The following is a 487,587-nucleotide window of genomic DNA, read 5'->3' as shown; positions in this document are numbered from 1 at the left end:
CTAAAGTAAAATAAATCTTATTAAATAGAATATAATATATATACAAACCATGTATACAAAAATCAAAATATTATAATGTCAATAACGCCATGGAATGGACTATGACCTTAACTATGACTATCAATGACTATGGTATTTTCTTGGCATTTTGGATATTTTATTTCATCAAGCACTCAGATTATTTTATTAGTCGGATTATTCTATCGGATTGTTTATTAATCTGAGGTCAAACAAGTAGGTATATAGTACCCATATTCTTGTGGGTATAACGCATAAAATTTAACTCCTCACGCGCCATTTTGACTTTATGTGTCAAGTTTAATGTCAAAAGTACGATTTTAGTCCTTATTTCAAAGGTGAAACGGGTGAACCGTACTTTGGACATGACAGTTGACCCATAGAGTTAAAATGCCGCGTGGGGCGTCATTTTGTAGGAATATCGGACTGTATTTGTATGTATCCACTTGGTTTGTGATGAGATTGTATACTACTTATATTATTGTATCATTATTTCTTCCGGTTTAAAAATTATTACCTCTTTCTTTGAGTTGCATTACCTATTCTCGTAAATCTCGTTGGATGCATCTAGATGCGATGCAGATATTATACCATCAAAATACTTCAATGGGATACCTAGTTATGATTTTTGTTTCGGTCTTTTGCATAATCTTTTGTAGGGTTCCGTACCCAAAGGGTAAAACGGGACCCTATTACTAAGACTCCGCTGTCCGTCCGTCTGTCACCAAGCTGTATGACTAACTCATGAATCGTGATAGTTAGACAGTTGAAATTTTCACAGGGGCTCCCATACAACAAACTTGATTTTTTATTTAAATAAAAATAGACTAATTATTTGCGGTTGCTAGAGCTTTATAATTATATTTTCAGGAAACTTTTATAGAAATTAATAATGTCTCATTACATCAGTTATCACTGCAAAAAGCACAGAAGCAACATTTGCATAATTCTAAGCAAAGTAGACATGGTATCCAAAAGAGGAATCCTAAGAAACACATTAAGAAGAATTTACAATTCTTCCACAGTGCTCTAGTGTTTAAATAATGAGGGTATATTTCTGGCCAACGATGATAAATCCATAATTGAGGTGTCCTTTGAAGCGAAATGAGGTAGCAATCCCCAGAAGCTGCATCCCAGCGTCTTTGCTGTGCCTTGCGAAAACCTTGGGGGTCATTTCTTATGGAAGGACATGGGCAGGGTTGTACAAGTATTCTTCTGAAAGCAGACACGAAGTCCCCTCTACTCATTTTAATCTTTTTTTTAATTTTTTTATTCATTCTGAAATATTTACCAAATAATTTATGCGAAGTATCATCCATTCCATTTTTCTTTTTACTTGTTATTCTTTTACAAGACTTTGTTCTCTGTTTTTTCTTTTGTGATATTTTTTTATTTTTTTTACAAGTCTTCTCGCATTTTTTTAATTTCTTACGAGCATCCTTAATTTTGGCAACAGCCACCAAATCCTTCTTTGTCATTTTATTACTTGCTTTGTTCAATTCTTCAAGCTTCCGTTTCAAATATTTATCTACTTCTACAAGTTCATGTTCTTTAGTTTTTATTTCAAATGCCTTTCTTTTTGGATCACATATTGCAGCAATTATATTTGACCGACTATTACATAAACACCAACGCATTTTGGTGGCCTAGAAGGCTTAGAATTAAGCTTAGCTCCTTTTATTACCTGGTTACCAGGGTTAAGCTATTTCGTCAGGAATAAGTTACTAGCATAGTTAACTTTTATATTCATTATCTTTTTCTTGTTTTAAAAATAACCACAAGGAACCTATTAAAAATTTAGGAAGTTTCGTTTAGTTTACATTTTTTATATGATATTTTTATTTATTTATAATGACAGTAGGTAGTAAATTCATATTTCACAGTATTTATCACAGGTATTTATGGTATTTAACTATTTATTTCTCCAGATCTGTGAGTCTCTTTGATAATTTTGTTATCTATGTTGTCATTTGGAACCAACCAACGAGCATCGATCACTAGAAACAACGAGGCAATAAGAATATTAATAATATATTATAATAAATATTACTTCCTACTAACAAAGTACCTTACTTAAGGTACTCGGTATCAAAGAATGTATAGTTCGTATAAAATGACTCCTCGCACGCCATTTTAACTCTATGGGTCAACTGTCACACCTTTAAAATAAGGACTAAAATCGTACTTTGACATACTACTTTTGGATGACTTTCTGAGTATGGTTCTCTTTGAGAAGAACTCTCTCTATGAACCATTGAGTATTAAGTACGGAGTACCTACTTACTATAAAATTGACTATATACCTACTATATAGGTATGTGTAGTCAATAAACTAAGAGGCTTATATATCTACTACTTTAATAAAAATACCACATTAAAGTAATTTTTAGGGATATTTAAAATAATATTATGCAACCACAAGTAAAAAAGTTACATCAGAATGGATATGTCGCTTTTGTGTCTACTCGATATAATCCAGATCTGTAAGAAAAAACATAAGACTATTATGATATTGTTTTGTCTAATGTCGCTGACGAAAAGGCAAAAGACACATGAAGTAAGTACAGTACGCTGCAGAAAGTAATGTACATCGGCCTTTAGAATGATATTTCGGCTTTGTAGGGCGTTGTCTCTGTCACTCATACCTATGTGACGTTTATTCGGTCTCAACGACAGAGACAGTGCTCCACAATCTACAAATCTGCTATCTCCTAAAATCGATTTACCCCGCTGCGTACTGTAGGTAGGTAGATATACGGTAATACCATTTATTAGATTCTAGATATAAACAGAAATTTATGTTCTAATTAATTTGTTTATAGTTTACTTGATGATGCCTGCGACTGGATTTAGATATTTTTAATCGTTGAAACTCTGCTTCTTCGGGATTAAAAGTTACCTATTTATTGCATCCCGGAAACGGGTATATAGGAATGTTACTGTCACGAAAACTTCATAACCGAGTTCAGAGGCCAAGTATTCTTACCCTCTCTTATTCAAGACATCGTTGCCCATATGCAGTTTATCTCCACGACAGGTATTTGTAACAACCTGTATCATGTTAGCACACCGGTTGGCGACAAGATTGTTGAAAGTTACAGTGGCGGCAAATAGTTCCCATGCTCTGTTGTGGTTACAGAATAAGTTGGGGCAACCAGGTTGGTTTGTTCCTCCATTGGGGAAGAAGTCGGCATCGGCTACCGGTAATGCGATGCCGAGGCCTACAATACTGGCGTCGGAGTGTATAGCTTCTACATATACTGCGTCAGATGGTTTCAGACAGTTCGAATTACCATACCATAGCGGTCCAGCAGGATCCAATCCTATAAAAAATTGCAATGTTTTTACTAAAATAATAAAGGTGTTTCGCAGGGCAGCATACTTTGCCCTTCTTATTTCGTGTATACGCGAATGAGTTGTGTGGATTATTATGAAAATAATATCTAAGTACACGTAATTATTAGCTAACCACTTATGCAGTGCATGTTTGCGGATGGTGCCTTTTTTAACTTTTTTTTTGTTTTCTTTTTTTAAACTGAGAGAAACTTAACGTCGGTAAAGGATAGTATTTTAAATTTTATCTATCTATGTTTCCGTTGTTCTGAGGCACCAAGTAGAAAATTACTACGTTTATAAAGGTCATCCCGCAAATATAAGTCATGACAGCACTGTAGTTTGATACCTTTCGCTATTTACCTAAGTACTACATCATAGCGTTCCCTCAAAGGATAATAATTTCAGGTAAGTGTAAAAGTCAGCGCCTGTATCTACACCGTCTTTTGACGACCTCCCTGGCGCTATAGCCCTATAAGGAGGTCCCGGGTAGGATTCCCGAATCCCGGCAGGGTCAATTTGGGAATTCATAATTTCTAAATTTTATCTGGTCTAGTAGGAGGCTTCGACCATGGATACTTTCCACTCTATCAGCAAAGCCAAGCAATTTAGCATTCCAGTAAGATGCTGTGTATAGAAGCCTATTGGTTTAATAATAACTGTCATATCTCTTCCAAGTAGGCCCGCTACCATTATTAGACTGTATTACATTAACTTGACATCGAAAAAAAAGCCTAATAATAAATTAAATATCTCACTTACCAGTAATACGTGCTACACTGCCACCTAATTCCCTGCCAGCAATGCCGGCGACATGAGCTCCCAGGCTGAACCCAATCAGATGCATATTACCAAAGGAGGCTCCAGTGACTTTGTTCAGGAAGCTAAGGAACTGTCTCAGGCTACGCCCGATCCTTGGTACACCGTTTACCGACGCCCAGTACAGATCATTGGCTACAGGACTCCAGTCCACCATTATAATGTTCACATCACTTTTGTGAAGATACGCTGTAATTTTTGTTCAATACATTAATTATTTAATCGTAACTTAAAGTTAAATCAGCGTTTCTAAAATGACTATAAAGCAGACTCTTATTTCACTTTGGCGATAAAAATAAGTATTACCGCACAGTTATTACTTTATTAGCATACCTACTTACAAAGGAGTGCGCTAATGTGACTAATTTTGTTGCACCTCCATCCAACCTTTCTAATTCAACCTCTCTGAATCTCTAAACCAACCAACTCCTAGATTTTAACAGATATTAGTAATAACAGAGGAAATTGCTATATTATTACTATTAGTTATGTTTAATATGGCTAATATTCGTTACGAAATCTTATAGCTTACCATCCCTTATAGCTTCGTTGAAGCTAGAATTAGTATTATCGAGATAGCCGTGAATAACCACAACAACAGGGTTCTTGACATTGAACTTGGACGATGTGATACTGTTATCATTGTTTATCACTAATCTCTGAGCTGTTGTAGGGTTATGTCTGAAACGGTTGGCATATATAATTATGAGAGAAAGTAAAATTAGCATACTTACTTATAAACAAACAACTTTTTTGAACAGGTTCTGATACAGAAATGAATTTTTGACTTGAGTAGGCAGGGTATGGTTACCCTATTATAGAGGTTTAAGTATAAATTAACATTTCTTAGGGAAGTTTTTTTTTTAAATTTACAGACTAGCGCTTGGCTGCAATCAGACCTGGTGGCAAGTGATGCAGCAGCTTAAGATGGAGCGCGCTTGCCTAGAAGATGCCTATTCACTCTTGACGTTATGCCTCTATAGCACGCTACTGCTAAGTAAGTAAGTATAGGTACAAACCTCGTGTAAAGATAGTACTCGCTAGTTTCATCTTGTCTGCTATATTTCAAATTTGATACACCGACACTCACTCCATCCTCAGCGTTCGGAGCCTGAACGGAACGAAGAAGGTGGTCCTGGATACGATTCACTGGTTCTGCTAATGCAGAACTAGCTAGAAACATGTACGAGTGTGAAAAATATGAATAAATCATTAGGTTGAATCAAAGAACTGAACGAACGTTTGAGAAGAACGTTGGCTTCCCAAAGTGTTGCAACCATGAAATGCACGACGAAGACGACTGAAAAGCTGAATTGGATACGGAAGGGACAGGCGGTCCCTATGCGAGCGGCGGTCTTATGCCGCTGGACAAGAAGCCGTATTCTGTCGAGATCTTTGCAAGAGACCTTCGTGATTCGTCCATCTGTGAACGTCTATCGGTTGAGACGACGACCACGACGACGAAACAAAATTATTTCTAATCGAACACAGAATTGTGCTTTAATAAAATGAATAAGTAAGTAGTTACGTACTTGTGCGTGGACGCAAAAAAAACTTAAAGTTCTAAAAGCTCGACTAGAAAATATTTGAAAGGTCTCTAACCTTAACCGTTGATCTATATCTATTTAGTTATAGGTATACCTGCTCCTAAATAAAATAAAATAAAAAACACTAATTGTAATTGAGAACGGCTGGACTGATTTGGCTGGTTTTTTGTGTCCGTAAAATGTCAGAACAGGGTTTGTATGAAAGATAGTTTTTCTTTGGGAAATTTTCAATACCTACTCAAATAATTTTACCCGTGCGAAGCGATTTCGATAGTTAAAACTTTAAACTAATAGTAAAGTGATACACACCCACTAATAGCAGGAATAAAAAACCCGTCATCCTTCGCACTTTACTGATACCTGTAACTGTCTAAACTATATCTAATACAAAAACAGTTTTTATACATAGGTTTATTGTCCAATGTAAATAATCTTCCTTTATTAGATTGTTTTTATTATCTTGGATTAAATTTATTGTTAATATCTTATTTATCTTACCATATTGCAACAGAATCTTTATTCATGTAAAACAATAACTCAGTTCCTGGATGAATCACACCCACACTGCGACGTTTTGTTTGGTGGTTGGGCGCAGGACTTCAGAAGACCATTGGGTAGGTACTTATATTTCGTTTGGAATTGCTACAGCTTCTGACAATCAGATTCTTGTTTCCTACTTAGGTAGATCATTAATGTATAGATCTCTTAGTCCTTTATGATCTAATAAAAATACATATCGCTATAATATAAAAATGAATCACTAAATGTGTTGCTCATCGCAAATCTCGAGAACAGCTGAACCGATTTCGCTAATTCTTTTTTATAATATTCCTTGAAGTACGAGGATGGTTCTTACGGTGAGATAAATTTAAAAATTTTGAATCGACTGTTAGGCGGAACGAAGTTCGCCAGGGCAGCTAGTAATGTATAAAATATTACTAAATAATAGGTACACAATATAAACAGCACGATACAAACAGCAACATAATATAATCAGCTGTGATAGCCTAGTGGTTAGGACGTCTGCCTTCTAATCGGAGGTTGGTGGCTCGATCCCAGACACGCACCACTAACTTTTCGGAGTTATGTGCGTTTTAAGGTTTTAAGTAATTAAATATCACTTGCTTTAACGGTGAAGGAAAACTGCATGCCTGAGAGTCTCCATAATATTCTCAAAGGTGTGTGAAGTCTACCAATCCGCACATGGCCAGCGTGGTAGACTATGGCCAAACCCTTCTCACTCTGAGAGGAGACCCGTGCTCTGTAGTAAGCCGGTGATGGGTTGATCATGATAAACAGTAGAAGCTAAGAAGTTCTAGGGAGTAGGTAAACTTGATCATGAGGTTGTAGTGCTAGTCAGCTAGTAGCATTATTATGGTTCTAGTATGGTTCGAGTTTAGTGACCCGTCTTTGCCTTTCGATTCGACTGCCGATACCAAACGACTTTATGTTCACTGTATCAGACTAATAGAGTGTAATGTAACTCATACCAAAAATGTAGGTATAGACAGCTTTTATCAGTTAATAATGATTGGGTCTCATTAAACGTAATAAAATATTGATAAAAAATCAATTATTAAGGTACAATACACACTTGATGACTATTAGTTGTATAAGTACCTACCTACTTACATTTTTTTTAAAAAATTGAATAGGGTCTTGGACTGTAGTAGGTAAAAAAAACGAGCCGAATTGAGAACCACCTCCTTTTTGGAAGTCGGTTAATAAAATGACGTGATGTTTTTTATAGCAGTAGTTTATGGGGCTAGAATTTATTAATAAAGAGACTAATTAAATAAAAATCATAATTTTTCTTAATTTTTAACATTATTACGTAATAAACGTCACGCTGTAGCCTGTATGGAAGGCGATCAATGCAAAATAGTTTTTGATTTATCGTGCAAAATGTCGAAAAAAATAAAAACCGACTTCAATAACCACAAACACTAAAAAGTAAAAAATAATTTAATTCATTGCCCATATATTATGTGTACAAGACTTATTGTAGTTCTATAGTAATATTCCTATCCACTGAGGAGTTCTGTTCTCCATCTCCGAAGATATTCATCAGATCTTCACCGAAGTAAAAAAGACTTCTCAAGTATGTCCTACTAAACAAAAAAAGAATCATCAAAATCAGTTTATATTTAGCGGAGAAATCGCGTAACAAACATACAAAAAAACACACATTTCAATTGAGAACCTCCTCCTTTATTGAAGTCGGTTAAAAATATGCTATGCCTGGTTACAACCCTACTGTTTACAAAGCTATTACACTGATCGCGAGCAATTTACTTTTATCCATTGAGGAGTTCTGTTCTCCATCTCCGAAGATATTCATCAGATCTTTACCAAATTAAAATGGGACAACCTCGGAAGTATGTCCTACAAAACAAAAAAAGAATCATCAAAATCGGTTCATAATTGACGGAGTAATCGCGTAACAAACATACAAAAAAAACATACAGTCGAATTGAGAACCGCCTCCTTTTTTTGAAGTCGGTTAAAAATATCATTCCTCCCATTTTACAGAAAAAATAAAACTAACGCTCTATTATTATAATATATATTTTTTAAATATTAACAATAAACCTCTACAAACAAAGTTAGTTTTGCTGTTCGTTAACAAAACTGATTCTTACCGTTTTGCTTCTGTAGTACGAAACCCTCGGTGCGCGAATTCGACTTACACTTGGCAGGTTCCCGTGCCGGTTCTTGGTAAATGTTTTACTTATGAATATTAATATAATCAAAAGAAATCTACTTAAGTGCACTAATAATATAAAGAGGTAAAGTTTATAAGTTTGGGTGTATCAGTATAAGGGATAATCTTCGAAACTACTGAATTTCTGAGCTGGCATATGGGTATAAGTTATGATAAAAGTTATGAACGCTAGTAGCCTAGTAGAATCACAATATGTATTAAGTAATATGTCAGTCACATGTAAAGCAAATTAGCCAGTAGGTACTTACACTATAATTTGTTTAAGTTTTACGAACTTGGCCCTACCATCAATTATTATGAAGCAAACCAGTAAATCGGTGAGTCACAGAATCCGGAACCGCAGTACATTAACGTGAAGTCTTCATTGATGGATGAGAATGCCGCATCTACAATTTTTCGTGGATTTCCAGTTTCCTGAACAAGGAAAGGTCAGCGGCATTTCGCGGTTCGTCGATGGGTGCGCGGACGCAGAATGCCCCTCGACTTAGTTGCTTGCGCACGTATCGCGCACCAGTGGGCAGTGACTCGGCTCTCGGACAGTTTCACAAACTCGGAATAAGTGACAGAACAAATGAAAATAAATTGAGTTGCAAAGTGAACGCAGGAGTCGGATCCCGGCGAGTCCTGGTATTTTTAGAACATCGTCCTGTTCGGAAACTGGTTTCTCTTTATCGCAAAAATACGCGATACCAGCCTGGTAAGAACTTGTCGTATATTTCAATTTTAAACGGATATAAGTAGTTAATAAAAACTCCTGGTCTTGTTATCAATTAATAAGTGATATAAGTGTGTGGAACCTGTTTACTTAGATAAATACTGATTAAATTAAGCTATAATATTGTTCTTTGTTTCTCTTGTTATTTTTTTGAGTTCCGTACCCAAAGATTAAACGGGACGCTATTACTAAGACTCGCTGTCCGTCCGTCTGTCTGTCTGTCACCAGGCTGTATCTCATGAACCGTGATTAGTAGTTAGACAGTTGAAATTTTCACAAATTGTATTTCTGTTGCTACTATAACAACAAATACTAAAAAACAGGATAAAAATTTATTTAAGGCGGCTCCCATATAACAAATCCCAAATGTTTAAAAAATTCTACTTTAGTACGGAACCCTCGGTGCGCGAGTCTGACTTGCACTTGGCTGGTTTTTTTACAAAATAATATACTCCTTTAAAAATGGACTCTACAATAAAATTATTTTTACAACGCAAGTTCGCGTATCAAAGATTCATTTCATGGTCCCGCACCCGATGGGTGCCAACGGCATCCCTCTGTCTGTCAGATGGTACGGAAATCTTTTTGTGCGAGTCCAGCTCGCTCTTCTATGATTTTTCTTTTTGTGTTTATTTACAAGTTAGCCCTTGACAGCCATCTCACTGGCGGGCGGGGGTGGTAAAGGATGAATGATGCAGTCAAGTTGGAAGTGGGCTAACTTGGAACTTGGACGGGATAATGGCAGTTTTATTAAACCCATACATACCTACCTCTTACCGGTTTCTTCGGCGCATTGTATCAGAAAAATCACTTGGCGGCACGGTTTTGACGGTAGGTTGGTAACTAGCTACGACCGAAGCCTCCCACCAGACCCGAGAACCCAGGAACGTCCCGCTTATAGAGCCAAAGCGCTCACCTCTGCGCCGGGGAAGTTTCCAGCTGAGAGGGGAAATTAATTATTTTATTAATTTTATACAGTTTTAAGAAGTATAAGTACTTATATACCTATCTGTTCTCCCTTCGCCTATAAAACTTGCTTTTCCTTGTTTGGCACTTAAGTATATCTCGCGTTCTATAGTGGACCGATTTTGAGATAGAAAGTGTTTATTTAATCCTGTGGTAGATATGTGCGACTGCGAAATACCACATTATTAGACAGCCAAATAATAGAAGTGTAGGTATAGAAGAGTACCTACCTACTTATAATATTATTGCTAGATATTGATATTTATTTATGAATAATATAATAGTGATAGCTGCTGATAAGCGTTGAATGTAGGTATACAATTTAAACGATGACCTCATAGATATTATTTTGATAATTTATTAACTGAAAATGAATAGGTATGATTTTTTTCTTAAGACATTGGTTGGTAGGTATAGTAGTACACACATAGTCAAAATATTTACATTAATATAATTAAAAGGTAAACCGACTTTCTACTTGAATAAATGTTGAAAATAATAAAGTACCTACGTAATAATAGTTTATTAAAATAAGTTCGGTGTTAAACAAAGTAGTGAAGATACGAGTAGATATAAAAATACATATTATAGTACGCGACAAGTCGAGATCACAATCGAGGAGGAAACGCCCCGCACACCCGCACAGCTTCCGCGCTACCCCGGTACGGGCAAGCGCAGTTGACGTACCCCGATTGCCATCTCAACCTGTCGCAGGATTGTATCCATGTAGGTATATATATAAAGAAACATACTTAGTTATAACATGGATTCTATAAAATATAATAGGTCTAAATATGTGTATCAAATTTTAAGAAATTATTCCGCAACGTACATTACCTATGCCTACAGTCTTTAGCTGACTATGCACTGCGCTGCGCATAGGACACACTATGAAACTATACTATAGAGGTAATGTGCGGCGGTTACGCGTTTTTGCAATTTTGGAAAAGAGTGATTAAGTAACTTGATAATTTAAACCTACTTATTTATGCTATTATTGTTGTATTTTGCAAACGTAATCCAAATTGTTTCATTAATATCTACCCACTTTCATCGTAACCCTGTCATAATGGATATTCATTGTTCTCAGGCCCGGCGACAATGGTGCAATACCAGTTCTTGTGTTTGGTGATCGTGGCTGCGTTAGGTAAGACTGATAAAACTAAAGTATTTGACCCCATTGTTGTAATGGTGTTTTAATGACTAGTGTCTTTACCGTTTAGAGTTAGACATACAGCATACTACGCGTTTCGACTGAGAAGGAACTCGAATCTTCCGGCATACCCATTACCAGTAACCTATCTACTTAGTTGTCAAGTCCGCAACTTTTTGCGCGTAGGTTTTTAAAAAGTCCCGCGCAAAGACCGATTTTCCGGGATAAAATAGTCGTTCGTCTGCGGAATGCAAACTGTCTCTGTAACTTTCATCGAAATTGGATTTAAAGATAGATACTTTCCCGCATGGTCTCCTATGGCTATAGGTAGGTATTGCCTAGTATGGGTTTAGGTTCCTATACGATTTTTATGAACTGCGCTGGACGGCTAGAGCGTACAGAGACTGATGAAAACTAAATGAAAAGTCATCAACTCATAACTTTACATTGCAATTTGTAACAAACACTGTGTTATCTTAAAGTTACCGGTGTAGATAGGTACAATAATTTTCCAAGTCACAAATTATTTATTCCGAGCATTCACAGATTTTCCTTTAATTATTCATTAGTTACATCACATCCCGTGAACAAACAATTTTCCGACACCGCGCCGATATCATCATTCACCGCGGGTCACCGGTACAATCTAATTGCATTTTAATTATAATCACAATCACAATACCACAATGTTCCATTCCTAGAACCAGGTGAGATCGTGGACGTGATTCATACTGTTTCGTCTTAGAGAGTATATAGGTAAGTATATAATATAAGTATACTTTAGTGTACAGAGTAGTCACACTACCGAATACTGGAGACACCATTGATGTTGGAGGAATTTACCCCTAGTGGGAGGCATAATTCTCATACATCAGCTGTCAAAAAACGCTACTCCCCATCTGCAACCTAATGATTACAAAGAGGGCCTAGGACTCCTTAAATTTTTAAATAGATATTAGTAATACTTAGGTAGTTTAGTTTTACATAATTAATCAGTGCTACTACAAAATAAATATGTTTCACGTTAGGCAGTACCTAAGTACTTAAGTCTGTTTTTCTCACCTTTTTTTCATATTGCAAAATTTAAACATTGATATAATAAATTTACGTTTATAATATTAATGCCGTTAATATTTCTTTGAAACTATACCGTACCGTGATGAAATATTAATTTTTATAAACAAAGAATGAATACACAAAATCGACTTACTGGAAATCGCCATAAACTGGTAACGCCGTGCCGCGCCGGTTAAGATTCCAAAAGGTCGGCGGCTAAAACCCCCCGTTGCACTGTATGTGGTCCTCCTCCTCGTTGTGGTACTCCTAACACAAGCTTTACGCTTAGTTGGAGGGGAAAGAGGAATATAAGTCATGATTAACATGGCTTATATTCTTTAAAAAACATACAGGTGAAAATAGTCCAGCTACTGAATGGCAAAAAGTTCGATCAATCCATACATTTTTAGATTGATTACCTAAGTCAAAGTCATTTTGTGGGACATTTCCCTCTAGTAATGAAAATTATTGGTAACTCTCTGTCCAGTTTCGACAATAATTTATTGGGTACCTATTCTTGTTTATTGATCGTTGTAGTAGGATAGTAAAGTAAATAATATATTCGGAAGTTAAGCCTTATTTGCGATGATTAATATCTACTGCGTAAGTGCTATTTAGTCTGTAGTATGGAGTTTTCTGCGTATGTGTGACTCATACGGATAACGGAGACGCGGCGAATGAATGAGACTTGAGAGTCGCCATATTTTACCTTAGGGTGACCTTTCCGATGCAATGGCTGCGTATAACTTTACCTTTGAAAACGTGACCAGGCGTTCCAAAGACTGGCTTATACAGGGTTGCAGATAAACAGCCTGTTTTATCGGCTATTAATCGACTAGGCCGTTTATAGGGTTCCGTATCTCCAGAGAAAATATGCATTGTCATCCAAATAAACATGTATACAAAATTTCAGCTCAATCAGTTGAAGATATTATGCTGCTTCAAAATTGAGTTGCAAGATTCCACCCGAACAAACATAGGTAGGACATAGTAAGTAATATACATTGCAAGTTAAATAAAAGCTTTTAAAAAAAGGAACCCCAGGATCACTTCGTTGTCTGCCTGCCAGTCTGTCTGCGAAGACCGGTCAAGAGAATCAAAACTTATAGGGTACAGGGTACTTCTTCTAAGGGTTCCTTTTTTCTCTGGAAGTACAGATTACAGAAAGGTTTTTTAAAAATTGAGTTGAGAATTTTAAAATTATGTGCTAACTTTAAAAATAAAAATATTTTTATTCAATTAAACTTTTACAAGTAGGTATTTTTGAATCGTCAGTGCAGCTAACACCTTTAATTCTTACCTACCTAATAATAAAATGAGTTATAAAAGACAAGAAATTTTCCCAATTTTCGCGATATCAGCCTGTATAGTGGTTCGTATCACGTAACAGACGCGAGGCTCCGACAGCGGCGTTCTAAATAAGTACTTATTCGTGACCAAGAAAACACGATGTTGTCAATAAGTTTCTAATTAATTTATAGACATGCATTAACATCTCGTATAGATTAGGGGGTCACAACAAATTTGGTAACCATCACCGATATGGATTTTGTTGGGTTCACAGGATAGAGGACAACTCTCGGAAGACAAATATGCTACTCTGCCGGCCCAGAGTGGTTGCCACACGTATTTATGGCGCCTGAAAGACGTGTTATCGTTACCAAAAATTACATGATAATATGGATATGGCGGGTGATGGTATAGAAAGTAAGTACTAGTTGTGCTCATGCAAACCATATAAGGACTGATCACGATTCGGTTGCGTTTTCGAGTTATGCCCTTCCAAAGTACATGCAAAAATAAAAATGACGAGAAAAATGGCTGTTGCTCATGTAGAAAGTAAGTGCTAGCCTTACACGTGCAAATTATGTAAAAACTTAACAAAAATTTGGTTGCGTTATGGAGCAATGCTGATTCAAAAAACCTGCTTGTATGAAGCTCAAAAAAAGACTTGAATGGATATGGCTGTTGATGGTGTAATAAGTAAGCTCTAGTTATGTTTACATAAACCCCGTAAAGGCTGATCTAAAGATTTTGAAAATACAACACCCAAAATGGCAAAATAGGAGTTTAAAAAGTGTTTGAATTAAGTATACGTAAGTTTATTTTCTACCTCCATAATTTATTACAAAATTATGTTTGAAGCACATAAATTGAAGTAAAATATAAAATACCTAGCATTTAGTCTAAATGCTATCTTATTTTGAAATTATCGGAGGTCTTTATTATTTGACTAGGTACCATCGATATAAATGACAAGATATGGTCAAGCGAAACAAAATTTTTCACGGTTTTGGAACCAAATAAATCAGCGCCACCTCATACTAATGAACGACCCGTTTGAAATCCAGACGTCACTGAGGTTGCGTCACACCACTGAGTCGGTGGCATTTTGTTTGTTCAATAGCCCTGTCCATTACGAAGTAATATATAAGTCAATGCACATGCATGGTACATTCTTCTAAAAAAATATCGTCATTATTCACGGTATTTTAAAACTACCTACACTCTCCCAGTTATCTGATTCACAATCTAAAAGACCAATCAGTCATTATTGTTTGCAACATGAAATACCTTTCTCCTTATCACGTGAGCTCTCATACATATTACATTAACTACAACTGCAATAACCATAATTTATTGAACTCATACAGGACACGCGCAAAGCTTTCTCAATAAAACATAGATAGGTACGATCCACACAACTTTGAACAGAGCGAAGCGAGCTCTCCGAGGCTACTTGGGTGCACTTGTCCGTCTGTCTGTCAAAGCCTTATTACTTCTGAATTAATGGATATAGTCAAAATAAGTAAGTCAATGGCTGAAAGTCGAAAATCACAAATTATAAAATAAAGCAACAAAGAAGAAAAAAAATCTTTTTTACGCATATTTATCACTAGCTGACCCGCCCCGGCTTCGCTCGGGTGGAGTATTTCGGACTGGGAGTGTCATCGTGAAGCCGTTGCTTGATACCTAAAATATCAATTCACTATCAGAAATTCTAAAATCTCCATGATTTAGGACTTTAGTACTTTGCAGCATCAGGATTGAGGAGTAAGGATCCGAAGTTCAATGATGTAGCCTATGCTTGGTACCTAAATTAATTTTGCATCATCCGGAGTTACTGAAACATTATAGTTTAGGAGTGCTGTACCCTACATCATCAGGGTTGAAGAGTTGGGACTTGAAGTCTGAGAATAAAGTCGTTGCTTGGTACCTACAATATGAATTCACTATGAACACTTCCTGAATCTTGATAACTCAGGCGGGCAGTAACCCTGCAGCATCAGGATTAAGGAGTTGAATCCAGAATTTTTTATGTGACCATCACGAAAACTTTTTTGTTGATTTAAAAAAAATTTGCAAATCGGTCCAGAAACCTCGAAAAAATCGATGTAGAAAAAAGAATCACCTCCTTTTTGACAATCGGTTAAAAACCGATGACCTTGAAATATTTACGGAACATCTTTGAAATATCCCCTTTCGAACAAAAAAAGAATGAATGAAATCGGACGACGCGTTAATGAATTACAACTCAGTATACATTTTAACTTTCATCCCCTCTCCTACGGGAACCATGCTGAATTTCGGGATAAAAAGTATCCTATATTCTTCCTCATAGTATGACCTCAAATCGTACCAAGTTTCATTGGAATCCATTCAGTAGTTTCAGCGTGATGCGCGGCCGTGATACAGACAGACAGACAGACAGACAGACAAAAATGAAAAAAATTACAGTTTTGGGTTCAGTATCGATTATAGAGTGCCCTCGAAAAAAAAATTTCAAAATATCTTCAATGTACAGAATTTGACCTGTTACAGTTTTATTATAAGTATTGATATCGTAGAATTTAATTTTCCCTACTTCTACACATCAAATGCTTCTATTTTTGAAGAAATAGAATACCGGTTGCATATCCAAACTTATCCTGGAAATATGCAAGTATGGTTACTCTTACTGAAGTCCAACTCTGGTTAGTTTAAGTGGAAAAAAATGTTGGCGCGACGCAATGACAGAATGTCATTGGCGCGACGAGAAATCTTAACCACTTTCGATGTCAATATAATAGATATACATACAAATGTATACCTATATCCACGTTCTCTATCTACATAATACCTATGTATGTAACATATTAATTGATAAATTATTATTATAGGTCTACCTACATAGCATAGAATTCTTTTACGTACGTAGATTCTGTTTAGCTCTGGTAGGTAAGTAAATGGATAATTTTGTTTGCGATGTTTACTCGGTTTTTCAAAAAGTATAATTTGTATGAACACATTAGGTAGCTAAGTGCATTTTTAGGGATCCCTACCCAAAGGGTAATACAGGACCGCGCGTCCGTCCGTCTGTCTGTCCGTCCGCGTCGGTGGTCATATCTCATGAACTCATGTTGAAAATTTCACAGAATATGATGTATTTCTGTTGTCGCTATATCGGCTATAACAACAAATACTAAAAAAAGAATAAAATAAATATGAAAGGGGGCTCCCATACAACAAAACGTGATTTTGTGTGCCGTTTATTTATCCAGATAACTAGCTTGAAGTGTAGGTAAAAACACTATAATAGAAATTATAATAAATATAACTAGCTGATGCCCGCGACTACGTCCGCGTGGATTTACATTTTTCAAAATTCCGCAGGAACTCTTTGATTTTCCGGGATAAAGCCTATGTGTTTAGGCAATTGTGATAATTGGCCACTTTAATTCACAGCCGGATAAGGAAAATGTTTCCAAGTGCTACGTTCTATCTATAAGGTCTTTTCATATTTGTTTTAAGAAAACCTGTTAGTTTGCTCCGAGGTTTACTCATTCGCTTGAACATGTAGGTACCTACGGCATTCTGCTGGGCTGCCCTTCGCGTGGTTATAAACGTGGGAAACGTGGGAAACGCACAATAAATGTACATTCCGTGTAAACGAAAGAGATGCATACTGCGAATGGCGCGAGTAATCGCTCGTCGCACTTGCACACTCGCTTATAGCCCGGCGACAAAACTATCGAAACTACACACTCGCTTCCCGCTGATGGCCAACTCGTTTATAGTTTCTAGTTCTACTCGTTTCTCGTTCATCCTCGGCGGTCGGACCACTGCCTTAATGGGGTGAAATAGGGGTTTGAAATTTATGTTGCCCACGCAGACGAAGTCGCGAGCATAAGCTAGTATGAAATATATCTAAAACACAACGCAATAAAATAGCATCTTAAGAATGGGCAAGTGATCACTATCAGATTGCGCGGAAACTGCTGAGCAATGGCCGCCCGCTCTTCCGGCAGCTGTGTCGTGCGAACTGCGAACAACGGGATGCAATACAAGTTGCAACATAACGCAAGATCGCCATTTACGTTCACCTCCTAAAGAACAAAGCTCTACAGTCTGCGTCGATAGCTTGCTTTGTTCTACGTCGTGTACAAATAACTAGACGTAAACAGTCACACTTGGTTGTTATCTACCTACAACTAACAAGCACTTTATTATCCTATGACATTGGTAAGAAAGGAGCAATCCTGTCCCAGCCTTTAGCTGTCTGCCTGAAGGCTTCAACACTCGTGAACAGCTAAATAAAATCCACACAAAGATAAAGCCACACTTTTCCCTCCGCACTCGTGCATTTCGCAGTGACCACAGCTGTAAGACTGTACCTATTGTATTGATGGCTACCTAGTACCTACACTACTGGTATAATAATATCCTTACATAAATAAGTACGACTGAAAATTATGTTGATGTTCTACATACCTATTGTTAGGGTTCCGTACCCGAAGGGTGCCAACGGAACCCTATTAGCAAGACTCCACTGTCCGTCTGTCAGTGGGCTGTATCTCGTGAACCGTAATAGAATGTGAATTTCTATTGCCGCTATGACAACAAATAGGTAATAAGAATTTCAAAATGACCGCCATGAAAATTAAAAAAAAATATATATTTCTTGGACGATGGTACTTAACCGATTTTGTTTAATATCTAGAAAACGAGCAGCGAATATTATGTATTTACTTAGTTTAAGTTAGTCTATATATGGCGAGTTATTAGCTGGAACAGGTAGAAATGGTGCCAGGTAATGAATAACGAGTCACGGAAACTGTCTCCTACTTGGTAATCAGTAACGACAGCACAAATTACGGGTAACACAGACCTTACACACTTGCGTGACCAATTAGCTCTAAACACGCATTAATATAACACGACGTGACATGGCTTAATTCTTAAGGTTGTACTTCCACCAGCGAGGATAGGTAGAGAGGGATTTTTCCCTAGGGAAGGAGGGAGGAAGGGAGACGAGTCACCTGGTGTTAAGTTATTACCACCGTCCATGAATATTTTCAGCAACAGAAGAACTGTCAATGCGTTGTCTACTTTTCAAGAATTTGTTGATTCAATCCTTGAATAACCTCATGTTAAAATCCAGAGGAAACAGTAAACACCGCTGAAGGGAGTTGGTTCCACAATTTGCAAGTGAAACTTCTCACACTAGACAAAGAGATCGGGTATCCCCCCCCTGGAAAAAAGACGAGCTGGAAAAAAAGGTATTTTTCCAGCTCGTCTTTAATTATTATCCACGCACAATAATATTATCTCTGGTGTACAGACTACAACCGCATAGGCAGCAATAAATATAAAAGTCACAAGTGCTATGTCTAGCATAAATTGCTTTCACTTTGAATTATGGAGGTTACCGTATCTCAATTTGGAGTATGTAAGCACCTACCTAAGAAATTGCAAATTGAAATAAGTCATTTCTCTAAACCTCAATTTGAGCTTGTAGTAAATACCTTCGATGAATTTACCCATCTACTTTAAAACCTGTCTAGTGCGAGTCAGACTCGCGCACCGAGGGTTCCGTAATACAGTCGTATTTTTTCGATATTTTGCTCGATAAGTAGGTCTGTACTAAATCAAAAACGACTATGCATAAAAAAATTAAAATCTGTTTAAGAATATACAGGGAAAGCCCTTTCATAATATTATGATAGGTACCCCACTTAGTATATTAATCTTACTTTGAAAGTTGAACATACTAATTTATTTGTTCATGAACACATTTTTTTTTGTGATGTAACTAATTCACGGTTTTCGGGTTTTTACCCTTATAGGTTATAGGTATGTGTTATAGGACCTAACTACCTACCAAATTTCATGGTTTTAGGTCAACGGGAAGTATACCCTATAGGTTTCTTGACAGACACACCAGACAGACATACAGACAACGAAGTGATCCATTAACTAAAAACATTAGACATGTTAAAAGAACAAAGGTGTAAATCTTGTGTTAGGATATGAGAGATACAATCACGGAATTGGGAGTCAGCTTACTAATTTGTTCTGTGGATAGGTATCAAAATCATGTACCAAAATTGTAGTTACAAAGTAATAATAAATTAAGTTACATTGGAAATGCTTATCTCTAAACAGAGATTTCTTCCAGCTTCCCATAATCGTTTACAAGTAGGATTTGAACTTACTTCTTTTCGAATTTTAGTAAGTAGGGTACGCCCACGTAACCGTTGGAATATTGAGGTCTTGAAATTTTTAAAATCCCTTTTGATTTTTTAATGATAATGATATCCTATGTTACATACATACTTTCGCATTTTAATATTTGGATTATGCCGTGATGAGACATAATAAGGAAATTTCGTAAGATCCAAGAACCGGGTTTGAAAAACCGTTATATGGACATTAAAGTCTGACCCACTGTAAGAATTGCCGAGTTTATCACGAATAATTGTTACATTTGAATATAACGAGTAGATATAATCTCGATGTCTTTTTTAACTGCTGAGGTAGGTACCTATATAACCTGGGTATCTATCCAAATCTTACCAGATAGGTACCTATAGTACCTAGGTGCTGCCTGTGTTATATAAGGATAAAATTCTGTAAAGTCTGCCAATCCGCACTGGGCCAGCGTGGCAGACTATGATCTAAAACCTTCTCATCCTGAAAGGAGACCCGTGCCCAGTAGGGGGCGGGTGATGGATTGATCATGATGATGATGTAAATTATGGAGTTTTCGTAAACTTTAAGAACGTAGTGTTTTAACTTTTAGGAAGGTAACAACCGTTAAAAGCACTCCGTCAATAGTATAAGTGTGACCCACTAATTGAAATATTCGGTTGGTTCATCACCAAAACATATTTACTTTAGGATAAGTTAAGTGGTTCTCTATGCCACAAAGATGTCTGCATTTATCATGTTATCTATTTCGAATAAATATACACCTAGTCTAGTGATAACAGCTTCCTGATACGTTTATAGAAACAAAAATATAAGTATGTAGTAGGCAGATAATAATAAAATTATACTTATCACTCTGGATTTCTATGCAGTTTATAAATTTTAGGAAGTATTAGGTAGGTTAGGTACGCTAAACGCGCCAGACTGTAACAAATTGTAATAAAAGACCTTATTTATTACAACTAGATAAGGATAAAATAATGAGTAATCTTAATTACTTTTCTCAGAAAAATCACAACCAAGTGACGTTATATCTATGTACCTACGTCATAATATGGTCATACTGGAATTTTTGACCACACATTTTGCTTAGTTACTAATATAGTACGCATCAGGTAAAAAATGGCAATCGTGGTATGAGGCGGGGGGACGCCCCGCACAGCCGCACGTCACGCGCGCTATTCCGCACTGGGTTGGCGCGGGGGCTGTGTGGGTGTGCGGGGTGTCCCCGCCCCGATTGCCATCTCGACCTGTCGTGAACTACATAACACTATCGCGGCCTTTCTTATTTATTAGCTGATCCACCCGGCTTCGCTCAGGCGAAAATTGAATAAAACAGCTTTATAATGGTGAAAGAATTATTAAAATTGGTTCAGTATAGTTTCAGAGTTTATCGGTTAAGTGCGAACAAATAAACAAATCTGTCGTCTTTATTAAAATTGTACTCTTAGGTATTATTAACTGGTCATGGTATACATTCATTACTCTACTTATCTTATCCTCAGCTCTTCTGTATAGTTTAACTAAATGCTTCGCTCTGCCAGTTCTTGCTTCGATATAAATTAGGTAGGTAGCTACCTATAAAGGGAAAAATTTAAGCTTACTGCAAGGGTGCAAGGGTTTGGGCTCTGATGAGTCAGTTAGCGTCTAAGCCAGGACTTTTCTTTTTATGAGTAGGTAAGTAGTAAAGTACCTACTTATTGATAGCCGCCCTGTAGACAAAATATGGAAGAATGAGAAAATGGAGACCACCGAGACAACCGAAAGAAAAATAAGTCAATGTCGCTTACTTCGTTTTCTGTTGTTCTAGGTATCGGATCCTGCCACAGTCAGAGTTTGGTCCAAGACACGAGGACACAAGACAACACACCGCCTAGCATGTTAAAAGAGGTAGAGGACAACAGTCGGTACAAGACTTTAGAAGCCAATGCCACTCTTCTGAAGCTCCTGGTGGACGATAAAGATGGAGTTAGCAGGTGAGATTTAAATTCTACAATATGAGATTAATGTTCTAGAATAAAAGAAGATTTTACCTAATAGAAAAGTCTGATGGCTGACACGTGTTCGGTGTTAAGTCGGAGTATGCCCGCCTAATTTCAAACCCGTCTGAGATCGTTTTTCAATGGGCCTCTGCTCGCGACGCGGCGCCAAGGAGGAGTTGCAAAAAACAAACAATTCGCTCAGAAGAAGTCACGAAAGTTGGAAGAGTGTATGCTGTGTGCTGGTGACTGCCGCGCAAGCTCGAGTAGGTAATCCTTGAGTAATCCTATCGAAAGACAGACGCTAATCGCTATACTCACTTGGCGGTATGACGTCTTTACTGCTAGGGTGGACTAGCCGCGGCCTAAACCCCACCACACGAAATTTGTGGCAAAACTATATGCATAAATCCCTTAAAATTACCCTGCCGAGAATCGACCTTGATACCTACCTCTTACCACACTAGTCACAGTACGCGCTGCACACCGGGTCGTTAAAATTCAAATAAAATCTCTTGAAAATTTTGTAGACCATCAACATCAGTAAATCACTGATCAACATTCAACGTAGACAGCATGCGTGACCTTCTCGACTTCCAGGGGCCGAGAATTATTATAATTAGATAGACCGTTAGCTTTTAAAACCACTCACATTACTTAACCATCGAATTTGTGTTTAAAGTATTGTTAAGTTGAAATCACTGCCTACAACATAGCGGTATAATATAAAGCCACCATCATTTCACACGAAGCGAACACAATACACCCACACGAGATATCAGTTAGGTACAATCATTTACTTACAAATGGTTGACCAAAATTAACCGACTATAGTCACGTATGGGTAACTATTAATTAAGTACTTGGCTATGTAACTGCGAGAAAAACCTCAGGATAGGCAATCTATACTCAGTTAGGTCAGTTAGGTAAAATATTTAGGACATTTTACGAAGGTCAAGCTTATTTCAAACTACTATTTTAAACTAAACTTGCTATGCTAAACTTTCAATGTTTAATTAGGTAAGAATTTTGTTAAATTTTTGTTATACTTGTCAGGTCCGAAGTATTCGACATGCTCCACTCGAAGGACGAAAGTCAGGACCGCATAGATCTACTCACATTCCCCCAAGACGCGGAAGAAGGAAAAGTAGCTGTTCCAATTATTCCTGACTCGCAAGCGGAATTCCTTCAAGGTAAAAGATTTAATAACTTTACAACAAGACTTGAGGATTTTTTGTTGGAGTTTTCAAGTTCATCAGCTTAGTTAGGTAGGATAAAAATCCTAAAGACACGCATGAAAACAAGGAAACTTGCATGCAGCTATTTTATATGATCGTATCGTAGGGTTCGTAAATTTTAGCTTTTCCAATTTTGATAATCTTCCAAATCTTTTCTAATTTGACCTACAGGGCATTCAAACACTGAATTCTAAATTCTTAATTTTTTTATAAATACAGCTGAGGAACCAGTCCGCAAAGACTCCCAGCGGATGCAATCCGAGGCAGCGAGTGGCGAGCCCATCGGGTTGGCTGCGGGCATTATGGTCGCAGTCACTTGCAGCATCGTCGCGCTCGCTTACACGACTCTCATTGTCTGGAGACGGATATACTTGTAAGTACATTCTATAGTACAGTAGAACTAGTCCGCAAAGACTCCCAGCGACTGCAATCCGAGGCAGCGATTAGCGAGCTCATCTAATTGGCTGCGGGCGTTATGGTCGCAGCATTGTCGCGCTCCCTTACACGGCTAAGGTAACACGGTAAGTACATTCTATAGTACAGTAGAATGAGCTCGCAAGTTCCCAGCAGCAGCAGTTGCAGTTTAAGACTGCGAGTGGAGAGTCCATCATCTCAGCTGCGGGTATCATGATCGCGTTACTTGCACATCGCATCGTGGTGATCGCATATACGGCTTTGATTGGATCTCCTGCATCGTATTCCTTTATTCTTAGGGTCGTGACTCCTTTCCATTAATCAAAAGGTATTAAATTAATAAAGTATTAAAGGTATCAATTAAAGGTAGAACTTTTCTTGGGAAAATATTTAGGAACTTCTATCAAGACTGTAAAACTTACCTATAATCTGAGTCTATAATAAAACCTAATGGAACTCCATGCCATGCCCAACTTCTTTGATCCTTAGAAGCTTTGATCATAAATAATTTATTGATTTCTGATTCGTGATCGTAACGTTTCGTTTGAAGGTAGGTGGTAAGTATCTATCTACCTAATAAAAGGGCAATGTTGTAAATCACCGCAGGGGTTCCCATAAACGTTGAAGTCCATAGTATTATTTACAGTTTTGTTATTAAGTACGCTTTTGAGTAACGATCAACGTTTATTTAGTGGCTTCTCGATGAACACGAAGCCATAGCTCGGTTTAAAGGCTTGGTCATACACAGCACTCGGTAGAAACGTGCCCAAGTTCGGAGCCAACTTGGTAGTAAAATAAAATGTATCAATGCGTTCACAATGCGGTGCGCACAGAAATCCGTGAATCGTGATTCCACTTCTATACTACTACTATATATCTTCTTAGTAGAGTTGCTTTGTAAATCCATATAAATAAAAACGCGTGACTGCACGTCAGTTAATCGACTGAAATTATTTAATTTTTATTAATTTCAACTTAATGAAAAGTGAACATTATATGGATTTACAAAGCAGCGCGGCCGCAGCGCTGCGTCTGCGTGGCACTTTGCGACTAATTTGAAGGCGCCCTTAGATTACGCGTTGGGCACATTGAAATCGCGCGTCGCTGTCGCGTTGTGACTGACCAGGGCTTTAAATTGTGAGACTTGAGAGGTAACTTGATACACGCTGTTCCTGCGAGCGCGTAGGAAGCGGTCAAGTGAGACGGAAACGCATTGTGGAGCGCCCGAATGAGAACGTAAACCTCCAGACGGGTGTTTATTCTTCCTTTTTTGACTTTACTCTCACGAATACATTTTTGAATTACGGCGGTGGTTGAGTACCTTACAGTATTGACTCAATATTTCAACTTTTTATAAACGGCTAGATGATGCCCGAGACTTCATCCGCGTGTTTTTAGGTTTTCTTAAAATCCCGTGGGAACTCTTGGTCTTTAATTATACCCATGCTAAAATGTGCTAAAAATTGCGTCGATTCGTTGCTCCGTTGCGACGTGATTAAAGGCCAAACCAACAAATACACAAACTTTCGCATTATTATAAATGAGTACCTATTGATTAGGTACATAGGTACTGTAGGTACTGTATTGATTTTGATAAAACAGACATGAATCATAGTCGGCGCCTGTTCTTAATAGGTAACTATTATACGAAACGTGTCTGTTTGTTACATTTCTACGCCTGAACAAAATAGGTACAGCACGCGGCCGAAAGTAATGTACATCGACCTTTAGAATTAGATAGCAGATTTGTATAGCGTTGCCCCTGTCGTTGAGACCGACAAAACGTCATATAGGTATGAGTGAGAGAGACAACGCTCTACAAAGCTGAAGTCATTCTAAAGGCCGATGTACATTACTATTTGCCGCGTACTGTACTAAGTAGGTACTCAACCGATTTCAACAAAAGGGACAAAATATATATGGGTTGTAGGTACATCTGGTAGATGAAAGTTTTAAAAAGCATTTTTTTTAGGCTTGCCCATTATTTTTATCCCTATAAATGCCCCAGCTATTTTTATCATCGTAAAGTGGAGTTAAAATTGTCTCCTAATAGGTAGATACTTACCTACCTCTATTACCGAAAGGTATTTTCCCGCCATGAGACCAACTACCTAGGTACTTAATAATTACTTAGCCATATGCATCTAGCGGTTTATCAGATAATCGACGATCAGACGAAGTCGCGAGCATAAGCTAGTTAATGACATAAAACATTTATTTATTTCCAGAAAGAAAAATGGCCTTAAACATGAACTCTTGCGGAACGAAGAGGCTATCGCAGAAACTAGAATCGAGGTAAAATAATACCATGTTTTTTGGCTACAACTCACAATTTTTATGGTTCCGTACCTCAAAAGGAAAAAGGAACCCTTATAGGATCACTTCGTTGTCTTTCTGTCTGTCGTGTCTGTCAAGAAACCTATAGGGGACTTCCCCCCGTCGACATAAAATCATGAAATTTGGTAGGTTAAAAATTCGAAAACCGTGAAATTGTGGTTACATCACAAAAAAATTAAATGTGTTCATGAACAGTAATTAGTATTTTAAACTTTCAATATAAGATTGATATACCAAGTGGGGTATCATATGAACTAATTGCAAGCCCTTGAGAGCTTCAGAAGACTCCGACTGGCGTGTAGCGATGCAGGAAGGTAGGTACATATATGGGGCAGCTTTAAGAGCCCTCGCCCACGGCGACTTTTTGTAGCGATACAGTAGCGATGCTGTCGCGCTTCCGCATCGATACAGTCGCGAAGCAGTCGCTAGCTGTGTGCCCTCGCCCACGGTCTTAGATTCAGTCGCGATGCAAACGCGATACTGTCGCGCTTCCGTCTCGATGCAAACGAGAAAAAAATGTTGCACTGATGCTTGGTTCTCTATTCACGCGTTAGTAGTGATGCTGGCGTGTGTTTAGTAAACGCGCGACAGCATCGCTACAAAAAGTCGCCATGGGCGAGGGCTCTTAGTGTCAGAGGCCAAGATCCTCTTTGGATCATTAAGTCAGCAGCGCAGTATGTTGCTGTGCAGTTTCGCAACGTTTTACAGTACGCGACAGATAATTTTGTACATCTACCTTTAGAAAGAGACAGCGGTTTCGTAGAGGGTTGTTTCTGTCGTTGAGACCGACAAACACATAGTCACATAGGTATGAGTGACAGAGACCGAAACCTCTTTCTAAAGATCGATGTACAATATTTCCTGCTGGCTTCTGTAATATTGTATATGTATTGTTTTGTTTTTACAGTTGTGAAGACATCCTGTATTTTGGAATGAAGCACTTGAAAATTCTGCGATAAAGTAATATCAAGACTGAATTTGATCATAATACTGCTTAGACGTAATAAAATTATCTCATATCAGAATATCTAGCTACAAATCTTGCATCGGTTGTGTGATAACTATTCAATATACTTATTTATTAAATAATTATATTTGATTTAAGATCAAGGGTTGCGATCATTTACAGAAAAATATGTATAATTTTGTAAGAAAAGTCTAATAATAATTCTACTGAGCTAATAAACTATGTAATTACGAGAAATAATTTTAGGATTATATATTACTACCTATTGGTTTGATCTGATTTTTTTAAATAAAATTCATTTGCTAAGTCCTTATGTACCTAAGTGCTTTACAATGTCTATTTTTCCAATATAATCTAATAAAAGGCAAAGAATGCCTGTGCCATTATTTTTAAATAATCACAAATTAGTCATCCTAAAACTATGAAGTATGGGCGTCATCAAAGCCGCAAAGTGCCGCGCGGCTGCAGCGCTACGGCCGCGCTGCTTCGTAAATCCATATAAATAAAACCGCGCAACTGCAGCGCTACACCCACGCTGCGGCCGCGCATCAGTTCATCGATCGAAATTATATAGATTTACAAAGCAGTGTGGCCGCAGCGCTGTAGCCGCGGTGCCAATTTGAATGCGCCCTTAAGCTGCAGACACATTACCGTGTTGTAGTGTCGCGACGCAATCTGGTACGACAATATACAAACGGAAGCGCGCCGGAACGCCTACAGCTTTTTGTCGCGTCACGACACTACATCACAGTAATGTATTTTATGCCTTTATTGGCATGAGGTACTAACATAATTTATATTTAATTTAGAACAATATGTTGTGTCTGTGATGTAATAAATGCTAAGGGAAAGTGTGTATGAATTTTTATTTTGTAAAAGAAAAATATTGAATAAAAGCGATAGAAATGCAAATTTTATTTACCATTGTCCATTTAAAACCTGTAACAACAATCCTAAACAAACAATAAAAATAAAACAATAGTTTCAAAAAAATTGTAAACATTGTAAAATGAAAACCATTATCTTACGTGTTAACTTTCACTACATAATATAAATTCACTTATTAAAATACTACTTTTGATCATTTTTTTTTAATTTAGCGACTAAAACAAACTTGAACATTGACACTTTTTATAGAAGAGGAGTAGCTGTGACCATTAATGTTGATCGCTCATATTTTATCCACTCCGAACGAGTCATACGCGAAGGACGTGGATGTAAGGCAGTTATAATAATATGTTACCCAAGAACTCATTGACGAAGTCTGATTGAGAAAATGTTTATGGGATGCCACCGACCAATTGTATGCCTAAGCATAAATATGTATAAATGAAGGCTTAAAGTGATAATGGGGCCGATTCTTTTGTACACAATCTCTAAACTAAACTAAATTAACAGGTCTAAATTTACTGCCATCCTTTTCCGCAAGCAACATTATGAAATAGATTTAGACGTGCCATTAAGTTTAGTTTAGAGATTGTGTACAATGGAATTAGCCACAATGTATTCACAAAATGAAAAAGAATATAAGTAAACTTGGTTTTACATATTTGTGACTGTACTTAGCGAAGATCGGAGCGAGACTATAAAGAGCCTTCGCTGATAGCAACGTGTCGACCAGCTACGCGTTGCCGACCGCGCCGACCGACGCAGGGGCGTCGCGTTTGGTGCAATAAGATGTGCGATCATTTTACAAGATATTACAGCATCTATTCGATAATAATGTCAAGTGTACTTATAGTCTATTCTAATCACAATTTATCACCTTTTTAAGTAACTACACAGAGGTTAGTAGTCGGCCAGAAGGACTTTTAATGGATCATATAAACAATATTTCATATTTGACTGTAACTCAGTACTGCATAATATGCTATACAATACATATAACAAGCCAAGCTTACCTTATCTACTTTAAGAACATTATCACTACCCATATTATAAATGCGAAAGTGTGTTTGTTTGTTGGTTTATTGGTTGGTTGGTTTGTCCTTCAATCATGTCGCAACGAAGCATGGTTATAGTTTAAGACGTGGAGAGTGAGATAGGCTACTTTTTATCACGAAAAATCAAAGAGTTCCCACGGGATTTTTAAAAACCTAAATCCACGCGTACGAAGTCGCGGGCAATAGCTAGTTATGGAGATAAATGGTGATAGTTTTTGTTTTTATTACTATCAAACTTTGACTTGACTTTCAAAATAATAATATTTAATGTCAAGTTAGATAAGTCACTTTATTTTTCCTGTATGATATACTTATGATGTGTTTGAACCATCAATGGTTTGAACAAAATAATAATAGACATTAATATCGCAATTCCCATAATATTATTATAATTAAACCTGAAATTAGCCTTCACCTATGTCAGCACTAGGGCACAGTAAAAATGATTTTTCATGCTCTAAAGATCCATTTCAAAACCTACTGGCCGTAGTCTGTCGCTTATGGTGTTTTACTTGTTCTCCTTATGTCTAACAACCACTGGACCAGTGTTGTCTCCTGTTTCCTTGTTATGGGCCCCATGGCTGCCATCGCAGTACGGCCACTGAAATAAAAAAAATAGGTATAGCTAAGTATACTTGATGCAAACATTCTGTGCAAGTTAGTTATGGTCCAGACTCCAGACATAATGAAATAATTACCACTAGGTAAATGAGTGAATTGCGCGCGATTAGCCTTTATACAAGCACTGTATCCTCTCGGATTAAAATCCGCGGAAAATCGCGCGCGATTGCTTTAGCAGTCAAAAATTTGGTTATTTAATAATAATTATTCGCGATTGGCGCATGCAAGCTTTCTCGTGTTTAATCTGAGCGAAAGAGCGTGTAGTGTAAAGCCAACTATTAACGCACGCGGTAGAAAATAATTTCTATCGACTTTTAGAAAGACATTTCGGCTTTGTAGTTTTGTCTGTGTCACACTATGTGACGTTTTGTCGGTCTCAATGATCTCAACGACAGAGACAATGCTCTACAAAACCGCTATCTCTTTCTAAAGGTCGATGTACATTATTTTCTGCCACGTACTGTACTTAGAGGTTCTTGTAGCTACTATTCTGCAATGTGTTGACACAGAAAATCATGTGATGTACTTATATAATAGGTAATTACTATAATTAGTTTTACACTCAAACATCCTACAGGCAAGACAATGCTCTACAAAACCGCTATCTCTTTCTAAAGGCTGATGTACATTATTATCTGCCATGTACCTACTTTACTTAGAGGTTCTTGTAGCTAATATTCTGCAATGTGTTGTGTTGACCCAGAAAATTATGTGATGTAGTTATACTAAAGGTAATTAGTTTCACACTCAAACATCCTACAGGCAGCTGTAAATATCTGTACTGATAAGAATGTATCACTTCACAGCATAGTGTATATTGTGATAATTTCCTACACCTTTACAGATTTGCCTGCATGAAGTCCTTATTCAAGGCTTACAATAAAACTTTATTGTGCTTTGCTGGCTTGATTTGTGATAGTTATAGATACACATTTTATAATACTACTCGACTAAGCCAACTAGAGTACATTACGTCACGCAGATTTCTGATAGGGTTGGCAAAAATTAAAAATATACTTATATGATAAAATCAAAGTATGAATGACAGTTCTTAAAAGTATTATTAAAGTATAAAAAGGAAGGCGGCCGCATTCTAATCAAGTGCCGAGTTCGCTTAGTCAAGTTATATATATAATTATATATATATAATATATATATTACCTATCTCCTTGTGTTAAATATCAATGGTATGAGGAACTGTACTCACATTCTTACTCCTCCAGCATCTACACAGAGATGCCTTCTCAGTTATGTCCTCAATGTCAATGAAGTCCACCACTTTATTGATATCCTTTCTGATGCCAGGGTTAACCAGTCCCTTATCTGCATCATTGGCTTTCTTGATTGTTATGTATGAGTAGTAGGATATGCCACCAACAGCCAAAGTCGGGGGGATTAAGGCTAACCAATCCTTAACTGTAATTAATAACAGGTTTTACTTCACCATCATTCATCAATCATCACATAGAATAAAATCGGTCTGCTGTATGTGTGTTTGAAAGTGAAACAGAAGACAAGACAGACAAACTGGTTTGTAATGTTTTTGAAGAAGCTTGGGCGCAATAGACTTTTTTGTCGCTTTGTGTACTGATAAGACATTCAAGTTGGGGCAGAGATGCGTTTTTAGGCTTCCGTACCTCAAAATGAAAACAGAACCCTTATAGGATCACTTTGTTGTCTGTCTGTCAAGAAACCTACAGGGTACTTCCCGTTGACCTAGAATCATGAAATTAGGCAGGAAGGTAGGTCTTACCTACAAGGTAGGACATGAGGGGAAAAATCTAAAAAGTGTGAATTTGTGGTAACATCACAAGAACAAAAATTAAAAGATGTTCATGAACAAATAACTATACTAACTAACAATAACTATTTTCAACTTTCAAAGTAAGATTGTTCTATGCCAAGTGGGGTATCATATGAAAGGGCTTTACTTACATTCTCAAAAAGATTTTTATTTATTTATAGATAGGCATAATAGTTTTTAATTTATTGTTCAAAAGTCGATAAAATACGATTGTAGTGCGGAACCCTCAGTGCGCGAGTCAGATTTGCACTTGGCCGGTTTATTTTTTATGTAAGTGTTCTAATAATTCTATTTTTATGGTTTCTTTAAAAGTGGTGCGCTAAGTGGACACCAACAGGGGACCGTCTGGTGATAGGGTCCTCGATCCTATAAATAGGTTTTGTTTTTTGGTTTGATTTGGTAACAGCAGATACCAGAAACATCAAACTAATAATGACCTGCAGCCAGCTGACTTAAGTAAAAGGGTCATAAGAGATTTCCGTCATTGGTGACAAGCGAGTTGAGACTGAAAGTCAAAAATTCTGATACAGCCAGTCTTACCAGTTCCAAAGTTTAAATGACATAAATATTTAAGATTTATAAACATTAATACTATGATGATTATCATAAGTTTAATCTCACAAGATTTTTTATTCACCAACAAAAATTTTACAAATGTTTGTGAACATTGCATGTTATCAAATATTCATAAATGCAGCATTGTAAGTTATAACTTACAGTGAGAATATAACACCATAATTAGTTGAGTAAGTATGTCAACAGCCTTGATTCTTATATTGTTAGTTTATGATATAATGACAAATTGTGCAAATTTACTTACATAAAATATGTTATTACTCTTTTATCATATGAAACTTACATTATTTACTTAGGACAATAAGAAAATTTTACAATTACACAGAACTTAGCAGAAAGGTTAAAAATAACCTAACTACCTATTATAAAATTATTAAGTACAATAAATGGATGCAATTGAGTTTGGTCAGTATGCATTTTAAAAGATGCAGTGCAAAGAATAGTGGTAATATATATGTGAAAATAACTCACATCCAAGTCTAAACCAACCCCCGAAGGAATCGGGAATTGGTAAGCTGGCCAAATAGTTAGGTATGGTAACTTTTACAATGTTTGACACAAAATACATAATTGCTCGATTTCACACGGGTTACACAACAACAGAGCTAATTTGTAATTTATAAGTTGTAACTGGTTGTAAGAAACGTGACGAATAGTTTTAATAAGTACTGAAGCAGAAGCAGAAGTTTTAACAATTTCCTCCTTGTGTTTTCCAGCACAGATGTTTTCCAGTTTTCCCATAGATAAGTTTTCCACCTTTTTTTCAGACGAGACCTCTAGTATATAGTAGATAATCTATGGACGAGACGACAGGTCAGTGATTTTTTTAAACTAGTTTTACGGCTCTGAGTTCTAGTTCTAGCTCTTTTGAGCCTGGTAGTTTAATTAGTGAGACCATGTGAGACTAGTGCAATGTCATGAATTTCTTGCCAAAACGGAGTAACGGAACTCAAAATAACTTTTGGCTTTGTTTTGTGGTTTGTTGGCCATGGCCACTGCACGGGCCACTGTGGTTAGCTTGGGTTAACTATAGGTTAACTTCTTTTTTTTTATTTTTTTATTCTACGGCCCTGGATATCAGTCTTTTAAGGCCTTGGGTTAACTTCAAGCTAACTATGCCACAGTTTAATTTAGACACAGAAAAAACAACTGTTTACTTTTTTTATCTGTAAAGAATCAAGTGAAAAAAAAGCTTCCCTGCATGCATCTGCTGAAATATTATCTGTATTTCTGTCTTCGTTTTGCAGGGTGCGTTTGCTATCGTACGTTTTAATTATGAATCTTTTCATCGGTTTAATTGAGTAATATTCATTACATTAGTCCCTTATTAAAAGTTCAAAAGTGGTAGATGTGAAATCCTTCGTAGGATATTAACCAATGCTGCTGTATACTGAATATGGCTGACGAAAGACTTGTGGTCCTGAATCGTTGTGACAACTTGGGTTTTGGATTTTCTTTGCTCGGTGAAGCCGGTTTGCCACATATTATTTACGAAATCGAAGAAAATTCTCCTGCAGCTCGCAGTGGTGAGGTAAGATACTTATTGCTATCTACATAAAAATGCTTGTCTCGAAAGCAACATCATAAATTCCTGAATATATTTTAAACATACTGTAGATCGTACAACTTGCAACTCAACTATAATTCAGTGTAAGATCAAAGTAGTTTTTTGCTTTTTAACCTTATTTGTTCATGATACATTCACACAATATTTAGTAGGCTAAGATATTGAGAGAACAACATAGATGTAGCATGTAGGTATCTCAACTAACACCACATTTTTTAACAGATTAACAACAAGTATGAAAAAAAATTAAAAATCAACAAATCAAATCAAATTACTTATGCCCGCGACTTCATCTACTGGACTACACAAATTTCAAACCACTGTTTTTCCACCATTGGGTTGAATTTCCTTTCTTAGCAAATGTCTGCATCATAATAGCAAGCAAGCCCAATTTAAGCCCAATCCGTCCAGTACTTTGAGCTGTGCATTGATAGATCAGTCAGTCACCTTTTCATTTTATATAATTTAGATTGTACTAGCTTCTTCCCGCGACACTGTGTGGACTACACATATTTCAAACCCCTATTTTACATCTTTAGGGCTTGACTTTTCAAAAATCCTTTAGTGGATGTCTGCGTCATTATAGCTTCTGCCAAATAGCTGCATGCCAAAATTTCAGCCCAATCCGTCTTGTATTTTGAGCTGTGTGTTGATAGATCAATCAGTCAGTCATTCAGTCAACTTGTCTTTTTATATAATACTAGCTTATGCTTGCAACTTCATATGTGTGGACTACATGAATTTCAACCTCCTATTTTACCTCCTTAGGGGTCACCATAATAGCTATATGCATGCCAAATTTTAGCCCGATCCGTCCAGTAGTTTGGGATGTGTGTTGATAGATCAGTCAGTCAGATTTTCCTTTTATATATTTAAATTATGTACCTTTAGAAGTGAAGTAACCTTGTTTATACAAAACTGGCTAATGCCCTGCTTGTATCATGATTCCACTCACATGCCACCTATAGTCCAATTTTTAATTAAACAATTAGAACACGTATTGACATTAACTAATGTCGAATTGTAAAATAATGATACCATATTTAAAATAATAGTGATGTATGTGGTTCAGTTGTGTCAAGTGAATGAGTCAATAAACCAGTTTCTGCTTCTGTTATTTTACACTAGCTGATGCCTGTGACTTTGTCCGCATGGAATTAGGTTTTTTAAAAATCCCGTGGGAATCCTTTGACTTTCTGGGATAAAAAGGACACTTTCGCATTTATAATAAGGGTCCTGATGCATACAATGGATCGCAATCGCGATGGAGTGACGATATAAAGAGGCTGGCGGGAAGTGGCTGGATGAGGAAGGCTGAGGATCGGGCGTGGTGGCACTCTTTAGGGAAGGCTTATGTACAACAGTGGACGTCCACAGGCTGATGATGATGATGATGATGCATACAATAATTATTTACATAGCACTGTACATTCGATGGTTATTTATGCAGGTATGAAATTTTAATGAGGTTTCCTTTTTGGTTAAGCTGTTGTGGTTTACCATGAAAATGGAACCTTTAAATGTCGTACATAGTTTATGTAATATGATTAAAATATTATACGACGACGATAGCCTACGACGCCGCTTAAATACTTGACCCTTTGATTCAACACAATCCATTAGGTACATCTATCTAAATATATATAAAAGGAAAAGGCGACTGACTGACTGACTAACTGACTGATCTATCAACGGACAGCTCGAACTACTGGATGGATCGGGCTGAAATTTGGCATGCAGATTGCAGATAGCTATTATGACGTAGGCATCCGCTAAGAAAGGATTTTTGAAAATTCAACCCATAAGGAAGTGAAATAGCGGTTTGATATTTATGTAGTCACGCGGACGAAGTCGCGAGCATAAGCTAGTATTATATAATTTTCTTCACTAAAGTATTAATTGCGCAGTTGATAACTTATCATCAGTAGCCCCTAGTATTATAATTCTATAGTTAACAGTATTACGATATTTCATCGAAAAGTTCACGAAAATCATCTTAGAAGTTTTCGAGATCATGTCTCAAGGCAGAGTTTGCCCTACCTCACGTCGACAAGTTGAACTTACAAGTCGACTTGTCATGTACACTAATAGCCATGTACACCGTCACGTTTAAGGTATGATTCCGAACCAGGCTGCACGCAGCAGCGCTGCCGCAACAGTGCTGTCATCAGCTGTCACAGTCCTGTCGCGGCACTACTGGTCCCCATACAATCTCTATAAGCTTATATATGACATTACATTCCGAGCTAGGCAGCAAGGTGACAGCACTGTTGCGGCAGCACTGCTGCGTGCAGCGTGGTTCGGAGTCATAAGTCTGCTGCAAACTTGACGGTTTTGATCGTGTATGGCCAGCGTTAGATCGCACACGACTGCAAAATCCACACGAAGCGCAAGACGAGTATTTTTATTAGTTACTGAAGAGTACGTCCAGCAGCAGCATCGGGTGCGCTATAAAGTTGCGTTAAGCTAAAAAGTTCTGTCAGCGTCGACATCTGTAGGCTTAGTACCTACCATTTTGAATATCTCGATGATTTTGATAGATTTTAAGTATTGATATAGCAAATGGTCCAATGGCCTTGTTTTTGTGGTTTCTGTCCTCCTTCCTTTACCTTATTAAAGCACAATAATAATATTATGTTATACTTAAGTTGTCTGGCCGTTTCCAATAGTTATAAACTTAATAAAATCAATTAACAAACCTATCCTTACTTATTACCTTCATGTATGGAATTGAAAATAATGTTCTCTTATCTGATTCTGCTTATCGATTGTGGATTTATACTATTTGGTAAAGAAATCAAGGCGGGGATATATCAAGTTGAATTCATTGTCTACTTGTTAGGAGTTGAATGTGATTGATAGCCCATTACAAGTCTAATGCAGAGTTAGCTTTCACATTTAAGCATTGATGAAACGTAGGTATGTATTACGGGAATGTTGGACTCGTGAACGTATAATACGTTTTGCAAATTAAGATTCACAAAACTAGTCTGTTAGAAGTAGTAGTTAATTAGTTTTTTTTAGTTTTATCACACTATGTGAAATTTCACCTTCCTTGTTTAGAACTAAAAAGCAGATAAAAGTGGTTAATTATCAATGCTACGAAATTTGCACCGTGGTTTCATATTTAACTAGCAACAACAGCTGTGCCGAGACTTGATGAGCGTGATAAAATAAATAAGATAATAATATTATGATTACGTTCACACTTAAGTCAAATTAAAATAAAAACCGGCCTAGTGCGACTCAAACTCGCGCACCGAGGGTTCCGTACTACAGTCTTATTTTTTCGACATTTTGCACTATAAATCAAAGAACAAAAATAAATAAAATTCTGTTTTAGAATGTACTGGCAAAGCCCTTTCGTATGCTATCCCACTTGGTATAGGAATCTTACTTTGAAAGTTGAGATACTAATTATTTCATCATGGACACATTTTAATTTTTTTGTGATGTAACCACAATTTCACGGTTTTCGGATTTTTCTCTTAATGTGTGCTGTGCTATAAGACTCACCTACCTGCCAAATTTCATGATTCTAGGTCAACGGGATACTTCCCGTTAAAATCCCTATAAAATAGGTTTCTTGGCAGACAGACAAACAACGAAGTGATCCTATCAGGGTTCCTTTTCCTTTTTAGGTACGGAACCCTAAAAAGTAATACAGGTGATATCTATACCGAACTATACCTATCTACTACTTAGTATCTACCCCGTAGTAGTGGGCAATAAAACATTATTTTATCGGCAAAATAAAAGTCGCGAACTGATATCCAATTTAACCCCTAGACCTCTAGCAAGTGCACTTGCAAACCGCTGCATCATTTAAGCATGAACCACATTAGACTGCACCGTGCCGGGTAAGAGCCAGGCCACATCTCTCGTCTTTGAAGTATGAATGAGCCAAATCCCCTATTATTTAATTTGTGACCAAGGGTTGAATTTTGTATGAAGAAAAGGATGATTCACATTAGACCGGGACAGGTACGAGCCGTGACTTCATATTTAAAGTTCCAATCGGTCTGGCCGCGCGTCGTCGTACGTGTTTCGGCCTCGCTACGACGCTACACGGTTCGTGCCGGGCACGGTCAAATGTGAATCATCCTTTATTGGTCATGAGGTCAACGTTGTAAACAATTTTAATGAGATGACATAAAATACAAAATATTGCGACTCGTGAGTTGTTCAGTCGCCGAGATGATTGAATGACGCACTGGTCCAGTCCTAAAACATGCAAAAACTTACCAATACATTCACATTTAGTTATGAACCACGCATTTGTTAATGGGCCGCGTTGTTTTGTATGCGTAATTAATGGGATAACACTTTGTAACAAGTAAGTTTACGTAACCTTTGGCTGCTGTTTCATAGAAAAAGACATGCTGAAGTATATTTTGTTGCTCTTGTAGTTGCCTGCCTAATCGTTGTACGGTTTAATTAATAAAAGTCTTAAGTATTACTGGTATTACATACTAGCTGATGCCCGCGACTTCGTCCGCGTGAAATTAGGTTATTAAAAATCCCGTGGGAACTCTTTGATTATCCGGGATAAAAAATTAGCCTATGTCACTCTCCAGGTCTTTATCTATACCCATGCAAAAAATCACGTCAATCCGTTGCACCGTTGCGACGTGATTGAAGGACACAAGGACCAACAAACAAACACAATTTCGCATTTATAATAATGGTGTTGATAAGCATCAGCAGATGCATCTAGCATCTTCAACCTAACGATCGTACACCAATGTAAATGCCGTCGAACCAAGTAAGAACTAAGGGTGATACGATTATTTGGAAACTACGAAACTAGCGTATCTCTACCACGTCCAGTAATACCTACTAGGTATGTTATCATCAAAACAATCTTAAATCTAGAAAGTTGAAACATGTCATTTTTTTATATTTTTTTCTTCGTAAAACTCAGTACTTGGTAGGAATTCGTAAATTGATTGTACTAAGTAAGATCAATTGTTTGGAAGATTTAATGCATTTTAGTTTCTTAAAAATCCCGTCTATGGTGCAAGTTATATAGTACCTTTCGTCAAGATCGATGCCGTGAAAAGGTAACAGACAGATACCTAGTATAAAAATTGTTTCGAATTTATAATGTTAGTATTGATAATATGGCTAGTATGGATTAATACAAAGTAGCCTTTTAGAGCCACTGGCGTCATCGACAGATCGATCTCCTCTTCTTGGTACTTGTGAAATTGGAACAAACCACTTCACAGAACGACATACTTACTAGTCTGAATGTCCAGAAAAGGCTTTTTATTTTATTAGGGTTCCGTACTTCAAAAAAGTAAAACGGAATCCTTATAGGATCACTTCGTTGTTTGTCTGTCTGTCGTGTTTACAAGAAACCCAGAAGGTACTTCCCGTTGACCTAGAACACAGAATCATGAAATTTGGCAGGTAGGTAGGTCTTATAGCACACGTAAGGGGAAAAATCCGAAAACCGTGAATTTGTGGTTACGTCACGAAAAAAAAATTAAAATGTGATCATGAACAAATAATTAGTATTTTCAACTTTCAAAGTAAGATTACCATACCAAGTGGGGTATCAATCATATAAAAGGGCTTTACCTGTACATTCTAAAACAGATTTTTATCTATTCTTATGCTAAATATTTTTTTATTTATCGTACAAAATGTCGAAAAAATACGACTGTAGTAGGAGCTCTCGGTGCGTAAGTCTGACTAGCACTTGGCTGGTTTTTTTTCATCGTGATAACTTTCTCCGTTTCAACGTTTATAGTATTCTTCTACCATTTTCGAATGCATATTAAACATTAAAGATAAAGTTGTTAATTTTTTTTTTAGCGAACGTTGCCCTTTCGCGCTTTGAGATAAATGTAATTCAATCATTCAGCGCTCCCACATAACTTTTTACATCTTTTTTCTGTAGTGTATAAATATAAAACAACATAACTTCATCCTGTATATCCAGATCTAGTTTAATAAAGTACAAGTTCGATGGTTAGAAAGGCAAAGCTGGTTTCTTTAAATGTATAAAAAATAAACTAGTGCAGAGCTGTACAACTTTCACGCTCATATTTTAAATGGTGACTACCCTCTCTAGAACTACAGATTTTTGAAAATCACGTCCATAGTCACCTCCATACAGTACAAAATGTGCTCAGTCTGCTATGAAGCAATTAGTTTTTAACCAATTTCAAAATAGGAGGTTCTCAATTCGTCGGAATCTTTTTTTTTATTTAGACCGCAAGTTTACAAAGTTTTACGCCGATGTGCGAAGTTCTACTATGTCAGCCTTCATATACAACAAATTTTCAAACCCCTTTGTATAGAAATGCTGAAGAATTTCTGCGTTGATATCTGAGATTTCAGTTTGAATGACTATTCCTAACGTTGATAAAATGATTACAATACTTTCTATATATCTATGAGAAATCGCAATGTTTATTTGATGCTCGTATCACCTTTTCGCGAGACAAATGTGCGCTTTCGATTTTCCAATAAAATTCATTAGTGGTGTCAATCAAGCGCGACAGTGTCAAGTATTGGACAGATTACTATAACTCTTTGATCGTAATCGGTATCGTAAATGTGTAGTAAGCCATTCATTAATGCGAGTGTCTTAAGTGCTACTTGAAGTACCTACTGACATTAATGCTTGTCGCATTAAGGTGATTTGATAGACCCAGCCGCGAAAATTCAAATTTTAGTTAGTTTTTCTAAAATAGTAGACTAATCAGTAATCATACATCGAAGGCTTATTTAGGTAATGAGTTTTGCGCGCACAACATTTATGTATCTACATGTTTTTCCATAAAAACTTTGGTCAAAAATACTCACTTATTATATGTATAAGTAACTATATAGAATCCTAAAAAAGCTAATTTGGCGTCATTGAAAGCGTCGTCTGGACTGTATCTGTTGGCGACTACCACAAAAATGCTCAGAAATTTCAGAAGAATGTTCAGAAGCTAGCGCAAGCATAGCGTTTCAAATTAAGCAAGCATCAAGCATTCAAAGTTGACTTGAAGTAAAAAGAAAGCTTGAGCTTCTTCTTGACACGCTATACGTTGCTAGAGGCTAGACTCTTAGGAGATAGAAGCTAATGCAGCTTACTTTTAAGCTGTTACATTGTAAAGTTATTCTATAACTAGCTGATGCCCGCGACTTCGTCCTCGTTTTTAATGAATCCGTTGGGAACTCTTTCATTTTCCGCGATAAAAAGTATGCCTATGTCACTCTCCAGGTCTTTATCTATACCCATTCAAAAAATCACGTCAATCTGTTGCACCGTTGCGACGTAATTGAAGGACAAACCAACAAACACAACACACACAACATACTTTCGCATTTATAATATGGGTACTGATAATATTACCCAGTTAATGAATTCGTGAAAATTGATTATTTATGGTAGGAGGGTGCATCTGCGGCTGGTTACCGGTACAAGTTGTCGTTCCGGTACGATGGGCACTATTACTTTACAGTCCGAATGGTCTGTTCAATCCGATAAGTATTTAACCTTAGTCTGCTGACTGCTCCATTGTTCACGATCACCATTATAATCCTGGCTAAGCAAAACAAACTCGCAAATTAAAAAAAAATATATATTGCTGTGGATTTATAAAAAGGTACCAAGTATAACCGTGTAATTAAGAATTTACGACGTACTTGTACTCCCAAAAGAAAATTTGATGAGAAAACCCCGTATTTCGTTATGAAAAGTGCCTGCTCTGTTAGCTACTAAAGAGTATTTTTGGCCTTGTACCTACTATAATTATAAGAATTTACTGATTTTCATAAAGTTTACTGATAAAGTATATTACTTTTTAGGGTTCCGTACCTCAAAAGGAAAAACGGAACCCTTATAGGATCACTTTGTTGTCTGTCTGTCTGTCGGTCTGTCAAGAAACCTACAGCCTACAGGGTACTTCCCGTTGACCTAGAATCATGAAATTTAGTAGGTAGGTAGGTCTTATAGCAGACATTAGGGGAAAAATCTGAAAACCGTGAATTTGTAGTTACATCACACAAAAAAAAATTAAATTGTGGTCATGAACTAAAAATTAGTATTTTCAATTTTCGAAGTAAGATACCTAACTATATCAAGTGGGGTATCATACTCCTATGAAAGGGCTTCACCTGTGCATTCTAAAACAGATTTTTATTTATTTTTATGTATCATAGTTTTTGAATTATTGTGCAAAATGTCGAAAAAATACGACTGCAGCACGGAAACCTCGTTGCGCCAGCTTGACTCTCACTTGGCCGGTTTTTTTACCAGAAAACGTAGAGGCTAGCATAGTCTGTCTTAGATGCGACGATCAGGTCTTCGTGTCACTGTATCACGTGACCCGTTAATGATATACGAGTACTGTAATGATCATCACCATTCCGTACTTCGCGATCGCCCGCATGGATCTAGGTTTTTAAAAATCCCGTGGGAACTGCTTGATTTTCCAGATAAAAAGTAGTCTGTGTCCGTTTTCAGGATGCTAGTCATCTCTGTACCAAGTAGATGATGATTCAAACTTTGCCCATGTGGATTTAGGTTTTGTAATACCTTACTGGCTTTATTTTACCACTGATATTATCTGTTAGTCGGCGGCCCAGCTGGGAGCGGTAGCGTCCTGCGGGGCGGAAAGCGGGCGCGATGCCATACTCTCCATGCCGCTTGGCACCCGCTCTCAATTAGGACACGCGCGTCTTCATTCCAATTTCTTGAGTTTGTTCCACACGTCACGCTGGCTGCGCCGCAGGTCGCACCCGCTCCCACCTAGGCCGCGCCGTTCGCTTACTGTCAGATACAGCAGCTTCTTGACTGGGATCAGTTTAGCCATTCAAGATGAGCTATAATCACGGTCTCTCACATCTTGACCTTTGATTTACTCCAGGTAAAGGCTCAGCGCTAAGATTTATAGCATCCCTTTACAAAAGTCATCTAATAGAAAAAGTATTGTGAGTTATGACGTCAACATTACCATTAAATTAAAATTATAATTATTGGTATTAAAATGTCTATATATTAGGACATTAGGACATACCTACAGTAGTCCGACTTATGATTCATGAACATGTTAAATACTTCTTATCGATAGTTCTACCCATGTTTATTATAATATGTACACTGAGTAATAAACAGTTAATCAGACCGACAGCTCATGGTCAGTCATGCATGGAGTATTGCAGACACCTTAGTGACCGCTGTGCCAAGTTCCTTGTATGTAGGTACTTGGTAATTAATCTAGCAAGACATAAACTAGCGAGATGTTCTCGATTCAATCTTTGCCACTCTTAGCCTTCTATTCAGTTACTCGCTTATTTTTTATCGCCTCAAATGTTTGTTTGTTTATTTGTTCGTACATGCTTCACGCAAAAACTACCTACCCACTGCTCTTGTTAGGGTTCCGTTGGCAACCTTCGGGTACGGTTCATGAGATACAGCCCGTTGACAGGGAGACGGACAGACGGACGGATAGCGGAGGCGTTTGACCTTTGGGTACGGAACCTTAAAAATGATATGCTAATAAATTGATCAAAATCGGTCCATTCGATTCTAAGATACGAATTTCAACACAGGCCAAGCTGAAACAGGGCAGTCCACACAAAATATGAGCGATATGATTATTACTACAAAATATAGGGCGTTCTGAAAATGGGACACCTGCTTTGCCTTCGTAGGTAGTACCTACCTACTAGATACTATATTGTGATGCTATGTGGGAGTGCTGCTTTTGTTAGAATTTTACTCTCTTATTATCCGACTGCGCGACAGCAAAGAGATATAGGGTAGGGTCCAAGTACGCGAAAGAAAATAATGTACATAGACCTTTAGAATGAGATAGCGTTTTCGTAGAGCATTGTCTCTGTCGTTGAGACCGACAACACGTCACATAGATATGAGTGACAGAGACAACTCTCTACAAAGCCGTAATTTCACGCTAAAGGTCGATGTACAATATTTCTTGCCGGCTACTGTATGTTTTTCAATGCTATCTAGCTAGGTATGTATGACATAGGTAGGTCCTGTACATTTAAAGAATTCCACATACATTTTATGTGGAATTCTTTAAATGTACCTATGATGATGGATGGAATTCTTTATATGTATTATCAAAGCACCCCAACGTCTGTATGGCTTTTATTCAACGAGAAGTAGGATTGATATCGATCGAATATACATGTATCGATTCGTCTAATACTCTAAACCATGCCATGGTTACATGCTAAGTTTTGTTTGATTTATCATGATTTATATTGAATTTTATACGGGTACCTAAAGTGATTATGAAATAATCGCTTTTTATGATCAATATTGGCATAAAAATAAAAACTACATCCTACCCTCATTTTCTAATGCAGGGCAGAGGGCGGAAATCGGTTTTCAGGTCGATGGTTTCCTTCCCTTGCACTCCTGTAGGTGTAGGAAATTGAATTGATATTGTACCTATTATTACAAAATAATTACTAACGCTTGGATGTTCCACGTAAAATTATTATCTTTCAATTCTATCCATTTAAGCGAGTAGTTGAAACATTGATTTACGTGTGCAAAAACATTAAGCTCTGACTCTTAGGCTGCGTTTCCACTGAAGCGAAGCTGAGCGGAGACGTGACGTGATAAAATGATCAAGTGCGATACTATGATTGGTTTATTGAACACGTCTTCGCTCCGTTGCACTTCAGTGAAAACGCACCCTTAAGCTGCTTCTCCACCTACAGGATAGTTTCATTTTCTTAACAGTTCACAGAACTCCTGTTCGACGTTTTCATATTACCTACATAGCTGTTATGCTTTGCTGTTTCTCTTTTACCTGACTTAGAACTATAGTATTACTAGCTGATGCCCGCGACTTCGTCCGCGTGGTTTTACATTTTTTTAAATGCCGTGGGAACTTTTTGATTTTCCGGTATAAAAAGTAGCCTATCTCCAAATTTCATCCAAATCCAGTTAGCTGTTTTTGCGTGATTGAGTAACAAACATCCAAACATCCACACTTTCACATTTATAATATTAGTAGGATTATACTTTGTCATTGTAAAATGTTCAAATTCTTATTGTGGTAAAATGTTTCATGGTAAGCCAAAAGGTTATGATTTGAATTTAACAGTCTACAATCTACATAGATAGTATTTACGTATGGTTCCACTGCACCGTAGCCACATGAGTATAGATCCCTAGCCGCTTGAACTACTGAGCCGATTTTGATGAATTGATTAATCCGATTTTGAATGTTCAATTTACAATATTATTATACCACACTGTACAAGCAATTGCTGTACCTGGGATTGTGAAACAATCTTTTTCTATGACTTTGAACATAGAATTGGAAATTTATAAGGTCAAAAGCAGCAGTAAATATTTCTACAATGAAATGACCACGTAGTCCTACAAATTTTCCCAGTCCTACGCTTAGAAGTTGTCCATTTTACGATAACAATTTTTTCATTATATTTTATTTTACTTTTTTTGTCAGAATAAACTGCCAAAAACGATTTCGGTAGTGCGCTGTGAAGGTGTAGATATGCATTAAATGAAACATTAAATGAACTTTTTAAATTAAGAAACTGTTTTAAGAATATTACCATCTAATGATTACTATAGTTAAAAAATAAACACTAACTTCAAGTATTTTTTTGGTTGTTTCTACTTAATCGGTTTCACGCTGAACGGTTTTAGTATTTATTTTTTCACCTACATAAAAACAAACTATTAATAAAAACGTTTTACGTAATGTACCTAGTATTCACTGATTGAAACTTTACTTTAATTTCCTTGATAGTAATCGTAATTTAAACTGTAATCTTATCTTATTAATGGCTTAAATTTTTATTAATCAACTAGTCAACTAGTTGTCGACTCGTGAAGACCTTCGCGTTAGTGAAATGCGTTTTATCAAAGTAAATATTAAATACGCCCCAGTAATAGTAAAGATAAGCGCACATTACAATGGGCGCATCGGCCGCGGCGCGCGGCGCGGCGCGGGCGGCGGGCGGCGGGCGGCGGGCGGCGAGCATTTTTACGTACCGTACGTGCGTCCATTGGGCGGGGTGGTGCGGTCAGTAGGTATAAACTGCATTTTGCGGTCAGACAAAGCTGTGACAAGCGTAGAAATGGACAACTCAGTCGAAGAAATATTATTTAATATGGATTTAAATTTTAAAAATCTCTTGGGAACTCTTTCATTTTCCGGGATAAAAAGTAGCCTATGTCACACTCCAGGTCTTGGATATTAATGTGATATTACAAAAGGCTGCCGCATAGAAAAAATATTGAGAAGTCTATCTTTTACTGGTAGGTATACTTAATAAAGGTACTTAGTAATTTTTAATGCGATATGCGATATGTTTGTGTTGTACAGAGTTTCGTTTTATCCCCAACGTCCTTCTCGCTTTAATTTCAATTAAGGCCAACGGAATGCCATTAATCATCGAAGAAATAATATATTGGGGCAAACTAGAAAATAGTATTTATTGGTAGTAGGTAATGCAGGCATTGAGTAAGGATTTTATATTATTATACAGGTATGGGTTAGAGGATCGAGTTAGAGGTAAGCCCACTATAACAGGTCACGGTGCGTAGGTTTGCTCGATGCAAGTGGGCGTAGATACAGTAGGGATGTAACAAAGTTTGCATTTGACTCTGAAAGGTTGAACTTCCGGTCAAAGGCTACAGTACTTTGCGCTTCAATAAATTTAATATTGTCGGACAAATAAATGCGCATCGCCAAACGGGCCGCACCTCTATAAATATGCAGAATTTCAAACTATCTTCTATGTATATCTGTACATAATAGCTTTGATAAAAGTACATATTCACCATTTTATTAAGTACATATTATCTAGGAAAATAAAAATCTACGATACTTAGAAAATTGTTTTTAATCTAATCATTTTGATAATAAAATAATGCACATCGCCCTTAAGAAAAAGATAGCGGTTTTGTAGAGCATTTTTATTTTTTTATTTTTTTTATTTTTCATGTACCAAAATTGTAGTTACAAAGTAATAATAAATTAAGTTACATTGGAAATGCTTATCTCTAAACAGAGATTTCTTCCAGCTTCCCATTGCTTTCAATATGCATTGTCTCTGTCTCAACGACCGACACTTAAGTTTGAGTGACAGAGACAACGCTCTACAAAGCTGAAATCTCATTCTAAATGTCGATAGGTTTTTGATAATCCCGTGGGAACTCTTTGATTTGCTGGATTAAAAATCCCGGAAAAACAAAGCCCCGCAAGGCAAGCTGTCTCTGAACCTGTGTCTGTACTGTCTATTGTCCGTCAAAATCGGTTTAACGCGGTAAATGCACACTTTTGCTTTTCTATACTAATATTATAAAGAGGTAAAGTTTATAAGTTTGTTGGTGGGGGGTAATCTCTGGAACTACTGAACCGATTTGGAAAATTCTTTCACCAGTAGAAAGCTACATTATCTCTGAGTGACATAGGCTATTCATTTAAAAAAATTCGAGGTCTCTACGAAAATAGTAATAAGCTACCCGTGCGAAGCCAGGGTAGGTCGCTAGTATAATATAAGTTTGGAATTATATATTACTAGCTGATGCCCGCGAGTTCGTTTGCGTGGATTTAGGTCTTGTAAAAAGCCCGTGGGAACTCTTTGATTTTCCGGGATGAAAAGTAGCCTATGTCACTCTCCAGGTCTTTAACAGGTATACCCATGCAAAAACATCACGTCGATCCATTGCTCCGTTGTGATGTGGTTGAAGGACAAACCAACAAACAAACACTCTTGCAATTTATAATATGGTGTTTTAGCACTTTGCTAATGCCACTTCAATATTTCAAAGTTCGATTTCGTTCGACTCCATGTTTACGACTATTTTTCCGACTATAAATTTATTATCCTCTACTTCTCTAGCGGTTTAGTGACCGGTAGGCGTCTACGAGTACATCATAGAGGATTTACTATTGTTAGTACGTATTTCGAGTATTATACACGCGCATTTCGTTGTCCGTTCGTCTTGGCATTTATTAATTAAGAACCAATTGAGACTAAATACAATTAATATAGGAATTTGATTGAACATGATCATTCTGTAATTGCAGAAAACAGTTGGTAGGCACAATTTATCGTACTTTAGATTCTTAGACGAGAATGTGTAGAAATAATTTTATCAAGCGAAGTAATATATAGAGATCTTTTTAAAGCTTAAATGGATAATTAATTATTATTATTAACGTTAAACGTTTTAAATAAATAGGTAGGTATAGTAACAGTTAGTAATTAGATTACTTAAAACGCAGATAACTCCGAAAAGTTAAAGGTGAGTGCCCGGGATCGAACCCCAGACCTCCGATTAAAAGGCGGACGTCCTAATCGCTAGGCTATCACAGCTTCTTAGAGAGAGATTAATCGCATTGAATTGACATAATATAGTATTATTACAGAGAAATCATCAGTGAATGTTAAATCAAAGTAATTTTTAAAAGTTAAATTAAAGAAATGAATAACTCTGGAGTCTCAGTTTCCATTCACACGACATAACAAAAAGTCAACAATGCATTGTGTTAATAATTGACTCAAAATATCTTAATTACTTTATCATTGAGTATACAACATACATCATCTTAATTATTATTATTTATTACAAGTTATAAAACCGAGGAGTTTTAAAAATACACTCAAGTACCTAGGTACCTACGTTTCAACTTTCAACTCTATAAAACACCAGCTAATACTCGCCACTTCGTCCGCGTGGACTACTTACATACATTTCAAGTCCCTATTTAACCCGCTTAGGAGTAGAATTTCGAAAAATGCTTTCTTAGTGGATACGTACTCTTTACAAAGAACACGCCCTTCAAATTTCTAGGACCTGCGGTTTAGGCTGTGCGTTGATATATATGTAAGTCAGTCAGTCAGGACTGAATTTTGTATGTATATACATACAGATACAGATGGTTAAAACTTTTCCCCTAAAACCCCAATGAGGCAAATGTAAAGTTAATAAAATTACGTTATAACATCGATGCGATAACTCTAATATTACTTAGAAGTTACAACAAAAGCTAAATTCAGCTATGTTAGTCAATTTGATATTACTTATTCACGTCCACTGGGATCAAACTACGATAACAATCACTTGAAAACTATTTCTTTGTATTAGTTTCTAGATTCCGATATAATTATTTATTAATATTGAACATGCGAATATCGCTTGCTAGTTGCTACGGTAAAGGAAAACATTCTGATGAAACTTGCATGCCTGCAAGTACTCCATAAATCATGCACTAAATGCTCAAACTATCTGCCAATCCGTAATTGGCCAGTATGATGGACTATGTCTTAAACCCTTCTCAGTCTTATAGGAGACCCGTGCTCAGTCATAGTGGGCTGGCGACGGATTGAGACTTGAGAGTTGAGTTGAGTTGAGATGATCATGATAAATGCTAAAGTGTGGATGCATTTGACGATTCAAAAGTACATGTAAAAGTTTAATTGAATAAAAAATATTTTTATTTATTTATTTATTTGCATCTTGGAGGCGGACATTCTGACAATTTTTATCCCAGAAATGCAAACAATGGTTCCGATACGATTTCCAAAAACTTAAGCCCACACGAACGAGGTTGCATGCAAAAACTAACCGTATGACGTATCATATCAATATAAAAATGTTAAGTATTTTTCCAAACTTGGCCAAAGGCTGGTTGTTTACCTTACTTTTGATGCTGTTGGTAATCTGATCTTCTTTTCGTGGCCTTGGATTTTGTAACATTGCCCTTCTTTATATGATGCCTTTAATTGGGTAGCAACTTGATGTCTGCATGATGATTGAATGATGAGTGTGTAAAAATAACAAACGCATAATATAATAGATATTAAGTAGAAAGTATAAGAGAAATAGAGCATACGACGAGTTTATAGCGACACTATAATAAATGATATCTGCGACCTGTCCGCGTGGATACAAGTTTTTCAATAACTCTTATTTTATTAGGTAAAAGTAGTAATGTAATTTAGGGTATAAGCTATCTTCATTTCCAGTCAAATCGTTTCATTGTGGCGTGTGATGGAACAGACATCCAAACTTTCACATTTATAATATTAGTAAGATAAAACTGCCATTCATATCGATCGTAGTTTTAAGACCCAGTAAAAATTATATATATATAATTATCTATTAAAAATTATCTAATATATCATTATTCATTATGAATATGATAAATGTTGTCTAACGCCCGATACACATGATCGCGTGCACCTCAACGACCTTCCGGAAATTCATGGTCTTGGTCAATCGGGATATTAATGCGTTTATCGTCCCCTGCTTTGAGGTTTCCTTTAACGAGGCCAGGTGGAAGGAGCCACGTATTTCCTGCGCCCTTTATAGGAGCTTGATTTAATTTATCTTCTAAACTTGGCCCAGCGCTCCCTCGTTTGATAACAGTTGACAGCGCGAAGCGCGTCGTGCGCCCGCATATTTCGCTCTGTAACATTTTCCGATATTATTACTCGTCTATTATTTACTACGCTAGAAGTTTTTATTCCGCTCGTCTTCATAACTACATCCTATCTTGGAATTGAACAATAAGTTAAATAAAAACTTAAGTAAATATTTATTCTGAATCTAGTTTTTATATCCCTAACCAGTTGTAAAGTGCATCAGTGAATCATTGAAATGAAAAGGAAGTGGCGAAACTGCTTGTTTATCCTTTGTGATGTTGTGTGAATGATTGATAAGTTTTGTTTAGTGTACTACTACGTGTTGTGTAGGCCGTGTATCTTGTGACCTTACTAGGATGTGAATATACGAGTATGTAAAGCGTACAACTAGAGTGTTGTGCTAAAAGTAATATAAAATATTTCTGACGTGCTGCACATACCTACCTACCCCGCTACAATATTGTGTAAGTGAGATGCTTAGAATGGAATACTAACTGATCTGCGCCAGCTTCGCTCAAATGCTATTTTTGAAAAAGGTGGTGGATTTTCCAAAAATCCTGAAACATGTATTTCTTCATTTTTAACCGAAAGCCCAATACCAATTTTCATGGATATAACTTGAAAAATAACAGACTTTCAAACAAACTTTCATCCCCTTTTTACCCCGTTAGGGGTGGAATTTCTAAAAATCCTTGCTTGTTAGTTTCTACGTTATAAAAGGAACCCAATGTAAAAAAAAATCTAACTCCAGCTGTTTAGGTTGTGCATTGATAGATCAGTTATACAGTTAAGATATATTTTGATTCCGAACTTCTATACATAGGTTACCTAATATTAATGTTTCATCTATTGTTTAAATAAGCCTGGTACTTTGTTATCTGCACAATGGGTATAAGTTATTGTACAATTATTTGTATTAGTTAACTGTGGCTATTGTTATTATAATGATTAACCGGTTCATTTATAATATGCAATGATTAATCCTGAAAGCACATTATCACGACTATTGACCTGTAGCAAATGTTATTGAAATATTTGTAGTAGCTAACAGTGGTAACTGTATTCATAAGGGATTTGCATGTGATTTGGTTAAAATTATTTGTAACGAGGTCAGGTTAACGAAATTTGAAATTAAAATTGGAAACGAGGAAGCGGGCTGAACTAACAAGATACCAAGAATCAAACTAGCATTAACAACGAGTATAAAGTTTGTTTAACATCTCGGCGATCTAGTTTGCGTCCGCGTGGAATTAGGTTTTTAAAAATCCCGTGGGTACTCTTTGATTTTCCGAGATAAAAAGTAGTCTGTCACTCTCCAGGTCTTTATCTATACCCATGCAAAAAATCACGTCAATCCGTTGCACCGTTGCGACGTGATTGAAGGACAAACCAACAAACAAACACTTTCACATTTATAATAAGTGTACTGATTGATTCAATTGAATTCATGTATATCATCTGTATACTAATATTATAAAGAGGAAAGATTTATTTGTTTGTAATTGTTTGTAATCGATGAACTCTGAAACTATTGAACCGATTTTAATAATTCTTTCACCGTTATCTACTTCATCCAGAAGTATCACAGGCTGTGTACCGCAGACAAAGTCGCGTGCAAAATCCACTAAGTAATATAGGGCACTGCATTGCAATGTGTTACGTTATCTATCTAAATATTATATAACAGGAAAAGGTGACTGACTGACTGACTGACTGATCTATCAACGCATAGCTCAAACTACTGGACGGATCGGGCTGAAGTTTGGCATGCAGATAGCTATTATGACGTAGGCATCTGCTTAGAAAGGATTTTGAAAATTCAACCCCTAAGGGGGTGAAATAGGGGTAGTCCACACGGATGAAGTCGCAAGCATAAGCTAGTCATAAATAGAAAGATTTGCATTCAATTCAATTTTCCTCGTGTTGGCGAAATTCGAAAGTCAAGTAGGTATGTATATGTAGGTACAGACCTATTTGTCAATTATGAGGTAGTACAACTCATAAGTTCAAAGGAATTCTCAATAGAAAATGTGCTTTAATCAGATGAGTGTTCGCGTGTAAAATAGGAAGGAACTAGGAAATAGGAACTCTCTTATCCTCCTTCAAATTTTACCCTCTAACCACAAGGCTTTGCAATTTTACGTGTGACATCTCGGATTTACCAGCATTTCCGTTATGCGTAATGCGTTTGCTAAGATTTGGAATGTACTTCCATTGCATGTTTCCTGTCTCTTACTTGTAATTTTATGAACCTCGGTTGCAAAATGAAACGACATTTTCTAGATAGGCTTTATACCTTACACTAGCTGATGTCCGCGACTTCGTCCGCGTGGAATTAGGTTTTTAAAAATTCCGTGGGAACCCTTTGATTTTCCGGGATAAAAAGTAGCCTATGTCACTCTCCAGGTCTTTATCTATACCCATGCAAAAAAACCACGTCAATCCGTTGCACCGTCGCGACGTGATTGAAGGACAAACCAATAAACCAATAAACCAACAAGCCAACAAACAAACACACTTTCGCATTTATAATAAAGGGTACTGATTATGTGCATTTTCTTCAAATTATATTATGAGTACATGATGCCCTCAACTACGTCGATTTAAGTTTTTAAAATGTTTGGGATCTCTTTGATTTTACGGATCAAAAAGTAGCCCAAGTCCAAGAAATTTGGTAAATAAGTAGCTTGCGTCCCGGAAATTATATGTACATCCCGGAAAAGCAAAGAGTGCCCATGGGGTTTTTTAAAAACTAAATCTACACGTACGAAATCGCGACTAAGCTGACTGACTGACTGATCTAACAACGTACCTAGCTTTTAAAAATTATCACCACTATATCTTACAAATCTAACAACCGACCATCAAAAGGCGTAATTTATTAGCTATTTTGAATAAATTATTTGAATTTTGAAACGCACAGTTTAAACTACTGGACGGATCGGGCTGAAATTTGGCATGCAGATTGCTATTATGATGTAGACGTTCGCTAAAAACACCTAAGAAAGGATTTTTGAAAATACGACCCCTAAGGTGGTAAAATAGGGGTTCGAATTTGTGTTGTCCACGCGGACGAAGACGCGTAATAAGCTACTATAGATATTATATTACTCATTAAACATTTCAATAATTTCACGTTTCTAATTTCGCAAAGGAAATATTTATTTATTTGGTTAGGTTGTATGTTTACAAAAATCATGCATTATCTGCATCTCAGTTATCACTCAAGTATTTTATCTATAGTGTGTACTCAAGTATTTTATTTGCTTGGGATTCAAACTAAAAATTCACATGAATGCCACTGTTTAGAAAGCTTTATTGTTAGACTGTTAAACATATTTATGTAACGTCGCGATTCAAACTATATTTTGATTATGTACAATGTACATGTGCATTACAATAAAACTTTTAAATTGGAAGGTTTATAATATTAGGTACTAGCTTATGCTCGCGACTTCGTCCGCGTGGACTACACAAATTTCAAACCCCTATTTCACCCCCTTAGGGGTTGAATTTTCCAAAATCCTTTCTTAGCATATGCCTACGTCATAATAGCTATCTGCAGGCCCAGCCAGTAGTTTGAGCTGTGCGTTGATAGATCAGTCAGTCAGTAAGTAAGTCACTTTTCCTTTTATATTTAGTTTTACATAATAATATATTTATGTATAATATCAATATTAATGTCATGGGAATGAAATCCATATGCGATGTTTCATAAGCATCAATTCAGTACAAGCTATCGAAAAACACATTAAATTTAAAAATTGAAAGTATACGAAGCGATGTAAATGAAATTGTTTAACTTATAAATATTTTATCAACTTATTTAAAGGATAGGTAACGAAAGGTAGGGTGTAGGTAACTTTTATTAATTAACATGATCATGAAGATTTCGAACTAGTTTAATTTTTGTTGTTGGAATAAATAAATGAATCTACCCGTTCATTACAGGTCGAGGCGGGAGACGTATTGCTCAAGGTTAATGGGACTGATGTGGACCGGTTCACTACCCGAGAAGGTAAGGAATTCGCCATTTATTACCCATGACACTTATGTATCTCCGAAGTCCGAACGTGCGCGGCGCTCGGTGATAACTGTTCCCAACTAATTGACGGTCCCCGTCCTCCCCGGGTCTTTGCTTACTGCTTGTGGTATGGTAGATTGAAATACTAGGTCCAAAGCACACGTGATACTTTTAGTGTGCTTTTAGCATCGGAAATTAGGAAGATTCGAGAAGCTAGAACTGCGTTTGAAGTTTGAACTCTGAACAGTACATTTGATCGTTGTATCGGAACTCGGAAGTTATGCGGCGACTGCCCATTTCACTCTCTCCACACTCGCTGACACACAATCATTGCGCTAAGCTAAGCCAGAGTGAACTAAAGTGAGGGAACTCTCGGTTTGATTCTTAATCGACAATATGTCAAATATTAGGCTCCGTGTGACGTGAAATCAAAGAAAATCATAGGATACCTAACGTCAAATATAGGAACATTTGAAGCCTGCCTGCCAGTGACCTTGAAGCCTTAGCGTTTTGTTCCAAGTTCCCAAACTGTCGTGAACTGTGGCAAAGCTCTTATCTGCCATCTGGCATTTTGATACCTTCAACAAGATGTCAACAAAACGCAACATCATGCAATTAAACATAGAATTAAATATACCAATATAAATGTAAAGCTAAATGGACTGATTACAATACAATTAGATAGTGTAATATAATATTATGTAACAAGGTACGGAGGGAGGCGACGACATTCGTAACACAAGTTATTTTAGAAGGAGTGTCTAAGCACTCCTTTGGCAGAATCACATATTGTTAACTAGCATAATATTGGGAATTATTTTTAAGGAGTAAAATTGTAAAAGTAATTTTTGTAAACAATTAAATAATTTTTTTTTTGTCGTAAAGTACTGACACGAGTACTTTACTACCATTACAATCTAGCCTAAATTAAATAAATTGAAATTGAAAATTGAAATTACTCCTTTTGTCTAAAGTTAATATTGTATAAACCCTACTAAAGAATAACAGTTTACATATAATGTGATAATATTTTAGTTAATTTAAAATAATGTGAAATTTAAGAATATAATCTGTGTTCTTAATATTCTGTTTAATAAGAAGGCAATATTAATTCAACTTAAGAATGATACTAATATTAATAATAACACATTCGAATTAATACTAGAATATTTAATATTGTATCTGCCTAGATGATAATTGTGTTTTGAAAATAAGTGGCTTATTTATTTATTTATTTATCTAAAGTTCTCCGTTACGAGACTCCGTACAATTTAGATAAATAATCTTTAAAACACGTTCACATCAATCACGCATACCTAAAGTTCAGTCACATTTGTGTTGTTATTAACGATGATGATAACTCAATGATCGAGTCATCGCTGGTCTCGGCGGGCCTCCGCCCCTTCACGCAATCACGGAAGGCTCAAGGCACTTTGCGGGAGAAGCGAAGCGACGACCTGACAAACAACAAAAATGTTTTATAGTAGTCCAGTAGTTTTAGTCAAAAGCCCCTATGTTGACTATGAATTCCAGTGTATGAATCCTGCCCTTACAGGTTTTTTCACATATACGTATTCGTTAAAATTACAAAAAACATTGCTTATGCATCATACACAGATACGGGCATTTTAATCAAGTACGCTAGATAAAGTGTGCCAATACAAAAGACGGTATTTTTTCGTGCAGTTAAATAACTTAAGACCTGCTTACTTACTTAAATAAAATCTCTTAAAGATTACAAAGCAGTTTGAGGCAGTAAAAAAATTGTTGCATTTTTATTAATTCATTGGAAACGTCGTCTTTAAATGAACTATTTTGTTAAATCGCGTTCAAGATATTTATACAACACGTTTTTAGAAAAAAAGCTAGTTAATTTACAGTTCAACGTCAATGAAGGCTTAGAATAGAATAGGTACATAGAATCTTTTTATTCAAATAAACTTACAAGTACTTTTGAATCGTCAAATGCATCTACCACTGGTTCGGCCTTTCCTACCGAGAAGAACCAGCGAGAAACTCGGCGGGTGTTCTTTGCAATGTTAACGATTTAATTTAATGTAATAATTTCCTATTTCAGTGTTAAAATGCTTGCGACTTTCGTCGGATCCCGTCACACTACGACTCAAAAAGGGTGAGTTGAATGTGAATTTATTGTTACTATCATTATCTGTAGGACGTAGTACACAAAATACAGGTTGCCCACGGAGCCATGGAAAGGAGCATGCTAGGCCTAAAAATAAAGGACAAAATTAGTAATAAATCAATAAGGAAAAAGACTAAAGTTATTGACGCGGCAATTAATGTATTTACTGAATTCGCGGTTGAAGTCGCGCGTTTTTATTTATATGGGTTTAAAAAGCACTGCGGCCGCAACGCTGCACATATCTAATACTGCAAAAGTGCAATTATCTATCTATTTCTCGTGTCTTGCCGTGACTCGTGAGCCGCGAGTGAGCCACTGCCTGTAATATCCAATAAAACCTTTATTTACCTACTCGTACGTATATGATGAACTATGACATTTGATACGAGAGTTGCGGTTAGCAGTAATAAAATTGGTATATCCCGAGTGGTTTGGTTGAGTTTACGAAATAAGGCGCGGCAAATAAGAGTAGCGATACAGCGAGCAAATTTATAGGTGGCTCCCGGGATTCGACCTGGAATAACCTGCCCACTAATATATAATAATAATGCCTCGCGTCGGCTATGAAACCTCTTTTATGCTCTTTGCAATTGCTTAAACTCGTCTTCTTTTGTAACGCTTTGTTACCGTGTGTATTTACCACTACTGTGTATCTGTGACTAAGCTTCAAGTAGGTAGACAAGAAATGCGTTATCTTCTGGTTAAATTTATCGAGTATCTAGTTTGAAAGATTTGAAGCTATCCAAATGGATAGCTTCAAATCTTTCAAAAAATAAAAAATATAGATTTTTAGTTACATTGTGCGTTTACATAGATAGGCACTTATTACGGTATTATTTTTGGGAGAAGTATGTTTAATAATAAATCGTTTCCTGGCAATCGACGACAGGCATATATCAAAAACCGTTTTTCGTCTTGTAAATATGAGAACAGAGTGATATGAAATGTTAATGTACAGCTTGATGATTAAGGTACATGAGTGCCTTAATCATAAAATCTGATGCAGTGTCGGTGTTGCAGACCCACAGATCAAAGCGAACGTGAGGCGCTACATGTCAGCCGCCGCAGAGCGTCGCTCTAGCCTGCCGCAACGCACAAAAGACAAGTGAGTATTCCTAATTAATTAGTCATAGGGGGAGTGTTCGCCTGCAGCCCTGGCGTTGTCCTGCGGGGCGGCCAGCGTGTAGAACAAACTCTTGATATTTACATGAAATTGTAAAGAAGACGCGCGGACGTGTCCTAATCGGGTGCCGAGCGGCATGGAATGTATTGCATCGCGCCCGCTACCCGCCCCGCTCCCACCTAGGCCGCAGGCTTACACTATCAATACCATATTGCGATTTTGGTATCGTATTTCAAAAACATTCGGATACATGCCAATATAGTTGCGAAGCAATCAATACCATCATATCTCTATTATATAAAAATGAATCCCTGAATGTGTTGCTGTTCGCAAATCTTGAGAACAGCTGAACCAATTTCGCTCATTCTTTTTTCATAATATTCCTTGAAGTACGAGGATGGTTCTTACGGAGAGAAAAATTAAAAAAAATTGAACTGTTAGGCGGTACGAAGTTCGCCGGGGCAGCTAGTACAATATACATATCTATTTTTTTTAATTTATAGACTATCGCTTGGTTGCAAATTGCAATCAGACCTACTGGCAATTGATGATGCAGCCTAAGACGGAGCGCGCTTGCCTAGACAATGCCTATTCACTCTGGAATATTGCCTCGATATATTATATCGATTATGGATCGTGATATGTGGCAATCGCATGATATCAAAACAAATAGTTCAATGTGAAGTTGTAAAATATCGATTTTCGCAGATTAGACTGACGATTAAAATATACACAAGCCATACGCCTGGTGTTCAGTTTGGACTATTTGTTTGTTCCAACCAACCAATTACGACCACCTAGTTGGTCACCTACCCAGTTACCTATAGTACGCGACAGGTCGAGATAGCAATCGGGGTGGGGACGCGCCGCACTACCCTGGTGCGGGATAGCGCAGGTGACGTGCGGGTGTGCGGGACGTCCCCCCCGCCTCATATCCCGATTGACATCTCGCGCACTGTACAGTGTACATAGGTCAATTTTGCTGAACCAACATTAGCTAATTGCGCGGTTGGAACTAAGGCGCGCTACTCTGGCTCTTAACAATTATTAAAACCTATTAAAAAAATACTAAACTGCATTTCAATTAAAAATAAGTGAAAATAAACCATTGTGTGAACGAAAACAAGACGTGCCATAAATATTTTTTTATCTTTGTCGGGTTCGCGTTTGACCTCGCAACTATCACAATATTTAGGTCGGATTTTCATTTCACTATCATTCATGTCAAAAGGATTGCAAAATTATTTATGTATGTATTTTTGTGACAACTGAGCTGTAGAGATTATGGCGCAAAAATTTGGTTTTGAGCAAACACATGATAACGAAATGTTAAATAGTAGACTATAACTACCTAACTATTCTTTATAATCGTTGAGCTCTAAGGCTCAAGGTACATTGCTGCAAAGACGATGCGCACCAATGCGTCTTTTCTAAAATATTTCTAATTAACTAAATTTTTGGTAGTAATAATAGTGGTAAAGAAGTGGTGTGGACAAATAATAACTCTCTGCAAATTAATGATATAAAATGAGATCGACACTCACTCTGGCTGGTCCTTTTCATTTCTGTTTCACAGATATTAAGCCAACACGTGGCGGGCACGAGCCGTGCCACGTACGAGGCGCGGACGAAGCACGGATTCCAAATATCACGAACATTTTATATGAAGCAGTTTATGTTTCACCGTGCCGAGTCCGTGCACGGACGCCACACGGTGAAGCATAAATTGCTTCATATAAAATGTTCGTGATGTTTTGAATCCATGCGTAGTACGTGGCACGACCCGCGCCCGCCACGTGTTGGCATAAATCATCCCTAAGGGGGCTGGACTATCCGCGCGATAACCAGACGCATGGCAAGCCCGTTTACCCGCCATTCAATTATCTCGCTGACATTCAGAAATACTGACTCAATAAAGATAGCGCCAGTCAATGGGATGTAATGGATGAAGTTCACTTTTATTTTCAACTTCTGTCTTAATAACGTTCGGCACAATCGTTTCAATTTTATTTGATGCTGCTGTTATGGCCCATAACTTTTAGTAAGAGATACTTTTTTACAGTACGCGTCAGAAAATAATGTACATCGACCTTTAGAATGAAATTTCGGCTTTGTAGAGCGTTGTAACTGTCCCTCATACCTATGTGATGTTGTCGGTCTCAACGACAGAGACAATGCTCTACGAAACTATCTCTGCTAATACGATGCTATCTCTCTCTAAAGGTCGATCGCTGTACATTATTTTCCGTCGCGTACTGTACGAAACTTTTTGTAAGTAAAATCTTAATAGCTAATTTAACATTTATAATTCAGTAGTTTTTCTAAGAAGCAATGAATAAGCGATAATAAAAATTCCTTTACTTTGCTTTGTGTTTAGTGAACTGTGAAATCATATTTAAAGCCTATTTAAATAGGTACCTAATTTATGAAGTAACTTATAAAAAAAATCGAATTGAAAAACTTTTTTAAGTCGTTAATAATATAATAATAATATTTTTATATTATTTGCTATGTACAGAAATGGGCAGGTAAGTACTCAGTACCCACTAAGCCACTACCCAAGTATCTATTTGTCTAACTTTGAGCTCAAGTTTTTTTTAATTCGACGTGTTTTTCGAATCTGGGTATATTATTATACAATAAACCGTCAAAAAAAACTAACCGTTAATTAATTGAGATACGCTCCAAAAACCCAATTGAACTTTCCAATATGCATTGGTTCTATAAATAGATTCAGTGTCCGTAATTGGAAAATGGGAGGTATGGTAAAGTTCAAAGTTATTTTAGTGCCCGTTATTTATATTTCCACCTCCCTTCGGGTTTCGGCCAGTATATTTAGATGCGCCTTATTTTGGGTGTAACCGTAAACCAAACCCCCTCAACTTTGACAGCTGATATCCGAATGCGATAAGCGATCGCCGTTGCCATATGTGTCGCAGACGGTCACCCTCACCCTCTTCCGCGTAGCTAGGGTTGATAAATTAAAATATACTAATGTCTTAATTTTATTTAGGTGTACCTACTAAAAACTGATTGACTGACATATTATCAACTACAGTCTAGAAATGGAGAATTTGCATGTAGATTTTCTTTATTCCTACTAAGTAGACAATACAAATTATTCTAAGATAGAACTATGAAATCAGTATTAGGTATAATATAGGAATTTTTATTACACCACAATTTTAGAACACTTATCAGATCTTCAACTGTTATTCATATAAACAAAATACAATAGTTCGTTGTTATCAGCCATTGACATGCTGATTAAATTTTTTGTCACAAAATTTTTTTCATTGCCAAATTATTTAAACAAATACCGTACTATTGTAATTTTACATTATACAACATGATGCCCACGACTTCGTCCGCCTGGATTTAAGTTTTTAAAATCCCATGGGAACTTATGTTCTAGAATGAACAGTAAGTAGCCTATGCCCGTTTCCGGAATGCAAGTTATTTCTGTACAAATTTTGTTAAAATCGGTTAAACGATGTGCCGCGAAAAGGTGAAACAAACAGATTGACACACTTCTACATTTTTAATGTAGATGTGCGACCTGAACTCTTAGTGCTAAACTTTGATAGCAACCAAGAGTATTTATAGGTCTATGGCAACCAATGCAATTTCTTTTTCTTCTCACTATTGGCTAAACTGCTCAATTCTAGAAAAGACAATAACAACCCCAAACTTAGACCGAGTTTGTGTACTACCTACTTCGAGTTCAAAAGACATGGGGTTGACAACCCTAGATATAGAGCGCATTAGAGGGAATCCCTCGTCGTATGCCATGACCGAAACACCGAACGTGTAACAATAACAAAGTAAATAGGTAGGTATCGAGTATCGACTCTCAGGAAACAAAGCATGTAATTGCAAAAAGGCTATTAAATTTAATAGTCTTTATTGCTATTACATGAACGTGACTTAAATGTGCGACTTATATGCGATAAAGTTTTATGTTGCATCCGACATACACACAAAACTTAATATAATTTTAATGTTAAGTGAATATTTTTCAAAGATGAGAATTTCTCAAATTACCTATACTTTAACATCAAAAGAGTTATTCGTTTCGTAATTTTATGTCAACTGAGTCTGTTAGTTATCCGTCGGTGGTTTTAAAGTTCCGTACCTCAAAAGGAAAAAAGGAATCTTTATACTTATAGGATCACTTCATAGCCTGTCTGTATGTCAAAAAACCTATAAGTTACTTTAACCTAGAATCATGAAATTTGGCAGGTAGATAGGACTTATAGCACACAAAATGGAAAAATCTCCGAAAACCGAATTTGTGGTTACATCATAAAAAATGTGTTCATGACTATATTTTCAACTTTCAAAGTAAGATTACTACTTTTACCATGTGATGTGTCATATGAAAGGGCTTTACCTGTACATTCTAAAACAGATTTTATTTATTTTTATGCATAATAGTCCATGATTTATCATGCAAAATGTCGAAAAAATACGACTAGTACGGAACCCTCGGTGCGCGAGTCTGACTCGCACTTGGCCGGTCTTTCCTCTAGAGATACGAAGCCGTAAAAATGTATATCTAATAGTCCAAATTCCATCGATAGGTATATCAACCTTTAGAAAGAGATAGCGGTTTCGTATAGCGTTGTATCTGTCGTTGAGAGCGACAAAACGTCACATGAGTGATAGAGACAACGCTCTCTGTAAAGCAAATATCTCATTCTAAAGGTCGATCTACAATATTTCTTACCGGCTAGTGTACAAAGACTTGAAAAACCACTACCATTTTAATAGCTACACTTTAATAAAAATTCAGAATCACGACATTCATGTAAATGAATTAATCGATGTTTATTCAATTTTAATTAATACACTCTATATGATAATTTGGTCGTCATTGCCTCGCCTAATATGTTTGATGTGAATAATAATGAATGAAACATAAACTTTACTTTCACTCATCACGTTTGATTTGGAGATATAAACAAGATTTAGCTAAAGAACTAAAATCCGATTACCACTCTACCCAAAATATCACCATGGAATCACCACTTTTATTCTTATATGAATTATGATACTTATTTGTCAGATGTGCACACGATAGCCCACGAAAATTATATCGTAACATCATTAATAGTCACTTTACAGAATAATAGGTTTTCGGAAAGACTGCTGTTTACGAAATAATAAACGTCCAAGTAGCAATTTTATATGAGTTGGTTGAACTCCTCCCTAGCTAGTTACGATATCTCTTTTTCAGGAGAGTTTCCTAAACTATAATTTGATAACACATAATTTTTCTGCAAAAGTGACAGTATTATTGAGAGATTCAATAAAACCGTTTCTAGTGACGACCTGGCCCCGTATAAAATTTGTAGCGTCAGTCTGATCGACGCGACGGCAGAGTCGACGGGTTCTGACATTTTATTTAGAACAACAATGACAAGTTTCATACCAAAATCCAGCTTTCCGGGAATTTAGCCGAAATCGGAGCTGAAATTTGATAAAATTCCCTGGGCTACAGTACAGCGAGACCTTTTATTCAATAGCAAATTCGATATGTACATTCTAACGGGTTTCTTATATTTGTGTAATTATAGTTTTCACTACATGACAATAAATACATTTTACCTACATAATATTATAATGATTGTATCGATTTCATCAGTTTTGATTTGTACCTAGTTATGGGCAGATTACGCCTACCGAGTAGTGAAGCGTGTTAGTAAAATTTCACTCGGCCGAGACAGTGCTGTGGCTGAGAAATTGCGGCGAAATTGCACTCGTTAGTGTTTATACCAACCGAGTACTCGGCTGAGGACACTGACTCGCCACTGTACTCGGTAGGTGTAATCTGCCCATTAGTTCAGTATTATAAGAGGAATGTGCAACATCCATACAAACTCGAGAGAGTTTCTGGATGTCAAGCGGAAAATTGTACAATTATTATTTGCTTGAAATAAAGAATTAAAAAAAAACCTGGACTACAGCAAGACCTTTTATTCGATAGCAAATTCGATATGTACATTCTAACTAGTTTTTTATAGTTGTGTAAATCTTTTTCGAAACAATTCATTAAAATCCAAATCTAATGAGTATGTTGAGAGTTATGGAGGAATAGATGAACGTACACACAAACATCCTTCGTAAAGTCGGGTAAAGAATTTTCATTCATTCCCGAATGGCAGGACATTCGCGGCGATTAAGAAAACTCTGACCTCGTTACTATAATGAACCTGTGAAATGGAAGCGTCACGTGCACAATACTGAATTGTTAAGCTTGCCAGCACTTCAGAGCGTTATAAACTATGTATAACGAGCAGCCTGCAGCTAGCTTCCTTTGCCCCGCTTCAATAAAATTTCAACTTTATAAAAAAAGTTACTGAAAGTTGGTTCTTTGTAGAAAAAACTATAGAAATCCGAATCAAATAAGCGGACACAAAAATTGAAAAATAAATTTCGTTTTAAAAAGCTGAAATCAAAATACATACTTGAATTTTAACCACGGGTTTAATAAGCACTTTGTAACATTTAAAATCACGCTTAATTCATTTGACCTGTTCAAACACAGGCAAACTAATAAAACAATAAACAAATTGACTTATGGGCGATTTATGCTAAAACGAGGCGGGCGAGGCGCGGACGAGGCACGGATTCAAAACACGTGTTGGCATAAGTCACCCCTAAGGGTACTACTATAGTTAATTATTCAAAACTGTTTATTTTTTATTATCGTTTACTTTTTATTTTAAATTTAGATCGAGTTCACCACCATCAAGTAATTCTAACAGCAATTCATCAAGCAACTCGTCGAGCAACGGGTCGGGCGGCCAGTCGGGGGATAGCTGCGAAGGATTGCTGACGGAAGAACGGGTAGAGAGGCGGTTGCGCGTCTCGCAGCCGAAGTTCGAAGCCTATATGATGACCGGGGACCTCATGCTCAACCTGTCCAGGGTTGAGCATCCACATCACAATCACCACGCACCCACACATCGAACACATTATCACAGGTATTTTTTGTAAATTACTGTATTTTTTTCAAATAAATAAGTTGATATAAGTAAACTCAATCTGGATTACAGAACATTTCAATAATGTCATTTGTTGTAGATACAATTCCACGCCCGCGTCGCCGAGTGAAAATCGGTTAGCAGCTCGCGTCGAGCTGTCACAGCGGCACAACTCCTCACCCGACACGGGCTTGGTCGGGGACCACGCCAACAAATTGTAAGGATTTCCAGGCCGTTTTCTGATTAGATGGTGCGGTAGCGGCGTTGTATCGGCATGCTCGGTGCCTAAAGCGTTTTTATTTTATCAAGTTAGCCCTTGATTGCAATCTCACCTGGTGGTAAGTGATGATGCAGTCTAGTATGGAAGCAGGCTAACCTGGAAGGGGTATGGTAGTTTTTATTAAACCCATACCCCTTTGGTTACGCTACGCTTTCGTGGAACGTTAAATCGCTTGGCGGAATGGTTTTGCCTGTAGGGTGGTAACTAGCCACTGCCGCAGCCTCCCACCAAGCAAGATCAGAAATTTAGTAATTGTAAAATTCCCAACCCTTGCTGGGAATTGAAACAGGGACCTCCCACTAATAAAACCACAGCGTTTCCACTGCGCCAGGGAGGTCGTCAAAGATAGTGTGTGTTTTCATTTTATACTTCCTTTTAAGCGCAATAACGAAATATCCCGTTTCCCCGCTTGTAGCAGGAATATATATAGCATAAAAACGTCAGCGGAAAAACGAGCATTTTCTACAATGTGATTGTCCTCTGACTTTTTAATTACACAATTATAATGACCACACCGCACAATTTCGCGTGTTTTTTTGCTCGTATTATTCCACTAGATGTGCCTTGCCGATGATAAAGAAATGCCTTCCATCATTGTATGCCGTGCCGATGCCGCACCGACGTCAGACAACGGCCTAATGTCACCCTAGTCATAATAAATCAACAATTTTTTCACTCATTAACGGTTTCAGTTTTGGTAGGTTCAATTCACAACCTGCGTCACCGGCGGGAGGTAATGCAGCTGCGAGTGAAGTCGCGACACGCACACAGCAACATATCGTTCGAACTTCGAGGTCCGAAGATCATTTACAGGTAAATAAATATAATTTAATCATAATTAGCCTCCAGGAGCATTCCCTTACTAATGCTGCATTACAGCTGAGTCGAGCCGCATGCGATCAATTTTTCATACTGAACTTGAAATAAGAATTTGATGAAATGCGAACTAAATATGGTAATGAGTATGGCAGCATTGACTAAATGGGATCATCATTTAGTCAATAGGAACTAATCTAGACGGAAATGGGTATTTGACTCTAATTTTTTTATTACTTTATTAACTAGGATAAAAATAATGACGTAAACTGGAAAAACTAATTAAATCGATCAAATAACAAAAAAGTCATAAGCATTTAAATATTTCTGATTAGACAGAGATAGCGATATAGCATTTTGACGTCACACCTTTAATGCCATAATAGCTTCGTGCGGTTTCATACAAATCTTCGTTTTGCGAGAAAGGGATCACTCCAAAATTAAAATGCCTATAACTTTGTAAATCTTTGTTGGATTTTAATATTTTTTTCAGCGTACGTCATTATTTTTATCCTAGTTTATAATAAAGTAATAATATTTATCAAATTAAAAAGTAGGAAAATACCCAATTCGCGAGCGGTAGAATGTGCGAAATTTTCCTCACGTTTTATCCGCGCAGACATGTACCCCCGAGCATTTCAATATGTCACATTGTAGCAGGATTTCGCTAGATTTGTACGGCGCGTATGGGCTCGGCGACAGTGCTTTTGACACCATTCGTTGCGTACCGCGCGTGTGGCTCATACGACATCAATATGCTCCTATGGTGCAGCTTAATGCTTAAAAGACAATGTTTGAGAACGCGGCGTAAGTTCCAGAAGGAGTCGTCGCTAAGCGCAGTGGCGGTGGAGCTTGAGGAGGATGTGACGTCATCGCTCAACACGCTGCTGGACGCGCGCCCCGACTCCGCCACGCCCGCGCCGCGCTCCGACTCCGACGAGAGGGACAGGTGACGTCAACACTGTGTAGCGTATACTGCAGAAGCTGTAAGAGGACGTGACGTCACAGGTCAACACGCTGCTGGACGCGCGCCCTGACTCCGCCCTTCGGTCGGACTTGGAATATGGCCACCGTTGAGAACCCTTCGCAGTCTCTTTACTAGCTACCTAACAAATTAAAGACAAAAATTTATCCTGTTCAAGACTTTTACTTGAAGCCCACAACATACAATGTCCCTTGGCAAACTAGCGCCCCCCGTTGGGCGCTAGGACGTTATTTACTTATTCAAAAATAATTAATATAATGCCAGGTTCACACGGTAGCGACTTTGGTCAACAGCGACTCCGCTGGCGATGTGTGTGGACGTGGAAATAGCGGCGGTCGCGATGTCGGTGACAATACAGCGATTGGATCGCTCCAAATCTGAAAAGTTGATTTTTTTTTAACTTTTTCATTATATGCAAACAGCTGCTAGCGCTAATATCACACTTCGCCTTTCGTCGGACATTACTTTAAATAGAGCTCAGGCAAAACAGATACAGGTGTGTACATGTCTACCGCGAAACACTGCGGGACTGATAGATCGCTATTGTGTGGTCACTACAGGCTTGAAATGCTATCAAGTCGCTGTCGATCAAAGTCGCTGCGTGTATCTGGGCCATAAAAACTGTCAATAAATAGTATGTTATTTTAATATTCACAAATAGTTGTGGTACCAGGATCGTGTGGACGTATAACGCGCCCGTGTCGCAGTGCAACGGCTCGGCCGCCACCTCCAACTCCACCTCCATCTCCGACGGCATGTCGCAGCGGTGAGATCAATCAATATTTGTATTGGACTCCAATTTTTTTATTACTTTATTATAAACTAGGATAAAAATAATGACGTAAACTGAAAAAACTAAATAAATCGATCAAATAACAAAAAAGTCATAAGCATTTAAATATTTCTGATTAGACAGAGATAGCGATATAGAATTTTGACGTCACACCTTACTAATGCCATAGTAGCTTCGTGCGGTTTCGTACAAATTTTCGTTTTGCGAGAAAGGGATAGAAGACCCCCCCACTCCAAAATTAAAATGCCTGTAACCTTGTAAATCTTTGTTGGATTTTTTTTTTCAGCGTACGTCAATATTTTTATCCTAGTTTATAATAAAGTAATAATATTTATCAAACTCAAAAGTAGGAAAATACACAATTGTACGCTCACACTCAGGCCACACCTCGCCCAAAATCGGCACGCAGATGAATGTTAAAAGGCACTAAGTGTTTTGGTCTTGATTTAATTGATTTAATAGTTATAAACCACATATTCAATTATCAAAGTGAAGTACAGAAGGTTAAATAATCAACGGTCAAATAGCTGCCGCCTCATCATGATCAACCCATAGCCGGCTAACTACAGAACACGGGTCTCCACTCAATATGAGAAGGGTTTGGCCATAGTCCACCACGCTGGCGAAGTGCAGATTGGCAGACTTTACACACCTTTGAGAACATTATTCTCAGGCATACGGGTTTCCTCACGATGTTTTCCTTTACTACTAAAGCGAGTGATATTTAATTTTTTTAAACGCACATAACTCCGAAAAGTTAGAGGTGTGTGCGTGCCCGAGATCGAACCCCCGAACCCCGGCTATCACGGTTTTTTTGAGCGCCTAGTCCTTATTGTATTTATAGTTTTCAAATTATGGACTTTCAAAAGTCGCAAAATTCTCAATATAGAGCCTTATTAAACTACGAGGTCTCCAAGCGTAGTGGAAATAGTATAGGTGTTGTCGTGTGTCGCAGGTCGTCGTCTCCTTTGTCGCCGACGTCCGCGTCGTGGTCGGCGCTGTCACCGCACCGGCCGGCGCTGGCGCCGCACCACCACCGCACACTCAACGGTAATCATCCACACTATAGCAAAACAATACTAACTATTAAGCTTACCCATTCGCTAACACTGAGTGACAGCCACAGAGCTATTTTGACCTTTATTTTAAATCCATTGAAGGTTTGCTACGAAAAGCTATTTTAGTATCACTCATTTAAACAGCAATGTAGAACCAACCTATGTAAAATGAGCTTGGTGGCTATCATTCAGTCAGACACTGAGCTAGCGAATCATCCGCCTGGACAGGGTATTGCCAAAAGACAAGGAATTTTAGAAAAACATATGTTTCTAAAAAAGTTTGCTACATAGGACTAAACTAAAAACCTTAGTCTTACGTAGCATTCTATTTAAGAACTGTAATTTTTTGAAAATTCCTACGCATTTGGCGATAACTCAAAAATTACTTTTTTAGAAATAGATTTTGCAGATATTTCAAAGATGACAAAGTAAAAAGAATATATCTTTTGTAGGTGATATGAGCTTATCAGAAGCTGTATCGAATATTTCTAGTCCAGATTTCCAAGACCAAGACGACATGTTCGACACGGGTCGGGAATGCCCCAGGATGGAGCTATCCGACCCTTCGGACTCCGACTCAACCATACTAGTCTCCGAGCCCTGTCACAAACGAGCCAAATCCAACTCCTCTTACTCAGAACATGGCAGTGACGTCACGCTGAACGGCGACAAAGACTATAGGATAGTTATACAAGTGAAGGGACCAGAGAAGAACGCTAACGCGAGCGATACTGTAAATAATAATAACAATAGCACTAACTACGCACAAAACGGAAAGGAGAACGGGCACAACTCACCTGAGAACCAGGGTTATCAGGTACATAGTGTTTCATATTGCTATTCATTCACTTAACTGCACTGTACAAATCAGTGCATTTTGTTAATCAAAGTGCTTTTAGAAACAGTATACAAAAATGGTCATTTAAATAAAACAATGGGGCCGATTCTCTTGTACACAATCTCTAAACTAAACTAAATTAACAGGTCTAAATTTAGTGCCATCCTTTTCCGCAAGCAACATTATGAAAGGGATAGCAATCGATTTAGACGTGCCATTTTAGTTTAGTTTAGAGATTGTGTACAATGGAATTAGCCACACTATTTAAAAGTCTTAATTTTAAATACATGTCAAAAATTGTGGAACCGTCGCTCTGGCTGCTAAAGCCACGTCCCGTGCCGAGCGAGTCACGAACCGTGGCTTAGCGGTCAGAGCGTCGGGCGCGATCCCAGGAGACGCAGGTGCAAATCCTCATCCATCCATCCATCCATCAGCCTGTTTGCGTCCACTGCTGGACATAGGCCTTTCCAAGAGCACGCCACCAAACACGGTCCTCAGCCTTCCTCATCCACCCGCTCCCCACCACCTTCAGGTCATCGGTCCAGCGGGCTGGAGGTCGTCCCACACTGCGCTTACCGGTACGCGGTCTCCACTCCAGAACACGTCTGCCCCATCGACCGTCGTTTCTGCGACAGACATGACCTGCCCATTGCCACTTCAGCTTGCTAATCCTTTGAGCTATGTCGGTCACTTTTGTTCTTCTCGTTCCGGATTTTATCCCTGAGAGTGATACCCAACATAGCTCGCTCCATAGCGCGCTGAGCGACTTTTAGTTTGTGGACGAGGCCAACTGTCAGTGTCCACGTATCCAAATCAAATCCTGCCAGTTCGCAATTTTTGATATGTATTTAAAATTATTTAGAAATTTCCTTAAGTGATCATAAAAATAATTATTAATATACTATTTAAAAGTGTTAATCAACTCAATTACAAAGTTCAGAGTAGTTTTAATTTACACTGGGCCTGCATTTCAAGTAGTTTTAGTATGTAATTTATGCTAGACTGCCTTGTCCAGGTGCAAATGTAAGGACCATTGAGCATGGTTCTTTAGAGGTCTATAGTTTAGACTTCTTTATCTACAAGTAGATAATGCCCGCGACTTCGTCCGCGTGGATTTAGGTTTTTTAAACTCCTCTAGTAGTAGGAACTCTTTAATTTTCCGAGATAAAAAGTAGCCTATGTCCTTCCCCGGGATGTAAGCAGAGGCGTCTCTAGCCCTTGTGGCGCCCGTGTGCAACCAGTACCCTGGCGCCCTCTAGTCTAGTATAAGCAGGGTCAAAATGGAATACTAACAGTTATATTTTCAAACGGAAATTCGGATGCAAATGGTGCAATTTTAAATGACGATTTTAAATGATGACGGCGTCGGCCATAACACGAGCGCAGGGTCTTTGAGAGCGCCGGCATCGACGCATCTTTGGAGGTGTCGCATTAGAGGGCGCTCGGGGCCCCCTTAGACCCGGCGCCCTTGTGCGCCGCACACCCTGCACCATAGGTAAAGACGCCTCTGGATGTAAGCTGACTCTGTACCAAATTTCATCAACATCAGTTGAACTGTTGGCAGACAGACACACTTTCGCATTTATAAAATAAAGTATGCTTGAGTGAAAATATTTTTCTTTAGCTGTACATTGGTATGTCCTTTGTACCTTTATAGACTTCGTCCGCGTGGTTTTAGGTTTTGAAAATTTGTATTTTGCAGTATGTCCATCTCGGGATTCAAGCTGCCTTTCTACCTCGTACCTACAAACACGTTTGCTTTCATAATATTAGTATGAATATACTTGGTTGTAGGAATTATGTAGCGGTTCGGATGCGGGATCGGACGAGGGCTCGGACGTGGACTCGCTGCACTCGTTCCACTACAGCCCCAAGGCGGTGGACATCCCTTCCGCAGAGCGCCTCGCTAAGCGCCTCTACCACCTCGACGGCTTTAAGAAGTCGGACGTGTCACGACATTTAAGTAAAAAGTGAGTTATATTATTATAATATAGGAATTATGTAGTGGTTCCCATAGGGGTTCAGATATTTCTTTAGTAGAGTAGGTAGGTACTGATTCATAAACTTCCAATAAGTTCTGCATACTAAATTGTACTAACGCTTAATAATAATGATGATTATTTCCCTGTGGAACTTTAGGGCTGCAGCAGTTGTTTTCCATGTCTTGTCTTAGGCAACTGCCTTGACAGTCCCATTCTTTTAAGGTCTGCCTCAATGACCTCCAGGTGTTGGTTGGTCAACCAGCCTACTCATTCGCTAACTGTCTGACACTGAATGATAGCTACCGAGCTCATTTGACATTTATTTTTAATGCACTGACGGTTTTCCAAAAAATATTTTAATACCACTCAGCTAAGCAGCAATGTAGAAACAACCAATGTCAAATTAGCTCGGTAACTGTGGTAGACACTGAGTTAGCGAATCAGCCCGCAGGTCTTCTTCGACCGAAAAGCTGATATTGGAACGCTTATTAATATATCTTCGTATATTCCAGCAACGAATTCTCCCGCGCCGTTGCCGAGGAGTACGTGAAGCACTTCGAGTTCAGCGGCGCGACGCTCGACGAGGCGCTGCGGTCGTTCCTCGCGCGGTTCGCGCTGAGCGGAGAGACGCAGGAGCGGGAGCGCGTGCTCGTGCACTTCTCGCGGCGGTACTTGGAGTGCAATCCCGGCGCTTTCAACTCGCAAGGTTGGTGTAGTGATACAGTGGTTCGATTTTACGAAGACCGCTCCGCCTTGGTTATAGTAGTGAATGTACCGATAAGCGTTAACGCATTTTGTGTGCTTAAGGTACAGTACGCAGTAGGAAATATTGTACATCGACCTTTAGAAGACCGACAAAACGTCACATAGGTATGAGTGACAGAGAACGCTCTACGAAGCCGAAACCTCTTTCTACAATACAATACAAAGTCGATGTATAATGCCACACACACTGACACTGTGTACGTGTGCACTCACACAAACAGCCAAACGGTCTTCGTGAAATAGAACATCTATACCAATTGTATTTATATCGTTTTATTTTATCATCAAATCCTTGTTATAAGTTATAATAAAACAAAAAATAACGGAAATAATTCAAATTTTTCACCAGATGCCGTACACACACTGACGTGCGCCATAATGCTGCTGAACACGGACCTGCACGGCTGCGGCAGCGGCACGTTCCGCCGCATGTCGTGCGCCGAGTTCATCGAGAACCTCGCCGAGCTCAACGACGGCGAGAACTTCCCGCGCGACACGCTCAAGCACCTCTACCACGCCATACGCAACCAGCCGCTGCAGTGGGCGCTGTGAGTATAATACTCTTAGATAAACTTACATTCGTCACTCATGCATAGTAGTCCCATCCGACATCTGTTTGATTCAAATTATTTCCGCGACTTCGTCCGCGTGGACTAAACAATTTCAAACCCCTATTTTAATTTCTAACCCCCATAGGGGTTGAATTTTCAAAAATCCCGTAGCGGATGTCTACATTATAATAGCTATCTGCATGTCAAATTTCAGCCCGATCTGTGTAGTAGTTCAACATAGATCAGTCAGTCAGTCAGCTTTTCCTTTTATATATAATATGTAGTTAAACTGAAATTAACATTTTTCGATTGCTTATTGCTAATGCTTATTGTTTACACATTTTTAGTTTTTTTTCTCGCTTTGGGTAAAATACCGTATTCTTTGCCTTTACAGAGACGCGGAAGCGGCGCCCGCTAGTGGCGGGGAAAATAAAACGACGCCGCCGGTGGGCGGCAACCCATTCCTGGACCTGCCCGACCAGAGCCGAGCCGTGGAGTACAAGAAGGGTTACGTCATGCGCAAGTGCTGCTACGACGCTAATGGGAAAAAGAGTGAGAGAATGTTCTTATGTCTGCTACCCGTTATATTGAAGAGTGTCTTAAAACCTTAAATTTTGATTAGGATTAGCATCTGACTAAATCTGTTTCGTTCTAATTTTGTCTCAACTCGGAGAATCAGCATTCCGAAACGGTGCCGAGCGGTAGTCAGAGACGTAGTATAAGAGACACTAGTCGGTTGTCCTACATCAATTAATAAATAAAATTTGATTAGATTTGCTAAGTCAAAGTGCGTTCTATAGTCTATAAAGGTTAGTTTACTTTGCTCAGACTAAATTTTTATTTAAAATGAGACAGATTTATGCCATCGATATACCGCTGTCTCGTTTCAAAAATTAAAGTGCGGTCTATAGATCACAGCCGAATAATACGGCTTTAAATCGAAGTTAAAATTGAAAAATATAATAAAAAAACTCTTTTAATGTTTTAACTTTTAGCCCCATTCGGTCGTCGCGGCTGGAAGATGTTCTACTGCACACTACGCGACCTGGTCCTGTACCTGCACAAAGACGAACACGGCTTCCGCCGGAGTCAAATGTCCGATAACTTGCACAATGCTATCAGGTAATCTACAAAACAGTTTATAAATTACTAGCTGATGCCCGTGACTTCGTACGCGTGGATTTAGGTTCTTAAAAATCCTGTGGGAACTCTCCCCGGGCTGCAAGCTATATCTGTACCAAATTTTGTCAAAATCGGTTGAACGGTTGAGCCGTGAAAAGCTAGCAGACAGCATTTACAATATTAGTATGGATATGGATTAGATGACATAGATGATGATTAAAGATTTAAAAAAAAATCGAAGTCTTGGGGTAAAAGGTATCTTATGTCCGTTTCCGGGCTCCGAAATGAACCCTATCTCTGTACCACATTTTGTTGAAATCACTTAAGTGGATTAGTCTTTAAAAAAACAGAATTTCGTATTTATTATAATAAGCATGGACTGGATGATGTCCGTCGTCCACGTGGGGTTTAGGTTTTTAAAAATAATATTATAATAAAAAAATTATTAAAAAGTTATGTTTCTCTCCATGCAAAAAATTCAAGATCCGTTGCTCTAGTGCGGCGTGATTAAAAGACAAACCAACTTTCGCATTTATAATGGTAATGATTCATATAATAATTTCAGAATACATCACGCGCTGGCCACGAAAGCCACGGACTACACAAAAAAGCAACACGTGTTCAGATTGCAAACCGCAGACCAGGCAGAATACTTATTTCAGACTAGGTAAGTATTTTTGAATATTTTTTTTATTAATGCCTGCGACTTCGTCCGCGTGGCTTTTATATAAGAATCCTCTTGAACTTCTCGATTTTCCAGCATAAAAATAATCTATCTCTAGGATACAAGCTATCCCTATTCTCTATACCCAATTTCGTCAAAATTGGTGAAATGGATTGATTGGTCTTTAAAAATCTCGTGATAAGCCTTAAGACTGTCTCAGGTTATAAAGCTATGCTATCTCTATAACCGTCAAAATCTGTTAAATAGATGGGTTAAAATAAGTACTTAAATCGTACTTTGACATGGAATTGGACACAAAAAGTTAAAGTGGCGCGTGTGGAGTTAAATTATACGCGTTATATTAGTATGGATGGATTGTGTTTTTACCACAAAACTTTATGCAATCTGTGCTACTTTTTTAATTGGACTTTAATGTTATTATGTTTGATGACTTTTATGTTGTGTATGGAATTTTCAGCGACTCAAAAGAACTATGTTCTTGGGTGGAGACGATCAACTTTGTCTGCGCGGCGTACTCAGCGCCGCCGCTGGCGGGCGCGGTGGGCTCGCAACGCAAGTTCCAGCGCCCCCTACTGCCCTGCTCGCACACCAAACTGTCAATGGTAACTCACCATGAATCTATATTGTATAGCAATGGATAGAGCGTATTTGCTTCAAGGAGATTTACAGATTTTGCAGCTATAGAGATGCTTCCGAGGATGTGGAAGACAGTTGCCCTTGCAGAGACTCACATGCCACGGCCTTGATACTCGTGTCGTCCCTACTAGGCGGTAGTCTTCTCGCGGCGGATTTTCAGATGTGTTTACTTTTGCTTACTCACAGTGCTTACACTTGTTGATAGCTGTCAGCTATAAGCTGATCCGCTCCAGCTTTACAAGGACGATTTTTCGAAAATCCTTAATTTGACTTTGCTCAGAGCGTGAAAACGAGGCAGATTTCATTCATGTCTTACCTCTGTGCAAAGTCAGTATCGGCCAATGCAGTGTCACATTGTCTGCAAGGTAATAGGGCGATGCCTTGGTCCAGATTTAGACATTTAGTGCCTTTCTACAGCCATCACCAATCAATCAAAGTTCACAATGGCCCTGAGTGTGAACTGTGAACCTACCATAAGATGATCAAATTGTTCCCAGCGAGAGCAACTAGCGGACCACGAGGAAAGGGCCGCGCGGCTGGAGGAGGAGCTGGCGGCGCTGCGCCACGCGCGCGAGCACCCGCACGCCTCGCGCGACAAGGACCACTACCTCGCGCACGAGGTACGACCGCTGAATACTTATCCATACTTTCATACTAATATTATAAATGCGCAAGTGTCTGTCTATCTGCTAGCTTTTCATGGCCCAACAGTTCAACCGATTTTGATGAAATTTGGTACAGAGTTAGCTTACATCCGGGGAAAGAAATAGACTACTTTTTATCCCGAAAATCTAACGTTCCCACGGGATTTTTAAAAAACCTAAATCGTGGGCATCATCCAGTACCTTATAAATTATTATTTATTTTTCTTGTTTATAATATAGTCAAGTTTTTTCTTGACAATATATTGGTATTTGTCCCTTTTGGTAATCGTGCAAGTACTGGGTTTATTATACTATAACTGCATGCCGGTTTGGCCAATAATTGTGTGTACACTCGAATATTTCTTCTGTGTGCATTTAATTCTTGATTTAATTTAATGTATTTAGCTGTTGGCAAACTAATAAACTGACTGACATAGCTCAACGAATTAGCCAGCTGAAGTGGCAGTGGGCAGGCCACGTCTGCCGCAGAACCGATGGCCGCTGGGGCAGACGTGTTCTGGAGTGGAGACCGCGTATCGGCAAGCGCAGTGTGGGACGACATCCAATCCGCTGGACTGACGACCTTAAGAAGGTAGCGGGAAGTGGGTGGATGAGGAAGGCAGAGGATCGTGCGTGGTGGCGCGCTCTAGGGAAGGCCTATGTCCAGCAGTGGGACGCAAACAGGCTGATTGATTGATTAAAACTAATAAAATAATTCATGAAACACGTTTGCAGATAAAGAGGTACCGCACGTACGCGTACGTGATGCGCATGCGCGGCGGCGGTGCGGGTGCGGACGACAACGCGCCCGCGCTGCCCGAGCGCGCGCACGCGCACAACCCGCCGCCCTGACGCGCCATGGCGCTGTTCGCCGCCTGCGTGCTCTGATGCCCCGCCGCGTGCGCCTGCTGCGTGGCCCCACTGACCGGCGAGCGAGGACGCTATACGCTACACCCACAAATATAACTTACGCCTGTGCAAACTGGCAAAGTGTGACAAAGTGTGGATGTTATAATGTGGAGCCACAAATATCAGTTCCGATGGCAATGTACGTCTGTGCAAACTAGTTTGATGCTGCAAAGTGTGGATATAAACTGTGGAGCTACAAATATATTTTGATGGCAATGTATGTCTCCAAACTAGCTTGATACGGCAAAGTGTGACAAAGTGTGGATGTAAAGTGTAAGCAGTGGAGCCAGAGCCACAAATATAAGTTACGATGGCAATCCAAGTTAAAACAGCAGAGTGTGAGCGCTATAGACTAGATCCACAAATATTAGTTCCGACAATGTTGCCATCCTATTTCTAAAAGCTGATTTTCAACAAAAATAGTTTTTAATGGCTATTAATTGCGAATTATTTGACGAATTTATTAGGACCTATAAAAACGAATCATGTCTTTGGCGTATTAAATCCAAAGCTTGTCATTCTGTCGTACAAGCAAAAACTGTTGAAAGTCCAATTTGCTTGTAGTGTGTAGCCTATAGGGAATTTTTGCTAGGTTTACAAAATTCATGCAGGCTTGTCATGCTTGCAGTTACATAAATGTATACACCTCTAAATTGAAATACTTTGCTTGCACATGCGCAGGTGCCATCGTAACTTATGATTGAAGCAATAGTGTATACGAGTGACGTGAGTTTTATTATAGTGTTGTTGCGCAAATACAAACTGAAATAGCAACTCGCCCCAAACTTTTAGAGACAACATGAACCAAGATGCGGGTAAAATGGATGTAAATGTGTCCAACTATCCTCTGCGCCAAATTCTGAAGATAAGTAATATGTCGTTTTTGAAGAATACCAGTGCTTGCATAGACAGTGTAGATAATTCTGTTGCACATAATCATTAAACGAAGTCTAAATCTATTGCTATTCTTTTTTCTAAGGAGCTTTATGAAATGGATAGGGATACATTTAGACCTGTCATTTTTGTACAGTATAGAGATTATGTGCAGCAGAAATAGCCACAACATTGGCAAGGCTGGATGCAGATTGACAAATTAAAGATGTCAATGTTATGTAAGTGACAACATGTATAACTCGAAAGTTACTTATAAAAATTTACATACCTTACAAATGACTTGTAAACATTGAATGTATGACAGAAATGTGTATAAGTTATATTCCTATGCAATGTGTAAATTTTTATTAGTAGTGAAAATTAATTACTGTAAAATCATTTCATAGGATTCTTCCATGACCATGGGAAAACAAAACTAGGGAAAAATTAATGTTTTAAATGTTGCTAATTCTGTTGTACAGTCTCTAAACTCAACAAAATTGACGGGTCTAAATCTAGTGCTATCCTTTTCCACAGAGAGCATTATGAAAGGGATAGTCAGCAATACATTTAGACCTGTCATTTTAGTTTAGATTTGACCCACAATAAAGCTGTAGTTGCCAATCTTGGTGGAAAATACTACTTTTTAATATAGAAGTGAAACCAAAGTGGCAGTCAAACCCCACCTAATTAACATTTTGGTTGCTTACTGAAATGGTAAGAACGAAAATATATAATTTGATAATTCTAATCAAGCACCACTTAATAATAATTCTCAGCCTATATCACAGGCCAAAAATTATATCAGTTTTATTTGTGAATTAAAAAAAAATGCCTACATACAGATATTTTTGGTGCGAAAACTGCTTATTACTTTGGATAGAACCTAACCACCACCTAAAATTTATCAAGAACTTAGATCCGAGTCATGAAAGTACATTTTATAACCTTACTAATATAAAAAATGAAAATAAGTAATTTATAATGTAATATTATTGTGATGATCAAGAACTTGGAACATACAAGTACATTTAAGACACTATATTATGCTGTATTTAAAATTAATAATATTACCAAAAATACGAGAAATAACACAAATTAATATTAACTGAGTATCTTAGCTATTTGTCTACTATAGCAGGATTTTATTATAAAAAATATTGAAATATTGAACCGACTTTCATTTCAATATTTTGGTATTGGTATATTATGCTAAGATACCTCTTGCCACTCTACAACTATTATTAGCCTGTCCAAAAGCCAATTCAATGATTAAAGAATAATAAGAGAACCTGCTCTATACATTATACTGGTATCGGGCCGCGATATTTTGAAGTAAGCTCGTAGAAGGCCTTTTAGCCAAAAGTGCATCAACACTGCGCCAGTGTTTATGTAGTCTATGGTGTTAAGAGCTTTCGAGAGTCAATCATGTAATCTACATGATTTGCTTGAGTCAAGCGTTTTGGCCGTTTACAACGTTTGCTCGATGCTTGAGTTATGCATTTACATGATTGATGCCTTTTTATATTTTTGCTTGACTATATATTTATATATATATATCTCTATATATAAAAATGAATCGCTGAATGTTTTGCTGATCGCAAATCTCGAGAACAGCTGAACCGATTTCGCTAATTGTTTTTCGTAATATTCCTTGAAGTACGAGGATGGTTCTTACGGAGAGAAAAATTTAAAAAAAATTCTTGAAAAAGAATCGACTGTTCGGCGGTACGAAGTTCGCTGGCGCAGCTAGTTAACAATAATAATTATTCATGTCCTCTTATTTTTCTTTAGCCATTGATCCAAATGCTCAGACATAACTCTGACAGCTCTGACTAACTTCACTCACAAAGTTGGTAACGTCAGTGAAGTTAGCAGGAGCTGACAAAGTGAGCCTATTTACATTTGGATAGGGTAATGATTCATTTAGTTTTAAAAGTAACTATGTACTTACCATAATGTGACTATCTAAAAATATTGTTTACAGTATGAACTAACTTATGACATTCACTTATGAATTCTTTTTAAATAGTTGTTCAATATGTAACATAAATTATTATTAATAAAATATTATGAATATCGTAATTAAATGAGAAATTTAGAGACTCTTAACTAGGTGGTGTCTTAAGTAAATAGTAGGTAGTATGGTTTAGAAAAAAACAAAATGTTTTGATCCAACTTTGCCATAAGACTGAATGAGACATCAAGACCACATTCCATTGCTGTTAAAGTTTGCATAACATGAGTTTTACTGATTCACTAAGGAAGAAAAAAGCAATTGTGATAATTAAGACTAAAAATTATCAAATTTATTAAATAACATTATTCATCAAAATGAGCACTATCACCAGTAAAACATTTAAACATATTTTATCTTTGCTTAAAGATTCCTTTTACAGAAACTTGTAAATAAACAAGAGGGTTTGGTCAAAGTGCTCTCAATCAAATACTTATTTGGAATGCATATTAAATTTCATATGAGAAAAACACAAGTTCTGCTTTTTAAAATGAATCATGTAGTATCAATTAATTACTGTAATTTTGTATTCATTTTACCACAATTATTATAACATTCAATCAAAGTATCATAAAAGTAAACACAAGTAAAGTGAAATATTATGAGTACATGGTGATTTATAGAGTATTGTTTATTCCATTTATCCATCCTACATAAAACAGCCACCCTAGGGTATATACTCGGAAAATATGTCCATCTATCTACTTCGTACAGAGTAGATATAGACAGACAGGTTTCCGAGTATACACGCCAGGGTGGGCTGTTTAGTGGCGGAGTAAGCCTAGAATATCAGTAGTTAAATAAAATATATATTCATCTAGTCCTGTCTTCCTTGAATAATTTTGCTTTATCAGCATTTTCCAGATTTTATTTTTTAAACAAAATAGCTAAATATTATGTCAAAAAATCAAAGTGTATTTATAAGTAAAGCATGGGAAATACTAAATATATTTGTGCTTAAAAGCAAGTATTATTATGTTTAACATATTGATTAGTGTAGAACGAATAGCCCCATTTTAGTGGTATTCTAAAAACAAATCTCTCATAAATGTTAAAACTAAGTAAATAATTAATAGTAATCCATAGATATCAGTTGGGATATCGATATTTTATAACAATGTCATATAGCATGACTATTGAATATAATTATGAAATAAACTGAGTGTATAATTTGCATCTGTTTACAAAGTTCATTGTTGGCAATCAGGCTAAATATATTTATGCTTTAATGGCTCTCTCTATATTAAACTTTAGTTTGATTTCAATCTGCATGAAATTTTTCATTCCATGTTTAATGAGTTGGGAACGAAATTATGTGGTGATAAAATGATTTAGCTTTAGTTTTGCTTTAAGGCTTCATGTAGATTTACTCAGTATGTTACTTGACTTTGGCTGAATTTATAACAATTTTGTAAATAGATTTTAAAGTGTTGAGACTGATAAGTGAAGTTATTTATTTCTTATATAAATCAACCAGTGTCAAATCTTGGGGCTCATAAACCTAGGCATCTAGGATCTCAAATGCAATATTATTGTATAGTAATATAGAATTGCAACTGATTTTTGAAGGAATTATGAACATCATTATTAGTATTACCTGTCAAATATTCCTTGAAACAAGCTCTATTTATATGTTGTATAATTTGCGTAGTCATAGTATACTTTTAGAAAGTGATATGGAAAGAGTTCATAAATTTTATTGTTAGCAATGTCCAATGGCAGAATTGACAATCTTTTTATACAAGTCTTCATTGTCTCGCCGCAAATCATGCGAGTGTATTTCAACTCTATGGGTCTACTATCATGTCAAAAGTTCGGCCTTTAAAATAGACTAGGTACGTACAATTTCTAGTCGAAGTAAGCCGCTGGATTCAGGCGGCCCAAGACCGTGGTGTGTGGAAGTCACGAGACCTATGTCCAGCTGTGGATGTATGTCGGTTGATGATGATGATGATGATGTACCCATGTACATATATGGTCATATATATAATTTGTCATTTATGAGTGTATTCAATCTTATTAGTATTTTTACTAAAATTTCAATTCCTTGCATTTTATATTAATTACTAAATACTATTGAGTAAGTATAGTACATGACAGGTCTAGATGGTAATCGGGGTGCGAATGTCCCGCAGTCGCATAGCCCGATTGCCATTTCGACCTATCGCATACTATACCTACTTAATACTTAAGTACCTATTAGTAATGAATGTAATAAAATTATTAGATTTTGTGCTTTGGAAAATGGATAAGTAGAATAAAATAATATGCTATTCATGAGTAATTTTTTCTCTAATGGTTAAATGTGCCATAAGTACAATAAACATAGTTGTGGTCGACACAATGAAGATTGTAAAATACAGAAATGTGTACATAAAATGGTTTACACAATTTACTTTTTACTTGATCAAATTTACATTTGGTAATAAAAATAAATGTAGATAGTGATGGTTGATTATATTAATTAATATCTATGTTTTAAATAACTTTCAAATCTTTATTACAAAATAAAACTATGTTTTAACAGAAAGATTAACAAAGATCAAAATTTATATTAGTAAATCATTATTTTTTTCTTTCAGATTTATTTTACAACATACTTTTATTTTTTATTATTTACTAGAAAATGTATAGATTGATTAGTTTTATTTTGTTTTAAATAAAAATGTTTGCCTTGAGCTTGTAAAAAATTGTTGTGCTTATTTACCTACTTCATCATATAATTTATTATTATTTATATATAATCATTCATACACTAGAAACATTGTCTACCTACTTGGGTTTGGATACCTTTACAATGAGACCACTTTTGATTTATATTTATACTATATCAATAACTAGATGATACTCAGTGTTCATGAGCATTTAGGTATAACTGTGGGAACTCTTGATTTTCTGGGATAAAAAGTACCCTTCATGTCTTTAAAATGCAAGCTATCTCTGTACCTTCCATCTAAATTGGTTCTGTAGATAGGCTGTTAAAGGGTAACAACACTAACGCTTATAACATTAGAATCGATATTGTATTTCATATAGGTCATTCAGTAATATTAATTACATAAATTAAGTCTAAAAATCTGGCTACACAAACTGATTTTATCAAGGCTTAACCATAATGTGATTGACAAGTATGTATTAACAAAATAAGACGTGAACTTATAGGAAAAATAAAGAACTAAAAAGGTATATTCCTACTTTTTTTTTAGTCAATACCTAGAGCCAAAAGAATAGTCTGCATTCTTCTGCAAAGGTCTTTGTAAAGGATGTGCAAGCAATTTAACTATACTATCATGGATTTTAGTAGCATTCCTTGACACTTCAAAGACATATGAATAGCCATTATCCAAGTCTTGAAGGGCATCATAAACTTCTTCACATTTATAAAGGGCACACTCTTTCTGGTGCAGTAATAAAATGTCTATATAAAAGTACAACTGTTTCTTGAGAAATTCAAAATAGGGATCATCCTGAGGAACAACTGGAATACAGCTTGAACGAGCATACAGTACTATCATACGTACAACATATGGTGGTGGTACCATACATTCAGATTGCTTGTATTCTGGGATTTCGACTTCCTGTTTTAATATTTGAAAGATTTTTTGGAAATCGAAGCTTTCAGATGTACTATCTTCACTATTGACATAGTCAATAGCATTCAAAATGTCTTTCACATTGTTAGTAAAATTTTGCAGAAAGCTTGGTTCTGAATCTTTTAGTGCTAGCAAAGCAAATTCTGTCTTCTTGTTAATAGCATGTTTGGAGTATATAAAAAAATCTAACACTCTCTTCAACATGTTAATTCGCGTGTATGTGGTACCATCATTTAGCCTAAAGACTGAATTTTTATCATCATGGCAAACATCCAGGCAAATAATAATCCTCTCTGGCACGTTAACATTCGGCAAGTTGGGCTTTTGGAAGTTAGCTATAACCTGTTCTTGCAGATTTGCAAATTCGTCGCTCAGTGTATTCTTGGGTTTAACATTGGAACTGAAAATAGGTAAGTATTCTATCAGTTATATCATAAGATTTAAGTTGGAATAAAGATACGATAAGTACTTAACTTAGTATGTATAATTAATTATTACAACTAACCAAGGGTCCTTATTTTCTTGGGATGCAAAAACGTCTGGAGAATCCATTGTTTATAAAATAATTTTTATAGAAGATATCAATCCAATCAATAATAATTATAACAATCAACGGCACATTCATATAATACAACTCTTTGATACCGACAACTCACCGACAACTCAGGTATACATATTAATTTTCATATATTACAAAGTACTCTGTGATATTAATCTATGCCGACAACCATCTTTTTTGGTTTACGACGACTGACGGTGAAAACCACGGTGACAACATGGACATGGTGACAACCACCGACAAAAGGTGACAACTGACAACCATAGAGTAGGATGTTTTTTTTGTTCTTCTTCTGAAAGATCGTAGATAGAATAATAGGTAGATATAAGTACTGTGTAACCGCGTATGAAATAGCGATAGCACGACGTAACGATGAATAACACGAATTACCATTGTTTAGTAGTCAATATTTGTATTAACCGATCAACAATATTTGTATTAAACGTTTTTTAAATCAAATCAAATTATTTATTGCTTATTTGGGCTTACAATGGTTCTTAGTCATACATTGTGGTAAGTACAGCCAAATACCTTATGTACTAAGGCATGCAATATTATGTTAGAATTATTTTACGTATTTTTAATTATTCTTTTAAATTTGCTTATTTAAAATAAAAATATATATATATAAATATTTATAAAATTTTGTCACAATAATAAATTAAATAATACATAAATCAATCAGAACACTTATAACCTCCTCAGAACAATGTCAAGTTTCATAATTTGCGTTCGCTACAACTTTTACACAGCAATGCACCATAAATGGCTTCTATACACCTTCAATACTAAATTTAAAACAGAAAACAAAATAAAAACTCGTTATATTCGCAATAAATTACTATCACAGAGGTTTGTTGGGCACGTCTTAGTTCGTGCCCAACAAACCTCTGTGATAGTAATTTATTAAATATATGACGGCTGAAGAGTTTCAGAGCCATATTTAAAAAGAGTGACGTCAGCAATGCTGTGTTCAGTATATTCATCCATTATGAATGTAACCACAATACTCGTTTGAACGTTACTTTTATTGCAAATCTCGAGAGGTTCGAGCAGCACGACCTCTCAAGCAATAATGCCTCCTGAGACGTCGCCCGCCTGTATTTATACCAAAACATGCGTAATCACTCGCTTACAATAACAATTCGTCATCACTTTCAATTGTTCACTATGATTAATCAACTTTACAAACTCTGAGGCTATTTTAGTACTTGGTTAACAAGGTAATATTTAACTTTTAAATGACTACGATTAACTATTAACGCCTTCGCGCCGACATATATGTAAAAAAGCTAAACTATGACAAAGACAAAAAAACTGTGTGTATATCTCTATCACTCTTCAGAGCTTTTCTATACACCTAGCTAGCTCTAACAAGGTATTATTATTTTAATGCCAAATCTACCTTGATTCTTAATCTGAGTCCGGCTCATATATTACATTCGTGGTACTAGCCTCAAAGAGCTAGAATCCAAAGCCGTAAAGTCAGTTGAAAACGGTGGTTGAAAAAAAAAAAACTAGAAAGTGTTCTGTAGACTGAGTTAAAAAGCTAGACTGATGTACTGTGTAACCGCGTCTGAGATAGCGATAACGATGAATAACACGACAATTACCATTGTTTAGTAGTCAATATTTGTACTAACCGATCAACAATATTACTTATTAAACGTTTTTTATGTGAAAAAGAGTAAATAGTTAGTTAACTAATGAGAAATACATTGACGCCACGAATTCTCAAAGTGCAACTAAAGGATAAAAAATAGGTTAGCTGCGTCTCTGTTTATCACATTAGTAACTTTGTCTGTTTTCTCTTTTTAGTGTGAATGAGAAAGCAAACGTACCTTTGTCTAGATTTTTTACTCAGTCTACGTCTGTGAACAAAACTGTCAGTCACAGAGTACATGTCAGGGTAATCATTCATCTAAGATGTCAGTGTTCTGCGACTGTCATAGTCGTTATTGGTCTGTGGTCATAGTCTGTTTGCTGCTGTTTGCGAAACTAACCTATAAATTGTAGATTTATTTATTTATATAAATGTTTTAAATAGGTACCTATAATTTGGATTGTATTTAAATACTGAATCAACTATGGATTACCATTACGAACAGACCAGTGAAGTGGAGGCGTTAGACTCGATTTATTGTGGAGATATGCAGAGTAAATCATCATTTGCCATGTATTAAATTTTTTGTTATCATTTATTTAGGTACTTATTTACTTCTTACAGTTTTACAGACAGAGCCGATGCACAAGTTCAGTATACCGATCAAGTCGGAAGGATATGACGATGGTGAAGGACTGGCATGTGAGTTGGTGTTCACATACACACCAAAATATCCCGAAGAGTTGCCTGTACTTGAGATTAACACAGATGAAAGTTTTGACGAGATTGTAGACATAAATGAACTTTACAAGCATTTAATGGAACAAGTAAATCACATTTATTATTTCATTTTTTTATTCTACTTCAAGTTAGGCCTTGACTGAAACTGAGTAATGATTCTGTCTGAGATTTTATTATTCCCCTCTTCATACTTTTTTGGTTCCTATCTAGCATTGGGCCAGAATGCTTAATACCTGGCAGCACAGCTTTGCTTTTAAGATGGTAACTAGACATGGCCGAAGCCTAGCATAGAAAACTAGAAATTATAAATTTCTTAATTGCCTAAGCTGCAAACCTCCCACTTATAAGACTTGGTTTGTGGCTGAGCAAATTGAGTTCTCCCAAGTTCATGAGGTGAATATGTTCTGGTCTATCTGACTGTTTGTCTGTCTTCCTTATATCTTCTGGTATATTTTAAAAAATCACAAGTAATTGCATAATCTATGCCACAATACTAAAAATAAGATTAAAAATTATTTAAATAATTAATATTTAAATAAAGGTAGCACTCAGAAGTAAACAGAGAGATATTTCTGCTCAAGCTTGAAGACTATTTTTAAAAATAATTTTAGAAGCTAAGAATTTTTACTCTTTTCTCAAAAATCATATTTTGTTGGACTATCTGAAAAGCTACTTTTGTATTATTTTAAGTAATAACATGTTCATAAACTTAAACAACAATCATTGCTGATAATAGTTAAAGATTAAATGAAAACAATACACCTTAAACCTTCTACAGGATATATTTCCGAGTGTGCCGAAGAACCTGGTTCCTCCTTCACCTTTTTACTATCGTACTGCAAGGTACAGGCAAAGTCTGCACCCGTACATAGTCGAAGTTCCACGGATATGTATGAAGCAATTTGCCTCTTCATTTCTAATTTGGAACACCCTTCCAGCATCAGTTTCCCCCTCCAATTATAATATGGGTACCTTCAAGTCAAGAGTGAATAGGCATCGTCTAGGCAAGCGTGCTCCATCTTAGGCTGCATCATAACTTGCCACCAGGTCTGATTGCAGCCAAGCACTAGTTTATAAATAAAAAAAGGGTAAAGAAAAAGATGGCTGTAGCATTATAAAATGACTTATACATTTCAGGGTACAGAAAATCTAGGCATGGTAATGATATTCACACTAGTGTCAACGGGACAGGAGTGGCTCAATGTGCAGTGGGACAGCATTCAGAGAGAGCGGGAGGAAGTGGTTCTTGCTAAGAAGAAAGCTGATGAAGAAGCAGAACAGGTAGGAAGTATTGTTTTTTATCTGTGTGATCTGCAATCAGTCTGAGCATGTTTAGCAAATTGTTGAAGGTAGGATGTTGTGACATGAAAATGAAAATATTACTTTATTATACACCATACCAAATACAATTGAAAACTCTTCCAGTACCCGTAGTACAAGATTTTACGTCTCACCAAACCAAACCAAATTCGAGAGTCAAAATACTTCCGCGTTACAGTAAACTGGATCTTAAATGCCTTGTTTTAAAGCTCAAGTTTGTCTACACTTCTACAGCCAGCGCTCCAAGCGGAAACATTGCGAAATTAAAATCAGTGGCATTGAATATTTGACTTCAATTCAAGGCTGTTTAGATCCATTTTACTGTAACGCGGAAGTATTTCGACTCTCGAATTTGGTTTGGTTTGGTGAGACGTAAAATCTTGTACTACGGGTACAGGCTACTTAGAAAAGAAATCAGATAGTAGATTGGGTTAGGGTAGAATATTTATTATACATATAATAGACTAGCTGCTGCCCATGACTTTGGCCATATGGATTTAAGTTTTTGAAAATCCTGTTTGATTTTTTGCAATAAGTAGTCTGTGTCACTCTCTGAGGCTTTTTTATCTATATCTATGCAAAACATGACATTGAATCGTTGTTCCGTTGCGGCGTGATTGAAGGAAATACAAACACACTTTCGCATTCATAATATGGTATGATGACGCTCGCGACATCGCTAGCGTAATTTTCGGTTTTTTTTAAATCCTGTTTGATTTTCCAGGACAAAATGTAGCCTAATGATATGGTGTTTTTCTTGTTTCCAGAAAAGGTTTGAAGGCACACGAGTGACGGTAGAATCGTTCCTAGCGTGGAGAAAGCAGTTTGAAATTGAAATGGGTATTCCCGCCAAAAGGGAGAAGGAAGGAAAAGACAAGAACAAATTGACAGGCAAAGAGTTGTTCCTGAGGGACACCACTCTTAATGAATCTGATCTCAAATTCCTTGATGATGGTGAGATCTACAATTATAAAACTGTTACAGTTTGTCTGTTTACTCGTTGTGTTACGTTACATAAAAATCCCTGGTCCAAATGTGATGAAACTTTAGCACTTTACAGTAGACACAAATACCATACTGTTCCAACTTAAATCAAAATAGGTATTCCAAGATATGGTCTAAATTACAAAATAAAATTTTAATACAGTATATCAAAAATTGCAGAACCGGTAAAATTACCAATCACTTAGATTCTAAAAAAAATACATATCAAAAATTTCGTCATCAACAGTGAAGTTTTTGAAACTGGTGGTATTCCAAACTGCATCTCAATCACGGTTAGAATTTCTTGATATTGTTTGCTTATCTTCCAGCATTGAAATTCCTGATATATCGTTTTCAGTCTTATCTATTGCAGTGCCTGCTACATTATTTTGACATTCAAAATGAGTCAAGAGTGATTCAAGAGTAAATAGGCATCTTCTAGGCAGGCACTCTCCATTTTGCTGCATCATCACCTTGGTGTGTTTGCATCAAGCTTATGCCTATATAGTTAAAAAAAAGATACTATTGTACTTTACAGGCGACGCAGTCAAAGTGGATGAATCATTGTTTCAAGACTTGGATGATTTGGAGATCTCAGATGATGACGACGAGGACTACGTGCCGGGGCAGAGCGAAAGCGATTAACAAACAGCCTCGCGCTCTCAGTTGCGCAAACAATGCAAACATGGCCTTAACGGGTATAATGCATACATTTTGAGAACACACTTGCCAGATTTGCTTTGTGTTAACTGTCATATCAAAAGTATGTTTTACCCTTAGGCTGAGATCTATAGAGCGCACTTTGACTTTGCTCAGACTTAAGATTGAGTTAAAGCGAGACAGGTTTATGTGAGAGACATAGCTCTGCCTCGTTTTTTCTCTGTCTTAAGTCTAAGCCAAGCCAGAGCGCGCTCTATAGACCTCACCCTTAGATTAAGGACTAAAATCATACTTTTGATAAGACAGTTGACACATAGAGCAAATATGACGAGTGTGTTCTCAAAAATGCAATATACCTACTTGTTCTATTTCATGAAGTCCGCTCGGCCTTGATTTGTAGCACAGAACACTCAATAGTAGATACCTAACAGGTACAGAAGGCTCAATCGCAGACGTTTAAATAAATAGCGACTGTTTGTTACGACGCAATAAAGTGCAATTCAGCTCGCATCGCACTGCAGTCTAATGTTTAACAGACACCTCTGTTTCTATCGCGTAAATTCTTTATTTCTAATCTCTCTTATGAGATCGAAGGGTCGGGAGTCGTCGACAACTCTTGCCGCTGTAGGTAACGCGCCGTGATAGTAAAAGAATAGAGAGTGCACCTGTGTTTGCGCACTGTAATAAATCCTGTGCACATGGCTGAAATCGACCGCCGTTGCCGAAATTCAGTTGGAAATTCGGTTCGGTCGGTTGAACCCGATGATTAGTGGAACACTAAAACAATTATTTAGTGTTCCACTAATCATCGGGTTCACGTGACCAAGTCAGCTCGGCCTGGTTGTAATAGTGGGTGTATCAATAAGCGTTAACAGTCTAAACAGTCGCGGTCGAGACTGCGCCACTCACACTAAAACAATGTGCAGCGCACACAAACAGCTAAACCGACTTCATGAAATAGAGCATCTATATTACAGTTAATTTTGTTCGATGCAACTAAATATAAGGTAATTGAAAAGCTTTACAAATATGTTATTTGTTAGCATTTAAATAAACACATGGAACAAAGTAATGGTAATATAAAAACGTCATAAAATGTAGTACTCTGTTGTTGATTTTACGGTTTAATCGGAGATGATGTACGAAAGGAGAATTCTCCAAAATCATATACTTTTTTAGGGTTCCATAGTAAAATGAGGAACCCTTTCATTCTGTCTGTTCGACTGTGTCATTTTAAGATGAACAAATCAGAGCTGTAAGCTTGACAATTTACTAAGCGTACAGTACTTACCTATTACCATTACACAGAGGCATATTTAAATTTTTGAAAAAATCGTGTGTTATCTCCCGAACACGAAAAGCGTGAATGAAAATAAAATTTAGTTTTACCCTCCTCAGGCGCCGTCCTATTGTCATCGCTCGTGCGATGATGCGATGCGATTTCATCGTGCGATGAAATACAATATGAACGCATCGCATGATCGCGCGATCTTCAATAGGACATTCAGTAGAACACAGTTTGTTTGAATGCACGGGACGCGCGATCATTTTCTTCGGACGCACGCATCATCGCACGAGCGATGACAATAGGACGGCGCGCGCCTCAAGTGATAAACGATTACGAATTTTCTATTCTACCATTTAAGAAATAATTTTAGAACTAAAAGCTTTGCCAGGGTATAGCTTGGCTATGGAATCATTGCCTATGCATATAAAGATAAGCTTATGAAGAGTGAATAGGCACCTTCTAAGCAAACGCGTCCGATCTTAGGCCACATCATCAAAATGTGTTCACGAAAAAAAAATTTACTAAATCACATATAGATAGCGCAGTCCGTCATTCACTTGCAGTGTTCTACATAAAAGATTTAAATATAATATCTTGTGCGATGTTACGGAACCCTTCGTGTATGAGTCGTTTGGAAATTTCGGTAAAAATGGAAACTTTCCGCTGTGACTTGTAAACGAAATCATTGCGCGGTGCGGCGAGCGGCAAAAACTAATGTAGGCATAGAAACGTATAAAGCATGACCACGCATCGTTACCGGAAGCCATCAGCTTCGCCATCGAAGAGCCTTATTCTCAGTTCTATGAGGCTTCGCTCGTCGCGCCGCTAAACTTGTGGCCAAGCAGTAACATTTGTAAATAATTGAAGGAAAATTCCTTCCCGATAACAAAGTCTCATTTCTCTTATCCAGACAATTTTTTTGTTTAAAATTTAATAGAGTAAATAACTATGTGTGATCTTTTATAATAAGTTGTTAATTGTAATAAAACACATTGTTTTATTCAGAGAATAGTTTTATTTACACTTTCTCTATAGATATTTACAACCAACACATAGTATTTTATGTAAAAAGCGCTTTGACATAACTAACACATAGGTACCTCAACATTCCAGTAAAAAAAACAACTATTTGAGCAAACAAAACAAATCACTAGCTCTTACATCACATTATAATATTATCAGCTAACATAGATTAAATAAATACTCCTAACATAGTATGTTATGCGTCAATAAATGCGAACGACCCAATCAACGTAACTATAACGCGTAAAATTTAACTCCTCACGCGCCATTTTAACTTTTTGTGTCAAATTTCATGTCAAAAGTATGATTTTAGTCCAAGTTTTAGTCCTTATTTTAAAGGTTAACCGTACTTTTGACGTGACCATTGACACAGAGTTAAAATGGCGCGTGAGGAGTCATTTTGTACGGACTATATCTTATTTTAATTTAAATAAACTTAACTACATTGCACGACACCATAGGTTAATAAAAGAAATATTAGGTTTTTAATATTATATACATGTATGTACTACTAAAAATAAATAATAAATTAAGATTCATATAGTATTAATTAACCATAGATATGTATAGGTAGGTAATTTTTTTATATGAGGGTACTGTGGCCTAATACTGAAAAATTGAAACTGCAAACGTTGACTAAGCCAAAGCAAATAACCAAACGTTTCTTTTAAAGCTCTTTGTGGGTGAGTCTGACTGGCTTTTTACTTTACGTGTGAAATTTACGATTATACGATTTAATTTACGAAAGTACGATTTTAGTCCCTATTTGAACCGTACTTTTGCCATGACAGTTGCACCATAGACTTAAAATGGCGCTTGAAAAGTCATTTTGTACGGACTATACCTAAGTAGTCGTAGATTCAAATAAGTACCTATGTCTAAATTTGTAAAATACATTTTGCCGATTTTGAAAACATAATGTTATTTTCACTAGATTTTGTGATAAAATGGAGTTTGTAATAAACCCCATGTTGGGGTAGAGTACTGCGTATTGCGGACAGTGTAGACAAATCAATACCTAATATAGGTAGGTTTAATGCGTACAAAATGAGTTTTCACGCGCCATTTTAACTTTATATGTTGTAACTGTTTAAATGTTGTACCATTGTAACTGTCATGTAAAAAGTACGATTTTAGTCCTTATTTTAAAAGCGAACCGTACTCTTGAGATTACAGTTGACACATAAAGTTAAAATTGCACGTGAGAACCCATTTTGTACGGACTATTGCATACATTTTGAGGACGCACTTGCTACATTTGCTCTATGTGTCACCTGTTATATCAAAGTATGGGTTACCCGACTAAAATCCTACTTTTGACATGACAATTGAGACAGTACAGCAAATATGGCGAGTGTGTTCTCAAAATGTATGCACTATAATATTACAATTTGTGGATAAGTTTACGATATACCTACTTCCTGCGTAATAGGTACCTATGAAATAGATTAAAACATAAACTATTACAATTCATATTAAGATAATTAGTACGTCTTTAACCTACACAAGACACATTAATACCTAGTAATAAGCAACAAATTGTTCAATGTACCTATAACACAACATCCAGTCCTTTGTTACTTTAGCGCCTGCATTATACTTACACAAAAAGGTACGGGTACATAAACAAAATTGCGAATTCCCCAAAATATTTGGTTAAAAATGTTATATACCTTTGTATGCCTCTCTTATCGAGAGTTACATTTTTGTCCCGTTTGCCGTGGAGACCCTGGAGCCATGGAGTCTTAGAAGTCTTAGTCACTTAAACTAAAAAATATACGAGATAGCGTCACATGGTGACAGAAGGGCTGGCTCATTTTTTGCGAATCGGATCAGCCTGGGCTGTCCAGCGCGGAAATGCAGTCAGTATTCTTGGCACCATCCCACGCGGGCATGATTTTTATAGTAATTAGACAAGGCTAGGCTATAAGTTTTATTGTAATATTTTCAAATATATTTATTATTGAAATTGGACATTTACTTAATATCTACGTACCTACCTAATATGGTATGATCAAAGGACTTGTTTCCTAGGATAGTAGTACCGACACATTACGGCCGGCAAGTGTCTACCTATACCGTATCTAAAAACATTTTTTATTGAAATAAGATGGTGTGGTTTCTTATACCTTGTTCAAGGAAACGAGCTAATAGGAAAGTATGAAACCGCGCATCATTGGTTGCAAATAACGGACATAAGGCAAGTTCATTTTGCGACCAATAGGTACATCTTGTGCGGTACCGACCTGTCTTTTGGCGCTCCTTACTTTTATTCCCGGTTTTCGATTTTACGTTGACCTGGGCCATGGCTCGGTTATCAAACTACATTGTTTTTTTTCGTAACTTTTGTCTGGTGGTAGGCTTCGGTCTTGGCTAGTTACCACTCTACCGGCTAAGCTGTACCGCGATATAGCGTTCCGGTACGATGCCGCGTAGAAACCAAAGGGATTTGCACATTTACACTCTTTCCAGGTTAGCCCGCATCCATCTTAGACTGCATCATTACTTACCACCTAGTGAAATTGTAGTCAAGTACCTACTAACCTGTACCTGAATTTAAAAAAAACTTGGCATGTTTCTTGGGCTGATTATTGTTATATTATTGACTCGGATTGCGAACTGGATTGTTTTAAACTTCCAATGTTTTATTTATTACTTGCAATAATCAATTATTAATTTTATCTCGATACCGCACAGGCGAAGGCACGAAAAAAAGTAAATCTTTAAGTTGTTTTGTAGTGAGCAATATAAAAGCACCTTTATTTTTTTATGGAATGGTCAATGGCCACACTACCGACTGACCAATCACAATCATTGTGCACCCTTTTCACTTCCATACAATAGGGCCTTGGACTGTAGTAATAAAATGATGTGATGTTTTGCAAAGTGGTAGTTTATGGGACTAGAATTCATTATCAAAAAGAATAATTTAAAAAAATCATGATTTTTATATTTTTAATATAATTAATTATTAACGTCACGCCTGCAACGGAAAACGGTCAATGACAATGCGTAAACGATAAATAGTTTTCAAATTTTTAACATAAAAAATATTTTTCTCTTTAATAATGAATTCTAGCCCCATAAACTACCACTATACAAAAAATCATCATTTTATTACTACAGTCCAAGACCCTATTGTATAAGAAAGAGAGCGCCCCATGTTAGCTCGACTCAGTGAACAAGGTAAGTATAGGGAGGGTTTCCCAGAGAAAGACAAATGCACAGTCTTACGAACGGCCGCTTTGTGCTTTGGCACCATTATTGTAGGAAACCAGAGCTTTACTAACCATGAAACATTATTTTTGTTCATGATTTTCAACTTATTTTAATTGCTATATAGGCTAATAAACCAAAATCAAAGTGTGATAAAAACAAACGACCCAGTATATTAATAGGTATGAACATTTAGTCTTAAACAATTAACACTGTGTATAATATAATTTTAATGATAATTTTTCGTGCAACAACACTAATAAATAAAATTAATACCTATCATTTTAAATTCATGACAATTACTTACTGCACATTAAAGTACGTACCTACCTATATTACAACAATTTGTGGTCACCAGGTCTTGATATCATACCTACACTTACCTTACAAAGGAAGAGAAGGCCACGTTCAAAAACTAGTAACATGGGTAACCAACCATTCCAAAATCATACAAATTACAAATGAAAGAGATAGAGCTATTTTGTAACATATTATAGCTCCATCTCCATCACCTTTGCGGAAAGTACTTTTTATTACTAGACCTAACAATATACATTAACTAACTAGGTTAACTAGACACCTTAAAGTGACGGTAATACGCGACCCGCACACTACCCGCGCTCGCGCACACCGGGTTAGCGTAGTGGCTGTGCGGGTGTTATCACACCAATTGCCATCTCGATCTGTCGCGTACTGTATGTGTAAAGTGAGAACGCAGAGCTTCAGGATATTCAGGAAGGACTGAATATGCGGCGGCCTTTTTGTGAACAACTGAAACTTGAAAGTTGAAACAGTTTTATTTACCTAATATATCACACCGCTCCTGTCAAGAATTTGTTATATTCTCAAACCCGATCAACACTGCCCTGCCGGATCTGATCGCGCATTTTCCTCGATAAAAAATAGAACGTAGTTTCGTACTGTCGTGCTAAAGCCACGTATACGTAAGCATATATAAAAAAACTTGCCTACTAAAGTTCTGCTGAGTTTGAGTCAGTGAACAGGTGCACGTGCGGGCGTGGCAAATCAACGCGAGTGCTACTTGAGATCCCCAGCCTCGCTTCGGGAAGCCCGCGGCAAAAAACTATTAATGATTTTGTGAAATAATATGGCACAACGACAGTACAAGAGTGCTATTTACATTCTTCAGCCGATAGATATATCTAATTCTGATACGAACTCATCTTAATTTCTTAAAATATCTACCTATCTATTAATAGATATTTTACAATCGACCACAAAATCAACAGGAAAACATTATAGATGGGAACAAGTAGGAGGTATATAGACTGACATCCATTATTATCTGCTCAAATCTTACATCGAGGATTGCTAAATTGAATTTTGGTTAAGGCAGACGACCAACTATATTTACCTAAATTTAATTTATTTTTTGTAGGTACGTTTGTGCGGTACAAACGTACGAAAAAATTGTAAGTACGTGCAAGAAATAGATCGTACCAACGAAAATTGGAGAAATTGTTATTGTGTCTTAATGCCTCCACCTCAGATGAATTATTCTATAGAATAATTATTAGAATTATTCATCTGAGGCCTCCACCTACCGTCTGTGTGCTTCAGTGGCGGATTTGCCCTTAGGCACAATAGGCCCGAGCCTAGAGCGGCCACATATTAGGGGCGGCCGCTCTGCAATGCATCGTATTAATACTTATAACTAACTTGAACTTATATAAATAATCAATAAGTTCAAGAAAAATCACTAATAGAAAGTGCGTAAGCAACCAATAAAAGGACAATAGATCATTGTTTTTACGTGAACGAAACAATAGGTCAAGGATCGAGAAAGGCAAAAGCGTAAACACTTACAACCCATATTCACAAATGTTACTATGAGGTCTCATGTTGCGTTCGAACACACATGGTACAGAAAACCTATTCATAAACAACAGGAGGGACGGACCAAAACGAGACCATAAAACTTTACGCGATACATTTTGGCAAAACAATACAGATAGGGTATAGCGTAGGGTATAGGATGTATGTCCGAGTGTTTGTGTGATTTAAATAATTTCTGTTTGAAAAATCGCGATTAATAAAGTAAATCCTTGAGAAAACTAATATAGAGCGATCACTACAAAACTTATACCTACGTGATATAAAAAAAAACGATTATTACGGTGCCGATGAATTTTAAAGATGCTAATGGATGCTATAGATTTTTTAGGGTTCTGTAGCCAAATAGCAAAAAACGGAACCCTTATAAATGTATAATATCATGTCTGTCTGTCTGTCTGTATGTCCGTCCGTATGTCACAGCCACTTTTTTCCGAAACCATAAGAGCTATACTTTTGAAACTTGGTAAGTAGATGTATTCTGTGAATCGCATTAAGATTTTCACACAAAAATAGAAACAAAAACAATAAATTTTGGGGGTCACCTACTTAGAACTGAAACTCAAAAAATATTTTTTTTCATCAAACCTATACGTGTGGAGTATGATATGATAGATCTTCAAAAATGATATTGAGGTTTCTAATGTCATTTTTTTCTAAACTGAACAGTTTGCGCGAGAGACACTTCCAAAGTGGTAAAATGTGTGTCTCCCCCCCCACAAATTTCGAACCCCTATTTCATCCTCTTAGAGGTTAGATTTTCAAAAATCGTGTCTTAGCGGATGCCTACGTCATAATAGATATCTGCATGCCAAATCTCAGCCCGATCCGTCCGTAAGTTTGAACTGTATGTTGATAGATCAGTCAGTCAGGACTTTTGTATATATACAGATAACCGTTTTAAATGTTTTATTTGAATGTGCAATTATCCCTGAAAGGTCGAAAAATATTGCAAACTAGGTACCAGCTATGTTAACTAAATTTCTGAATCGATTTCGATGAAAATTGACAATAAAGTAAATTCATTAAGTACTGTGTAGTCTAAATATATAAAAGGAAAAGGTGACTGACTGACTGACTGATCTATCAACGCTCAGCTCAAACTACTGGAAGGATCGGGCTGAAATTTGGAATGCAGATAGCTATTATTACGTAGGCATACGCTAAGAAAGGATTTTTGAAAATTTTACCCTTAAGGGGGTGAAATAGGGGTTTGAAATTCATGTGGTCCACGCTGATGAAGTCGCGAGCATAAGTTAGTCTTTAATATGATGAGAGCTGGGAAAGGGGCGGCTCTGGCCTGGGGCCTAGAGCGGCCAAGACTGCAAATCCGCCTCTGGTGTGCTTAGAGATTAGGTAGGTATAGGTACACCAGACCAACATTGATAAAATTCGAGCGTCGAAACACTTCAGCCTTATTAACATTGACGATAAATTCCTCGATTTCAGGTTCGTGCTGCACTTGCTGGTAGATTGCGGAAAATTTGCATCAATCATTATTACAATCGGTATTCTTATTACAACTAGTAAGTACCTACGTACGCAATGTAGCCAATAGTGAGCGATCGTCAACCAATCAGAGGTGATTGCGATCGTGACAGCTGTCAGTCTACCGCAGTCGAGCTGCTGAAATAATTGCTTCACAAACAGAGTCCGTACTATTGCATAAACACAATACAGCCGCGCCTCGCTGGGATCACGCCCCGCAGCGGTTGTAGAAGCCGTAGGAGCGGAGCCGCTTGCTGGAAGTGACGGCGAGTGCTCATTTGAGTCTTTGCGTCACGTTGGCCAGTGCGACCGCGAACGCCTGCAGCGCTGAGAACGGATACTGGAAGTCTAATGTGTACGCGTTGCCGTCGATACGACCAAACTGCATCACCTAGAAAAATAAACATTCTAAATTTTTTATAATTAGGTATGTATAGTACACCTATACATATAGGGACACCAGCAGAATTACTAATTGAGTAGGTAGGTACGTACACACTGCATGTTGTATTGTTATAGGGTTCCGTACCTCAAAAGGAAAAAAGGAACCCTTATAGCATCAATTCATTGTGGTCATGAACAAATAATAATTACATAGTATTTTCAATTTTCAAAGTAAGATAACTATACCAAGTGGGACCCACCTATACCAAGTATCATATGAAAGGGCTTTACGTGTACATTCTTAAACAGATTTTTATGCATAATAGTTTTTGATTTATCGTGCAAAATGTCGAAAAAAACACCCGAGTACCTACGGAACCCTCAGTGCGCGAGTCTGACTCGCACTTGGCCGGATTTTTTCTTCCTGGGCCTGTTTCCGGTCTTAGAAGTGTTACACCTGTTGCAGAATTCCTTAAACCATCATTTACACATGCGCGGCCATCGCGGCGCGGCATCACGCCTTACGTTGGCATATCGCCCGTAGTCTCACCACTGCGTGACATGCAAGACGAGCGGAAACGGATGTGAGAACAGGTACTAGGTAGCTCGCGTCCCGGCCATGCTGCGTGCCCTCTGGCGCATGGTGAATAGGTACATGTCTTTACAACTTCTCTAAGAGTTGCATTGGACACTTTGTGCTGCCGTAGTCATTTTAGACTCTACCTGTTTGCCGTGGTACTCGATCTGGAAGTTCTTAGCGGACTCCTGCGTGACGCGGCCGCCGAAGTCGAGCTGGTAGACCTGGCTGTTCTCGTTCCACATTGGCGCCTTGTTGTGCATCACCAGCTGCCGCCGCGTGTTACTGCGACCCTCGGCGGCAGTGGACGCTGTTGCCACGCTCATGTTGCCCCCAGCACGCTTAAGCTGAAGATAAAGTAATTTTGGAAAGATTTTTACGGGACATTTCTCCGCGATTATTGCCTCATCTGGTGACAGAAGGGCTGGCTCATTCTTTGCGCAACGGATCAGTCTGGCTGTCCAGTGCGGAAATGCAGCCAGTACTCTTGGCACCATTCCACGCGTGAATTATTTGTATACTTGTACCTAATTACTATATATTTTCATTATATTAATTTTCCAAGATTATTTCATCAAGGGATACCTACTAAAATGATATTATTAATCTTGATAGTTGGAATCCTTTTTTTTCTTGATAGTTGGAGGCGCACGTTATGGCCACGCGCAGTCTAAAAATCTATACCTACCTACACTTATAAGTAGTCCGTGATAGTTCGAGATGGCAATCGGAGTATGAGGCGGGGGGGGACCCCGCACACTCGCACGTCACCGGGTTAGCGCGGGGGCTGTGCGGGTGTGCGGAGCGTTCCCTCCCCATTTCAACCTGTCGCGTACTATACCTACCTAAGTAATGACTAATGAATCTAAAAAATAAAAAGTGGTGATAGCGTAATGGTTAATGCTTTGGCCTTCTATTAGGGGAGCTCCGGAATCGACCCCGGACATACACCACTAGTCTCGAACTTTTCGGATGTAAGTACCTATATGTGCGTTTTAATTAATTAAATATTACGTAAGTACTAACGGTGCAGTAAAATATCCTGATTCCTGAGGAAACATGCATGCATTAGACTAATGTCTGTGAAATCTGCACTTGGAAAGCCACCGTGGTGGCTATTTCATTCTGAAAGGAGACTGAATAGTGGTCCGGCGAGAGTTGAGATCATTGATGTAGTATTAATCTGTTGAATGATGAATGAAACTAACCTTATTTCTCAGCTGTGCCTTCTGGAAGCTTTCGAGATCTCTGTAGTTCTTGCTGTTGACTTCGTTGTAGCCGTTTGAGTATTCATCGTCGGAGCTTTCGGAGAGCTTCTTGTTCCTTCTTCGATTCAATAGAGGTGAGTTGAGCAGTTGTCTGAAAAATAGAAAAACTCAAAAAATATATTAAGTAGGTAGGTACTTCTTTAGTAACTACGATATTGTACGTTTGGGAAGAGCATACCTACTCTATTTAGGCAGTGGTATCGAAATTTGAAAATAACCCTAATGATTGCCAACCTTCGTATGGAGACGACACACGAAGAATATCGTATGTTTACGATATTCAGTAATCCGAATGTACGACTGAGGTTCATCAGTGATACTATGGCATAGCAAGACATGGCATAGAACCAGAATTTTTGCTGTTCTACCTACTAACTTTACCATAGTCACGGATTTTATGCGAATTGTTTTGTAACTTAACACTTGTTGTAAACTAAGGAGGCTTGAATGTGTGTTTGATTTTAAATAAAGAGGCGCACTTTGCGCGACCCATAGAATATTGTTACTGCGAACTAACAGTGAAATCATGATACGAGTGAAAACCTAACTCCAGAAGGCATGACAAATCGCGTCGCTTAGGTACCTACACGCGTTTATTTGAGTAGGTTTTTTATTTTTATTCAGCTAACTAAAATTTAAAGAATAGGTACCTAATAGGCGATGCGGACGAGTACCGCTGCCGGCGCGAGGCACGCGGCGCTGGCGAGGAGGGCGCGGGCGACGCGGCCGAGCGCGCCAGCCGCGGCGAAGCGGGCGCCGAGCTGCTCTCGCGCGCCGCTGCCGCCGCGCCCGCGCCCGCGCCGCTCCTTTTGGACGACCGAGACGCCAGCAGCCGCAGGGCCAGCTGCTCCAGAGAACCTACCCAGTGAGTGCCATGTTATAGCTTATTGGTCCCAGGAAGCCGTGCAGAGCTCGACTCGATTACGTTACGCGAGAGTCACGAATCTCGATGAATTAGTAATGTGTAAACCGTAAACTGGACACCCAAGTCGGGGAAACTATCTGGGGAAAATGGTTGACAAGTGAGCTGTGACCTGTAACAGTGCCTTCTGTACCTTGTAACAGTGCGTACCAACTGGTCTGCACTGTTACAAGGTACAGATACAGATCAACATTGACCCAAAATCAGTACCCACTACTGCCTAAGTGCCTTCTCAGCAGTCAAAAAAAATGAATCCTACATTGTACCCATGGTCTTAAAAGTTCACGATAAAAGATTGCTCACATTTGCTTTGACAAACCCTGAATGTGACTGTCGCGCAACGCTGATAAGCGAGCCCCGCTGCACTTCAGGTCTTATGTATGAGCAGAGACTGTGGCCGCTTGAAGATATTCTACGTTTCTATTCCAGCAAATTAATAATTAATACTTTGGACGCTCAATATCTAAACCTACATTGCTTTCTAACTTGCTTCGGAAGTTCAGTCATTGATGGATTTACTAGATCAGCCATTTACATTCTGATAAAATAAGATGCTTTAATTGTTGTGCGTAGTGCAAATCACTCGGCTGTGCTGTTTGAGCTTATTGGCCCGAGTAAGCCTATCGGTAGAGCTACGCCGTGATCGAGTGAAGCAGGCTAATCCGCAAAGAAACTATTAAGTAAGTACATGCGTGTTTGCAAAGCGAAGTGCTCGAGTCTAATTCGGTTAGCTGCGAAATCGAATCGCGTCTGTCTCACCGGTGAAGTACGGGGTGGGCGGGTGAGAGAAAGCATCTACTACTAACTATAATACTTGCTGTAGTCGGAGTCGCTGTCGGTCAGCGGCACTGGCGCGACGGCTGCGCGCGGCGCAGGCGGCGCGGGCGCGCAGCACGTCGCGCACACGAAAGGCGCATCCGAGTCGCGCCGCTCGCCTTTGACCACGCCACGACACGCGGTGCACGTCACGAGGTCCCGCCGGGAGCGCCGCACGCGACCTTCCTCCGTACTCGTCCCGCTGTTGTCCTCCCCCGTGCTGTTATACCTACTGCTAGAGTTCGCTGAAACATCATTCTTTGCGCTAAATTCCACTTTTGTCTGCCTCTTCCCCTTCTCCGCGGTTATCGACAACTCTCCCGAGTCCAAACTCTTCGACTTCCCGCATTTCTTTAAACTAGGGGTCTTGAAACATTCTATCTGTTTACTATCGTTCGATTTTAAATAGCGTCGCGGACGGCGCTGGCGTTTATTGTTGACTAATATGAGGCGCCGAGGGTGTTCGCCGCGCAGAGCGGTCAGACTGACTTGAGCGTGTAGCACTTGGGGGTCGACCAGGTCCAAGTAGCCCACGCTGCAGCTACGCGTCATCGTGTCGTACACGGGAATATTCGCACATACTGGACTGATAGGCACGACGGTTGTCGTTCTCTGCACCCTGCTCTCGCGAACTTTGTCCGTTACATTGTTTATATTCGTGTCCACAGGAGTCTCCTCGTCAATGTATTTCAGGTCCTCGCTCTTTTGTACATTCTTTAAGGTATCCGTACGTTTAGTCATAGCGTCGGGATGCACCTCGTGCTCGTAATTCTTATTGCACAGGGATTTAAGTATCCGTGCGTTCATTTCAAAGGAAGACTCGCCCCTACTGCAAATGTTCTTTCGTAATTTCGATAAGCAGTTATCTGTGACATGATTGTCGCACTTTTTTATGGTGACCTGCCTACTAGGTTCTATGCTAAGGTTTAGATTGAACGATTGTTGTTCAATATTGGACAGATTTCCTTTGAGTGAACCGCTATCCCTTACGCTATAATCGCTTCTGCCTCCGCAGAAATCTCCTCTTCCTCCACACGTGACCGTCTGCGGAGACGGCCGTTCGAATATGATATCCGTCGGTGCCACTGCGTTCTTGGGTGACTGTAAAGTAGGAACGGAACTTTCACATCTCAATGGCGATATGGCGTGTCGATTTGACACTGCGGCTGTATTATTTACGCGTCTCTCTGTCGTTTGAGCAGCATGCCGAACGGAATTTGGATTGTAAACATTTTCTCCCACATTATTCATAGTGTCGTTTGTATCTATAAAAGGGAATTCATCGTAGGACTCGGCTCTGGCTAAGGATGGATTTGAGTTATTATTGGGCGAATATATTTCAGATTGATTTATTATGTTATTCGTATTAGTCATTCTGTCGTTCACGATGAGCGGATTGAATTTTTTCCTAATGTTATTATTTATATGCGATGGAGAGTTTGTTTCACTGTTTGAAAACACCTCTTCTTCGTCTTCTGAAAATATGTTAGGGTTAAAAGTAGGATCAGGACCGACGGGATAGTCATCTCTTAGTTCTGTTATCGTTAAAGTCATTTGTCGCGGCTGCAAGTGTAGTAAGGACGTCTTGTATGTGACTTGGCCGAGATTCGCCGGTACGTTTTTAGCCAATCCATGCATTTTGAACTTTGTTCCCCAAATATTTGATGTTACTTCAACTAACCGGACCTCCTGAAATTGAACCATATTTATATAAATTTGCTGTAAAATCTATGGCAATGAAAATTATGTTTTAAGATTTACGTGGATAGTAATAGGTACCTCTGGCAAGGAATCTATATATGCTAATTCATCCGGAGTCTCTTCCTTTTCACTTGAATTACGTGTTTTGCGTCTGTCGCGAGCCCGTCTGCGTCTTTGCAAGCGTGGAGATCCAGAACAACCTACAAGTAAAGATATATTTGTTATCTTTAACCAAATAAACATGCATGACATAATATTAGCACGTCTTACCAGGTTGTGATGATGCAACCTAGGACGGACAGAGAAGCTGCTTTCAGATAAAATGCATTTTATGTGAGTGCACATAGGAAAAACTCGTACCGGGTGAAAAATTGTTACTTAATAGTAATACGACATCATACTTGTTGGATAGGCTTATGGTCTAAGATCCTGCTATTCAACCATGAAGTTGAACAATGTCATCAACTGTGTAATAAGAGTGCCTACCTTCCTCTCGCTCAGTGTCTGAAGAATCTTCGTGCGGCGGCTGGCGTGGCGCGCGGCGCGGCGCACGGGGCGTGCGCGGCGGGCGCGGGGAGGATATGCCACCGCCGATGCTGCCGCCGCTTCCGGCGCCGGTGCTGCTGCCGCTGCTTGACGCACTAGTGGCGCCGCTGCTGCTGCTGCTCGACTCGCGCACCGTGCCCGTCACGCATTCTGTAACACGACAAAAAAGAAGTTCTCTTGACCAACTTTCGGCCATGGCAGCCTATCTCAACGGAGACCTTTTACATAACCGAAGGAAAATAAGGCGCACCAACAACGGCTTTACTTGCTCTCCGTAAAACATGAGTTTGTTTTCCAATACCTAAGTAGGTAGAATGCAAACCTTCCGCCTGCGGGTCGAAGATGACGAACTCGGGCCTGATCTTGCTGGTGCGGCGGCCCTTGAGCAAGGGCACCAGGCCGCCCAGGTGCTCGAGGTACAGCGTGTAGGCACCTGCCTCCTCGTCGTCGTGGCGCAGCATGGTGCAGTGCAGGCGCGCGCCCGCGCCCGGCGGCCGCGACACGAAGCGACGCAGCTCGCTCGCCTCTGGGACGTTACACTGGAAAATTAAACATGAACATTCGTTCAATAAATCATAATCGCCATTTATCAAACGAGACGAGATTGTACCCCGTAACTTATTGTCAGTAAATATTGATCCTATGTGCTCAACCATAGCAATTTGAAGATTTTCCTGTGGGGTGTTGCAGACTATTGGCATTATTATTGTTATTGCTGGTATAAATATTATTGTTTTATCTTGAAACTAGCTTGTGCTCGCGACTTCGTCCGCGTGGACTACACAAATTTCAAATCCCTATTTCACCCCCTTAGGGGTTGAATTTTCAAAAACCCTTTCTTAGCGGATGCCTACGTCATAATAGTTATCTGCATGCCAAATTTCAGCCCGATCCGTCCAGTAGTTTGAGCTGTGCGTTGATAGATCAGTCAGTCAGTCAGTCAGTCAGTCACCTTTTCCTTTTATATATTTAGATGTGTGCAATATGTGGTATGTAAAGTACTTCTTTTTTAAACTTTTACAGCGCAGTTGAGATCGTAAATTAGGTACACATAATGAGTACACGAGTCGTACTATATCTGCCCTCCAAGAGCGGTACGTACGCGTATGGTGTGCGCAAAGAGGCTGGCGAGCGCGGGCTGCAGGCGCGGCGGCAGCGGCAGCTTGGCAGCGAGGCGCGGGTGGCGCAACGCAGCGGCGGCGCGAACTCGCGCCAGCAGCTGCAGGGGCGCCACCACGCGCCACACGCGCGCTGTACACACCGCGCCGCCCAGCCCCACGAACAGCCTCCGCGCCGCGTGTCCCCACGTCAGCGCTGACACGCGCGCCTGCACACACACACACACACCACTCTCTCTCTGCATTGTATTCCTCATCGCTGAGGAGGTTAAGACGTCGGCCCCTATTCGGAAGGTCAGGGGTTCGATCCCAGGCACGAACCTCTAACTTTTCAGAGTTATGTAGATTTTACGAGTAAGCAATTAAATATGCTTTAACGGTGAAAGAAGACATCATGAGGAAACCTAGGTACCTGATAGTTTTCCATAATGTTCTCAAAAGTGTGTGAAATCTGTCAGTCCGCACTTGACCAGCGTGGTGAACTATGGCCAAACCCTGAGAGGACTGAAGAGACTACTGCTCAGTAGTAGGTAAGCCAGCGGACAAAAATTTGAGAGTTTTTTAATTTAACTGAAATAAAAAAAGAGAAGTTCAGATCAGTCAGTTAAGGACAAATTTTTTAAATAAGTAGATTTCTCAATTTTTCAAGGATCTTGGTAGGTACCCAACTAGTCTACTTACCTATACCTACTACTGCTGTAAATTGTAGCGCTTCTTAAGATTCACAACTTAGTTTAAATTTATAATTAAGTATCGCTATTATCGCTACTAATAAAAGTTGGTAAAAACCTAGGTCCTAGATAGAGGTAGGGTACATATTAAAAGCAAAGTTTCCGAAACTTAAGTAGGTACAGTACGCAGCCGAAAGTAATGTACATCGACCTTTAGAAGGAGATAGCAAATTTGTAGAGCACTGTCTCTGTCGTTGAGACCGACAAAACGTCATATATGTATGAGTGACAGAGAGACATCAGACAACGCTCTACAAAGCCGAAATGTCATTCTAAAGGCCGATGTACATTACTTTCGGCCGCGTACTGTACCTATTAGTTACAACTAGTTTACCTGAGTATATGGAATAGGGACGGTGTAAATGAGGACGCCGTTGTCTGAGTAGAACTTCACAACGTTTTTATAAGGCGGTGAGTCCTCCGGCTCATTTGGCTCTGGAAATAGATACTTTATTCAACTAAACCGCTCTATAGTAATTTTACATTTAGAGATCAGTACCGGTACAAGATAGATCTAAGACGTAGATAAAGGGGTCTACAAATATGCCTATGATGCGTTAGATATAATTGGTTCAGAGTGAAAAATATATTATTCGAAAAACACCTGAAATGCATGGTAAGCGAGTTTGAATCAATACTGGAAAATCTTTTTTCGTTCGCGCTGCATTGATAACATTGAAACTTTGTATAAATAATTAGTATAAGTACTTACTCTAATAAAACAACAAACGACACAGTTTACTTATTCAATTTTCTATTTGTGTGGAGACTACAAAAGTGTTAATATCCACGCGATAATATGCCGGTGTGTTTTCTCAACTTCGGTCCTTATTGTGTTTGTGGTACAGTCTAACTTGGATAAAGAGCGGTACCCAAAGCCACCAACAGCCTGATCATCATTACTCTCCCCGACTCCTTCGCCCTCCTCTATATTTATTCTCACCAGCATATTTTTCATTGGTTATACTCACAGGCAGAACACCGAATAGCGACCTCGCACCGGAAGGTGCAGCGTTAGAAGGACGCCCACTAGGTGGACGGATGACATCAGACGAGTCGCAGGGAGCCGCTGGATTCCAGCGGCGCAATACCGTAGCGTGTGGAAGTTTCTACAAGAGACCTAAGTCCACCTATGGATGTCTATCGGTTCACGATGATGACGAGGATGATGATGGCTCACTGGTAATTAAAGTCCCAGCAACGGCGAGCAATTCTCTCGAGTTAGCTCCTATGACCAACGTGGTGCCTCTCAGGCGGGTGTGGATCCGCGCTGGGCTCAGGTCGTCGTGCCCACGTAGCATCACGATTACTCCGCTGCCCAAAGCCACCGCCAGCACGTGACCACCGTCACTTTCACCCTCCTCTATTTTTTTTATACTCACCAGCAATTAAAGTCCCAGCCACGGCGAGTAATTCTCTCGAATTAGCCCACTCCATGACCAATGTGGTGCCTCTCAGGCCGGTGTGAATTCGTGCTGGGGTCACGTCGTCGTGGCCGCGTAGCATCACGATCTCTCCGCTGCCCAAAGCCACCGCCAGCACGTGACCGCCGTTACTCTCCCCGGCCTCTTCACCCTCTTCCATTTTGAACTTCTCGCACGACCACGCCATCGATGTTATACCACCCTCGGCAACCAGTTGGACCTGTTTATTATTTTTAGGTTAAAGGCGCATTCAAATCAGTTCAGTTACAGTGCTGTGTAAATTCAAGACTTTTGAACGAATTCGTAAATTGCCAGAGCATAAAAAGTAAGATGATATAGATACAATAGATAGAATATAGGCCTCTCCACTATACACCTACGTATTAGGTAGGTATACTTATATGTAATCTATTTTCTAAAGCCTTGTCCGTCATACACATAGCACACGTAGGTACCTAATTGGATTAGTTACAGCAATTAATTTCTATAAACTGACCTACCTATAGGCATAGAATACTATCTAATCCTAATGTGATCTGTCGTATGTACATATCTGTGAATATATACTGTAGGTATACTTAGAATTGTAGTTAATTGCATACAGGACTGTTTGATTAAATTTGTACGAATATTTGCACGTTTGTTGACAGGTAGCTTTAAAATTCGCCGGTTAGGTAACTGGTAGCTGGTAGCTATACCTACAGCTACCAACCCAATTTTAGCAGAGCGTTAGTAATTCAGCAAGCGTCGAGCGCGTAAGAGGATGTTGAGCGTTGGCAGTGATTCAAAACCAATACGCCAAGAGCTGAAATTTATTTTCTAACTATGCAAATTAACATAAAATGTTGCTCTGCATTGAACCCGTGGAACTTGAACAAAAAAAGTGATTTAGAAACGGTGGGCTGGGAAAGATAAGAGTCTTAGGTAAATGCTGTTTCTCTGCATCGTATTCCTGGGGGTCGTGACCCCTTTCCATGAATCACAATGGGAAGTATTCGTATGTAGTAGCTTTTTTGGTGTAATAGTACGGTGAGCTTGCAAATCCTTCTGTCTGTTGATCTGTCTGTCGGTAGGTATGTTTTTGACGACCTTCCTGGCGCAGTGGTAAGCGCTGTGGTGTGGTGTTGTCTTATTAGTGGGAGGTCTCGGGTACGATTCCCGGCAGGGATTTGGAATTTTATAATTTCTAAATTTTTGGTCTGGTCTGGTGGGAGGCTTCGGCCGTGGCTAGTTACCACCCTGCCGGCAAAGCCGTGCCGCCAAGCGATTTAGCGTTCCGGTACGATGCCGTATAGAAACCAAAGGGTTTATTAAAAAAAAACTGCCATACCCCTTCCAGGTTAGCCCGCTCCCATCTTAGACTGCATCGTCACTTACCACCAGGTGATATTGCAGTCAAGGACTAACTTGTATCTGAATAAAATAAAATAAAATAAAATAAAATGTGTATCACAACCACATTAAAAACAAGAGCTGTAAAGTTGAGCACGGTTTAGAAACAAGCCGAAAAAAAAAATGGGTTTGCACTCTGGACCTATCTCGTAGTATTACCTATCTTTTCAACTTAGGTAGGTAAATACATGTAAATTATTGTAGGGAAGTTATTATAAGTTAAACGTTCGTACATAGCGAATGAAGTTAAGTACCTATTATAAGTTATACGTTCGTGAAAAGTTTTTTTCCTATAAAAATGATTATTTTCAGGAATTTGTAAATTATAAGATAAATCTGAAATTGCTTTCAGCGCTATAAAAACTAATCTTGTTAGAAGTTTTCTTCTACTTGTTATATCTACTGATATAAGTCCCGCAAATTGCTATTGCACTGGAACCATATGTCTCATTAACGTCGAAATGACGTCAGCCGAAATAAAATGAAAAATGAAAATGAAAATGAAAATCTTTTTTATTCGTATAAACTTTTACAAGTGCTTACGAATAGTCGGATGCATCTACCACTGGTTCGGAATGCCTTTCCTGCCGAGAAGAACCAGCAAGAAACTCGGCGGTTGCTCTTTTCTAATATTTGATATAGGTACAAGATTATGCCATGTATAAAATAGAATTTGTAGTCTTGTGCGTTGCTGGAACGAGCTGCAGGTCAAATCCACGCTCTTTTATCATTTAGATAATCTTCAATTGTGTAATATGCTTTTTTCAGGAGCATATTTTTAATAGATTTTTTAAACTTGTGCAAAGGTAAGTCCAAAATAGTTTGCGGGATTTTATTATAAAAGGTAATACCAATACCCACAAATGACTTTTGGACTTTCCTGAGGCGGAAGGCAGGAGCTGCAAGTTTAGCAATAAAATCCAGCCAAAAAAGGAATTCCACATAAAGCTAAATTAGAAATATTTAAACATAAAGAAGTTAAAGGAATATATAATCTTATACCCAAAAATATACCATCAGCTCGAAACTTTAGTCTAGTGCTGACGTCACTAAAATGGCGGCCACGCGCATTAGCAATTTGCGGGACTTATTCCTACTAATATTTTACAAATAGGTAAATAGGTACTTAGGTATATAATTATTATAATGAATAGGTAAGGTTTTTGTGTAAGTAGGTAGGTAGGTACGTCATGGTCACATGATCGCAATATAATACGTACCTATTTGGAATGGAAATGGGACATAATATTATATACGAGTATTTGTATAAAACGCTCGGCAGTAAATCACAATGGCTTAGAATTCAAACGAGGTTTGTAGAACCAACGAAGTAAGGAATTTAGAGCATATAATATGTACCTACCTACTTATCAAAGTTCATATTACTATATAGAACGAGATACTGTATACAACACACAGTAAGTTAGATCCTACCTGCTACTTATCATAAATTTTACCTACTTATTAAAGGTAGATTTCCGTGGGTCGTGGTCGAAGTCGAAGCAGCGCGCAGTGCGCACCGCCGCGCCGCGGCTTACGCGACAATATCAACCAGATTCCGAACATAAGACGCGTACGGCCATGGAACGCTACCTTTAAGATCGTCTTCACGTTTGCACGTATGGACGGAACCTCAAGCACAATAGGACCACAAGTGCAACGAGATAATTATATGTTAAGGTTGTAATTTCTAAACACGCTTCTCCATAATTTTTTTGTTGATTTAGATCTAAAACTAAGTCAGATATCGCATCCAGTTAAGCGAGATAGTAAAATTATATTTATTTTGAAAGTTATGATCCTTGAAACATCTTTATTTCAACTAAATTTTGAGGCAACTTTGTCATTCGTGCGTAATAAAACCATAGTACCTAAGTAGTACCTACTTACTAACCTACTTAGTTATGAGAAACTACAAAATTGAAAAACTATTGTTCAATTTCAAATGTCTTTCGTTTGTTGAAAAATATTTATTAAGTAACTAGATGATGCCCGCGACTTCGTCCGCGTGGATTTGAGCTTTTAAAAATCCCGTGGGAACTCTTTGATTTTCTGGGATAAAAAGTAGCCTATGTCCTTCCCCGGGATGTAAGCTATCGCTGTACCAAATTTCGTCACAATCGGTTGAACGGATGGCCCGTGAAAGGCTAGCAGACAGACAGACAGACAGACATACGGACAGACAGACACACAAAGTCAAAGTCAAAGTCAACGTGAAGTGAACGATGAACGTGAGTAAGTAATACGAAACATTGATTCGCGTTGTTCACACTTCACATATCGCGCTTCTTGGTTTTGAGTAAGTAGGTATGTCCCGCCCGTTATTGCAATAGCATGCCGACTCGACTCGTAAACGCTCGACTTAGAAGTTAGAGCGACCGTGGAGAGCACTCTTAAAAGTAATGGCTCGACGAATAATAACTTACCTGCGACACCATAGCACCATGCACGTCCATGACGACCAACTGCGCGGACGCAGTGCCGAGGTAGACCTGGCTGTCGTCCGGCGTCCAGCACCCGCACGTGATGCGCGCGTCCAGCGACAGCATGGACGACCAGTAGCGCTGCCCGGCCACTGACCCCACCAGCACGAAGCCGTCCTGATAGAATTGCGAAATTTCCATTATCCGTTCTAATATTATAAATGCGAAAGATACCACCTTTTTACTTTTTACCCGGAAAATCAAAGAGTCCCCTTGGGATTTTTAAATAATCTATTATTATATACTCAGGCCTCTGAAAGAGATTAATTAAACAACCTTCCCTTATTCATTGGCTCTGAAACTTAAGGACCAATATACCTACCTAAGTACTGACTACGTAATATTCCTATAAATAGCAAGTTTCCCCTCACTATAATTTACGCGCAGTGTTTACTTTCAAAGTGTCAAATTCCTCTGCTCGGCCTAGTTTATAGTGAAACCTTTTAAGGAAATTGAAACGACGGCTCAAGAGGCGTATCACATTAGCGAATAAATAGTGTGTGCTTAGCAGATGACATAGAAAATCAAGTAGCTGTGTGTTAAGCAAAAAAATTGAAAGAAGTATAAGTGCTTAGGTACCTAAGGTACCTGGGTAGAATATGGCCACCTTAAGGTTTCGTGTCTATTATTTTCATGTTTTTGAAGACTAGAGGGCATGTCAGAGTATTTATCTCAAAGAGTACCTACCTATTAAACTATATTAATACTGAAAAAAGTATGAAAAACATTTAATAGTTACAGATTTTCTTTACTTTTTGTAAAAAATGGGAAAATGGCCGTATTTCCGACGGCGTAGGTTAATATGCCCATGCCATATTTATTATGTATGAATAATTACTGTTTTTGAAGTAACTGCAGAAAGCTTAGTTAAATAAAAGAAGATATCAGTTTCGAAAGTATATTTCTTAATACAGGGCCAGTATTGTGGCATGACCTAAAATAAAAAGTAAAAAGTTCAGGTGTCCATAATTTTATACAGTAAATATGGCCATATGGTCACGCCTTTTTTCTTTTTATTCAAACGGATCATAAACACAAAAGTATTTTGAGAAATACACACAGAAATTACAAAATACGATTGCCAAACAACATGAAAACAAATAGAAACTAATGAAATCGAAAACTACCCTAAAATGCAGGACAAAACTTACGTGAGATTTTAATAACGGTGACATGGTTTCCTACTTGGACGACTCCTGAGGAGCTGGTGCCTGTGCGGGAGGGGTGGCGACTGGCGGGTGCGGTGTTCGGATCAAGTCGCGAATCTCGACCATGTAAGGCCACGTTTAGTTTTAAAAAATGTTGTGTTTTAGAAATAATAGTATGTGGCCATATTTACCGCCTACCTTGACCCAGGTACCTTATATCAAACTATGAAAATATTTTTTAAAGAGATAATTGCGATAGTAAAATGTGATTTTGGTTACCCACCGTGTCTGTATTTGAAAGCGTTAAAACCTCGAAAGTACTCGCTGAAACTGGCTTGATTCAGGTTTTCAGAGGATGACTAAGTAAATAGAACGGATAAATCGATCTTAGTCCTACACATTATGCCTTTCGTGTTTGGAGAAGGTTCCAGTATGTATATTTTACTACTTGTAAATATTAAAGGAAAAAATGCTTTAGATATTGGCGTATCAACTTATCTACTACCTATTGCTTTTTAAATATGTATGAGTACAAGCGTACCCTGTCTGAAATTGGAAATAAGACGTTATTTGCGCAACCAATATCAAACTTAATACCATGCCACGTGGGACCTCACCTAATATCTGTGCTAATGTCTAGCAGCTATAAAGTGAAGCTTGTGGTTACGATTACGAAATTATATTCTGTAGATCATGACTTTTCAGGAATTTGGCCGTTTAAGAACGTAAAGTCCGTCTCTATTGGATATTGTTACGTCAAGTACTAGCTTTTGCCCGCCACCTTGTCCGCGTGATATAATTATTTAAAGCCAATAGTAGGTAGGTGCCTACTGATTTGGGGATAATGGAACTATCTACTGATGAAATAATTTTCAGAATAGAATCATTAGTTCTGGAGGCTACATTGAAACTTAACTTTACCTAGTTTACCTCTTTGTAAAATTCCTACTAAATGCCGTAGGTTTGAAATCCATCCGCTGCACTAATTGTCACTCCTGCCTACTCTTAGCACTTTAGACTTGGATAATTGAATTATTTTTAGGTATTAGGTACATAGGTATTCAGGAAATGATAATGACGATTTGTTTTTTTATGTTTTTTGGGAGCATATAGAGCTTCATACTCACCAAAATGCTTCTAAATGAAAATATGGAAAAATAAATATAAGAAAATCATTATCATCTGTTCTAGAGCATTCGGAAGTAATTACCTTCACTAACCTGGTTAAAAGAGGAGGTATACAAACACTCTGGATGTTATTAGAAAGTTTTAAATGAACGGCATCGTTTCACAGGATTATCTTCAATTTCATCTGGTACCTAATTGAGTAATTTAACTCGCTTAATGGCTTCATAATCACGTAGAACTAAGTAAGTAGGTAAGTACTTGAATGTACATTTGCTGAGATGTTACGGCAATAATTATTGGAATTATTTACTGAAGTACCTAATAATTCTATCAAAGTGAATCTTCTACGGAGGTCCTCTTTAGTGTGTTAGAATGCTAGGAAAAGGCATACTACACAATAAAGCATTGTAAGACTTGTAAGTAAGTCAAGTGTGAGGTAGTATAGTTAAGCCGCGCGGGCGGCTTAAATTATACGTTTCAAATATAGTGCTTAAATTCCTACGCGATTTACTTATACGATAGCTTAACTTATCTACTTATATAAATTACTTTAAATGTCTTATGCCACCTTTGTGAAGTGATAGTATCTGTCAGCCTATATTTAGAACTATTTATAATATCTACGTAGTCATATCACTCATATGCCAAAAAGTACATACGCTCCGACCAATAAAAGCTTTGACTTTATTTTATTTACAGCAGAACCAAAAACAATAAAATGGTAGGGGAATACCTAGTATTGTAAAACTTACCTTATTCAGTTAGTCTTGAAGTATAAATCGCCTACATTTTATAATAATACGCACATATAGACACTTTTAAGGGTTCCGTATCTCAAAAGGAAAAAAGGAACCCTTATAGAATCACTTCGTTGTCTGTCTGTCTGTCTGTCAAGAAACCGATATGGTACTTCCCATTGATCTAGAATTATGAAATTTGGCAGGTAGGTGATCTTAGGCACACGTAAAAATCCGAAAACCGTTAATTTGTAAAAAAATGTATTCATGAATAATAATTAGTATTTTCAACTTTCAAAGTAAGATTAATGTAACAAGTAGGGTATTATATGAAAGGGCTTTACCTGTTTATTTTAAAACAGATTTTTATTTATTTTTATGCATACTTAATAGTTTTTGATTTACCGTGCAAAATGACAAAAAAATACGTCTGTAGTACGGAACCCTCGGTGCGCGAGTTTGACTCGCACTTGGCCGATTTTTTTGACGTCTACTAACCTTATCCTGTAAATTATTCATCAAAGCTCTATGGTTTGTTTTACCTGATAACATATTAAGGCCATTCTGCCATCGTGAGACCACGAGAAGTGCGTCACAGGTGTGCTGCGGTCGTTAATAAGTTCGATACTCCACCGCCCCTCGTACTTGATCCACACGAAGATCACTCCAGAGCTGTCACACGATGCGAGCTTTTGGTAAGGCTCGTTCCATTTTACCAGAATCACCTGTAAAGATACTAGTGGTTAATAAGGTAGTAATTAATAGGTTTGAAAAAAATTGCTTTTCGCAGAAACGCGGTAAATACGCGTTTATAAACGACGTTTATGAGTGATTATGACGTTAACGTGGAACAGTGATAAACAAGTGATAAACTCTACATTAAACAGTAGAACATCTGGTACCTACTGTGCGTTTTATCAGGTGATAGAAATCCACATACCTATCTAATTATCTCTAGATATAAATTAATGTATGATGGGAGTAATGAAATGTTTATTGAAACGTTACGGGCGCCTGGATAGATCTCAAACATAACGAGGGATTCTAAAGTAACTCCCAAGCGTAGCGAGGGTGTAGAATCCTGAACACTGCATGTAGTGTTGCACTTTGATATAGATTATAGAGCATAGGTTTAGGTACTTACTTGATAAACAGAAATTGAATATATTCACATGTACCTACTTGTAACTCTGCAACTTGGGTGCAACTTGCAACTCAAGGTTAAGGTCAAGTAATTTAAACCTACTAGTAAACCTACTAATTTTTTTCTGTCAGGAGGGAATATAGCAACAAAGTAGACTCATTACGAAGAACATTACATCAACGGTAATTCGAATGCCGACCGTGTTAATTTTAATTATGCAAAATGAAAAAAGCTATACCTCGCTTTTACTATTTCAGCCTTTCAGTGCATAAAAGAACGTTAATTACTTATTTCACTCTACGAGACGAACTACGTACCTTTAAAAGTTAAACTGACTATTTTTTTTGTATTTAAGTAATAGACCGACGTCAGTTAAAACACTCCCAAATTGTGGAGGCCTGTTGCAAAGTGTGACTCAAAAAACAGCGCACTGAAACTTGAGGGACTTATTGATCTCAATATAGCAGACGCACCTGTAAAGCTGATGTGAAAACAAAATGTCTAGCACTCTATGGAAAGTAATACAGCTGCTGTTAAAATAAAATAATACATGGAACGAAATACAACCCGCGCGTCCGTTTCATCTAGAGTAAGATAATAAATTAACTTGCTTTGATGAAGCTTGTACCTAACTAAATATTATATTATTACGCGAAAAATAATATTAGAACAAAAGCAATTACGAGGGATTGCGCGATCTTGTTCAATTAGCTCAGCTATTTAGCGCTCAAGTTATGCAGCTAATAATACCTATTCAAGGCTTACTCAAGGTTCCACACAAGAATAATTTTATAAAAGGTTGAAGTTTCTCACTTAGTTGAAACTTGAGAATGCTAAAAAAATTATACTAAGTACCTACCTAAGTATTGAATCTATTTTGTAAGTACACGCAAAATATATCTTAACTAGCTTATGCTTGCGACTTCGTCCGCGTGGACTACACAATTTTCAACCCCCTATTTCACCCCCTTAGGCGTTGAATTTTCAAAAAATATTTCTTAGCGGATGCCTACGTCATAAGCTATCTGCATGCCAAATTTCAGCCAAATCCGTCCAGTAGTTTGAGCTGTGCGTTGATAGATCAGTCAACCAGTCAGTCAGTCACCTTTTCCTTAGATTTAGATAATCTACCTTATTTGCGCATTCATTCGCAGCCAACTTTCTATTTTCGAAATTAAGTAAGTATATCTAAGAAAACATAAATAATATTTTAACTTTCAACAGATTTAATGTCTCATCTCGAGATATCACATCGCGTAACACGCTTCATGAGATACAAACAGGCTGAATATTTTAATGTCAGAACGTATAAACATATAAACAAGACGTTGTTTACGTTAACGCTCAATATTTTATCCGACTTAGCAGAAAAAACAGGTATCTAATAGCCAATAGGTAAATAAGTATAATATACTAATATTGTAGGATGTAGATGTCTAAGTGATGTCTAAACACTACTTTTGCTACCCATACTACACACCGTACCGTAGGTAACTTGTCAACACGCTAGTTAGTAATAGGAACTTACTTAGGCCTCAGAGGATTTTCTAGTTTCTTTCAAGTTGGTCTAAAATCCGTTAAAAATATCTAACCTCATCTGTAATTTAATTGTGATAGAGAATATATGGTAGATAACGTAGATAATTCTATCTACGGTAGATAATGTATAGATTGATTTAGTCATTCGTATAATGTATTGGTATTAAAAACGGGAAAACGGGTCCATAAACGTAACTCGGATGTCACGTTTAAAAAAAACTTACACCAAAAGAATTATTACTTCCTACGTCCATGTCTTCACTGAAACTCATAGTCTAGCTATAGCTCCTTTAGAGGACCATTCAGATGGCATGTGTCATATTCAACCTTTATGCAATACATTGCATTTATTGCAAATTGCAATGCATTAAGGTTAAATATGACACATGTCTGAATGGTCCCCTATAGAAGCCCCTACCTTCACTATGAATTCCAATACTAGTGCACTGAAGTTACCAAAATAGTTCTATAGTTCTTAATGAATTTCTTAAGTCGTTAAATGTAGCGCTGTTGAAATAAAGATAATTGAAGTTGGCTGTAAGATGAATAGCTTCTGAGACGGAGGTTTTGTTCAAGTTTGACGCGGCTTTACAGCTCGTCCGGTTTAACGCGATGCGAATTCACAAAATAGAAAAATAAGAAAATGTTTTCTTCTTCTTTATTATATGGAACAACTATTGTGTTTCTCTTTGTTATTGTTATAGCAAAGCAAAAGTAATAAGATGACTAATTATTATTATTTTAATACAATATTATATAAGTAACAATTTTCATTAAGCTTTCCTTTGACTGTGAATTCACCTTCTAATTTCGGTTACCAATAATATGAGATGGAAAAGTGCCAAGCTGTGTGCAATGCCAAGTGCAAGTAGTAAGTGTATCAGCAATAATATATTAGACCCATATCAGTCATTGTTTTCAATAGAATATAATAAAATATAGTAGAGAATATTATATTAGACGGTTTTGACAGAAATATTTTTTCAAAATAATATTGTGTTTTTAAATCGCCGTTCGCGACTGTAGTAGTGTAGCCTATGTGCTACATCCTCTACGATCATCAATGACATTCTAAGCAAGGACATCGCACTGGCGCGCATATCAAGGGACCAAGTAAGTGTGCTTATACTCGGTGTAAGCACACTTTCTTCATTAGTCGCATGTTGACTGCAAATCTGTCAAGACGCCTAAATGCGCGATCAAAAAGTGCCGAAATAATACGTTAACGACGCAGAAAAGAGATGGTGTGACTTACCACCGGTAAGTTAATTTTATTTACGTAAGATAACATGCGAAAAAGTGTAAAATACTTAGTAAAACCATTGAAAACACTAGAAATATCTAAAATTATTTACAATGTTCCCATTCCTTTCTCTCACGCACATCGGAAAGAGACAGATGGAAGGGCGCGTCACGAATGTCGGAAAAACAAAACTGTGGAGTAGCTTTTTTTTGTTCAATGTAAAATCTATTGGCCATTATTGTATCACATTTATTTTATTATCTTTTGACGACCTCCGGTGGTAGCGCGGTGGATTTGTATGACGAGGGTCCCGGGTTCGATTCCCGGCTGGGCCGATTGAGATTTTCTTAATTGGTTTAGGTCGGCTGGTGGGAGGCCTTTGGCCGTGGCTACTTACCACTCTACTGCCAAGTGATTTAACGTTCCGGTACGATGCCATATAGAAACATCTATAACGGGTGTGGATTTTACCCCACCCCTACAAGTTAGCCCGCTACTATCGTAGACTGTATCATCACTTTCCACCAGGTGTGATTGCAATCTAGGGCTAGCTTGTAGTGAATAAAAAAACTTGCAAGTTTTCCAAAAAAAAAACCACCATCTTGAATTTTTTCTGTTCACCAAGTAGACTTTCGGGTCCTGATCATCTTTCGTCAAAGAAGCATTCTTGTATCTTTTATATTCACCGAGATAGACACCATGAAATTTGTATGGCCGCCATCTTGAATCCGCCATTTTGGTTTTATTTTTCAGCTCCCTGTCAATTGGATGAAGTTCTGAGTGACATTTGTTCGAGCACCCCCCACCTATCTTCAATACTCTGGCCGTGCTCCTCACCGAAATCCTCAATCATCAGCTCTATCCATATTTTTCCTCCGAATCATTTTTTATCCTCTATACGAAACCATCGGTAAAAAAAAACATACAAAATTTTACAGAAGAGGTGTTCAATGAGTCAGTCAGTCAGTCAGTCAGTGAATCAGCACGAGCAGATATAGTATAATAGTTATATAGTATAGATATAGTATAATAGTTTCATATTTACAAAAACGAAAAATCTCTCAAAGAAAAAACAAAAATTAATAGTGCTACACTACTCCATTCCATTTTTTGTTCAAGTTTGCTACTAAAATCACCTTATTCAGCTTCGAGTGCTTAATCGGTTTACATTGCGGCTTAATCACTGAGGTTAGTTTACAGGACTTGAATGTTAGCGGGAATGTATAAATGGAGCAGTTGAAGCTAAATAGGGTGAATTTAGAAACGTGTGCCATGTTTGGGCTCTTGTGTTGTATGCCACGATGTGTCCATGCTTAGAATGTCATTGACGATCATAGATAGGACATCAACTGTCTACGGCGTAGACTCTACGCCATCTACAATGGTATTCTACGTGAGGCCGACCGTGGCCTACGCGTTCTACGAGAATGCCTACGATTACCCGTATATTCAATGTACTCTGTGACCTCTGTGACCTGTGCCTACCACCTTTTCTATGACATTAAGTTTAGCTTTTAGCGACGCATGTGATGAGTTGAATGTGACGCCGCGCATGTTGGCTGTCGCTAGTCATCCTTCCTAGTGTTTTTTTAACACTTACATCTAGCTTAACTTGTTGTTGTTATTTAACTCACATCAGAGCGGTGTCCTCGCAAGTTGTAGTTGGTACGCAGTGGCAGCTCGTGCGGACGACGCGCGTGTGACGACGTGAATGTGACGCCCACTACGCCACGCACGTTGCCGGTTGCCAGCCATCCTTCTTGGTAGTAGTTGTTACGGTTCAGCTTCCATCCCTCCTCCTGATAACACAAATAAAATAGTCGTTCGCTAATCGCAGTCAAAAATAGTGAAAACATCTGATAGGAAACTATATTAGTCGTGCAATTATTGTGCCAAAAACATAAACATAACTTATTCACGAGATGGTCGTATAATTGAGTCGAGAGACAACGGGTCTTTTTAAATGCCTGAGTAATATACATCTTGAACCCCCCAATTTATGCACCGGTAACAAAAAAAATTGTACTCTGCGCTCCCCAATTACCCGTAATACTTGTCCAGAGTAGATAAGTATTAAGTTATGACCGTCGATGGCATGGGCGGAATGTGAACCCACATTATTTCAGATTTCAAACCGCTTCCTAAACTTTTTGCCGCAGTGGACCGCTCTACTCGTACAATATTTGAAAATTAATACAAAGATAGAACTACCACAGAGAAACATGCAAAAATAAACAGGGTTGACAGTAATTCAGTCATATCACATGGACAATTTAATATTATTATGTAGAGCAGAGCAAAGGGTTTAGGGTAGGGACAGCACATTCCGGAGTTCGGACACGCAATTCAACAGATTGTGCCGCTGAGCTATCGCCTATCTCTGTTGATGAAATAAAACATGTTCTCTTACATGGTAGATATAAATACATAGTAAAGGTATATGTATTTTCATCCTTTGAGAACTCAAAATGAAAAGTATCTTTTTGTTTTATGTTTATTCTACATACAAACGTACATTTACATACGTAATTATTATGTGAAGAGGTTCATTAAATATATACGAGTATTTTATGTGTAGGTATGTGTTATTGCCCGCAACCTTGTCCGCATGTTTTCCCCGAGTTATCCTGAGGGACTATACGGCATAAGATATTTTCCCGAGATTGTGTTTCATAAAAAAACAGTGTCATTTAACGTCAAAATAGGTATCATCTGTAGTTTAGCCGTTAAAAATAATATGCAGACAGACACAGTTTCCCATTTGTAAGTCTGGATTTCCCATTTTTATTTTTTTGATCATTAAAACTTGGAAGCTTTTTTGCCCTAGTACCTAAAGAGATCGTAGATGTACAGAAAATAATGGAACTGAATATTGTTTAGAATTAATGTAGCGACCAACTACGACGTAGAAGCCTACGGTGCGTCTACGACTTCGTGGAAAAATTCGCTAATAGGTACGTTTAAAAAAGCTCCACGGATTCGTTCGGAATGTATGATGTGCACAATGGTTTAATGAAGTATTGCTTATTAGATTTTTTTAATTTATGGTCTGGTTGCGTCTGGTAGGTACGCCCTCAAATAGACCAATGAAAACAGATTAATTGCAATCAACATTAGGTGCAACACCATGTCCTGGCATATGCGATATAACGGAGATGGAAGAGAGATTGGCAATTAGCCATAAATAGCATTTGCAGACTGGACTACTGTATGGTAGATATACCCATTACGGGGTTGAAAATTCACCGGATGTAATTCAATTCACACCAATCAAATCATCTATAGGTACTACTATTACGGTTTCCTATTTCTGTACTATAAGTATCCTCCCAATACGAAAAATGTTTTTAGCATCGATATAAATGACTAGATATGGTCAAGCGAACAAAATTTTTCACGGTTTAGAAACCAAATAAATCAGCGCCACCTTTTGTGATGTACACAAATTTACGGTTTTCAGATTTTCCCCCTAATGTCTGCTATAGGCAGTGGCGTGCAATTCATAGAGGCATAAAAGTACTGCTTACCCTAGTTGAAATGACCAGTGCTCATTTTTCTTTATGACCTGCCATTCAGTAGGTCTCTATAAGGTGTATCTAAGGCCTATCTTACTAATGCTTACCCTGGCTTCAAACTCTGTGCACGCCACTGGCTATAGGACCTACCTACCTGCCTAATTTCATGATTCTAGGTCAACAAGAAGTACCCTGTAGGTTTCTTGGCAGACAGACAACAAAGAGATTCTTTTGAGGCACGGAACCCTAAAAAAACTAGTTTTGTAACCTTTGTTAGTTAAAACTACATGTGAGTATAACTAGGAAGGTACCGAAAATAAACTCGTCATATTCGTACTGTACACTTGAATTTAGTTATTATAACGTGATAACGAAAATGCTTACAGCCAAAAGTTTAACTAAAACATCGAACATGTATTGGATTATGTAAGGTAGGTAAGCAATACACCGCGCTGGTTAAACTTTTATAAAAAACTAGCTTATTCCCGCGACTTTGTCCGCGTGGAACAAATTTAAAACCCCTATTTCACGTCCTTAGGGGTCGAATTTACAAAAATCCTTTCTTAGCGGATGCCTATATTTTCATAATAGCTATCTGCATGTCAAATTTTAGCCCGATCCGTCCATTAGTTTAAGCTGTGCGTGGATAGATCAGTCAGTCAGTCAGTCAGTCAGTCACCTTTTCCTTTTATATATTTAGATGTATTAAACGGGCTATCGATTTTAAATATTTATTTTATTGTATTGCATTTAGATATTCTTTTGTATATTATTGCCTCTTTTTGGTTTTTTGCTATATCTCGTTATCTATTGGAACTACAGATACTTATTAACTACTTAGTTGAAATCAAAATATAGACTGATAAATTCTTTACGAAAAGATTCTATTCATACTCCATAGTTAATCCTTTAAATAAAACTATGTGATTACTTATAGTTACTTACTATGTAAGTTTTTTTTTTAAATTTGATATGGCATTACATGCTGTGAGCTGTGATAGCCTAGTGGTTAGGACGTCCGCCTTCTAATCGGAGGTCAGGGGTTCGATCCCGGGCACGCACCTCTAACTTTTCCGAGTTATGTGCGTTTTAATTAGTAATTAAATATTACTTGCTTTACCGAAGGAAAACATCGTGAGGAAACCTGCATGCCTGAGAGTTCTCCAAAATGTTCTCAAAGGTGTGTGAAGTCTACCAATCCGCACATGGCCAGCGTGGTAGACTATGGCCAAAACCCTTCTCAGTCTGAGAGGAGACCCGTACTCTGTAGTGAGCCGGTGATGGGTTGATCATGATGATGATGATAGCATTACATGATATGTTTTTATAATTTAACATACTTAGTAACTAGCAAGGAATATCCTACTCTCACTAGTTTGAAAGCCTTCAACAATTGCTAGTCTTACAAGTTAACAATAGGTAGGTACCTAGAGAGAAATGCGATACCGTCGCTCCCTATCAGTGCCCGTAGTACAAGATTTTACGTCTCACCAAACCAAACCAAATTCGAGAGTCGAAATACTTCCGCGTTACAGTAAACTGGATCTTAACTGCCTTGTTTTAAAGCTCAAGTTTGTCTACACTTCTACAGCCAGCGCTCCAAGCGGAAACATTGCGAAATTAAAATCAGTGGCATTGAATATTTGACTTCAATTCAAGGCTTTTTAGGTCCATTTTACTTTGATGTTATTGTGTTTCGACTCTCGAATTCTAGCAACGTTTGGTGAGACGTAAAATCTTGTACTACGGGTACTGTTCTGTTTTGAGAAGGCAGGGGTGCGAACTTTGAGTAAATAGAATCCATTCTACTATCCATTGAGCGTGAAAAGATTTTACCAAGGCCAGCTCTTCGCTCGAATATTATTTTCATCATAATTATATCAAGTATCTATACTTACTTGGACTGTATAATTTCAATTGGGAGTACTTATTAAGAAACTTGTACTGTAGGTACTTAGAAATGTATGAAGAGTAGGTAATATTTATTGCATTAATAAAAAGCTATATATAAAGAGCGTCTCTAAGTGTATTTACGTTTAGTTATTATGGTTTTAGTTTTCCTTTCAAACTATTCATAGATTTGCTAATTTAACGGTAGGCACTAGGTATAGTATCGTAATCCTGTATAAAATTTCTTAATCCTACCACAGAATACTTAGTACTCAGTAGGTACCTAGGATACCTTTCAGTTTCAGGTACTGATCCTGCCACCCTGGTGTCAAATTTTTATCATCAAAAGAACGTCTCAGTTTTGACTAGAAATGAGAACAAGCTGTTCAAGTTACGTTACATCAATATGCCACGCCACGGTTTCATTAAAGTCAACTTTTTTTTCAGTCTCATTTTTGATAGCTAACTAAGTCTAGAATTTAGATTAAAATAAGCGTATCTGCAGTGCAGTGCAGTACTTGTGTGATATATAAATTACCTAATTATAATATAATAAATAATAAAGTTTCTAAAGAAGATACGTCTCATTTGAACTTTTACTTCTTTGTTTTTAGAGACCCGATGTCAAAAATAAAACATATTTTGTATATGTTAATTGAAAATAAACATAGTTTACAATTAATTACATTCAAAGTTTCAGCCCAAACAAAAATAAACCGTAGCTTAAAATAGATACCTATGTAGAGGTCGATACTTGACTTTCATCATTGCGTAGTTAGTTAGGTAAATACAGTACACCTACCCACTATTACAAAGCTTTTTGTCTAGTCCTATATCTGACAATCCCTACTTGCAGTAGGTACTTACGGCCAACACCTACTTACATCACTACACAAACATCTCTTTGTGCACAGCGTTTGGATCCATTTTGGAACACTAATGTTTCAAAATTCAGCAGTTACGTCTCTAAGGTCTCTAGATAGTAAAAATAATAATTACTGATACGTTACAAGCTTTCATATTTAAATTATGAATTATGAATTTATGATGTAGGTAGGGCTTTGTAGGGAAACTGTCTCGGAGTAAAATATTACAATTGGAGTATTAAACCCGTATGAAGGATGCAATATCTACTGCAATTTGCAAGGAATGTAAATAGAAAACGACTAAGCTTTCTAAATGACGGTCTTCGGTCTGAGCGAGTTCAAAGCCTTTTTAAGCCGGCTTCACACGACATTTTATGCCGTTTTATAGTTGTAATTGAAGGTGATAGGTAGTGCTTCACCGATTGTATTTGTACTTACCTTGTAAATGTAATGCCTACGAGTAATTATTATTACTTAGTAAATATTGTAAAATAACGCTACGTTGAAATGAATAAAACACTTCGACTCTATGTTCTTGTTCAGTGAACTGTGAAACTATCACTGAAACGACAATGAGGAAGGACGGAAGGAAAGCCTAAAGGCAAGGTCGCGCCTTCATACGCGTGGAGTTTTTTAAAATTTCGTGGAAACTCTTTGATTTTCCGGGATACAAAGTAACCTACATATGTCGGTCTCAAGGATGTCTATGTTTACCTCTGTACCAAACGTAAAAATCGATTAAGCGGTCGATGAGACCGATCGATCTCTCGATTATCGATGAGAGAGACGAAAAGGTAACAGACAAACAGACCCGTTCACTGTTTCACATCAGCAATAATATTAAAACCTGTGGATTCTATAAAAGCTCATATAATTTTCTAAACAGTTTTGCCGACTACCTATTTCGCTCACATGAAATATGGGTCCAACTCAACAGATTTTGAAAATATTATATACTTTCGAGCCCTCGGCCTCAATTATTATTTGAACTGTGATTAAATCTCCAGTAGAAACATACAAATAAACAAACTATTTACCTACTAAAGTTCCACTTTTCAATTTTTACCTAGTAAACAAAATATCTTGCTTGGAGTTTCTCCACGTGATCAAATTAGAAATGACGAGATTCGTAAGAGAGCCTGTGTTTTTTATTTATTTATTCAGATACAAGTTAGCCATGGACTGCAATCTCGCCTTGTGGTAAGTGATGATGCGGTCTAAGATGGAAGCGGGCTAACCTTGAAGGTGTATTGCAGTTATTATTAGTAGGCACTTTTTACATTACCTACGTGACGTAATGTATCTTCTGATCAGATTTCTGATGTAATCTTCTATGTGCGGAGCTGGTAATGTTTACAGACATTATAATGTTCCTAATACTTATATTATAATCTGAAGCAACGATACAGGGCTTTGCCCGCTGCTGCTTAGACTTAGAAGCCCTTGGAAATAATTTATCCTTTGTACTTAGATGTTTACATACCTATTATGTAGGCATAGGTACCTACACGTAGTACTTTCACACGTCTTTAACACACGTAGTCGTAACTTCATTTTATTAAAAGAAATCTGTGAAAGAAATGAACCCATGTTGTATCTAGTTTTGTAGGTAGGTAGGTATTTACTTTATTGCCTTGGTATCTTTAGTATAATATTGTAAACACAGTGGTAATCGATTATCTCTGAAACTACTGAACGGATTTTATTATATTATATTATTCTTCCACCATTAGAAAGCTAACCTATAGGTACTTACTTTATCTAGATGTAAAAAATGTTATATAATAAATTATAAAGTATTTTATATAAGTAGGTAAGTCAAATTTTACCCAAGCGAAGTCGGGTGGATTAGCTAGTCAATGATGGAATTTATTTGAAACTTTGGATTAGGCAAGGACCGTGTTTGGTGGCGCGCTCTTGGAAAGGCCTATGTCCAGCAGTGGACGCGAACAGGCTGATGTATTGGATTGGATTGGATTAGGATTTGGATTTGGGAGACTATTCCATGTGGATAACTTTATGTCATACAGGCTACCTAGGTACCATACCTACTAAAATCTTTTCGTTACAAATTACAATTTGCCCAATAGTTAAAACAGCTACCTAAGTACCTTGACTTTACTACCTACCAGGAACTTCTATCATTAATTTAAAAACGTAATGGAAATCTAATAAGGGTACGTAGCGCAAGCGTAGCTTTTGTGTAATAAGTAATGCGAACTTCATATGTTGTCGTCGTCCCTCCAAATCCAGACCGCTAATCTCTTTGGCAATTTCATAGCCATTAAGTGGCTGAACTTTGATATAAAAGCAATTATTTATTGAAAGTGAGGTTTACCTCACATTATGAGGCTGAACAAATTCAGCCACATAATCTCGATGAATTTTAATTTTTTAAAAGTGTTTTGTTGTAAACACCTATTTAAAAACTTAGGTACGGTCAACAACTTTTTCCCATAGGTACCTAGGAAAATATTAGTTTTTTTGTTGTTTTTTATTTTTTTATTCAGATACAAATTAACCCTTGATTGCAACCTCACTTGGTGGTAAGTGATGATGCAGTCTAAGATGGAAGCAAGCTAACCTGGAAGGGGTATGGCAGTTTTTCATTAAACCCACCATGCCCCTTTGCTTTCTACACGGCATCGTACCGGAACGCTCAATCGCTTGGCGGCACGGCTTTGCATGCAATTTGGACTAGATGTCCCGCATTTTTGTGATTTTGGCCACTCAAAACTATAAAACAGATTACTGTAAATTCTACCTGGAATACTTATATTACTTCATCATCATCATCATCTCAACTTATCGCCGGCCCACAACTGAGCATGGGTCTTCTATCAGAATGAGAAAGGTTTAGGCCGTAGTCCAACACGCTGGAGATGGAGAACTCTAGGGCACATTCTGGAGAACTCTCAAGCATGTAGGTTTTCCTATCTATTACCGAGAGCAATACGCTATCGAATATAGTTACCTATCAAAAGTTAACATACTCGTAAACATAAATTAGGCACTAACCTACGAGTAGGCAAAATATTATTTTCATTAATCTTTATAAGAATTTCAAACTTTTAACTTTTGGCTCTCTAAAAACCAATCCAGCTAAGCAATAATAAATCTGATAGCTTTTTGTTACAAAGTATTTTAAACTGTTAACTAAAACTAGAGGTTTCTAACCTAAATGTTAAAAATATAATTTGGCTGTTCCCACCGAACTCACCTCTGGCAGCTCATCGGGAACTTTGCCCATCCACGACAGCGATAGTATCGTGCAGTCGCATTTTGCGTTTACGTTCCTCTCGAAATGTAAATGCATTCTTATGAAACACTGAAACCTTATTATCACTCGAAAAATCAACCGCGCGCGTACTCCACGTCAGTCACCGAACACTGCGAATTTATCATTTTAGCTTCATTTTGAAAGCAGGATTAAACGTTCAGGGATGGGTCGTGGCGCTCGGCTGGCGCGACGGAGGGTGACAACCTGCCTGGCTTTTCCGAGGGCTGTAGCGCGCAGATATTGATTGCGCGATGGGAACCGCGCAGCGCGGCCTCTGTACTTAGTTAGCGCTAACTGGAAAAGTGGGAAAACTCGGAAACGCGCGGAGTTGGCGCCAAGGTTAAATGTCCGAAAGTGGCCTTTGTTGTGCCTTTTTAAACGGGACGCAAATAGCAGTTAAATATAAGTTAGAGATGCAAATTGCCATTCTAAGGAAAAGTGGCACTTAGTTATTAGATTCATAATACTTAGGTATTTGTATAAAAATGAAAACTTTAACCCTATCTACAATGAGATTGATGTTTGTTGCAGATAATATGGGTAACCTCCATTAATTCACTGGGCAGGAGGCGGCTTAGAAGGATCGTAGTAGCCAGTAGGTCAAGGCATAACAGCTATTATCTAAGTTTTGGTCAAAGGTGAATCTAACCTATCTTACCCCTAATGTAAATTAATCTATCTTTTAATCTAACTTTTACTTTTGTAGATGAGGTCGGAAGTTTTTTTATGGTAAGCGCAGACCGAGCGTAAGTAAAACCGCTCGTGGATTTATATCGTCCTAATCCGAATCAAATAGAGTTCCTATATCTACCAAGTGGAAATCACTACCCAATATTATAAATGCGAAAGAGTTTGTTTGTTAGTTTGTCCTTCAATCACGTCGCAACTGATCAATACTCCTAGCACAAGCTTCACGCTTAGTTGGAGAGGAAAGGGGAATATTAGTCATTTAACATGGCTAATATTCTTTTTAGGGTTCCGTACCTCACAAGGAAAAACGGAACCCTTATAGGATCACTTTGTTGTCGGTCTGTGTCTGTCAAGAAACATACAGGGTATTTCCCGTTGACCTAGAATCATGAAATTTGGCAGGTAGGTAGATCTTATAGCTGACATTTGGGGAAAAATCTGAAAACCGTGAATTTAGGGTTAGATCACACAAAAAAAATTAAATTGTGGTCATGAACTAAAATTAGTATTTTCAACTTTCGAAGTGAGTGACTAAATCAAGTGGGGTATCATATGAAAGGTCTTCACCTGTACATTCTAAAACAGATTTTTATGCATCATAGTTTTTGAATTATCGTGCAAAATGTCGAAAAAAATACGACCTGTAGTACGGAACCCTCAGTAACTCGCACTTGGCCGGTTTTTTTTTATTAAAAAAGAGATTTTTGCCATGGGTTTAGTTAAAGATCTATAGGCTACTTTTTATCCTGAAAAATCAGTTTCCACGGGATTTTCAAAAACCAAAATCGACGAATGTGGATGAAGTCCTAGGCTTCAGCTAGTGTAAGTTATACCCAAATAATATGTAGTAAGTAATCTATTTTATCTATTAGAAAAGTCCTTGGTCTGCTTAGGAAAATCATCCAGAAATAATAATGCTTCTTAATGCCAAAATACATTTTATTTAGAATATTAGATAAATATCACAGACATTGCAAATTCGACTATACAATTTCATGATTCAAAAAAATTAAAGTTCAGCTTCTTCCATAGAGCCCCAAGTGTAACCAGTTTTAACTTTGACTGGCAGAGGGACATTTAAATGCACTGTGTCCTCCATTACCTTTTTAATTGTATGAATAAAGGTATTCTTCTTTGATTCAATGACTTCGTAGATGAGTTCATCGTGCATTTGTAGAATCAAACGAGGCTTGTCAACATCAGCGCTCGTGTCTGTGTCTATGGCACACATTGCAGCCTTTGCTATGTCGGCTGCTGAGCCTTGAATGGTTGTATTCACTCCTTGCCTTTCAGCTGTATCTGGCAACAATGTAAGTTCAAAGTTTATTTAACAATATATATTTAAACACTAATCAGACTAATATGCACAAAACGAATAGGTACTAATTTCTACCAATACAATTATAACGCGTAAAATTTCACTCCTCACGCGCCGTACCAAAAGTACGATTTTAGTCCTTGTTTTAAAGGTGAACCGAACCGCACGCACAACAGACGGAAACGTTTAAGTGCGGAAACCAGCCCAGAATGAAGAAGAAAGCTGACATGACAGTTGACCCATAGAGTTAAAATGGCGCGTGAGGAGTCGTTTTGTACGGACTATTCGCTGGACTTGCGATTGCCGATCAGTTTTTGAAGCAACTTGATTTTCGCCATTTTGACGCTGATAGCAGCCAGCAGTGATTGTTATATAAGCGTAGGAACTGGTAACTAAATGTTAGTGATGATGAGGCATCTGGTATGCTTGGTGAGGCGCTTCGAATTGGCACAAAAAATAATTGTCATTTTGTATGGTACACCTATTTGAGCGTACAAGTGTATATTGTGTATATAGTATAGTGTATAATTTCAGTGATTGCAATCATCACTAGATGATTCTAATTAAATTCAAAGAATCAAATAGTTTCCTCTCTGAACCGCCAGGAAGGCAACAAACTTCCATACATAACCTTATATAGACTGACGAACACATTGCCACTCCATTACGTCGCGCAATCCATTATTCATCTTACAAGGGAATGAAGTCCTATGAAAGAACCGTGTTTCTCAACTCAAGATCAATAAAATCCATGACATTATCGATGTATAGGTGCCAGTGTAGTAGTTTATGTATCAAATAAAACGTAAATTTAATATTAACGCACGCTTTCAAGTCGCTATCTAAAACCAAACTTAGACCTCCTTGGCGCAGTGGTATTGGTCTTATTAGTGGGAGGTTGCGGGTTCGAATCCCGGCAGGGGTTCATAATTTCTAAATCTCTGGTCTCGTTTCAGCCGTGGCCAGTTACCACGGTACCGAAACGCTGGTACCACGGCATCGTACCAGCGTTCCGGTACGATGCCGTGTAGAAACCAAAGGGGTATGGGTTTAATAAAAGCTGCAATACCCCTTCCAGGTTAGCCCGCTTCCATCTTAGACTGCATCCTGACTTACCAGCAGGTGAGATTACAGTCAAGGGCTAGCTTGTATCTGAATAACAAAAAAACCTTTCAAAAACTTACTTCTTTTGGACACAACGTTGCTATTTATGTCCGGCAAATATCGTCTACGTCTCATCAACGTCTCCACGTAACCGTTCTTCCTGCATTCATCGATAACGCCCTGCGTGAACACCTTGATCGCTGGGTAGGTTTTGTAGAAGGTGTCCATGAACATAGCCGCTTCCATCTCGTCGACATCCAGATGTTGTGCCAAAGTCCTGTTTCCCATCCCGTAAAGAATGCCGTAACAAAGCTGTTTCGCCTTCTGGCGCAAGTCGTCGTCAACCTAACATAATATTATAAGTAGGTAGTTGATATTAAAATTACACTTATTTATGCCAATTTTCACTGGGTCAATGTAGCAGATGGCCCAAGCCTTTCTCACTACCCGAGACCCGTGCTCATTAGTGGGCCGACGACAGGTCAATCATGATGAAGTTGACTCTTATTAATCGCGGCGATAGCCAAATAATTAAGATGTCTCGGCCTCCTTCAGATTCGGGGTGTCCGAGTTCGACCCCAGGCACACACATCTAACTTTTTGGCGTTATATGCGTTTTAAGCAATCAGATATCACTTACTTTAACGGTGAAGGTAACATCGCGGGGAAATCCACATGCCTGAGAGTTCTCCATAATGTTCTCTCGTGGAAGTCTGCCAATCCGCACTTGGCCTGCGTGGTGGGCTATGGCCCAATCCTTATCTCATCCTGAGAGGAGACCCGTGCTCAGTAGTGTGCTGGCTATGAGATGATGATGATGATGATGATGACTCTTATTAAACTTATTACTGTAGTACTAGATGATGCCCGCGACTTCGTCCGCGTGAATTTAGGTTTTTTTCCTTTAGTTTCCGGTACAAAACGTAGCCTATGTCGGTCTCCGGGATGCAAGCTATCTCTGTAGTCTTTACTAAATAGATGACACCCGCGACTTCCACTTAGTGGATTTGGTTTTCAAAAATTCCGTGAGAACTCTTTAATTTTCCGAAACAAAAAGTAGCCCGTAGGGCGATTGTCTAAAACCTGCATCAATCATTATTACAATCTCAATTGTTCTGATTGGCTGAATTTGTGCGATTCTTGTTGCAACAATGCATTGTGGCCAATAGTGAGCGAGCATTAACCAATCAGAGATGATTGCGATCGTGACATTGTAGCTGTCAAACAACCGCGGTAGGGCCCCTGTTCTTCTTCGGGATACGAGGTATCTTTGTACCAAACGTCAAAATCAGTTAAACGGATGTAGCAGATAGGCAAACAGACACTTTCGAATTTATACTTATTTTAATTACCTACCTATTAGTATGTAAATAATCACTATTCATATTATAAATGCGAAAGTGTTTGTTTGTTGGTTTATCCTTCAATCACACCGCAACGGAGCAACAGATTGACCTGAGTTTTTTGTGGATATAATATTTGAAGCCCTGGAGAGTGACATTGGGATTTTTTATCTTATGTACTGTGGAAAATGAAATAGTCCCCACGAGATTTTTGGAAAATCTAATTCGGACGAAGTTGCGGGTATCAGCTACTAATAGTCATAATGAAAGATTTTATACCTAGGTTAATTTATTTATAGACCGTAACTGAATATAAAATATTTAGCAAGTAGGTTAGGTTACCTGCTCTTCCGGAACGCCACTCCACGAGGCCGCAATAGACTTGAAAACGTCTACATTCGACTTCATAATCGTAGTCAACCCCGCATCCTTGCAATAGTGAGTCAAAATCCTCATCTCGAGCTGGCAATAATCAGCGGACACCAATACGTAGCCCGACGAAGCTTTGAAGATATTCCTACAGTTGAACTCTATCACGTCCTCGCAGGGTCCATTGTCGTCTATCACCTTGAGATATCTAAGAGGAATGGTAAACGTTCGTGGAACATTTTGGAGGTTCGGCTCGTGCATACTAATTCGTCCGGTGCAAGTGAACATAGTGTAGGAGGGGCTTATCCTGCAAATCAAATCATTTATTCATAGCTGCACCTCCAAGCTGCGGCGGTTTCACGACGCTTGCATTTGCTACATGTTTTTTCATGAATAATTTAGTATTTACTTAGCGCTTGCAGCTTTTCAGTTTATTAAAAAAGTGTGATTTACTTATCATCAATAACAGCATTAAAACCAACAACAACAATATTAATAACTCGGTCAAGTACGAGTCAGAGTCGCTCACGAAGGGTTCCGTACCATCTTACAAGAAATAACCATTTCATTTTATTTTTATTTTTATGGCGGTCATTTTGAATTTTCTATTATTTGTTGTTATAGCGGCAATAGAAATACACATTCTGTGAAAATTTAAACTCTCTACCCATTATGGTTCACTAGATACAGATGCTGACAGACACAGACGGATGGACGGACGGACGGACGACAGCGGAGGCTTAGTCTCCTCTCTCTCTAGGGTCTCTTTGGTACCCTAAAAAGCAATGATTAGGTTTAAGTTGAAGCGCGCTTGCCTAGAAGATGCCTATTCATTCTTGCTTTGAAGGTAGTTATAGTCCGCCACAGGTCGAGATTGCATCGGGGTATGAGGTGGTGGAACGCCCCGCACAAGCGCACGTTACCCCCACTCGCCCGTACCGAGTTAGCGCGGGGGCTGTGTGGGTGTGCGGGGGCGTTCCCTCCCCTATTGTCGTCTCGACCTGTCGCGTACTATATTCGCGTCGCGTTTATACGTGGGCTAAGGGGGTAAAATAGGGGTTTGAAATTTGTGTAGTTCACGCGAGTTGAAGTCGCGAGCATAATACGAACCTATCGTCCGCACTGTAGTTGAACGCTCGTTCGGTGAGCGGATACAGCGTCTTGGTGAGGATGGAGTGTAGCTTCCTCCAGTAGATCACGATACTGGCCAGAGCGCTGTTGTGCGCGCACAGGACACTCTTCCGAGTGCTCACTTTACGCCCGCGGTATACTCCTAGGGCCTGCCATAAAAAGCGGTGATAGCCTGGTGGCTAATCGTTGGACTCCTATTCGGGAGGTCGGGAATTCGATTCCGGCCACGCAGCTCTAACTTTTCGCCGGCAGGAAATATTGTCCTAACATAATAGTGTACTAACATCGCCCTTTAGGAAGAGACAACGGTTTCGTAGAGCGTGGTCTCTATCGTTGAGACCGACTAAAGGTCACATAGTTATGAGTGACAGAGACAACGCTCTACGAAGCCGAAATCTCTTTCTAAAGGTCGATGTACAATATTTTCTTCCGGCTACTGTAACTCCTACACCGGAGCATTCTCAGGAGATGTAGCTTCCACAATTCACACTTTACAATTGTGCATTTTTAACTGTTTATAGATAGAACATGAAATACGTTTCAGATTATTATCGTTGTAACGTAGTCAATCGTAAAATGGCGGCGTATGGTGCTTAACTATCTTTAATGTATATTGTATAGGTATACTTCCCTGTACGTATCGTTACTTTACTGTATGTATACTGCCCCGCTATCGCATCGGCAACCAGCTAATATTGTTATTATCAGATCGGATCAATTTCATAAATTACCTAATGTGAAATGTAAATTTAAGCAAACGGTTTTAACTAAATGGATTGAACAATTTTATCGTAAGACCTCTATCAATGGTCTGGAGTTCTAAGTTCTGCATTCCGCGTTCACTATTAATCAACCAAAGAGAAATTCATAAGTATTATCTGTATCGATTTGATTTTATTATGTCTGCAGAAGTCCAACATCGTATAGATCATAGGGAAATCTCAAGTCGCAACGCATAGCTCCACTCTCATAACGCTATCTATCGTTATCAGATTAACTTAGTAGACCTACCTTAGCCACATCTTTCGAGGAGTTGAAGTTGAAATGATATCCACACAATTTAAAAGCTTTCTTTTGAAGGACTTCCTGTGAATTTTTCACATCAATCAGAAGTTGTGACGCGAGATTCTTATCCACATTGACGCCGTAGAACTCGCAGTTCCCTAGTATCTTTGCAATTTGAGTCTCCGTATCTATAACAATATCTTAAATCTTTATGTAACGTTTAATAAGGGGTCATATAGGCAATCAAGAAAGCTTAGTCATGCCTGTCTGTCTATATGTTTGTTTTTCTCAGCAATTTTGAAATGTCTCAACAATTTTGATGCCTCGATACTTTATGTATGTTTTTTTATTCGTTGACAAGTTAGTCCTTCAATGCGATCTCACTTGGTGGAAAGTGATGATGCAGTCTAAATGTCCGTTTACACTCATTAAAAACGCCGTCGGCCAATTTCGACAAGTGCAAGAGTGTATAAAAGCACTAAGTGCCTTAGTCTCGGTCAACACAAAGGCATTTAGTGCCTTTTTACACTCATGCACTTGTTTACCAATAAAAGGAAATATTAGCCGACGTTGGACCTGAATGTAAACGTTGCATTAGATAGAATGAGGCTAACCAGGGAGGATATGGCAGCTTCATTAAATCTATACCCCTAACCAGCTTCTACGCAAGTTGTACCAGAAAACTAGTATATTATTATACGCTTTGCTAGATCCCCTGGCGACACAGATCATTCATCAATCTTAAACTAAATTGAAAATGAAAAAATAAATAATAGAGATATATAATATACTCGTACAATAATTTATGAGAAGGTAAATGAGATTTTACTTACGGAGAGCTTCTTCCAAAAACTGATATTTGGTTAATAGTGTCCCACTCTGTTTTTCTGCAACGGCCCAAACGCACCAGGCCTTTAAACATGCTACTTCATACGCGTTTAAATCATTGTACTTTTTCTTGTTCTCACCCACAGTTATTTGACTATTTGTTAAGTCAATGTCACAGTACTTTTTCATCTTAAAATAAAAAAATTAAGCAGATAATACAAAATTCTTCTAAACAAATAACAAATCAAGAGGATATGGTTTGGACTTACCAGGTCAACTATTTTGGAAGTCCTCTCATCACTATCTAGTAACCATTCCGCCAATGTTATATCAGTACACTTTGATATTAAATCCTTTCCAAGCCATTTCTTAATGTGTACATAGTTTGACTTTGTACATAGCATCTTCAATTTAAAAGCTACATTGGAAAATAATCGAGCTATTTTAAATTTCACAGCTGGCAAAAATTTGCCTAAGGATGTTAAATCCAAGTATACACATAAATTATGTTTCAGACACAATGCTATTCCTTTTATAGGCAACTCTTCCATTTTATTGATTTGTTGCTCAGAAGAAACAATAGGTTTTTTGAATATTATATTATTCCCGATAGTATCGCCAGATCTGTTTGCTGTAAGACTAGTATCCAAAATGATAGAAACACTTATGGCATTTTCAATATGTAAAAAGTTTGTATTTACATCGGTTTCTCGCAAAACATAGCATTTTATAGCATTTTTTGCAAACTTTATAGCAAAGTTCTGCGATTTATAAGATTTTAACTTAAACTGAACTCCTGTATCGGTCTGTGTGTTAAGTTGGGATGATCTAGATTTTTTTGCCAAGGATTGTGAACTGTTTTTATATAAATAAGAGCGACGTTTACGCGGGCTGATAAAACCATTTTTCAGCTTCGGTTCTTGAAAGTCTTGTGTGTTTAAAATTTCATTCTCTTGAGATTTATTCAAATCCCCATTAATTTCTTTATCATCACCTTTCTCATCGTCATAGACTAATTTAATATCTTCATCCTCATCAACTTTTAATATAGGCGATTTAAAAGCATTCAATATTGATTTAGAATTTATCTCCATGAAATCTGTACTCCTTAGAAAGTTTTTAATTGGGACATCTATTTTAAATAAATTATTTTTTACCGAGGTATCTGCTGTTAAATCGAAAGATTCTTCGAATATACTAGAGCTGTCCCCTTCAGAAGAAAATAAACTAATATCTTTCGAAGTAGTAGATTTAGAAGTAAAATTAAGATGGTTCGCATCTGCTTCTATGGCTTTGGGGCTATCCATATTTTCACCAAAACTAATGTTTGGCGAAAAAATGTTATCCGATGTGCGAACTTTAGTAATGTTGTCCAAAACATTTCCTGTTAAATTTAGAGACTCCCACATAAGGTCTTCTTTTATAGGAACATGTAAAGATTTGGTAATACTATCTTTTGCACTTGCTGTGTGGCAGTCATTCTTCTTTATTTTCGAAGTACTATTAATTTTGCCAGCACTCTCAATTATATCAGTGTTCAGTTCTTGTTTGTCGTTTTTACTTGTATGCAATGGCACGATGTTTTTACCGATATTGTTTTTAACTTCACAATGAAGTGGAGCATCATTCTTACAGGAAAATTCACCATTTCCGTTTTCTTGAGCTGATATCTGTCTCATATTATTTTGGAACTTAATGCTCTGGTTTTTCATATCAATTTGGGTTTCATGTTTTTCATTTTCATCAATATCAGGACCTAACGAGTTTTTCGACGAACGTAAATCTGTCCATTTGATTTCTGATACACCAATTTCAATTGTTAAATATTTTCTTGCTTCCAAAATAAGATTTTCTGCAGCTTCTCTAGCGGTTACACCACAGCAGCCAGTAATCCAAATATTTTTGATTTTATTTCGTTTCCTAACATCAAGGTCGTCATCACCTTCCCTTTCCTTTTCACTTTGGAAGGGCATAGATTTATGAAGCGTATTTTCGATTACATTCACATCAGCTGATGCTATACTAGAAATAGTTTCAAATCCAGCATCAAACAAAGTTCTAGCCCTGATGCCATTTAAAGTGGTCAATTTCATTAACTCCAATAATTCTGAGTGAATTCCAAACTGCAGACGATCTTGAAACTGTGATACAAGTGTTTCCATATTCTTCCAACCCAGTTGATGACAAAAAGCTGTGACCATTCCTAAAGTAATTATTTACAAATATATTTTACATAAGACACAAATTGTATTGCAATTTGTACATAGAATAGAATAGAAATATTCTTTGATCAAATAAACTTTGGTAAGTACTTTTGAATCATGAAATGCATCTACCACTGGTTCGGAATGCTTTTTTTACCATGGAGAACCAGCAAGAAACTCGGCGGTTGCTCTTATCAAATAAATTTCATAAAAACAGTATTATATTAACTAACATAGGAACACATACCTGCAAAGGTTGCTGATGATTGTTGGAGGCCTTGTAAAAAGCCTCGCGCACATTGAAATTTAGAAGCAACTTCCGATAAAGGAACTTCATTCACTAAGTCTTGTAAGGCTAAAGCTGTGTAAAATCTGAAAGAAAACCCATACTTAAATGTTATTTCTGTATCATGCAATACTAATTAGTAATAACCATTTTAATGTAATAATCAATTTTTAACCTTTTGTGTATATTCAGTTTGTTCTGACTAGTACTTGATTTATTGGCACTCCTTAAACATCGAATAATAAAGCTTTCTTGAACCCCAACCAGTTCCCCAACCCTTTTCATTGCAGCTGTTAATGATTCCCACAGTGTAAGCAGGTGTAACCAATCTATATCATGCCATTGATTACTAACACTGTATGGTGTTACTACATATATTAAATGAAGATCTGTTTCAAGCACTAAGCATTGTCGAGCTTTTTGTATTTCACAAAACAATGATAACCCATCATTTGGTGCCATAGATGATGAAAGACATGCTTTTCCCAATGATGTAGCTACATATCTTTTTTCACCTCCTTCTGTTTGAATTCTTACTAGTTCAAAATTAATAAGTTCTTTCAGTGTGTCTTCTAGTAAACCATTTTGGGATGTAGACGTGGACTGTTGAGCGCAGAGGAGAGTACATTTAGTATACAAGTCTAATTCTGATTGGTTGCAAGCATCTTGGCTTGCAATTATTTCTAGAATGGCCCTCATAAATTTATCTTTGCTTTCAATACAGCTTTGAACTGGATCTAAGGTACCCATCATTAGCTCGAATCCAATTTTCTGCTCAGCTGCAGTACAGATAAGAACACTCTCACCCTGTGTGTCTTTACCCATACGCCCGGCCCTCCCTATCATTTGCTTGTATGTTAAAATATTAATTGGTTGCTTTTGAAATACAGGAGATCTAATAATTACTTTCCTAGCAGGTAAATTTACTCCAGAACTCAATGTGGATGTGGCGACCAATACTCTAACGGCACCAGACTTAAAAGCCCCTTCAATAATGTCTCTTTCATCAAATGTAAGCCCTGCATGATGATAAGCAACACCGAATGAAATAATATTTTTTAATATTTGATCCAGGCCTACAGGACAATTCTTTAATTGCTCTAAAACTTCCAAAATACTCTTCGACTGTAATTGCTCTCTTAAAACTGTGCCTTGTTCATTATCTGTACATCCTAACTTGTAAAATGAGGATGCAATACTTTGTGCCAAATTTTCACATCTATTCTTTGTCATACAGAATATTAAGATAGAACATCCTTCTTTAAGTGTTTCTAAGCAAAGTGATAGAACATAATCACATTCAATACCCATGTTTGGTTTATTAAATGACCTAGTGTATTGTCCATTTTTATCATAGTATTTGTTGCCAACTAAACAATATTCATTTAATGGTATTGGCCGGAATTCAGTAACATATAGTTCAGCTTCTAGCCAGTTTGCTAATACTTCCAAATTTGGCAGTGTAGCTGACATTCCAACTATTTGTATTTTCATGTTATCTAATTTTGATGAAATATATTTAACTTTAGTTAAAAGGAGCTCCATAATGTACCCACGATGGGGATCTCCTAGCAAATGTAACTCATCTACAATTACTGCTCCTAATTCTGTTATATTACCTTCATCTAGGAGTTTGTTAACTAAGCTGTTTGCTTTTTCAATTGTACATATGGCTATGTGCACAGCCTGTAAGCCTCCGGGTGGGGACTGGGAACCCATAAATCCCTCAACCCTGACACCAGAGCTGGATAAGATATCTTGCAAATAAAACATTTTCTCCCTCACTATAGATACAAAGGGCAAAATAATAATAACCTTTTTTTGTCGCTCCAAAACTGTCTTAATTGCCAATATCTCCGCGACCAGAGTTTTTCCTGCAGAAGTAGGTGCTGAATAAACAAGATTCTGACATTCTAGAAGAACTTTTGAGTTACCTAGACAATCCACTTGCCAGTCAAACATCTCTACAATTCCTTTTTTTTCATATTTGCTTGCTATTTCATATGGTAAACCCCAGTTTTTTAAATTCTTATTGTAGGTTCTATTTTGTACCTTCAACTGTGACAATAATTCAACTCTACATGAACTATTTTGCTTTTCAATAATTGTTTGTGAGAAAATGTTTTCTCTTTTTGACTGTAAGAACTTTTGTTTTTGAGTTAAACGTTTAGGCTGTGATTGAACACAATCTTTAACATAACTCAAGGAACTCTGAATAGCAAAGGAATTATCAAAACATTCAGCAAGAAAAGAAACATTTTCCGTAAGTTGTTGCAAATCAATTTCATCTCTATCCTCCAACACCATTTTCACTAAATTCATAATATTATTTCATAAAATGTAAAATAAATTAAAGTAAATTCACGTATTTATAACATATTTTTAATGATTTGAAACAATTAACACAGCATTTGAATTTCAAAAATAAATAAACAATCGCGTATGACGTCTGAAAATGACTGACATTGGCACAAAAATGTTGCTATTTTTTTTGATCATTTTTTTACTGCTCGGTCAATGATTACATTGCATAGTAATGCATATTTAATATTACACAGTGCATGTAACTCGCTGCAAGTTGAAGCATATTTAAGCATATGTGTAAAGCTTGCACTATCCGTTTTCCGCGACATTTGGCACGAAAGCAAACTAGTTACTCTAAATCCTATTGTTCTCTATACCTACCTACCCAAGTAAGAGTCTTTGCCTTAGAATGAAATTTCCCGCGGGAACTCTTCGATTTTCCGAGATAAAAGTAGCCTATGACCAATCTCTTAGGCAGACAGACACACTTTCGTACTTTCAATATTATTGTTTTGCAGCACAGGCTATACTGACCATTGACAGAGCAGTTAATCTGCAAAAATGTGTTATCGTCAAAAACATTTTTTTTAAATAACACTATGCAGGACCAAGGTTTTTGTTCCTATATGTATCATGTATGTTTTAGAAACAAGCTTTTGGTGGACTATGGCCAAACCTTTCTCATATTGAGAGGAGACCCGTTCTCTGTAGTGAGTCGGCTATGGGTTGATCATGATGATATAATATTATATCAAAATAAAATATTCAACACAGGTAAATTATATTATTATATAATATATATTTTAAATGTATTTTTAGAAATGCACGGCATCATATTGAAATTATGGACGTTAACGATACTATCACAGCACTATAAGATCAAAATTCAAGCACATTCTATAGTCTTTCAACTACATGTTAAGAAATACGATATCATAAATCAATCTCTGTAGCACTGGCTTCTTTCCCCTCGGTTAATGCGCGTGACTCGTGAATGAACGTGGCATATGTAACTCCCTGAAACATACGAATATTAAGTATAAATTAAATATATAAATCAATGTTATCAGATGCAAAAACCGCACACGAAGGGTTCCGTACTATCGTACAAGAAATACCAGTTTTTAATTGTCATGGTAGTTATTTTTAATTTTTTATTATTTGTTGTTATAGCGGCAACAGAAATTTATTGAACATTTTGTGAAACTTAGACTTAGACGGACGGACGGACCGCGGAGGCTTAGTAATAGGGTCCCGTTCGCAATGTGCATGTATACGACGTAAACACAAGTAAAGATCACCCGCGCTCGTGAGTTGAAAGAATCGGACTTTACGTACTTGTTGTGCTGCAGCTCTTACAAAGCCGTCGTTAGCTGAGACGGTAAGGGCCTTAATTCTGTGTCCGAAATTAAAAATTATCTTCGATCTTAACCGGACATGACCTCTTACTTTTAAACTTTGCCGTGGATAATCGTCCTGCCCTAGAAAAATAATGCATGTGAGTTAATTAAGTTTCTATGTGTTTCATATGTGAAGACTGTTAACTAAGTGCATTGAGAGTCTTGTACCTATCATATTTTAAAAACTATAGGTGTACCGCTTGACTAAGTCGGCTCATGGGCAAAAGTGCAGGATGTGGGAGGGAGACAACAACGTTTAATTCCTTGATTTTTACATCAACTGTCACCCTCCCACAACCACGAGACATCTCAGTGACACGGTTGTTATACCTATAGCAACATTTTTTCGGTTAGTCTGCCTAAATAAGTCCCACTATAAACATTTATGAAGTCAAAGTCAAATGATTTATTCAAAATAGGTAATAAATTACTCGTTTTGATAGTCAGATGTTGGATTTGTAAGAAATAATGGTGATAATTATTACGCAAACTTAAAACTAAAGCTACGAACTCTCCAACCTCCATAATCATCCTCATAGACAGTGACCCGCTCCTTTAAGTCCGCTGTACGCTGTTTTTCCATCGGGCCTCCTAATGTATTAATTATCTTTAGGAAATCATCCCATGCTGTTCTGCAGCAAACCAAAGTTTTACCTAAAATTGATATCAAATAAAAAGTTATAGTTATAAAACTATATATATAATAGTATATACAATAATGTAATTCTGTAATGTAAATGTTATTTCTAATTCTATCATACACACCCTCTAAACTAAAATGACAGTAAATGTATCCTTTATTTATTTATTCACATAAAAAATATCACACTCACATCATAAGTAACATCAAGTCTTGTAGACTTAATTGGGTGCTGAAGGGAATGGTACTTGCACCTAAATTGATTAGTTTCATACACCCACTCACTTTATTAATTTTTTACACTTAATGCCCGCGACTTTATCCGCGTGGATTTAGTTTTCAGATTTTCTGGAATAAAAAATTGCCTAAGACCATCCCCGGGCTGTAAGCGATCTCTGTACCAAATCGATAAATGTCTTTGACCCGCTGAGTGACTCTGAGCTTCCTTATAACTACCCACCTTTTTACTCACCTTGAAATAATTGTTCGAGTATTGGCTTCACTGGCCTCTCTGCCTCCCAGGCCGCTTGCTCCGTGAGAACTTTCTGCTGGAACACATAATTGCAGTGGCCGTTGGTCATATTGCTAACGTAAGCCATCATGGCTGTCACGTCTAAATTCAAAATGGTTATATCTGCATGCTCCTCCATACATTGCGACAAACATCGCAAACTTATTTGATCACTGAAATAGATAAAGATATAAGACACTTTGCAAGATTTAAAAAAAACTAAAACAACTGTCTTACTATAATAGTAAGAATATCAGAATATTCTGCCCCACAATAATTATGGGGCAGAATTCTGATATACCTACAGACTATTTTATTTTTGCAGAATTCAATAAAGCTTGAGCTATTCAAGAGCTTATGCAATGAAGTCATAAACTCGGATCACACGTACCAGTTTTTTTGCTGGGCTAAGTTGGGATATTACAGATAAAAACTGTTAAACTGAATATATATTTTTTTAAATAAATTAAGGCACTCTGGGTATCTTTAGTGTGAATACACAAACGCGTTCCACCTTAAGCCACATCATCACTTTCCATCAGGTATGATTGTGGCCAAGTATGTGCTAGAAAAAAAGAAAGAAAAAGGCTTACATACTTATTATCAAAAAACTCCTCATCACTACTAGACTCAAATGAATCGTCAAAGTCTACAAGTTGTTTAGAATCAGGCAAAACTTCCCCTTTTACAAAGACTCCTTTTGCTTTAAGTTTGTTTGCCAGAGACTCTTCAATTCCGCTTACGAATTCAAACACAACCTGATGAAAGTAAAAATAAATGAGTATGCGATTTATAAAACCCAACAAAATGCTTGGGGAACACTGATCTAAGCCAAAAACACGTACAAAAGTGTTTATCTCTCGCTTACCTTTTTTTCTAAATAATAAAAACTAGCTTAGCGGTACAGAGCGTCGGGCGCGATCATAGGAGACGCGGGTTCGAATATGTTTATATATCTTTGATCTGTATATCTACATGGTATAACATTACTTGTAAGGCGCTATTTCCATGGACGAGAGTATCGCGGCGATAGTATCGCGGCGATAGTATCGCCGCACCAATTTCGATACAAGGCTTATGGAGATTGCTCCACAGGGCGATACTATCGCCCACAAAAGTTGGTTGGACTTATTGCGATTCCCTCGCGCCGGTGGAAATGGCGCCTAAGTATTCATATAAATTACTAACCTTTGGTGATTGATACATACATGGATAAAGTTTGGCACATTCCAAGTAATCATCAGCTTGGTCGAGTATGGAGCGTGCACCGTATGATGCCTTGCCAGAGCTTAGAGCTGACAATGACTTGGGATTCCGAGCAATCACTGTAAAATTAAGAATGTGGTGTTAAAATATGTATATTGATAAACACAATTTTACTTGTAGGTACATTTATGTTATTTGTATTAATCATCTATCATTATTAGAAAAGATTTGTTTGTTTGCAATCGATAAACTCTAAACTACTAAACCGATTTTAATCATTCTTTTACCATTGAAAATCTTTATCTTTTACTTTTCTAAAAATCTATATCAGTAACCAATTATATAGGTACAACTCTTCAAGGGAATCAAAACCTATAGGGTACTTTTCCTTCACCTAGAATCATGAAATTTGGGAGGTAGCAATGTCTTTTATCACAAGCAAAGGGAAAAATCCAAAATAACTGTGAATTTGTGGATAGGGTAAAACACCCAGTAGTCAGCCTTTTAGTGAGTGATTAAATTTTGTTTATTAGTATTTTAAATATTAAACACTATGCATAAAAACAACCACTTGTTTGTGAAAGATTATTTATTAAATTAACTAAAAAAATTAACAAAATATTATACTATTGTTAGACTTATAGAAAAAATTAACAATAATCATATTATGGCACTTTTTCCCAGTGCTCAGCCTCATTTTTCCACAAGTCAGCCATGGCTTACCCTAAAGTCAGCCTCTCACTTACTTTACATATTTGGCATAGAAATTTCTTATTATATGTATTTTCATACATATCCCCAGCGAATTCAGTGCATTTTAAATGGTATGGTACTATTTAAAATGCACTTATCACTGGGCACTTATCACTTATCGCAGGGCAATTATCACATCGGTTGGTTGGTTGGTTGATTTCGGTATCGCTAGTCAATTCCTCTTCAAAATTATAACATCCTATTCTGTTTAAAGTACATAATATCTTATTTTTCTTCCTCTTTTTACTTTTGTTAGAACTCAACTGCTTTTCCGCTTTCCTTTTTTGTAATTCTTCTTTCTTTTTTGTCTCTCTTTTTTTTTCATTACGATTTTTATTTAATATTTCGTTCCCTTTCAGTTCTTTCATTTCTTCTTTTTGTCTTTCAAATTGTCTCCACTCTTTAGAAGAAATAGCTCCTATTCATGACATGATGGAACTCTAAAACAAGTGATTTTCAGTCTAAAATAACTGTACATAAATTAAACTCTACTTCAAAAGGCTTTAAGGTGCTATTTAGAGCAACAGGACTGACGGTTGGTTACTGGATTCATAAAGCCATTGGTCGGCCACTAACATACAATTACATTTGTACGCGGCTGACTACTGGTAAAATACACTTTTCGTCTTAGAAAAGTTAAGCTCAAAGTATTGAGCAAAATTGGAACTATTCGCTTCGTTAATATCAGCTAAATCTAAGATATTCCCCTAAAAACTAGTAGTCAGCCGCTTATGGCTGAGCACTGGATCTACAGTTAAAATTCGAAACCCAGTAGTCGGCCACCTTAATTACAACATATTAAACAAATAAAATGCATGTAATAGTTGATTTTATCGCAAAATAAACCTTTTATTGTAACACAAATAAATTATCCACCGCAAATAACAACATATAGACACAAAAACTTACCAAAAACTTTACGGGTTTCCTGAAGACAAAAAACAGTAACAATAGCGCGTCTAGTCATGTCTGTGACGGCGGTGCAAATGAACGAGCGTAGCTCGTCTCATTGATATGATATTGGTTTGTATGTCTGCGTATTAGCCAATAGAGAGACAAGGATTCGTTCAAACGTTATTTTAATGGTGTACACAAATTTTAACACTATTTATAGGGAAATAATGTCTGTTAAGGCTGACTACTGGTGCACGGCTGACTAGCGGGTGTTTTACCATCACAAAAGATTAGAAATTAAAGTGTTATTCCTTGTACAGTGGTATGGAACTCCTTGTGTGCGAGTTTTTTAGTATTTCCTCATTTTTTTAAGTCCATAATTAAATGTTATACCTTTTATCCATGTCCTGCCCTCATCACTTACAATGTCCACCAAGAGCTTGCTCTCGTCATTAATATGAAACGCTTTACACACAGACAGCACTCCAGGTCTGACCGCACAGTCAACTATCGCCCCCAAGTGTCGCAAGTTTGAACATGACAACTGTTCTATTTTCACTTTCCCTGATTTTTGGATCTTAAACAAAATTTATTCAAAATGTAATTAATACTAAATAGTATAAGTCCCACAAATTGCTATTGCGCTGGAAAACTTCTTCACACAAACACTTCAGCTTCACAATCTGTCAGGCTATGTCGGTTACTCTATTTCATACGGATTTCCTCATTTCTTATTTGATCATGTAGAGAAACTTGAAGCATAGCTCTCTCCATCGCTCGCTGAGTGACTGAGCTTTCTCATAAGGCATGTAGTTAGCGACTATGTTTGGGATCCATATGTCCAGTGATGATATATTATGGGATACCAATGTAACTAAATCGCAGTACAAAGAGGATTGGAAAAGAAGAGAAAGAAGATCAATGTAACTGTAATGTTGTAAATTTTTAGGATACCAATGCAACTAAATCGCAGTACAGAGAGCTATAGAGAAGAAAAGAAGAGGAAGAAGATCAATGTAACTGTAATGTTGTAAATTTTTAGCATGCAATGTATCACAAACAATGTGATCCAATGCTGCACAATCAACAACCATTGCCAACCACTAAGCAATAGGTAATTCCATGTTGTAATTATTTGAGAGTTAAGACAAATATAAAAAATCTACATCATCAAATCATAGTACCAAGGGACTCATGCTCATGAACTACATCCTCGGTTTAAAGTTTTTGTTAGCATGAAATGTATTACAATGCACTAAACAACAAGAGTAAATTATATTTAAACATACCCTTTTGAGAAACTCTGTTTCTTGATGAATTTTCTTTTTCAGTTTCAGGGCACCTTCTAATTCCTGTTTGTCCAATAGTTGCTCTATGAGAGATTCACCATTTTGTATCTTTTCATCTAGCATTTTTAGAAGCTCTTCAGTGGTATAGCTCATTTTTATGTATTTATTTGTAATAAGTACAACTTTAAATAGAACCTGTTGTGAAAGAAAGTAGTAAGTACAAAGTCAAACAAGGTCTCATCATCATCATCACTGTCAACCTAAGGTCTCATAATTTCAAATGAAATGAAGTTAATTCATATATTCATATAAGGAAAAGCTGACTGTTTGACTGACTGATCCATCAACGCACAGCTCAAACTATTGGAGGGATGGGGCTGAAATTTGGCATGCAGATGTATTATGATGTAGACATCTGCTAAGAAAGGATTTTTGAAAATTCAACAATAGGGCTTTGTGTAGTCCATGTGGACAAAATCGCGCGCATAAGCTAGTCTACAATAATTTTTTTATTTATTTATTTTATTTATTAGGAACACATAAAATACATTAATTTAAAACAAACTACGACACTTATAAAATAATCACGTATTTTAGCGTTCCTTGAAAAAGGACCCCGAATGGCTTCGCAACTAGTTGGACTTACGTCGACTAAATACGTGAGTACAGCCGTTGACAGATATTATATACATAATAATCATGTACTTATATTATTAAAATCCAAACTTATATTTTAAATGCAAAAGTGTGTCTGTCTGTCTGCTAGCTTTTCATGGCACATCTATTTAACGTGTATTTAACTGATTTTGAAGTTTTGTATTCTGTGTTTGGTACAGAGATAGCTTACATCCTAGCTCGACGGATGAAAGTGATTTTTATTCTGAAAATTCAAAGTTCCCACCAGATTTTTAAAACTTAAACCCACGCGAAGTCGCGGGCATTATCTATTTGGACAAATACCTACCTGTTTCTCAATAATACAAAAATATTTTTAATTTTTTAGAAAACAGTAAACACTAAAAACAAAGTTAAAATATAATGTATCATGTTTTAAAAGGTATAGTAGGTACCTATGTATTTAGTAACTTACGACTTTATGGTAAAAATTTATACCTTTGGTATTTATATAATGTTTTTTTATTTACACAATTTTCTCATTTCCCATTTTCCAAAAAAGAAAACTTACATTTTCACACCATTCATCGGTGACGTAAGAACCACAGAGCACAGAACACTAAACACTAATTCAAGACTATTTCTTATATTTACAAAGTACTCTGTGGAACACTCTGGGAACACTATTACTCCACAGAGCACCGACCAGAAAGAAAAGCCACAGAGTCAGAGTACATTAGAAATAGTGGTAAGAAATGGGTAAGAACAAGATAATCTATGGGTAAGAACCACAAGACTGATAACCAAAGAATTTGGAATACTAGGTAGGTACCTACATGCCACGGCTATCATGACTTTTACCATAAACTAAAGAGCTTGCGCGCCATTTTTGTTAGTACGTCACGGTCACGTGACTGACAAGTTAGTGAACCAACTGGCCAACCAACAGCCAGAGTATCCAAAATCCATCCACATAACCAAACTATAGTTTTAGAAATGGCTGACGCTATAGAAGCGGAAAAAACGATCGCTGAAGACTTGGTTGTTACCAAGTACAAGTTAGCAGGGCAAATTGTTAACCGTAAGTATTGATACACCAATTACATTTTCGTACTTCATAACACAAGATTACAGTAGGGCTCCACGTCTTTGATGATGGGACGCGTGTCCGGTGTCATCGCCATGCGGGCAATGTGGAGCCCCTCGTCACCAAAAGCGTTTCTGATCAATTACGTGGATTTTCACTTAACAACTAATCACTATTCCAGGTGTTTTAGAACAAGTCTTAGCAAAATGCGTGCCAGACGCTTCGGCGCGTGAATTATGCGAGTTCGGGGACAAATTGCTACTGGAAGAAACATCGAAAGTCTTCAAAAAAGAAAAGGACTCCAAGAAAGGCATAGCGTTTTCAACATGCGTCTCCATAAACAACTGTATATGTCACTATTCTCCCATCCCCAGTGAAACGGACTACATCTTGAAACAAGGAGATCTTGCTAAGATGTGAGCATTATATTATTTTATTTATAACTTTTACATATGAAACTAATAATAGTTTCACACATCTGACTATTCTTATTATTGAATGATTGATAAAGGAGTATTGCTATGAATGGTAATATGGTACCATATAGGAATCTTAACTGTTTGGTTATATGTACTTATATATTTGTTTGGCTTTTGTATAATAAGCAATTATAATCTTGTGTCTTTTCATTACATCAACCGATAAGTATGTTTGTTTCATAGCTACTCAAATTTTATTTAGGTACCTATATGTCAGAATTATCACAATAAAGTGCAACAGAAATATAAGTAAGTATGTATACCAAAAAAATCGCACCCAGTTGAGGACCTCCTCCTTTTTTGAAGTCAGTTAAAAAGTCTTTAACTTTCTAGAATCAAAACCTATAGGCTACTTCACATTGACCTAGAATTATAAAATTTGGTAGGTAGTGTTAAAGATGAACTCAGTTTAAAGGATTTAATAGACTTTTAATAACTTTTCATACATTTAACAAGTATTCAACAATATCAAGCATCATCAGAGAGTCCATGGAGCCGACCATACCATAGACTTCTAGACAATTGTCATGGTGTTTTAGGATGTGTGTAGACTATCAAGAAATCCTATCTAAATGTAGCAATACCTTATAGCACAAGTAAAGGAAAGAATCAGAAAACTGAATTTGTGGTTATATTACAAAAAAATGTTCATTTGTGTATGAAGGTACACAACCCATCATGTGCGAGTCTGTCCCCCTTGATCAGTTTATTTCTGTCCTAGTGACCTAGGTGCCCACATTGATGGCTTCATCGCAGTGGTTGCACACACAGTTGCTGTGGGTGGCGGAGAGGTATCAGGACGCGCGGCTGACGTCCTCCTTGCTGCACATCTGGCCAGTGAAGCCGCCTTGAGGTTGCTCCGACCTGGGAACGAGGTACACATTAATTTAGGATAAGTTACACTTATTTAAAACATTGCCTACACAAGGATAAGAAACAACAAACTTTTATAATCCACCAAAACACAAATCGTCGTGTCTGTAAAGAAAACCTATAGGGTATGTACTTCCTGTTGAGCTAGAATCACGAAATTTGGTAGGTAGGTAGGTCTTATAGCATAAGTAAAGGAAAAAATCGTAAAACCAAAAATTTATGGTTGCATCACAAAAAAAAATTGAAATGTGTTCATGAACAAAAAATTAGTATTTTGAATTTTCTAAAATATAAATGGGGTATCATATGAAAGAGGTTTACCTGTACATTCTAAAACAGATTTTTATGCATAATAGTCTTTGATTTTTTGTGCACAATGTTGAAAAAAATACTGTTACTTCTGTAGTACGGAACCCTCTGTGCCCGAGTCTGACTCACACTTGGCCGGTTTTTTTATAGAACTATGCAGTAACAGATGTAGTACAAAAAATCAGTACAGAGTATGGATGTAAGCCCATAGAAGGCATGTTGTCACATCAGTTGAAACAGTTCCGTATTGATGGAGAGAAGAGCATCATACAAAATCCATCAGAGGCGCAGAGGAAAGAGCATGAAAAGGCCACCTTTGAGACTTATGAAGTGTATGCAATGGATGTACTAGTTTCTACAGGAGAAGGTGTTGTAAGTGTTATAATTTGTTTATTTTTGATTTTAAAATACCCAGATTAGAATAATGTATAAAGCATGGCTTCGAAAGATGTCGATTTTAAAGTTTTAATTAACAAAAGCATAATCGGAATAAGTGAATTGAACAGGAGATAAAAAAACAGTAACAAGCATAATATTACAGTAAATAAAAATTTATCATTATCCTATGCATACATATATTAACTTCCAAAATAAAAGAATAAAGTTTATGTATAAATAAGCATACATATATAACTTTAGCCAAGTAGCCATTGCTAAGTATTACATCTGGCTAATAGAACTGCAAAAATGATTTATCTCCATTAAGGTAGATCATTTATACAGTTCTATTGATTTTATTTAAAATTGAATTTTTCGATTATGCCTTTATTCGATGGCAAGTTGAAGTGTCGATTGGCAGAAGAGTGGCATAAATAAAATAAATACCCTGAATTCTTTCCAGTCTAGCTGACACTCGCTAGTCTGGCAGTACTCAGGGAAAAGTAAATTGTATGAACTAGGATTGAAATTACTTTGACATATTTTAATCCAGTTATATACGGACACAAAGATCCTATATTGTTGTAATTTGGCAAGAGGTCTTATTTTTCTTTCATTTATAACATATATTATTTATATAAAAGTATTTTTTTTCATGTTACATTAAGAAATTTTCATTTGCATTTGTTTCAGGGTCGTGAGATGGATACAAGATGTACGATATACAAAAAAACGGATGAAGTCTATCAACTCAAGCTGAAGGCATCCAGAATGTTCTACAGTGAGGTGAGAAATTTTAGTTGAGGCGATCAACATCTTTACACATGTTGATATTTATATTGCGGTATGCACGGATGTACAGCCCATAAATATGCGATCAATGTTAAGATAAGCGCATATTATGTCGGGCCGCAGTGAATAATCCGTCTTAATCGCTTATACAATTTATATATCGCATTATTAACTATTATTATAACTGAGAATTAAACTATTGCATAATATGCCGAGTGGTGCGAGTCGCATTATTGCACAGCGAATTTCCTTTCGTGTGATGCTGCCGTGAGTAGTAACCCAAAACTATGTGTCAAATAAAATATCTGGAAACAAATGTAAACTTCTTTTCGGCACATACTGGATGTATTTTTATATTTGGCGTTTCTTTTTTACACCTTTTGTTTGCTTTCGTCGTTAAATAATAAATAAATAAAATTTCAATGTGCTGCAAACCATCCTGTTCTAGCGTGCGAAGTGCGCATTTTGCGCTGCCATGGTCTTAATGTGTGTTTACTTTTAAGCACCATGCTTTTTATATCCCTAAATATTTGAATCAATATCAACAATTTGATATTGTGAAAATTTTAGGGTATAGTGACGTAACGAGTTTGAGCCGATATATTTAGCTTCAAGCTATAATATATGGGTATAGATCATTACAACAGTTAAATACACCATCCTTTCTAAATGAGAAGGATTTGGCCATTTTCCTATCAAGCTGGCCAAGTGCAGATTAGGTAGTATTTTTTACGAATAGTCACAGTTTGACAGCTTCTACTAATATTGTTTTATTTGTCTCAGGTCCGCAATAAGCATGGTTCAATGCCTTTTAATCTTCGGAGCTTTGACAAAGAAACAAGTGCTAGGCTCGGAGTCGTTGAGTGTGTCAACCACAAACTTATTGAGCCCTTCCAGGTAAATACTCATTTATAATACACTAGATTAAATCTGAAAAAATGACATTTTGATTGGGATCTCCAATTTTTAATTGATATTTGCGACTAATGGTCTGGAACCTAGGTATACTTTACACATCACACATATTGAGTATGACCACAAACACTATCAACAACAACAATGTTGGCAATTGGCATTTATCAACTGATTATCATAGAAAAGTATGATTTGATTTGACGCAACACATAATACCAATTGTGGAGATTATTAAATTAAATGTATAGAGTAGCTGTATGGAGCAAAAATTGTGTTCCACAAAACTGTCTGCTAAAACTAACTATTTAGTTATAAGTCAAGGATGCAATTTGCTTGAAAAATGCTTGAAATGGCCAATTTAGTTCATAGTACATAGAAGATTGTTGTCATTATTATGAATAATCAAATACACAACTGAGTTTGTTGTGGGCTTCTCAGACCAGGGTGCGTTTTGAACCCTCGTAGCTTTAGTTTTAAGTTTACGTAATTAATTATAACCATTATGACAATTTATTTGTCAAACCCAATACAAACTAAAGTCAAAGCCTTTTGTTCAAAATGTGTATCCCATTAAGAAAAAAAGGCTTTGATGACTTTGAAATCTTCCAGGTGCTATATGAAAGGCCGGGTGAATTGGTGGCACAGTTCAAATTCACAGCGTTACTTCTCCCCAGCGGCACACACCGCATCACCGGCCTGCCGTTTGACAAGAGTCAGTGTAAGACTGAACGCACATTGAAGGACCCTGAACTTAATGTAATTATCAATTTTATATATTTTTTGTACCACAAAGCACCAATACACAATGGTTGCCTTATTCCTACTATCATGTAGCCATGTATGATGGGCTAATCTATACTAATATTAAAAATGACAAAAGTGTCTGTCTGCCAGCTTTTCACGGCCCATCCGTTAAACCGATTTTGATGAAATTTGGTACAGAGATAGCTTGCATACCGGAGAAGGACTTAGGTACTTTTTATCTCGGAAAATCAACGAGTTCCCATGGGATTTTTAAAAACCCTAAATCCACACAGTTGCGAGCGTCATCTAGTAAGTAATTTTATTATTCTAGCTTAAACTTCTAGTTATGATTAATTTCTATATTTAATTTACAGTCCAATAACTGTCCTTAGTTTATTCTAATATGTACAAGCTCACTGTTTTTGTGACCTAGTTAAGAATTAAGTAGCACAAGTACTGTTACACAAACATTGCACTTTTTTAGCACTAATTTGAATGGATTTTTTATATATATGACAAAACTCATGACCACATATTTTAAAAATAGGTTTGTCATCAACAAAAAAGTTAGTTAACAATAGGTTAATAGGTTTATTGTTTCTAAATAATAGTGCAAAGAATGAATACTATGTATAGCTACTAGCTAGAGAGAAAAAAATGTGATTGTGTGAATTCGGAAGCAAGATCTGCAAAGTTCATTTCATTCATTTAAGGTTTTCCCATATTCAAGGTATGGGGTGTTTGCTACTCCCTGTAATCTTTCAAAACATACTTTCTCAATAGTTTATTTTGAACAAGCACAGGGTATAGAAATGTAATTTTTTTGAGCCGATTTGTTATTATATTACACTTCGGTTTGAACTATTACTACAACCTTTAAAACATTCACAATATTTTAATATTACGTATTTATTATCTGTTCAACACCTCAATGTAATATGAATACTTTTTCACAGGCGCTACTGAACTCATCTGCCAAGTCAAATAAGAAGAAGAAAAAGAAAACTGGTGCTGAAGAAGCCATGGAAGTTGAAACTGCTGCCTAGTAATTGAAGTTATATTTACCGAAGGACTTAAATGAATTTAGCATCTTTCTAACAACTCTCATATGGACAATATTCTGACCACTCTGTACGGTGATAAAAGGAACAATAATAATCCCTCTATAAAATATCTTTCAATGAGTGTTTTCTTTTCAGTGTTCATTGAACTATTAATAGAATCAAAACACGATTGTTGCCGCCGTAAGCAAAAGAGATGCATCTAACTGAAATAAACTAAAGATAAAAATTATAATTAGGATCTGAAATCTTTAAAAACTTCATCCATGCAGCATAAAGGAAAATATTTTATGGTAGTCTTGCTATGTGATGCAAAATTATTATTATATTTTAAATAATAATTATTATTATACACTTAAATATTTTTACATTCCTTCTTAGGAAAAACGACACTTACACAAAAAGGCACAAATGCATATTTCCGCCCTTTTTTACGTAGAGACCTTTTTCTTTTAAAAAAAGGCATAGCCTGTATATGGGCATTTGCTGCCTTTCTCCTTACTTAATATATCATATGAGTGACACCATCGCTTTAGCAAAATACATCTATTTTGTTCAATATTATAGTTAGTAAAAGACTTTAGTGGCACATGTACTTTAGTTTAAAAGTCGCAATCATCTCTAGATTGGTTGATGCTCGCTCACTATTGACTACAATGTATTGTTGCAACCAGAATACCATAAATTCAGCCAATCATAACGATTGAGATTGTAATAATGATTGATGCAGTTTTACTGCAATCAAGCAGCAGTTTTTAATTTGACAATTCATGAGAAATAAATGTCTGTAATGTGTTAATTCTAGAATGGAAACTCACTAAAAAATAATAAAAATTTGTACCAGATGCCTTTTTTCCTGATCCCGATTATAATTTTTAACTCAATTTCGCGAAAAATCGGCAGATACGCCTTTTTTCTTTCGACGGCAGATTACCAAAATGGCTATGAAATAATGTTCAGATGATTACCTATGTACAAAATAACCCACTTGTATGTGTCAAATGCTATCAAAACACACATCTTTATTCATTTACTTGTTCTAATTCAAATTCAGAATTTATCAATGTCTTGAAAAAAAATATTGTAGGTCAGTTAGAATAATATTAATACCTATCATTAAATAAAGGTTAATCAAAGGTTTTTTAACTAATCTAATACAAGATCATTCCTATTTACTCCATAGTTCATGTTGGTTTTTAGAAATATTAATTTTACTGAGCACAAAATTTTATTCTGACATATTAATATAATATGTAGCTATATTATCATTTAAAATTAACAAAACAATGAAAATGAACTGTTGTATTTACTATAATTTTGAAGTATTCAATTGTTTTTGTAACCCAAGGGATTCTTTATAAATGTCTAAATTAGGATAAATTTTTAAATTTAAAAACTAGTTATACTTAATGTGAGGTGATACTTCAAAATAATGGTACTTGACTGTTTTTATTTTAGTTCCATAAATATAGCTCTTAAAATATAAATTATATTAGAATCCATGAGGTACATGATGAAATTTGGAACAGAGGTAGCTTGCAACCTGGGGAAGGATATAGGGTACTTTTTATCCCGGAAAATTTAAGAGTTCCCACAGGATTTTTAAAAACCTAAATCCACGCGGACGAAGTCGCGGGCATCAGCTAGTGTTTTATAAATACAATGATGTATTGTGTTCTTGTATATTTCAATATCTATGGAACTAACAATAATCTAAAGTTAAAATGTGCGACATATGAATGGAATAAATCAAACTTGACCTTTGTGGTCTGTTTTCGTAATAATCTTTATTTTTATTTTAACCTACACCTCTAACCTAATATTACAAATATTATACTCATAGATAATACACTATGGTACCATCGATCAAAGAAATGGTACACTGTTCCACAGAGAGGGCCTGTAGTGCAGGAGTTGTCAACAGTCTCCAGTAACTCCTTACAAGCCTCAGTCAAGTGGTATACCTATAAGTCCCGCAAATTGCTATTGCGCTGGAACCATGGCTCATTAACATTGTCATACGACGTCAGCCGAAATAAAAATTTACCATCAGCTCGAAACCTAAAAAAACCAAATCAGATTTCTTATAAGTAAGTACGTAGTCAAATAAATTAAAATATATTTTTATATAAATTCTTTATTTACACAATACCTATTTTAAAAGTAACTTTCGAGGGTCTTCAGCAAAACGGTTTATGACGTGTTCCGTGAAAGAATCTCCATAAAACTCGCCCATAGCGTTAACAAATTTTCCTTTGTTTTTTCCTAGTTACCTTTTCACTGCCCATCTTGGTACTATTCAGATATATGCATCCCGGAAAATCAAAGATTATTCATGAGATTTTTAAAAACCTAAATTGACGAAGTTGAGGTCAGCAAGCAATATAAAATATGAGCGCGAGCGTAGCGAGTGCGAAATTCTTGATATATTTACAAACAAAATTTGTAAAAATATGGTTTTGCAAATGACAAAAAGTTCTTTTTCTTAACTTTTAGCGACAGAAGTAGATAGCTAGTAGGGACTTAAACAAAGTCCAGGGGGGGGGGGGGGGCGTTGCCCCCCCCCCCCTGCCCTCCCCTGGGTACACCCATGCATGCAGCATTATGCATTATATTTTATAAAGTAATTATACAGTAACAACCCCCAAAAATATGTTAGTGTAGTGCTGAATCTATGCTATAGCGGTTACAGATTACACTACTTTAAGGGAAAGGAAACCTCATTCTACTTACAACACATTTTAATAATAAATTATGTAACATCTGTTTTTAGCAATGCTTCCATTTTATTCAATTTATTTAACATTATCTTGACTTGTTTCTGGACTTGATTGATTCGGTTCTAGTGATTCAGATACAAACTTATATGTCTTGATGGCAGCATCAGAGGCATGTGTGGGGAGGTCAACAAGAAATCTGAATGTAGCCTTTACACCACTATTCCAATAGTATTTAAATAAATATGTCAGTCTATCATTTGAAGGCAGAGGGGGAAGCTGAAAAGTATATTTCCATGTTAATTCAAAACAAACATTAACTATAAGAGAAAATGGATATTCCTAATCCTATGAGAACAAAATAATAGAATATTACCTCATAGGGAATCTGTTTCTTTAGTTCACCAACATAGGGAGACACACCTTTTTCTAATTCCTCATATAGTTCACTAGTGGTAGAACTGTCTTTCCATACTCCTTTATCAACTGTATAATAAACTGCTGAACCAAGTAAAGCAGATTTTACAGCAAACCTGAAATTAGTTGGGTCATTCAGAATAATACGTGTCTTATGATTTGCGTCGCAAAATGATAAGAACATACTTTAACATCTTGGCGTATTGTTTTTTGATGCGGGAAAACGATTATGTAACTTTTTGGTTATAAAACATCGCAGGCAATAATGGGCAAAAATCTTCAATCAACTCAATGCAAAATCAATGCAAAATGTAGATCTCTGGTAGATTTTAGTGATTATCATAGACCAATAACATATGTGATTATTAGATAATCTTTTTTTTAATTTTTTTTTTTAATTTATTTTACGGCCCTGGATTAGATAATCTGATTCTGTCAAGTCAAAGAGAATGTCTGATCTGTGGAGTATGTCTTCAATGTACTCTGTGGTTTTAAGAGACATGGACGGGCGTAGATAGAGTAATAAAGGTAGATACAGGAACGTTACACCTAACAGCTAACCTATTTTTTGTCCCTTATTGTGTACCTAACTGGTTTTTTTCAAGAATACATACAAGAAGTTGCAAAACAAACTTACACAGTACTTTAATCTACCTTTTATACTCAATCTACGTTATTATTATTTTTATGTTTGTCTGGTAGAGGGCGAATTTTCTACCTAGAAAGTAGAAACTAGTTTAAAACCAAAATCGTAAATGGTAACACTGATTGATAACGTTGTCTGATAAGGCGGTGGCGTTTTGCGAATGTTGATTGATAATTTGATAAGGACCCGTCCGTCTCTGTCAGATGAAAAGAACGTGTATTGTACGAGGAATGCACGTTTATAGTCCGAATGAAAACGTGAAGGCTAAAGAGTAAAGTTACCGATATATTCGCAGTGGTTCTACAGTCTACACCGCGTGCTACACCGAGTCCGAGCGCGTGTTGTGTACGGCGGTAAACGTTTTGGTTACAATCAAAATCAACAAATCAAGCTTGTTCATAATATTTTATCTCGTCCCAACCTATAATAATGGCTGAGAAACAAATAAAAAATCGTGTTTGCATCGTCGGTTCAGGAAATTGGTAAGGTTTCAGCGGTTTCACTTAGCATTTCACAAAATAGCACCAAGTGTACGCTTTGTTTACCATGACCTTAGTGTAGAACGATGACATAACAAGTAAGAAAACAGTGTATTTAAAATAATTATTCATTAAAGAGTGACAAAAAAAATAAGTACCTATGTAATTATTTCATATATTGTAAATAATTTTGCATTTAATTTAACACTGTATGTTTAAGTCATATTTTTTTGTTATTCAATGAAATTAACATTGCAGCAAATTCAGTAGGTACGATTCAAGCTTATTGGTGGCTGTGAAGTTAGTCACAAATTGCAATGACATTTTTGGGTTACTGATGTATTACTTCTCCGCCGTCAAAAAGATTGAAGGGTACTATGTCTATGTTAGGTAAGTACTTAATTTTCCTTTATATTGCTAGGGGTTCAGCGATTGCTAAAATAGTTGGGCGCAATGCAGCCCGCCTTCCAAATTTTGAGGACCAAGTTACCATGTGGGTATATGAAGAGATGATTGAAGGAAAGAAATTGACAGAAATCATAAATGAAACTCATGAAAATGTTAAATATTTACCAGGACACAAATTGCCACCCAATGTTGTAAGTAGAATATAATAATAATAAGTAAGAAAGTCAGAATATTTACGATGTAATAACTATGTATATTACAAGCTCCAATGCAAAACTTGCAAGTCCATTTTAGTTACTTTTAATGCAGGCTAAAAGCACATATTATCCTTATAGACATTTATAAACTTAAAAATTAATAAAACAATTCCTAAAGCATTACCTATCTTTTTTATCAGTTTCAAGTCTCCAAAGTATAGTCAGTAGGTACAATTCTTGTACATATTGTAACACAACTATTGTTGTACCTATTTTAAATAGAGGATTTGAGACTTATCAACTATTTGAATTTGAGCCTCCAGATGTGCATTAATTACTCCTAGTCAAATTATTTTTAACTAGCTTATGCACGTGACTTCGTCCGCGTGGACTACACAAATTTCAAACCCCTATTTCACCCCTCAAAAATGCTTTCTTAGCGGATGCCTACGTCACAATAGCTATCTGCATGCCAAATTTCAGCCCGATCTGTCCAGTAGTTTGAGCTGTGCGTTGATAGATCAGTCAGTCAGTCAGTCACCTTTTCCTTATATATTTAGCTTACGTAATACATGTAAGGAACACAAATAGGGATATTCAAATGATTTCAAAAGGAGCAGATGCTGAGCACATGTTATCTATTTTTACACTACTACACTTCCAAACTGAAACATTTTCAATGCCATTGTTACAAACACATTATTTTGTGTGTAACTAATTAAGCTTCCTGAGGTATAAATAAGTACTATCATAAAATTGCTTTACCATGTTTTGACAAGCAAAAACTTCCAGTAAATCAAAATTTTACTGTAGCTTGGACTTTTATGTGTAAATGTATAGGTCTTGTGAGCGAAAATAGACCTTGTAGTATACGATTCAACTTAAAGCAATTTCGTTGTTGATGTTACAAAATTTTATATTTTTACTAGCTGATGCCCGCGACTTCGTCCGCGTGGAATTAGGTTTTAAAAATCCCGTGGGAACTCTTTCATTTTCCTGGATAAAAGCCTATGTCCTTCCCCGGGATGTAAGCTACCTCTGTACCAAATTTCGTCAAAATAGCGGAATAGGGAAAAGCTAGCAGACAGACAGATAGACAGACAGACACACTTTCTCATTTATAAAATTAGTATGGATTGTAGAATTAATAATATTTTTGAAGTAAAATGTTTTAAAAGTATTGTTTTTCTAAATGTAGGAATATTATGCTTCTATAACTATACTTAATAATATGTACATCTATAACTCATTACCTATTAATATGATTATAAATGCGACAGTGTGTTTATTTGTTGTTGTGTTCTTTAATCACGCCATAACGGAGCAACGGATAGACATGATTTTTTGCATGGATATAATATATAGTTAAAGTGACATAGAATTTTATATGTCCCACAGGATTTTTAAAAAGTTATATCCACACGAAGGAAGTCTCGGGCATCCGCTACTCGCTAGTTTACTTATAATAGTAGTATCTTGAATTGATTACCTATTACAAATCTATAAATTACTAGCTGATACCCGCGACTTCGTACGCGTGGATTTCGGTTTTTAAAAAACCCGAGGGAACTCTTTGATTTTCCGGAGTAAAAAGGAACCTTTGTCACTCTCCAGATCTTCAACTATACCCATGCAAAAAATCACGTCGATCCGTTGCTCCGTTGCGAAGCAATTGAATGACAAACCAACAAACAAACACACTTTCGAATTTATAATATGGGTAGTGACTTAACTAATCTAATACATACATAATATAAAGTTGCGTGCATACAAGACGCGCAAAAGCCGTTCGTAGTGAATGTTGCATTTAACGTTCGCAAATAGCGTTAGTAGAAGTCGACTACATCTGTCGCGATAAGCCCCGGGTGATATTCAGCGGTCTAAACTTATACCGAGCATTCTGATGCCTTCATTTGCATTTTCATTCAAAATATATACGGTTGCGAGCTGCGGCTCGTCTAATAGCCATCTTTAACTTAAAACCTTATTAAGTAAATAAATTAGGTGCTGTATTTTCTAAATTTCATAAGTGGCATGCATAATATCTTTTTATCCATATCCAATAGGTAGCCATTCCTGATATTGTGGATGCAGCGAAGGATGCAGATCTATTGATCTTTGTAGTGCCCCACCAGTTTGTTCGCACCTTATGTTCAACCTTATTGGGAAAAATAAAGCCCACAGCAGCTGCACTTTCACTTATCAAGGTAAGGTAATATTGTTTTTTATTAAACTGTAATCTAATTAAAACCTGACTGATCTGAACAATCTATAATTATTTTATTTGAATTAAGTTCGAATTAAGAAAATAGATAAAATGGCGATCGCTGCTGAATGTGGTTAAAATTGAAACATCTCTTTATTACAGCCAGAACATGCTGTTTTTACATTGTCATTATTGGGTCAAAAATTCAAAACCAAACCCTTACTATTTTATTTACTAACTAGCTGATGCCCGCGACTTCGTACGCGTGGATTTAGGTTTTTTTAATCCCGTGGGAACTCATCAATTTTCCGGGATGAAAAGTAGCCTATGTCCTTCCTCGGGATATAAGCTAACTCTGTACCAAATTTCATCAAAATCGGTTGAACGGTTGGGCCGTGAAAAGCTAGCAGACAGACAGACAGACACACTTTCGCATTTATAATATTAGTATGGATACATACCTACTCGTAGGTATATTGATTAAGATGTACGGCGTGTTCGCTTCATAGTCATATAATTTAAAAAGACGTTGGCGACAACGTCGTTTTCTTGTTGGATTACAACTAAAATTCCTAAGTATGTACATAATTAGTAATTACATATTCAGAAACAGGGTTTACCAACCTTTCGCTATTCACGTGCAAATCGAAAACCTTGAGAATGACGCGACCCTTAAAAATATTTTTACGCTACTACGATACGCTTGGTCTAGGCGTAAGATGACCTTAATGCAATATACCTATAGTGCGCGACAGGTCGAGATGGCAATCGGGGTATGAGGTGGAGGGACGCCCCGCACGCCCACGCGTCACCCGCGCTCGCTCGCACCGGGTTAGCGCGGGGGCTGTGCGGGTGTGCGGGGGGTTCCCTTCCCGATTGTGATCTCGACCTGTCGCGTTCTATTACTATTTTGCTTCCTTTTGAGGTAGGCTTGCGACGGATCTATACTCTATCCACGGAAACAAGTTAGTACAGGAAACATAGGATTGTTTGTAATTGGTTGGTCACTCTTGGTTACAAATCAAATCAAATCAAATGTTATATTCAAAATAGGTAATAAATTACACTTTTTGAAAGTCAGTTGTTGCATTTGTGAGATGATAATAGTGGTGATAATTTTTACGAGAACTTAAAAACTAAAGCTACGAGGGGCCCAAACGCGCCCAGGTCTGAGAAGAGCCACAGGGCTCTCCCTGATACGTAATTAATACAGATTAATAGAATTTAATGCAGATTAAATTATCTCTGTGGTTAGAGTACGTATAGTATGAAATTAAATTAAAACTCATTATGAACTTGGCAGGGCTTTGATATAGCGGAAGGCGGCGGCATTGACTTGATCTCGCACATCATTACGAGATGCCTGAAAATTCCTTGCGCTGTTCTAATGGGTGCCAATATCGCTTCAGAGGTGAGTTCTAATCTAAAGGTCATAGTGACTAAATGCGAGCGTTCTTAGATGTCTTCTATGGCTACATTATATCCTGCGGGGTCATTCGTTAGCTCAATGATCATCACTGTATGTATATCATAGAATAGATTTTTGTTCAAATTAACTTTAACTAGTGCTTTTGAATCGTACAAATAATTTACCATCAGATTGATTGGCTTGAAAGATTATTTTGATTCCAGAATGATTTTTTTTTTGTTACCTGATCGCCGACGTGCGGTCTCACAGACCGCGGTTTGAACTCGTATCACTTACCATTTTGTCGATGCAACTAGCACTTGCAAAATATGTTATTGAATTCGAAGCTACTGAGATGTGATCAGTCGGGAAAAATGGGAACTATACAATCTAGCATTTTTGGAAAACTAAGCGGTCTGTGTGACCGCATCTCGGCCTCGGTCGTCGGCGGTTAGGGGTTAATAAAAGTTGAGCTATACGTAGTAAACACGAACTCCGACATGCCTAACTATCTGATTAGGTTTCATTGGAAAAAGAATCCTTTGGAAGTACCTAGTTCCAGTTAGTTTAATTTGGTCTTTGTCCGATATTTTATTAATGAAATCACGCTTTTATGTTCATGAAAATATTTTCACTTATATCACCAATGAGGTCAACTGAAGCAGATAATGAATTATGTACATTGTATTCATACACTATTTACACACAAATTACCTTACTTACATTTAATATCTTTTCTTTGCTGGTTCAATTGACCAGGAAAGAATTTGACCTTGGTACTTAACAATCCGCACAAAGTCTACCAATCCGCACAAGGCCAGCGTGGAAGACTATGGCCAAAACCCTTCTCACTCTGAGAGGAGACCCGTGCTCTGTAGTGAGCTGGCGATGGGTTGATCGTGACGTGACGTGACGTGACTTAACAATTAATACATTCATTGGTAAAAAGATCAAAATTCATTGTTTTGCAAGTATAGGTAAGTGTTGTGCATCTCTTCTATTTGAGACAAGACCTTTGTCCATCAGTGGGAACAAAATTTCTAAAAATATTTGCTTACACATTCGCACAATACTTAATGGTTTACTAAAACAACTGAAACACGGGAGGATCTTGCAATGCCCACAATCAAAGAACAAATAAATAATTAATAAATAATAATGCTAAGAAACATAAGGCCAGGCTTGAAGTCCATGCGAATAGTCTGGCAGTGTCACTTACCACATGGAGCAGAGTTAGTAGGCTAAAAAGAGCCACAATAGAAGAACTGTCTCGTGCAAACTAAAGCCAGCGAAAGCCTTATGAGAACAGTTTCTCGATGGAGTGACCTTCTCCCAACCCTAAATGCACTCATAACAATCTGATAAAAGTCCATTAGACTGATTGCAGATAGTTTTGAAATATTAAAAAAAAAAGAAAATTGCTTACACATGATAATATTGTTAGGTGGCCGAAGAAAAGTTCTGCGAAACGACGATAGGATGCCGGGACGTGATGCTAGCGCCGATGATGCGCGACATCATACAAACCGAGTACTTCCGAGTCGTGGTCGTGGATGATGAGGATGCTGTGGAGATTTGCGGCGCTTTGAAGGTAAGAACCCTTTCAATGTCAGCGTTGGTTTCAGCTAAAAGAGTTCTGGACTATAGTGGATGAGAGTGTCCGAGGCTCTCGGAGCCTAGATATTGGTCCCGTAGAGTTAGTATGAGATTTTACATCTTATCAACGTTGATAGAATTCGAGCGTCGAAAGTAAAATGGACCTTACGTTTTAAAGCTTAAGTTCGTCGTGGTACTTAATTTTTGACTTGAAATCAAGAACTTTTAGGTCCATTTTACTCTGACGTTATTGTGTTTCGACGCACAAAGTCTATCAAAGGGCGCTTTGCCTCCAAAAATAGTAGGTCATTGCGCAATGTATCTATCTACCTATCTCCATGTGCAGATAAGATAATTCATGTGATTTTTACAGTAATAGATATTAATGTTATTAGTTTACTCACGACAGCAATTTCCAATTTCAAGCATCGAGACTTTATCTTGAAGTTTAACTAGGTAGAGGTGCCTACATAATTTTGTTTTCGTATCTATAGAGAAGATAATAATATAATATAATGAATTATCTCTACCACATCGGGCTCACTTTGTCACGTGACCCGAGACCTACGGACTGCGGCGGCGCGCCCACTTATAGGTAAAAGATAAGAGTTTACGAGAAAGAAAAAAGCCATTTATTAAATTTTCTGTGCGAGCTGAATTGCATTTTATTGTATCGTAACAATAGTCTATTTATTGAAATTTGAAACGCCTTTGTGGAGTGATTGTTCTGTAACCTCTAAGCTAAATATTCTAGGGCAGAGTCTGAGAATACTTAACGATTTTTTATCTCTCGCTCTCTCATAAGAGATAAGTGCCGTAAAAGGGTGCGACGCCCTTATAGGTATATATTTCTCGGATGACATGATCAAGTTCTGCAAGTCCAGCCTGCGTCTACTCGATATTCCGATTATTATTATTCTATAGCGATATACAAATACAAACAATAAGGATATTGATCTAGCATATTGATTCATTATCGAATTTAGAAATCAGCATGGGTTTCTTAATTTTTGATTTATCCTATTGTTAAGAACATAGTAGCGGTAGGAGCGGGGTTCGTAGATGGACTGGGTTTTGGAGACAATACGAAGGCGGCGGTCATCCGCCTGGGGCTTATGGAAATGATCAAGTTCGTGGACGTGTTCTACCCGGGCAGCAAACTTAGCACCTTCTTCGAGTCGTGTGGAGTTGCGGATCTCATCACCACGTGTTACGGTGAGTAATCCCATGACTTGTGACTGGTACCTAATGTCGTTTAAATTTCGTATGTATTTCGGGGGTCGGTATGAATGTAATAAAAACAACAGTACACCATGGATCGATTTCTGATACACAGGATATTAAATTTACTTGGCACTTACAAGCGTTATATTGCGAAGCTTATCAAAAGCCCAAGCGATAGTGATTGATTATTTATTATTTATTGCATAAAGATATAAAAGTTACCATGGCCACATATTGCCTGTCAATATGGGTGGGTGGTTAGGTATAAAACTCTATTTATATTAAATAACAAAATGTAAATACAGGTCACTACCTATATAGTATTACCTCGGTGCAAAGATTTAGTTTTCTAGATCCAAGGATTTGGGTTGAGCGTTGATGAGTCCTTCAGTAAATCATGAGTATAACAAGCATCATCATCATCATCATCATCATCGTCAACCGATAGACTTCGATAGCCGTACATAGATCTCTTGTAGCAACTTCCATACGCCACGATCTTGTGCCGCCTGAATCCAGCGGCTCCCTGCGATTCATTTGCTGTCATCGGTCCATCTAGTGGAGGGTTTGCCAACGCTGCATTTTCCGGTGCGAGGACGCCATACTAGCACCTTGGGACCCCCAACGTCTATTAGTTTTCCGAACTATGTGTCTGCTCATTGCCACATACTTCGCAACCCGTTGAGCTATGTCGGCTACTCTGGTTATCCAACGGAACTCCTCGTTCCTGATTAATCCCGTAGAGAAACTAGTCTCTAAGCATAGCTCTTCATTCGCTGAGTGGCTGAGCTTTCTCATGAGAAAGAAATATTCATAAGAAAGTATGACATTATTATGTTGCATATTATATTTAAGGTGGCAGGAATAGAAGAGTGGCCGAGGCGTTCGTCAAAACAGGCCGATCAATTAAAGAGTTAGAGGACGAGATGCTCAACGGACAGAAACTGCAGGGACCCATCACCGCGGAGGAAGTCAACCACATGCTTGCCAACAAAAATATGGAGAACAAGTCAGTATCATCATCTCAAACCGTCACCGGCTCACTACTGAGAACGGCTCTCCCTTTAGAATGAGAAGGATTTAGGCACGCTGCCAAAGTGCAGATTGGCAGACTCCATACACCTTTGAGAACATTATGAAGAAGTCGCAGGCATGCTAGTTTCCCCCCTTGTTTACCTTCATCGTTAAAGCAAGTGATATTTTAATTTCTTAAAATAGTTTTCGATTTTAAAACTATACTCTACTAAAATTGTGGAATCTGTTTTGCATATTAGGTAAATGATCGCGGCCGCATACCTTTTACTGTAACGATACTGGTTGTACAAGGTTTTAAAGGTTACCTTGTACTATCGTAGCGTGAAAATTCCATTGATCTAAATTAGCCCTTCTAGACTATTTCAAACTGTCAAAATTGGCTTAATATAAGCAAAAGCGAGTTGCAGCCCGCAAAAAGTTCTTCAAAAATTTCCAAGTAGGTAACTCTAATCAAGTAATTTTCGAGTTGGTTCCTTAATAAATAACTCATAAATAATTGTCCACTTTAGTTACTTGAAATGAAAGTATTTATTATAACAATTTACAATTTACAGATATTCTTGCCTTTTTGTTCATAATATACTTAATATGTACGTACGTCGTCGCTCGCAGATAATAATTATACAGTGATATGACTGTGTTCAAGATAATCACTGAGTGTGTTATGTGATGTAACTGAGATGAACCGAAATAGTTGCTCTTGGCTTTTATCCACGACATACCTAAAGGTCAATGAGAAACATATTTGATTCATTGTCATTACCTTTAGCGTTATATCGACCTTTCGATGCTAATAACTGTGTTCCGTGATATATTTAATTAAGCTGTCTCCATATTTGTATCATTTTATTCGGACCATACAAATCCCGGAGGCGCCTCGGTCGCGGTGGTACAATAGAAAGGGAAAAACTCATTTTTGATTTTTCTTGGCTTTTCGATATTTTAGAAAACAAATCAGACTTGCTTCGCTCGCTCTTTCTTCTACATATTGCATGATTCTAATTATTATTTCACTAAAATATTAGGGACAAGCGCTAGTATAGTTAGATTTCGGTCCATCCAAAAATTAATAACTTGGGGCAGACTCTGATTTTAATGTAGTTACCTATTGTATCAGCTCCTTCCGGAAACGATCGTACTGCTGAGTGACTTTAAGCTTTCTTATGAGGGCTATAGTTAGCGACCATGTAGTCGGATCCGTAGTGCCTAGGACGACTGCGTAGTCAAGCGCAACTTGCAAGCCTAAACTTATTACGTTTCAGATTCCCCCTTTTCACCGCCGTGTTCCGCATCTGTCGAGGCGAGCTGAAGCCCAGCGACTTTATCGACTGCATCCGAAGCCATCCAGAGCATATGTAAGAGATTTCTATACGCCTCGCTTTCTAGCCTTAGCGTTCGTAAATAACGTAGACTAGATTATGTACTAAGTCCCTAGCTAGTGTGATAAATGCAATAGTTGCTAGTGAATAAAAACAGACATCGTAAGGTTCGGTTTATATAGATGTAGCGAGTGGCGGAGACATGTCGCAGACACAATCATGTCTGGTCCGAAGACTTAACGTTAGTCTGTCTAGTTTTAAACTATGTATCATACTGATAGAACAGGTCTAACAAATATAAATCCTGCAGAATTTTATTAAGTAAAAAAATATATTAATCTATGACATTTTACCAAGTGAGGTTATAAAAACTACTGTGACATTTTTTAATTTCCCTAGTGTAGGTTTCTTAAAAACAAAAAAAAAATCACTCTCAGCTTTCGTAAGACAGACTAGTTATATACAAAGGAGGCTAATAAGAAAGTTGTGATTGTCTTATAGCCGTAATCGCAATTGTTGTAATTCACTGAATTCGCTTCAGTGAATTACAACAATTGCCTTGCTGCAACTGCATTCTAGCCCACAGTGAGAGTGTTGGCTAGTCAAATGTGATAGCGATCGTAGCTGTCAAAGTTTTATGCGAAAGGGGCGAAGTCTGAAGAATATAAATAATCATGTGTCCACTCCACTTTTATGCCACTGCTCTATAAACCGAACCTTATATGTACCTAAGAATTGCATAATACTTCAGCCCTTCCTTTGCAACTACATAATATTATTTCCATTAAATATATATCACTGACTATTCACTAACCGTTCTTGTTAATTTTAACATATGAACCTCAGGAATTTAATAAAAAATACGGAAAAAAATTTGAACTCTTAAATATTTGTCCATGATACCTAGTACCTACTATCTAACGGAATAGGTATTTAATGAGTACTTTTGTACTTTTGATTGTAATTTGTATGAGTCATTGTTGTGCCAAAATATCTTGTTTTTTATTAGCACTTTCATTGCTTTTAATCATTCCTTTGATTAGCTGTTTAGTTCCTTTGATTAGTAGGTATAAACTATTCTAAATTGAAAACAAAGATACCAAATGTGGTCGGTTAACAAGAGCTAGCACGTTCACAATATATTTGTATGCTATAAATACCTACTTAATAATGTATCTCTGTAAATATAACGTTAAATCCTTTATAAAAAAATTACTTCCATTACTGTTTTTGTTGTGATGCATGAAATAGCAAAAACACGAGATTGTCCTCTTAATGTTTTGCCAGATCAAATTTTTTTCAAAAAACATTTTTTTCTAACCACCAAATAAACAGTTATGCATAGACTGGCGATTGGTTTTAAAACGAAAAATCACGCTGTATTTCTTGTGAAATACAGCGTGATTGAGGAAGTTAACAAACCAATAACTTTCTTATTTACAAGCTCATAAGCTTGGCCGAGTGCTAAAAACTGTGTTTTTTGTGACACTTGTGCTTATTCATAGGCACTACACAAGCGCAATGTATGAATGTGTGCCAAGTTTTGTTAACACGGCTGTACATAGCCACTACTGACTATTATGTAATGTGAAATTGCATATTTTACAGGGTGCTAGTATAGTACGCGATAGGTTGAAATGGTATTCGGGAGGGAACGCCACGCACACCCGCACAGCCCCCGCGCTAACCCGGTGCGAGCGAGCGCGGGTGATGTGGAGTGGAGTGTGCGGGGCGTCTCCCTGCCTCATACCCAGATTGGTATTTCAAACTGTCGCGGACTACACCTACCTATAATTAGATAACTGTTGGTTCTGTATAGCAGTACGTTGTATACTTATATGTTATTTATAACACCAGCATTAAATGAACGAGATTAGGTGCCGGTTATAAACTTTGCATAGGTACTATAATAGCTAATTGCTTAGATAATAATGTACTCCTACCTATCTATTTTAATAGCGTGTAGTCAAAGAGCCTATGGTATTTAAGGATTTAAATTTTTTCATTTTAATTACGATTAAACCTGAGACTGTTCTGAAAGTGTCTTACGATTGAATTTTAACTGCGAAATTTCTAAATTTTCGTATTGATAATTTTGGATTAGAAACATGTCAAAATGTCTAATTTTAAATTCATCAGTAGTTAAATATAGTAAAATCAGCCCTTTTTGGAACTATATACAGTACGCGGCCAAAAGTGATGAACATCGATCTTTAGAAGGAGACAGCAAATTTGTAGAGCACTGTCTCGGTCGTTGAGACCGACAAAACGTCACATGGGTATGAGTGACAGAGACAACGCTCTACAAACATGAAATGTCATTCTAAAGGCCGATGTTCATCACTTTCGGCCGCGTACTGTAAATTGTTACCTACCTATAAACTAAACAAAAGTCGATGGAACAGATGCGAAGTTGGAATAATTATAAATACTGTGAGCTTTTAGACTATTTTAAAACTGTTACGTAGTCGCTAGGTACTTCGATTGAGCTTTTGAGTGTTTTTTATATAAAATAGCATGCAACAACAAGTTATTAACATGCGTTATTAATAATATGCATACTATGTACTTTATTACTAATACCTCTGTTATCGTTTTGATGTAGTGTTAGCCCATCGAACATTTGTTATTGTTTTTATATCTCCCGTAGTCTTTTATCTACCAAATCATGATTTTTATGGAGTGCTTGTTGACATAAACTGATAGAATGTTGATTGTAGAATAAAATAAAGTACAACGCCTATTTTAAAGGATATAATATGTAATATAGTTAACATGTATATTGATTTTTCATACCTATATAGTTATGTTGCACGTCTCTTCGTAGCGCATAGTCGTTGTTTATGTAATGTTAAGTTTGAATAAAGTTCATATTTTATTGCATCTTGTTTTCTATTTCTTAAGCTGGCTTCAGACTCACGGCCAAGCACATTCGAGAAGCGACAAGAACGCCATCCACTCTCATACCGAATTTCGGCGACATTTGGATGTTCTGGGCATGAGTCTAAAACCGGCTTTGTGTTTCCCTTGGGCATGGGTTGGCTTGGCACTATTAAATCAATAGTTAGAAAAAATCCTAGATTCTCATTTCATAATTCGCTTTTGCTAACTATGCTAATTCTGTTTTACAGATTTGCTCCTAAAAATATAAGCATTTACTAACAAGTTTAAAACGAATAATCCTGACAATCGAGAATGAAATATTAACAATATTTTTATAACAAATAATTTATGCTCGTTTTTTAATTTGCTTTTTGCATTGTTTTGGTTTGCATTGTGATGTTTATTTTTAGAGATTTTAATAAATAATTATTTGAATGTATATCTGTTTAATTATCAGTATGTGTACCTTGAATAGATTAAAACAAAGAATAAGTTTTTTGCTATGCTAAAATAGAAATTTATATTTTTTCTCATTCATCCATACTAATATTATGAATGCGAAAGTGTGTTTGTGTGTTTCACGGCCCACCCGTTTAACCGATTTTGACGAAAGGTAAGCTTGGATCCTGGAAACAGGCATGAGCTACTTTATCCCGGACAGTCAGAGTTCTCACGGGATTATTGAAAACCTAAATCCACGCGAAGTCGCTAAATAAATAAAATTATTATTGATTGACTAGACGTCGTCCATATCGTAACGTATTAGTATCAAACGTCAAAATTGGTTAAACGGATGGGCCATGAAAAGGTACCTTACAGACAGACTTTAGCATTTATAAATGTACTAGCTGAATGCCCGAGACTACGTCCTCGTGCTTTTGGGTTTTTATAAATCCCGTGGGAACTTTGATTTTCCGGCATAAAAAATAGCCCAGTGCACCACTCTCCTGGCCTTTAACTACATATAACTATGCAAAAATCACGTCGCTTCGTAACGGACAAACCAACAAACAAACATATTTTCGCATTTATAATATGGGTAGGTTCTTTCTTTATCATTTTACTTTTCATTGAATAACAACATTTCACTAATATTCTAGGACGCAAATAACGCCAAAGTGTTCTCTGTGACCTGATGAAGCCTCCATGACCGCATCGCGTCTGCACACTTCACATTAATCAACAGAGTCCTTAGTGTAATTTACTAATTTATCAAGATAACTGACGTGACATGAGCGTTAGGCTAAATGTCATTTGCTTACGCCCAAAATAATAATAATAAATCAATCAAACTACAATTTGTCGATAAGTTGCCTACTTAGCAACATTGTTATATTTGTCAAAAAAGACTACATAATTTTCGACAAATAACAACGTTGCTAAGTATTTAATTTATCGACAGATTTGAGAATACAGATAGGTTTGATTATTATTATTAATTTCGGCCGTTAGTATGGACGTTTGTGGACGGGTAAGAGCGGTTACGCACCGCATCCGATCCGAATCCGTAAAAATACGTTCCGAAGTAGCCGTAGTACCTACTGTTTGTACGAACGCTTTCGCATTACCTCGGATTCAGAGTGCGTAACCGCTCTAAGCCGTAATTTGATGTCTCCATACAATTTTGACAGATTAACATAGGTCCAGTGTCACGATGTTAACTTACTTCAAGCTCAGGGCACTGAGTGCAAGTTATCAAGTTCACAAACGTGACCTGGGCTTTAAGATAAATTTATCTTTTAACTCCATACTGTGGCAGATTTGCATAACCCAAGTGGTATGACTTGAAAAGTTAGACTAAGGCCTCAGACGTTTTCTAATTATAACTTGAAAGTAATTTAATAAATCAAGTATGCGGCCATTTACTATGCTATATTATAATATCAACTTTGTTTTAATATACCTATAGCCTAATAATAAATACGACATACGTCAGTATGAAATTCTACTGTTTATGGTTACAAAATAATATATTTTTATATTAGAAAACGTCTTTCTACATATCATAAGCACGGTAATCATTGTTATATCATCATTGTTCGTTTACCTATTAATAATATTAGGGTAAGTACTTATAGTACGTGACAGGTCGAGATGGCAATTGGGGTGGGGACGCCTCGCACAGAGAGAGAAGAGGTTAAAAAGTAGTTTTGGGTTATTGCCAAAAAACGTAGGAATTTTCAAATACTAGTTTTCCTAAATAAAATAGGTCAAGTCGGATTCGCACACAAAGGGTTTCGTACTACCGCACAAGGTAACACTAGGTATGTACTTTTAAGTTAGTTGTTTTGAGTTAGTCTTAGTTTGGTCCTGCTTAAACAACTGTTTATGAAAATTCTCACGTTTTTTGGCAATAACCCAAAACTACTTTTTACTCTAACTCTATTGAGTTATTTTTGCTATTCGCTACGTTTGTAGTTAACCGCTTTTTAGAACTAGGATGGCAGAATGTGAATGGATTTGTCGAGTTCTAGTATTACAACTTCTATGACTGGCGGTAAATATGTTGCAATCACGCTGCGGGCTTGTCCACGCATAAAATGTATCTGTAAGGAGGGTAGGGCTTTATTTTTTTTATATGTGGGAATTTATTGTACCTAAGTAGTTCGTTATTCTAGTGATTAATTATTCTAATATCATTGAACTGAAGATTAATTATTGTAATGTTATTGTGTGTCTAGGCAAGAATAGTAAGTATATTTTAATGTTAGGGTAGGTAATAACTAGTTGAAAAAGACCTCAAAATACTTCTAGTAAGAAATTATATATTTTGAAAATTATTATTCTTTAGTTATTTACCTACAAAAATATCGATAAAGTTACTCGTAAAAATCGATTCCTAGAACTTAGAACAAATAATCATCCTTTTAAATGGCATTTATTTGATTCTAGTAAGCCTGTAAGGTATGTAAAAATATTATCAAGTATTGTTTAATGCAAAATTAGGAACAATATAAAAGATACTTACAGACTTTTAAATTAATAATAAATACCTACCTATTGCTATTGTATAATGCACAGGCACCTATTTTAATTTGGCTTATAGCACTGAGCCATAAACATGAATACTAATGCAAGTACTAAGTAGTTCATTTTTGCCAAATACGTTGTGAAATACCCATTTTTCTCAAAAATCAATCATTTTTAACATTGTCATATTATGATATTTAAAACATTATTATTGAAAAGCAGAAGCCTATCCTTGTGTTTTGTACCAACCCTTACTTTTTCAGGATTCGGATAGTTAAAAAATCGCATTGCTGTATTTGCTAAATTAAGCGGAGAAGGTAACATTCTAATTTGACACGGGCTTCTGTTTTTACTTTCTTTAAATTAAGGTGCAAACACATTACTCTGTTGCGGTGTCTGCAACAGAAGGAATTTTATATGAAGACGTGCACTCTCTGTCGTGGCGCTAAAGCGCAATCACAGTTCGTTGCGCCAGATTTCGTCGCACTAAAAGATTGCTCCATACTAGTACACTTTAAACAGTGTATCTACTAGTTCACTAACATTAAATAGGTTTTACAGTTGTATTAATTTACTACTGAAATCGCAAACTAGTAGATACTGAACTAAAATTGGCGGACACTTTCTGCCTTTCACACGTTCGCGCATTGCAGAGCGATGTGTGACGAAGACTAGCCGCAACACATCACAACAAAGTAAAGTGTCCAAAGCACGTTACATTCGTGAAATTCACTAAAAACATGAGCTTAAGGTTCAGCGCACACTGAGAACCAAATTGCTCGAGCACTTATCGTTGATGAATCAATAATAATTAACTAAATCACAACTAGAGTTCAAAATAGCGTGCAAGAGGAAATTTTTGCTCTTGCACGCTATTTTGAACTCTATTTCAGTTGTGACTAGCTTATGCCCGCGACTTCGTCCGCGTGGACACAAGTTTCAAACCGCTATTTTAATCTCTTAGGGGTTGAATTTTCAATGGTCTGTGATTTTCAATAACCCTTAGCGGATATCTACGTCATTATTATACTACCCGTTCAGCTTTTCCTCTTATATATTTAGATTTAGTTAATTATCATTTATAAATAGTGAAAATAGCTCGAGCATTTTGCTACTCAGTCTGCGTTGACTGAGGAAGATTGTGGTTCGCTATGCAGTCGCAGATTTGTCTTCGTGACGTCTAAGATGTAGCAGCTAAGTACTTCATGCAAAAAAAAAACGTTTTTATCATGTTTTCATACATCTGTGTATATTATTTTCGTTTCCTTCCCACATTTCCAAAAGCAAACCATATCAAAGGTCATAATTAAAATCTGATAATATTAAATCATTCTGAATTATTTAACGAGTGTACCTATTCTAATTATGGAACACTATAGCATACTTTGAAAAAAATCCAATGAAATTAAAAAAAACTAAATGGACTTAATCAAATATTTTTTCAAAATATAATACGAATTCTACAGCTGTTCATGGAATATTATTTACCAAAAAAATATGCAATGATTTTTAAGTATTATACCTATATTACAATCACCTGTTTATTTATTACCTATATACCTACATTTAAATATCTATCTTCTCTTGCAGGAATAGAGTCGCCTAGGTGTAAACGTGAAAGCACGCTGGATATCTCCTTCATATCATTAACATGACATATATTATATTATGTTTATTTATTGTATATGTTACATTTGTATTTATCTATTAGCTAGGTACCTATTTATATAAAAAAATCACACAAACCATTTTATGTTTATGATATTGTAACAAACTGGGAGCAATATTTTATTTACTCATACGTATTGTTTGTCTCATATTTTTCACATTACTATGTATTATAGTAAGTACATTTATTTATATGTATCCTTTACCTTTAGTGTAAATATCCACTTATTACTAGAATTAGGGTTTTAGTAAGTTGTATCTTAATGTCCTAGCCTTAGAAACTATTTTTATAGGTACAAGTTTAGGTGTGTATATAATGATTCAAACAATCAGCAATTTATTGGATAACAACTAACTGTTGTACACATGATGTACTTTAATTTGACGATATCTATAAGTTCTATAACTATAGGTATACCGTTTCACTGAAACTGCTCGTGAGGTGACACGCGTGGCCATTGAAATAAAATGCTCAAGAAATGAAATAAGTGCTTCAAATGTGACCCGAAAAATATCAGCCAAAAAGCTTATTTCAAATTACTCAAATTTTTAGACTTATTGCTTAGGTGTTAAGTTTTATTTTAGAATAAATATTTTTGTTGTCATTTGAAAAATTCGAATATTTTAAATTTATTGTCGACGACACGAGGTTTTAAATATAAATAGTTTGCAATCGTTATTAAACTTTATGTTCAAGTGTGTAGGTTTATAATAAACTGAACCACTTGATATCAATTCGTTTGTGAGCCCTCGTCTATACCTACTACCTCTTGGATGAATACCTATTATATGCGCCTATTATACCTATTATATGTCAATTGACGTAAAAATCTAGGTATTCAACGTCACCCTTTCGCAACCCGCACCCTACTCCACGAGCTGTCTCAGTCAAGCGGTACACAAAATGCGACTGAGACGGTGGGCGGTATTAAATTACAAAAGGCTAACTAAATGACTATCATCTAAATTACCTACTACCATCAGCTGATTATTGCATTCTCTCTATTCTGTAGACAATTTCAGTTTTGTCTCATTGACAGCTGTGTAACATATATAATTGATATTTTTCAGAGCAATAAAAAACTTTTTTGGTAACAACTTTAATTTATTCTACAAAGCCTAAATTATAACAATTTTTCTTTTATCTAATACGATGTTCTTAATATATCCGTTATAAAAATCTAATGCTGATATTTCTCTTTTGCCTACAATTCTAAGAGATTTGAAATAAATAAATCTTTTGTCCTTACACAATATTCGAATAGCTTTTGTGTTTTCACAGTATTCTAGGGTTCCAACAGATTTCTCATTGAATTCGGGATCTGTTTCAACTAAAAATGCATCAAACAGTTTCATTTGTTTGTCTCTAAACTTGGTCGTTAAAGGATATAGCCCATATATGGCGCGATATAAATTATAAACTTCTCTTGCGCTTTTTTCATTCCAGCTTACTATACTTATACTTTTATTTATCTTCTTTGCTAAAACAAAAAATGTTAAGTATTACGTATACTTCACTGCGTCATCTTCAACTTCAGTTCACGTTGTCCTAACGCGTTCGGTAAGTAACGTGTATATGCTGAATTGCGCCAAGATTTTGGTGTTTTCATGAAAACCTACTCAAATCGATAAGCCGGCCAGCGCAGAGCACAGCACACTAGGCAAATATACGCCTGAGTTTTTAGTTCAAGGTCGCAGTCTGTAAGCTCGCCGAGCGCGCAAGGTTAACCGTATACAAGTGACATAATTACGATCTTGATAAGAGTTCACCTCGAGCACTCTCCGGTCGCGCTGTATACAAACGTACTTTGATTCTCATTTGAATATGAATTATTTTTATTCATCACCACAATGATTAATCCAACGCCTGCTCACTATAGAGCACGGGTCTCCTCTTAGAGTGAGAAGGGTTTTTGGCCATAGTCGACCAGACTTGGATTGGTCCATGCTGGCCAAGTGCGATGATCTCAGACATGCAGGTTTCTTCACCATTACAGCAAGTGATATTTAAATAAAACACACATAAGTCCGAAAAGCTAAAAGTGCGTGCCCGGGATCGAACCCGCAACCTCCGATTAGCAGGCGGACGTTCTAACCATTAGGCTATCACAGCTCTTATTATTAATCAATCGTACTCAGGGAAATTTTGTAAACATATTCTAGAAACTAATATAGGAAAGTCTGAGGTCTTTGCAGATTTTAATAAAAATTTACATAAGTTTTGAGAAACTATTATAAACTATAATTCAAATGAGAATCAAGCTACGCTTGTATGGAGTGCGGCCCGAATGTACTTATCTTAATTTAACTATAGTTCGTAAAACTTTACATATCCAAAACATAATATCTAACATTCTATCTAAACAGAATAGGCTAGTTGACACTTTTTTTAAGTAGGTCTTAAATGGTTAATATTTGTCCTATTAGATCAAAAAAATTAACACTATATTTTTTTGCGCCCTAAAAACCGTAAAACTTAAATTTAAAAATATATTTTTCTTAGACAGGTGAAAACACTGTCGGCCATGTTTGGCCGATAGATTATCTGTGCTCTGAAGTCATGCATTTGTAAACAACAGCATAAGGTTAATAAACATGACTTCTATACTAGTTTACATGAAAAATATAGTAATTATCGTTATTGTATCATCCGAGAATGTAAAAACGCATCGATAAAGACCACAGGAAAGTTGTGGATTAGAGTGCCCAGTGAAATAAATATACGTAACACGTGAAGACTTGCTTAAAGGGATCCTATATCACTAACGACTGCAACCCAAATTTATTTTTGCAAAGATCACTTTGTTGTAAGTCTTACAATAACTTATTTAATTTATAAAGAGAAAACGATAATTTTTTATGTTTACTATGAGTTTTTAGAAATATATAAAAACTAGCTTATGCTCGTGACTTCGCCCGCGTGGACTTCATAAATTTCAAACCCCCATTTAACCCACTCAGGGGTGGAATTTCAAAAAATCCTTTCCTAGTGGATACCTTCTCTTTACCTACAAAGAACACACCCACCAAATTTCATGTATCTAGGACCAGCTGTTTAGATGTTTAGGCTGTGTGTTGATATATAAGTTAGTCAGGACTTGAAATTTTATATACAGGGTTACAGGAAAAGAGGACACGATCCCGTTAGGGGGTTATAGTACAGGACATTAGCTATCAAACGACCCCTAAAGTGCTTATGCGAAAGTGTATCGTTTTCGAGTTATTCATTTTTTTATTTTTTTTTAGGTAAAGGGGTGTTTGCCACTTTAAAAATTAGTAAAAAATGTGTATTTTTATTGCCGCTATAACAACAAATACTAAAAATTACAAAATGGCCGCCATAAAAATTAAAAAAAATTAAAAAGTGTTATTTCTTGTACGATGGTACGGAACCCTTCGTGTGCGAGCCCGACTCGCACTTGACTGATTTTATATTACCTTTTGACCTCATTGAAAAATAATCTTTAACCATTTTGCATTAAACTCGTTTTTACATTGATTCTGATTTAATTCTTTGGCAATAGCATTTGTTAGAATTTTCTACCTGGTCTCTTTGTTGTGTAATTTTTTCTTGATTTTATGATTTTTTTTGTAATCTTTTTATACCAATGGATAGCCAACGAAACGTAGATGTTTTTAAAATAATCCGCAGGATAAGTGCCATAGTAATTTTCACAGAAAATTTGCAAGTTATTCAAAGTATTAAATTTAAAAATCGAAAACTTTACAGTTTTTGGGCTGTACTTTTAAAATGCTTGAAGATTTTTCTTGTTTTATAACTGTTTATTATTAACAAGGATATGCACTAGCAAGAAATAAAAAAAAATCTGATTAAATACATTGTTTCTTTTTTTTTACTAATTTTTAAAGTGGCAAACACCCCTTTACCTAAAAATAAATAAAAAATGAATAACTCGAAAACGATACACTTTTACATAAGCACTTTAGGGGTCGTTTGATAGCTAATGTCCTGTACTATAACCCCTTAACGGGATCGTGTCCTATTTTCCTGTAACCCTGTATATGGATACTACGTTAGTCAATAGGGATGACATTTGTTTGTTTACATATTTAATGACGTCACATCATGGCTGACAGCGTTTTCTGAGTTTCAAATAAAAATAAAAACTGTATTTTTTTAAATTGGATTTATATATCCATCCTGCGTTTTTAATAATTGTTATTGATATATTTCGTTGTCTTAAGCAAAATACTATAATAAATAATCATTTATTGGACGAAATTAGATATGAGTCAAGTAGCCTATTGTACTTTATAGATCGCTGCCTAAGATTGACTTTCATTCTAACATTCTAAGGCTGTTCTTAGTTACCATATGTGACTCCTTCGTTGCTTTGAGGCTGAGTGTTTGCTAGGCTGGCAGGCAGACATCTTAAACATTCAATGAGCATTTCTGCACCAATGTCGGACAGTTGCTGGGTTAACTCTGGTAATTTTATATCTTTGGGAATAGGTACCCTTCTTTGACTTATTATTTCACCTGGAATAAACATTTGATATTAAATAGATGATTCGATGAACAAGGTTTTGTTTAGAATCTAGTCTGCGACAGGTTGAGATGGCATTCAGGGTATGAGGTGGGGGGTGCCCCCACACCCGCACGTTACTCGCGCTCGTCCGAGCTGGGTTAGCGCGGGACTGTGGGCGTCCCTACCACGATTGCCAAGTCAACCTGTTGCATACTATAGATACATCACTTATGAAATCCTAAATTATTATTTCTTAACGTCACACAACTTTTGAAATGCTATTAGATCTTACAATGTTATACGGCTGTTCTGTACATATTAAAATTAATCATTGGTTGAGTTTGCAGTTTAATATCAGCAACTCAATATAATCACACTCAAGTGCAAAATTGGTTCAAAATAATTGGATTATATTTTAAAAGTTTCTTCCTATGCAAATCTCAGGCAAAAACTAATTACTTATGACTTATAGAGATGCACTTGCCTACATCAAAGATATCTGGTTTTATTTTCATAAGGGAAACACCACCAACTTCATCACCGTGCAACAAGGTGTATATCATAGGTGCTGCTCCACGCCAGCGCGGCAGCAGACTTGGGTGGACATTTATCATTCCTCTGTAAATAGCACAATTTGTACATAACATTGTACTTATATGGAAAACAAAGTATGATACAGTCTAGCCAGTAGACTTCTGTATTTAAATAAATGTATCCATTTATACAAAAATCAAAGTAACTTACAAAGGAAATTTCTTGAGTACATCTTCTTTGATTAAGTGGCCAAATGCTACGATCAATCCTATTTCATATTCACCATCATTGATGTCTAAATGTGGCCACTGCAATATCCTTATATTTTCAGCTTGTGCATATTTCTCTATCAAAGTCCTGTTCTTACTGTTATTTGCCGTAACTAGATCCAGGCGTTTGACAATATTTTCATTTTTTCTAATGAAAAATAAACATTTCATTCTCAATTTACAATTTAAATTTTTATTAACCATAGTTTCTGTACAATTACATACCTGAATTGGTTTACCTTTTGTAAACTATTTAGCGCGATAGCCTCCGAACCAAAGAAAAGAACATTATAATGTCTTTTATGGTGAATATTCTGTAAATAAGAACATTTTTCTTTCAAAAATATTTTATTTAAAAGCGGTGCTAGGTTATAAACTTTACTTGTCATCATAATATTTATTGATTTTTGTGACCAGTGTGACCATCGCGAAAATAAAGAAATAGTCCGCCAAATTGCTAATGCGCGTGGCCGCCATTTTAGTGACGTCAGCACTAGACTAAAGTTTCGACCTGATGGTATATTTTTATTTCGGCTGATGTCAAAATGACTTAAATTTTCATATAACTAGTTATCTCACTTTGAAAATTGAAAATAGGTAAGTACTAATAATTTTATTATTTCCTGACCACAATTTAATTTTTTTTGTGTGATGTAACTACAAATTCACGGTTTTCAGATTTCCCCCCCTCTTGTCAGCTATAAGGCATACCTAACTGCCAAATTTCATGATTCTAGGTCATCGGGAAGTACGGCCTGTAGGTTTCTTGACAGATAGATAGATAGACAGACAGACAGACAGACAACAAAATGATCCTATAAGGATTCTGTTTTTCCTTTTAAAGGTACGGAACCGTAAAAATCTAACGAACTGCGCATACAGGATTAAGGGCTATTACCATGATGTACCAGAGTAAAAATTGCGCAAATTTGTCTAAATAGCAGAAATGCTACAGACGGTCACACTGATTGTGACACTTGTGACACTTACAGCTTCCAAACCAAACTTATTACAAACAATCATGTTGGCAGATGGTTGGCAATGAAGTGACATCAATGCAGACTACGATAACGTGCGCTGTGCAGTGGTCACGGGTAACTTTAGATATTGTGAGTCGAAAGCTCAATGGAAATTACTAACTAATGGTGTGTGATCAAAATCATAATAAAAATAGATCGGTGGAAAAAAACTAATATTAAAAAATTCCACTGAGGTACAAACATATTTTGAAACAGCAAATAGCATTTTAAACCACATGGGGTTATTTCACATCCTTGAGCCTGCTTACGTCCATCACTGGGCATAGGTCATGAGAACGCGCCGCTTACCACGGCTCTCCGCCGTCCTCATTAATTAATCCCTTTCTCGCTATTTCTTCATCAATTTTATATTTTCGACGACCTCACTGGCGCAGTGGTGTTGTAGTATTTATAAGCGGGAGATTCTGGGTTCAACTGTCGGCAGGGGATCCTAATTTAGGAATTTATGACTTCTATGTTGATATTTTTGACCTAGATTGTTGGAAAGGCTTTGGGCGTGGCTAGCTACCCTATCTTTTACCCCTTCCATCTTAGGATTATTGCCTTGCCTTAATCTGACGCGCTCGAGTAAATCCCTAAATCTCCGCTTATGCTCCCCTACCATGGGCTAACTTGTCATTTAGGGGCAGATCTATAGTGCGTACTCTGACTTAGCTTAGACTTAAGACAGAGTTAAAACGAGACTGAGCTATATCTCTCACATAAATCTATCTCGTTTTAACTCAATCTTAATAGGCTACTTGACAATTTTTTTAAGTTGGTCTTAAATGGTTAATATTTGTCCTATTATATCAAAAAAATTAACACTATATTTTTTTGCGCCCTAAAAACCGTAAAACTTTAATTTAAAAAAATATTTTTCTTAGACAGGTGAAAACACTGTCGGCCATGTTTGGCCGATAGATTATCTGTGCTCTGACGTCATGCATTTGTAAACAACAGTATAACCCTGTGGTTATACTGTTGTTTACAAATGCATGACGTCAGAGCACAGATAATCTATCGGCCAAACATGCCCCATCCCATTTTGGCGAAAGCCGAAGGCTGAGATCTATAGAGCGCACTTTGACTTTGCTCAGAATAGGCTACTTGACAATTTTTTTAAGTTGGTCTTAAATGGTTAATATTTGTCCTATTATATCAAAAAAATTAACACTATATTTTTTTGCGCCCTAAAAACCGTAAAACTTTAATTTAAAAAAATATTTTTCTTAGACAGGTGAAAACACTGTCGGCCATGTTTGGCCGATAGATTATCTGTGCTCTGACGTCATGCATTTGTAAACAACAGTATAACCCTGTGGTTTACGGTACGGTTTTTAGGGCGCAAAAAAATATAGTGTTAATTTTTTTGATATAATAGGACAAATATTAACCATTTAAGACCAACTTAAAAAAATTGTCAAGTAGCCTATTCTGAGCAAAGTCAAAGTGCGCTCTATAGATCTCAGCCTTCGGCTTTCGCCAAAATGGGCCGCAGTTTAGGCTGAAGCCTTAAACCTTCGGCTCCGGTTGAAAGATGTGGCGATAGCCGATTTTGACTGCGGCTTCGGCCAGATTTCAACCTTCGATCGGACGCTACCTGCTTGTTGTCGACAAAAAATACTTACACCATTCCATTCCATTCCATGAATGAACTGGTCTTTTCAAGGTCTTTGGCAATTTATAGTTTATGAACAAAATGCATTTTTGCAGAAGCAAAGCTACACGGGCAATTGAAATTCTGAAATTACAGGCAATTTAGTCAGTTATGACGTCACGGCCACATGAAGCAATTTACTGCAATAGGTAGGTACCTGAAAATTTCAGCGATGTTATGCGAAAAACTTGCTCCAGATTGCTCAACTTATTGCTCCAGATCGTGTTGCCGAGCAACAACCAACAATTGCTTGAAAAACTGCCCATGTAAGCGGACCATAATAGGTTGGTACCTATACCTACATACATTCATCCAATCACAGCAACTGAGATTATTATCATAGCAATTGTTGACGCAGTTTTTTGTAGTCGACCATAGCAGCTCAAGTCAATTGGTTAGTTAAAATAAAATGAAGAAAAATAACATTTATATTTATTTCACATTTTCAAGATAATTTTTTTACACAAGAACAAAGTATTAAAATAATAATTTTACATAATCTTTATATTTACCTATTACTAAAGGTGTAGGTGTAGGTATATAGTAAAATATATTTTATAAGTAAATATATATTATTTTTAAATTGAACAATTCACATAGATAGGTGGCTACCTAGGTTTATTAAATAACAATTATTAAAAATATTAATTTTATTAATTATGCTGATGTATGTATGTATGTATGTGGATTTAGGTACCTACAACTTGCTAAACAGTAAACGTTAAGTAAGTAGTGAGTACCTACTTACCTACCATCATTTTACAATTATTTACTTACTGCTATTAATTTTCTACTTGTACCTATATAGGTAAGTGGGTAAACTTGCCATTAAGTGGCAGGGCATAGAAAGCTTCTGATTCTGTTAAGTACCTCTCTTCTCACTGTGCGGAGGACTATATGTATTATTATAAGTAATATTTAAAACGAGCTTTTAGTTAACCGACGATGGAAACTTCTTTTTTTTGAAAAGACTGGCTTCGAATACCAAGATGGTGGCGGAACAACATTTTCTTCTAAACTCTTTAAACTTATGCTTCCTTGGGACCTTTGTGACCCATGTCTTGCTGATACTCTAGATGATATGGTTTCTATATTATTAGTATTCATCCCTGAATTCGGGATGCAATATGGAATGTCTTTCATTTCTATAACTTCTACGTCACTCTCGCTAAAGTCGTTACTTTGCCTGTGAGCCTTGAACGCTTCCGTGGTCACAGTAGTCTTAAACGTTCCTGTCATACGTCGGGACTTGTCCCTGAACAAAAGCTTCTGGAGCTCTTTTTTGAATTTAGGATGAGTGATTATGTAAATAAAAGGGTTGATACAGGCGGCGGTCTTGCAGAACAGAGCTGGTATCATTGACGCCAGAGGTGTTATAAGATCTTTTCTCCCGAATATGCCAAGCAACGCGACTACAGCATAAGGCGTCCAAGAAACAAAGAACAATGCGATTACAACTATAACAAGGAACGCTAATTTCAATTCGGCCTTTCGTTTCGTTTTCTCTTTAACATGTCTCGATGATAGTGTCTGTTCTTGATTTTTCGATGAAATGTTTCTTTTCCCAGCAACGATACACAAAATCCTCGTGTAACAAAAGGAAATTATGCATAAAGGAGCCAGCCAACCGGCGCAAAAAAATGCAAAAATAAAGTAGCGAGGTGGAATCTCGTCTGTGAGGTAATCAAAGCTGCAGCTCGTTAGAAAACCTTCAGGTACATAGTGACCGTATCCAATATCTAAAGCTGGTATGGTAGCAAAGATTCCGGCGTAGATCCAGGCACCGACGGCGAGCAGCCGAGCGCGAATAGCTGTGAGTGCCCTCAGAGGTTCAAGAGGATGCACTATGGCCCAGTAGCGGTCCAAAGCAATGGCAGTGAGGGTAGCTATAGATGTCGTACCGCTTAATCCGCCGGCGAATCCGTATACCACGCAAGCTAAAACAATAAACAACCAGTTATATTACCTGCCCTCTACATAGTCGGTCCGGTCGCAATAACCTCACTGTACCTAGAGAATTTAATATTAAAAGTATTATCGTAAATAATTTATTTTTACGTATAACTGTTAATAGGTATAAGATAGATTAGAGTACTAATATTGTATTAGGACTCCCCTGTGAGGACAGATGGTATAATAATAAATACTAGATAAAAACTTACCTACTTAAAAATAATATTCTTTCAAATATAGATAGGTAGTAAAATTTGGACAAATCTGGGCTTACCATATTTGCCTAAAGCTGGACCCAGATTAAATGAATTAAAAATGAAAATTGGAGTCTTCGCCAACATCAGGAAGTCGCTGAGAGCTAGGTTGGCCACTAGGATATTTCCGGGAGTTCGCAGTGTACGGCACCTGTAAAAAACAATCATAATCTATCCATCTATGTAGTTTGTGCCTTATCCGTACCGTCAAAATGAGAATTCGCCATTTCAATAATAATTTAATATTGTCATTCACGTTGTCAGGAGGAATCGATGTTCGAAGGTAGTACCTAAATGAAATTCTATTTGACGTCTACGTTTACCAATTTAGTTTTTCATTAATCTCTACCATTACAATCTTATAAAGTTTATTAAACTAAGCTGGCGACTTCATCTACGTGTAGTTATTTAGGTTTTAAATGTTCGTGGGGACTGTTTAATGTTCCGAAGTAAAAATTAGCCTATGTACATCTCCGGGAAGCAAGCTTTTTCTGTACCTTTCGTCAAAAAGATAAACGGATAAGCGATGACTCTGTAAAGACGGAAAGACAGACAGACACTTCGCATTAATTAGGTTGGTTAAGAGACGTTAATCCAAGTTTTGTAATTGGTGTTAAGTAAGGGTGACCCGAATTAAGGAAAACTAAAATCCCTTAATTCAGGCGTTTTATTTCTTGTTTGTAAACATAGTCTTATTAAATAACGGGACGAAATAACCCAATAAACTTCATTATCTATTCTGAAATCGTAAACAAGGATCAAGAATCTTCTTTTTATATTAGAGAAAATTTTATTTAGGAACAATTATTCCTTACAAATATTCTAACACTAAGTACCTACTTACTATGCAATAAAATAGACCATAGATTAATTATTGGTCTCGCTCTATAAAAATAGGAATATGTAAGTAAAGTGTCCAGTTTTTAATTTGTTGGTTATAGACATTATAGAAGTTTTGATGTCAATTTGTTTATTAGATGATGATTAGATGCGTACCGTCATATATTCCATATATCTGATGTTGAAGTATTTTAAATGATAGACCTATTTTGACGAAAAATTCCCGTTTTTTATCTAAGTTATATTGTACTAGCTTCTGCCCACGGCTTCGCCCGCGTGGCCTACAGGAAATAAATGGCATTTTTTTTCAGAAACAAACATTATAACATCAGGACGCGCACCCTGAACAGCACCGAATAACACATATAACCTTCCAACCCCCATTTTATCCCTTTCTTTGGGGGGATTTTCTCATAGTCGTTTCTTAGCTGACACCTAACCTCAAGAAAAAACCTACTTTCCAAATTTCAAGTTAATAATAGGTAGGTATCAATATTTAAAACTGTCCCATACAAACTTTCATCCCCTATTTTACCTTATACCTTATAGGCGAATTTTCCAAAAATCCTGAAAACGTATTTCTTCATTTGTAATCGAGAACCCAAATACCAATTTTCATGCAAATAACTTGAAAAATGACGGACTTTCATACAAACTTCCATCCCCCATTTAACCCACTTAGGGGTGGAATTTCGAAAAATCCTTTCTTAGTAGATACCTACTCTTTACAAAGAATATACCCTCCAAATTTCATGTCTTTAGGACCAGCGGTTTAGGCTGTGCGTTGATATATATGTCAGTCAGTCAGTCAGTCAGTCAGTCAGGACTTTGAATTTTATATATATAGATAGATAGATTGGTTAAAAAATTCTCAGGGGATTTATTGGCAGTAGGCAATAATCTAGTATTAGGCAGTACTACCTAATTATTGAGCAATTTCAGAGCTACGATTATCTAAGCTTACTAGGCATCAGATGCCGGGCAGGTAATAGGGATTCTTTTTGTACCAGGAGATAATTAAACTATTTAGGCCGCGTTGTATCACTGACCTTATTTTATAACTTTTACAGAAATAATTGACCTTGATACTAAAGTAAAGAACTTCAACTTAATTCAGATGAATTAATTATCAAATATTCATCATCATCATCATCATCATCACAACCCATCACCGGCCCACTACAGAGCACGGATCTCCTCAGAATGAGACGCGGTTTAAGTCAGAGTCAGAGACCACGATGCCCAAGGGCAGATTCAACTCTCAGGCATGCAAGTTTCCTCACGAAGTTTTCCTTCACCGTTAAAGCAAGTCATATTCTAATTGCTTAAAACGCACAATATAACTGCGAGAAGTTAGAGGCGTGCCTGGGATCGAACCCCCGACTCCCGAACTACTCTCAAATAGGAGGCTGAAGCCCATCACTGAAGTTTTCGCTATCAAATGCTTACCCGGTCTATTTTTTGAGTGTGACTCTGTCTGGCCGGTATTAAGTCAATGGCAAATGGCTAGGTGCCTAGCTAGTACTAGCACTACCTAGCTAGTGCTAGTACTAGCAGACACGCACTTCCTATTTTTAGACTAGGTACTCTCGTCCAATTCATCGTCGTATTAGAAACGAATAATAATTATAAAGTTTATATTTGACTTTAAGTTTGAGTGTAGGTCTGCGAAATGGGAATATCTTTTCTTTGCCTGTAATATTAATATAAGTAAGTACTTAGCAATGTTTCATAGTGTTCTTTTTACATCAACTAGCTTATGACTGCGACTTCGCACTCGTAACTACACAAATTTCAAAACCTCTATTTTACCCCCTCAGGGATTGAATTTGCAAAAATCCTTTCTAAGTGGATGTCTAATAGCTATCTGCATGCAAAATCTGCGTCCAGTAGTTTGAGCTGTATGTCGATAGATCAGTCAGTCAGTCCTTTTCCTTTTATATATTATTAGCTGATGCCCGCGACTTCATCCGCGTAGAGTTAGGTTTTTAAAAATCCTGTGGGAACTCTGTATTGCGGGATCGAAGTATAGCCTATGACACTCTCCAGTCTCCAGGTCTTTAACTTCTTTATCCGTGCAAAAAAATCACGTCAATCCGTTGCACCACTCGCGCCTCTAATCTCTACCCGCTTTCTCATCTCCTGTCCCGCTGGCAAGCAACATAGGTACCGATTTAAAATCTCAATGCATATAAAAATGTTTGTAGAATTTGGAAGCAAGTGGCATCGCGTCGGTTTTGTCGTTCCTTTTTCTACGGACATATACTTCAATTTTATTTATTAGTACAGATAATATAATATGGTATAGAGTATAGGTAGTATAGATAGATTGATTCAGTTATGGTACAGTTCAAATAACGATATGAGTTTAATATGAGGTAGGCAGTTACATATTTCGAAATTACAGACAGACACTTCAATTTAATTCATTAGTAGGAATAGATTTAGACGTACTTACAAAAATGCTTTTACAAGTCTTTTTAAGCAGATAATAAAGTTATATCCAGACCTACTGAAATTTTTACAAAATAACGATGTTACCGAGTTTTTATGCCTGGTATAGGTGGTAGGTAGTCGGAGAATTTGTATTCATCTGAAATTTCATTTTGTAAACTGCATTATACATTTTTCTTCCTTCAGCGGATTGTTGAATAAAAGTTTATTACTAGTACTTAATAAATTATAAAAGACTTTATTCAAAATTGGTTATATACATACTTATTCAATTTTATCAACTACTAGGTGAGGCCCGCAAATTCGTCCGCATGGATTTATGGATTTAGGTTGTTTGAAATCCCGTGGGAGCTCTTTAATTTTCCGGGATAAAAAGTAGCCTATGTCCTTCCCCGGAATATAAGCTAACTCCGTACCAAATTTCATCAAAATTGGTTGAACGGCTGGGCCGTGAAAAGCTAGCAGACAGACAGACAGACACACTTTAGACAGGCATTATATTATTAGTATGGAGTATGGATATGGATATTTTTTTTAGTTTACTTTTTAGTTTATACAAAAATCATATCGAAATTTGCTCAGCACTCGCGCCGGGCTATCTGAACCACAGAACAAATTAGGGGTCACCGTCATCATCATCAACCGACAGACGTCCACAGCTGGAAAAGGTCTCTTATAGTTACTTCCACTCGCCACGGTCTTGCGCCGAATGAAGCCCTGTAAAACCCCATTTTTTGACGGGCTGAACATAGAACATTTTACTCACAACACATTTTATTTGCTGGTTTCGACATTTTTTGTATTTTGGCAGAATTAATATTTAGGTACTTTTTGTGTAAACTCTGGATACTTATATGCCTAATAACGTCATGAGAACGTTGGTGGTTCTAATCCCTAAAAATAAAACCGGTGTTACCATCAAATACTTAAAAATTATTTGAAATAGCCTTTGTAGACTGGCTGCAGGGCCGCCGAGAGCGTTCGTCGAGGGCGTGCAGCGCACTTGGGTGCACTCTCAGGTGGGCGGAAAACAGCAACAGTTCGTTAAACCTTGAGTACACGAGTTGAGCATCCTTCAAACTTTCCAGAGTTACCTATTATTATTTAATCATTATTTCACACTTGCTTCAAATTAAAAAAAAAGCACTGGGATAACGTCTGAGCCTTTGAACAAAGTCATCGTTGGAGTTCTGTCATTTGAAGCATCATTATTTATTAGAGATTCAGGGTCAAGTCCAAATGTATCTGGAATATAACGAACATCATAATAATATAATATTATGACGTAGTTATAAATAGGTTTTAGATTGGTCAATAAATTTTGTAAATGGATGTAGGTCGCTGAAAACTGTCTTCCGCCAGCTATTTATATTTGTGGCCGAATGCATTTTGAAGTATTTGAGAGTCTATGAGAGTACGGAAATTAAAATGTACGCCCGTTGTTACTTAATATAGGATAGTATGCGGCAGAAAATAATGTTCATCGACCTTTAGAAAGAGATAGCGGTTTTGTAGAGCGTTCTCTCTGTCGTTGAGACCGACAAAACGTCACATAGGTATGAGTGACAGCAGAGATAACGCTGTAACTGGTCCTTCATTACTCCAACCCTTCTACAAAGCCGATACCTCATTCTAAAGGTCGATGTATAATACTTTCTGCCGCGTACTGTACCTGCCTACTGTCAAAATTCAGAACATTCTGAGATGTTGCGTTGGCTTTATAATCAAGCCAAAACAATCACAATATGGTGGACCAACGCCCGTAGACCTAATTAAAAATGGCTATAATAGGGCAAGCAACTCTACCTTGTAATAATCATACCTCCCTATATAACTAGTTAATGTCTGAAAGGTGTGCGCTTTCTTTCTAATTAGGTAGCTCTTCTTTTATTCAGTAGATGCTGGCTAGGTATCTAAATTGTAATCAAATAAATCTCTTAAATCTTTGTGTGGTGTTCCATACCTACAGTACCACATGATTCATTACCTATTACGCAGAGACGGATTAGCAGTCTTGCGCCCTAGGCCGTGTAGTACAAACCGCTCTCTTCTCTCTCAGCTCTTCATTTACCTACTGAAAATGAATGAATGAAATGAAAATCTTTTTTATTCGTATAAACTTTTACAAGTGCTTACGAATAGTCGGATGCATCTACCACTGGTTCGGAATGCCTTTCCTGCCGAGAAGAACCAGCAAGAAACTCGGCGGTTGCTCTTTTCAAATATTTGATATAGGTATTTGATACAAGATTATGCCATGTATAAAATAGTATTTGCAGTCTTGTGCGTTGCTGGAACGAGCTGCAGGTCAAATCCACGCTCTTTTATCATTTAGATAATCTTCAATTGTGTAATATGCTTTTTTCAGGAGCATATTTTTAATAGATTTTTTAAACTTGTGCAAAGGTAAGTCCAAAATAGTTTGCGGGATTTTATTATAAAAGGTAATAAATACCCATACCCACAAATGACTTTTGGACTTTCCTGAGGCGGAAGGCAGGAGCTGCAAGTTTGTCTCTGTTTCTAGTTAGCCTATTGTGTAGATCACCAATTTTCTTGTAACTAAGAATATTTTGTCTTACAAAAATTATGATATTATAAATATATTGAGAGGCTACAGTAAGGATATCTATTTCCTTAAATTTCTCTCGAAGGGAATCGCGTGGTCTTAAGTTATAAATTGCGCGTATTGCCCTTTTTTGTAATACAAAAATTCTCCCAATATCTGCCGCTTTTCCCCATATTAAGATTCCATAAGATATAATACTATGGAAGTAAGCAAAATATACTATCTTTGCGGTTTCCACGTCAGTTAACTGCCGAATCTTTCTAACAGCGTAAGCGGCAGAGCTTAATTTGCTAGCAAGAGTTGATATATGGGTGCCCCATTGAAGCTTCGCATCTAAGGTTATCCCCAAAAATGTTGTAGTCTCTTCTATTTTCAATGTATCGTTATTTATCATTAAATTAATGTTACTTGTGTTCTTGGTATTGGGCAGTGCGAATTCAACACACTTAGTTTTTTTTGCATTTAAAAGTAAATTATTTACGGTAAACCAGTGAGTTACCTGAGATATGGCACTACTTACATCGTCAAAATTGTCTTTATTTCTATCAACTTTAAAAATCAAAGACGTATCATCAGCAAATAGTACAATATCGCAAGTATTTTGGACAAAATATGGTAAATCGTTTATGTATACCAAGAACATGAAAGGACCTAGAATAGAGCCTTGAGGAACACCCATTAGTGAGGCTGATCCGGATGACTTTACATCGTTAACACACACTGTTTGAATACGATTACCAAGATAAGACGCAATGAGACCAAGCGCAGTGTCTTTGATTCCGTAGTGGCTCAATTTAACCAGGAGAGTCTCGTGCTCAACGCAATCAAATGCCTTGGATAAGTCACAAAAAATACCAATGGCATTCTGTGAGCCTTCCTGAGACATATGATATGAATATACTTTCTTGCCAGCTAATATCAAAATCGGTTCAGAAATTAGATCATCAAAAGCAAAAGACATGGACCTGTAAAAACATCACTGCCATCACTTTGTTATTAAAAATACCTATTACTAACCTCCACTAACTAAGAATTTACAATATTAGGTCGTAGGTACTTATACTCTATCCACGTAGAGAAGTTAGTATAGGGCTCGCTCTGTTACGTAATCCCATACAAATGACAGAGGCAAAAACTCAGTGAGCGTTAACCATTTTGAGTCACTAACCAATCACAAATGTTTGAGATTTGAAATTCAATTCGAAAACATAGTTTCGTTCGGGATTGGTTGGTGTCTCAAAATGGTCAATGCCCACTGAGTGTTTTGGCTTTATCATTTGTATGGAATTACGTAACAGAGAGAGTCTTATACTAACTTCTCTCCGTGGATAGAGTATAAAGTAAGAATGTTTCGTTCGATAGACAGAATACAATTATCTGACATTTCACCATCCAGTCTGTAAATGGATTGGTTAGTGACTAGTACCTACTGCGATTTGAGGTATTTCATGTTCGTATCAGTGTATGTTTGCCACGATTAGCCACCCCTAATACCTACCGTCGCCAGGCCCGGGCGTGATCTGCCTTTTGCAGAATCCGCCTCTGATTACCTTGTTGCTTCTATTTATATCCTTTCCGTAATTTACGCAAATATAAATAGCCGTTTCATACCTAACTGCAATTGACGCGTGAATAATGGAAGTGACAATCGGGGTGAACAGATGTACGTATAGTGGTACGATGCAGTCTTTAGAAACGAGCTAATTTAGAAGTTGTGTTACAGTTTAAATAAACCTTCTTAATCGGTTGCCACCTGTGGTTGCCACATCGATGTATTTCCTCGCGACATCGCATCGGAACGCTAAATTGCTCAACGGGACGATTTACCTTCAGGGTGGGTATTATAGTAATTATCCACGGCAGATTGTCTCTGGTCTCGCCTGGTGGGAGGCTTCTGAAGCCTCTCACTAGGCTAGATTGCTGGTAAATGCATGAAAATATATATTTAACTTTATACGATAAATATATTTTATTACATTGTAAACTTCCCTCATAGTCTAGTAAAGTTATGGAGATTTTCAAGAATTTAGGGACATAAATGCCAAAAGTTTGAAACTTTGCAATATGATATTGTTTGGGAGGGTCTACAAATGGACATAACAAAAGTCCTGATGGATAGGGCCTGAGCTGAAGGGGTAGGAGGTAAAATAACTTTTTATTGGAGGTTTAAATTATACAAAACTGGATTATGGAAAAGTGTTGCTATAATTTAAATGAATATATCTAATATATGACCTACCTACCATTTTGCTAATAGGTATAGCGTAATCTATTGGATCTGTAGAAAAATTAATTGAAAAATAAATAAAGGAAATTAAATCTAAGTAAATATATAAAACGAAAAGGTGACTGACTGACTGATCTATTATGCACGCTCAAACTACTGGACGGATCGGGCTGAAATTTGGCGTGCAGATAGCTATTATGACGTAGACATTCGCTAAGAAAGGATTTTTGAAAATTCAACCCCTCAGGGGGTGAAACAGGGGTTTGAAATTTGTATAGACCACGCGAACAAAGTCGCGAGCATAAGCTAGTTATCTATAAAATGTAAAATATTTTTTATTCCTAGTTTCCATAGTTTTACGTACCTAACAGATAACAGATTTGTACTCAGTTTTTTACCTAGATATTTGGGTAGAGTATTGAGGTGCAGGGTGCAAGCATCAATATAATATTACGATAGAAGTATCAAAATATACTTAGTTATTTTATTTTTCGATATTATTTTCTTGCAGCGCCCAGTTTCCGCGAAAACAGTATCAGCTATTTCATGCATGACTAAAATATTGCTTCGCTTGTCCTACTGCCATAATATAGAATACCGCAGTGATCGGAAATAGTATTTCCGCCAGTGCATTTGTGTACATAAAGTAGAAAGATAGAAATAGGACATTTAACACAGTAAGTAGGTAGATAATAGGCTACTTTCGGCACTGTTTCTTCCACACGTCGCAAGGACAGAAGATAATGTAATGATACCTACTCGTGCCAATTTTTACCGAAAATTCGTCACCGAGACACACACAAAATAGCTTATCATTTTGCATTGCTTCGTACTTACTGGCTAACTGGACTGGGCAGGACCGGACGAACTGGAATGTCCACTCTTCTTCAGCCCAGTCAAAACTACTTTCACTAGAAAATGCGTATTAGTTCGCTTCTTATCTGCCGGGTATCTCCCGCGGGCCTCGACGACGTCTGTATTTTATTTTAATTATTCTACAAAAAGTTATACAGAATTTATTAGGTACGGTCAAAGGAAAAACATTCTAAGTATAATTTAGATGTTACCAATAAAAATAAAAACGAGCAACCTAGCTGCTGGAGGTAATTACTGTCGTACCTACTTATACGATAATATTTATTGTATACCAAAAAATTTTGGTACGTAGGTACAAATCAAAAATTTGGATTTTTTTATTTGTATCTTAACCTAACTACGAGTAAGGCGCAACGCATACCGGGAGAGGTATTACCTTCGGCATAAAAGCAACGTGGCGAGCCCCCATCAGTATCCGTGTTTTGTTTTAGTAATAATATGTACTACTTCCAACTAGAGTTTTTAAAGAGACTCGACTTGTGTCCACACTCCGTCTGTGTGCGTTGGCTCTAAAGAGATTTGTTGGTAAGTCCTTCAAATCAAGATGGCACACTGAGGGCGCGGCGTCTGCGAAAATTTATTGTTTTTGTACTGTGGCATTATTTATTCAGTCACTTGGCTGGAGATTAAGACAAACCTCATATTCAGTAGGAAACAGGTAAACACGTTCTAGATGAAAAACAATGAGAGGGTGGGTCAAGTGGTTTCTGTAATTTACAAGCTAGACATAATGTACCTAAGTCTTTTAAAATAAATAACTCAATATGGAACTTTAAAACTCTAGATAATTATACCTCAAAAAGTCTGCCCGCCACATTTATCTTTTGAATCATCATTATCATCATGATCAACCCATTACGAGCCCACTACTGAGCACTCCTCTCAGAGTGAAAAGGGTTTAGGCCATACTCTGCCACGCTGGCCCAATGCTGATTGGCAGACTTCACACACCTTTGAGAACATGAAGAACTCTCAGGCATGCCGGTTTTGTCACGATGTTGTCCTTCACGCAAAGCAAGTGATACTTAATTGTTTTAAAAATGCTCATAACTCCGGAAATAAATAAATAAATAAATAAAAATCTTTTTTATTCGAATAAACTTTTACAAGTACTTTCGGATAGTCGGATGCATCTACCACTGGTTCGGAATGCCTTTCCTACCGAGAAGAACCAGCAAGAAACTCGGCGGTTGCTCTTTTCAAATATTTGATATAGGTACAAGATTATGCCATGTATAAAATAGTATTTGCAGTCTTGTGCGTCGCCGGAACGAGCTGCAGGTCAAATCCACGCTCTTTTATCATTTAGATAATCTTCAATTGTGTAATATGCTTTTTTCAGGAGCATATTTTTAATAGATTTTTTAAACTTGTGCAAAGGTAAGTCCAAAATAGTTTGCGGGATTTTATTATAAAAGGTAATACCCATACCCACAAATGACTTTTGGACTTTCCTGAGTTAGTGGTGCGTGGCCGGGATCGAACCCCCGACCTCCCGAAAAGAACCGCTTTCATCGCTATCATACACCGTGCTTCTTGGAGAAGATTCCTAGTACCTAGCACGGGTGTCTGTAGGTAGACGGTTGGTGTCAGGTGCAGTTGCGCGTAGGGCTTTTCAAGTGGTAAGTTTCAGCGCACGGCGCGCGCTCACGCCGCGCTTTGCCCACTTTGTCAACATTTGGGACGCAATAAGTTTAGTTTATTCGTAAGTTGTCATTCCGTTGAAAGTGGTACTTAACTGATTTTTCGGCTACTTTCATAATTGTACGATTGAGTTGAAATTCACGCGTGGTTTTGGTAACAACAGATGATTGCCTGCATCTCTGATGATGAAGGTGGAAGATGGCCATAAGAAAGGAACTCTCTGATGGCATATACTTATCAGGACAGTCAAATTTGCTTTATTTTCTTGAGTAAGACAATGACAAAATCCTGATGGAAGGTGGTCACTTCTTATGGCATCTAACACTGTAATCGTGTGTAGCCTTATATATTTTGTTTTCATGAGTGAACTTTTAATACTTTTTAGTAAATTAAAAAAAGCTTATTAGTAAGTAGGTATATTTTTTTAGTAGGTAGGTATATTTTGCTCTGTCTATTATAATTTTTTTGATAACTGCATGAGTTCCGTCCGTGTTCCGTCGTATGATAAATATATAGCCATATTATTGTCAGATATAGTAAAAAACAAGTCAGTCAGTGTAGCATGGAAGAATTATCTGTAGTCCTTTAACTAAAAAGCTGTTAAGTTATTAAGTTAAATACATTTTTTTGAGTTATCTCCAAAAAAGAGGCAATTTTCAAGAATTATTGTTTCTAAATGTCTTAAACTATGCATAATTTTTTAAAAACATTAGTTTATGAAATTTTTCACGTTTGCAGTGCAAAGCGCAGTCGGATTTAATTTTAATTTTTACTTGTTGCTATAACTATTGAGATATGTTTCAGACCCACTTTATAAGAATTGTCGCGTAGGTACGATACGTCATAGTACGAATTTAAGCAAATATTCTGCTTACTGAATACTGAATCACTGACACATTCTTGGAGTGTGAAAGTGGCGGTATTTTTTTCTCAAATCACGGTTCGAAGTATCATTGAAAAGGTCTTTTAAAAGATCTCAATGACACAATTGAGGTTTCTTTTAGCATTTTTTTTCGAGTTCCGTTCACAAAATCTCCAACTTCTTTTGTCTTCCACACTCCATGTCTCCCTGCTTCGTATTTCTCGCTGCAGATCTTGACCTCTTTCCATTAACTACATAACGGTAGAGGTTTTCTTGCATTATGAATGCAGTTGGGTCCCAATTCCCTCCGTATAAAACTCAATTAAGAATAGGTGAATTATTCGACTTGTAGGTTTAACGATTATGATCAGATCTTAATGATAATGACGGGACCGCCGCGCCGCGCCGCCGCCGTAGGTTTCCCTGCACGCGTTTACTTACTTTTTTGGGTTCCGTACCTACTGGTAGGTGATGTCTGTCTGTTTGTCCAGCTGTATTTTATGAACTGTAAAAAATACCTAATTTCTAAATAAGCCACGGCCCACGATTGATGAATGATTAATCTGAATAAAAATCCTTTATTTTTAAGTAGAAATTCATCTTTATAAAGAAAACTAACCAGTCCTAGTCAGTCATTAACTTAGACTACTAGTTGATGCCCGCGACATCGTCCGCGTAGGATTAAGTTTTTAAAAATCCTGGGGGAACTCTTTGATTTTCCGGGATAAAATGTCACTTTCCAGGACTTTAACTATACCCATAAAAATCACGTTGATCCTTGCTCCATTGCAACGTGATTGAAGGACAAACCAACAAACAAACACACTCGCTTTTAATATAAAATGGGTAGTGATAGATTAATTAGTAAATCCTAGGTGAACAAAATTATATAGGTAGGTACCTCCCAACACAATATTATACAGTAGTGATACAAAAAAATTCGCAATAGCTATCGAAAAAGTCTCACTGTATTTTCTAAGATATTTTCACAATTCGTAATGAATGTGAAATCACTTGGACAGTTTTGCGATATTTGAGAGTGTACCTACTTATCTGAAATGCTGAATAGGTAGGTACTAAAAAAATATATCGCCTGTCAATACCGTTGACTAGTGAACACTGTGAATTTTAGCAAAATAAAAAATGTTTTAAGTAATAATTTTAATAATAATATATATATAAAATAAATAATTTTATATAATATTTCAAGATTTAAAATGTGTAGCAAATAAATTTAAGGGTTAAGATTCTTAACTTTAGACCAAAACACACCTACACCGGCTATAATAAACTCACTGGAAACATGCTAGAAAGAATATTATCATATCAGACTAGCTGATGCCCGCGACTTTGTTCGCGTGGGTTTAGGTTTTTAGAAATCCCGTGGGAGCTCTTTGGTTTATCGGGATAAAAAGTAGCCTATGTCATTCTCTAGGTCTATAACTTTACCCATCAAAAAATTACTTCGATCCGTTGCTCCGTTACGACATGATGGAAGGAAAAATCAATAGACCAACAAACAAACACACTTTCGCATTTATAATATAGGTAGGGATTATTATTACTTAATCTATTTATATTAGTCTTCCCACTTCGGAAGCCTATCCTAATGCCGCTGAGACTTCCCGTTAAACCACTCTTATCCTTTGAATAAAAACCCTGCGAGAACTTTTTATTTGCCGAAATCAAAAGTATTCTTTCTATCTCCCTGAACACCTATTTATTTTGTACTGGACAACATCCTTGACACAAGTGCCAAATTTAGTTAGGCCGTCCATTGGTTCGCTATCCGTGAAAAGGTTACATAAATCTGACATGTCTGCATGTTTGTTACTTATTTAGGTCTCAACTACTCAAGCGAGCTCAACGTAATTTTCCAAAAACCTCATACTACCTGGAGATACCCCGGCTAAGGACCAAGAAAATTTCTATACCAGAATAATAAAGGATCCCTACAGGCAGTGGTGGCGAATATGCGACACGCGACTCTTGAAAGACGACACTTTTCACTGCTTTTGAATAGAAATGTATTATAGAGAAAGACTGCTTGCTACACGTGACACAAGATAATCTTTGAGCTACGCAACTGCGACACGGGACACTTTCGCACTGCTTTGTAACGGTGCATCCACACCGCAGTTATCTTTTGTGGAGCAACATTGTGCAACACGGTAACATTAGATAACAATCTGTAAATTTTGTGGCAACATATCATATTAACAATAAATAACTTTTTGTTGCCCGATGTTGCTGAGTAACATTTGGAAACGTTGCTCCACAAATGTTAACTGCGGTGTGGATGCACCGGAAAGAACGAATATATGAAGAGTATTTGAAGTGAGCGACAGCGACGCCCGACGCTTTGTAATTTGCATTCCGTTTCGCGTGTTATCATCGCGTGCTGCCGTCGCGTAGCTCAATGTAGATATAGGTAGGTACCTAGAGTTGTGTCAAGTGACAAAGATAATATTATTAGGTAGCTATTGACCGAGTAAAAGCTAGAGGTAATTGATGAATGACAAAATACACAACTGGTCCTTTTGTTTACCAATCAGGCTAAGGGGACTAAGGCCTTTTTCTCGGGATATTATAGGTATCACCACCTCTACATTCCACCTCTCTTTCTACCTCATTCAATCAACAAACCGGTCTTTGAGCTCCTTGCAAACTAAATTGTATTTTATTCTTGTTAAAATGATTTTCTAAGCTATTTCAGTTCGTGTTGATTTGATTTACGAGAAAGTTATATATGCTAAGTCTCTTTAGTGACATTCTACAAGAGCTATTCAGGTCGCGGCTATTTACTCGTATTTTAGTTAGTCATTTTTGACTGAAAAGTACTTATTTCAAGTATTTTGTGTTAGCGACTACTTACGATACTAAGAGAAAATTAATCGCTGAACGTTTCCACCATAACATTTTATAGAAAATATTGTATGACAAAAGACAATGAGATGGAGCACGAATACATGGAGTTAAATACATTTACATATAAATAATTTTAATGCAGGTAACGTAAGTAAAATATAGTGTACCTATAACCTAGACCTAGTCCTAGTGTCCTGATCAAAATTGTACCTTACATAATTACACATACCTACAATCTACATGGATTGTAAAGTCTAGACAGACCTAGCCTAGGTAGGAAATCTTGTAAAAGATTGTACATATTTTTTTAACGTTAGAAGAAAATTGGCCTTTGTCTACACTGTATTTAGCTCAAAGAGGCTCGTTGATATTTTTATTACTTACTGTAAAATTTTAGACATTTTGTACAATGTAAACTATTAAAGCGGCCAACTCCTACGTAATTTTAAAATCTGAATATTTTCAGGTAAAAAAAGTCAGTCGCCAAGACTAGAATATTTTCTGGTCTTTTTCATGTCTCCTACGCACTAAACAAATCATCAACTCGCCGTGAAATTTAAACCAAATGTCTAAAATAATGCTTTTAAAATAAACGAGTTTCTGCCTCGGTGATTTTTTTAAACAGAGTTGATAAAATATGTCTTTCTACTTTATCTTGGTAAGAAATTTGTCGAGAGATTAGTATCAAGGAGTAAGATACAGCGCGTGCCAGACCTTCGTTATTTTATAAGAGCTGAAAGTTTCTCTGCGTATTGTGACCAACACTGAGAGTAGGGTTGCCAGATCTTAAAACCGAAAAGCCGAACAGTCCAGCCAGTTTAGCCGGACATTTGGGTAAAGAGGCCGGACAATCTTAATTTTTCAGTCTTAGTATAACACAAAAAACAAGGTTTTTTATTTTTTACCTAAAAATCTCCTCAAATTTAATAAAAGAACAATAAAATAAATGAACCAATCTTTTTTTAATATTTACTTATTAATACTACTTATTTACCTAAATTAAACAAAATTAAACAAACCTAATGAATGGACCAGTCCTATTTAAATAATCATCATTCTTTACACCTACTATTATTGCAAAATGTAAAAAATGGTCAAATTTAAAAAGCCTAACAAAAGCCGGACAGGCCGGACACCTTCTAATTTGGCCGTACATGCAATCAAAAAGCCTGACTGTGTCCGGCCTTATCCGGACGCCTGGCAACACTAACTGGGGGGAACGTTTGTTTGGATCATGGTGGCTTTGGGAGGTAACAGGTAATAAAAAAATCTTACATTTTGACGTATGTTTAGAAGTGTGATTGTATGAAAAGAATATATATCTATACGAGTAAGATTTTTTTTAACTCTTGCTAAGAAACATTTCAATTCGGTTATCAAAATGAAACAATATATATAACTAGCTTATCCATGCGACTTCGTCAGCGTGGACTTCCAAAATCTCAACCCCTATTCTACTCCCTTAAGTATTGAATTTTCAAAAATTCTTTCTTGGCGGATGCCTACGTCATATTCTGCATGCCAAATTTCAGCTGAATCCGTCTAGTAGCATCAGCTGTGCGTTGATAGATCAGTCAGTCAGCCAGTCAATCAGTCACCTTTTCCTTTTATATATTTAGATTAATTAGAATTTTTTGTGAGCGACTCAAACAACCTTCAGTCATATCTTTTTATTAATATATAAATATAAATGTATTATAAAACTCTATTCTTTAAATATATTTAGAAAATTATAAATAAATGTAGCAATATGACCAAATTAGATCAAAGAGCCTAAAACAGCTGTTCAATGTAATTTTGCAATAATATATTTTGGAAAAATAAAATAAACGATTAATTAAAACAATTCCCAGACATAATGATGTTATTGTTATGTACCTACCTAGGTATTTCGTGTTATAAAGACATAATAATTATTACAATGGAGATACCGGGTACGTAGGTACCACGATTAATACGATGTTACGATGATTTTAAATTCATGATCCGGTCGTGACCACGATCCGTGCAACTGGGTCGAAATATCGATAATTTAAATTCATTCATTATTATAAAATTACCTACCAAGCCTTTAATAATGTCAATAAATCAAGGGTTTATTATAATGATAGTATTTTGTTACGGGTTAGTTTGTTTTTAAAATACTGACCTATGGTACATAAAGACGACGGTAAAGTTGCCGAGGCAGCCGGCCAAAGCCATCGCAATATACAGCCCGCCCAGCACGTAATACACCGCAGGCTCGGGGGGTGGAAAGCTCAACCAGTGGGGGTTTATGTTTTGTATATAGTCGTCTGTAAACAATCCATACTGACGCCACAGGTCTAAAGGCCAGCGCTGCTTAAATCTCCGAATTAATAGAGACTCTTTTGGCTTAATGACAAACTCTTCATCATCCGAACTTTTGTCGCGGATCACATACCCAACGTCAAGGTCCACTGCATTTCTCTTTAATCTCGGTTTGTAATACTTAGCTAAACATTTAACCACGAAAGCACAGATTCTTTTACGCTTTTTCCACATTTTTAAATTAAAACAACGCCACAAAATCTCACTGTTACATTTAAAAGAATTCAAACAAATGAAATAGTTAACGACACTGTCTTTCGAGTTGCCTTTAACTGAGGTCGCGAGTTCACTTTTTACTTCCGGAAATGTGTCAACATTTTTGCACTTTATCTCCATTAAAAATATAATGACTATTATTTTTGTAGTCGGTGACATAAATACTCGGGCGGAGGGAATATTACGATGGGACCGAAAAGTTACCATCAACGGGAGTAGGTACAGCCGTTCGGATTGCTTCCCGTGCCGAAATGTTATTCTCGAGCGAATCTGTCATCCCGAACTGTTTTGGTACATGCGCTCAACTATTTTTGTTGTTTTAACACTAGCCATGTCTCAGAGATTGTCATTATTCAAGGCGATCAAATATAGCTAAGTACCTACTCTATATTATATCTACCTAGTACCTATATGGCATTGGCATTGTTACGTATGATTGTCCGGATATTGCGAAAAAACTTTAAGCTGAGTACGTAACTATAGTGATAAATTAAATTAATTAATTGTAATAAATTGTAATGGTAGATCAAAATTTATGAATTTATTTTTATTTATTTATTTAATTCCGGTAGCTAGGCCCATTAAATAGATACAAAACAAAAAAACAACCTAATTTCTTAAAATACTCTATTCAAATACCTACTTACCTCCTATATTCTAATAAAAATTATAAGGGTAAATAAGTAACTATTATGTAACTTCTAATCTTTAATATTGAAAAAGTGGTGGGCTATTATGAATTGTTTAAGTCAAATGATGCTGAACAAACAATAATATCAGCCCATTATTGCACACTGGTGCCCAAGTTTCGAGGACGATTAACTGCTAGAATCGGTTTGTTAAATGACCACGAAAATTGTCAATTGTTTGGTCAAACGATAAATAGGTATGTCTACTGCAGGCAATCTTCTGTGTCTGAACCCCGGAGTTAGGAATCAGCTTAACTTTTCCTAGCAAACAGAGAAAATTTTGTTTTGAACAGAGAATAACTTCATTAAAACTTTTTTTAGAAAATAAAAGTATTTCAAAAAAGTACTTAGCTGTTCTGAGAACATTTTTTCCCGGGGTCTACCGTCTCATGTAAACTTTTAAGCTTTTTAATTTATTTGAAAAATGTAAGCTTTGAAAATTTCTGCAGGTATTTTCAACATAGTTTTATTGCAAAAATGTATAGACGTTTCAAACAATTTTTTTTTAAGATGGTCACAATTTTTTATGGTAATGACTTATGTAACAAAAATAATAACTTAGAGAAAAAAGTCGGCCAAGTGCAAGTCAGACTCGCGCACCGAGGGTTTCGTACTACAGTCGTATTTTTGCGACATTTTGAACAATAAATCATCAAATACTATTAGGTAAGCATAAAAATAAACGAATATCTAACGAAATAACGAATATCACTTGGTATATTAATCTTATTTTGAGAGTTGAAAATACTAATTATTTGTTCATGAAAACATTTTAATTTTTTTTTTGGTGATGTAACCACAAGTTACGGGTTTTCAGATTTTTGCCCTTACGTGTGCTATAAGACAATTATTAATTTAATAATTTAATTGCAAATTACAATATTCTAGGTCAACAAGAACTACGCTATAGGTTTCTTGACAGACACGACACACAGACAGACAACGAAGTGATCCTATAAGGGTTACTTTTTTCCTTCAAGGTACGAAACCCTAAAAAGTACAGTTCGGGGTAAAATATAGAAGTCACAACTCAAAGGTGACAGGACTTAAGGAACTGAATGACTGAAAAAATTTCTGCTGAATTAAGAACCTTCTTTTTGAACGTCGTTCCAGGTTCTATTAAACAAGATATAGTTAAAAAACTAAAGCCCGAATTCCTCTGAAAAAATTCATCAAAGATGGACACTTTATATAATTTAATTTAATTTAATAATACGTAGAATATAATAATCGGAAGTATAGCATCGGAAAAACTAACCTGAAATACATGAAGAGTACCATTATATTGCCCCAGCAGCCGGCTGTTGCAAACAAGAGGTAAATGCTGCCCAAAATCTTCTGCACTGTAGGATCCGGCGGAGGAAATTGCAGCCAATGTTCGTTGATCAAATATAAATAATCATCCGTAAAATATCCAAACTTTCGCCAATTCGTTACAGGCCATAATCTCTTGAATTTCTGAATAAGAACATGCTTTGAATACAAAGTGACGTTTGAATTAGAAATGTTTCTCGATTCATTCGAGTTAATTGGTCGGATACCAATTTCATCGAAAGTTTTGTTGGCTTGAGATATCTCCCTTCTCATTCGTAAACTGAGTGGATAATCTTCCAAGTTTTCTATTAAACCAGACTGATGAGCCGAAAGTTTCACTATGAAGTTATCGATGCATAAAATACACATTAAAATAAGAAAAGAAAATATGTAGAAGATAACTTTTTTCATTGTGCAAGGATAGATACGTATGACGCGTAGACGAACAGGTCTTGCTGTGTTTAGTAAGACTAATGCAAGGTACAAGGCTGCCTGCATGGTTTATAACTACGAGTGGCGATTTGAGTGCTCTTTGCCCTAGGGAGCGTTTTGGGGCTGTACTTAAATTGGATTAAAGTGGCTTGCTTTCAGCTAAATTCTCTACATGGACCGCTAATAAAGACTAATAAAGACTCAGAGACCTTGTAAATCACTTATCTAATTGAATATCTACCACAAACCGTGATATATACCTACGCGACCATAAGCATGTTTGTCAGCTTTTTTGATAGGTAACAAATAAATAATAATATTGTTTTCCTTAATAACAAGTAAAGCAAGAGTACAATAACAGTTTGTATACCTAGCGTCTATCGATAGAAGCGATATTTCTAAGTCTTCCGACCTTCAGGTGATAGATAAATCAAATGGGTTTATTCGCGATACCTAAATGTACCTACCTAGTAGTTGTAAAAGATATCAATGAAAGAGAGGGCATTTTGATTAGAACCATCTTATTAGTAGCTGCAGTCTATCTCGTGCGAGTGTACGTGCTCTATGTATTTTGCATCTGAGTACTAAGTACTTGGTGGAATTCGACCTGTTTACGTAGTTAACTTTTGATAGTGAAATGACACTTTTATACAAACTTGTGTTGGCTTCTTATAGTCTTTGGAGCTGTTATAAATTAAAATGCCTAACCTACAATGCTAATCACGTCCCATTTTAACTGTCAAATTTCATGTCAAAAGGATTTAAGTCCTTATTTTAAAGGTGAACCTAGGGTGAACCGTACTTTTGACAGTTGACCCATAGAATTAAAATGGGGCGTGAGAAGATGTTTTGTACGGACTATAAGTACATAGGTACATTGCTTAGCGCGTATTTTAGGGTTCCGTGCCTCAATAGAAAAAGCGGAACCCTTATAGGTCTTTGTTAGCTGTCTGTCTGTCTGTGTGACTGTCGGTCTGTCAAGAAACCTACAGGGTACTTCCCGTTGACCTAGAATCATGAAATTTGGCAGGTAGGTAGGTCTTATAGCAGACATTAGGGGAAAAATCTGAAAACTGTGAATTTAGGGTTGCATCACACAAAAAAAAAATTGTGGTCATAAACTAATAATTAGTATTTTCGAAGTAAGATAACTATACCAAGTGGGGTATCATATGAGAGGGCTTCACCTGTGCATTTTAAAACAGATTTTTATTTATTTTTATGCATCATATTTTTTGAGTTATCGTGCAAAATGTCGAAAAAGTCTACTGTAGTAGGTACGGAACCCTCGTTGCGCGAGCCTGACCGGCGACTGAGCACTTGGCCGGTTTTTGTTACTGTGAAGTTTAATGATACTTACCTACTGATATGAAAATCTATTAAGTACCAGATAATAAGGTATTTTTATTTTCATTATGTTCCTTCATTAAAAGTTTTTAAGATCACGTCTGTTTAAAAGGGAAAATGCTTTCAAGTGATTCAGAAAACCTTGAAAAGTTTATGCAGTCCTTCGGTACGAGTAGGTATGTAGATTTTTATATTGACTTAATTACTTTTTCTATTTGGTTGGTAAAGTAATCCTACTAGGTACTACATAACAAAATATATAAATGTAAAATATAGAGAAAATGGAATATTAAGTAGGTACATTTTACTTTCTTGGCTTTTATCTTAAGAATCTGAGCACTAGGGTAACAAAGGTGATTTATATTTGTTAACATATTATCTTCATCTATCATACTTATATTTTGAAGTAGGTACCTACCTACCTATATTCATGTACCTCTACCTAATACTTACTAGTGTTCTTTTTTTTTAAATAGATATAGCGAGCAAACGAGCAGGCGGGTCACCTGATGTTAAGTGATTACCGCCGCCCATGAACATTTGCACCACCAGAGGAGCCGCCGATGCGTTGCCGGCCTTTTAGGAATTTGTTGGTCCGCCCCTTGAATAACCCCATGTTCTATACTATAAAGTTTTCTCCTGAATACCTACTTAAGGTTAAGCTTATTAATAAGGTAAAATATATTTCACCTAATAATATAAGTTAATGTTCTAACAAGCTTTCCCAAAATTGGGCAAAATGCTAACTTTATTAGTAGAGTTCGTTTTCTTCACGTAAACGACGCACTGCGTTAAAGTTATTTTTGTCTCAACAAATCCTTTACATGGATGGCAATCTTATACATTATGTATAGGTATACATTCACCGTATTCTAATGGCCTGAGAGCTCGTAAAAATTTGAGGACAATATGTTGGCATTAGTCAATAGTGGCTTTTCTGCCTTGACCCTGGACCGGGTCCAATCCAAACGCCAAGGAATCTTTACAAATCTTTAGGCTGACCTGCCAGGCCTTTCGTATAATCTTATTCAACCACAACGTATAATAGCTCTTCATTTACGAAACGAAAAAGTTAAATGTTAAGGCAAGGATGCTCAGCCTCGAGGCCCGTACCTATAGTCTTCGGCTAGTCTAGTTGACATCTGGTCCAGCTGGGACATCTACTTTACCAATAGGCCTCCACAGGTAATCCAGCTTATAGCTTTAGTTTTTAAGTTCGCGTAAAAATTATCACCACTATCATCTTACAAATGCAACAACTGACTTTAAAAAGTGTGATTTATTACCTATTTTGAATAAACCATTTGTATTGATTTGATTTGATATAAATAATCAACTCCATAATCGAGTACCTCTTCATTACTTTGTACGGGCTCTCAAACCAAAAAAAATTGATAAAATAAATTGTCGGCTTATTAAAAAGACTTTCAATAAAATATACGAAGCCGAAACTACGTACATACGAGTACATAATATTAATAAGCCATTATATTTACTCGTAAGTCGTAGGTAGATATAAGAAAACAAGAGGTAAGCACTTAAATCTCATGAAAACAATTCCAAGACCATCGACAACGATTTTCCACAATACCATTGTCATACGCCACAATACAGATTGGAATAAAATACTCGAAATATACATAAAAGAATAAGGGTATACTTCTACCTTTTATATCTAGTATTTGGTTCTCATAAAAACATGAACAAAAGTTTTACTTTCAACGTTCTTTCAAGAGTTTCAACCCTATGCTCTATAACCATAAAAGCTCAACTTCACCGCTAATACTTACATTAAAACCGTTATTACAAAAAGGGTAGAAAATCTTAAAATTGATAAATGAGTGAAAAAAAACATTGTAAGTACCTAAATAATATGGTAAAAACGCTACCTATTTTGATTTTTTTCTGAGATTCAAAAGATAATGCAATTAGGTATTACAATTAGCACTTTAAAACTGACACTTAAGTACTACCTACTTAATTTGTGACTTATATTGCAACAAAGTCAGGTAAAGTGGAGTCAAATCGTGCAACGGCGAACTTCTCAATTTTTCACTTCGTAGATAGCTACTCCAGAGGGTTACTTCGAAGTAGTATAGTTGTACAGTTAGTACTTACAAGTATTTAAAAATAACAAAATAATGTAGAGGCTGCTACGAGTAGGCATATAGTACCTACTCGTAGCAGCCTCTACATTTTTTGCCGTAGCCGCCATGTTAATTCCGACTGTGACGTCACATGGATTGAAGTTTTTATGTATTTCACTATGAAAACACTATTGTTTACCCATACGTAGTAGTACATCCAAATTCTTTGTGTTTACCAATCAGTGTGACTTCATGACAGCTCGTGAACCTAAAAAGATGAAATTTCAAATTTCAATGCATGCAAAATTTAAATTCGTTTTTATTAAAATCGAATAAAATTTTTGTGAGTTTTTTGATAGTTTATTATCACTTTAGGTTCAAATTAAAGACACTTTTCAAAAAGGGTAAAATACCCTGCTATCGTCTATCGATAGATTAATTTTTAATTTAAATTGAGAGATTCTTAATCAAAATTGAGTGGAAGAGCAAAGGGTTGTAAGGTTGTTACATATTAGTAAAAGTCAAAAGACAATAAATGGAGCCAGAGATTCTATACATTTAAGATACTTTGCATAATTATATATTGTAATTATTAAATAACTAACTACTTAAAATCTTAAACAAGTTTGTTAGTTCGCTTTTTTTGTAAAAGCCCCTTACAAAATGTCAAATTAAAAAAAGTTCGCCTTTAAAAAAACTGTGGTTTACCAAGAATTTGACTAGGATATAGCTATCTGTTGATACAGCGATCTCTTTGCAAAGCACGATGGAACATTGTGATCGGAAAGGTTTCACTTGCAGGTGTTTGATCTGAAGGTTTCAGTAAAGGCTTTAGTGTATGGATATCACGGTAGATGTCGTTTATTGGAAAGTAAGGTAGTACTGAAAATTTTATGGTTTTACGATAGAGTGTGCTTTATAGGACACTCTATCGCAAAGAATTTGGAAGTACTACTACTCTATCGTAACATATCGATCATAGCATTTGACATAGGTGCTTCATAATCATAACGCATGTAACACGCATGGCATACACGCATGTCAAATGTTATGAAGAAAGAGCATTAGTTTTTGGGGTGCGTAATAACCCTACTCCAATAATTTTTGTGGTATGGTTCAAGATTATACTTAAAGAGTAGTAGGTATTCTAAGTAGGTAAGGTATGCTATGCCTGTAGAGTGTAGACTCGTTTCATCATCATTCAGTTTATTCACTTACTCTCGACCTTACGATACGGAAATCTCGCTTGCCACCTCCTTCAATCGCCGCACTCGGTCTCGTAGGCTCAATTCATTTGGGGCACCCTTTGCGAGCTTTTGATTTCGCGCTTTACAAAACACTCTAGGAGTAGGGCAGACAAGAATGCTTGAAGTCGGGGTGCTTGGATTTTGTTTATAGTCGAATCATTCCATTATCAAATGTAACCCAGCGTGGAAACCAGTATAGTAACATTTATTTTTTTAAAGAATATTAGTCATGTGTTAAATGACTAATATTCCCCTTTCCTCTCCAACTAAGCGTCAAGCTTGTGCTAGGAGTAGGTACGACAATAGTGCAACGGGCGGGGTTGGAACCGGCAACCTTTCGGTTTTCAGTCCACTCCTTTACCCGTTGAGGTATGACATTCATCATCAAGTTCTGGCAATCTGATAAATAAATCATCAATCAACACATTATACTTATGGCTACCTACAGCCTACATAATAACTACATGAGTAATTAAGTTTACGGCAAACCACCGGCAAATCTATGTTCTTGGATGACTTGCACAAGTTTTTGTTGGTAAACCCTTCGTACATTATGCATGTAAGGGGACCCATAAACCTGCAATATTATTGTACAATAGCCAATACCATTGTGCCAGCTTCCCGAATGGGACTGATCCGATTTGTTGAACGAACACGCACCACTGCTGGAGAGCCGCGTTCTTCGATCCGTTTCCACTGGACGGCTATTACGAACAAAACCGGCCAAGTGCGAGTCAGGCTCGCGCAACGAGGGTTCCGCACTATAGTCGTATTTTTTCGATATTTTTCACGATAATTCAAAAACTATGATGCATGAAAATAAATAAAAATCTGTTTTAGAATGCACAGGTGAAGCCCTTTCATAGCCCACTTGATATAGTTATCTCACTTTGAAAATTGAAATCACTAATTTTTAGTTCATGACCACAATTTTTTGTGTGTGATGTAACCACAAATTTACGGTTTTCAGATTTTCCCCCTAATATCTGCTATAAGACCTACCTACCTGCCAAACTTCATGGTTCTAGTTCAACAGGAAGTACCCTGTAGGTTTCTTGACAGACCGACAGACAGCCAGACAACAAAGTGATCCTATAAGGGTTCCGTTTTTCTTTTGAGGTATGGAACCCTAAAAATCATGTTTGTTTGTGTTTAGATTGATAGTTTATAGACGACGATTTTATAAGCTAATTTGCCTCAAAAACTCGTATTTAGAACAACCAAACCAGTGGCGCACCTCCTTAGTACTTAGAGACCGTTCTGTTTTGCCAAGGGGAGCTGGCTTTACAATAATATTGCACAATCATATTGAAGGTGTATGTGCCCACTAACATGGAGATATGTAGTCACGTAGTTTATACTGGTCCTGATTTGACGAAAGCGAGTAAAGTGCCCTCGAGATTTTTCCACGAGATTGCTTTTAGCCTATTAGGCACATGGACGAGCTCTTTTTCCACGCTCACTTTTTGCTCACTTCGAACTTAACTACCTAAGTTTCGTAGCCACAAAACTTAAGTAGGTTGTAGTAGTTAATGATTTTTCCTTTTATAATAAAGCTAAAAAAATACGGGTATGCCTGATAATTAATTTATGCATTATATATCTAATCACGTCGGAGTCCCAAGGTGCTGGAATGGCGAACACGCACCGAAAGACGCAGTGTTGGACCCCTCACTAGGTGGACGGACGACATCAGACGAGTCGCAGGGAGCCGCTGGATTCAGGCGGCGCAAGACCGTGGCGTGTAGAAGTCCCTACAAGAGACCTTTTTGAAAATTCAACTCCTAAGGGGGTGAAATAGGGGTTCGCAATTTGTGTAGTCCACGCGGACGAAGTCGCGGGCAATAAGCTAGTTTAATAATAACATTAAAAGCTGTTCCCAGCTTTGAAAAATAATCCAGAATTCAGGTGGAGCTATGAGTGGCATGAGTCGAATGAGCCTTTTATGCAATCAATGACATTTTGCTCGTCATGTGTGCTATGAAAATCCCGGAAATTACAATGCTGCCGAATTTGCATGGGAAAACAAATGTGTGCTAAGTATGCACAATAGGATTATAGGGAACTAGCTTATGCTCGCGACTTCGTCCGCGTGGATTACAAAATTTCAAAACCCTATTTCACCCCCTTAGGAGTTGAATTTTCAAAAATCCTTTCTTAGCGGATGCCTACGTCATAATAGCTATCTGCATGCCAAATTTCAGCCCGATCCGTCCAGTAGTTTGAGCTGTGCGTTGATAGATCAGTCAGTCAGTCATCTTTTCCTTTTATATATTAAGATTAGGGAATAGGGAATTAGGGAATTAGGGAATTATAGTGCTGTAGTCTGTAGGTATTATGTATTTGTATGAAGAATTTATGAAACCATAGAAACCAATAGGCAATCATAATAATGTTTAAGGATAAGGATATGGAAAATTCACTGAGTAGATTTGATAAACGCTGTGATTCAGTCGGGATCAGGATCAGTTTTCGGGATTTTAATAAGGAAATGTTTACCAATGGTCGGTAATCCATACTAATATTATTAATGCGAAAGTGTGTCTGTCTGTCTGCTAGCTTTTCACGGTCCAACAGTTTAACCGATTTTGATGAAATTTGGTACAGAGTTAGCTTACATCCCGGGGAAGGACATAGGCTACTTCTTATCCCAGAAAATCAAAGAGTTCCCATGGGATTTTCAAAACCTAAATCCACGTGGACGAAGTCACGGGCATTAGCTAGTGATTTATAAATTCTGTAATCTCGAAGATTACATCAATTATATTTCTTATTGTAGTACAGGTATATTCCACGACAGGTTGAGATGGCTATTGGGGTATAAGGCGAGGGCAAGCGCCGCACACCCGCACGTCACTTGCGCTCATCCGCACTGGGTTAGCGCGGAACTGTGCGGAGTGTTGGTTGATAGTTGAAATTAAGGTGTGAGTTGATAGATTAGTCAGTCATTCACTCACTCACTCAGTCAGCCACCTTTTCTTTTTATATATTTAGATAAAGGGTTTAATTTAGCCTTATATGTATATTGGTAAAGAAAACTTTGAAATGTGCTACCTACAACTACATAGGCAGCATTTTCACGGCAAAAGTTTTGGCCTCTGATAACTTTTTGTCGGGGAAAAATATCTCAAAGAGGAGTCGGTCATAACTAGATGTTTCAAATATCGTAGACTTTGAGAAAAAATAAAAACGTACTTACTTACTTCAACATAGAAAAGAGTTTCCGAAATTCCTTGCAAGTAAAACCAGTATCAGATTTTTTGCGGGTAACAACAAAGTTGTTCTGTAAAAGTCATACGAGAAATCAATCAGCTCAGTTTCATAGCGTGTATGCTGCATCATCGTGATACGTGATATTTTTTATGGTTCCGTATCCGAGGGGTGCGGAACTAAGAATTACGAAGAATTACTAAGTGTCCGTTCACACAGACCGGCTCGGACCGGAGAGCAGATTTTGATAGCGATTAAAATAGAGTGTTGGAAATGTGAAATAAGGTTTATTTTTACATATCACCTCTTTTGTTATTGAGAATGCCGGAGACCAAACCTTACGCGGTTAGTGTGAAAAAATAAAAGGAGCCGACCGGCTACGTATGATTTCTGATGACGCGCTCTTCCGCTCTCGCGCAGCCGAACAGCTCCGTTTGCGTACTCTTTCAGTACAGTGCTCTTCCAGTCGGTCTATGTGAAACAAAGCTTGGTCGCTCCGGCCAGTTCCAACCGTACGCGCGCCGGGAACTGTGTGAAAAGAAGAGCACCGTCCGATTCTGTCCGAGCCGGTCTGTGTGAACGGACACTTAGACTCCGCCCGTCCGTCTGTCTGTCAGCGGGCTGTATCTCGTGAACCGTAATAGGTAGAGAGTTGAAATTTTCACAGAAAGTGTATTTCTATTGCCGCTATACTTATAATTTAGTAACAAAACGTCGCCATGAAAATTAAACATAAATAAAAAGTGTTAAGTACCTTTTACGATGCAATGGTACGGAACCCTTCGTGTGCAAGTCCGATTCGCACTTGGCCGATTGTTATTCAAAATGCATTATTCCAGTGCAGTGGCGTGACAATAGAGTAACAGCGCTGGCACTGTGCCAGCGACTGCCGCTCAAGAGTCCCGACACCTGAGTACGAGTAATAGAAATTTCGGAATGGCCGCCATGCAAAAAAAAAATTAAAAAGTGGACCGGTTTTTTATATGAATACCTATCCTACAAACTTACAAACCCTTTTATGTTTCTTGATAGATGCGCGTAATTCGTTATTTAATACGTAAGTATACGTATAAGAGGTATGAACTGAAAAGGAATTATTTCTGAATTTATATTTGAATTTGCTAAATTCGAGATTAACCTGTCTGCGATAATAATAATTTATTGTCGGTTTATCCGGCCAGCATGCAGGAGAAACAACGGCGAAAAGGAAAATCTTTGCACAAGTTTTCAAAAGCTTTCTCGTGTTATTTTGATATATGCAATGTCGTTAGACAAAAGGGCCTCCCGGGGAATCGGACCATTCCAGTTTGCGTAACTTGTGATTGAAGCTGACCGTTTGAACTAAGCACTTAGGGTCTTAGGATCATGGAGCGGATTAGATAGCTTTTACACGATGATCTCACTAAATGAAAAGACGAAGATTTTCCCTACTACTAATTTGATGATAATCGCGACTTCGTCCACGTGGATTTAGGTTTTTTTAATTTCAAGGGATCTATTTCATTTTCAGGGACAAGAAAAATAGCCTATCTATGTATATGGGATGCAAGACATCTCTGTACTAAATAGGTAGTTAGATGATGACGACATAGTCCTGTCATCTATTGGAGTTGGGCTTTTTAAAAATCCCCTAGTAACGTTTTGAATAAACGGGGCAAAAAGTAGCCTATGTCATTCCACGGGATACAAGCTATTTCTGTACCAAACGGCCGCGGCAAATCGCTTAAACTCATGACAGACAGATACATACACTTTCGCATTTATAATACTGTATGTATGGATGAACTCCTACTTCCTACTTCAATGAAAAAAGTGGTGATATGAAATGAAAAGCCCGTTCTAACTTATAACGGTTTTATTAACAATATAAATAGGTAAATTACAAATTTACTTCTCTACAATTGAGCTGCACTACTCTACTGCGAGCAGTCCAATATGCTTATCATAATAATTACACTAGATACATGACAACTTTTTTTTAAATCGTTGGGTCCTATTCTATGCACTGACACGGAACATAGGTTCGATTCTTCTAAGATTATTTTCTCGATACATTGTAGACGCTGAAAGGTATATATTGTGTATATACCGCTTAACTTACGAAGTGTCGAAGCGGCGCGGCGCGGGCGGTTGATTCATAAGACGATTCTTAAAAATCAAATAGGTAATTTCAATTCCAACCAGAACCAAATTCTTTAACCACAACCAGTAAATTAACTGTGCTCTGTGCCAGCATCAAATTTTAACAACCGTAATTTTGTTTCAGATGAAGACAATATCAAGTTTTTTTTATTCAGATACAAGTTAGCACCTGCTCTGACTGCAATCTCACCTGGTGGTTAGTGATGATGCAGTCTAAGATGGAAGCGGACCAACCTGGAAGGGGTGTGGCAGTTTTTATTAAACCCATGCCTCTTTGCTAGATAAACAATCTCCGCGCTGCGACCTCTCATTGACACCGACTCGACTTTGCAATGAGCGATGCACCGGCGCATGGCCCCCAGATGGAGTGCGGTGAGGCGGCTTCTATTATAACGTAAACTCAGCTTAATTACTTTGAAATATTATGATGGAAATTGTTAGAAACAAAGTGAACGCGCTCAAGCGGTTCCTAATCGGGCGCGTGGTCTGCAGAGGCTCGCCGCGCGAGGAGCCAGCCAACTCTTGCCCAAATAATTATCGGGCAATGTCGCCGCGCTGCGCCTCTGCTCGCCACGCTGCGACTCTATTCGCCGCCACTCGCTGCGCTCTGTCTGCGCTGGCCTTAATATTAAATTATTTAAAGGAATTCTGACTATCTAAAATTATTATATGCATATGTTATTAAAATTGTATCTGAAATACAAATTGATTACAATTCTGCGTTAGGAATTTGGATACATTGCGACATAGGTTGATCAATCCTTAAAACTTTTATTCGCAATTTTTAAATTAACATAATTCCATGATTCTACGAGTATAAACTAGACCCAAACCTTGTGTCTAATATTAACGTCCTCTTTTACTTTTAATTTTTTACAAAATATATACTCAAAATAACTCATAAGATAGTACAGACCTACGTTCGGCACTAACCGATTGCATTCTTAAAATTTTAAAGTCTTAAAATATAATATAACAAAAAAACAGTTCATTTAACTTGTTTAAATTTTATTCGTTTTCTTTTTTGTACACAATCGTTTATTTAAAATTCATATTTTTATAGTGTTAATTTTATTTTTCAATTCCATTCCAAGCTTTTGTTAAACAAAAAACATTTAGTTTAATATCTAAAACATTTATTTCATTCTAATTATACTAGAATATTATTATTAATGTTTAAGATATATTTTATATATAATATTACAAAATGCCTTGACTAACGCTCAAAATACGTATTCCATTGCTAATAATTGTTGTTATAGCATATACTCGTAGGTATGACATTAAACATAAACAACCCAGTTAAGATTGACTTTTTTGTGTAAAAACTTGTAAAATTGGCAACAGTAAACTTCACTACCATCACACTGCAGAGACATGATAGATATCATAAGTATCATAGGTAGGTACATTTTCTGTTAGCTGCTATTGAATAAGCCCATAATAAGGGAATAAGTATAACAAGCCCACAGTGCAATTATATTTAATGTTCGGTATTAAATCTTCTCGTTATAATACCGAACATTAATTATAATTATTATTATACCTAATAATATTATTGCCCAGATACAATGTACATCACATTGTTAAAGGGCGGTAAGTAGATTATTGCAAACGAATTGATGTATGTAGTATGTACGTTGTACGCATCGTTACGAATTTGTAATAACTAATGACCTTTACTTCCGTGTATTATTTTGTATATTCAATACATTTGTGAGAAAACAAGGAAAATATAAATTAGAGTAGGTACCAAAATACTTATAATAATCTAACGTCACAAACTTGTCCGAGAATTTGGCGGCATAAGGCTTTACGCGGGATTATGCGATTTGCTAGGTACTCATTTAAAATATCGGGCGAAGATAATTTTATTTTTTTCCACTTCATTATCAACAGCATACATAATATGCAGCTATATATAATATATTGTACTAAAATAAATAGCACATGTCACTTATAATACTTGCCTCTTGTTTTTTCAAATTTTAAACAACCATATTTTGTATGTTATAATATATTATTTTCTGTTCTTTATTTACCAAGAGCTACCAAGAGTTACCAACATATTTTACAGAAATCACTTTTAAAATTTTACAAAACACTGTAGCAAAATGATATAGAATTCGCATTTTTAGTTCATTCTACATAGTTTAGTTATTATAGTTTGTTATTTTTATGAGCTTGGCTATAATATGTGTGCTACCTACCAGCTGTGAGAAAGTAGCATAATAATTTGACTGAAGCGGATTCCTTAATAGTGAAAATTTTCTAGTTAGTCGTTCACAAAATTGAGCAACCATCACTTAAATTAAATTTTTATTTCGTACTTACTATATCATAAGAGAACATTTTACTGTTATATTTACGTTAATTCATCTTGTTATTTATAACAAAAGTTATATCGATTCTGTAAGCCCGCGATGGCTACACTGTGCTTCTAGGCACAGAAAGTGTGAATTAAAACTGATATATTCTAATTATATTGTACTTTAAAAATAATAGTATCCTATTTTTAATGCATTAAACTGACCCGTTTTATATAGAGTTTTGAACGTCTAAAAGTTTCTTATAAGTAATAAAATCGATATATTTAATGTACATGTTCTATTCTACGACTTACTGCTTAAAAATGTAAGAATCTTCTTACCTTATAGAAGATGTGATATAATAATGTGATATAAGATAAGATTATAATAAAAGCTACTTACTTGAAAATAGGTTGGTTAAAGTAAAATGCAAAGATTGCGAAAGATGATGAGTAATTAAGCAGATGATGGTATGTTTAAGTAAATAGTTATCATTCATAAATTTATTTAATCCTACTGAAAAGTACCTACAAGTCTAATCTACTTATATTTTTGAACACAGAAAATGCTTCTTTGGTGGATTTTATTTCACGGAGTCGGACTTTATTGAACAAGTTTAATAATACTTAATTAGTCGTAGCAAATAAACAGGTAAGTATCTACATGGAATTTTCATCTTTACATTATTTGGGCATAAGGATATAATTATACCATTATAAAGTAAATACGAAAAGAAAATAAAACCTGAAAAATATAAGCATTAGGTACTGGTTTCATATTTAACATTATACCGATTTATTATAATGTAATTTACTATTTTAACTTCGGGGTCCAGTGGCCAATATAATATGAATAAGGTTCTGTCTCTAGCAAAGGATGAAAATGTCTCTGCAACATAATATTATTACCTCAGCATAACAAGAGCAAGAAGTTACGACAGATGACTTACAAGTATAATATAAAACTGCTACATTACCATTAAACACGATGAAATACTAGTACAGAAGTTAGATAAGAAGATAGGAAAGATGAACTACATAACATTAAGTCTTAGGAGTAAAATGTACGTGTCGTGGAATAGAACACGTGATGGCAGGACGGGTGTGCGTTAAGGTCTGACGATACTGTGGCGACCGTTTATATTATCAATTTATGACTGTAATTTGTTTGCTACCTATCCCACACCTCAATGAAATAAGTCATTATTTTTATCCTTAAGAAGATTTCATAAACACGGCGAAGTACGAGACTATAACATTTTCAACACGACCGTCGACGAAATCGTAATATTTTTCAAAACAAAATTGGTCCTTCGTTTCAGCATTACTTTTAGACGAGTGTTGATTTTAATTCAGAGCACGTTCACTTTTATATTACTAAAAATAAGTGACGTAGGTAGTAATTATTTAATCTTGAAAAACTTAACGTCAAAACGTATATAAATCTGTGAATTAATATAACAGGCACATTTTATTTATTATAAACTATTAAAAATATTATTACTACTTACAAACAAATTACAGTACAAAAGTGCTATATTTTAGCCTCAGCAAAAGGCGGGACGCACCGTACAATATTTATAATAATTTAATACAAATACTCGCCTGTGTTTGTATGTCTCCTTAGCATTTTGCAATTATCTTAATTCTTATGTTATTAGTGCGTTTTTGTTACCCATGATTGTTTGCAAAAATTCACAAGCTTGCAATCAATCCCATGATTATTATGGGTACACTGAAAAACAAAATAATCGCGGCCACCAAAATTTTGTTAGTCACTATCAAATAAAATATTCATAATAAGGGAACATAAAGCTATTTGGTCACTGATTTCATCACTTAACACAGTAAAATTAACTATTGTAGTAGATATTTGGTCTCATCATGACACTGTAGAATTTACGAAGTAAGATTTTAAGTAGAATAATTTCTACAAATAGTTTTGACTAAAAAAAAATTGGATATTTTAATCATTTTTACTTTATCACATTGTGTGAATCTTTACTATAATTTTCTTTTTGAAATTAAATTTTAACTTGTTAGACAATTTTTTCCCGTGTATATTTGCTTAAAAACTAATTCTTAAATACGCCCTGTTTTGACAGCCGATAAATTATTATAGGTACGTAATAATATGTAAATGGTTAGTATTAAAAATGCTTACAAAACCGATTGCCAGTGAATTTTTGATTTGTGATGCGGCCCGCTTTTCGCCAAGCGTGCACCCCATTATGAGGGTGGCGGACACCGAACTAAGGTTGAGGTGGCGATTTGATTAAAGTGCTTATCTATCGGCACTCTGTCATCGTAGAGCGTGGGCGCTTGTAGAATGATGCCGGCCGTCCCGACCAGGACGGCTAGGGTGAATATCCATAGGAATAAACGATCCAGCACCATTGCGACATATTTCCAATCTTCTTTTACCTGGAAATACATATACTCACTTTATTTGAAATTAGACGCGCTTGATTGATGTTTTAAATCAATAAAGTGGGTCGTTTGTTTGGAAAGTTATAGGCTACATTTTCTAGATAAGCCTGCATTCGTCCATTGCTGGACTATGACCTTTTAGAGGGTGCGCCCCCACAGGCGGTCTTCCGCCTTCAAAAATAGCGTTGGTCTTAAATTGTTAAGCCATTTACACGCTAAAGTATATTATATTATTATTCGTAATATTATCTATGTTATTCGTAGGCAGGGGGTCACATTATCACGTTTCAGGCTTTAAATATGAAACGCAGTAAAAGTTACCTTAGTAGAGTCTTCGAGCATTCTCGTGTGCTCGGCAATGAAACGCACACAGAAGCATGTCCTGTGCACTTCAGGCGGGCAGGAGGAATGACTGAATCCCGGCGGGGGCTCCGGAACGGGACTCAGAGCCTCTTCCTCGGGCACGGGAAGCGCGCCGCCTTCGCTCGACCCGTGTACTACGCAACTGCCCCCAAAACGATTACTATCGCCCAACCTAAGGAAACAACGGTGCTTATTGAGAGAGAGCCAGCGCGTGCCAGACCTTCGTTATGTTATAAAAGCTGAAAGTTTCTCTGCGTTGTTCGGATGTTTGTTTGAATCATGGTGCCTTTGGGAGAAAATAGGTAATTAAGGTGTAAAAAATCTTACGTCAATGTATAAAGTCTATTTTTTTATATTTTCTTCGGAGTAGTATTAGAAATCACGTCATGCATTGCCAGACACTTAGTGTCATGGGAACCCCCGCCAGTCACCCTTAAACGTTAATAATCTTTTAAACTTTAAACATAACTAAAAACCTACTAAGTGTCTGGCAATGCATGATGTGATTTCTAATAAGTATTATGGTCGAAATCATGAAATGAACATGCCATTTAAAATTATCGCGTACAATGGAAGTAGAACGTACTTATAATGTCTTTGTCGTAGATACCAAAATTTCAAAATCACAAAAAGTTCTTATAGTACAAATTACATTGTTATCCATGTATGGGATACTAACTAGGTACCTACGTACTTACAGCCGAATACGAGTGAGCGTTGCGCATTTCATCTATATTTTTGATATTAAGTAATTATTGTTTTATGGATTAAATGGCTAAAACATCGATGTAACTTGTGAAATGCTTGCAGTATTTTCAGAAGGCAGTCCAGAACTGGGAGAATGGGGTATTTCTGCTAGGTGTGTGAGGATGCGGAGTAAAAGATTCATGTGAAACTCAACACAAACAACACAACTCAACAGACACATCTAATAACTAAGTAATAAAAAAAACTAAGTTATACCTTAATATAATTGATGAATAAATCTTAGGGCCATCGGCATGGAAGTTAAACTCGCATCTCATGAAACCCTTAAAGCAATCTTATTTAAAATCGTTTGATCTTAATATCTATCAATACAATCATGTTGCGCGGCGGGACTAACGAAGTGTCAGTAGAAAGTTCTCAAGGACTTTACGGGCACTAAACACCTCGTAAGCTTTGTTCAAACCGGCTGATAGAACAAATCTTAGATAAAAGATAACAAAAAAGATAATTACGTTTTTCATTACAAATTTAGCGTAGTTGATCCAATCCACCCTACTACCTACCTACTATACTAATACTACCATCAATTTTCTTATTAAGTCCAAGATATTACGTGCTTTCATTTTGTTTTTATTATTTTCTCAGTTGATTAAACGTGTAAGAACAGGGGGAAGACATAATGAAGGCGTGTAGTGATCCGATAAAGTAATTAATCAACTTAGTTAGACATTTCCCGAAGGACAATTTCACCTAAAGCCCTATATTAATATCGGAATATTAGATACAGAAATCACTTATATTTCTTGCTTGATTTCCATAAAATATTGAAGATTTTTTAAATCTTTTAATATTAAAATAAAATGTGGTCTAAACCTATGTACCTACTTATATTTTTTGATTTCAATCGATTGAACAGTTTACGGCACAGTGCCCACGTGCAGAGTGGAGTGAAGCCGAGGCGCAGTCTTTTTTGGGAAAAACTAAACTTTGTATATCAACTAATCACTAAATTGAATTTATACATGTTTTATTTTCATTACACACAACCGTACGTCAAAGCAAATAAAGCTGAGTTCAAATAGACTCTGCTCCACTCTACTCCGCGGTATACCTACGCCGGACCGTGGACTTAAATATTAGGTAGGTACTTTTCATATGACAATTAATGACGATTATAAATAAAAAGGTTAAAACGAATTTATTGCTGCAAGAATTACCAAAATTGACCCACTCATCTCTAGAGTCTACAAAGGAACTAACTGCTTTGCACAGCGAATAATAATGCTAAGGCATTGTGAAACCAAATATATAGCAATATTTACCCTGATTGCACATAAGTGGTGTGCGTCAAATCCTCCTTGCTAGGCGTGCGCGTGAGTGGGCGCGCGGGCGCGGCGGGCGGCGGCCACGCGCCGGGCGCGCAGCAGTCGTCGTCGGCGGCCGCCAGCCGGTACGGGTACAGCGGCCGCGCGGCGCCGCCGCAGCGCACCACCACGCCGCATGTAGTGAAGCGCGACCTGTGACACGCTGATAGTTTACTACGTGAATTGCCTGCTAATACTACTCAATCGATGTAGACCCTGCTAGTATAACATATTATTATAGGCAAAAATTCAAAACACATGGGCAAGCCAGATCAAGCCTGCCGCGCAAGTTTGCGTCCGGCGAAACACGTGGTAATTTTATCTCGTCAGCTAGATAGGTCAAAAACGCAATATGAGTGCCAACTGCCAAGCCACAAAGCTGCCTCTATAATTTTATTACCTACGTAGCGGAGGTCTACGAGCTACGCAGTTTATAATACTACGCTTGCATAGTGCTACAAAAATCACGAGCTACATAATATCACAAGAAAAAACCAATAATTATTGTAGTAAGTTAAACTAAACACTAATTGGAAGAAATATTATTATTATCATTATTATTATTATTATTATTTATTTATTATTTAATTAGAACGGCCATAAAGCCAATTACACTAATTAAACTACGAGTACAAACTAACATAAACATACTTACAAAAATTGTTAAAATTATAAATTTTAAAAAGCAAAATTATAAATTTTCACAAAAGTGTAAGATCTGACCCATGAGGTCAGCCCATACAATTATACAATCGTATATTATGTGCAACATTATTTATAGTAAATAAATAATTTTTCTGAAGATTTATGATGTTCTTTAAACTAAGGAAGGCTTAAAATAATATTAGAAAGTTTCACTTACATAACAAAGTTTTCAAACTTGCGTTTCACGACGAAACATTTAATAGTAAGTAGATGGTTTATGTAGGTTTTAGCTGAATGTTTAAAGAGGCCGGGCCGCATTTAACGCTACAGAGAGTCGTTTACATAACGATCTGTGGCCGCAGTGGGCCCGCCTGTCTATTGCTTCGTCTTGTTACAGAACATCTACAAATTGAGCCATAGTGCACTTCCACGTATAGCTTACTTTGACTGTTCTATTGTTAAATACTAAATGCAATGGAAATTCAACATAGTTTAATACAAATCCGCCCGTCATCTTATTGAAAGAGCTAATCTCACAAAGTCTTAATGGCGGCTCAAAGGTCGCCTTGCCGATCTGAACAAAAAGTACCTATTCATCGGATTTTTATTCACGTTTTCGTCAGCAGATATTAATTCAGATCATCAGTGCGAAGCCGTGGCAAGTCAGCTTCTTTAAATAAATATTTTTTTTGTAGTAAAATTATATGGCTGTTGTAGGTAATTTTTCTAAATATATAATAAAGACTTTAACCCCGACGTAAACAGGGATGATAATGATGTTTAAGTTAAATATATAAGAAATAAGAAAAAGCTGACCGCTTTGTCTTTTCATGGTTCTGTCTGTGCCTGTCTGTGGCATCGTAATGTTCAAATGAATAGACCGATTTTGATATGATTTTTCAATTTCACTTCAATCGAGATAGTTTATAGCTATGTCTTATGTAAATATGTTCAGTCGTTTGAGAATTGTAAGCTCTTTTCTGAGTTGGTGTAAGGATTTCAGTCAAGTACAATAATGATGTTTATATTATTTGCTTGTCGACTCGATCTGGACCTCATTGCAATAGTTAACTTTGACCATCATATAACATGTTGGTATCATACACGGATACTATTTGAAAACTGTACATTCAGCTACCAGTCTTCAGTATGTATGTATTTTTGATCTGACAGATTCTGCCGATATCGCTCACTATCGGAAGATTTTCAATGATGATATAAATAAATAAGTATAGGTATAGATAGAGTTACCAACATTAATTGTAAGTCGGTAGGTACCCATATCAACTTTGTGCCTACCCCTTAAGTGTAGGGTTTCAACCTCTTATAGGTTTATAACATTTCGGTAATAAAACATAAACAGAGCTTTTACATGCAGTCTAAGCAGTGATACACTGGTAGTTTAGACGTTCGGCCTCCGGGATTTGATCGCGGGTACGCACCTCTAACATTTCGGAGTTGCTTCAAACGGGGAAGGAAAACATCGTGAGGAAAACTGCGTTCTTGAGAGTTCTCCATAATATTACTACTGACTACGAATTTCTTGTTAGGTATGTTCTTGTTATCTTACCTCGTCGTGTCGAATTTATATTGCGGTCGCTTCATGAACAGCAGCCTTGGCAGGATGTGAATGAAGACCCGCTTAACCCACGGCGCCATGCGATGAGTTTGCGGAGACCGGAAATGTACGTTGAGCACGACTACCGTAACGCATATACTGCAACAAAAGTCTTAAGTTTGTTAAGTCCACAGGTAGCTCAACGTTGTTATTCCCGAGACACAACGCGTTGGTTCAAGTTTTTTACATTATCCCGTTGGAAATTCATATCTCAATGGGCATATAAGTAGGTATATGGTTCTTCATACCTAAAAAGTGTTCTAACCTATAGTACGCGACACGAGATATTCAGGAGGGAATCGGGGAGGAAATCGAGGAGGAAGCGCCCCGCACACCGCACAGCCCTCACGCTAACTCGGTGCGGGCGAGCGCAGGTAACATGCGAGTGTGCGGGGCGCCTCATACCCCGATTGCTATCTCAACCTGTCACGGACTATACATATAAATCTCATGTTTCTGAACCCAGCGGTTTAAGCTGTAGATACGTTGACTTAGATATTTCTGAGCCATATCGTTTAACCAACGAACTCAATTGTTAAGTTAAAGTTAAACTTGCGCTATCTTAACATGACTCCTAATTAGCCACATTGGAACCCACTTCTATCTAACTATAGATAAATTTCTCACTTAATTAACATTTCCTAAGCTTGGTCACAATTTATCTATATCAGCCATTACACGGTCGGGTGTGAGCCTCTATCTAAATGATAGCAGTTAATCAAGATATATGGGCTCAATTCTGCGAGCGGTGAGGATAAAATTATGTACGAGAGCGCGGAGGCCTTGAGTAACCAGTTTACTTATTTACCCTGCCTGCAAGTGCTACCGATATCTTGTTACGACTGAACGTGACTACGGTAAGTTCAGCCTTTACTCACTAGTTTATCCTACAACAAAAGTTTACACTATAACCAAAAGAGCTTAAGTACTTATTTTGTAATTTGGATAGCATTTTAGTTTTTGTTACTTAAACTTACTTCACTACCTTTTGAAGTTTTATAATACCGCCTAGCTGTACCCGGCATGAATAGAACTTTCAAAAATATATTTTTTATTCATATAAATATCTAGATTTTTTGTGCTAGAAACTCTCTCAGGCGTCCTCGGATCACCCTACCAAAGTATCATCACAAGCTGATGGTTAAGCAACGCGTAGAATAGAAACATACAAACATTGATTTTTTATTTATATATAAGAAAATTGTAAATCTTCGGTAACGGTAACAACTGGCTAGTGCCAGTTGTTACCGTTATGTATTTTAGTTATACGTTGTTCCGTTGCAACGTGATTGAAGGACAAACCAATAAACCAACAAACAAACATACTTTCGCATTTATATATGGGTAGGTATAGTGATGAAAATTTACCATTAAAGATTGAGTTCATAACTGGTGATTACAATTTATTATTATAAGGCATGACTAAAATGAGGTTCCTAGTTTCTTAAAATTCAGGTAGGTATAGATATTTCAAAAATATTTTTCCAACTGAAATGTCGTTACCTAATTGGATTGTAGGTTCATTTCTAGCCTAAGTATTCCTATATAATTATAAGTGTGTACTTAATTTAATGCAAATCGAACTTCTATAATACAAAAAGTTCGATTACATTTGTTCAGTTAAGTACCTATTACAATACCTATCTATAAGTATCACGTTTAAAGAGAAGAAACAAAATATATCACGTGTCTTTTATTGGCAATATGGAGTTGTATTTTATTGGCGAAAAATATTATTCTATCTTTTTATAACAAAATAACGGAGTTACGGATCCCAAGTCCCTTTGCGATAAGATCAAGTTATCACGGTTATACGGTAAAAGTTAGAAAAGGAAGGCGTCGGCTGTAATTTTCTTTGAACACAAACTTAGGCAATCAAATTTCTGGTTTAAATGCCGAATTTTAATTTATATGGAAATTCCGCGGCTTGTGCCTGACTCAGCTCAGCGGGGTATTTAGGTGAGGTGAATGTACTACGAACAAATGTGAACTTTGTGCTTTTCAGATAATGGAAAGAGAAACTTGAAACTTAAGGTGCGGTTCATACAGGAGTGGCGAGTGGCGGAGACGGTCCGATATCCCTCAATGAATGTGGCATTAGATAGTTATTATACAGAGGACGTAGTATGGACTAGCCACGTCTATATTATTATGAATAAGTGGTCGTGCCACATTCCAAAAACCGGCCAAGTGCGAGTCAGGCTCGCGCAACTAGGGTTCCGTAATTCAGTCGTATTTTTTCGACATTTTGTAACTCAAAAACTATGATGCATAAAAATAAATAAAAATCAGTTTTAGAATGCACAGGTGAAGACCTTTCATATTATGATACCCCACTTAATATACTTAGTTATCTTACTTCGAAAATTGAAAATACTAATTATTAGTTTATGACCACAAATTAATTTTTTTTGTGTGATGTAACCTCAAATCACGGTTTTCAGATTTTTCTACAAATGCCAGCTATAAGACCCACCTTCCTGCCAAATTTCAAGATTCTAGGTCAACGGGAAGTACCCTGTAGGTTTCTTGACAGACAGACGGACAGGCAGACAGACAACAAAGTGATCCTATAAGGGTTCCGTTTTTCCTTTTGAGGTACGGAACCCTAAAAATACGCAACTGCAGTATAAACCTAGCACAATATATTTTTCATTTCTCATGCTCTTTTCAAGTTCTTCTTTACGCGACTGCTGGCTGTAAGCGGACTTAATCTACTTTTTATGCTCAAGTGCATAAAGTGTTTATACTTAGATAAACAAGAATCAGAAAAAAAATGCAAGTAAGTAACTACATATGTAATTTCTATAGTGCCAATAACATTTTCCATAAAGTTATATAGGCAGGTCTCCCGACGTATACACCTCATTATAAGCAATTTTGTAATGATTTTGTATAGGTCTCCCGACCTGAGACCTGTACAACCTCATTACATAGAATGTCGTATAAACAGACGATCAAATTTGGTGCGACCGTACTGTGCGGTGCGCTCTACGAAACAGACGAACGCACCGAACCGTTCAGTCGTCTTGTGCTAGCTGAACATGTCTCGATATCTATAAAAACAGGCTCTTCTTATGATTTGTTATCATTTTTATTTATTTAACCCCTATATTAGTTTCATATAAGTCATGCTTTTGTATGATAAGAGTTAAATACTCTTACGGCAGGACTAATAAGTTTCACAAAATCTCAGGATCATTCTCTTCTATATCTTTTTGTATTTAATTTATGATTACATATTTATAGAAAGGAACATGTAGGTAATCTAAAGTTGTTGTTTATTTTCGTTTTCTACAATCTCATTTATTTAGTTATGAGAGAACACGTCGCAAAGTCAACTCAACGCTCGGGTCAAGAATCATAAAACATAAGAACCTACAGAAGTCTCATATATGTACACACTATAGAGATGAACATTATAGCTTCTTTTAAATAATTTTAATTTGGTGAATTTTATTTTCTTTACAGTGATCCCACAGGCGATTTTTAAATTATCGCACTTACAATTGACTGAATTGTGATCAAAATCAATAGCGTTTATGTTTCACAGATGGTTTTTCACGGAAAGTGGATTTTGCACACTTCCCAAGTATTTGGGCACTTGCTAAATACCTATAAAAAACGATCAAATCAGGAAAATTAGTAAAAATTAGATGTTTTCTCCTTCTGACACGAAGCGGTGCGAGTGTTCTTGCTCGCGCACTCTTGTCTTGGCTCGGGTTAAAGACCATGCGCGTACGAAAAAATAAAGCAGGGTTAAATGTAATAATTGTCAAACTTGCGAGATTTGGCGTCGTGATGTTTCACAGACTATTTTAATAAGTAAGGCTAGCTGCTTTACTTATTAAAATAGTTCTAGGTACACATGAAAAGGATTTTCTTGAAAATTTTCACATGCTACCTGTGAAATGGTCCATCTCTGTTACACACGATATTCGGTTGCGAAAAATTGCTAAAGAACGTGTTACGATTTTGTAATAATGTTCTTGTCTTGCTTTTGATGTGGTAGGTATGTGATCTGATGGCTAAATCATGTCACGAAATCTTATACCACAGGAAATCACCCTTATCTTATCGCTATCACTATATACGCCCAGTCTGTTTGTTTGAAAGCGCTTTTTAAGATCTAAAATCATGTCTTCTATATATTCATAAAAAATAGGTACTAAAGAGACTTGTTCTGACTGACTGACTGATCTAAAAACGCATAGCCTAGGACAGGCCAAACTTGAAATTTTAACAGTGTGGGCCGCGCTCACTAAGTAATGATACCTATTTGAAAATTGCACCTTTTAAAGAGGGTTAAATCGAATACGATAGTTTGTATGAAAGCCTGTAATTTTTAAGTACATCTACCTATGAAAATTGGTATTCTTAAAACTTTTTTCACGTTTTTTTTAAAATCTAGCCCCTAGAAGGTTAAGTATTTTCAAGTTATAACCAAGAATGTGGGTTTGTTGACTATTTTTTTGTCCCAGGTGAATGAATATATTGGTCCCGCAGGATAATAGTAATAGTAAGTACCTACTTGAAAAGAAAAACAAATTCCACGCGGACGTAGTCATGAGCAATAAATAATACCTAATGGTGACGGTAACGGGAATTACATTACCACGTTACGTGACAGGTATAATTATAATATTTCAAACCATGTTTGTTTATATTATGCTGCCACGTCACTGCGGGCTACCAGCCCCATCAGCTTGGTAATTTTATTGTTATTTTTTTGTTTCGTTAATTGTTCTTTACCTACTCTGTGAAAAAGAAAATGGTTCTTTTATTTTTCAAATCAAATTATTTATTTATTTGTTTATTACTAGCGGATACGCGGCGTGTGTTACTACGCTAAAAAAATTGCCGAATGCATTTTTATACGTCTAAAACCATCTTCGTATTATTGCATTTTTAGTGAAACTAATTTGGGGCACATCGGTTGGATGGTTTCAAAGTCTATAACGGACACAGGTAGAAACATTTTTGTGTTTTATACGTATATATAGAGATTACTATTTCATACCTGAAGCCCACGACTTCGTATTATACTTAAGTTGTAACATTCGAAGGGCCAAATTATAAGACCTACTGAAAAGGAAATAATATAAATTAATAATTTGCTTACCTAATTGAAACCAAAATCATTGCAAATATGAGGTATTTTCCCAATAGAGGCACAACGAGCGACGTTGGAGGAATGATCTCCACCACCAGCAGGAAGAACACATGCAGACTGATCAGGATCGAGATCGAAAGCGTTACCTGCGTACAAACACATTCATTGAAAATAAACTTACGAACAGTAAAATAATGTACTTTACATCTTAACATATTACTATGGCGTTTCCTTAATTTACTTTATTTTCTATGGTGCAAATTACAAGATACTTAATAAGTTGTGCAATAGGCGGCCTTATAGCTAAAAGAGCGATCTCTTCCAAGTAACCAAACGGTGGAAGATACAATAAATAAAGTAAGCGGGTATACTAAATAAATTGCATACACCGAAATATAAATATATTTATGGTTATATAAAAATTAATAATAGATACTATTTAAGTAAGTTATCTAAGTATGGGGAACCCCCAAAATTTATTGTTTTTTTCTATTTTTGTGTGAAAATCTTAATGCAGTTCACAGAATACATCTACTTACCAAGTTTCAATAGTATAGCTCTAATACTTTCGGAAAAAAGTGGCTGTGACATACGGACGGACAGACAGACAGACAGATATGACGAATCTATAAGGGTTCCGTTTTTTGCCATTTGGCTACGGAACCCTACAAAATTGAAACTGCTAAAAACAACTTCGAATTAAAAAAAACAGTCGTACATGCATACCAGGCATGTACAATGTGCTCTAGCCTTAAATATCAAGGGACTGTTTTTTTTTGAAAAATTCATTTTATTATAATGGTTTTCAATTATTATTATTATTTTGCAATAGAGAAAATACTGTTTAGTTATTCCAAATTTTCTTCTCTGTTTAAGTTCAGTGGACACGAGTTCAAATATGAAGGTATTTGTTCAACAGAATTATAGATGCCTGTTTAATTTGAGATTCTTAAAAATGTGAAGTAGAACAAGAAAAATTAGGCCAATTTCTCACGGGCTACGTAATGATGTCGTTATCGTTTTTTTGCTTCTAATGCTTCACTTATACCTGGATAAAATATTTTTTCGCGTTCCGTAGTCAAATACCAAACCAGAGCCTGCTAAATACCATTTTCTATTTATTTACAGTTTTTATTTCTTTATGTTATGTATAATGGTGTGGTGGTTGTGTATGTATAATGGTGGTAAAAATCGAGCGGTAGAGTGGAAATGGTTTTTAGTGGGTCGTAAGTGACAATCGACATTCCCAATAGAGTTAGGCTAGCATCCATGATTTTTTTTTTCTTTTCAATAAACAAAATAAACTAAAATGAGGGAAGTTTTACAAGCGATTATTATCTTATAGTAAGAGCTATAAACAGAATTTATATTTACTTAGTCTTGCTGAACATCTATCTAAATACATATACATAGGTATATAAAAGGATAAAAGACTGATTGACTGACATCAACGTAATGCTCAAACACTGGGTCTACTAACTCGAGATTTTGCGTGAAGATTTTCTTTATAACGTAAGTACAGCTATATATGCTCATAAGAAAGGATTTATAAAAAAATTCTCCCGAACGAAGCCAGGGCGAGTCAAAATTATGGTATGAAATAATCAATTAAAAACCACCCGCGTTTCTCGCACTTTACGTAGGTATATATTTAGTAGATCTCTTTCACTAGGTACCTACGTAACTTACTGTTTCATTTTCGTAAGTACAAGTAAGCTCTGTAAGCATCTCTCCAATTAGGTACCAAGAGGGAGCTTTACCAAGCTTTATACATAATGATTCAACAAGTTGTTTCTCTGCTTCAAAACTTTGATGAAAAAATTACAAGAAGTTTCGGACGTCAAAAAGTGTCCGTGAAGATGAAAATATCCCCTCCTTTATTATTCGTAGGCTGTAAAAAAAATTAAGATAAAATGACACTTTTTTGTCAGAATTTATACCTGGTATCATTCATCCAAGCCTGGTATGGTCTATACAATGCTTTATACATAGCGAAACCAATAATTAATCTATGGCTTTATACTTAGAATTATTATTTTATAAATCCATGTACCTGACTCAAAGACCTTTAAATATACTTCCTACTTCCATGACCTGAGACTATGTACGAGTATTTTTTTTTAAACGTATAGCATACTTTATTACTTATGTATCACTTTTATACGCAAGGCTGCAAAGTTTTTACATGGCTCGAGTGCTTAGTATTCAACGTATATTGAATACCGAGTAAACGAAGGAGAACCCTTCTAAGATTGAAAAAATATTCAAAAATACTTAGATTCCTGATTGTAGCGAGGCACTTAAAGATACGAGATGCAAATAATTTTGCAGCCGTGCGAAGCACACAAATTTTGGTAGGTACATAAAACTGAAGGTTGAAAGAGAGTATTATTTTCAATTCAATGCTATTAATATAAGCTTGTCCGAGCTAGTGAGATGAAAAAGAATTTTATTTTGTCTGCTGTTATAAAGACAACCACATTACCGCACTTTATGCGATTTTTTTGGACAATTTTGAGTTGAGTTATTATTAATTCGAGCGCTCTCAGTTGATCAATTTCCAGGCAAAAGGGCCATTTTGCGTATTTAAAAAGAAGCGCTGAATAATGAAAAGAGGTCAGTTCGGGTACTCAACATGAGCTTTACAGGACACTGGTAAGTTGACACGGACCCAAAAGTGCTAATTCTGTTTTAAACAATCTCTATATTAAATAAATTGTCAGGTCTAAAATAAGTATTCTCTCTTTCAGAATATTCTCTGCAGAATAGAATAGCACTAAAAATAAATATCATGTCTCCTTACAGCGTTAGCATAGAGGACGTGGCGCATCAAGTCTCCGCCCCTCAAAACTTCTTTATTAACATTAGCTTATGTATTAGTATTAGCAAGCTATTAATATTAGCTTGTCGGCCAACGACGGTTCGCATTGAGGCCCGTCGCGGACCCCGTTTCTAGGCCAAACAGAGAAGACCCTGCTGCGGGTTGTGTATTATACTCAAAATAGGTTTCAGCCCTGCGCCCAACGACTCATAATTTAGTCCAGCTGTTACCTCCTCATTTTTAATTCGAACCGCTAGGATACGAAACACCCTTCCAGCATCAGTTTTCCACTCCAATATTAGTATGAGTACCTTTAAGTCAAGAATGAATAGGCATCTTCTAGGCATGCGCGTTCCATCTTAGGCTGCATTTTCACTTGCCAGCAGGTCTGATTGCAGCCAAGCGCTAGTCCATAAATTAAAAAATACACAGCTACAGCAGCTACACTGAGTAAGTTTGCTTACCTTTTCGCCACTATCGGAGGGTAGATAGAATGTGAGGACAGTGAGGAAGGATATGCCCATGCAGGGGATGATGATGTTCACGGTGTAGAACAGCGTTTTCCGCCGCATCGTGATGTTGAACGTGATGTCCAGGTACGGCTCGTCGCAACATGTGTAAAACTTCTCGTTTCTGGTTGACAGAAAAATGCTACAATAATACTTATGGCTAGCCTTAACTAATTATTTAGTTTCTAGTAAAAATGTTTCAGACTAATAAAATTTAAATCTAATCTAAATATATAAAAGGAAAAGGTGACTGACTGACTGACTGACTGACTGACTGACTGATCTATGAACGCACAGCTCAAACTACTGGACGGATCGGGCTGAAATTTGGCATGCAGGTAGCTATTATGACGTAGGCATCCGCTAAGAAAGGATTTTTGTATATTCAACTCCTAAGGGGGTGAAATAGGGGTTTGAAATTTATGTAGTCCACGCGGACGAAGTCGCGAGCATAAGCTAGTTAAGTATTATGCTTGCTTTAACGATGTTTTCCGTCACCGTTAAAGCAAGTGATATTGAATTGCTTAAAACGACATAACTCCAAAAAGAGCGTGCCCGGGATCGAACCCCGGAATCCCTAATAGGAGGCCGACGTCCTAACTGCACCGCCGCGCAGCGCAGGTGCACATAGGCAATGGATATATTTATGATATTATAATTTTGTTTTCAACTTACTTCTTCTCAATCTTAGTGCTCGTAATTTTCGTTACTTCGACCAACAAATTGTTGATTGCATTATTATTATTCTCGATATCTTTTTAAATAGGTTCAATATACTTACCAACATATTTTTCATTTAGAAATATTTTATTCTACAATAGGTAGTAAATGTGTTCTGAAAACTTAATTTATTGAATCACTACCCATATTATAAATGCGAAAGTGTGTTTGTTTGTTTGTTGGTCTATTGGTTTGTTGGTTTGTCCTTCAATTACGTCGCAAGGAAAGAACGGATCGACCTGATTTATTGCATGGGTATAGTTTAAGACTTGGAGAGTGACATAGTCTACTTTTTATTCCGGGAAATCAAAGAGTTCCAACGGGATTTTTAAAAACCTAAATCCACGCGTACGAAGTCGGGGGCATCAAGTAATAAAAAATATTTAGCTTTCTCTCTCAATATCATTCAATAGTATCATTCAACAGGGTCAATATAGTGTACAAAATGTATGCTTAAACATAAATATATATGAATAGCTTACAGGGCGTCAGACCTATGTCAGGAGATAAGTAAATAAAGTGTAGAAGTATGCATGAGCAATTTCACAGAGTGGCTCGTAAAAACACGAATCCTCGTAAATACCTACTATAATAACACTAATAAATATATATTATGATATCATTCTACGTACCTACAATTCACTAAATTTATCATCTTCAATGTCACATGTGCCATGATAGCCTAGTGGTCAATATGTCCGCCTCATATTTGGGTCGTCGGGAGTTCGATCCCGGGCACGCACCTCTAACTTTTCGGAGTTATATGTGCATTTTAAACATTTAAATATTACTTGATCTAACGGTGAAGGAAAACATCGTGAGGAAACCTGCATGCCTGAGAGTTCTCCATGTTTTCAAAGGTGTGCGAAGTCTGCCAATCCGCACATGTTTCAACCCATAATACTATACAAAGTACCTTTTATTATATGGTAGGTACTTAGGTACTAAGATTATACATATTATCGGTAGGTCAGCAAAAGCCGAAGACGGAAAAATAACAAAGAAAAGAATACCGCAAGCGGTATTGTAGGGATATTATTGAGGAACTTCATATCCATTCGCGGTGGAAACCGTTTTATGGCCCCATTTGCACCGAATAGAATCAAATGTGGGTATGTCAATTGCCGAACACTGAATGCCGAATTGTAAATTCATGGTATTGAAGAGGATACGAGAGTTCAATCCAAACATTGGATCGCACAGGTTAATTGTTGTGTTAATTACCTCCCTTGATTTAATGACCTCTATATGCAGTATGCACTAACATATTGGACGTGTAAAACTATTGAATTTAGTCTTTGGCTCATGGTTTAAAAATTGATTGAAATACTGCCGAAAACTTTTCGGAGTTATGTGCGATTTAAGTAATTAAATATCACTTGCTTTAACGGTGAAGGATATCATCGTGAGGAAACATGCATGCCTGAGAGTTCTCAATAATGTTCTTAAAGGTGTGCGAAGTCTACCAATCCGCACATGGCCAGTGTGGTAGACTATGGACAAACCCTTCTCACTCTGAGAGGAGACCCGTGCTCTGTAGTGAGCCGGTGATGGGTAACGGCCGAAAAAGGATACCTTGTCAACGACTCCATTGCTGGGATGTCGTTTCGGTACAATTTTTTAATAACGACACCTTATAGAACGTCACTTCGGTGGTGTCGTTATTAAAAAATTGTGCAAAAGTTTTGTATTCTTATAGAACGTCACTACGGTGAATACAAAACTTTTGCATTAGTGGGCAGTGGCGTCGTTACTAAAAAATAAGTTTAAACGAAATGACATCCCAATCCCAGTCGTCCATTTCGTTGACAAGAAATCTAAAGAAGGCATTACCTACTAAATTTTAATCAGGTACATGTATTGTGCTAGTGATACCTACTGATGTGATCGAAGGCCATGAATTAATAAATAATAATAGTTATCTAAGTAGGTACTATAAATAGAGTTTGGTTAAGTCGAGACTCGAGACGCCATTAGTACCTATGTATACAATTATTATCTATAACGGATGTCGGATCGCCTACACTAGGTATTTAGTTAGGTATTGAACTGGTATCAAGACTCGACAACTTCTCGACAGCAAAGTGACGAGGCCAAAAGATGAGATTTGTCTGCAGGTTTTCTTCTTTTCAGTGATTTACCATCTTTGTAAAAAAATCTCAAAATCGATTAGATTTGACGGAGTTATTAAGTAACATCGATAAAAATCTTATCATTGCCTATTCGGAACGATTGTTTGAAGTGTTCCATATAAAAACCGGCCAAGTGCGAGTCAGGCTCGCCCAACGAGGGTTCCGTATTACAGTTGTACTTTTCGACATTTTGCACAATAATTCAAAAACTATGACGCATAAAAATAAATAAATATCTGTTTAAGAATGCACAGGTGAAACCCTTTCATGTGATACCCCACTTGATATAGTTTACTTACCAACGCGCAGCACAAACTACATGGCTCATTTGCCATGCAGGTAACTATTATGACGTAAACATCCGCTAAGAAAGGATTTTTGAAAATTCTATCACTAAAGGTGTAAAAACAGGGGTTTGAAATTTGTGTAATCCACGCGGATGAAATCACGAGCATAAGCTGGCATAACATAAATTACTATACTTTTTATCAACTTTTCCTATAATTTGGCGAGTTTTGTATTACGTAGTAAAAGACGCGCTCCCAAGTAACAACTCCACAGATTACATACCTGAACGCTAAAGAGAGCCCTAGCCGTGCACACTGCACAGACTAGAAGGAAATCTAATCTTACAGTTTACAGTATGTATATATACCTTTTCAATGAATACATAATTGAATACATTTTGAATAAATACTTACTGATTAAAACATGTAGCATGGATTGAGTAGCATGCATGCGTAACAACGCATGCATGCTACTAATATAAATTACGACCATAAACTTTTACAAACCTTACAGCTGGCACTTCCAAGATGTCCCATTCGACGGACATGTAGAACTCTGACAGATCCACTCCCACGGACACCACGTTGCTACCAGCCTGCTCATCCATGTGCCTGAGGTCCACCTGTACACAAACCCTTATTCCGATACTTAAGCGTAATTCGTAAAACTTTAAATCAAGGCCCTCTTACATTAGGTATGGTCAGTTAATTCAGTAAAAAATCAGATAAATGCCTTGAGGTATATAAAATACCTATCCATAAGTAACAGACTTGGACGATTTAACCTAAGGACGCGCCTCGCATGATTATTCCCCTCTGTCAATAGTAATGGATTTTTAATCCACTGCGTTTATAAACACTGTTTGCGGAATCGATTTTGTCATTGTCAGAATCGTTTTCGATGTGTGACGACGTCTTACACGCTGGGTGAAAAATGCCTGTTTGTGCCGTTAGTGAGTGCAAGAACAAATCAAACACATCAAATTTACAAAAAGATGGAATTTCATTTCATAAGTAAGTATTTTTGGTGTAATAAACGCTTTCTACAAATTAAATTACATAAATTATTATAATAAAATAACAATCGAGAACTTTACCGATTCAGTAATTGAGTACGTAATAATTCGGTAGAAACGAGTCACACTCCTCACGAGACTATATTTTGTTTTTTCTAAACAATTGCAACCCTCGATATATACAAATTAGGTTAAAATTTGAATACGCGTGAACAGCATGAAATTACGTAGTAGTACGATAGTGATTGCGGTTCGATTATCGATATCGATGAAAACATTTTCTTTATTATTAACGACTAAATTACCGTCTTCAAGTCAAGTAAAGAATAGTTATTATTAATTACCACAATTTTTTCGCTACCTATACTTGTAATAAAACTGGTCGATTTATGTGATTTCACGTACTTAATACATTTAAAAAAAAAATTAAAGCAACGCAATTTTAGTGATAGGCGCGAAATGTATAAAATTTATGTATTAAATCGCCAAGAATGTACATAACATTAACCTAATGGTAAATATTGGGGCTGATTCTCTTGTACACAATCTCTAAACTAAACTAAATTAACAGGTCTAAATCTAGTGCTATCCTTTACCGCAAGCAACATTATGACAGGGATAGCAATATAGATTTAGACGTGCCATTTTAGTTTAGTTTAGAGATTATGTACAACGGAATTAGCCACAATGACGTGTTAAAAATAGAAGAGGCCACCGTGTGTGTTTACTAATTTATTTTCATAGTATCATATCTGTCTTATGGAATTTTGCTGTGGGGTAAAAGCGGCAGGTATTGAGAAAATTTTTGCATTGCTAATTTGTAAGGGCAATACGTGTTATATTTAATAACTTACATTTAATTTTTTTGGACAAAGAGTACACCATATTGGAATTACCATGTAAACCCAATGTGCAATAAATAAATGATTGATTGGAAAGAAAAAAACATTTTATTGATTGATATACCTACTAATTATGTTTGGTAGGCTTTTGCGCGGTCAGGTTTATTTTGTATTATATAATAATATAAGTCATTAATAAGCACATTTTCACTATCGAAATTTTAAATGAAAATTTCGTTATATAAAAAAATACAAAAGATTAAAAATGATATAAAATAATTAAAAAAGTATGTGCATATTTTTTAATAAATATTTTTCTTATTTTTACGTTGCATTATTAGTTTTTGGGATAATTACCTATTAAGTGAGGTGAATGTATGCAAGAATACGCTACGCTGACCAAACACTGGTTTTAAGTAATTAAATACGAGTAATAAATTCTTACTTCTACTTTTGTTTCTGAAAAACTATCGATATATTTTAAAATATCGATACGGTAGCATCGCAAATCAATTTGACTGTCTTACACTCGTAATGTCTTTGTATGTTGATGTATATAACTTATTAGTGTGCGTAAAATGTAGTAGTGTTGAAGATTTAGATATGTGTGTGTTAATAATGACACAAAACTTTGTTGAGTGAGTGTGTCAAGTTGTCTATGTAGTGTTTCCTCGTCCCGCACCAAAAGTGACAGAAATTTTTATTCGTAATATTAGGCGCGTTACAAGTCCATAGGTTAAATCGTCCAAGGTAACAGACTATGCCGGACCGCATAGTAACGCATGTTTAATTTTTGTACGTTGTTTTCTGTCTTCATAATAAAAGTTACACAAAATTTCAATTAAATCTAGAAAATTTCTCAATAATAAATGCATTTATTTCATTTTATGAAAATAAAATTTATACGAGATGGTTATATATTCTAATATTATTCACTCAAAATATTTATGTGCTCATCAAATATTTTATTCGTTTAAGGGAACAAACAGTAGGGCCTTGAAAATTATAAAAGTAATATAAATTCCAAACACAGAATGTAAAAAAATATATTATAATGACACAACACAGACATACCTACCTACTATTTGGCGACAATATATAATACGCTTTAATTAATAAAATATAAAAACAGCATGGTTATTTTTACGTAGAGCAAAATTTGGAGTAAAATGTATATACTTATTTATAATTTTTCAATGTTGTTTTCTTAATTCCACTAAATACATACCTTCCCATAATTTTCAAATTTTGCTCTAACGTGAACTAATTTTCTTATTTAATGTTTAATATAAGTTAATTAATTCTTTTATCGAGTATAGTTAACTGGTTAGTTTAATTGCATTTATTTATCAGTTTAGTTTTATCATACATGCCCCCTGTCACACAATGTGAACCTGTACGAAAAAGGAAAAACAATCTGAAATCTGCAAAAGGTAGACCACAACTTCGACAATTATGACGCCTTGCAATTATTTAAAATACAACTGAAACATCTTACCACAGAGTGTGTCAAGTACCTGTATTGACTCAGTTTAGTTTTATGTTTAGACCACACGTAACAGCAATATGTCGGAGTCATGCGAATTAACATCAACGCGAAACACAACACCTAGAACAATGTTACGAGCTTTTAGTTTTCGACGAGTAATGACAGAGGCCTCCTTAAGAACCGTTTCGGTAACTTTGGTTTATATTTCGTGCAACATTCGCCATTGTGACGTATTCCATTGTCTCATGTCTGTGACTCGTCAAAATACAAGGAGAACGGAAGCACCGGCTCCGCCGCGAATGTGTGTGTCGCAGTGCGGCCAAAAGTCGCCGTGTGTAGTCGCGGGAGGCGAAGCCGCGTGTCTGTCCTTCTGCTCAGCGCCCTACCACAACAACGCTCTCTAAATGCTAACAAGATACTAACACAATTCAGAGCCACTCTTTACCTGCTATAAACTAAACGTAGACGTTGTTGCAATACGGCGTAAGCGTTTTCTTGTGTAGCGAGTGCATGCAAGATCGTCTTCGTCCAATGAAACCTTCTTTCTGATTAGACTAGTTTCGTTGGAAGAAATGATCGCTCTAATGTTGGCGCGGCTAATTTTAAACTGTGTATGGTATTCTTTTGTTATAGTTTTGTAATGACAAGACGCTCATGCAATGGTCAGCGACACCGAATTCTCACAGCCACTAAAGTCGCTAATAGGGAAAGGTATAAAATATGCTTATGATCGTTAATGCTCCAACATACATATAACGAGCCAAGATGTGAAAGTACTCAAGACGCTGTGTTGTGCTTCAACTGTCCGCGTGTTGGTATTGTGTAAAGCTGTGTATAGGTAACGGTTTGTGGCCATTAGCCGTCGTGATCGGGAATGCAATTGGTTTGGAGCCAAGCTGTAGACATGCAGTGAGTAGAGTGTGTAACACAGAGGAGCATGCAACAAGCATTCGTGTCAACTGTTAGTGTAATCCATTGTGTGTTGGCGCGAGCGGAGCCAGCTAAAGGAGAGCACGGGAAAACCATTCCACAAAATCAATAAAATAAGTATAACTTTTGAGTGACTCGTAGAACGGTTTTGTTTTGAGGGATGTAAGGAAAAGGATAAAAGTGAATGACGTTGCATCCCATATCACCTGACATTTAAAATTTTATACCTTTCCGTGACGAGCGAGGTAGGCCGTTCGAACTAAGTGGAACCGATCGTGGATATTCTGGAGCATTCGTGGACACGCACGTTGACATACTGCTACTCCACATACTTAAAACATCACCACGTGTTTAACTTGCAACATGTCACAGCTAAGGAGCGAGCCGGAGGCGGCGAGCGGGCGGCGGGTCGGACGCGCGCTCATCGCCTAGCACCGTCATGAACAGTCAATACGTATGAACTGTATCAACATACCACACGATTAGAAAAACAATATTAATTACACGACGAAAAACGTTCGAGCCAACAAGCTACTGCATGGACACGGCCCGGGCGGCGGGCCCTACGCTACGGCCCGCGCCGCGGCTCCAAGCGGCGAACAGCGGGGCGTCACCTTGAAGCCGTCATATGTCCAGCTGCCTAACTTAAGCACACAGGTTTGCACGTCGTAAGGAAAGAACTCGACGTCGATAGAGCAGGACGACTTATACACGGCGGGCGGCTGCCACACCACCATGCCGTTGTAGTACACCGTGGCTTTCGTCATCAGCGTCACCTCGTAGTTGCCGTCGGCGCTGCGGACAAACAATGCGGTCAGCCAGTGTGCCGGGAGAGGCCCATTCTATTACCTTAAATCCGTCGTAAGTCCAGCTACCGAACTTAAGAACGCACGTTTGCTCGTCGAAAGGAAAATATTCCACATCTATTTCGCAGGAAGACTTGTAAATCGCGGGCGGTTTCCATTCGACCAGTCCTTGATGATAGATGGTCGCCTTGGTCGCCAACGTTACCTCGAAGTTGCCGTCGGCACTGCAATATTAATGCACATTTACAAGCCGAAACGCGCCCTACATGTAGACCTTTGTTTCACGAATGTGTGTTCTAGGATCATCTTTTGCGGCGTCGATTGTGAACATATGCTGGTCCCTGATTGTAATTATTGAATGTGTGGGTACCTATGAATACAACAGAGACATCCAAATATCTTAGAGTTCATATCTTAGAGTTATCTTAGATCTCTTTGAGTTTACTATTACGATTCAGTTATATTTTTGATTCAATCATTAAACGCGACTGTAACAACACATGCATAATAATGATGAAAGAGAAAATATTGGGATTATAAGTTTGCGGTTGGTGTTGTATATAATGTGATGTTGGTAGACATGTCAATTTATGATGTGTTGATGTACTAGGGAACTGTCGATGTGTATGTAACAATATAAATTACGATTTTCCGTATAAATCTACATTTAAAAAGACTTGTCGTGACTCCTGACTGACTGTGATCTAAGTATCAGCCTAAGTCGCTGGGGTTAGAAACTTGAAGTTAGATGTTTTTGATATTAGATTTCTTTTAAATAATAGTACCTATAGGCACCCACAAAGACTAAATTTATGGGAAATTCCACCCCTAAATAGGGTATAAAAATTTGTAAGAAACTTCTGTAAAAAAACATCATTTTCTAAGTTATACCAATAAAAATTGCTGTTTAGACTCTTCGTTAAAAATTACGAAGTTCGTGCATGATTTTTTTGAAAATTCCACTAACAAGGGATTTTAAATAGGGGATGGAAATTTGTATAAAATCTGCCATTTTTCAAGTTTTGGGCTTTCGGTTTCAATGAGGAAATATCTGCTTCAGGATTTTTGAAAATTCCACTCCCTCGCTGAATTTTCTAAATTTCACTCGAGTGAAGTCGGGGCGGGTCAGCTAGTTTTATTGTCTATTATATTAATAAGTTGTGAATAAAAAAGAGGACTTAGATATAATTAATGATTGTGATTGAAATCTGTTTGCACAAGGCTTGGCAAGCATTTACCTATTGATACCTACTACGAGCCAACCCTCAGAATCCTTTTATTTTCTCAATTTCAACACAGAAAACACGGAATATAAGTAAATCTATGTCAAAGAAAATGAAATCGTGACGAAAGAGAAAATCCGTGCATAAGTAGGGTTTACGCAGTTATAATATATATAAAGTAGGTACATGTGGAAAACGAAGGAAGCAATTCGAACAGGTTTTGGGAGTTTAAGGGAAAATGTTAATAGGTATCTCAGAAAGGCGCCCGAGTTTAGAAGGGAGGGGAGAAAAAATGGCAAGGTTATTGTAGAGGTCATTTATCATGTCCAACTGGAAGGGGTGCCAGGAAAAAATACTTACGTTAAAACCAATATAAAGGTTAAAAATTTGTCTTTTATTAACACTGGTGAATAACACGCTTAAAATTTTACCTACTCAAAATATAATAAAAATTGCTATGACACCAACGGGCACACATATAAAGGAGGAGAAACTGAAGGATTCTTTATTTTACTACGGAACCCTAAAAAATGTTTTCCATAGTATATAACTACTAGCCGTTTACGTAATGATTTGTCAAAGAAGTCTATCTTCTATCTTCTTAATACATAAAAGGAAAAGACTGACTGACTGACTGACTGACTGACTAACTGACTGACTGATCTATCAACGCACAGCTCAAACTACTGGACGGATCGAGCTGAAATTAGACATATAGATAGCTATTATGACGTAGGCATTCCCTAAGATAGGATTTTTGAAAATTCTACCTCTAAGGGGGTCAAATAGAGGTTTGAAATTTGTGTAGTCCACACGGACGAAGTCGCTAGCATAAGCTAGTTTGAAATCAAAGTAAGTAAAAGCGCAGCATTGTGTACCTATCTACAGTAATATGATGCTTGTAGTAGAGAAGCTATGCGAGAATATCAACAATGAAACGCTTTTACCGAGCCACCAAATGAACAACCCACGTGTGCTTTATTTTTTGTAGGTATGTTCGAAAGGCGCCCCTCTCCCCGGCCAAAAAACACTTGTGGTAATTAAATTAAACCTTCAAAATCCGAATACTAATGTCTATAAAAAATAAAACAATAAGAATTTGAAAGGGTTCCAAAAGTGGCCGCCGCGCCGTCTCTAATATTATTCAGGTCTACATTGTAATATATCACCTAGCTACGTCAGGTCGATATGCCAATCGGATATAAGGCTGGGGAGGCCCCGTAACGTCACCCGCGCTCGCCCGCACCGGGTTATCGGCTGTGCGGGGAGTTCCCTCCCCGATTGCCATAAATAGATTTAGTTGACTTTAGACAACTGAAGGTTTTCTACTTTTAAAATAAATCATCATTTAATTGATATAACAATGGTAGAACAAAGAGCTAGCTATCCATCCATTAAGCACCGTTTGTCACCGTCACAATAAACCTATTATATTATTTACATAATATTCCGAGTGCTAAATGCAATAGCTTTGATAAATTGCCACACATTAGTCGTTTATGCAGAGGACTCATAGTTCATGAATTGAATTTTGTTGGTAGGTAAGTAGGTACCTAATCAGTACCCTTATTATAAATGCGAAAGTGTGTTTGTTTGTTGGTTTATTGGTTTGTTGGTTTTTTGGTTTGTCCTTCCATCACGTCACAGCGGAATGACGGATTGACGTTTTTTTTTGCATAGATATAGTTAAAGACCTGGAGAGTGACATAGGTTACTTTTTATCCCGGAAAGTTAAAGAGTTCCCACGGGATTTTAAGAAACCTAAATCCACACGGACGAAGTCGCGGGTATCAGCTAGTTCTTATTATAAAGAAGCGGGTTATACAAATAGTGTTGAGAAAATATTTTTGGTTTGATAATAAGTAGGTATGATAAAATTTCATACTTTATACTACTTACTACTTACCTACAGCAAGTAATATAATTTGGACGTTAAACGTTTTAAAACAAAGTCCATAACTGGATGGACCCATATAGAGTTGAAATCGCGCGTGAGAAGTCATTTTGTACGGACTACAAAAACTTCTAGTCCGTCAGGCGTCAAGTAATAAAAAATGCCGGGAATATTATGACGTCATAAGCTAGAACGAAGAAGGAAATATATCAGGGGGCACAGCGGTGCCCCCGCCAAGACGAGACAAACCAAAGGACGGCCCTTTTCTCGAAGCGTTTCATCGTAATTTTGAACAGTCATAGCTTTGGTCTGGATGACGCTAGAAAGCTGAAATTTTCAGGATAAGGCATCCTCAGCAAATTCTACTGTACATTATATTAAAGTGTGTAGTTTGCAAACAAATGATAACACTATAGAAAAAACTAACCAACCAAGATTTTTTACATTTTTTTACATTTTTCTGCCTCGCATTGCTTCTCCTCGCCTAATTTTTAAGTTATTTAAAGTTGAAATTGAATGCGTGTGCCCATCTCACTTGTTATATAGAACGATATCAGGCCTCCAGATGTGGTCTGAGGGTACATGTAACATGTGCACCCCGCCGTACTCCCGCGGCTCCCAGCGGAGTTTGTAGTCATACCATGACTGTTCCACCCAGAGATTCGTTGTCATTATTTGATTCTTCAAGTTCTGAAACAATATTTTCCCTGTTACAATCTATCTTTGTACTAATATAAAACAATAATCTGACTGTCCGAAATTGACGTAGGTATGTTGGTAGGTAGATACCAACTTAGGATCTAGGGAACTTAAGATTTTAACGAAGAACGTAGGTAGGCTACTAAGAAAGCATCGTCAGAAATTCCACCCTAGTGAAGCAGATGCAGGTTAGCTTGTTGAATTTGTCTATCGTACCTATGTCTGGAAAAAGTCGATGATACTTCTATAATAATTAATTATTATTATCATCTATATTAATATTACTACTTTGCGAAAATGTGTCTGCCTGATAGCTTTTCACGGAACATCCGCTAAAACAATTTTGGCCAAAAATTACAGGGATAGCTTGCACCTGGCAATGGACAACCCGGCAAATTTAGAGTTCCCTCGTATTTTTAAAAACAACCTGAATACCATGCGGAAGAAGTTGCCGGCATCATCTGACTAGATGATTACTAGACTTAGTATTTTATTATTTGATTGGAATCCTACTAATCCTACTATTCCTACTAATATTATAAATGTGAAAGTGTGGATGTTTGGATGTTTGGATGATTGTTACTCAATCACGCAAAAACGGCTGAACGGATTTCGATGAAATTTGGAATGGAGATAGATTATACCCTGGTTTAACACATAGGCTACGTTTTATCCCGGAAAATAAAAGAGTTCCCACGGGATTTTGAAAAATGTAAATCCATGCGGACGAAGTCGCGGGCATCAGCTAGTTAGTTATATTTTCCAATCCACTGTCGGTATTAATATTAGGTACAGTTTTAGAAAAATAATAAATCATCGGGATTAATTAGATTTTTGATAGTGTTTATAGTACTAAGTTCTTGTAAATCTGTATATTTATAAATGAATCGCTGAATGTGTTGCTGATCGCAAATCTCGAGAACAGCTGAACCGATTTCGCTAATTCTTTTTTCATAATATTCCTTGAAGTACGGGGATGGTTCTTACGGAGAGAAAAAATTAAACAAAATCCTAAAAAAGAATCGAATGTTAGGCGGTACGAAGTTCGCCGGGGCAGCTAGTTGTGAATAGAAACAAAGGGCTTTGCGCATTAGCGACAGAGCTTTTAAACAAAGAGGATAAAAGATTCTTAAAAACACAATCACTTTCTGGGTTTGAACGAAGGGTTATCTGGTAGACATACCTAATTACTTAAAGCAATAAGACTGACTTTTTTCAACCGACATGCTGCAGCATAGTTAGCTTATAGTAATTTAATTTGCATCTATTTGAGCATGAAGAAAGTTCTAGTACCTAAGGTTTAGAAAAGTTTGTTGCAACCTCTTTGAATTTCTTATCTTTTGCGTAATATGTTAATGCAGAACAAGTCGTAATTTAGGCATTTAGAAAATGGAAAGTATGCCTTTATTACTGCATAAAGTGTAATTATGTAAGTGTATTACTGCATAAAATATCTAAAGTGTCTCGGTCGGTACTTACGTACTTTTATACAGAAAGAGCTGGGTGCACTTAACATTTTCTATCTAGTTAGATACTTGCCAAATGTTAAGGCATCCAGCATACCGATTAGTAAGTATACCTATATAAACAAGTAGGTATTAGAAAGAAAAAGTCTATAATATTTAGGTATAGAGAGCAAACTAGATGTCCCTTATAAGGATGTTCACCTTGGCATGTCAATATTATCAAGAGGTCAAACATATTATTTTATTAAAGTGTCTTCTTTGTGCCTAGAGAGTCAGTTTTTGCTTTAAGATCGATAAAATGTATAGGTAACATGTTAACCAATGTTAATATTTATTCATTAAAAGTTACCGTGATTCCTACGAAATTGTATGTTATGATCGACGATATAAGGATCTATGATGATTATAATATACCCACTTAATGATCGTGCTCTGTCTTTTTCTCAAGATAATGATGGGCAACTATTTTATATAGAGGGCAGGAAGTGTACATCGTCCTAAATATTGGTGCTTCTATTTAGTTGTAAGGGTTTGGTACATTTATACGCAAACCTCTTAACATCGGTCGCCGTAAGTGGCAAAACGACATTAGACGAAAGGACTGGAAATGTTTACATACCTTTCGAAAACATGCCAAGCTCGAAATGTTTGCTTATTTGCCCGTAGTCAAATTTTACCCACAATGGTCGCTCAGAATAAGGTTAATTAAATACTGTATGCAAACGCAAACTTTGACTGTGGTGTAGCTTTATTTAAATACATTTAACAAAGTCGCGACTTATCAAGTTACTGCATACATAGTTTTGACTTTCGATGCGGTAACACGTAGTGTAGCATACTATCATAGGTTAGTATCTGTGGTCAGCACTCGCTCTATGGTCTTGAGAGTCGAAAGTACTCACTAAAATGTTCAATTGTTAAAAGTGGCCTAATAAAATACAATATTGTGAGAATGTCTCTTTTATTTGTTTAAATAGTTACATGTAATTAATAAAGTGTGATACAACATGATACATGGCGCAGTCTTTGTTGACCTACGTATAAAATCGTAACATGATACACGTAGGTCCTACTTTTAGAGGATTTTAAAATTCGTACCATGTCCGGCAAGTCTTGGACTAGAAGTACAAAGTTACCTACTCTGCAAAGTTTAGTTAGGTACTACTCTGAAAAGTTTCGCAAGTTAGCTAAAAGCTGTCTATAATAGCTGATTCAGCGAAGTTTACAGGTATGTAGTTTTACATTACTTAAAGCCTGACTGACCATGTACTTACACAATTTATACTAGGTAAGTCAAAATAATACTGACCGTGTACACAATTCTATAGATAGTAGGTATGTCATCAAGGAAATCAAAACCTGTATGGTACTTTCCAATGACTTAGAATTGAAATTTGGCAAGTAGCAATAATGTATTATAGCACAAGTAAAGGGAAAAATCCGGAAACTCAGAATTTGTGGTTACATCACAAAAAAAGTGTTATTTCTTGTACAATGGTACGAAACCCTACGTGTGTGAGTCCGACTCTCACTTGACCGGTTTCTTTAAGTAAACTTTTAAAGATGTCAGGCAGACTACGAGACGTTTTTTGTGATACATTTGTGAACACTACAGAAAGATTTTTAGAAAAGTAGTGTTAGTAAGTAGTGTCAACCTCAGTTTTACAGAATTCTTAACATCACTTTTTTAAATCCATATTTTTACCAATAATTTGCGGTATTATATACCTACTCTTGATTCCATACAGTTTCATGTGTGGGCACCTAAGGGCCTAATTTACTATGGCCACCTGGTATTTCCCTTTCCCTTCTCATTCTGAGAAGAGACCCGTGCTCTGTAGTGAGCCGGTCATGGGTTGATCATGATAATGATGATAGATAAATTTAAATTTAGGTACCTAACGCCATAATATTTACAATGCATAGGTACCTATTATATCTAAATCTAGGTATTTTTCTACGTAGCGCTACAAATAGGTACCTACTTAATACAACTTTAGATTAGATTTATTTATTTAAAAAAGATTTATTTACAAAATATATATAATACTTACCACATAAGAACCTAGTTTCCGAAGAGATTTTATCAGCAAGACAATTTTCTTCAATCTTTCTCAGACGGTCTCTATGATAGAGATCGCGGTCATTCAATTTCCCTTGCAATTAAAAATACCTACTTTAAAATAAAAGGATTGAGAATTCCTTTCCACTCTGCTCCAATAATTGTCTACTTAAGATAAAACACTTAAAAATATGTTTTAAAGAAGTGACAACTAAAACTGTTCAATGTAATTAAAATAGAGGTTACAAAGTTTAAAGCTCAATTTTCGCTATAACAGCGGAAGTTCGCTAAAGAGTATTAATGCCGAATCTAATTAACTTTGCTTGAGTACTTATTTACCTACTTTATTAATATAATACTTGTTTAATCACATACCTAATATTGTAAGCGGTTTATAACTAGTAATAACAATAAAATTTTAACATTTATAGAACAAAAATAGTTTATTCGATAGTGCACTAGGATTAATATGATCCATTTAGTTTAACCGATTTTGATGAAATTTGGACAGAGGTAGCTTGCATCCCGGAAATTGTTAAAGGCAGCCTTTTCCCCGGAAAATCAGAGTTTTATAAAAAACCTAAATCCAAGCGGACGAAATCGCGGACATCATCTAGTTACAAACAAATTAAGTATTACTAACCTAGTTTCCTTTAACATGCATTTGTATTATTAACAAGTAAATTAAAAGTAAAACGATTTTATTTTACTCAAAATACGAATTATAATAATCGTCAACCCGCGGTCCTCACATTGCATATACTTTGCCACAGCACTGTTCTGTCACTCTATTCCCATTACCAAAGGTTAACCGAAAGAGAATACCTCTAGGTATTAAGTTCGCCTATGTACCTACATTCTTTTTTTGCTAGTGCAATAAAGAGTTTATAAAACAAACAAAATATTATCGGATTGAGGAGTTGGAATCTGAAGTAACAATACGAAAGTCCATAGATACTTTGTATTCATGATATCAATACAATTTGCAATTGCAATCCTAAACCCTAATGGTATATATTATGTGACCTTGAAAAGTACCCTTGCCAGCATCAGGAATGAAAAGTTGGAGCCCGGCCCCAGGGTTAACAAAATATACGGTTATGGCCGAACGAAATTCGTGCAGGAAGTTCTAGAAGAATCTATCGGTAGCAGATAATTGAAAATTCCATTGCAAGATTGGAATCAAATGAAAGTAAGGCTAAATAAAACTGTTCAAAAAAGGATCCCAATACAATTAAATGTTATCTAACCTAGAGGCCCCACTCGTGACTGGGAACACGTAATACTTCAAGCTATTCCCGGAACGGTGCCGACATAAAATACACGAATGGAAATAATTCTTCACACTAAAAGGTAAGCAAAAGGTATTACAAAGAATGTGGAATGCGAAACACTGTTGGAATTGTACTTAAAAGGGGAGATGAGTAGGTGGGTACATTTAACTATATCTATAAGCAAAGGCCCTAGCCTAATGTGGCGATAGACTAAAGGTTAATACTTCGGGATTCGATCCCGGGCACGCACCTCTAACTTTTCGGAGTTAGGTGCATTTGAGGTAATTAAATGAATATCACTTGTTTTTCGATAAAGGAAATATCGTGAGGTAAGCCAGCATGCCTAAAAATTCTTTATGATTTTCTTAAAGGTGTGTGAAGTCTACAACTCGCACTTGGCCAGATATGGCTCTTAACCTTCTTCTCAGTCTCAGTACTTAGTAGCCCGGTGCGGCGGCGATGGGTTGAGCTGACGTAAATATTTACCAATCACTTTTTTCATCTGAAAGTCAGGTTTAGAGATTTCAGTCCTTTTGTCAAAACCATTAATTATCATTAGAGGGTTAGAATATTAATGGTGTGAATATGACGCAGAAATAAAGTCGAGAACCATAATTAATGCTGTGTAAACATCAAACAATATTTTACATCTTTCTCTTTCTGTGTTCTTTTTATTGTGTTCTTCTAGAATTCGATTCCATTGGGGAAATAGCTCGTTTTCTTTAAAACAAATCCAAAAACAACAACTGATCAAATTGCATCGGGGAATGTAAAGAGTGGCTTGTTCCCGTTGCATTTGTCATTTGTATACCTTTTTATATCGAACTTGATATTTCTAAAGACGTATCATTAATTTCAAATATCGACGTCGCTCTATGCATAGTCTCCTTTGATAATGCAGCAATCAGAATGCACATGCCCATCGGCCATGCCCAGCCCATGCATGTAGTGTAGATAATACCTAGTAGATAGTACATACTTGCCTAAAATTTCTACTTATTTTCTACAATCTCTTTTCTACACTAATATTATCAAGAAGTTTTGTAAGTTTGGATGTAGGATGCAATCTCCAGAACTAATGAGCTGATTTTGAAAATTCTTTCACCTGGTGGAGCAACATTATCTCCGAGTGATTTTGATCAAAGATGAGCATTATTTAAGTCTGAGTAATTAGTCTACTAATCCGCACATAGCCAGCGTGGTAGACTATGGCCAAAACCCTTCCCACTATGCAAGGAGACCCGTGCTCTGTAGTGAGCCGGTGATGGGTTGATCATGATGATGATGAATTAGTTTTCCGTTTTCTTTATCGGTGCGTAGGAAACGCACAAAAAAATTTGCCCACAAATTACTTGATAACAGAAAAGAAGGGGATACACATAGGTACGTATTACGTAATAATATTTAAAGATCGAAATAACTATAGGTCGTTTTATTCTTTTATTTTTCATCTTATAAGTCCCGCAATTTGCTAATACGCATGGCCGCCATTTTAGTGACGTCAGCACTAGCATGAAGTTTCGAGCTGATTGTATATTTTTATTTCGGCTGACGTCAAAATGTCGTCATTTCGATGTTAATGAAACATGGTTTCAGCGCAATAGCAATTTGCGGGACTTATATACTAACCATGTCTTACTATCCAATATCCATTATTGTACCTAAGTATTATTGTATTATATTGTACAAAAAGGGGGAGGTTCTCATTTCGACCCGTAGCGTAGATGAGAGAATATGTATGGTATAGGTTGGAATATATTGTACAATATAGGTATAATTCAAGTAGGCTATAGGTAAGCAGGTACTTAGCTGCGTATGGTGCTTAACATTTTTAATAATTTATCTTTCCTTGTTTGACGATATCATGTAAGTAATTTGTTAAATGTGTGATGTAATCAACATTCTGAATACTCTCGACTCGAGATGTATGATTTAACTACATTATAACTTTTATTTTATCCATTCAGATTTACTCAAAAGTGTTCAAAATATATTCAAACATCACCCATATTTTGTCATTTACATTTTGCACTTTCGATGAATACGAACGATGCATATTCTATGACACGGATGGGCCATATTGTATACGAGTTTCCCGAAACTTTTTTCTCTTCGTTACTGGTATTGTACCTATTCACAAGCAGCGCTGGGATAACCAGAGGTGCCTTCGTTATGTCAGCAACGTATTGTACTCTGTGTGTCTAATGCTAAAAATAAATAATATTGAAACATCAAATAAGTAAATACTGATTCATAATGTAAACTACAAGTAATATAATGTTAGCTGTGACTAAAACAAATTCTTAGTATTTCATAATTGTGTATTTGTAGGGCCATCTCGATTGTTTTGTTTTCGAGTTAAACCTAATAGGTTTGTCTTGCCAGCTTTTTTCCTTTTTTGAACAAATTCTAAAAAAGGAAAGACTCGTTTTGATTAGTAAAATTGCCATTTTCGTTACCTACATGCACCCAATCCTCAGTTTTCAGTAAGTTTCAACAACACGTGACCTGAAAAACATTGGATCGGTCGGTTTAACGGACTATGAAATTCGAATCGCGTATTTTGTGCGAGCAGTTACGGTAATAATTTAAACTTTGTGGTAAACGTATAGGTAGTTACAGGTAGGTACATTAAACTTGTTTATACACCTATCTATGTTAGGTATATAATCATTTATATTTAATGTACCTACTTAGTAAATGATATTCAAGAAAAAATGTTAAGTCTAACATGCAAAGTAGGTACATTTCTTCAATAAAGATACTTTTTTAGTGATCGATTAAAGAATCTAGGGATCAAAGTGTATTGTTGGGCTCTGTCTTACAAAATACTTATATGATTGCTCTAGCTCGATGCGTAGTTAGCACTGCGGAGTCCGTACTCCCTTTCCTTACCAAGTTCAATAAGTTATTTATAGATTTATCCAGGACAAATGGAACGTAACTTTGGGGACATTTTGTTTTAAATTTTCTATTACATTGTGGTAGAAGCCATTGCCCATTATCTACATATAAACAGATATTATTATTATTTAGGAGTGACTCGACTTATGCGTTCTAAGAGAAATGTTGGAATCCCAGAAATAACTGAACTTATCTGATACGAATTTCTTCACATGGCTGTTTTTACACGACTACCCAAGGAAAAAATGTGGATCGTTTTCAGGGTTCATGTAGGTACGTACCTATGATTTCTTTATTCCACCGTAACTTCTATATGCCTGAACAAATTTGGATGTATAGGGTATCGTTAGAATCCTTACATCGATCGTCCCGAGTGACACACACTGGCTATATTTTTTTTGAAAAAAGTTCAATATGGCGGCCGTAGATATGGCGCCATACTGAACTTGTAGGTACCTATTTACGCCATAGTAGGTAATTTATTATTGAATTATTAGTGAAACTTTATTAATGGCGAAACTCATTACAGCACAAGGAATTTAGGTAAAGCTTAGAAACGTAGAACTTAGGTATAGTTTGAAAGAATGCAATAAGAAAGTTCTGTATGAATAGGACTCTATCTTATTTATTTTATTCATTTGTCGACAGGAAGTCCTTAGTAAGGACGCGTTGTAATTAGTGATAATATAACACCCAAACCCCTAATAGCTTTTTCATGATGCGGCGTCTGATGGAAGACCCTACACAAGATACCTATGCCCAGCAGTGAACGCCTAAACGGCTCGACGATAATGCAGAGGTCTTGACCATTTTAAAAATAGAAATAAGTAGATACCTTTAGCTATCTATTTTATCATGTTACATTGTTACATGAAATTTCAGAAAATAGGCAGGGATTAACCAACAATACGATTGTGATTTTTCAGAATCACGTCCAAACGGCTCTTACTGATCTTCATTTCGCACGCACGGAGCCCAAGCATGTTATGTCCCCCAAGTATGAGGGATGCATGTTAAACCCACCGCGCCAGGGCCACTTTATTTACATAGCTTATCACATCGTTGTTCTCAGTTGCCAATCTTTTTTTATAACGCCTGCCATCATCAAGAAAATACTTACGCCCCCCTGCTATCATGTCTTATGATAATAAAACAAAACAAAAAAATAAAAATGTATTGATATTGCAAAACGGATCACGGAGAAGCCAATATTAGGTCAAGTGATTCGGCACATGTTTTGCATAATGGCCATCGATTTATGGTAAAACCATCAACTTTCCTTGATCTTCACTTTGAAGTAAGAATATAAAGCAATGAATACATTATTAGTTGCACTGGACTGTACGCCTTGATGAATGGATATTGAATACTCATTCAAGGGCAGATTCCTTAAGGGCTAAGATTAATAAAAAAAGTTAAGTAGTTTTTATAATAGTACCCAAAGCATCGGAAATATAATTTAAAATACAATAAATAACTTGTTGCGCTGTTTTTACGTCAATATAAGCATTTTAGGTAAAATTTTTACTGATGAGAGAGAAACATCCAAAAAACCGTGAATTTGTGGTTACATACAAAAAAATGTGTTCATGAATAAATAATTAGTATTTTCAACTTTCAAATTAAGATTACTATAGGTACCACGGAACAGAAAAAACAGAGGTACAGTGGGGTATTATATGAAAGGGCTTTTTTACCTGTAGACTCTAAAACAGATTTTTATTTATTTTTACGCATAATAGTTTTTGATTTATCGTACAAAATGTCAAATAATACGAATGTAGTACGGAACCCTCGGCGCGCGAGTCTGACTCGCACTTGGCCGGTTTTTATTACTTTAAAATAACATTTTATTGTAATATCTAAGTTCTAATAGGAATAGAAGGAAAATATTTTCGTTTTATTACTGGCTTTCTCATTTGCAAAAAAACGACTTCAATAACCACAAACCAAACACTAAAAAGTACAAAATAATTTAATTTATTACCGATTATATTACGTATGTATACAAGAGTTATTGTAGTTCTATAATAATATTTTTGGAGCCGGCGCCAATTAGCCGCACGAACCGTCTGTCCTTCATATTGTTTTGTGACTCCACATTGGTACCTCATTGGCACTTTCTTTGAAGTCGGTTAATGAAAATTATTAACAAACAGTAACCGCGCGATCTCCCATTCAAAACATTTATGGAATCCGATTCACAATGCATAACCAGAGACAGCGCGGCGCCGCGCCGCGCGAGAATGGAGATACGAGAAAGCGCGAAGATGACACTGACTGAACGCTCTCACTTCAAAAGCTTTTACAAGGTTTGTGTAGTACTGCGATCAAAAACTGGGTCGCTGGTCGTGATTTGTGTCTATTTAAATTCCAAATGCAGCGCGCAAGTGCAAATAAGAATTCATGCACAATGCATTCAAATGCCGATGTAGGTCAGTCGCATCTCACAATAATTACTATGGAATACGAAGTGCATTTACAGGATCGCAGGGCGCACTTACGACATCGATGAGCTGACTGAGCTTGAGCTTGATGCAGACGCGAAGCACGTCGGTTGTGTTGACGACGGGGCGCACGAGTTTGTTGTAGTTGGAGAGGAGGTCATCGTAGAGGCGCTTGGCGTCGGGGTTGCCGGCGGCGACGGCGCGCACGAGGCAGCAGGCCGCCAGCCACCAGACGAGCGCGGCCATCAGCTCCCTGGCTCGGGCATCGTTACGTAAGGGGCGCGGAGCAGCGAGCGGCCCGGGCGCGACGCGGTGCCGACTGCCGCGCGACCCGCCTCACGCCCGCGCCGCCGCCCGCCCTCGCCTGCCTCGCCTCGCCTCGTCTGCCTTGCTGTATTTTCCGCGCCTTCGGCCTCGCTCCCTGTCGCCGCGCGCCCTTCACGACTCTAAACTCTTTCGTATTTTGATCAGGTTCTGACTTGAGTAATTATCGCTAAGCTTCGTCAACTTGCGGCGCTGTTGTGAATTGCTTATAAAGTACTTGAGATTAGTATTTGTCAGTACAAATAATTACCATCTGAATATTGACTACACTTTTTGCAAAACTACTAGGCCGTGGGCAAAATTTTCTGAATGAAATTTATACCTACCTACCTACATAAAAATTAATGTTTGCTTGTCTGTCTTAAATGCGTTCGCGCATCGTTCATCCAATTAAATTGAAACTTTGTAGTTGTACAGACAGATTTTTAACACATCAACGTACAATAGGTGGCGCGCGAGTCACGTTGCAAGTGGAAACGCATGCCAGATATAAGCCTATGGACTAAGAGCCAGCGCGTGCCAGACCTTCGTTATTTAATAAAAGCTGAAAATTTCTCTGCATATTGTCCCCAACAATGGGATTGTTTGTTTGGATTTTTCTTTCATGGTGGCTTTGGGAGATAACAGGTAATAAAGGTATAAAAATCTTACGTCAAAGTATAAACTTTAATATTTTCTATTTTCTTCAGAATAGCTTTAGAAATCCAATTTGGGGACAATACGCAGATAAACTTTCAGCTTTTATAAAATAATGAAGGTCTGGCGCGCACTGACTTTTGCTCTAAACAGAACAAATAAATAAATAGCCCTATTTCAGCAAAATATTATAAAAAGATATCTGACAATATTTTTTGGACAGCAATATTATGCACTATCTAATATTGCCTCTTCCCAGTGCATCCAGTAATCTATAAATACTTCCGAGTCGATAAAGCCGTGCCCCTTGAATGAAGCACTCTTTGTTGACGCCTACACGGTCAGTGAAAATAATGCCTTATAAAATTTAAAAAATTCTTGTGAAGACCACTGTGTTATCACGGCCCATATTATAAATGCGAAAGTGTGTTTGTTTGTTGATTTATTGGCTTGTCCTTCAATCACGTCGCAACGTAGCAAAGGATCGACGTGAATTTTTTGCATGGGTATAGATAAAGACCCCTGGACATAGGCTACTTTTTATCACGGAAAATTAAAGAGAATTTAAAAAAAGATTTAAAAAAAACCGTATGTCTACGCGAATGAAGTCGCGGCCATCAACTAGTTTTGTATAAAGTTTGAACCCGGCACCCCCACACTAAGTTAACTTATTAACTATTTTTTTTTAATCAAACAGTTTAATTTTCAGAATATCTTCGTGTATCTAATAATAACACAAGCAATATTTTTTTAAGAAACGAGAGATCTCAAATTCCATTGCCTTTGTGCTTCGTCCCTCGAACTTCGTAGTTTATTTCTGTAGCTGCGTAGCTGTCGTAGCTTGCGTAGCAATATAACGAATGGCTTTGTTATTGGGTAACTTCGGTGACCAACTGATCGGAATAGCATGGACACATTATCGCAATTATTTGTTGGACAGTTTTCGTTGTGGACAACTAAATTAGGTAATTTACTCACCGGTGAGATACGCAATAGGCGTACATGACATGAATGCTATCAGATCTAGTGTTGTTTAGTAGCCAATTTGGTTAGTAGATTAGTTCAGAAAGTTTGATAAAGGACAATGGACAAAATACAAGATCTTGGCACTCAAAGTGGCCATTTCAGAAATATGAATTTTTAAGCTCTTTATGAAGAATCGACTTTATGATAAATCGAAAAAGTTGTGAGACTTCAAAATGTGGCTTAACAGAAGTTATTGAATCACTTCTAAATGTGATAGTTTTTTTAGAACTAAGCCAGTATGTCCCTGTCTTGCACCTGCACCCAGCATCCCGCACCCTGTACTCCGCACCCTGCACTTTGTACACAAACTGTTCCTCTGGCGACTACCTATACTTATACTGAAACTATAACTCTTTCGATGTCTATCACTTTGAAGAAGTATACATTAATTAGAAAAATTTATAATTACATTATTTTATACTTTTGTTTATAATTATAATAATACTAGCTGATGCCCGCGACTTCTTTGATTTTCCGGGATAAAAAGTAGCCTATGTATCAGGGTATAATCTATCTTCATTCCAAATTTCAGCCAAATCCGTCTAGTAGTTTTTGCGTGAAGGAGTAACAATCATACACACACACACATACAAACTTTCGCCTTTATAATATTAGTCGGGATTATTTATCGCTGCAAACAGCTAGTTTCAGAAGTGGCCACAATGAGGATCATAATAATTTGCCCTAGTTCTTTATTTTAGTAACGCTTTATTAATCTGAATATAAGCGGATTAATATGAGTGGGTAATAAATTACGTAGTTCGTAGGTAAACACTGCAATGGGGGTAAAATTCGGTTCAGGTTCAAACACGTGAAACTCTAATAAATCACTACATATTGTTTCACTTTGGCTGTACTGTACTCACTTATCTAATTATAGATTTTTAAAATAGTTATCAATATTGATATGAAAAGATTATACATAGTATAGGCTGTATAATCGATGTAATGGTGATATTACTGATATTAATCATCATCATGTTAAATATGAAACTAAGACATGAGCTGAGCATGAGCATAAAAAGCCCCCTAGTCTGAGACGAAGCCCACAACAAACTCAGCCCAGAATTACGAGTAGGTATATATCATGAACAACCCATTACCGGCCCACTACTGAGCCGGGTCTCCTCTCAGAGTGAGAAGGGTTTATATACACAAGGGTTTTAAAAGCAATAAAACACTAAAATCGGAAACGTACTTTGTTATACTCTACGTTAGAGCAGGGTGTAATAGCTATAAAATCCGCTCCTACTTAGAACAATTTACTTCAAATCTCAAGTTACACGAACAGAATAGGCCCGTTGACCTTCGAGACCCTTTCATTTAACGGTATTAGGCATAATATAATATATCAAAGTTACACGAGAAAGCTTTTCAAAACTTGAGTAAAAGATTTTTCCATTTCACGGAGCATTCGTATGTTGTATGTCGTTGACTGGATTAGACTAACAACAAGTTATGTATCTTGACGTTGAGATCTACTCTACGTCCCTCAATACTATAACACGATTACGAAACCTATAGGGTACTTCCCTTTGACCTAGAATCATGAAATTTCGCTGGTAGGAAGCTCTTATAGCACACGTAAAGGAAAAAATCCCAAAACCGTGAATTTGTGGTTACATCACCCCAAAAAAAATTAAAATGTGTTCATGAACAAATATTGCTATTTTCAACTTTCAGAGTAAGATTACTATACCAAGTGGGGTATCATATGAAAGGGCTTTACTTGTACATTCTAAAACAGATTTTTATTTATTTTTAGGCATAGTAGTTTTTGATTTATCGTGCAAAATTACGATAAAATACGATTGTATTACGGAACCCTCAATGCGCGAGTCTGACTCGCACTTGGCCGGTTTTTTTAATGTTATTTGTATACAAAATGTGCAATGAAGTTTTTATTACTTATTCAACATCCCTATTCAATTTCAAGGTGCCCCTTTTTTGCAATAGGTTTTCAAGTTGCTTTTTACGGATTTTGAAATACTTATTTCGTCTGTTTATTTTATTCCTACCTAGTGCCTATGTATCATTGAAGGAATAATCCCAAAGGAATTACATTTTCCTCTATCGCATCGTCCTTGCTTAGACGTTCAATTTTATCATGGGCCGCTGTAAACGACAAAATTACTATTGGTTTTCATTAGACATAGTAGGGTAAAACACCCGCTAGTCAGCCGTGCACCAGTAGTCAGCCTTAACAGACATTATTTCCCTATAAATAGTGTTAAAATTTGTGTACACCATTAAAATAACGTTTGAACGAATCCTTGTCTCTCTATTGGCTAATACGCAGACATACAAACCAATATCATATCAATGAGACGAGCTACGCTCGTTCATTCATTTGCACCGCCGTCACAGACATGACTAGACGCGCTATTGTTACTGTTTTTTGTCTTCAGGAAACCCGTAAAGTTTTTGGTAAGTTTTTGTGCCTATATGTTGTTATTTGCGGTGGATAATTTTATTGTGTTACAATAAAATGTTTATTTTGCGATAAAATCAACCATTACATGCATTTTATTTGTTTAATATGTTGTAATTAAGGTGGCCGACTACTGGGTTTCGAATTTTAACTGTAGATCCAGTGCTCAGCCATAAGCGGCTGACTACTAGTTTTTAGGGGAATATCTTAGATTTAGCTGATATTAACGAAGCGAATAGTTCCAATTTTGCTCAATACTTTGAGCTTAACTTTTCTAAGACGAAAAGTGTATTTTACCAGTAGTCAGCCGCGTACAAATGTAATTGCATGTTAGTGGCCGACCAATGGCTTTATGAATCCAGTAACCAACCGTCAGTCCTGTTGCTCTAAATAGCACCTTAAAGCCTTTTGAAGTAGAGTTTAATTTATGTACAGTTATTTTAGACTGAAAATCACTTGTTTTAGAGTTCCATCATGTCATGAATAGGAGAGTGAGAGTGTGGAGAGAATTTGAAAGACAAAAAGAAGAAATGAAAGAACTGAAAGGGAACGAAATATTAAATAAAAATCGTAATGAAAAAAAGAGAGACAAAAAAGAAAGAAGAATTACAAAAAAGGAAAGCGGAAAAGCAGTTGAGTTCTAAAAAAGTAAAAAGAGGAAGAAAAATAAGATATTATGTGCTTTAAACAGTATAAGATGTTATAATTTTGAAGAGGAATTGACTAGCGATACCGAAATCAACGACCTGAAAAATATAGGATGTGATAATTGCCCTGCGATAAGTGATAAGTGCCCAGTGATAAGTGCATTTTAAATAGTACCATACCATTTAAAATGCACTGAATTCGCTGGGGATATGTATGAAAATACATATAATAAGAAATTTCTATGCCAAATATGCAAAGTAAGTGAGAGGCTGACTTTAGGGTAAGCCATGGCTGACTTGTGGAAAAATGAGGCTGAGCACTGGGAAAAAGTGCCATAATATGATTATTGTTAATTTTTTCTATGAGTCTAACAATAGCATAATATTTTGTTAATTTTTTTAGTTAATTTAATAAATAATCTTTCACAAACAAGTGGTTGTTTTTATGCATAGTGTTTAATATTTAAAATACTAATAAACAAAATTTAATCACTCACTAAAAGGCTGACTACTGGGTGTTTTACCCTACCTACTTTTAGTGCTGTTAAGATAAAAAAAATAGTATGAAAATCAGATTTGCTTCTAAGTAAAGGTACAATGTGTCTAGATGCAATACTGTCGAGATATTATTTCGATGTAAAGTAGGAACTTTACGTACTCGTAATAAGGTATGGTTTATTTTTAAATAGATGGAAAATTTTAGGTAAGTACAAAATAGTCATATCTAGATGCTATACCTATAAAATATTTAAATACATTCTACTAGGTTTGTCTACCTAAAAGTTGTTAGTTGCCAGGTAACCGTATTTTTATAGCTATACCATAATAAGATAATGATATGAGCGAAGACGAAAGATATAAGTAAATACGGATTTAGGCTCACAGCTGCCTCCCGCGCAGTCAAACAAGCTTTATTCTCGGGATAACGTAAACGACTTTAATATCGTTTGTTATAATAAAATTGCGACGCGTGATAGATATAATTAATAAAGAAAAGAAACCACGCCTCTAAAACTTTTATGGTATTTTACTTTCGATAAAATCTTTAGTACCTATTTAGCTTTACATATTATATTTGAAACTAGATGATGCCCGACTTCGCCCGCGTGTATTTAGGTTTCATAAATATCCCGAGGGAGCTCTCAGATTTACTGGGATAAAAGTAGCCTATAATCCGTATGCAGGATCCAAGCTATCTAGATAGGTAGGTAGGTATTTACCAAACTTCGTCGAAATCGGTTAATCGGACGAACTGCGAAAAACTAGAAATTCAAATCTGAACTTCCAAAATTTGTAAACTCGGGAATACTGTCAGGATGGCTTATTTACTTTGAAGATGAATGACGCAACTTCTTGAGGAATAACATTTTCACGATCAGCACAGCCAGCAGTAGTTTTGAAGTTATAAGCGAACAGGTACCAGACTAACATAACCATTAAGAAATTATCTATTCATTAGAAATACCAATTAGAACAAACAGTAAAAAAGAAGAAAATAGATAAAGGTAAAGTTTTATCCACCTCCAAAAACCTCGCTTCGGAATAATTTTAACAGACTTCTCAAACAACTTATGCACACAATGGTACGTGTCTACTTTATATTCTATGGTGCAATATTTGCACATCAGTCATAAATTACAGGTCTATAGTAAAACAACTGTTTACATATTACTAACAAAATGAAAAATATAGTAATAATTTTAATGTTGTGCCTAACAGTGCAGTTGGTAAAGACATTTTCTAAACTTTATAAAATTACTGATTTATTTAGAAGTATTTCTATCAATAATGTAATTCAGTGATGTCTCAATTAAACCTACCTATCTATTTTACCTCCCGGCTAAGAAATGAGCTTATAAGTTTAAATCTTAGAAAGATAACTCTCTGTGTATGTACCTACGTTTGCATGTGGCATCACCATTGATCTCAAACGGATAGACCGATTTAAATGTAGTTTTCTTTTCGGAGGGGTTTATTTGGGATGATTCTGAGCTATGTTTCATGAAAAACAGTTATCTACCTACAGAATGTCCGGTTTATGAAACGAAGACCGATTGATTTCTACATGTCGGAGGTAATTTAAATTTTGATATTGTATTTTTATTTTCAGGTCAACAGTGATCCAACATTCTTTAGTGGGCTAAGTATGATAAGTATTTGATAGAGTGAAATTTGGGATTAGTAAATTAGTGAGTGACGTCAGATATGATTTGGAGAATATTTTGAACTGCACCATGCATTTCAGCTGTGGATGTTTTGATACATGCCAGAAAGAATTAAAAATAATTTGTAATTAATTACAATTTTTTAGTTCAATGCCAACACGTTCAGGTCAATGTGTGAACGTTTAAGGCTGTCAGGAGAGTGGAGAAATTCCTGATACCAGTGATAGTAGGTAAGCAGGATATCGAACTCAATTGACTACTTACTTGCTATATAAGATTTGTAAATAAGTACTATTTCATTTGATAAGTAGTAGATTTTTAGGTTTCCGTACATCAATAGGAAAAAACCCTTATAAGATCACTTCGTTGCCTGTCTATCGAGTCTGTCAAGAAACCTAGGTAAGATACTTCCCGATTTTTTTTTAATGCATAATTTCGTATTACTTACGGAATGGAATTTTCAATATTTAATTGAAAGAAGTGTACGACGCGTAGACCACGTCTGGTCCATGCAACGTACATTTCAATGTACAAAATTCCACCATAAGGAACACGATATAAAGATTTTGAGTAGAGTCGGAGATGCGTCGACTCGAGTCTATGTATTGTCAGTAGGTATTGTGTGAAGACCTTAATACTACTCTGTTAGGAACAAAAAAACAACCGAAATTCCACACCCCACGCCTGAAATCTTAAGTCAGGTTAAAAAACTTTTACTTCAGTTATTATTTAGCGAGATTTTAATTTTGATAGTGCTAACAGTTGTCCACTCAGCTTTCATTCCTTTTTAACGCTAGGTACCTAGTACCTACCTACACTTTTTCAAACTAATTAGCTAGTTACTAGTTAGGTTCGTATCTACAACCCGTAACTATTATATTAATTAGTTTTCTGTGGTATATTCAAATATTTTATTCTATCCCATAACTGAAGGTACCTACCTAATGTATTTTTATAGCTTTCAATCGGCTTCCGATTTAAGTTTTTCCTATCAGCCCCTCGTCGACAGTAGGTACCTACCTTATATACCTACTGGACATTGACAAATGACCGGCACAAAAACCTTGCTCATTTCTACCCCCTCGTTCTTGACTCGAGTGGCTCTCTCGGATAATGTTAACGTTTTACCCTAATCTTTCAAAACTGGTGGCTGGTGCAATAATTAGATTTTATCTGTCATCATTTTTTATTTATTTCGGTTTCTTCCCTAGTTTCTTTCAAAAAAAAACCAGCCCGCCTACCATGCTTATACCTATAGTAGATATTTAATAAATGTTTACCTTAAGTATTTAATCAGTACTAATAAGTAAAATAAATAAATAATACCTATTATTTATTTACTTAGGCGCAGTTTAAAGACGTCAAACCACATAATACTCAATAGAAAGAAACTCGTGTGTTGTGTGGGATAGACAGCGTCTTCTTAAACCACGCCTAAAGTTATTACAATGAGGCCATTCTTAGTGTTTATACAAGGTTTGGTAATGGCTTAGTATTCGTCTAATAGGCCTTCGAAAAAAAGTATATATATATATGTAGACGTGTTTGCTTTATAAAATTACTAGCTGATGCCCGAGACCACGTTCGCGGGGATATAGGCTTTTTAAATCTCTTTGATTTTCCAGGATAAAAAATAGACTATGTATTAATTCAGCGAATAATCTATCTCCGTTCTAAATTTTAGCCAAATCCGTTCAGTAGTTTTTGTGTGTATTTTATTGAGTTAAATTGACTGGGCTATTTTTTCTTAAACAAAAATAATAAAGATACATACTGTACCTATAGTTATTGTATTGCCTACTACGCAATAGAAACGTTATATGTCGTTCTACGTATTTTAACTTATTGAGATACCTACAGTATATTGTGTTACTAGAGTCTAGATGATGATTGCGGCTTGGCTCGGTGGATTTAGGTCTTTTAAAAATTCCGTAGGAACTATATAGGAAAAACCGGCCAAGTGCGTGGCGGGTGGCAGGCCACACGCAGCGTAGGGTTCCGTAGTCACAATCCTCGAAAAACAGATATGAACCCTACTTAACCATGATAATTTTCCTTTAAAATTGATTATATACTATACTGCTGTGAATTTTTTCACGTTCCTATATACCTACTACCATTTGGCTGATAAAGGGGGGAGGCACTTGACTCTAATAAAAATTAGCACTTTAAAACATCATATTTTACAAACGGATCTAGAAATCGAAAAACGATGTTCCCACACCCACAGTATTTTTAAAAGACCTATTCAACGATACCCCACACTATGGGATAGACGAGAAAAGAAAATCATCCCCACTTTACATGTAGGGGAGCTACCCTAAAAAAAATATTTATCAAAAGTTTATTTCACCACTTTGTCGGCGTGATTAATATTTATAGCCATGCCAAATTACAGATTTCTAGCACTCTATAGATAGATTTCTCTGAGATTATCCGAGGACGGACGGACGGACATGGCGAAACTATAAGGGTTCCTTGTTTACTACGGAACCCTAAAATGATGTAAAGTAGCCTACGCCTGTCCCCAAGATGCAAGCTCTATCTCTGTAAATTTTATCAAAATCGGTTCAAGGAATGAGCAGGCATTCGTTGAACCCGGGTTCCGTGAACAAAGTTCCCACGGCGTTCCGTGGGAACTTTTTGATTTTCAGGGACAAAAATTAGCCTATGCCCGTCCCCAGGATGCATGCTATAGGTATAGTATGTGTATGTACCAAATTTTGCCAAAATAGCTTAAACGGATGGACCGTGGAAAGCTAGCAGACAGAGACACACGTCACACAGTGTGGAAGTATGAATTATATTTGTAACTATAAAATAAGTACCTAAGTAACTACCTGCTTAGTGAAGACTAAAATTATATACGTAGCTCACCGTGTACAAAAACATTTGTTTTGTAACACACTTGTGCATATATTACTCCGTTAATATTATGATTTTAAACAGTGTAGAGTTAAGCCTTTTATGATGTTAATTCGAACGAAATCGATGTTGATTAAAATTGTTTGTTTCCTAACTTCCTTACTCTATGTTCTATCATATAAAAATGAATCACTATAATATGTGTTGCTTATCGCAAATCTCGAGAACAGCTGAACCGATTTCGCTAATTCTTTTTTTATAATATTCCTTGAAGTACGAGGATGGTTCTTACGGAGAGAAAAATTTAATTCAACCTCCCCCTCAATTTTCTAAACTCCACCCGAGCGAAGCCGGGGCGGATCAGCTAGTTTTTATATAATTATTATTTCCTACTACTGTACTGGCATGAAGCATCGTAGGTTACATACCTAGGTAGGTAGGTACCTACATCATATACAAAAATATCTCTCAGGCAGGTTTCCTCACGTTTTCCTTCAGCGTTAAAGCAAGTGATACTTAATAGCTTAATAAAACGCATATATAACTCCGGAAAGTTAGAGATGCGTAGCAGGGATCGAACCCCGGACCTCCAAATAGAAGGTCAGCATCTTAAACACTAGGCTATCACAGCTTTTTAGGTAAATATCTATAGAAACAGAATATGTAGGTAACTATCTACTTAACCTGAAACTAACACCTAATTTTACCATCGTAAATAATTGTCTAATGGCATAACTATTTGCAATACATTATTTAGGTACAATCTGGCATAAAATCTCGAAACAGTGAACTTAAACATTTATTGCCCCAGTGGGAATCTGTTAAATCCTAAGTTTATGTTTTGGAATGTGTGTATTTGTTAGTTTAGAGTTAGACTGTGTGAACTGTGAACATCTAAAACGCGCATGACGCGCAAATATAAGCAAGCCGCTGTACCTATCAAGTCGCAAAAGTTGTACCAGAATTGAAACGACTCAAATATTTTTATTAAGTAGGGAGGTAATAGTAGGTAAAAAACCGGTCAAGTGCGTGGCGGGCCACGCACAGTGTAGGGTTCCGTAGTCACAACCTTATATTAAGCAATTTACTGTGTGGTAACAACCTTCGAAAAACAGATATAGAATAGAATAGAATAGAATGTTTTTTTTTTATTCATGTAAACTTTTTACAAGTGCTTATGAATAGTCAGGTAGTTTTAATATACCACTACACTGGTACACACATATAACTCCTTAACCTGTGAACCCTACTTAGCCATGATAGTTTTCCTTTAAAATTGATTATATATAGGGGGACACACACACTTGACTCTATTAATTAGCACTTTAGACCTATTCAACGATACCCCACACTAAACCCAAAAAAAAATATTTATCAAAATTTTATTTCACCACTTTGTCGGCGTGATTAATATTTATACCCATGCCAAATTACAAATTTCTAGCACTAACGTCTCTGAGATTAACCGAGGACGGACGGACATAGCGAAACTATAAACTATAATATAATAAACATATATATAACTATATGTTTACTACGGAACCCTAAAAAGCACAAAACGTTACACAATAAAAACATTTAATAAAATATGTAGGTATATTTATAACTTGACTTACGAATAAAATCGTCAAAAATTATTATTATATCTACAGGTACCAGGCCCATCTATTTATCATCCTACCTATCATCTTTTCGAGATAGCGCCATCAAACACAGTCCTCAATAGTGGGTACTGGGTAGTGAGCAGGTGTCTCTCGCCAAAACTTCCAAGTCCAAAACCAAATGGACTGACGATCTCAAGAATCTTTTTTAAAATTCATTAGGCAAACGCTTAACCGCAATCACACCTGATGGAAAGTGATCATGTGGGCTAAGATGAGACGCGTTTACCTAGAAGATGCCTATTCACTCTTGTTTTAAAGATACCCGGGTTGTAATTGAATGTAATGTAATAATGTAATGTGGTAGGAATATGGTGTATGAGGATATGAAAAATGAGATCCAGTCGCCCCTAGATGTATTACCTACCTTAGCCAATTCAGAAAAGATCCTAAATACATACCTACTACATACCTTTTATACCTATCAAGATTAGGTATATGGCGGCTGGGGCAGAAAAAGCGGACACGAACGACTTTTTATTAAATAAAAATAGCGAGCAAACGAGCAGGCGAGGCGGATGTTAAGTTATAGATCTATAGATCTAGATATATAGATAAAGAGAGTAATATATCTAGCTCTATGGATCTAGAGCTATTCAGCTAACACACACCGCGCGACGGAAACGTGTCCAACGCGCCCACATGAAATCGTGCCTACAGCCTACAGTATGGAAGGCCTGCACACTAAACTGAACGCACCTATGTAATGTAAACCGCGTTGCTATTGTTAATTTTATTGACGCGACGCGCAGTGGTCTGTGACCAACTTCATCAGTTCCTTGTATTAAAAAATAAACACACGTACGCGCGCATTCAATGCATATCGTCACTGGTTGTATAATATGTCCAAGGTAACGCTTTAGAAAATTATTTTATGATTTTGTTCTTCCAAGAAAACAATTAAAATATTATGTTGTAGGTAATTTTTACTATTATAAGTCCCGCAAATTGCTATTGAGCTGGAACCATGTCTCATTAATATCGAAATGACGTCATTTTGACGTCAGCCGAAATAATAATATACCATCAGCTCGAAACTTCAGTCTAGTGCCGACGTCACTAAAATTGCGGGACTTCTACATAAAGGTACAGTGCACATAGTATTTGGTACAGCACGACAAGGCTCTTTTGGCACTTGAATGACATTGACATGGGGACGTAGTTGTATTCTTATTATACATACACTAGCTGATCCCCGCGGCTTCGCCCGCGTAGATTTAGGTTTTTAAAGATCCCGTATAGCCTATGTCACTCAGGAATAATGTAGCTTTCTACTGGTGAAAGAATTTTTAAAATCGGTTCAGTAGTTCTAAAGATTACCCCCTACAAACAAACTTAACGACAATGGGGCCGATTCTCTAGGCGGTTTTCTAATTTTAAAATGTCTAATATTAGACTTAGAAAGGTGTGTTATTCTGAAAACCCACTTAAATGACAGGTCTAACCTAAAATTGAATTTGACAGCACTAAACTATTCAATTTAGATTTTAAAGAGCAAAAGTTATTCTGTTGCACGAACTAAATGCCTAAATTAAGAAACGTCAACCTAAAATTTTCTAAAATTAGAGTGGACCTCGCGAGGTGCCCACTAAATTTAAAGAGTCTGCTTAAATGGCAAAATGGACGTGTTTTGAAAGAAATATTTTTATTTGAGTTTAGAATTGTTATATTTAAGATAAAAAAAGTGTCTTTTAAGTGTTTTAATTTAATTTAAACTTTATAAAATGGAAATATACGTGGTTTCTCTGGCTCGTCGTTAATTCGCAAAAAATAATTAGGTTGGTTATCTACTTTGTTGTCTAAGAGTATCAGACACCTCCACAGACATCCTGGCGGCTTCAGCAAGGCAAACCTAAGATCCTTAAGTCTCCTTATTTCTTAACTAGCAAGTGGCAGCTGTTCGAAAATCCTGTGGGACTAGGATACTTTTCTGTAGGTACTTAGCTTACCTACCTACCTAATAAAAGTAGCCTATAAGTATATCCTTCACTAGTATGTGTCCTTGTGAAAAATCTCTGTGCCCAACTAGGTTAGATGCATAAAGGAACATACCCAGAGACAAAAACTTGCATAGGTAGCTACCTAAATATTAGTGTGAACAAAATCTTTGCCAATTAGGTATGCCAAGGTAAAACTTGATGCCTTGTTATCATTATCAATGAGATTAATTCCTACTACCTACTACTTATTGCTAAACATATCAAAAATAAAGCAGAATAAGTGTGGTGGTAGAGTAGGTACTTATAATAAAGTTTAAGTTCTAAAATCTTAATGAGTTCACCTAAAGGTTTATTTATAGGCTTAATTAACAGATTTTACATTTAGTTATGTCTTATACTTACATACCCCTAGTATTGAACTAAGTACTTGAGTAGTACCCAGTTACTTCTTTATTTTCAACTCAGTAGATACCTGCTTGAAAGACTACCTATTACCTGCATAAGTAGGTACTTGCTAACTACAGTACAGTGCAGTATAGACAACTACAGCTAACTGACTTAGCCTGGGTTCACTTTAATCATCTGATAAGTTTTAGTTGAGAAGTACCTAGTAGATACATCTTGTAATTCCTAAACATATCATGATAGGATCTTGTTGAGTTTACCTATATAGGTATACCCATACCCATATGGGTATCACATTTCAGGTTAACTAGCTGACCTGCCTGAGTTGTACCTGCCCCAGCTTTGTTCGGGTGGAATAAGTACCTATGTAAGTATCTGAAAATTATGTCGTAGTGGTCTATATACCTACTTAAAGTAAACGTTCCTTACATGCAAATTCTCAAGTTTTTAAACTCAGCCGCTTAATAAATTACTAGACTCAGGAGTCAGCAGCTTATATGCTGATGTCAGTCAGTCAGTTTATATTTTTACATTTACATAATATGTACAGAAGAGAGAGAGAAAAGCTAGGACTTCTCCATAACGTCCTCAAAAATGTGTGAAGTCTGCCAATCCGCACTTGGTCAGTGTGCTAGATTTTGGCCAAAACACCTTATTCTGAGAGGTGACCCGTGCTCAGTAGTAGTGACCCGGCGATGGATTGATAATGATGATGATGATGTACTGACCTAGCTACCTGCCTTTAGGTCAACGGGAAGTATAGGGTACTTCCCGTTGACCTTGGGTTTCTTGACAGACAACAAAGTGATCCTATAATGGTTCCTTTTGAGGTATGGAACCCATAGTTAGAAGAGAAATAACGTCAAAAAATAATTTGATTTCTTTTATCTTTTCTAGATCTAATTTTTTTAAAAACTAGCTGACTAAAGTTTTCTACACACATACCTATAATTCTAAAAATTAATACAGAAATCTATAGACTCAACCTTTATTTAGTTTGAAATCTATAGATCTCTGACTTTGCATAGACTTAAGATACTGATAAAAGAGACAGAGTTATATCATTGGCATAAATCTGTCTCGTTTTAACCGAAACTTAAGTCAGAGCAAAGTCAAAGTATGCTCTCTACACATATATGCTTAAAGTATTATGTTTTAACTATGTCTAGTCTGAGCTAATTCAAAGTATAGGTACTCTATAGATTTTAGCCAAAGAATATGCAAACCTCAAAAAATGTTTTTATAATTGTTATGGCGAAGTCTGCATTGAAATTGATATAAATAGGGACTGAAAACTAATTTTGAACTATTTATACCTATAGATTATAAATTTCATTTTCAGGTAGTAGTAGTACAACTTAGTCATACTACAGCTGCTCAGTATGATGGAGGCAAGAATTTCCTAACAAAAGCAAGAAAACTTCAATCAGATGATTAACAATTACTTTTATTAAATAAAATAATAAAATATAAACATATGTTTCATTCTGTACTGTACATAATTAATATTTATTTCAATAACATTTAAATAAAAATTAAGTTTAGGAAACAACTGTTCATTTTTGGTAGATGAGTGGACGGAACATCTTTTTAACTCGCAGACTCCATATACTTGGTTTCATGAAATGGGCTGAAATAAAAATTATCAACGTTGAAAGTTTGTTATGATGATGTGTTGAAAGGTTTAATGTATGCTACACTTCTATTTTTTGCTATGCATACTAGCTGTTTACTTTGCAATTAAGCATCACTTTCTTTAACGGTGAACCAAACCATTGTGAGGAAACCTAAATGCCTGAGAGTTCTCAAAGGTGTGTGAAATCTGTCAATCTGCACTCGGCCAGAGTGGTGGACTATGGCCAAACTTCCTGTTTTGAGAGAAGACCCCTGCTCAGTAGTCAGCCGGCAATGAGTTGATCGTGTGATGATACTAACTGTTGCCTGTAATTATTATTTTTATATAGGTATGCTACACTTCCATTTTTTGCTATATTATAATATGTACTAGCTGTTTAATAAGCAATTAAGTATCACTTTCTTTAACCATGAAGGAAAACATTGTGAGGAAACCTACATGCCTGAGAGTTCTCCATAGTGTTCTCCAAGGTGTGTGAAGTCTGTCAATCTGCACTTGGACAGAGTGGTGTACTATGGCCATACTCTTCTCATTTTGAGAGGTGAGCTGGCAATGAGTTGATCATTATGATGATACCAGCTGTTACCTGTTATTATTATTATTATACACGTAGGTATATACATTCAATCTTGATCTTGTAGGTACTTTCATGCCTTAAATCACATTACCGCCTTAGTTTGTTGAATTCATAGCAGAATTCATGGATACCTCGTTCCACGTCCTTGCACGCCAGATTTGTAAGTATACCGCCAAGTTTCAGAACTTCCTCGCTGTATATTCCTTTACCTGTATATTCAATGTACTCTGTGGCAGTCAGTTATTTAGAATGATTGCTTTTCATCTGTTTGCATTGATTTCCTTATTAGCAAGAGTTTGACAATTAGGTACCTCGGTGATTTCGAGGTAAGGTAGGTAGGTAAGATTCCAAGCAAAATTCTTTGCTTTTATCTATTTTATGCACATAACCACTATTTTCACAAAGTTTTGTAACAAAAACTAAGATTCTTTAACCACAAAACATAAAGAAATTAGGTTAGAAATTATATTTGCAACAAAAATAATAGATCAGTTTTTTAACTGGTTTTACGGCTCTGGGTTCTAGCACTTTTGATCAAAGACTTAAGCCTACTTCACACGATAAAATGAACAAAACTTCAATTTTCGACACTTTTATTGTGATTCGACCTAATTAAATCAAGTAAAGTTATTATTTTTGTATTTCAAGTAACATCGTTCGATATTTTTCGCAAAAAATAGTTTTAAGATTAAAGGGGAAAATCAAACACAACATTAGTGCAGTTCTTGTTATCTTAAATAGCAACACTTACTATTCAATTCAAACGTCATTTTAGACGGCCATTTAGGATGTTTAAATTTAGTTGAAGCAAAATTGCGAATGCAGCTTAGAAATAGAAATCCTAAAATTAAAGAATCTAAAATTTAGTTTAGGTTTAGGTTAGGGTACAACAGAATTAGCGCCATTACCTCTTTATTTAATACAACGGGCCGTGCAGCAGAAATCGTAATATTTTAATTTCGCCATAACTTCAAAACCAAACGTCCAATTTTAATCATTCAAAGACCAAATATTATCTCCATAAACTGTTCTTAGTGATGAAATCATTTATTTTGATAAGGATTAATAGCATGAGTAAAATAAACGCGTTTAAATGTAGTCCAAAAAAATTCAAGATTTTTAAATAAAAAAATGGTTGCTGTGCCTCACTCGACATAGATGGGTATAGTGTGTCGCGGACTTTTTTGTAGATATTTATAAGATCTACAATTAATTAGAACATTTTATGGTTCTATCTTTTATAGTTTAGGCAGCGTACGCAAAATAAGTAACTTTTCTGGTTGATTTTTTACACCTTGTGTCCGAAAAACCCAAATATCTTACGGAACCCTATTTTTTTCCAAAATAAAATATAGCCTATGTTACTCGTGGATAATGTAGCTTTCGAATGGTGAAAGAATTTTTAAAATCGGTCCAGTAGTTTTTGAGCCTATTCAGTACAAACAAACAAACAAAGTTTTCCTCTTTATAATATTAGTGTAGATATGTTAGCGATATTGCTTTGCCTTGAGTTGAATTTAAAAAAAGAATGAGTGGCAGATGTAAAATGGCGGCCAGGAAAGCCGGAGCTATTGATTTGAAACAGGGAAAATTAGAATTTATAATTATGTCTTGAAGAAGTTAATAGTTTAGAACTAAGATTGAAGTTTATTAAGCATTGTCTAAATGGAATAAAGTCAGTTCCTATAAGTTGAGAATATTTTTATTACATATATTATTGAAAATAACAATGTTGAAAATCGAGTAAGTTTTATCTAATTTTAACTGAATGAGAAATTGGGAAAGCCGTCCCTGTTTCCACATAGAAAAAGAATAATAAAAACCATTGATAGGCCTTAGACTTGCAACTTAACATGTTTACTCGCTCATATACTATATTTATTACCTAGTGCTAAATATAGCCATAAGATGCAGACACATTTATGCCGTATCTATTATCAGGATATATCGTGATGTTAAGTTTGTAGAAATAGGCAACAAAAAAAAAACAGTGAATTTTAGATTTCTTAATTAGAAACATATAAGGGGACACTTCACAAGTTCCGATTTTGGCCACGCTCTAAAAGATCCTTGTTGCACTGTAGATAGGTACTAGCAAAGGTATTTAATATCTCGTAGATATAGCTCTAGAAGAATAATAATAACTTGCATATAACGCGTAAAATTTAACTCTCGCGCGCCATTTTAACTTTGTGTCAAATTTCATGTCAAAAGTACGATTTTAGTCCTTATGTTAACCTTAGGTGAACCGTACTTTTGACATAACAGTCGACCCATAGAGATAAAATGGCGCGTGAGGAGTCATTTTGTGTGGACTACATATAGACATACGCGTATCTCTCTTATCTACATAGCTTATCTGTGAACTTACGAAAAGCTTATCTATATCAAGGTTAACTATGTTAAAATTAAAGGCAGAAATGTGACCAAATACTGTTAAAATATAATCAAAAACCTATAGTTAATTATTTAAAGTCTACTAAGATAATTGTTAGCTACCCTTTGAATAAATTGTTTAATACTTTTTCAGAATGTTGACTATCTTCAACTATTTTCTTTGCATTATTTAAGTCATCAGGATTGACAGTTGTCGATTTAAAAAACGACGATATAGAATCCAAACCCAAGCTAAATATAGATTCTTCTGCTTTTACTGATTTCGATTGACTATCTTGTTTTTGCTTATGTTCCTTGACAACTGTTTTACGATGTATCTCTTCTTTGTTATATATTTTTAATGCCACATCTTTAAAAGTTATAGTTGAATTAGTTTTACTATCTTTAAGTTTTATTGATAATAAATCTTGAGAAGTCCCTTGAGGCGACTGTTTTTCTGTTGTTGAATTGGATTTTCCATATTTTAGAAGTTCTTCTTTTAATTTTTCTAATTCAGGTTTTTCTAACATTTGTTGGCTATTGATTTTCAAATGCATTTGGTCAATTACTTTATCAAAAATGCGACGGATTTCGCTAACTTCTGTGTCGTTTTTACTATTTCGTCGTACATCATTTAAAAGTTGAAATTCCTCCAAAATAGATTCAACAGGTGATTTATTATTAGCAAATTGCATTTTTTTAATTTCATTCTTAACATTTTCTGATATGTTTTCCGATTCCTGCTTTATTATTTTACTTATTTCGGCTAAATGATTGGCATCAAATTTATCCTTATCGGGTGCAATTTTTCCGTCCGTGTTATGTTTATCTAAAGCGTTAATTATTGATTTACTAACATTTTTAATTGAATGTTCAGACTCGTGAGAAATACGCCTCGAGGAATGTTTATGATGAATGACCGAGTGTTTCTGAATTTTAGAGACAGTTTTGGTCCGAGTATCATCTCGGTGATTCAAATCTTGCTCTTTTGGTTTCTCTGTACCTTTGCATCTTTGGTTGTATTGTGTACGTTGATTAAGCAGTCCGTTTCGGACCAGCACTTGCTCAACCGCTGATACAGTACAATAGAAGGTGTCCTTGACGTCACTGACAACATCACCTATTAATTTTCCAAATCCTTGATTTATATTAGATACGGCGCCACGAATGTCGTCCAAAAAAGATGCTTGAGCCTGCAACGTAAAAAAATAAGTATTTAAATTACTCTAAACTAGATTTGTTAGATATGAGCACAATTAGATTTACATTTTAATTTGCGTATATACACAAATAATACTTACTTTTAAGAACAGAAGAATAAAAACAAATGAAGGTCCCCTCATTATAAACGAAACTAAATTAAAACCATATAAACACAGACACAACCTATATGAAAGAATTAATGCGTAGCTACTATTATTTCTGTATAAATCTATCAAAACGAAAAGTGACGTCTATTTGCTGAAGTGAGCCACGGGCGCGCCAGTTGTTTCGCACTTGTGCTAATATTTGTTTCACATTACTACTACTACTTCACATTATACTGAGTTATATTGGAATATAAGCCAAATTAATATTAATGAATACACGATTACCATATTATTAATTTTATAGGAAACAAATAAAACGTCCATGTAATTAATAGTCAAGATTTTATTTTAATGATTTAAATATACCCTACACTCTCTTATATCACAAAATGTTAGACTAATTGCTTTTAACAATGTGCCGATAAAACAATAGATACCGTATTATAAAATTCATAGAAATCATAAAATTCTAGTTCTGATTCACACATTGTAAAGCTTTACTAAAATAAACTATGATAGAGCAAGAACGAGCAAATGACATGATATTGTATTCGAACCAAGTAAAATCCTAATTAAAATATTAAAAATACAACGATCCAAATAAATACAATTAATGTTGAGATATGGCAAAGTTCTCACTCTAACAAATAAATATTTTGAAAATATTATCTACAAAGTCAATTATAAAATAGGTACAACAAATTAGGCAGTATAATAAAATTGTTGACAGTAAAGCTGAGTTATTGCACATCAATCTCAGCAGCTTTGTAATAAAAATGTGGATCATTTAGGAATATAATGTATTTTGCCTATCCACAAAACAAATGATGTCTTGAAGAAATGTCAAAATTGTTTCAAATGCTTCGACATTATGGAAATTCTAAGTTATTAACATAAACTTAAATTAATAATTTTATATTTTATTAAATTACAAGTCCGTCTATTGTCCTCTGATTCTTATTGTCATATTAATGTAATTTTTTTTTAAACGGCAACAATAATATGCTTACAAAATTTTATAGACTTAGTATAAATCTAATAAACTTTTGCTTTTAATACAATTTTTTAAACAGAAGGGGTTTATTTACAGTTTTTATTGTTTTAGCCACTCACATGTTACGCCAACTCGAGTGACAGAGATCTTAAAAATTATATTTTCGTAAATCACTCCCTAAACCATGGTTGAGCTGCCAGCATGAAACTAATTAATCACAGATTCATTTCTCGATGTTGTATTGGCACGTATTGAGCAAGATTTTCCAAATATAACATTATACACACTGTATTTCCTGGTATCCTTTTGTGTAGTATGAACAATGTTTCATATAATTTCGATACAAGCACAATTTACAAAAATTCATTTTGATCATTCTGGCGCAGTTGCCTCAGTTTATGAAATAAGGGCTCCCATGCATTTTGAACTTTGATCAATCTGATTCTTTGAGATTTTAGTACTCATTCATTTGGTAACTATAACCTAGACAAAAATATAATTTTAATAACTGACGATTATAATATATATTTTTTTCCATTTAACGTTACATGGCAATTCATTTAATAACTTAATCATATTACGTCTTATACTTATTACACCTACATTTTACGTACCCGATTATTGTTTTTATATCTTAGCTTAAAATACGTATTAGCAAGCAAACATCTCAATAGATTCAAAACAACAAAAGTAGATTTAGTTGATTGCAGTTTTTAATGACTGTTTTAAAACATTAGTGAACATTAACTAAGGCTCAATTTACACTGAAAGGGAATGGAAGCTTTGTAAGATAGATTTGATAGATAGTTTGTTTAGAAGCATAGCATATTATTGACTTTTATCTCCAGCTCGTAAAACACAAGTTTCTTGCCCAAATGAAAAAGTCGACGGAATGCGCGGGAACTCCCGCGACTTCACGGGAATTTTGTTTTTCGGTAGAATTTTATGTTTTACGTGGTGGAGATTGAAATCAATATGATATTATGTATCATTTTAGAAATTCGCTTCCATTCCCTTTCAGTATACATTGAGCCTAACACTACAAGATTTTACTCGCACATGAAAACATTTGCTACAATTTGTGATAAAGTGTTAACTAACAATGTTCAATAAAGTTTAATAACATTTTATAACTGTATAGTGTGGCAGCACCACTGGTTTTTAGCTGGTCTGTAAAGTACGTAGATGGGGTTTTATGTGATATCGGTGGAAAACTTTCGTATGGAAGATGTTGCTTGGGATGTCTACGCGTAACCGTGAGATTACACCAAAACACAATAAACATGTGCATGTTTGACAGTTCGTCGTTTGTGAAGAATCTCCTAACTTGTTTTGTTAAATTTACGTTCGCATTGCAGGAAATCGGATCAATCATTTGACAGATTTAAAGATTTGTCGAAATGTAAAACAAGTTCCTTTTGAACTAGTGACAACACAATGCAAACGCAGTTCTATATATTAACACAAAACAGAGTTTTTACTTTTTAACATGTTATTTACATGTTTCGGCAGTGCAAACTCACGGTAACATTAAAATATGTAAAAAAACACTTTACAAGACATTATTTGTACAATATTCATATCATCACAATAAAACGACAATTTAATATTATGAAAAAAAAGCTGTCACCTATAAAATATTAATTAATTATATTCATCTAGAATCTAGCTACATATTTAAACTATAATTATGTGAAATTTGTAAATATACAACACATAAAAGGTGTTAAATTTAATAAATTAAATGAAATCTATAGTATATATAAAAACTTAAAAAGTAGTACCTATGTAAGAATAAATAAATAAATAAAAGAAAATAAACTATTGAAACAAAGTAAATCGCAAAGAAATCTTAGTTAAAATTTTTGTAAAAAATGTACGAAAATCATAAGAAAAACTTGGCTCTGGGCTTAGATATTCTTATCCTAAATACGAGCTGTATTGAAATATATTATTGAGCATTTGAGTTAATATTATTACTATACTCTTTATTTATAGAGTAAAAAAGTAATACTTAATGCTTGGTAATACTTATAGCACTTTTCATAAACAATGTCTGATATGTACCTACCTATAAAAAAGACAACAAATCAGATACATTATTGAAATACAAGATTTAAAAACTTTAAATTTAGTTAACCTTTTGTTCCATACAGTAATTATTTTTTATTTCATATTTTTATGAAAGTAATAAGTATATTAAACTTTTTTATACTATAATATGACAACCTTCACGATATGAGTTGATTTAAATATGATTCTTGATTAACACGTAGCCTACTTTTTAGTGCGGAAAATCAAAGAGTTCCCCCAGCATTTTGAAAAACCCATATCACGCGGACAAGTCACAGGCTTCATCTGGTAAATTTTACAAATTAATGTAATTGCCAGAAAGATTCCGTTAAAAACGTAATGTTACACTTGTAATATCAATTCGTATGATGTATAATAAGGTAGGTTTCTTAATATAATATTAAATTGCATGAAAAATATTTATATTATTACTATCATAAGTATATCTAATCAACATATTTATTTTCATTAAAATAAACATAACAAGAGATCTTTAACAAATATTTCGCACATAATATTCACATACAATGACATCAATTTCCGCTCAAAAGGAGCCACAAAAGGTATATCAAAATATCATTTTATAAGAATAATTTAGAAAATATAATTGATCAACTCTTCTAATTATTGATTACAAGCTAATGTGACTAATTCTGTTGTACAAAATTTTTAAACAAAACTAAATTGACAAGTTTTAATCTACAGTTTAGAATAAAAATTGTGCACAATAGACCTGCCATAATGTCGCTTAACATAAGAAATAATTACTGAACTTTCATGCGTTTCGCACGTTATGTTAAAAATAATACACGTCAAACTTGTCTGCCCATCAGTAACCACGGTTTTTTGAAGTTCGGGATAGTAATAGACGTCAGTCTAAGCATAGTCAAAGTTCGCTCTATAGATCTTAGGCTGAGATCTATAGAGCGCACTTTGACTTTGCTCAGACTTAAGTTTCAGTTAAAATGGGACAGATTTATGCCAGCGATATAACGCTGTCTCTTTTTAACAAAGTCTTAAGTCCGAGCAAAATCAAAGTGCGTTCTAAAGATCTCAACCTTAGAATTGAGTTGCTAAATGTCAAAAACTGTACAGAATATGCGGGCAGAGTAGAAATTCAGCAACCTGCTTTGTATGCATGTTGGCGCGTAATATGATGCAGGGCATTAGGTTGACCTGTGCACCCATTTCGGGAGGTGTCACGGACTAAATGTTACATTTGTGTGTTTTGTGTGTGACACCATTGTTGAATAAACATATTTCTTCGTTTCTTTCTTACAAATTGCGTAGAAACGTTTAAAGCAGACTTACTCTGTATTGTCAAGGGGTACTGACGTCATCGTTGGGGGGGTCCTCTCTCTTTGGCGGCGTGGGCGGGCTGAGGGACGGCGGGCCGGGGGGCAGCTCCTCGCGCGGCGGGGGGAGCGGCGCGACGTGCAGCTTGGGCAGGGGAGGGATGGGCGGCGTGGGCGTATCCCCCCGTGCCGTGTTGGCTTGCGGATTGACCGGGATACCGTTGTTCATCCGCTGGTAGTGTGGTTTCCAGGTGTTCGCTGGCGGTGTGTAGTTGAGGTGGTCGTATTCCATTTCTGAAAGAAGTTGTCACAGTCAGTTCACACTACTGGACGGATCAGGATGAAATTTGGCATGCAGATAGCTATTATGAAATGAAATCCACAAAGAAAGGATTTTTGAAAATTCAACTTTGTGTAGTCCATGCGGTCGTAAGTCGCGGGCACAAGCTAGTAGTTTAATAAAGTAACATATTCGCAGTCAAACTTTACCATATCCTTTGTGTTTGATCTCGTCATAAACATGGTCCAACTTATTGTCGTCGTCGATACAATGGTACAACTTCGGATTCGTCATATCCGCGTCCTTGTTCTTCACAGAATAGGGATCATATGCTGAAACAAATCCAATAATAATCAGTACCCTTATTATAAATGCGAAAGTGTGTTTGTTTGTTGGTTTATTGGTTTGTCCTTCAATCACGTCGCAACGGATCGAGCTGATTTTTTGCATGGGTATAGTTAAAGACTTGGAGAGTGACAGGCTACTTTTTATCCCGGGAAATTAAAGGATTCCCACGGGATTTTTAAAAACCTAAATCCACGCGTACGAAGTCGCGGGCATCAGCTAGTAATTAATAACTAGCGGATACCTAGCGTGTGCTACTACATAAAAAAAAGAATGTGCCTAATGCATTGTTTTAGTGGTCTAAAACCTTCAACAAACATCTTCGCGTTATTACCTTTCTAATGACCGGTTTGGGGCACATTGGTTGGATGGTTTCAAAGTCTATGATGGACACAGGTAGAAAGAAACATTCTTGTGTTCTATAGACTTATATAGAGATAATATTAAAACATTGAATTTAAAAAAAGCAAACAAAACATACATTGGGGCTGATTCTCTTGCACACAATCTCTAAACTAAACTAAATTAACAGGTCTAAATGTCTAGTGCTGTCCTTTTCCGCAAGCAACATTATGACAGGGATAGCAATAGATTTAGACGTGTCATTTTAGTTTAGTTTAGAGATTGTGTACAATAGAATCAGCCCCACTGACTGACTAATTACTATATCATTTTAAATGTCGCTCCGTTACTTTGATTACCAATTCGGCTAATTTTTTTGTACATAATCTTCAAAATAAACTAAAAAGACAGGTCTTAATATTAATATATTGCTATCCTTTTCATAATGCTCCCTGCGAAAAAAATAGACTGTTTCAACCTGTCAATTTGGTTAGTTCAGTCAGTTTAGCTAGGAGATTGTGCACAGAAGAATTAGCCACAATATTAAGAAAGAAAGAAAGAGAGAAATTGCATTTATTTGTTGTTGGTGTCACAGATAAAAATAAAGCATACAAGTGTACCTCACATTTTTATCTGTGACACCACCACAAATGGGTGTACAGCTCAGTGTAATGTCCTGCATCATATATGCGTTAACACGCATAATATGCAGGAATTAGTTTAACTCTTACTTGTTGCACACTTTTCGTAGTGTACCACAAGAATATAGGCACTGGGAACGGAATAGGCTTGCTGTATAAAATGAAACTCACTGTTGTGAGAGCTGGAGGCTCCCATCCTTAGTTTCTCCAAGGTGGTGTTGGTGAGCTTGCTGCCAGCGCCGAGGTTGTTGTTGAATATATGCGTCGCGTTGTTTAACAGCGTCGTCGAATCGTCCCCACGCGTGGAGCTCGGGAACGAGTACACGGGATTGTCGAAGTGCTGTTGTTCTGTGTGTTAGAAAACTAAGTAAGAAAGGTGGTGATGCTTACTGTACATGAAGTCGACACCGCCCCGAATTTAGTATAAACTATAAATAAATTAAAATATCCATATTTTTTTAATTTATAGACTACCGCTTGGCTGCAATCAGACCCGCTGGCAAGTGATGATGCAGCCTAAGATGGAGCACGCTTGCCTAGAAGACGCCTATTCACTCTTAACTTGAAGGTATTACCCATATTAAAAGTGGTGGGAAAAACTGAGTGTTCCATCACCTAGCGGTTCGAATAAGAGTGAAGCTACACGATGCGTGGCGTTGGTCATCCTACATAGAAATCGCTGTACCATACGCTGTAAAAAGCATCACGACGTCGTGCAGCGCCGCACCGCACGCGCAACGAACTTGGTGCCAGGGAGCGGGGAAGTGTGGTGCAGTACGCAGCGCACCGGAAACGGAACATCGTGTGGCCGTCTTAGAAATGAGGAGGCGATTCGCTGCAGCTTTATTTCTGGCCCGGAGAGTAATGTGCGGCTGACCTGGCTGCAGGTTGGGATCGGCGGTGTAGTGCACGTGCGCGATCTCGCGTTTGAGGTTGCGCACGCGCTTGCGGTAGTACAGCAGCACCAGCCCCGCGCCCGCCGCGCACGCTGCCACCAGCAGCACCAGCACCGCCGTCAGCCCCGCGCTCGAACCGGCTGCTGGACACCACACATTTGTCAAAACAAATAAAAATATTTTTTATTCAAAAAGGTTTTAAGGGTATCTCAAAAATGAAGCGACTAAGCGACTATAATCTATGTTTATCTCGCGAGCACCGTCCATGCACTCGACCACTCTGTTTACTTTGTAATTTCATTTCTACCTAATTCGTTTTTGTATAAAATCGCAGTATTTTATGGATAGCTTTGGATGGATAGATAGCTTTTCACGGCCCATCAGTTTAACCGATTTCGATGAAAGATACAGAGAGCTTGCATCCCGGAAAAGGACATAGCTGGCTACTTTTAATCCCGGAAAATCAAAGAGTTCCGGGGTTTTAAAAACCTAAATTCACGCGGGCGAAGCCGAGGACATCATCTAGTTGTTAATACATTGTTAAGTTTTTTATGTATGTGAATTCGTAATTCTTAGTGAGTATAGTTTCTTAAACCGTATCATTCATTGGCACAACAGTAAAATTCAGACAGTCCTCCTCCAACGAACCCAAGCCAGTCACAATTATCACAGACCATGCATCCCTAAAGTGGTTCTTAAATTTAGAAAATCCCTCAGGACGACTCGCCAGATGGGGTTGTAGATTATCACAGTATAATTTTGTTATCGAACATAGGAAGGGTTGTGATAATGTAGTTCCGGATACCTTGTCGAGACTCATACACGTAGATGTAGTTGGTGATCGTAATGATAACTCTAGTCAACAAGTTTTGGTAGATGACTGGTATGACAAAACATTTAATGGCTGTAAAATCAATCCAGCAAATTTTCCGAATTTTTGTATTTTGAACGATAAACTATATCGTTACAGTAAATGTAAATACCAGCTTCTCAGTGAGTTCGACTGGAAAGAGGTAGTCCACAAGAACGACATCCTTAGAATTATGCAACAAAACCATGCAGATGCAACTGCAGGTCATTTTGGTGTGTTCAAAACTCATCGCAGATTATCCCTCAGATATTTTTGGCGTGGTATGTATAAGGACGTGGTTGAGTACGTTAAGAATTGTGATACTTGCTCTGCGTATAAACACACGACATCAGCCACTCCAGGTCTGCTAGGGAAGCCTAAAGTCTGCGAGAGACCTTTTCAGGTCATTTCGGCTGATTTAGTCGGACCTTTGCCTAGGTCTAAATCAGGATTTACATTTCTTTTTGTGGTGACGTGTTGTTTTTCGAAATATACAATGTTGTTTCCGTTACGGCGTGCCACAGGTGCCGCTGTTGTTAAAGCGCTAGAGAATTTTGTATTTTTGAACCATAGTGTTCCAGAGACTGTGATTGTGGACAATGGGTCCCAATTTACAGGATCTGAATTCCGTAATCTCATTAAGCGTTATAATATTCCGAAATTACACTACACACCACTGTACACTCCGCAAGTTAACCTTGTTGAGAGGTACAATAAGGTTGTTATGACTGCTGTAGCCGCTTTTGTGAAAGATAACCACAGGTCCTGGGACGAAAACCTGTACAAGGTCCAGTTCGCCATAAACAGTGCGGTTAATGAATCCACTGGATTCTCCCCGTTCTTCCTTGTCCACGCTAGAGAACCGGTTTTAAATGGTTCCTTCTATAAGGACACGGATAAGGAGTACGAGGCCGGAATTCCAAGGGAGGAATACGCAGGAAAGTTTGGAACTTTGGAGGACATATTTGGTCAGGTTAGGAGAAATTTGTTTCAGGCTCATGCAGAGTATGCAACGCATTACAACTTAAGGCGTAGGTCTGCAAGCTATTCTGTTGGGGACATAGTGTGGAAAAAGACCTATCCACAAAGCGACGCTACAAATTTTTTCGCAGCTAAGCTGGCACCTAAGTATGAAAAGTGCAGGGTTGTCAAGGTTTTGTCACCTTTGGTTTACGAACTAGTTAGAGTAGCTGACAACCACCCAATAGGCACTTGGCATATTAAGGATATTAAGAAGTAGATATTTGCCATTACTTAGTTTGGTCTAAACTGTTTGAATATTTAAGTTATCAATATTCAATTAGGAATTTGTATGAGTGTAGTGATGTTCTGAGTTAACAGTTACATTACCATGGTTCAGTTGAGGATGAATGTAGTGGATGTATGTAGGGATGAATATGTGATGATTGGAATGCTTGTGGTAGACCAACCGGTTGAGAAAGTAAAAATGCAAATATCGTACTTTGGGGATAACGAAAAGGGGGGGTTTTGTGTTTTGTTTTCGTTTTCCTTCTAGATAATGGATCATTTCTGTTATTTTTCCGATTCTGTTCCGAGATCTATTTTCTAGGAGAGTTATTTCGTTTTTTTTTTCTCATATTCCGATTTTGATTCGGTTTTATTTTTCCGAATGGGATAGAGAACGGTTGCCATATCAGATGGACCCGTTCACAACCAGATTTTCCGTATTTGTTGAGTAACAAATATTACGATGGTAGTTTAAAAGAGTGAACCACCGTAGGCCTAGACGCATTCTATCAGTCAGCTGAAGAATGATGCCAAGATGTTTCCACTCAAGTGTCTTAGACACCATGAAGTTTTTTTTGTATATATTCTTTTTAGAAGTTAGGGTTGTGTAGTTAAGTATAATGTATAAAACCTTACACTGTTTTCAGTATATTTATTTTGTTAGACAATTTTCCTTGTTAGTAGTAGATGTGCGTTCACGCGTAACTTCTGTGTTTTTCTTGTTTGTTTCAGGCAAATTGTTAGTAGTTGTTGGATGACGCTGAGGGCAGCGTGGTTCAACCTGTTGAACCTTTTCGTAGGAGGGGAAGTATTGTGACGTTGTAAATTTTGAACTACTAACTAGCGTTTCGTTTTTAATAAAAATCAATTTTGTTCAAAGTATGTTGGTGCCACCTAGCATCAAGGTGCAGAACTACGCGTGGGTCGATGTTCAGAGTTCATTCGAGCCACAATAGATGGCGTTTGCTTCGTTGTCAATTGTCGTAAAAATAAAACAAAATAATTAAATAAAACCATAATATCATTTGTTTATTGTTAAGTCATTAACAAAACGGTTCTTATAATATATCCTTAGGTTCCGCAAATATTCAAAAATGAATTGGCTTCATGATCAAACTAAATGAGAGCGGCCACACTCGGGTTGCGTCTGGCAACACCGATTGGTGAGATTTAGAATTTTTCTGGAGTCAACATGTGAAGACGAATTTTTTCGTTCCAGGAAAATCTCACTCTTTTTCGCCCATGGCTTCGCCTGGGAAAATACAATAGTTATAAATTTAGTCATCCTAACGTATTTCAATGTTTCATCAATTATGGTGAGTGAAAAATCAAGTAATGTGGATTCGACAAAATGGCGGTTTGGTTAGAGAAAATCCTAATTTCATGATTTCCCTTTCAGTTCCAGTTATTTTACCTTCCCAAATAAATGAGGATAATGGGTTGTGGGTGGACTCCTGAAAACCATTGGTGGCCAGGAGTTCAATAGGTGAGTTGTGTTTGATCGGGAAAATTCCACGTGTCGAAATTTTCACACAGCACAAATTATAATCTTGTTTTTCTTTGTTACAGGGTTTCCGTTTGCGTTTTCCGTTTGCGTTTCCGTTTTTAGTTTTCGGTTTTCGTATTTCGCTTTCGTTTTCCGTATTTATTTCTTTTGCACATTCACGTTGGCAACTTAATTCTATGGATAAGACTTGGTGAAAATCTTTGTAATGAAACATTTCGGTTGTGAAGAATCAAGTTAAATCGAGTTTTGGGAGCTTGGCCGATGCCGTCCAGCTACCTTGCAGTCTTCGCACCTACAAGTAAGCAAATGTTTGTATCCTGGAACAGTTTAGTGAACCTTCTTAGTGTATGTGTACAGTAAGAACCCTGTCTTTACTACTGAGCTTTTATTTTGAAACAATTTTATGAATTTTACTGTGTCATTGTCTATTCCATGCCAATGGCATCTTAAATTTAAAACATAGATTTTATGTACTATCTACCTAAGGCATTCTAATGTATCTAAATTAAGTCTTGGCATTAAGCTAGAATAACTAAGCATTATTAGCCATCACTATGTATTAAGCGACCCCGGTAAAAGTTACATTAAAAACAATTTTGCCTAACATCTAGCAAATTTCATTTATAACACCTCATATACATTACAAGGGAGTCGACGGCTAGCTTCTATTCTTTACTAGGTAGATAGATCAAGTAAGTAAAATTATTTTTTTTCCTCTAATCTTTGTAAGGTGGTAGATTATTCCGTATCCGGGTATATTTCTATTCCGCCCAATTTACCACCCTTACATTACTGAGATGTTGTTTCCGTTACGGCGTGCCACAGGTGCCGCTGTTGTTAAAGCGCTAGAGAATTTTGTATTTTTGAACCATAGTGTTCCAGAGACTGTGATTGTGGACAATGGGTCCCAATTTACAGGATCTGAATTCCGTAATCTCATTAAGCGTTATAATATTCCGAAATTACACTACACACCACTGTACACTCCGCAAGTTAACCTTGTTGAGAGGTACAATAAGGTTGTTATGACTGCTGTAGCCGCTTTTGTGAAAGATAACCACAGGTCCTGGGACGAAAACCTGTACAAGGTCCAGTTCGCCATAAACAGTGCGGTTAATGAATCCACTGGATTCTCCCCGTTCTTCCTTGTCCACGCTAGAGAACCGGTTTTAAATGGTTCCTTCTATAAGGACACGGATAAGGAGTACGAGGCCGGAATTCCAAGGGAGGAATACGCAGGAAAGTTTGGAACTTTGGAGGACATATTTGGTCAGGTTAGGAGAAATTTGTTTCAGGCTCATGCAGAGTATGCAACGCATTACAACTTAAGGCGTAGGTCTGCAAGCTATTCTGTTGGGGATATAGTGTGGAAAAAGACCTATCCACAAAGCGACGCTACAAATTTTTTCGCAGCTAAGCTGGCACCTAAGTATGAAAAGTGCAGGGTTGTCAAGGTTTTGTCACCTTTGGTTTACGAACTAGTTAGAGTAGCTGACAACCACCCAATAGGCACTTGGCATATTAAGGATATTAAGAAGTAGATATTTGCCATTACTTAGTTTGGTCTAAACTGTTTGAATATTTAAGTTATCAATATTCAATTAGGAATTTGAATGAGTGTAGTGATGTTCTGAGTTAACAGTTACATTACCATGGTTCAGTTGAGGAGGAATGTAGTGGATGTATGTAGGGATGAATATGTGATGATTGGAATGCTTGTGGTAGACCAACCGGTTGAGAAAGTAAAAATGCAAATATCGTACTTTGGGGATAACGAAAAGGGGGGGGTTTTGTGTTTTGTTTTCGTTTTCCTTCTAGATAATGGATCATTTCTGTTATTTTTCCGATTCTGTTCCGAGATCTATTTTCTAGGAGAGTTATTTCGTTTTTTTTTTCTCATATTCCGATTTTGATTCGGTTTTATTTTTCCGAATGGGATAGAGAACGGTTGCCATATCAGATGGACCCGTTCACAACCAGTTTTTCCGTATTTGTTGAGTAACAAATATTAAGATGGTAGTTTAAAAGAGTGAACCACCGTAGGCCTAGACGCATTCTATCAGTCAGCTGAAGAATGATGCCAAGATGTTTCCACTCAAGTGTCTTAGACACCATGAAGTTTTTTTGTATATATTCTTTTTAGAAGTTAGGGTTATGTAGTTAAGTATAATGTATAAAACCTTACACTGTTTTCAGTATATTTATTTTGTTAGACAATTTTCCTTGTTAGTAGTAGATGTGCGTTCACGCGTAACTTCTGTGTTTTTCTTGTTTGTTTCAGGCAAATTGTTAGTAGTTGTTGGATGACGCTGAGGGCAGCGTGGTTCAACCTGTTGAACCTTTTCGTAGGAGGGGAAGTATTGTGACGTTGTAAATTTTGAACTACTAACTAGCGTTTCGCTTTTAATTAAAATCTATTTTGTTCAAAGTATGTTGGTGCCACCTAGCATCAAGGTGCAGAACTACGCGTGGGTCGATGTTCAGAGTTCATTCGAGCCACAATAGATGGCGTTTGCTTCGTTGTCAATTGTCGTAAAAATAAAACAAAATAATTAAATAAAACCATAATATCATTTGTTTATTGTTAAGTCATTAACAAAACGGTTCTTATAATATATCCTTAGGTTCCGCAAATATTCAAAAATGAATTGGCTTCATGATCAAACTAAATGAGAGCGGCCACACTCGGGTTGCGTCTGGCAACACCGATTGGTGAGATTTAGAATTTTTCTGGAGTCAACATGTGAAGACGAATTTTTTCGTTCCAGGAAAATCTCACTCTTTTTCGCCCATGGCTTCGCCTGGGAAAATACAATAGTTATAAATTTAGTCATCCTAACGTATTTCAATGTTTCATCAATTATGGTGAGTGAAAAATCAAGTAATGTGGATTCGACAAAATGGCGGTTTGGTTAGAGAAAATCCTAATTTCATGATTTTCCCTTTCAGTTCCAGTTATTTTACCTTCCCAAATAAATGAGGATAATGGGTTGTGGGTGGACTCCTGAAAACCATTGGTGGCCAGGAGTTCAATAGGTGAGTTGTGTTTGATCGGGAAAATTCCACGTGTCGAAATTTTCACACAGCACAAATTATAATCTTGTTTTTCTTTGTTACAGGGTTTCCGTTTTAGTTTCCGTTTGCGTTTCCGTTTTTAGTTTTCGGTTTTCGTATTTCGCTTTCGTTTTCCGTATTTATTTCTTTTGCACATTCACGTTGGCAACTTAATTTCTATGGATAAGACTTGGTGAAAATCTTTGTAATGAAACATTTCGGTTGTGAAGAATCAAATAAATTGAGTTTTGGATCTTGGCCGATGCCGTCCAGCTACCTTGCAGTCTTCGCACCTACAAGTAAGCAAATGTTTGTATCCTGGAACAGTTTAGTGAACCTTCTTAGTGTATGTGTACAGTAAGAACCCTGTCTTTACTACTGAGCTTTTATTTTGAAACAATTTTATGAATTTTACTGTGTCATTGTCTATTCCATGCCAATGGCATCTTAAATTTAAAACATAGATTTTATGTACTATCTACCTAAGGCATTCTAATGTATCTAAATTAAGTCTTGGCATTAAGCTAGAATAACTAAGCATTATTAGCCATCATTATGTATTAAGCGACCCCGGTAAAAGTTACATTAAAAACAATTTTGCCTAACATCTAGCAAATTTCATTTATAACACCTCATATACATTACAAGGGAGTCGACGGCTAGCTTCTATTCTTTACTAGGTAGATAGATCAAGTAAAGTAAATTATTATTTTCCTCTAATCTTTGTAAGGTGGTAGATTATTCCGTATCCGGGTATATTTCCATTCCGCCCAATTTACCACCCTTACAGAACTATCCTATAGTTAAAATAAAATAGGTTGTCACTGACTATTGGCGCGGTCGACGACGATGGCGTCGCTGGCGTGGATGTCGCAGTGGTCGCCGATGTAGCCGCGGTGACACACGCAACCCTTCACCGGGTCGCACGCCCAGTTGCCCTCCGACGAACAGTTGCAGGCCTCCATGCAGTGGTCGCCGAAGTAGCCCACCGGACAAACTGAACATAACAAAAATTGTAAGTTTGCCGATTGCCATCTAAACCTGTCGCGGAGTATACTTGTAGAGAGAGTCTCACATTGTGTGCAGTAGCTGCCGGTGTAGCCGGGCGGACAGCGGCAGTAGCCGTCGTTGGGGCGGCAGGCGGCGCCGGGCGCGCAGCGGCACGGCTGCGTGCACGCCGCGCCCCACCAGCCCACCGGGCACGCTTCGCCGCACTGCGCGCCGCGCCAGCCAGGCAGGCATTGGCACTCGCCTGAAAAATAGAACATGTTTTCGAATATTATAAAGATGGCCTTAGACGGCCAATCATTTTGATCAAAGCTTGAATTAAGCATGATTGACCGTTTAGGAACCTGATTGATGCCTGAGACAAGCCTTGACGGTGATTGATAGAAAATCGGAATGACTAAAGCATTTGTCTCAAGCATCTAACCGTCTAGCTGAAGTTTGATCAAGCATTACATCAATCACACGCCAGGCAATCATGGAGATTACACCGCTCTCCGAAAAAAAACGAAGAGTATTGAAAATTGCAGAAAAAAGCTAACAACCACAATCGCAACCGTAGGGAGTTAAAAAAATGCTCATAAGTGAAGCGATTTCTCAATTTGTACCATATCTTGGAACAACGTCGTTTCCGCTTTTGGTTTTCCCTTTAACGACAACGGCAAATCCGTGTTGGACACCATTGTCGGTAGTACGACCTTTTGAGTCGCAAAACTGTGACTGAGTTTTGATAAAAAGATTGAAGCTTGGATTGGCGCGTCAATCGATTGACTGACCCGCTTGATCAAGTTGCTTAATTGTCTAGGGCCTATTTAAGATTTCATCAGGCAAGAATCCGAGTCAAGGGTTAACTTATAACAGAGTAAAAATAGTTAATCTCTATATATAAAAATGAATCGCTGAATGTGTTGCTGATCGCAAATCTCGAGAACAGCTGAACCGATTTCGCTAATTCTTTTTTCATAATATTCCTTAAGGTGACGCTGGATGCACGTCCGAACTGCTCGGCCCACGTGGGTAATCTGTATGCTATTTCACCTAACATTGTGATAGAAAGAAATAGACTCAGTGATGAGCAGTGTAGCGAGTGCATGCGCTCACACTAGCGTCCGGATATATTGATGATGGCACACAGATAGTTGGACAGATGTCACCGATGAATTTTTGTAAATATATGATTTATGAAGGAACTACTTATTTCAATTATTATTGTATAAGATTTTATGGAAGAGCGGGGTCGAATGCCACGAGTACTCGTAGCAATACTAAAACAGTTACTGGGATGGTCCCAATTACTACGCACTATGTGAAATTGTTTTACCTACTGAAATAGATATTTTTAAATTTTTTTTGAATGATAATGATTACCTACTTATCTTTTGATGAATACTATAAAATCTCACTTACATACATACCTATTAGGTAACTACTACCTCAGCGTGTATAAACAACTCGTACTTATATTATATTATAGAAATCCATACTTCTATGAAGAGTCTGTCTGTAATTTCGAAATAACTACCGCAAGCTCATAATATTGTTATTTGAACTGTACCATAACAGCTGAATCAAATGTTTTTAAAAACTGTCTGTCTGTCTGTCTGTTTGAACGGGCTAATCTTCGGAACGGCAGAACCTATTTTGACGGGACTTTTACAGACAAGTAGAGGATTAACAAAGGATACTTTTTTAACCGACTTTTAAAAAAGGAGTTGTGTTTTTCTACCTATGTACACAGAAATCTCCGAGATTTCTGAACCGATTTGCGTATTTTTTTTAATTGATAAAGAAACTTTGCAACATTGTCCTATATAAAATGTGGATTTCAACTCCTCAATCCTGATGCTGCAGGGGACATGACCACCAAAACTTATGGGATTTTGAAACTGTCGGTTATAAATTGATATTGAGAGGTAGGTACCTATATCTACCAAGTAAAGACTTTATCATTGAACTCGAAGACCCACTTCTCGACCCTGATGCTGTACCTAAGGAATTGCATTGCTAAATCGTGGTGATCCCACGGAATTTTAAATGAATCATCGCCCACGCCCGTTCGGTACCCTCATTCCGCACATTGTTTTTATTAGTCAGTCCACCAATCACAACAAAGCATTCTCCCCTGTCCCCCGCCAACATTTTACGATTTTGTTTTCATGTAAATCCTTGTATATGCGTACTCTAGGAGTTGAATTCTCTGTGCTGGCGGATTACCTATTAGGAACACATGATTACACATTCGTTTGTCTGTGAAAATAAATTTTGTTGCCTACACTTATCTATTAGTAGCGACTAAAAACTATATATACCATCTACTTGTGTATAAAAAAGTCTAAATAAATTCCACTTTGATCTCAAAAATGAAAATTTTATTTTTATAAGTAGGAAGTAGGTACAATTCAATTTCCCTCTAAAAGCCCACTACACACATAAACACAATATGTATCATTTTCTGTTTCAACAGTCACATTAGATGTATCATTCGACGCAGAACTATTGAAGCTCTCCATTTCATTTCTGGAATTAATAAACATACAATCAACATAAATATATTGTGAGTATTATCTATATAGAATGTATGCAAAAAACATAGCATAACAACTTACAAGTATGGTATGGGTAGACCTTTCAATATTTAGTACGGAATTGAATGTTGCAGCATCATGTTGGATTTCAGTGGTACGTATATTGGGCACATTCATTTTATTTTCCTTGTTTTCTTCTAAAAGGAATGTCTTGAGTCACTAAAATACAACATAATTCAGCATTGACAAATCTGACAACAAATAGTAAATCTCTATATTATTATATAAAAATGAATCGTTGAATGTGTTGCTGATCGCAAATCTCGAGAACAGCTGCACCGATTTCGCTAATTCTTTTTGATAATATTCCTTGAAGTACGGGGATGGTTCTTATGGAGAGAAAAATTTAAAAAATGTCCTGAAAAAGAATCGACTGTAGGCGGTGCGAAGTTCGTCGGGGCAGCTAGTAACATAATAATTATATTATCCTAATCCTAATTCCTAATCTAAATATATAAAAGAAAAAGGTGACTGACTGACTGACTGACTGACTGACTGACTGACTGACTGACTGACTGACTGACTGACTGACTGATCTATCAACGCACAGCTCAAACTACTGGACGGATCGTGCTGAAATTTGGCATGCAGATAGCTATTATGACGCAGGCATCCACTAAGAAGAGATTTTTGAAAATTCAACTCTGGAGGGGGTGAAATAGGGGTTCGAAATTTTGTGTAGCCCACGCGGACGAAGTCGTGGGCATTTGCTAGTATCTAAATAATATCAACTTACAAACACAGTGTCAAACTTTCAGAAGCTGGCTCTAAATGGTACGGTGTGATAGCATCATAATCTAATTCAATTCGATTTTTTGCTTTGTCGTTTCCTTGCCAAAGAAAATCCCGTGATCCACTAAAATAGAAGTATAATATATAAGTATTTATTAAAAATAAATAAATGTGATCATCAAATTCACCATCCTGGAGAACCTTGAAAACGACACTCGCGTCTATTTTTTATAAAAAGTGCTGGCCCGCCATCTTAGATTAAAAAATTAATGTCATTATCAAAACCAGCATCCTGGAAACCCTGAAAACGACACCCATTTCTATTTTTTGTGAAAAGTGCATGTCTGCTATTTTGGATTTGAAAATAAATGTCATTATCAAATTCAGCATCCCGGAAAAGTACACATTCAGTCAAATAAAATTCCCGTCGAGTCACATTGTTACTCACGTCGGGTGTGACGCACGGGAATAACCCCGAAAAAGTAATGGCATTATCATCACAAGATAATATAATGGTTTGGAAAGATTCTGATGAATTTTAATAGATCTCCTCTTTGCAAGGGATTTGCTTTTGCGAGAAGCTTTTGCGAGTCTAAACCGTTTCTTTTTCCTCTTCCGCCAATCCATTTTTGTTTCTGTTACACGAAAACTCAAGTATATAATTAAATTGTCTAAGCACACATTATGACCTACATACTTATATTTGTAACTAGATGATACACGCGACTTCGTCCGCGAGGATATAGTGGTTTTTTAATCCCGCGAGAACTCTTTCAAAAGCGATCACTATTTCAAATTTCAGCCAAATCCGTCTTGTACTTTTTGCGTGAAAGGGTAACAAACCTATACACACACACACGCAGATACAAAATTTCGCCTTTATAATATAAGTGTGATTTGACAACCCTGACTTTCGGAATTCGGATAAGTCCAAATTATATTTTATTACTAGTTGATGCCCGCAACTTCGTCCGCGTGGAATTAGGTTTTTAAAAATCCCGTGGGAACTCTTTGATTTTCCGGGATAGAAAGTAGCCTATGTGTTAATTTAGGGTATACCCTAAATTACACTTTTATCTATCTCCATTCCCAATTTCATCCAAAACCGTTCAGCCGTTTTTGTGTGATTGAGTAACAAACATCCAAACATCCACACACACACATCACTACACCTATTATAAATGTGAAAGTGTGTTTGTTTGTTGGTTCGTTGGTTTTTCCTTCAATCACGTCGCAACAGAACAACGGATCGAAGTAATTTTTTGCATGGGTATGGTTGACCTGGAGAGTGACATAGGCTACTTTTTATCCCGGAAAATCAAAGAGTTTCCACGGGATTTTTAAAAATCTAATTCCACGCGTACGAAGTCGCGGGCATCACCTCATCATCATCATGATCAACCCATCGCCGGCTCACTACAGAGCAGGGGTCTCCTCTCAGAGTGAGAAGGGTTTTGGCCATAGTCTACCACGCTGGCCATGTGCGGATTGGTAGAATTCACACACCTTTGAGAACATTATGGAGAACTCGGCATGCAGGTTTCCTCACGATGTTTTCCTTTACCGTTAAAGCAAGTGATATTTAATTAATTAAAACGCGTATAACTCCGAAAAGTTAGAGGTGCGTGCCCGGGATCGAACCCCCCGACCTCCGTTTAGAAGGCGGACGTCCTAACCACTAGGCTATCATAGCTTCACCTAGTTTATAATATTAGTAGGATATATGTAAACTACTACCACCAGCTGTCGATACGATGCATTCTAAAATAAATCGACCGACCGACCGACAGACCGACCGGCCAAGTACGAGTCAGACTCGCGCCCCGAGGTTTCCGTACTACAATAGTAAAATGTTTATATCTAAATCTCTGTTTAGAGATAAGCATTTACAATGTAACTTAATTTATTACTACTATGTAACTAGAATTTCGGTACATATAAAAATGAATCGCTAAATGTGTTGCTGATCGCAAATCTCGAGAACAGCTGAACCGATTTCGCTAATTCTTTTTTTATAATATTCCTTGAAGTACGAATATGGTTCTTACGTAGAGAAAATTTTTAAAAAAATCCTGAAAAAGAATCGACTGTTAGGCGGTACGAAGTTCGCCGGGGCAGCTAGTGAAAAATAAAAATAAATAAATAGGTAAATAGTATTTTTTGACATTTTGCATGATAAATCAAAAACTATTTAGTATGCACTAGATGATGCCCGCAACTTCGTCCGCGTGGATTTAGGTTTTTTAAAAATCCCGTGGGAACTTTGATTTTCCGAGATCAAAAGTCAAAGTCAAATGATTTGTTCAAAATAGGTAATAAATTACTCTTTTCGATTGTCAGTTGTTGGATTTGTAAAATATAGTGGTGATAATTATTTCGCAAACGCTACGAGGGTTCCAAACGTGCCCAAGACTGAGACCCACAGCTAACTCAGCCGGGTATTCTTTTTATTATCACCACTTTACAAAATCATAAATTAAACTTATTAGAACTATCACAAAGCCGAGCAACTCATTCCCAAGCTTGCTTATCATTTAAATAATCCTTTACAATGTAATAGGATTTTTTAATTAGTTTACGTTTTATGAAAACTTTGAACTTATGACAGTCACTTTGAACTTATGACAGTCACTTTTTTTTTTAATTTATTTATGTTTTTATATACGTACAATAAATTTTCAAAAATATATTGATTATGCACTGTCATAATTTTAACTTCTCTAAATTTAGTTCACAGCGACTCTCGTGGTCCCATACTATATATGGCTCGAACAGCCCTTTTCTGCAGCACAAAAATAGAATTTATATCAGCAGCATTACCCCATAATAATTCCGTGGTGCCATCTGAATCAGGGTTTCTACTGAAAACCAGCGCTGTATGTTTTTGTACTTGTGCAAGACAATATGCATTTATGCTGAGTAGGGACCTTTTTTTTGGGTTGTGCCACACATGACATACTTTATTCCGGCGCTTCTTCTACTTGAGGTTTTTTGACTTTATTACTCAAGTATAAGAGGCGCTGGGATAACCTAACCAGTTGGTAACTGGTAATGTGTGGTACAGCTTTAAAAAATAAACGTTTTTTCTTTTCTTTCTTTTTCTTTTCTAATAATATGCCATATGACATAATGCTGTGAAAGTAACTAAAATATACTAGTCTCGCCGTTTCTATGTCTGTCAACTGGCGAATCTTTTTTACCGCATTTGCAGCAGAACTGTCTGTTCGATAAGTTATTTATATGAGAGCCCCATTGAAGTTTCGCATCTAACGTTATTTCCAGAAAAATAGCGGTATCCACTAAATCTTATTTATCATAAAAGTAGCCTATGTCCTTCCCCGGGATGCAAGCTATTTTTGTACCAAATTTCATCAAAATTGGTTAAATGGATGAGCTGTGAAAAGCTAGCAGACAGACAGACTACGCGTACTAGTACGCGTTGCGTACTTTATTTGTAAGACGGACAGACAGACAGACAACAAACTGATCCTATAAGGGTTCCTTTTTCCTTTTGAGGTACGGAATCCTAATGATCTCTCTTTTTGCACTGCATTTAACCTGAATCCAAGAATTTCCGATCCGAAATAGTCGTAAGCAAGACTGTATCGTCACCTACCACCAGGTGAGATTGCAGTCAAGGGCTAACTTGTATCTGAATCAATATTATTATATGAATTAATATTATACCATTTACTATTGTACCAAACCACGACTACATGGTTGAACTCCGTTCACAAAAATCCACGCACTCCATCGAAATCCTATTCTATTCCAAACTTATTCGCCAGTGTGACAGGAGTGGAGAAGGCGGATAGGGACGTGTGAGGGGTGCAACGGATCAACGTGATTTTTTCCATCATCATCAGCCTGCGGTCGTCCACTGTTGGACATAGGCTTTCCCTAAAGAGCGCCACCACACCCGGTCCTCAGCCTTCCTCACCTAGCCACTTCCCGCCAGCCTCTGTATATCGTCGGTCCATCGTGCTGGAAGGCGTCCCACACTACGCTTACTTATACCTACGCGGTCTCCACTCAAGAACTTTCCGGCTCCAACGGCCATCACCTCTACGACAGGCATGACCTGCCTTCTTTTATCCCAGAAAATAAAAGAGTTCCCACGGGCTTTTGAAAACCTACATCCACGCAGACGAAGTCGCGGGCGTCAGCTAGTAAATAAATAAAAAAGTACTATTTGTACGAAGCGTTGCGTACTTTATTTGTAAGACGGACAGACAGACAGACAGACAGATAGACGGACAGACAGACAGACGGACAGACCGACAGACGAACAGACGGACAGACGGACGGGCAGACGGACCGATGGACGGACCGACAGACGCATGGACGGACGGACGGACTGACGGACGGACGGACGGACGGACGGACGGACAGACGGACGGACGGACAGACGGACCGACAGACAGACAGACAGAGGGTTCCGTTTTTTCCTTCTGAGGTACGGAACCCTAAAAATACAAAGAAATACCACCAGGTAGGTACCTACCTACCTATATTATTATACATATACAGGTACCTTTTTAGGGTTCCGTACTTTATAAGGAAAAAAGGGACCCTTAGGATCACTTCGTTGTCTGTCTGTCCGTCTCTCCGTCTGTGTCGTATCTGTCACACAAACCTATAGGATACTTCCCGTTGACCCAGAATCATGAAATTTAGTAGGTACGTAGGTCTTAGAGCACAAGTAAAGGAATAAATCCGAAAACCATAGATTTGTGATTACAACTTACAAAAAAAAATTAAAGTGTGTTAATGAAAAAATATTATTTTCAATTTTCAATGTATGATAAGTATACCAAGTGGGGTATTATATGAAAGGGCTTTACTTGTGTATTCTAAAACACATTTTTATTTATTTTTATGCATAATAGTTTTTGATTTATGGAGCAAAATGTCAAAAAAATACCTGAGTACGGAACCCTTGGTGCGCGAGCAACTCGCACTTGGCCGGTTTTTTAAAATTAGATAAAATAAATAACTAAACAAAGTTACTTACCTATTGTACTAGGACCACACGAGTAGATATCCCTACTAGGACCTCAACAACAAAGTCAGGTCAATAAACCAATGAATAAAATTGGTGTCCAAATTTCAAATTCCAGAGGTCAATGTACAAAATGCATTTGAAGTATTTGAAGGACTTATTGACTCTGCTCTGCTCAATCTTCTACACATTTGCATAGCCACTGAATAAAAATTAATTTTATGAAATCATTACGACTTTTGTTTTTGAAAACATATTAATAACAACAGTTGTCGTCATAGAAACCACAATATTACACGCGCAGCCGCGCGCCGCTGGGCTGGCCCTTCCCTCCGCCACCCGCGCGGTGTCTAATGTTTTGGGGTGAGAAGCATGATGATTTTAGCCGAAATCTAGCGCTTGAAAAGGGTTGAACAGTAGTTTGGGAAAAGTATTTTTGAGAAAAAACTACTGAATTTAGGTTTGCAAAGTAAAGTTATTTCAACTAATGAATAAATAAACTACGTGTAATGATAAATTGTTTTAGGATTTTCATATCCCTAATCTTATTTATTTACGCCCAAAGTTGTCATAGATTTAGTGTTAAAATAGGAATCTTTTGAGGCTCGTAACTTTTAAATCAATATTTTTTTCAATGTTTTAGATATCATTGAACCTAGATAATGACGAGATAAATCGATATAATTCTTAGTTTTGTGCGTACAATATCGAATATTGTTGTATTTTCCCTCCTACGTTTGTATGAAGAAAGCACCGAACTGAGCTGCCTTAAAGTACGAGGATGGTTCTTACGGAGAGAAAAAATTAAAAAAATTCCTGAAAAAGAATCGACTGTTAGGCGAGGCGGTACGAAGTTCGCCGGGGCAGCTAGTTAATTATATAATTTCATTTATTCGTTAAATGGTCAACTCACCAGTAACATGGTGGCAATCGGCGCCGTTCTTGCAGTTACACTTCAGTTCGCAGCCGGCGCCGTACGTGCCCAGCGGGCAGGGGTACTCGCACGTCACACCCGTGTAGCCACTCGGGCACGCGTTCTTGCCAGTTATCGGGTCGCACGTTGAATTGCCTGCATAAAGGTTTTATACATTGCATTACGTTACATTTCTTTAAATCCTTTAAAAGCTTGTAAAAGCCTGTAAACCAAAGATCAGAAAACAAACACAACACATGTGAAATAATTTACAAAGTGGAAACATTGCTTACAAACTTCAACATATTGTTCTTTACATGTTTTACAATGAAGATAATTTTTGACCCCTACTGACGTAGGATAAAGTTCAGTCTTATGGTGAGTTTTAATTTTCGGTCAGGAGAACATGATTGGCATTTTAGGTGTTGTCACAGACGAAGAATATTATACAGACTATCGGATAACCAGTCCCGAGCCTGCGTCGCACGAGTTGTTGGCGCAGGGACAGCAGCTCTCCTAACACTGCTCGCCGAACCGCCCCGCCTGGTATTGCGTTGCTCACCGAGGATATGGTGGGGGCACGTCTGCTTGCAAGCGACGCCGTAGGTGCCGGGCGCGCAGGGCACGTCGCAGCGCTCGCCGCGCCAGCCCGCCGCGCACTCGCAGAGCCCCGAGCCCGCGTCGCACGACGAGTTGTTGGCGCAGGGACAGCGCTCCGAACACTGCTCACCGAACCGCCCCGCCTGGTATTGCGTTGCTCACCGAGGATATGGTGGGGGCACGTCTGCTTGCAAGCGACGCCGTAGGTGCCGGGCGCGCAGGGCACGTCGCAGCGCTCGCCGCGCCAGCCCGCCGCGCACTCGCAGAGCCCCGAGCCCGCGTCGCACGACGAGTTGTTGGCGCAGGGACAGCGCTCCGAACACTGCTCACCGAACCGCCCCGCTTCGCATTGCGTTTCACAACGCACACCTAGCAAATTACCAACTCAAATTAGAAATTCATCCATTTATTTATCTGTGTACCTAAAATATATTATATCACTAAATTATTTTAATGATGAGCAGCAACTTGTTGCGCAGTGTTTGTTACCTACCAGTATATACTTGGCTTAGTAATTTGGCTCATACAAATTCGTTTTTCTGAACATAACTGCTATGAAATGAAAGAAAATCTTTAATTCGTAATCAATATCATACTTACGTTTTTTCCTAGTGAGGCCTGTATGGAAATTACGTTTATATAAAACTTGGTCTAATGTTTTATGTACATTATGAATAGGTAGACGCATTTACAATTTAGGCGTTAGCAACAGAAGCGAACTATCTTTCAATTTAAAGTTACATAATATATCGCTAATGTTCTAGACCTAGAACTACATGTAATTAGAGTAATTTATTTATACTACAGTTGTTTGGTGGTTTAGCATACAAAATTACGTATTAAGGTAATTACTATAATGCACACAATCTACCTACTAGAATAAACTATTATAAACTGGTTGTATCTCATATTTTTTTCTAACCAGTTTAAGCTGGTTAGAAAAAAAATATGAGGAAAATAGTTTAGTTTTTCACGATAATGAGCATTTGAAGTTACTAACAAAATTCTTACGTATTACACCAAAACACATTTCAAAGGAATATAATGGAAAATAAAAGAGGTTGTTAATAAAATGCACAGAGAAAAATATTTGCTTGTAGGTATACCGAATTACTGGACAGGTGCAAACAATAAAAAGTATGAGTGACACCACACACCACCGATATTAGAGCTTGAAAATAACAATAAGGATAAAAGCAGGGTTCTAAAACACCTAAAACCGACTTAACACTACTATCTTACCTCTCCAGCTGCTTTCACAGATGCATGCGCCGGTGATGTGGTTGCAGCCGACAGCGTTCTTGGTGCAGTCGCAGGGCAACGAACAGTTCTGTCCGTAGAAACCAGGGCGGCAACGGCGTTCACACTGGGAGCCTTCGTACCCGGGTCCGCACACGCATTCACCTAGAGATTAAATAAATTAAAACCGGTCAAGTGCGAGTCAGACTCGCACACGAAGGATTCCGTACCGTACAAGGTTATGTACTTCTTAACTTACGTGGCAGTCATTTTTAAACATTTTTAAACTTATTCAATTCATGTTATAGAGGCGATAGAAAAAATCTGTGTAAATTTCAACTCTACTACTATTACGGTTCATGAGACACAGCCTATGGACAGACAGACAGACGGATGGATAGACAGACGGACGGACAACGGAAGCTTAGGTACGGTCCCGTTGACACCCTTTGGGTATAGAACCCTACATACAGTACCCTATTTACAGTTGTAAATGGAAGAATAGTGGACTTATGATTAATCCTACACTACTGAGAACGGGTCTTACTCAGGTACAGATTTGGGAATTTATAATTTCTAAATTGTCTCTGGCCTGGTCTGGTATGTAAAATTATATTATCTGTAACGCTGTTGATTACAAATAAATGAATAAAATAAAATAAAATGAGGCTTCGGCTGTGGCTAGTTAGAGAAATAGTACTATGAGTCCCGCTAATTGCTAATGCGCGTGGCCGCCATTTTAGTGACGTAAGCACTAGACTAAAGTCATACTGAAGTTTGGAGCTGATGGCATATTTTTATTTCGGCTGACGTCAAAATGATGTCATTTCGATGTTAATGAGACATGGTTCCAGCGCAATAGCAATTTGCGGGACTTATAAAGTAAATATAAAAATAAGAAAATTTCCATATAAAAAGGCCGACTGGTTAAAATAAAGCAACTAACCATTAACAGGATTGCACGGGGCACCATTCTCACAGCTGCACTGTTGGAGACACTTCAAGCCGAACGTTTTTCCATCGCACGGCCGATCACATTTGAGTCCGTCAAATCTAAAACAAACATAGAATTTCATTTACATCAAGCATTATTTGTGATAGGGATAGAAGAACTATCAGTATTATAAATGCGAAAGAGTGTTTGTTGGTTGGTTTGTTGGTTTGTCCTTCAATCACATTGCAACGGAGCAACGGACTGACGTAATTTATTGCATGGGTATAGTTGAAGACCTGGAGAGTGACATAGGCTACTTTTTATCCCGAAAAATAAATAAGCTCCCACGGGATTTTTGAATGGCTAAATCCACGCGGACGAAGTCGTAGCAATCAGCTACTTACTAAGTTACTACATATACTATCAACTGTGAACTGGCAACACGCTCTATTTCAAAAGTTTGACGATTTCAATTTAAACTATTTCGTACGCTGCACTGTTACAGTTCAGGACAGTTATAATGCGTAAAAAATGACGCCTCACGCGCTATTTTAACTTTTTGGGTCAAATTTCAAGTCCAAACTACGATATTAGTCCTTATTTTAAAGGTGAACCGTACTTTTGACATGATAGTTGACCCATAGAGCTAAAATGGCGCGTGAAGATTTTTTACAGACTATATCTAGTTTGCAACAAAACTTCGAAAAGCACACTATACTACTGAGAGTTCACCTACTCTGGCAGGTGTAGGTATACAATCACTATTTAGCTGAAGAAAACAAGTATTTTCTTTCATCCTGTAAAGTTTCATCAAAATTGAGAGAGTGCTGGATGCCAGTTCAGTCGATATTCTGTTTCAATTTTCTTTGGAAGGCTAGTAAATATACCTTTGCGCTTCGTATTTCGTAATAATATATGTACGCCTCATAGCAATTTCAAAGAAAAAATAAATTATTAAATGCCATAATCAATTCTAATTTAATTTTTCTTTGAAACCCAAATGAGGTTCGAATGTAGTATAGGTAAAGGTTCTACTATCCAGAAACAATTCAAATGATGAGAATAATTCCAGCCCAAAGCCAGTTTTTTTTAATGCATTCAGCTGCGAACAGCTGTATAAAGTATCCCCTGTCTCAAGGCTTGCACTCACACGGGCCTATTCTATCAACGTTTGCCGAACATAGCTGTAAAGCAACGCTCATCTCACTCACCCAGGCTTGCACTCGCACTGGCCGGTCTCGTGCGAGCACGTGGCGTTGTTCTGGCAGTCGCACGTGTCGGCGCAGTTGTCGCCGTACAGCGGGAACGGGCATGGCTCCTCGCAGCGCAGCCCGCGGTATCCGGGCGCGCACAAGCACGATCCTATTAACATTTGGGTATTAACATATTTCAATACAGTATTTTACACCAAGCGTGAAAAAATCTAAAAATGTATAAACAATATAGTATAGCAATAGGCAATCGAATAATGTTAATTTCAGTTTACAAAGTTATATAATTAATTTTAAAAATTTCATTTTTTATTTGTTCTACAAAATATTCTAAACGCACGAAGCTGACGTCATGATGAATACCGATTGTGACGTCACATGGATTGAAGTTGTTATGGATTTCACTATCTGTTTACCAAGCCGTGTGACGTCATGACAGCTCAGGAACCTAAAAAGATCGCGGTTAGCGTTTTCGCAGCGAAAGTTGAAATAAAAATTTCTCGATCGAATAAAATGTTTGGTAAACTAATCACTTATCACTTTAAGATCAAATTAAGATACTTTTCAAAAAAGGGTATAAATATCGTATTATGTTATGAAATGGAAAATCAACAAAAAAGTAGTATCTATCTGGGGCATACCGTTAATAGGCGAGCAGTGTCCGCTGTTCTCGCAGCGGCAAGTGGAGCGACAGCCCTTGCCGAACGTGAGCAGCGGGCACTGGCGCTCGCAGAACTCGTCGCTCCAGCCCGCCATGCAGTCGCACTCGCCCGTCCACGGGTCGCACCTGCAAACATACGACTATTACAATCTTTTAATGGGTTTCCGAGACGATCAAGCGGCTTGACGTCAAGCACGTAGTTTTGTTGTGCTTGATCAAGCAGATTGATGCACCCGTCAAGCAGCTTTAATCAGCAAATCGCACTTCCTCTATTCTCGAAAACTATTCGAACGTCGCGTTAAGCAAAAATATAAAATCGCATATCACCGTCAAGCACGTAAATGCATGACTTAAGCATCAAGCAAACTTTGCAAAAGAGTCAAAATGCTTGGCTCAAGCAAAAATCTACGTGCTTGACCGTCTCACAAGAATTTAACAGCAGAACACGAACACTTGCCGTAACATCCAAGCCATACGCGTTCAGACACTACACGCAACATACTCACATGTCAGTAGTGGCGGGGTTGCACCTACACTCGTTGTCGCATCGCTTGCCCCACAGCCCTTTGGGGCAGGCGCGCTGCTCGCACCACGTGCCGCGCCAGCCCGGCTTGCACGTGCACGAGCCGGTCTGCGCCGAGCACTCGCCGCCGTGCTGGCACGAACACTTGCCGAAGCACCCCACGCCGTACGTTCCAAGCGGACATGGATCCAGACACTAAAAATGCAGGGTTATTTTAGTATCTCAATCCCATTGCTTGCGGTTGTAATAATCATCATCATCATCAACAAAAGCAACGCCTGAAACCAGCGGCTCCCTGCGACTCGCCTGATGTCGTCCGTTCAGGCGTCCACCCAGTGGGGGGTATTACAACGATGCGCTTTCTGGTGCGAGGTCGCCATTCCAGCACTTTGGGACCCCAGTGTCTATCGGTCTTTTTACTACTCCTATTGTAATTACTGTCGATTATGATGCGCACCTTTTCCCCAGTGAAGCCGGCTTCGCACTGGCACTGCCCCGTGACGTGGTGGCAGCCGGCGTTGTTGGCACACTCGCACGTGCGCGCGCAGCCGTCGCCCCAGCGGCCCGCGGGGCACTTGTTGGCGCACACCGCGCCCGTCCAGCCCGACGTGCACTCGCACTCGCCGGTTACGGGGTTGCATTTGCCGTCGTTCTGGCACGTACATAGCACCGGGCACGGTTCGTTACGCGGACACTCTTTCTCGCATCTGTAACACAATAAATACTACACTGTTACAAAGACTCTTAAATTTTATTCAATGAAGTATAACTAGAAATATGTGAAGTTCCTAGTAGTTCAGTACATACATAGATATATTATTTTTATTAAATATTTCCAGCTTGGTAATGGTTGTTATTAGATTATGCAACCAGAGTTGAAACAAATGTTAATGTTTTAAATTTTAAAAAAGCAGTTTTTAACAAGTTTTAGCAAACACCAAGTGAATTTTTCAAGTAAAGCTTTCTAGAGTTTGAGAAAAACTTAAAAAATGTATAATTTGACAGAAAAGATCAACTCTAGAGACGTTTACTTTGAACGGGTATGGCAGTCGGTTAGAAAAAACTTACAAGGGTCCAGTAAATCCCGGCGGGCAGTTACATGCCCCACTGGCCGGGTCACAAGTGGCGTTGTTCTTGCACTGACAGATCTGGTCGCAGTTGTCGCCGAAGGAGGGCGGCGCGCACGCCTTCTCGCACGCGTCGCCGCGCCAGCCCGCGCCGCACGCGCACTCGCCCGACAGCGGCTCGCACGTGCCGCCGTTCATACACCGACAGTCGTTTTGGCAGTTGCGGCCCCATTTGCCATCAGCACAAGCTGAAAGTAAAGTGACACTGTCAGGGTCCTGATATTTTAATAATCTATACCTACTCATCGTCATTATTATCAACCGATAGACGTCCACTGCTGGACATAGGTCTCTTGTAGTGGACTTCCACACGCTACGGTCTTGCGCCGCCTGAATCCAGCGGCTCCCTGCGACTCGTCTGATGTCGTCCGTCCATCTAGTGGGGGGGTCTTCCAACACTACGTCTTCCGGTGCGAGGTCGCTATTCCAGCACCTTGAGACCCCAACGTCTATCGGTTGTACGAACTATGTGCCCTGTCCATTGCCACTTCAGCTTCGCAACCCGTTGAGCTATGTCGGTTACTCTAGTTCTCCTACGGATCTCCTCATTTCTGATTTGATCCCGTAGAGAAACTCCAAGCATAGCTCTCTCCATCGCCCGCTGAGTGACTCTGAGCTTTCTTATGAGGCCCATAGTTAGCGACCATAATCTATACTAATTTTCTGCTCTCTTTCTTCTCTGCTACCTCTTCAAGGCCGATCTATTTAACCGATATTGACTAATTTGGTACAGAGATGGCTTGTCTCCCAGGGAAGGATATAGATTACTTTTCTTTTCCGAAAAATCTAAGAGTTCCCACGGGATTTTTAAAAACCTAAATCCATGCAAACAAAGTCGCGAGCTTCAGCTAGTCTACTTAATAAAAGAATAAACTGATTGACTGACATATTAACGTACATCTTAAACGGCTGGATTTTAGAAACTTGAGATTTGCTAGGCTTCAATATCTATATCGTACGAATTATAAAAGAACACTTTTACGCAAAACTGCGGTGTTAGATTTTCAACGTTCGGCGATAAGCGTTTAATTGGTTTAATCTTGTTGGCTTGACGTTGACGTTCATATCGCACCTAAAGGTTTATTTTGCTTTATCTTAGCAACCCATATCCCAGGAAGCTTTAATAAACCGCTTCCTTAGATCAGAATATAACAATTTATAATTTATTAAGCTATAACCATAAAATTCAATCACGTTCGTATTAACTTTCATTGGCCACGATATAATAAACAGTGCGTTTCCATTACATTTATTAATTCTACAACGGCAACGGTTCAATGCCGATCAGTGTCAAGACCGACGGCGTATCAATTTATATAACTTTCCCCGTCTCTTCTTCGGATAAAGCAATTGCAAATGATATACCAATTAGGATTGGACGTGTGAATTGAGGCGAAATTCATCAAAATCCACTCACATATATCGCACGCAGGGCCCCCATATCCGTGCGCGCACGCACACGTGTTCGGCGCCACACACTTCCCGTTAACACACGGCTCGACGCACACAGGCAGACATTGCCTCCTCTCGGAATCCGGCGCGTAGCCCTCACAGCATTCTTCCACCGGCCTCTGCTTCACGAGGGTCTGAGTTTTGAGAACCTGCTTGAACTTGATCTTGTATCTCGAACATCGTGGAGGAACGTTGAAACACCACGCGTATTCTTTTACTTGGTAGGGTTGCTGCTCGGATATCTTTATAGTTGTTGTATACCTAAAACAATTAAATATACATATTATATAAATATCGCCAAAACGTATATGTAGTTTGGTACACGTCTCATACAGTACTGTTATAATAATAAAAAGTAAAAACCTTTAAGTAGGTATAATCATTCAATCATAAATCTTCGGGATAGAGGGCAGACACCACTTTTCTCCAAACCGATCTATCGGACGCTTTATGTTTCAACTTGCCCTAAGTGAGGCTGATCTTTTTTGCTTCATCTAGAATAGTACGCCACGCCGCGCCCCCACGTTTTGACCGTCCACACTTTCTCTGACCTTGCGCGTTTCAATATAACGCCAGCCTGGGTAAATGGCCAGGGATTACGACGCAAAATATGCTCTAGTTAAATCCCGGGGACGGATATAATATATCTAAGGCTACTTTTTATCCCGGAAAATTAAAGAGTTCCTACGTGATTTTAAAAACCCTAAATCCATGCGGGCGAAACCACGGGCATCATCTAGTGAATAGTAAAATATCCACACTTTTAGACCTATAAATGGGAGTGTTAACAATATGCAGTATAATATGCACGTAATATCATAATGTACACGTCCTAATTATCGTGTTGAAAATATGATACGCTGATATGTAAAGCAGGTGTAGGATTTCCAGTAGCCTAAATATTATCAACGCATGTACGATGACATCGGATATACGCGTCATACATGATTATTTTATTTGACGATGTCTTCAAACAAAGCGTTTGTTTCGCGTTACATACGAGTACCTATGGTGTTCAAAGAATGAGAATGATAAGAGATGCGTACTGAGAACATAATCACATTTAAAACACACAAGATGTGTAGATACAAATACATAGAGTGTTCTGGGCGCTTTTAATATTATTTGAACCAACCATTTTTTTTGGCATTGACATAATATTATTATATGCTATTCCAAGCAATACTGTAGATACCATGAGAACGAAAAAATATTTTTGTTTTAAATCTTTTGAGAATAATATATCAACATAATGTTGATATATTATTCTCAATATAATTATGTTGATAATATATCAACATTTATGTTGGTTATTATTGTTAAATCAAAACCTATTGTATTTTGTTTATCTTGTTCTTCTAAGGCACGAGTATTAATGAGTTATTTATATATACCTTAGTAGAATACCTTTAAGGTATCTAGGTACTTTGACTTTGTTCCGAGATAACTTTCAGTTAAAACGAGACAGTTCAGGTATAGTTCAAATATAAACATTCTTCTTTCGTAGGTACAAAAGTGATACGTTTTTTAGTTGGCCTCATATTAACAAGTCACAATGTATGCGACAATACAAATGCTGTTTATTTTCACAGCCAGAAATACAAGCACGGATTCTTGTTATTATGATAAGACTGGTGACAAACTGTAACAATTGTATTCAATTGCAAATTGATTAGAGTCGTACAATTGAATAATAGCGTACCTTCTATCATCACGTGTTGTATTATTTCTATTCTAAAAGGAGTTTTGGGGGCATCCCCGTTTTGTCACATCGTTGTTTTGTTTTACAACGTTGGTACTGAGCAGGCATTCGATTGTAAGTCAATTACAACATTTGACGTACCATTTTAGTTAAATCGATAATTTAGTTATTGGTTAGCAAACGTAAAACTAACAGTGGGCGTAGACTTTACGAATTTTGAAAGACTATTTAATAATTTGTACTTAGGTATAAGAAATGATTTGTTTTTGACATAGATAGGCACCATCCCAATTATAGACATGACTCAACACACGACGCATGGCGTGGGGTAAGGTGTCGTAAATGTGTTTTTGACCTTATTATAGTGACTTTAACATGTGTAGTGTGTACCAACATGACTAATTCATCTGATAATTAATATAATTTATTGTTATGATTATATTTATTGACGTAGAAAGTGCGAACTGGGTAACAGATAATAATATTAAGTTCAAGTCTAAAGGTTACTTGGTACTGATGAGTAGGTACCTACAATATTATGATGATGATAAAGTAATTAAGTACTTAGGTAGGTATAACAATAAAATAACTGATAAGTAATAGCTAAGCGTTCTTTTGGTATTATAACACTTAGGTAGGTACCTATTCAGTTAATTGCTGATTCTAATCTGACAGTTCTTGAAATTAATTGTTATGTATATTTATATATATATAAAAGGAAAAGATGACTGACTGACTGATCTATCAACGCACAGCTCAAACTACTGGACGGATCGGGCTGAAATTTGGCACGCAGATAGCTATTATGACGTAGGCATCCTCTAAAACAGGATTTTTGAAAATTCAACCCCTAGAGGGATATCTACTCGTGTGGCCCTAACCCCGTCTACGCGGACGAAGTCGCGAGCATAAACTAGTTTGCTTGTAATATCCTAAATCCTAATCCTAATTTAGTCTAGTACATTATAAACTAGATGATATCTACAACTTCATCCGCGGATTTAGGTTTTTAAAAATCATCCCGCGGGAAACGGGAACTCTTTGACTTCCCGGGATAAAAAGTAGTCTAAATCCAATCTAAATCAGTCTCCATGAAAACTATCCCTGTACCAAATAGATAATGCCCACGACTTCGTCCATGTGGATGTAGGATACATAAAAATACCGTGGGAACTCTTTTATTTTTCGAGACCAAAAGTAGTCTATATATATCCCTTTGCAGAATGCAAGCTATCTCTGAATCTTTCTTCCAAATCGGTTAAAAGGATAGACCGTGAAAACCGTGATATAGACAGACAGACAGACAAACAGACACACTTTCGCATTAATTTTAATATTAGTATGGATGTGAAAGTATGAATGTCTGTTAGGTACTCTGCCTTGCGTCACAATGATTTGGCCGTTTGGAATGGATAGTTATAATTATAATACTCAACTTATAGCCTTAATTGACACATAGGCTACTTTTTATCTGGAAAATCAAGTTCCCGCATGATTTTTAAAAAACCTATTCCACGTAGATGAAGTCACGGGCATCATTTAGTATTCAATTTGCACATTTATAAGTTAAAATGGGAAAAAAATGTGTGCACAACAATTTATTTTGTGAACAGCACTTTTCACAAGTAGGTAAGCCCTAATGTAAGCATCGCTTACTAAAAATTCCTATAAGCGTTTTTATGGTTTGAGTATAAACATGGCGGGCTTTTGGCGGTTGTAAAACTTATTTTAATTAAAAATGCATTTTAAGACTTCTTCAGCTTTTCGAAAATAATATAAAGAAGATACTAATGCTGCCTATTCCGTTGCACATGTACTCGTAAATTAAGCAATTTGAAAGATCCAAAGTAGTGTAGTTTCATGAGTTTAGTGGTATCATATTCACAATGTTCCCTCAATGAATGTAAATATCAATTGAGTTTAGACTTATGGAGGAACATAATATAACCGTTACCGTACTAGCAAAGTGAACTATGTATAGAGTGAAGGAACTCTCGGTTTGGTCCTGAATCGACGATAATATTATGTCAAATATCAGGTAATGGAGACGTAAAATCAAAGGAAAATAGGGCTACTTTAGGGCTATCTGCGCCAAATGTACTAACATTTGACGCCTGCCAGTGACATCGAAGCCTCGACGTTTTGTTAGAAGTTCCCTAGCGGCCGTGTACTGTGGTACTGTATATCACCATTTACTACTGTAGACTACACAATAAATACATCTCTATATATAAAAATGAATCGCTAAATGTGTTGCTGATCGCAAATCTCGAGAACAGCTGAACCGATTTCGCCAATTCTTTTTTTATATTATTCCTTGAAGTACGAGGATAGTTCTAACGGAGAGAAAAATTTAAAAAATTGTAAGTATTAAAAAAATAAAAAATAAAGAATCGACTGTTAGGCGGTACGAAGTTCGCCGGGTCAGCTAGTATTATATGTATAACTATTCAAATCAGTCCGTCTTCTACATAATTTGATCTAGATTACCTACTCACATGTTGCATGAACTATTAGAGCAATACCAATAAATAATTCTTCAAAGGTTTTTATACTGTAAGTACAGTAAAGTGTAAAAAAATGGTTAACTAAGTAAAAAATATACTTACGATTCTTGCCTGGTGCACACATTTGGCCCTTCAAGTAATGCTCCAACCGACACAGTCAGTGCCAAAAACACGCCTGCCTTCCACATCTTTGGCTTGATACAGGCCTGCTCACCGCGACTCCATAACAAACGTATTGTTTGCGTTCATTTACGCTACAGTATGCATTCAGCCTTTCCTTGTATTGTTTAAATCAAAAAGCTTTGTTTTACCTAGAACAAAGGGAAAATCTTTTAATAATAATAGTAATAATAATATAATACACTACCTACGGCTACCTACGTCACGGATAAATCCAAAGTCAAAGTCAAAGTCAAATGATTTATTCAAAATAGGCAATTAATAACTCCTTTTGATGGTCAGATGTTGGATTTCTAAGATATAGTGGTGATAATTATTACGCAAACTTAAAACTGTGTGTCTGTTTGTCTGTCTGTCTGATAGCATTTCATGACTCATCCGTTTTCCGTTTGACGCAACATGGTACAGAGATAGCTTGCATCCTGGGAAAGGGCATAGACTACTTTTGGTCTCCGAAAATCAAGAAGTTCGCACGGATTTAAAAAAACCTAAATTCACGTGGACTAAGTCATGGGCATGATCTTCTTATTACAGAGATAGTTTGCATCCCAGGTAGGATCATAAACCACTTTGATCCCAGAAAGTCAAGGAAATTCCATGGGATTTTTAAAAATCCAATCCACGCACTAAGTCGTGGGCATCATCTAGTGCAATATTTATGTAATACAACTAGGTAGGTAAATCAGTAAATAACAGTCTATTGACCATTCATGCCGACTAACTAGACCTATTGAGATAGGTCTAGTTTGTCGGACATGAATGGTCAAGAAGGAATATCTATTTATGAAACCTAAGCCCTGTTACAAAACTCACAAACAGGTTCTTACGAATTATTCTAAAATAGACAGGTTTTAGTCGCGATCCTTGATTATCTTTTACCGAAAGCTCATGATAAAGAATTTAAAGCTATAGGGAAGCGTAGAATCGCCACCTCAATGTCAGGTTTTAAACAATTTAATCACCTTAGATTAATACTTAACCACCTAATTGTTTTAGTAATCGAAACCTGTAAAATGTAGTACCGATCGAAGCACCTACTTAGACTATATAATTCAATTAACTTTGGCATAGCTATCTACTTAATTAATTAGTATTAAAAAATTCAATTCACCAATCCAAATAATATCGATTGATTGGTTACGACACCTAGGTATAGAGGGTGACTATAGGGCACATAATGAATACTAATTCTATGAAATATTGTCTAGACATAAATGAGAAACTTTATTTAATTTATATTTAGACCTACCTAAACATTTTTTGTGTATTGTAGGGTAAACATACCGGTTTGCCGGCCACTACCCCTTTTCGGCCACTTCGCACGTTATTTTGAATAATAGGCAATGATATACACCTCTCCTTTTTAATTTTGCGCTATTCGATCCGGATGAACTTCACGATTCGCAATCCAACGGCATGACCTCGAATTTTTTGAACTGAGCCCTCAGTTACCATTTCAAAATTTGGTGTGTATACGTGTATCAAATTTAGCGAAAAAAATAGCACGTTGATTGATTTTGAAATGTAAGTTTTAAGTGTTATTGTTGGTTTATTGGTCATTGCTTAGGTTTGTGTATATTTAGCATGTTTAATTTAAATATTTAAGTGCCCAATCTCATCAAACTTTTCATAATTTGCGATATTTTTGGTGGTCGGATAATACGTTAACGATTAATTTCAAAATCTACTTTCCGTCCAGGTGGTCGCAAAACTGGTTTATTTACGTTATTTTTCTTTTCTTTTATTACGGAAACCTTAAATTCACCAACATAGATTCCATTATATTTGTGAACAGCTAGAATTTTGTGAATTTACAACTAGATTCCGGCCGTCAGTATGCCTCATATTTTCAAAGATATGATCTTCGAAAATACCGAAAGTTGAGCGGCCGTTAACCAGTAAAAACCAAACCCATCTTCGGCCATTTGAAATAAAGGACGGCCGAAAATTAGTAAAATTTGATCTGTTTCCGGCCATTTGAAATATTGAGCGGCCGATGGTTATCGGCCGCTCAATACTACTGGTTTACTGGTTAATAAAAACCAAACCCTTCTCTCGGCCATTTGAAATTAATAAGGGAGGGAGATGAAAGCCCCATGATGCATGTAGTCCAAATTAAAACGGTCCCTGAGCTAAGATCAAAGATCCCCATCCGGAAATACATACAAATCTAGAAGCTAAAGAATCTAAAAAGTACCAGGATCAAAGAGAAAATATCAGGATGAATATTACATTTGCAGGTATAGATCACGATCATGTCCTCGTAAACAGGTCTTTGGATGTTTCACCAGATAAACAACAAAAATGTACTAAAAAGGCTGATACTGAAAAGAACTCACCCATTATTATAAGTTATGGTAATACAGAGGCTAGGAAAATATCTGACATGAATATAGTTTCTTCTGCGTTGAAAATTGATTATGTTAATGCAATTGGACAACCCGATAATGATTTTATTACGTTAGCAGAAAAACAATCGATACATTCTACAGAATCTTCGAACAATAAATCAGGAAATACCTATCAGTAAAATAATAGTCACAGAAAACATATTAATAGCACCAACTCCAGAAACACAAGCTCTCACAAACTCTTATAGATGATCCATTTAAAAACACCTGAAATTTCCTGATTTCATCACTAAAAACAAAGGAACTCGTACATCGAATCAGTTTCCGAGTGATATAACATCTAAAGCTTGGCAACAATACTACGAAAAAAAAGAAAAAGCGAAACAGGACAAAGAAAACCAAATTAAGAAAAGAAAGCTTGAAAGAGAGCTAAAGAGAAAAGATAACCACAACCAAAATAGATGAAGAAAAAGATAGTAGAAGAAACTCAATCCCGCGTTAAATGTGGTTCTTGTGATCTTGACCTTATAAGTGACACCGAAGAAGAGGGCGAAATGAATATTGGCTGTGATCAATGCATTCGTTGGTATCACCTAAAATGCACGAAACTAAAGAATTTATCATACGTTCAAGCAGCTACCGCACCATATGGATGTATGTTGTGTGAAGAAGAGAAGTTTGCAAGACTTTCAATAACAATACTGGCTGAGGCTGACCGATAGATAGACTGATTAAGTAATTTACCTAATTTAACTTTGTGTTGATTTTTTAAAATGTTTACTTTATATAAGAATTCTTTTAATGTTTGTGAATCATTTGTTTGTTTTATTAATGGTATTGGTGCCTATTTTAGTTCCCCTTAATCTTGGCATACAATTTTATGTTATGTTTGAATTTTATTTTGTATGGAGATTTTTATTGATGCTCAAGCAAAAAGTAGCTATTTTGAATCGAAATTTTAATCTTATTGTACTTTTTAGTCGTAGAAGAGAATAAAAATATACCGCTTTTTGTGAATTTACTTATTGTTTGTTATACATTTATACAATTTTAATTATACACCCTATGAACTATTGAATAAGATTAGTTTTTCTACCGTAAATTTGGTGGCCGATAAACAGTAAACTGGTGGGCGATAACTGAGTGAAAAGGCCGATAGCCGGTATATTTGCTATTTTTACGAATAACATTTTTTTAAAAATTAAGTATTACTGATACGTCTATAAACGTTAGGTTTTATGAAACTAGACTAATGTAGGATGAAATGGTTTTTTTTTTCAAAGTCTTGGAATACAGCATTATGATAGAAATCAACTCTGAAGTCGACAAACCGCTTAAATGGCCGATAACCGGTATGTTTACCCTATATTAGGTAAGGAATATAAGAGTAGGTAATGTAATATGTATTTAAATAGCTAATAACTAATAGCTAATAGCTAATACCGAGGTCAGGTTAGTGTCAGAAAAAGAGCTCCTACGACCGTGTGGAGCTGATATTGTGTCTACGCACTGTCCGAACCTTAGAGCATATGGTACCTACTGTACTTCCCTACAGCGCGAGAAGAGAAAGGTCTACTGACGAACCAAAAGCGCGACGGAAAAGACACCCCCAGACAGACTACAATAGCCGTATCATATATTATACTATCAAATATTTGATCAATTAATCGTTATTAATCATAGGCTATGCTTGGAGTTTCTCTACGTGATCAAATCAGAAATGAGGAGATCCGTAGGAGAACTAGAGTAATCGACATAGCCCAACGGACTGCGAAGCTGAGGTGTGAAGCTGAAAGTCGCCCCCCCCCCCCCCCCCCCCCCCCCCCCCCAAGGTGGACGGACGACATCAGACGAGTCGCAGGGAGCCGCTGGATTCAGGCGGCGCAAGTTCGTGGCGTGTGGAAGTCCCTACAAGAGACCTATGTCCAGCAGTGGACGTCTATCGGTTGTTGATGATGATGATGATGAATCATAGGCTAAATAGATCGATAAACCACCAACGGAACAGGTTAACAGTCAAGTTACCTCAATAGCTCAACCGGTAAAGGAGTGGACTGAAAACCGAAAGGTCGACGGTTCAAACCCCGCCCGTTGCACTATTGTCGTACCTACTCCTAGCACAAGCCTGGCGCTTAGTTGGAGAGGAAAGGGGAATATTAGTCATTTAACATGGCTAATATTCTTTAAAAAAAAAAAAACATTGTTTGAATCAGTATCGTTTGAAGGTCGAATCTACTGACTATTACAAATTAGATTCGACTATTTGCAGATAAAACAGCATTTAAGGTTTATGACGTAGGACACAAATTACTAGACAAATATAGAACTAAATTACCTAGTCAAAGTTTCATTGTACTTTCGTCAAATAAAAGAATAAGAAATAGGTATCTAATATCTATAGTACCTATCTATTCGTATCGTGTTTGAAGGACAAACCAACAAACAAACAAACACTTTCGCATTTATAATAGGTAGTGATTTAAGTTTAAAAATGTTTGTCAGGAGGTGCTTCTAGCTTGCATTGTCATTTTGAAAATGACACTTTTTGCATTGGAGCCTCCAGTTGGACACACGCAAAGTGCGACGGGAACTGTACGACAAACAGAACGTCATACTCAGTCAAGTTTTTATGTAGTTTTTCCCAAATCGAACTGATATGCTGGTTGGAGTTGCACACAATTTCGTCGCGCGTTTTGTGATCCAAGCCTGAAATCATAACATTTTTCCTTATAATTCCGAAATTTGTGTAGTTCACGCGGACGAAGTCGTGGGAATAAGCTAGTTTTATGATAAGGCACATAAAAATGAATAATGTTACATATCTAGAGGTTAAGATCTATTTTAATGATATTAAACTCGAGTGATAATAATCCTGAATTGCTGCTGGATGAGTGGGTGGGGTGGATTCTAAAAATATCTAGTATGCAATGTGTGGATTTCAAATAACACTTGAGGCTATATTTTTTACCCAGACATGCATAACAAATAAAGATTAGGTATGTGCAAAGCAACTAGAACAATTACACAACATCGCTTTTGGGACCTATAGTACCTCCCGCTACGTACCTGCCTGATAAAATTAGAATAAATGCAAAATCAATACATATTACAGATCCAGGTATTAGTCCCATTTTGTACAAAATTAATATGATTTTTTAAAAGGCTCTACTCTTGAACTTTTCGGCTCCAATCGAGGTAACCTAAATGCTTTGGCTTACTACCTAATAATTACTTTCACTATGCGATCTGCTTGATAGTGGTGATTCTTTGGATTACCACCGCCCAGAAGACAACAGCAACAGACTACCTACCTATTATAAAAGATAAACAGTAGCCAGCAAAAATACATCAAGCTATATAAAGATACTGTTGTTATCCGAATTCCTATAATATTAGGTACAAATTTTGTAAGTACATCGACCTTTAGAAAGAGATTAGAACTATAATATTAGGCTGAACATTTTGCTCTAAACGCCGCGGCCGGGTGGATAAGTTAGTACAGTAGCCGACAAGAAATATTGTACATCAACATTTAGAAAGACATTTCGGTTTCGTAGAGCGTTGTCTCTGTCGTTGAGACCGACAAAACGTCATATTATAGGTATGAGTGAGAGCGCGCTAAGTTCGGCTATTGTATTTTAGGACTTGGTGACCCAAGTCCTACTCAATAATCATAATATATCTTGTGCAGCCGCTTCAGCTACTCAAAAGAAGCGATCGCTGACGCTCAGGCGACAATTTGGCCAATGGGCGTCCAGTCTTGCTTTTTTGGTCTAAGGAGTCTAAGGCTAGTATGTGCTGTAGCGGGCATTTGTAGCGCAAATCGAGGTAACCTAAATGCTTTGGCTTACTATAAGTTACTTTCACTATGCGTTCCGCTTGATAATGATGATTCTTTCGATTATCACCGCCCAAAGGACAACAGCAAGTAGCAACAGACTATTAAAAAATAGGTCAAGTGCGAGTCGGACTCGCACACGAAGAGTTCCGTACATTCAACAAGAAATATCATTTTTTATTTTATTTTTATTTTCATGGCAGCCAATTCGAATTTTTTTATTATTTGTTGTTACATATATAGATTAGGTATACAATACAGATTTTGTGAAAATTTCAATTCTCTACCTATTATTGACGAGATAAAACCCGCTGACTGACGGACGGACGGACAGTAGAGGCTTAGTATAATATCCGGCTTTTTTTATCCAGGCTCGCGCAATGAGGGTTCCGTACTACAGTCGTATTTTTTCGACATTTTGCACGATAATTCAAAAACTATGATGCATAAAAATAAATAAAAATCTGTTTTAGAATGTATAGTCCTTTCATATGATACCCCACTTGGTGTAGTTATCTTACTTTGAAAATAGAAAATACTAGGTAATTATTTGTACTTAACACATTTTAATTTTTTTGTGTGATTGTACATAACCACAAATCCACGGTTTTCAGATTTATTCATTTAATGGTGCTATAAGACCTGCCACTTACCTGCACTTACTTGCCATTTACCTGCATATTCTAAAACAGATTTTATCGTGCAAAATGTCGAAAAAATATCCGAGTACAGAACCGTCGTCGGTGCGCGAGTCTGACCCGCACTTGGTCGGTTTTTTAATCATATTAGGCCTTGGTAACCCTAGCTCTACTCAATAGTTGTGAAAACACTAAGCGACTCAAAGAACAAAGCAATTAATATGACCGTTACGAGTTAAATAGGTCAGTACGTGCTGGTATGGCCGCTGACCAAATATTTACGCATCATCATGTTTATATGCCATTATTGAAAAGCGGTGTGGCGGTAAGTACCTAACTACTAACTTCCGAGCCGTGCTGTTTTCATATCTATGTACCAAGGTACACCATACGACCTAAGCTGGCAGACGATGTTATGTTTATAAGCGATTCCATTTCCGTTATCCAAACGATGTCTTGTTCATAGCTATTTGCATGAATTTATGATAGGTAGGTATAGGTACACCGATTACCGCTAGAAGATACCTATAGGTATATAGGTAGTAAGCGACAGATCGAGATGGCGATCGAGTCGTAATCCGATGTAGCTTAAACTTTGTACAGTTGTTGTTGACATTTCCGTGAAGGAGTCGCGCAAGTCGTATTGCAACGCATGCCAGCTATTCAGCTAGTGATTCATAAATAATCAAGATAATTAATATTATAAGTACAGGCAGATAATAAGTATATTATATAGTATACTTCAGTGGATAGGTAGGTACCGTACCGGTACGTGTACCTTTCCTGCTGTTGTGTGAAACGTGACAAAAGCTTTCACAACTTATCACAAAATGTAGGTAGGTACGCTCAGAGTTAGATACGATTGTGCGAGCACAGCACAAAATACGCACGAGTAACGCTGATTCGCCGTCCGCCTCCGCCCGGATGCTACAAATGATAAAACATTCAATTTCAATTAACAGGAAAAAGAAATGTACCACTGTGTGGTGCCTGCCTACTCCAATTTTGAAAAGGTGAAACTGAAAAGCAGAATGAGGAGGTTGTGATTGATCAATGACTTCAATTTTTATTCCCCCATCTACGAATTACTTGATTGAACTGAGATCAGTGAATGTGTCCTATCAGCGAAAATGAATACCTAATTCTAAACGATTAAGTAACTTTGACGCTCGATATTACGTGAACCGTGATCCAGATCACAATTGTATCAAGGCCCTGTAATGTCCTGGATTAATGTCGTGGTCTATCAACACATTTAAATAAATGCTCTACACCACGATCCACGAACGTAATGCAAATCAGTGCCCTTATTATAAATGCAAAAGTGTGTTTGTTTGTTAGTTTGTTGATTTATTGATTTGTTGGTTGGCAACGGAGTAACGGATTAACGCGATTTTTGGCATGGGTATAGTAAGGACCTGGAGAGTGACATGGGCTACCTTTTATCCACAGGTTTTTTAAAACCTAAATCCACGCGAACGCGAAGTCCCGAGCATCAGCTAGTATTGTGATAAATATTGAGCATGTAACTCTTACAAATAAACTGATGCGAACTGGGGCTATCATAATGATCATGTAGCTAAATACATGAATAATAATATGGCAGGCAAACCTTCTTAAAAGATGTATAAGTATCAGACAGATTCAGGGTAAGGTGTCTTATCGATAAGTAGGAGACAGAATGAATTATTTGTTAGAAACTAGCTGATGCCCTCGATTGAGGCTTAAAAATCCCGTGGGAACTCTTTAATTTTCCAGAATAAATACCGGGTAGCCTTCCCCGGGATATAAGCTAACTCGACACTTAGCTTTTAACGTCAGTGGCATCTCACACAGACAGCCATATTATCAGCGACTGGCTGAGTTTAACATGACATCTCTTCGAAATAGGCGCGAAATACCTGACTTGTGCTTTCTACATAAAATTTTACGAAATAAAGTTAAATATAGTAACCTTCTCAATCGAATATCCTTATCTGTTCCACATAGACACCTCCCGCAGTTTTATATCCCCAAAAATCTTCCATATACCTTTCACCAAATCTCATCTAGGAAATCAAGCCCCAATTATGCGTATATGTGCAAAATTTTACGAAATATCAAAAAAGATACCTGGCATCGACATATTTCATGACTCAGCTACTGCATTCAAAAAAAAGCTCTTATCATTTTACGGTGGGTTCATCTCCTAAGTAACTTAGTTATTTGTTTAGTTAAGTAGTTAGTTAAGTTCTTTTTATTTGTCTAGATATTTTGCAAATACTGTTTACACATTTTATAGATACATTTATCAGCCTGTGTTTGTTTATAAGTGTCGTAGTTTGTGTTAAATTAATGTATTGTGTGTTCCTAATAAATAAAATAAAAATAAATAAAATAAACTCGGTACCAAATTTCATCAAAATCTGTTAAACTGTTGGGCGGTGAAAAGCTAGCAGACAGATAAACAGACAAGACAGACACACTTTCGCATTTATAATTAATATTATCCACACTAATGTGTGGATTAAGTTAGATCAATTAGAAAATAAATATAATTCCAATATTTACGGGTTAGAAGAAATATGGTTCTAGTTAATCCATTTTTACTCCAGTCACTGTATGTAACTACCCCACCAGATGTTAAGCTAAACTTATTACATACTAGAAGATGCCCGCGACTTCGTCCGCGTGGATTTAGCTTTTTAAAAATCCTGTGGGAACTCTTCAATTTTCCGGAATAAAAAGTAGCCTATGTCCTTCCCCGGGATGTAAGCTATCTCTGTACAAAATTTCGTCAAAATCAATTGAACGGTTGAGCCGTGAAAAGCTAGCAGACAGAGAGACAGACAGACAGACAGTCACACAGACAGACACACTTTCGCATTTATAATATTAGTATGGATAAAGAATTATTCTAAGTAGGTAAGTAGAAAATTTTTGAGTGAATCTGCCAACCATATGTGGTATAAAATGTTCCTGGTATTATTGTATCAGTTAGTCATAATTTTCATTGAATGTATATAGTCTATTTTGGAATAATTCTGCATGTTCTATAGAAGTTAATTACCACCATGTGATAATAAGTAATTAATAAGTAGGTACTATTTACCAGTAACTGTATGAGTAATGTGACCTATGATCCATAGCAGTCTCTATATCAACAAAATGTATTAATTGACTTTTGAATTTTTATGAATGATTAAAAAAAAATACAGGTAATTTTTTAATTTGATCTAAATATATAAAAGGAAAAGGTGACTGACTGACTGACTGATCTATCAACTCACAGCTCAAACTACTGGACGGATTGGGCTGAAATTTGGCATACAGATAGCTATTATGACGTAGGCATCCACTAAGAAAACATTTTCGAAAATTCAACCCCTCAGGGGGTGTAATAGGGGTTTTAAAATTGTGTAGTCCATGCGGCCGAAATCTTGAGCATAAGCTAGTAAGTAATAAAGCAATAAGTTTGTATTTAAAATATTTAGGGTTCCATGCCTCAAAAGGAAAAAGGAACCATTATCTGTCTGTCTGTCCGTCAGTCGTGTCTGTCAAGAACACCTATAGGGTACTTTCCGTTGACGTAGAATCATGTAATTTGGCAGATAGGTTGGTCTTATGGCACAAGTAAAGGAAAAATCCGAAAACCGTGAATTTGTGGTTACAGCACAAGAAAATAATTAAAATGTATTCATGAACAAATATTTAGTACCTATTTAAATTTATATCATATGAAAGGGCTTTACTTGTACATTCTCAAACCGATTTTTATTCATTTTTATGAGCAATAGTTTTTCATTTGTTATTGTTGAAAAAATACCTGAGTATGGAACCCTCGGTGCGCTAGTCTGACTCACACTTGGCCAGTTTTTTTAAATGAATTTACTTAATAAACTAATGCTACATTGGATATATTTTTTGGAGAATAGGTTTCTATCTTGTTTCCTTTTTTACCACCTTACCACAAGATGCCAGCAAGCTCTTATCCTAATATCATAATAAGAATTCCAATATATATATATATTCCAGTATAGCCAAAGAATATGTAAATGATGAAAACGTGGATTTGACTGCCCAGGATGTCTAGCAGTGCACAGGACTTTAGGTACGTATACATGGCAACATGTTCTCAAAGATGTGTGAAGTCTGCCAAAACACACAACAACTTAATTCAGGGTATATCACTCATATTGACATTTAAAACAAGTCTATGCTGGATTCAAGTCTACAATGGATTCACTATACTTACTTTGAATTTAGATGGCGAGAAGCGTAAACAATGAAGGAGTAATTTTACCATGGAAATTCAGGGTAGCATTTTTACGACCTAAGTTCACACAGAAGGTAACAAAGAAAATTATTTAGTACTTTACAATATGTTACTTAATTTAGTAGTTACGAACTGCCTAACAAATGCCTAGAACCTAGACTTAGTTGGAATCATTACAATAAATCATTATACACAGATGGCCAACATTCTTGCATTACTTCATTGTTTAAATTACTTTGGTTAGCAATAAGTTCCTGACAAATTGAAAAGATTAAGTTACATGATACATAAGGAATTAAAAACAGGATAGGGATGATAAGACACATTTATATTAATATCTAGTCAAATATAAAATAGGTGTGAACAAGGCCAAGCTCAATAATATTATTTTAATAAGATTTGGGTCACCTATCCTGATATTGAGTTCATGATATTATATTAGATTTAAAAAACTAAAATCTGTAGATTGGGAGTTAAAAATCTAGTATCACTTACCCGGAAACAGCAAATTATATTCAGTTGATTGTCTCAAGAGTTAAGATACACAGTGATTCACTTGTTCGCACTTCACATACAGTACCTCACTTCTCAGTTTGTACATCAGTGGTATTCACCAATTCACACAACATTAATTATTACAATATTGAAAAAATATTAAATGTTAAATTAAGCAAGCAATATTATATACGAGGATATCATGAAGTTCACAATTATTATTTTTACTGCACTAATTATTTAACAATCACAACTCCGCAAACAAAACGTAGTTATTATCAAAGAGAATATAATGGACATATTGTATATAATATTGGATATAATCAGTAATCACTAGCAGAGTATATAATCACATCACTAGTGATTATATATACCTTGGATGAATGTTTTTTTTTTTTTTTTTTTTTTTTTTTTTTTTTTTTTTTTTTTTTTTTTTTTTTTTGTTCTGGCTTTACACAGATTAGCCAATGTCAGGTTTGTTATTTATTAAAGTTTAAAGTTAGGGAAACTATGGATAAGATTGAAAAATCGGGATTTGGAATTTGAAAGGAAAAGGATAAGGTTTTCACTAATCTAATAATAATATACCCACATATATACTATAACTTGATATCATTTTTTTCTAGGAACAAAGCTAGAACTTTATAAATATTTGAAGAATTAGTATATAATAAACAAACTATAGATGTAGGAAATGGTATATGCAATGATTCGAGATGAGCAAGAAAGGCAGACCGATCATACAAAGTGCATGCAAAGAAAATATGGTTCAAGTCCCCATACTCCCCACAGGAACAGTAAGGATCGGGAACAATTTTCATCTTGTACAAATGGGCTGGTGTACAAACATGACCCAAGCGTATTCTACACAGAACAGAGGTGACAGTTTTGGAGAAAACTAATCGACTGAACCATGGTTTTCTCGGAATGGACGTCTGAATTTTTCTATAATGTTTACCTACTGAACTATCGTTATTCCATACCCCATCCCAGGTTTCATACAAATATACTTTGGATAAATTTATCAGGTCAGAACAATAATTGGTGTATGGGACAGTATCTCCAATGCGTATAGCCTCATTTGCCAATTGATCAGCTCTTTCATTTCCGAGAATGCCCACATGGCTTGGTACCCAAGCTAGGACAACATCGCAATTTCTCTGTGAACATTTATATAAAAGATCTCTAATCCCAAAAACAATTGGAGACTGTTTATGGGATTTGAATGGAAATCTATTAATAGCTTCTAAAATACTGCGGGAATCAGAAAATATTATGGTTTTCGGTATCTTTAAAATTAAAACATATTCTAAAGCTTTAAGTAAACCATAACATTCACCGGTGTAAACGGAAGTTTCAGGTGGAAGTTTAATTTGTTGTATACCTTTATATTGTGAATGATATACACCAACCCCAACACAACTCCTATCCTCATGCTTAGAAGCATCTGTGAACACATAGTGCCTGTCGGGCCATTTATTATTGACAATGTTAGTAAATTCCTGTATTGAATTAAGGTTATCTTTTAATTTTAATCCTATATCGAATTTAATTTGCGGGACAGCAATAAGGGTTTTGTAGTTATGCTGGTATAGAGGAAGAGTAATACTTCGATGGGTGGGAGCTCCCAAACTTTCATATTTTCTAAGACTTTTTACAAGACATGGAGAGTCTTTATGGGTCCAGTAATTGCAGGTATCAACCTGATATGCAAGTTGTCGTACTTTTGAAAATAACGGATGGGAACTTAGCTGTAATGTACGAAAAAAGTATTTATCACAGAGGAATTGTCTTCTCATATATAAGGGCGGATCACAACATTCTACCTGAAGACAATTTGTCGGAGCCGATTTCATCGCACCTGTAACTAACCTCAAAGCCTTCGACTGGATCATATCCAGCTTTTTAGCTGCAGTTGTATTACCAGGGTGTAATAAGAATGTTCCATAGTCTAAAACACTTCTTATTAAAGCATTATATAACAATCTCATTGTAAAAGGGTGTGCACCCCACCATACTCCTGTAAGGCACCTTAGAATATTCAAATTTCGCTCACACCTTAATGAAACATATTCAAAATGAGGAACTCCAGTAAGTTTAGAATCTAATATTACGCCTAAAAATTTTGCCTTATCTTTAACTGCTAGCGGATTACCATTGTAATTAATATGAAGAGATGGGAGATTTCGCTTTCGAGAAAATACTACAACAGAGCTTTTAGATGGTGACAAATCTAGCCCATTATTATATAACCAACACTTTAAAGCATTTAACGCTAAAGTTAACAATTCACTAGTATTATCCAAAGATGGCCCAGCAACATATAAAAGCAAATCATCTGCATATTGAAGCACATTTGCATATCTGTTAACAGAAATGTCCAAATCGTAAGTATAAATGTTATATAATATAGGGCTCAAAACAGAGCCTTGTGGCAAACCCTTCCACACAGTTCTATATATAATTTCATTTTCAGACGAATCTAACGAATACTTTATATATCTTTCGTACAACATATTTACAATAAAATTAATTAATAAATTAGGAATATTCAGGGCTAGCAATTTATTTTTTAAAATCGAGATATTTACATTATCATAGGCGGCATTTATGTCTAGGAAGGCAGCAACCAAAGACTCATTTTTAGAGAAACTTAGCCTTATGTCTGTGGTAAGAACGCTCAAGCTGTCAAGGGTACATTTACCTTTCCTAAAACCAAACTGGTTTCTTGATAATAATGTATTATGTTCTAAAAACCATTCCAGCCTGATTTTAATGAGGTGTTCAGCAGTTTTAGCTAATACCGACGATAATGCTATTGGCCTATACGATGTTGGATCTGAACTCGATTTATTCGGCTTCTGTAATAAGATCAAAGTTTGGGACCTCCAGGATTCGGGGACGATACCCGCCATCATAACGTTGTTGATCAAAGAAAGGTAGTACCTGAGGATATTGTCGTCAAGATTCGATAAGAAGGAATAAGGAATCCCGTCTTCCCCTGGTGCAGAATCCTTAGTCGATGACAGTACGCCTTTCAATTCGTTAAGTGTAAATGGCGAATTCAAATCTACATTATTATAATTATCATTAGATACTATTAGGGGCGTTAAGGCCATGGGACATTCAGGTACATAAGGAGGACCCAAACGATCCATGATTTGCTCTGCTAGAGCTGGGGATATTTTATTCTGTTGTGAATCTTTAAATGCAGATCTAAACCTTCTTATATTTTGCCAAACAATTGAAGGTGAAACATTAGGATTCAAGGATTTACAAAACCTGTGCCATCCTTCATATTTCTTTACCCTAAGTAGCTCCTTAGTGGTATTGGCAATTTTTAAGTAATTATCAAAATTTTCATCCGTCATATTTTGACAAAATTGTTTTTCTGCTTCTTTCCTTTCTTTAACAGCATTAGTGCACTCTACATCCCACCATGGTGGAGATGGAATAAATTCCATGCACTCACCCCTTTTTACTGGAAAAGTTTCATCTGCAGCTTCAATTAAAGCTGCAGATAAAGCTTGTGAGGATTCTAATATATTCAAATGACTAATTTCAGGTAAATTATTGATTTTCTTTTCAACGGCTGCACTATACAAACTCCATTTTGCATCTGTCAGTTTATGTTTTAAACGTGGCTGTCTTACATGTTTTAGAGGTTTTTCAAAAGGGAAAGTAATAATTAGAGGGTAGTGATCACTACCACCAGTAGATTCAGCGGTTGACCAGGTGAGAGATGAAGCTAGATCAGGAGTGCAAATGGACAAATCTGGAGCACTAGGTGTCCGTGCCAACCGTGTTGGAGACCCAGTATTTAGAATGCACAAGTTATGGGAGCTTATTAAATCTAACAACTTTTCTCCATAGAAGGTTGATGTGGAACATCCCCATAATTCGTGATGAGAGTTAAAATCCCCTTAACATAAAAATGGTTTCGGTAAAAAATTAAAAATTTCATTTATTTCATTAAATATTTCATTATTAGGACGAGAGAAATATATAGATACATAACATATACTATTTACAATAACTGCAATAACAGATAAGTTATCGCTATGTACAGGTAGAGTGATAGGTGTAAATGTCCGAGTATTTTTGATGAGTATGGCCACTCCACCATACCCATCAGGTCTGTCTTCTCTGAGACAAACATACCCCGGCATTTTGAACAAAAATTCCCTTCTCAACCATGTCTCTTGGAGACAGATAAGAAAGGGATCATGTTTATTAATAAGATATATTAAGTCTTGTTTTCTACTGTTGAGGCTCAGGCAATTCCACTGAATCACTCTGGCTCTGTGATCCATTATTATTAGAGATTTGATATAAGGCTTCAATTACTGTGGCAACGTGGGACGGTGTAACTATATTTGATTGTGATAATAATTGAATTAATATTTTAATAATGTCTGCCATGTTCATGTTATTTTCAGAACTATTAAAATTAAACTTTTGTTTAGGTAAAACAGGATCTCTTATTATTTCTGAGTGGGCAGAGCGGTCATAGCCTTTGCTATGCTTTGAGGGTGATCTTGGCTTTATAAAGACTGTTTTTTTATACGAATTCGGCATTGAATTTGAAGTAGATGGAAGTTTAGATTTTTGGGGACCATGTATATCCTGTGGTGAAGAGGATGGCACAGGCGTTGAAACCAAAGCTTCGGCATATGACATGTTTGAAACTGGTGGATGTATTTTAATTGCTTCCATATACGAAATACAACTTTTGCTCATGGTTTCTTTTATTGCTCTCTGTCTGTTATGCTCTAAGCATTTTTTATTTATGGCTTGATGGGAACCTTTGCATAGGCAACACCGGTAATACTCTTCCTCTACCTGACAAGTGTCGCCAGAATGCCCTTGGCTACATTTATAACACTTTGGCACTGACCGGCACTGATTTCTGACATGTCCAAAACGGCAACACTGGTAGCATTGCACAGTGGGGTAAATGTATAACTCTACAGGTAAAGCAGTGTAGCACATATATACCCGGGTAGGCAGTATTTGCCCATCGAAAGTAACTATTACCGTCCCCGTGTTAATGAATTGGTTTACATCATTCACTACAATTTTTCTTTTCATCCTCCTGATTTTAATGATTGGTCCGCAGCCAAGTGGAACACTCATGTTAAGTAAGACTTCCTCTTCGGACCAATCATTAGGGACACCTTTTACCACACCCATGCGAGTAACATTAAATGTGGGTATAAACGCCCTGTATTTTGCGGGTTCAAGTATTGGGTTTGTTAAAAAATTGTTCGCATCCAAGTAGGTAGAAAATGCCATACTGATGCGATTTCTACCCACACGTTTTACACTTCCGTTTACAACACCACTAAACTTGTTGTTTTTTAAAAATCTACCAAAAGTTATTGGGTGTAGAGTTGTTGAGCTATCACTTTTTTCAATTTCTTTTTGGACATGTATTACGTATGGGGCATTGTCGGATTGTTGATAATAAGCACGACCAATTGGCACACGCTTTGGCAGTGAAGATTGATTACTATTATCGGTGGGATTTGAGGATTCAGTTTGTGGATTTGGGTAAGGGGCATTCTGAACTTTATTATTGTCAGGTTCACACTTGCATTCACAACTGTACCTTTCTTTTCCATCTCGACCTTTTGTTTTCCTTTTTCTTTTGTTACAGGTCATACAAATGCGTGAAAATATTTTTCTTTTCAACGGTTGGTCGGCATTGGACACAACGGACACGTCAGTGTCCATTGACGACTCGACCGCCGCAATTAATACGTCCATTTTTGATGTAATATTCAACGATCCCAGGGGATCCGACCCCCCGGGATCGGGAGGCCGAGTCTCCATAAGTTTGAAATGTAAACTATACTAAATTTAAAAACTTACCTATATATACAGCTAACTACTATGAAAATGTCACTAAAACTACAATATTAACACTATAAAACAACACCAATCCTTTTCCAAATTGAATTTACAAATTAATAAAAACAAAGCACGAAAATTTCACGTCCGCCAAGTACGAAGTTTCCCGCCCTTTTGTGGATGAATGTTTTATATACCTACTCTTTAGCAAACAGTAGGTACTACCCACAGAGTACATTTGGTACTACCAATGTTCCAATCATAGATAGAGTAATAAAGGTAGATGCAGGAACGTTTGCTTTCTCATTCGCACTAAAAAGAGAGCACAGATAAAGTTACTAATGTGATAAACAGAGACGCAGCTAACCTATTTTTTGTCCCTTATCGTGTAACTGGTTTTTTTCAAAAATACATACAAGTAGCTGCAAAACAAACTTTGAGAATTCGTGGCATAATTGTATTTCTTTTTTTTTTTACTTATTTACTTATTTTCACATTCGTTTAATACAAATATTGTTGATCGGTTAATACAAATATTGACTACTAAACAATGGTAATAATTGTCGTGTTATTCATCGTTACGTCGCTATCCCATATGCGGTTACACAGTACCTACTTACATCTACCTATTACTCTATCTACGGTGCCAATGTACTCTGTGAATAGGTATACCAATGTGCTACACAGAGGAAACCACAGACCAGTAATCGAGGAAACCACAGAGCAAACACCAGGGTCCAGGGAAATCACGCAAAAAATAAAAATGCACAGATGATGGGAAACAAAGAGTATATAATCACTACGTTGTTCTTTATGAAGAATAAGAGCATAGATTTATCTACTATATTACAATAAGAGCGTAGTGATTATTATCTTTGTGAAAAATAATAATAATCAATCAACACAACAACAATCAACTTTTATTTCTGGTCGGTGACAATCAAATAGGTATCTTCGTTGCAGCTAGGCACCGAGGACAAACCTCTGTGGTTTTTTCGGTGTTTTTAGTTTAAGCTTTTATTTGTATGTACCTATTTTTATTTGATAATAAATTAAAAAAAAAAAAAAAATAATGAGTGCACTGAGAAAAGCGGTAATTTAATTAAAAATGCTTGACTTTTTAATAAAACTAGGATATATCTCCACTTTATAAAAATAATACACTCAGCGATGTCAATAATTATAATTTATGTGTTTAATTTTTAGATTGCTAATAAGTTCTAGGTATTATGCTCATGCATGGACTTATTTTTTGTGACTTTGCTTTCATCATATTTTCAGCATAATATTGTGCTTACATTAATAAAATGCGCAGAATATTTCAGTAGGTAGCTTACCTACATGACGTGGGTGGTGGCTTCAGTTTACAATTTAGCACAGATTCTTGTGCATAGTACCTATATATTTTTAGATATAGTATTTTATGAACTTGATTAAATTAAATACATTTGCCATGTTTCATAAATAATTAATTTCAGGTGCTGCATAATTTCAAAAAATTGCACAGAACACGTCTGCGAGTGTTTGATGGCGATGAAAGAGCTCTAATTGCAGCTAGGACTAAAATTAACGAGGAATTTAATAAAAGTAAACATGTAAAAGATGAGGACGCTATCAGAGCAGTGAGTACTTGAACTTGATCCTTCACATTTTCTTTAGAAAAACAAATAGATGGACAACAATGTGCTCCTCCTTCCTTTTTAACTTTTGAGGTATGAAACCCTAAAAAGAAAATCTATTTTTTTTTATAACAGGCTTCATACCATCCATCTCAAACTATTAAATCCAACTTAATCCATTTTTCAGATGATTCAGTTTTCAGAAGATGTTGAAAGAGAGTTAAAAAGTCAAGTTATTCAAGCAAGAGAAGTTAAACCTGGCGTTTTTGGTAAGTAAAGTAAACAAAAAAGATTCACGATATGGCGCGTCTTTTTGTTCTAGATATGTACACTGTACCTATAAAGTATAAGTAGATACTCTTTTAATTCATTTTTAAAATTATACTCTTGATATTGAATGTGTGAGATGAAATAAATAGGTAACTTTAATTTCCAGAGGCTAAGATCACAAATGACACCCTGAAAATAGATAATATACCATACAATGATAGTGCAATACCAGAAGAAGCTGTACCTGGACAAAAACCATGTCACGATCAAGCAAAGAATACACAGTTATAAGGGAGATATGCTACTTTAATGAGATTTTATTTATTTGTAGATGTATAGGTAGACCGTAAAATAGATAAATAGTTGTAGACTTATAGCCCTTTCACACTGTCCAGTTTTTTGCAGGATCCCGTTTGATGGCGAATGTGTTTATATGTGTGTGAATGCGAGCATATAAACACATTCACCATCAAACGGGATCCTGCAAAAAACTGGACGCAGTGTGGAAGGGCTGTGGTTAATAATTTTATTGGAAATAAAAAAATTCTTTATCATTTTTGTTTTTCCAATATAAACCTGAACAATTTTGTTTTTTGTTGCCAACACAAGTATTGAAATGTTACTATTTCAGCCTCAACCTTTAATTGAATGGTAATTTGAAGTATGTTAAATACCCTCTACCAGGGGCAGTCAGGCCAAGTTCAGACTTCAAGATGAATCTGAACAAATATCTTGAGGTCAGTCTCCAGTCTCCACCAAGGAGTTGTGCAATTCCGTATAATGCATGATAATATAGCAATATGATATACATTTCTAATCACATAATGCTGCATGTGGACATGCAAATTGGTTGACGCTCGCTCACTATTGGCTACAATGCATTGAGATTGTAATAATGATTGATGCAGGTTTCCCGCAATCGAGGTGCTGTGCTGCACAACCATAATTATCACAGAACAATTAGAACTTTTACCTTTAAGACTTTTGGCGGATTTGGTAAACAGCAGTTCGAGTTTTTCAGTAACGTATACACAGGCAAGAAGTGATAGATTAGTAGTTAAGACGTCAGCCTCCTAGTCTGGGAGTCGTTACTTCGATCTTAGATTAGAAGGTAAATATCACTTGCCTAACGGTGAAGGAAAACCTGCATTTATCCATAATGTTCTCAAAGGTTTCAGAGAGCCGAGAGATATTATAGTGTAGTCCGCCAATCCAAAGGCCAGCGTGGTAGACTACAGCCAAACTCTTCTCATTCCGAGAGAAGACGGGAGTCGTAAGATAGCAATAAAATTATTATGGTTCACAGTAATATAATTATTGTGGTAATACAAACTGCAATGCTACCTGCGCTTAGAACAGTGTAAAGAAGCAAAGATATAAGCTCTAAAATAACTGGAATCCAGAGCTATAATTACAGAAAAAAGTTTCTAAATTGTCGGTGGTTACTGTCATTTGTCAAACTTAATTTTGACGTTTTATGGGGTTTTTCTCAAAATAAAAATTCTACTTTTTATTTAAATTCAAAATGCTTGGTCGAAATATATTATCAAGAGCCATTCTATTGCGAAGTCTAAAAAATGCTGCTAATAACCAAATAAGAAATGGTAGTCACGGGTGAGTATCTACTCTAGCAGTTGATTCGATGATTATGTCACTGGACATTATTTTAATATCGGCTGATAAAAATGGTTTTCAAATATTCCTAATCTAAATATATAAAAAGAAAAGGTGACTGACTGACTGATCTATCAACGCACTGCTATTGGACGGATCGGGCTGAAATTTGGCATGTAGATAGCTATTATGACGTTGACATCCGCTAAGAAAGGATTTTTGAAAATTCAACCCCTAAGTGGGTAAACTAGGCGTTTGAAATTTATTTAGTCCACGCGGACGATAACGGGAATAAGCTAGTTATTACTAAAAGTTGTCACATGTATTGATAACTGTTTTACATTAAATTGTTAATTTTCATGTCATATCTTTTCCTTCCTTGTTTGTCTAATGGTTAGCATGTTCGACTGTGGATGACAAGGTCCTGGGTTCTTCCGTTTCTCAGTACTAGTCCGGAGTTAAGAAGTTGGATCTTTTCACTCCTGTGCCTCGGAGAGCACTTCAAGCACTGCCCTTGATTTCTCTCCGATCATATCAAATCTTGCCCATCAGGCTATGAGAATGAGGGAATAGATAGTGCACCTGTGCTTGTGCAGACACAGGCTATGAGAATGAGGGAATAGATAGTGCACCTGTGGTTGTGCATATTAGAGTCCGTTTTAGGATCGATAAAATTCAATTAAATAAATAATATACTTTGAGAAAACATATTTTTATTATAGGACATGTTAGAGTGACATTTCAAATTTTAAAAAGAATTAGAATAAAATAGACAGCCAGTGTGACACATAAATTAATACAAAACCTTCTTTAACATCCTCCCGTTTTGAGAAATTTATGTCACCAAGCCGATTAACTTACAAATAAACATAAGTCTAGGCTTATGGATAGGCTTAGTTAGAATATCTGCACATTGATATTCTGTGGGAACATATTTGACTTCAAGATCATTTTCTGAAACTAATTCTCTGACATAAAAATGTCTTAAAGCAATATGTTTCGTACGTCGATGAAGCTCTGGATTTTGAGAAATTTTTATAGCTGCATCATTATCAATTTGCAGCTTGGGAATTTCTTTTAATTTGGTAACTTCATTAAACAGTCTCTTAAGCCATACAATTTCACGAGCTGCTTCACTAGCTGCTACGAGCTCCGCTTCAGTACTCGAAATTGCTACTGATGTTTGCTTCCGACTTGCCCAAGCAATTACTCCTCCAGCATACATACACAGAATTCCAGATGTAGAGCGTCCTGTGTTTGGATCTCCACCGTGATCTGCGTCACTATAACATTCTAAGATTCCAGACTTGTAATCTTTCTTATATACAATTCCAAAATCTATTGTTCCTTTGATGTAACGAAAAATGCGCTTGACCTTTTGTACATCTTCTGTAGTGGGATTAGCAAGTGACCTGGATACAAAACTTACAGCGTACGATATATCTGGTCTGCTTGCTGTCATCAAGTATGCTAATGCACCAACAGCTTCTCTATAAGGAAACTTAACATCATTCTCCTTTTCAGAATCTGTTTGAGCTTCTTTAATAATTGGAGTATTGACTGCTTTACAGTCACTCATCCCAAAGCGTTCTAGTAGCTTTTGAGCATAATGCTTTTGTGAAACTACAATTCCACCATGTTTATCACTAGAAAGTTCTAAACCAAGAAAGTAATTAGCTGGTTTAGTGGTTATCTTGAACCTACTTCTCAATTCAGCTATAAACTTCTCAGAATCTTTCTGATTTGTTGATGCAACAAGTCCATCATCAACATAGAGCGCTAGAATAATTTTATTGCCTCGTCGATTTCTAATAAACAAACATGGATCTGTGTCACATTGTTTAAAGCCAATATTTTTCAGATAGTCGACAATACATTTGTTCCAACATCTGGGAGCCTGTTTAAGCCCGTATAGACTTCTCTTCAATTTACAGACTTTATTTGTGCCATCACTATAGCCTTCTGGTTGTTTCATATAGATATCTTCTTCTAATAAACCATTCAAAAAGGCAGTTGTTACATCAAACTGTAAGAGAGATAGTCCTTCGTTTGCAGTGATGCTTAAAATTGACCTAATAGTTGACATTCTAGCAACAGGGCTAAATGTTTCCTCATAATCAATTCCCTTCTCCTGAGTATAACCTCTTGCTACAAGTCTAGCTTTATATTTGTCGAGGCTTCCATCAGCATTGGTCTTCTTTTTATAGATCCATTTACAAGAAATAAGCTTTCTGTCTTTCGGTTTATCCACAAGTATCCAAGTTTTATTCTCTTTCAGAGAATTTAGCTCACTTTCCATAGCTTTCAACCATTCAGCTTTTTCAGAACTATTTATAGCTTGTTTATATGTTTCAGGTTCGCCTAAATCATTTACAACAGTAGATATAAAATAGTCATCGAATCGCACTGGTGGTCTTAGTATAGATCTATCTCGAAGAGTTCTTGTTTCAGGAATTTCTTCATCCTCAGAATCAGAGGAATTAGGAGTAACATATGATTCATTAGACTCGTCTTCATTTTGACTGATGATTTCATTTCCATTAGTCGACGAAGTGGGAATTACTTCATGTGAGCTTGAATCTGGAGCATTCAATGTTTGAGGCATACTAGAAACAGCATCATCTTGTAATACATCCTCCCTTGCATCGAACATTGGATGATTTTCATTAGTCTTAGGGAAGTGAATTTCTATACTTTGTTCATCTGCTTCAGTTGCATCTGAATCTAATCCAATTGATCTAATAATCGACTCATTAAATGTTACATCCCTCGATCTGATTAATTTAACATTGCCGTTATTATCACAGCCCAATAATCTGTAACCATCATTACCATCATAACCAATGAGAATACATTTATCGGCTTTCTTGCAGAGTTTTGTTCGCTTTTGTTTTGGAACGTGAGCGTAACATTCACTACCAATTATCCTTAAATGTTTAATGGATGGTTTTTGTCCAAACCATAACTCAAATGGTGATTTACCTTCTGTAGAAGTCGGTCCAGTTCTGTTCAGAACATAAGCAGCAGTGTTGACAAGCTCTGACCAACAAGCAAGTGGAAGTTCTTCATGAGCATGCATCATAGTACGAGCAGCCTCAACTAAAGTTCTGTTATCTCTTTCACAACACCCATTTTGCTCTGGTGTATATGGCATTATCAATCTTTGCTGAATACCATGAGACTTTAAAATATTTTCTACAGCCTCGTTATGAAATTCTCCACCATTATCGCTGAGAATTGTTTTTATTACATGACCAGCAGTCTTTGTTTCATTAATCATCTGTATAAGCTTATCTTTAACTTCAAACTTGTTTTTGATAAAATAAATTTGACGATACTTGCTGTAATCATCTTTAAAAAGTACAAAATAGCGAAATTTACTGAAAGAATTTGGGAACGGACCACACACATCAGTATGTATAATTTCTCCTGGTACTTTAGCTCTTTCTCTTGTTCCAAATTTACATCTGTGTGTTTTACCATAGACACATCCTGTGCATAATTGAGAATCGAGTTTTACTTTGATACCAAGTTCCTTTTCTAACAAAAGTTTTACATGTCTTTTATTCTGGTGACAAAATCGTTCGTGATACAGTTGTAGGATATTATCATTAGATACAGTGTTCAATTCAGGAGTTTGTCTTTTAATTGCTTGTATATTTAACTTATACAGACCTCCATTTTTAACGCGTTTTCCAATTAAATTAATTTTTCCTTTTACTTTCAACATACACGATTCTCTTTCAGATATAAAGACACTGTCCTCTAGTTTGTCTTGTGCGGCAAGAACAGAAAATAAATTTCTTTTTATTTCAGGTACATACCATACGTCACAAAGCCTTATATATTCTTGCTGTCCATGAACGTCTGCTATTATATCAACTGTACCTTTACCGATAGCTTGTATTTTAGCGCCATTTGCAGTTGTAACCGATTGGTTATTAGTAAAATATTGAAATGTAGAAAATATGTCATTGCAACAAGAGACATGGCTAGTTGCACCATTGTCGACATACCAATTCTCATCATCTCTTTCAATTACATTAACTGTTCCATTCGTTTCAATCTGCATTAGTGAAAGTGTAAAGTTGGCATCTTTAGCTTTACTTGTTGATGGATTTTGTGGCTTAGGAGGTTTACCATCCGATATCCACTTATAACAGCTTTTGACTTTGTGTCCAGTAAGGCCGCAATAACCACATTTCTTCTTTTTATTCATTTTACTATGTACAACTAGTGCTTCAGTATTTTCTTCTTTATTTGTAAGCGATCGTTCATAAGCGCAAATTTGAGCTGTCAAATTATCAATATTACGATCCTTTTTAGACATAAGCATCCAACTAGATTTAAATGGAAAATAGCTGTCATCAGGTAAAGTTTCTAAGATCTTGCAGATGAGTAAAATCTCTGGAAGGTCATATTTTTCTTTATCTTGAAGATCATCTTTTTCAGATTTTTGTAGTTCTACTTTCAATTCATGCCATATATTTTTCAATTTAGATATATGCATTGACATGTCATGAGAAGGATCTTTACGATAGCCGAAGAAACTGTAGCATAGTGTATAGCTTTTATCTTCAGATGTACCATCAAACAGAGTGTGCAATTCTTCCCAAACCTGTTTAGCATTTGTGAATCTCATCACTTTTTGTAGAGTAGCATCTGACATATTAGCCATTAAAATGAACATTGCAGTATTGTTTATCTCATTGTATGTTCTCAGAGCTTTTTGATAAGAATCAAAAACTTCTGCTGATGCTGTGCTATCCGGTTCCTTTGGTTTGTTTAGATTGCCATTTATCGCATCTAAGCATCCAGCAGTACCTCTTAGCATTAACAGTACCTTGCAGCGCCATGTTGTCCAATTTTCCTTTCCTTCTAAACGACCAATATCAATTTTGAAGCTCGTGGATGAATTCCATGAAGACGACATTTTGATAAATCTTGTTAGAATTTTTAAAGAAAATAGAAATTATAGCTTATCTCTGCTCTAAAATAATTCTTGAATTTATTTTCGATCTGCTACCATATTAGAGTCCGTTTTAGGATCGATAAAATTCAATTAAATAAATAATATACTTTGAGAAAACATATTTTTATTATAGGACATGTTAGAGTGACATTTCAAATTTTAAAAAGAATTAGAATAAAATAGACAGCCAGTGTGACACATAAATTAATACAAAACCTTCTTTAACAGTGCATACATAGGCTATGAATGAGGGAATAGAGAGTGCACCTATGGTTTTGCACAGACTTGGGTATCATAAGATCTCCAGGTAGCCAGATTGGCCATCATGGCTGACATTCAGCCCGAAAATAAAACTAATTGAACAGGAAACTTTGTGTTCAAATTACAGAGTCTGGTCATACAGAGTTCCACCCCCAATGCCAATGAAGAGAACCATTTATCAAGCTGAGATACTTGGAGGCTTGTGCTGGTGGTGGATTCTCTACCATTGCGCTACTGAGCCAGAACATATTTATGTAAGTTTCATGCTATACTAGTCGCCTAAAAATAGTCACAAGAGTGCTAGACAGGGTTCAAATGCAATCCTATCCTTTTCTGCAGAGAACATTGTAAAATATAGCTCTATTTTCAGAACTGTCAATTTAGGAGTTTTCAGTATAGAGACTATCGAGTAACTTACCTAGGTATATAAAAGGAAAAGGTGACTGACTGACTCACTTGTCTATCAACGCACAGCTGAAACTACTGGACGGATTGGGCTGAAATTTGGCATGCAGATAGCTATTATATTATCCGCTAAGAAAGGATCTTTGAAAATTCAATCCCGAAGGGGGTGAAATAGGGGTTTGAAATTTGTGTAGTCGTAGAAGTCTCGAGCATAAGCTAGTTTTGTATTAACTTAACTAGTCTTTCTAAGGTTATATGTGAGACTAATAGAATACAGGTCAACCTAACCTTCAGTTCACTCAGGTCAAGTCACAGATTACTGAGACATGTTTTAATATTTGACAGGGTGAATGGCCATATGTTGACCCAAGCACCTGGACCGATGAAGAGTTGGGCATCCCACCTGATTCAGTTGGTTCGTTGAAGAAGTGAATTAAGAATATTTAAATTATGAGCAATTGAGTAGTTTTTTCCTTTATTTTAATTGTTATTTATATAAATAAAAAATTAAAAACATAATATAATCTTTGTTTTTATGTCCTGTTTATAATTATAATATACCATTCATCTAATTGCTATAAATTAGACTGTGAATTGGCCAATCAGTTTTTTTTTAATATGATAGACTAGCGCTTGGCTGCAATGAGACCGGTGGCAAGTGATGATGCAGCTGTTTCCACTGATGCGGAGTTGGTGATTTCGAGGCTCGAGCACTGTGTTAGGCCAATCACGGTCCGCTCCGCTCCCCTCCGCCCAGCTCAGTGTCAGTGGAAACCATAGAAATAAGTTGGAAACACCAATTAGGTCTGGGCAAAAAACACTGTTCCGTGACAAAAAACATTTTATTCTGAGTTGGCAACACAATGTTGAGTTCATGTTTAATCTAATGGTCTGTGGCATCATCATAATAGTCGTGTTCGTTTGCTTCTCTTTATGCTCTTTGTGCGCTATTCGTGCAGTTTATTCTGTATTCTGAGGTGCCGTTGCTAAAACTCTTTTATTAGGTGTGCCAACTGGGCACAGATTGTTTCGCCAGTGTCACGTTTAAGGAGAGACGAAGGAGATTGTTGGGTGAAAGTGGATAAAATGCTTTTAAACTTGAAGAAAATGTCACTTGTCAGAAACTAACAAGTCGCATTGCTTCGAGTTTAAGCAACCACTGCTGAATGGCGCACTTATTCACACAAAGAGAAGCAAACAAACACGACTATTAAACCTGTCTCTCAAAAAGGCTAGAATCCAGAGCAAAAAACCAGTTAACAAAAAAAAACATGTCTGTTCTGTGGACTATCAATTTGTGATTTTGATATTTTGATTTGACGTGATTCGAAATATATTTTTTCGTGTTCGTATCACAGCACAGAGTTCGTATTTCGCCCTAATTAATTGTTGTAAGTTGTTTATGTTGAACGTGAAGTGAAATCGTACATGTTGTGCACAAACAATTAGATATAATAATGTGATAATGTGATTGTATTAAAATATATTGTTAAAAATGGAGACTACAACAAACCAAAAGGGTAAGTAATCGTCATCAGTTCTATTTATTACTTACTACTAAGCTCTCGAGTCTTGCTTGTTAGGATAGATAACTGTATCTTACAAAATGATTTTGATGGTTGATACTGCTTCTATATTTTGATCCCTTGGTGTTATTCCGTTATTTTGGTAATGCAGGTCAATCACCTGCTCGGTAACGAAAGTATAATATCCTTAAATATAAAAAGTTCAATCGTATGTCATATGGTGAGCTTATGTATAAATTATTAAGAAAACATCGACCTAGTGTTCGAGTATCGCCAAGTTTGTCGCATGACTCATTTTCATGGCATTGTGATGTCATGTGAATGCTAATAAACAAACACATAACACTCCTGTACATGTCCTCAAACAGGTGAGAAATACCAAATAGTAGGTTTCCAATTCAAATCGAATGCTCAATAACATGATTATTTTGGTATAATTTCCTAACCCTAGTGCTGATTTAGGGTTCAATATTATAAATTCGAGAAAATAAGTATATTGATTCATGTTATCTAGTACAACATTTTATTTTAGTTTTGTATTTTGCCTCTCTTAGTAAATAATTAAACTGGTGTAATTTTGTTACATCTATATTATTTAATATAATCTATATATATAAAAGGAAAAGGTGACTGACTTACTGACTGACTGACTGACTGACTGACTGACTGACTGACTGACTGATCTATCAACGCACAGCTCAAACTACTGGACGGATCGGGCTGAAATTTGGCATGCAGATAGCTATTATGACGTATGATATCATCATGCTTATAAAACAGCCTTTTTGCAAAATAAACTTAAATGACTTTTTGGACCCTACAATATAGAAATATCAATCTACAATTTTTTTTATAACAGAGTGTTTTTATCAGATGTACATGTGATTTTTTATTGCTATAGTTTTTTAAATTAAACAATTGATAAAAAAAATCTTCAGAGATCTCTGCTGTATAGTTTCTCAAAATGCAGATCCATCACTTTTCTACCATTATGACAATATATTGGCATAGTTATCTATCTCAGACAGAAATCTATTATCAAACTTGATAAATCTCCAGTGATTATTATCATTTATTTTGTAAGTTATTTTGTATATTTATTTGCTTGCATTTATGATGGCTTATGCAATAATTTAGAATATATTGTTAAAAATCACTATTTGATAGATAGGCTAGCACTGTAAACTATTTACTAAATTATGATTGTTTTGTTGGGTTTAGTCATATTCATGTGGAAGGTTGTCAAAATTATTATATGTTACTAACTAAATAATGCCTGCAACATTGTCCACATGACATAAAAAATTTAAAATTCTGTGGGAACTCTTTGATTTTTTGTTCAAAGATTGTTCATTTGTTTGATGCTTCGTCTCCAGGACGCAAGCTATCTTTGTACCAAATTAAATCATAATCAGTTAAATGGATGGGCCTTAAAAAGTTAGACATATAAACACATTTTTGCATTCATAATATTAGCTTGGAGTATGCATATATTAAATTAACTATCCTCTAGAAACAACTTATAACCAATAATGGGGTCGGCATTCTCTTGTACACAATCTCTAAACTGAACTAAATTAACAGGTCTAAATCTAGTGCTATCCTTTTCCGCAAGCAACATTATGGAAGGGATAGCAATAGATTTAGATGTGCCATTTTAGTTTAGTTTAGAGTTTGTGTACAATGGAATTAGCCACATTGTATATTGTATAAAACGGGTACATACCACGATTATCTAGACGATTTTTAACTGCCGCAACAACTGAGTCGAAATATTAGCCACACTATTACTGTTCTAGTTAGACTGGTTTAAATCTTTCCTTACAGTATCCTGTATAGTAAACTATTCATATGATGCATCGGAGACAGATGAGTTGACAATAAGACCTGGGGATATTTTGCGAGACGTGGAACGTCTGCCAGGCGGGTGGTGGAAAGGAGAGCTGCGTGGTCGCCGTGGGATGTTTCCTGACAATTTTGTTTCTGTTCTAACTGAACAGAATAATGCACGGTAGGCATGCTTACTACTTTTTTATATTTTATAAATAAATTTATAATTAAGTCAGTACTTGTGTAATAGTAAGTATTTAAATATACTTAGTGCATAAAGTTAAAGGGGTTCATATTTGCTCTGTCAATTGTCATGTTAAAAGTACGATTTTACTCCTTAATCTAAGTTTGGCACATAATATAGCAAATATTCCTTTCTTTTCTCAGAATGTATCTGCATATACAAATTATTGCCGCTTGGTACAAAAATTATATGCCAAAGAATGTGTGTTAAATTAACAAACAGTTACTTAATGATTTTTACTATAAATCATAATGGTGAAATATTAATAACTGTGTTTTTAATGACCAATTTTATCACATTTCCAATTACTTACTAGAAAAAATAATGATTGTCCATGTAATCTAATCTAATGTGATAAGACTTTGATGTCACTTGCTTAATGTTAGTCACATAAACTACACCTTCATTATTATTTTGTGGTTAATGAAATATATGAGGTTATATGAGATCAGTTAAGAAGTGCAGAACTGACTGTTTACATTGAACTAAATAAGTACCTATAGAAGAGGTACTTCAAAAAAAATCGTTTTCTAGAAGCTGTCAAAATTAAAACGGGTTGCAGACTTGCAGCTTAACAATCTGTGCCCAGTTGGTTGTGCACACAGAAAAGCTAATAATTGGGAATTGAATTGAAGTTGCAGCTTGCCAAAAGTCTGAATAATTTGCACTTGACAATTAGAAAATAAATATGACGGTTTTAGAGCCGTAGCTAAGTGAATCGCCATAATTGGTGCAGTAATAAAAAGTGTAAATAGATTCTTGGAATTGCATACAAAAGTGATGATAAAGTGTTATTTGGAATAGGCCGGGAGGAGTGCAGGGGCGTTGTCGCGCTGTCTTCAGCTATCAGCCAGCCAATCCTGATGAGCTGCCCTTGTCTGTTGGTGACGTACTTGAAGTTCTTGGAGAGGTATGTTTACATTTATATATTTTTGCTTTACGTAGTAGGTGTCTATTGTCTTCTGTACTTGGACTTAGACAACAACTTTTAGGTACCCCATCTCAAAAACCCTGCATGTGTATAGTCCGCGACAGGTTGAGATGGAGATCGGGGATGGGAACGCACCACACACCCGCACAGCCCCCGCGCTAGCCCGGTTCGGGCAAGCGCGGGTGACGTGCGGGTACCTTAGATTCGGTTGTGGTTGCTATTGGTATTTAAAGCGTAAACAACCATGAACTTCTGAGCTAAACACATAAAATGATCTATTGCTTGCTTCGCAAGGCTTTTCTCCGTGTCAGCGCATTCCGTCTGCTGCTTTCTGGGAAACCCCGTACGAAACCTGACAAACTTGGCTCGAAACGCACGTCCGCAGCTGTATGGCGATTCAACTAGCCACTTAGATGCATCATCATCATCATCGCGTGCCTTCTTTGAAATGAAATTTGGCGATCATCATCCGAAAAGCTTTTGAAAAGATGCATCATGTGAGATGTAAACGAATTCGCACATATGCGGCAATTTTGCTGAATTAATTATTTATGAAAAATCTAGGTGGCAATTTGACCACCAGCCGACTATTCCTTTTGTTCTCAATAGATGACTGCCTCGTTCGTCTGGTGGTTAGCACGTTGGACTGCGGATGGCGAGGGTTTGATGTTCGGGTCAAAAATAGTTAGTAGTAAAAAAAACAGTAGTAGGTAGTATTGGGGTATTCTGTCAAGTTCTCAGTACTCGCCCAGAATTAGGAAGTTGCTGGTGTTTCATTTCCGTGCCTCGAAGAGAGTAAAGCCGTTGGTCCTGCGCCTCATCTCTCTCCGGTCGTGTCGGATTGCCGTCCCATCGGGCTATGAGAATAAAAGATTAGAGGGTGCACCTGTGTTTGTGCACATTTGTGTGCACTACTACCGCGTAATATCTACCGCGCAGATAGCTAATCTCTGTGCAGATTGACCACTGTAGGCGAAATTCGATCGCATTGTGGATGATTCTATTGTACCTACACGATCTCTTAACTAAATTGACAAATCTAAGTCTAGTGCTATCCTTTTAGGGAGTATTATGAAAGGCATAGCAATTTAGGAACATTAGATTTTAACATGGGGTTATTCAAGGGGTGGATCATCAAATTCCTGAAAAGCGTCTGGTGCTGCGAATGTTTATCATGGGCAATGGTATTGTCATATTTATTATCTATTTGGCCAGGTAGAGGAGGGCTGGTGGCAGGGGCGGCGCGGCGCGCGCGTGGGTGTATTCCCGTCCAACTTCGTGGTGATGCTGGAGCCGCCGCCCGCGCAGCCTGCGCCCGTCGAGCCGGCGCCCGCGCTGCCGCCCAAGCCAGGTACACATTTATTTATTTAATCACTAGCTGATGCCCGCGACTTCGTCCTCGTGGAATTAGGTTTTTAAAAATCCCGTGGGAACTCTGATTTTTCGCGATAAAAAGAGCCTATGTCACTCTCCAAATCTTTATAAATACCCATGCAAAAAATCACGTCAATCCGTTGCACCGTTGCGACGTGATTGAAGGACAAACCAACAAACAAACTGACTGTACTGATTATTAGAACGACCACAGGCCAATAATAATTAATTACTTACAAATTACAATAAGAAAGAAGGTGCAATAAAGACAGAAAAAAAATGAAACAGTTTAAGATTGTATTGTGAGACCTATATTAAGACACAGTCACACTGACTTGTCGCAAAATTCTAGACCCGCTCGTACAAACACTATCCAGGCATCTCTAAACATATTGAGATCGGGTAAAAGGAGAAGCATTGATGTCAGAGAGCAGGGGGGGAACCACCCACCCAATACCCCAATCAGTGCGCCCACATATGGACACAGTTTAAAAATCAAAATTGTACATTATTTATTTAATTAATATATGCTGTTATCTTTTGAACAGACTAATTGAGTAATTTTTCTTGCAACTACTGCGCTGGTGTGACCGGAACCGGTGATATTATTCAATTTATTTACCGCAATATTGACGACAATGTGTTAACGTTGATTCATCCGTTAAAAGTTGTGGGGTGCAATTGATTCCTATTATCGCCAAGGCATTTTCCTTGTTTTGTTGTTGAATAGAGATTTGTTACATTTTAACTGTATAATATTCTTCATTTAAGATAAAGTAACAAGAACTTCTTTTATCGTAATGTTGTCATTGCCAAACTATAATCATAATGTTGTCTTTATATTTTATAATACAGAATAATTCTCAGTATCACATGGTTATTTCTGTGTAATTATATCTAAGAAAACATAAAGGACACGTTGTTTTTTTGCTAAACGTAAATTTTTCATTAGTCTTTGTTTTGTATTTGTTTACCAAATTAAATATTATTGTAGTCGTGGATTGGTTTCATCACGATTTCAACCCTTCGCCGGTCAACTTCTGAGAGCAGTGCCCTGTTTATCAAACATTACAAGTCTACAAGCTCACAAGTTACAAGTTACAAGAACTTTTTACAAACTCTTGTAAATTATGTTTATCAAATAATTTCACAAGACTTGTAGGATTTTACAAGACTTGTAGAACTTGTATTTTTAATTTATACACTTTATTTTTGCTAAATTACAAAATAATTTTTCAACCGTAATAAATGTCGATAAAATAGAAATTACGGTACCATAACTAGTCAAGTTATTGTTAAAAATAAAACTTTTTTTCAAATTATTTAATTTTGTGTTAAATAACCTATTTGTAAAACCTATTGCTTCTTATTTTATTTACCTACCTACTTTTATTTATTCTATTTCGGTACCTACACCAACAGGAAGTACCTATACCATACATTATTTTTCATGAATTAAGGTTAGAATTAAAATTTGGAAAAATAGATAGACTTTAAAAATTTTCGCTATTCGAATTACTTACATCGCAAAAAATGGCAAAATCTGATGCGAAAGTTACAATTATTCTTCAATTAAGTAATTCGTGACAAAAAAGATATTTTATTTGGCGCATTTACTGATAAATTATCTAAAGACCAAAAAATAGCAGAGTGGAAAGAGATACTATTGCTATGTCAGTCGCTTGGACTTGTATCTGCCGAAAAAGATTATGCCAGCATACTCGTATGTACATGAGACACGTTTTGGTCAAATTTAAGAAGAGCAACATTGATAAGTTTAATAAAATTACACCTTTGAATTATTTTATAGTTATTTTACCTATTTACTACTAGGTACTAGATAATTTAATTATTCTTTTATACAATATCATACTTGCATACAACTTGTAAAATAAATTAAGAGTCAACAGAGGCTCTCCAACTTTTTCGTTACAAGTTACAAGCTACAAGCTACAAAGGCATTTTTGATGAACAAAACCACAAATACAAGTGTGAAAAACACTTGTATTACAAGTGATATTACTCGTAGCTTGTAGTTTACAAGTGTAGTTTTGATAAACGCATTCTTGTAAAAATGCACAAATTTACAAGAGAAACGCTTGTAATACAAGACTTGTAACGTTTGATAAACAGGGCACAGGTCTCAGAATAAGAAGGGTTTGGGCCATGGTCACTATGCTGGCCAAGTGTGGATTGGCAGACTTCACAAGCCTTTGAGAACAAAACGGAGAGATCTCCATGCACGGGATCGAACCCCGGACCCCCGGACGGACGCGTTAACTTAGGCCATCACCGCTCATTTGATTGATTAGTTCTGTCCTAATTAGGTTGATTATTTAATTATTATAAACTCTTTCAGTAATTACAAATGATTTTGGGACAGGATAGAAATGTAACTATTTTATTGTTTAGTACACGGGATTTATAAAAACCTAAATCCGCGCTGGCGAAGTCGCGGGCATCAGCTAGTCTACTTATAAAAGAGCTGCTAATTTGTACGCAACTAACTTGATATCATCAAAATAAAACGTGACTTTTCACGGCGAACTAAGAAATTCCTTGCAATATGCTTTTTGAAGCCACTTGAGGCTACTTGACAATTTTTTTAAGTTGGTCTTAAATGGTTAATATTTGTCCTATTATATCAAAAAAATTAACACTATATTTTTTTGCGCCCTAAAAACCGTAAAACTTTAATTTAAAAAAATATTTTTCTTAGACAGGTGAAAACACTGTCGGCCATGTTTGGCCGATAGATTATCTGTGCTCTGACGTCATGCATTTGTAAACAACAGCATAACCACAGAGTACATTATATATACTGAGCATAACCTACCAAAGTTTAATAAACATGACTTCTATCCTCCCTATCCTATATGACTAACGACTTCAACCCAAATTTATTTTTGCAAAGATCACTTTGTTGTAAGTCTTACTTAATAACTTATTCAATTTATAAAGAGAAAATGATATTTTTTTACGTTTACTGTGAGTTTTTAGAAATATATAAAAACTAGCTTATGCTCGTGACTTCGCCCGCGTGGACTTCATAAATTTCAAACCTCCATTTAACCCACTCAGAGGTGGAATTTCAAAAAATCCTTTCCTAGTGGATACCTTCTCTTTACCTACAAAGAACACACTCACCAAATTTCATGTATCTAGGACCAGCTGTTTAGATGTTTAGGCTGTGCGTTGATATATAAGTTAGTCAGGACTCTAAATTTTATATATATGGATACTACGTTAGTCCCCGCGTGACATAGGAATGACATTTCTTTGTTTACATATTTAATGACGTCACATCATGGCTGACAGCGTTTTCTGCGTTTCAAATAAAAATAAAAATTGTATTTTTTTTAATTGGATTTATATATCCATCCTGCGTTTTTAATAATTGTTATTGATATATTTCGTTGTTTTAAGCAAAATACTATATAAATAATCATTTATTGGACGAAATTAGATATGAGTCAAGTAGCCTATTGCTATAATCGGAATTGTTTACATTGAATTTTAATTATCATATAACTTTGTTAAGCAATTTTGAACTTTTATATTCTTTGTTGCTTTCTGGACTCAACTGTCCGTCCGTCCCTGCCTGTCTGTCTGTCTGTCTGTCTGTCTGTCTGCGAGCTGTGTCTCGTGAACCGTAATATGTAGACTGTAGAGAGTTGAAATTTTCGCAGAATGTGTATTTCTATTGCTGCTATATGGCCGTCACGAAAATTTAGAACAAATAAAAAGTGTTGTTTCTTGTATGATGGTACGGACCCCTTGGTGTGCGAGTCCGACTCGCACTCGACCGATTTTTTTATGACTCCTAGTTTTTAATCGATGCCATCGTCTACGTAGAATTTCTGTAGAATAGCGCTAAGATATATTCCTTTGCTTGGCTTAAGGAATACGATGCAGAGAGATAATATGTTTAACATTGTTGCAGTTAAGGAGCAATGTCGCGTGTTGTTCCCGTACGCCGCGGTCAACGACGACGAGCTGACGCTGGTGGAGGGTGAGATCGTGAACATCGTGTCCAAGGACGCGCCGGACCGTGGCTGGTGGAAGGGCGAGCTGCACGGCCGGGTCGGCTTGTTCCCGGACAACTTCGTCCAGCTGTTGCCGGCTGGTGAGTACTAGAGTAGTGATAGGACACCGCGGTCAGCGACGGGCTGACGCTGGTGGAGGGTGAGATCGTGTCTAAGGACGCGCTGGACCGTGTCTGGTGGACGGGCGAGCTGCACGGCCGGGTCGGCTTGTTCCCGGACAACTTCGTCCAGCTGTTGCCGGCTGGTGAGTACTAGAGTAGTGATAGGACACCGCGGTCAGCGACGGGCTGACGCTGGTGGAGGGTGAGATCGTGTCTAAGGACGCGCTGGACCGTGTCTGGTGGAAGGGCGAGCTGCACGTCCGGGTCAGCTTGTTCCCGGACAACTTCGTCCAGCTGTTGCCGGCTGGTGAGTACTAGAGTAGTGATAGGACACCGCGGTCAGCGACGGGCTGACGCTGGTGGAGGGTGAGATCGTGTCTAAGGACGCGCTGGACCGTGTCTGGTGGAAGGGCGAGCTGCACGTCCGGGTCAGCTTGTTCCCGGACAACTTCGTCCAGCTGTTGCCGGCTGGTGAGTATAGAAGTAGTGTTAAGACCAGCAATGTCCAAGAATGCGTAAGTCAAGCCGTGCGAACCCGGGGCGGGTCAACCAATAACCAGTAACCTGAAAAACATGATAATTTATGAATAACTAGATGATGCCAGCGACTTCGTCTGCGTGGATTTATGTTTTTTAAAAATCCCGTGGGAAATCTTTGTTTTTCCGGGATAAATGATTGCTATCTTTCTACCAAATTTCATATAAATCGGTTAAACGGATGAAATAATCCCGTGGGAACTCTTTGATTTTCCGGAAAAGTAGCCTATTTCCGTCCCTGAGAAGTAAGCTAACTATGAAATTTCATCAAAATCAGTTGAACTGTTGGGCCGTGAAAAGCTAGCAGACCGACAGACACTTTCGCATTTATAATATTAACTATGGAAGTACAGATTCAATGATTAACAAAGGAAAGTATTACATTAAAAATTATTGCGACAACTTTACTGGAATACTTGAAATTGAATTGAATTAAATGAAATATTTTTGGAATTATCTCGGATACAAAAGGAAATTCTGTAAGATGTTGCAATAAAGACTTTAGACCGTGGAATAATTTGTAACAATTAAAAAATCAAAACAAAAGCGTGTCTGATCTGTGACCGATTAGTGGCTGGCTTACGTAAAAGTTGTTACGATAATGTGTCGTCAGCGGCACAAGGTTAACTGCAGCTATGTGACAACAGCTTCGATAAACATTTGCGGCGTGGGATTATGCTATTCGAATTTGTCCAACAAAATAGTTCGCGTTTATCTACATTTATGTATGTAGGACTTTTTCTTAGTCTCACAGCTTTGCGATTTTACGATTTATTAATATTATACTCAATAAAGTTCTTATTAATTCGATTCCACTGTTATCATTACACAGTGTTTACTTTGGTGGCAAACAAATATTCAATGATAATTGCAGTATTTTTATCAGTGTTTATTTTTTGAGTGAAGTGTGAATTTGTTTGTGATGAGTAGATGTTTGACTAACAAAGCTGGCGTCTGGCGTTTCTAGTTTGAATGTTTGCTGAAAAATTAAATGTACTTCCATTTTTGCAAAATGTAACGGGAAACGTAAACAGCGAGTACTGTAAACAAACTGCAAGCAAGTGCTAGTCTATTAAATTTTAAAAAACGGACGATGAAAGAAATGTAAAAAAAATTTATAGTAAAAACATTTCAAGGACACGCCAATATGTTAAATTATCACCTTACTTTTTTAAAGAATATTATTGATAAATTAGGTAGATATCTTTTATGATTATCACATGAATATTAAAGTAATAGTTGTTAAATCAGGATTTAGACAATGGCATAGTTCATTCATACTATGTATTTGCAAAAGGAAACAGACAAAGTAAAATAATAATTTTCCTTTCACAATTATTATCTTATCTATTTTTTTAGCGACGCGACGCTAAATTTCTATTTATGACGATCCATTAATAATTTGCTATTTTATGTCACCTTGGCCTTGCTGTATCAACCGTCATGTAGGTATTCTCATTCACATATTTTGCAAAAACGACGAAAATCGAAGATTCCTATTGAACTTAATAGAAACACTTGATGGTACAAGGTACGAACTTTATGATTTTCCGGGATAAAAAGCAGCTTATGTCCGTCTCAGGGATGCAAGCTATCTCTGCCAAATTTTGTCAAAATCGGTTAAGCGGATGGGCAGTGAAAAGGTAACAGACACAGACACCCTTTCGCAATTTTAATATAAGTAAGAATTTCTTAATATTAACTAATAGTGGCATACATTTAGTATTATTTGTGCTCGCCTACTCAAGTTTTAGTGTTCGATGTTCTGCTATTGACATTTCTCATGAAGGTTGCGATCTGCGAGTGGTGGAGTCGTGATTTTGCGTAACCTTACCTCATCGCGTCGTGCCTTTGCGCCGTATTTTAGTATTTTAATACTGTCGAGTGAACGTCAATACTTCGCAGTTTTCCTTCATTTAAAATGGGAGTAGAAAGTGAGTTTCAGTGTTTATCTAAATGGATTATCTTAGGATAGAATAATTTTAGTTCCGCGATACTAACTTATAAAAGGCAGTTTTCTTTCTTTAATGGGTGTAGAAAGTGAGTTTCAGTGTTTATCTAAATGGATTATCTTAGGATAGAATAACTTTAGTTCCACAATAAAAGTTATTAATTAACAAATAAAAGTTATTAATTATTCATGAATACAAGACAAAAGTTGTTTAAATGTAAATGTGATTTTTAAAGTTTATGCAGTTGTTAATTTTCATGTGACTATAATATTTATATGTTCATGTCTTATAATAAATATCTATAATTTTTATGATAAACACGTTAGAAATGTTCAACAGAGAGTCGTACTTATTTCAACTTCTCAAGTTTAAAATCGGCAAATATTTTTATTACTCAATACCAAATAGTTAGTGTTCATTCTTTCTTCGTGTTACCTTTCCTTAGTGTTTAGATTGATTTATGTTACTTTTCTTACTGTTACAACTGTCAAGTGCGAGTTCATCTTTTGCTTATACTTCATACTACATACTGATACTAATTCTGTTTTGTACAAGATCTCAAAACTGAACGAAAAGTCTAAATGTATTTCTATTCCTTTCATAATGCTCCATACGGAAAAGGATAGCTCATTTTAGTTTAGAGATTGTATATAACATAATTAGCTACAATGTCTAGGTACTTGTATGAAATTGCAATATAGTTAGCTAAAGTATTGAACCGGCACGGCGGAATTCTAACCATATAAGAAGTTAATTAATTTGCTAAACTTTTTTAACTTCAGTTTTCAAATGTAACCTTTTCCATACCGAAAGGAAGTGATAAGTGTGTGCGATTGTGTCAATTCTTGATAATTTGAAATATTGCTTTTTAGGTTGTCAGAATATTACCATATTTCGGGACTTTTCGCAAACTTCGTTATCATAGTGACGCTTTATTTATAAAAGAAGTCCTGTGGAATTATCCAGTAGTCGTTTCCAATCAGTTGTCGGCATTTTTTCCTTCATGTATAACTCTTTCTCTATGTATATAATCTGCCAAACGATGCCATATTCTATTATAAGTTAGCATGTATGACCTTAGACTGGTATCATCACTTATCGCTCGGTAAACTCTCGTAGTTAATAACAAATCCTTCAATAAATAATCGTAAACTTTTTATCCCGATACAAATTAGTCCTTAACTGCGATACCACATGATGGTAAGTGACGATGCAGTCTAAGATCGAAACGGCTAAATTAGAAGGGGTATGGCAGTTCCATTAAACCCGTACCCTGATTGGTACTGGAATGCTAAATCGCTTGGCGGCGCGGCTTTCACATCATTAGAATGCTAACTAGTTACGGTTGACGGCTCCCTCCATAAATGCTGAAGCATAAACTAAAATAATATTTGTTTATTTACCCTTTATGGATTATGAAATTCAATGGCTTTTTATTTTTACAGTAACTCAAGAGGTGGAAGAAAAGAAACCCGAGCGGCCGCCAGGGAAGAACGCTAATGCCACTCCACTTTACCCCATTCTAAACAAATATACCGAAAAAACTGCCTCCGTTAAAGATTTGATTACGTCTAAAGTAAGGTAAGGAATCTGTAAGTTTTTTATTAGTTCGTCTTGTTCGTATATTGTCATTTCGTCGAAATTGGTAATTGCTTTTTCGGCTACCTACTTGCAATGACCCGATTGAGTTGAAATTTTGCAGACATATGTGGTTTGGATTGAGCGTTATGTTTAATACTATTAGTATTAGTACTAGTGTTGTATAAGTGAGTGAACTACTCAAAAACAAAAAACATATTTTGGAAAAACAAAATTCATACTAGTATACTGTTCGAACGTCTATTTATGCCCCACAAGCGACCCGCCGCGGCTACGGTACCATGGATTTTGGGACATCGACTGGCCGTATTCCTTGTCTACATTATAGGAAATTTCAGCTTTCTAGGTACAATTGTTTGAGCAATGCATTGATGAGTCAGTCAGTGAGCGAGTCGGGACTTTTCTTTTTATCATATTTGTAAATTATTTATTTTAACCACATAAGATTATTTGTTGGTATTCGCCTTTAGAAATTTCTAATATTTTTGTATAATTATACGTGCTTTGTAGGAAGCCGGCGATGGGTTGGCCATGATGGTGATGATGTAAAATTATAAAACTTTAACTTTCAGCATGCACAAAGAAAATACATTAAGCAAAGAAAGCAGCATACAAAGTACAATCACGCACACGAACAAGAGCGAGTCGGAGAAACTAATACACAATGAGACTGTGGCAGATGGAACACTCGATGGACAAGTAAGTTACTTTCCATTATGAATTTTCAAGCTTACAGCTTACAGCTTACACTAGCTTACAGGCAAATCTTCTTCTTCTTCGTCGTAGCACTCTTGGCAGAGTGGTCGTGGTCATCACGAAGCAACGTCTTTGAGGGCAGATGTTATATGCCTCCCGAGCATTTGCCACTTCTCCCTGCTGGCCGACAGCTTGGTACACTCTTGCAAAGGACCGCCCACAGCAGACTTAATTTGGTCGGTCCATCGCATGGGTGACCTTCCTCACCCTCTACTAGCTTACACACACTAGCTTACAGACAAATAGAAAATGCATTTAAAGACTGAAGGAAAAACTTATACACTCTCAAAAAACTCTTAGGTAATTTTTATATAATGTGGTAATTTGATAGTGTGTAAAAATAAATGTTACAAAGAAACCTAGCCTCTGAAATATAATGAAAGCTAAAAATAAGAAAATGAAAGAATTACAGAATACCTTTAGAGAGAGGTACCTTTATGTGAGACTAGCTGATGCCCGCGACTTCGTTCGCGTGGATTTAGGTTTAAAAAATACCGTGGGAACTCTTTGACTTTTCGGGATAAAAAGTTGGTATCCTATGTCACTCTCCAGGTCTTAACTATACGCGTGTAAAAAATCGCGTCGATCCGTTGCTCCGTAGCGACGTGAATGAAGGACAAACCAACAAACAAACACACTTTCGCATTTATAATAGGGGTAGTGATTTTTTACTAAATCTTTTTTTAAATCGACGACGCTATGGTTCCTTTGATCATATGCCTATAAATACTTATCTCTATTCCGTAATGGCTTAAGTTTTCGCCTCACTGACCGATCTCAAAATATGTAACCCTATACACTTGCCTAAGTTTGAATTTAAGGTTTCATGTTTCTCATTTCATACATAAAAACGTTGCTTGTAACATTAAACTAGTTACCAACGTATTTTTATGACAACAAAATAAAAAACCCCTTAAGTAGGTTACAATATTTCATCAACAACTTACGCAATATTGAGGAAAAAAGGAGATTCCGTGACCAATATGGCAGAATGTAGGTATATTTAGAAAACAATGATCTATTGTATCACCAGAAGGACAGACACAAATCACCAATTTCTAATCGGAAGGTAATTGATTCAGTTTGAAAATGATTTTGCATTAGAAGTAGACGCAAAAGTAGCACTTGCTGAAAGCAAAGCATAAAATCTATACTAACTTTTCACGGCCCACGAGTACAGAGATAGCTTGAATGCCGGGGAAGAACTTTAGGCTACTTTTGTTCCGAAAAATCAAATAGTTCCCACAGGATCTTTAACTAATCTAAATTCACACTAAAGAAATCGCGTGCATCATCTATTTGGTACCGATATAGCTTGCATCCTGATGGAGTCGGATATAGACTAACTATTATCCCGGAAAATCATCCTTGCAGGAACGAAGTCGCAGGCATCATCAAGTATAGAATGTTTTAAAACAAGGTATTATTTCCTCCAATGATCTTTGTTGGACGTTTGTTTACTCGCTCGCGCCACAACGACTGAACCGATTTGGATATACGATTTTTAAAATCTTAAATCATACATGGATGAAGTCATGGACATCATCTAGTTTCTTTATAATTTCTAGGTGAAAAAACCCCCTGTGCCATTGAAAAAGAGTCCGACCCCGACATCGAGCGTCGGCGGGTTGTTCAGCGGACTCAAAAATAAAATGCTGTCCTCATCGGAGAAGACGTAAGTTTAATACAATACCTCATTATCAGACGCAACAGACATTGATACTGATTCTGAGTGCAACAAAATTTATGAGTATTTGCATCTTTTTCTTACCAATGTAATATGAAAAGGACAGACAAACCTTTAATTTAGAACTTTTAAACCTCGTGACTTTATGTGCCAGTCGTGAGCCTATTATTTAAATTATTTTGTAGTGTGCACTAAAATACACTTAATTATTATTTTATTATTTTACGTAACCTTTATTTTTTTTGTTATATTTCAGCGAAAAGTCTTCAACAACGTTGTCGACGGTGTCGAGCGGGAGCAGCAGTAGTGGGGAGTGGGACCGCACGGACGGTGTGACGTCAAGCAAACCCAGCCCCGGCGCCAGTGCCAATGCCAACGCCAACGTTGGTGCGAATAACCCTGCCAACACGTTCGACCATATCGAGAGGAATTCCATACTCAATGATCCGAGAGCCGGCAGGTTAGTAATATTTTAATGATGATTTGTATTAAAAAGTCTTGTTAAAAACAAAAAACAACGGTGTCAATGGTGTCGAGCGGGAGCAGTAGTAGCGGTGAGTGAGATATTTTTAAAGAAGTAAATAAAACTCAAAATCTTTAAACATTGTTTTATTATTCTATGGGAATAAGTAAAATAAAAAAGCATACCGAAACCCCCGAATAAACGCAGGAAAACAATAAATAAACGACTTAACCGCTCGCGCTTCACGCCCGCCGGCGAGGCATTAAAATATTACTGAGTACATGCAGATAAATACGTATATTCGACAAGAATTATGTATATTGTGGCTAATGTTGCCACCCCTACCCGTTGCACTATTGTCGTACCTACTTCTACTTCTAGCACAAGCTTTATGTTTAGTTGGAGGGGAAAGGGGAATATTAGTCAGCATGATAAACTTGGCTAATATTCTTTATTAAAAAAACTGTACTCGCTAAACTAAAATGACAGATATAAATGTATTGCTATCGCTTTCATACTGCTCTCCAAAAAAGGATAGCACTAGCTTTAAACTTGTCAATTTCGTTTAAAGATCGTATACAACTAGCTTACGCCCTATTTCACCCCCTTAGGGGTTGAATTTTCAAAAATCCTTAGCGGATGCCTACGTCATAATAGCTATCTACATGTCAAATTACAGCTCGATCCATCCAGTAATTTGAGCTGTGCGTTCATAGATCTGTCAGTAACCTTTTCCTTTTATATATTTAGAAGATTATTACATTATAAGATATGAGATGGAAGATATTTGATGGATGGATACAATTACTAGATTAAAATATGGATGGAGGATATGGGATGGATGGATGGAGTTATGAGATTAAGATAAGAGACGGATAGAATTAGTCACATTTTTGTCCTCCGGCGATTTAAGTTCTTTTGATTTACGCCAGTTATGTATACTTTTGTTCGCAGAGTGAAGGCGCCTCGACGGCGACCGCCTAGTCAAGTCCTGCGCGACGACACGCCGCAACTGATCGGACTGACCAACGGACATGAAGGTATGGAACTAGCTCAGGGTTGCAGGGTTGGTACTCTTTTAAACAAGTGTTTAAAACAAGCGTATTAAACATGTTTAAAACTTTTTTTAAAAATGCTTTAAACATATTTTTAATCGTTTTGAACAAAATGTTTAAAAAACTGTTTTTCCCAATCCTACTCGATTGTCAACCATCTAAAGGCAGAGTGAACTAGAGTGAGGGAACTCTCAGTTCCATCCTGAATCGACGATATGTTAAATATTATGCGATTATTATATTAATTTAATAATAGAACAGAAATAAAAATAAGTAATTCTAAACTATCAAATTAGGTTATTTCCAGGTCTGTCATACTGATATTTTGTAAACTCCACCAGCGCTTTTCCAGTCTCTTTTTTCGTTAGCCAGACTACCTGCGTCTAATGTACATACTAAAATTTTACGCCTGCCAGTGATGTCAAAGACTCGCCGTTTTGTCCGCACACATCTCCTGTCACACCTCCGCACGGACCTTTTCGAAAACACTCGCGTAAATATTTTAGTTCTGTATGAGAGAGATAAGAAGTGACGTGATACAAAGAGAAGCTTTATTAAATTTTAGGCTGTGCGAGTTGAATTGCACTTTATTGCGTCGTAACGAGAGCCGCTATTTATTTAAACGGCTTTGCGGAATGAGCCTTCTGTACCTGTAACATATTCTGTGCCAAAAGTCAACTAAAGTTACGTAATCCCCATGCTTATTTCAATTAATTGCTGGCATGCCGTAACTTTTTTATGACTAAACTAGCTTATGCCTGAGACTGCGTCCACGTGGACTACACAAATTTCAAAACCCTGTTTTACCCCTTTATGGATTGAATTTTCAAAAATCCTTTATTAGTCGAGTAGTTTGAGCTGTGCATTGATAGATCAAACAATCAGTCAATGAGCTTTTCCTTTTATATACATGGATGATAAGCATAAATTGATTGTTCTAGTGCCAAAAGAAAAACTAACATCATCAGAAAAAGCGGAAGAAATCAGACCTCGTACACGAGAATGGGAAAAAAACAAAGCACCGTGGATGGAGGAACTTAAACTGAACCAGGCAAAGAAAACGAGTTTCGGGTCCGAAGGGAAATCACGCTCCGCTTCTACATCGTCCGAGGCGAGTGGAGTTGCTAGCAAGGCGGGCGGAGGAAGCACAGACAGGTTAGTTTGTTATTAAGTGTGGAATCAACTCCCTTCGACGGTGTTCCCTTTAGATTACAGTATGGGGTTATTCAAGGAGCGGACCAACAAATTCCTGAAAGGCCGCCAATGCATTGGCGGTTCACTCTGATACTGCAAATATTAATGAGCGGCGATGATCAATTAACATCAGGTGACCCACCTGCTCGCTATTTTTATAAAAAAAAAAAACTTTTTCATATAGTGAGCGAGCAGTAAGTAGGCGGGTCACGGATGTTAAATGACGACCGTCGCCCATAAACATTTGCAGCACCAGAGGAACCGCCAGTGCGTTGCTGGATTTTCAGTAATTTGTTGATCCGCCCCTCAAGTAAACCCGTGTTAAAATCTATAGGATTACCGCCGACGGGAGTTGGTTCCAGAATTTGCGTGGAAAAAGATCTGACTCGACAGATGGTTGAAGTGCACCAGGCTCCTAGATGGAGAGGGTGAAAAATGCTTCACAATTTTAGTACAGAACTTTTTACCCTCAAAACTTTTTAGGCGTCCTTAAAATTATTCCTAAAATTTATTTAGCTGTCTCAGCTGCACTCCACTTGGTAGGTGTGCGTTGCGTTTTACGGTTAAAGAGCTTGCTTGTTGTTGCTTTGTGCTTTGCAGTATGCCTTGGGTTATTAGACATATTAGCATCGAGACACTAGGAATCAAAATAAAGTTCTCCAGCTCCACAAATATTTCTTCTTTTGTTAGTAAAAAAATTATTGAAGTTGTGTCATTCCGTTTTAATTTGTCACGATATAGCAATAAGTTCAGAACCAGTTAGATACACGGCTTGCAAGGTCAGGGGCTAATAAATAAATGGTTCTTTAATAATGATCTAATCATTGAGTCATCGTTATGTCGTAACTGAGAATCAATGCAGAAATTATAATAAGAATTTTTCTTAGTTTCAATGTTGATTCTGTTGTGATTTGTTGCATATTACAATGATTGGTAGGATATTGGATTGCGGTTTGGAGGAAAAACGGTCGAGTCACTCAATGGAAATGTCGAAGAGCACTTCGTCGATCAGCAACCGAATATCTGTTTTAGAAAGCCTAGAGTCTAGTTTAGAGGTAAGCAGTGTTTTTTTACGTTATAGATTTGTAATAATGTTGTGTTATAGTTCGTACAAAATCACTTCTCGCGCACCATTTTAACTCTATGGGTCTACTGTCATGTCAAAAGTACGGTTCACTTTAAAATAAGGACTAAAATCGTACTTCCGACAAGAAATTTGACATAAAAAGTTAAATGGCGCGTGAGGAGTTAAAGGCCATTGCCCAAGTGACTATGGGACTCAGTATCGCTACCAAATAAGTTGTCCACTAATAAAATAGAGCTTAATTTTTAGGATAGTTTTATTACATTTAATTACACATTTAAAAAAAATCTAAACCTCCGGATTCCGCAGAAATATGGTGAAGAACGACCTCCGAAATTAGAATTTTCGAAACTGTTAATTCGCTGCTAACTTACGTTTTACTGAAATATTTCGCTTTATTAAATATATTTCTAAAGAAATCTATATTATAGAAGCCTCAATAGCTCAACAGTTAAAGGTGTGGACTGAAATCCGAAGGGTCGCCGGTTCAAACCCCACCTGTCGCACTACTGTCGTACCTACTCAGGTGGCACAAGCTTGACGCTTTCGTCCTACGTCGGCAACGATGCGGCAGCATTCTATAGAACGCGACAGGTCAAGATGACAATCGGGGTGACGTGCGGCTGTGCGGAGCGTCCCCAGCCTCATACCCCGATTGCCATCTTGACCTGTCGCATACTATGGGTATCCGCTAGCTGCGCTCTGGCATTGGTAGCACACATATAGGCACCGCGTCTAGCCGTGACGTGTAGAAGGCCTCGCGCTCACGTGGAACACCTAAGCCCGCAGCGATGCACGCGGCGTCATGCCACAGCGAGGCGTCACCTATACAGAATACATAACTATATGTTAAACATTGCTTTTAATCAGTTAATTAAGTGAATTGAATGATGATAAGATAGGTATACACACCTCTAACTTGTGTAAGTTATGTGTGTTTTAAGCAATTAAATATCACTTTCTTTAAAGGTGAAGGAAAACATCGTGAGGAAACCTGTATGCATTCACTATACTGTCCTGAAAGATGTGTGAAGTATGCCAATCAATCCACTTGGCCAGCATGGGAGATTATGGCCCTTCTCACTCTGTAAGGAGACCCATGCTCTGTAGCGAGCCGGTGATGGGTTGATCATGAAGATGATTAAGTAATTACTAGTTACAAATCGAAATAACACATACAGAATACATAACTATATGTTAAACATTGCAACATGTACAGATAATAGTTCATACAGTACAGATTGAATGTACTGTATGAACTACTACTACTGTTTTGTCTGGTGGGAGGCTTCGGCCGTGGCTAGTTACCACCCTACTGGCAAAGCCGTGCCGCCAAGCGATTTAGCGTTCCGGTACGATGCCGTGTAGAAACCAAAGGGGTACGGGTTTAATAAAAACTGCCATACCCCTTCCAGGTTAGCCCGCTATCATCTTAGACTGCATCATCACTTACCACCAGGTGAGATTGCAGTCAAGGGCTAACTTGTATCTGAATAAAAAAAAAAAAAAAAAGTACATAGTATAGGTACTATGACTGGTAAAATACAGGTATTTAAGCGGGTAACATATCTGCATATGCCACTTCATCTGTATAGGCTGTCTAATGGGTAAGTAGTACTTTTCATTATTATACATACCAAGTGTGCAGAAATCCAACGCAGAATAATATTTCTTTCCTCAGAGTCTGAAGGCTGTGCGAGGAGATATGCCACATGCATAACTTGCACTCTGTGTCCAAATAAAGCAGCAGGTGCTAGCCCGGCTCGGAGAGCTTTTTGTGATGAACCAAAACACTCCATGCAAATGACATGTTCATGTGAAATCTGTCAAATCATATATTTACAATATTAGATAATTTCAAAAGCATTTGCAATTCTTCTTTGATCAGTTAATTGTTTTTAATCAGTTAATTAAGTGAATAATGATAAGATACAACGACTCAAACAATCAACACAAACAAAAACACAACTCAACTGTTAGTTATGTGCGTTTTAAGCAATTAAATATCACTTTCTTTAACGGTGAAGGAAAACATCGTAAGGAAACCTGTACGCTTGAGAGTTCTCCGTAATGTTCTCAAAAGGTGTTCTAACCACATTTCACGACAGTTGGTTACTTCTAATAAAACGTCGAGGCTTCGACATCACGCAAATAGCTCTAATGTAGCCCTATTTTCCATGATTTTACCGTTTTCACGTCACCTTTCTTTTCTTTCTTTCTTCTTTTTTTAAAAAGAATAACCTTAACCTATTATTTGACATATCGTCGATTCAGAATCAAGCCGAGAGTTTCCTCACTTTAGTTCACTCTGCCCTAACACTCTTATAAACCAAATAATTATTTATTTATTACTTACCTACTGGTGCAGGTGAATTCCAAGATCCAAAAGTCGCAGTGGAGAGTCCCGGAAGGAACAAATTACCACACCGACTTGATGGATTTTCCATAACATAATAATGTGTATTATCTATGTCTACAACTAACTAGGCGTCTGTAGATTCCTAGATCACTTTGTCTAATTATTAAATAGTGATTAAACAAAAAATTAAACAGCAGTAATAGTGTTCTGTGCTTTAGCTGAACAACCACAGAGAACGAATTAAAAACAAACAATTTATTTGACATTAGGGATGTCATATCGATCCGATATCGATTTTCAAAGAATCTATTTTTGTGACAAGAAAATCGATCTACGTTCCGATTTTTGCTTCTTTATTTTAGATTGAGTTCACGCAAACAGAGTAAAAAAGAAGCAATATAAAACTAGTAAATAACTACTAAAATAAAATAAGTACATATATATGGGTAACATTGGTATAATATTATTTTAAAAAAGGGTTTTAGAATATGATTTATGTACATAAATATGTTTTTTATTGAGTAATTATTTGATGTTATTAAACAATTTACAGCATGTTCTACCTTTAATTCCATTGAACTATTGACTCACAATGTTTGACACGTTTTGAAGTTACCCGTAGCTACTTTACCAAGTTAGTTGGTCATTCATACCATTGATATCTTATTGCCCCCTGCACTATTTATTTTTCATAAAAACGTCCAAAATTAAAAATTCGACTATAGTTGATCAAATTCAGATACCCAGAAACCGAGAAGTGTTGGGAAGAATATCAATATAATATGTATACCCTATTAGGTATTTTTTCATAACTGGTACTAACTAATTTGATTTTTAATTAAAATATAGGTATCGAAAAAATCGAAGATTTATTTTTGCGAAATAAATATTCCAGACCTCGATTTTTTTTAATCCGTTCCTCAGATTTCGATTCGAATCGATCTAAAAATCGATCTTTTTTTGAAGATTCACCATTTAGATTTGACATTCGACAACCTCTCGATTACGGTGAAATTACAGCTACAATGTCGCGATCGCAATCACCTATTTGTTGACGCTCACTATTTGCTACAATGCATTGCAATATGAATATAGTACCTACGCGACAGGTTGAAATGACAATCGGGAAGGGAACGCACTAACACCCCCCGTGTTTAATCGGTGCGTGCGAATGCGGGTGGGTGTGCGGGGCATCCCCTCACCTCATACCCCGATTGCCATCTCAACCTGTCGCGGACTATACCATAAATTCAACCAATCAGAACTATTGTAATAATTCTATTGCTATTGTAATAACGACAGGGGCTCGATTTTGTTTCGATTTTGTTAATTAATGTCCGCTACAATGTAACGATCTCAATTACTTCTGATTGGTTGAGGCGTGCTTACTGTTGCCTATAATGCATTTGCATTGTTGCAACAAGAATACCAAAAATTCAGCCAATCACAACAATTATTGCGATTGTAATAAGGATTGATGCATGAAAGTAATAATCGGAAGTCGAAGCAAGACGTCATCATAATCGACCTAAGCTTATCGATTCCTTGATTCGCGTCACTACATGTTTTGCTAATGTCAGGAAAATGAACAAAACAACTACTTTTATTTCGGTCAGTTTCTAATTATACGGCTGTTTTTTTATTTCGTAACATTTTAAATGTTTTTTAAAATTAAAAACAGGAATTACTAATTTCACCATTTCGGTGTACACCTATATCTATAGCGATACCATTGGTGGGCAGTCTCCTTTAACTATTTATAAATTAATAAGCGTGATATTAGGCTACTTTTGTATAAGGCTATCTCTGTACCAAATTTCGTCAATATCGGTTGTATGTATGGGCCGTGAAAGGCAGACAGCCTGACAGACAGACATACAAGTGTGTATGTCTGTCTGTCCTCATTTATAATATTAGTATGGACTAGCTGCAACAACAGGATGCAAGCCGTCTCTGTACCTACCTCAAAATCGGTTAAGCGGATGGGCCGTGAAAAGCCAGCAGACAGACATAAAGACACTTTCGCAATTATTATATTAGTACGGATTTATATTTTCGCTGAGCAAAGCTATGGGTGGTGGTAATTTATAACATAGTTATACGATTTTATTATAGTCAAAAAATCGACAGTCAGGAGATCCGAAACATCCTCCCGAACGCCCTCCAGACCTGCCCACCAGCAGACCACCGCCGCTACAGTCTCCCACCGCTGCAGGTATGCTCAACATTTATTTTACAAAATTTGCTACAATGTGCACTTTTGAATGTCAGGAGTAGAATTAATTTAAGTGAGCTATATAGTTACAGGTTATTATTTTATATATAGTGAGAGGTCGATCGGAATTGGATAAGAGATAAACATACAGAACAATCTACTACAAAAAAGGAGAGGATATTTACTGGAATACCCCCTAAATTCTACAAATTTGTTTTGTTTGACAAATTGACCTGTCGCGTACTATAGGTAATTTTTCTCTCGTCTATCTCATGGTGTGAGGTGTCGTTGAATAGGTCTTTCAAAAATATTGCGGGTGTGTGAAATCCATTTGGTAATAGTAGTGGTTAAGACGTCCGCCTCCTACTCGGAGATCTGGGGTGCGACCCTGGGCACGAACCTCTAACTTTTCGAAGTTATGTGCGTTTTAAACAATTAAATGTCACTTTCTTTAACGGTGAAGGAAAACATCGTGACGATACCTGCGCACCTGAGTTCTTCATAATATTCTCAATCATGCATGATGTCTGTGAATCCACACTTGACCAGCGTGGTAGACTACGACCAAAGTCTCATTCTGAGAGGAGACTCGTACTCAGTAGTCTCGACACAACACGACGCGCTAATATATATTTCCGGCTTAATTTTGCCAGTTTCATAGAACACGATTGTTGTTACTACTTTTACTCAACGCAACGGTATTGCTATTCTAGGTCGAACGTTAACCGCGATGTTAGAGGACATAAAGAAGCCACCCGCGCCCTCTCCACCGACTGCGTTCACGCGGACGACCAACGAACCCACCGACAAGTCGCCAAGCAGACCCGACAAGCTGACGCCCATCGATAAACACGAAATTAGCCCGATAAACAAATTCTCGAGTATAATCGAGAAATCGAGTAACAGTAATATCGAAAAATCGGAAGAGAAATCGATGAGTTCAGGGACGCTGGAGAGGCGGCTACACTCGCTGAAGGCGGACAAACCTGCCGAGTTGTCTGATCGAGGCTCGGAGGCTTTAATCGCACAGCTCAACAACAGAGTGAGTACAAGCTTTACTTTGCATGAGGTTACAAAATGTAATGAACTCCTCAAATAGCTCAATGGTTAAAGGAGCGCGTGCCAATGCCATACATGCCAACCATGCCATATTGATTTTTAGAAAAAATTCAATATGGCATGGTCGTGTTTTTTAATTATACCTAACTAGATGATGCCCGCGACTTCGTCCGCGTGAATTTAGGTTTTTAAAAATCCCGTGGAAACTCTTTAATTTTCCGGGATCAAAAGTATCCGCCCTATGTCCTTCCCCGGGATGCAAGCTATCTCTATACCAAATTTCATCAAAATCGATTAAACGGATGGGCCGTGAAAAGCTAGCAGACAGACAGACAGACACACATTCGCATTTATAATATTAGTATGGATAAGACTGTTTTAAATGCTGTACTATCGATTTTTGTTTCTCAGTTTTCATTAGCGGCATGCAGATGTATGGCAGAATTTGATATTGTTTTTTTTTTTCGAAAACAATAAAACCTTGCTCTCTATGCTGTTACAATGTATAGATGTAAATAATAATTTTCATTCACGTGTAACGTATAAATAAATACTACTATACTATAATATAAATACTACTTTTGTTTTAGATATTAAACTTAGAGAAGCTATTAGAAGTACAAAACGCTAAATTCAACGCTGCCATTGAAGACCTAACCGACAAGCTCAAGCAGGAGTCTGACAAACGTCATGCGCTGCAGGTGGAGATCGAGAAACTTGCGCACTGTGTGACGCAAGTCTAACATTCCCATTGAATGTTGTTGGCTTTAACAAGTGAAGCATACGGTTGCGCACATAAAACAGGATTATAAAGAAATCTACGAATTGAAATTCCTGAGGAAGCAGGTATGTGACATTCAGCATGTACGTCGTCGACAGACGTCCACTGCTGGACATGTTCTCTTGTAGAAACTTCCAAGTTTCCAACTTCAAGTTTTTTGATTTACACTTAGGCTCAATGCATATTGGCGCAGTGTTGTAGCGAAGAATGTGATGATGATGATACGTAATAAATGTGAAGCTAAACGAAAAGGGTGCGCGGTGCGTCACCGCGAATATTCGCGAGGAATTTTTTCCTCTTAAATATGTACTAATGTACATACTGGTATAAAATGAGTATGATTTCGTAGGAGAGATAAAGCTAAATATGCATCGTCATGTTTTAGAAAAGACGCCGTCGCGTCGCTTTGTTTGAACTCTGAGACAATATACTTTGAACCTTAAGTTACTCTCACATCTATCTGTGCACTTTGTGCAAAAGATGTTGCAAGCTTTTGACATTAAAGAAATTGTATCAGGGTAGACATGTACGAAAGTCCAAACCTGGGTGACATTGAGTCTATAAGAACGTACTTTTGGTTTTGGTCAGACTCAAGACAGAGTTGTGTCTCTCACTCTCACATAAATCTGTCTCGTTTGAATTCTAAGGAAAGTCAAAGTACACTCTATAGATCTTAGCCTGATTCTAAAACGTTTGAAATAATTGTAGGGTGCATTACTAGGCCGAAAACATAATATCTATAACGCCACCTAATCAATGAGTCTGCACCTCGAGTGGTGATTATCTTCTTATTATTATTTTGCTTTGTGGCTGAGTGGTGATTATTCGGATGGCATTTTGTTAGTACGATTCCGGTCTTCTTATTACGGTGCGACTTTTTAAAGTAACGATACAAGCATGTTTAATTTTCTTTTTTAACAATATTAATATGCTCTGCTATAATGATTCAACGTCTTTTTTAGCTGCTTGAGGCCTTTTCCAAAACGTTTTACCTTAAACCAGCATACCCTTTTAATGAAACTGAGTAGGCAAAGCCGAACTTACGTCACTCAAGAATAAATAAAAATCCATACTAATATCATAAGCGCAAAAGTGTGTCTGTCTGTGACCTTGTATCCCATCCATCCGGCCCATCCACGGATAACATCTATTTCATTTGAAGCACTTGCGATTTGTGTATAATGCGTACATTTTGAGATTCACCTTAAATTAAAGACTTAAATCGTACTTTTGACATGACAGTTTGACACAGAGCTAAAATAGCGAGTGAGATCTCAAAATGTATGCATTATAAATGTTGATGATCCACTAGTTTTCCTTTGTTTAATATTTTTCTTTGATGAAATTGTGCATAATTTATAAATATTTTATCATTTTGTATTGTTTATTTTGGTCTAATTAGACATAATTTGTGTGATTTGATTTCACAATCTTCCACACTTACTTTGTTGTTTTGTATCGCATGTGATATAAGAAATTCCTTAGCAGTTCTGTGAGTACTTAAGGTATGTAGATTTATAGGAAGGTGAAGGCCTTAAAATCACGACAAGTAATTATAGAATAATAATTTATATTTAATACTATGTAAGTTGTTGCTGAGAATGTTGTCATTTTTAATATTGCTCTTTATTTTGTTTTATCGTATTAAGTGCTATTTTGTAGTCTGAATTTTTATAGGGTTATGGATGTTATGACTTATGACTTAAATAATTATTCTGTATATTTGGTCAAACATTGATAGGACTACAAACGTGGTCATTCGTGCATTAAACTGATCTTGCTAACAAGTTTGTATTAAACTTAGTCCTATTTTCGGTGCTAAAATTTAGTTCATTCGAAAATTTATTGATGAATTTTTACCCAAGCAGTATTGGAGACATGCATATTTGAACGGAAGTCTATGAAGTCTGTGTAACAAGATTGATGTTATACGAAAATCGAGCCCACCAATCACTTTTTTTTGGCTTGTATGTAATGTTCAAACAGTAAATTATGAATACAAAATTCGTGCCATTAATATTTTGTTTGTACATTGAGAATATTATACTAAGTCAACTATAGACTAGTAATGTGATTAATTGAGGCATTTTGGTCTATTGTGATTTGCACATTCCATGTTTGTATGAACTGAAACTGTACATACCACGTTATGAATGGCCTCATTGAGTTGTATTGTCCGATTGGGGCCTAAATAGTCCTAACTGTAAATATTAAAAGTATTCTAAGGGCGTCTGTGCATTCATTCGTAATCGATTCGTATACGGCTTCATAAAAATACGAGTCAAAGTGGCCGTCAAACTACGTGCGCGTGTGAACTTATTTGATTCATATTAATGCACAACGATATGTAAATTTTGTATGACGGCCACTTCGAATCTTGTTTTTCTGAATATGAATACGAAGTAGCGCAAACACGCTAACACGCTCTTACAGTTTAATTTAGGCATTAGTTACTGCGCAAATAAATTCTAAATTGTATTGTTAATTTTTTGCTGCTATTATATCATGGTAAGATCGCAAGGCGTGACCATATTATTATCTACAAAACTGTTGTTGCATAAAACGTTCGCAATATTATATGCGGCCCGATATCGATTTAAGCGAAGACAATCAATTAGATTATTGATAGATGACGTGAAAAAACCGGCCAAGTGCGAGTCAGGCTCGCGCAATGAGGGTTCCGTACTACAGTCGTATTTTTTCGTCATTTTGCACGATAATTCAAAAACTATGATGCATAAAAATCTGTTTTAGAATGTCAAATGAAGACCTTTCATATGATACCCCACTTGATATAGTCACTCACTTCGAAAGTTGAAAATACTAATTATTAGTTCATGACCACAATTTAATTTTTTTTTGTGTGATCCAACTCTAAATTCACGGTTTTCAGATTTTTCCCCAAATGTCAGCTACAGTCCGGGCCAATCGAATTGAAAAATAACAATAACAAAGATACCTTTTCGCTAACACGTAACTTCGTTAATACTTTTCACGATGATAAAACAGTTAAAAACACGCACAAACGCCTTCTGGTCCACGAAAAACATCTTAAGTAAAATATACACGTAATGTTCATTCAATTTATCCATGATTTAAGCAAAAATTTTAATAAAAACTAAATGAAAACAAGAATTCACAACCACAGAAAAAATAACTTTGCAAGTTTTGACGTTTACATTCTTTAATTTCTATAGAGCTGCGCAGGGACGACATTGCAACCACAGACTAAAAATGAATGAAAGTGAGTGACCGTACACATCGATAATTCGTTCAGAATCGAAAACTAATCGAGTTATTTAAATCAAGTTATTTTAATATAGCGTTGTATACCAACCCATTAATAGATATATAATGCTGTTTCATATTGCTTTTACGTAATAATATTTTATTTAAATAAAAGTTATACAGCAAAATCTATACTCTATACTAATAATATTATAAGAGGTAATGTCGTTAAGTTTGTTTGTAGGGGGTAATCTTTGGAACTATTGAACCGATTTTGAAAATTCTTTCACTAATAGAAAGCTACATTATGACATAGGCTATATTTTATTTTAGAATTTTTAAAGAATCATGCGTTTAAATGTTTTTACGTAATTCGGCACTCAGATATCTTGCATCACGGGTACGGGCTACTACGGATAGGTTACTTTTTGTCCTGGAAAATCAAAAGTTCCCACGGGATCTTTAAAACCTAAATGGGATCAGCTAGTAAGTTATAGAATAGTAAAGAGTGCGACAGAAAGACAAACTTAAATATCCACAACCTTCTTTACTTACAAGCCATGCTATTAAGTAGTATAAGTTTGGCAACGTCGCAATTAGGATCCGCCGTGAACCGATAGAGCTACCAGTGTACTAGTGGACAGCTTTCTATAGGCTGTATCTAGTTACACTACGTACCTACTTACATTATAAATACATAAAATCATTAGTTTTTGGAATTACGTATTGGACACATACAGCCACCTACCCTATAATTTAATGTAAGGCAGTAGAATGTCTTACGTAATAATGTAGGAACTTAAAACTTGTATGAAACTTTGAAGGTCTACTATTTCACTAAAATAAAACATAAATGAGATTTTTTTATTTCTTGTTATAATTAGAATTCGTAGATTCAAGTTTTCATTTATTTCGGACTATTTAGGTTTTGCAAGTACATAAAATCAAATAATTCTTTACATCAGAGTTAGTTCGTTCAATCGTTCATTCCCGATATAGTTCAGCAATAGCGCATCAGTAGACGTCATTTCAAAATAAAGTCACGTGATCAGTACTGCCATATTTGTTATTGTTAGTTTTCAATTTTATTGGCATGGACTATATAAGATCTACCTACCTGCCAAATTTCATGATTCTAGGTCAACGGGAAGTACCCTGTAGGTTTCTTGACGGACAGACAGACAGACAACAAAGTGATCCTATAAGGGTTCCGTTTTTCCTTTTGAGGTACGGAACCCTAAAAATTGTCAGATCCTATATCAATAATCTGATTGATTTGCTAAATACATCGCCCAACTCCGATTTAGTGGGGTTTGCCCAACCAATTGACCCGACCCAATTGCTAAATGTGTCCAAAGAAATGTTTATAACATAATGATTTCAAGCTTATTTCGTGGTTTAACGAGATATTGAATATTGTATAAAACGGGTACATAACACGATTTTTAACTGCCGCAACAACTGAGTCGAAATATCGGCTGTAAAAATCGCCTAATTAATCGTGGTATGTACCCGTTTTATACAATACATATTGTTTATAAAATGTTATTTTATACATAGTTTGGACGCATCATTCAAATAACAATAACAGCAATAATTATAAAATTACAGATTGAAATCCGGTCATTCAGTCTGATGATGTGGAGACAGTTTACTTTAATACGTATCAAATACATAAGTGACACCGAGAGCCATATTTAATTAGTAGTAATATATTTTTGTATTTGTACAAAATACGTATGTCCAGAGTAAGTCCGCAACAATGTACCTTTTTGTAAAACATATCTTCTTGATTTGTTTCATTGTACAATATTAACGAACATTTATTTACATTAAATATATTGTAATAATTAGATAATCGATTACGTGTATAAGTGTATGTATTATGCGAGATTTGTAATGAGGTTGTGTTTTACCATCCAATATTTACATGTTTTGTTATTTCGTTGTATTACTATTTTATAAAATTACCATTAAAAGTGTAATGAAATAGGAATTTTTATCTAAAATATTTGTGGTAAGACCACAAATATTTTCGATAAAAATTCCTATTACCAAGGCCCAAATACATTTTCCCTTTAGATGCGATTCCGACAATTATTATTTCTGATCAGTTATTTACAAGATCCGCAGCAATTTGCAGGTAAAAATTGTTTTACAGATATTTGTTTGGTTTTTCCTTTAAAAAAAACATACATTTGCGACCACAAATATTTCCGGTCGTAAATTTTTAAAACCGCTACTAATAATACTTGTTGTGAATATAACAATTATTAGATATGTTTAGTTACATTATGAAAATATTGTAAGTTGTAACATTTTAGAACATTTTAAATATCGCATTGTCGCAGATTTTACTTTTATTACAAATAAATAAAATGTATTGAAAGTTACGAAGCTGTTTATATCGGTTTAAAATATATTAAAAATGCTTACTATTGCTTGGAGGTTCTAGCTTATATTGTGATAAACTCGCCTAACGCATAGAAACTCGTTAATTTGGAAAAAAATCAATGGCTTTAATAGTGCACAAATGTCGCATAATGAACATTTATAGAATTTTTATTATGCAAAACTAATGCTTATTATGTAATAACATAGAAATTAAATATTCACATATAAATAATATAGGTAGTACAAAATAATATAGAGTCAGTATAGTAACATAACTATGGGTATTTAAAATGAAAAAATTGTTCGTATTCTTGGGCATTGTAATATAACCCATCTCGTTAAAAATTAACAACCTTTTTATTTTGACGTTATGAACTCGTTTGTAAATCTAATACGATAATGTTGTGCCATAGTAATTAGAACCTGATACGTTGTTATACTGGAAAGTGTATAACTCCTTGTAATTATAAACCTTTGTAGGTATCAAAACGTAAAGCAAGTTATTTTATGTTTTAATAATTTTTTTTAAATAGAAATAGCGAGCAGGCGGGTCACCTGATGTCAAGTGATTACCGCCGCCCATGAACATTTGCAGCGCCAAAGAAACTGCTGATGCGTTGCCAGCCTTTCAGGAATTTATTGCCCTGCCCCTTAAATAATAATAAAAATCTAAATTGGTTAAAATAGTGAATCTAACACTATCACAGTTCCGTTTTCAGCAATTGACTATATACCTTATAATATTGTCGTTTTAATTTTCCGTTGAGGCCTCATTTTAGTGACATTTCCAAGCATTTTTGTCCAAGAAAATAATCGGTACCATAATAATTATGCGTTGAGGGGCTGTACTTTTTTTATTTACACTTCGTAGATATGAGGAGTTTATTAATGTAAACTTGCGAACTTTATATCTTATTTCATGACACTATTTTTTACTTTTTGCCATAAATCTACCGCTGTTAATTATTATCACTGATAACTTGATAATAATCTTCAACAGCTTTTTGTTTGGTTTAACATGTAGGTAATCACATTAAAAAAAGTTTCTCCCGTGCACTCCATAAAAACTTAGTTTAATTCTTATTTGAACATTAACCAACCAAACACAGTGAAATGTACTCGTTCTAGCAACTCAAAACGTCTGTGGTTTGTCAGATTTCTGCAGAAACGTGTACTTTCAAAGTTACACGGGCTCACAGATTTACATGCTATTCTTGATTTTGATTTGTTAACACTTAAATGAGATCCTAACTACGTTTATATGAAGCGCACTGCGGATAAAATCCTCTTAATCTTCCTTTTAAAATATTTCACACAAACGAAGGTTATTTATTTCACACGTACGTCAATTGTTTTTCTGAGCTAAGCGCTTCGTAATTTTATAATGATGAAATCAAAAATAGTTACTTAGCAAAACAAGCTAAACTTGGCTAAATACAAAAAAAAATTCTCACTAAGTCAGTTAATAGTTATTACACATCATTTACTAAGCAAGAAATGAAAACAAAAACTAATTCGCTGATAGCAAACGATTATGAAGACCTCCCTAGCGCAGTGTGGTTTCATAAGTGGGAGGTGCCGTGTTCGATTACCGACAGCGGCAATTTGAAAATTTATAATCTCTAATTTTACTCTGGTCTGATGAGCAGGGCGACCACGCGACTTAGGGTAGCGTCACACCTGCTGAACGTACGGCGCCGATACTTCAGCGACTGAACTATCGGATGTGGTATTTGGTTGGTGTGACACACCAAACGCGCCGAACAGTCGGACGTGCCGTGCCGGGCGTTTAGTTCAGCACTTTATGAAAAATTACGTACGGCGGTACGTGGCGTCGCCTTCAGCCGGTGTCGTCACTTTGTGGTGTGCGGTTGCGACGTGTTGAATTGACCAGAAAGAAAGATTTTATTACAATATTGGATATTAGACGGCGTAGAAGTAGAAGTACACGCGCCGAACTTTCGGTGGCGTAATGTGTCGCATGCTATGCAAAATACATTGAATGCGTTCTAGCCGAAGTAATCGCCCAACGGAAGCTACGGCGCTACGCCAAACACATCAGAAATTCAGTAGATGTGTGCTTGCATCACATGCAAGACTGCATCATCACTTACTACCAATAATTCCAATTCAAAGTTTAATTTAGTAAGAAGAAAAAAGCTATTTATATAATATTGTTGCGTATCGGCGTTAAAAATGATAATAAATAATTTACAAATAAGTTCATAACCTTTTTTTTGGTATGTAACAAAAATATGAATAACCTAAATATTTTTTAATATTCAAGAGTCGATTTGTAGTATGTGTACCTGAATTTTTTATAACGAACGGTTCACGTTTAAGCAGTGTTACATATTAAATATTAGTTATTTATATCACCTTTTTTGGTCTTGTTTCTCTATTGACAGATCAGCTAGACTAAAATATTTCAATTATTCATAATTTTTTTATTCAACTATCCACATAATGGCCAATAAATTGCATTTATTAACTCTGATGTAAATACCTATAAATATAACGTAGGGATTTTAAATGTACATACAAAGCTTGGCGGGAAGTACATTTTAATGTCACGCAGGGTTTATAAGATAAACCGCAGTTAACACTGTAATATAGGATAATTATTTAGTACTTAATTTATTTTTCATATACAATACTATCCCGTCTCCATGCATTCCTAAAGTTTTCAAGGATTAGTATATTCTTATTATGAAGAAAAATAAATAAATTTATGACTGTATTTGTTTATTATTCTGGCAACAGATACTTCTTAAATCTATCCTTATCAACAATCGATAATAAACAGTGATATTAGTACAAAACTAGGAATGCATTGTCAATACAAGTACTATGTAAATACAGCCTACCACAACTTAAAGCTAAACTACAAAGAAATACATAGATTGTGGGTCGACGTGATTATAATAATACCAATTTAGGTATTTACTTACTAAAAAATAAATGATTCCTTGGTGAAATCGTATCGACTGACCTTACGCTAAAATGAGTTGAACACACTGTATGGCACCATATTATATAAAAATATTATAGGAGATAATTTATCATAAATCGCTGTTGAGAATAAATCTGTTGCCTTCAGAGTGTTTTCCCGTGTATTTGTAGATACACTTGCCGTATGCTCCTGCACAGAAAAGAAACAAATATATTTGATTAACACACAGGATCAAAGGGTACCTTTCTTCTTTTTGAGGTATGGTACCTTATGGTTGCTAACTTTGGACCTCATAAGAAAGCTCAACCACTCAGAGGGCGATGCAGAGAGCTATGCTTCGAGTTTTTATATGAGATCAAATCAGAAATGAGGAGATCCAAGGAATCAAGAGTAACCGACATAGCTCAATGGGTTGCAAATCGAAAGTGGCAATGGGCAGGGCACATAATTCGAAAAACCGATAGACACTGGGTTCTCAAGGTGCTGCTAGAATAGAGACCTCGCACCGGAAATCGCAGCGCTGGTGGACCTTGCACTAGGTGTGGACAGAGGACATCAAACGAGTCGCTGAATCCAGGCGGCGCAAGACCGTGGCATGTGGAAGTCCCTACAAGAGACCTATGTCTAGCTTGGACGTCTATCGGTTGACGATGAGATTTTTTATATATTTCAAGATAGGCTTGCGCTTGACGACAATCATGCCTAATAAAAGAGCAATGATGCGGTTTAGTCTAGATTGAAGTGTGCTTGCTTTGAAGTTATTTAGATTATACGTAAGCGGTTCATATCAGAAACGTTGAGCATTTAAACGTTTCGTACAAGTGGATTGGAGAGATGGAGGTAAAGATGACCTTTATGTTTTCCCAGTGAATTGAAGTCCACAGGTAAGGGTCTCGCTGACGGGCCGGAGGGTGGCAACGGAGCTGGGGAGCCGGCAGCGGGTCTGCGCACGCGCATGAACTCTCCGCGCGTCGCCGCTTGCCGCCGCTCCGCTGACGACACTCGCCGGGAGTCCAGGAAAAGCAGATTTTGTACTTTGTAAAGAACAAAATGTCTAAAAGCAATTTTTTTATTATTAATACTGGATAACGCTTCAGCCGTGGTTAGTTATAGTGCGCGCAAAACAAGTAGTCCGATATGAAGTTACACGCGGATTGCGTAGGTCATAGACGAAAGATTAAATACACAAGCCCGGCGGAGATCTGTTTTTGTACAATGCGCAGTCATACGTCTCGGTAGGACTTCTAGGCAGCCATAAACTGGTATAACACAGGTAACTCCCAAACTTCTTAAATGCTCTGAAGTTTTTTTGCGCTGGTACAATAAACACGAAGCCCTTTAGGCTTTACCCCGCCCCGCAACGAATTTGCTGGGGTGTAAGTATGCTTTGTTCCCGCTCCTCGCAATCTTCTCGCTGATACTTGTTTATTGACTTGACGCTACTCGTCACCATTCTAGAGTATTCAAGAAGTTTAGCGACACCTGTAAGTGCAGATGGATGGTGAAACCGCACCCTAATCTAGGTTTTTATACACTTACCTGTATCTTTGGTAGTCGGTGTCGTCTTTGTCGAGATCGGATAGTTGATTTGGACAAGCTTTGTTGCTGAGGAGGCTTAAGTAAGTGAGCGATGGAAACTTCACACTTATTTTGTTGACTAACCCATCTAAATCTGTTATCTGTAATTGGTACAATAATTGTAGAAGAGTCTTCTTTAACCACTGACGTTTTAGTAAAATGTGAGAAAAGTTGGATAAAAAATTAAGTAGGCACTTCAATTTGTTATTAAGTCCTACTACTAGTTGACCCATCCTGAGTTCGCACGGGGCGCATAAACTATTGTGACGTCCAATTGTCACATGGGGTAAGTAAGTATTTGGTGATAAATAGAATAGAAATCTTGCTGTTCCGCAAGTGGTGGCCGCGCGCTCTCTTCGGCTTCGCCGTTCGTTCGCTTGTACTGTCGTGGCCCGACAGTATTCAGTATTTAGATGTATGGCAGGCGGGGTCACTACTTAGCCAACTAGCCTGAAAATTCAACCCCTGTGGGGGTAAACTAGGGGTTTGAAATTTGTGTAGTCCACGCGGACAAAGTCGCGAGCATAAGCTAGTTTTCTAATTTATGTTTATGACCTTATCAATTTCTATTTTATAAAATACAAAGCTTGTTTTTTTGCTTTTCAGTTACCTACCTATACGATTTTTTAACAGTCGGGGCTTTTACCCAACTGCGGCGGTGTCCAAAGGAAGGTTATGTGTTTGACCTGTATGTATGTATGTTTAATTACGTAATTTTAATTAAATCGGTTATAAATAAGTTTTGTTGAATCACCTACCTGGTTGTTGTTAATAGACAATGTTCTCAACCTCGGCATCATCGGAAAACAAACAGAATCGCCTATTTTATTATTGTCCAGTATTAACTCCTCCAGTTCTGTGAATTTCTCCAAACCTTTCAGGGTCTCGATGCTGTTGTAACTAGAAATAATAATCGTATGTTTATTCACTGCTTCATACAAATAAACTATTTCATTTTATTTCATTTCATTAAACTAAACTAACTATCTTTAAGACAGGTTGGGCCAAAAAATCAATTAGGGTTTTCTGTCAGGAAATTCTTAGGCTCTTCTTCTTGAGAGTGTTACAGTCCTGTGCCTCAGAGAACAGGTAAAACCGCTTGTTCTGCGTCTAGTTTCTCCGGTCATGCCGGATTGCTGTCACATCGAACAAAGAGATTGAGGGAATAAAGAGTGCACCATCTTGCGACACACTTGTGCACTTACCGTACGCGGCAGAAATATATTTTTTTAATAGAGAGAGCCAAACAAGCAGGCGGGTCACCTGATGTTAAGTGATTACCGCGCCGCCCATGAACATTTGCAGCACCAGAGAAACGGCCGATGCGTTGCCGGCCTTAGGCCTAGAATATATCTTATTAGAACTTGGCTTGACACACGGCCGTGTGTCTTGATTTTTATTCAAGTAAACTTTTACAAGTGCTTTTGAATCGTCAAGTCTAGAGCGTTGTCTCTCTCATACCTATGTGACGTTTTTTATTTTTATTTTATTTTAGACTTCAGCCGTTTGGATTAAGACATTTTCAGTTTTAAAAATCTTGCGAAACCCCTGTTTCCCCGGAATAAAAATAACCTTTCGCTAGGTAGTGTTACAGTTGAGTAGTTTGAGACGTAGCAAACAAAAATATAATATTGGATTTATCACGAGTCTGTCACTCATCACTGTCTGAAATAATAATTACCTCAAATCTAGATAGGTAACTTTAGAGCCATACATTTTCCATAACGCTGATGGTATTTTTTGACAATCTTGACCGCAGTAACTTAACTGAAACAAAATTTAATTTATTAATTTTCGTGCATGAACCTACTGTTATTTTATTTTCCGTGCCGTAATGGTCGTGCTTTATCATCTACAAAAATAAAACATAAGGATAAAAAATACGAAGGACATACGGAATTTGAATTTAATTCTAAACTGCCAGAAGACTTCTAAAGACCTAAATAAACAGGCATATCCAAGTTCAAAGGATTTATTTTTACTCAAGGCGATGATAGACTCTAAACACCTATCTTGTTTCTTACTTTTTAGTTAATTTTATTTATACCTAGACGAGTTACAATTTTAATTTTTTTTATATTTTTCCGTAGTCGGGTTACAGTTTTTAACTTTTTCTTTTAAGAAATAATTATTATTTGTTGTTATAGCAGCAATAGGAATACACATTCTGTGAAAATTTCGACTCTACCTATTACGGTTCATGAGATACAGTCCACTGACAGACATACGGACGGACAGCGGAGGTTTAGTAATATAGGATCCTGTCGACACTGTTCGGGTCGTACGGAACTCTAACAACGATGTGAAGGGGCGAAGACCGAAGTAGACAACTTATACAGGGTGTAATCAGAACGCTGGCAAAAAAGAAGACAGGTGATAGATAGTACTGATGATTACAGATATGATACCACAAAAAAACGAGAAAAAATATGGCCACTCGGACTCAATACCGCGTCGTAGGCGGGGCATTGACCCGAGTTTTGCATGCATTGCTAGTTTGAAAAATACTAAAGCACTAAAACTACAAAATGAGGCAAATGGTTATTTATTGGTGATGGATTGTGTTTAGATAGTATAACAATAACGCTAAGTTTTTGCTAGCGTTCTGGTTACACCCTGTATACAGTATGCAGCAGAAAATAATGTACATCGGCCTTTAGAATGATATTTCGGCTTTGTAGAGCGTTGTCCCTGTCACTCATATACCTATATGACGTTTTGTCAGTCTCAACGACAGAGACAACGCTCTACAAATCTGCTATCTCCTTCTAGGTCGATGTACATTACTTTCGGCCGCGTACCTTGTAACTATATTTTGTTTAAACTTTAAACAGTTACCAGTTACACTGTATCTATCTACTTACTAGTTTATTTATAGTTCGTAGGTGAATACATCTACTCAGGGGTCAAATTGGAAACACGATTATCTTCATAACCGAGCCCAGTCTGATTATATTGACCAGTTATCAGTTATCACACATAGTATGCAGCAACTACTTATTTTATACTAGGTAAGCGTACTACCTAATTATAAAGGCACATAATCACACAAAATATATATATCACATATTTGATAAGTACCTACCTATTTAGTTATAGCGGCAATAGAAATACACGTTCAGTACTATACCTATTACTGTCCACGAGATACAGCCCGCTGACACACAGAGAGACGGACGGACGGACAACGGAGGCTTTGTAATAGGGTCCCGTTGGCACCCTTCGGGTACGGAACCCTAAAAACGTCTGTTCATGAGTTAATGATTATAAAAGAGAGTTCCAACTTTATCTGAGTGAGGGGAAACTTCACAATAGAACTTACTAAGATCGGAACTTTTCGCTTTGTAGCGTATCACAACTTTAAAATTCAGAAAACATATAGCATGTGATAGACAATAATCCTGATGATAAATCATTACGTCTATACTAATATTATAAATGCGAAAGGGTGTTTGTTTGTATAATTTTCCTTCCTTCACGATTTTGGCAGAGTTAGTTGATAGGACGAAGAGTAACATACTACTACTAGTAGGTAGGCTACTTTATATCCCGGAAAATCAAAGAGTTCCCACGGGATTTTGAAAAACCTAAATCTGCGCGGACGAGAACGCGGGCATCAGCTAGTAATATTATAAATTAAAATCCCCCGCCACACTGAGTTTGTTCGTTGCATAATAGTTTTTGATTTATCGTGTAAAATGTCGAAAAAAATGCCCGAGTACCGAGCCCTCGGTGCGCTAGTCTGACTCGCACTTGGCCGGTTTTTTTTGTTTGTTAGTGTGTTGGGGGCAATGCGCAGAGAAACGCTCAGCTTTTATAAAATAACGAAGGTCTGGCACGCGCTGGTTCCCTCTATATTGGCACCTTTTAATACTTAGGTAAGTATAAATATTTGGGTAAAATAAAATAGAACTTTATCTCTAGACGGTTTTCATTTACACTTCACATTACCCAGTGTAATGTTAGGAATATATTTTCTTGTAGCTCTAAGCTGAAGTAGACTCAATAGGCTCATAATTCAGAGCTTTTTGCAGTTAATGTGTGTTGTTTATGGTGAACATAAAATTTAACTATCCTGTCGCATACTGCGCGATATATTTCTGATCTCAGTTCATCTTTATTATAGGCCATGATCCGGGGGTTTACTTTCTTTCGTCTTGTATTTTTAGAGTTCCGTATCCGAAAGGTGCTAACGCGGAACGGGACCCCATTACTAAGCCTCCGCTGTCCGTTCGTCCGTCCGTTGCCTCAACGCACTCGTTGAACGTGTACAGGGCCTCTGGTTCTACGTAGCAAGCTTGGAGATTTTTGTGGGTTTTCATACAAACATCAAAGATCTTGGCACAATTCTTCAAAGTGGCCGGCACTCGCCGAACGCATTAGGTCATGATTAGGACCAATGTGTACTGAAGCCTTTTAATTTATTGATCGCTCATTACGAGACGAGAGCCACGCTCTGCTAGCGAAGTAGAGAGTAGTAGGTACCTATATTCCTTGCAGTAGTTATACTAACTACAGACGCACAAAAGAAATACGTCAGTAATTGAGTCTAGGAAGTATTTCAAAAACACGTCTCATTTATTTAAGCATCGAGTAAGGTACAGTCAAATTAATAAACGCGTTTTACCTACCAATAAAACGCTTATTAATTTACACACCTTACTCAATGCTTTACTTCGAATTCTGCCTAGTGATATTCAACGCATATTATAATAGCAAGCGCAGCAACCTCGTGCTGCTAGGCACTGCCGGTGGTGGGGTTGGAGAGACAGCGCTATATGAAAGAGTGAGATAGATATGTTAAGATGGGAACTTATATGCCTATCTCGTTTATTTAAGCATCGAGTGAGGTAAATATAATAATAAATAATATAATAGAATAAAATAATTGTGGCATATTAGTATTTGGAAATAAATTAGAGATATTAACTATAAATAAACAATTGATTATACTGTACGTAATCTGTGTGTATCCTGTACCTATTGTGTAGATAATTTCATTGTGTTAATTAAATAATAATTTATTCTACTTCACTAATCTCTATATTATAATAAAAATGAATCACTGAATGTGTTGCTGATCGCAAATCTCGAAAACAGCAGAACCGATTTCGATATTTTTTTTTATAATATTCCTTGAAGTACGAGGATGGTTCTTACAGAGAGAAAAATTTTAAAAATTGCCTGAAAAAGAATCAACTGTTAGGCGGTACGAAGTTCGCCGGGGCAGCTAGTTTAATATAAGAACATAATATTTGCATGGTTGAATACATTGGACTCAATATATTGTATTTTTATAATATATTATTTGTACCACCTTCTGTACCTGCACTCAAGCAAATAACGAATATGATTATGATTATTATGATCATGATTAAGATTTTAACTACTAATCAGAAAATTAACAATAAACTCAAGAGTTAGAACACTATACTCGTGCATTTGAATGCAATGATACAAAGCATTGATAGATCAGTCAGTCAGTCAACCTGTTCTTTTTATATATTTACATAATATGAATTGATTATTATGAATATGAATTATTTATACTTATAGCTTATTATATTACAAGGTAGATAGATCATAAAGGTAGATAAAAAATTGAATGCATTATTGCAATAATTTTATTGCCCAGCTGCATTTTTATTTTCCAATATTTCTAGTGTATGTACCCCTACAAGCTGCTTAGCATATTATTCTGATCATTAATCATAATTATGATGTACATAATGAACACAATCTAATTCAGGACAGGGGACTGTAGATCCCAAATTTCTACTAGCTTTATTGTGTGTGTAGGATTGCACGCGTCGTAAAAATGTATATTCTTACTACACATTGTGATATTGTCGATATCGACTGTTAATAACGCATTCGTGTGGTGGAGCCTGTTATATTATAGTTTACTACCTAAGTATCTACCATCAACAATTTGCCATATTTACCTATAGCAAATAGGTAATAGGTATTTTATTTATTAATTAAATACTTAATTAATATTACTTACTCGTTTTTTTTCGAAACATAACGCAAAGTCATTAATATGAGAAGTTTCCATTGTGAAATAACACTTAAAACAGTCCACAAATGGCCAGCTTATGCATAAAAATGACGACAGACGACTGGACCGAACTAGCGTTCCTTAGTTCTTCGTTCTACGTAGTAAAGAGTAATTATTAATGTATTGAGCTAATCTAGTAAAAATCGTGTTTGTAATATTACTAATTTATATTGGAAAATGAGAAAAAAGCATAAAAGTGGATCAAGAGTCAAGAGTTTACGAGTTTTAAAGTTATAAATTTAGTGCAGAAAACTACTTAAACCTTAAACTAAATTAACAATTAAGTATTAATAACTGGGAAATCATTTGATATTGTACTATATTGCTTAACACATTTTTGTAAAGTAGAATGGAATTTTTAATTTAAATAAAACAACAACACAATAACAAACATTAAAATTGGTAGGTTAGTCTTAATGTAGGTAGGTATTAGGTTTGACATATATTTGACGTTTCCTAATAGGTATAGTCTATGGTTTCCTTCCCGGGCTGCCAGCTGTTTTTTTTCGAAAAACCCTGAGCGTGTTGAACAAAAACTTGGATTAAAAAGACTTATGAACTTTGCTTATGAATCACAGTGGTTACGGGTAACTTTAGACATATTATGATTCTTATATTGGAATTTTTTTTGACGTGTCCAGTGCTACCAGATTTTTATGAAAAATAAATAGTGCTGGATGGGGGCAACAACATATTGGTAATGAACCACCAATCCAGTTGGTACATTACTTAGAGAAACGTGTCAAACATTGTGAGTCGATAGTTCAATGGAATTAATGGTTTATCCTGCTGTAAATTATTTAGTAACTAACATCTAAGAACACCTTATTACCTACTCAATAAAAAACATATTTACGTAAATCAAATTCTAAAGCCCCTTTTTAAAGCACTATTATACTATTTCTAGGTACTTAGGTACCTACTTATTTTATTTTAGTAATTATTTACTAGTTTTATAATGCTTCTTCTTTACCTACTCTTCTTGTGAAAGTTTAATCTGAAATAGAGAAGCAGGAACTCGTTCATGGACTCATTCACATGAACCAATTGAACCACATACATCACTAACTCCTTCATCAACAGAGTTCTTCGTTTATGTATTCTACTACTGACTACTATGCCATAAAAGAATTAATAACATATTATTGAAACTAAATCGTAATACTACTATGGCAACAATGCTCATTTCGCACTACGGGATATAAATTATATTATAATCCGGTCAAAATAGACATTCAAGGTAACAATAGGATTCGCATAGGGCTAAAAATTGGTATTGTACTTACTAGCTTTAATTACTAGCGACTTCGTCCGCGTGGACTAAACTAATTTCAAAGCACTATATCACCATATTAATAGAATTAGTCTGTCACCTTTTCCTTGTATATATTTAGACTAGCTTATGCTCACGACTTCGTCCGGTTTCAAACCCGCATTTAACCCACTTAGGGATGGAATTTCAAAAAATTCTTTCTTAGTGGATACCTACCTACTTCACAAAGAATACACCCGCCAAATTTTAAGTATCTAGGACCAGTGGTTTAGGCTGTGCAATGATTACGTATATAAGTCAGTCAGAATTTTATATATACAGATTTAAGAACTCTTCGTTTATGTATTCCACTACTATGCCACAAAAAAAAAGTCGTCGTAGAAGTCGGTTTTATTTATTTATTTTTATTTTAAGCTTTTTAGTGTAAGTACTTAGTACCTAGTCATTTCTTGGTACCTAAAATATCAATTCACCTGCAAAACTTTCCAAATCCACATGGCTTAGGAGTTCAGTACCTTGCAGCATCAGAATTGAAGAGTTGGGACTTGGGATTCAATAACAAAGTATATGCTCGGCATTTACAATATTATTTTACCAGAAGCAGTTTCTGAATCTCTATAGTTTAGGAGTGCTGTACAATGCATCATCAGGTTTGAAGAGTTCAGACTTGGAGTGTAATCATGAAGCCGTTGCTTGATACCTAAAATATCAATTCACAATCAGAAATTCCTGAATCCCCACGGCTTAGGAGTTCAGTACCTGCAGCATCAGGATTGAGGAGTTAGGATCCGAAGTTCAATGGTTTAGTCTATACTTGGCACCACAAGTAATATTGCATCATCCGCAGTTTCTAAATCACTATAGTTTAGGAGTACTGTACCCCACATCATCAGGATTGAGAAGTTTGGACTTGGAGTCCAAGCACAAAGTCTTTGCTTGATACCTACAACATGAATTCACTATGAACACTTTCTGAAAATCTGTGGATTTTTCCATTTAGGTACAGCTACTTGTGCAGACGTGGCTAGTCTAGTTCCGTTGTACTCAATCTCTAAACTAAACTAAAATGGCACGTCTAAATCTATTGCTATCCCTTTCATAATGTTGCTTGCGGAAAAGGGTAGCTCTAGATTTAGACCTCTTAATTTAGTTTAGTTTATAGATTTTGTACAAGAGAATCCCAAGACCCCAAAGGCCCCATTGAATACCTGCCCATGATTCTAGGTCAACGTAAAGTACCTACCCTATAGGTGTTGATTCGCTCCATGGGTCTTGAGAGACAAGACAGACAGACAGAATAGAGATAGACAACGAAGTGATCCTACAAGGGTTTTTTTCTAACCTAACTGAGGACCAAATGAATAAACTTGAGCGGCTTTAAAATCTTTGTATAAGGTTCATATTCGGGCTACGAAAGTATGACCACGTCTCCGAGTACCGCCGTAAGCTCAAGTGGCTCACAATTCGTCTTCGCAGGAATATTCACATCGTTCATCTTCTTTACTGTATAATGTTTAATCGCTCCACTCCTCTATATCTTAAAGAACGATTTGATACACTACTCTTTATCTTTATCTTAAAAAACTATGTGATACACACTCTTTTTCTCTCAATCAATCAATTGACACCACGTTTATCAAAATCGGCCCAGTAGTTTAGCCGCAACATTGGAACACACATAAATACAAACCTACATGACACATACATATATACATACATAAACTGCCAAAACCATAACCCTTCCTTTTGACTTTGCCGTAGTCGGGTAAAAAGCACCTAGGTAGCAAAGGGTAGGTACATAATCTTGTACTATGGTAAGGAACCCTTCTTTTGAGAGTTCGAGTCGCACTTGGCCGGTTTTTTCTGCAATGCTATTATTAAAAGTAGGTACATAAATCTACTATACCTAAAACATAATTATTATCTACAGTGATTACTGATTAGTAGTATCGTGTGGTATCGTGTTGTGATTGTAATTTAGTTGCAAGCCTCATTCGTAAAAATCGGTCGAATACGAGTGACGTGTGTTCTGTTTGCTTAAGAGGTGTTTGGTAAATTATTAAAATAATGGCGCCAGAAATAAAATATAATAAAGTAAGTGGTTTTATTTTAATCTTAGGTAATTTTAGTACATACCTAAGTAAAACATTTTTTGGCAGCTAAGTACCTACCTACGTACCTACGTACCTACCTACTGAGGCCCTGGTATCCACAAAAGCTGAGATGAGCGGAGGAGTGAGAGCAGTAATTAGATTATTGGCAGATGATGATAATATTTTCACATCATCTTTTATTAATTTCTTTTATTAATTAATAAATTATGTGCTTGGTCTGTTGACCAGATCTCCGACTCGCTCCGCTTCATTGGACAAGCACCCTAAGGGTTAAATCATAATTATTAGTTCTATTAATCGAAAATGATATTTTCATGGAACTACCTATACTTACTTACTCTGATTTTTAATTCGATGGAATTCTGTGTTTTACCAGAGATAAAACATTTCTCACATAAAAGATAACTTTAAATCTTGTAGATACATTGTATGGAAGATCATCATAATTGAGAACAACTCAACCGATTTGGTTGATTTTTAGGGTTCCGTACCTCAACAGGAAAAAGGAACCCTTGAATGATCACTTCTTTGTCAGTATGTCTGTCTGTCTGTCGGGTCTGTCAAGAAACATATAGGGTACCTCCCGTTGACTTAGAATCATGAAATTTGACAGGTGGGTAGGTCTTATAGCACACATAAAGGGAAATACCCGAAAAACATGAATTCGTGGTTACATCACAAAAAAATTAAACGGTCATCATAAACAAATTGTTAGTAAGATTACTATACCAAGTGGGATTTCATATGAAAGGAATTTACCTATAGGTACATTCTAAAACATACTTTTATTTATTTACATGCATAATAGTTTTTGAGTTATCGTGCAAAATGTCGAAAAAATGCGATGTAGTACGGAACCCTTGTTGCGCGAGTCTAACTCGCACTTGGCCGTTTTTGTTGTTGTGTTCGTAAAGGACACAAGGTTTTGTGAAGGAACTTTTTGAAAAATCCTCAATCAAAACTATGTGGGGTCCTTTTTTAGAAACATCAAAATGCTTGAAATTGAAATGAAAAAAAATTAACTTAGTTCAACGCAAGGTTCAACGATGGTTCAACGTTACATACTGTACGTCAAGATTAGATAATCTTGACTTATACGTTGTCATCAAATCAACCGAAACCACCGAAACTTCGTGGGCGCAAAAGGCACTCGAAATAAACTACGAGACAGAATTTAATTCCGTGGAATTTTGACAGCTAATTAATTTGTGGTAAAATCGAACTTCTGGAGGTCATCCTGTTTTTCATATAATTAATAACTCCCCTGATGTGTAAAAATTACAAAGTACAGAATTACACCGAATTAAAAATCAGATCAGCTAACATAAGCTTAAGTACATTAGTTTTAAATTAATTTTAACTATTAGGTACTTACTTTAATACCTATCTACTTACTTACACTAATTTTAACCATTTTGTTAAGTAGGTATTTACTACCTAATACATCTACCTACCTACCAACTGTAACTAATTGGTAAATAGAGATAATACTTAAATTGGAATGTGTAGCATGATAATTAGCAAGTCTTGAGGATAATTCAAACCAGTCTGTTATCTTCTCTAGATAGTATAAAATAAAGTCGCTTCCCGCTGTTTGTATGTATGTTTGAACGCGTAGATCTTTTAAACTACGCTACGGATGTTAATGCGGTTTTCACCAATAGATAGAGTGATTCAAGAGGAAGGTTTATAGGTATTGTTTAGTTTTCAAAAAGTTAAAAATCCCTAGGGAAATTGAAATAATGTGAATTAGGTTAGAAAAAAATCCTCTCATTTGAGAGTTTCCGAGGCGTGCGTTGCCTAAATGGTCAAAGTTACACGAAAACAATGTGAAATTGTTTCTATTACAACGTTTAAAAAAGTCCGCGATAGTATACCTACATGTATCTTTTAAGGGGTTGGCTCACAATAATCGAATTTATGATTTTCAAGTGATCTGTGTGTGTGTGCCTTCCTTTCGAAGGTGTTTTTACCGATAAGTATAATATAATAGTTGATCATCTGAAGTATTCAGTTTAGACAAAAATTGCCCTTTACATCATTTAATTTAGAATAGAATGAGTAATTTAATCTTAGGTGATATCACAAAATTAAAATAATATGAAATTGTAAAATTAAAATTAACGCGCAAAAAAACAAGAAGAAGGAGGCGGTGGTTGCATGTACAATATTAGTATGGAAGTATGGACTATTACCTAATCACTCCTCACTGACACCACATTAGTATCTACATTGCAACCATGCGAAGCCGGGGCGGGTCGCTAGTTAATCTATAAGTTACGACGTGACTACCTATAATAACAATTTTACCTTCCTACTATCACGACGAATTTATAACATAAATAGAGTACCTACCTACGGTCTACACAATGCCTGAATAAAACTCGTTTGCAATTTTTTCAGTAGCCAAACCTATATGAAACGTCCTATTTCAAAATAAATAATTACCTATCTGCGCTGCGGCGATTAGTTACGCCAAGACCTTAATCTCATATTTGGCGAACATCTCATACTCGGCATCCTTGCCCTATACCTACTTTAAAGGCTTAATTTTAATGTTGGGTTTAGTTCAGAGTTTGTACAATTTGGCCTCCGAGTAAATTTTTGACGTTATTTTTATTACTAGCGAACCGCCCCGGCTTCGCGGATAGCTTATTACAACATTTAAAAATAAAATATAGCTCATACAAACAAACTTACAAACTTTACATCTTTATAATATTAGTATAGAAGTATAATTTGGATCGTTTTATGTGTAAATAGATACCTGAGAGTGATAAAGATCTAAGCGACTCCAAAGATATCGTAAAACTGTGATAAAAGCGATCGCAGCAACACAAAAATACCTAGTACCTACGCGACAGGTTGAGATAACAATTAGGGTAAGACGGGAGGACACCCCGCACACCCGCACGTCACCCGTGTTCGCCCGCACCGGGTTAGCATGGGGGCTGTGCGGGTGTGCGGGACATTCCATCCCAGATTGCCATCTCGATCGTATTAATTATCACCGCTATATCATCTTACAAATAAAAATTTGTCAATCAGGAAGCGTAAAATTTTACCTATTCTGAATAAATAATTTGAGTTTGAGTTTGACCTATCGCGTACTATATACATATACTGTATTAGGTACATCTACAAACTTACAATGTCCTTATTTGATGACGGAAAGCAGAACAAGACCTTGAAAATAATGTTGTTTACACTGACTCAATGAGAAGATATACTATTCTGCATATCATCATGAGTCTATGTTTTAACAAAAAAAAATTGGTATTATTTACCTACCTACATCATCCGTCATCGTTAATTTTCTGCGTGTAATTGTCATATATTTATTAACTAGATGATGCCCGCGACTTCATCTGCGTGGATTTAGGTTTTTAAAACTCCATGGGAACTCTTTAATTTTCCGGGATAAAAGTACTATGTCCTTCCCGGGATGTAAGCTGACTCTGTACCAAATTTCTTCAAAATCGGTTAAACTATTTGGCCGTGAAAAGCTAGCTGATAGACAGACAGACACACTTTCGCATTTATAAGGAAGGGAAGGGAAAGCTGCTTTTTATCCCGGAAAGTTAATGATGAGTTCCCATGGGATTTTAAAGACCTAAATCCACGCAGGCCAAGTCGCGGGCATTATAATAAAATAAACTGGAAGCATTTTAATATTTTTGGGACATACTATTATTTGCATAAGTACCTAGTCACAGAATAATATAATAGTACCTACTAACGTAACCTAGTCAAGTTAAGTTTCAGGAAACAATAGGAATACCAGAACAATAAAGGCAATAAACATAATCATCATCATAATCGTTAACTGATAGACTTCACTACTGGACGGCCCATCAGTTGTTTAACGTTTTTGACGAAGGTACAGTACAGAGATGGCTTGCTTCCCAGGGAATGACATTTTGTCCCGGAAAATCAGAGTTCTTATCTTCGGAATCTTAAAAACCTAATTCCATGTGGATGTGTATCCATCCATCACCTATTAATTTATACAGATATAGTTTGCATCCTGGAAACGGGCATAGGCAACTTTTTTATCCTGAAACATCAAAGAGTTCCTAGATTTTTAAAAAACTGAATTCACGCGAACGAAATAGCGGGCATCATCTAGTAGGTAATATATTATTATTATTATTATATGACGTGTTTTTGGCTATTTGCTACTACGTAGTAGTACATGCAAGTTCTTTGCTATTTGCACACTGGCGACGGATGACGTCAGAGTTTGTAGATTTTATTCAAAGAAGTTGGAAGTACTACTAGGTGTATTCCTATGTCGATGATTTTATTAGATTCCAAACAACCGGTTGACATCTCTGTCTTTCTGCTTATAAATGTTCGGGGCTAAAAATTGTTTTCTCTTTCATTCAGATCTTTATCGACAACCAATGGGTCGACGCCGTGAATGGGAAGACATTTGAAACGTTTAATCCTCATGACGGTGCTACTATTGCGACAGTGGCTGAAGGAGATAAGTTAAGTAAAAGTATTTTATTTAAAAAAATCTTATCATCATTACCAACCGCTAGAAGTCCACGTGGACACACACGTCCACATTCCACAAAGTCCTCTTGTTGGGACTTTCTGCTTTCACACACTACGGTTTTGCGCGCGCCGCCTGAATCCAACGGCTCCCTGCGACACGTTTGAGGTCGTCTGTCTATCTACCTAGTGGGGGCAATGCTGCGTTTTCCTGTGCGAGGTCGCCATTCTAGCATCTTGGAAAACCAATGACTATCGGTTTTCCAAACTATGTACCTACCCTGCCCATTGCCGTTTCAGCTTTGCAGCTCGTTTAGCTATGCCAGTTACTCTGGATCTCCTACGGATCTCCTGATTTCTGATTTGAATCACTCTGAGCTTCCTTATGAGGCCCATAGTTAGCAACCATGTCTCGGATTCAAATATCATCACTGGCAACACGAACTGTTATCAGAAGACTTTAGCCTTAAAGCACTGAGGACTTTTGGACAAGAAGACCTCTCGAAGCTTCCCCAACGCTTCCCGGGTCAAAAAAATTATTAATGTGTACATATGAAAGGTAAACTGACTTACTAACATATTAACGTACCTACAGCTTTATCCGCTGGGTCTAGAAACTTGAGTACTTGTCACGGTATGATGCCCGATAGAAAACGATTAGATCTGATTTAATTAAACTACCTACATATACCATGACCCCTTCCAAGTTAAGTCAGCCCGCTTCTTTCTGACTGTGCAACGTCCCTTACCTAACTCTGCCTAAGGTGAAATCGCAGTCAAAGGTTTACTTGTCAACGAAAGAATTTTCAGATTTACTATTGCAACAACTTAAAATTTGAAAAAAAAACCGCAATATTTATTGATGCTGAAAATGTCGTATGCAATCGACTTGACATTCAATTCAGGCCCAGTAGGTACCTACTCGTTATTATATCTTCAGTTGTTATGAGCAGCATAAGTTGGGCTATACATGAAAAATATATATTCTATTCTATAAATTTCAATAAAAAAATCATTTAACGAATTTACAGGAGGATATTAATGCCGCCGTTCAGTCCGCTAAGCGTGCCTTCCATCGCAATTCGGAATGGCGACTGATGGACGCTTCGCAGCGAGGCAAGCTCCTCAACAAGTTTGCGGATCTCGTAGACAGAGATGCAGATTACTTGGCCGAACTTGAGACTTACAATAATGGCATGGTGTTGACGATGAGTCGGGGATTCATTGGAGCAGCCGCTTACCACATACGATACAATGCAAGTTTGGCGGATAAAATACAAGGCAGTACTATACCTTGTGGTAAGTAAAACTAGAATCTATCTACTCAAATATATAAAAGGAAAAGGTGACTGACTGACTGACTGATCTATCAACGTACAGCTTAAACTACTGGACGGATCGGACTGAAATTTGGCATGCAGATAAGCTATTATGACGTAAACATCTGCTAAGAAAGGATTTTTGAAAATTTTACCCCTTTAAAAGTAAAAATAGGGGGTTAAAAAAGGGGGTTTTAAAATTTGTGTAATCCAGGCGGACGAAGTCGTGGGCATAAGCTAGTACTATAATTATAATTGTGCTATGTTACTCAAAAACACAGACGTCTCGAAAAAGAAGAAGAAAACCCCAAAACTCTGCACTCTGAACTTCTTCCAGTAGATATTGGGCCACGCGACTTGGTAGTTACTTACGTCTGGTCTGGTGGGAGGCTACGGCTGTGGCTAGTTACCGCCCTTCCGTCAAGCCGTGCAGTCAAGCGATAAAGCGTTCCGGTACGATCACAGAGTACTTTTTACATATGGGTACGATGGCGTGTAGAAACCAAAGGGGTATGAGTTTAATAAAAACTGCCATACACCTTTAGCTTAGCTCGCTTCCATCTTAGAATTCATCATCACTTGCCACCAGGTGAGATTGCAGTCAAGGGCTAACTTGTATCTAAATAAAAAAAGACGTCCCATAATACTTACTTACATAGGTATCTACGTCTAATATTTCCAAATATTCATAATTGCTACTATGAGTAGCAATTACGAATATATTTAACTAGCTGATGCCCGCGACTTCGGTCGCGTGGATTTAGGTTTTTAAAAATTCCGTAGGAACTTTTTGATTTTCCCGGATATAAAGTAGCGTATGTCACGATCAATAAAACTATAACTTATACCTACCCATGCAAAAAATCACGTCGATCCGTTGCTTCGTTGCGACGTGATTGAAGGACAAACCAACAAACAAACACACTTTCGGATTTATAATAGAGGTAGTAATTTATAATAGGGGTAGTAATAATATCCGGCTGTAACTTGTTTTTTTAATCGTTGTTAGCCGCTTGAGTCGTCAAGGACCTCGAACGGGTTCGAAACTATTATTCTAACTTACACCGATTATAACAAGTGTGAGGTTCAGCCGATTTATTTTATCAGTTGATCATATCGGTGATTGTTGAGTCTTGTTTATGTAAACCTACTGTATCATAACTCCGAGATATAATTGTTGTTATCATTTTATTTAATTAGATGGTGACGTCTTTTCCTACACGTTGAAACAACCAGTAGGAGTATGCGGTCTCATTTTGCCCTGGAACGCGCCTATTCTTATGTTCATCAGTAAGGTTACAACTGCGTTAGCAACAGGTGAGTCTATTACAGTTCATCATCATCATGATCAACCCATCGCCGGCTCACTACAGAGCACGGGTCTCCTCTCAGAGTGAAAAGGGTTTTGACCATAGTCTACCACGCTGGCCAAGTGCGGCCTTGGCAGACTTCACACACCTTAGCGAACATTATATAGAACTCTCAGGCATGCAGGTTTCCGCACGATGTTTTCCTTAAAGCAAGTGATATTTTAATTACATAAAACGCACATAATTCCGAAAAGTTAGGATCACCGGGGATCACCCGCGCTATCCCGCACTGGGTTAGCGCGCGGGCTGTGCGGGTGTGCGGGTTGTCTCCACCCCGATTGCAATCTCGTTCCTAGTTCCTAGTTGTTGTAGCATGGACCTACTACCTAGTTCCTTTCATTCAAAAGCCTCAATAGCTCAACCGGTAAAGGAGTGGACTGAAAACCGAAAGGTCGACGGTTCAAACCCCGCCCGTTGCACTATTGTCGTGCCTACTCCTAGCACAAGCTTAACGCTTAGTTGGAGAGGAAAGGGCAATATTATACATTTAACATGACTAATATTCTTTAAAAAAAATGTTAATTGTCATTTAGACTGCGCTGAGCTATCAACAAATGCGCTGAGCTAAACGTGTGTTCCAAGGTTGCACGGTGGTCGTGAAGCCGGCGGAGCAGACGCCGCTGACCGCGCTGGTGCTGGCAGCGCTGCTGGCAGAAGCCGGCGTGCCACCAGGCGTCGTCAATGTCGTGCCAGGGTTCGGGGAGACAGCAGGCGCTACGCTTACTCACCACCCTGACGTCGCTTTGATTTCTTTCACTGGATCTTTAGAGGTACTTATAGTCCGTGTTGTGGTGTTTAGGCACTGGTTGATTGTTTCAGGTGCTTCGTGGTGAAGGAGAAAAAACTCGAGGATTAATGTGGCACACTATTTCATTCCAGAAAAGCGAGAGAGATACGTGGTGACGACGCAGCGGTTAAAATGCAAGAGAGTGAATTGACAATTTGTGTCAACTGACTGACATTAACTTATAGATTAGTTAGTTTTGTTAGTGTTGCCAGCCACAGGTCGAGATGGCATTCCACCGCCCTGCACACCCGCACAGCCCCCGTGCTAACCTGGTGCAGGATAGCGCGGGTGATGTGTGGGTGTGCGGGGCGTCCCTCCCGCCTCATACCCCGATTGCCATCTCGACCTGTCATACCCAATCTGAAACGTATTTCAGGGTAGAGCTTATAACCGCAGTACCTTATAATCACCTATAGCTACATTCATTTTAAAACTGAAAAATAGCAAACACATTAATGATTTCAGATAGCAAATACCGTTTTCTAAAGAATAAAAAAAATCGTGTCGTGGGACACCATGACACGATAGAAGCGAACAACTGTATTTATAAAATGATGTGCCTATTACATTTCCTTGCTTTTGTGAGTTATATCCCAAACATCTGTTAAAAAACTTCGCTTCAAAAATAATATGTACTTATGTCGAATTAAATGTATCATTCATGAATTCATTTTTCAAGATAAATGTTTGTTTTTGTTGCTTGCAGGTCGGCAAATTAATACAGCAAGCAGCCGGAACAAACAATCTGAAGCGGGTCGTGCTCGAGCTGGGCGGCAAGAGCCCGCTCGTTATCATGGATGATGCAGACTGTAAGTGTATTTTACATATTATTTCAGGGGTTGGTTTCTTTTCGATGTTTAATCTTTTGTTCTGTAGTTGTGCGAAACGAAATCGTAGGTTAGAGAAATCTGTCTACATGGCTAAGTAGTTTTCTGTTTTGCACTTTGTCGTATTTAGAGCTATATCTATCGGTCAGTTTTTAGAATTTCTGAAATAATAAACATTACTTAGACTTTATAAATAATATATATCCCGGCTGTACTCAGTAATTATTTATAATGGAAATCACTCACGGTAGTTTAAACGCTAAAATTATTTAGACTTCTTTGATAGATAGACCCTATAATACGTACCGTAGTACTTAGGTAGTACCAAAATCTATGGCTTTAATCCGAAAATTAGATTAGAATCGAGGTACACTCAGACTTGTGAGGTACCGTTGAATAAACTATTCTCAATTCTACTTCAAAAATCGATTTGAAAGGCTCTCAAAACATAAGCTATAAATTTTAAAATATATTTTGTCCAGAGGTCTATTTTTAAAATGGCTTAGTCTCTAAACCTAAACCAAATCATTTTAAGTATATAATCCAAAAAAAACGGCTGAATAGAGAACCTACTTTTTAGAAGTCGGTTAAAAAGAAGCAAAAGTTTTAACGCGAAATCTGAATTCGCGGTCAAAAATAATAAAGCTGTTGATTGTGACTTCGCTGCGAAGCGAGCAAAAAGTACGTGAACGTAAAAAGTGACCTGGCTATTGTGATTTGGCTGGTCTTAGCCTTAGGGCATTTTTGTAGGAATGACTTGAGTTGATAATATGTTTTATCCTTAAATATTTGCAGTGAATAAGGCTGTGCCGTATGCTGCGCAGGCGGTGTTTCTGCATCAAGGCCAGGTGTGCATAGCCGCCTCCCGCTTGTTCGTACAGGCAGGAATTTATGACAAATTCGTACAGAAGGCTGTAGAAATCGCCAAATCTTGGAAATTAGGGAACCCTATTCTTGAAACTACTCAGAATGGCCCACAGGTGATTATAATGTATCTACTCGTAGCTATAAATTTCCGATTAATTCAGCAGGAAATCGAACCCAGGACACCATTTATAAGACCACAGCGCGCTAATATTACGATATCATACAATTGAACCTTATCATTCTGTTTTTGTTATTTACTTGTTATCTGAAAAAGATAAGTTGTTTAAGTAGGTAATTATAATATTACTCAAACTTATCCAAGGTCTATTATAAAAAACTTAAGTCTATTATTATTTGGTTTAATTATTAGATATATCCATACTAATTATAAATTCGAAAGTGTGTCTGTCTGCCGTCTGCTAGCCTTTCAACCGATCCCATCCGTTCAACCGATTTTGACGAAATTTAGTACGTACCTACCTACAAAAATAGCTTACTACTTATCCTGGAGAATCAAACAGTTCCCACGGGTTTAAAAATCTAAACCCACGCGGACGAAGTCACGGGAATCATTTAGTACTATTATAAATACATTGTAGCAACTCACTAAAATACCTATTACAGCAAACTAAATAATTACATAATTCGTTAGTACCATTACATATACTTACTATGGTATCACTTTGTCTGTTTTTTGTTCACAACTTTGTTCCTGTACATAATTCTCTTAGGAATCCATCGTTTTCCTGGTACCAAAAATATCTTATACCCGTCTCCAGAATACAAGTTATCCTGTTTGTCAAGTTTTACCAAGGTCAAACAGCAACAACAGCAAATTAATAGTATGTCAGTAAAAACACCCTCGAAAGTAAGGCTTTGTTTCAGATCACGTTTGAAAATCATAAAATCGAGTATTGTGAGCCAACCTTCAAAGATGCATATATGCTATCGCGGACTTTTTTGTCAAATTTTTTAAGAGAAACAATTTCAACATATATTGTTTTCGTGTAACTTTGACCATTTAGGCAGCGCACACCTCGGAAACTCTCAAATGAGAGGTTTTTTTCCGACCTAATTCATATTATTTTAATTTCCCTAATCTCTAATTTTTTAAGAATTAAACTATACCTATAAACCTTCCTCTTGAACCACTCTATCTATTGGTGAAAACCGCATTAAAATCCGTTGCGTAGTTTAAAAGATCTACGCATTCATACATAAATACATACATACAGACGCGGGAAGCGACTTTATTTCATACTATAATAAATAATAATAAATAATAAATACACTTTATTTGCACAACCACAAGAAGGACTACATTAAAGAATAAGAAACACAGACAGAAGGAAGATACAAAAGGCGGCCTTATCGCTAATTAGCGATCTCTACCAGGCAACCTTGAAGATTGGAAAGTATAAGGAAAATTAGATTGCAGGTGGTGTGTAATATACTAATAAACATACATTCAAATAACTGATACATACTAATACATAAACCACTAATACATGTATTAAATAATATGTATAATACCAATATACTAATAAAATAGACTAATATATACTCCATAATCGTACTTAAAGAGAAACAAATATGATTGTCGTCTTCAGTTTGTAAGATAATGATTCTTCACTGCAGTTTTAAAGGAGTCTAGTGACTTTGATTTCCGTATGGTCAATGGTAGTGCATTCCAAAGTTCAACAGCTCGCACAGTGAATGAGTTGCCATAGAATTTCGTTTTATGACTCGGCGTTTCTAACATTAAGGTTCGGCAGGATCTTATGTCGGTTTGCACTCCAAGAAAACTAAACTTCTCCTTGAGGTAAGGGGGAGTTTTTAAGTGATATAGCACACAGTACAGAAGAGAAAGTACATGCAAATCCCGGCGACGGCGAATAGGGAGCCATTTGAGCTTTAATGATGAAGCCATTTGATACTATGTAGAGACTATGTAGAGAAGATAGAGATGTTGTTGAAAAGCCCATCGATATCGACTCAGAAGCGGAAAGTCATAAGAGAATATACTAATACCTACCTAAGATATCCTAATTTTATGGATAAAATTGTACTAATTATTTAATAGTACAATTTATTGTTACAGATAGATGAGACTATGATGAATAAAGTTTTGGGATACATAGAGAAAGGAAAATCTGAGGGTGCAAAACTACTTACGGGGGGTAGGCGAGTCGGTACAACAGGGTTCTACATTGAACCAGCCGTGTTCGCTGACGTTAAGGATGACATGACTATTGCCAAGGAAGAGGTAAACGTTTTTTTTTTCAAATCCATTAAATCAAATTAATTTATTTTGATTTTAATCGTTTTTTTAACTATATATAGGTATGCGTTTGACTAGTTTAAGGTGGAGCGTGCCTCTAGAAAATGCCTTATATATATATATTATAATATATAATATTCACTCTTCTTTTAAAAGTCCCAATATTGTAGCTGGCGGGGAAAACCGAGGAGAGCATTCCATATTGTAGCAGTGGACGAGGAAGCGATTCGCTTCGTACGAGTCCGTGAAATTTCGACTATGTAGGGGTGCATAGGTACATATTTTAAGATGCCACGCGGTCCGGTAGTAGAATGGCGAGGGGGGAACCAGATCAAATACCTTTATAGCACACTATAATATACTAGCATATCCCAATGGCTGGATAGATTTTAATTAGTGAGATGTGTAAGGGTTATAGGCTATTTTATGTTTTTATAAAACAAAATGGCTCCCGTTATATACAAATGGCGGTGGATACGAAAAAAATACTTACTATACTTATTGAGTAGCAAATAGGTCTTTCAAAATCAAGATATTAAGTATTTCTTAGACTATGAAATACAACTATTTTATAAAATTTATTGTGCCAATTTATTATATTTATAGATTTTTGGACCTGTTCAAAGTATATTGAAATTTGATACCTTGGAAGAAGCGATCGACCGCGCCAATGCTACAAACTATGGTCTCGCAGCGGGTATCTTCACATCCTCTATCGAAAGTGCACTTCAGTTCAGCAGACATGTGGAAGCCGGAAACATTTGGTACGAATCTTATGATTGTAGGTATTGAGCAGTCATCATCATCATGATGATCAACTCATTGCCGGCTCACTACAGAGCACGGGTCTCCTCTCAGAGTGAGAAGGGTTTTGGCCATAGTCTACCACGCTGGTTATTGAGCAGTAAGCAAAGAAAATATAAACGCAACGTGGGTAGACTGGGTACCTAGTCATAGTTAATGTGATACAGTCGTTTTAGAGTTCGTCTGTAAGGCTCAATTATATTGACAGGGAATCGAAGCGAAATTCTAAAATATTACATAGCATATTGACTTCTATCTCCACAACGTAAAGCATCAATTTAAATATAAAAACTTATAAAAATTTTATCTTTAGGGTAAACACGTATCTGCACCATGGACCACAACTTCCTTTCGGTGGTTTCAAAGAATCTGGAATTGGCAGGGAAAAGTAAGTGACCTTTTAAAATTCTAAAGTTTGAAATTTCAAATTAAAGGGCAGTATTGTGATCTAAATAATATCAAGGTAAACTCGAAAGGAATATGGTATTTTAATTAAACCCTATTTGGTTTCTCTCTAAACGGCATCTATATTAGAATTCATATATTAGATAGCACGTGTCTACCGCTAGTAGATCTAGGCTCTGTAGCTCACAGTTGAAGCCTCCCACTGACCAGACGAGAGACATTTTAGAAATCCGAAAATTCCCAAATTTACTGTCCCTGCCTAGAGTCAAACCCGAGACCTACCACTTATAAGACCACAGCGCTCACCACTGCGCCAGGTGTTAAAATGAGGAGCTGGTAAACAAAACGGTATAATTGCACGAAATAAATTTTACAGGAAGAGTAAGAACTCACTGAAAGCTGTTGAAACTTTCAATGAAGTTCAAAGTTCGTGATTTCGATTAAAACAGTAACTGTAGCGTTCGTTGCATACTTTGGACTCAATTTTAGCACCGTTTTTGATAATTTTGCTTGGAAATGAATTTAAATTGGTATTCAGTGGGCCAAAAACGTCCAGATTAAAGAGAAGAAGAGTATCTGTTCTGATCAGAATACATATAGTTTCGTTCGTCAGCTCTATAAATTAAATGAAATTACGATCAAGTCCCGTACGAATTGCTTCGTATGGCGTGTAATATATTTAAATAAGTAGATATTTAAATAATTATTTTTTGTTGCAGTGGCCTGGATGCGGTAAATTCTTATTTAGAAGTAAAAACTGTTACTATTTCTTTACCGAAGAAAGTATAAATGTACTTAAGCTGTTGAAAATATAATATTTGCTGTTATATTTGTGTTTTTCTCTTATAAAATACGAGTAAGAGGTTCCTCATGAAATTTCCTTAAATAAAAACGACGGTTTATTAAGAGTTGAGAGAGAGGTCCCTTGAATTTTCAATAATTGCGCGGTGTTTTCTTGATGTGACATGTGGTGAGGCAGTTCTATGTCTCACGTATTCATTAACGTTGGGTAAAAAGACCTCTTTGAAGTTGAAGATCTTTGAGCTCAAATTATCATAACGAAATTCGTGTCATGGCTCTTTTGATATTCGACCACAATACTACGTTGTGGAAATAAAGAAAAGTCATCGCGCGTTCTAAAGTCCTTTATCATTCTTGATCGTGCCTAGTTGATACAACCACCACACGACTCTAATAATAGTAGATAATATATTATTACATTCGAGCTTTTTAAAGTCATAAATATACTCGTAAGCAAACCTTTACCTAATAAGAGCTATATGGTATTAAGATGGATATAAGAAGTTGCGGCGGGCGGGCATGCGCCGGTAGGCGGGCGGCAATATAACTATGCTGCATACTATTAGCCGTACCACCCGCTGCGAACGCGTCTGACGCGTAAGTTCCGAAAAGAAAAGTTTACGTGTGTTTTTACCCGATTAATTTAACCGTAAAGTAAAAAAGTTTATAAGTCACGCTATTAGTAGGCTAGTTCACTTTTCTTCCAATATTGGCAGTTTTCTAATTGTAAAAAGTTTTGCGATTTTGAATTCTTAATTTGTTAGAAAACAATAGTTTTGCTATAAAGTTTCATAAGTAGGTACGTGTAATTATATATTATATATAATATGACTTAATATTTAGTGATAGCGCCTTACAAGTATAATTAAAGTGAATTAGCTGTTCTGTGAGATAATTACGTATTTTGGTGAGTATTTTGTGTAAGATTTTGACCCTAAGTCAAAGTTTTAAAAGAATTAAACGTGTCATGTTCGTTGGATAGGTTTATATCTTTCTTTTTATGTATTTATTTTTACTATATTCCTGTATTTTTTTATATGTGTCGCTAATGTCGTGACCACATAACATGAACTCCACTATAGAGCCAGATTAACGTTTATGGTGTCACGTTTGCTAATTTGGAAGCACAAGGATTATTAATGTAAAGAGATACATTATTTTGCGTAGAAAAATATTATGTTTAGCTTAAAACTGGCGGCACGCAGCGCCCCGAAAACAGTTTGAGCACAATCTCGTTAAAATAATAAGTATGAAGCTATTTTTTAACACGCTGTATAATAAAACTGCGTTTGTCTGAAATACTGTGTACGTGCCGTGTGAATAACAACCGGTAATTTAAATTACTTACTGTCATATTCTGATATATTAGAACAATTTTTTTCTTACGGAACGCGATCTACCTTAATTAGTGACTTGACCATATTTCTTCTCCCTATCTAAGTACTCATATTTAAGTAGTAAAACTGTAATTGGCCGGTTCTTGTAGTATAATTAATATAGCATTTTGAAAATTTCATATTTCTGAATAGGTATTTAAAATTTCAAACGGGCACATAACGGTACAATATCAATGCTATCAAACAAGTCAAAATTAAATTCAAAACACACCCAACATGTGAAATATGGGTCTGTCGAGACCCGAGACAAATTTAACTCCTCGGCAAACTCGGTGGACCTAAGCTAAATACCTGAGTTCCTGGGACCACCTTCTTGCTTTATCATAGACTGTAGCCATTGTCTCATAGCAAACTACTCATCAAGATCTAATCAATGAGCTCAAACACGAAACGCCTGCTGCGAGTTGCTAAGGAGTTGGGTAGTCCATGACTGTCCTTTTGTAGCATCAGGTCGGGATTACCATATTATTATTATCATTGTGTTATTCAGTTTTCTTAGTGTACAAAATATGAAATGTATCAAATAGGTATGTATGAGAGCCTGGCTGAGAAAAGAGCTGATATCCTTAACCAACTGATTTTGTATAGGAGCAGGCGGTATTTTGCGGAAGTCCATGATATACAATGAACCAAAAGCTTAATTTGCTATAATCCACTGAAACAGGTCGAATCTGTATGATGCAACATGCAGCATACGAAATGCACCGCCCGCCCTCCCACTGCTAACCATGCAGGAAAAAGCAGCTACCAGGCAAGCAATACGCACCCGCACCACCACCACGCAGCACCACACAAATCCCAAAACACACTTGACATTTCGCATGCTGCATGTTGCATCATACAGATTTGACCTGTTTCAGCGGATTATAGCAAATTAAGCTTTTGGTTCATTGTACAACTGATTTTCATCAAAGACAGATCAGAACCACTCGATTAAATATGCCAAAACATAAGTAAGTAAGTATTCAAATTGATCCATTCATTTGAGCGCTTTGATTGGTATGGACGCTAGACAGTCATATTATACAGACACACTAACTGACGGTCAAAGTGACCAAACTTTGTATATTACACCACTCTTTTTGGTTCGGGGATGAAAAAAGGCCTTCAAATGAACAAATAAACGAAACTTTCCGTATTTCATCTGCAAATAATGAAGGGCTATTATAAAACTCATAACAACTTTCGATATTTGCAAACAACGATAAAAATTTATTATATTCAATACGTCTGGATATAAAACTCATTACAAGCTCTAGCAGACAAAATTTGTATCTAAGTACTAATATTTTAGGATTCCGTAACGATTTTTAGGGTTCCGTACCTCAAAAGGAAAAAAGGAACTCTTATAGGATAAGGGTTACTTAGCGCGCTCTTGGAAAGGCCTACGTCCAGCTGTGGACGCAAACAGGCTGACGGATTGGATTCGATTGATTGATAGGATAACTTCGTTGTCTATCTGACAACGAAGTTACTGTACTGTACTTCCCGTTGACCTAGATCTAGAATCATGAAATTTGGCAGGTAAGTAGGTCCTAAGTTCAAGTAAAGGAATAAACTATTTATCTGAAAACCGTGAATTTATGGTCATCACAAAAAAAATGTGTTCATGAACAAATAATACCGGCGGGCCTTTTACCTTTAAGCTTTATACCTAAAATACAAAGTGCGCCTGGCCTGAAAGTGTGTAAATTTTTATTAGTAAGACTGGGCTTTTATAACAAGTAGTAAAGATTACGTACTTTTAGGCAAGGTCAATGTAACTCTGTTCACGCTAAATTATAGGGACTTACAACATTTACATAGGCGTAGATAACAACACCATGGCTTGTAGGTCTGAATCGTAAAACTATTTCTATAAGTTTCTGCGAATAACCGTCCCCAGTCCACACCTGTTTTGTTTTTATATTATTAGCCGTTGTTATACCTTAGTACGTTAGTTTAAATGCCTACCCAACTGTTATTATACCTAACGTAAATGTCCCTCATAATTCATGGTAGTGATGGTATACGACATTTATGATGACCGGTCATAAATCGACGGTAGCTGATTTTTATGATCGAATCGAAATAAAATGCCAAGTCTACCTACGATCATTTAGCAGATATATTCAATGTTCAATGATAATACTAGGTATCTAGTAGGATAGTATAGTCTGCGACAGGTTGAGATGGCAATCGGGGTATGAGGCGGGGGGACGCCCCGCACACCCGCACGTCACCCATCGCCATCTCGACCTGTCGCGTAGTACGTATAGGTAAGTATCTGCCGCAAGCTCTGAAAAATCTAAGGGCTTTTTCAGAGCGACGCCACTGACTCGATTACATAGAAGTTCATCGCAAAATGTCTAAATATGCAAACAGCCAAATCTGCATCGTAATTGTTGTGAAGTAATCTATCAGAACAATGAATAGGTACAGGAGCCGTTTACCTGTCGATTAGGTTAATTTAATCAGCTTGAGTACCTACTCGGAATACGTAATATCGACTAGTCAATAGACCGACTTTTGCAGAACTCTGTGAATGCTCTATCCTGCTAATTAATAATGATTACTAGCCATCCGTACTATCGATATCTTTATAATAAAATATAACCTGCATGCGGGTGCATTAAGATTTTTTAAAATCCCGTGTGAGCTCTTTGGCTTTTCCAGTATAAAAGTAGCCTGTGACTCCAGGATGCTAGCTATCTCTACCAAACTTCGGCAAAAGATGACAGATAGACAAACAGACACACTTGTACATTCATAATATTAGTACTGCGGGCTTTATAGCTGAAAGCATGCTCACAAAGGAAAGGGCTAAATTAATGGTTCAGATTCAGCGAACAATAACTCAATGTACCTACCTAAATTATTAAACTAAATATTGTAAAATTGTATCAGTTTGTCTGTTTAATTTATTGCGCATGTTTTACGTAAAGACTGATAGCTAACTCTCAGAGTCCTAAGCATTATCATTTTTAACCGTCTTCAAAAAAAGGAGGAGGTTCTCAATTAAACTCTGTTTTTTTGTTACGCAATTTCTCCGCCAAATAAGAACCGATTTTGATGATTCTTTTTTCATTTAGTACTTCATAATTCAGAGGTGGTCCCATTGTAGTTTGGTGAAGATCTGATGAATATCTTCGGTTTTTAAGCAGGCATATCATAATTCAGTACAATTGGGGCCATAAAAATTGTAAAATAAAAATAAATAAATAATAATAAAATGTCAAGTACAATATACTTTAACTAAAGAATTTTTATGTACTACGATGTAATAAGGATTATTACCTCCTATGTCGATGATTTCAACATTTTTAAGTGCATCACTGCAAGTTTATGACAACAGCGCCATCTATATGTGATTAAGTAAATTTTGTTTTTTGGTGAACACACCAAACGGAGAAGGCCCGCTCCCCCATTTTTTTCTGTGATGTAACCATAAATTCACGGTTTTCGGATTTATTCCTTTACTTGTGCTATAATACCTACCCATAGTACCTACCTAACTAACAAATTTCATGATTCTAGGTCAACTGGAAGTACCCTACCTATAGCTTTTCTTGACACGACACGACGGACAGACAGACAAAGTGATCCTTTTTTCCTTTTGAGGTACGGAACCGTAATAAAAACCGGCTTCAATAACCACAAACGCTAAAAAGTACAAAATAATTTAATTTATTACCGAATAATATGTAGGGTCAGGTGGTAAACAGTGGCCCAGTAGTACACAGTGCACCACCACTCATATCTCAAAAACGTGACGTTGCTAAACCGTACTGCAAACGCGAAACAATTTGCCTTCTACCATCTCCCGCACTCCCCAGTCGACGGCGCTCTCCCGCCCGTAACAGTGGCACAGTGTATGGTTTTGTTCTTGGAGCCAAAAAAAGTAAGTACACGTGTTTTCATTTATTTTCTTTCTAGAATCGTTGTATATTTAGTAACATTATATTGCACTGTTACCATGTGTAAAGTAATTGTTCCTTAATAACTTAGATATATAAATATCCTTTGAATTTGGTATGTTTAATAGTTATGTAACCTTAAAGGTTAGAAAGTGGTGTCTGCACACAGTGGCTCAAAATCGTAGGGTACACAGTGAGCCATGGTTCACTGTGTACCAATCACTTGTTCATTATGTCCGATACAATTTATGCATTAACTTTCAACTGTGATTGTTATGAACAAAAAAGGCGTTAATAGAAGATCTAATACTTAATATAATAATAGTAATCTTTTTGTTTCAGAATGTGTCGAACTACAGTAAAAAATCGAAAAATTGGCGGACATGATGCAAAAGACATGAAAAAAGCTGTAGATCTTGTAAAGAACGGAATGAGTATACACAAAGCAGCACAAGAATGTAATTTAAAATATTCAACTATGAGAAGATTTATGTGAAAATACTAATAAGTGGAAATATAAAAATCCAAGCTTTAATTTATATAGTCAGTATTCCTAATTAGATTTGTAAGTTAAATTAGTATCTACTAGTTTGTTTTTGTACTGATTTTATGTGATTGTTGCTAAAGAATACAAATATATAAAGAAATGATTAAATATTACTTTACTGTAGTTTTAGTTAAAGACATTTATATCAATAAATATTTTTAAATATGTGACAAATGTAGGTAATTAAAATGATGATTCACTGTGTACACATTGGTTCACTGTCGACTCACACCCTGATTCACTGTGTACATATACTGGTACACAGTGAACCATTCGCCATCTTTTAAATAAAACAATATTACTTATAAACTATTACAATTAGTGCTGAAATTAATATGCAAAACACAAGTTTAATAAATTACCTTTCGTCTAATGCCAATAGTTGTTAACTACATTCACATACGGTGGATCTATAAATGTTTGAAATTTTAGTGGTTCACTGTTTACCATGTCACCCTATATTATATTATGTGTACAAGAGTTTGTAGTTCTATAATAACATTTTTTGGAGTCGGTGCCAATGAGGTGCCAATGTGGAGTCACAAAACAATATGAAAGTAGGTAGACGATTCGTGCGACTAATTGGCACCAGCTCCAAAAAATATTTTATAGAACTACAATAATTCTTGAATACATAATAATAATATATTCGGTAATAAATATTTTTTTTACTCTTTTGTGTTTGTGGTTATTGAAGTTGGTTTTTTATTATTATTTAGTAAGTAAGATTTTAAATACCTACTGCTCGGCCAACCTACGAGTAGCACCGGAGATTATCTAAGTATACCGAATTTCACGCCAGCAGCGAATCCGATGGCAGAAACTGGTTAGGTATAAAATTAGATGTTATGAAAGGTACATTTTGCACGGGAAAATGGTGATTAATGATTCAAGAATAAAAGGTTTGTCTGTGGCTGGTAGTATTACTTAAGAGAAAATATTATTATCACGGGAATAACTAGTTTGCGTCTAAGAAAATGCTTATTTGTCTAGTAGAAGTAATAGAGCTGTGGAGCACTAAAGTGAAAGACATAACACCTAATTCAATTTTACCTAACTGAGAATCTCCCACTATTGTTAGGTACGTACTTACTGTATTAGTGAAAAAATAATAAAACTTTAAGCCAACAGTCAGGTTATACTTTAAGCCAACATAATACTTAGTAATTTTACGTCTAAAAGCTTCGAAACTGTAGCTTGCAGAAAATTCGAAATAGGTAGATTACGAAGTGTACTTTGTAATATTCCTTAGTTGGAGTGTTATAAACATACTACAAAGTACCTACAAAACCTGTCATCATGATCAACCCATCGCCACCTCACTACAGAGCACGGGTCTCCGTTCAAAGTGAGAAAGGTCTACCACACTAAGTGCGGATTTTCAGACTTCACACACCTTTGAAATCATTACGGAGAACTCTCAGGCATACAGGTTTCCTCACGATGTTTTACTACACCGTTAAAGCTAATAAGATATTTAATTAGGTACCTAAAACGCACATAACTCCGAGAAGTTAAAGGTGCGTGCCCGGGATCGAACCCCCGACCTCCGATTATTAGGCGGACGTCCTAACCACTAGGCTATCACAGCTTCATCAAAGCTGAGGACAATAAGGAAGAAGAAGGAAATTTTTGTTGATTTTAGTCACACTTTCATGAATTTGTAGCCTGTACCTCTACCCTATTCTTTTTTAAGGTACTTTCTCAAATGGAAGTCAATTCAGCAAAGAAGTTTTAACGCTGCAGGATGCTGCACATGAGCAACTTTACCACCCATAATGTTGAAGTTAGATACACTTGCTCAGTGGCGGATTGCAATGCAAACATCACGCAAGAAACTAACAGAACTGAAGTTAATGATACACTGCCATATGAATATGTGTGCATTTTGAAACCGCAACCAGAAGATTTCGTCTCATCGTGTTTTTTTCAAATATGTGTGTATGCATTGTACGGAATAATTTTTATAGTTGCTCTCTTAGGAAATGGATTAGTGTGTTTTGTGGTACATTCATCGCCCCGAATGAAAACTGTGACGAATTATTTCATAATGAATCTAGCTGTAGGTGATATAATGATGACTTTATTCTGTGTGCCGTTCTCGTTCGTTTCAATGTTACTTTTACGGTACTGGCCGTTCGGAAGCGTGATGTGCAAAGTGGTGAACTATTCACAAGCGGTGTCTGTGCTGGTCAGTGCCTATACTCTTCTCGCTATATCGATAGATCGGTATTTCGTAATAATGCACCCGCTGAAGCCTAGACTGAGCAAGATGGCGGCCAAGCTTGTGATGAGTGCCGTGTGGAGCGGGGCTCTGGCAACCGCCGCTCCAATACTGATTGTATCGCAGCTGCAGAAACCTTCCATGTGGCATCAAGTCTGCGAATTGTAAGTAAACAAGTTTTTGAAAATATTTTTGCCTAGTTATACAACTTTTGAACCCCATTTTTGGCTACGATTGAAATATGCCGTAACCCGTACTTATTCCAAAGAAATTCATTAACATACCTACGCTACAGAAAGTAGACGCCAATACAAATATGAAGCTTTTTATCTGGATAGGATAGGTAAAAATTATTTTGTGACGATCCGATTTCGAAAATTGTTTCACTGTACTATATCTATAGTTAAATTATATCCGACTCCGAGCGTTAAAGGATATAAATTATATCACGCGGATGAAGTCGCGGGCAAAAGCTAGTTGATAGAAACGTTCTCAGACTGACAACTCATGCTTACCTTGAAGCTATCCAAACTGCTAAGGTCGGTAGTTTCGGACAACGGAAGGGCATTTCTTATTACAAACGCATTAGAGTCGAGGGGATAGGTATAAATATAATGGATTCGTGCATGCGATCATTCATAGATGTGCTACTCTACAAACGTATAAATCACGAAATGACGTTTATTGTATAAATGACGAAATGGGGTATAAGATGTGATTGAGGAGCGTGGGATTGACGTAGTACACATAATTATGTGACTAGTGAATTATTGTAAAAAACTATCGTAAAACTAGGCGTATTTGCACGTAGAACTACCTATTGGTTACAATTTAGTTCACGTTGTTGTTTTGGTAGAACTACTTTATAAAATTATGTTTTTTTCAAATAATATTTGTATGAGCTGATCCTATATTAAAGATAGCAGTTTACCATTTTTATAACTCTATTTAGAACTAGCTTATGCCCACGCCTTCGTTCGCGGGGACCGCACAAATTTCAAACCCCTATTTTACCCATATTTATAGGGGTTGAATTTTCAAAAATCCTTTCATAGCGGATGTCTACGTCATATAATTTCTATCTGTATGCCAAACAGCCTGATCCGTCTAGTAGTTTGAGCTGTGAGACTTTATCCCGGAAAATGAAAGAGTTCCTATGGGATTTTAAAAACCTAAATCCACGCGGACGAAGTCGCGGGCATCATGTAGTAATAAATAATTATGAGTGAGGCAAACTCAGGTTAACTAAAACTTACACTACTTAGGACTTTAAAATTGACGCAAATATTATGTGTAAGTATTTGACACAATTTCGTACTAAAAATATCAACATAACATAACATTCTACTACCATTTTATGGATGTAAAGACCAATAAAATGAGAAAGAAATTAGATAATCTTCTGATACGTAGGGTAAATACACTGTGTAACGTTATGGTTACAAAGGGACATACGAGCGAGTTAAAAATAAACTAGAACCCTGAACCCTTATCTTATAAGTAGTTCTAAACAATAAAACCGTTGCGGTCTACGCATAGCTTAATACTTTAGGCACCAGTGGGTATATGTAGCATTTAGTCCTATATAAATGAAACTAGCTTATGCCTGCGACTTCATCCGCGTGGACTACACAAATTTAAAAACCCTGTTTTATACCCCTTTAGAGAGTGAATTTTCAAAAATTCTTTCTTAGCGGATGTCAACGATTGACTGAGCTATCAACGCACAGCTCAAACTACTGGACGGATCGGGCTGAAATTTTACATGCTATTATGACGTAGGCATCCGCTAAGAAAGGGTTTTTGCAAATTCCACCCCTAAGGGGGTAAAATAGGGGTTTGAATTTTGTGTAGTCCGCACGGACGAATTCGCAAGCATAAGCTAAACTAATCTAAAGGATATAGAATATTATTATTATTGGAAAACTTCTTCAGGCGCGTTGGACGATTTCGGGATGGGTACAATTTTCTAGGTCGCGTCATCGACATGATAATGTCAATAGTGCTCGGAGTGCCGATATATATAAAAATTAACTTAAGATGTAGAAGCTAAATTACAAATTATGAAACTTTGATTTTTAATACGTAGGTTGATTTTTAATATTTATTAATTCGGTATACCTATCATATAGTTTTAACTGTTAACTTCTGTTGGCAGTCTCCACGAGTGTAGAAAGGTAAAATCTTTCAACGTTTGGTACAAACTTAATATTAGCTCCATATACCTATAGGAAATCACCTAACGTCTAATGTGTATTTCTATTTTCGTCGACAAATAAAAAACTATATATACCTACAAGTATATTTCTATTTCTGTTACGTCAGAGACATTTGTAGCGAGAGATGGGCAAATGCTGAGCAAAGCGCTCAGTACACGTGGGCGCTACTGGTGCTGCAGTTCGCACTGCCTTTATGTGCACTTATATGCACTTACGGGCGCATCGCCTACGTAGTGTGGGCGGTCCGGCCGCCCGGAGAAGCGGAGACTATAAGGGATTCACGGATACAACATTCAAAACGAAAGGTATAATAGTAAAAATAATTTCCTCTCAACCTAATTTCGGCGGCCGATCGCCATAGAGATTAGCTAACTGCGCGAGGGATATTATAGCGCACAAGTGTGTGCGCCAACACAGGTGCACTCTTTGTACCCTCACTTTTTTTGTGGATGAATGAGAGTTTTTTGTTTTTCGATCTTTCTATTTCATTTCTATAGCATTTCTTACCTAAATATTTTAACAGGATTAATTACTTAATAATATTTTCCTTTTACCTCCATATGTACCAAATAAGCATAAAGCTTAATACTTAGCTACGAGCAACTGAGCTATATAATTTTACATACTTACTTGATAATATTACTTCAATGGCTACGAGTAGGTACGGCATTATCACGAGTGTTTTATAAGATACTTTAATACTTAATTGGTTAGTTATTATTTTCCTACAAAACAAAACATATTCTCTCTATTAAAAAAAACCAGCCAAGTGCGAGTCTGCGAGGGTTCCGTACTACAGTCGTATTTTTTCGACATTTAGCACGATAATTCAAAAATGATGCATACAAATAAATAAAAATCTGTTTTAGAATGTACAGGTGAAGACCTTTCATATGATACCCCACTTGATATAGTCACTCACTTCGAAAGTTGAAAATACTAATTATTAGTTCATGACCACAATTTAATTTTTTTTTGTGTGATCTAACCCTAAATTCACGGTTTTCAGATTTTTCCCCAAATGTCAGATATAAGATCTACCTACCTGCCAAATTTCATGATTCTAGGTCAACGGGAAGTACCCTGTAGGTTTCTTGACAGACAGACGGACAGACAGACAGACAGACAGAAAGACAGACAGACAGACAGACAGACAGACAGAGAACAAAGTGATCCTATAAGGGTTCCGTTTTTCCTTTTGAGGTACGGAACCCTAAAAAGAATAGGATAAGTACTATAATTTATAAACAAATGAAGTTTGATTTTGTAAGTTTTTCCAGATGGTGAAAATGATGATAACAGTGGTTGCCGTGTTCACAATATGCTGGTTGCCGCTTAATATATTTATCGTAAGTACCTAAAACGATTTGTAATAAACGTAACTATTTCGTTATATACATATTTTCAAATATTTAAACTCCTTAAATTTTGGGTTCAATATTGTGTTCCATTCTTTGGCACGGTGGATTAAGTTACATCAACCCAGTTGATAAAAGGAAACAACTTGATTTCAATAGTCATATTGTGTTATGTCTTCATGGCATAATAATGGTACAAGAGTTTCGAGTTTCCAGGTCTGATCAGTAAACCCGAACCTTTTGTAGATATACCTCACCGGAACCTCCCGCACCTGTCAAAACAGATTCTGTACAATCTATAAAATATAAAATCATAAACTGACTGACTTGTTAGTTAGCTAAAGACCTGTTGGACAAATTTAGCTGGGTCTAAAAATTTGTGATTTGTGCTTGTGTCATTAGGTATATCTGATGCAGACCCCCATTAAGAAAGCATAGGTTAGCTTTTAGAACTACTGATCCTGAGTTTCGTTTGGAGATTTGTGTAGGTATAAGAACAGGCACCATCGTTATCTATATCTATATATAAAAGGAAAAGGTGACTGACTGACTGACTGACTGATCTATCAACCCACAGCTCAAACTACTGGACGGATCTGGCTGAAATTCTGCATGCAGACAGCTATTATGACGTAGGCATCCGCTAAGAAAGGATTTTTGAAAATTCAACCCCTAACGGGTTGAAATAGGGGTTTGAAGTTTGTGCAGTCCACGCGGACGAAGTCGCAAGCACAAGCTAGTAAATTATAAAATATAACTAAGTGTCCGTTACTGAATAATTTGCATAACAAGCTTGCTGTTCCCTATAAGCTTGTGACAACAAGCTTAGGGCAAGAACGAGGTTAATCGGATTATGGGGAGAATTTCACTCACATTTCAAAAATAAAGACAGTTGCTGCACACCTACCTGGCAACCCTGGTCAATGGTAATAAGCTGTACCTACTTTTTATGTTAGTGCAGTTCCCTGGTCTTACATGGAAAGGCAGTTCTTGGGTTCGACATAGTAGTTAGCAGATCTAGTTTTGGAAATTATATTTTTCAAATTGTCTCTGGTGTGGTCCGCTGGGAGACGTTAGCCGTTACTGCAGCTCGCTTCACACTATAGGATATAAATTATATTATAGTCCGGTCAATATTGGCCTTCCCAACATTCATACGAATAATATGTAATCAAATAAGCTTCATTATTACCACCATTCCAGCATAAAATGTGCCACAATTGCGATCGTCCTAGTATGATGCCATGTAAAAATCCGTTACAGGTATACCCCTTGCTTGTACTATAGTGCACGCAAAATAAGTAGTCCAATCTAAACACAAGGCGCATGACTTCGCATTGTACAACAAGTAAAAACATTTCTCAGCCGGGATTATATTTTTAATCCATGTTCTATGACCTGTGCAATTTTTGCAAATTGGACTACCAGTACCCGTAGTACAAGATTTTACGTCTCAAGAAACGAAACCAAATTCGAGAGTCGAAATACTTCCGCGTTACAGTAAAATGGACCTAAACAGCCTTGAATTGAAGTCAAATATTCAATGCCACTGATTTTAATTTCGCAATGTTTCCGCTTGGAGCGCTGGCTGTAGAAGTGTAGACAAACTTGAGCTTTAAAACAAGGCATTTAAGATCCAGTTTACTGTAACGCGGAAGTATTTCGACTCTCGAATTTGGTTTGGTTTGGTGAGACGTAAAATCTTGTACTACGGGTACTGTTTTGCGCGCACTACATTATGGGATTAACAAAAAACTATCACACTCCTTCCAGGTTAGTCCACTTGCATCTTAGACTGAATCATTTGTTGTAACCTGTAAATATTTTTTCTTAAATATTTTTTTATTATCATATTATAAGCAATCTCACTTGGTGGTAAGTACCTACTACCAGGCGAGATCGCATAAAAAAATATATACAGATGCTGTGGACCGCACACGAGGATGATGAAGAATGGGGCAAATGGCCCGGGCTGCCGTACGTTTGGTTCGTCAGCCACTGGCTGGCGATGTCGCACTGCTGCTGCAACCCAATCATATACTGCTACATGAACGTGCGGTACCGTAGCGGATTCAAGCAGGTACGCTGCTGGCAGCAGCACGTCAGAATTATTGTACCAACAATATTATGATGACGCTCGTCCGATTCCAAAATAAATGAATTCTAGGAGAAAACAATTAATTGTCCAAGGGCCCCTGCCTTGAATGCCCTTCCGGCTTCCGTGTTCATTGCCACGTACAACCTAAATAACTTCAAGGCTCTCTTGCCTTGAAGCAATGATATTCCGTCTTCGGAATATCATTGCTTTTTATTAAGCACTATTCTTGTTAAGCGCAAGCAACATTGCAATAAAAAAGGTCAAAACGAAAAAGCATATTTTAATATTTAAACAATTAAACATTGCATTCTACATGACCCTAACAAATCGGAACAGAATTCATAATATAAAGAAACTTACAAACTACAAAGCAAAACGTTTTGAATTTCAATGCCCTAATGTACTACGCCTTCGTAACTGAATGCTACGTGAAAGTCTACGTCTCTACGATTTCCTCATTTCCGTAATTTCGTCGGTCGGTCGGTCAGTTCGGGTGGTGGTTTGGTGTGAAACTCCCGCGGGGTTCTTTGTTTTTCGGAATAAAATATCTCCTACAAAGCTACGCCGACGTAGCAGTATGTGATATAGAGCCTCAATAGCTCAACGGGTATAGGGGTGGACTGAAAACCGAAAGGTCGACGGTTCAAACCCCGCCTGTTACACTATTGTCGTACCTACTCCTAGCACAAGCTTTATGCTTAGTTGGAGAGGAAAGGGGAATATTAGTCATTTAACATGGCTAATATTCTTCAAAAAAAAACAATTGACACAGGGTACGGAACTCTAAAAAATGCTAACAGTTAAATATGGTTAAAATTGTAGGCAAGTGCGGCGACTGTCAAACTAAATTAAATTAAATTAGGAAGGCTTCATGTACCCTGCGGGACGTAATTACTCAGTAGTCATTATAACGTGTTATGTAGCAGTCACAGAGTCTGTAAACATTCTCTCTATAAAAGTGGAAAGCTGTGATCGTAATTTGCTTTCAGCTCTGTTTAATTAGATTTGTTTATTTTAGAAAGTACCTATAGTCCGCGACAGCTTGAGATGTCATGGCAAACGGGATATGCGGCGGGGGGACGACCCGCACACCCAGACGTCACCCGCGCTCGCCCGCACTGGGTTAGCGCGGGAAGCTGTGCGGGTGTGCGGCGCGTTCCCTCCCTGATTGCTATCTCGACCTATCACGTAGGTACTATACTTATTAATTAATTTAGACGATGTCCGTGACTTCATATGCGTGGATTTAGGTTTTTAGGGTTCCGTACTTCAATAGGAAAAAAGGAACCCTTATAGGATCACTTTGGTGTGTCTGTCTGTTTGTCCGTCTATCCCTCTATCCTTCTGTCCGTCTATCCCTCTATCCATTTGTCCGTCTGTCCGTCTGTCCATTTGTCCGTCGTGTATGTCGAGAAAACCTATAGGGTAGCTGTTCCCGTTGACATAGAATAATGAAATTTGGCAGGTAGGTAGGTCTTATAGCACAAGTAAAGGAAAAAATCCGAAAACCGTGAATTTGTAGTTAAAGTAACATAATTGTATCATGTGGGGTATCACCATGAAAGAGCTTCACCTTTACGTTCTGAAACAGATTTTGATTTATCATGCAAAATGTGGAAAAAAATACCGTTCCTCCTCCTTATCTCCGAAGTTTACGAGGTATAGGTTGACTGACACATTTTCACGTCTATAATATTAGTATGGATATAGTATAGCTATGCCAAAGAAATTTTATGTACTACTTCGTAGTAAGAATTATTACCTCCTATGTCGATGAGCTATGTATTATGAGAACGGAATAAGAACATTTATGGCTTTGTAACAGCTCTGACCTTAAACTTGCACAGTGGGTGATTTATCGATCAATGGTGGTGACATGGTTTGTTTCATCAGTAAACTTTTTTATATAAATTTTTTATTGAAAATGTTACAATAAATTTTAAAGCTTTAAACTAAACCAGCTGCTATTTTTCTTTAGTCATTGGCTGCATCTAATTAACTTTATTGTATCTGGCAGGTGCTTGGGAAAATACTGTGCCTAAATAACAACGATGGCAGCCGATCACACCATCGATCAAGTGTATGTGAAGGGGTGCCCTTGTCAGGTGAGGGATTCAATTATTTTCATATTAAGTAAGTAAACCATAAGTCATCGATGTGCTATGCGTGCTCTACATTCTGCGCGAATCTCGGTGGTACGCGTAAAAGAACGAAAGAAAGGAGCTTCGCAAAATCTTGCAACGTGATTCACGCATTTTGATAGCGGCAAAATAATATAGTATAGTTTCAGTCGATTCTAAGATAGACCTCGCAACAAAATAGGTCTAAATCACCGATTTTAATAACCCCTCAGTCGACTGCTAAATAATTGAACTCCCTTTTGCTCAGTCATTTAAAAGTCTACCTTGCAAAATATTACAGCCAAGTGAACGCATAATTATAAAACTGAAATGCTTCTTTACATCGAAAACCTGCTTAAAACATACTTCATGCACAAATACTTACGTCGTTAATTATAACTTATAATTACCATAAGCTCAGCGTAAGTATTTGTTGTAAGTTATAACAAGATTGTGAAGAAGATACTTGAATGCAAAACTTTTGTTAAGTTATTTAATTAAGGTTTATTTATTACGGCTTTCTCTCGCGACATAACTGCATGGAATTAGGTTTTGAAAATTCTGTGAGAAGCCATTGTGTCCCGGTACTGAAATCTAGAATACTCCTTGCTTCGCCCTCTACATGCCTGAAAGTCCCAACAAAATATTTTCAAACCGATTCAAAAAAACACATGCACAACCTAATCCCATTTCCATGTTGTTTAATAAATCTTGTTCTTCGCAGAAATGGTGGGCGTCGACGGCTCAATGAGACAAAGGTGTCTTACGAGGTGCCGGTGCACTTTCAGCAACACGGATGGAAGCAGGAAATGTATGTCGACATGCTTTTCAGTGAGACAACATAAGTCAGCTTCAAGGACTGTTCCACCGAGAGCTGCATCAGTTCGCTCACATTTTGAATAGTTCGTGCTAAAGTTTAGGTTGTGCATAGTTTCTTAAGGGTTGTCATGACCTTGTCTAGGGATGATGCGAACGGTGCGATCACACCGGGTGCTGTCATAAAGGGAGCTCCAAAATGAACTCAAAAATGCCTTTTGTTATATTAAAAAAGTGAAGTGTGAGTTGCGAGACTCACACACACTTTTTTTGTGACATAACCACAAATTCACAGTTTTCGGATTTTTCTATTTACTTGTGCTATAAGAGATTGCTACCTGCCTTTCATGATTCTATATCAACGGGAAGTACCCTATAGGTTTTGCTTTCCTTGACGGGTCTTGACCACGGAGGAGAGATAAGAAACGAAGTGATACTGTAAGGGTATAAAGGTTTTTTCTCTTGAGATACTCACGGAACCCTAAAAATGGAATATCGCACCGCTGGCAAAAATGACCTGGGTCAGCCCTATTCATAAATTGTTTGAAATCATAAAGCGTCCTCAGGCTTGAGACCAACTAGTTAGACAGGCTAGGAAACTACACTGCAAGACGTCTCGTTCGTCGCGTCATCAGTATAAACATTGTATATGGGTACCTACCACACACATTGTACCAGATAAAATATGCTTATCTCTAATAAATTATTTAGAAAATTGTTTTCTGCGCATACTTATCGTTTCCACCACCTGTATAGAACTGAATAAATAATGCATATATTAAGTATATTAAAGATATTCGGTGATTTCAGGGCCGAATTTTTGAACTAATTATACTAAACAATTCCAAGTAAATGTACAATGATTGTTGTTTCATTTCCGTAATGGAGAAAATCAGTGTGCTTATAGTCTACATATATATTAAAATACAATACGTAAGTATCTAGCACTCTCACCTCAATGTGATTGATGAACAAGAGGACCAGTTGTCGTACTTTTTGTCATTCGGCAAACACAAAGCGGCTACTAAAGTAGGTATGAATGGAAACTGACGAGAACTTGAATATTGTAACTTGAACTATTAATAACAATTTGTGTCTAACTTGTGTAGCATAAATGTATTTTGAATGAGTCGACAACTGTTTAACAGCATTTGAAACTTTTTAAATTTGTTAAGTCATGAATTTTAATTATAATACTTCGCTAGAGTAAAAGTTTATGTTCAAGTACCTAGTATCTACGCGTAGGTACCTACAGTACTTCTACCTCATTATGTAGTACAAACCGGCCACTCTAACCCTTGTCACGAGATCAAGGTTGAACGTAGGATTATAATCTTTTCAGGAATTTGAAGGATGAGCTTTATATAAGTATTTTTTGAATAATATGGTAAATGGGTACCTATTTATGATTGGTTATCTTGAATCGTTGCACCAGCTGCGAGCGACCTATCCGCGACTTCGTCCGAGTGATATAATACTGTCTTGGACTGTAGTAATAAAATGATGTGATTTTTTGTATAGTGGTAGTTTATGGGACTAGTATTCATTATTACAGAGAATAATTTAAAAAGTCATGATTTTTTTTTATTTTTAACATAAAGAATTCTAGCCCCATAAACTACCACTATACAAAAAATCACATCATTTTATTAATATACAGTCCAAGACCCATTTAGGCTATATCTAGCAGTCGAGGATAATGTAGCTGTCTATTTTAGTGAAAGACTTTTTGATATCGGATGATTAATTTCGAAGAATATCTCCAAACTCACAATCTTTAACTCTTTATAATATCAGTTTAGGTACACTTTGAAGTAAATTCAGTCCAAAGCTTTTTTTCAAAGCTCTTATTTTGAAAAAGTACTGAACGGATTTTATTTCAATTTTTATCAATTTGATTTCATGATATTATCTAGATTATATACAGATAGATGAAGATAGATCCAGATTATATACAGATAGAATGAGCCTAAATAGCTCAACGGGTAAAGGAGTGGACTGAAAACCGAAAGGTCGTCGGTTCAAACCCCGCCCGTTGCACTATTGTCGTACCTACTCGACTAGCACAAGCTTGACGCTTAGTTGGAGAGGAAAGGGGAATATTAGTCACTTAACATAGCTAATATTCTTTTTTTTTTAAAAGATACGTAGCTTATGTAGTAGGAGATTCCTATCATCTGGTATGAATCTGGTACGTTCTATAAATATAAGTTCCTACCTACATGTTTTTTTGAATAATCGCAATTGATTATCGACACCAAACTCTAATGACTTCATGAGCAAACTAAATATATAAAAGGAGAAGTTGACTGGCTGACTCTTGACTGATCTATCAACGCACAGCTCAAACTACGGGACGGATCAGGGTCACATTTGGCATGCAGATTGCTATTATGACGTAGACATCTGCTAAGAAAGGATTTTTGAAAATTCGATCCCTAACAGGTGTTTCAAATTTGGGTAGTCCACGCGGATGAAGTCAGTTGATAGTATAAAGTGTGAGAAAATTTAGGTTAAAATCATCAATCTATATTTCCGTACACAAATTACCCACAATGTTATTACGGCCCGAGGGGCCGAGGGAAATTGTGAGCAGATGCTCGATGAAAGCCGAAAACTTGCATAATATAATAGTTATACTAGGTTCCTCTATGGCTAGTCTAGTGCCCGTCAGTCCGTGGAAGAATGGGAAGTTATGAATGTTAAGAAAAAGCACCTCACAAAATTTCAAGATTCTTATCATAATAAAATTTTAGTGAAATGGCATTATATCTGAAAAAAATTAAAAAACCTATTTCATTGAAATATCTGAAAAATTTAACTTGGGATAAATAAGTAAGTACATAAAAAGTAAAAAGTATCTAATTTACTTACAGATTATAAAATCAATATTGTATACGCGGATGAAAATAAGGGTATAAGCTTAGTTTCTGAATACAGGTAGCTGCTGGCGTAATTAGGGGAGCACACGTCCAACGAAACGGTGATTGCTACCTGATACGATTACATGGCATACGATTTCACTATACTGATAAACGTAGGCTCATACATACATAGTATGGCCACAGTTCACTTATGGACGTAACAGTAAACATAATATCGAGGACTTCAAGCTGAAAAGGACAGATTTTCCAAAACCAACTTTTAGGCGAATCTAACTATTTTTTTAGCTCTACATCATACTTAAAGCAGTGATAACCTAATGGTTAGAATGTCGGCCTGTTATTTAGGTGGTCCGGGGTACAATCCTGGGTATGCACTGTATTTTTTTCGGAGTTATGTGCGTTTTGTGCAATCAAATATCACTTGCTTTAAAAACTGTGAAGGAATCGTGAGAAAACGTGACTGATTAACGCCCAGCCTAAAAAACGCACTGACCTAATAGGTAAGCTGAAATGTACAGAGGTGTCCTTTATAATGTAGACAAGGAATTAGGCTGTATTTTAGGAAATTCCCACGGGATAGGGAATAAAGAGAATTTATATTTTCGCCGAGCGAAGCTGCGGTTGGTCGCTAAATCTATATACTTATACATAATAGGAAAAGCTGACTGACTGATCTATCAACCACAGCTCAAACTACTGGATCGGGCTGAAATTTGACATGCAGATAGATATTATGACGTAGACATCCGCTAAGAAAGAATTTTTGAAAATTCAACCCCTAAAGGGGGTTTGAAATTGGTGTAGTCCACGCGGACGAAGTCGCGGGAATAACCTAGTAATTGATAAACCATTTCATCATCAATCTTGGCCTTCTGTAAAATATACACGTTTGTAGATTCGAACTTACAGCTTAGTGCCCTTAATATTATAAAAACCAGTCCTACCATAAATTTCTTTAATTAGCTATTTACATTATCTAGTCTTCAGGGATAGCTAAAGAATACGGTTGCCATAAAGTATAAACTAGCAATATGCAGTAAGCTTTTCGATATGTTTTTACGACGCAGTTACCTCCGATATTAGTGTGGACAGACATTCTTATATCCGTAAAAAAATAAAATAAACGGATAGTAGGAAACTACTTACCCTAATCCTTATATAAATGTAAAAGTTTGTTACTCCTCTACGCCAAAGTGACAGAACCTATTTGGATGAAATTTTGAATGGAGATTTATACGTTTAAACTACCGTGAGTGATTTCCATTATAAATACTATCTGCCACCCACCCTCACAACGGGCTCTACGGGCAGCGGCACGTGCGTCCCGCAGTCAAAACCGCGGCGCGTGCGCGGACGGACTCCCTTGAAAAAGGACCCCGGATGGGTTCGAAACTAGTCGGGCTAACGTCGACTACACACGTGAGTAAGCCGGGACAGATAGTATTTATAATGGAGATTTATACCCTGAATTAACACATATGTACTTTTACCCCACAAAATAGGTAAAAGATATTTAAAAAACCTATATTCACTCGGACGAAGACGTATCATCTACTAAGTTGATAAAAAGAGAATTTCAAATATATTATATCTTAGTTGTGTTATTTACGTAAGGCGCAACGCATACGTGCAGACTGGAGTGGAGCCGAGACGCAGAGTATTTACTTTGGAATAAAGCCGTGCGGTGTGGTGGCTGTCGAAGAAGCGAATAGGTTAAGTCGCAGGCAAAAGTTGCTAATATTTTTTAAATTCCAATTTTACATTAGGTTTGGATGGTGTACCTAAATCTAATTTTAAAGCCATTATAAGTATCTAATTATGCCTAGTTCTAGTCAAAGATTAATTTCCTGTCCCGGACGCAATTCCCCTTCATTGAACTTGTGCTGGAAAGTTCTGGCCGCCAAATAGAGATAAAGTGGGTAGTAGATTAGTTTGTAGATTCTGGTAGGTATGCCTAAATTAAATAAAATGCTTTTTAAAAGCTCATTGCTTGCAATGGATAAGTAGGTATCATACTTATCTACTAAATCTCTATATATAAAACTGAATCGCTGAATGTGTTGCTGATCGCAAATCTCGAGAACAGCTGAACAGATTTCGCTAATTATTTTTCATAATATTCCTTGAAGTACGGGGATGGTTCTTACGATGAGAAAAATTTAAAAAAAATCCTGAAAAAGAATCGACTGTTTGGCGGTACGAAGTTCGCCGGGTCAGCTAGTAATAAATAATAATAAAAGGATTTTTTTAATATTACTTATACTTATTAATGTCGGTCTCCTAGTCAGAGGTTAATGGTGAAGGAAAACATCGTGAGGAAACCTGCATGCCTGAGAGTTTTCCATCATGTTCTCATGGGTATGTGAAGTCTGCCAATCCGCACTTGGCCAGGCGTGGAAACCAAAACCTTCTCATTCTGAGGAGAGATCTGTACACAGTAGAGAGCCGGTGATGAGTTTATCATGATTACTATTGATGTTGGAAGAGCCACTCTCTCTACTTTATTATTCTGAGATCATTATAATGACAATGATAGCTTCCCAGCACTATGCGAACGTCACGATGTGCCACTGACAGTTTAGCATTTACTTTGCATTTTGCAATTTATGTGAAGCCGTTATAGCTGAAGATGCCAAGCCGACTTTGATAATATGTTAAACGCCTAAGATCAAAATAAATAGGAATAATTGAGTACTTACTCACTTACTCATGCCAATGTAATTTAAAATTCACACCAAACGATAAAAACCAGGGATCTATATTGGAAAAAGAGAAGGTATTTTTCGGGTAATATCTTGCTTCATTTCGCCTCGAACATAAAACAATTTTCGCCAAAGATAGGAAAGTCGAACTTTCGGAATTAGAGTTCGAAAGTCCAGTTATTCAGTAGGTGGACGGGGACGGTAGCATAGGCTATAAATAATTATATCAAGCGGATGAAGTCGCAGGCAAAAGCTAGTCAATTATAATGTCATAAATATATTATGCATTTCGTATAAAGAGCACCAATTAAGTATATAGGTATACTTATGTTTTTAAAATGGTAAAGGGCGCATCTTTCTACAAAGGAAAGTACGTAAACGTAACCTACTTATATATTTCTTCAAGCGTGAAATCATCTATGATAATATGATACTTATGTAAAAAAAACTGACATGAATTTGATAAAAAGTTTTGTGTGGTCAGCTCGAGTGGCTAGAGCCTGTGTTCTTAAAGTTACTTTGTTGTTTTTTATGATAATAATAAGTTGAAGGAACGAAAATTATGATGGATTACCTACTTAGCGATAGGACCAAATATAAAGATAGAACAAAATATTAATATACCTATAATAATATATAGTACGAGACAGGTCGAGATGGCTTATAAAATGGATGGAATCCCTATTCCCAGAGTACAGAACATGAAAGACCTAGGTGTAATTTTTGATAAAAAATTGACCTTCCATGACCATATTAACACCGTAGCAGCTGACTCATTTCGAAGATTAGGATTTGTACTACGCAACTCTCGGGAGTTGCATAGTCCTTTGGTAATACGATTACTATATTACGCCTTAGTCCGAAGCAAGCTCGAAACAAGCACCTGTGTCTGGCATCCGTACGAGGCAAAGTACGGGCTTATATTAGAAAAAGTACAAAAGGCCTTCCTAAGATACCTGTATAAACGTTGCTATGGATATTATCCTTTCCTATACCCAACCAAATTTCTGTTAGGTTGCTTAGGTTTCAACTCCCTGGAGGTCAGACGCATTTGCGACCAACTCAAAATTATGTGTCAAATTTTGCGAGGAGATGTTAATGCTCCAGAACTTCATAACCAACTGTGTCGCATACGTGTCCCTGAATCCAACAGTAATCTTCGTCCACGAAAAAATAAACTTTTCGTGGTCCCACATCATCGCACTGTTGCTAGATCTATGTCACCTATACCCCGTTCATTAGCATCATTCAACGCGCTTTTGGACAATAATGCTCAATGGGACCCATTTAATGATGGGTCTATAATACTGGTTCGGGAGTTACTGAAGTACGCTGAGAGCATTGCATGAATATGTCATTCAATGTTCTCAGCGTACATATTCAAAATTCTTTGATCTTTTATCGTTTTGTATTTTATGTCTTTTTTCTTGTACCTTTATTTGTATTTAAATTTATTATTAATCATCTAGTTAGTGTAAGTGGCACTGCCGTTCTAATTAGATATAAAATAAATAAAATAAAATAAAATAAAAAATAAAAAATAAAAAATAAAAATGGCAATCGGGGTACGAGGCGGGGCACACCCGCACGTCACCCGCGCTCGCCTGCACCTGGTTAGCGCGGAGGCTGTGCGGGTGTGCGGGGAGTTCCCTCCCCGATTGCCAACTCGACCTGTCGCGTACGTAGGTACTATACCTACCAAGTAAAGATACTTGGTAGATACCTCCAATATCCATTTATAACAGACTGTTTCTAAATCCCATCAATTTTTATGGTCAGGTCCCGTATAGTATCAGGATTGAGGAGTTGGAATACAATTTTTTTATGGAACAATATCGCAGTTTCTCTGTCGATTAAAAATATTATACTCAAATCGGTCCAGAAATTTCGGAGATTTCGGTGTAGATAGGTAGATAAGTAGAAAAACACAACTCCTCCTTTTTTAAAGCCGGTTAAAAAAGTAGCCTATGTTACTCCTTGATTAATCCTCTACTTGCCTGTGAAAGTCCCGTCAAAATAGGTTCAGCCGTTCCGAAGATTAGCCCGTTCAAACATACACACAGGCAAAAATTTTAAAAACGTGATTCAGTTATAGTACAGTTCAAATAACCTTAACTTAATATGAGGTAGTTATTTCGAAATTACAGACAGACACATTACTACATTATACAATAAATTGTGCAGAATTTTACAAAATTTGATGCTGCCTACCTTCACTTCACCATGGCCGAATAAGAACAAACATCGTGGCTCAAGCTCAAGAATTTACGCCATGGTACAGGAAGAGTGCCCGATCTTTATTAAGCGCAGCAGCGTTCAAGGTGCAGATAGCCCTAATGTTGCCAACCTCCGATAGAAGACGGCATTTCAAGAAGAAGTAGGTAGGTACCTACTTAGATGTACTAAATCAAAAAATTGTCGTAAGATTTTAATAAAATATTTATATGATTGTTACGCAGGCATAGTCAGGCCGCAACGCTAGACGTGCCTGCTTAATGCGATCCCACGGTCGCCGCGAAAACCAACACCTGCTGATGCGGCAGAAATCGCTAGCACCGTGCGACAGGACTGGGGACCGACACATCACATTTAGCTATAGAAGCCTCCGCCACAAATCGGCGGAGCAATTAGGATAATTTTATATAATATGTAGTTAAAATAATATAATATGTAAATTTTAAGTAATAAAATTAGCTTAAGGAAATGCTCTTTCCTTTCGCAACCCCTGCAGTCGCCCCTTATATAACTTGATTACTTACTCACGTTTAGCAAAATAAAAGAATTTAATTTCATTACGAAGCTAATTAATATGTAAATCATCGAAAAAATTATATACATTTATAAAATGTAAGTTGGTATAGTCCGCGACAGGTTGAGATGGTAAGGTACGGCCTAATTTATTAAAGTACCTACCTACCTAACTTTTATGTAAGTTGTGAATACATTCTCCCTCATCGTCGCTTCACTAACGACATCGTCGGACCGACGCGACGACGACGTATCTCGTTTCTAATTTTATTAATGGACCAATTACCTTACGAAAAGCTTATTAGTTAATTAGCTACTGCAAAGCCTTGTGTATGTACAAAAACTTCGTTGAAAATGAGTCCGTAAATAATAACTGGCTGACATACATAAATGTTAAAAGCCTGTTAATAAAAGTAAAAAAAACTACGTTGAATACTGCAGGAAGTCTAACAGTAGGTAAGTAATAAATTACCTACTAGTAAAAAATTGCCTCAAACCTCGTATCATAGTTTTATTATTGTATCTAAGAGGTATGATAGGTAAAAAATAAAATGCCAGCTGAACTTTAACAGAACGGATAACACTAAGTATTTTCTGCTACACAAGGAACAGCAAGCTTAATAATTCGCTCTAATCCGCCGAAAAGGACAAATCAGTATGGTGTAACGTCAGCATGCGATATATTATGCAGAGTTCACTCTCCTACTACTAAACATTCAGGAAAACCAAGTAAGTTACTACGCAGTACCTACTACTTACCGTTCACCACTCAATACCACACATAAAATCTTCTAAAACTATGTAGACTCTTCTGGGCTAGCTGATGTCCGCAACTTCGTCCGTGTGGATCTAAGTTTTTTTTAAATCCCGAAGGAACTTTTTGGTTATCCGTAGTCTATGTGATGTCACTCTCCAAGTATTTAACTATAATATTTAACCATGCAAAAAATTGGATTTGACGTTGATTCGTTGCTCCGTCGCGACATGATTAAAAGCCAAACCAATAAACCAACAAACATAATAACAAACACACTTTCGCACATTAATACTATAGTCATGACAATTCTATTAAGACGTCATGACAAAGTGAACAAGCCAACACAGACATGACGAGCAAAAATACACTAATGTAATAAATTTTATTAATGAAAATGAAATAAAATTACTTAGTTGGGTATCACAAGAAAGGTCTATCTGTATAGATTCCGAAAATCCCGACCCATATTATAATGCGAAAGTTTGATTGTTTGTTGGTTTGTTGTCCAAGTTTGCTAGTTAATAAAATAATAACCGTTGGTGAAAATTTTAAAAGAGAGTCTCGGACCGGGCACTGTAAACTGTTAGCATCTTTTTTTAATATGAACGGACTATTTTGTAATGAATGATATTGTGTGAGAGAAATAATAGACATCGACGTCATCATCGGCAATAAAATACGGTTAGGGAGAAAAATTGTTAATGGAATTTCACACTAAGTTAATCAAACAATATAGGTAAACATTTCACAACACATTTATTTTTCAAAATATTATACAGATTATTTCAGATTTTACATTGCACCGAGACCAATAATTAATCTATGCATTGCACATTACAACTTCTGGGTCCAGTTGCATGACACGTGGTTGAAGTTACGTTACAGTTACCATTAATATCTGATCACCAATAAAAAGAAAAGTGGGTTGCACAAGATTAAGATTAAAGGAAAAAATGCTCTAAAATTGACAAACCCTGACTGATTGACTGAGTTAATCAAAATGGGTTTTACACAACCCATTTTGATTAACATGAATAAATGGATCAAGTTTAACGGTAAGCGTAACGTAACTTTTACCGCCTGTCATGCAACTGGATCTTAGCCATACACCTATCAATTGTACAGTCAAAGGCCAAAACTCGTTAAGCACCTTAATGATTGAATTCGCTTGCACTGCACGGCACGGTTGTGCGCACATCTGAGTGTTTGTGTGGCGTGTTTATAAAAAAAGATCATAAGCGTGACTGGTTTTTGATGCAATGGTATTGCGGAATTGCTACTCGAATTCTGAGGCCGACCGTACATTACACATAGGTGGGTAATTAAAATATTATGACTAGATTCAGATCACCAGAACTTCTTAACTGCTACCTATTCATTAAAGATCACAATTAAAAGAAAAATAAAATCTAAACATTAGCAACTATTAAATTATTGTAAAAAGTAATTCAACTCCCTCAGAATTCTGATCCCCTGAAGTTAAACATATTATTACCTGTCCTGCAGAAAAAAAATCACATTTGAAAATGGCGTCATACAGCCGCCATATTGATTTTTTCCAAAAAAAATTATAGCCATTTTCTCTCGATATAAAGTAAGGATTCTAATGATATTATACATCAAAATCTGTTCAGACATTTAGAAGTTATGGTGGAACAAAGAAATTCACATATTATACATACATGAATACTGAAAAAATAACACTCCTTTTGGGTCGCGTCCAAACCTAAATCCGTGTCGATAAAGTGGCGGGCATATCTACTTGGTACAGGGGTTTGCCTTGGAGACGAACATAGACTGCTTTTTACACCGAAAAATCAAGGAGTTTCACGGGATTTAAAAAAATCTAAATCGACGCAGATGTATGTCGCACGCATCATCTAGTTCAGAACACTTATCTATTTATAGAAGTGTAAAAAGGAGCTTGCCATTGCAGCCGCACCGCGCAGATGTTGTATACACGTGCAACATGAGTTCCGGTACGTTGCCGTGTAGAAACCAAAGGGGTATGCGTTTAATACCTGCCATGCCCTTTCCAGGTTAGCCTGCTTCAATCTTTTACTGCATCATCACTTACCACCAGGCGAGATTGCAGCCAAGGGCTAACTTGTATCTGAATATTGTATCTAAAAAAAAGTGAGTTGCTCAAAATCGGAGATACACAGTCAATAGATAAGTAAGTAAGTATACCATTTCTATTAATGTTTAGAATTCTATGCTCGTCACGAACTTTTTTGCTGTCTTAATAATATGTATGACAAGGCCTATTTGAAGCAAGCAATCCAGGACACGCCTTGTAAACATCCAACAAAGGAATGGAAAGTAGACGTTATCATACCTTAATCTTTGGCCTTGCCTTTTGGACTACCTCATTTTTGCGCAATATTTACGTTTCTAGGTACCGTACGTTACATGCAATCACTAAGAAAAGACTGCAATCTCACGTTTATACAAATTAGGAGTAAGTAAGTAGACACGTTTTACTTAGAAGAATTTCTAATAAAATTAAGAGTTTGAAATTAAGAGAATTTGTGATTAACGACATAAAGAAAATTGATGGAACTCTGTCAGTAAAATTACCACTACCTAACGGCTAGAGAAGAAGACAAAGCATAACTAGTCGCAAACAAATAGTACGTACCGCCATTCAGGTTGCGCCGTTTTGCTGGCATCACTGCCTCTAGTAAAAAGAAAACTCTATGCATCAAAATAAAAACACTTCAAAAAATATTTGATACTAGATGATGCCCGCGATTTCGATTGTGTCGATAGGCAATTTTGAATTTTCCAGGAACAATATAGTACCTAGCCTAGGCCCGTCCCTGTGACGGAAGCTATTTCAAAATAGATGATACCTGCGGCTTCATCCACATGGATTTGGTTGAAATCCCGTGGGAACCCTTTGATTCCCTTCCGGGACAAAAAGTAGTCTACGAACGTTCCTGGGATGCAAGCTATATCTCTGTACCAAATTTCGGCACAAACGGTTAAACGTGAAAGCTAGCGAACAGACAGGCAGACAGACAATTTCGTATTGTTTTTATAATATTAGTATGGATTTTGTATGTAGGTAATGTTGTAGATGATCTATTTGTGTTGTGCATTACGAACTATGCAAGGACGCAAATACATAAGTATTTATAGAAGTGTAAAAACTGGAAGATGCCCAACACTAATATTTCTTTTGCATCATTGAAATATTCTCGATCAAAACGTGGAGTATTGATTCATAATTTATGAGTAGGTATAATCAATCACGGGAAGGAAGTTCGTATCTTCAAATAGATATAAAAGTCTAAGTTATCAGTATTTAAAATAGTGTAGACCGTGTTTGCTCGCACATTGGTTTCTACGCGGCATCGCGTCGTACCGGATGATTAGATCGGTTGGCGGACTGGCTTTGAGATACGGTGGTAGCTAGCCACGGCCGAAGCCGAGCAAATTTTAAATTCCTAAATTACCCCTGCTAGGAATTGAACCCGGAACATCCTACTTATAAAAACACAGCGCTTACCACTGCGAAATTGAAAGAGACCAGATAGATTGTCAAAAACATAAATACTTAAATACATTTTATTTTAAACAACTACCTAGGTACATTTCATTTCATTTTTAGGGTTCCGTACCTCAAAAGGAAAAAGGAATCCTTATAGGATCACTTCGTTCTCTGTCTGTCTGTCCGTCGTGTCTGTCAAGAAAACTGTATAGGGTAGGGTACTTCCCGTTGACCAAGAATCATGAAATTTGGCAGTTAGGTAGGTTTTATAGCACAAGTAAAGGAATAAATGCAAAAACCCTGGAATTGTGTTTACATCACACAAAAATAAATTAAAATGTGTTAATGAACAAATAGTTAATATTTTCAAAATAAGATAACTGTACCAGGTGGGGTATCATAATATGACCTTGCTTTACCTGTATATTCTAAAACAGATTTTTTTTATGCATTTATTTATTTTTGTTTTTGATTTATCGTGCAAAATGACGAAAGAAATACCCGAGTACGGAAGTCTCGGTGCGCGAGTCTGACTCGCACTTGGCCGGTTTTATTTAAAAACTAGACTGTTTCAGTTACATTAGGTGGTTCAAAACCAAATGCGTTTATAGTTGCAATGGGTCTCACCATAGCTAAGTGGCTAAGCCTAAAGTACATGTATGAAAGGAGTCCGAAACAAATTAAAGCTAATGAAACCGTGAACGTAAAGAAACTGCTCGCACAGGCGCAACTGGCAGCGGTGGCGGCGCGGGCGCGGTCGCGGTCACGAGTCGAGCAGACGACGCGCACGCAGCGTATCCGCGACGTGTCGAAGTCGTCGACGAGCACGTCGCAGCTCGGTGCAGTCGGCTGCCGCTGCAGCTGCTGGTGGTACCTCGCCGAACGATTCCGTTGGCGCCGACCAGCTCTGTGATTAACAATCTGTTATTACTTCCTAATCTATACTATACCTCTCCACGACTAGAAGTTAGTATAAGTAGGGCTTTCTCTGTTACGTAATCCCATACAAATGACAAAGAGAAAAACTCGTGGACATTAACCATCTTTAGTCACCAACCAATTCCAAACGAAACTTTGTTTTCGAATGTTTTTTGAAAACATGTTTTTGATTGGTTGGCCACTCAAAATTGTTAACGTCCACTAAGTTTTTGTCTTTGTCATTTGTATGGGATTACCTACGTAACAGAAAGAGCCCTACACTTACTAATTTCTTTCCGTGGATAGAGTACATTATAACTAAGTAACTAGCAACTGTACCTATAATAGAAGGGAAGATATTTTAATTGAAATCGTTAGATATCTAAAGTTCAAAAATTTGCTTTATTTTACCTACCTAATCACCAGATGACATAGATGAAAATATTATTTCTTTGTTTAATGTTAATCGCATGCCGACTGAGCAAACATAAAACAGTTTTATGGCACTGAATTAGTTGTTTTTTACGAGTTACCATGACGTTAACTTATAAATAATATCTATTGCTGGGTTTTACTTGTGAACCAACAACTTGCTAACTAAGTAACATGAAATTACTTAAATGTACCTATTTCTTTTGACGTACTAAGTGCCGTACAGTGCATTCGATTATTTTCAAATATTACTTTATTTTCAATATCAACATCTAAGGGCGGGTCTGCTCTCGAATGAGAAGGCTTCAAGCCCTAGTATACAGCTACTACGCTAGCCCAGTGTAGATTGGCAGACCTCACACACCTTTGAGAACATTAAAAAGAACTCTCACATCTCAGACATGTAGGGTTCCTTACGATGTTTTTCTTTGCCGTTAAATCAAATTATCACCTCACCGTCATGCATGACTCCGTCAAAAGTTAGAGGTGCGTGCCCGGAATCGAACCCCGATCTCTCGAAAAGAAGGCCTACGTCTTAACCACTAGGCTATCACCACCTTACTAAGATACAATCCCTACACAGAAATTACAAGCAGAATTTACTTGTAGAACAAAACCTGAATATTTTCAAAGTATACTAACTAACGTTATTTAAATTTATAGCTGTAATCAGTTTTAATAGAGTGTGTAGATACATCTGTACAAGGCGTTTATACGTCGTTATTATTTAGAATATTGCTCGTAAATCTTGCCGTGAGCTTTACTCGCGCGCTGTTTCGAAAATTGAATTGAAGTTTCAACGGTAAAGAGAAATCTATTATCTGTATAATATAGGGGATACAATTATCTCTGGGCTTGATTCGCTCCAGCAATGCGTGGGGCTGAAATTGCTTGTACAGGATTGCATAATATTATTGTAAATTAAAGATTTGAAAGCGTAACCACCGAGTTTCTTGCTGGTTGTTTGGGTAGGAACGTCATTCCGAACCAGTAAATTATTTTGACGGTTCAAAAGCACTTGTAAAAGTTTACTATAATATTCTCTATACTAGACACTTTTGCACATAGGATTTCTCTGTAACCCCAACTAAAAAAATATTTTCAGATACTTCGCCAAAGCAAACCTGGGACGGGCAGCTAGTCTCTATATAAATATTTTCGTAAGTTTAACTAGGTTAGGTACCTGACAATTAACATAATATTATGCAGCGAAGACGCGCGGAATTTCGCGATGTTGTCATTAGACATTAGATCATTAGATTGAATTTTGAAATTTGAACCAACAACAACTCCACAAAGAGCGGCGAGGCGCGGCTTCGGTAGCAAACTAGTAGGCTAGCTTGGTAAGTTACTTTTTTATTATACGAACTTTCAGCCCGATCAGTCCAGTAGTTTGAGCTGATGATATTCGTTAGTCAGCTACCTTTCCCTTTTATATATTTAGAATAGATAATCAACTTTTACTAACTATCTTGCATTATCAACGTTAATGCAACATAGTTATTAGGAATATTGGTCTAGACTAGACTGGTTGAGCGAATCTCACCTTGGATTGCTAAGGCAAACCTAAACAGCTATTTACTGTAAAACACTGACCTGACATAGGAACACCATCACACAAACTAGATCGTCGATGAGACTGCGATGGATGATCACGAATGGGCAGCACATTCCCCAATACCTATAAATAATTTTGCTGTCTATAACTTCATACAAATATTTACCTCCTACCAAATAAAAGTTTTTTAAATCACAGCCAATTTACTATGTCTCTCTAACTTCACTCACACATTATAAAAATACGTTGAAGATAACGAAGTTAACCTTATATTAACATAAAGTTAGTAGATATTTGTAAGTATTATAAGTAAGTAGTATAAAATGGAGCCATAACTGTAGAGACAAGCAGCCAGAAAAATAAAACCCTAAAAGTAAATAAATAGAGTAAACATATAAGTAATAAATGTTTGAGCTCTACAAATCTTTTGAAAATCACAATACTGCATGCAGCCTAGGTCGTGGTAGGCGTCATTAAAATCAATGTAAGAAGTATGTCGTAGCCCAATCGTAGAAATTAAGTGCTAGATCATGAAGAGTCTTATATGGGTACTATACTGCTATACTGCTTGGCTTTTTTATGGTTTTATATTGATCGGACTAAGGCTCATCATGATGAAGACATTACAGTGGAATATGTTTTCACGAAATATGGCACTTCATGATAATATTATAGGTAACTCTACAATCGGGCTACAACATCATAAGAGACTGCTATGTAGGCGGCTACCCCTAATGATGGCCTTGTAAATAATATATTTCTTGTGACAGTGAGGTTAAAAGATTAAAAAACTTATAGGTTCAACCCACATACATAAAATAATGGAAGGAAAACAAAGGACTTTTATGGAATGTAAAAATAAACATAAAATCCATGCTATTGCGAGCAAACAATCTACAGTAAAAAAACTTCGAGGAAATACTCACCTGTTTAAAACCTCTTCGATATCTTATGTTCATATAGCAGTATATAAATGGGTTGTAGCAGCAATGTGACATGGCCAGCCAGTGGCTGACGAACCAAACGTAAGGCATGCCCGGCCACGTTGCCCAATCTTCGTCTTGTTCGTGGATTGTCCATAGAATCTACCCATGAAAGAAAAATTACATGAAATTGCTATTATATTATTATAATATTATAATGCTATATGCAAAATAAGTACCTATATGTCCACGACAGGTCGAGATGTAAATCGAGGTATGAGGCGGGGAGGGACGTCCCGCACACCCGCACGTCACGTCGTTGCGCTCGTCCGCACCGGGTTAGCGCGGGGGCTGTGCGGACGAGCGGAACGAATGCAGGGTATTCCCTACCCTATTGCCATTTCGACCTGTCGCGTACCATAGGTATTTCAAGTATTTACCGGGAAATACCTACGACAAGTCTTATTAAAACGCTTTGCTAACGCAGACCGGCTTGCGACTGGCTTCTTTCAAAGTGGTTGATCCCAATTTACTAATTATATTTTACTAATTAACAATTTGAAATGCTACCCCTAATTGGATAGCATTTGAATACTACCCCATTACAAGTTAGATTAGGTTATATTTTTTAATTGCTCCTTTAAAATAAATGTTTTTTTAGTGGTATTTTATAAACATAAACCTTGAGATTATTAAAAAAGAAAGCGAATATGGTCACTATTGGTTTCATTAATTTGATCCCTACGTAATTAGCACACTACAGGGCTCAAACGAAGGCAATTATATAGAAATTCCCCGAACCGTTGATTTATAAGTAGTTATTTTTTCTTAAATTAACATTTTTCATTTTCCTTTTATTTTATTAAGTACCTACCAAGTAAGTAGGTTAAAGGGACTGGTATACTACTAACTGCCCCATCTCTGATATACATATTTTAATACCACTGTACATATTAATAATAAAAGAACCACACCAATTAAAGAGTGAGTGGCACTCACAGATAGTGGCACTTACATCTACCACTCATGTGCTTCTAATAAGCTTTGATCGGTGTATGCCCAATTAATCCCAAACCCTCCTCGCTCATCCTAAGCCTATCCGATCAAAATCGTACGAGAGTATAGTCAGCGACAGGTCGAGATAGCAATCGGGGTATGAGGCGGGGAGGGGCGCCCCGCACACCCGCACGTCACCCGCGCTCGCTGTGCGGGTGTGCTGGGCGTTCGCCGTTCCCTACCCGATTGCTCTCAACTTATCGCGTACTATACCTACATAGAATAAGTATTAATTATTTAGAATATGAAAAACAAATTTGTTATTTCTAATTGTAATTTATGCCTTACTTATAATAACGTAAGTATATAAAATATCCGCCAATCAAACAGGTACCTACCTACTAGGTATATATGTACTCAGCAATCAGCATGCATTAAACTAGCTTATGCCCGCGACTTCTTCCGCGTGGACTAGGTACACCAATTTCAAACCCCTGCCTTCAAAAAATTTCTTTCCTAGCGAATGTATACGTCATAATAGCTATCTAAGTATCTGCATGCTAAATTTCAGCTCGATCCGTCCAGTAGTTTGAGCTGTGCGTTGACAGATCGGTCAGCTAGTCAGTCATTCAGTCATTCCGTCAGTTAGCTTTTCCTTTTGTATATTTAGAATAATGTTGTTAATATAAAGCTATATTTATGTTGGTATAGATACTTGCGATAAATATATTGAGTGGGAGCCAGCATACAGTAAAAACGACCACCACCGTCACCATCATCTTAATCATCTGAAAACAATACAGATTAAATAAGTTCATCATCGTCAATGCAAAATAAAAGCTTTTTATTTTGCAATGACCACGAAGCAAAGCACTTCGTATTAGGTATATGTACGTGGCTGAAGAATATCAATCACATCTATATCAGGGTGTAGATGTAGATGACTTGCGGTTCGATAGTATTCCATGGTTTAACTATCTCGAATGTAGTAGGTAATCTGCGATAGACACATAATAATGAGTACCTAATGTAATGTGTTGACTAAAAGCCAATTGCTTATAAGACGGGGGTTGCGCCAAGGCACAAAGTAAAAATTTTGCTGCAAGGAATACTGGGTTATGCAGACCACTATGCTTTTTTATGGTGTTAAAAATGTATCAGTACTTAACCATAATGTAAATTTTACCATCTGCTATGCCCTGAGAGAAATAAAATTCTCAATTAAAAAACCTTTTTCAAAACAAGTCACGTACTAAAACGAATATCGTGTCAAGAGTCAAGACAAATCCAACGAGCCCAAATACGATGGAGCTATGAAGAGTAATTGAAAAGTCCCTATGACGACCTCCCGGCTTCATGAGATCCTGGACATAATGTCGTTCTATAGAGCCTACTTGTCAAGACAAATCCAGCGAGCCCAAAAACGACGAAATAATGTTTACAAGTTGAGAAATTCCTATGACCACATCCCGGCTTCATCATGAGACCACCTTGTTACATAATATGTGTTCCTAGCTCAATCGGTTTGGGGGACCTGGTCTAAAATTCAGTTGACCACATACTACCAATTATACCTTCTAAAAGGTACCTTGGTAAATCTATGCCCCTAACCACAGAATATACATAATATAAAGTATACAATACGTACCCTAACTAACTGCAAATACAGTCGGCCAGAATCCGCAGTACCACAAAAATAGAAAAACAAACTGTTTGAACTTTACTTGACTTAAATCTACTTACATATTATTTAGAGATCTGTTTTTAATTAATAAGATTGTTGATGAAAATATGAAGAAACATACTTAAATATTTAATAAGTCTGCTTTATCAATTAGTCACTAATTGAGTATAACTTGTATTTTATACCGCCTCTGACCAAATTTCTGAAAACGGAAGGTCAATGAAATTAACTTTTATATGAAAATTTTCTTTACATTTTCTGAAGTCGAGGAAGGCGCATAGTATATAATCAGATATAATAGTAAAACAAAACAAGTTTTTGGCGGCACGAAGTTTGCTGGGTCAGCTAGTTATACATATTATTATTAAGATATCAAAATATTGTTTGGACCCAAACGTTTTGTTGATAAAGAGTGCATTTCGTTCGGATTTTATATTTTGACGTGCTTTTAGTTACGACGTATTGTATGATGAGGTACGGAAGAAACTAAGGAAGTTCGGTCACCCATCCAGTCACTAACTGGGGTCAAGGTTAGTTAATCAGCACAATCGAAATTCAGAAAGAAAGACAAAACCAAATTTTCTTTCCTATCTAACAAGAAATTCTCTAAGTCTGAAAACTAATTACATAATAAGCTGAAACTGCTAGCTGTGGGCCTTAAAACTTTCAAGGAAATTCTGATACTTGAGTCTAAGCTTTGTCATAAGTTCAATAGATTATTGATCATAGGTTATAAACCAAACGTTGCTACACTTGAATTAACTGAAATTATGATAAAGTTGACTAGAATTTCATTGAAAGCTTACAAATGCGAAAATGTGTCTGCCTGTCTGCTAGCTTATCTGTTTAACCGATTTTGATTATATTTACTTGCTTTTATACTTTTTACCCCGGATAATTAATCGATGAGCTCCCACGGGACGGATTTTTAAAAGAACCGAAACTTACTCTATCTAGTTTTACAGAAGTTAAAAAAATGGTTAGTAAACACGTTGCTTGTTTTACCGTTTGAACTTAGTTTAAACTATGAAAACACTTAATGAAGCTTTATACTTACCTACTTAATATATATTCTAAACTAAGATAAAATTTGGTATTTTTTTTCTTGTCGTTTAAGTGTAAAGATAAAAAGTTTTTAGGAAAAATCTCATCAAAAATTTAATTTTTAAACCTCTTTCTCTACCGTAGTTGAAAAATTTAATCCAACTCGGCGTCGTCGACGTCTTAGGTACCTGCTGGATTACTAATTAATTACCTAGAGCGGTAATTAATAAAAACAGTCTTAAAAGAACTCACTTACCTACTACTTTTTTAATTAAATGTTTTACTTAGATAAGTACCTACTTAAGTGGGTTGACCTGTAATTTGATGTATCTCTTGAAAGTTTATATTCGAGGGTTTTTGGAATCAATTGATACCCGTCTCAGTGGCAAAAACTACTGATTTTCAAAGTTATGGCCTTATAAGTAATAAGTGAAATTTTCGCTCCTCAATGAGACCTAAACTCTTCCGGTCGGGATTTAATTGAGCCCATCCACCGACCACCAGCTATGGCAAAAACTACCAGTTTCTAGATTGATGGCTTTATTTTTAAGTCCTTGTGAGAACTTCGCTTCCCGCTGAGTTGGTTCGGCAAATTAGGTTTGTCGGGTCAGGTCAGGTGAAAAGCCTTGTCTTTTACGATTATGATCTAGCCAGTTTTCAGTTTACCACGTTTCGATCTCAGGATATTTCGTCACTTCGAATCACATAAAGTGGGTAAATAAATTTCAAAATATTATAACTCACGAAGCCACCGCGGCCTGCCTAGATTCACATAATTAGGGAACATAAACGACATAATAGCCTAGCGGTTAGGACGTCCGTCTTCTAATCGGAAGTCGGGGGTTCGATCCCAGGCTCCGATTAGAAGGCGGAACCTCTACCTCTGACTATTCGGAGTTATGTGAGTTTTAAGTAATTAAATATCACTTGCATTAACGGTGAAGGAAAACATCCTGAGGAAACCTGCGTCCCTGAGAGTTCTCCATAATGTTCTCAAAGGTGTGTGAAGTCTACCAATCCACACATGGCTAGCGTGGTAGACTATGGCCAAAACCCTTCTCACTCTGAGAGGAGCCCGTGCTCTGTCTTTAGTGAGCCGGCGCGGCGATGGGTTGATCATGATGATGATGAAGCGACATATGTAATAAACTTTCAGATTATATTAAGCACTTGTTCAATCATATCTCCTATACGAACCTGTGTAGCAAATACATCGATGAGCAAAATATAAGACACAGATAGTTATTTCTAACATCTAACAAAAATCTTTACACCCAAATGCTCCCAAAGCTTTCTTTACACTCCCAATTCCCAAAGCTTTTTTGAAAATAGAAGCTTTATTAGTAGTCTCCATTTTAAGATTTCGCATTTAGTTACGTAGTTAGGTACCTATATTGTTTTTTGGAATTTGCGCAATAAATCGAAATATTGCTGGAATATTTGCATTTTGTTCATATTATGTATATTTCTAATATAATACTCAGAACTCTGTAAGGAATCAATCAAACTGACAGGTCGAAAGATCACAGTGATCTACAGCAAATAACTGTTTGACCGATTTTGTTTATTTTGGAATCTCTTCGTTTGAAATTCACATCACACCATTTTATAAATGTAATCGTTGTAAGTACAGTATAAGTATACCGGAACTTTTATCCACACAACTAGTTTATGCGCGTGACTTTGTCCGTGTGGACTACACAAATTTCAAACCCCTATTTTACCCTCTTAAGGATTCATCTTTCAAAAATCCTTTCTTACCGGATGTCTACGTCGTACAGCCCGATCTAGCCAGTAGTTTGAGCTGTATACGTTGATAAGTAGATCAGTCAGTCAGTCAGTCAACTTTTCCTTTTTATGTATATTACTCGAAATCCTAAATCAGGGTTCAGGGGCAAGGCTTATTGACTTTATAATTAAGGCTAATAATTTTAGCGTTTAAACTACCGTGAGTGATTTCCATTATAAACACTATCTACTACTATATGAAAAAGGACCCCGTATGGGTTCGAAACTAGTCGGGCTAACGTCGACTACACACGTGAGTAAAGCCGGGACAGATAGTATTTATAAAGGCTAATAATATTGAGCTTGTGTATAGTGACAACGTATTTTATGTTATTTTTAGTAGCTAAGTACATAATACAATGTTACCTATGGGATTTTATCTCCGAACTAGATAAGATCGGTGTTGGAATAAAGTGCAGTTTCAAGTTTGTACAATGTACATACCTATTCCCTTAAGCATCACAAAACCAGCTACGTGGTAGGTAGTACATAGAACCGTACGGCTAACAAAATAATATAATTAGATATACTTACCTACACATAAATAAACAAACTCGTAGAGGTATTAATAAATATTAATTTAACTAGTTAACTTCTGGTAACGAGGGAATCAGTTAAGTCATAGTCATTTATAATAGTTACTACTTATAGGTACTATATACCTACCTACTCATCCCGAGTCATATTAGTAAAATGAAAGTAGTAAGTACCTACTAATATATCCGACTCATTCGATAGCTGAAGGCCCAAGGGTGGTAATTTTTTAATGGGCTACGACAGACGTTTACAATGGAGATCCTGAATGAAGTGAATTCTATGAGATTGAGTGTAGTAAAACAAGGAAGACCAACTTCCTTTGCGTTTTTGCAAAAGCACTAGGATTAGGGTGGAGAAGACTGTGCGAGTTGGGGCGTATTTAATTCTGGGGCTACGTTCAAATTAATCTAATGCATTCATGCATTTATAAACTCTAATAGGTAATGACTTATTCTGGCACACGTTCACGTTAAATATCCGTACGTAATAGTAATCCATTATCAAGTGAAATGTAAAGGTTTAAAACTGAAACAAGCAGAAAGCGCGCGCACTAACAGCCCGGCATGCTGCTGCCTCATAGGTACCTGACGGTTATAGGTGCACACTGCACAGACACATCAGTACCCGTAGTATAAGATTTTACGTCTCATTCGAGAATCGAAACAAAATAACATCAAAGTATGGACCTAAAGAGCCTTGAATTGAAGTCAAAAATTCAATGCCACTGATTTTAATTTCGCAACGTTTCCGCTTGGAGCACTGGCTGTAGATAATTATGTAGACAAAGTTGAGCTTTAAAACAAGGCAGTTAAGATCCAGTTTACTATAACGCGGAAGTGTTTCGACTCTCGAATTCTAGTAATGTTTGGTGAGACGTAAAATCTTATACTACGGGTACAGGAGTACCTACGGAAAGTTAGGTATTTCCATTCACTTGCTTCTACAGTGCGTAAGGCTGCCTGTCCACTGGTGCGGAGCGGAGCGGAGATGTGTATTGTTGACCAATCAGAGTTTTGTCACATGACGGAATGAAATTATCACGTTATTTATCGACAATCTGATTGGTTTGCTTAACACATCTCCGCTCCGCTCCGCACCAGTGGACAGGCAGCCTAATACGGTACATACTAGATGATGCCCGTGACTTCGTCCGCGGGGATTTAGGTTTTTAAAAATCCCGTGGGAACTCTTTGATTTTTCTGGATAAAAAGCCTATGTCCTTCCCCGGGATGCAATCTATCGCTGTACCAAATTTCGTCAAAATCGGTTGAACGAATGGGCCGTGAAAGGCTATCAGACAGACAGGCAGACAGACGGACAGACAGACAGACAGACACACTTTCGCATTTATAATACTAGTATGGATTTTATAGGTAGGTAGGTATTAAGACGTCTCTTAGCACCGCAGCAGCCCCGTTGTGAGCACTGACTTTTTTACAAACCTTTCGTTTCGAATGCTGGATCCGCATGTCTCGAACAGTCTGCGCCTCGCCAGGAGGACGTCCCCCCCAAACTACATGTGCTATACGCGCGTAAGTGCACACAAGCGCGGCCAGTGGCAGGCCAAACTGTAGTACCATCAGTGCACACGAGTATTGGTGACTTTGCTCCGGCCGTTCCCACTGTTCCAGGCAAATGTCCCTGTAATTAAAAACTCTTAGAAATAAAACTACTTAACTAAAATTAAATGGAGATACAAACAAAAATATATACTTTAACATTTAGGGTTAAACAGGGTTAAAGTACCTTTGTTTATTAGGTAATTTATTTTATAGCAAGTTACAGATAGCTATTCTACCAACACTATTATATGGACGTGTTGACCTTTTCACGTCACAATTGCTGAACTCGTAGGATTAAAACACGCTAAGCCGATCTAAATCATAATCACGAAACGTAGACGAAGCAGCAAGAAACAGCTATTATGCATTAATCTTCTGGTGATAAATTAGTCTTTACTCATTACATGAGAATTATTAATAATAATTTAATTCCTACTAACAGGTTCTCAGCTAGGATTACAATGTTACAGCTCATCTCCAAAGTAATAAATTAGGCTCTTATATAGTTCTGACGTCGCGGAAGTACGTATGCGGAATATTAATGAACTGGTTGGATACCTTATTCTGTTGAATTATGAATCTACAGTTAGTTCACTCTGTCAATGTCTACAGCTGAAGGGTCTAAGTGTACTTACGCTTTGCAATATTGATGCCATTCGGTAGGTCTCTCGATCCGGGACACGATGAATATTGGGCCAGCTGTAGAAAGTGCCCCTCCCCAAACTGCAGCCACTACCATTTTGGCCGCAGTCTTACCCAATCTAGGTTTTAACGGCCTCATGATAGCCATGTATCGGTCAATAGAAATAGCTAATAAAGTGTACGCGCTCACTAACACTGAGACAGCTTGCGAGTAGTTTACAATTTTACACATAACAATACCAAACGGCCAGTACCTCAAAACTAGCATTGACACAAATGAAAATGGTACACAGAATATAGTCATCAGAATATCACCAATAGCTAGATTCATTATAAAATAGTTTGTCACTGTTTTCATTCGCGGGGAAGTTTGCACGACGAAACAAACTAATCCATTTCCAACTAGAGCCACTATGAATACAGTGCAATACATGAACAATACGAAAAATTGAAATGTCGTAGTTGATAGTAAACTGCCGGGTGGTGCCGGCGCGCAAATCTCGTCGTCTTCCCATGTTGTATTACCGAAGTCACTTTTGTCACCGTAGTCTGCAGTGCTTAAGGTATAATTAGCGGTGAAGTTGTAGTGTATACTCGATTCATAATTTTCAAACTTTTCATAGGAATCAAACATCATGCGTTACATTTTTCTGTTGAAGATGTTCTGTTCTTTTCTTCTGCCACTCGCATGTAATACCTAACATACTGTAACAATAGGAAAAATATTTTTGTAAATTAATACAGATATGAACGTATTCCCAATGGGGTCCCAAGGTGCTAGAAAGGCGACCTCGCACCGGAAAGTGCAGCGTTGAAAGAAGCCCCAGAGTGGACAGACAAAAAACGAGTCCAAGGAGCCGTTGGATTCAGAATTCAGATGGCACAATAGCGTGACGTGTAAACTGTGAATGTCCTATGCAAGGGATCTATGCCCAGCAGTGGACGTCTAACGAAAATGATGATGATAAATATGTATATTCAAAATTATGATTAGAGTTTGTGACCCACACAAATATGAATTAAGAAAATATGCTTTACGACGATGTGCTTGAGTAATACATTGAGGGCTTGAGGGTTTAGGTTATTGGTTTCCAACAATGCAAAAGCTCCGGTGTAAACAAAGCGAAGCGAAACAGTCGTATTCCAACCAATTTATGGCGACAAGGAATAGCACTCGCAAACACACGTGCCATATTGTATTACGATTTATTTTACCAGTGATACCAGGTTTTTGTTAAAATTGATTACACGTACAAGGTGGTAAAAGTTTATGACAACGTTAGCAGACAAATTGGGGCCCTTGCCTACCGAAACTCGGAAGAGAAACGTAACCTGTCTCGTTTCGGTCATCTAAAGTTAAAATTGAAAGTCTAACTTAGACTATGTTTATTATGAGTTTCATATTATTAAACACGTAGGAAAGCAATAAAATTATTCTGTATATTTACGATGGAGTATAAAATACCAATAACAGATACTTTTACACGTACCTACGAGTATAAGCATTTTTATACTTGGGGTCTGATCATACGATGGCACGATGCGTTCTCATCGTGTGATGAAAATGATCCAAGGGGTTTCGTAATAGATCGCGCGATGCCCATCACATGTAATCATAAAGTGACCAACTTTAAAAAACCCATTAACTACGTGGAAGAAAGATTGGTATTAACGCTCAGGTATGTTTTTTATTTTTATTATGTACTAGATGATGCCCGCGTATTCGTCCGCGAAGATTTCAGTTTTTTTAAACCCCATGGAAACTCGGATTTTTCGGGATCAAAAGTCACCTATCAAACCTAGTTGTAATCAAAATAAAACAAATAATATAGATTATTTTATTACAAAAATCAATTGCCGCATGTATGAAAGAAAGATCCATCACTTGAGATTTGAGAACGACTCGACCGATTTAGTTTTTTTTTGTTGTGTTCGTAAGATTTGTATAAGAGATAATATTTTTTTGGAAAATCCGCTGAAAAAGTCGGTATTTTTGTATGAAAATCTCAATATACTTCTTTCCCATTTTCTTCAATGGTAGTCGATTGGTTACTCGCCCGCGCCGGGTTAGCACGGGGGTTGTGCGGGTGTGCGGGGCGTTCCCTCCCCGATTGCCATATCAACCTGTCATGTACTTAGGTAAATTACACCCGTGTGAAGCCGGCGCTTTCGTATAATACCTATTTATACTTATTTTCAATATCTATATTTGCAATATTTACTTTTAACTAATGACCCATCTCGGCTTCACAGATTTTCGGTTGCATAACATAATTATATTCTGAAACGCATAGTAGATATACAAACGGAAAAAGTGACTGACTGACTGACTGACTGATCTATCAACGCACAGCTCAAACTACCTACTGGACGGATCGGGCTGAAATTTGGCATGCAGAAAGCAGACAGCTATTACGACTCAGACATCTGCTAAGAAAGGATTTTTGAAAATTCAACCTCAAAGGGGTAAAATAGGGGTTGGATTTGAGTTGTCCATGCAGACGAAGTCGCAGGCATGAGCTAGTACTAGATAAATATACCTCCATGAACATACGCAGATACTCAAAATAAATGGCAAACTCAAAATGTCTCTCATTCCATAAAGTGGTTTCGATTTAGGTGAGTAAACAAGAAAGAAATGTTGTGAATTTGTGATTCCTTGAACAGAAATTGCTTTCACGGAAATAGACTAGACTAATGCTGTGGATCGGGGTTTGGGTGATGAATGAGATAGCATTAAGACAAATTCATTATTTATGTACGAAGTAAATAACTACTTTTTAATAAAATATGTAGGTATCTATCTACTAGCATAACAAGGAGTAACCTTGGTCCATAACGATTATCAGGAGAAATAAAACGTACATAGATTAAGAAATACTTACCTACTTCTTACTTGTTTTTAATGGATATACCTACTATTATGTAGGCATGGATGTATGAAAAACATGTATAGTCCGCGACAGGTCGAGATGGCAATCGGGGAGGGAACGTCCCGCACACCCGCACAGCGCCCACGCTAATCCGGTGTGGGCGAGCGTGTGCTAATGTAAACTTGTTATACTTATGTACATACTTAGGAGTAGACACGCATGACAACATTTTAACTAGGTACGTGTGGGATTTTTATATGAACTTTCAGATTTCAGTGCGCCCCATAATTTTTAATGGATATACCTACTATTATGTAGGCATGGATGTATGAAAAACATGTATAGTCCGCGACAGGTCGAGATGGCAATCGGGGAGGGAACGTCCCGCACACCCGCACAGCGCCCACGCTAATCCGGTGTGGGCGAGCGTGTGCTAATGTAAACTTGTTATACTTATGTACATACTTAGGAGTAGACACGCATGACAACATTTTAACTAGGTACGTGTGGGATTTTTATATGAACTTTCAGATTTCAGTGCGCCCCATAATGTATTAAATAAACCTTAAGCTATTGAAGCATAATACAATGACAGAGAAAAATGTATCAAACACATGGAAGTTCAAAATGAGGCCAATTTTTATCGACTGTAATACAGCCCCTACAATCTCACATAATGGATTTTCACTCTGAAACTTATTAGGTCACCCTTTCGAAGTTCATCAATCACTTGGCCCTTCGAGTATAATGCTAAATAACATATTATACCTACCTACTTATTCTAATATGGAGTTTACCTACTTTACATTTAAATTTCGGTCTCAAAACTTTTAAATAATATGAGCTGTGAATTGAGTAGCCTGAGGAGTTAAATTTTACGCGTTATATCAACGTAAAATTTAACTCCTCAGGCGCCATTTTAATTTTTTGGTCATATTTCATGTCAAAAGTAAGTACGATTTTTCAAAAATATCAAACTTCTATTTCACCCTCTTAGGGGTGGACTTTTCAAAAATCTTTTCTTAGCGGATGTCTACGTCATAATAACTATCTGCATGCCCAGCCTGATCCATTCAGTAGTTTAAGCTGTGCGTTGATAGATCTGTCTGTCAGTCAGTCACCTTTTTCTTTTATATATATAGATTTTAAAGGTGAACCGTACTTTTGACATGACAGTTAACCATAAAATTAAATGAATGAATTAATATGGCGCGTGAGGAGTCATTTTGTAGGGACTATACCACTAGTGGCATTAAGGTTCTTTCATACGTGCTACAGATAGGTATACAAGCATACTATCACCATAGCGGCAAAAATGGCACCGGGCATAAAATTATTTGATAACGCACCCATTCACAGTTCACACTACCATTTTATGATATTTCAAGTTCAAGGAAATGGTTGTCGCGGCTTCCTATTCGGGGGTGTCTGGGGTGTGATCCCAGGCACGCACTTTAAACTTTCCGGAGCTACGAGTAGGTACTTATGTGCATTTTAAGCAATTAAATATCACTCGCCTTTATGATGAAGCAAAACATAGTGAGGAAGCCTGCATGCCTGAGATTTCTCCATATACTTAATATAAATATTGAAGTAGGAATGGATTCCGTGACTTTGGTACCTAATATTAATTATCTCGTAGATAAACTACCTAACATTTAAATTATAATTGGTAATGCAAAAATATCAGAAACCCACTTTTCTTTTATATTTCTTATACTTATTTGCTTTTTGTTTTGTTTGGTTTTAATAATTAAATTAAAACAAAAAGCAAAGTCTATTTTCAAAGCAACTTTTTGGGTTTATAAGCCGCTTTTGCGTTGAGAGCTGCCTTAGGGGTTCATGAATGATTAAATAAAATCATCGCTTGATGCCCGCTATGTTGCTTGTCTTCTAATGTGCGATTAATTTATGTGGGCTTTCGACACTGTCTCAAGCTAAGAATTTACTTTCACCACAGAAAATATAATAGTACCTACCTACTGCTATACATCTAATTGACATAGTATAATATTGGTGGTGTGACGCATTGATGTATAAGGAATGTGAATTGACGCAACAAGTTGGCTGCCGACAGGTTTCAACTTTCATCACAGCTTTCAGCCAATAGGTACTCGTACCTATCCCAATAAAATCTACTTATATGTAAAAATATAACTTGAATGTCAAGCAATAAAGTCATAAAAACAATTTAATTGTACCTATTGTATAGCTACTACCTACTAATATAGCTACTACCTACTAATATAAAGAACTTGTAAGTATGATGGGTACCTGACCCATCATACTTACAAGTTCTTTTGAATCATTATACGCCATCTGATCCGGCAGTACCTAATGTTTGAAATGTAAATTTCTGAAACATAAATTATACCTACCCTGAGGTAAATGTACCTATTTGTTACCGAAAATAATAGCTCTCTACCAATCACTAAGAGCGTAGAAAGTTTTGTTTGATCCTCATTTATGTTTGACTCTCTCTTGAAGAAAAGAATCAAACTGAAATAAATAATATCAATTATATTTATTATTTAAATGTATATAAATTAAGTTACTTATATTATGCATACATTTAAGAAATGAATATTATTATATAGGTACCTACTCAATTATTATCAATTCTTTTATTTTAATTTTAGCAAAATGAGATTTTGTTTTAGTAACTGACGCGACCTCTGCTCATGTATTTTCACAGCGAGCCTGATGTTGCTGACATCACGCGCATTTTCAGCTTTTTCTTAACTGATGCACCTTCTGCGGGTTTTGCGGGTATCTTATTTATTTTTTCAGATACAAGTTAGCCCTTGACTGCAATCTCACCTGGTGGTAAATAATGATGCAGTCTAAGATGGAAGAGTTATGGCAGTTTGTATTAAACCTTGGTTTCTACATGGCATCGTACCGGAACGCATAATCGCTTGTTGGTACGGCTTTGCCGATAGGGTGGTAGCTACCACGCGCGAAGCCTCCCACCAGACCAGACCAGAAATTTAGAACGTATGAAATTTCAAACCCCTGCCAGGAATCGAACCCGAAACCTCCCACTAATAAGACCACAGTGCTTGAGGTCGTCAAAAATTATTGCGTTGTATTGCGGCCGTGTTTCCTTTAAACAAAATCGTGGTACATATATTACAATTCCTTTGAGAAATTTGTTGGTACCACATACCCTTTATGCAAAATTTCTACCCCATCGCTATTCCACCGGGAATGAAAATCGATAAATTAACCCTACCCTTATAATTGCTAAAGTACAAAGGTACTGCTAAGATTTTATAATTAACTGCAGTTTCAGCAATTTCAGGTCATTTAGCCAGTGAGTTCATTTATTATTATTTTAGAGTAGATACCATAGGTACCTTGAGATAATTTAAGACTTCATTGGTTTTCATTTTTTTCATAAGACGTGATAAAATTATAATTTACGAAATTAGGTATAGGAGACTAATATTTACTCTGTCACTGATCAAATCCCCTGGTCGGCCCTAATAACCTTTCCCTATCCTTTCACTTTAAGTAAAGTGACATGGGCGTCGGACCATAGTAGATGGTAGAATTGTCTTACTGAGGTCTATGCGGCAACATCGTGCGGGATATGTTTGTGAGGACGAAGGTCTAGACTTTAGTTTAGGTACTACCAGGATCTCGTCGCCGTGGGAAAGCTTCGGCGGGCTGCGGGAGCTCACGTAACATTAAGATAAGAGGATAAGTGGCAGAACGGCTCAGAACCGTGATCGTGGCACTTTGTTGGTGATAGGATCCAGACCGCGAAGCACGCGGAGATCTGCTTTTAAGTGTAAGTTTGCTCCAGAAAGAGGAGAAAGACAAGAGCGACAAGGACAGAGAGAAATAATTTGTAAAAACAGGAATATAAGAAGAAAAGAGAGCAGCTATCGGGGGACCCTCGCGCAATTCAGTCCATATAACAAGAGTTCAGGTTATGATTTATGAAATAGCGATCTAATAAAGAAACTTGTTTGACATCTACAACAGTAGATTTGCTAACTGAAGTGTCGGCTTTTGTTTAAATTAAAGATATATGATAGCGGCTTATAAACCCAAAAAATAGATGAAACACATATGATATAAGTCAACGCAATTAAGTCTTAGTATACAGTAATTCATTTGGACTGGACAAATAATGATAAAAGGGATAAATGATAAATAATCCATTGTCTATATCATAAGTATCTATCTGCAGACTGCAACACATTACACAGATAACAGAGATAATTACATTGCTTAGTTAAGATCTTTACAATGGAAATTATGAGATATCCTTAACATCAGTTGCAGTAGTAAAGTAAACTTAAAATAACTGCCTTTTTAGGCTGAGACTGGAGCAGTGTCTCCTTTTACAGTAATTATTTTACAACATTTAAATGAAAAACGAACATATCCATGACATCTATTATTAATTAGCTGATGTCCGCGACTTCGTTCGCGTAGATTTTTAAAAATCCCGTGGGAACTCTTTTATTTACCGGCATTAAAAGTAGCCTATGTGCTAATCCGCTAACTCCATCCAGTACCTAGTTAGTGGAGTTCGTGAAGGAGTAACAAACATACACACATACACGCATACTTTCGCCTTTATAAAATTACTTATTGTGATGTGATGCTAGTCTGGCTAACGAAAGATGAGACTGGAAAAGCGCGGCAAATTTAAAAAATATCAATATTACAGACCCGGAATAACCTAATTTGATAGTAAAGAAATAAAAATAAGCACGTAATTCTAAAGTATCAAATTATATTCATCACGTATGTCATACTACATACACATATGTCGTATGTCGTACATATGTCACGCTGCTAACGAAATTAGTCATATTCAGTAAAGTAACCAGTAAACTTAACAGTAGGTAAACTATTCTTATTCATAAAAGCTGTCACTATATTTCATTCAAGAACTTTTTCTGTCTTGATCATTTAGAAGGTATTTCATAAACTATTCCATTAAAAATACATGCCTTGGGTTCCGCTAAAGTACCGATAATCGTGTTTCCAACAGCATGATCCGTTTTATTGGCTTCTACGAACAGTGTAACAGGGCGCAGTAAATTTTTTACGGCCACACTCCAGTAATTAATGAATACTCTTTCGGCATTCAAGAATCTTTTACAGCTTCCAGGTGGTAAATCTCGTATTTAAATAGGATTTTAAAGCTATTGTAGATTTTACTTCTGGGCACATGAATAGGTACTATTAACATAATTAAAAAACAATTAAGTACCCACCAAATTACAATTTTTATCAATGATTTTATACTGCATGTGCTCGCACGTTATCCGAGCTATCTCGCACCGCGCTAGTGCGAGCGCTGTGCGGGTGTGCGGGGCATCCTCAGCCGATTGCCATCTCGACCTGTCACGTACTATAGGTATGTACGTCGCACGCATAGGTACGTAGCTTGGTAGAGTTTAATAAAACACTTTGACTTGACAGCGGGAATTAATTCTGTCGAAAAAAACTTCCATTTACAAGGGATTAATCAAGATTATTCGTGGGAAACAATGAAAGAACTGCCAAATGCCAATCTGTTTTCTTTAAGCCTACTGACGGCGTAGGCTTTATAATTGTCTATATAATGTAAGCGGCGTAGGTATACTAGCACATTAATTGTGCTTAGCTCAGCTGTATTCTTTACATTATGGAGAAGATAAAGAAAGATATTTTTATTAAAAATATGGGTACAGCTATAGTATTAATTTACTAAGTACGAAATTTGTCTGTCTGTCTGTTATTTTTTCACCAATTAGACGTTTAACCGATTTTGACCTAGCTTGCATCAGACAACGGGATGTGTGTGTGTGTGTTGTGTGTGTGTGTGTGTGTGTGTGTGTGTGTGTGTGTGTGTGTGTGTGTGTGCGTGTGCGTGGTCGTGTAAGTGCGCGTGTGCGTGCGTGCGTGCGTGTGTGTGTGTGTGCAGTGGATACGTCCTACGTTATTGTCATAATTTGTTTTAACAGAGAGGTTTTTGACATTTTGCAGATTATTTCACGGAGGTTTGGGGCCCGGGAACAGTCAATCATCTACAATTACATTGCCACGAGAACAAACCACATCAAGGGGAGCTAAGAGCTTTCAGACAAAGGAATTTCTAACGACGTGGATCTTCGCATAAAATAATAATCTAAAACGATAAGGGATATACGTTACTCGCCCGTCACAACTCGTTATTCTTTGTACCGCGTAATTTGCTGAGACAATTATTATTGTTGTAGCAGAAAATTATAAATAAATATTAAGGTATTTTTGGGTAACCTTTGCTCGTAAGATGATCTCTACAATTTCATAACTAAGTACCTAAGAAGTAACTAAGTAGATTCCTTGTTTATAATTTGATAATTTGAACCACGAGGATATGGAATAGCCCACTGAAATGGATATAATATAATCGCATCGATGTATACCTACACGTACGAGGGAAGAAATGTGCTCCAAGTGACAGTTATTTTTTGTGCCTATTCGAAGACCTCCACCGCATGTATAGTTCGCAACAGGTCTATGGCAATCGGGGTGGGGACACCCGCACAGCCTCCGCGCTAGACCGGTGCGGGATAGCACGGGTGACGTGCGGGTGTGCGGGGTGTCCCCCCGTTTCATGCCCCGATTGCCATCTCGACCTGCCGCGTACACACCAGTAGATATATAAGGAAGGTATAGTTATCTACAGGGAGTTAAAATTGTCACTTTGTGTCAAATCGTCTTCGTGTTGACACTATGTTGTCGTGACATTCTGCTGTGATCTTATCAGTGGGAGGTCCTGGGTTCGATTCCCGGCTGGGAAAATTCGGAAATTTATTATTTCTAAATTTCCTATCGGCAAAGCTGTCGCCAAGCGATTTAGCGTCCCGGAACGATGCCTTTGTATTACCCAAAAACCGGCCAAGTGCGAGTCAGGCTCGCGCAACGAAGGTTCCGTAATTCAGTCGTATTTTTTCGACATTTTGCATGATAACTCAAAAACTATGATGCATAAAAATAAATAAAAATCAGTTCTAGAATACACAGGTGAAGACCTTTCATATGATACCCCACTTGATATACCTAGTTATTTTACTTCGAAAATTGAAAATACTAATTATTAGTTTATGACCACAAATTAAATTATTTTTGTGTGATGTAACCACAAATTCACGGTTTTCAGATTTTTCCCCTAATGCCAGCTATAAGACCCACCTTCCTGCCAAATTTCATGATTCTAGGTCAACGGGAAGTACCTACCCTGTAGGTTTCTCGACAGACAGACGGACAGACGGACAGATAGACAGAGAGACAGACAACTAAGTGATCCTATAAGGATTCCGTTTTTCCTTTTGAGGTACGGAACCCTAAAAATGGTATGGGTTTAATAAAAACTGCCATACCTGGTTAGTCGCTTCGTCTTAGACTGCATCATCACTCACCACCATGTGAGATTGTAGTCAAGGGCTAACTTGTACCTAACTGAATTTAAAAAATGTAATATTTAATTCCTTAAAACGCACATAATATAACTCTGAAAGTTTAGAAAAGAAAAGAAGAAAGAAGTGCGGGCCCGCCCGGGATCGATAGGCTATCACCGCTTTTATTTTAAAAGTAAAGACCTATTCCATATCCATTTTCCAACATATCACTTATTCAGAAATAATTTTGGGGCCATTAAGGGAGTTTTTATTTCGTTATATGAAATTGAAAATCATTTTTAGCGATATGGAAACGCCCGCATTATAATGGTTCGATATTAAAACTTTGTTATAACGAGTTAGGGACAGCTTTAGGTACTTATTATTCACGTAAGTATTAATTTTAATATCACGTATCAAATACACACACATATACACGTACAGACACACAAGGACGTTAAATTGGTGTTTTCAGTGTTCTCCGGACACCAGGTTGATTGATAAAGCTTTAAACACACGGACGGATCAAATAAAGATCACAATGGAAGTCCCATTACATGAGAGCGCAAGAAAGGCTACCCTCAAGGAGGACTGAGGAGTGGAGTCCAGTCTGCCAAGACTGTAGCTCCTAAGAAGAAGAAACATAAGCAATGTGCAGCGCGGCATGTGACTGCAACTGAACGCCCATCGTTGTCTGTCGTCGCTGAACGTCATTAGTTATTACTGCGCGTATACGCGTGGAGGTCCATGTCATTATTTGTTCAAGAAACTGAAGTCAACAAACCACATGAGGTCAAACTGTAGCGCGTGACGTAAAAAGCGCTCGATTACAACAGCACTAGCAAGCGCTATTCAGTATCGACGCCTTCTTCAGACTTCTAGAAGTCGCGTTGGATACGTTTTAATCGCGCGTTCTCTTTGTTTTTGCCTTGATATTAAGCAGTAGCTAGGAATACTAAGGCAACTCAATTTTTTTGTACTAAAATACGATCAGAAAATATTATGATAGGCAAAATTGAGATATAGGTATTCGGACGGCACAATAAACTTTTATGTGGCATATAAATCAAGACGAACACTTCAAAATATTATATACGCATCATAAAATTATTATACTCGATTTAGGTGATCTAAATCAATTTTAATATTTCATAGGCAATCTCTGGTTTTGATTAGCTTACAGCTGGTTCATAAACATCGGACCAGACCTCACCCTACCTTTTCTTAAGATTAATGACATTTTACACAAAACAATTTTCTTATATCTTCTTAGACTTGAAACATCCATGTTTCTTTAATTTTACACTACAAGTGGCTCTAACTCACTAAAAATATCTGGAGAGGTCAAGAAACCTACAGGGTTCATTAATTTCCGTTGACTTAGAATCATGAAATTTGGCAGGTTGGTAGGTCTTATAGCAGACATTCACAAAAAAAATTAAATTGTGGTCATGAACAAATATTGGTACTTTCAACTTTCGAAGTAAAATAACTATATCAAGTGGGGTATCATATGAAGGGGCTTCACTTGTGCATTCTAAAACAGATTTTTATTTATTTTTATGCATAATAGTTTTTGATTTATCGTGCAAAAAGTCGAAAAAATACGACTGCAGTACGGAACCCTCAGTGCGCGAGTCTGACTCGCACTTGGCCGGTTTTTTTTAATAGTAACCCAACTTCTCAAATTTTTCTAGTTTTATAAATGTAGGTACCTATAGGGAACATTAAATTAGCTCAATTCAATGAAACACATCCTTATACAAACTGAATCGTCATGAAATATTAGCTAACCCTAAAACATTGTAAACTTACAAAAAAATACTGTTAACAACAAAAAAAACTGAGTAGGTAGGTAATATGCACATGAACCCATTGAAGTAGGAAGTACCTAATAAAATACTTAGTAATAGTTTTCCTTGATTACATACCTTATATTATGTCTTCGATTAAATATTCCGCGGAAGAGTTTCAGCACATGACTATTAGATATATTAAAACTTATATGTATGTAACTAGGCACCTATACTAAAAACTTTTCGCAAAGTTTACCAAAGAAGTAATTTTTTTTAGTCTCTACACAAAGATTTCACATAGCTGTAGCAAATAAGTGTTTGGCCATAATTTGGAACTTCGGGAGTTTTAAGAAAATACAGATAACGGGTAAGGCGTGCGAACAGCGCGCGGTCGAGAATAGACTCACATTTTCGCGCCGCGGCTCCCAAGACGCGGTGCGCTAAGCTTTTCATTTACAGTTACAGAGGCTCTAGCATAACTTTTCCAGTTATAAATATGTCGTGTAATATGGACGGGAAATGGGCGGAAAACATGATTTACCATCTTCATACTACGTGACGGATATTCGCAAAAGTTACGTCTTGAGTGTAATTTGACGAAGTTAACGAAAACTGTTCGCGAATATTGTTTGGAGTTGTCAAATTATGGTTAACTAGCTTATTCCCGCGATTTCATCCGTGTGGACTACACAAATTTCAAACCCCTATTTTGCCTCCTATCTGATAGATCAGTCAGTCAGCTTTTCCTTTACATGTTTAGATTTCTAAGATTATACAAAATTTTAATTTGATATTTACAGTTAGTTATAGATACAGTTGAAGTTAACTTGAAAAATGAGGGCTAATTATCTTAGAGTCTCATCTTCTGGTTAGCGCGACTGCGATTGCCTGACCAACAGACTGCGACTGTCTAACAATTTGGCTGCGATCGTAAGGGGGTAAAATAGGGGTTTGAAAGTCCACGTGGATGAAGTCGCGAACCCAAGCTAGTTAAGTATAAGAAGATGATTTACCTTGTGAATTTTTTCATTGGAAAAAGTTTTATAAATACTATCTGTCCCGGCTTACTCACATGTGTAGTCGACGTTAGCCCGACTAGTTTCGAACCCATCCGGGGTCCTTTTTCAAGGGAGTCCGTCCGCGCACGCGCCGCGGTTTTGACTGCGGGACGCACGTGCCGCTGCCCGTAGAGCCCGTTGTGAGGGTGGCTGGGGTGGGGGGGGAGAGACAGCTGCCGATCGTCTCCCGACAGTTCCTGCTGTTCTTCATCACTGGAACCGTCACCGAAATCCAGGCACGCGGAGCTAATGGTGTCCCGTCCCACGACTGATGCCCTTGTCTTAGCGTGAATTCCATTTTAGAACTCTTGAAAGAGGTAAAAATTCAATTTTTTCATTGGAAAAAGTTTTATAAATACTATCTGTCCCGGCTTACTCACTTGTGTAGTCGACGTTAGCCCGACTAGTTTCGAACCCATCCGGGGTCCTTTTTCAAGGGAGTCCGTCCGCGCACGCGCCGCGGTTTTGTAGAGGTGCAACCTCTACCGTTACTTGGCTGGCAGCTATTAAGAAAACTTCGCAGCTGCCACACAACAATATTCAAATTTGGAACGCAGTAGAGAATCCTCCTGGTCACGCACGTTACAAGATTCCACATTCCCTATCATCCGCTCGTCACGTCAACATCTTCTAGCATTGTATTATATAAAGCTCGCGAGCCCGTCTGTATTGTACATAACATATCAATTGTAAAGTGTAAAATAAACATCACTATATGTAGCTGGTTCTTCATTACATCAACCCTTCAGCTACATAATTGGTGACCCATCATTGAGGAACACATCAGCCACATTGGGTACCTGCGTCTACGGTCGAGCCTGCACACTGCTCCCGTACATCTCCGGCGTGCAAGCAACTCAACGCAACAAGCAACGACGTGCGGCCACATTAGCTGCACCCTCTGAACGCGAAAGCTACGAGTTACGACTGCGACTCGACATGGACGCCACAGATGGTGTCCCTCGTGGACGCAATCCAGTTAACTCGACGCGGCACGCTACGCAACCTACCCTGTCCTACATCGCTGACCACAACACAACCTCCTGAACCCGACGCGAGGTTCATACGTGCATGCCTTGTGAGTACATATCCGAGGCGCCCTGAGGAGGGATCCAGGTTTTATAAGGACATTATTTCTTCTGTGCTGAAAAACAATTTCTAACAATAATATTTGTGACATTGCATTTTGTTTTGTGAAAATTATTTTTGAGTGACGTTTTTTTTTAATTTTCAAATTCAGTGAAAAAGAACATTAACATTCCATGAACAATATAGACAATAAGTGACGTCTCATCATCTCATTTTAAAAAGGGAATTTTTTATAGACATTTTACTTTTTTAGAACAATTTTATTTAGTTATATTGTCATGTCATAATTGCCATTGTATTTTGTAAAATTTTCCTGTCATAACAATTTAAATTTCAGCAATTTATAAAGCAACATTATTACACGTATGAAGAGGACTAATCTCTCCGTTCCATGGTTCCATTCACAACAAACCCCTACGGACCATGCCACAATTCGTAAGGTTTTCAGCAAAGCTTCCTCCGTGCATTGCGGATCATCTTTTATTTCAAAGTGAAGCAGCTTTTGTGGAGTGCTGTATAGCCTCCGCACACATGTTCCTGTAGTACACTGGGCAGCCTAAGACACGATGTCACTCGTTCGTAAGTCCTTCGACCTTTTCACTTTTCCAGGTTCACTGAGTTTATCGCGCTCAGAACCGCTCTTCAGGTCTATGTGGACGCGAGTTTGCCAAGGTTCGACGTGAAGAAGATTTGCTCATCATGCGTCTCCTCCGTCATCAACCTTTTTGCACTCCGAACGCTTCATTTATTGTAATTATTTTTTTCCGTGTCACATAGGCATACAGGTCCACTGCTTATTTCTCTGGTCTTAAGTACTGCCTCCCAGTCCTTGTGTAGTGTGTACACAATGACCTGAGGTATTACACCATTACCAGATACTGCTACAGAAGACTCAACATTGAGGCAACTTTCAATCCTATTTGCCTTCTCATTTTTATCAATACATGTTCTAGTTTTAGGGTTCTTTTCCTTCATTCTTATGTATATAATACTTGCCTTACTTAATATTTCTTTTTTTTTCTGTTTCTCACTCCGTAGGGGGGTGATGTAGAGGTGCAACCTCTACCGTTACTTGGCTGGCAGCTATTAAGAAAACTTCGCAGCTGCCACACAACAATATTCAAATTTGGAACGCAGTAGAGAATCCTCCTGGTCACGCACGTTACAAGATTCCACATTCCCTATCATCCGCTCGTCACGTCAACATCTTCTAGCATTGTATTATATAAAGCTCGCGAGCCCGTCTGTATTGTACATAACATATCAATTGTAAAGTGTAAAATAAACATCATTATATGTAGCTGGTTCTTCATTACATCAACCCTTCAGCTACAGTTTTGACTGCGGGACGCACGTGCCGCTGCCCGTAGAGCCCGTTGTGAGGGTGGCTGGGGTGGGGGGGGAGAGACAGCTGCCGATCGTCTCCCGACAGTTCCTGCTGTTCTTCATCACTGGAACCGTCACCGAAATCCAGGCACGCGGAGCTAATGGTGTCCCGTCCCACGACTGATGCCCTTGTCTTAGCGTGAATTCCATTTTAGAACTCTTGAAAGAGGTAAAAATTTAATTTTAAAGAATAAGTTGTGGATTAAGCAAAGAAAATCTTGAGCAAAACTCAAGCGTAATAACTCGAAGTTTTTATTATTTGCTTGATTAAAAAATCCTTGTGATTACTTAGAGCAACTTTTAATATTATAAGTATCACTACCCATGTTATAATTAATGCGAAAGTGTGTTTGTTTGTTGGTTTGTTCGTTTCTCCTTCAATCACGTCGCAACGGAGCAACGGATTGACGTGATTTTTTGCGTATTTGACCTGGAGAGTGACATAGGCTACTTTTGATCCCGGAAATTTAAAGAGTTCCAGCGGGATGTTTGGAAAACTAAAGCCACGCGTACGAAGTTGCGGCATTAGCTAGTCTACCATAAATTATTATTTATTATCTACAGTAATTCAGATTTGACTCCTATGTCCCTACTACAGAGTAAGGCCTCATGTATCCCTACTATTATGTTTTTTTTAATAGATATAGCGAGCAAACGAGCAGGCGGGTCACCTGATGTTAAGTGATTGCCAACTTGGCCGGTTTTTTTATATTTGAAATTCGGCCACGCGCAGTGTAGGGTTCCGTAGTCACAATTATTATAGCTGACCTAGTCCTGGTCCAGGTCCAGGATGCAAGCTATCTCCTATGCCTATAATAATATCGTCAAGTTCGTGAGCTTTAATAGCACAGTGACACACTTTCGCAATAGTAGTACGTACCGTACCTATTAGAATAGAAAAGGAAATGTTGCCTTTACCTACTGGTAGTTCCATCAACAGTTTTTCGAATGTCCTTGAGCTAGCGACAGCTCTAGTAAATAGGTACTATAGGTACCTACTCCTCGTAGTCAAAACGTAGATTAATGAGGGCTAACTAACCAAAACCGTTTTTCACTTAATATTAGTCCTTGAGCGAATATCGCTTAGGGAGGGTAAACAATTTTAATTTAATTGCCTTGTAGGTGGCTGCTCATTCATAGAAGCGTAATTTTCCATTAGATTTGATATACAAACACGGTCAGTGCTTAATTGAGATTGCTTGGCATAAGTTAGGAGGTAAATAGCTACTACGTATATATACTACTAAGTATATACTCCATATTATGTGTCAAAGTTAACTTTTAGGCTGCCGTATCTCCAGAAAAAAAAACCGGCCAAGTGCGAGTCAGGCTCGCGCAGTGGGGGTTCCGTACTGCAGTCGTATTTTTTCGACATTTTGCACGATAATTAATAAAACTATGATGCATAAAAATAAATAAAAATCTGTTTTAGAATGTACAGGTGCTTCACCTTTCATATGATAGCCCACTTGATATAGTCACTCACTTCGAAAGTTGAAAATACTAATTATTACTTCATGACCACAATTGTTTTTTTTGATCTAACCCTAAATTTCGGGTTTCACGGTTTTCAGATTTTTCCCCAAATGTCAGCTATAAGATCTACCTACCTGCCAAATTTCATGATTCTAGGTCAACGGGAAGTACCCTGTAGGTTTCTTGACAGACAGACCGACAACAAAGTGATCCTATAAGGGTTCCGTTTTTCCTTTTGAGGAACGGAACCCTAAAAAGGAACCCTTTAGGTATATAGGATCACTTCGTTGTCTGACTGGCAAGACCCGTCAAGGACATATGCGGTGGTAGTAATGACCCCAGGTTAGAAATGGAATTAAATACCTACCATACCTACCTACATATATGTATTATCACGGTGAAGGAAATCATCGTGTGGAAACTTGCATGCCTGAGAGTTCTCCATAATATTCTCAAAGGTGTGTGAAGTCTGCCAATCCGCACCTGGCGAAAAACCCTTCTCATTCTGAGAGGAGACCCGTGCTCAGTCACTACTAAGCAAGGCCCACCGGCCGGCGATGGGATGGCACTAAAATTAATGCTTTGGACTATTGGAAAAGTACTAGTTGTACTACTCGGAATGTCTTTCTTACCGAAAAGAACCAGCAAAAAAGCGGTGGTTACTCTTTTCAAAGATGATGATGATGATGATGATGATGCTTTTTTCAGGAGCATACTTTTAATGGACACACTTTCACTTTTTCACACCCAACAAGGATACCTACTTTTAAATAAGTAGAATATCTAGATTTAGGAATTTCCATGTTACTTATTATGGGATCAGACTTGAATGTTAGATTTTTTTTATAATTAAGTATATTTATTTTAATTTTTCACAAGTTCCCAGTTACATTAAGCGTAAAAAGCGTGCTCAAGACACATAAGTAGATAATATAGTTAGATACCTATCAATAGAGAATTATTTTCTTTTCAGTATATTATGTAGGCAGGTACAGGCTGAGCGTGGTATAAAAGAGGTACAAATTCTAAGGATTTCTTCAAAATAGCGCTTATAATAAATCTTCTGCGGCACATCCGTCTGGCGTTGATGTCAAACTAATTTATTATTTTTCTAAATATTGTATATTAGCTGATGCCCGCGACTTCTTTCGCGTGGATAAAGGTTTTTTTTAAATCTTGCCCAAGAGTTTCTTGGGCAAGATTTAAAAAAAAACTCTTTCATTTGACGAGATAAAGAGTAGCCTATGCATATGTGTTAATTCAGGGCATAAGCTATCTCTGTTCCTTTCACCCAAAGCTGGGTCTTGCGGTTCAGTCATTGTGGCGTGAAGGAGTGAGAAACGTACCTATCCAAAATGATTATAAGATTAAGCATCTGTTTTGTGTAGGTATTATAATTTGTTGTTTTAATAGTAGATTAGAGAAGTTTTGCTCTATACATTTTAAATATTAAGTACTAGCTTATGCTCGCGACTTTGTCCACGTGGACTGCATCAAACCCCTATCCTATTTTACCCCCTTACAGCGATCACGCCCTCATCCGATCCGAATCCATGAAATTCCTTTTTGTTCTGTATGGTAGCTTATATGACATTATATATATCCGTATTTTCACGGATTCGGATCGGATGAGTGCGTGATCGCTGTTAGGGTTACATTTTAATAAATCCTTTCTTAGCAGATGTCTACGTCATAATTAAATAGCTATCTATAAGCCAGGTACAAAAACACAACGGCGAACCTGACGTCAGAATGGCCGGTGTATGAGATTCTTTAATTATTATTTAATTGATCAAGGTACTAATTATCTTAATAAAGATACTAAATAGTACAATTTAGGTACAATTATTTGGAAGATATTTCATCAGTTTTCCAGGACCTCACCGGCCATCCTGACGTTCACATCTGCATGCCAAAGGTAAACAAGTACTGAAGTATGGAAACCAATACCCCCTCGGCGCAGTATAGAGCCTACGAGTATATTATATCTACTAGAACTTACTTATTTACTTATTCGGTTGTATCCAAACTAGACTGACAGATCTAAGTAATACCATCTATAGGTATTACATTATCCTTGTCTGTAGGGAACATTGTGAAAAGGTTGACACTAAGTTGAGCCTCAATAGCTCAACGGTTGAGGAGCGGACTGAATTTCGAAAGGTCGGCGCGGCGGTTCAAACCCCACCCGTTGCACTATTGTCGTACCTACTCCTAGCACAAGCTTTACGCTTAGTTGGAGAGGAAAGGGGAATATAAGATAAGATTAGCATGGCTAATATTCTTTAAAAAAAAAAAAAAAATTACCTGTCGGTAAGTCCTGTCAGTTTGGTTTAGTTTAGAGCAGTTTAGAGATTTTGTACAAACGAATTAGTCTTAAAAGCCGTTGATTAATAATATATAACACGCAGGGCGCTTTTAAAATTTTCTTCTTAGGTCAAGCAGTCCACCCGCCTATCGCAGGGATATTTCATGCCAGAGAATTTTCTCGTTCATTAGTTTTGACGATCGACAGCATAGGTGATTATTTTAAAAATAAATTGCAAACATAGACTTGGCTTTTTAATATTTATTATAGGCGTACATCATATTATGTACACGACTAATCTTCGAGCTAATTATTTTACATAATATTTATGTACCGTAAAACTACACAACCATAGTCCAGGGCCACAACTATAGTCCAGCTACCTCTTTAAACAAAATCGAATTGGTTTCGACTCGTAGTGACATCTAGTTCATTGCTTCGTAGTTTTTACTTTATTTAACCTATAAGTCTACTAGTTTCGTGCTTTTTGGTGAGATGGCGTTGTGAATTTAATTTATTCGTCTTACTGCGAGATAAACCTGTTTAGACGTGTTATAAGTACTCTGCAAACTTTTATTCGTAAACCCGGGCTAAAGTGAGGAAAAAGACACGGAGTTGAATTCATAAGAAAGGTAATGTTGCTAACATGTATTTAACATATAGTTTTCTCTGTAATTGCACCTATTAATTTTTTTAAAAGTTGTTTTAAATAATTTGGTACTTAGGTTTCAACTATGGTCCTAACGTTTTTTTGGACCATAATTAAAAACAAACATGTTTTATTCCAGAAATGATGTCACGAGACAAGTTTATGAGAAGGAAAGTTGAAGGCCGTGCATATAAGTGCTACAGTGATCGCCAAATGGAACTTTGTTTGATTGATATATAAGCAACAAAGTGCTGACCCAGCGTCAAGCTGGTGAAAAATATAAAATTCCGAGAAACTCGATAATTTTGAAATTAAAAGCGTATCGGGGTAACAAAGTTAGGCAGCCAGGTCTTCAATGTGTGTTTTCAGAAGCTGAAGAAGCTGCTTTTATCCAGCATGCAATATAAATGTGTTACTTTGGCTTCCCTATTAGGTACGATGTTCGATCTGAGATGCATTGTGAAAATGTAGGTACGTTGATAAAAATGGTCGCAAAATAGATCAATTCATTGTATAAGATTTGATAAGTAATTTTAAAACATTTAATTTGAGATTAAAAGAATTTTCACAAAATATTCTATTGTAACGTGTAATTTAATCAATAAAACTCAATTTGATCCCATTATTTTGTGTTTTTCTTAAAAACTAAACTTCAGGCATTCAAACAAAACATCCAATTATAGTCCAATGTGTCACAATATGCGTCCCGAGTATGATTTATAATTTGAACCATAGTTGGCAACATGCCATACAACAATGGTCCAATTTTTTTTTTTTTTAATAGTTGAAATAACACATGTACTATATTTTGACCTGGGGTGTGTTACTTACTATGTTCTACATTATCTAAAAACATCAATAGGTATTAAATATGTTAATCCATTCTCTAGTGCAAAAAGAACAAATTTGAAAATTGGCAAATCAGGACCATACTTGTGTAGTTTTACGGTACGCAAGACAAGTTTGGTGTCCCTTCGAGTAGATAATAATGTGGATAATATTACAGTAGGTAATTCTAAATACTTTAACTTTGATAGCAGTAAGAATTCAGCTTATTACAACGAATAATATAAATACATTTGATTTTAAAACTAATACATAATAAGCGTTATTAAGATTGGTACATAAATAATCGAGTTTTGAGATTCAAATTTAAAAGATGATAATGAACAGTAGCAATCTTTTATTACAGCATCACTGTAGTAAACTTTTAAATCTTCTACGACGCCTTCTACGAATTTATCTCTATCTAAAACTTGCAAATAGCCGTCATTAAATTTGTCTACCTCTAACATTGGCTTTTCTTCTTCTTTAAAATCTATAAAATATACCGTTTTCATGTTCTTTGGTATTTTTGTGTTTTCTTTCTCGTATTTATTTTTCGGATACTTTACATTTTTCGGGTTCTCTTTATCTGAATATTCTAGATATTCCTTTTCATCATAATATGTATTGTCATCGCTTTCTACGTATAAATCAACTGAAGGTTTTTTAATTTTCGAATATTTGTGCTTTGATAATTTTAATTCATTAATTACGTCAGGATGATAATAAACAGTTGAAGAATCTGTTGGAACTCCTAGAAACAATGTAGAATATACATAGTAAGGATAGTATGTAAAAGGCATTACGTTTCTTGTACATTGAGGATTTGCAGCAACATAGTTTTCGGTTCGAGTACATATTTTCTTTGTATGATCCGAGCATCGAAAACTGCATGTTGTATGTGGATTAGTTTTCATACAAGTACACTGACGTTTAGTACATTGATGATTGTTTGATTTTTCCAAATGATGAACAGGCAGTTCGAAACTTCTCACACCAAGAACTTTGCTATGTATACTGCCATTTAATTTATTGTCGTCATATGTATCATTTTCACCCATTTCAGGTGTAGATATATTCTTTTGATCATTGGTGATGCAAGCTTTATTTATCTTTGATTTTTTATGTTCGTCCTCTGACTGAGATAAAGATTTTTCAATAGGCCATCGCTGTTTCAATTCTAGTGTCGGTGTTGCTATACTATTTTTAAAAGTTATGAAAAATGGTAAAACGTTACTTTCATTCTTTTCATACAGCTGCTGCTTTATGGAAAACATTTCATTGGATAACATATTATCGAATATATTTGACTTTAAATTTGGTGCTTCACGTGGATTTTGAATAATATGTAAGAGAGATTTATGTTTCGACATAACTGATCCACTTTCTGTCACAATTTCAGAATCTAAAATAGAATTAAATTATTTATATCAATTAAACGACTATTTAGTTTTAATTTACCTACACCAGAGACTCACAAAATACTATACCATTGAAACTTGAATTTATTTCATTTTCATTTAAAGATTCATTTTTAACATCGCCACTAAAACCATTGATTTCCAAAACATAATGCAAAAAAGAAGAAACTATAATGTAAAAAATAAATAACATAACCACTATTTCTTATTCCTTCCATTTTAACTTTTGCGATATTTTCACTATGCGTCAGAGGCAAAATGATCCAATGGGCCATGCCATATTTATTTTTATAATTGTCATTATGAACAATTTATTTTAATTGCAATTTATTATGCTTAAGATCAAATTTTTCGTTTTAGTGATATATTTTTCAAATATATTCGTTTATGAAACAAAATACTGTGAAATATGTCCAGAACATACGCTATGTAAATATAAGGTAAGTTTACCTAAACTACGATCGATCCATCAAACTCATAGTCTCCCTAAAGTTGTGACGGAAAATATGGAAAGCAAATCCGGATTCCGGTATCTAAATATAGATACTTAAACTCTGTCTATATGCAAAGTGGAAAAAGCAGGTAACTAGCTGTACCGACCCGACATTAATAGTCGGCGATGATGTAATATGATCGATAAAATGATTATTTCATGTATCAATGGAAGACCATAACACTTATTTGGACCTTTCTTGATTCAGGACAGATAGTGATACTTACTCATTTTCAAAATACGTACAGTTATCGTTAATCAAGATCTATATTTACTCGTATTTAGTCATCTATGAAAATATGTGCAGGTACCGGGTCCAAGTCCACAATGTATCGGATATGACACAAACGCATTACTTTCAGAAGATGATAGAAATACTATTCTTGATAAAATAAATGAGCGGAGAAACTTTATTGCGATTGGACGTTCAAGATTCTTTCCCACAGCTGCTAACATAAACAAACTTGTAAGTTTTACGTTAGACAACATGAATTTAAAACCATTTTGGAAGCTGTTAAACAATTCATTTATAGCACCTACGCGACGCTTTAATAGGTACATACCCTATTTCTATTTCTCCTTCAACTTAGCATGAACGTGTGCTAGGAGAGAGTACGATAACAGTCAGACTGGGTTCTGAATGTAGAAAATTAAAACCTAAATAAAATTTAAACATCAGCGGCCCAACAAATCACCGGCCCACTACCTCAGCACGAATCTGAATGAGAAGGGTTTAGCCCACCACCATACTGTCCAAGTGCGGATTAGCAAACTCTACCTTCGAGAACATTATGGAGAACTCTCACGCAGCGCGCAGGCATGTTTCCTCACGATATTGTGTTCCTTCATCGCTAAGCCAAGTGATAAGTACCCTGGATCCCTCGAGTCTTAACCAGTAGGCTATCACCGCTTAATAACTAGCACGTAGGTACACAGGTGAATCTATCGTATTAATTAATTATACTTCACTGTAAATCATTTTAAAAATTTAAATCAATTAAAGCCCAGTGAAATTAAACTCTGATTCGGAAAAATTCCCGAAAAGCTGGAGTTTAAATTTCTATGAATATTGACCATTATACTGAGATAATCACAAACACTGTTCGCTTTGATCCCGCATAAAGTTTTTAGTGGCACACGGATCGATAAGGACTTTTGACATTATAGGTACTAGAGAAGTCATTTTTCACTTCGTTATCATTAGTGATTTTTATTCCCTTAAAGGATCAGGTAATCAATAGGTAACATGTCCTCAAAGTTATTATTATGAGAGTTTGGTGTCATTAAATTCTCTTAATATTTTAAACGGTATTTTAAATACAATTGGTTTTTTTACACTCTGGATTAATTATTTTTAGGCCCAGTAAAGAATTTATTTATTTCAATAGATGTGGTCTGAAGAACTCGCTACGTTTGCTCAGCGATGGGTCGACCAGTGCGACCAATATCTCAGACCTGACAGAAAGGACAAATGCCGTGATTTAGGTAAGAGAAATAAAAATAGTGACTCCAACCTATTGCCAATAATTCCACTTCGCAACGTTTTTGATCTATGTCGGATTACTCTAGTTCTTCTTTCCAGATTTCTGGTTTGATCAAACTTCATCGCTTGCACGAAAGGCCCTCAATGCTCAAAACTTTGTTTTGTCTGTATACCTACTTAAATCCTTGTTGAGAGTCCATGTCGGACTTTTTAGTGGAAATATTGTAATTATTTAATTAATTACAGATTTTGCAGAGGTGGGACAAACTATCGCGACAATAACAGGGTTATCATCTCGTTACAATGTTAAAAGTTTCGTGGAAATGTGGTTTATGGAATCCATGGACTACACTGGCAGCGTCACATATTATAACCAGTACGTACAGGCTACTTACAAAATCGATATAACGGTTCAGATTTAAGAAATGCTCAATGGAAAAAACTTTGGAATGGATCTGAGAGCTATAGCTTCTTCTATAGGTAGATACATCTTAATTACGCGAAGCTGAGGGAGCAAATTGATACGAATTTACTATACTTAATTCATTCTAACTTTTTAATTAAAACTTACCAATAAGAAAATGTTTTTCATTAATAATGTTAATTTAGTTGCCCGGAGAAAAATAAGGCAACTGCAGTCTATCTAGGACCTAGGTATTGATTATCTTTTCAATATCTAGATATAATTATTATAATAGCTACTAGCTACCTAAAAACTGCCTAGTGATATTATGAAAAAGGCATTATTAATTAGTACAACAAATGATTATAGTGTTTTTGTCATCAAACGTCTTTAAAATAATACCTAACATTTATCTAACTTTCTTACCTTCCAGGTCTCGAGACCACAAAACTAATTACTTTACGCAATTAATTTGGGCTGATACAGACAAAGTCGGTTGTGGCAAAGCGAAGTTTTTTGTGAGTATATTAAATTGAGGAGCTGGCGAACAAAACGGTGTAATTACATTTCTGATCAAAGTATTATTATTTTTTAATCCGGACGTTTTTGTTCACTGAATACAAATCTAAACGCATTTGGCCATTCAAGCAAAATGGCCTAAAACTGTGCTAAAATTTAATAATTGTTTGTCATTACGATCAAAACGGTACAATTGTAATACAATTTCAACAGCTTTCATTAAATTTTTTGCTGCTCTTGTAATTATATTTTCATGCAATTAGGTACACCGTTAACTACCGTTTTCCAGCTCCATTCTTTATTAAGTAATAGCTATGTATAATTATAATGGTGGTGTAATATTTCAGGTGAAAAATGTCAAACCTGTTCTAGTTGACAGACTTGTGTGCAATTTTGCACCGAGGGCCAATATACACGGACACCCCGTTTATACTATAGGATACGCTGCTACCCAGTGTGGCAGTGGTATAGAACGTGACACAACTTTTCCTGGATTATGTAGTCGACGATTGAAGCCTAAAGGTTACCTACAGTTAAAAGTGTTTGTATTTGGCATGCAGATTGCTGTTATGACGTAGACATGCGCTAAGAAAGGATTTTTGAAAATTCAACCCCTTAGGGGTAAAATAGGGATTTGAAATTGTGTAGTCCACGCGGACGTAGTCGCGAGCATAAGCTAATTAAATATATACTGTACCTGTACTCTCTGATTAGAATACAATATAGATGTAGTAAATTTATTCTTGCCCGTATCACTCGAAAGAAATGCGACGGATTAGTAACAGTAAAAGATTTTAAAAGAAAATAGGCATGTAATGATCCCCTATTTACTTACAGATACTTTGCCTCCTACGAATCCTTCAGCTGCTAGCACAAGCTTTCTAAGGATTCGTAATTTGTTCAACAATGATTCAGCCAGACAAGAGATTGATCCTATTTATAGCAATTTAAATCAAACGAAAAAAGACTTAGAAATATCAATGGAAAATCATAGTTATGAAAACCCAATGCAAGTCTTACATTTTGTAAATAATTCCTACGGTTAGCACTGGTTTAATATCTTAATTAATTATTTTTAATGTTGGGTACTAGAACTAGGTACTAGCTAAATGTCCGCAACTTCATCCGCGTGGTTTTAATAAAAAAAACCTCCAACGATAAAAATATACTATGACCGTCTCCAAGATATATCTTTGCCAAATTTCTTCTACATTGGTTCAGAGGTTGAGCCGTCGTGTAAGTAATTTTAAACGATTTGATCGGTCGAAGTTTTATTCAGTAAAGCAATAATATTAAGTAGGTACCTATATTATTATATATTATGTAAAAAGGAGTAGATACGTTATTGGCATCTATAAAGTGAAGACTTTAAAACAACCGCACTATTTTCTACTTTCCTGCGTTTTAGGTATATCTTCTGTCTTCCTCGTGAGCGATATAGGATTATAGGAGCCAAATAAATTTGAACGTAGTAAATCTGAAATCTACTTAGTAGTAATAACATAAAATAACAGCCTTGGCTATTAAAATAACTCAAGTTTCTGACTGTTTTGCACTATGTTTCCTTACGTCGGACCTATTTACATTTCTCAATATACATATTAATTGCAGATGCTGTCAAACGCAGTTATCCCTTTAAGAATGAAGAGATCTGGAATAATCACCAACTTAATAACTCAACGTATTATGACGGAGATTATGTTCAAAAGCGTGATAAGGGCCATTCTAGGGTTTATCATGGTTACGCTCACAGAAATGAATTTGATTATTTACACCCCGAAACTGTAAATCAATATGCGCGAAGCTATGATTATCTAACAATTTCTAACATGGAACAAGATTACAGAAAAAAAAAATTTAATCAGCAGTGTACTCGTAAATCAGAAAGGAGGCTTACCCCTTTCTATAAAACATCAGAATGTCTACGCTGCAAACAAAAAATTAACAAATGTACGAGAGGTCAAAAGAGTAATTGCCGCCAGAATAGTGATTGTCAAATGACAACACACAGATGTGAAGAGCGAGAATTTCAAACTACGACGCAAGCAAATTCACGTGAATTTTGCGCATGTACTTCACTTTCGACTGCTTACCATCTGAACTCTAATCAATGTGCTCACACTACCAGTTGCGAATGTGTTAACGTGAATTGTGCTACTAAGCCCTGTGCGCACATGCTAAGAACCTTTACAGATGAAAAAGTAGAAAAGCCAAATGATTTTCAATATTACGATGTCTTGCCATATATTGCTCAGCATACCACAAGAGACTCGCACATAACACGTGATATTTTTTCAGATGAAAATTCTTTTTCTCCAAACAGTAAACCTCTGAAAAGGTTAGACAGGCGAAAACAACTCAACCGAAATCACAGGCAGGTAAATTAATAACTATTTCATATTTTTTAGTGAGATAATTATCTGTTTCTAATAAATAACTTATTTTAGTGAAAGAAAAAGAAGAGTAGCAGAAGAACAAGAAAACTTTAAGCCATTTTGGCAAATGGATGAGTACGAAAACCAAAATCGACCACAGTTAAAATCTATGAGATATACCACATTATCAAATAATAAAAAAACAAAAAATATAAGAACGAGAAAAAGACCTAAAACTACTATGAAAACGGAACCCATAACAGTAACTTATAAAGAACGGACAAATAATGGTAAGCGAGTTACTGAAAAATATTTATCATTTGATGAACTTATGCATCTCAGGAAAAATACTGCAGAGGATTTTGGTGGTCGACGTTATTATGACGAAAAACAAGTTTTAAGAGAATCTAATACGTCAACAACCGTTCGTGAAATGACTACAACTGAAAGTACATCAACAATAGAAGACACAGTGCAGTACTCTTTTAACACACCCTATATCCGTATGAAATACTGTACTCGTAAATTAACTTGTACTTGGACTGCTGCATCGTTAACCGATAGTGCGGGCAGTATAATTCAGGGAGGAGGTGGAAATGCAATTGGTGGTTCTCGGACACCTCCTGGCTATGTAGAGGGTTGTACACGCACTTCTACGTGTACTCGAGATTATATGCACAGAAATAAGATGGCAACGTTACCTATTGAAACAACAAGCCCTGAACCTGAACCCGGTGATGACGAAGACTATTGTGAACGTCGTTCCCTGAACAGACGTTCCAACAGTAATTTGAAACAAGGCAATCAAACAATTTTTTTTTTTGAAAATGTACCAAATCTAAACAAATCTTTATTTGAAGCTTTCAACAATTGCTTTTGCTACGGTAGAAATTTCAGAACTAAAAGACAAGATTCTAATCAGAATGATTCAATATCAAGATATATAAATCTAAAAAGAGAAAGTAAAAATAACATTAAATATGAAACTGATTTATTATTATACGGCGATTTGTACTATTACGTAGTAAGGAAAATAATTGAGATGTGGAAAATTGCAAACAGTTCATATTTTCATGAGAAATGTTTTTCTAATGGTGTTAGCAAAATAATACATTGTAATTTATTCTTAAAATTTTCAATGGTTTTAATATTATATTTTCATAGATTTTTGTATACACTAATTAATTTTTAGCAAAGTACTTATAAGTAGTTATTTTAAAATAAAAAGTGTGTACCTATAACTAAAATAAAATAATAATACCAAAAAAATATTTTTTCCATTGAATTTACTGTGATAGAACTGCAGTGAAATTTTCCATTCAGTCGTAAATTTCGTAAGTCAGCCGCTAGCTTTTTCAACAAATCGCTATATTTTATCAAAATATTATGATGAGCTTCTTCTTCTGTCGCACTATCATGTACTCTTCTCTTAATCCTTTTAATTTTCTCATTATTATAATAAGAACTATTACTTAATTCAAAACTATGAAGACTTTTTTCTATTATGGTAACATTTATAGTCACTGAAATGATTTAACAAAGTTAAAATATTATTATAACAATGCTTTGTCCTATATTCAAAAAATAATTGTACCGTTGTTGTTGTTATCCGGAACATGGGGATTACTAATTATTATACCGCTTTCTGTCATGAAGTCCAGTTCAAGAATTTCATCTAAAAAGTCTTTTGTTTCTCTATTTTTCTTTAAATCATCAATTTCTAAAGATATTTCAGAAATTTGTAAGCTTTCTAAATCATCATAAATTTCTGTGGTTTCGGGTTGTTTTTCTTCCTCCTCTGGGAAAAAGAAATGTCCAGTAAATTCAGTATTTTCCTGGATTTCAGCAAGCTCCGCTTTTATTTTAATAGGGCTAACATTCGGAGCAATTTGTGAATATTGACTTGTACCTTCAGCAGTTGAAAATTTATCTGAAAACAATGTTCTGATTTACAATTTTTCATTAATTTGACTACCTACCTTAATATTTTTAAGCACATACATACCACTGTGTCTAAAGATAACAGCCTCTACTAAATCAGCGAGTAGAGTTGAGTTTATACTCTCCTCGTGTGTTGACTTACTTATCGTAGTTGTTTCTTTTTTACTATAAAGTTGATTAACAATAGCAGCCACAGTTCTGTCAGTAAAACTAGGGTCTGGAGTTGAGGCATTAGAAGTTGATATTAATAAATCCTTTAATGATTGATCATTATTCAACTTGTTTTTCAATAACTCTATAAACTCGTCAACTGCCAAGACATCTTTGCATGACAAAGTCGTTGGTTTTAAATTGGATGAACTGTGAGTCGATGTAAGATCAAATAAATGAGATAAGATGTCAAAACTAGTTTCATAATCAGCGGTCGAATCTGGAATTGTTATATTTTGATTCTCATTTGATTTGGTACTTTCCGTGACTTCAGTATTCTTAGCTTCCTCAGTTACTTTAGCAAAGTTATTTAAATTGGTTCTATTAAAAATATTGTGGTTATATGCTTTGGTTAGTTGAAAGTTATCATTACGATTCGTTCGAGTCATTACGGTTGTATGCGAATATGAAGCTGAAATAAAAGTAAGTGGCATACAATTTATTTTGATGACAGTGTACAGTACTCATTTTGCCTGATAAATTTTACGTATCGGCAAACGACAGTGTTTGATGAAATAAACCCGTTCAAGGTAATTATAATATTATTTGCTAGTAGGTATAATGGTACGGATACCTACTATTAAATTATAAGTAAACCATGTGTACCTAAACTAAACAATAGTAAAAGATTTATGCAACAGAATGTTTGAAATATTACTAACTATTTCTTCTAAATTAACAATAAACTCGGAAGTTAGAATACTATACTTCTACATTTGAGTGTAATGATACTAAACGATCGAAGGAGCTGAGTAATTGAAAACATCAAATATATTTTTACCTCCTTGAAACACTAGGTAGCATTAAATAATAAGTCTATTGAAATAGTGTTTAGGATAACTTACAGCATAAATATTTGTATTCTGAATCGCAATGGCCATCGTAAGGGCATCGGGAGCAGGGTACGCCGTCAGTGTAAACAGCTTGTCCTATGATGTTACCACTTGGAGCAAAGTTACAAATTAATCTATAAACAGTCCTATTTCTCTTCTCCTTTGATTCCATGTTTATTTCCTAAAAAATCATCAATCAAAAATGCAAATCAGTTAGTCATTTAGGACATACATTGCACACATATGCATAAGTCCATGATAGCTTAGTGTTTAAGACGTCGACCTCCGAGGTGGGGGTCCGGGGTTCGATCCCGTGTACACTTTTCGAAGTTACTTGTATAACTTAGAAAAAATAAATTTGCTTTAACAGTGAAGGAAAACATCGTGAAATCTGCATGCCTGCGAGTTCTCTATAATGTTCTGAAAGGTGTGTGAAGTATGTTTGTTTGTTCAGATTTGCCAGAGCCTCATCATAGCTATCGATTGAAGTCGGGATGTGAATGGAGTGAAAGATGCGAGCTAAGTACGGTGACTAGCAAGTTTTTTTTAACAGACACTATTAGGTAACCTTTAGGCAACCCTATCGTTTCAAACTCATACTACTGGACGGATCGGGCCATTGATGTTGGAACCCCCCATCGGGCTGAAATTTGGTATGCAGATAGCTACGAGTACTATGACCTAAGCATCCGCTAAGAAAGGGTTTTTGAAAATTCAACTCCTAAGGGGGTGAAATAGGGGTTTGAAATTTGTGTAGTCCACGCGGACGAAGTCGCGAGCATCTTCTTCTTCTTCGCTCTGGGCTGGTTTCCGCACTTAAACGTTTCCGTCTGTTGTGCGTGTAGTCGCGAGCATAAGCTACTCACTAATAAACACTTGGACGATCTTAGATCGTCCAAGAATAAACACACTTTAATTGCCGGTATGCACGTCGCAATTTTTTTGTAAAAGGTCGTGACTCGTGCGTTTGAAGATGCGACACGTCGCGTCGCAGTTTTTCGGTCCTAATTAGTAGATACTTATTGAAATTTACCTTAAATTTAACACCTCCACAGCCAACCTTTGAAGATTCCGCCCATATTAGCTGTGTAAAATAATCCAAATGCTGCAAAGGAGTCAATGACGATCTAGAAAAGATATAAATGTGAAAAAAAAAATCTTATTCCGCGCGAAAGTATATAAAAATAGATCATTTTTCACGTCCATCATGTTCGGTTTCATTGAAATTCCATTTTATACCGCTTTTCAATGTCACGGGTGCGGTAGTGGAATTGCGTCATTTTTTTAAAAGTATGATACCTAATATTATACCTAATATTATATAGATACTTAATAGATACTTACCTACTTAGAACCGCGCGTGAATTATCTGCAATCACATCTGAACTCTGGTGAGAGGGTTTGGTTATTTACCAACCTACCGGCAAAGCCGTGCTGCCAAGTGATTTGCATTCCAGTATGAATGCCACGTGGAAACCGATAGGACCCGCATTAAACCCTTACCACGACCAGGTTTTACCAGCTAATTATTATCTATCTAATATATGCAGTAACTTAAGACTGCAACATCATCATCATCACTTACCACCAGGTGAGATCGCAATCAAGGACTATCTTATCATAATAAGTATAAATTACCTACTGACTACTTTCGCAAGATTGTCGCCCAGCCACGTAACAACACGCGAATTATCATGAAGATTAAATAAACAAACTCTAATGTTAATGTTATCTAATGTTTCCCACCTTGCTACGAGTAGGTAATAGGTATGCCTGTACAGTACGTTGCAGAAAGTAATGTACATCGGCCTTTAGAATGATATTTCGGCTTTGTAGAGCGTTGTCTCTGTCACTCATACCTATATTATGACGTTTTGTCGGTTTCAACGACAGAGACAATGCTCTACAAATCTGCTACCTCCTTCTAAAGGATGATGTACATTACTTTCTGCCGCGTACTGTACATACTTACTTCCAATGAATTTGATTACACCCATACCAAAAGAGCTTTCCAAGGCAAGCCTCATAGAACGGCACAGTTCATGGCCTTCCAAGGAGGAGGAGGAGGAGGTAGGAAAAGGATGCTTATTTTTTCCCAAAAATTAAAGAGTTCCTACGGGTTTTTTCAAAACCCTAAATCCGAGCGAACGAAGTCGCGGATATCTTCTTAATATATCAAGTATAGTAATTATCAAAACCAGTTGAGGTTACAAAAACAACAAGCGACATTTTCCGCTCTCAGCTTTTGCTAAACAGATTCTAGCGCAAAAGCCCAATTTGAGAAAAATGGAGTAGGTATAGTACCTACGCGGCAGAAAGTAATGTACGTACATCGACTTTTAGAAGGAGATAGCCGATTTGTAGAGCGTTGTCTCTGTCGTTGAGACCGACAAAACGTCATATAGGTATGAGTGACAGAGACAACGCTCAACAAAGCCGAAATTTCATACTAATAGCCGATGTACATTACTTTCTGCCGCGTACTGTATAACCTTTATAACGCGTAAAATTTAACTAACTTCTCACGCGCCATTCTAACTTTTTTTGTCAACAGTACGATTTTAGACTTCAATCCTTATTTTATACCTAAGAGCGAAAATGGCGCGTAAGGAATCAATTTTACGGACTATACTATTTACTCTTCTTGGAATGGCATGAACATCGTCATCTACGATTATAATGAGGCTTTTAGGAATACGCTCTGGAAAGTCCGTCATTCAAAAGGCTCACCTAGCGATCTTACTTACGGTGTGTATCGAGGCAAGTAGGTCGCATTAATGTTGAGTAATTCCATGTACCACAAATCCACGAGCGTAGGGGCAGTTAGTCCAGGCGCATCGCCATAGATCGTGCCTATGGCTTGACCCACGGAAGTATTTGCTGCATATTTCAAATTACTGCTTATTTCAGCTTTATCAGCTTGACGCAACTTAGGTATTTTTATCAGGTCAGTGCGTCCGGAGGGAACAAAAGCTTATGGATTTAGTTACAACAAAACACCAAATTCAAGTTAAAATCAAATACCTAGGTATCTCGTAAGTGGGGTGCCAGCCAGGTAACCTCCCAGTGTGCCTGGGTGCTGCTAGTCCCTTTTGGATGCCTTCGGGCATCCGAGGGGAAGAGCAGTATTATGGCCGTTACACCCCAGTAACATGGCTAATAATCTCTCTTCGGGGATATTGTTAGCCATGGCTAATGACCTGGCAGGGGGAGGTTTCTCCGCGTGTCCCTCTGACTAGCAGAGGGCACAGTGGACGAGGCGGAGGATGGGACGCGGGCGACGTGCGCGGGATCGCGTTGTTGCCCGTTGGGTCCCCGGGGGGAGGAGGCGCACATCGTTGGTGCGCCTCGGACGTGTGGTGGGGGGCCTCGAGAGCGGGGTCCCCGGTGGAGGGTCCGCCTCGGCGGATGTCGCTGACTGGGTCGCGGTGGTTTGCTTCGGCGTTCCCGTGACCCAGTCGCCAGGCGACGTGCAGTAATGCCGCTGGGTTTTAGTGGGTATTCCGGTCGCCTCTCGGCCGACGAGTCCCACATACCTTCCCTCCAGTTGGTTGGCTGGCTTGTTAGCTGGCTGGCTTCCAGGAGGGGGGGATGCGTAAACGCATTTCCCAGCGTTAAAAAAAAAGGTATCTCGTAAGTACCTATACTTATCTACTTAATAAGGTACCCTACTACTTACCCAGATCGTGACACCAATCAGTTGAACGAGAGACATCGCTAATACACTGATCTGCCAACCTTTGTGCAAAGACTTCTAATTCGTCGCTCCATTCCTGTTCGAACGATATTATTTATTTTTGATGACCTAGCAGGTGCCTAGCAAGATACCGTGACACGACGGAAACTTTTTCAACACGGCTTCTAGACCTAAGTACTTATTTAGTACTGAGGTAGACACGAAGGTGCTCCCACAACGAAACGAAGTGCGCGTTAGTACCGCGCTACTACCGTCGCGGCACCTTCACGCTCTGTGTGATGTTGCTTCACACGGCTCCTCAATCATTTAAAGACAACCTATTCATATAGGTCTAAAAATAAATTATTTTATTGTAAAACAATGCTATAAGGAGCTACTTTGGAGTATATTTAGATATAGGTACTAAATACTAATAATGTATGGAGTGTATTTTTCTGTATGTATTGGAAACATCTACGGTAGGTATACGCCTATAATTATTGAGTTTTAACTTTACATATACCTTTATACCTACCCACCTATATTACCTATATTATAAACGTCAACATATTCCTATTGATCTTTTTACTAACAGCTAACTACGAGTATGTAGGTAGGTAGGTATACCAAAACTATAGTTGAAAGTTGAAAGAACACCTACTTAGATAAGTTATATTATTGTTTTCTTTAACAACGGAGGCACAAATTGATAATCTAACAATTAGGAGCCAACTCTCTTAGAAAACAAAACAAAACGTACGAAAACTTACTAAAAATATTATTTTACCAATTTCAGCATATTCTCTGCAGGGGGCAAAGAACGAATCTCGCCTGACGCAACTTTATTTCTTCGACCGTTTACTCTGTCTAAGACATTTTGTTTTTCCTCTTTGTTTTTTATTAATTTTCCGTAGTTTAAACAGTCGCCTGCGGGACCTGGAGACTATAAGAGCGGGTTTTTTATTACATTACAAGTTAGCCCTTGACTGCGATCTCACCTGGTGATAAGTGATGTAAAGTAAAGGGAGCTAACTTGGAGGACTACATTTTCTTGTTGGAATTTTCTTAGGTACCTATTTAAGTTTCATTTATTTACCTACTGTCTAATGACCGCGACTTCGTGTTCGTCGTCGGCGAAACATCAACAAAAAGTACTCCAATCTATTCTACCTACCTATTCTATGTCCATTTCCGGGATGCAAGCTATCTCTGTACCAAACATCAAGAACGATTCATCCGTTGAACCATAACAGGGTAACAGCAGACTTACACCTGCCATAAGTATTCTAAACTAAATGATAGGTAAGTGTGGGATCTCATATTATACCAATGGCAATGTACTCTGTGGTGTGGGACCTGTTGCCAGCTGCACGCTGACCTAACTCTGCAGAGAACTCGGAGGATGCATTTACATATTTAGCACACTGTGTCAGTGACATAAAAAATACATAGGTACCTATAGTCCGCGACAGGTCGAGATGGCCATCGGCGTGTGACCCAGGGGGACGCCCCGCACACCCGCGCTCGCCCGCACCGGGTTAACGCGGGTGCTATGCGGGTGTGCGGGGAGTGTGAGCTAAGCTACAGGCTACCCTCCAAATAAATTAGTAACACGTTAAGAAGGTCAAATCAGACCTGAAATTTACACATTATGTGTTGTTTTGAGTTATCACAGAATTCCGAACTACAATATTTATTTATTATTTCACATTGAGAGTAATTTATCCAGCACCAAAATAAAATTGAAATAAATGCTACAAATATTTTATTATTAATCATTAACATTTATATAACAAAATATTATTTAAAATAAAGTTCCCGACGATCAAAACAAATATGTTTTTACTTAGTGAAGATATTCTAGTTGGTTGAGAATTCAAGATTTTGGCCACAAGAGTCTACACAAAAAGTTAGGTACCTATAGTACGCGACAGGTCGAGATAGCAATCGGGGTATGAGGCGGGAGACGGCCCGTATGTAAAAAGTACTCTGTGCCGTACACTCTTCACGTCACCCGCGCTCGTCCGCACCTGGGCGCTGTGCGGGTGTGCGGGGCGTTCCCACCGCGATTGCTATCTCGATCTGTCGTGTACTATTGGTACCTGTTTAATGCCTCCTTGGCTAAGGAAAGTGATTGCATATGCAAGACGAAAAACATTCACTAGGTTCACTTGATAAGCAAATACAGTAGGTACGCGACAGTAAGTAATGTACATCGACCATATCGACCTTTAGAATGAGATTTCAGATTTCAGCTTTGTAGAGCGTTGTCTCTGGCTGCTGGCTGCTCAGAGTGGCTGGCTCACGGCTGGCTGCAGAGCTGCATCTACACGGCGCAACATTGACCATTACGTAGTAGCATAGAGTAAAGTAATACACTGGAAACGTAGTAGCACATCCAAAATCTTTGACATTGACTTATTCAAGAAGCGTAGTTCTCTCTGTGACTCAGAAAAATTATAAATTATGCTGAGAAATTGTTGTTGTTTCTTGCTTAGTGGCTTTTGGTAGTGCCACGGGCCACCACGGCACCATATGCTGAGAAATTGTGTGCTCTGTGGCATAGTCACTAATGTCAAGTGTCAAGGTTCAAAAGGGCTAGAGGCTAGAGCTCAGAGCACAGAGCCGTAAAACAAAATGTCAATGCAATTGTCAACATTTTCTAACCTAATCATAATAAGTAACCTATACAATTATTTAAAAAATGATAAGTGATAAGAAGCGATAACCTTTACTCATTTTGCTTTTAATATAAGTATAATAGCCCAGTAGTTTATTTTCATACTTTTACGGGGTGTTTATTACCTAGCTAGCTTATAATTATATTAAAATGACTCGTCACTTAAAAGCTTTAATTGGACCTAGTATTCTTAATGCAGACTTATCGAAGTTGCACGAAGAATCTCAAAAACTTTTGGATAATGGAGCAGATTATTTACATTTAGACGTTATGGATGGTCATTTTGTTCCCAATCTTACATTTGGTCATCCTGTAGTGAAATGCCTTCGTAGTAAAATAAAGGATGTCTTTTTTGAAACCCATATGATGGTATCAAAACCAGAGCAGGTATATTGGCAATAATATAATAATATTTATTCTGTAGCATTAATTTATCTATATTCTGTAAATTTACCTACATGTTGTTTCAAAGAAATTTACGAGTATTACTGAGTTGTTTCTACTTTCTTAGTTTATGCAAATAATGGGGCCGATTCTCTTGTACACAATCTCTAAACTAAACTAAATTGACAGGTCTAAATCTAGTGCTTTCGTTTTCCGCAAGCAACATTATGAAAGGGGTAGCAATAGATTTAGACGTGTCATTTAGTTTAGTTTAGAGATCGTGTACAATGGAATTAGCCACAATAAGTCAATAATTTATGTATGTTAAAGTGGATAGTCCCTATGGCTGATGCAGGTGTCAATCAATATACTTTTCATATTGAACCAGTAAATAATGTTGAAGATGTATGCAGAAAAATAAAGGAACATGGTATGAAGGTATGTTGCTATCAGAATTTTAAACCTACTCTTAACAACACATAATCAACATGGCAAAAAATTATGATTTTAAGAAATGTAGCATACAACTGCTCATAATATTACTATCAAGAATTACTGATACATATATTATTAATGCATAATAATGTAATAATATATATCTTGGCCTGATAACATCTTGTGCAATAACATGAGATCTAGAATAGATGATGGTACTGTGTAGTGCTCAATGAAAGTAATGGAAATAGTGGTCCAAATGTGTACAACATGAGCAGACTTTTACCTTTACAAATTAGTGATACTTAATTAATACTTCTACACATCAGTAATTTCAATTTTTAATTTTTTGTACAACCATTTACATAAAAGAATTTTTATAAAAAGTATAACTTTGTAGAAGTTTACACCTTAATATTATAGAGAATATACTATGAAATAAATGAGTTTTATCCATTCCAGGTTGGAGTGGCAATTAAACCTGGTACACCTGTATCAGAAGTGGAGAAATACATTAACATATCAGACATGGTGCTTATAATGACAGTAGAACCTGGTTTCGGAGGACAGAAGTTTATGGAAAATCAGATGGAGAAAGTAAAGTACCTTAGGGAACATTATCCTTTGCTTGATATTGAAGTAGATGGTGGAGTAGGGCCTTCAACAATACATTGTTGTGCTAATGTAAGTATTATTTTGTACAATTTGATAAATTATTATTTATCTAAAATTGTGCTGTATTATATAATTATTAAGAAGTAGTAAACAAAAGGAGACTTAAGGCTTTAAAGACACTTCATTTTCCATTTTTACATTAGATCAGTTACAACTTACGTCGTATTTTTGGTTCTCCTAACCCCACCTAAAACAAAGTCTAGTGGGTGCACCAAACTAATAAAAAGACAAAATTACAGATTTTATAACACCTGCTTGAGACTAGAGATTCATTTTCAAATAGAAAACAAATAACATACAAATTTATTTCAGGCGGGGGCTAACATGATTGTATCTGGAACAGCTGTTATTGGAGCTTCAGATCAATCTGCAACAATTAAACTTCTGAGGGACGCAGTACAAAGTGTTATTGATAAAAAATTATTTAAACAATAAATAAAATTATGCTGCATCAAAACAGAAATAATTGCCAAGACTGTGTGTGTAGTGCTACAAAATGGGAAAAATGGTAGCACTGGATAAATAGATTATAGATATTTTTTATAAAGATATAAAATGGCATGGTGTTATCCTAAAATATATTTCTGCAATAAAATCAAATGTTCAATATATTTGTACAAAAAAGTTCACATTCCTATAGACAAAGTGTTTTACATAATATTATAAGCTTTTGTAGTTTTATAAAATAAAGAAATTACTTTATTCCTTAGTTTTAATCAAATCTTCTTAAATCTACATTTTTTTCATCGCTTGATAAGTCTGTTTTTGATGTTGGGAATGTTGAACTGACAGCTATCCCAGTCTCTATAAATTTCATAGGTTCATTGTTTGCTTTTAATTTTGTTCTCAGGCTTGACATAGCTATGAGGATGGCTTCCTCTGTTCGAATAGTCCTCGAGCCCTGGCTTGGCAAAACATTTACATAGTGGTTGAAAAGTAGTGAAGAATCATCAACTTGTAACTGTTCATCACTTTCTAGAGCTGCCTCTATACCATGCAGACCTCCAAAAACTATTAGAGCGTGATTGTAATTAACTCCTTTATGTGGCAAATCATCTATTGGAGTGCCCCTGTCAGATGTTCCTATAGTTAAATCATACCTATGAAAAATGCAAACATTGAAATTAAATAATATAATAAACATGTTACAGTACCTGGCTGGAAATATTGTACGTCAACCATTCGAATGAGATAACGTCACAGGTATGAGTGATAGAGACAACATTTTATAAAGCTAAAACATCATTCCAAAGGTTGATGTACAATATTTTCTGCCGGCTACTGTAATACATTCTGACTTGGGGAGCTAAATTCACCCAAGTATATGAAATAGTATTTGAACAAGAGCATAATAAATAAAGTTAGTGTAAAAAAGGCTTACCCATCTTTGTAAGGGCATTGTGTAAATAATTGACTCAAACTGTTTACAATTCTCACAGTATAGCCCCAGTACACTCCTGTTTCAGCTCTTGGAGTTGACAAGCTGACAATCTTCCCTTTTAACTTTTTGCTACCCTCTGTAGTAGGCATCATTTTAACTGTTACTCTGATTCCAGCGTTTAACAATTTATCAGTAGATACATCCTGCAATAATCCCACATTGACCCGAGAACCACGTCCAGGCTTCACCTTTTTATTCATAGTAATACCTTCCCTGTAACAACAATACAAATAAACTTTGGTGACTGATCAATTAACAAAAAACAAATAACAACATTCCACAATAAATTCTGGCAAAATTATGAATCATTTTATCATCGCTATAAAACTTCTGGTTCTACAAATAATTCACTTGATAAACAAATCACCAGACAAATAGTCATTTCATAAAATACCATTTGAAATACAATTTATTACTTAATCGTGTTAATTAGTAAAACAACAAGTAGCAATTTTTTTTGAGCAAACAGGCACAGAGAACTTCTTCTGCAAGATCAAAGCAAAGCGAGCTCGGGACTCGGTGCACCCCGACTCGGATGGGTTTGGTTAGAAGGTTAATTCTTTTTAAACCACCCAGAAAAAGGAGCCCCGCCGACCTGGCCTCCATTGCATAGTGCTGGGTCTTTTCCCTCCCCCACTTCAAATTCACGATTTTGTAAAATCGCAACATTTGGAAAACGAATTATTTGGTGAAATAATATTTTAACATTCAGCACATTTGCAAAGTAAAACACCTGTTAATAGAAAATTTGTCAAATGTTTTTTTGAAAAATGATGTTTGCAGAATACAACATTTGTGATTTGATTAGTTTTTGAAGCGTTTTTGGTGAAATGATCATTTGTTATATGTTTTTGTTAATCATTAGTGAACCCTTTAAATTATACAATGTAAGATAATATTTGGTTTACGTGTTTGGTGGCACGCTCTTGGAAAGGCCTATGTCCAGCAGTGGACGCAAACAGGCTGATGGATGGATGGATGGATGAAGATAATATTAATATGTACCAATACCATAGCAGACTTTAGCTTTGCACGAGTGAGACAACCAAATAAAGAGCAAAGACAAAAAAACTTCTTTATGAAATATTCTAACGGATTAAATGATGATCAATGTTCAAACTTCAATTAAGAATTTACATTTAGAGATTCAAATCAATCAACAAAAAAAAATATGAACCTGAATTTGAAATCATTAGACTGCCGCAAATGGTGTGGTGCATCAAGTGGGTTGAGAAGGCCAGCAAACTCGAGATCTTTATGCAATGGGAAAAAATGTTTTCTCAAGTACTGTGGGCACTCTAGGTACTGCAATATTCTTGCCAGTTGGACACAACTTCTGCGTGCCACTGTTACACCATCAGCCTCCTCTAATTTGGACTTTTTCGTGTTTATCTTATCACCAATATCATCGTATACGATGACTTCATCAACACAGAAGACACATGCAGCTCTAGCAATTTGTCCTGCCAAATAGGTACGCAATTCCGCTGATTGAGCGTTTTCCAATATTGATCCTGGCACAGCTATGCTAACAGTAGATATTTCTGCATTCTTTTTCGCTACCTCACTTTCTACTTTATCTTTCAATTCTATTTCCTTTTCAAGAGCTAACCGCTTCTCACGTTTGATAATCTTTTCCTCGTTTCTTTGGCGCTTTTGTGCTTTACGTTCTTGGTTTATTTCACGCCAACTTTTACCAGGTTGTTTTAACGTAACTGGTAGTGAAAACATGTTCTATAAGTATTTATAATTATGAAAATTTTACAACACGTTGCTTAAAATTAGAACCAAATAACTGATTTATGTTTTAACTTTTTTTTTTTTTTTTTTTTTTTAATTTTTTTTACGGCCCTGGATAACACTCCTTTAAGGCCATGTTTTGACTTTTGTGACCATGACCAAAGACCATGACCACGTGACTGATTTTTGTTTTTGTCAATCTCTGTGCTCTGTCTGTACCACAGTTTTTTTTTTTTTTTTTAATTTATTTTACGGCCCTGGATAACAGTCCTTTAAGGCCTCTGTACCACAGAACACATTACCCTACATAGAGATAGTATACATAGAGGTAACCATAACGTGTTGCCGCTCTTGTACATCTATGTGTCAAAGAGGTATTGTTATCTCCGTCTTTTTCAGGGAACCTCCATTCGTGTTTAAAGCAATAGCTCATATAAGTCTGGCAACGTCGCTCTATCGGTGAAAATAATGACCGACCAGTATAGTTGACAGGTGCCCCCTTAAGCAGACAAAACATTGGGGTTTGATGCAATATTTATTAAAAATATTTAAAAAGCACATAAGTCTGGCTCAAAAGTAAGCTTAAAAGTGAAAACAAAATGTGTGACGGTGTGTTTTTTACCACCAGATCTACGGAAGGAGGCGTAAAAGCTCCAGAATTGAATTTTCATGGGTAAGTCTTTAATAATTATTTCATCGCTACCAACCGCGATATTTACTCTGAAAATCGCTGAAAATTAAAGATTTGCATATTATAAGTGTAATCATCTCGTGACAAAGTAACAAAATCACGTTTCATAGCGTAATTTAATATTTATTTAATGCATTCTTTTAGGCCTCATTTGTAGTGATGTGTGTACATACTTTATCGATAAAATCAAATTTATCGTTTTAATAATATTTGCCTACTTTTGTAGATTTCCATAATGTCCTGACATTAGAAATGCGTGGATCAGGGCCATAAAACGAAAAAACTGGGAGCCAAAGAAATATTCTCGCCTATGTTCAAAACATTTCGAAAATCCTGTTAACTATGTTTTTGGTTTAAAATAAAGAAATTAGAATTAGATGCAGTATCAGTACATTTGAAGGATATCCTAAATAGTTAGGTACTATCAACCAGTATGTACTAAGCTACTAAGATACTAGGCTACCCAGGCTAACTGTCAGGTAGGTATAAACTTTGTAACAACTAATCACTAATCCAACTCCTCAATGTCATGTTGCAAGAGTAGGTAAGTAGTTAGGTAAAGACTGTTATTGAGGATATTTGTTTATTCAATTATAAACTTTTAGAAGTTCTTACTTTTGAATCGTCAAATGCATCTATTTTTGGTCAGTAATAAGGAAAATAGAACTTACCAGGGCCACTGTAGTTCATCGTGAGTCTTATAGCTTTTTAATTTTATTACTTGTTTTTTTAACAGATTGTAAAGAGAGTCGCAGGGAGTCGGATGGTGTTGGCGCAAAACCGTGGCGTGTGGAAATCCTATCCTAGAGAGTATCGAGCAGCTATAATATGCCAGCTGATCTCAACTTAGATCTGATTTGTTTCACGTATAAAGACTATCATAAAACAAGTCACATTTCTTATCTACCTAAATTTGAAGTGGTGGGAAGTAGAACCAACAAACTGTTTGGCTATCTTCTTTTTACTCAATAAATTGATTTGAATTAATTAAAATGTGTTTCGTTTTATACTAAGTACTAGCTGATGCCCACGACTTCATCCGCGTGGATTAGTACCTTTCCTTTGTTACTCTCCGTCCTTTCAAATATATCTATGCCAAAAATCAAGTCGATTGGTTGTTTAGTTAGGGCGTGAAGGAAGGACAAACACACTTTCGCATTTATAAATAAAAAATATTCGAAGAGATTTACTGTTTTTTAATGAATGTGGTCCGTCATCTGAACATAGAGAATTAATTTAGCTATAATATCGATATCCTTAAAAAATGCGTCGTCCCAACCGTAGATGGGTGCACACAGTGATAAGATGACGCACGCACACATTAATGAATTGACACGCATTTGGAGCTTAGTATCCATCCAGGTAATCATTCATCTAAGTTACCCTAAGATTACCCTGCCTGGTCCACGGGTCTGTACTCTGTTGTCACCTTGGTTTTTTTTAAACTGGCTTTTACAGCGCTGGGTTCCCTTTTGACTCAGACTAAGAATCAATTTTGATGTCACTTGGTGGTTACCACCACAGAACACTATTACAATCTTGGATGAGTGATTACCGAGAATTTTTTACCGTAGGTACGCCGCGCCGCAGAAAATGATGTACCTACATGGGCCTATAGAATGACATTTCGGCTTTAAAGAGAGTTGTCTCTGTGTGTCACTCATACCTATATACACAGAGTACTTTTAACATATGGAAATAGAGTACTATCTCGCGAGCTAATAGTGGCAACAGCTTAGGAGCGCCATCTGTATCTGACGAATGGAACTAATATTTATAATATGTACATACCTACCTATATATATATAGACTGCTTTATAGGTTCATACCTATACATATAATACATACATATAGGACTGCTATGGAAGGTAGGATTGTGTTCAGATTAATTATTTATTAATATTTGACTCCCTTACAATTTAACATATCATGTAAATTTAAAAAAAATCTATAATAATTAATCTGAACACATATTTTTAAATAATAGAAATTTTGGATTCTAATCTTTATTTTTACCAAAATTAATCCTAATCACTCTTCCTTATCCTAAAACAGTTTATAAAGTTGCCTGAGGACTGGGGTCTGGTGCCGAGTAGTTTAGTTTCAAGATATCAATATTATGAATCCAGGTCATAAAACGATCCAAATCTTTTGCACGATTTGGAAATTCATGCAGGACATTTTCTAAACCTGAAAAGTAAAAATATGAGTATCTTAGTATGGTCACAAGTTCATAACATGTTCACTAAATCTGACTCAATTAATCTAATCACATCTAATCTGAGGTCGGGGGTTCAATCTAGGGCATGCACCTCTAACTTTTCGGAGTTGTGTGTTTTAACTAATTAAATATCACTTGCATTAACGGTGAAGGAAAACATCGTGAGGAAACCTGCATGCCTGAAAGTTCTCCATAATGTTATCAAAGGGTGTGAAGTCTACCAATCCGCACGTGGCCAGTGTGGTAGACTATGCCTTAACCCCTTCTCACTCTAAGAAGTTACCCGTGCTCTGTAGTGAGCCAGCGATGTGTTGATCATGATAGGAATTTGGTCTAGAAAAACTAAAGAAATACCTACTTCTTTATGCAAATAAACTTGTAAATAGGTGCTTTCGAATCGTCAAGAGAATCTATCACTGGATCGGAACGCCCAATACTTAAAGAAAAACCTATGCGTGAACCATATTGTCATCAAGTTCAAGGAATTTAATAAAAATTGCATTCAAGGATTAAAGTAGATATGACCGGTATTACAATGGAATTTACAAACCTGCAGTGAACCTGAACAGCCTGGAATACAGCCCCTCTTGTAAGAAATGTTCACTAAACTTAACTAGTACCTAACTACAACTATACTGGAGTCCTGTCTCGTAAATAAACACTGGAGTTCTGTCTCAAAACACTGGAGTCCTGTCTCAAAACACTGGAAGTCTCTGTTTCAAACATGGGTACGGAAAACTTAAAATTTCTTTGGTCTCAAAACACTAGAATCTCTGACAGCTTACTTAGCGTGGGTTAGGTTCACTGGTTTGCTAAACGTAGCGTGAAATCACTAAAAACTTTAGACTTTTAGGCTTTAAATAGTTACAAAAGGTATTGAAAATAGCAAAATCAGAAAACATTACGACCGCCAGCACAGACCAGGTTGTTTGCCCAATTTCTACCATATCAATAGCAAAAAATTGTCTGACAATTTTATTTTGAAGAATATTTATTAAATCAATGATACATACCAAAGGTAGAACCAAATAAAATATTGGTAAATAGAAATTAATTGTTAGAGAATATTTTTTTCTTTAAAATACAAATATGTTAATGTAAACTAAACTACCAATTTGGTAGAAAAATTAAACATGGGATGCCTTGACCACAGAATAATATATCGAATTTGTCCAGTCACAGTAGCGCGGTCTGCTATTGACTTTTGGTACTAAATGAATTGAAGTACCATGCTATTTGTTCTAAGATTGATGACCCTGCCTATATATGACGTTTTCGGTTTTGTCGGTGTCAACGTTCTACAAATCTGCTATCTCCTTCTAAAGGTCGAAGTACATTACTTTCAGCCACGTACCTACTATAAGAATTTCCTATATAATAAGTAGGTATAGTTTTTTAATGTGAATTTTGACATTACACAGTTAAAATGGCGGTGAAACTCATTATGTACCATAGATTATGAACCATAGATTATCTACTATATGTACGGACTATATCGATATTGTCCTAAACTCTTAATGAAATTCATTTAGAATATGGGAATTAAGCCGCCAAAATAATGTTCAAGTGCCAAGCTTATAGGTCTATGGAATCAAGTTGAAAATGTGGATAAAATAAAACAATAAAATGATGAGTTTTTAATGTTTAATGTTTATTAATTTTATTTAATAAAAATAATCAATACTTATAATAAAACTGTAACAGGTCAAATTCTGTACATTGAAGATATTTTGAAAATTTTTTTTCGAGGGCACTCTATAATCGATACTGAACCCAAAACTGTAATTTTTTTCATTTTTGTCTGTCTGTCTGTCTATCTGTCTGTCTGTCTGTCTGTATCACGGCCGCGCATCACGCTGAAACTACTGAATGGATTCCAATGAAACTTGGTACGATTTGAGGTCATACTATGAGGAAGAATATAGGATACTTTTTATCCCGAAATTCAGCATGGTTCCCGTAGGAGAGGTGACGAAAGTTAAAATGTATACTGCGTTGTAATTCATTAACGCGTAGTCCGATTTCATTCATTCTTTTTTTGTTAGAAAGGGGATATTTTAAAGATTGTAGGTACCAAGCAACGACAACAATCCCGAAAAATCAAAGAGTTCCCACGGGATTTTAAAAAACGTAAATCCACGCGGACGAAGTCGCAGGAATCAGCTAGTTATATCTAAATACCTATATAAAAGAAAAAGGTGACTGACTGACTGACTGACTGATCTATCAACGCACAGCTCAAACTACTGCTGAAATTTGGCATGCTGGCTAGCTAACTAGCTAATATGACGTAGACATCCGCTAAAAAGGGATTTATGAAAATTCAACCCCTAAGGGGGTAAAATAGGGGTTCGAAATTTGTGTAGTCCACGCGGATGACGTCGCGGGCATAAGCTAGTAAATATAAACACAAGTACAACAATAGGTAGGCATATTTCCGAAACTATTAATTCTACCTAGATGAAGTAGGTAGGTATAATATGTACATAATATATTATAGTTATTTAATCAGGATAATTTTTACCATTGATGTTTTCTCATAACGCTCGGAGAGACATTTATATACATTTAGGCACTGGGAAGGGGGGAAGCCGACATCCTAGGGGTTGGGACTTTTGAGGATATACTTCTAAGAGCATGAGAAACACGTCATGTGCCAAAAATTAAACCTACGTTATTTATTTTGAGGTCTATCTTGCCGATTCTAGCCTGTACTTTAAATACCTAACAAGATGCGCGTGTATCTTATTCGAGCGACGTACGCATACTGAAGCGCCGCGCCGCGCCGCTGGGTATGTCGCACTAGCGTCACTGCACTGCGCGTCGCTTCGCTGCGCTTCAAAATATTCTCTCCAGCCGTGACGCGCGGCAACGCGCGGTGAAGCGCTCTGCAGCGCCGCTCTAGTGCGATATGCGCCATACAAAATGATAGAAATGATATTTTGACGCTCTGTGCCGCGACGTGCAGCTCGCTGAAGCGCCGCGCCGCGCCGCTCAGGTGCGTACAAACCTTTAGAGCCAGCGCGTGTCAGACCTTCGTTATTTTATAAAAGCTGAAAGTTTCTCTGCGTATTGTCTGTCCCCAACAAAGAGAACAACAATCAGCGACTATGAAGTTTGATGTGGGTTCTCATATTACTTTTGTTCATATTCTTGTTTGCATAGCAAACATTTTCAGTTTCCCACCAGTGTGAGTCTTCATGTGAGTTATTAAATACTTTTTAACTGAACATTTATACTGACAATGTTCACAAGAAAAAGTTTTCTCAACTATGTGAGTCTTCATGTGGGTTCTCATATTACTTTTGTTTGAAAATGTTTGCTGGCAATACAAACAAGAAAAAGTTTTCTCAACTATGTGAGTCTTCATGTGGTTTCTCATATTACTTTTGTTTGAAAACGTTTGCTGGCAATGCAAACAGTAATAAGGTTTCTCACCTGTGTGAATCCTCATGTGTTGGCTCAAAGAACTTTTGATTGTACATTTATAGTGGCAATGCTTACACATGTATGGTTTCTCGCCTGTATGCGTCCTCATGTGGACATTCAAACCACTTTTTGTTGAATGTTTACACTGGCAATGTTCACATGTATAGGGTTTCTCGCCCGTGTGAATCCTATTGTGGATATTTAAATAGCTTCTGGTTGTACATTTAAACTGGCAATGCTCACAAGAATATGGTTTTTCGCCCGTGTGAATTTTCAGGTGATTAGTTAATGTTTTTTTTTGCCTAAATTTTGTGTGGCAGTGTTTACAATAATGTGGTTTCTCACCACTGTGAGTCAACATATGAGCAGTCAAATGATGTTTTCGTGCAAATCTCTTCTGGCAAACCTTACAAGCGTGAGGCTTCTCGCCTGTGTGAGTGTTCAGATGATTATTTAAATGATCTTTTCGTCTAAAAGTTAGGCAGCAATACTTGCAAGAAAATAGTTTATCTCCTGTGTGAATCTTTATATGAGTAGTTAGATTTTGTTTATGTGCAAATTCCCTCTTGCAAAAGTTGCAAGTGTAAGGTTTCTCGCCAGTGTGAGTCCTCATGTGTATTATTAAGCAATGTTTATAACCAAATTTCCTGTAGCAAATATTGCAACTAAAAGGTTTCTCACCAGTATGAGTCATCATATGAACAGTTAAATCATATTTCTGAGCAAATTGTTTCTGGCAAAATTTACAAGAGTGAGGTTTTATAACAGTATGAGTCTTCAAATGAGTAGTTAAATCATATTTCTGAGCAAATTGTTTCTGGCACAAATTACAAGAGTGAACTTTAGTAACAGTGTGAGTCTTCATATGAGTGGTTAAATGATATTTTGTAGCAAATATTTTCCGGCAAAAGTTACAAGAATGAGGTTCATCGCCACTTTCATTGAAATGTAATCTGACAAATAAACTACCATGAGTATTGTTGTGAGATTTTGTTGTTGTATAATTATAATAGTCACCAGATGATCTATTATCAATGTCTTGTGGGTTTGTATGTGTTATGTCATTCACGATTTTTATGTTTGGACATCCTTGTATATTCAATGCACTTGTTGTATTATGGTTGGTGCTGTTTTCCATC

At 36.8% G+C, this 487,587-nt stretch overlaps 31 protein-coding genes and 4 long non-coding RNA genes across 55 annotated transcripts in view; 14 read left to right on the top strand and 21 right to left on the bottom strand.

The window, feature by feature from the left end:
- Positions 1–371: 371 nt before the first annotated feature.
- Positions 372–6,073, bottom strand: LOC117987338 (pancreatic lipase-related protein 2-like). The gene is made up of 7 exons (XM_034974339.2): positions 6,027–6,073; positions 5,190–5,343; positions 4,703–4,851; positions 4,114–4,359; positions 3,005–3,341; positions 2,453–2,499; positions 372–2,015 (listed from the first exon to the last, which is right to left on the bottom strand). Exons 1-6 carry the CDS (start codon positions 6,055–6,057, stop codon positions 2,454–2,456), a joined length of 963 nt encoding a protein of 320 aa, XP_034830230.1. The 5' UTR covers positions 6,058–6,073; the 3' UTR covers positions 372–2,015; position 2,453.
- Positions 6,074–8,857: 2,784 nt separating this feature from the next.
- Positions 8,858–27,545, top strand: LOC117987339 (uncharacterized). Of its 2 annotated transcripts, XM_034974340.2 has the most exons (7): positions 8,858–9,139; positions 11,214–11,270; positions 21,613–21,778; positions 22,838–22,974; positions 23,239–23,392; positions 25,662–25,728; positions 26,678–27,545. In XM_034974340.2, the coding sequence occupies exons 1-7, from the start codon at positions 8,896–8,898 to the stop codon at positions 26,681–26,683; spliced, it is 831 nt and encodes a 276-aa protein (XP_034830231.1). In that variant the 5' UTR covers positions 8,858–8,895; the 3' UTR covers positions 26,684–27,545. The 2 variants fall into 2 exon arrangements, with proteins under 2 accessions (XP_034830231.1, XP_069358387.1); XM_069502286.1 differs by lacking the exons at positions 8,858–9,139; positions 11,214–11,270 and adding an exon at positions 13,997–14,039 and having other exon boundaries at positions 26,678–27,541.
- An 83-nt stretch (positions 27,546–27,628) lies between these two features.
- On the bottom strand, positions 27,629–32,415 carry Cisd2 (CDGSH iron sulfur domain 2). Its single transcript, XM_034973635.2, has 3 exons — positions 32,153–32,415; positions 30,509–30,717; positions 27,629–29,281 (listed from the first exon to the last, which is right to left on the bottom strand). Exons 1-3 carry the CDS (start codon positions 32,247–32,249, stop codon positions 29,189–29,191), a joined length of 399 nt encoding a protein of 132 aa, XP_034829526.1. The 5' UTR covers positions 32,250–32,415; the 3' UTR covers positions 27,629–29,188.
- A 499-nt stretch (positions 32,416–32,914) lies between these two features.
- Positions 32,915–79,244, top strand: Efa6 (Exchange factor for Arf 6). Of its 7 annotated transcripts, none has more exons than XM_034974246.2 (20): positions 32,915–33,212; positions 53,592–53,658; positions 55,742–55,795; positions 56,828–56,912; positions 63,668–63,919; positions 64,020–64,136; positions 64,901–65,012; positions 65,834–65,964; positions 66,674–66,766; positions 67,749–67,843; positions 68,304–68,668; positions 70,484–70,659; positions 71,184–71,377; positions 71,786–71,984; positions 72,382–72,539; positions 72,983–73,109; positions 73,675–73,776; positions 74,252–74,396; positions 74,928–75,050; positions 75,810–79,244. In XM_034974246.2, exons 1-20 carry the CDS (start codon positions 33,078–33,080, stop codon positions 75,924–75,926), a joined length of 2,847 nt encoding a protein of 948 aa, XP_034830137.1. In that variant the 5' UTR covers positions 32,915–33,077; the 3' UTR covers positions 75,927–79,244. The 7 variants fall into 7 exon arrangements, with proteins under 7 accessions (XP_034830137.1, XP_034830134.1, XP_034830133.1 ...); XM_034974243.2 differs by having other exon boundaries at positions 65,828–65,964; positions 66,662–66,766; XM_034974242.2 differs by having other exon boundaries at positions 64,892–65,012; positions 66,662–66,766.
- A 1,344-nt stretch (positions 79,245–80,588) lies between these two features.
- On the bottom strand, positions 80,589–83,197 carry LOC117987282 (BRISC and BRCA1-A complex member 1-like). 2 transcript variants are annotated; one of them, XR_011237396.1, is made up of 3 exons: positions 82,972–83,197; positions 81,199–82,866; positions 80,589–80,660 (listed from the first exon to the last, which is right to left on the bottom strand). XR_011237396.1 is itself a non-coding variant. In XM_034974247.2 (2 exons), exons 1-2 carry the CDS (start codon positions 83,016–83,018, stop codon positions 82,080–82,082), a joined length of 834 nt encoding a protein of 277 aa, XP_034830138.1. In that variant the 5' UTR covers positions 83,019–83,197; the 3' UTR covers positions 80,589–82,079. The 2 variants fall into 2 exon arrangements, 1 of the variants encoding a protein (XP_034830138.1); XM_034974247.2 differs by having other exon boundaries at positions 80,589–82,866.
- A 1,787-nt stretch (positions 83,198–84,984) lies between these two features.
- LOC117987283 (RWD domain-containing protein 1) lies at positions 84,985–90,148 on the top strand. 2 transcript variants are annotated; one of them, XM_034974248.2, is made up of 5 exons: positions 84,985–85,182; positions 85,253–85,455; positions 86,507–86,650; positions 87,457–87,643; positions 88,212–90,148. In XM_034974248.2, the coding sequence occupies exons 1-5, from the start codon at positions 85,113–85,115 to the stop codon at positions 88,316–88,318; spliced, it is 711 nt and encodes a 236-aa protein (XP_034830139.1). In that variant the 5' UTR covers positions 84,985–85,112; the 3' UTR covers positions 88,319–90,148. The 2 variants fall into 2 exon arrangements, with proteins under 2 accessions (XP_034830139.1, XP_069358388.1); XM_069502287.1 differs by having other exon boundaries at positions 85,003–85,072.
- Positions 90,149–90,619: 471 nt separating this feature from the next.
- Tusp (WD40 superfamily protein Tusp) lies at positions 90,620–127,455 on the bottom strand. Of its 2 annotated transcripts, none has more exons than XM_069502258.1 (15): positions 126,995–127,455; positions 119,138–119,302; positions 114,120–114,302; positions 110,508–110,681; positions 106,648–106,909; positions 105,600–105,700; positions 104,519–104,743; positions 103,739–103,955; positions 103,357–103,566; positions 102,949–103,070; positions 101,160–102,858; positions 100,082–100,289; positions 99,372–99,522; positions 98,310–98,510; positions 90,620–97,593 (listed from the first exon to the last, which is right to left on the bottom strand). In XM_069502258.1, exons 1-15 carry the CDS (start codon positions 127,088–127,090, stop codon positions 97,477–97,479), a joined length of 4,131 nt encoding a protein of 1,376 aa, XP_069358359.1. In that variant the 5' UTR covers positions 127,091–127,455; the 3' UTR covers positions 90,620–97,476. The 2 variants fall into 2 exon arrangements, with proteins under 2 accessions (XP_069358359.1, XP_069358360.1); XM_069502259.1 differs by having other exon boundaries at positions 101,172–102,858.
- Positions 127,456–128,668: 1,213 nt separating this feature from the next.
- PolQ (DNA polymerase theta) lies at positions 128,669–139,794 on the bottom strand. Its single transcript, XM_034974240.2, has 9 exons — positions 137,508–139,794; positions 137,294–137,418; positions 135,112–137,045; positions 134,848–135,031; positions 134,021–134,202; positions 132,989–133,158; positions 131,852–132,185; positions 130,247–130,511; positions 128,669–129,043 (listed from the first exon to the last, which is right to left on the bottom strand). Exons 1-9 carry the CDS (start codon positions 139,652–139,654, stop codon positions 128,754–128,756), a joined length of 5,631 nt encoding a protein of 1,876 aa, XP_034830131.1. The 5' UTR covers positions 139,655–139,794; the 3' UTR covers positions 128,669–128,753.
- Positions 139,795–140,413: 619 nt separating this feature from the next.
- LOC117987123 (UPF0415 protein C7orf25 homolog) lies at positions 140,414–146,482 on the bottom strand. Its single transcript, XM_034974079.2, has 8 exons — positions 146,330–146,482; positions 145,434–145,617; positions 143,376–143,512; positions 142,785–142,945; positions 142,149–142,360; positions 141,556–141,690; positions 140,975–141,117; positions 140,414–140,653 (listed from the first exon to the last, which is right to left on the bottom strand). The coding sequence occupies exons 1-8, from the start codon at positions 146,480–146,482 to the stop codon at positions 140,570–140,572; spliced, it is 1,209 nt and encodes a 402-aa protein (XP_034829970.1). The 3' UTR covers positions 140,414–140,569.
- On the bottom strand, positions 143,965–145,313 carry LOC138403109 (uncharacterized). Its single transcript, XR_011237400.1, has 2 exons — positions 145,056–145,313; positions 143,965–144,586 (listed from the first exon to the last, which is right to left on the bottom strand). It is a non-coding gene; the product is annotated as an uncharacterized lncRNA (long non-coding RNA).
- A 1,375-nt stretch (positions 146,483–147,857) lies between the features above and the next one.
- LOC117987124 (proliferation-associated protein 2G4) lies at positions 147,858–155,366 on the top strand. Its single transcript, XM_034974080.2, has 8 exons — positions 147,858–148,025; positions 148,213–148,447; positions 149,232–149,385; positions 149,843–150,064; positions 150,764–150,856; positions 151,646–151,759; positions 152,387–152,533; positions 153,478–155,366. The coding sequence occupies exons 1-8, from the start codon at positions 147,941–147,943 to the stop codon at positions 153,565–153,567; spliced, it is 1,140 nt and encodes a 379-aa protein (XP_034829971.1). The 5' UTR covers positions 147,858–147,940; the 3' UTR covers positions 153,568–155,366.
- On the bottom strand, positions 149,124–157,061 carry LOC117987128 (MICOS complex subunit MIC13 homolog QIL1-like). 2 transcript variants are annotated; one of them, XR_011237399.1, is made up of 4 exons: positions 156,903–157,061; positions 156,676–156,832; positions 156,316–156,578; positions 149,124–155,643 (listed from the first exon to the last, which is right to left on the bottom strand). XR_011237399.1 is itself a non-coding variant. In XM_034974085.2 (3 exons), the coding sequence occupies exons 1-3, from the start codon at positions 156,908–156,910 to the stop codon at positions 156,378–156,380; spliced, it is 366 nt and encodes a 121-aa protein (XP_034829976.1). In that variant the 5' UTR covers positions 156,911–157,061; the 3' UTR covers positions 156,312–156,377. The 2 variants fall into 2 exon arrangements, 1 of the variants encoding a protein (XP_034829976.1); XM_034974085.2 differs by lacking the exon at positions 149,124–155,643 and having other exon boundaries at positions 156,312–156,578.
- Positions 157,062–157,544: 483 nt separating this feature from the next.
- Positions 157,545–174,810, top strand: Gpdh1 (Glycerol-3-phosphate dehydrogenase 1). 2 transcript variants are annotated; one of them, XM_034974081.2, is made up of 9 exons: positions 157,545–157,844; positions 158,263–158,440; positions 160,513–160,653; positions 161,956–162,063; positions 163,505–163,651; positions 164,688–164,871; positions 165,736–165,889; positions 167,178–167,270; positions 171,218–171,377. In XM_034974081.2, the coding sequence occupies exons 1-9, from the start codon at positions 157,792–157,794 to the stop codon at positions 171,246–171,248; spliced, it is 1,089 nt and encodes a 362-aa protein (XP_034829972.1). In that variant the 5' UTR covers positions 157,545–157,791; the 3' UTR covers positions 171,249–171,377. The 2 variants fall into 2 exon arrangements, with proteins under 2 accessions (XP_034829972.1, XP_034829973.1); XM_034974082.2 differs by lacking the exon at positions 171,218–171,377 and adding an exon at positions 174,678–174,810 and having other exon boundaries at positions 157,546–157,844.
- A 394-nt stretch (positions 174,811–175,204) lies between these two features.
- Positions 175,205–180,474, bottom strand: LOC117987127 (methionyl-tRNA formyltransferase, mitochondrial). The gene is made up of 5 exons (XM_034974083.2): positions 180,274–180,474; positions 179,990–180,196; positions 179,730–179,863; positions 179,089–179,256; positions 175,205–176,236 (listed from the first exon to the last, which is right to left on the bottom strand). The coding sequence occupies exons 1-5, from the start codon at positions 180,438–180,440 to the stop codon at positions 175,875–175,877; spliced, it is 1,038 nt and encodes a 345-aa protein (XP_034829974.1). The 5' UTR covers positions 180,441–180,474; the 3' UTR covers positions 175,205–175,874.
- Positions 180,475–183,186: 2,712 nt separating this feature from the next.
- Positions 183,187–203,847, bottom strand: Rh7 (Rhodopsin 7). 2 transcript variants are annotated; one of them, XM_069502275.1, is made up of 3 exons: positions 203,787–203,847; positions 184,955–185,085; positions 183,187–184,664 (listed from the first exon to the last, which is right to left on the bottom strand). In XM_069502275.1, exons 1-3 carry the CDS (start codon positions 203,807–203,809, stop codon positions 183,646–183,648), a joined length of 1,173 nt encoding a protein of 390 aa, XP_069358376.1. In that variant the 5' UTR covers positions 203,810–203,847; the 3' UTR covers positions 183,187–183,645. The 2 variants fall into 2 exon arrangements, with proteins under 2 accessions (XP_069358376.1, XP_034829969.1); XM_034974078.2 differs by lacking the exon at positions 203,787–203,847 and adding an exon at positions 201,424–202,077.
- Positions 203,848–214,008: 10,161 nt separating this feature from the next.
- Positions 214,009–254,684, bottom strand: nAChRalpha4 (nicotinic acetylcholine receptor alpha4). Of its 2 annotated transcripts, none has more exons than XM_034973628.2 (10): positions 254,435–254,684; positions 244,061–244,215; positions 240,452–240,632; positions 235,833–235,948; positions 232,142–232,310; positions 228,866–229,002; positions 223,696–223,842; positions 221,439–221,633; positions 219,367–219,580; positions 214,009–219,039 (listed from the first exon to the last, which is right to left on the bottom strand). In XM_034973628.2, the coding sequence occupies exons 1-10, from the start codon at positions 254,621–254,623 to the stop codon at positions 218,845–218,847; spliced, it is 1,698 nt and encodes a 565-aa protein (XP_034829519.1). In that variant the 5' UTR covers positions 254,624–254,684; the 3' UTR covers positions 214,009–218,844. The 2 variants fall into 2 exon arrangements, with proteins under 2 accessions (XP_034829519.1, XP_034829520.1); XM_034973629.2 differs by lacking the exon at positions 240,452–240,632 and adding an exon at positions 240,217–240,397.
- A 15,222-nt stretch (positions 254,685–269,906) lies between these two features.
- On the bottom strand, positions 269,907–271,590 carry LOC138403061 (uncharacterized). Its single transcript, XR_011237352.1, has 2 exons — positions 270,700–271,590; positions 269,907–270,107 (listed from the first exon to the last, which is right to left on the bottom strand). It is a non-coding gene; the product is annotated as an uncharacterized lncRNA (long non-coding RNA).
- A 1,416-nt stretch (positions 271,591–273,006) lies between these two features.
- On the bottom strand, positions 273,007–274,505 carry LOC117987224 (repetitive organellar protein-like). Its single transcript, XM_034974180.2, has 2 exons — positions 274,368–274,505; positions 273,007–274,259 (listed from the first exon to the last, which is right to left on the bottom strand). Exons 1-2 carry the CDS (start codon positions 274,407–274,409, stop codon positions 273,186–273,188), a joined length of 1,116 nt encoding a protein of 371 aa, XP_034830071.1. The 5' UTR covers positions 274,410–274,505; the 3' UTR covers positions 273,007–273,185.
- A 3,352-nt stretch (positions 274,506–277,857) lies between these two features.
- On the bottom strand, positions 277,858–322,210 carry drpr (multiple EGF like domains draper). The gene is made up of 18 exons (XM_034973625.2): positions 321,852–322,210; positions 310,197–310,405; positions 305,851–306,146; positions 304,375–304,621; positions 303,764–304,013; positions 303,290–303,501; positions 302,764–302,909; positions 302,123–302,273; positions 300,924–301,030; positions 299,981–300,142; positions 298,901–299,107; positions 298,139–298,294; positions 288,977–289,153; positions 288,731–288,898; positions 281,224–281,385; positions 280,518–280,694; positions 279,228–279,350; positions 277,858–279,032 (listed from the first exon to the last, which is right to left on the bottom strand). The coding sequence occupies exons 2-18, from the start codon at positions 310,280–310,282 to the stop codon at positions 278,764–278,766; spliced, it is 3,096 nt and encodes a 1,031-aa protein (XP_034829516.1). The 5' UTR covers positions 310,283–310,405; positions 321,852–322,210; the 3' UTR covers positions 277,858–278,763.
- A 6,446-nt stretch (positions 322,211–328,656) lies between these two features.
- Positions 328,657–330,065, top strand: LOC117986910 (complex III assembly factor LYRM7). The gene is made up of 4 exons (XM_034973873.2): positions 328,657–328,797; positions 329,183–329,326; positions 329,511–329,592; positions 329,760–330,065. Exons 1-4 carry the CDS (start codon positions 328,777–328,779, stop codon positions 329,882–329,884), a joined length of 372 nt encoding a protein of 123 aa, XP_034829764.1. The 5' UTR covers positions 328,657–328,776; the 3' UTR covers positions 329,885–330,065.
- Positions 330,066–331,042: 977 nt separating this feature from the next.
- LOC117986911 (NADH dehydrogenase [ubiquinone] 1 beta subcomplex subunit 2, mitochondrial-like) lies at positions 331,043–463,736 on the top strand. Of its 2 annotated transcripts, XM_069502291.1 has the most exons (4): positions 331,043–331,207; positions 336,568–336,694; positions 337,191–337,300; positions 463,727–463,736. In XM_069502291.1, the coding sequence occupies exons 1-3, from the start codon at positions 331,119–331,121 to the stop codon at positions 337,275–337,277; spliced, it is 303 nt and encodes a 100-aa protein (XP_069358392.1). In that variant the 5' UTR covers positions 331,043–331,118; the 3' UTR covers positions 337,278–337,300; positions 463,727–463,736. The 2 variants fall into 2 exon arrangements, with proteins under 2 accessions (XP_069358392.1, XP_034829765.1); XM_034973874.2 differs by lacking the exon at positions 463,727–463,736 and having other exon boundaries at positions 337,191–337,369.
- cindr (CIN85 and CD2AP related) lies at positions 338,140–371,998 on the top strand. Of its 2 annotated transcripts, none has more exons than XM_034974325.2 (15): positions 338,140–338,365; positions 340,199–340,382; positions 341,250–341,355; positions 342,592–342,727; positions 346,694–346,876; positions 350,832–350,967; positions 351,558–351,684; positions 353,310–353,416; positions 353,685–353,888; positions 354,846–354,931; positions 355,888–356,101; positions 357,078–357,195; positions 361,714–361,798; positions 362,512–362,840; positions 363,448–371,998. In XM_034974325.2, exons 1-15 carry the CDS (start codon positions 338,341–338,343, stop codon positions 363,598–363,600), a joined length of 2,193 nt encoding a protein of 730 aa, XP_034830216.1. In that variant the 5' UTR covers positions 338,140–338,340; the 3' UTR covers positions 363,601–371,998. The 2 variants fall into 2 exon arrangements, with proteins under 2 accessions (XP_034830216.1, XP_034830215.1); XM_034974324.2 differs by having other exon boundaries at positions 338,141–338,365; positions 361,699–361,798.
- LOC138403110 (uncharacterized) lies at positions 357,463–361,457 on the bottom strand. Its single transcript, XR_011237401.1, has 3 exons — positions 359,581–361,457; positions 358,862–359,047; positions 357,463–358,049 (listed from the first exon to the last, which is right to left on the bottom strand). It is a non-coding gene; the product is annotated as an uncharacterized lncRNA (long non-coding RNA).
- LOC117987330 (leucine-rich melanocyte differentiation-associated protein-like) lies at positions 372,136–380,272 on the bottom strand. Of its 2 annotated transcripts, XM_069502288.1 has the most exons (7): positions 380,115–380,272; positions 379,799–379,946; positions 375,473–375,558; positions 374,550–374,691; positions 373,753–373,892; positions 373,065–373,267; positions 372,136–372,402 (listed from the first exon to the last, which is right to left on the bottom strand). In XM_069502288.1, exons 2-7 carry the CDS (start codon positions 379,847–379,849, stop codon positions 372,323–372,325), a joined length of 702 nt encoding a protein of 233 aa, XP_069358389.1. In that variant the 5' UTR covers positions 379,850–379,946; positions 380,115–380,272; the 3' UTR covers positions 372,136–372,322. The 2 variants fall into 2 exon arrangements, with proteins under 2 accessions (XP_069358389.1, XP_034830220.1); XM_034974329.2 differs by having other exon boundaries at positions 379,799–380,266.
- LOC117987329 (aldehyde dehydrogenase 1A1-like) lies at positions 383,068–397,226 on the top strand. Its single transcript, XM_034974326.2, has 11 exons — positions 383,068–383,219; positions 387,629–387,733; positions 388,771–389,038; positions 390,259–390,375; positions 391,011–391,198; positions 391,922–392,024; positions 392,838–393,022; positions 395,011–395,175; positions 395,797–395,954; positions 396,308–396,382; positions 397,119–397,226. The coding sequence occupies exons 1-11, from the start codon at positions 383,193–383,195 to the stop codon at positions 397,186–397,188; spliced, it is 1,461 nt and encodes a 486-aa protein (XP_034830217.1). The 5' UTR covers positions 383,068–383,192; the 3' UTR covers positions 397,189–397,226.
- LOC117987050 (RYamide receptor-like) lies at positions 397,910–414,699 on the top strand. The gene is made up of 7 exons (XM_034974004.2): positions 397,910–398,107; positions 404,737–405,428; positions 407,590–407,788; positions 408,764–408,832; positions 410,763–410,921; positions 412,957–413,044; positions 413,784–414,699. The coding sequence occupies exons 2-7, from the start codon at positions 404,788–404,790 to the stop codon at positions 413,960–413,962; spliced, it is 1,335 nt and encodes a 444-aa protein (XP_034829895.1). The 5' UTR covers positions 397,910–398,107; positions 404,737–404,787; the 3' UTR covers positions 413,963–414,699.
- LOC117987222 (RYamide receptor-like) lies at positions 423,706–450,957 on the bottom strand. Of its 2 annotated transcripts, XR_011237395.1 has the most exons (8): positions 450,743–450,957; positions 438,541–439,252; positions 437,786–437,984; positions 432,010–432,078; positions 430,298–430,456; positions 429,410–429,494; positions 425,609–427,370; positions 423,706–425,093 (listed from the first exon to the last, which is right to left on the bottom strand). XR_011237395.1 is itself a non-coding variant. In XM_034974179.2 (7 exons), exons 2-7 carry the CDS (start codon positions 439,182–439,184, stop codon positions 427,150–427,152), a joined length of 1,377 nt encoding a protein of 458 aa, XP_034830070.1. In that variant the 5' UTR covers positions 439,185–439,252; positions 450,743–450,957; the 3' UTR covers positions 423,706–427,149. The 2 variants fall into 2 exon arrangements, 1 of the variants encoding a protein (XP_034830070.1); XM_034974179.2 differs by having other exon boundaries at positions 423,706–427,370.
- Positions 458,329–459,082, top strand: LOC138403124 (uncharacterized). The gene is made up of 2 exons (XR_011237414.1): positions 458,329–458,556; positions 458,713–459,082. It is a non-coding gene; the product is annotated as an uncharacterized lncRNA (long non-coding RNA).
- Positions 459,651–461,046, bottom strand: LOC117986779 (uncharacterized). The gene is made up of 2 exons (XM_034973632.2): positions 460,889–461,046; positions 459,651–460,803 (listed from the first exon to the last, which is right to left on the bottom strand). The coding sequence occupies exons 1-2, from the start codon at positions 461,010–461,012 to the stop codon at positions 459,665–459,667; spliced, it is 1,263 nt and encodes a 420-aa protein (XP_034829523.2). The 5' UTR covers positions 461,013–461,046; the 3' UTR covers positions 459,651–459,664.
- Positions 461,109–466,249, top strand: LOC117987221 (uncharacterized). 2 transcript variants are annotated; one of them, XM_069502278.1, is made up of 9 exons: positions 461,109–461,259; positions 461,620–461,778; positions 462,701–462,797; positions 463,042–463,171; positions 463,632–463,716; positions 464,065–464,239; positions 464,555–464,758; positions 465,329–466,095; positions 466,165–466,249. In XM_069502278.1, exons 1-9 carry the CDS (start codon positions 461,152–461,154, stop codon positions 466,165–466,167), a joined length of 1,728 nt encoding a protein of 575 aa, XP_069358379.1. In that variant the 5' UTR covers positions 461,109–461,151; the 3' UTR covers positions 466,168–466,249. The 2 variants fall into 2 exon arrangements, with proteins under 2 accessions (XP_069358379.1, XP_069358380.1); XM_069502279.1 differs by lacking the exon at positions 461,109–461,259 and having other exon boundaries at positions 461,696–461,778; positions 462,671–462,797.
- LOC138403137 (uncharacterized) lies at positions 466,169–467,284 on the top strand (the record flags this gene model as incomplete). Its single annotated transcript, XM_069502379.1, has 1 exon — positions 466,169–467,284. A coding segment is annotated over one exon (1,116 nt), but the record flags the coding sequence as incomplete, so codon positions are not given.
- Positions 467,285–467,504: 220 nt separating this feature from the next.
- Positions 467,505–475,389, bottom strand: LOC117986777 (uncharacterized). 2 transcript variants are annotated; one of them, XM_034973630.2, is made up of 8 exons: positions 474,388–475,389; positions 473,540–473,695; positions 472,756–472,849; positions 471,824–471,956; positions 470,110–470,203; positions 469,089–469,257; positions 468,098–468,655; positions 467,505–468,022 (listed from the first exon to the last, which is right to left on the bottom strand). In XM_034973630.2, the coding sequence occupies exons 1-8, from the start codon at positions 474,535–474,537 to the stop codon at positions 467,670–467,672; spliced, it is 1,707 nt and encodes a 568-aa protein (XP_034829521.2). In that variant the 5' UTR covers positions 474,538–475,389; the 3' UTR covers positions 467,505–467,669. The 2 variants fall into 2 exon arrangements, with proteins under 2 accessions (XP_034829521.2, XP_069358355.1); XM_069502254.1 differs by having other exon boundaries at positions 473,540–473,688.
- Positions 475,390–475,582: 193 nt separating this feature from the next.
- Rpe (ribulose-phosphate 3-epimerase) lies at positions 475,583–477,407 on the top strand. Its single transcript, XM_034973634.2, has 4 exons — positions 475,583–475,819; positions 476,147–476,254; positions 476,714–476,935; positions 477,239–477,407. The coding sequence occupies exons 1-4, from the start codon at positions 475,583–475,585 to the stop codon at positions 477,359–477,361; spliced, it is 690 nt and encodes a 229-aa protein (XP_034829525.1). The 3' UTR covers positions 477,362–477,407.
- A 224-nt stretch (positions 477,408–477,631) lies between these two features.
- LOC117986778 (putative methyltransferase C9orf114) lies at positions 477,632–480,210 on the bottom strand. Its single transcript, XM_034973631.2, has 3 exons — positions 479,545–480,210; positions 478,308–478,580; positions 477,632–478,026 (listed from the first exon to the last, which is right to left on the bottom strand). Exons 1-3 carry the CDS (start codon positions 480,096–480,098, stop codon positions 477,639–477,641), a joined length of 1,215 nt encoding a protein of 404 aa, XP_034829522.1. The 5' UTR covers positions 480,099–480,210; the 3' UTR covers positions 477,632–477,638.
- A 4,445-nt stretch (positions 480,211–484,655) lies between these two features.
- The window catches only part of LOC117987220 (zinc finger protein 84-like), a 4,738-nt gene continuing 1,806 nt past the window's right edge, over positions 484,656–487,587 (bottom strand). The window contains exon 3 of the mRNA XM_034974177.2: positions 484,656–487,587. This exon is cut by the window's right edge and continues 61 nt beyond it. Within this exon, the coding sequence (XP_034830068.1) occupies positions 486,165–487,587 (1,423 nt within the window). The 3' untranslated portion in view covers positions 484,656–486,164.

Source organism: Maniola hyperantus, chromosome 12 (genome assembly GCF_902806685.2).
Source record: "Maniola hyperantus chromosome 12, iAphHyp1.2, whole genome shotgun sequence".
NCBI classification, from domain to species: domain Eukaryota; kingdom Metazoa; phylum Arthropoda; class Insecta; order Lepidoptera; family Nymphalidae; genus Maniola; species Maniola hyperantus.
This window is presented reverse-complemented; position numbering and strand designations above follow the sequence as displayed.

Bases quoted from the DNA above. Each gene is read 5' to 3' on its own strand.
- LOC117987338 (XM_034974339.2), bottom strand. From the start codon at position 6,057: ATGACGGGTTTTTTATTCCTGCTATTAGTGG. The intron at 4,852-5,189 runs GTTTGTACCTAT...CAACCGTTTCAG, and splicing joins GAGTACTATCTTTACACGAG to ACATAACCCTACAACAGCTC. The intron at 4,360-4,702 runs GTAAGCTATAAG...CAAAAATTACAG, and splicing joins CAACGAAGCTATAAGGGATG to CGTATCTTCACAAAAGTGAT.
- LOC117987339 (XM_034974340.2), top strand. From the start codon at position 8,896: ATGGGTGCGCGGACGCAGAATGCCCCTCGACTTAGTTGCTTGCGCACG. The intron at 9,140-11,213 runs GTAAGAACTTGT...CATTGTTCTCAG, and splicing joins AAATACGCGATACCAGCCTG to GCCCGGCGACAATGGTGCAA. The intron at 22,975-23,238 runs GTAAAAGATTTA...TTATAAATACAG, and splicing joins GCAAGCGGAATTCCTTCAAG to CTGAGGAACCAGTCCGCAAA.
- Cisd2 (XM_034973635.2), bottom strand. From the start codon at position 32,249: ATGTATTTTGTGTCAAACATTGTAAAAGTTACCATACCTAACTATTTG. The intron at 30,718-32,152 runs GTGAGTTATTTT...TATTAATTACAG, and splicing joins GGGTTGGTTTAGACTTGGAT to TTAAGGATTGGTTAGCCTTA. The intron at 29,282-30,508 runs GTGAGTACAGTT...TTTTTATTTCAG, and splicing joins GATGCTGGAGGAGTAAGAAT to TGGCCGTACTGCGATGGCAG.
- Efa6 (XM_034974241.2), top strand. From the start codon at position 33,078: ATGGCTGACGAAAGACTTGTGGTCCTGAATCGTTGTGACAACTTGGGT. The intron at 65,013-65,827 runs GTAAATAAATAT...ACGCGGCGTAAG, and splicing joins GGTCCGAAGATCATTTACAG to TTCCAGAAGGAGTCGTCGCT. The intron at 72,540-72,982 runs GTGAGAGAATGT...TTTAACTTTTAG, and splicing joins CGACGCTAATGGGAAAAAGA to CCCCATTCGGTCGTCGCGGC.
- LOC117987282 (XM_034974247.2), bottom strand. From the start codon at position 83,018: ATGGATTCTCCAGACGTTTTTGCATCCCAAGAAAATAAGGACCCTTG. The intron at 82,867-82,971 runs GTTAGTTGTAAT...ACCTATTTTCAG, and splicing joins CAAGAAAATAAGGACCCTTG to TTCCAATGTTAAACCCAAGA.
- LOC117987283 (XM_034974248.2), top strand. From the start codon at position 85,113: ATGGATTACCATTACGAACAGACCAGTGAAGTGGAGGCGTTAGACTCG. The intron at 85,183-85,252 runs GTAAATCATCAT...TACTTCTTACAG, and splicing joins TTATTGTGGAGATATGCAGA to TTTTACAGACAGAGCCGATG. The intron at 86,651-87,456 runs GTAGGAAGTATT...TCTTGTTTCCAG, and splicing joins CTGATGAAGAAGCAGAACAG to AAAAGGTTTGAAGGCACACG.
- Tusp (XM_069502258.1), bottom strand. From the start codon at position 127,090: ATGCATTTACATTTCGAGAGGAACGTAAACGCAAAATGCGACTGCACG. The intron at 114,303-119,137 runs GTGAGTTAAATA...GTATCTTTACAG, and splicing joins TGCGAGGACACCGCTCTGAT to GTGATTCTGGTAAAATGGAA. The intron at 105,701-106,647 runs GTGAGTATAAAA...ATCTATTTCCAG, and splicing joins GGCTGGGACTTTAATTGCTG to AGCCAAATGAGCCGGAGGAC.
- PolQ (XM_034974240.2), bottom strand. From the start codon at position 139,654: ATGAATTTAGTGAAAATGGTGTTGGAGGATAGAGATGAAATTGATTTG. The intron at 135,032-135,111 runs GTAAGTCCAAAC...TTTTATTTTAAG, and splicing joins CTTCCAAAATAGTTGACCTG to ATGAAAAAGTACTGTGACAT. The intron at 133,159-134,020 runs GTAGGTCTACTA...TTTTTATGGCAG, and splicing joins CCTCGAAAGATGTGGCTAAG to GCCCTAGGAGTATACCGCGG.
- LOC117987123 (XM_034974079.2), bottom strand. From the start codon at position 146,482: ATGAGCTATACCACTGAAGAGCTTCTAAAAATGCTAGATGAAAAGATA. The intron at 145,618-146,329 runs GTATGTTTAAAT...ATTTTGTTTAAG, and splicing joins AAACAGAGTTTCTCAAAAGG to ATCCAAAAATCAGGGAAAGT. The intron at 142,361-142,784 runs GTATGTAAGCCT...TATCTATTTCAG, and splicing joins GAGGAGTTTTTTGATAATAA to TGATCAAATAAGTTTGCGAT.
- LOC117987124 (XM_034974080.2), top strand. From the start codon at position 147,941: ATGGCTGACGCTATAGAAGCGGAAAAAACGATCGCTGAAGACTTGGTT. The intron at 148,448-149,231 runs GTGAGCATTATA...TTTCTGTCCTAG, and splicing joins CAAGGAGATCTTGCTAAGAT to TGACCTAGGTGCCCACATTG. The intron at 152,534-153,477 runs GTAATTATCAAT...ACTTTTTCACAG, and splicing joins TGAAGGACCCTGAACTTAAT to GCGCTACTGAACTCATCTGC.
- LOC117987128 (XM_034974085.2), bottom strand. The intron at 156,579-156,675 runs GTAATATTCTAT...TATACTTTTCAG, and splicing joins AGAAACAGATTCCCTATGAG to CTTCCCCCTCTGCCTTCAAA.
- Gpdh1 (XM_034974081.2), top strand. From the start codon at position 157,792: ATGGCTGAGAAACAAATAAAAAATCGTGTTTGCATCGTCGGTTCAGGA. The intron at 157,845-158,262 runs GTAAGGTTTCAG...TTATATTGCTAG, and splicing joins ATCGTCGGTTCAGGAAATTG to GGGTTCAGCGATTGCTAAAA. The intron at 160,654-161,955 runs GTAAGGTAATAT...TGAACTTGGCAG, and splicing joins CTGCACTTTCACTTATCAAG to GGCTTTGATATAGCGGAAGG.
- LOC117987127 (XM_034974083.2), bottom strand. From the start codon at position 180,440: ATGATGACAAGTAAAGTTTATAACCTAGCACCGCTTTTAAATAAAATA. The intron at 179,257-179,729 runs GCAAGTGCATCT...TGTTTATTCCAG, and splicing joins ACCAGATATCTTTGATGTAG to GTGAAATAATAAGTCAAAGA. The intron at 176,237-179,088 runs GTAACTAAGAAC...TTTTTGTTTTAG, and splicing joins CAACGAAGGAGTCACATATG to CAAAGAAGATAAATAAAAGT.
- Rh7 (XM_034974078.2), bottom strand. From the start codon at position 202,046: ATGGTAACTTTTCGGTCCCATCGTAATATTCCCTCCGCCCGAGTATTT. The intron at 185,086-201,423 runs GTCAGTATTTTA...TGTTTTTTACAG, and splicing joins GTCGTCTTTATGTACCATAG to GTGCCGTACACTGCGAACTC. The intron at 184,665-184,954 runs GTAAGCCCAGAT...TTATTGTTTTAG, and splicing joins TCCAGCTTTAGGCAAATATG to CTTGCGTGGTATACGGATTC.
- nAChRalpha4 (XM_034973628.2), bottom strand. From the start codon at position 254,623: ATGGCCGCGCTCGTCTGGTGGCTGGCGGCCTGCTGCCTCGTGCGCGCC. The intron at 244,216-254,434 runs GTAAGTGCGCCC...ATATTGTTTCAG, and splicing joins TCAGTCAGCTCATCGATGTC to AACTTGAAGAATCAAATAAT. The intron at 235,949-240,451 runs GTAATAGAATGG...GTTTGTGTACAG, and splicing joins GGACTTACGACGGATTTAAG to GTGGACCTCAGGCACATGGA.
- LOC117987224 (XM_034974180.2), bottom strand. From the start codon at position 274,409: ATGAGGGGACCTTCATTTGTTTTTATTCTTCTGTTCTTAAAA. The intron at 274,260-274,367 runs GTAAGTATTATT...TTTACGTTGCAG, and splicing joins TTATTCTTCTGTTCTTAAAA to GCTCAAGCATCTTTTTTGGA.
- drpr (XM_034973625.2), bottom strand. From the start codon at position 310,282: ATGTGGAAGGCAGGCGTGTTTTTGGCACTGACTGTGTCGGTTGGAGCA. The intron at 281,386-288,730 runs GTCAGTGACAAC...TGTGGTGTCCAG, and splicing joins CGTCGTCGACCGCGCCAATA to CAGCCGGTTCGAGCGCGGGG. The intron at 280,695-281,223 runs GTCAGCCGCACA...TCTAACACACAG, and splicing joins CGATCCCAACCTGCAGCCAG to AACAACAGCACTTCGACAAT.
- LOC117986910 (XM_034973873.2), top strand. From the start codon at position 328,777: ATGAGTGCACTGAGAAAAGCG. The intron at 328,798-329,182 runs GTAATTTAATTA...AATTAATTTCAG, and splicing joins TGAGTGCACTGAGAAAAGCG to GTGCTGCATAATTTCAAAAA. The intron at 329,327-329,510 runs GTGAGTACTTGA...TCCATTTTTCAG, and splicing joins ATGAGGACGCTATCAGAGCA to ATGATTCAGTTTTCAGAAGA.
- LOC117986911 (XM_069502291.1), top strand. From the start codon at position 331,119: ATGCTTGGTCGAAATATATTATCAAGAGCCATTCTATTGCGAAGTCTA. The intron at 331,208-336,567 runs GTGAGTATCTAC...TTCAAATTACAG, and splicing joins ATAAGAAATGGTAGTCACGG to AGTCTGGTCATACAGAGTTC. The intron at 336,695-337,190 runs GTAAGTTTCATG...AATATTTGACAG, and splicing joins CTGAGCCAGAACATATTTAT to GGTGAATGGCCATATGTTGA.
- cindr (XM_034974324.2), top strand. From the start codon at position 338,341: ATGGAGACTACAACAAACCAAAAGG. The intron at 338,366-340,198 runs GTAAGTAATCGT...CTTTCCTTACAG, and splicing joins GACTACAACAAACCAAAAGG to TATCCTGTATAGTAAACTAT. The intron at 346,877-350,831 runs GTGAGTACTAGA...TTATTTTTACAG, and splicing joins CGTCCAGCTGTTGCCGGCTG to TAACTCAAGAGGTGGAAGAA.
- LOC117987330 (XM_069502288.1), bottom strand. From the start codon at position 379,849: ATGGAAACTTCTCATATTAATGACTTTGCGTTATGTTTCGAAAAAAAA. The intron at 375,559-379,798 runs GTAAGTAATATT...ATTTTGTTTCAG, and splicing joins TATGTTTCGAAAAAAAACGA to TTAAGTTACTGCGGTCAAGA. The intron at 372,403-373,064 runs GTCATCTTTACC...TTTTCTGTGCAG, and splicing joins TTCACTGGGAAAACATAAAG to GAGCATACGGCAAGTGTATC.
- LOC117987329 (XM_034974326.2), top strand. From the start codon at position 383,193: ATGGCGCCAGAAATAAAATATAATAAA. The intron at 389,039-390,258 runs GTAAGTAAAACT...TTATTTAATTAG, and splicing joins AGGCAGTACTATACCTTGTG to ATGGTGACGTCTTTTCCTAC. The intron at 395,955-396,307 runs GTACGAATCTTA...TTTTATCTTTAG, and splicing joins GTGGAAGCCGGAAACATTTG to GGTAAACACGTATCTGCACC.
- LOC117987050 (XM_034974004.2), top strand. From the start codon at position 404,788: ATGCTGCACATGAGCAACTTTACCACCCATAATGTTGAAGTTAGATAC. The intron at 405,429-407,589 runs GTAAGTAAACAA...CTGTTACGTCAG, and splicing joins TGGCATCAAGTCTGCGAATT to AGACATTTGTAGCGAGAGAT. The intron at 413,045-413,783 runs GTGAGGGATTCA...TGTTCTTCGCAG, and splicing joins TGAAGGGGTGCCCTTGTCAG to AAATGGTGGGCGTCGACGGC.
- LOC117987222 (XM_034974179.2), bottom strand. From the start codon at position 439,184: ATGATGTTTGATTCCTATGAAAAGTTTGAAAATTATGAATCGAGTATA. The intron at 430,457-432,009 runs GCAAGTATCTAT...TTTCATGGGTAG, and splicing joins TCCCACTCAATATATTTATC to ATTCTATGGACAATCCACGA. The intron at 429,495-430,297 runs GTGAGTATTTCC...AATTATTTATAG, and splicing joins ATCGAAGAGGTTTTAAACAG to GTATTGGGGAATGTGCTGCC.
- LOC117986779 (XM_034973632.2), bottom strand. From the start codon at position 461,012: ATGTTATTTATTTTTTACATTATAGTTTCTTCTTTTTTGCATTATGTT. The intron at 460,804-460,888 runs GTATAGTATTTT...ATTCTATTTTAG, and splicing joins AATAAATTCAAGTTTCAATG to ATTCTGAAATTGTGACAGAA.
- LOC117987221 (XM_069502278.1), top strand. From the start codon at position 461,152: ATGCTTAAGATCAAATTTTTCGTTTTAGTGATATATTTTTCAAATATA. The intron at 463,717-464,064 runs GTGAGTATATTA...GTAATATTTCAG, and splicing joins GTGGCAAAGCGAAGTTTTTT to GTGAAAAATGTCAAACCTGT. The intron at 464,240-464,554 runs GTTACCTACAGT...ATTTACTTACAG, and splicing joins TCGACGATTGAAGCCTAAAG to ATACTTTGCCTCCTACGAAT.
- LOC117986777 (XM_034973630.2), bottom strand. From the start codon at position 474,537: ATGTTAATGATTAATAATAAAATATTTGTAGCATTTATTTCAATTTTA. The intron at 469,258-470,109 runs GTAAATTTCAAT...ATGATTTTTTAG, and splicing joins GTGGAGGTGTTAAATTTAAG to GAAATAAACATGGAATCAAA. The intron at 468,023-468,097 runs GTATGTATGTGC...CATTGTTTTCAG, and splicing joins TGTTATCTTTAGACACAGTG to ATAAATTTTCAACTGCTGAA.
- Rpe (XM_034973634.2), top strand. From the start codon at position 475,583: ATGACTCGTCACTTAAAAGCTTTAATTGGACCTAGTATTCTTAATGCA. The intron at 475,820-476,146 runs GTATATTGGCAA...TGTATGTTAAAG, and splicing joins TGGTATCAAAACCAGAGCAG to TGGATAGTCCCTATGGCTGA. The intron at 476,936-477,238 runs GTAAGTATTATT...AATTTATTTCAG, and splicing joins CAATACATTGTTGTGCTAAT to GCGGGGGCTAACATGATTGT.
- LOC117986778 (XM_034973631.2), bottom strand. From the start codon at position 480,098: ATGTTTTCACTACCAGTTACGTTAAAACAACCTGGTAAAAGTTGGCGT. The intron at 478,581-479,544 runs GTTCATATTTTT...TTGTTGTTACAG, and splicing joins TCTAATGATTTCAAATTCAG to GGAAGGTATTACTATGAATA. The intron at 478,027-478,307 runs GTAAGCCTTTTT...CATTTTTCATAG, and splicing joins CAATGCCCTTACAAAGATGG to GTATGATTTAACTATAGGAA.